We start from the raw sequence: 576716 nt of genomic DNA on the forward strand, positions 1-576716 counted from the left end.
TGGTATTATGGCTAAGTGACTAAATACTAGTTTGTGAATTTAGCAATGTGAATGCTTTTGTTTTGGCACAGTGCATAGTTTCAGTATTGGAGTATCACAGGATTCATTATTTTAAGATTGAGATTAATATTTCTGTTTATGGTCAAATGAGTGAGTGAGTGTAAGTGTGAACCACCAGATGGTATTCGTGTAGTTAGTTGACGGGGTGTATCAGGGAGATAAGATGTTTTCTAATGGTAGTTTTGAAGGTGATGAATGTGTCTGCAGTTCTAGAGTTCTCAGGTAGGGTGTTCCAGATTTTAGGGCCTTTGACATACATTGAATTTTTGTAAAGGTTTAGTCGGACACGGGGAATGTCGTAGAGATGTTTGTGTCTGGTGTTATGCCTGTGGGTTCTGTCACAACTATCAAGAAAGCATTTTAGGTCAAGGTTGATATTAGAATTTAAGGCCCTGTAGATGTAGATTGCACAGTAGTAAGTGTGGATGTACTGAACTGGGAGTAAGTTTAGGTCTATGAAGAGTGGGGGGGGGTGTGTTGCCAGGGATGGGATTTAGTGATTATTCTTACTGCAGCTTTTTGTTGGGTTATTATTGGCTTTAGGTGTGTTGCTGCAGTTGATCCCCAAGCACAAATAGCATAGGTGAGGTATGGATAAATAAGTGAGTGGTATAGTGTGAGAAGGGCATTTTGCGGCACGTAGTATCGTATCTTGGAGAGGATCCCAACCGTTTTGGATACTTTTTTGGTTATATGCTGGATATGGGTGCTGAAATTCAGGTTGTTGTCAAGGTATAAGCCTAGGAATTTGCCCCCATTATTTCTGGTAATTAGAGTGTTGTCAATCTTAATGTTAATTTGTGCATCTCCTGCTCTGCTACCAAACATAATATAGTAGGTTTTGTCAGTGTTAAGCGTAAGTTTATTGGCTGTCATCCAAGTCGATATTTTAGTCAGCCACGTTCTGTTAGGCTGCCCACTTTATCAAGGAGTACGCAGAATTTACCTCCAATGTCGTCTTCGCTCCGCTGCTCTCCCTTTACCTTTCCTTCTCGCTGATGGACCCACCTTTCATCCGGACTCATTGACTTTTTGACAACAGCCGACTTACTCCACAAACTCTGATGATACCTTCAGCCCTTTCTACCTCAATCTCTTGCTACCCTCTACCCCTGCACTATCCCCTGCCCTGCTGTTTTCTGTAACCTACTAATCATCCCTCCCCCCTTCTGCCGCCCGATACCTTCGCTTCCTTCCCTACCCTGCAGCGCTGTATAGCCCTTGTGGCTTGGCGCTTCTTTTTGATTATAATAATAATAATGCAAAGTTCCAAATACTCCAATTTTAAAATAGCGTCCAGAATAAACAATGCAGGCATTTTTGGCACTAAACTAACATTTCCTCTGTTCATTAGTTATGTTTTCAGGCTTTACTAAAGAATTCCATTTTGATTTTTTATTCACATAATGAATTTTATATTCAAACCAAAAAGTAGATTTACTGTTATGCAATATTGTAATAATTGTATAAATAATATCACCACATTTGTGAACGTATATTAGACCCACCAGCAGGCGTGTATTAGACGTGTGAGGTCATTTGTTTACTCTTGAACATCGACAAAAATTTAACATTTCCGCTACTTTGAGCTCAGTTTCAAGCCATTTCCAATCAAAATCATCTCTGTTTCTGTAAGATGACTTCCATTCTATCAAATGAGACCAAGAAATTGCAAATACAACTATAAAAAACATACGAAAAAACACTACAAAGTCGCTGTTTTAATTGAAAATTACAGTCTCAGTTTTTTCTCTCATTATGCACTATGTGCTGCAGGATTTGTTTTATGTGGTGCACACATACCACATAGATGTATTCTCTCATATCAAGGCCAAAATTTACCGCTCACAGCTTATCAGAGTGAGCTGAGCTCATGACGTAGATCTACGGTTTGGACTCTCAACGTAAGGCCGTAGATCTACGGCATGGACCCTCAAGGGGTTAAATGAAAGTGTATGAATCCTGAATGTAAGTAGAAGTTTAAAGATTTACGTGCCATTCTACATGTAATGAGACATAAGGAAAAGATCAGCAATCCTGCTAGGGTGCAAAATATTTAACACTTTCAGTGACCATCACACGTATCTACATTATTGAGGGAACAGCCCCTCATAGATCTATGTTTTGAGCACAGCTCCCTCAGGTAAGCTGTGAGTGGTAAATTTTGGCTTAGACATGAAAGAATGGGTCTGTGCAGTAACTGTTGCTGTATAGCCCTTGTGGCTTAGCGCTTCTTTTTGATTATAATAATAATAATGTGCAGTAAGTGTGCACAGATTTAAAAAAAAAAAAAAAAAATCCTGCCCCATGGCTAGGCTGCAAGAGTAGAAACTCTACACCTCTATACCTCTTGGATTGTTATATCGGTTTTTGATAGATCTGATTCAATTATTGGGATACCATAAACAATGGCTAATCATTCCTGGTTATATTTTACTGTCCAAGAAATAGGGAAAAGCTTTGATATTTTGTGAGATAAATTCATAGTAGAATGTAAGTGAAATACAGTGCCCACTCTGACAGCGAGGTGTCAGAGTGGGCACCTGTGACGAGTGGGGTTCCACAGGCATCAGACCTAGGACCGGTGCTGTTTCTGGTACAGTGAAACCCCAGGTTTCGGTTGCCCTGGGAATCGGCCACTTCAGGTTTTACCCACTTTTTGCGGTCATTGCTCCAGGTTTCGGCTGGTGTGCCAGACTTGTTCGCCTGCCCGCGCTTGCCTTCCTGTCCCCTCTTCAAGGGGGGCTCCTTGGCGTGGTGAAGAGGCTCTTGGTCTGAGGAATTAGACCTATCGGTCTTCTTCCTCAGACCGAACCTAATTACCCCCCAATCTCCCCTCCCCTATCCCATCCTCCCCTTTTTCATTTCCTCCTCCCCCTCCCCACCCCTCCCTTTTGCCCTTCCTCTTTTTGTCCTTTGGGATTTCTCCCACAGGCGCGCTAGTTCCTAGGTAGAGGAAAGGATACCGGGGTCCATCCCATTCCGTTGAGGTTCTTAGCGGTGGCGTAGTTTGCCGTGGAATCTGGATCACCTGGGGATGTCCCGATCCCTCTCCAGTATCCCGGAGTAGCTTTGGGTGTCTTTCGGGCGACGAGTGTATCTCTGGAAGCCACCTTTCGGATTCCGGGGGTGGTGGCCGAAGGAGGTATGCTTTGTGGCGGATATCCGGCCGCCCTCTCTTTTGTCCACCGAGGTAGCTCGGCAGATGTGAGGTTGGTATCCCGGATTGTTAGTTTACTAGCATGATGGGTAGGGTATGGCACGGGTTCCATGCTGCATCTGCGCTACTTGCGGTGCTGAGGTCCTCTTGGGCGCGGAGGGAGATTTCTGGCCCTTTCATTCCTCCTAGGACCTATCCCTCCCCGGTCCCCCCTTTTTTTTTCTTTTTTTTATTTTTATTTTCTTTTCTTTCTTTTTTTTTCTTAAAAACAAAAAGAAAGAAGTAACCTAACCATGGCAGCCCTAGTCCATGAACCTGGTACCCCCGGGCCCCTTCTTGATACCGCACCCCGTTCTGACCCCGCCTCGTCTTTGGACCACTCTTCAGACATTCCTCATGCCTCTGTACCTATTGCCGGTGCTGTTTCCTCACCCGCTTCAGGTACTGAGGCCTCAACTGACTCCTTCGATTTATCGGACCTTCGCTCTCCTCTGACTATGCTTCCAGCCTCTCCCTCTACGGTGCGGCAATTTTCAAATCGCCGACCCGTTCCACGTCGGACCAACTCTGGTCCCACGCCTAGACGCCAACGACAATTACCTGCTGATGATACTTCTCCACCTTCTCGTTCTTCTCAGAAACGATCGACACGTCCTTCACTACCTTTCCACGCTCAGTTTCAGACTGAACAGTGGACTAAATTCTTCACTTTACGACCAACTTCCTCTACTGCCTATCTTTCTGACCATAGTATTGGCAAGGCACTCCTATGCCATGTTGGTAAAGATATTTCTTTTCATGCTCTTAAGAGCGGTACGCGCATCATTACCGTACAGAATGCTACCCAGGCTCATGAGCTCTCTCGTCTTTCCCATATCGATACTGTTCCTGTCACTCTTGAAAAACATCATTCCCTCAATTCTTGTAGTGGTACCGTCATTCTGCCCCATACCATAGTTCAACAAAATTTCCAGACATGTGGCACTGACATTCTAGAACAGCTGGAACTCCAAGATCTCCCAATCCTCAAGGTAGACACTTACGTTCTTCCTGCCCGTGGGCGGAGACGATACCCTAGCAATGTGGCTCGTTTAACTTTTGACAGCCGAGAACTCCCATCCTCAGTTTATATAGCAGAACATCGGTTACAAGTTCGAAAGGTGATCCCTACACCACAACAGTGTAGAAATTGCTGGCGATTTGGCCATCCAGCGAAATATTGCAGATCTATCGCCGAATGCCCAGTCTGTGGTGCCGATGACCATTCTAATACGTCTTGCAATCGATCTCCCTCTTGCCTTAACTGTCATGAGGCTCACCCTTCGTACTCTCGCCGTTGTCAGGTCTATTTAAACGAGCGGGAAATCCGTTACCTCAAAGAGACAGAAGGTCTCCCTTATGCCATGGCAGTTTCTCATCTCCGCCTCCAAGGGAGACTCCCACGTGTTTCTTATTCCCGTGTTTCAAAACGTCCCTCCACTTCTGGTATCCCATCTTCTACACCCACCTCTGTGGTTACCTCTCCCATAATCACTCCTGTATCTAATCCTTTTGCTGTCCTCGGCTCAGACGTCCCTACTTCAACGCCTCAGTCTAATCTCGCTTCTTCGAGTTCTCTCTCACAAGCCTCAGTATCGACGAGACCTCGTACGACACCTCCTCCCAATCGTCCCTCTACTTCTCAAAAGTCAAAAAAAGGTCCGGTAACACCTCCTACCCATCTTCCACCTCCTCATTTTACCCTCCCTGTCTCTGTCCCTAGTTCTTCCCCTCTCACTGGCTCAGTTACAAGTGCAGAGGTTCACCCTCCTCCTCGTAATGTACCTTCCTCCCCTGTTCCCTCCCAAGTTTCTTCCTCTTCTGCCACCTCCCAGGTTCCTGCCTCTTCTGTCCCCTGCCACGCTTCTCCAGTTCCCTCCACCCTTTCGCCCCCCCCCTACCTTGGTACAGTCCAATACAGTTCCAATCTTTACTCATCCTCCCCCTACCATTCCCAATATTGTCTCCCATACGACATCTCTGAATTCCGAAACACTTGAAGCAGTCTCTGAATATATTGCAGAGACCAAACCATCAATGGACACTGATCCACCTTCCGCTCTTTCTCTCTCCTCTGCTCCATCTGCGCAACTCCTTTCTTCACAGCGCACGGTTCCTTTGCTGCTTGAACATTTTCCACTGCCTCCGCATGTGGATTTTTCTAACCCTTCTAGTCCGTAGGAACCCTTACCTGCGGATTTCAAGTATCTTTATCATTGCCAATCATGGCCTATTTACAGTGGAATATACGCGGCCTCAGGGGTAATCGGGGTGAGCTTCAGATGTTACTCTCCCAGTTTGCCCCTGTTGGTGTTTGCTTACAGGAACCAAAATTACACTCTGCTGTTATTTCTCACATCTCAGGCTATAATTTATTGTATTCTTCAGACCCTTTTCCTGATGGGACCTTTAATGAAAGTGCCCTTCTTCTCCGCACTGATATTCCGTACCATCAGCTATTTGTTCATACTTCGCTGCATTACACAGCAGCCCGTATCCACTTACATAGGTGGTATACGCTCTGTTCTTTATATCTCTCTCCTTCTCGGGCATTATCTATTCCGGATTTTGCCTTCCTTGTTTCGTCATTACCGCCACCGATTCTGTTACTTGGTGATTTTAATGCCCACCATTTCCTCTGGGGGGGGGGGTCTCATTGTGATTCCCGTGGAATTCAGTTAGAGGCTTTTCTTGCCACCCACCCCCTCCATGTTTTAAATACAGGTACTCACACCCATTTTGATCCTCGGACTCATACTCTCTCTTGAATCGATCTCTCAATCTGCTCTTCCTCCACCGCATTAGACTTCACTTGGTCTGTTCTCCCGGACTTACATGACAGTGATCATTTCCCAATCATTCTTACTTCCCCTTCATATTCGCTACCTCTTCGCACCCCACGCTGGCAATTTAATCGGGCAAATTGGAACCTTTACTCACACCTAACTGTTTTTAAAGAGGTTCCTTCTTCGTCCTCCATTGATGAGCTTTTACACCTCTTCTCGTCCTCCGTTTTCACCGCAGCTTCTCATTCTATACCCCAAACTTCGGGCAGGCATTCTCAGAAATGCGTGCCTTGGTGGTCTCCTGCTTGTGCTCGTGCAGTACGTTTGAAACGCGCTGCATGGGGCAGGTACCAGTACAATAGAACCACAGAGCGACTCCTTGATTTTAAACAGAAGCGTGCGATCGCTCGCCGTGTCATCCGTGACGCTAAACGCACTTGCTGGCGAGATTATGTCTCCACCATCACCTCTGCTTCCTCTATGAGTGCAGTCTGGAAAAAAGTACGAAAACTAAGTGGTAAATATTCTCCTGACCCGGCTCCTGTTCTGCGGGTTGCCGGTGTTGATACAGCAAACCCACTAGATGTTGCCAATGAAATTGGCAATCATCTGGTCCGTATTTCTCAGGGACTCCATCTATGCCCCTCATTTCTTTCCTCAAAGTCTGCCAGAGAGTTAGCACCCTTGGACTTTTCTTCTCTCAGAGAAGAACAGTATAATGTGCCTTTTACACTTCAAGAACTGGAGGCAACACTCTCAGCTTGTCGATCATCGGCAGCTGGGCCCGACAACATTCATATTCGTATGCTACAACATTTACATCAGTCAGCCCTTGCAGTCCTATTACGCCTTTACAATCTTATTTGGTCACAAGGAGTTCTTCCACAGCTGTGGAAATCCGCCATTGTTCTCCCTTTCCGCAAACCAGGCACTACGGGACATGAAACCTCCCACTATCGTCCCATTGCTCTTACCAGTGCAGTTTGCAAAGTAATGGAACGTCTAGTAAATAGACGTTTAATGTGGTATTTAGAGACACACAACAGTCTCTCCACTCGTCAATATGGCTTTCGTAAGGGACGTTCTACCATAGACCCCTTACTGCGCTTGGATACGTATGTTCGTAATGCCTTTGCGAATAACCACTCAGTTATTGCCATATTTTTTGACCTTGAGAAGGCATATGACACAACTTGGAGGTATAATATTTTAGCCCAAACCCACTCCTTAGGCCTTTGAGGCAATCTACCATCCTTCCTTAAGAACTTTTTAACTGACAGGCATTTCCGTGTTTGGGTTAATAATGTGCTCTCCCCGGACTTTATCCAAGCTGAAGGTGTCCCCCAGGGATGTGTTCTGAGCACAACACTTTTTCTCCTTGCTATTAATGATTTGGCCTCTAGTCTTCCATCAAATATTTGGTCATCACTCTATGTTGATGACTTCGCTATTGCCTGTGCAGGCGCTGACTGTCACCTCCTTACAGTTTCTCTCCAACATGCAGTCGACCGTGTTTCCAATTGGGCCACCACACGTGGGTTTAAATTTTCCAGCACTAAAACTCACCAAATTACTTTCACTAGACGCTCTGTCATCTCCGATCATCCTTTGTACCTCTATGGCTCCCGTATCCCTGAACGTGATACAGTCAAGTTTCTGGGCCTCCTCTTTGATCGTAGGTTATCCTGGAAACCTCACATTACCTCTCTGAAGGCAACTTGTCACAGCCGGCTGAACCTTCTTAAAACCCTTGCTCATCTTTCGTGGGGAGCTGATCGTCGAACCCTCCTTCGCCTACATTCCACCCTTATTTTATCGAAACTTGATTATGGTGACCAGATCTATTCAGCGGCATCTCCTGCTACTCTCTCTAGCCTTAACCCCATTCATCACCAAGGATTACGTTTATGCCTTGGTGCTTTTCGCTCTTCCCCTGTCGAAAGCCTCTATGGAGAAGCGAACGTTCCATCCTTATCCGATCGCCGTGATGCCCATTGCCTGCGCTATGTACGCTCTCATGATCTCCGCAATCCTTCCATTTATGGAATGGTCACGGATATTAGTAGACATTCTTTATTTGCTCGCCGCCCCTGTTTACTCCGTCCCTTCTCTCTTCGCCTTCATTCGCTCTTGTCTTCTCTTCAACTACCACCTTTCTATGTACATGTAGCATCTCACTTTTCCCTACCCCCCTGGGAAATTCCAGCTGTTCGAGTCTGTTCTTTCTCCCTCCCTTGCTCGAATGCCCAACTGTCTACGGTCGCTTCCCGCTCTCTTTTTCTTGACCACTTTCACTCTCATTCTCATGCCATTGCTGTGTACACAGATGGCTCTAAGTCTTCTGACGGCGTAGGATTCGCAGCAGTGTTTCCGGACAGCGTCGTACAAGGGCATTTACTATCTTCAGCTAGTATTTTTACTGCTGAATTATATGCCATCCTTACAGCACTTATCCGTATTGCATCTATGCCTGTGTCATCATTTGTGGTTGTCTCAGACTCCCTTAGTGCTTTACAGGCTACACAAAAATTTGATACACCTCACCCCTTAGTCCTCCGTATCCAACTTTGGCTACGCCGCATCTTTACCAAGCATAAAGATATTGTTTTTTGTTGGGTCCCTGGTCATGTTGACGTACAGGGCAATGAACAGGCAGACACTGCTGCGCGGTCAGCAGTACATGACCTACTAGTTTCTTATAGAGGTATTCCATTTACGGACTATTTTGCTGCAATATCTTCCCACCTTCACACCCATTGGCAACAACGTTGGTCTACTATGCTCGGCAACAAACTTCAATCTATTAAACCGAGTATAGGTTACTGGCCGTCTTCTTATCACCAGTGTCGAGGTTGGGAGACTACTCTCTCCCGTCTTCGCATTGGCCATACTCGTCTTACTCATGGATATCTCATGGAGAGGCGTCTTGCTCCTCTCTGTGAGAATTGCCAAGCTCCATTATCAGTCAGCCACATTCTTTTGGACTGCCCACTTTATCAACGAGCACGCAGAATTTACCTCTGTCGTCGTCTTCGCTCCGCTGCTCTCTTTACCTTCCCTTCTCGCTGATGGACCTACCTTTCATCCGGACTCTCTCATTGACTTTATGACAACAACTGACTTACTTCACAAATTCTGATACCTTCAGCCCTTTCTACTTCAATCTCTTGCTACCCTCTATCCCCGTACTATCCCCTGCCCCGCTGTTTTCTGTAACCTGCTGATCATCCCTCCTCCCTTCTGCCATCCAATACCCTCGCTTCCTTCCCTACCCTGCAGCGCTGTATAGCCCTTGTGGCTTAGCGCTTCTTTTTGATTATAATAATAATTGTCCTACTTCAGGGAAATCTTACACACACCAGAAACAGAGCACTCTTGACAGTTATTTTGTGAGACAAGGGTCTGGTGACTAGCTGGTCCTAGTGGCCTAAAAATACAAAGAAGGGAAGTAACCCCAGATAAGGACTTGTTACCTAAAGTCTTTATGGCAGGTTAAATCACCACCACCAGATGTAGACCAAATGAAATGTAAACTTTGCCAGATGGACTATTGTCACACCCTGCGTCATTATGTACTGGAGTGCGATAAAACTAATGAATTTAGAGAACTCACTCAGAAATGTTCAAGAAATTGCATTGATTATAATAATGCTGTATAGCCCTTGTGGCTTAGCGCTTCTTTTTGATTATAATAATTATAATAATAATAAAATCAAGAAATGGCAAAGTATTTTATCCACAGTGGTATATTACAGACCATTCTGGAGAAATACCCTGATTTTGCTAGCTGTAAATAAAGCATTACCACGTGTGTGTGTGTGTGTGAGAGAGAGAAAGACTCAACAATCAATATTTGCACCAATAACTCATTACAGTTGTGACCGGGTGTGGAAGTGTGAATTGCTTATTACTCTATAATTTGTTCATGATTGTAGCCATGTATAAACGTAAGTAACCATTCTTACAGGATTCATTACATTTGTACCTAGTTCAGCTATCAAAACTTTGGGGGCCCAGTCCCTGGACCCATTATGTACCTCTGTAAGATAAGATAAGATTTCGTTCGGATTTTTAACCCCGGAGGGTTAGCCACCCAGGATAACCCAAGAAAGTCAGTGCGTCATCGAGGACTGTCTAACTTATTTCCATTGGGGTCCTTAATCTTGTCCCCCAGGATGCGACCCACACCAGTCGACTAACACCCAGGTACCTATTTGCTGCTAGGTGAACAGGACAACAGGTGTAAGGAAACGTGTCGGAATGTTTCCACCCGCCGGGAATCGAACCCGGGCCTTCCATGTGTGAAGCGGGAGCTTTAGCCCCATGATTGTGACCAGACCTACCTGGAGTTCATTACCTTTGTAAATTGTGACTTCATTACCTCTGTAACTTGCTCAGCTATCAGAGCTTTGGAGTCCAGTCCATGGACCAATTATGTACTTCTGTAATCTTTTGACTACCGCCCACAGGATGGGTATGGGGTGCATAAACAATTTTTTTTTATCACACTGGCCGATTCCCACCAAGGCAGGGTGGGAATTAAACTAAACAACAAGTGACTTGACAGGCCTACAGAATTCTCCAAGGCCAATGGTACTGACGATTGGACAGACATTTTTCTTAACAAATTACTTAGACTATACAACAAACATTGTCCTATGAAAACGAAACAGATCACGAATAAACGGCTTGGTTGCCCATGGCTAACCAGCAGCATTTTGAAATCCATTGATAAGAAACACCAATTTGAAAAGCAATATAGACAGGGCTTAATACATAAAGATATTCTTAAACTCTATTCATCAGTTCTCACCAAAGTAATAAAGAAAGCCAAACAGCTGTGCTACTCCAGCAGATGCACTGACACAAGAGGAGACAAAAAAGACCTGGAAAACACTCGGAGTCACTTAGTATTTAGTCAACTTCACAATTTGTTATAATTTAGGGTTAAGAATTAATCTAAGTTTGCCCGAAATGCCTAGCCATGCTAGGTGTTCTAGTGGCCCCCTCTGTAATTAGTATTTTACTACATGTAAACCACCCAATAACCAAAATCTGTAAACCCCGCATTGTAATCCTTATAGAGAATAAACTTTGATTTGATTTGATATACAACTGAGGAGGAGGTGAAGAAGCTGTTAAGTGACCTTGATACCTCAAAGGTGATGGGACTGGACATCTCCCCGTGGGTCCTTAGAGAGGGAGCAGAGATGCTGTGTGTGCCACTAACCACAATCTTCAACACATCCCTCGAAATTGGGCAACTACCTGAGGTATGGAAGACGGCAAATGTAGTTCCCATTTTTAAGAAAGGAAACAGAAACGAGGTACTAAATTATAGACCAGTGTCACTGACGTGTATAGTATGCAAAGTCATAGAGAAGATTATCAGGAAGAGAGTGGTAGAGCACCTGGAATGGAGCAAGATTATAAATGGCAACTAGCATGGATTCATAGGAGGCAAATCCTGTGTCATAAACCTACTGGAGTTTTATGACAAGGTAACGGAAGTAAGACACGAGAGAGAGGGGTGGGTTGACTGCATTTTCTTGGACTGCAAGAAGGCCTTCGACACAGTTCCTCACAAGAGATTAATTCAGAAGCTAGAGGATCAGGCATGTATAAGAGGAAGAGCACTGCAATGGATCAGAGAATACCTGATAGAGAGGCAACAACGAGTCATTGTACGAGATGAGGTATCACAATGGGTACCTGTGACTAGCAGGGTTCCACAAGGGTCAGTCCTAGGACCAGTGCTGTTTTTGGTATATGTGAATGACATGACAGAAGGGATAGACTCAGAAGTGTCCCTGTTTGCAGATGATGTGAAGTTAATAAGTAAGTTTGTTCAGGTATACATCAATACAATTACATAGATTATCATACATAGCATATGTGTAGAGAACCTGGGATAACCCAAAAAAGTCAAACTGTGACTTATTTCCATTGGGGTCCTTTTACCTTATTATTATAAAGGTTACAATATCTTATTATTATTCTGTAATGGAGATAACATCTTATTATCATACTAAAAAGACTATTTACTACATGAGGGTCATTAAGACTATCTACAATACGAGGGTCATTACTAGGAATAAGGTAAAGTTACATGTGTGTCAGCTAAAAAAAAAAATAAAAAATCATTCCCCTCCCTTTCTGTAGCTACATTCATCAGACACCTTTTGGCACTCTTCTTGAACTGGTTCATGCTTATGACTGGCTTTGACATGTGCGGGCAGTCTGTTCCATTCCTTTATTGCTGTACAATAAAAGGTGTTTGAAGCCTGGCCAATGACTGTGGGTACTACGAAGTTGTGTTCTCTCCCCGAAGTACTATGATTGCAGGAACCTTGACAAAATTGGCAGCAATATATTCTGGACACTGTTTGTGAGCAGTTTTATAAACATGATTTAGTTTCAGTTGTTTTACTCTGTCTTCAGCATTCAACATATCCAACTGCTGTAATTCATCCTGGCCTACATGCTCTCTTGGACTCAGGTCCGGGATGAATCTTACTATTTTGTTCTGGGTGATTTGCAGTCTGTCTTTCAGTTTTGTTTTTGTCATGACACTGTATAAGGGCTAGACGTAGGGTCCTGCGAGCCTCAGTAGGTAGACACTGTGCTTGTCTATAGAGGAATTTTAGTCTGGCATTCGCTTTCTTTACTACACTATTCCCTGTCAATTCTCCTGACATGCATGGGTCAAAGGGGATTCCATGATATTTTACTGAAGAAACTAAAGTGATGGGCTCCCCATTCCACTGGACATTCAAATTATTTACCCTTCTCAGTTTATGTTTCGTGCCAAAGAGAATGGCTTTAGTTTTCCCGAGGTGTAATGATAGTTTGTTGTCTACTAACCATTTGCTGCAGGACTCCAGTTCCAGTGTTAATACATTAGCTATATCTTGTGGGTCTTTACCTGACACTGACAGAGTACTGTCATCTGCATACAATAGGAGTTTGCACTTGACACTGATAGACATGTCGTTAATATAGCATAGGAATAATAAGGGACCCAGAATACTACATTGGGGAACTCCACATGCTATCGGCAGGGGTTCTGATTCCGTTTTGTTGATTTTGACAATTTGTCTCCTGTTGCTAAGGTAGGACTTAAATCAGTCTACAGAACCTATACCGATAGCTTGAAGTTTCTTACATAATATATTGTGGTTGACAGTATCGAAGGCATTTTGCAGGTCTAAGGTTACCATACCTATGAGGTTTCCCATTGACATTGAGTAAGATCTTCCAAAGCCTGATTGATAGCTATGGAGAATGTTGTCTGGATGATGACTAACAAACTTACTCTGAACATTGACAAAACCTACTTCATTCAGTTTGGAAACAGAGCTACAGATGTCCCTCTTAACATAATGATAAACGGATCACCTATCATAACGCTCACAGAGGGAAAATTCTTAGGAATCCACCTTGATAATAGGCTCAAATTTCAAACACATGTACAACAAATTTCCAAGAAAATTTCCAAGACCGTAGGCATACTATCGAAGATATGGCTGTATAGCCATTGTGGCTTAGCGCTTCTTTTTGATTATAATAATAATAATATCGAAGATACGGTACTATGTTCCACAGTCAGCCCTCCTGGCCCTGTATCGCTCACTCATTTACTCCTATCTCACCTATGGCATTTGTGCATGGGGCTCAACAACAATGAACCATCTCAGACCATTAATTACCCAACAAAAGACTGCATTCAGAATAACATATTCCCAGTACAGGCAGCATATTCCACCAATATTCAAAACTCTAAACCTACTCGCCGTACGAAACATCCATACTTATTACTGTACCTACTACCCAGCGCTGTATAGTCCTTGTGGCTTAGCGCTTCTTTTTGATTATAATAATAATAATGTACCTACTACATACATAGAACACTTAACTCGGATATAAACCCTCCCCTCAAACGTCTCCTTACCAACCTCAACAGAACACATGACCATAACACAAGGCACATATCACTCTTTGACGTTCCTGGTGTCCATCTCACACTATGCAAAAACTCAATGCACATAAAAGGCCCCAAAATCTGGAATTCATTACCTGTGAACATAAAAGAAACACTGTCTGTTTATAAATTCAAGTCTCTTCTTAAAAACCACTTACTCACCCACAACTAAATAAATACTGCATAACTGTATCTCGTAAATTATAACCTGTGACCCTATCAAACTTGGTTTTTTTTTTTAATTACATTACCTAACAGAATACTCCATTCTCTTGAATGCAAAGTAACTCATCAAATGACCATATAATCTGTCTTTGAAATACTCATTTGTGCTTAATTGTTACTTGTTCACTGTAATTTTTACCACTGAATATATCATTGCTTAGTTAATTTTAAGCCTGCCCGTAATGCTCTGCTTACAAAGGGCTTTTGGCATGTACACTTAACCACTGTATTTCTTTGTACATCTATGCATCATATCCAAATTAATAATAAATAAATAAATAAAAAGGTACTTAACTTGACAGTACACTGCCCTCTCTAGAATTTTGGATATTATACTGTACTGGGTATACTAACAGGCCTATGGTTGCTTACATCAGACCTACTATTTATTTTTCTTGAAGATAGAAGTAACTCTGGCCTCCTTGAACCCCTCCGGTACGGTATTAGTGGTGATGGACAAATTTATTATGTGAGCAGTAGGGATTGACAATTCAGAAGTACTATCTTTTAGGAACTTAGACGGGATGTTATCCGAGCCAGTGCTCTTAGTTGGGTTTAACCTGCTTAGTTCTTTTTGAATAAAGTCATGAGATACACTTACTAGTTGACAACTGTTTGGGGTTACCCCTTTCTTGGTATAGTATGTTTGAAACTTATCTGAGTCTGTGTTAAAGATATTTGATGCAGCTGGTAGTTTACTTACTAGTGTTGATGCGACAGATTTGTAGTAGGAATTAAAACAATTTGCCACCTTAGATGTTTCGTGGTATACCTCGTTATCGATAGTACTATGTTAGACCTATCTTCGGTTTATGGCTATACCCTAACTGTTTCAGTTGTTGCCAGAACTTTCTGGGGTTATGCTTATACTCTTCAATTTTTGAGCAATAGTGCTTTGCCTTTGCTCCTTTTATAAGTCTCTGCACTCTGTTCCTCACCCTCTGGAATTCATTTAGTGCTGCAGTATCCTGTCTGTTTGTTTTAAATCTTTTTAGCAACTGATCTCTGAATTTCATATTATCTAATACCTCAGTAGTCATCCAGGGTTCGGTTCTTCGTTTAATCCTAACCTCTTTAACTGGTGCAATATTACCAAGGATGTAAATAAACATTATTTTGAATTTTTCCCAGGCATCATTTATGTCTGTGCAACTTGTTATCTCTGTCCAGTCACAATTGTGTAGCCTATTTACCAGTGTTTCTTTACTGTAGTTTCTAGTTGACCTCATTTTTATTGTCCTGTGTAGGCCTATCCTATCCCTAGTGATTTTCCTGGTGCAGTAAATGATGAAATGATCACTAAGGCCTGTGGTAATGACGCCTGACTGACGAATGTTTTCAGAGCGGTTACAGAGTATGTGGTAAGTTCCCCAGGGTTTTGATGGCTGAGCTGGGTGCGGGGGTGGTGAGCTCGCGGGTTGCAGGGGTGATGAATTCTGTGAGAATGGTTGCTTGCGTTTGTGCATGGCTGCAATCATGAACAAGTTGTGGTGTGATGAGCGGTTCACACTTCCGCGCCCGGTCACAGCTGTGGTGAGTTGTTGGTGCAGGTGTTGATTGTTGAGTCACATACACACGCCCACGCGCACGCACGCACACACACACACGCGCACGCGCGCACACGCACACGCACGCAGAGACAGCTTTTGTCACCAGGCCACTGACCACAGTCTTCAAGCAGGCACTGGGCAAACACCTAAAGTCGGTACCTGACCAGCCGGGCTGTGGCTCGTACGTTGGATTGCGTGCAGCCAGCAGTAACAGCGTGGTTGATCAGGCTCTGATCCACCAGGAGGCCTGGTCACAGACTGGGCCGCGGGAGCGTTGACCCCCGGAACTCTCTCCAGGTAAACAGCAGAACGCAGAACGGAAAAAAATGGCGCTTGCTAAAAATAAGCCGATGACCAGGTGCCCCTTCTGTAAAGTGCCCGGCGAGCAAAATAAATGAAGACAAGCGTCCCAGATTATTATTATTATTATTATTATTATAATCAAGGGGGAAGCACTAAGCCCGTAGGATTATACAGCGCCTGCGGGGGGGGGGGATGTGGAAGGCATTCAGGCTTAATTTGGGGAACTGGAGCACAGATCCAATTCCCTAAATCAAGAGCCCCTCACCAACATCAAGGAACCCCTGAGGGGAAGCGTCCCAGAGAGAACGCGGAAAATTTGTCATTGATACTGAGGCGAGAAAGAGACGTCCACACTCAACGACGGCTAGCGCAGATTTTAGATTTTGCCACCGAAGTGGCTAGTTTATTGTGCACTCCATATCCATCCTGTGGACGGTAGCGCAGGAGCATATGGATACACAAAAGGCCTAGGAACTAGGCCCAAAAAGGGTTGTACCTCTGTATGTGTGCTCAAATTTTTAAATAAATAAATAAATAAATATATGGGTGTTTATTTATCTACATATCTACAGTTCACTTTTCTGTTACATGCAAATTTAGGAAATTTGCTTAGTATATCTGGTATCTTATTTTCATTAATAAGATATCTTGACATGTCACATAGGTTATTATACTGTCTGTCTCTGTATTCCTCAATAAGTGGACAATTAAACACATAGTGTTCAAGACAGTGACCATATGCCTGATCACATAATTTACATTTAGTTTGATCATCATCATGTGAGTTCATTACATTTGTAAATTGTGAGTTCATTACCTTTGTAAATTGTGAGTTCATTACCTTTGTAAATTGTGAGTTCATTACATTTGTAAATTGTGAGTTCATTACCTTTGTAAATTGTGAGTTCATTACCTCTGTAACTTGCTCAGCTATCAAAACTTTGGAGTCCAGTCCCTGGACCAATTATGTACCTCTGTAATCTTTTGACTACCGCCCACGGGATGGGTATGGGGTGCATAATAAACATATTAACTAACTATAACTAGTTAAGGTGGCTGAGAACTGTGTGATCCTGGTTGGTGTATTAATTAGTTGAGTGTAACTTGTGGAAAATATATAGTATATTTTTCGAAAATAGTGTATTTGTATGTAAATTAATACAATATATTGTATTTAATAAAAATTATATTATAAAAAATGGGAAGCTCGGCGCCTGTGCTGGCGAGCAGGGAAGAGTCGTCATGTTTTTTTTGAATGAGCCAAGAAAACGTTAGTGAAAATAAGAATTTTCGTCGCTCTAGAGGTTATATTGGGCTTACACCTCTCAAATAGGAGCCGAAATTGTTGGAATTGCAGTCCTACATAACGAGAGAATCAGGCGACTGGACATGACTCAGTAATTAGATGAAAACAGGATATTACCCCCAGCTAAGCCATGTCTATATATTTATGTTTATAGTTCTGGCCAGTATTATTATAAATGTAGACGGGTTTTTTTTTGAGTATGATACACAGTAATCTCCACACAAATTGATGAGTGTTATGATTATAAATTCTCCTTCTGTTATATAAATGTGTATATGTAATCATTTATTAATTTTAATATACAGTCCACAAAAATTATAATAATTTTACCAGAATTCCTGGTGTGTATGTACATTTCATTTGCAATTAATATAGGTCTAGAGCAACTTGTGGATAGATGGTAGGTATCGAAGGGGGACATTTTTGCGACCTAGGTGTCCTAAAAATTCCTACTTGTCTCTGTAACTTTGATAAATAATAATTATCTTTGTTACCATTTACTTGTATGTATGTAATGAGATTCATCCAGGTAAATGTAATTTTCCACAAATTTAGTTGCCCGTTGGTCCTTGTTTGAACCGGAGGTAATTAGTGAAGTCATTAATTAGTGAATTAATTGCTTAATAATTATATGTGAAATGACAGAAGGAGGTGGATGTTAGGTCCACAAATTTACTTAATGTGTAGTGGATTATAATTATTATAATATTAATTTTGCTAAGCCAAGTCTGGCAAGGATAAGCCAAGTCTGGCAAGGTTTATATTAATGTGTATTTAAAATTTATATTAAAATTTTCTTACATGTGTAATCACTAAGCTCGAGTGTAGATAACATTATTAATGTGTATTTAAAATTTATATTATAATTTTCTTACATGTAATTGCTAAGCTCAAGTGTAGCTAGGATTTATTCAAAGGTAAGTTGTAATATTTACCTTTATGAAGTACATAATTTAGTACATAATCAGTGTTATTAATTAAGTTGAATTTAATACATTGCATCATGGCTGAAAATGAGGAAATTAATGTAGAAGACAAACATACGGAATATAGAGCAAAAAAAGCATCACTGCAAGCTAGAAAAGGCCATGTAACAAAAGCATACAATAAGTGTTTGGAATTAATGAATCAAGAAACTGTGAATACTGATGATTTAAAATTGTATTTAGATGCTTTAGGGAATAGGTATGATTCATACAAATTACATTACAACAAATATGAAGGAGATTTGTTAGTAAACTATGTAGATGAGACTGAAGTAGATCTTATGATTAATCAGTATTATGAATTAGAGGAAAAGATTCTTTCTTGTAAAAGTCAGGCCTTGAATAAATTAAAATGTGTAAACCAGGCAGTTAATCAATCTGCTCCAACAAATAAGATATCTTTGCCAAAACTCCCAGAATTATGTTTACCTGTATTTAGTCCTGGAGAAAACTGGGAGGAGTTTTGGTCAATTTTTAAAGCAGCTGTGCATGATAGGAGTGACCTAGCCTGTGTAACTAAATTATTTTACCTCAAAGAACAAATAAGAGGAGATGCTCACATACTCATACAAGCCTTTTCCAATGTAGATTATTCTTACAAAGAAGCAGTTGACTTGTTGAAGGTCACTTATGGTAATATAGAACAAAGTAGGTTGGATCTAGTGAATAGCATTGTTAATTTAAAATCTCCAGATCACACAAAGGTTTACAGCAGTTTAGAGTTAAACTGGAGAACACTCTCAAAACTTTAAGTAATAAATATAATCTGAAGGAATCAGGCTGGTTATTGAGTGCCATTGTACAGAATAAATTAAGCTGTAAAACACTTGAATGATTCTCAAATACCACAAAGGTTATTTTGGTCTGGAGGAAATAAGACTAGGTCTACAAGAATTAATTGCTCAGTTGCAGACCAGCCAACCAACTCATTTTAAAGATGCAACACGTAATAACTCTGAGGTATCTGTCAAGTTTCACAAAGGGAAAAATTATCCCAATGGTAATAATCAAAATTCATTTCCTAAAAACAGTTGCATAGGTGCATATCAAGTAGCAGGAATCAGATATAATGATTCTCCACAAGGTAAGAAGAATAAGTACCCTCCTAAGAGTAGCCCAGTTAATAAGAAACCAGTCAAAGAAAAGAGAGATTGTTTTTTCTGCAAGGGTACTCATTTTTCTAAGAATTGCAAAGCATACAATTCATGGAATGATAAAGTTGAAAGATTGGAGGAACTTGACAGATGTATCAGGTGTTTAGGTAATCACAATGTAAAGGATTGTCATGCCAAATTAAACAACTGTTATCAATGTCACAAAGGAAGACACCATATAGTCATGTGTAAAGGTCTATATGATAATGTTGATAATAATGATGTTGACAATCCTGACACAACAGTAGCTAATGTAAAAATTACTGCTAATGTTAATAATGATGGTTTTGCTGAAGTAGCCTTACCTGTGTTACAGGTAAAAATTGATGATAAAAGGCATAAATCAAAAAAAATGTAACTGCATTATTAGACCAGGGATCCCAGCGTACTTTCATAAAACGTAAATGTCTTGATGGTATGAAAGTACAAATGGGAGATCCTACAGCTCTAAAATTATCTGGTTTTCTCTCAGATAAAAGGGCTCAATTGTATGACACTGTTTATGTAACTGTCAGGTTGGGCAATGAGAAAAAACGTGTTAATGCAGTAATTGTAGATAGACTTCCAGAGAAAATATCTAAAATAGGGCTTAGTAAAGCTACAGAAAGACTTTCACATGATGTAAATTTAGCACCTTCTGGTGTAAGTGATGATTCTGTAGGCCCAATAAATATTTTGATAGGTAGTGACTATTATGCCTCCTTTGTAAAGGGTATGGTAAAGAAATGTGGTGTCACCCTTTTGAAGACTGCAGGAGGCCATGTAATGTATGGTAGGATTCCTCGTAATAATAATTCGTGACTAGAGGAAACTACAAATACCATAACTGTGTGTCTTACTCATGAAATCGTACCCCAGTATAATTCTTCCATAGAGGATGGTGTTGAGCCAGTGCATAAATTGTGGGAATTAGACAGCATTGGAATAAATGTAAATGAAGAAAGTCCAGACGATTCTTTTACTCAGGAACAATACCTGAGAGATGTAAAATTTGAATCTGCACAATACTGGGTACGACTTCCGTGGAGACTGAACCATCCAGAATTGCCCACTAATTACAGAATGGCATATGGACAGTTAAAGGCTCAGCTCCGCAAACTGAGTAAGACACCAGAATTGTTAACTGCCTTTAATGATATAATTACTGAACAATTAATTAATAAATTTATAGAAGAGGTACCTCCTGAGCAAGGCAAAATTTATGGTCACTATTTGCCACATCACGGAGTGAAGAAGGATTCTAAGACCACTCCTCTGAGGACTGTGTTTAATTGTAGTGCCAGGAGTAACAAAAATGTACCTAGTTTAAATGACTGTTTGATGACAGGTCCGTCATTGATGGAAAATTAGGAGATATCTTATTAAATTTCAGGACGAAGAATTATGCCTTTACGGCTGACATAAGTAAAGCTTTCCTAAGAGTGGGTTTACAAGAGGCTGACCGGGATTATATCCGCTTCTTATGGCCTGAGAATCCTAGTGACCCACTTAGCCCTCTGAAAACCTTTCACTTTAGGAGCGTATTATTTGGTGCTACATCCAGTCCGTTCCTACTTCAAGCAACGATAAATGCACACCTTAAACGTATAGGAAGTCCATTGAGTAAAGTAATGAGCAAACAATTTTATGTGGACAATTTCCTGGGTGTGACGTCAACTGAAGAGGAACTGTTAATGACTTATGGAGAGGCTAATAAAATAATGCAAAGTGCAAATATGCCTCTGAGGGAATGGAATAGTAATTCGTCCAAATTAAAGGACAAAATAAGTAAATATTACTCTGAAGATGTAGTAATAAGCAAACCTAGAGACTGTTGACTGGCCTACAGAATTTTCCAATGCCGATGGTATTGACGATTGGACAGACATTTTACTTAACAAAATACTTAGACTATACGACAAACACTGTCCTATAAAAACGAAACACATCACGAATAAATGGCTCGGTTGCCCATGGCTAACCAGCAGCATTCTGAAATCCATTGATAAGAAACACCAATATGAAAAGCAATATAGACAGGGCTTATTACACAAAGATATTCTCAAACAATATTCATCAGTTCTCACCAAATTAATAAAACTCTAGAACTGCAGACACATTCATCACTTTCAAAACTACAGTTAGAAAACATCTCGTCTCCCTGATACACCCTGTCAACTAACTACACGAAAACCACCTGGTGGTTCACACTTACACTCGCTCACCCATTGACTATAAACACAGAAATACGAATCTTAATCTTAAAATAATGAATCCTAACTAGTCATAAGTTTGCCTGTGATACTGCAATATAGACACTATATATTGTGCCAAAACAAAAGCATTCACAATGCTAAACTCACAAACTATAATGTAGTCACTTAGCCTTAATACCATAATCTGTAATAATTTAAAGTTAAGAATTAATCCAAGTCTGCCCGAAATGCCTAGCCATGCTAGGTGTCCTAGTGGCCCCCTCTGTAATTAGTATTTTAAAACATGTAAATCACACAATATCCAAAATCCATAAACCCTGCATTGTAATCCTTATAGAGAATACGCTTGATTGATTGATTGACTGAATGCATGTAAATGCTCTGGAAAACATACAGAGGAGGATGACAAAGTTGACCCCATGGATCAGAAATCTTCCCTATGAGCATAGACTGAGGGCTCTGAATCTGCACTCTCTAGAAAGGCATAGAACCAGGGATGATATGATTGAGGTGTATAAATGGAAGACAGGAGTAAATAAAGGGGATGTAAATAACGTGCTCAAAGTGTCTAGCCTGGATGGGACTCATAGCAATGGTTTTAAGTTGGATAAATTCAGATTCAGGAAGGATATAGGAAAGCACTGGTTTGGTAATAGAGTTGTGGATGAGTGGAACAAACTCCCAAGTACAGTTATAGAGGCTAAAAAGTTGTGTAGTTTTAAAAATATGTTAGATGAATACACGGGTGGGTGTGAGCTGGACCTGATTAGCTTGTACTACTAGGTCAGTTGCCATGTTCCTTGGGTGAATGTGACCCAACCTGACTAGGTTGGGGCATTGGCTTAAGCCGGTAGGAGACTTGGACCTCCCTCGCATGGGCCAGTAGGCCTGCTGCAGTGTTCCTTCTTTCTTATGTTCTTATGTTCTAATGTATTGGGATTAACTTGGGATACTGAGAGAGATTTGTTAATGTTAAAACCTAATAATTACAGTATGCCCAGTAAACTAACTAAGAGAGTTTTGCTTGCTGAAGTTTCCAAATGTTTTGATCCACTAGGTTTAGTGTCACCCCTTACTATAAGAGAGAAATTATTAATGCAAGAAGCATGGAAGCTTAAATGTGCTTGGGATGAAACTCTACCTGAGGAATTCATTAACAGGTGGGATGAATTAATTGGTGATTATGAAAAAATTCCAATGTTGGAGTTCCCACACCAGGTGGCCAATCCAGATGGGAAAAATATACTCCACATTTTTTGTGATGCTTCAAAATTGGCGTATGGAGCAGTTGCTTACCTTCAATGTAATAGTGTTATTTCTCTTGTTATGTCTAAGGCTAAAGTGTCTCCAATTAAATCACGTACCTTACCTCAGTTGGAATTAACAGCCATTTATGTAGGTGTCAAATTAGCTAATTATATAAGAAATAAGTTGCAGGAGATAAATATTAGCGACACTGTAATTTGGTCTGATAATGAGGTATCCTTACAATGGATTCATAATGGAAACAGTAAAATTGTGTACGTACAAAACAGAGTTGCTGAAATTAATCAGATGCAAGAGAAGTATAATAGTTTGGGTCAGCATATGTTAACATTTAATCATATACCTGGTGAGGAGAATCCAGCTGATTTCGTGTCTCGAGGTTTACCTTATGCTAAATTTGTAAATGCTGTATCATGGTTTAAAGGACCGAGCTGGTCGGTAAATAAAGCTAATTGGCCTGTACAAAAGGCGTATATTGCTCCTGTTGAAATTACTGTGACCACCACTCCAATAGTTTGTCCTTCCTTAGCCATTAATATAAATAGGTATTCTTCTTTACCCAAACTAATCAATGTAACTAAGTTGGTGTTTAAATTTCTAAACAAGATGAATATCTCATATAAGTTTTCACATCCTCTTGAATATTGGATAAAGAGGGTACAGGAAGAAATCTATTGAAATGAGATTAAATTGATAATTGAAAGTAAAATTGTGAAAGGTTCCATAATAGAGAAATTGGGGCTGTATTTAAAGAACAATGTAATTAGGTGCAGAGGTAGGCTACAAAATGCTGAATTGGGTGATTATGCTAAACACCCTATCTTACTGCCCAAAACTCATCATCTAACAAATTTAATTGTTTTAAATGCCCATAAAAATGTAATGCATGGTGGGGTACAATATACCTTAAATTGTATTAGGGAAACTTTCTGGATTCCACAAGGACGGCAAAGTGTAACAAGGGTGATTAAATCTTGTGTAATATGTCGCCGTGTGGAAGCCAGATCCTATATGTGCCCAGGTCCTCCACCATTGCCAAAGGAGCATGTACAATTGGTGAAACCATTTGATGTAACAGGTGTAGACTATAGTGGTCCAATCATTTTAACCTGTACTTCAGATGGTGTTCCACTGAAAGTGTATGTATGCTTGCTCACTGGTACTGCTACTAGGGCAGTTCATTTAGAAGTGGCTCAGGACTTGTCTGCAGAACAGTTTATACAACTGTTTCGAAAATTTGCAGCTAGGAGATCCTGCCCGAGATTGATGATTTCGGATAATGCCACAAATTTTGTAGCAGGTGCTCAACACTTGATAGAATTAAATAATAGTAATGATGTTCAATCTCTGTTAACCCAGCGAGGGTGTACCTGGAAATTTATTACTCCTAGAGCCCCTTGGCAGGGAGGGGGGGCTGTACGAAAGACTGATAGGCACAGTGAAGAGGTGTCTCTGTAAAGTACTACACCGGAAGAGAATTAATTTGGAAGAATTCCATGCAGTGTTAGTGGAGGCGGAGAATCGTATAAATAATAGGCCTCTCTTGTACATGAGTGATACACCTGATGCAGATGTATTAACACCTTCTCACCTAATATGTGGAAGGAAATTGGAAGCTGCCCCTGTCTATAGAAATAATCCTGAAGAAAGTGATGAAGATTACAATGATGCGGCAGTGTTGTGTGATAAATTTAAAATGTTAAATAAAGTAATTGATCACTGGTCTAATGTGTGGCGTAAGGAATATCTTCTTAGACTACGTGAACACTTTTATGGTGCGACAGAGGCAGTAAATTGACAGAACATTCAACCAGGTGACATTGTGTTAATTGATACTGAACAACATCGAACATTGTGGCCTCTGGGCAAAGTATTGACATTGTACCCAGATGCACAAGGTGTTGTCCGGAATGTCAAAGTGTTGTGTCGTGGCCAAGAAAGTTTACGCAGAATTAATAAATTGATTCCCTTAGAATTAAATGGCATTCAATCAAATGTAAATGAAAATCTAAGGGAAAGTGACACGAGTGATATGGAAGGTAATGCTGACAAAATGATGCAGGAAGACGAAATCGTAGTAAGACCTACTAGGAGAACAGCCACTCAAGCCAGAACTGGCTGGAATTGTCTCCAAAAAAAAGGAAGGAGTAATTTGAGTCGTTTAGCAACGAACTCCGCCTGGCCGCAGTGTGGAAAATATATAGTATATTTTCCAAAAATAGTGTATTTGTATGTAAATTAATAAAATATACTGTATTTAATAAAAATTATATTATAAAAAATGGGAAGCTCAGCGCCTGCGCTGACGAGCTGGGAAGAGTTGCCATGTTTTTTTTTAATGAGCCACGAAAACGTTAGTGAAAATAAGAAGAATTTTCGTCACTCTAGAGGTTGTATTGGGCTTACACCTCTCAAATAGGAGCCGAAATTGCTGGAATTGCAGTCCTGCATAATGAGAGAATCAGGCAACTGGACATGACTCCAAAATTAGATGAAAACAGGATATTACCCCCAGCTAAGTCATGTCTATATATTTATGTTTATAGTTCTGGCCAGTATTATTGTTTGAGAACAATAATACGAAAAGAACTTCAACTGAATTTTATGGACTTAAGGTTCAGGGAGATTGACACCAGTGAGTCCATCTATCATCATTCTATCATGCATGAGGAGCCACATGTCTATTACCTGGAGTTTACCTGGAGAGAGTTCCGGGGGTCAACGCCCCCGCGGCCCGGTCTGTGACCAGGCCTCCTGGTGGATCAGAGCCTGATCAACCAGGCTGTTGCTGCTGGCTGCACGCAAACCAACGTACGAGCCACAGCCCGGCTGATCAGGAACTGACTTTAGGTGCTTGTCCAGTGCCAGCTTGAAGACTGCCAGGGGTCTGTTGGTAATCCCCCTTATGTGTGCTGGGAGGCAGTTGAACAGTCTCGGGCCCCTGACACTTATTGTATGGTCTCTTAACGTGTTAGTGACACCCCTGCTTTTCATTGGGGGGATGTTGCATCGTCTGCCAAGTCTTTTGCTTTCGTAGTGAGTGATTTTCGTGTGCAAGTTCGGTACTAGTCCCTCTAGGATTTTCCAGGTGTATATAATCATGTATCTCTCCCTCCTGCGTTCCAGGGAATACAGGTTTAGGAACCTCAAGCGCTCCCAGTAATTGAGGTGTTTTATCTCCGTTATGCGCGCTGTGAAAGTTCTCTGTACATTTTCTAGGTCGGCAATTTCACCTGCCTTGAAAGGTGCTGTTAGTGTGCAGCAATATTCCAGCCTAGATAGAACAAGTGACCTGAAGAGTGTCATCATGGGCTTGGCCTCCCTAGTTTTGAAGGTTCTCATTATCCATCCTGTCATTTTTCTAGCAGATGCGATTGATACAATGTTATGGTCCTTGAAGGTGAGATCCTCCGACATAATCACTCCCAGGTCTTTGACGTTGGTGTTTCGCTCTATTTTGTGGCCAGAATTTGTTTTGTACTCTGATGAAGATGCTGACCAGTATTATTGTTTGAGAACAATAATACGTGCATCCAACAAAATAAGCAGACTCTTGGATGTCACTACCGCCCGGCTCCGGCTGGGTTACAAGTATCTTTGGCAGGTTAAATCACCACCACCAGCGAATGAGTTAGTCAGTGCTTGGGCTGCTACATCTAGCTATGACAGTCTTCCCAGTACCACACAGGCGAAATTAATGGACAAATATGATGCAAGGGAGAGACTTGTTTGCTTTATGCTCAGCAAGGCAGATGACTGCAACATTCCTTTCACTAATTATGAACTTGATGCAGCACTAACTAAGGGCAACTCCACGTCGCCTGGTGAGGATGGTATTACTTACAACATACTCAGATTGCTGTGTCGAGTACCAGGTAATCCTTTACTTGAATTATATAACATGAGTTATGTCACTGGGGAGCTCCCTAAATCATGGACCAATAGCCTCATTATTCCCATTCCAAAGCCCAATCAACAAAACTCATTTCGCCCAATATCCCTTACTAGCTGCTTGTGTAAAACATTTGAAAGGATGATTCTTAATCGTCTTATGCACAGAATTAAGGAATTCTTGTCACCCCGGTTGCATGGCTTCATGCATGGAAGGAGTGTGCATCATTGCATTACCACCTTTCTCACTCTGCACACTGACAGCTCATACACTACGTTCCTTGACCTTAAATCCGCTTTTGATGTAGCCAACAGACATGTAATCATTAGTGAACTTGCCAGAATGGATGTTGGAGGATGGCTTCTCCGCTGGATTAAAGGTTACCTGTCCAACAGAAAGTCGTCTGTGTTGTTCCAGGGACATAGAAGTGTAACTAAAGATTTTGAATTAGGAACCCCACAGGGAGGTGTGCTTAGTCCCACCCTTTTCAACGTTTTGATTAATGCCTTACTTAATGCCATGCCTAGCCAGCCCCATCATTATATGGTTAGTTTTGCTGATGACATAATGATTCACACTACCGGATTCTCCAACACCCAAAACATTCTTAATCATGTTTTAGCCTCGTGTCAGGACCTGGGGTTAATAATCTCAGGGGATAAAACAAAGATACTCAACAGGCGTCCTCCTCGGCAGAGAGGCACAGTTCGTCAGATCCAGTTGCATGATGGGTCTCTTCTAGAATATGTAAGCAGATACAGGTATCTAGGCTTTGAGGTTCCACTACTTGGACCTGTTGTAACGAGACTTTGTCGCCAATACAAAGAAAGGCTGAGAGCACTTAGAGTTGTGGCAGGTTTTCATCCCAGGTATGGTGCTAATGTTAAAATTGTGAAAATGATGTATCTTGCTTATATTAGATCATTGGTTGATTATGCAGCGCCACTACTTGCACTCGTGTCTGACTGGAAGCTTGGAGGGCTGGAAAAACTGCAAAACGAAGCAATGAGGATCATCCTAGGATGCCCTCGTACTGCCAAAATTTTAAATATGCGGAAAGAACTTAATATTCCAAGCATTAGAGATCGTGTTACTGAAAGAAATATCCTTATTGGGGTCAATATGCTTAGGCTAGCCCATTCAAACCCCTGCACAGAAGCCCTCCAAACTTTCCTCAGCACTGGTGAACATCCTTCCAGATGGATCGAAAAAACTGGAACCGACCTCCGCATGAACCAGCTACATGATCTATATCAAGTTGGACAACAGAGACATTTCCCTGCTCCATGGGATATCACCCCATTCCAAACTACCATTCCTCCATTTCCCCCGAAAACTCTTCTTAAATCACAACCAAAGCTTCGTCTTGAAGCCAAACATGATGCCTTAAGCTGTATTGATAACTTAGTCACACAGAACAATCTTTCACAAATTATTTACGTCGATGGTTCTGTTCACCAGTCCACTGGTGCAGCTGGTAGTGCTGCTGTTGTCACACAGAGTGATGGCTCTCATAAAGAAATTGGAGCACGCATCAATAACTGGGCCTCTACCCTTCAAACAGAACTGTTTGCCATACTCCTTGCACTCAAATGTGTCCATGTATCTAAGGTTGACACTTTAATTGTAACTGATTCTCTGTCATCCATAAATGCTCTCAACTCATTAAGTATAAATTGTGGCATGCTTTTGTCAGAAGCCAGACATAGATATGGTAAGATTGTGGACAGTGGAGTCAGAGTGCACATGCTGTGGATTCCATCTCACATTGGTCTTCAGATGCATGATAGAACTGATAAATTGGCTAAGCTGTATGCTTTCAAAGAGGGGGTAGATTACAATCTTGGGTTGTCATTTAGCAGTTTGAGAACAATAATACGAAAAGAACTTCAAATGAACTTTATTGACTTAAGACTTAGGGAGATTGACACAAGTCAGTCCATCTATCATCATTCCATCATGCAGGAGGAGCCACATGTCTATGGTGCATCCAACAAGATAAGTAGACTCTTGGATGTCACTACTGCCCGGCTCCGGCTGGGTTACAAGTATCTTTGGCAGGTTAAATCACCACCACCAGATGTAGACCAAACGAAATGTAAACTTTGCCAGATGGACTATTGTCACACATTGCGTCATTATGTACTGGAGTGTGATCAAATTAATGAATTTAGAAACAACTCACTCAGAAGTGTTCAAGAAATGGCTAAGTATTTTATCCACAGTGGTATATTGCAGACCATTCTGGAGAAATACCCTGACTTTGCTAGCTGTAAATAAAGCATTACCACATGTGTGCATGTGTGTGTGTGTGTGTGTACTCACCTAGCTGAGGTTGCGGGGGTCGAGTCCGAGCTCCTGGCGTGTGTGTGTGTGTGTGTGTGTGTGTGTGTGTGTGTGGGGGGGTGTGTGTGAGGGTGTGTGTGTGTGTGTGTGTGTGTGTGTGTGTGTGTGTGTGTGTGTGTGTGTGTGTGTGTGTGTGTGTGCGTGCGTGTGTGTGGGTGTGTGTGAGGGTGTGTGTGCGGGTGTGTGTGAGGGTGTGTGTGTGTGTGCGTGTGTGTGTGTGTGTGCGTGTGTGGGTGTGTGTGTGCGTGTGTGGGTGTGTGTGTGTGCGTGTGTGGGTGTGTGTGTGTGTGTGTGGGTGTGTGTGTGTGGGTGTGTGTGAGGGTGTGTACTCACCTATTTGTACTCACCTATTTGTGGTTGCAGGGGTCGAGTCTTAGCTCCTGGCCCCGCCTCTTCACCGGTTGCTACTGGGCCCTCTCTCTCCCCGCTCCATGAGCTTTATCAAACCTCGTCTTAAAACTGTGTATGGTTCCTGCCTCCACTACGTCATTTTCTAGGCTATTCCACTGCCTTACAACTCTATGACTGAAGAAATACTTCCTAATATCTCTCTGACTCATTTGTGTCTTCAATTTCCAATTGTGGCCTCTTGTTTCTGTGTCCCCTCCCTGGAACATCCTGTCTTTGTCCACCTTGTCTATTCCACGCAGTATTTTATATGTCGTTATCATGTCTCCCCTGACCCTCCTGTCCTCCAGTGTCGTCAGGCCGATTTCCCTTAATCTTTCTTCATAGGACATTCCCCTTAGCTCTGGAACTAACCTTGTCGCAAACCTTTGTACTTTCTCTAGTTTCTTGACGTGCTTTATCAAGTGCGGGTTCCAAACAGGTGCTGCATACTCCAGTATGGGCCTGACATACACGGTGTACAGTGTCTTGAACGATTCCTTACTAAGGTATCGGAATGCTGTTCTCAGGTTTGCCAGGCGCCCATATGCTGCAGCAGTTATCTGGTTGATGTGTGCTTCCAGAGACATGCTCGGTGTTATACTCACCCCAAGATCTTTCTCCTTGAGTGAGGTTTGCAGTCTTTGGCCACCTAGCCTATACTCGGTCTGTGGTCTTCTGTGCCCTTCCCCTATCTTCATGACTTTGCATTTGGCAGGATTAAATTCGAGAAGCCATTTGCTGGACCAGGTGTCCAGTCTGTCCAGGTCTCTTTGAAGTCCTGCCTGGTCCTCATCAGATTTAATTCTCCTCATTAACTTCACATCATCTGCAAACAGGGACACTTCTGAGTCTAACCCTTCCATCATGTCGTTCACATATACCAAAAATAGCACTGGTCCTAGGACCTACCCCTGTGGGACCCCGCTCGTCACAGGTGCCCACTGTGATACATCATTACGTACCATGACTCGTTGTTGTCTCCCTGTCAGTTATTCTCTGATCCATTTCAGTGCCCTTCCTGTTATATACGCCTGATGCTCTAGCTTCTGCACTAATCTCTTGTGAGGAACTGTGTCAAAGGCCTTCTTGCAGTCCAAGAAGATGCAATCAACCCACCCCTCTCTCTCGTGTCTTACTTCTGTTATTTTATCATAAAACTCCAGAAGGTTTGTGACACAGGATTTGCCTTCCATGAATCCGTGCTGGTTGGCATTTATACTCTTGTTCCGTTCCAGGTGCCCCACCACTCTCCTCCTGTTAATCTTCTCCATAATTTTGCATACTATACACGTCAATGACACAGGTCTAGAGTTTAGTGTCTCTTTTCTGTCTCCTTTTTTAAAAATGGGAACTACATTTGCCGTCTTCCATACCTCAGGTAGTTGCCCAGTTTCCAGGGACGTGTTGAAGATTGTGGTAAGTGGCACGCACAACATATCTGCTCCCTCTCTAAGGACCCATGGGGAGATGTTGTCCGGTCCCATTGCCTTTGAGGTATCGATGTCCCTTAGCAGTTTCTTCACCTCCTCATCTGTATGTATGTCGTCCAACACTTGTTGATGTATTCCTTGCTGGTGTCCCCATCTGGTCTGTCCCCCCAGAGTCCTTCCTGACTCTACTGTAAATACTTCCTTAAATCTCGTGTTGAGCTCCTCACATACCTCTTGATCGTTTCTTGTGAGTTCTCCACCTTCTTTCCTCAGCCTTATCACCTGGTCCTTGACTGTTGTCTTCCTCCTAATGTGGCTATACAGCAGTTTCGGGTCAGATTTGACTTTCGATGCTATGTCGTTTTCATACTGTCGCTGGGCCTCCCTCCTTATCTGTGCATACTCGTTTCTGGCTCTTCTACTAATCTCCTTGTTTTCCTGGGTCCTATGCCTCCTGTACCTTTTCCATTCTCTGTTGCACTTAGTTTTTGCCTCCCTACACCTTCGGGTAAACCAAGGACTCGTTTTGGTCTTCCTATTATTTCTGTTTCCCTTGGGAACAAAACTTTCCTCTGCCTCCTTGCACTTGGTTGCCACATATTCCATCATCTCGTTTACTGATTTTCCTACCATTTCTCTGTCCCACTGAACCTCCTGCAGGAAGTTTCTCATACCTGTGTATTCCCCCCTTTTATAGTTTGGCCTGTCCCCTTCAGTTCCTGTTACCTTCTCCACTTGTAACTCTACTATATAATCAAAACTCAGCACCACATGATCGCTAGCTCCAAGGGGCCTCTCGTAAGTGATGTCCTCAATGTCTGAACTGCTCAGGGTGAACACAAGATCCAGTCTTGCTGGCTCATCCTCCCCTCTCTCTCTGGTTGTGTCCCTGACATGTTGATGCATAAGGTTTTCAAGTACCACATCCATCATCTTGGCTCTCCATGTTTCGGGACCCCCATGTGGCTCCAGGTTTTCCCAGTCGATCTCCCTGTGGTTGAAATCGCCCATTACCAGTAACTTTGCTCTGCTCGAGTGAGCTCTTCTTGCCACCTCAGCCAGTGTGTCCACCATCACCCTGTTGTGTGTGTGTGTAGGTGTGTGTAGGTGTACTCACCTATTTGTGGTTGCAGGGGTCGAGTCCTAGCTCCTGGCCCCGCCAGGAGTAGGTGTGTGTGTGTGTGTGTGTGTGTGTGTGTGTAGGTGTGTGTGTGTAGGTGTACTCACCTATTTGTACTCACCTATTTGTGGTTGCAGGGGTCGAATCCTAGCTCCTGGCCCCGCCTCTTCACCGGTTGCTACTAGGCCCTCTCTCTCCCCGCTCCATGAGCTTTATCAAACCTCGTCTTAAAACTGTGTATGGTTCCTGCCTCCACTACGTCATTTTCTAGGCTATTCCACTGCCTTACAACTCTATGACTGAAGAAATACTTCCTACTATCTCTCTGACTCATTTGTGTCTTCAACTTCCAATTGTGGCCTCTTGTTTCTGTGTCCCCTCCCTGGAACATCCTGTCTTTGTCCACCTTGTCTATTCCACGCAGTATTTTATATGTCGTTATCATGTCTCCCCTGACCCTCCTGTCCTCCAGTGTGGTCAGGCCGATTTCCCTTAATCTTTCTTCATAGGACATTCCCCTTAGCTCTGTAACTAACCTTGTCGCAAACCTTTGTACTTTCTCTAGTTTCTTGACGTGCTTTATCAAGTGCGGGTTCCAAACAGGTGCTGCATACTCCAGTATGGGCCTGACATACACGGTGTACAGTGTCTTGAATGATTCCTTACTAAGGTATCGGAATGCTGTTCTCAGGTTTGCCAGGCGCCCATATGCTGCAGCAGTTATCTGATTGATGTGTGCTTCCGGAGACATGCTCGGTGTTATACTCACCCCAAGATCTTTCTCCTTGAGTGAGGTTTGCAGTCTTTGGCCACCTAGCCTATACTCTGTCTGTGGTCTTCTGTGCCCCTCCCCCATCTTCATGACTTTGCATTTGGCAGGATTAAATTCGAGAAGCCATTTGCTGGACCAGGTGTCCAGTCTGTCCAGGTCTCTTTGAAGTCCTGCCTGGTCCTCGTCAGATTTAATTCTCCTCATTAACTTCACATCATCTGCAAACAGGGACACTTCTGAGTCTAACCCTTCCGTCATGTCGTTCACATATACCAAAAATAGCACTGGTCCTAGGACCGACCCCTGTGGGACCCCGCTCGTCACAGGTGCCCACTGTGATACATCATTACGTACCATGACTCGTTGTTGCCTCCCTGTCAGGTATTCTCTGATCCATTGCAGTGCCCTTCCTGTTATATGTGCCTGATGCTCTAGCTTCTGCACTAATCTCTTGTGAGGAACTGTGTCAAAGGCCTTCTTGCAGTCCAAGAAGATGCAATCAACCCACCCCTCTCTCTCTTGTCTTACTTCTGTTATTTTATCATAAAACTCCAGAAGGTTTGTGACACAGGATTTGCCTTCCGTGAATCCGTGCTGGTTGGCATTTATACTCCTGTTCCGTTCCAGGTGCTCCACCACTCTCCTCCTGATAATCTTCTCCATAATTTTGCATACTATACACGTCAATGACACAGGTCTATAGTTTAGTGCCTCTTTTCTGTCTCCTTTTTTAAAAATGGGAACTACATTTGCCGTCTTCCATACCTCAGGTAGTTGCCCAGTTTCCAGGGATGTGTTGAAGATTGTGGTAAGTGGCACGCACAACATATCTGCTCCCTCTCTAAGGACCCACGGGGAGATGTTGTCTGGTCCCATTGCCTTTGAGGTATCGATGTCCCTTAGCAGTTTCTTCACCTCCTCCTCATCTGTATGTATGTCGTCCAACACTTGTTGGTGTATTCCTTGCTGGTGTCCCCATCTGGTCTGTCCCCCCAGAGTCCTTCCTGTCTCTACTGTAAATACTTCCTTAAATCTCGTGCTGAGCTCCTCACATACCTCTTGATCGTTTCTTGTGAGTTCTCCACCTTCTTTCCTCAGCCTTATCACCTGGTCCTTGACTGTTGTCTTCCTCCTAATGTGGCTATACAGCAGTTTCGGGTCAGATTTGACTTTCGATGCTATGTCGTTTTCATACTGTCGCTGGGCCTCCCTCCTTATCTGTGCATACTCGTTTCTGGCTCTTCTACTAATCTCCTTGTTTTCCTGGGTCCTATGCCTCCTGTACCTTTTCCATTCTCTGTTGCACTTAGTTTTTGCCTCCCTACACCTTCGGGTAAACCAAGGACTCGTTTTGGTGTGGGTGTGTGTGAGGGTGTGTGTGTGTGGGTGTTGGTGTGTGTGTGTGTGGGTGTGTGTGTGTGGGTGTGCGTCCTTGTGTGTATGCATATATTTGTACGCTCGTGTGCACATGTCCGTGCGTGCGCCCTCGTGTGTGTATGTGCGCGCGCGCACTAGTGTGGGTGTATGATCCACTTAATATTTGTATTTATAACTCATTACAATTGTGACCAGGTGTGGACGTATCAGTGGTTCATTACTTTGTAATTTGTTCATGACTGTAACCATGTATAGGAGTGAAGCTGATTCATTACCTCTGTAACTTGCCATGATTAGTGACCAGATCTACCTGGAGTTCATTACCTTTGTAACTAGTTCAGCTATAACTTTGGGGTCCAGTCACTGGACCCATTATGTACCTTTGTAATCTTTTGACTACCGCCCACAGGATGGGTATGGGGTGCATAAAGATATTAAAGTGTGTGTGTGTGTGTGTGTGTGTGTGTGTGTGTGTGTGTGTGTGTGTGTGTGTGTGTGTGTGTGTGTGTGTGTGTGTGTGTGTGTGTGTGGTGTGTTTGACTCAACAATCAATATTTGCACCAATAACTCATTACAGTTGTGACCGGGTGTGGAAGTGTGAATTGCTCATTACTCTATAATTTGACTACCGCCCACAGGATGGGTATGGGGTGCATAATAAACATATTAAACTAAACTCTATAATTTGTTCATGATTGTAGCCAAAGTATAAACGTAAGTAACCATTCTACAGAATTCATTACCTTTGTAACTTGTGAGCTCATTACCTTTGTACCTAGTTCAGCTATCAAAACTTTGGGGGCCCAGTCCCTGGACCCAATACGTACCTCTGTAATCTGTAAATACCTTTGTAACTTGTCATGATTGTGACCAGACTTACCTGGAGTTCATTACCTTTGTAAATTGTGAGTTCATTACCTTTGTAAATTGTGAGTTCATTACCTTTGTAAATTGTGAGTTCATTACCTTTGTAAATTGTGAGTTCATTACCTCTGTAACTTGCTCAGCTATCAAAACTTTGGAGTCCAGTCCCTGGACCAATTATGTACCTCTGTAATCTTTTGACTACCGCCCACAGGATGGGTATGGGGTGCATAATAAACATATTAAACTAACTAACATTATTTACTTCTCTCCTAATATTATTCCTAATGTAGACACAGTTATACCAAAGTTCAAATTCAAATTCAAATTCAAATTCAAAGTTTATTCTCTATAAGGATTACAATGCTGAGTTTACAGAAATTTGGTTATTGTTTGGTTTACATGTAGTAAAATTGTGATTACAGAGTGTACCACTAGAACGCTTAGCATGGCTAGGCATTTCGGGCATACTTAGTTTTATTCTTAATTGTAAAATATTACAAATTATGAGGTAAGTTGGTATTATGGCTAAGTGACTAAATACTAGTTTGTGAGTTTAGCAATGTGAATGCTTTTGTTTTGGCACAGTACATAGTTTCAGTATTGGAGTATCACAGGATTCTGAGATTAATATTTCTGTTTATGGTCAAATGAGTGAGTGTAAGTGTGAACCACCAGGTGGTATTCGTGTAGTTAGTTGATGGGGTGTATCAGGGAGATAAGATGTTTTCTAATGGTAGTTTTGAAGGTGATGAATGTGTCTGCAGTTCTAGAGTTCTCAGGTAGGGTATTCCAGATTTTAGGGCCTTTGACATACATTGAATTTTTGTAAAGGTTTAGTCGGACACGGGGAATGTCGTAGAGATGTTTGTGTCTGGTGTTATGCCTGTGGGTTCTGTCACAACTATCAAGAAAGCGTTTTAGGTCAAGGTTGATATTAGAGTTTAAGGCCCTGTAGATGTAGATTGCACAGTAGTAAGTGTGGATGTACTGAACTGGGAGTAAGTTTAGATCTATGAAGAGTGGGGGGGGGGTGTTGCCAGGGATGGGATTTAGTGATTATTCTTACTGCAGCTTTTTGTTGGGTTATTATTGGCTTTAGGTGTGTTGCTGCAGTTGATCCCCAAGCACAAATAGCATAGGTGAGGTATGGATAAATAAGTGAGTGGTATAGTGTGAGAAGGGCATTTTGCGGCACGTAGTATCGTATCTTGGAGAGGATCCCAACCGTTTTGGATACTTTTTTGGCTATATGCTGGATATGGGTGCTGAAATTCAGGTTGTTGTCAAGGTATAAGCCTAGGAATTTTCCCCCATTATTTCTGGTAATTAGAGTGTTGTCAATCTTAATGTTAATTTGTGCATCTCCTGCTCTGCTACCAAACATAATATAGTAGGTTTTGTAAGTGTTAAGCGTAAGTTTATTGGCTGTCATCCAAGTCGATATTTTAATCAGCTCCTCATTCACAATGGTGTTGAGGGTGGCAAGATTAGGGTGAGAGATGACATAAGTCGTGTCATCAGCAAAGAGAATGGGTGGAGTAGGATGTCGTGGTCTACTGTGTCAAAAGCTTTTCTTAGGTCAATAAAAATTCCTAGTGGATATTCCTTATTTTCCAATGCTGTGTAAAGCAGATCTAGCATTTTTATGATTGCATCATTAGTGCTTTTATTTTTCCTGAATCCAAACTGGCAGGGGTTGAGTATGTTTTGAGCCGTTATAAATGAATACAGTCTCCTGTGCACGAGTTTCTCAAAGATTTTGGATAGCAATGGTAAGTTAGATATTGGCCTATAGTTGTTTAAGTCTGTAGGGTCACCACCTTTATGTATTGGTGTAACCCTTGCCATCTTGAGTAGATTCGGGAAGGTGCTAGTCTCTATTGACTTGTTAAAAAGTAATGAAATAGCATGTGAAAGGACATGGGCCACTCGCTTGTACAGTAATGGTGGGACATGAGACAGATTTCCCGAGTTATTTTTAAGTGACTTTATGATCTCAATGATTTCCGTGGGCTCAGTTGGTGCAAGATAGAAGGAATTAGGGAAATTTCCATCTAGGTAGTCCCCGGCATGGGCATTGGTATGTGGGATTTTACTGGCGAGATTAGATCCTATGTTTGAGAAGAAGTCGTTTATCTTGTTAGCTGTGTCAGTGGGATGTAGTGGTGTTTCATTAGGTTTAGTTAGGACAATATTCTTGGTTTTTCTCAGTTTGTGGGTCCCTAGAATCTGAGAGAGTGTTTTCCAGGTCTTTTTTATATCTCCTCTAGTGTCTGTGAATCTACTGGAGTAGTATAGTTGTTTGGCTTTTTTTATCACTTTGGTGAGAGCTGATGAATAGTGTTTAAGAGTATCTTTGTGTATTAAGCCCTGTCTATATTGCTTTTCATATTGGTGTTTCTTGTCAATGGATTTCAGAATGGTGCTGGTTAGCCATGGGCAACCAAGCCGTTTGTTTGTGATCTGTTTTGTTTTTATAGGACAATGTTTGTTGTATAGTCTAAGTAATTTGTTAAGAAAAATGTCTGTCCAGTCATCAATACCATTGGCCTTGGAGAATTCTGTAGGCCAATCAACAGTCTCTAGGTCAGCTGTGAACTTCCTTACTGAGGCCTCGTCATGGAGTCTAAATGAGACTTTGTTGTATTCAAGTGGTGGTTTACTAATGTTTGTCAGGAGGAAGGTAGGGTAGTGGTCTGTAGTGCTATCTGTGATTATCCCTGATTTAAGGGGGGCTAGTATATTGGTCCATATGTGGTCTATTATGGTTGCACTTGTCTCAGTGAGCCTGGTTGGTTTAGTTATTGTTGGTATGAGAAGTGTGTTGTTCATATTGTTGATGAAATCAGTTACAGGCTGATCATCTAGTAAGCCAAGGTTGATGTTGAAGTCTCCAGCTAAGAGAAGGTGGTGCTTATTCATTTGTCTGTTTGTTATTAGTGACTTTAATTTCTCACTGAAATTTGGGATGTTTGTGTGAGGTATCCGGTAAATGGCACCGATTGTTATAGGCGTCTTAAGGTTTTTTACAGTAAAATTAGCAAAAATGTATTCCCCATATTCATCACTAAAGCAAGTGGTGCTAAGACAAGATAATTGGTTAGAGTAATAGATTGCAATACCACCCCCAACTTGGTTTGTTCTGCAGTTGTGAATTGCTGTGTATCCTGGTAGAGGGTAGATTTCTATTGTGTCCTGCTTAAGCCAGGTCTCAGTAAGAATAATGCAGGAGAAGGGTGTCTTTAGTGATTCAAGGAGTGCTAGGAGGTCATCATAGTGTTTGCTTAAGGACCCACATTCTCCTTCTGGGTACTCTTCTTGGCTAACATATCAACTTTATCATGAAGGAGTAATCCAATGTATGATGGGATCCATAGCAATTGTACATTAATTCCTTTGTCCCTAATTTTTGAGTATCTATACCTGGCTTCTCCAATGAGCATGTTGTTGGAGTCATTATATGAGTCAAGAGCCTTCAATGATGACATAGAATCAGTAATGATGATAGAGTCAAGCTCAGTGTCATAGGTTAGCTTTAGCGCCATTAGGATTGCAAACAATTCAGTTTGCAGTGTATATGCCCAGTTGTTAATTCTTATGCCTAACTCAACAAATTTATTATCGTTCTTAACTAGGGAGGTGACAACAAGAGCAAATGCAGCCCTGCCAGAAGACTCCTGTTTAGATTCATCAGTGTATATAACTTGTGATAACTTATTACTATCAGCTAGGTGAGAAATTTCTTCTTGAGCAGTTGCTCTAACAAGAGATTTAAGGAAGGGATTACTAGCAATAAGTTTCTTGGGAGGGACTTGTAGGTATGTGATATTAAATGAACACATCTTCCACGGAGGGGTGAAATGCTCTTGATGCCTACAGTGATACAGTTCATGCAGGTTATAAAACTTAATGCAACTGCACGTTTTCACAATCCATTTAGATCTGTGTGTATTTACCTCTAGACACTTGGTAAGATTCACTGTGACAGTGTCTGGTTCGTTTCTCAACATTCTAATACCGAGTACAGTGTTAATTTCAACAATCCTATCACTGATACTAGAAATACCAAGCTCCTTCCTCATGTTAAGAACTTTTGTAGATCTGGGACAGCCAAGAATAATCCTGAGAGCTTCATTTTGCATTAAATCCAAGGGTCGGAGAGAACTTTCTCTAGCTAATATCAACATGGGAGCAGCATAATCAATTAAGGACCTAACATAGGCTATGTATATCATTCTCACGATTCTCATATTAGCACCATAGTTGGGATTGTAGCCAGCAACAGCTTTGAGAGCATTTAGCCTAGCTTTGCATTTCTTGTTTAGTTGTGGTATAGTGGATTTGTTAAAGGGTACATCTACACCAAGATATTTGTAAGTTTTAACGTAGCTAATGATTTCACCCTGCAAATAGATGGGTGGGGGATGTCGTTTGCTTGTTAATATCTTTGTTTTAGAGGAAGATATTATGAGGCCTAGTCGATTACAAATTGCTTGAACTTCATTAAGAATGGTATTCATCTTCTTATGCCCTGTTGTATGGATCATGATATCATCAGCATAGCTTATAGCTATATGTTTAGGTGAGGCAGGTAGAGCATTTAGGAGAGCATTAATCAGAATATTAAATAGCATGGGACTAAGAACTCCTCCCTGCGGTGTACCTAAAGACATTTCTTTAGAATCACTTCTGAAGCCTTGGTAAAGGACAGAGGATACTCTATTTGACAGGTATCCTATTATCCAGCAGAGTAAGCTACCACCAATATTCATTTTGGCTAGTTCATGTAGTATAACGGTTTTGTTCGCAATATCAAATGCAGATTTTAGATCAAGAAAAGTGGTAAAACTAGTAGAGGTGTGTGCAGTGAGAAAGGTGGAAATACAGTTCTGCACACTTTTACCTTTCATGAACCCACAGAGGTAGGAGTTTACCTGGAGTTTACCTGGAGAGAGTTTCGGGGGTCAACGCCCCCGCGGCCCGGTCTGTGACCAGGCCTCCTGGTGGATCAGCGCCTGATCAACCAGGCTGTTGCTGCTGGCTGCACGCAAACCAACGTACGAGCCACAGCCCGGCTGATCAGGAACTGACTTTAGGTGCTTGTCCAGTGCCTGCTTGAAGACTGCCAGGGGTCTGTTGGTAATCCCCCTTATGTGTGCTGGGAGGCAGTTGAACAGTCTCGGGCCCCTGACACTTATTGTATGGTCTCTTAACGTGCTAGTGACACCCCTGCTTTTCATTGGGGGGATGGTGCATCGTCTGCCAAGTCTTTTGCTTTCGTAGTGAGTGATTTTCGTGTGCAAGTTCGGTACTAGTCCCTCTAGGATTTTCCAGGTGTATATAATCATGTATCTCTCCCTCCTGCGTTCCAGGGAATACAGGTTTAGAAACCTCAAGCGCTCCCAGTAATTGAGGTGTTTTATCTCCGTTATGCACGCCGTGAAAGTTCTCTGTACATTTTCTAGGTCGGCAATTTCACCTGCCTTGAAAGGTGCTGTTAGAGTGCAGCAATATTCCAGCCTAGATAGAACAAGTGACCTGAAGAGTGTCATCATGGGCTTGGCCTCCCTAGTTTTGAAGGTTCTCATTATCCATCCTGTCATTTTTCTAGCAGATGCGATTGATACAATGTTATGGTCCTTGAAGGTGAGATCCTCCGACATAATCACTCCCAGGTCTTTGACGTTGGTGTTTCGCTCTATTTCGTGGCCAGAATTTGTTTTGTACTCTGATGAAGATTTAATTTCCTCATGTTTACCATATCTGAGTAATTGAAATTTCTCATCGTTGAACTTCATATTGTTTTCTGCAGCCCACTGAAAGATTTGGTTGATGTCCGCCTGGAGCCTTGCAGTGTCTGCAATGGAAGACACTGTCATGCAGATTCGGGTGTCATCTGCAAAGGAAGACACGGTGCTGTGGCTGACATCCTTGTCTATGTCGGATATGAGGATGAGAAACAAGATGGGAGCTAGTACTGTGCCTTGTGGAACAGAGCTTTTCACCGTAGCTGCCTCGGACTTTACTCTGTTGACGACTACTCTCTGTGTTCTGTTAGTGAGGAAATTATAGATCCATCGACCGACTTTTCCTGTTATTCCTTTAGCGCGCATTTTGTGCGCTATTACGCCATGGTCACACTTGTCGAAGGCTTTTGCAAAGTCTGTATATATTACATCTGCATTCTTTTTGTCTTCTAGTGCATTTAGGACCTTGTCGTAGTGATCCAGTAGCTGAGACAGACAGGAGCGACCTGTTCTAAACCCATGTTGCCCTGGGTTGTGTAACTGATGGGTTTCTAGATGGGTGGTGATCTTGCTTCTTAGGACCCTTTCAAAGATTTTTATGATATGGGATGTTAGTGCTATTGGTCTGTAGTTCTTTGCTGTTGCTTTACTGCCCCCTTTGTGGAGTGGGGCTATGTCTGTTGTTTTTAGTAACTGAGGGACGACCCCCGTGTCCATGCTCCCTCTCCATAGGATGGAAAAGGCTCGTGATAGGGGCTTCTTGCAGTTCTTGATGAACACAGAGTTCCATGAGTCTGGCCCTGGGGCAGAGTGCATGGGCATGTCATTTATCGCCTGTTCGAAGTCATTTGGCGTCAGGATAACATCGGATAGGCTTGTGTTAATCAAATTTTGTGGCTCTCTCATAAAAAATTCATTTTGATCTTCGACTCTCAGTCTGGTTAGCGGCTTGCTAAAAACTGAGTCATATTGGGACTTGAGTAGCTCACTCATTTCCTTGCTGTCATCTGTGTAGGACCCATCTTGTTTAAGTAGAGGCCCAATACTGGGCGTTGTTCTCGATTTTGATTTGGCATAGGAGAAGAAATACTTTGGGTTTCTTTCGATTTCATTTATAGCTTTTAGTTCTTCCCGCGATTCCTGACTCCTAAAGGATTCTTTTAGCTTAAGTTCGATGCTTGCTATTTCTCTGACCAGTGTCTCCCTGCGCATTTCAGATATATTGACCTCTTTTAGCCGCTCTGTTATTCTTTTCCGTCGCCTGTAAAGGGAGCGCCTGTCTCTTTCTATTTTACATCTACTCCTCCTTTTTCTTAGAGGAATAAGCCTTGTGCATACATCGAGTGCCACCGAGTTAATCTGTTCTAGGCATAAGTTTGGGTCTGTGTTGCTTAGTATATCTTCCCAGCTTATATCGGTTAGGACTTGGTTTACTTGGTCCCACTTTATGTTTTTGTTATTGAAGTTGAATTTGGTGAATGCTCCCTCGTGACTAGTCTCATTTTGTCGGTCTGGGGCTCCTCGCATACATGTCTGAACCTCAATTATGTTGTGATCTGAGTATATTGTTTTTGATATGGTGACATTTCTTATCAGATCATCATTGTTAGTGAATATGAGGTCTAGTGTATTCTCCAGTCTAGTAGGCTCTATTATTTGCTGGTTTAAATTGAATTTTGTGCAGAGATTTAAAAGCTCGTGTGAGTGTGAGTTTTCATCAGAGCTGCCTCCTGGTGTTATTACTGCAACAATATTATTTGCTATATTCCTCCATTTTAGGTGCCTTAAGTTGAAATCCCCCAGGAGCAAGATGTTGGGTGCAGGAGCTGGAAGATTTTCCAGACAGTGGTCAATTTTTAACAGCTGTTCCTGGAATTGCTGGGATGTTGCATCCGGAGGCTTGTAGACTACCACAATGACTAGGTTTTGGTTCTCGACCTTTACTGCTAAAACTTCCACTACGTCATTTGAGGCATTAAGCAGTTCTGTGCAAACAAGTGACTCTGCAATGTACAGGCCAACCCCCCCCTTTTGCCTGTTCACTCTGTCACATCTGTATAGGTTGTAACCTGGGATCCATATTTCATTGTCCAAGTGATCCTTTATGTGAAAGCCGCGAACATTGCCTTTGCCTCTGCAAGCAGTCCACGGATGAAAGGTATTTTGTTGTTTGTTGCTGGCTTTAGACCCTGTATATTTGCAAAGAAGAATGTTATCGGACTGGTGGTATTGTTGGTACTGGGGGGGGATTTTTTTTCCGGCATTAGTATCTGTATCTGTTGGTTTGGAGTGGAGGCCATCGACTGTGGTTCCACTCCAGGAATGACTGGATTTGGTGTACGATTTCTGCCATTTCCTGCCAGTTTTTTTTCCTTCCTGGCACTAAAAAACCTCTCCCTCTTGAGTGGCTGTGGCTACCCAGGTTTTCCCATGGCCTGGATGTTTTGTATCTTTTTGTCCCCTTTAGATGGTATGCCTGGCAATTTAAGTTATAGCACAGTCTTTCCTGTACTGAAGAGGTACACATTTCAGGGTAAAAAAGCTTACAGGAAGGGAGTTTGCATCTTCCTGTTGTCATATGGGCATGGCATTTTCTAGGGTGGTCATAGTTGCACGTCCCATCTGTTTTTCCAGATTTCCCATGCCAGCAGATACCAAGTGCATAGTATGTGCACAGGCTTGGTTTCCGCTTGCCTTGGGTTTCTGTGACTGTATTCCCTGTTGGTGCATGTTTCCCTGTCTTCTATCCTCCCTAGCACCAACAATGGAGCTCCCACCAGTTGTTTTTGGTAATTTATCCTCACTATTGCTATTGGAGTCCTCTTGTTTGCTATTTCCTGCGGTATTTCTAGTTTGCAATATTGGTTTTATCTTATCTTTGACTACACTTGTTTCCCTACTATGGCTCCTATCCCCTATGTGGTCATTTATATGTATTCCTTCCTGCGTATAATTCCCGACTACCTGGACAAAATCTCCAGCTTCATCATTACTGTCTCCCAGGACAGTATCTCCAGCTTCACCATTTCTGTCTCCCAGGACAGCACCTCCAGCTTCACCATTACTGTCTCCCAGGACAGCACCTCCAGCTTCACCATTACTGTCTCCCAGGACAGCACCTCCAGCTTCACCATTACTGTCTCCCAGGACAGCACCTCCAGCTTTACTATTACTGTCTCCCAGGACATCACCTCCAGCCTTACAGTTTGTGACTACATGGCCAGTATCAAGGGCAGTACCATTCAGCCCAGACTTTTTATGTTCCCATCTGTTGTAGAAAGCTTCCAGGTTTTCTATGAAAGCAGCTTTGATGTTGTCCTCTTTTAATACCCTTGTGATTTTAGTCCACAGATTTTCCTCATTTGGGCATACCCAGAAACACTTCTCTGTTTTAATACTGCTTGTAGCTAGTTCTGGGATATCTGCACAAGGGGCGTGACACCAATTTCCACAAAAATGACAATTTATCCATGTGGAGGCCCGTTTGTTTGACTGACCACAGACTACACACAGCTTCATAATGATTTGAATGGTTGATTTACTGCAATTCTACTAGCAACCTCTTGAATATTATATTAATAACCTTAAATGAAGCTCTAGCTATTTGTATTTCTGTTTCTAACTCTTTTTGTATATTGGACAGCTTACCGTCACGTTCCTGATTTTTAATGTTTGTGTTTATAAGGGCGCCTACACCCCATCCGTTTACAGTCTGCTTTATTGTCCAACGAAACTGTTTGAAACCAGTCCCGGGTTCGGACCAGTCAAGGGTTCGGACCAGTCAAGGGTTTGGACCAGTCAAGGGTTCGGACCAGTCAAGGGTTCGGACCAGTCAAGGGTTTGGACCAGTCAAGGGTTTGGACCAGTCGGTTGGTGTCTGATTCTGTAGTACAGTCTGTTAAGCATCATTCTTTCAAAAGTTTTACAAAGACAACTAGTTAAGGAGATCGGCCTAAATGTATCAGGCTGTTGGGGCTTAGGGATAGGCACAATGAGACTATTGGTCCAGGAAGTAGGAAGAACGCCCTCAATGTAATTGAGATTATACAGTGCCAACAAAGGGTTATCAGGCACGTGCCTTAGAGTTCTGAGAATATCATAGGTTATACCATCCTCTCCAGGAGCAGTTGATCGACCTTTGGTTAATGCATTATCTAATTCATACTCGGTAAAGAGGCAATCACTCTCATCAATATTTTGACTCATAAAATTAATCAGTTTCAACATTTCTTCAGAAGTACTCTCTAATTTTTTTCTAATATGAGATGGAAGGTTTTCATGCCTGGATGTTTTGGACCAGTCATTTATGAGGTCATTTGCTTTTTCAAGAGGAAAGGGATGAGCAACATTGCCAGTCTTTTTCCTGGTTATTTTATTTATACCTTTCCAAGCCAAACTCAAAGGGGTGGACCTATTTAATCCACTAACAAACTGTTCCCACTCCTGTTGCCTAAGTTCTTCCTTTCTATTCCTTGCATTTGTTAGTGCAGCTTGGAACGTTCTGAGCAGGTCTGGGGTTCTACATTCACGGTATGCTTTACCAATCCTCCTAGCTGCATGTGTTAGATTGCGTAGCTGTGGATCATTATAGTATTTACATTGGTTTTTATTGTTATTTATAGTGGAGGGTCTTTGTTTCCTATTCCTGCCCACTTGATCTGTGAGAACACTCTCAATAGTGGTAATTAAATCATCATTAAATTTTTGTGTGCCAATGGGCTCGTAATTCTTATACCATTGATCCAAGTGGTTAATAAAGTTGTCTCTGTGTTCTGGTTTGAGAATAAGTTTCCTCCTTCTGTATTTAGCTCCTTGATTGCTGGAGATGTTATCAAGATTGACAGTTGTTAGTCTTGGGCAAGAGAGACTGTGAAAAAACACGAAAAAACACGGCGGCACGGCGGCACGGCGGCAGGGCGGCACGGCGGCACGGCGGCACAGCGGACAATATTTCAGCCAAGATAGAACAAGCGACCTGAAGAGTGTCATCATGGGCTTGGCATCCCTAGTTTTGAAGGTTCTCATTATCCATCCTGTCATTTTTCTAGCAGATGCGATTGATACAATGTTATGGTCCTTGAAGGTGAGATCCTCGGACATGATCACTCCCAGGTCTTTGACGTTAGTTTTTCGCTCTATTGTGTGGTTGGAGATAGAGCACGTAGTAGCGATCAGTGAAGAGGCGGGTCAGGAGCTAAGTATCGACCCCTGCAACCACAAATAGGTGAGTACACACACACACACACACACACACACACACACAGAAGGGGGAGAACTCACAAGAAATGATCAGGAGGTATGTGAGGAGCTAAACAGAAGATTTAAGGAAGTTTTACAGTAGAGACAGGAAGGTTTGTGGGAAGACAGCACAGAAGGGAACACCAAGAGGGAATATACCAACAAGTGTTGGATGACATACGAACAACCGAGGAGGAGGTGCAGAAGCTACTAAGTGACCTTGATATCTCAAAGGCGATGGGACCGGACAACATCTCCCCATGGGTCCTTAGAGAAGGAGCAGAGATACTGTGCGTGCCCCTAACCACAATCTTCAACACATCCCTTGAAACTGGGCAACTACCTGAGAAATGGAAGACAGCAAATGTAGTCCCCATATTTAAGAAAGGAAACAGAAATGAGGCACTAAACTACAGACCTGTGTCTCTGACATGTATTGTGTGCAAAGTCATGAAGAAGATTATCAGGAGAAGAGTGGTGGAACACCTGGAACGGAACAAGATTATAAATGAAAACCAGCATGGGTTCATGGAAGGCAAATCCTGTGTCACAAACCTCCTGGAGTTTTATGACAAGGTAACAGAAGTAAGACACGAGAGAGGGGGGGGGGTTGATTGCGTCAAGCACGTCAAGAAGTTAAAGAAAGTACAAAGGTTTGCAACAAGGCTAGTCCCAGAGCTCAGGGGAATGTCGTACGAGGAAAGGTTGAGGGAAATTGGACTGACGACACTGGAGGACAGAAGGGTCAGGGGTGACATGATAACGACATGCAAGATACTGCGGGGAATGGATAAGGTGGACAGAGATAGGATGTTCCAGAGAGGGGACACAAAAACAAGAGGTCACAACTGGAAGCTGAAGACTCAGACGAGTCACAGGGACATTAGGAAGTATTTCTTCAGTCATAGAGTCGTCAGGAAGTGGTATAGCCTAGATAGTGAAGTAGTGGAGGCAGGAACCATACATAGTTTTAAGAAGAGGTATGATAAAGCTCAGGAAGCAGAGAGGGAGAGGACCTAGTAGCGATCAGTGAAGAGGCGGGGCCAGGAGCTGAGTCTCGACCCCTGCAACCACAATTAGGTGAGTACACACACACACACACACACACACACACACACACACACACACACTAGCACCTAGCTCCTGGCCCGGGGCCAGGAGCTAGGACTCTCTGGCCCTATGCTGCACTTCCTACAAGAGTGATGGACTGAACACATCGATTCCAGGTTGAGGGACTGATTACCTCATACTTCTACTCTCCTTACCCACTACTACTTTGTATTGGACTGATGAAGCCACTGTGTGGCGAAACGTTTCTTCAATAAAGATTCCCATGTGTTGCATAAGTGTCTCAATTCTTCAACTTGTCGGTTTTCATAACCATTCATCACATCTGTCAGACACTGCAACATCATGGGGTCTTGGTACAAAGACTTCCACGCTTGCCCAACCTTTGGACGACGACCTACTTACACTAGTGGCAGGTCCCACTGTGATCCCGCCTCCTTCTGCTTCAACTCATCTCACCGCAGTATATAAGCCACCTCTCTGGCCCTATGCTGCACTTCCTACAAGAGTGATGGACTGAACACATCGATTCCAGGTTGAGGGACTGATTACCTCATACTTCTACTCTCCTTACCCACTACTACTTTGTATTGGACTGATGAAGCCACTGTGTGGCGAAACGTTTCTTCAATAAAGATTCCCATGTGTTGCATAAGTGTCTCAATTCTTCAACTTGTCGGTTTTCATAACCATTCATCACACAAAATACAGAGATAGACAATATAATAACCTATGTGGCATGTCAAGATATAAGAACATAAGAACATAAGAAAGAAGGAACACTGCAACAGGCCTACTGACCCATTCGGAGCAGGTCCATGCCCCCCCCCGGATTAGACCAATGACCCACCCCCCGGATTATCCCAATGATCTACCCAGTCTGGTCATCCCCACTCAAGGATGGAGCACTGTACCAGACCCAGCAGCACAAGCTAGTCAGGTCCAACTCACACCCACCCACACCCACTCATGTATTTATCTAACCTATTTTTAAAACTACATAACGTTTTAGCCTCAATAACTGTACTCGGGAGTTTGTTCCACTCATCCACAACTCTATTACCAAACCAGTGCTTTCCTATATCCTTCCTGAATCTGAATTTTTCCAACTTGAAACCATTGCTGCGAGTCCTGTCTTGGCTAGAAATTTTCAGCACACTATTTACATCCCCTTTATTTATTCCTGTTTTCCATTTATACACCTCTATCATATCCCCCCTAATTCTACGCCTTTCGAGAGATTGCAGATTCAGGGCCTTCAGTCTATCCTCATAGGGAAGATTTCTGATGCATGGGATCATCTTTGTCATCCTCCTCTGTACGTTTTCCAGAGCATTTATATCCATTCTGTAATACGGTGACCAGAACTGAGCAGCATAGTCTAAATGAGGCCTAACCAAGGATATATAGAGTTGAAGAACAACCTGAGGACTTCTATTATTTATACTTCTAGATATGAAGCCAAGAATTCTGTTAGCTTTATTGCGAACACTAATGCACTGTTGTCTTGGTTTTAGGTTACTGCTAACCAGAATTCCTAAATCCTTTTCGCAATCAGTAGTATTAAGATCTACATTATTCAGTTTATATGTGGCATGGTTATTTAACTGTCCAACATTTAGAACTTTGCATTTGTCAATATTAAACTGCATCTGCCACTTCTCTGACCATTGCGTCAGTCTAATCAAATCATCCTGGAGTGCTCTAATGTCCTCATTAGAATGAATTGGACGGCCTATTTTGGTGTCATCAGCAAATTTGCTTATGCCGCTATTTATTCCCTCATCTATGTCGTTTATGTAAATTTTGAACAACAACGGGCCCAACACTGACCCCTGAGGAACACCGCTTGTGACGTGCCCCCATTCTGATTTCTCCCCATTTATGCAAACTCTCTGCTGTCTATTTGTCAGCCATGCCTCTACCCAGGAAAAAATTTCTCCTATTCCGTGTGCCTTAAGTTTCCTCAATAGTCTCTGGTGTGGAACTCTATCGAAAGCCTTACTAAAGTCCATATACACAATATCATATTCATTACCATGATCTACCTCCTCAAACACCTTAGTGAAAAAAGTTAGTAAATTCGTAAGACAGGAACGCCCCTTAGTAAAACTGTGTTGAGAATCATTAATCAATCTGTGCCTGCCAAGATGGCTACGAATTGCTTCGGCAATTATTGTCTCCATAAATTTTCCCACTATGGAGGTAAGGCTTAGTGGTCTATAGTTCGAAGCAAAGGACCTGTCACCTGCCTTGTAAATAGGTATTACATTTGCACATTTGCCATTTTCCACTTGTCAAGCACTATGCCAGTTTGTAGTGATATGTAAAAAGATTAGCCAAAGGTATGCTATGTTCCTCTTTATATTCCTTTAACACCATTGCAAACAGTTCATCAGGACCTGGGGATTTGTTAGGTTTTAGTTTCTCTATTTGTCTGAGGACCATGTCACTAGTTACCGCAATTATTGCATCTATTAAAGTAAAGAAAGAGGTATACATAAACGAGTGTCTTACCAAAAAACGTCAGAACCTCCTGTATAGTCAGAAAACTTAAGCGGGAGAATAATGACACAATACACCAATGCTTCACACGGGATGGGAAAATTCTAGTTAGGAAAACAAATGTAGGTCAACTGTACACAATCACGAACGAGAATGATCTATCACGATTTCTCAGGGATACTAATCTTACAGAGAATAACTAAACAATGTCCAACTTAAAAGCCTACGTAGTGTAGTGTATGTTTTGCTCCATTATTGTTAAAATTTCATTGTACAATCTCTTAGTAATTAAATAATCAACTACCTCATTTTGTGATTTTACTAGTAAGCATAAGTCACCTTATGTAATTTTCTTATTTACTATTGTTTGCTTAAATATTAGCTGAATTGATACTTTCTCTGTCCATATTACTACCTCATATTTTTTTAAATACTATTAATTGATATTACTTGCTAAAATTAATAATTACCATTTTTACTATAATTTCAATTTACTCTCAACATTTTTGACATTTAATAACCATTACTTGCTAATTACCTTTATCTGTTTTAATACCACATTTACTATCTTAGAGTACTCTTAATTACCTTGTACTGCCATATAACCTCAAGTATAACTACCAGTGCAATATTGAATGAAATAAACATTACTTTTTCACTTTTTTTGTAATCATTATTACTTACTAAAATTTTATTAAACACCATATTTACTACCAGTCAATTTTACTTTTGTACATTAAACATTATTTTATACTTTTCATAACATTTTGTTGCCAAATTTTCAAGTTTGTATATTCAACTCCAACCTTTATATTATCCTTTGTACCTGTGTACCTGTGTACCTGTGTACCTGTGTACCTGTCTACCTGTCTACCTGTCTACCATCTTACTATCATATTATAACCAAGACATTACCATTGTTATTTTTTACTATTATTCTTTTGGTACTTTAATTGTGAATTTTATTTTGTCAATTTAAATCTAGTTATAATCTTGATCTTGTCAACAACATATACCAGACTCTAGTGCAATTGCAAGTACCATTTTAATTTGTATTTTTATATTATAAGTTTATGTTGTAAGTCCTACTCTAAGATTGTTTTCATATCTTAGTTTACCTGGAGTTTACCTGGAGAGAGTTCCGGGGGTCAACGCCGCCGCGGCCCGGTCTGTGACCAGGCCTCCTGGTGGATCAGAGCCTGATCAACCAGGCTGTTGCTGCTTGCTGCACGCAAACCAACGTACGAGCCACAGCCCGGCTGGTCAGGAACCGACTTTAGGTGCTTGTCCAGTGCCAGCTTGAAGACTGCCAGGGGTCTGTTGGTAGGCAGTTGAACAGTCTCGGGCCCCTGACACTTATTGTATGGCCTCTTAACGAGCTAGTGACACCCCTGCTTTTCATTGGGGGGATGTTGCATCGTCTGCCAAGTCTTTTGCTTTCGTAGTGAGTGATTTTCGTGTGCAAGTTCGGTACTAGTCCCTCTAGGATTTTCCAGGTGTATATAATCATGTATCTCTCCCGCCTGCGTTCCAGGGAATACAGGTTCAGGAACTTCAAGCGCTCCCAGTAATTGAGGTGTTTTATCTCCGTTATGCGCACTGTGAAGGTTCTCTGTACATTTTCTAGGTCAGCAATTTCACCTGCCTTGAAAGGTGCTGTTAGTGTGCAGCAATATTCCAGCCTAGATAGAACAAGTGACCTGAAGAGTGTCATCATGGGCTTGGCCTCCCTAGTTTTGAAGGTTCTCATTATCCATCCTGTCATTTTTCTAGCAGCTGCGACTGATACAATGTTATGGTCCTTGAAGGTGAGATCCTCCGACATGATCACTCCCAGGCCTTTGACGTTGGTGTTTCGCTCTATTTTGTGGCCAGAATTTGTTTTGTACTCTGATGAAGTTTTAATTTCCTCGTGTTTACCATATCTGAGCAATTGAAATTTCTCATCGTTGAACTTCATATTGTTTTCTGCAGCCCACTGAAAGATTTGGTTGATGTCCGCCTGGAGCCTTGCAGTGTCTGCAATGGAAGACACTGTCATGCAGATTCGAGTGTCATCTGCAAAGGAAGACACGGTGCTGTGGCTGACATCCTTGTCTATGTCAGATATGAGGATGAGGAACAAGATGGGAGCGAGTACTGTGCCTTGTGGAACAGAGCTTTTCACCGTGCCTGCCTCGGACTTTACTCTGTTGACTACTACTCTCTGTGTTCTGTTAGTGAGGAAATTATAGATCCATCGACCGACTTTTCCTGTTATTCCTTTAGCACGCATTTTGTGCGCTATTACGCCATGGTCACACTTGTCGAAGGCTTTTGCAAAGTCTGTATATATTACATCTGCATTCTTTTTGTCTTCTAGTGCATCTAGGACCTTGTCGTAGTGATCCAATAGTTGAGACAGACAGGAGCGACCTGTTCTAAACCCATGTTGCCCTGGGTTGTGTAACTGATGGATTTCTAGATGGGTGGTGATCTTGCTTCTTAGGACTCTTTCAAAGATTTTTATGATATGGGATGTTAGTGCTATCGGTCTGTAGTTCTTTGCTGTTGCTTTACTGCCCCCTTTGTGGAGTGGGGCTATGTCTGTTGCTTTTAGTAACTGTGGGACGACCCCCGTGTTCATGCTCCCTCTCCATAGGATGGTAAAGGCTCGTGGTAGGGGCTTCTTGCAGTTCTTGATGAACACGGAGTTCCATGAGTCTGGCCCTGGGGCAGAGTGCATGGGCATGTCATTTATCGCCTGTTCGAAGTCATTTGGCGTCAGGATAACATCAGATAGGCTTGTGTTAACCAAATTCTGTGGCTCTCTCATAAAAAATTAATTTTGATCTTCGACTCTCAGTCTGGTTAGTGGCTTGCTAAAAAGTGAGTCATATTGGGACTTGAGTAGCTCACTCATTTCCTTGCTGTCATCTGTGTAAGACCCATCTTGTTTAAGTAAGGGCCCAATACTGGACGTTGTTCTCGACTTTGATTTGGCATAGGAGAAGAAATACTTTGGGTTTCTTTCGATTTCATTTATGGCTTTTAGTTCTTCCCGCGATTCCTGACTCCTATAAGATTCCTTTAGCTTAAGTTCGATGTTTGCTACTTCTCTGACCAGTGTCTCTCTACGCATTTCAGATAGATTGACCTCTTTTAGCCGCTCTGTTATTCTTTTCCGTCGCCTGTAAAGAGGGCGCCTGTCTCTTTCTATTTTACATCTACTCCTCCTTTTTCTTAGAGGAATAAGTCTTGTGCATACATCGAGTGCCACCAAGTTAATCTGTTCTAGGCATAAGTTGGGGTCTGTGTTGCTTAGTAAGTCTTCCCAGCTTACATCGGTTAGGACTTGGTTTACTTGGTCCCACGTTATGTTTTTGTTATTGAAGTTGAATTTGGTGAATGCTCCCTCGTGACTAATCTCATTTTGTCGGTCTGGGGCTCTGCCCATACATGTCTGAACCTCAATTATGTTGTGATCTGAGTATATTGTTTTTGATATGGTGACATTTCTTATCAGATCATCATTGTTAGTGAAGATGAGGCCTAGTGTATTCTCCATTCTAGTAGGCTCTATTATTTGCTGGTTTAAATTGAATTTTGTGCAGAGATTTAAAAGCTCGTGTGAGTGTGAGTTTTCATCAGAGCTGCCTCCTGGTGTTATTACTGCAACAATATTATTTGCTATATTCCTCCATTTTAGGTGCCTTAAGTTGAAATCCCCCAGGAGCAAGATGTTGGGTGCAGGAGCTGGAAGATTTTCCAGACAGTGGTCATTTTTAACAGCTGTTCCTGGAATTGCTGGGATGTTGCATCCGGAGGCTTGTAGACTACCACAATGACTAGGTTTTGGTTCTCGACCTTTACTGCTAAAACTTCCACTACATCATTTGAGGCATTAAGCAGTTCTGTGCAAACAAGTGACTCTGCAATGTACAGGCCAACCCCCCCCCCCCTTTTGCCTGTTCACTCTGTCACATCTGTATAGGTTGTAACCTGGGATCCATATTTCGTTGTCTAAGTGATCCTTTATATGGGTCTCAGTGAAAGCCGCGAACATTGCCTTTGCCTTTGCAAGCAGTCCACGGATGAAAGGTATTTTGTTGTTCGTTGCTGGCTTTAGACCCTGTATATTTGCAAAGAAGAATGTCATCGGACTGGTGGTATTGTTGGTACTGGGGGGGGATTTTTTTTCCGGCATTAGTATCTGTATCTGTTGGTTTGGAGTGGAGGCCATCGACTGTGGTTCCACTCCAGGAATGACTGGATTTGGTGTACAATTTCTGCCATTTCCTGCCAGTTTTTTTTTTCCTTCCTGGCCCTACGCATTTCAGATATATTGGCCTCTTTTAGCCACATAACTACGATAAAATACCTCAATTACAAGGAACGTTTGAAGTTCCTTACCCTGTACTCCCTAGAACTCAGGCGGGAGAGATACATGATTATATACACTTGGAAAATCCTAGAGGGATTAGCAGCAAACTTGCACATGAAAATCACTCCCTATGAAAGCAAAAGGCTCGGCAGACGATGCAACATCCCCCCAATGAAAAGCAGGGTGCCAGTAGCCCGATAAGAGACACATTAAGTGTCAGGGGCCCAAGACTGTTCAACTGCCTCCCAGCACACATAAGGAGGATTACCAATAGACTCCTGGCTGTCTTCAAGAAGGCACTGGACAGGCTTCCAAAATCAGTACCTGACCAGCCGGGCTGTGGTTCGTACGTCGGGTTGCGTACAGCCAACAGTAACAACCTGGTTAATTAGGTCCTAATCCACCATGAGACCTGGTCACAGACCGGGCCGCGGGGGCGTTGACGCCCGTAACCTCCTCTAGGTATTCTCTCCAGTCATTTAACACTAGATGGGTATGGGGTGCATAATAAAGATATTAAACTAACACTAGATGATATTTTTGAGGTATTATCCTAGGACTTAATTTCCGTGCCCGACGTTTGAAAGGGTCCTAAGAAGCAAGATCACCACCCATCTAGAAACCCATCAGTTACACATCCCAGGGCAACATGGGTTTAGAACAGGTCGCTCCTGTCTGTCTCAACTACTGGATCACTACGACAAGGTCCTAAATGCACTAGAAGACAAAAAGAATGCAGATGTAATATATACAGACTTTGCAAAAGCCTTCGACAAGTGTGACCATGGCGTAATAGCGCACAAAATGCGCGCTAAAGGAATAACAGGAAAAGTCGGTCGATGGATCTATAATTTCCTCACTAACAGAACACAGAGAGTAGTCGTCAACAGAGTAAAGTCCGAGGCAGCTACGGTGAAAAGCTCTGTTCCACAAGGCACAGTACTAGCTCCCATCTTGTTCCTCATCCTCATATCCGACATAGACAAGGATGTCAGCCACAGCACCGTGTCTTCCTTTGCAGATGACACCCGAATCTGCATGACAGTGTCTTCCATTGCAGACACTGCAAGGCTCCAGGCGGACATCAACCAAATCTTTCAGTGGGCTGCAGAAAACAATATGAAGTTCAACGATGAGAAATTTCAATTACTCAGATATGGTAAACATGAGGAAATTAAATCTTCATCAGAGTACAAAACAAATTCTGGCCACAAAATAGAGCGAAACACCAACGTCAAAGACCTGGGAGTGATTATGTCGGAGGATCTCACCTTCAAGGACCATAACATTGTATCAATCGCATCTGCTAGAAAAATGACAGGATGGATAATGAGAACCTTCAAAACTAGGGAGGCCAAGCCCATGATGACACTCTTCAGGTCACTTGTTCTATCTAGGCTGGAATATTGCTGCACTCTAACAGCACCTTTCAAGGCAGGTGAAATTGCCGACCTAGAAAATGTACAGAGAACTTTCACGGCGCGCATAACGGAGATAAAACACCTCAATTACTGGGAGCGCTTGAGGTTTCTAAACCTGTATTCCCTGGAACGCAGGAGGGAGAGATACATGATTATATACACCTGGAAAATCCTAGAGGGACTAGTACCGAACTTGCACACGAAAATCACTCACTACGAAAGCAAAAGACTTGGCAGACGATGCACCATCCCCCCAATGAAAAGCAGGGGTGTCACTAGCACGTTAAGAGACCATACAATAAGTGTCAGGGGCCCGAGACTGTTCAACTGCCTCCCAGCACACATAAGGGGGATTACCAACAGACCCCTGGCAGTCTTCAAGCTGGCACTGGACAAGCACCTAAAGTCAGTTCCTGATCAGCCGGGCTGTGGCTCGTACGTTGGTTTGCGTGCAGCCAGCAGCAACAGCCTGGTTGATCAGGCGCTGATCCACCAGGAGGCCTGGTCACAGACCGGGCCGCGGGGGCGTTGACCCCCGAAACTCTCTCCAGGTAAACTCCAGGTTTCTACTCGATTGGGGCATCGAACTTTGATCCTTCAGTGTGTGACTGACGCCGCTACCAATTAAAAGCACGAGAACCTTGGGTAGTTAAAAATAGGTTGGATAGGTACACGAGTTGGTTTGGGTGGGCGAATCGAACATGCCTAGCATGGGCCAGTAGCCCCACAGCAGTGTTTCACCATCCTTACGTACATAAATATAATGTTGTGCAAGGTATTTGATACATAAATGCTCTGGAGACTGAGATTTTTTCTCAAAATTATTTTTATCAGTCAAAAAAAATATATATAAATAAATATAATAATGAAAAACAGACTTAAGATTAATAAAGGGAGTGGGTTGGAGGGTTGTTGTATGTGGAACAATTAGCTTGAGGGTCCCTGAGTTAAGCCTCGCCATTTTGTTACTCTCGTGCGCTCTCTAACGGTGACTTGAAGAGTGAGAAAGGTAATGTTTTTATCTGCATTTGTGACGCTTCTGCTGTACAATATATTAGTATTCCTGTGGCAGGTGAGGGGATGCGTCACTATGAGGGCCCCTTAGTGATTTCTGGTGGTTAATTTCCGGAGAAAAGGCGTGAAAAAGGTGTGATGAAGGCGGAGCGTGTGGTGGCCCCCGCCAGGCCGCTGGTGATGCCCCCTACTTTTCACTTGGCAAAGCTGTAAATGTGAGTTTGTCCGTCAGATTGCGTTGTTGTAGCCCCAAGTTGTTGTGGCTGTGGGGACACCACGTACTGACACCCATACATGAATGATGGTGGCTGCCAGGATCTTCCTAGGGGCTGTGTGGGTAGACAGAATGGTGTAGGGAGGAGAGAGGAGGGCGGCGGCAGCCATAGTGTGTGTGGTAGCGTCAACCCGCTGCCTCCCCTCCTCCTCCTCCTCTTTATTACAAGTTTGCTAATAACACCAACAACTACAGACTCCACACTTCGCCAAGCAAAAACTGGGACGGAAAATGTAAATGGCGAGTTTAATATTTGCTTACCTGCTTGTAGACTGTTGAGATCTCGGCTATTTCTGGGCATGATGTATGTTCTTATTAAAGAAATGAATTTTAATGGCGTAAAAGTAGGGGGTAGATATTTTCGTAATATGTCTCTAGTTGCCCATGATTTCCCATTAGTACTTAATTACTATTGAGCGAATTTTAATGAATTAGCATTCCTCGAAAGTGATGGCAGTGAGGTTCTTGATCCACGGAAGAGGACCTATCCTTACATTTCCCTATACCTTTCTTTTTACGGATTTGATGCTTCTCCCTGATTATTGGGATGGTGTTCTTTATACTTTTATAATGCTTTCATTGAAACTTCAGTTATATTAGAGTAAAAATTTGCAAAGGTGATAACTATATGGCTAATAAATAATAAAGGGTGAAGAATGGTAAGTTATAGGCACCTGTTGTAGGGCCCTTGTGGGTTTAGTACTTAATTTTGATTGTAATGATAATACAGGCATCCCAGTGGGAATAAATGACAATGTACTGTGTGTGTCCATAACATTTATACACCATCAAAACCAGTGTACAGTTTTTTTGGTATGTAATACCTAAATAAAAATAAGTTTAGGGCAATGTAAGTTTATTTATGTAATTAGCATAATTTTATTTTTTACTGTGGTCATGTAGTTAAGTTTAGCACTTAACATATATTTTTATTCACTGTTTCCTGGGACAGAAATCTTTTAGTTGTGCAATTTTTTTATTTCACTGATAATAGGCAAAAGGAGAATATCATTGATAAATGTACTTATTTTATTAAGTGGGTTGTGCAGTAGATGTAGTTATACGTATTTTAAATAAGTAGAAAAGAAGCTTTATAAGCAAATTTAAAAACATAACTCAACCCAACTATGCCTGATGTAACCTAGACCAGCTGTAAAATCTTCAGTTAGGTTTGGTTGGATGTTAACATTAGGTTAGGTTATATTAAAAAAGTTGTTTCCTCTTAGCACTGTATACATCTCCATTGCACAGCATACTTCATACTGGAAAATTTACATAAAACACCCAGCAGTAAAGTACACATTGACCCAAAGATGTACCTTACCTGGGTTTATTACCATAATATGCAAGTTATGTTTATTTTTCTTGTCATATTCAACTCAGGAAAATGATCTTTCTTAATCTACAAGACAACAATTATTATTATTTTTGTTTTTTCCAAAATTTTTGCTGCACTTGCAACACCAGGTATGTTGTGTTTCAAGTGTTAAACCTGACCTGACATGCAGTACAGTATTCTCTCACATTTTGTGAGGGTTACATTCCTGAAGAATTGATGCTAATGATGCATAAAATTAATAGGGGCAAAAATAGGATTTAGTTCTAGATAAATTTCAAAAGGTCAAATAAAGTTTTTAAATTTCTTAATTTGTCAAAAATAATTTTCATATTTCACATTGTATTTGTTTGTTAATGTGGCCCTGCTAGGCCTAGCAGGATGCAGTGATGTTTATAGTAAAAAAATACTGTGTATAGCAAAAAATTAAAAAATTATAAAAAATAATTTTTTTTTAAATTTTTGTTGCTGGCACAGTAAACCATCCATTACACCCTTTCACTGTCTAGACTTCCAGGATTAATATTGCTCTCAGTGTTCATTTTTTTAATTTTCTGAAGGTAATGACACCAAAAGTACGAAAATTGATGGAAAAATTACGGAATTACGCAGGCACAAAGTTAGTGGTCTAGGCGCAGTTTATGCATCAACAATTTTGCCTAGGTTGAGTCGTATTTTAAGCCAATTCCTGTGCTCCTTTTTGACCAGATTCTTAACTATTTTGCTAGTATCTTCCGTTCTGTCTATTAAACACAAGAAACCGCCCATCAGCTATTACAACTAGTACCTTGTAAAGTCACCAGTTTTACATAAAATTAAAAAAATACCAATTTAAAAGTAGTCCATCATCTCTGTTCATTAGTCATGTCCCCTGGCCTCCTATATTACACTTGCCTTTCACTTTGAATTCATAACACAAAATAGAAGATTTACTTTATTTCTTGGGTAATAAAATATAACCAAGAATGATTGGTTATGGTGTATGGTATACCAGTAATTGAACCAGACCTATTTAAAAACCATACAATAGACGGGTTGTTGGAGGCCTTACCTTTAAATCTCTACCTGTCCTCAGGAAAATCAGCAATAATTGAATGTTTCTGCTACTTTGAAACCAATCTCAAGTTACTTCCAGACATGAAACCAACCAGAATCATCTCTGTTTCAATTGTATGTCTTTCATTCTATCAAATGATACCAAGAAACAGCCAGTAAAACCATCCTAGGAAACTCCTCAAAGTCAAGGAGTTTTGCTTTTCCCATTATGCACTGCATGGTGCAGGATTTATTTTATACTGTGCACACACACTGCACCAACCCATTCTCTCACATATCTAGGCCACAGGTTACTGCTCACAGCTTACCTGAGTGAGCTAAGTTCATGACTCCTCCTCAAGGAAGGTTCCTTAATCCTGGTGAGGTGCTCTTGATCTAGGGAATTGGATCTGTGCTCTGGTTCCCTGAATTTAGCCTGAATACCTCCCTTCCCCCCCACATATGCTCTATAATCCTACGGGTTTAGCTCTCTCCCATGATAACGAGTTCATTACTTTGGACTATGTTAAGGACCCTGGCCTCAGTGATATACTTATACATAATTGCCACTAAAGGTTTAATAGACCTTTATTTAGTGGACTTTGGAAATGCAGAGCAAAATCTGTTGTTTAAGTAGATTTAGCAACAATGGACAAAGTCCTTTGGTTGTTATTGTTACAATCACTGCAGAGCCATCTTCTCTCTATCTAACACTCTTGTTAATATTAACCACCCACTCCCCCAGTTAGCACATTAAATAGATGGTTTACTATACATGTTGATCTTGAGAAATGTGGAGAGGGTAGTGACCCTACTGGGCTGTTGATGTGGATGGCAGAGTTGATGCTGAGTTGTCAGTAACTGATGGTTGTACTTGAGTACTCGAGTATTTTGTAGTACATCTCTGCTTTATATAGCTGACAGTAAGGTACTGCTTGGTCTAGAAGCTGTATGCATTGCTTCTATGTGTGTCGGAGTCCTTTTCAGTCACAAAGTCTGCAACTCTCCGAATGGTATACAGCATCTCGCATATCTCTTGGAGTGTCAGTTATCTGCCGTCCGTGTAACTGGGAGGTGAGCTCCTACATTTTTTCTACAGTTTCTTCTTCAAATGGTTCACCTACTTTTTGTCTGAAAATCTTAAAACTTTTGTTTTTCTTTTTGGGCCACCCTGCCTCGGTGGGAAACAGCCGGTTTGTTGAAAGAAGAAGAAATCTTATAACTCACCTGGTGCACTCTTTGCCAGATTCACAATTTCCTGCACCAGACTGTATACTGAGGGAACAGTCTGTTAAGTTATGCACCAAAAGTTATGTTTCTGAAAGTAATGACACAAAAAAAAAAAAAAACGAAAATTTTATGCAATACTTTTGGAATTATGCAGGCATGAAGGTGGAGGTCTGGGAGCATCTACCAAAGATTATACCTAACAAGAATGGGATATACTGAACAAGAAAGGGGTATATGCAGTATGAGTTCTTTTCCACTGAACTGACTCATTTCCTGGCTATTTCACTAGTGTGTCCCATGCATTCACTGAACCCTATTAAGCACCCAGAAATTGGTGACTTGGCCAATTTTACACTATGCACTTTCAACAAATTCCAGTTTTAAAAGTCAAAACACTTGCCCTCCATTTTGAATCCATTGTCTTTCGCAAAAAATATTTAGACATTTTTTTTTCCCAATATTTTGGCTAACTGACTGTAACTGAGAATGTTTGGTCATAGTTTAGGCCATCCCAATAATGGAAACAATCCTGGTAAGAACTCAAAACAGACTGGGAGGGCCCCCAGCCTTCCCAAGGAAAAGGGCCCCTTACCCTTCCCAAAGAAAAGGGCCCCCACTGTTCCTCAGAAATAAGGGGGCCCCACACCTTCCCCTGCAATAGGGGGGGCCCGACACCCTTCCCCAAGGAATAGTGGGCCTAAACTGCCCAGGAAAATCACTCGAATATAACATTTGACCCATAAACCAACTCAAATGTTTGCAATTTCACTTATGGCATAGACCCATTCTCTCATGTCTTGGCAAAAATTTGCTGCTCACAGCAAATTTGAGGGTGCAGTGAATTGCGTGTAAATGTATGTTATGGATTGTCATGACATTCTGGTACATGACGGACACCTTAGGGGTTAAGCATATCAGTCACATCTGTAATTTTCAAAACAGACATAGTTTCTTGGCACTCCAGCATTCCTTATATTCCTCTTGGGTGCCATGGTTAATATCCAGAGACAGAATGGAGTGATGAAAAGATAAAAAATTGATTGCTAAACATGAGAGAAAAGAGTAATGTAAGACCTGTCCAGAAGGCAGCTGGTAGTGTGGGTGGATGTTTTCACTAAGGATACCCAGATGTTACATATGTATCCTAATTATTTATCTTGTCAGTTTTGTATACAACTTGTCATATACGGCAGCATCATGGAATCTTGTTTCAGAGGACATTTCCACAATACAATAAAGATACCCAGATGTTGCACATGTGTGTGATTCTTCACCTTACTAGGGAATGCATTTAGGCCTTTCCCTAAAGCAGTGGAGTTGCTGTCCCACAAAACATGAACTGTGGTACAAAATTTCAGTCAGGATTTATTGAAAAAACAAGCTAGATGTGGAAAATGTGAGTCTACTGTATTTAAATTATTATGGTTACAGAAGTTAAAAGAAAATATTACTGTGCATATATACAGTGGACCCCCGGTTAACGATATTTTTTCACTCCAGAAGTATGTTCAGGTGCCAGTACTGACCGAATTTGTTCCCATAAGGAATATTGTGAAGTAGATTAGTCCATTTCAGACCCCCAAACATACACGTACAAACGCACTTACATAAATACACTTACATAATTGGTCGCATTCGGAGGTGATCGTTATGCGGGGGTCCACTGTATATATTTTTTTAACACATTGGTCGTTTCTCACTGAGGCAGGGTGACCCAAAAAGAAAGAAAAATACTTTCATCATCATTCAACATTTTCACTCCTCTTCAAGGGGGGCTCCTTAGCATGGTGAAGAGGCTCTTGGTCTGAGGAATTAGACCTGTCGGTCTCCTTCATCAGACCGAACCTAATTACCCCCCAATCCCCCCTTCCCTATCCCATCCTCCCCATCCTCCCCTTTTTCCTTTCCTCCTCCTCCTCACCCCTCCCTTTTGCCCTTCCTCCTTTTGGCCTTTGGGATTTTTCCCACAGGCGCACTAGTTCCTAGGTAGGGGAAAGGGTACCGGGGTCCATCCCATTCCGTTGAGGTTCTTGGCGGTGGCGTAGTTTGCCGTGGAATCTGGATCGCCTGGGGATGTCCTGATCCCTCTCCCGTATCCTGGAGGGTGGCTTTAGGTGTCTTTTCGGGCAACGGGTGTATCTCTGGAAGCCACCTTTCAGATTCTGGGGGTGGTGGCCGAAGGAGGTATGCTTTGTGGCAGATATCCAGCCGCCCTCTCTTTTGTCCACCGAGATAGCTCGGCAGATGTGAGGTTGCTATCTCGGATTGCTGGTTTACTGGCATGAAAGGTATGGTATGGCACGGGTTCCATGCTGCATCTGCGCTACTTGCGGTGCTGAGGTCCTCTTGAGCACGGAGGGAGATTTCTGGCCCTTTCATTCTTCCTAGGAACTATCCCTCCCTGGCCCCCCCCTTTTTTTATTCTTTTTTTTTCTTAAAAGCAAAAAGAAAGAAGTAACCTAACCATGGAGTCCTAAATCCATGACCCCGCTACCCCTGGGCCCCTTACTGTTACTGCACCCCGTTCTGACCTCGCCTCGTCTTTTGGCCACTCTTTGGACACTCCTAAGGCCCCTGTACCTCTAGCTGGTGCTGTTTCGTCACCCACTTCAGGTGCCGGGGTTTCGACTGACTCCTTCGATTTGTCTGACCTCCACTCTCCTTTGACTATGCTTCCGGCCTCTCCCTCTATTGCGCGGCAATTTTCGAATTGCCAGTCTGTCCCACGTTGGACCAACTCTGGTCCCACTTCTAAACGCCAACGACAATCTCCTGATGATGTTACTTTGTTACCTTCCCATTCTACTCGGAAAAGACCGACACGTCATGCACTCCCTCTCCACACTCAGTTTCGGACCACACATTGGACTAAATTCTTTACTTTAAGATCGACTTCTACTGCCTATCTTTTCGACCATAGTACAGTGGACCCTCAACCAGCGATGGCATCGATTAACGATAAATGTGACTAGCGATACATTTTAACGCAAAAATTTTGCCTCGACTAGTGCTTAAAAACCCGACCAGCGCTATTTGTTCCGTACGAGACGCGTCCAGTTTGGCCTGGGCGCGCCTCACTTGTCCCGTGGGTGCCAGTGTTTACAAGCCAGCCACCGCGGTCACTTCCAAACATACAACTGGAACATTTCATATTATCACAGCCTTTGTAGTGATTGCACCTGCAAAATAAGTCACCATGGGCCCCAAGAAAGCTTCTAGTGCCAACCCTACAGCAAAAAGGGTGAGAATTACTATGGAGATGAAGAAAGAGATCATTGCTAAGTATGAAAGTGGAGTGTGTCTCTGAGCTGGTCAGGTTGTATAATAAACCCCAATCAACCATCGCTACTATTGTGGGCAAGAAAACGGCAATCAAGGAAGCTGTTCTTGCCAAAGGTGCAACTATGTTTTCGAAACTGAGATCGCAAGCGGTAGAAGATGTTGAGAGACTCTTATTGGTGTGGATAGACGAGAAACAGATAGCAGGAGATAGCATCTCTCAAGCGATCATATGTGAAAAGGCTAAGAAGTTGCATGACGATTTAATTAAAAGAATGCCAGCAACTAGTGATATGAGTGAATTTAAAGCAAGCAAAGGTTGGTTTGAGAGATATAAGAAGCGTAGTGGCATTCATAGTGTGATAAGGCATGGTGAGGCTGCCAGTTCGGACCACAAAGTGGCTGAAAAATATGTGCAGGAATTCAAGGAGTACATAGACAGTGAAGGACTGAAACCTGAACAAGTGTTTAATTGTGATGAAACAGGCCTGTTTTGGAAGAAAATGCCAAGCAGGACCTACATTACTCAGGAGGAAAAGGCACTCCCAGGACATAAGCCTATGAAAGACAGGCTTACTCTGTTGATGTGTGCCAATGCTAGTGGTGATTGCAAAGTGAAGCCTTTATTGGTGTATCACTCTGAAACTCCCAGAGTGTTCAGAAAAAACATCGTCAAGGCTAATTTGTGTGTGCTATGGAGGGCAAACAGTAAGGCATGGGTCACTAGGGACTTTTTCTATGACTGGTTACACCATGCATTTGCCCCCAATGTGAAAAATTACCTAATTGAAAAGAAATTAGACCTTAAGTGCCTCCTGGTGTCAGACAATGCTCCTGGTCATCCTTCAGACTTGGCAGAGCGACTTTCTAGGGACATGAGCTTCATTAAGGTGAAGTTTTTGCCTCCTAATACCACTCCTCTCCTGCAGCCCATGGACCAGCAGGTCATTTCCAACTTCAAGAAACTGTACACAAAAGCTATGTTTGAAAGGTGCTTTGTAGTGACCTCAGAAACTCAACTGACTCTAAGAGAGTTTTGGAAAGATCACTTTACCATCCTCAATTGTGTAAACATTATAGGTAAGGCTTGGGAGGAAGTGACTAAGAGGACCTTGAACTCTGCTTGGAAAAAAATGTGGCCAGAATGTGTAGACAAAAGGGATTTTGAAGGGTTTGAGGCTAACCCTGAGAATCCTACGCCAGTTGAGGAATCTATTGTGGCATTGGGGAAGTCCTTGGGGTTGGAGGTTAGTGGGGAGGATGTGGAAGAGCTGGTGGAGGAGGACAATGAAGAACTAACCACTGATGAGCTGCCAGATCATCTTGAACAGCAAGAGGGCAGACCTGAGGAAACTGCTTCGGAGGAGGGGATAGAGAAATTGAAGAAGTTGCCTACTTCTAAGATTAAGGTAATGTGTGCAAAGTGGCTTGAAGTGCAAACCTTTTTTGATGAAAATCACCCTGACACAGCTACTGCAAGCCATGTTGGCAACCTGTACACTGACAATGTTGTGAACCACTTTAGGAAAGTCATAAAGGAACGAGAGGTACAGGTATCTATGGACAGATATGTTGTGCGACAGAAGTCCAGTGACTCTGAAGCTGGTCCTAGTGGCATTAAAAGAACAAGGCAAGTAACCCCAGAAAAATACTTGCTACCTCAAGTGCTAATGGAAGGGGATTCCCCTTCTAAACACTAAGATCAACGGTCTCCCCTCCTCCCATCCTATCAATCATCACCAGATCTTCAACAAAGGTATGTGTCATGTAACTGTGCAGGTCTTCTTCAGTTTGTGTGTATTAAAATTAATATTTCATGTGGTAAAATTTTTTTTTTCAATTCTTTGGGGTGTCTTGCACGGATTAATTTGATTTCCATTATTTCTTATGGGGAAAATTAACTCGACTAACGATTATTTCGATTAATGATGAGCTCTCAGGAACGGATTAATATCGCTGGTTGAGGGTCCACTGTATTGGCAAAGTGCTCCTACGCCATGTAGGTAGAGATATTTTCTTTCATGCTCTTAAGAGTGGTATGCGCATCATCACAGTCCAGAATTCTACCCAAGCTCATGATCTTTCTCTTCTTTCACATATCGATACTATTCCTATCACTATCGAAAAACATCATTCCCTCAATTCTTGTAGTGGTACTGTTATTCTGCCCCATACCATAGTCCAACAGATTTTCCAGACATGTGGCAATGACATTCTTGAACAGCTGGAACTCCAAGATCTCCCAATTCTCAAGGTAGACACTTATGTTTTTCCTGCCCGCGGGCGAAGACGATACCCTTGCAATGTGGCTCGTTTAACTTTTGACAGCCGTGAACTCCCATCCTCTGTTTATATAGCAGGACATCGGTTACAAGTTCGGAAAATGATCCCTACACCGCAACAGTGTAGAAATTGCTGATGATTTGGCCACCCAGCAAAATATTGCAGATCTATAGCCGAATGCCCAGTCTGTGGTGCCGATGACCATTCTAATACGTCTTGCAGTCGACCTCCCTTATGCCTTAATTGTCATGAAGCTCACCCTTCGTACTCTCGCTGTTGCCAGGTCTACTTAAATGAGCGGGAAATTCGTTGTCTCAAGGAGGCAGAAGGTCTCCCTTATGCTATGGCAGTTTCTCATCTCTGCCCTCAAGGGAGACTTCCCTGTGTTTCTTATTCTCGTATTTCAAAATGTCCTCCCACTTCTGGGGTCCCATCTTCTGCAGCCTCCTCTGCAGTTGCCAGTCCCATAGTCACTCTTGCATCTAATTCTTTTGCTGTCCTGAGCTCAGACGTCCCTACTTCAACACCTCGGTCTGTTCTCACTTCGTGTTCTCCCTCACAAACCCCGGTATCGATAAGACATCGTACGACACCTCCTTCCAGTCGTCCCTCTACTTCTCAGAAGTCCAAAATATCTCCTTTAACCCCTCCTTCCCTTCATCCACCTCCACATTTTACCTTCCTGGTCTCTGTACCTGGGTCTTTCCCTTTCACTAGCTCTGTTACAAGTGTGGAGGTTCATCCTCCTCCTCGTACTGTGCCTTCCTCCCCTGTCTCCTCCCAAGTTTCTTCCTCTTCTGCCACCTCCCAGGTTTCTGCCTCTTCTGTCCCCTCCCACAATACTCCAGTTCCCTCCACCCTTTCGTCCCCCCCTACCTTGGTACAGTCCATTACAGTTCCAATCTTTACTCAAACTCCTCCTCCTTCCATCTCCAATATTGTCTCCCTTATGACGTCTCTGAACTCTGAAACACTTGAAGCAATCTTTGAATATATTGCAGACCAAACCATCAATGGACTCTGATCCACCCTCTGTTCCTTCTCTTCTCTCTTCTCTATCTGCGCAACTCCTTTCTTCACAGCACACCGTTCTTTCACTGCTTGAACGTTTTCCTTTGCCACCGCATGTGGACTTTTCTAATCCCTCTAGTCCATAGGTACCCTTGCCTGCGGATTTCAGGTATCTTTATCATTGCCAATCATGGCCTATTTACAGTGGAATATACGCGGCCTCGGGTAATCGGGGTGAGCTTCAGATGTTGCTCTCCCAGTTTTCCCCCTGTTGATGTTTGCTTACAAGAATCAAAATTACACTCTGCTGTTATCTATCCCATCTCAGGCTATAATTTATTGTATTCTTCAGATCTTTTCCTGATGGGACCCTTAACCCTTCATCGCGCAAGGGGTCCGAAAATTTGAAATTCGAACTGAACTCCCTATGGTGGATAGAGTAACTCAATACAAGGTCACTGATCCCATATAAATTGATTTCTGATGGTTAGTTTTCGAGCAATTGCCAATCTCCGAAGACCGAAAATATTAGGCCGCCCCCGACAAAGTGATTAAAAAATTTTATGTTGCAAACTTGCAATTGTTAATAAAACACACCAAAACAATTTTTTAAATTTAATATACAAACAGACAATATAAAAAACATAAATGGAACTTGTATCAAAACATTTTTTAATTGTTACAAAAATAAAAAAAGGAAGCAAATATCAACAATGCCAAATTGCAAAGTGATGCAAGTTTCAATCCCTATATTCCTGAGATTCATTTGGAAGACCAATGATTCTATATTGCTAATTGGCAAGATGGAAGTCTGTGAAACAATTTCTATCAGTCTTTATGCACAGATTTACTTTGCATACACTACAGACGAATGACGATGTTACCGTTTTTTTCGAGGTGCTGCAATACTTGCAAGTAAACGGCCTTTGCCCTGCCATTGGGAAGTGCATTAGAGTAATGTCTTTCCTAACACTGTCATCAGGCATTTCTGCATGTGTTCCCCTCCCAGGTTTCACTATGCCAACACCATTGGAAGTACATGGTGAATTAGTTGGTGAAGGTCTTGGAGTTGTTCTTAGGCTGCTCCCTCTAAGGTTTTGTCCTTTAGACCTTGCAATTTCAGAGATAGAATTCCTGAAATACTTCAGTTGCATACACTTTTGCTTTATTGCTCGAGAATCACGGCAATAAAGCAGCCATGCATTCACAACAGCAAGATCAATAATATAGGCAAATAGCCGCATGTACCAACGTTTTGATTTCATTGGTGTTTTGTAGAGATGCACCAACATGTTGCTTTTGTCAATACCTCCCATGTTTGCATTATAGTTCTTGATGACTGCAGGGCACGATATTTTCTCTTTCCTCTTTGTACCCTTGTTATATCTCTCAACAAGACTCATGGGCTCGACCCCAATATCAGTTGTCACTAAAGTCACAACTTTGGTGTCCTTCCATCGTACAACAAGGACACCATCATTGTTGTTGAAGCAAAAATTGCCCCTGACCACACTGTTTTTTTCCATTTGTTTGATAGGCACCAGATGTGGCTTACCACATCTATTGTCACGTACTGTTCCAGTGTATCTGCAGTTATACTTATCTCTTAGTAGCTTGACCAAAGGCATACTTGAAAAGAAATTGTCAGCATAGATTGCTGATGTGTTTGTCTTGTTCATAGTTTGTGCAAGTACCAGAACAATCTTTGTACTTATTGGAAGTTTAGATTCTTCCTGTGGCAGCTGTATGGGATGTGTGTCAAAAGTTGTTGTGCCTTGATACATGAGTATATCATGTATGAGTCCATCTTGACTTGCACGACAAAAAAGTTTGAAACCCCACTTATCTGGTTTTGTTTTGATGTACTGCCTTAGGTTTCCAGCAGTTTTACCCTTGAAACCAACCATGACTTCATCAATAGATTGCTTGGGTGTAGCTGGAATTTTCAAGCAAGCATTAGTTAGTTCAGTGTAAAGAGGCCTTACTTTGTAGAATCTGTCATTATCCTTTTTTGTGTTGTCATTGAAATGAATATGACTTCTAAGGTACCTAAACCTCTTAGACGCCATGCTATCTGCAACCTGTGGGCTCCTAAAAGCAGCTTTCCAATAGTCTTCGAGGGATGGTAGTGGAGCAATACCCATGAACAACAAAATACCTATGAACCTCATGATCTCTTCAGAATCTGTTGAAAAAGTATTATTTACGTCTTGTTGCCTTGTATACAAATTTGTTTGATATGCTATGTTATCTATCATGGCTGGAGTAACGAACATACGAAAATACTCATATGGAGACCTAATTGCAAGAGGCTTTTCATGTTCATATGCCGGCAAAGGATCATTTTCAATGTCATCTACGGTCCACTGAGATGAAACTTGAAGAGCAATATTCTCATGGATCTCTTCCTCATCCGGGTATTCCTCAATCCTAAAATTTTTCTTTTTCCTCATTACTTTCTGCTTTTTGGCTGGCCTTTGTTTCCTTTCTTCCTCCTCCTCATCATCACTTGACATCTCTGCATCCTGTGCATGCGGTGGCAAGTATTCATCACCACTATCCAGCAATTCTGGTTCGTCTACCTCTGGTTCCGAGTCACTGTCTTCAGAAACGCAGACATACCTCGACCTGCTGGTCGACTGCTCCCCATAAAACAGCCTCTCATGGAACTGGAAGGACAATAGAAACCTCCTGTATAAATCCAGACCACTACAGAGTTCATATATGCAATTGAAAATTTTTTATAAATATTTATTTGACTATAATTGGACATTCCCGGAAACTCGGGCAATACCGAAATAATTCGGACTAAAATGCTTGCACTTTTTTCAACTGCTTGCTACACTCATATTATGCTTCACACGGACTTTAGGTATATATCAAAATATGCCTAAACTATTCATGTAAGCACTAAACACAACAATCAGTACTTACCGACATTGTAGAATGTATAATCCAAGAGTAGATTAGTAATGGTGGAGGGAAAAATGCGTGTGTGTTCGAAGCCAAGCCGCCAGTGTTTATATTTTGATCTCTCAACCAATGGGAAGGCGGCAGAAGCGAACTGTACTTAGCTGAGGAGACTCAGGGAAGGCTTGTGATTGGTTGGAACTAAAGAACGGGAAGCTGGCCGCGCGGGGCGCGAAGTATGACACGCGCCAAAAACACGTAATCAATACCGAATTTTTTCGGCCAAACACGACAAAGGGTTAACGAAAGTGCCCTTCTTCTATGCACTGATATTCCGTACCAACAGCTATTTGTTCATACTTTGCTGCATTACACAGCAGCCCGTATCCACTTGCATAAGTGGTATACACTCTGTTCTTTGTATCTCTCTCCTTCTCGGGCATTATCTATCCCGGATATTGCCTTTCTTGTTTTGTCATTACCACCACCACCACTTCTGTTACTTGGCGATTTTAATGCCCATCATTTCCTCTGGGGGGGTCTCACTGTGATTCCCGTGGCATTCAGAGGCTTTTCTTGCTACCCACCCCCTCCATGTTTTAACCCTTTCAGGGTCCAAGGCCCAAATCTGGAGTCACGCACCAGTGTCCAAGAATTTTCAAAAAAAAAATTTGTTATTTTTTCTTATGAAATCGTAGAGAATCTTTTTGTGAAGGTAATAAAACAAAAAGTACGAAATTTGGTGGAAAACTGACGAAATTATGCTCGCGAATTTTGATGTGTCAGCGATATTTACGAATCGGCGATTTTGCCGACTTTGACTCCCATTTTAGGCCAATTACATTATTCCAATCAACCAAATTCTTAGCTATTTCACTAGTATTACTTCTATTCTATCGATTGAGCACAAGAAATCGCCAAGTCAACTGTTTCAACTACAAAATAAAGTGATCGGAAATTGTTAATTTGGCCAATTTAACACAAAGTTCAAAATATTCCAATTTCAAAATAGGGTCCAGAATAAACAATGTAGGCATTCCTGGCACTAAACTAACATTTCCTCTGTTCATTAGTTATGTTTTGAGGCTTTACAAATAAATTCCATTTTGATTTTTTATTCACATAATGAATTTTTATTCACACCAAAAAATAGAAGATTTACTGTTATGCAATACTGTAATAATTGTATAAATATCATCACCATATTTGTGAATGTATATTAGACCCACCAGCTGACGTGTATTAGACGTGTGAGGTCGTTTGTTTACTCTTGAATATCAGCAAAAATTTAACATTTCCGCTACTTTGAGCTCAGTTTCAAGCCATTTCCAGTGCTAAAACCAATCAAAATCATCTCTATTTCTGTAATATGTCTTCCATTCTATCAAATGAGACCAAGAAATCGCAAATACAACTATAAAAAACATACGAAAAAACACTGCAAAGTTGCTGTTTTAATCGAAAAATCATGATTTCATTTTTTTTCTCTCATTATACACAGTGTGCTGCAGGATCTGTTTTATGTGGTGCACACATACCACATAGATGTATTCTCTCATATCTAGGCCCAAATGTACCACTCACAGTTTATCAGAGTGAGCTGAGCTCATGGCGTAGATCTACGGGACGGACCCTGAAATTGTTAAATACAGGTACTCACACCCATTTTGATCCTCGGACTCATACTCACTCTTGCATCGATCTCTCAGTCTGCTCTTCCTCCGCCACATTAGACTTCACCTGGTCTGTTCTCCCGGATTTACATGACAGCAATCATTTCCCAATCATTCTTACTTCCCCTTCATATTCACCATCTCTTCGTAACCCACACTGGCAATTTGATCAGGCAAATTGGAACTTTTACTCGCAACTAACTGTTCTTAGTGAGGTTCCTTCTTCGTCCTCTATTGATGAGCTTTTACACCTCTTCCCATCCTCCGTTTTAACCGCAGCTTCTTATTCTATACCACAAACTTTGGGCAGGCATTCTCAGAAATGCGTGCCTTGGTGGTCTCCTGCTTGTGCTCGTGCAGTATGTTTGAAACGCGCTGCGTGGGGCAGGTACCGGTACAATAGAACCACGGAGAGACTTCTTGATTTTAAGCAGAAGCGTATGATCGCTCGCCGTGTCATCCGTGATGCTAAACGGACTTGCTGGCGAGCTTATGTCTCCACCATCACCTGTGCTTCCTCTATGAGTGCAGTCTGGAAAAAAGTACGAAAACTGAGTGGTAAATATTCTGACCCGGCTCCTGTTTTGCGGGTTGCCGGTGTGGATATAGCAAACCCACTAGATGTTGCCAATGAAATTGGCAATCATCTGGTCCGTATTTCTCTGGGGCTCCATCTATGCCCCTCGTTTCTTTCCTCAAAGTCTGGCAGAGAGTTAGCACCTTTGGACTTTTCTTCTCTCAGAGAAGAACAGTATAATGTGCCTTTTACACTTCAGGAACTGGAGGCAACACTCTCAACTTGCCAATCATTGGCAGCTGGGCCCGATGACATTCATATTCGTATGCTACAACATTTACGTCAGTCAGCTGTGGAAATCTGCCATTGTTCTCCCTTTCCGCAAACTGGGTACTAGGGGACATGGTGCCTCCCACTATTGTCCCATTGCTCTTGCCAGTGCAGTTTGCAAAGTGATGGAATGCCTGGTAAATAGACGTTTAGTGTGGTATTTAGAGACACACAACAGTCTCTCCACTCGCCAATATGACTTTCGTAAGGGCCGTTCTACCATGGACCCCTTACTACTCTTGGATACGTATGTTCGTAATGCCTTTGTGAATAACCACTCAGTTATTGCCATATTTTTTGACCTTGAGAAGGCATATGACAACTTGGAGGTATAATATTTTGGCCCAAGCCCACTCCTTAGGCCTTCGAGGCAATCTACTATCCTTCCTTAAGAACTTTTTAACTGACAGACATTTCCGTGTTTGGGTTAATAATGTGCTCTCCCCGGACTTTATCCAAGCTGAAGGTGTCCCCCAGGGATGTGTTCTGAGCACAACACTTTTTCTCCTCGCTATAAATGATTTGGCCTCTAGTCTTCCATCCAATATTTGGTCATCACTCTATGTGGATGACTTCGCTATTGCCTGTGCAGGCGCTGACTGTCACCTCATTACAGTTTCTCTCCAGCATGCGGTCGACTGTGTTTCCAATTGGGCCACCACACATGGGTTTAAATTTTCCAGTACTAAAACTCACCAAATTGCTTTCACTAGACGCTCTGTCATCTCCGATCATCCTTTGTACCTCTATGGCTCCCGTATCCCTGAACGTGATACAGTCAGGTTTCTGGGCCTCCTCTTTGACCTTTCTGAAGGCAACTTGTCACAGCCGACTGAACCTTCTTAAATTACCCTTGCTCATCTTTCATGGGGAGCTGATCGTCGAACTCTCCTTCGCCTACATTCCACCCTCATTTTATCGAAACTTGATTATGGTGACCAGATCTATTCAGCGGCCTCTCCTGCTACTCTCTCTAGCCTTAACCCCATTCATCACCAAGGATTACGTTTATGCCTTGGTGCTTTTCGCTCTTCCCCTGTTGAGAGCCTCTATGCAGAAGCGAACGTTCCATCCTTATCCGATCGCCTTGATGCCCATTGCCTGCGCTACTATGTACGCTCTCATGATCTCCGCAATCCTTCCATTAATAGAATGGTCACCGATATTAGTAGACATTCTTTATTTGTTCGCCGCCCCTGTTTGCTCCGTCCCTTCTCTCTTCGTCTACATTCGCTCTTGTCTTCTCTTCAGTTATCACCTTTCTATGTTCATGTAGCATCTCACTTTTCCCTACCCCCATGGGAAGTTCCAACTATTCGAAAGCCCAAATGTCTACGGTAGCTTCCCGCTCTCTTTTTCTTGAACACTTCCACTCTCATTCTCATGGCATTGCAGTGTACACAGATGGCTCTAAGTCTTCTGACGGCGTAGGATTTGCAGCAGTGTTTCCGGACAGCGTCGTACGAGAGCATTTACTATCTTCGGCTAGTATTTTTACTGCTGAATTGTATGCCATTCTTGCAGCACTTATCCGTATTGCATCTATGCCTGTGTCATCATTTGTGGTTGTCTCAGATTCCCTTAGTGCTTTACAGCCTATTCAGAAATTTGATACACCTTACCCTTTAGTCCTCCGTATCCAACTTTGGCTACGCCGCATCTCTACCAAGCATAAAGATATTGTTTTTTGTTGGGTCTCTGGTCATGTTGACGTACAGGGCAATGAACAGGGAGACACTGCTGCGCGGTCAGCAGTACATGACCTACCAGTTTCATATAGAGGTGTTCCATTTATGGACTATTTTGCTGCAATAGCTACCCACCTTCACATCCGTTGGCAACAACGTTGGTCTACTCTGCTCAGTAACAAACTTCAATCTATTAAACTGAGTATAGGTTTCTGGCTGTCTTCTTGTCACCAGTGGTCATACTAGTCTTACTCATGGATATCTCGTGGAGAGGCACCCTGCTCCTCTCTGTGAGAATTGTCAGGTTCCATTATCGGTCAGCCACATTCTGTTAGACTGCCCACTTTATCAACGAGCACGCAGAATTTACCTCCAGCGTCATCTTCGCTCCGCTGCTCTCTCTTTACCTTCCCTTCTCGCTGATGGACCCACCTTTCATCCGGACTCTCTTAGTGACTTTTTGGCAACAACTGACTTATTTCCCAAACTCTAAGAATACCTTCAGCCCTTTCTACCTCAATCTCTTACTACCCTCTATCCCCGCACTATCCCCTGCCCCGCTGTTTTCTGTAACCTACTGATCATCCCTCCCCCCTTCTGACGTCCAATACCCTCGCTTCCTTCCCTACCCTGCGGCGCTGTATAGCCCTTGTGGCTTAGCGCTTCTTTTTGATTATAATAATAATAATAATAACAACATTTTCACCATCACTCATACATAATCACTGTCTTTGCAGAGGTGCTCAGATATGACAGTTTAGAAGTCCTTCCAAAGTGCCAATATCCCAAACCCCTCCTTTAAAGTGCAGGTATTGCACTTCCCATTTCCAGGACTCTAAGTCCAGCAAACCAGTTTCCCTAAATCCCTTCACAAAATATTACCCTGCTCACACTCCAACAGATCGTCAGGTCTTAAAACCATTCATCTCCATTCACTCCTATCTAACATGCTCATGCTTGCTTGCTGGAAGTCCAAGCCCCTCGCCCACAAAACCACCTTTACTCCCTCCTTCCAACCTTTTCGAGGACGACCCCTACCCCACCTTCCTTCCCCTGCAGAGTTATACGCTCTCAAAGTCATTCTACTTTGTTCTGTTCTTTCTGAATGACCAAACCACCTCAACAACCCCTCTTCAGCCCTCTGACTAATACTTTTAGTAACTCCACACCACCTAATTTCCACACTCCGAATTCTCTGCATAATATTTACACCACATATTGCTCTTAGACACAACATCTCCACTGCCTCCAGCTGCCTCCTCTCAACAGCATTGACAACCCAAGCTTCACACCCATGTAAGGGTATTGGTACTACTGTACTTTCGTACATTCCCTTCTTTGCCTCCGTGGATAACGTTTTTTTTCTCCACAGATACCTGAAAACTCACCTTTTTTCCTTCATCAATACTATGGTTAACCTCATCTTTCATAAACCCATCTGCTGACGAGTCAACTCCCAAATACAGGTACCATCCGACTTACGACCGAGTTCGGTTCCGACAAATCAGTCGTAAGTCGAAATGGACGTAAGTCGAACCTTACTACTGAATATCAACATCACATTTTTGTAATGACTCTATTGTTTTATTTTGGTATTTCATTTTTTACGTTACTTTTTATGCTGTTAGTACTGCATTTTATACTGTAAGGTTTAGAATAGACACTGTGTACAACACAAAGTTATTTATTTCCCAGAAATTTGGCATAGAAAACATGGTTTTAAGTTGAATGGTCGTATGTCGAGCAGGTTGTAAGTCGGATGGTAGGTGAACATATCTGAAAACATTCACCTCTTCCATACTCCCTCTTTCCAATGTGATATCCAATTTTTCTTTATCTAAATTGTTTGATACCCTCATCACCTTACTCTTATCTGTGTTCACTTTCAACTTTCTACCTTTACACACCCTCCGAAACTCATCCGCTAACCTTTGCAACTTTTCTTTAGAATCTCCCAAAAGCACAGTATCATCAGCAAAAAGTGACAGTGTCAACTCCCATTTTGTATTTGATTCCCTAAAATTTAATCCCACCCCTCTCCCCAACACCCTAGCATTTACTTCTTTTACAACCCCATCTATAAATATATTAAACAACTATGGTGACATTATGTATCCCTGTCTAAGACCTATTTTTACTGGGAAGTAGTCTCCCTCTCTCCTTCACACCCTAACCTGAGCTTCACTATTCCCATAAAAAACTCTTTACAGCATTTAGTAGCTTACTTCCTATTTCATACACTTGCAACATCTGCAGCATTGCTCCCCTATCTACTCTATCATATGCTTTTTCTAAATCCATAAATGTACATAAATGCATATATGTCTTCTATACAACAGCTTCTGTTGTGAATACGTAATAATTTTATGTCATAAAATAGTATTCTGTTTATTGCTTATGGCTAAGTTATACAGGTCCTCCATCACAAATCCGGCATCATTGGGACCTGTAGTGTGCCGGATTACTGAGTTTGCCGAATTACAGAGTGGTTAGGTTAGAATACACTTAATAAAATTAACCAACTTGACTTACACAGTTCATTGAACATCGGCAAAAATCGAACATTTCCGCTACTTTGAGCTCAATTTCAAGGTACTTTTCGTTGTGAAAGCAATCAAAATCATGTCTATTTCTGTAATATATCTTCCATTCTATCAAATGAGTTCAAAAAATGAGAATACAACCATAAAAACCATACGAAAATATACTGCAAAGAGGCGGCTAATGGCTGAGAAGTGAACTCCCTTATTTATCGTCCGTATTTTTTTATTTTTGTTGTACGTTAAGAAGCATCTTTCCATCATACATTGCCCAAGTTTTAATGAGATAGCCCAACAAACAACTGATAGAAAAAAAATATTTACCAAAAATCATATATGGCAAGCCCAAGCCAGGTACTGGAAATAAGTCACTTTGTCTGACTTTTCTGGGTTATCCCAGGCTCTTATACATACGCTGCTATGTATGATAATCTATATAACTGTATTTGTGCATATCTGAATAAACTTATTTACTTCTAGTCTGTCAAGTGAGTACAAGAAACTGCCCATTCACTTATTTCAACTACCCAATAAAGTGGTCAGAAATTGGCAATTTGGCCAATTTCACACAAATTTCAACAGATGCCAATTTCAAAATAGGGTCCAGAATAAACAATGCAGACATTCCTGGCACTAAAATAACATTTTCTCTGTTTATTAGTCACGGCTACAGGCCCCTCTTATATTACTCTTGCTTACCATTTGGAATTTTTATTCACAAAAAAAAAAAAAAATATAGAAGATTTACTGTTATGCAGACTACTGCATTATTGTAATAATTGTATAAATAATGTCAATCCATTCTTGACTCCGTACTGGAATTTGGACTGGCAGGTGGACAGGTATTAGACGGTGACATCATTTGTTTACTCTTGAGCTTTGCTAGAGAATAGAACATTTTCGCTACTGTGAGTGCAATTTCAAGGTACAGTGGACCCCCGCATACCGATTTTAATCTGTGCAAGAGGGGTAATTGTTATGCGAAATAATCGGTATGTGAATGAATTTTCCCCATAAGAAATAATGGAAATAAAATTAATCCGTGCAAGACACCCAAAAGTATGAAAAAAAATTTTTTTTTTACCACATGAAATGTTAATTTTAGTACACACAAACTGAAAAAGGCATGCACAATTACATGACACTTACTTTTATTGAAGATCTGGTGATGATTGATGGGATGGGAGGAGGGGAGAGAGAGTGTTAGTGTTTAGAAGGGGAATCCCCTTCCATTAAGACTTGAGGTGTCGAGTCCTTTTCTGGGGTTACTTCCCTTCTTCTTTTAATGCCACTAGGACCAGCTTCAGAGTCACTGGACTTCTTTCGCACAACATATCTGTCCATAGTGGCCTGTACCTCTCGTTCCTTTATGACTTCCCTAAAGTGTTTCACAACATTGTCAGTGTAATAATCACCAGCACGACTTGCAATAGCTGTGTGAGGGTGATTTTCATCAAAAAAGGTTTGCACTTCAAGCCACTTTGCACACATTTCCTTAATCTTTGTAGTAAGCAACTTCTTCAATTTCTCTCTCCCCTCCTCTGAACCAGTTTTCTCAGGTCTGGCCTCTTGCTCTTGAAGTTGATCTATCAGCTCATCAGTGGTTAGTTCTTCATTGTCCTCCTCCACCAACTCTTCCACATCCTCCCCACTAACCTCCAACCCCAAGGACTTTCCCAATGCCACAATGGATTCCTCAACTGGCATAATCCTCTCAGGGTTAGCCTCAAACCTTTCAAAATCCCTTTTGTCTACACATTCTGGCCACAGTTTCTTCCAAGCAGAGTTCAAGGTCTTCTTAGTCACTCCCTCCCAAGCCTTACCTATAAGGTTTACACAATTGAGGATATTAAAGTGCTCTCTCCAAAACTCTCTTAGAGTCAGTTGGGTTTCTGAGGTCACTACAAAGCACCTTTCAAACAGAGCTTTTGTGTACAGTTTTTTGAAGTTTGCAATAACCTGCTGGTCCATGGGCTGCAGGAGAGGAGTGGTATTAGGAGGCAAAAACGTGACCTTAATGAAGCTCATGTCCCCATAAAGTCGCTCTGCCACGTCTGTAGGATGACCAGGGGCATTGTCTAACACCAGGAGGCACTTAAGTTCTAATTTCTTTTCAGTTAGGTAATCTTTCACATTGGGGGCAAATGCATGGTGTAACCAGTTATAGAAAAAGTCCCTAGTGACCCATGCCTTACTGTTTGCCCTCCACAGCACACACAAATTATCCTTGAGGACATTCTTTTGCCTGAACGCTCTGGGAGTTTCAGAGTGATACACTAATAAAGGCTTAACTTTGCAATCACCACTAGCATTGGAACACATCAACAAAGTAAGCCTGTCTTTCATAGGCTTATGTCCTGGGAGTGCCTTTTCCTCCTGAGTAATGTAGGTCCTGCTTGGCATTTTCTTCCAAAACAGGCCTGTTTCATCACAATTAAACACTTGTTCAGGTTTCAGTCCTTCAGTCTCTATGTACTCCTTGAATTCATGCACATATTTTTCAGCCGCTTTGTGGTCCGAACTGGCAGCCTCACCATGCCTTATCACACTATGTATGCCACTACGCTTCTTAAATCTCTCAAACCAACCTTTGCTGGCCTTAAATTCACTCACATCAGCACTAGTTGCAGGCATTTTTTTAATTAAATCCTGATGCAACTTCCTAGCCTTTTCGCTTATGATCGCTTGAGAGATGCTATCTCCTGCTAGCTGTTTTTCGTTTATCCACACCAATAAGAGTCTCTCAACATCTTCCATCACTTGCGATCTTTGTTTCGAAAACACAGTTAAACCTTTGGCAAGAACAGCTTCCTTGATTGCCTTTCTGGTGCCCACAATAGTAGCGATGGTTGATTGGGGTTTCTTGTACAACCTGACCAGGTCGGCGATACGCACTCCACTTTCATACTTATCAATGATCTCTTTCTTCATTTCTATTGGAATTCTCACCCTTATTGGTGTAGGGTTGGCACTAGAAGCTTTCTTGGGGCCCATGGTCACTTATTTTCCAGAAACAGCACCGAAAACACTGTAATAATACGAAATATTCCGATTGTATGCTTGAATGTTACCGCGGAGGCTGGCTGGTAAACAATGGCACGGGCGGCACATGTGAGGCTGGCTGAGGGCGCACATTGGACGTGTCTCGGACGAAAATCGGTGAGCGGGTTTTTAAGCGGTATGCGAGGCAAAATTTTTGCGATTAAAGCAAGCGGTATGCGGATTAATCGCTATGTGGTGCCATCGGTATGCGGGGGTCCACTGTACTTTTCATCATGAAAGCAATCAAAATCATATCTATTTCTGTAATATATCTTTCATTCTATCAAATGAGACCGAAAAAATGAGAATATAACCATAACAATCATACAAAAATATACCGCTAAGCGGCCGCTAATGGCTGAAAAGTGAACTCCGCTATTTATGGTCTGATTTCTTTCATTTTTGTTGTACTTGAAGAAGTATCTTTCCATCATACATTGCCCAAGTTTGAATAAGATAACCCAACAAACAACTGAGAAAATAATATAATAATAATAATAATAATATCTTTATTTACTACACGTACATGTACAAGGTATACAGTCCTAGCTGACATCAGTGGCATACTACTGTATAGAAAGGCACTTGTTATGCTGAGTATTTCAAGAAAATTAGGTCAGTGTCCCAGGATAACACCCACACTAGTCGACTAACACCCAGGTACCCATTTACTGATGGGTAAACATAGACAACAGGTGTAAAGAAATACACCTAATGTTTCTACCCTGGCTGGGAATCGAATATTTACCAAAAATCATATATGGCTAACCCAAGCCAGGTACTAAAAATAAGCCATGTTGACTTTTTTGTGGTTATCCTAGGTTCTCTACTCATATGCTGCTATGTGTGATAATCTATACAGAGAAAACCCCTCAAGGAAGGTTCCTTGATGTTGGTGAGGGGCTCTTGATTTAGGAAATTGGATCTGTGCTCCAGTTCCCCAAATTAAGCCTGAATGCCTTCCACATCCCCCCCCCCCAGGCGCTGTATAATCCTCCGGGTTTAGCGCTTCCCCTTGATTATAATAATAATATAGAGAGAAAATAACTTTTTTGTTTCATGTTTATGGTGGAGTATGAGTGTATATCATAGTTAGCCCTGTGCTATACACCGTTTTCTCTAATATAAGCCCCCAAGACAAGGATAGGAGAATGGTATTTGTTTACCATATCCTCTTCATAACTCTGTCAAACTGCTCGGTGTTATGCCAAATATTATTCATTCTGGAGTATTTAACCTGTTTTATGTTATTTATATTATTTCTTATGTCATATTAGATCAATTGTGATAGACAAATAAGCTGTAGTGTTGATATTAGCATAATAATAAAGCATATTCTCCTGCTTCATGAGACTGAGCTCATCGCAACCGACAGTGGCTTCAAAGCCACCTTATCTTTAATGGATAATGTACTGTGTAGGTGCTTTACATAATGAGAAGCATTTCTTTTATTCATTGAAACCATGGCTAGGGCTAAAAGCAGGCTGGTTAAAACAATAAATGGAGAAAAAGGAATTGGAATGACTTATGCAGCAAGTAGCGCCACCAAACAGTACCAGCAGGTTGTTGTGGCGACCCTGGAAATTTGAAATTATGCTAGCCAAAATTAGTGCCGAATAACTGAAGGAACCGAATAACTGATTGCCGGATTTGTGATGGTGGACCTGTATCTATATTTTCTGCAAAGGTTTGCATCATCTTGATTTACCAGTATAAATATTTTATGAGGGGAATTAGTAAGTATTTAACAATTTGTTACTATTGTAAAGTGGTACTTGAATTACAGCCAAGTAGAAGATAATATGAATATACAGTAAAGGGATTTTCAGACTAATGATACTGTCATCATTGTACATATATACAATACAGTAATTATTATTTCTCTTGCAGGATGGAAGGGAGCCAAGGTGGGGAGACAATAAGTGACATACATAACTATCTTGACACATTTAATAAAGAGATCCAAACTGGGGATCAAGCACATCCAGGTTGGTAGATTTGTAACCTTAAAAAGTATTTTGCTGAAATACAATTTTATAAGTAAACACAATTTTTTTGTGGTACAGTATTTTAATAATCATGAGCCATTTGACATTTACATATAATTTTTAGGACTGTTTTGTTAATATTTTGCATGGGTTGCAATGCTGCAAAGAATTACCCCTCAAGGGGTAATTAGGGGCTCTTGATCTAGTGAATTGGATCTGTGCTCCAGTTCCCTGAATTAAGCCTGAATACCTTCCACATCCCCCCCCCACAGGCGCTGCATAATCCTCCGGGTTTAGTGTTCCCCCTTGATAATAATAATAATAATAATGAGGATAGTGAGGCTCAAGTTAGAGTATGTAGGAAAGAGGGAGATTATTTCCCAGTAAAAGTAGGCCTTAGACAAGGATGTGTGATGTCACCGTGGTTGTTTAATATATTTATAGATGGGGTTGTAAGAGAAGTAAGTGCGAGGGTCTTGGCAAGAGGAGTGGAGTTAAAAGATAAAGAATCACACATAAAGTGGGAGTTGTCACAGTTGCTCTTTGCTGATGACACTGTGCTCTTGGGAGATTCTGAAGAAAAGTTGCAGAGGTTGGTGGATGAATTTGGTAGGATATGTAAAAGAAGAAAATTAAAAGTGAATACAGGAAAGAGTAAGGTTATGAGGATAACAAAAATATTAGGTGATGAAAGATTGGATATCAGATTGGAGGGAGAGGGTATGGAGGAGGTGAATGTATTCAGATATTTGGGAGTGGACGTGTCAGCGGATGGGTCTATGAAAGATGAGGTGAATCATAGAATTGATGAGGGGAAAAGGGTGAGTGGTGCACTTAGGAGTCTGTGGAGACAAAGAACTTTGTCCTTGGAGGCAAAGAGGGGAATGTATGAGAGTATAGTTTTACCAACGCTCTTATATGGGTGTGAAGCATGGGTGATGAATGTTGCAGCGAGGAGAAGGCTGGAGGCAGTGGAGATGTCATGTCTGAGAGCAATGTGTGGTGTGAATATAATGCAGAGAATTCGTAGTTTGGAAGTTAGGAGGAGGTGCGGGATTACCAAAACTGTTGTCCAGAGGGCTGAGGAAGGGTTGTTGAGGTGGTTCGGACATGTAGAGAGAATGGAGCGAAACAGAGTGACTTCAAGAGTGTATCAGTCTGTAGTGGAAGGAAGGCGGGGTAGGGGTCGGCCTAGGAAAGGTTGGAGGGAGGGGGTAAAGGAGGTTTTGTGTGCGAGGGGCTTGGACTTCCAGCAGGCGTGCGTGAGCGTCTTTGATAGGAGTGAATGGAGAAGAATGGTTTTTAATACTTGACGTGCTGTTGGAGTGTGAGCGAAGTAACATTTATGAAGGGGTTCAGGGAAACCGGCAGGCCGGACTTGAGTCCTGGAGATGGGAAGTACAGTGCCTGCACTCTGAAGGAGGGGTGTTAATGTTGCAGTTTAAAAACTGTAGTGTAAAGCACCCTTCTGGCAAGACAGTGATGGAGTGAATGATGGTGAAAGTTTTTCTTTTTCGGGCCACCCTGCCTTGGTGGGAATCGGCCAGTGTGATAATAAAAAATAAAAACTAATGCAAAGAATCACCTTTAATTAATGAGCTGATTGTAGTCACTCATAAATCATGATTGAAGATTGTGATTTTTGTACATAGCTTATGTTGTACTGGGTAAATGTAAAAATTCTCATACCTTACAGGTAAACTTGTACAGCTTGAGGAATATTAGTTTAACTGTAAATTCTTCAGCATAAAAATCTACCTCAATTTCAGGTGAAGTAGCTCAAGTTTTTGTAGACGAGTCTGGTCAGTACTTTTACCAAAATGTGGATGGCAGTCAGCAGCAGATGGTTGTTGTTTCATCTGATGGAACAGATGGATCAGAGGGGGAAACAGGTGGTGCAGATGACTCGGTTATGTTGAATGCAGAGGAGGATTCTCTCAATGATGTAAGTTTTCACATGTTTTCATTATCTTGGTCAAGAGACCTAATAAAAAAGTTGAAATATGGAAGAAAATTCTTTACTTACGATTGTATAGCACTGCTATCATATACAAAGTGCCAATCATATTGTGATGTTCCAACATGAATAGAATTTTCTGGGATGAATAAAAGTCAATATCGAGAGAGAGAGAGACAGAGACACAGACAGAGAGAGAGAGACAGAGAGAGAGAGAGAGAGAGAGAGAGAGAAAGAGAGACAGACAGACAGACAGACAGACAGAGAAAGAGAGAGAGAGAGAGACAGAGACAGAGGGAGACAGAGACAGAGACACAGAGAGAGAGACACAGAGAGACGAGAGACAGACAGGTAGCTAGCTTTGGATAACATTTCCGTCTGTCTTAAAACATTATCGAGTTATTACGTGATTATGGTCCAGGACATGACAAAACATTGTCTGAAGGTTCTTCAAAGTGTGAGTTAATGGTACATTATTGTCAACAAATTTTTCAGCTGTGATGATAATTTCATTTTAAATGAATTCATAAACCTTTTCAGTAAATAAGAACAAGCTACTTCACAAAGGAGTGTATTTACTCTACAGTATGATCTATGCTGCTGCCATATTTTACCCAGGAATTTTTTGATAGCACCCTGCATTTGTTTAACTGTGAATTTATTTAATTAGATCTTGGCTAATTTTAATTTATAAGCTTATAGCGTGTTTTAACAGTTCATATAATGGTACCAATTTTGACTGACCTATTTAGGATGGAGACAGTCTGTCACAAGGGCAGGTGGCGCTGGGTGAGGATGGCACATTACAGGTCATACCCAGCATGGAACAGGGTGATGGCAATAATCAGGTGGTTCTTAATACTGGTAAGTTTGTCTTTCCTGATCTACAGTAGTTATCATTCCTCCGTATTCTTTATATACTGTAATATGAATACACTGCTCAGTAAATATATTGGCATTCACTTGCCATATGCCAGTAATTTTTTCTTCAATTTTATCATATTGTAAAGTTAAAAATTAGGCACAATGTAGGGTATAATAATAATAATAATAATAATAATAATAATAAGATATTTCTAAATAAAAAAAGGCACAATACCGTGACTGGAACGATACACAAAAAAAAACCCGCACATAAAAGAGAGAAGCTTACGACGACGTCGTAAGTGTGACTTTGTAAATGGTCCAAGTCAGACCGAAACGTCGTCGTAAGCTTCTCTCTTTTATGTGCGGGTTTTTTTTTTGTGTGGGTGCGGGAGGAAAGAGGAGCGATTGGTGGAATGATGATGTAAAGTGAGTAGTAAGGGAGAAAAAGTTAACATATGAGAAGTTTTTACAAAGTAGAAGTGATGCAAGGAGGGAAGAGTATATGGAGAAAAAGAGAGAGGTTAAGAGAGTGGTGAAGCAATGTAAAAAGAGAGCAAATGAGAGAGTGGGTGAGATGTTATCAACAAATTTTGTTGAAAATAAGAAAAAGTTTTGGAGTGAGATTAACAAGTTAAGGAAGCCTAGAGAACAAATGGATTTGTCAGTTAAAATTAGGAGAGGAGAGTTATTAAATGGAGAGTTAGAGGTATTGGGAAGATGGAGGGAATATTTCGAGGAATTGTTAAATGTTGATGAAGATAGGGAAGCTTTGATTTCGTGTATAGGGCAAGGAGGAATAACATCTTGTAGGAGTGAGGAAGAGCCAGTTGTGAGTGTGGGGGAAGTTCGTGAGGCAGTAGGTAAAATGAAAGGGGGTAAGGCAGCCGGGATTGATGGGATAAAGATAGAAATGTTAAAAGCAGGTGGGGATATAGATTTGGAATAGTTGGTGCAATTATTTAATAAATGTATGGAAGAAGGTAAGGTACCTAGGGATTGGCAGAGAGCATGCATAGTTCCTTTGTATAAAGGCAAAGGGGTCAAAAGAGAGTGCAAAAATTATAGGGGGATAAGTTTGTTGAGTATACCTGGTAAAGTGTATGGTAGAGTTGTTATTGAAAGAATTAAGAGTAAGACAGAGAATAGGATAGCAGATGAACAAGGAGGCTTTAGGAAAGGTAGGGGGTGTGTGGACCAGGTGTTTACAGTGAAACACATAAGTGAACAGTATTTAGATAAGGCTAAAGAGGTCTTTGTGGCATTTATGGATTTGGAAAAGGCGTATGACAGGGTGGATAGGGGGGCAATGTGGCAGATGTTGCAGGTGTATCGTGTAGGAGGTAGGTTACTGAAAGCAGTGAAGAGTTTTTACGAGGATAGTGAGGCTCAAGTTAGAGTATGTAGGAAAGAGGGAAATTATTTCCCAGTAAAAGTAGGCCTTAGACAAGGATGTGTGATGTCACCGTGGTTGTTTAATATATTTATAGATGGGGTTGTAAGAGAAGTAAATGCGAGGGTCTTGGCAAGAGGATGGGAGTTAAAAGATAAAGAAACACACATAAAGTGGGAGTTGTCACAGTTGCTCTTTGCTGATGATACTGTGCTCTTGGGAGATTCTGAGAGAAGTTGCAGAGATTGGTGGATGAATTTGGTAGGGTATGCAAAAGAAGAAAATTAAAAGTGAATTCAGGAAAGAGTAAGGTTATGAGGATAACAAAAAGATTAGGTGATGAAAGATTGGATATCAGATTGGAGGGAGAGAGTATGGAGGAGGTGAATGTATTCAGATATTTGGGAGTGGACGTGTCAGTGGATGGGTCTATGAAAGATGAGGTGAATCATAGAATTGATGAGGGGAAAAAGGTGAGTGGTGCACATAGGAGTCTGTGGAGACAAAGAACTTTGTTCGTGGAGGCAAAGAGGGGAATGTATGAGAGTATAGTTTTACCAACGCTCTTATATGGGTGTGAAGCATGGGTGATGAATGTGGCAGCGAGGAGAAGGCTGCAGGCAGTGGAGATGTCATGTCTGAGGGCAATGTGTGGTGTGAATATAATGCAGAGAATTCGTAGTTTGGAAGTTAGGAGGAGGTGCGGGATTACCAAAACTGTTGTCCAGAGGGCTGAGGAAGGGTTGTTGAGGTGGTTCGGACATGTAGAGAGAATGGAGCGAAACAGAATGACTACAAGAGTGTATCAGTCTGTAGTGGAAGGAAGGCGGGGTAGGGGTCGGCCTAGGAAAGGTTGGAGGGAGGGGGTAAATGAGGTTTTGTGTGTGAGGGGCTTGGACTTCCAGCAGGCATGCGTGAGCGTGTTTGATAGGAGTGAATGGAGACAAATGGTTTTTAATACTTGACGTGCTGTTGGAGTGTGAGCAAAGTAACATAAATGAAGGGGTTCAGGGAAACCGGCAGGCCGGACTTAGAGTCCTGGAGATGGGAAGTACCGTGCCTGCACTCTGAAGGAGGGGTGTTAATGTTGCAGTTTAAAAACTGTAGTGTAAAGCACCCTTCTGGCAAGACAGTGATGGAGTGAATGATGGTGAAAGTTTTTCTTTTTCGGGCCACCCTGCCCTGGTGGGAATCGGCCATTGTGATAATAAAAAAAAATATAATAAATATTTCTACAAGTACAGTGGACCCCCGCATAAAGATTTTAATTCGTGCAAGAGGGCTCATTGTTATGCGAAATGATCGGTATGCGAATGAATTTTCCCCATAAGAAATAATGGAAATCAAATTAATCCGTGCAAGACACCCAAAAGTGTGAAAAAAAAAAATTACCACATGAAATGTTAATTTTAATATACACAAACTGAAAAAGGCATGCACAATTACATGACACTTACTTTTATTGAAGATCTGATGATGATTGATGGGATGGGAGGAGGGGAGAGAGAGTGTTAGTGTTTAGAAGGGGAATCCCCTTCCATTAAGACTTGAGGTGTCGAGTCCTTTTCTGGGGTTACTTCCCTTCTTCTTCTAATGCCACTAGGACCAGCTTCAGAGTCACTGGACTTCTTTCGCACAACATATCTGTCCATAGTGGCCTGTACCTCTCATTCCTTTATGACTTCCCTAAAGTGTTTCACAACATTGTCAGTGTAATAATCACCAGCACGGCTTGCAATAGCTGTGTGAGGGTGATTCTCATCCATAAAGGTTTGCACTTTCAGCCACATTGCACAGATTTCCTTAATCTTTGTAGTAGGCAACTTCTTCAATTTCTCTCTCCCCTCCTCTGAACCAGTTTCCTCAGGTATGGCCTCTTGCTGTTGAAGTTGATCTATCAGCTCATCAGTGGTTAGTTCTTCATTGTCCTCCTCCACCAACTCTTCCACATCCTCCCCACTAACCTCCAACCCCAAGGACTTTCCCAATGCCACAATGGATTCCTCAACTGGCATAATCCTCTCAGGGTTAGCCTCAAACCCTTCAAAATCCCTTTTGTCTACACATTCTGGCCACAGTTTCTTCCAAGCAGAGTTCAAGGTCTTCTTAGTTACTCCCTCCCAAGCCTTACCTATAAGGTTTACACAATTGAGGATATTAAAGTGCTCTCTCCAAAACTCTCTTAGAGTCAGTTGAGTTTCTGAGGTCACTACAAAGCACCTTTCAAACAGAGCTTTTGTGTGCAGTTTTTTGAAGTTTGCAATAACCTGCTGGTCCATGGGCTGCAGGAGAGGAGTGGTATTAGGAGGCAAAAACTTCACCTTAATGAATTTCATGTCCCCATAAAGTCGCTCTGCCACGTCTGTAGGATGACCAGGGGCATTGTCTAACACCAGGAGGCACTTAAGTTCTAATTTCTTTTCAGTTAGGTAATCTTTCACATTAGGGGCAAATGCATGGTGTAACCAGTCATAGAAAAAGTCCCTAGTGACCCATGCCTTACTGTTTGCCCTCCACAGCACACACAAATTCTCCTTGAGGACATTCTTTTGCCTGAACGGTCTGGGAGTTTCAGAGTGATACACTAATAAAGGCTTCACTTTGCAATCACCAGTAGCATTGGAACACATCAACAAAGTAAGCCTGTCTTTCATAAGCTTATGTCCTGGGAGTGCCTTTTCCTCCTGAGTAATGTAGGTCCTGCTTGGCATTTTCTTCCAAAACAGGCCTGTTTCATCACAATTAAACACTTGTTCAGGTTTCAGTCCTTCACTGTCTATGTACTCCTTGAATTCCTGCACATATTTTTCAGCTGCTTTGTGGTCCGAACTGGCAGCCTCACCATGCCTTATCACACTATGTATGCCACTACGCTTCTTAAATCTCTCAAACCAACCTTTGCTGGCCTTAAATTCACTCACATCATCACTAGTTGCAGGCATTTTTTTAATTAAATCCTCATGCAACTTCCTAGCCTTTTCGCTTATGATCGCTTGAGAGACGCTATCTCCTGCTAGCTGTTTTTCATTTATCCACACCAATAAGAGTCTCTCAACATCTTCCATCACTTGCGGTCTCTGTTTCGAAAACACAGTTAAACCTTTGGCAAGAACAGCTTCCTTGATTGCCTTTCTGTTGCCCACAATAGTAGCGATGGTTGATTTGGGTTTCTTGTACAACCTGGCCAGGTCGGCGACACGCACTCCACTTTCATACTTATCAATGATCTCTTTCTTCATCTCTATAGTAATTCTCACCCTTATTGCTGTAGTGTTGGCACTAGAAGCTTTCTTGGGGCCCATGGTCACTTATTTTGCAGATAAAATCACCAAAAACACTGTAATAATACGAAATGTTCCAATTGTATGCTTGGATGTTACCGCGGAGGCTGGCTGGTAAACAATGCCACCGGCGGCACATGTGAGGCTGGCTAAGGGTGCACATTGGACGCATCTCGGACGAACAGTGGTGAGCAGGTTTTTGAGCGGTATGCGAGGCAAAATTTTTGCGATAAAAGCGAGCGGTGTGCGGATTAAACGTTATGTGATGCCAACGGTATGCGGGGGTCCACTGTAATTGTACAAGGTCTACAGGCTTAGCTGACATCAGTGACATACTATACTATTGTATAGAAAGTTGATTGTTATGCAGAGCATTTCGGGCAAATTAGGTCAGTTTTGTCCCAGAATGTAACCCACACCAGTCGACTAACACCCAGGTACCCATTTTACTGATGGGTGAACATGGACAACAGGGGTAAGGAAACACACCCAGTGTTTCCACCCTTGCCAGGAATAGAGCCCGGACCCTCAGCTTGTGAAGTGAGAGCTTTGCCTTCCAGGTCACAAGCCACCTTAATGAGTTGTTTTATTTATTATTATTTTTTACGACACCAGCTAAATACCACCAAGATAGTGTGACCCAAATTAAAACATTCCCCATAATTCATTCATTAGCTGTTTTGCCAGAATTGTAAAAGCATCCAAATTCAGGTGACTTTGTGAATTGCAACATTCCTACTTCTTCAGAGTACTTCTCACCTCCAGGACTTGATGTCTAGTTTACTGGCTTCTCTCATTTCTTTAACAAGTGTCACCTTGCTCACAATTCAACAACATGTCAGATCCCTAAAACAATTTGTCTCCACTCATTCAGGTCTAACATGCTTATGTGCGCATGCCTGCTGATCAAGTCCCTTTCATTTAATATACGTATATACCTTCTTCACATCTTCCCTCCAGTCCTTCCTGGGATTATTACCCTTTCTTTCACACCAGATTTATATGCCCTCTTAATCGTCTTATTCTACTTCATACTCTAAATGGCCAAACCACTTTAATTATCCTTTTTTTTTATTAACACATCAGCTGTTTCCCACTGAGGCAGGGTGACCTGAAAAAGAAGAAACACTTTCATCATCATTCACTCCACCACTGTCTTGCCAGAGGCGTGCCTGCACTACAGTTAAAAAACTGCAACATATCAACACCCCTTCTTCAGAGTACAGGCACTCTGCTTAATTATCCCTCTGGTTTCTAAATTATACCTATTGTAACCTATTGTCATCTAATTTCTGTATTCCATATTCTTTTTATAATATTTACTCCACACATTGCTTTTGATCATGAATTCCTCTACTGCCTTCACCACCCTCCTCACTCCAACGTGTGAAGCCCATATGAATGAGCTGTGTTCCTGAATTTTTTTGTAATTTAAGTGTTTGGTATTCAAAACAGTTACATAGACAGCAACCATCCAAGGAGATATAGTGTCCTGTCAAGGACTTCTAATTACACTACTTTCCTGTGTTTCATATCACAGTAGCTCTTATTCCTGTAATATTTCTTTTCCAATATCTGTGTTCTGGTTTATTAAGACCAGGTTTCAGGGGCAGTGACCTCTAGACTGCTTTGCAGATTTGACAGTATAAATGAGGATTTGACTCCACCAAAGCATTAAAAAAGCATATTTATTTACCATAATAATTTTCCTTAGTTACTGTACTATTTTAATGGCAAATAATGTAATGAGCAAGATCCATCATCCTACATTTGCATTCTCAGTCATAAAAATTACTGGTGGAGCAACAAAGGACAAACACAAGACACACTACCTCCACTCATATCAGCTAATGTAATAATTTAATCTGAGGTTATTTGCTAATTTCTATTAAATAAATAAGGTGTGTAATAAGAACATAAGAATGGAGGAACACTGCAGAAGGCCTACTGACCCATACAAGGCAGGTCCTTATCAAAATGACCTCTACTGAAAGCTACCCAAGAATTTACTCCTGTACCCAATGGCACCAGTCAAACCCAGCCCCTCCCACTCATATATTTGTCCAATCTCTTTTTAAAGCTACCCAAGGTCCTAGCCTCAATCATCCTACTCGGAAGAGTGTTCCACGCATCCACAACTCTGTTAGAAAACCAGTACATACTTAACTATGTCCTTTCTAAATCTAATTTTTTTTTTTAACAAGTCGGCTGTCTCCCACCGAGGCAGGGTGGCCCAAAAAGAAAGAAAATCCCCAAAGAGAAAATACTTTCATCATCATTCAACACTTTCACCTCACTCACACATAATCACTGTTTTTGCAGAGGTGCTCAGAACACAACAGCTTAGAAGCATATACGTATAAAGAAACACAACATATCCCTCCAAACTGCTAATATCCTGAACCCCTCCTTTAGAGTGCAGGCATTGTACTTCCCATTTCCAAGACTCAAGTCCGGCTATACAAAAATAACCGGTTTCCCTGAATCCCTTCACTAAATATTACCCTGCTCACACTCCAACAGATCGTCAGGTCCCAAATACCATTCGTGTCCATTCACTCCTATCGAACACGCTCATGCACGCCTGCTGGAAGTCCAAGCCCCTCACCCACAAAACCTCCCTTACCCCTTCCTTCCAACCTTTTCGAGGACGACCCCTACCCTGCCTTCCTTCCCCTACAGATTTATACGCTCTCCATGTCATTCTACTTTGATCCATTCTCTCTAAATGACCAAACCACCTCAACAACACCTCTTCAGCCCTCTGACTAATACTTTTATTAACTCCACACCTTCTCCTAATTTCCACACTCCGAATTTTCTGCATAATATTTACACCACACATTGCCCTTAGACAGGACATCTCCACTGCCTCCAACCGCCTCCTCGCTGCTACATTCACAACCCAAGCTTCACACCCATATAAGAGTGTTGGTACTACTATACTTTCATACATTCCCTTCTTTGCCTCCATAGATAACATTTTTTGTCTCCACATACACCTCAACGCACCACTCACCTTTTTTCTCTCGTCAGTTCTATGATTAATCTCATCCTTCATAAATCCATCTGCCGACACGCCAACTCCCAAGTGTATCTGAAAACATTCACTTCTTCCATACTCCTCCCTAATTTAATATCAAATTTTTCTTTATCTATATCATTTGATACCCTCATCACCTTACTCTTTTCTATGTTCACTTTCAACTTTCTACCTTTACACACACTCTCAAACTCATCCACTAACGTTTGCATTTTTTCTTTAGAATCTCCCATAAGCACAGTATCATCAGCAAAAAGCAACTGTGTCAGTTCCCATTTTGTATTTTTTTTTTTATTATCACACTGGCCGATTCCCACCAAGGCTGGGTGGCCCGAAAAAGAAAAACTTTCACCATCATTCACTCCATCACTGTCTTGCCAGAAGGGTGCTTTACACTACAGTTTTTAAACTGCAACATTAACACCCCTCCTTCAGAGTGCAGGCACTGTACTTCCCATCTCCAGGACTCAAGTCCGGCCTGCCGGTTTCCCTGAACCCCTTCATAAATGTTACTTTGCTCACACTCCAACAGCACGTCAAGTATTAAAAACTATTTGTCTCCATTCACTCCTATCAAACACGCTCACGCATGCCTGCTGGAAGTCCAAGCCCCTCGCACACAAAACCTCCTTTACCCCCTCTCTCCAACCTTTCCTAGGCCGACCCCTACCCCGCCTTCCTTCCACTACAGACTGATACACTCTTGAAGTCATTCTGTTTCGCTCCATTCTCTCTACATGTCTGAACCACCTCAACAACCCTTCCTCAGCCCTCTGGACAACAGTTTTGGTAATCCCGCACCTCCTCCTAACTTCCAAACTATGAATTCTCTGCATTATATTCACACCACACATTGCCCTCAGACATGACATCTCCACTGCCTCCAGCCTTCTCCTCGCTGCAACATTCATCACCCATGCTTCACACCCATATAAGAGCGTTGGTAAAACTATACTCTCATACATTCCCCTCTTTGCCTCCAAGGACAAAGTTCTTTGTCTCCACAGACTCCTAAGTGCACCACTCACTCTTTTCCCCTCATCAATTCTATGATTCACCTCATCTTTCATAGACCCATCTGCTGACACGTCCACTCCCAAATATCTGAATACATTCACCTCCTCCATACTCTCTCCCTCCAATCTGATATTCAATCTTTCATCACCTAATCTTTTTGTTATCCTCATAACCTTACTCTTTCCTGTATTCACCTTTAATTTTCTTCTTTTGCACACCCTACCAAATTCATCCACCAATCTCTGCAACTTCTCTTCAGAATCTCCCAAGAGCACAGTGTCATCAGCAAAGAGCAACTGTGACAACTCCCACTTTGTGTGTGATTCTTTATCTTTTAACTCCACGCCTCTTGCCAAGACCCTCGCATTTACTTCTCTTACAACCCCATCTATAAATATATTAAACAACCACGGTGACATCACACATCCTTGTCTAAGGCCTACTTTTACTGGGAAATAATTTCCCTCTTTCCTACATACTCTGACTTGAGCCTCACTATCCTCGTAAAAACTCTTCACTGCTTTCAGTAACCTACCTCCTACACCATACACTTGCAACATCTGCCACATTGCCCCCCTATCCACCCTGTCATACGCCTTTTCCAAATCCATAAATGCCACAAAGACCTCTTTAGCCTTATCTAAATACTGTTCACTTATATGTTTCACTGTAAACACCTGGTCCACACACCCCCTACCTTTCCTAAAGCCTCCTTGTTCATCTGCTATCCTATTCTCCGTCTTACTCTTAATTCTTTCAATAATAACTCTACCATACACTTTACCAGGTATACACAGCAGACTTATCCCCCTATAATTTTTGCACTCTCTTTTATCCCCTTTGTATTTAATTCCCCATAATTTAATCCCACCCCTCTCCTATAAACCCTAGCATTTACTTCTTTTACATCCCCATTTATAAATATATTAAACATCCATGGTGACATTACACATCCCTGTCTAAGACCTACTTTTACTGGGAAGTAGTCTCCCTCTCTTCTACACACCCTAACCTGAGCCTCACTATCCTCATAAAAACACTTTACAGCATTTAGTAACTTACCACCTATTCCATATACAGTGGACCCCCGGTTAACGATATTTTTTCAGTCCAGAAGTATGTTCAAGTGCCAGTACTGACCGAATTTGTTCCCATAAGGAATATTGTGAAGTAGATTAGTCCATTTCAGACCCCCAAACATACACGTACAAACTCACTTACATAAATACACTTACATAATTGGTCGCATTCGGAGGTGATCGTTATGCGAGGGTCCACTGTACTTGCAACATCTGCCACATTGCTTCCCTATCTTCTCTATCTAAATTTATCCAACTTAAATCCATTATTTGTGGTTCTTATCTGGTTCGACACCCTTAGTACTTTATTTGTTTATGCTCGTCACCCACTTAGGCACTTCAGTGATATCTCCCCTCATTCTGTGTCTTTCGAGAGAGTGGAGATTCAAGGCTCTAAAGTCTATCTTCATACGAGAGATTCCTTACACAGTAATTCATTTTAGTCATTCTTTTCTGTGTGTTCTCCAATGAGTCTATATCCATCCTATAGTAAGGAGACCAAAACTGGGAGGCATAATCTAAATGAGGCCTCACTAGTGATGTATAGAGCTGTAAAATAATTTTTGGCCTTCTGTTACTCATACTTCTTATTACTTCTTGAAATAAAACCTCGTAATCTGTTAGCCTTGTTGTGCACACTTAGGCACTGCTGTCTTGGCTTTAGATATCTGCTTACCATGACTCCTAAGTCTTTTCACATTCTGTATGATCAAGCTCTACTTCACCTAGTTTATAGCTTCAAGGGTTATTTTCATTACCAAAGACTAGTACCTTACACTTATCCACATTGAACTTCATTTGCCATTTTTCAGACCAACACATTAATTTGTCCAAATCCTCCTGGAGTTCATTGCTATCCTCCTCAGAATGAATCATACGGCCTATCTTTGTATCATCAGCAAATTTACTCATGTCACTTGTAATCTCTTCATCAAGGTCATTAATATAAATTATGAGCAAGAGAGGGCCTAAAACTGCTCCTTGTGGAATGCCACTGGTGACTAATCCCCATTCAGATTTGACCCCATTAATGGAAACTCTCTGCTTTCTGTTGGTAAACCATGCCTCTATCCATGCTAGAACTTTACCTCCTCTACCTTGAGCTGCCACTTTCCTTAACCCTTTGAGGGTCGACAGGCCCTCTCCGAAACTCGTTCTCAGGTTCGGCCAAATTTTAAAAAAAAAAATTAGTTTCTCTTATGAAAAGATAGAGAATCTTTTCCCGATCATAAAGACACCAAAAGTTTGAAATTTGATAGAAAACTTACGGAATTATGCTCTCGCAAAGTTAGCGGTCTCGGCGATGTTTACGCTTCGGCGATTTTGCCCACTTTGAGCCCCATTTTCGGCCAATTTCACTGTACTAGTCGACAAAAAACATGAATATTTCGCTAGAACTCCATTTTTTCTATCGAATGGGTGTAAGAAACCACTCATTTATGAAATTCAACTATCCAGTACAGTGGTCAGAATTTAGCAATTTTGCCAATTTCACACAAATTTCAAAAGATGCCAATTTCCGAATAGGGTCCAGAATAAACAAGAAAGACATTCCTGGCACTAAAATGACATTTCCTCTAGTCATTAGTCACGTCTCAAGGCCCCTCTTATATTCTTTTGCTTTCCACTTTGAATTTTTATTTTCACAAAAAATATAAGATTTACTGTTATGCAGACTACTGCATTAGTGCAAAAAATGGTATAAATATTATTGGTGCACTTGTGAAAGAATATTAGACTCACCAGTTGACGTGTATTGCACGCTTGGCACGATTTGTTTACTTTTGAAGTTTGGTAAAAATCGAACATTTCTGCTACTTTGAGCTCAATTTCAAGGCACCTTTCTTTGTAAAACCAGTCAAAATCATCTCAATTTCTGTAATATGTCTTCCATTCTATAAAATGAGACCAAGAAAACTAGAATACAACAATAAATACCATACGAAAATACACTGCAAAGTCGCTGATTTATTAAAAAAAAATGGTCAAAGATTTTTTTTTCTCATTATGCACTGTGTGCTGCAGGATTTTTTTTAGACTGTGCACACTGACCACATAGACCCATTCTTTCATATGAAGGCCTACCAGCTTTCTCCCACTAGATTTGAGGCCGCTAGAATTTATGAGTACTAGTACGTCAAAAACCCCTACGCGTAAGACGTACTAGTACAACGAAAACCCTCAAAGGGTTAAGAGTCTTTTGTGAGGTACTCTATTGAAGGCTTAACTAAAATCCAAATAAACAATATCATATTCTTTATCACTGTCTACTGCCTCAAATGTTCTATTGAAGAACGTCAGTAAATTTGTCAGGTAGGAACGACCTCTCATGAACCCATGCTGAGATTCATTAATCAAATTATGCTCTTAACACTGACTTCTAATAATGTCGGCTATAATTGATTCTAATAACTTGCCCACTGTAGATGTCAGGCTTATTGGACAGTAATTTGAAGGAGTGGACTTATCCCCTGATTTGAATATAGGAATCACATTAGCCATTTTCCACAACTCTGGCATAACATCAGTAAGGATGGACGCATTAAATACACTCATTAATGGCTGACTAAGTTCGATCTTGCATTCCTTAAGTACCCTGGAAAACAACTTGTCGGACCCCAGGGACTTATTTTGCTTCAGTTTGTCTATCTGTTTGATAACCATGTGACAGTAATATTAGTAATGGAGGGAGGGAGGGAGGGAGGCAGCGAGTGTTGTGATTACATAACCCACAGAGAATCATTTTAAACTACTCTTCAGTTGTCCATTATGCACCTAAATGCTTAGGTTACTATATGTCAGTTCCTTTTTTTCCTTTTTAGGTCACCCTGCCTCAGTGAGAGATGGCCTGTGTATTGAATTTATAAATTTATAAATCTTTCTTTCAACGCACGTGCCGCATCCCACCGAGGCAGGGTGGCCCAAAAAGAAAAACAAAAGTTTTTCTTTTTAAATTTATTAATTTATACAGGAGAAGGGGTTACTAGCCAATTGCTCCTGGCATTTTAGTCGCCTCTTACAACACGCATGGGTTACGGAGGAAAAACTCTGTTCCACTTCCCCATGGAGATAAGAGGAAATAAACAAGAATAAGAACTGGAAAGAAAATAGAAGAAAACCCAGAGGGGTGTGTATATACAGGTACCATCCACCTTACGACCGAGCTTGGTTCCGACCAACTGGTCGTAAGTCGAAATGGACGTAAGTCGAACCTAACTACTGAATGTCAACATCACATTTTTGTAATGACTTTATTTTATTGTTTTATTTTGGTATTTCATTTTTTACTTTACTTTTTATGCTGTTAGTACTATACAGGTCTCCCTCAACATACGTTTTCAGCTTTCGCGGGCTTCACACATTCGCGAATTCCCAACCGCCAAATTCCCAGCCACCAAATTCCCAGCCGCCAAATTATATTCAAGTTTCCCCCCGTCCCTACTACCCTTCCACCGACCCCCGCAACTGGCAGCCAGCTCCCACTACTCAGTGTGGTGAGTGTTTTGTTTGTTCATTATTTGCTATTAAACTACAGTATAAATATAGTGTGGTGAGTGTTTTGTTTGTATAAATAATGTAAACCCATTCATGACTGCATATTGGAATGGCTATTCGGACAGGTATTAGACGGTGACATCATGTGTTTACTCTTGAACACAGCAAAGAATCAAACATTTCTGCTACTGCTAATAATAAGAATAGTAATAATAATAATAATAATAATAAATATGATATAATTGAAGAAGGAAGTTGTACAAAAATAAGAGGGAGTGGTTGACACATCGTCAGTGTGGCTTTGTTTATGCTGGAGTGAACATTAGTCTCCCTGCTCTTCCAAACATTTCACAATAATTCATTGTGTTTGGTGCTTGTAGATTGAGTGCGACTGGAGTGGTAGAGGCAGTGGTTGAGGCAGCTGTTGAGGCAGCTGTTGAGGCAGCGATTGAGGCAGTGGTTGAGGCAGCGAATGAGGCAGTGGGCGAGGCAGCTGTTGAGGCTGCTGTTGAGGCAGCGATTGAGGCAGTGGTTGAGGCAGCTGTTGAGGCAGCGATTGAGGCAGAGGCAGTGGGTGAGGCAGCTGTTGAGGCAGCGATTGAGGCAGTGGGCGAGGCAGCTGTTGAGGCAGTGGGTGAGGCAGCTGTTGAGGCAGCGATTGAGGCAGTGGGTGAGGCAGCTGTTGAGGCAGCAATTGAGGCAGTGGGTGAGGCAGCTGTTGAGGAAGCGATTGAGGCAGTGGGTGAGGCAGCTGTTGAGGCAGCGATTGAGGCAGTGGGTGAGGCAGCTGTTGAGGAAGCGATTGAGGCAGTGGTATTTAATAACATACATGTTATTAATAATAATAATACATGTTATTAATAATATGTACTATTATTATTTATAACATATATGTTATTAAATACCACTGCCTCAACCGCTGAATTATCATGAAATGTTTGGAAGAGCAGGGAGACTAACGCTCACTCCAGCATAAACAAAGTCACACTGACGATGTGTCAACCACTCCCTCGTATTTTTGTACAATTTCCTTCAATTATATTGTATTATTATTATTATTATTATTATTATTATTATTGTTATTATTAGCAGTAGCAGAAATGTTTGATTCTTTGCTGTGTTCAAGAGTAAACGCATGATGTCACCGTCTAATACCTGTCCGAATAGCCATTGCAATATGCAGTCATGAATGGGTTTACATTATTTATACTGTAGTTTAATAGCAAATAATGAACAAACAAAACACTCACCACACTGAGTGGTGGGAGGGCTGGCTGCCAGTTGCGGGGGTCGGAGGGAGGGTAGTAGGGACTCGCAGTGGTTGGGGAAGTGGTGGAGGCAGTGGTGGAGTCTGTGGTATTTAATAACATACATGTTATTAAAGCATAACATGTATATATTTAGTACAATTTACGACGTTTTCATGTATTTTATGATTGTTCATGATTCAACAAGTTAAGGAAGCAGTATTGTATTATATTCCCCTACAATATATTGGGGGCACCAAACATTCACGGTTTTTCAACATTCGTGAGGCTCTTGATCCCCTAACCCTCGCAAATGTTGAGGGAGACCTGTATTTTATACTGTAAGGTTTAGGATAAACACTGTGTACAACACAAACACTTGCTTATTTCCCAGAAATTTGACATACAAAACACGGTCGTAAGTTGAGTGGTCGTATGTCGAGCAGGTCGTATGTCGAGCAGGTCATAAGTCAAGTGGTCGTATGTCGAGCAGGTCGTAAGTCGGATGGTAGGTGTATATGCTTGTACATGTATGTGTAGTGTGACCTAAGTGTAAGTAGAATTAGCAAGACGTTCCTGAAATCTTGTATGTTTAAATTTTTAAATATAAATAAATATAACCTAGGTAGTAGGTTGGTAGACAACTTCCGCCCAAGGAGGTACTGCTGTCTCGCCAAGTGAGTGTAAAATGGGAACTTTTAATTGTTTTACATGGTGGTAGGATTGCTGGTGTCTTTGTTTTTTGTCTCATAAACATACAAGATTTCAGTTACGTCTTGCTACTTCTGCTTACACTAAGGTCACACTACACATGCATGTACAAGCATGTATATACGCACCCCTCTGGGTTTTCTTCTATTTTCTTGCTAGTTCTTCTTGTTTATTTCCTCTTATCTCATGGGGAAGTGTAAGAGAATACTCCCTCTGTAAGCCATGCGTGTCATTAGAGGCAACTGAAATGCCAGGAGCAAGGAGCTAGTAACCCCTTCTCTTGTATACATTACTGAAGTTAAAAAGAGAAACTTTTGTTTCTCTTTTTGGGCCCTACTTCAGTGGGATATGGCCAGTTTGTTGAAAGAAGAAGAAAGATATATATATATATGTACAATAGACCTGTTATATTACATGGTAATTACATAACTGAAAACAATATGTTAGGCAAATTCTTGTTAAATAAACCGAAGTACTTGTGGGAAAAATAGGGTTACATTTCTGGGACCCCCCAAAAGTGCCTAACAAGTTTTTTTAGACCTCCAGATCTTACAAAAATAAAAATTGTTATGTAATTGTTGTTCATTGTCATGATGTATTATGCATTTTCTGTTGCTTTAAGGCTACAAATTCAACAAATAATAGTATTTCTTACCTTAAATTGTGGGTGCTAGTGTTTGTGGATGATTGTGAAGAGAGTGGAGAGTCATGCTGTGGCCCAACTGGGCTGAGGTGGATGGTAGAGATTCTGGTACTGAAGTCACTGGTTGTGCTGGAGTGTGCATATATTCTGTAATAGATCTCTGGGCTATTTTACCCTGAAGTACATTATACAACATGACGGTGAGGCATCAACAGTAGCTCTAGACCTTGTTTCAGAGCACTGTTTCTAGATTTGTCAGGGTCTTCTTCATTGAAAAGGTCTAACTTTAAGTCAGTCCAGTCAAGTCATTTCACTCAGTAAAGTCAGTCAAGTGAATTCAGTCAAGTCAGTAAATCAAGTCACAGTCAGTAAGCCAAGTCAGTTCAGTCAAGTAAGTTTAATCAAGTCAGTTTATTCAGGTAGTTGTAATGTAAGTGTCATTCTTTTTAGGAGATAACATACTGGCTTATTTATTACACAAGCCCGTGTATTTGCCCCATTCTTTTTAATTGTACGATCTGACGTTTCATTAAAGCCATAAGCTCTCACTATGTCCACTACCCGTGAACCACTCTTAAGCTTGTCTAATATCTCAATTTTCTTTGTAACTCCAAGACTTAAATGCTTAAACCTTTTCTGGCCACTTTAAGCATCTCTCGTATGCCTACAAAGTGCCATGGCTGCTTGGTAGATACAAGGTATGGCAATGAAAACATCAGAACAATTCGCAAACACAGCTAGCTCCAAGAAGAGAATCGTATGAGACACATATGCATGAACACTGGGATGGAGGTGACAGGGGAGGAAGGTAGGCCTTCCCCACAGAGACAATGGCCTGGCCCAGGGGAAATATCCCTGCAGCCCATCTGATGTATGTATGTATGTGTATTTTTTTAACATGTCTGCCGTTTCCCACTGAGGCAGGGTGACCCAAAAAGAAAGAAAAAAAACTTTCATCATCCTTCAACACTTTCACCGTCATTCACTGTCTTGGCGAAGGTGCTCATATATATCACTTTAGATGTCAGTCCAAGCAGGCAATATCCCAAACTCCTCCTTTAAAGTGCATTCATTGTACTTCCCTTCTCCAGGACTTGAGTCCTGCTAACCGGTTTCCCTGAATCCCTTAAAAAAATATCACCCTGCTCACACCCCAACAGTTCGTCAGGTCCCAAAAACCATTTGTCTCCATTCATTCCTATCTAACACGCTCACTCATGCTTGCTGGAAGTCTAAGCCCCTCGCCCACAAAACCTCTTTTACTCCCTCCCTCCAACCTTTTCTGGGATGACCCCTACTCTTCCACTAAATATTTATATGCTCTCCAAGTCATTCTACTTTGTTCCATTCTCTCTAAATGATCAAACCACCTTAACAACTCCCCTTCAAGATGAAAACTGAGACAGATGTGCAACATCTGGGTATCTTTATTGTAGACATTTTGGCATCCAGTGGCTTTATCAGTACAAATTCTAGGACATAATTTGAAGACAGTAGAACTATATGCAAAAGATGAGGTAATCAGTCCCTCAGCCTTAGAGTTGGTGTGAACAGCACCATAGTCATAAAGATTCTGGAACAGAGGCAAGGAGACTGGCACTTATATACTAATGCCAGGTGGATTGGGGCGGGTAGCAGACGAGGGCATAGTCACTGGTAGGCGGGATTACCCAGTGGAAGTAGGTCATACCCAAAGGGATGGGTAAGTTGTAGTAATAGTTGTAGCAGCTGTGAAGAAGGTCATGTAGATGTTTTTTGAACCAAGATTTCATGATGTTGCAGTGTCTGACAAGTTGTACAAGAATGGTATACAGTGCCGACAAGATGAAAACTGAGACACACATGCAACATCTGGGTATTTTTATTGTAGACGTTTCGCCATCCAGTGGCTTTATCAATACAAATTCTAGGACATAATTTGAAGACAGTAGAACTATATATAAAAGATGAGGTAATCAGTCCCTCAGCCTTGGAGTTGGTGTGAACAGCACCGTAGTCATGAAGATTCTGGAGCAGAGGCAAGGAGATTGGCACTTATGTGCCAGTCTCCCTGCCTCTGATCTGGACAAACTACAAGTATAGTCCGACAAATGGCTCCTGGAGTTTAACCCCAGTAAGTGTAAGGTCATGAAGATTGGGGAAGGACACAGAAGACCACAGACGGAGTACAGGTTAGGAAACCAACAGCTGCAAACGTCAGTTAAAGAAAAGGATCTTGGGGTAAGCATTATAATGAACATGTCCCCTGAGGCACACATCAATCAAATAACTGCTGCAGCATATGGGAGATTGGCAAACCTGAGATTGACGTTTAGACATCTGAGTATGGAGTCATTCACGACATTGTTCACAGTGTACATAAGGCCTATACGGGAATATGCAGCGCCAGTATGGAACCCTCACTTAGTCAAACACGTCACGAAATTGGAGAAAGTGCAAAAATTTGCAACACGATTAGTCCCGGAACTGAGGGGTATGTCTTATGAGGAGAGGTTAAGGGAACTCAACCTGATGACACTAGAGGATAGGAGGGATAGAGGGGACATGATAACAACATATAAAATACTAAGAGGCATTGACAATGTGGACAAGGATCGAATGTTCCAGAGATGGGATACAGAAACATGGGGACACAATTGGAAACTGAAAACCCAGATGAGTCATAGGGATGTTAGGAATTATTTCTTTAGTCTTAGAGTTGTCAGGAACTGGAATAATCTGGAGAGTGAAGTAGTGGAAGCAAGTTCCATAAATAGCTTTAAGAAGAAGTATGACAAATATAATGGAGCAGGGAGAGAGTGAATTAGTATCGACCATTGAAGAGGTGGGGCTAGGAGCTGTGACTCGACCCCTGCAACCACATATAGGTGAAAACAAACACACACACACACACACACACACACACACACACACACACACACACACACACACACACACACACACACACACACACACACACACACACACACACACACACACACATACACACACACACAGACTCACACACACGCACATATCCAGACTCTCACATACACTTCCCCCCCCCTCACCACCGACAACTCACTTCTTCCCCTGATCCCTCCCCTCCCTCGTTCACCCTCCCCTCCCCCGTTCACCCAGACCCTCCCGACCCCTCCCCACTCCTCTCCCACAAAGCCACAGTTCCTCCACTACCTCCCCCCCCCCACACTCTGACATACACACTACTAACCTAACATACAGAACTACATAGGTTTCCCACTCTGAGGCAATCAGGATAAAACAGAAATGGGTTGTCAGAGAGCAACAAGAAAAACCAAGGGACAGGAGGAGGAAGCTGCAAAGGAAGATTGGGCAGCAGAGCTCATAAAAAGAGATCATGAATGGGAATAGAAACTAGAAGAACTTAGCATGAGAATGGAAGAGAGGATAGATATGGAAAGCAGGAAGTGGGAGCTGCATATCAAAGCAGCAGAGGCTAGGATACAGATTTTAGAAGAGGAACTGAAAAATCTGAAACAGCCTAAAGAACTAAAGAACATTTTGGGATTGACAACAGAGACTGCTACCTCAGCCACAAATAAGGGGACTGTAGGGAAAGAAGGGGCACAACTGCATGGGGAGGCTCTATCAGAGGAGACTAGTAAATGAAAGAGCTAAGCTTTATGTGGAGGCCCTAACAGACAACAACAGAGCCCAAGGAAAGCCGAGAAGGGAAAATGACAGGCCACTGAGCCCAAGTACATTAGCCAGTGAAACTGAAGAAAGGAAAGTTGCAGTGCAGGAAACCAAATTAAATGAGGGGATACACAGGGATAAGCAGTGGGAGAATGAAAGGGTGAGGTCAGTCTTTGTGTATGGGCTCCAGGAAGCTGAAGGGGAAACATATGAAGCAAGAAAACAAGGGGAAAAAAAAGCAATTGAAAGCATCATGAAAGCAATAGGAGAAGACAGCATGACCCAGCTGGAAAATTTTCGGAGAATAGGGGGGTTTGTAAAAAAAAGAACCCGGCCAGTGAAAGTGACCTTCAAGGCAGAAGCGACTCGGACCAGGGTCCTGCAGGAGAAAGCACGATTAAGGGACATGCCGGCATACAGGAAGGTGTATCTCGACCACGACATTTCACAAGAAGAAAGGCAGAAACTGAGAAAGATGTTACAAAGGCGAAAGGAGGAAAGAGAGGGGATGGAGAAGACAGACAGAAGATCTCAGACCCAGGAAGATCAAATACAGCCTCCCTCACAACTTCCTATAGAAGCCTCCCAACCAGGTCAACCCCAGTACAACCAAACACTCTAAATCAAAACACCCATGTCACATCCAATGCCCCCACCCACTACATTACAAACTCCACCCCTACAGCAACAACCCATAGTTCCTTACCAGGTCTCCCACTTCCCCAACCCCAATATACCTCCCAGACCACAGTCTTAGAAAAGAAGTTGAAGGTGTGGTATACAAATGCAGATGGAATAACAAACAAGTATGAGGAGTGGCACGAAAGAATCAAAGAAACATCCCCAGACATAATAGCACTCACAGAAACAAAACTCACCAGAATAATAACAGATTCAATCTTTCCATCCGGATACCAAATCCTCAGGAAAGACAGAGGGAGGAGAGGGGGAGGAGGAGTTGCACTGCTCATTAAAAACCAGTGGGATTTTGAGAAAATGGAAGGAATGGATGGCATGAGCGAAAGGGACTACTTAGTAGGAACAATCCAGTCTGAGGGACATAAGGTGATAATTGCAGTAATGTACAACCCACCACAGAACTGCAGGAGGCCAAGAGAAGAATATGATGAGAGCAACAGAGCAATGATCGACACACTAGCCGAGGTGGCCAGGAGAGCACACATGGGAGGAGCTAAGTTACTAGTTATGGGTGATTTCAATCACAAGGAGATTGACTGGGAAAACCTGGAGCCCCATGGGGGTCCTGAAACATGGAGAGCCAAGATGATGGATGTGGTACTGGAAAACCTCATGCATCAACATGTTAGAGACACTACCAGAGAGAGAGGAGAGGATGAACCAGCAAGACTGGACCTTGTATTCACCATGAGTAGTTCGGACATCGAGGGTATCATGTATGAAAGGCCTCTGGGAGCTAGTGATCATGTGGTTCTGTGCTTCGACTACATAGTTAAGCTCCAAGTGGAGATAGTAGCAGGAATAGGCTGGGAAAAACCAAACTACAAAAGGGGGAATTACTCAGGCATGAGGAACTTCCTTCAAGACATTCAGTGGGAGAGGGAACTGACAGGAAAACCAGTACAAGAAATGATGGACTATGTAGCAACAAAATGCAAGGAGGCAGAGGAGAGGTTTGTTCCCAAGGGAAACAGAAATAATGGGAAGAACAGAACGAGTCCTTGGTTCACCCAAAGGTGTAGGGAGGCAAAAACTAGGTGTACTAGAGAATGGAAAAGGTACAGAAGACAGAGAACTCAGGAAAATAAAGAAATCAGCTGAAGAGCCAGAAACGAATATGCACAGATAAGAAGGGAGGCTCAGAGACAATATGAAAATGACATAGCATCAAAAGTAAAGACTGACCCGAAGCTGTTGTACAGAAGGAAAACAACAGTCAAGGACCAGGTAATCAGACTGAGGAAGGGTGATGGGGAATTCACAAGAAACGACCAAGAGGTATGTCAGGAGCTCAACACAAGATTTAAAGAGGTATTTACAGTGGAACCCAGTAGGACTCCAGGAAATCAGAACAGGGGGGCACACCCGCAAGTGCTGGATGAGGTACATATAACCAAGGAGAAGGTGAAGAAGCTGCTATGCGAACTTGACACCTCAAAGGCGGTGGGACCAGACAACATCTCTCCATGGGTCCTTAAAGAGGGAGCAGAGATATTGTGTGAGCCATTAACAAAGATCTTCAACACATCACTTGAAACTGGGCAACTCCCTGAGGTATGGAAAATGGCAAATGTAGTCCCAATTTTTAAAAAGGGAGACAGACATGAGGCACTAAACTACAGACCTGTATCACTAACGTGTATAGTATGCAAGGTCATGGAGAAGATCATCAGGAGGAGAGTGGTGGGGCACCTGGAAAGAAACAAGTGTATAATTGACAACCAGCACGGTTTCAGGGAAGGAAAATCCTGTGTCACAAACCTACTAGAGTTTTATGACAAGGTGACAGAAGTAAGACAAGAGAGAGAGGGGTGGATCGACTGCATATTTTTGGACTGCAAGAAGGCCTTCGACACAGTTCCTCACAAGAGGTTACTGCAAAAGCTAGAGGATCAGGCACACATAACAGGAAAGGCACTGCAATGGATCAGAGAATACCTGTCAGGGAGGCAACAACGAGTCATGGTACGCGACGAGGTGTCAGAGTGGGCGCCTGTGACAAGCGGGGTTCCACAGGGGTCAGTCCTAGGACCTGTGCTGTTCTTGGTATATGTGAATGACATAACTGAAGGGATAGACTCAGAAGTGTCCTTGTTTGCAGATGATGCAAAGTTAATGAGAAGAATCAAATCGGATGAGGATCAGGCAGGACTACAAAGAGACCTGGACAGGCTACAAGCCTGGTCCAGCAACTGGCTCCTTGAATTTAACCCTGCCAAATGCAAAGTCATGAAGATTGGGGAAGGGCTAAGAAGACCGCAGACACAATATAGTTTAGATGGCCAAAGACTGCAAACCTCACTCAAGGAAAAAGACCTGGGGGTGAGTATAACACCGAGCATATCTCCTGAGGCGCACATCAATCAGATAACTGCTGCAGCATACGGGCGCCTGGCAAACCTACGGATAGCGTTCCGATACCTCAGTAAGGATTCGTTTAAGACTCTGTATACCATTTATGTCAGGCCCATACTGGAGTATGCAGCACCAGTTTGGAATCCACACCTAGTCAAGCACGTCAAGAAATTAGAGAAAGTGCAAAGGTTTGCAACAAGACTAGTCCCAGAGCTACGGGGATTGTCCTACGAAGAAAGGTTGAGGGAAATCGGCCTGACGACTCTGGAGGACAGGAGGGTCGGGAGACATGATAACGACATATAAAATACTGCGCGGAATAGACAAGGTGGACAAAGACGGGATGTTCCAGAGAAGGGACACAGACACAAGAGGTCACAATTGGAAGTTGAAGACTCAGATGAATCAAAGGGATGTTAGGAAGTATTTCTTCAGTCATAGAGTAGTCAGGCCGTGGAATAGCCTAGAAAGTGACGTAGTGGAGGCGGGAACCATACATAGTTTTAAGGCGAGGTATGATAGAGCTCATGGGGCAGGGAGAGAGAGGACCTAGTAGCAATCAGCGAAGAGGTGGGGCCAGGAGCTGTGACTTAACCCCTGCAACCACAAATAGGTGAGTACACACACACACACACACACACACACATATATATATATATATATATATATTCATGGCACTGTATTTTTAACACTCTGGATGTCTCCCACCTAAGTGAGGTGACCTGACATAGAGAGAACACTTTCCTGCACTCATTCCATCAATACTGTATATTTGTGTGTAAATCTGTGTACATATTAGGCATTGTATAATTATATTTTCTTTTGGTAAATGACAGTCATACAAATTTATGTTTTGCTTATTTTTTTCAGGAGACAATAATCAAATAGTAACTATTGTTCCTTCATCAACAAATTCTGGTGAAGTTAGTTACGTTTTGATTGTCGAACAGTCGGGTGATGCTGACAAAGATGATACTGTATATGATTTTAATGAAGCAGATGAAGGCCTTAGCTATGTAAGTAATGAAACTGTGCTAAAATGTTTTTCTTGTATGTACTTGCAACAAAAAAAGCCTCTGTCATTTGTTTAACCATGTTTCTCACTGTCATGGGGTGGGGAGGCACCTACATTAGAGGATGGGGAAGGACTGTAAGAAAGGGGGGATAAAGATGAGAAACATTAAATATACAGTACAGTATGGCCCCACTCATATAGCATGTTAGGTTCCAGGCTACCACCGTAAAGCGGAAATCACCGTAACGTGGAACACCATTTTTTCCACTTAGAAATGTATATAAATTGTAGATAACAAGCTTACACTAACATATATTAAGTCAGCAATAGAACTAGGCAGTTAAACATTAAAAAAGTAAAATACACATACAGTGGAACCTCGGTTTTCGTCATTAATTTGTTTTAGAACGTCTGACGAGACCCAAATTCGATGAAGACTGAAGCAATATTTCCCAAAAGAAATAATGTAAATCCAATTAATCCGTTCCAGACACCCAAAAGTATTAACAAAAAATACATTTTATAGAGAATAACCATAGTTTTACATATAGAAAACAATGAGAAATAAATATAAAGAACTTATGAAATGGATAAATGAACATTTAACATCACTTTTACCTTTATTGAAGACTCTTGTTGGTGTATGGAAGACAGCGAGGAGGGGAGAGGGAGGAGAGGTTATTTCTACCACAATCACTACCGCCCCTCTACCACAATCACTGCCACCCTCTAGCTTTGTAGAGGGTAGTATTGATATTTCTCCACAAAACTTTGCAACTTTGGAACTTTCTTTGGCCCCATGGTGGCTTATGTAGTAGTTGCACTCAATAGAGAAGGACAAAAAGCAATGAATTATTATGAAATGTTTCAGATGAACACGTAGGGTAATGCTCACTCGGCGAGAAACAAAGCCAGACTGACTTAGAATGCGTGGGATGCTTTGTGGGTGCAGGCGGACATGTTCGATATGGCGTACCACTGTCAACTCAACGAAAACCGAGGTGATCAACAAAAACTGGGACAAAAGTTTGATGAAAAAAGTCATCAAAAACTGAATTCAACGAAAACCAGGCAAACGAAACGAAAACCGAGGTTCCACTTTATAGTACAGTGGAACCTCCACTTGCAAGCACATCCATGTGCGAGTTTTTCCAAATACTACAGTGGACTCTCGTGTAATGGCATTAATCCGTTCCAGAGAGCTTGCCTTTAACCGATTTGGACGTTAGCCGAATTAATTTTCCCCATAAGAGATAATGGAAATCCAGTTAGTCCGTTCCAGATACCCAAAAGTATTAAACAAAATAATTTTTTTTACATGAAATATACATTTCCCTACACAGAAAACAATGAGACATGCAAATAAACAATACTGAAATGACAATTACATTTATTCTGGACGTACTGATGAGTGATGAGACGGGAGGAGGGGATTTGATGGAGGTGTACTATTGTTTGGAAGGGGAATCCTCATCCATAAAGACTTCAGATAACAAGTCCTTTTCTGGGGTTACCTCCCTTCTTTGTTTTTTAATGCCACTAGGACCAACTTGAGAGTCACTGAACGCCCGCTGCACAAAATATCTGTCCAGAGAGCTCTGTTTCTGGCGTCTCTTTAAGATTTCCCTAAAATGGAACACAAGAGTATCATTGTACATGTTGCCAATACGGCTTGCAGCAGCTGTGTCAGGATAATTTTCATCCATAAAGGTTTGCACTTCAACTCACTTTGCACAAATGTCCTTAATCCTTGACGAAGGCAACTTCCTCAGTCTCTCTTCCTCCTCCTCTAAAGCACATTCCTGATGTGTGTTCTGTTGCTGTTGCACCTGAAGCTCTTGCACCTCTGTAGTGGTTAGCTCTTCATTGTCGTCCTCCACCAACTCTTCCACATCCTCGCCACTAACCTCCAACCTCATGGACTTCCCCAGTGCCACAATAGATTCCACAACTGGCATAGGCTCCTCAGGGTTAGCCCCAAACCCTTCAAAATCCCTCTCTTGTACACATTGTGGCAACAATTTTCTCCAAGCAGAGTTCAAAGTCCTGGAAGTCACTCCCTGCCAAGCCTTACCTATAAGGTTTATACAGCTGAGGATACTGAAGTGATCCTTCCAGAAGTCTTTTAGGGTCAATTCAGTGTCTGAGGTCACTTCCAAGCACTTTTGAAACACTGCTTTGGTGTACAGTGTTTTGAAGTTTGAAATGACCTGCTGGTCCATGGGCTGGAGGAGAGGAGTGGTATTAGGAGGCAAAAACTTCACTTTAATGAAGCTCAGCTCCCCCACAATTTGCTCTTGCAAGTTGTGAGGATGAGCAGGAGCATTGTCTATTACCAGGAGGCACTTGTGACAGTTTATTTTCCAGGAGGTATTTTTGCACAGTGGGGCCAGACACTTCATAGAACCAGTCAAGGAAAATGTCCCTAGTGACCCATGCCTTACTGTTTGCTCTCTACATCACATAGTTTAGTATTGACAACATTGTTTTTCTTGAACACTCCGGGAGTTTCAGAGTGATACACGAGTAAACGCTTCACTTTGCAATCCCCACTGGCATTGCTACAAAACATGACAGTTAGCCTGTCTTTCATAGGCTTGTGTCCTGGGAGTGTCTTTATCTCCCGAGTAATGTAAGTCCTGTTTGGCATTTTCTTCCAAAACAGGTCTGATTTAGTCACAATTGAACACTTCTTGGGATTTTAATTTTTCAGACTCTATGTACCCCTTAAAGTCCTGCACATATTTTTCAGCAGTTTTTTGTCAGAACTGGCAGCCTTTCCATGCCTTATCACACTGTGTATGCTACTATGATTCTTAAATCTCAAAGCAACCTTTGCTGGCCTTAAATTCACTAACATCAGCACTAATTTCAGGCATTTTCTTCATTAGATCATCTTGCAACTGCCTTGCTTTTTCACATATTTTTGACTGAGAAACACTCTCTCCTGATAATTGTTTCTCGTTGATCCACACCAACAACAGTCTCTCCACATCTTCGAGTATTTGCGATCTCTGTTTTGTAAGCATACTTGCACCTTTTATAGGTAGTAGGTTGGTAGACAGCAACCACCCAGGGAAGTACTACCGTCCTGCCAGATGACTGTGAAACAAAAACCTGTAACTGTTTTGCATGATGGTAGGATTGCTGGTTTCTTTTTCTGTCTCATAAACACGCTAAGATAACAGGGATATCTTGCTACTCCTACTTACACTTTGGTCACACTTCACAGACACGCACATGCATATATATATATACATACATCTAGGTTTTTCTCCTTTTTCTAAATAGCTCTTGTTCTTTTTTATTTCTTCTATTGTCCATGGGGAAGTGGAAAAGAATCTTTCCTCCGTAAGCCATGCGTGTCGTATGAGGCGACTAAAATGCCGGGAGCAATGGGCTAGTAACCCCTTCTCCTGTATACAATTACTAAAAAAGAGAAGAAGAAAAACTTTATAAAACTGGGTTGCTTAAATGTGCGTGGATGTAGTGCGGATGACAAGAAACAGATGATTGCTGATGTTATGAATGAAAAGAAGTTGGATGTCCTGGCCCTAAGCGAAACAAAGCTGAAGGGGGTAGGAGAGTTTCAGTGGGGGGAAATAAATGGGATTAAATCTGGAGTATCTGAGAGAGTTAGAGCAAAGGAAGGGGTAGCAGTAATGTTAAATGATCAGTTATGGAAGGAGAAAAGAGAATATGAATGTGTAAATTCAAGAATTATGTGGATTAAAGTAAAGGTTGGATGCGAGAAGTGGGTCATAATAAGCGTGTATGCACCTGGAGAAGAGAGGAATGCAGAGGAGAGAGAGAGATTTTGGGAGATGTTAAGTGAATGTATAGGAGCCTTTGAACCAAGTGAGAGAGTAATTGTGGTAGGGGACTTGAATGCTAAAGTAGGAGAAACTTTTAGAGAGGGTGTGGTAGGTAAGTTTGGGGTGCCAGGTGTAAATGATAATGGGAGCCCTTTGATTGAACTTTGTATAGAAAGGGGTTTAGTTATAGGTAATACATATTTTAAGAAAAAGAGGATAAATAAGTATACACGATATGATGTAGGGCGAAATGACAGTAGTTTGTTGGATTATGTATTGGTAGATAAAAGACTGTTGAGTAGACTTCAGGATGTACATGTTTATAGAGGGGCCACAGATATATCAGATCACTTTCTAGTTGTAGCTACACTGAGAGTAAAAGGTAGATGGGATACAAGGAGAATAGAAGCATCAGGGAAGAGAGAGGTGAAGGTTTATAAACTAAAAGAGGAGGCAGTTAGGGTAAGATATAAACAGCTATTGGAGGATAGATGGGCTAATGAGAGCATAGGCAATGGGGTCGAAGAGGTATGGGGTAGGTTTAAAAATGTAGTGTTAGAGTGTTCAGCAGAAGTTTGTGGTTACAGGAAAGTGGGTGCAGGAGGGAAGAGGAGCGATTGGTGGAATGATGATGTAAAGAGAGTAGTAAGGGAGAAAAAGTTAGCATATGAGAAGTTTTTACAAAGTAGAAGTGATGCAAGGAGGGAAGAGTATATGGAGAAAAAGAGAGAAGTTAAGAGAGTGGTGAAGCAATGTAAAAAGAGAGCAAATGAGAGAGTGGGTGAGATGTTATCAACAAATTTTGTTGAAAATAAGAAAAAGTTTTGGAGTGAGATTAACAAGTTAAGAAAGCCTAGAGAACAAATGGATTTGTCAGTTAAAAATAGGAGAGGAGAGTTATTAAATGGAGAGTTAGAGGTATTGGGAAGATGGAAGGAATATTTTGAGGAATTGTTAAATGTTGATGAAGATAGGGAAGCTGTGATTTCGTGTATAGGGCAAGGAGGAATAACATCTTGTAGGAGTGAGGAAGAGCCAGTTGTGAGTGTGGGGGAAGTTCGTGAGGCAGTAGGTAAAATGAAAGGGGGTAAGGCAGTCGGGATTGATGGGATAAAGATAGAAATGTTAAAAGCAGGTGGGGATATAGTTTTGGAGTGGTTGGTGCAATTATTTAATAAATGTATGGAAGAGGGTAAGGTACCTAGGGATTGGCAGAGAGCATGCATAGTTCCTTTGTATAAAGGCAAAGGGGATAAAAGAGAGTGCAAAAATTATAGGGGGATAAGTCTGTTGAGTGTACCTGGTAAAGTGTATGGTAGAGTTATAATTGAAAGAATTAAGAGTAAGACGGAGAATAGGATAGCAGATGAACAAGGAGGCTTTAGGAAAGGTAGGGGGTGTGTGGACCAGGTGTTTACAGTGAAACATATAAGTGAACAGTATTTAGATAAGGCATTTTAGATGTGGCATTTATGGATTTGGAAAAGGCGTATGACAGGGTGGATAGGGGGGCAATGTGGCAGATGTTGCAAGTGTATGGTGTAGGAGGTAGGTTACTGAAAGCAGTGAAGAGTTTTTACGAGGATAGTGAGGCTCAAGTTAGAGTATGTAGGAAAGAGGGAAATTTTTTCCCAGTAAAAGTAGGCCTTAGACAAGGATGTGTGATGTCACCGTGGTTGTTTAATATATTTATAGATGGGGTTGTAAGAGAAGTAAATGCGAGGGTCTTGGCAAGAGGCGTGGAGTTAAAAGATAAAGAATCACACACAAAGTGGGAGTTGTCACAGCTGCTCTTTGCTGATGACACTGTGCTCTTGGGAGATTCTGAAGAGAAGTTGCAGAGATTGGTGGATGAATTTGGTAGGGTGTGCAAAAGAAGAAAATTAAAGGTGAATACAGGAAAGAGTAAGGTTATGAGGATAACAAAAAGATTAGGTGATGAAAGATTGAATATCAGATTGGAGGGAGAGAGTATGGAGGAGGTGAACGTATTCAGATATTTGGGAGTGGACGTGTCAGCGGATGGGTCTATGAAAGATGAGGTGAATCATAGAATTGATGAGGGAAAAAGAGTGAGTGGTGCACTTAGGAGTCTGTGGAGACAAAGAACTTTGTCCTTGGAGGCAAAGAGGGGAATGTATGAGAGTATAGTTTTACCAACGCTCTTATATGGGTATGAAGTGTGGGTGATGAATGTTGCAGCGAGGAGAAGGCTGGAGGCAGTGGAGATGTCATGTCTGAGGGCAATGTGTGGTGTGAATATAATGCAGAGAATTCGTAGTTTGGAAGTTAGGAGGAGGTGCGGGATTACCAAAACTGTTGTCCAGAGGGCTGAGGAAGGGTTGTTGAGGTGGTTCGGACATGTAGAGAGAATGGAGAGAAACAGAATGACTTCAAGAGTGTATCAGTCTGTAGTGGAAGGAAGGCGGGGTAGGGGTCGGCCTAGGAAGGGTTGGAGGGAGGGGGTAAAGGAGGTTTTGTGTGCGAGGGGCTTGGACTTCCAGCAGGCATGCGTGAGCGTGTTTGATAGGAGTGAATGGAGACAAATGGTTTTTAATACTTGACGTGCTGTTGGAGTGTGAGCAAAGTAACATTTATGAAGGGATTCAGGGAAACCGGCAGGCCGGACTTGAGTCCTGGAGATGGGAAGTACAGTGCCTGCACTCTGAAGGAGGGGTGTTAATGTTGCAGTTCAAAAACTGTAGTGTAAAGCACCCTTCTGGCAAGACAGTGATGGAGTGAATGATGGTGAAAGTTTTTCTTTTTCGGGCCACCCAGCCTTGGTGGGAATCGGCCGGTGTGATAATAAAAAAAAAAAAAATAACTTGCACCTTTTGCAACAACAGCTTCCTTGATTGCCTTTTTGTTGGCCAGGATAGTAGTGATGGTTGAATGGTTTTTTTTTATATAACCTGGCCAACTCGGAGACACACACTCCACTTTCGTACTTTTGCGATTTTCTCTTTCTTTAATTCACTAGTATTTCTCACCCTTTTTACCACAGGGTTGGCACTAGAAGCTTTCTTTTGGCCCACAGTGGCTTATTTAGCAGTTACAAGCACTAAAAACACTGGAATAATACAAAATGTATCGCATGTACACGTGGAATCGTCTTGACTGGCTTGTAAACAATGGCACACTAGCTGAAGGCAGGGCAGCTCAGGTGCTCAGGCCGGGCAGACAGGCAGACACATTTGGGACGAATGCCCTTAACCGAATTCTTGGGCATTAGCCGAGCCAGTATTTTGATGCAAGAACACGCCGCTATCCAATTTTGGCGTTAGCCGATGCTGCCATTACCCGAGGGTCCACTGTACGTTTGAGCAGTCACTCAGTCGATTTTTTGGATTATCCTAGGTTCTCTACACGTATGCTGCTATGAATGATAATATATGTAACTGTATTTATGTATACTTGAATAAACTTAACAGAAGTAAGACAGGAGAGAGTGAGAGACAGAGAGAGGATAGAGAGATAGAGAGAGATAGATAGGAGAGAGAGATAGATAGGAGAGAGAGAGAGAGAGAGATAGGAGAGAGAGAGAGAGGGAGAGAGAGATAGGAGAGAGAGAGAGAGAGAGAGAGATAGGAGAGAGAGAGAGAGATAGGAGAGAGAGAGAGAGATAGGAGAGAGAGAGAGAGAGATAGGAGAGAGAGAGAGAGAGAGAGATAGGAGAGAGAGAGATAGGAGAGAGAGAGAGAGATAGGAGAGAGAGAGAGATAGGAGAGAGAGAGAGATAGGAGAGAGAGAGAGGAGAGAGAGAGAGAGAGAGATAGGAGAGAGAGAGAGAGATAGGAGAGAGAGAGAGAGAAGTACGAACAGCAGGGACACATCTGTCAGAACTGGTAGAGGACGGGGCAGAGGACGTGGAGGAGGAAGACATCTACAGCCGTCTCACCCTCCACTAACACAGTTCCAGCGGCAGAATCTGAGGACAAATCTGCAAAACTCAGGAGGTGCAACAAATCCTAGTCCACCCTCCCAGGCACCTAGGCTGTGCTCTCGCTGTCACCGGAAGGGGCACACTGCCAACAACTGCCTGCGAGATACCAGGTGTAATTACTGCTACAAGAAAGGACATAAGGAGGACCAGTGTCGGAAGAAAAAGGAACTTGACAGACAGGGCCACCTATTTAGAGACCTGTTCTCAGAACAAACCAGCAGGATCTCTGAATTGGTGAACACTCTCACACGTCACCCACTTAGCTACTCCTATCCCAGCCCAGCAGGTGGGATTGCGCCTTATACAAGACCACAGACCTACATCCCTGCAGCTGCCTCAGTACCCTACCTCTCTCAAGGGCAGGCACCTTACATTCCCTACACACCCACCACCTCAAGCTGACCACTTCATCATGAGGAGCCAGTCTATCAGCATCCTGTTGGCCAACATTAGAGGTTTCATTACTAATGTTGGAGAGCTCACACATAGTTTTGTGAACACTCGACGTCCCGACATGATAGCTGTTGTTGAAACATTTTTGGATGACAGGACTCCAGAAAATTTTGCAAGAATTGCTGGCTACACCTCATGGATGAGAAGAGACAGGCAAGGGCAAGGAGGAGGTGTTGCTGTGTGCTTCTCTAAAAGTGTTCATGCCCAGCACATTGATGTTGCCACCCCTACACATCTTGAAATGATGTTCTTCAAGCTCTGTATAAACACTAGTACCTCTGTACTAGCATGTGCAATGTACAGACCTCAGTGGCAACATGCAGACCCTGTCAACTTCCTAATGGAAAATATTGACTCCCTTCTGCTACAACACAACTGTCAACATATTATAATTGTTGGTGACCTCAACCAGCACCTTATACAGAGGGACTTTGATGACCTTCTTGCAGTATTTGATATGAGAAACTTTGTTGATTTCCCTACTCATATCTCTGGCTCCTCCCTTGACCCAGTAGTGAGTGATCTGACAGAAGGCATAGTCACTTGTCAACGCCTCGGCTATGTTGGATCGTCTGACCACAAGGCTGTTTTTACGACACTTAAGATCCCAACAGAATGAGGTGAGGAGTCCACATGCACAACCTGGCTATGGGAAAGAGGTAATTGGCCAGCCCTTTGCTCTGAGCTCGCCACCACCGACTGGAATGCTCTTCTCCAAGGGGATGTTGACAACCAAGTGAAAGCCTTCACTGGACACATCCTTAATCTACAACAAGAACACATTCCTCATCGGCAATATGTGACGAAGCCTACAGATCAGCCTTGGTTTGGCTTTCGTTGTAGAGAGGCTGCTACTGCTAAGTACAAAGCATGGCGAAGGTATAAGAGACATCCTACCACCTATAACAGGAACTTGCACATGCAAGCCTGTAGGCATATGGGTGATGTTCAAAAGTGGGCCATTGCTAAATGGGAGGTGGACACTAAAAGAAAGTTAGCATCAGGTAGGGTAGGCTCCAAAACCTGGTGGTCCCTGGTCAAGGACAGACAAGGTTATCTGCCTGATGAACTTATTCCACCTCTAAATCGACAGGATGGGACCACCTCTACTAGTAGTCAAGAGAAGGCGGACCTCTTTGCTGAACACTTTGCTACCAAAATGCAAGTTCCTGATCCAGCAAGGGACCCTCCTTGGCTAGCTGCAAGAACTGTGTCAAAACTGTCAGTGGTGACAATAAGGCAGGAGGAGGTGCATTTCCTACTTAAATCGCTTGACCAAGAAAAGGCTGTGGGCCCAGACAAGTTGAGCCCAAGATTGTTGAGAAGATGTGCAGACCAGCTAGCAGCACCTCTAACTCGCATCTTTCAGCACTGCCTAGTACAATGTAAATAGCCCTCTCTATGGAAAGAGGCGAAAGTAGTCCCTGTTCACAAAAAGAAGAGCAGAGCAGAAATCAGCAACTACAGACCAGTGTCACTCCTGTCAATCACTGGTAAGATCCTTGAGACAATAATCTCAAGACAAATGACAGAGTTTTTTGACTACCACTCACTACTTTGTGATCGTCAATATGGCTTCAGGAAAGGTTACTCTGCTGCTGATCTGTTGTTAAACCTCTCCACTAAGTGGCACCAGTCACTGGATGAATCCAAAGTCAGCTGTGTGGTAGCACTGGACATTGCTGGCACTTTCGACCGGGTGTGGCACCAGGGCCTCTTAGCAAAACTTCAAGCACTGGGAATTGCAGGCTCTACGCTATGTCTCCTCAGTGACTACCTTCATGGTAGATCTCTAAGTGTAGTTCTCAATGGAACGGAATCAGCAAGACATCCTATTGGGGCAAGTGTTCCACAAGGAAGCGTGCTGGGTCCATTGTTATGGAATGTCTACTTCAACGACCTTCTTCATCTCATCCCAGAATCACATGCATATGCAGACGACTGTACACTGACATTCACTTATCCAAGAGAAGAAATGCCAGCTGCTCTAAGCTACATCAATCACCAGCTGAGAGCTATATCAGCTTGGGGAAATAGATGGCAAGTAACATTTGCACCTGAGAAAACGCAAATGATGATCGTCTCTAGGCACCATGATGGTAATGCTGGTGCAGTAGTAAGGATGAATGGGAGGATGTTGGCACCTGGAGAAGAAGTTGATATCCTTGGGGTGAAATTTGACTCCAAACTAACCATGAAGAACCATGTTGTAAATCTTGCAAACAAGGCAGCCAGGAAGCTTACAGCACTTTGCCGTATCTCCCATCTGCTTGACAGTAGGGGTTGCAAGATCCTGTACGAGGCACAAGTACGCTCGCACCTTGAGTATGCTCCACTTTCTTGGTTTGCCTGCCCCCCCTCTCATCTGCGACTGCTTGACAGAGTAGAGAACAGAGCAAGACGTTTCGTCTCTCGCCTGGACCCATCCTGGATAGATCTGTCATTTCAGCAGAGCCTTCAACATAGGAGGGATGTGGGTGGCCTTACTGCTATGTACAAGGCCAATATTGTCAAAATACCACACTTGGATCCAGTTCGAGGACAGCGTGAAACAAGCTTTTATGCCACAAGACAGGCAGAAAGCAGCTACTTCACTCTGGCTGTACCCTTCTCCAGAACATCACTCCATCTGAGATCATACATACCCAGGATGACTAGAGTATGGAACACATTCGTACAGCATAATGATGTCAACGAGATAAAGTCAGTTGATCAAATGAAAATGCTGGCCCACAGATGGCTCCAACTTCATCCTGTTTCCTACTTGTATGTCTCATAACAATAAAAATGCTTTCAAATGAGCTGATGTAGGTAACAGCTCTTAGCTTGCCAATAAAGTTAGGAATCCTTAACCTGTAAATAGCTGTCAATAAAGCTAGGGATCCTTAACCTTGTCAAACCCTGTGTAAAAAAAAAAAAAAAAGAGAGAGAGAGAGAGATAGGAGAGAGAGATAGGAGAGAGAGAGAGAGATAGGAGAGAGAGAGAGAGAGATAGGAGAGAGAGAGAGAGATAGGAGAGAGAAAGAGATAGAGAGAGAGAGAGAGATAGGAGAGAGAGAGAGAGAGAGAGATAGGAGAGAGAGAGAGAGATAGGAGAGAGAGAGAGAGATAGGAGAGAGAGAGAGAGAGAGAGATAGGAGAGAGAGATAAGAGAGAGAGATAGAGAGAGAGAGATAGGAGAGAGAGAGAGAGAGATAGGAGAGAGAGAGAGAGAGAGATAGGAGAGAGAGAGAGAGAGAGATAGGAGAGAGAGAGAGAGAGAGAGAGATAGGAGAGAGAGAGAGAGAGATAGAGAGAGAGATAGGAGAGAGAGAGATAGGAGAGAGAGAGAGAGAGAGAGATAGGAGAGAGAGAGAGAGAGATAAGAGAGAGAGATAGGAGAGAGAGAGATAAGAGAGAGCGAGAGAGAGAGAGAGAGGAGAATGAGAGAGGGAGGAGAATGAGAGAGGGAGGAGAATGAGAGAGGGAGGAGAATGAGAGAGGGAGGAGAATGAGAGAGGGAGGAGAATGAGAGAGGGAGGAGAATGAGAGAGGAAGGAGAATGAGAGAGAGGAGAATGAGTGAGAGAGGAGAATGAGAGAGAGAGGAGAATGAGAGAGAGAGGAGAATGAGAGAGGAAGGAGAATGAGAGAGGAAGGAGAATGAGAATGAGAGGAGTGAGAGTGAGTACATGAGAGAGGACACATGCGAGTTTTGTAAACAAACCAGGCGAATGCATCTGGTTTTGGTTCATAAGCAAATTAGTTTATTCAGATATACACAAACAGTTATATAGATTATCATACAGAGCAGCATATGTGTAAAGAACCTTGGATAACCCAAAAAAGTCAAGAGTGATTTGTTTCCATTGGGAGTGACTTATTTCCATTGTATTATACCATAATACAAACACTACATTGTGTATAAGTTGTCTCCACGTTGATACAGTAGAATAAATAGAGAGCAACACTCCTATTCTCATGTAACACCATTGTTAGAAGAAATAATGCTCTGGGTGAAGGCATACAAAAGGAATAATTTTCTACAGTTTATCCCAGTAATACTGTAGTGTACACATTTTCTCTGATGTTGGACTAGAGGAAACAATTCTTGTCGTCACTCCTACAAGCCACCTGGCTATCACACCTCATATTTGTTAATTTATTCTAATGTGGGATATATTTGTCATGTTTATATGTTATGTAGCATGTTTATTATATAATTTTGAAAAAATATCATAGATGGATTAATGAAAATGTGCATATTAACATATACGACATTTAATGTGCCTCAGTGATTATTATTGAGTATTATTATCATAATTTTTAATATGGCATCTTGAGACATAAGACACTCTTACTGATTTTAATGTGTACCTGCATGCCAGCAGAGTACAGTATGTAAGTTTACATAGGTGCAGGTGCACATAAGTATAATTATCAGAGTAGAGTGGAACCTCTACTTATGAGTTTGATCCATTCCGTGACCTTGCTTGCATCTGGAGTTGCTCGTTTGCAGAGTCAGTTTTCCTCATTTAAATTAAATGAAATGGAATTACAGTGGACCCCCGGTTTACGATATTATTTCATTCCAGAAGTATGTTCAGGTGCCATTACTGAATGAATTTGTTCCCATAAGGAATATTGTGAATTTGATTAGTCCATTTCAGATCCCCAAACATACACGTACAAACGCACTTACATAAATACACTTGCATAATTGGTCGCATTAGGAGGTGATTGTAAAGCAGGGGTCCACTGTAATTTGTTCCAGTGGAATTCCAGGCACGACAAAATACTTCAATAATTTCCCTAATATCAACTCTGTGGCTTATTTGTCTATCACTTTTCATCTAATATGACATATGTGGCTTGTGGTGGTGACAGCGGCCATTGTTGTTGTTGGTGTTTATAGGGCCGCTACAGTGGCCATTCCTGCTTCTGACTACATGTGTAGAGAACCTAGGATAACCCAGAAAAGTCAGATGGTGTGACTTATAATTGCTACACTCTTAATGCTACACTTTGTCACTGATTCCTGGTACTCCTAGTACTGCCTGGCCAAGTCCTTAACCCTCCACCTAGTTTATCTATGATTTCCTGCTTTAATTCCATGGAAATCATCCTCTTTTTCTCCTCAGCATTGTCCTTTGCACTTGCTTTCTTAGGACCTATGGTTAGAAACAAGAGATTTCGCAGAATAACTGCACGAAAAGTGAGGAAAACACGAGAATTCCCTCCACTGCGAGTGGAGTGGATTGCCATCTTGTGGTGGTGTTTGGAAACTCACTTATAGTTTAGGGTACAACAAGGTTTGCCACTGCTGTTTCATGTCTGCCACTGCTGCTTCATGTTGTCTGCCACTGCTGCTTCATCTCTGCCACTGCTGCTTCATGTTGTCTGCTGCTGCTACCTCATGATGTCTACTCCCATTTTTGTTAGCTTGTTGAAGAGCTTTCCAATATGTGAAGGCTGAGGGGCAGGTATTGGACGGTGATGTCATTTGTTTACTCTTGAACATCGCCAAAGAATTAAACATTTCTGCTACTTTGAGCTCAATTTCAAGGTACTTTTTGTTATGAAACCAATCAAAATCATATCTGTTTTTGTAGTATATCTTTCATTCTATCAAATGAGACCAAAAAAAACGAGAATTCAACCATAAAAACCACACAAAAATATACCGCTAACGGAGAGCTAATAGCTGAGAAGTGAACTCCATTATTTATGGTCTGATTTCTTTCATTTTTGGTGTGTGTTAAGAAGCATCGTTCCATCATACATTGCCCATGTTTCAATAAGATAGTCCAACAAACAATTGAGATCCAATTCCCTAGATCAAGAGCAAGAACCTGACTTCAGCGTCAAGGAACCTCCCTTGAGGCCTGCTCACATCTGGAAATTTCGCTCGCGTCTGGAAGCAAAAAATCGACCGAGTGACTGCTTGTATCTGGAGAAACTCGCACGTGGATGCAATCGTAAGTAGAGATTCCACTGCATATATAAAGTATATAAATAAAATAAATATAAAATAAATAAAATATTTTTTTTTCAACAAACTGGCCATATCCCACCAAGGCAGGGTGGCCCAAAAAGAAAAACAAAAGTTTCTCTTTTTAAATAACAAAAAGGCACAATACCGTGACTGGAACGATACACAAATAACCCGCACATAAAAGAGAGAAGCTTACGACGACGTTTCGGTCCGACTTGGACCATTAACAAAGTCACTCTTTTTAAATTTAGTAATTTATACGGGAGAAGGGGTTACTAGCCCCTTGCTCCCGGAATTTTAGTCGCCTCTTACAGCACGCATGGCTTACGGAGGAAGAATTCTGTTCCACTTCCCCATGGAGATAAGAGGAAATAAACAAGAGCAAGAACTAGAAAGAAAATAGAAGAAAACCCAGAGGGGTGTGTATATATATGCTTGTACATGTATGTGTAGTGTGACCTAAGTATAAGTAGAAGTAGCAAAATGTACCTGAAATCTTGCATGTTTATGAGACAGAAAAAAGGTCACCAGCAATCCTACCATCACGTAAAACAATTACAGGCTTTCGTTTTACACTCACTTGGCAGGACGGTAGTATCTACTTGGGCGGTTGCTGTCTACCAACCTATTACCTAGAAAATAAAATATATATATATATATATAAAATAAGAATAAGAAGAAGAATAAGAAGAAAATTGTCAAAGTGGGAAGTCTGAATGTGCGTGGATGTTGTGCAGATGATAAGAAAGAGATGATTGTGGATGTTATGAATGAGAAGAAGCTGGATGTCCTGGCTTTAAGTGAAACAAAGCTGAAGGGGGTGGGAGAGTTTCAGTGGAGAGGAATAAATGGGATTAGGTCAGGGGTTTCAAATAGAGTTAGAGCTAAAGAAGGAGTAGCAATAATGTTGAAGGATAAGCTATGGCAGGAAAAGAGGGACTATAAATGTATTAATTCAAGGATTATGTGGAGTAAAATAAAGATTGGATGTGAAAAGTGGGTTATAATAAACGTGTATGCACCTGGAGAAGAGAGAAGTGTAGAGGAGAGAGAGAGATTTTGGGAAATGTTGAGTGAATGCGTGGGGAGTTTTGAATCAAGTGTGAGAGTAATGGTGGTTGGGGATTTCAATGCTAAAGTGGGTAAAAATGTTATGGAAGGAGTAGTAGGTAAATTTGGGGTGCCAGGGGTAAATGTAAATGGGGAGCCTTTAATTGAGCTATGTGTAGAAAGAAATTTCATAATAAGTAATACATATTTTATGAAAAAGAGGATAAATAAATATACAAGGTATGATGTAGCACGTAATGAAAGTAGTTTATTAGATTATGTATTGGTGGATAAAAGGTTGATGGGTAGGCTTCAGGATGTACATGTTTATAGAGGGGCAACTGATATATCGGATCATTATTTAGTTGTAGCTACAGTTAGAGTAAGAGGTAGATGGGAAAAGAGGAAGGTGGCAACAACAAGTAAGAGGGAGGTGAAAGTGTATAAACTAAGGGAGGAGGAAGTTCGGGTGAGATATAAGCGACTATTGGCAGAAAGGTAGGCTAGTGCAAAGATGAGTAGTGGGGGGGTTGAAGAGGGTTGGAATAGTTTTAAAAATGCAGTATTAGAATGTGGGGCAGAAGTTTGTGGTTATAGGAGGGTGGGGGCAGGAGGAAAGAGGAGTGATTGGTGGAATGATGAAGTAAAGGGTGTGATAAAAGAGAAAAGGGTAGCTTATGAGAGGTTTTTACAAAGCAGAAGTGTTATAAGAAGAGCAGAGTATATGGAGAGTAAAAGAAAGGTAAAGAGAGTGGTGAGAGAGTGCAAAAGGAGAGCAGATGATAGAGTGGGAGAGGCACTGTCAAGAAATTTTAATGAAAATAAGAAAAAATTTTGGAGTGAGTTAAACAAGTTAAGAAAGCCTAGGGAAAATATGGATTTGTCAGTTAAAAACAGAGTAGGGGAGTTAGTAGATGGGGAGATGGAGGTATTGGGTAGATGGCGAGAATATTTTGAGGAACTTTTAAATGTTAAGGAAGAAACAGAGGCAGTAATTTCATGCACTGGTCAGGGAGGTATACCATCTTTTAGGAGTGAAGAAGAGCAGAATGTAAGTGTGGGGGAGGTACGTGAGGCATTACGTAAAATGAAAGGGGGTAAAGCAGCTGGAACTGATGGGATCATGACAGAAATGTTAAAAGCAGGGGGGGATATAGTGTTGGAGTGGTTGGTACTTTTGCTTAATAAATGTATGAAAGAGGGGAAGGTACCTAGGGATTGGCAGAGAGCATGTATAGTCCCTTTATATAAAGGGAAAGGGGACAAAAGAGACTGTAAAAATTATAGAGGAATAAGCTTACTGAGTATACCAGGAAAAGTGTACGGTAGGGTTATAATTGAAAGAATTAGAGGTAAGACAGAATGTAGGATTGCGGATGAGCAAGGAGGTTTTAGAGTGGGTAGGGGATGTGTAGATCAGGTGTTTACATTGAAGCATATATGTGAACAGTATTTAGATAAAGATAGGGAGTTTTTATTGCATTTATGGATTTAGAAAAGGCATATGATAGAGTGGATAGAGGAGCAATGTGGCAGATGTTGCAAGTATATGGAATAGGTGGTAAGTTATTAAATGCTGTAAAGAGTTTTTATGAGGATAGTGAGGCTCAGGTTAGGGTGTGTAGAAGAGAGGGAGACTACTTCCCGGTAAAAGTAGGTCTTAGACAGGGATGTGTAATGTCACCATGGTTGTTTAATATATTTATAGATGGGGTTGTAAAGGAAGTAAATGCTAGGGTGTTTGGGAGAGGGGTGGGATTAAATTATGGGGAATCAAATTCAAAATGGGAATTGACACAGTTACTTTTTGCTGATGATACTGTGCTTATGGGAGATTCTAAAGAAAAATTGCAAAGGTTAGTGGATGAGTTTGGGAATGTGTGTAAAGGTAGAAAGTTGAAAGTGAACATAGAAAAGAGTAAGGTGATGAGGGTGTCAAATGATTTAGATAAAGAAAAATTGGATATCAAATTGGGGAGGAGGAGTATGGAAGAAGTGAATGTTTTCAGATACTTGGGAGTTGACGTGTCGGCGGATGGATTTATGAAGGATGAGGTTAATCATAGAATTGATGAGGGAAAAAAGGTGAGTGGTGCGTTGAGGTATATGTGGAGTCAAAAAACGTTATCTATGGAGGCAAAGAAGGGAATGTATGAAAGTATAGTAGTACCAACACTCTTATATGGGTGTGAAGCTTGGGTGGTAAATGCAGCAGCGAGGAGACGGTTGGAGGCAGTGGAGATGTCCTGTTTAAGGGCAATGTGTGGTGTAAATATTATGCAGAAAATTCGGAGTGTGGAAATTAGGAGAAGGTGTGGAGTTAATAAAAGTATTAGTCAGAGGGCAGAAGAGGGGTTGTTGAGGTGGTTTGGTCATTTAGAGAGAATGGATCAAAGTAGAATGACATGGAAAGCATATAAATCTATAGGGGAAGGAAGGCGGAGTAGGGGTCGTCCTCGAAAGGGTTGGAGAGAGGGGGTAAAGGAGGTTTTGTGGGTAAAGGGCTTGGACTTCCAGCAAGCGTGCGTGAGCGTGTTAGATAGGAGTGAATGGAGACGAATGGTACTTGGGACCTGACAGTCTGTTGGAGTGTGAGCAGGGTAATATTTAGTGAAGGGATTCAGGGAAACCGGTTATTTTCATATAGTCGGACTTAAGTCCTGGAAATGGGAAGTACAATGCCTGCACTTTAAAGGAGGGGTTTGGGATATTGGCAGTTTGGAGGGATATGTTGTGTATCTTTATGTGTGTATGCTTCTAGACTGTTGTATTCTGAGCACCTCTGCAAAAACAGTGAAAGTGTTGAATGATGATGAAAGTATTTTCTTTTTTGGGGATTTTCTTTCTTTTTTTGGGTCACCCTGCCTCGGTGGGAGACGGCCGACTTGTTGAAAAAAAAAAAATATATATATATAAAATGTATAAATTCAAGGATTATGTGGTGTAAAATATAGTAAGTGTTTATGCACCTGGAGAAGAGATAGAGATTTTGGGAAATGTTGAGTGAGTGCATAGGGAGTTTTGAACCAAGTGAGAGAGCACTTGTGGTTGGGGATCTCATTGCTAAAGTGGGTAAAAATGCTGTGGAGGGAGTAGTAGGTAAATTTGGGGTGCCAAAGGTAAATGAAAATGGGGAGCCTTTAATTGAGCTATGTGTAGAAAGAGGTTTGGTAGTAAGTAATGCATATTTTACGAAAAAGAGGATAAATAAGTATACAAGGTATGATATAGCATGTAATGAAAGTAGTTTGTTAGATTATGTATTGGTAGATAAGAGGTTGATGGGTAGGCTACAGGATGTACGTGTTTATAGAGAGGCAACAGATATATCGGATCATTAATTAGTTATAGCTACAGTTAGAGTAAGAGGTGTATCACTAAAACTCCCAGAGTGTTCAAGAAAACAATGTTGTCTAGACTAAATTGTGTGTGATGTGGAGAGCAAACAGTAAGGCATGGGCCACTAGGGACATTTTCTTTGACTGGTTCTATGTGTTTGGCCCCACTGTGCAAAAATACCTCATGGAAAATAAATTGTCACTCAAGTGCCTCCTGGTAATGGGCAATGCTCCTGCTCATCCTCAAAACTTGCAAGAGCAAATTGTGGGGGAGTTGAGCTTCATTAACCCTTCAACGGTCCAAACGTATATATACGTTTTCTTTGTCATTCATTCAACATTGCCACGATAAGCCTGAGTCACCTAGACATGAGAGAATGGGTGTGCGCACTCACTGTGTGTCATATTAAAATAATTGGGGATGCCTGGGTACCATATGCTCTTTTTTCCTTTTAAAAGAAAAGATTTTTTTTTCCTCAAAAAATTTGGGGCGCTACGCGAGTGAACGTATATATACGTTTGGACCGTTTAAGGGTTAAAGTGAAGTTTTTGCCTCCTGATACCACTCCTCTCCTCCAGCCCATGGACCAACAGGCCATTTCAAACCTCAAAAAACTGTACACCAAAACAGTGTTTCAGAAGTGCTTGGAAGTGACTTCAGACACTGAATTGACCCTAAGAGAGTTCTGGAAAGATCACTTCAGTATCCTCAGTTGTATAAACCTTATAGGTAAGGCTTGGCAGGGAGTGACTTCCAGGACTTTGAACTCTGCTTGGAGAAAATTGTGGTCACAATGTGTACTAGAGAGGGATTTTGAAGGGTTTGGGGCTAACCCTGCATGCTATTTTCTTACTGACTTAAAATAGTTGACTATCTTCTTGGCTGCACAACTCTTACCCTCAGATTTACACAAATGTAATTTTAGCACTTTACTTCTTCCTTGTATAATTTAAGAAGAAAATACCATTGTAAACCACTCCTCAGTGTTATGTATGAGGTACAGAATATGACATTCCACATTTTTCTCTAATATTATTACTCCATTATTTTGTGTGTTCTCTCACCACATATTCCATAAATTATCCTTAGCTACTGTTCAATGACTACATTAATCAAAGACTATTTATCAATATTTTTAATGTAGTCATCACAATAGAAAATCTACTTGACTACATATTTTTAAACAGCTTTTGCTTTAGCTACCTTGTGTCTCCTCACTGCAGCATTCAAAACCCATACATCACACCCTTGCAACAGTGTTGGTATGACTATACTCTCGTGCAATTTTTTTTTTTTTTAACAAACTGGCTGTATCCCACCAAAGCAGGGTGACCCAAAGAGAAAAACAGCAGTATTTTTTTTTTTTTTACATTTAGTAATTTATGCAGGAGAAGGGATTACTAACCCATTGCTCTTGGCTTTATAATCACTCCTTATGACATGCATGGCTTATGGAGGAAGAATTCTTTTTCACTTCTCCATGGAGATAAAAGGAAATGAAGAAGAAAAAGAACTGTTAAGAAATAGAAGAAAACCCAGATAGGTGTGTAAATATATTTGCCTGTACATGCATGTGTAGTGTGACCTGATTATAAGTGTAAAGTAGAAGTAGCAAGATATACCTCTTGTCCTTCATGATTTGCCTTTTTGCCTACATTTATTTATGGATACAAAAAGGAAAATATACCAAAGTTAAGTGGCACCAACACTGTTGTATGAGTGTGAAACATGGGTTTTGAGTGTTGCAGTGAGGAGGAGGCTGGAGGCAGTAGAGTTGCCATGTTTGAAGGCATTGTGTGGTGTGAATATTATGCAGAGAATTTGGAGTTTGGAGATTGGGAGGAGTGGAGTTATTAGAAGTATTATTCAGGAGATTGAGGAGGGGGTTGTTGAGGTGGTCTAGACATTTAGAGAGGATGGAGAAAAAATAGGATGACTTGGCAGGCACATAAATCTTGTGGTAGAGGGAAGGAGGAGTAGGGGTCATCCTAGGAAAAGTTGGAGGGAGGAGGGTATAGGAAGTTCTGAGTGTTACGGGTTTGGACATCGAGCAGGCTTGTGTGAGCATGTTAGATAGGAGTGAGTGGAGGCAAGTGGCTTTTATGATTTGACATGCTGTTGTAGTTTGTTCAAGGTAACATTTATGAAGGAGTTCAAGGTAACATTCATGAAGGAATTCAGGGAAAGCAGTTAGCCAGATTTGAGTCCTGGAGGGGGGAAGTACAATGCCTGCTCTCTGAAAAAGGGTTGGGGATGATGCAGTTTGGAGGGTCATCTGAACTGTGATGTCCGTGCTCTTTTGGCAAGACAGTGATTAAACGAGGGAGAGTGAAAGGGTTTTAATTGTTGGGTTACCTTACCTTGTTAGAAGATGGTCAGATTGTTCAAAAAAAAAAAAAAAAGATTTATTTGCAAATTTATATTAGATGGCTATGGCAGATAATAAGAAGTATTAGTTTTGTAAAGCTCATATTAGTGCAAGTACAAAGCTCATATTAGGGCTGGTATAAAGTTCATATTAGGGAAAGTATAAAGCTTTTATTATGAGAGGTATAAAGCTATTATTAGGTGAAGTATAATGCTCATATTAGGGAAAGTATGAAGCTTATACTAGGACAAGTATATAGCTCATATTAAGTAAAGTGTAAAACTCATATTAAGTCAGGTATAAAGCTGATAGGTAGTAGGTTGGTAGACAGCAACCACCCAGGGAAGTACTACCGTCCTGCCAGATGACTGTGAAACAGAAACCTGTAACTGTTTTGCATGATGGTAGGATTGCTGGTGTCTTTTTCTGTCTCATAAACACGCTAGATAACAGGGATATCTTGCTACTCCAACTTACACTTTGGTCACACTTCACAGACATGCACATGCATATATATATATATATATACATACATCTAGGTTTTTCTCCTTTTTCTACATAGCTCTTGTTCTTCTTTATTTCTTCTATTGTCCACGGGGAAGTGGAAAAGAATCTTTCCTCCGTAAGCCATGCGTGTCGTATGAGGCGACTAAAATGCCGGGAGCAATGGGCTAGTAACCCCTTCTCCTGTAGACATTTACTAAAATAAAGAAGAAGAAAAACTTTATAAAACTGGGATGCTTAAATGTGCGTGGATGTAGTGCAGATGACAAGAAACAGATGATTGCTGATGTTATGAATGAAAAGAAGTTGGATGTCCTGGCCCTAAGCGAAAAAAAGCTGAAGGGGGTAGGGGAGTTTCAGTGGGGGGAAATAAATGGGATTAAATCTGGAGTATCTGAGAGAGTTAGAGCAAAGGAAGGGGTAGCAGTAATGTTGAATGATCAGTTATGGAAGGAGAAAAGAGAATATGAATGTGTAAATGCAAGAATTATGTGGATTAAAGTAAAGGTTGGATGCGAGAAGTGGGTCATAATAAGCGTGTATGCACCTGGAGAGGAGAGGAATGCAGAGGAGAGAGAGAGATTTTGGGAGATGTTAAGTGAATGTATAGGAGCCTTTGAACCAAGTGAGAGAGTAATTGTGGTAGGGGACCTGAATGCTAAAGTAGGAGAAACTTTTAGAGAGGGTGTGGTAGGTAAGTTTGGGGTGCCAGGTGTAAATGATAACGGGAGCCCTTTGATTGAACTTTGTATAGAAAGGGGTTTAGTTATAGGTAATACATATTTTAAGAAAAAGAGGATAAATAAGTATACAAGATATGATGTAGGGCGAAATGACAGTAGTTTGTTGGATTATGTATTGGTAGATAAAAGACTGTTGAGTAGACTTCAGGATGTACATGTTTATAGAGGGGCCACAGATATATCAGATCACTTTCTAGTTGTAGCTACACTGAGAGTAAAAGGTAGATGGGATACAAGGAGAATAGAAGCATCAGGGAAGAGAGAGGTGAAGGTTTATAAACTAAAAGAGGAGGCAGTTAGGGAAAGATATAAACAGCTATTGGAGGATAGATGGGCTAATGAGAGCATAGGCAATGGGGTCGAAGAGGTATGGGGTAGGTTTAAAAATGTAGTGTTAGAGTGTTCAGCAGAAGTTTGTGGTTACAGGAAAGTGGGTGTGGGAGGGAAGAGGAGCGATTGGTGGAATGATGATGTAAAGAGAGTAAGTAGTAAGGGAGAAAAAGTTAGCATATGAGAAGTTTTTACAAAGAAGTGATGCAAGGAGGGAAGAGTATATGGAGAAAAAGAGAGAGGTTAAGAGAGTGGTGAAGCAATGTAAAAAGAGAGCAAATGAGAGAGTGGGTGAGATGTTATCAACAAATTTTGTTGAAAATAAGAAAAAGTTTTGGAGTGAGATTAACAAGTTAAGGAAGCCTAGTGAACAAATGGATTTGTCAGTTAAAAATAGGAGAGGAGAGTTATTAAATGGAGAGTTAGAGGTATTGGGAAGATGGAGGGAATATTTTGAGGAATTGTTAAATGTTGATGAAGATAGGGAAGCTGTGATTTCGTGTATAGGGCAAGGAGGAATAACATCTTGTAGGAGTGAGGAAGAGCTAGTTGTGAGTGTGGGGGAAGTTCGTGAGGCAGTAGGTAAAATGAAAGGGGGTAAGGCAGCCGGGATTGATGGGATAAAGATAGAAATGTTAAAAGCAGGTGGGGATATAGTTTTGGAGTGGTTGGTGCAATTATTTAATAAATGTATGGAAGAGGGTAAGGTACCTAGGGATTGGCAGAGAGCATGCATAGTTCCTTTGTATAAAGGCAAAGGGGACAAAAGAGAGTGCAAAAATTATAGGGGGATAAGTCTGTTGAGTATACCTGGTAAAGTGTATGGTAGAGTTATTATTGAAAGAATTAAAAGTAAGACTGAGAATAGGATAGCAGATGAACAAGGAGGCTTTAGGAAAGGTAGGGGGTGTGTGGACCAGGTGTTTACAGTGAAACATATAAGTGAACAGTATTTAGATAAGGCTAAAGAGGTCTTTGTGGCATTTATGGATTTGGAAAAGGCGTATGACAGGGTGGATAGGGGGGCAATGTGGCAGATGTTGCAGGTGTATGGTGTAGGAGGTAGGTTACTGAAAGCAGTGAAGAGTTTTTACGAGGATAGTGAGGCTCAAGTTAGAGTACATAGGAAAGAGGGAAATTATTTCCCAGTAAAAGTAGGCCTTAGACAAGGATGTGTGATGTCACCATGGTTGTTTAATATATTTATAGATGGGGTTGTAAGAGAAGTAAATGTGAGGGTCTTGACAAGAGGCGTGGAGTTAAAAGATAAAGAATCACACACAAAGTGGGAGTAGTCACAGTTGCTCTTTGCTGATGACACTGTGCTCTTGGGAGATTCTGAAGAGAAGTTGCAGAGATTGGTGGATGAATTTGGTAGGGTGTGCAAAAGAAGAAAATTAGAAGTGAATACAGGAAAGAGTAAGGTTATGAGGATAACAAAAAATATTAGGTGATGAAAGATTGGATATCAGATTGGAGGGAGAGAGTATGGAGGAAGTGAATGTATTCAGATATTTGGGAGTGGACGTGTCAGTGGATGGGTCTATGAAGGATGAGGTGAATCATAGAATTGATGAGGGGAAAAGGGTGAGTGGTGCACTTAGGAGTCTGTGGAGACAAAGAACTTTGTCCTTGGAGGCAAAGAGGGGAATGTATGAGAGTATAGTTCTACCAACACTCTTATATGGGTGTGAAGCATGGGTGATGAATGTTGCAGCGAGGAGAAGGCTGGAGGCAGTGGAGATGTCATGTCTGAGGGCAATGTGTGGTGTGAATATAATGCAGAGAATTCGTAGTTTGGAAGTTAGGAGGAGGTGCGGGATTACCAAAACTGTTGTCCAGAGGGCTGAGGAAGGGTTGTTGAGGTGGTTCGGACATGTAGAGAGAATGGAGCGAAACAGAATGACTTCAAGAGTGTATCAGTCTGTAGTGGAAGGAAGGCGGGGTAGGGGTCGGCCTAGGAAAGGTTGGAGGGAGGGGGTAAAGGAGGTTTTGTGTACGAGGGGCTTGGACTTCCAGCAGGCGTGCATGAGCGTGTTTGATAGGAGTGAATGGAGACGAATGGTTTTTAATACTTGACGTGCTGTTGGAGTGTGAGCAAGGTAACATTTGTGAAGGGGTTCAGGGAAACCGGCAGGCTGGACTTGAGTCCTGGAGATGGGAAGTACAGTGCCTGCACTCTGAAGGAGGGGTGTTAATGTTGCAGTTTAAAAACTGTAGTGTAAAGCACCCTTCTGGCAAGACAGTGATGGAGTGAATGATGGTGAAAGTTTTTCTTTTTCGGGCCACCCTGCCTTGGTGGGAATCGGCCAGTGTGATAATAAAAAAATAAAAAAAAATAAAGCTCATATGGAAAGTATAAAACTTATATTAAGGCAAATATAAAGCTTGTATTAGGGCAAGTATAATGATGATATGAAGTCATATGAAACTCAAATTAGGGCAAATATAAAGCTAATAAATGCAAAAAAAAAAAAAAACTTGAGCGGGAATGTATGAATGTTAAATATCGACTGATGTTGATGAAATACATTATAATACATAATATTGTGATTGTATTAGAGGAGGCATTTCTGATATTTTATTTTAATTTTTTTTAACCCTACCCTATATTAAAAGCTAATTTTTTTTCCAGGAATCGGGTGAAGAAGATGATAAAAAAATGATGCGTATTATTCATAAAAAATCGCAAACCGTTACACAAGCCCACATGTGCAATTATTGTAATTATACCAGTCCTAAAAGGTAAGCAGATTCACATTAAACTCTTAATTACATCTCTCATATTCTTATTAAGTTGTAAAGTTTTTGTTATTGAAATTCTTTTAATTGTTGAGATGAATGGTAAAGAGAACTTTTTTTTTTTTTTTTTTACTGTGTTGGCTGTTTCCCACCCAGGTAGTTTTATTAAATTATGTTTTATTTAATGGAGAGCAAGTTTAAACCTTAGTTGTCTAAAGTGGTGGCTTACACAGTCACACCTTTCTTGAACTTTTTGGACTAAAAGTCATACCTATAACTTGTTTCATGTGTTGTTCTCCATTCTTAGCCAGGCTTCCAGTTAAGTGCCAGGCTAACCAGGCACAAGTGCTGCTGGCCCATAATTATCACAACTTGGTTGTTCTGCTACTTCAAGGAAGTAGTGATTGATGTAGTTTCCTTTTGAAACTTCTGCCTTTGTTTGGCAATATTTATTGTATCCTCAGGTAGTAGGTGGAAGAGTCTTGGATAATGTATGTTAAAAATGTACCTATGGCACCTCTTCTGTTCACTGAGTTTATTGGACAGCATGGATGCCATAGGCTCAATTACAGAAAACTGTCAGTATCTATGACCCAAGACATATATTTATTTTTGTTCCTCTGAATAATTTCCACGTCTTCTCCCCTGTATCATAAAAAAATAGACCTAAGGTACCAAAACAAAGAAATAATTATATATAGTACCTGTACTAGAGTTCTGTAGTAAACGGAATACAGTAGAACAGTTTATTCACATAAGCTTCAATGAAACTAAATATGTAAAGTAAAAGGACATAAGTGCAACTAATGTGACATTTATTGTGGCAACGTTTCGCTCTCCAGGAGCTTTATCAAGCCATTATATTGCCATTATATTGTCGGTAATTCTACCAACTTTATTACGAAACTAAATATGGCATAAATATCATCAAAGAAACTGACTTGTATTAAAAACCTTGCCTTCTCCACATAAAATCCTCTTTCTTCACTTAGAAAAAGGAGATCATATACAAGTAATGAGTAATAAACAGTGACATCTGAGTGCAGACAGTGCTGCTGGAGCATAAAAAAAAAAAAATACATAGTGGAGTGAAGACATTGAAGATATTGAGACTGTCAGGGACTGTTAAAAAGACATTTCATAAAGTGTGTTCACAGGTCTCAATGTTCACTATTTGTGCCACTTAATGTTGCATGTCACTTATTCATATTCACTCCTTTTTTGTTGCACTATCATAAAAACAATTTCATTACCTTCTTATTTTTCCAAGTGGGTAAAGTCATTAGGTATTCCATGGAAGAGAGATACCTGTTGTACATGACTGATTTTTTTTGTTTCTCCAAGGCTTCTGTGCAATAACTCGGAATGTCTCTACTGATTGGTTTCAAACTTTTAGCATTGGAGTATCTTACTCATGCAGGTTTGGATTGTTACTGGGCTGTTTATTATTTTTTATTATTAACACATTGGCTGTTTCCCACCAAGGCAGGGTGACCCAAAACAGAAGAAACACTTTCATCATCATTCATTCCATCATTGTGTTTCCAGAGGCGTGCCTACACTACAGTTAAAAAACTGCAACATATAAACACCCTTCAGAGTGCAGGCACTGTACTTCCCGCCTCCAGGACTCAGTTCCGGCTAATCGGTTTCCCTGAATCCCTTCATGAATGTTACTTTGCTTACACTCCAGCACTTCAAGTCATAAAAACCATTTTCCTCCACTCGCTCCTATCTAACACACACACACACACACACACACACACACGCTTGCTGAAAGTAAGGTGCCAATTGTACAAGTGCAAATAGCACAGCAGTTCCCATGAAATAACTTAAGAATGCCTCTTTTGATTGGCTTCAAACTTTTAACCCTTGTATATCCTAGTTGAATGGATTGTTTTTGTTTTTCCAGAGGAAAAACAAGAGAAAAATGAAAGAAGTACAAAAGAAGTTCACAGTAAAGGGTTAGCTAGTGTGTTTATACCTGTGTTTACATTCTCAGTGTATCGTGGCAGCTTAAGAAATGATTAAACTCAGTGAGCAAGTTTTGTTGATAGTAATAATGATAATTATAATAATTATATAATAACATTCACTCTGGAGTGCTTTAAATGTCAGCTACCAAACCTATATGAAATACATATGACATTTAAAGTGCTCCAGAGTGATTTATTTTTTTTTTATTATTATTAACACACTGGCCGATTCCCACCAAGGCAGGGTGGCCCGAAAAAGAAAAACTTTCACCATCATTCACTCAATCACTCCATCAGAGGTGCGCTTACACTACAGTTATAAAACTGCAACATTAACACCCCTCCTTCAGAGTGCAGGCACTGTACTTCCCATCTCCAGGACTCAAGTCCGGCCTGCCGGTTTCCCGAATCCCTGAATCTGAATTATTATTATTATAAATTATTATTATTAAGTTTTTATTATTTTTATTATAAATTATTATTATTAAGTTTTTATTATAATTATTATTATTTTTTTTTTTTTCCAACAAGTCGGCCGTCTCCCACCGAGGCAGGGTGACCCAAAAAAGAAAGAAAATCCCCAAAAAGAAAATACTTTCATCATCATTCAACACTTTCACCACACTTGCACATTATCACTGTTTTTGCAGAGGTGCTCAGAATACAACAGTCTAGAAGCATACACATATAAAGATACACAACATATCCCTCCAAACTGCCAATATCCCAAACCCCTCCTTTAAAGTGCAGGCATTGTACTTCCCATTTCCAGGACTCAAGTCCGACTATATGAAAATAACCGGTTTCCCTGAATCCCTTCACTAAATATTACCCTGCTCACACTCCAACAGATCGTCAGGTCCCAAGTATCATTCGTCTCCATTCACTCCTATCTAACACGCTCACGCATGCTTGCTGGAAGTCCAAGCCACTTGCCCACAAAACCTCCTTTACCCCCTCTCTCCAACCCTTTCGAGGACGACCCCTACCCCGCCTTCCTTCCCCTATAGATTTATATGCTTTCCATGTCATTCTACTTTGATCCATTCTCTCTAAATGACCAAACCACCTCAACAACCCCTCTTCTGCCCTCTGACTAATACTTTTATTAACTCCACACCTTCTCCTAATTTCCACACTCCGAATTTTCTGCATAATATTTACACCACACATTGCCCTTAAACAGGACATCTCCACTGCCTCCAACCGTCTCCTCGCTGCTGCATTTACCACCCAAGCTTCACACCCATATAAGAGTGTTGGTACTACTATACTTTCATACATTCCCTTCTTTGCCTCCATAGATAACGTTTTTTGACTCCACATATACCTAAACGCACCACTCACCTTTTTTCCCTCATCAATTCTATGATTAAGCTCATCCTTCATAAATCCATCCGCCGACACGTCAACTCCCAAGTATCTGAAAACATTCACTTCTTCCATACTCCTCCTCCCCAATTTGATATCCAATTTTTCTTTATCTAAATCATTTGACACCCTCATCACCTTACTCTTTTCTATGTTCACTTTCAACTTTCTACCTTTACACACATTCCCAAACTCATCCACTAACCTTTGCAATTTTTCTTTAGAATCTCCCATAAGCACAGTATCATCAGCAAAAAGTAACTGTGTCAATTCCCATTTTGAATTTGATTCCCCAAAATTTAATCCCACCCCTCTCCCGGACACCCTAGCATTTACTTCCTTTACAACCCCATCTATAAATATATTAAACAACCATGGTGACATTACACATCCCTGTCTAAGACCTACTTTTACCGGGAAGTAGTCTCCCTCTCTTCTACACACCCTAACCTGAGCCTCACTATCCTCATAAAAACTCTTTACAGCATTTAATAACTTACCACCTATTCCATATACTTGCAACATCTGCCACATTGCTCCTCTATCCACTCTATCATATGCCTTTTCTAAATCCATAAATGCAATAAAAACTTCCCTACCTTTATCTAAATACTGTTCACATATATGCTTCAATGTAAACACTTGATCTACACATCCCCTACCCACTCTGAAACCTCCTTGCTCATCCGCAATCCTACATTCTGTCTTACCTCTAATTCTTTCAATTATAACCCTACCGTACACTTTTCCTGGTATACTCAGTAAGCTTATTCCTCTATAATTTTTACAGTCTCTTTTGTCCCCTTTCCCTTTATATAAAGGGACTATACATGCTCTCTGCCAATCCCTAGGTACCGTCCCCTCTTTCATACATTTATTAAACAAAAGTACCAACCACTCCAACACTATATCCCCCCCTGCTTTTAACATTTCTGTCATGATCCCATCAGTTCCAGCTGCTTTACCCCCTTTCATTTTACGTAATGCCTCACGTACCTCCCCCACACTTACATTCTGCTCTTCTTCACTCCTAAAAGATGGTATACCTCCCTGACCAGTGCATGAAATTACTGCCTCTGTTTCTTCCTTAACATTTAAAGTTCCTCAAAATATTCTCGCCATCTACCCAATACCTCCATCTCCCCATCTACTAACTTCCCTACTCTGTTTTTAACTGACAAATCCATATTTTCCCTAGGCTTTCTTAACTTGTTTAACTCACTCCAAAATTTTTTCTTATTTTCATTAAAATTTCTTGACAGTGCCTCTCCCACTCTATCATCTGCTCTCCTTTTGCACTCTCTCACCACTCTCTTTACCTTTCTTTTACTCTCCATATACTCTGCTCTTCTTATAACACTTCTGCTTTGTAAAAACCTCTCATAAGCTACCTTTTTCTCTTTTATCACACCCTTTACTTCATCATTCTACCAATCACTCCTCTTTCCTCCTGCCCCCACCGTCCTATAACCACAAACTTCTGCCCCACATTCTAATACTGCATTTTTAAAACTATTCCAACCCTCTTCAACCCCCCCACTACTCATCTTTGCACTAGCCCACCTTTCTGCCAATAGTCGCTTATATCTCACCCGAACTTCCTCCTCCCTTAGTTTATACACTTTCACCTCCCTCTTACTTGTTGTTGCCACCTTCCTCTTTTCCCATCTACCTCTTACTTTAACTGTAGCTACAACTAAATAATGATCCGATATATCAGTTGCCCCTCTGTAAACATGTACATCCTGGAGCCTACCCATCAACCTTTTATCCACCAATACATAATCTAATAAACTACTTTCATTACGTGCTACATCATACCTTGTATATTTATTTATCCTCTTTTTCGTAAAATATGTATTACTTATTACCAAATTTCTTTCTACACATAGCTCAATTAAAGGCTCCCCATTTACATTTACCCCTGGCACCCCAAATTTACCTACTACTCCCTCCATAACATTTTTACCCACTTTAGCATTGAAATCCCCAACCACCATTACTCTCACACTTGATTCAAAACTCCCCACGCATTCACTCAACATTTCCCAAAATCTCTCTCTCTCCTCTACACTTCTCTCTTCTCCAGGTGCATACACGCTTATTATAACCCACTTTTCACATCCAATCTTTATTTTACTCTACATAATCCTTGAATTAATACATTTATAGTCCCTCTTTTCCTGCCATAGCTTATCCTTCAACATTATTGCTACTCCTTCTTTAGCTCTAACTTTATTTGAAACCCCTAACCTAATCCCATTTATTCCTCTCCACTGAAACTCTCCCACCCCCTTCAGCTTTGTTTCACTTAAAGCCAGGACATCCAGCTTCTTCTCATTCATCCACAATCATCTCTTTCTTATCATCTGCACAACATCCACGCACATTCAGACTTCCCACTTTGACAATTTTCTTCTTCTTATTCTTTTTAGTAATCTTTACAGGAAAAGGGGTTACTAGCCCATTGTTCCCGGCATTTTAGTTGACTTTTACAACACGCATGGCTTACGGAGGAAAGATTCTTATTCCACTTCCCCATGGATATAAAAGGAAAATTAATAAGACCAAGAACTATTAAGATAAAATCAAAGAAAACTCAGATGAGTGTGTATAAATAAATGTGTACATGTATGTATAGTGTGACCTAAGTGTAAGTAGAAGTAGCAAGACATGCCTGTAATCTTGCATATTTATGAGACAGACAAAAGACATCAGCAATCCTACCATCATGTAAAACAATCACAGGCTTTCGTTTTACACTCACTTGGCAGGACGGTAGTACCTCCCTGGGTGGTTGCTGTCTATCAACCTACTACCTATTATTATTATTATTATTATTACAAAGTATTATTATAAATTATTATTACCATTGACATTCCTTTTCACTGAATTTAATCTTTTCTTAACCCTTTGACTGTTTCAGTCATATTTATATGTCTTACGAGCCACCATGTTTGACGTATATATGCTAAAAAATTCTAGCGGCTTCAAATCAAGCAGGAGAAAGCTGGTAGGCCCACATGTGAGAGAATGGGTCTGTGCAGTCACTGTGCACCATATGAAAAAAATCCGACCGTGTTTTTAGATTATAACGCCAACTTTGAGGTGTATTTTCGTATAGTTTTCATGGTTATACAGTGGACCCTCGACCAACGATGGCATCGTCGAACGTTAAATCCGACTAGTGATACATTTTAATGCAAAAATTTTGCCTCGACTAGCGCTAAAAAACTCGACCAACGCGATTCGTTCCATTCGAGACGTGTCCACTTGTGGCCTGAGCGCGCCAGTGTTTACAAGCCGTCCAGCCACTGCGGTCCCATCCAAACATACAATTTGAACATTTCATATTATCACAGCATTTTTAGTGATTGCACCTGCAAAATAAGTCACCATGGGCCCCAAGAAAGCTTCTAGTGCCAACCCTACAGCAAAAAAGGGTGAGAATTACTATGGGTATGAAGAAAGATCATTGCTAAGTAAGGAAGTGGAGTGCGTGTCTCCGAGCTGGCCAGGTTGTACACAAAACCCCAATCAACCATTGCTACTATTGTGGCCAAGAAAACGGCAATCAAGGAAGCTGTTCTTGCCAAAGGTGCAACTATGTTTTCGAAACTGAGATCGCAAGTGATAGAAGATGTTGAGAGACTGTTGATGGTGTGGATAAATGAAAAACAGATAGCAGGAGATAGCATCTCTCAAGCGATCATATGTGAAAAGGCTAGGAAGCTGCATGACGATTTAATTAGAAAAATGCCTGCAACTAGTGGTGATGTGAGTGAATTTAAGGCCAGCAAAGGTTGGTTTGAGAGATTTAAGAATCGTAGTGGCATACATAGTGTGATAACCTTTTTTGATGAAAATCACCCTGACACAGCTACTGCAAGAAGGGAAGTAACCCCTGAAAAGGACTTGACACCTCAAGTCCTAATGGAAGGGGATTCCCCTTCTAAACACTAACACCATCCACACTCTCCCCTCCTCCCATCCCATCAATCATCACCAGATCTTCAATAAAGGTAAGTGTCATATAATTGTACATTTCTTCTTCAGTTTGTGTGTATTAAATTAATATTTCATGTGGTAAATTTTTTTTTTCATACTTTTGGGTGTCTTGCACAGATTAATTTGATTTCCATTATTTCTTCTGGGGAAAATTAACTCGACTAACGATAATTTCGACTAACGATGAGCTCTCAGGAATGGATTAATATCCTTGGTTGAGGGTCCACTGTATTCTCATTTTCGTAGTCACATTTGATGGAATGGAAAAGATATAGAAATAGAAGTCATTTTGATTGGTTTTACTATGAAAAGGACCTTGAAATGGAGCTCAAAGTAAGGGAAATGTTTGATTTTTGCCAATATTCAAGAGTAAACAAATGATGTCATTGTCCAGTAAATGTCCAACTAGCCATTATAATATGCAATCATGAATGGGTTGATGTTATTTATACAGTTATTACAATATTGCAGTAGTCTGCATAAAAGTAAATCTATTTTTTGTTTGAATAAAAATTTCAAAATAGAAAGCAAGGGTAATATCAGAGGGGCCTGGAGATGTGACTGATGAACATAGAAAATGTTATTTTAGAGCCAGGAATGTCTGCATTGTTCTTTCTGGACCCTATTTTGAAATTGGCCAAATTGCCAATTTCTGACCACTTTATTGGGGGTAGTTGAAATCGGTAAATGGGTAGTTTCTTGCACTCAATCGATAGAACAAATGGAGTTCTAAAGAAATAGTTATGAGTTTGGTCGACTGGAACAATGGAATTAGCCAAAAATGGGGCTCAAAGTGGGCGAAATCACCGATTCGTAAATATCGCCAAGGTCGTTAACTTTGCAAGAGCGTAATTCCGTAAGTTTTCCATCAAATTTCATACTTTTGGTGTCATTACCATTGGGAAAAGATTCTCTTATCATTTCATAAGAAAAAAATAATTTTTTTTTTTTTCAAATATTTTGTGACACCAGGAGACACCTTAGGATTTAGGGTTTCAACAGTCAAAGGATTAAGATGCTATGAGACAAAAAACATAGCACATGACTTAGAAAAAAAATTGGGAAAATTGTGCTATTTTTGTGTTTTTTCTTATGATGAGTGGTCTAGGAGTTTTTACCCTGATGTCAACACTGTTTTCTTTTGTTATAGACCAGGTACAGACGAGAGAACTGTAACCTCCGCCCTTACCCCACTTACATAATATGGCATATATTATTCATTTCGGCATCTTTATTACAGTTCTAGGGTACTTATTGTGTTTTTGATATCAGTTTGGAATAAATGTGATAGATCGATAACCTTTATTACTAATATTAGTGTAATTGCAAAACATTTTTAGTGCCATGGCTAGCATCCAACACTCATGACAGTTCACCAGATACTGAATGCTCCTACTCGCCTCTCTGTTCCTTCAATAGCTCCTCCCACTTTGTAATGATGTTAGATGGTGAATTTAACCCTTTGACTGTTTCGGCTGTATACAGTGGTCTCTCGTTTTTCGTAATTAATCCGTTCCTGGAGGAGCTACTATAAACGAAATTTACGATTTGCGAATCAATTTTCCCCATAAGAAATAATGCAAATACAATTAATCTGTTCCTGACACCCAGAAGTATTAAAACAAAAATTTTTTTTACATGAAATATACATCTAGTACATAAACAATACAATGGGAAATGATGAATGAAACATTAACAGCATAACACTTACCTTTATTGGAGATTCTTCTTAGTGTATTGGAGACTGGAGGAGGAGAGAGATTGGATTGTTTACAGTTTGGAAGGGGAATCCCCTTCCAGCAACACCTCAGGTACCAATTGCTTCTCAGGGGTTGCTTCTCTTCTCTGTTTCTTAATGCCACTAGGACCACCTTGAGAGTCACTCTAATCCTGTCTCGCAAAATAACTGTGGAGAGAGCTCTGTTTTTGGCATCTCTTTAACACTTCCCTAAAATGGCCCAAGACTTTGTCACTGTACATATTTCTCACCTTCTTTACCACAGGCTTGGCACTAGGAGCTTTCTTTGGAGCCATGGTAGCTTATTTAGTAATTGCAAGCACTAAAATGAGTGAAATATTATGAAATATTTCATAGGAGCACTTGAGGGGACCTTCACTCACTGGTAAACAATGCCAGAGTGGCTGGGTAGGGAGGCCGCCCCGGCTCACACCGTGCGTACGCGTCCCGGACGAACTACTATTCGCGAGTCAACCTATGAAAAGCGAGTCCATGTTTATACGAAAATACCCCTATGATTGGCGAAATTTACGATTGCCGAGAACTACGAAAAGCGAGGGACCACTGTATATACATCGTACGAGCCAGTGTTTCGGACGTATATGTACTTAATAATTCTAGCGGTTTCAGATCAAGCAGGAGAAAGCCGGTAGGCCCACATGTGAGAGAATGGGTCTGTGTGATCAGTGTGCACTGTATAAAAAAAATTCTGCAGCATGCAGTGCATAATGAGAAAGAAAATTCTCACCGTGTTTCTGAATTAAAACACCGAATTTGAGGTGTATTTTTGTATAGCATTTATGGTTGTATTCTCATTTTCTTGGTCTCATTTGATAGAATGGAAAACATATTACAGAAATAGAGATAATTTTGATTAGTTGCACGATGAAAATGACCTTGTAATTGAGCTCAAAGTAGCGGAAATGTTCGATTTTTACCAATGTTCAAGAGTAAGCAAATCACACCATACGTCCAATACACGTCAACTGGGGAGTCTAATATTCTTTCACTAGTGCTCTGATATTATTTATACCATTATTACAATAATGCAGTAGTCTTCATAACAGTAAATCTTCTGTTTTTTGTGTGAATAAAAAATCAAAATAGATAGCAAGAGTAATATAAGAGGGGCCTGGAGACATGACTAATGAACAGAGGATATGTTATTTTAATGCCAAGAATGTCTGCATTGTTTATTCTGGACCCTATTTTGAAATTGGCATCTTTTTTAATTTGCGTGAAATTGGCCAAATTGCCACTTTCTGACCACCTTATTGGGTAGTTGAAATTGGTAAATGGGCAGTTTCTTGTACTCAGTTGATAGAGAAATGGAGTTCTAAAGAAATGTTGAGTTTGGTCAACTGGAACAATGGAATTGGCTGAAAATAGGGCTCAGAGTCGGCGAAATCGCCAATACGTATAGTATATCGCCAAGATCGCTAACTTCACGGGAGCGTAATTTTGTAAGTTTTCGATCAAATTTCGTACTTTTGGTGTCATTACCATCGGGAAAAGATTCTATATCATTTCATAAGAAAAAAATTTTTTTTTTTCTCCAAAAATTTTGCGACACCAGGAGACACTTAAGGATTTGGGGTTGCAACAGTTGAAGAGTTAATGTATTAGACAGAAAAATTAAAAAGAAATTAAAAAAAAACAAACAGAAAAAATTCTGGAAATTCACTACTTGTTCATATGTATATTACTCGCCGCATTATAAAAACAATTTTTGTAATTCTTTGTAGAAACATGTGCTGCGTACAGGGCCACTACTTAAGCCTGTTTAGCCCTTTCTTGCAACAAATAAACAGGATTGAATATCCTGTTCTATATGAAATCATTCAAGGGTTCAGTAGTAAACAATCACAATGTTTCTTTCTGGTTTTTTATTAAGTTTCTTAATAAACCATAGAAGGGTTTTATATTAACTTTAAAAAGGCCGCACCATAAAACAGAGTACTCATGAAATTTACACTTAAGTTCACTTAAAAGATAATACACAGTATTATCTTGATTATAGTGCTGAACGGCTCTAGTATCATAACACCTTCTCTTCACATAATAACACTTTACTTAACTCAATCCAAATGAGACAGAAGACGTAACACTTCAATAATAATTCACTCTTATTCAACTTTCATAATATACTAAGTGAGATTAGGAACATTTTACACTTAAAAGGAATTTTGAGGCAAGTCTGTCTCCCATGACTTTTTCACCATCCTCTTTGAACCAATACTGCTTAAATTCACTCCTAGCAGAGCTAGGGACAATCACCAGCGTCTCCAAAACAGCAACACACACTTCGTCCGAGACGTTTCTGTCGGATACCGTCCGAGGTACTGGAGGGTCACTAAGGAACCTCATGTGGGACTAGAAGTTTAAATCCAGGAATCAGGGAGCTTCCCTCACGAGAGGTGAGGAAGATAAGAACTGAACTCTGTGAGGCTTTACCAGCCCACTTTGCCTCGGTCGGAGCAGGGGTCGAGCAGCTCAAAACACCTACTGGTGCTTGGCCAGGTCACCAGCAGTTGACACTAATTAACCCTTTCAGGGTCCGTCCCGTAGATCTACGGCTTTACGGTGAGTGTCCAAACAATAGATCTACGCCAAAATTCTAGCGCCATCAAATTTAGCGCGAAAGCGCACATAGGCCTATGTGAGAGAATGGGTCTGCGCCGTGGGTGTGCGCCGTAAACAAAAAATCTAGGCGCCTGCATAGCATTGTGGGAACACCGGCTCAGTCACCCTTGTTCACCATGCCTCGTCGCAAGTCAGCTCTCACTCCCCGGAAAATTGGGACTCTCCTCTTCCTGTCTGATAGTTCTGACACTGATGGAAGTAGAAATGAAGACGAATTCTATGGCTTTGATAAGTTAGTGACCGAAAATAATGACCAGGATATCGATAATAGTGCAGAAAACCCAGACGATCCTCGACCTTCTACCTCTGGTGTGGGCACTCGTGACTCACGGTCGGGTGTTCCTAAACGTAAGAGAAAACTAATATTTTCGCATGGCCAGGCCTCTGACTTTAGTAATGATGATGATTCTGACGTGGATTGTGATTTTATTGCGCTCGACGATCATTCGAGTAGTGATAGTGAGGAATCATATTCACCAGTGAAGCTTCGGTATGTTCGCCGCCGCATGCGCTCGGGTAGTGTACCCTATGCTGTGCCCAGGGGACGGAGTACATCCCGGAGTACATCCCGGAGTACATCCCGGAGTACATCCCGTGGCCCTACACCCGTTTTAGGTAGTGATAGTGAGGATGATGTGGTTACACTTGGCATGGATGAGCCACAGGCATCAGTGGATGGTGTTAGTAGTGCTGGTGGTGGTAGTGGCACCACCATGTGTGACTCACCGTGCCACACGGGGACCCATGCTGCTGACTTGTCAGTTCAAGGACAAAGCGGAGCGTCAGCCACCAGCCCGCCACAACCACAACCACCCGTACAACCAGCCTATGATGTCCAGTATCCACCAGAAAACCGTATGTGGGATTGGCAGCAAAATCCCAATTTTGTTCCCAAGCCTCACCACTTTGATGACTCTCAAAGTGGAATTCTACCTACCTGTCCCCTTGGAACCACGGCCAATGAACTGGAATTCTTTGAATTATTCTTTGACCAGCCATTGATGGAAATTATTGTCAGGGAAAGCAATAAGTATTTTCAGTACACCATGGCAAATACGATCTTATCACCACAGTCAAGACTACACAGGTGGAAAGAGATGACTGTTGCAGAAATGTATTTTGCTTTTTGCAACAATAATGCTTATGCCTCACGTCTATGAGCATAATATAAAAGCATACTGGTCCACAGATCGGCTAATTTCTACCCCGGTCTTCAGTGAAATAATACCAGTGAACAGGTTTATCTTACTGTTACGTATGTTGCACTTCTCTGACAATACCAGGCCTGACAGAAGTGACAGGTTATACAAGATTAGAAATGTTTTCATGTATCTCAAACAAAAGTTCAGGATATACTTTTATCCATTCAAGAATCTTGTAATTGACGAGTCTTTGATTTTGTTCAAAGGTAGACTGTCATTCAAGCAGTATATACCGAGCAAGAGGAACTGCTTTGGTATAAAACTGTTTGTACTCTGTGATTGTGACAGTGGCCTGGTGTTGGATATTGTTGTATACACGGGTAGTAAAACATTGAAAGATACCAAGATGTTATTGGGTATCTCAGGTGACGTAGTGAGAAACATGATGGCACCTTATCTTGGTAAGGGGCATACATTATATACCGATAACTGGTACACAAGCCCATTACTCAGTGATTTCATGCGAGTGAACAAGACAGATGTGTGTGGCACAGTGCGTTCTGATCGTAAACATGTGCCCAGGCTCAACGCAGGTGTTCGTGGTGATGACGTGCAGGTGTTTACTGCCAATGACATCATGGCATTACGGTGGCATGACAAACGAGATGTCACATTGTTGACAACCATTCACCGTAATGAAATGCAAGACAGTGGCAAAGTTGATCGAGTGACTAATGAACGTATTCGAAAACCAGTGTCAGTGATTGATTATACACAAAACATGCGCTTGGTTGACAAGTGTGACATGCAGATTGGTTTTGTTGACTGTGTTCGTAAGAGTTACAAGTGGTACATGAAACTTTTCTTCCATCTCATGGACATTTCAATGCTGAATGCATATAATATGTACCAAATAAAGACTGGTAACAGACCACCGTATGGTGAATTTTGTTTGTCTGTTGTCAGACAACTCATAATGAAGTACCAGGTAACAACACCTGCAATACAACATGGTCCTCGAATTCATCACAATATACCCAAGCGTTTGAGGAGAGAAGGTGATCATTTCATAATACAGCTTCCTTCAACTCAAAAGAAATTTGCTCAGAAGAGGTGCATTGTCTGTGCACAAACAAAACGACGGCAACAAAGACGCAAAGACACTCGGTTTATGTGTGAGGAATGTAAGGTGCCTCTGTGCATGGTGCCTTGTTTCAAGGAGTTCCACAAGCTCCAGCAGTTCTAAAACCATGTCCAGTGATTGTAAATATGTAAATATATGATAGAACATTAGTATTATACAATATTTGTGCATGTTTATTGTAATAAACAACAGTGGTAAACAATAATATGATAATAACTTTAGTGCGGTTATTGTGTTCAATACAGTGAGTTTATATATATCAATTATATACAGTATTGATCTCTCAGGCCCCAAATGTTAGTAGGAATAGAAAAAAATTGGAAAAGAAAAAACAACTAAAACAACAAAATAATATAATACGCGTATGTGGAATTCGTCGATGTTGCCACCACCACATCATTTTCTATAAACTTCTTGGTACTGTATCTCGGTAAGTAGTGATCAGATTCTTATTTTTTTTTGTTTTATTACCTTCACAAAAATATGCTCTTTAATTCTGTAAGAAAAAATAATTTTTTTTTTTTTCAAAATTTCTTGGACACTGGTGCGTGACTTCAGATTTTGGCCTTGGACCCTGAAAGGGTTAAATGACCTACCTAAATACAAAGCTAAGTAATACGACCAGATAATATTATAAAGTCGAGTAAATCCATTTTAGCTACTAATGGAATTACTCCTGAATATAATATTAAGTGAAATAGCAAAAATAGCATGTAATAGTATACCATTGTGATAATAAGAAAATGAACAAAATGAACAAAAGGGTGTAACATCCCCTCCACACGACCAAATGTCGCACTGACAATAGGACAAAAATAATCTTGAATCTTTTAGATTCAGTAGAAAAACTGAAATACCCATACAGCAAAACTGATATACATTTCACCGCCAATTCGTCCCAGACAATCTTCATGTGTTCTGAAGGTATTCAAGGAGGATATTGTTGAGACGACAGACATCTGCCTCAACAGAATTGGGTTCTCTCTTGGCCTTGGGTGACATGAATGCTGTCTCTCAAGTAAAATGTAAGGACACAGCAACTGGTCTCCAAGCTTCATCCTCCATAACTAAACTGTAAACAGTACCACTCATTCACATAACTGTAGGCAAAAAAGGAAATATTAGGCGTAAGTTAGAACAAGGGCATATTGGTGCAACTGGTTTAAGGGCGGGACAAAGCATCCACAATTACATTATGTTTGCCCTTTATGTGTAGGATTTTAATAGAAAAAGGTTGAATTCTAAGGGTCCACCTCTGTATTCTGGCATTCTTAGCCTTCATGGTATTAATGAATGTCAAAGGGTTGTGATCTGAGTATACTGTAATCTGATGAGGTGATGTTCCCAAGTAAACTTCAAAATGCTCGAGAGAGATAACCAGGGCTAGAGCTTCTTTTTCTACGGTTGCATAATTCTTTTGGTGTGGCTTTAAGGTGGAGGAATAATAACATATCGGATGTAGAATATCAAAGGAGGGGGAGGACTGCAGTAGTACTGATCCAACAGCATAACTGCTGGCATCTATATGTAACAGGAAGGGAAAGTTAAAATCAGGGCTTTTCAATACTGGAGAGGAGTTCAATAATCACTTTAACCTATTAAAAGCCATATTACATTCCTCAGACCAAGCAAATTTAATTTTAGAACTAGTTTGCACGAAAAGGGGGGTGGCTATGTGTGAAAAGTTAGGGCAGAATCGTCTATAATACCCAGCCATTCCCAAAAATCTCTGCACCCCTTTTCTGTCTCTTGGTATAGGAAAGTCTGCAATGGCTCTCACTTTTGCACTGATAGGTGCCACCGTCCCCTGACCTATATTGAAGCCCAAATACTTAATCATTGCTTGTCCAAATTTGCATTTGGCTAAATTGATGGTAAAATTATAAGCATGTAATTTCTTATAAAGAGCCTCCAGATAGACTAAATGTGAACTCCACTCGTCACTAAAGACTACTAGGTCGTCGAGGTAGGCTTCAACCCCCTCAAGGTTATAAATAAGGTCATTCATAAGTCGCTGGAACGTAGATGCTGCGTTGCACAACCCGAATGGGGTAACCAAGTAGTTGAAAAAGCCTCCATGCACTGTAAACGCTGATATGTCCTGAGCTCGGTCCGTCAGGGGCACTTGATAGTAGCCTCGCAGTAAGTCCACCCGGCTCACATACTTGGCTCCGGCAACCATATCGATTAAATCATCTACCCTAGGAAAAGTGTAACCATCAGGAACTGTGACGGAATTCACCTTTCTATAATCCGTACACATATGATAGGTTCCATCTGACTTTGGGACTAACACACAAGGTGAGCCCCATGGGCTTTTGCTTCGTTCAGTTAGTCCATGGGTCAGCAAAAAGTTGATTTTCTCCTTTAGAGCTTGGTGTTTAATAGGGCTTAAGCGATAAGGGGACTGCTTGATGGGTGCAGCTCCTTGGACATCCACGTCGTGTGTCCCCAACGTGCAACGCTTAGGTATATCGCCAAACAATGATGGGTACTTCAAAATCACATTTTTCACTTCTTTGGCTCGGTCACAGGCCAGACCTTTTAAAAAATCGTCCAGGGATCGTAGAACTTGAGTGTTTCTAAGACGGACTTCTATTCCTTTGGAGCAGTCCTCCAAATCCTCTGCTTCTTGCTGGGACTCTAGAAGAATGGCAGAGGTCGGGGCTAACCCTCCATATTATTTCTTCAATTGGTTAACATGGTATGTATGGTCTGATTTCTTTTTCCCTGGGGTACGAACCAGGTAATTCACTTCACTCAGTTTTTTAATGACTTCCAAAAGTCCTTCATATCTTGGTTTCAGTGCATGTCCGGGCATGAATTTTTGAGCCAATACTTTATCTCCGATGTTGAAAGAGCGAGAGGCCGCATGTTCATCATGTCGTAGTTTCATTTTAGCCTGGGCTTTCTTCAAGTTCTCTGAGGCTAGGTTCCTCGTGAAAGTGAGGTGTTCTTGCATCAAAGCCGGGCATACCTGAACTGACGGAGTATGTCTTCTGGTCCATACATCTTTCAATACTGCGAGGGGTCCATGTACCGTATAACTACAGTGGACCCCCGCATAACGATCACCTCCGAATGCGACCAATTATGTAAGTGTATTTATGTAAGTGCGTTTGTACGTGTATGTTTGGGGGTCTGAAATGGACTGGACCCCCGCATAACGATCACCTCCGAATGCGACCAATTATGTAAGTGTATTTATGTAAGTGCGTTTGTACGTGTATGTTTGGGGGTCTGAAATGGACTAATCTACTTCACAATATTCCTTATGGGAACAAATTCGGTCAGTACTGGCACCTGAACATACTTCTGGATTGAAAAAATATCGTTAACCGGGGGTCCACTGTATATATCAACTCAAAAGGGCTATACCCTAGACTTTCCTGCTCGCTTTCCCTTACGGCCAGGAGAAGGAAAGGAATGCCCTCGTCCCAGTCTTTACTGAATTGTTCACAGTAGGAACGCATCATCACCTTCAATGTTTGATGAAACCGTTCTAATGCTCCTTGGGACTGGGGCCTATAGCTCGTAGCGAGGATAGATCTTACACCAAGGCGTGACATGGCCTCCTTGAAGATTTTTGAAGTGAAGTTTGATCCTTGATCAGACTGGATCTCACGAGGCAGCCCTACCTGTGAGAAAAACTTTATTAAAGTGCGGACTATTGAGCGAGCATTTATTTTCCTCATGGGGATGGCCTCGGGGTAACGGGTGGCAGAATCCATTATAGTGAATAGGTACTGATTCCCCGCCTTGGTCCTGGGGAGTGGACCTACGCAATCGATGATTAAACGGGAAAAAGGCTCGCCATCTGAGGTGATAGGACAGAGGGGAGCTGGAGGCGGGGTATGAGCAGGTTTACCGATGGTCTGACAGACCCGGCAACTGCGAAGATGTTCCACCACGGTTTCCTGCATTCTAGGCCAAAAAAAGTATTTTGACAACTTTACCATTGTTTTCCTTAATCCCAGATGTCCTCCCATTGGACTATTATGGGCGACCTTCAATGCAAGCTCACGATAAATCCTAGGCAGGATTAATACATGCTTGGCCTTGGCCAAAGGTGCCCCTAGAGAATGTCTTCTGGTGGATTTCTTCATAAGTATACCGCTACTAGAATAAACACAGTCCTCTAGTTTCTCGGCCTCTTCTTCCGTTATCAACAGCTTTCTTACTCTCTCCAACGAGGGGTCTTCCATCTGTGCTTGGATTAGATCTTCAGGTCTAAACTTTTTAGCACCTAAAGAATCTAAAGTTGAGTCTAGCCCTGCAGACACAGACGTCGCATCCTTGGGCCAGTGGGTCGCACTAAACAATAGGTTCAAACCCAGATCAGCTTTGTCCTCTTCTTCCTCTGTTGATTCAGGAGGTAACCTGGTTGTTGCCATGGACCTAGTGACAACTCCCAGCGGAAATAATGATAGGTCCTTCCTATGAGCCTCAATCACGTAATCCTCTCCCGAGGTATTTTCTATCACCAGAGGTTCTTTCTTGATTCCTTCGCAGCTTAGGTCATTTCCTATCAGTAGGTCAGCAGACTTAATAGGAAATCCTTCATCTGATATACCGACAGTCGCATATCCTTTATAGCAACCCAGGTCTAGGTATATCCTATGGAGGGGAACTCTAGAAACGGCTCCTCCATAAGCCTCCAGAAGTGCATCTATCTTCGTATAAGTGCGGTCAGACAAAGAGAGGATTCCCTTTTTTAACAATGTCAAGTAACTCCCCGTATCCCTATAGGTTTCAACCGGCACCACTTGACCCTCGTCAATACCAGCTTTACCTTTTGAAAAATATGGGCTCATTGCCTTTTCAATTTCTTGCCCTGAGATTGCCCTCGTCTCAGGTCATCTCAGTGAAGCAGTCTTCGGTCCTGCCGGCTCTAGATCCACCTGTAAACATCTCTGCGTGTGGGCTACTGAAGACACCATCTGCACAGGAGCACTTTCTCGATACTTATATTTCCTGTCCCTTTCCAGCTGATAACATTGGTTTCTCACATGACCTCCCTTTTGGCAATATGAACAGGACAAGTTCTTCCTGGCTTTATACACCTCCCGGTTCTGTCGTAGTTGAAACCGGTCACCATTGCATGGCTTATCCAGGGTTCGAGAGGTCACTGCTTCTGAAGGAAACTTTTGGCGAGGTTCTGTTCTTGACTTAACTGGTCGAACCTTCTGGCCCAATTTTACTGCTTCCTCTCTGGATGTTCTATCATGGATCAGCTGGCTGGAGATCTCGTAGCGATCGGCCAGTGCAGCGGTCTCCATCACATCAGGTGTTGGACGGTCGATCAGGAACTTCCGCAAATCCCCAGATATAGAATTATAGAAGTCCTCTTGTAGTATTAATTGGGTTAAGCTGCTTACGGTGTTGCTTTGTGAGGCTCTTTGCCACCTCTCGAAAGCTACCTTCTTCTGCCTGGCGAAGTCCACCCAAGTTTGCCCTGGTAACCTTTGCAGAGTACGGAAGGCTTGCTGGTAGCTCAAAGGGAGTAGATCATAGGTCTCCAGTATGACCTTTTTGACGGAGTCATATTGTATGTACTTTTCGTAAGGCAAAGCCACGGTACATTCTCGAGCTTTACCAGTCAGCGTCGTATGCAACAAGACAGCCCAGAATTTTTGGGGCCACTGCATAGCTCGAGCCTGATTTTCGAACGTATCAAAGTACGTGTCCAGATCAGACTCGCAAAACTTGGGCACCAGAGATGCTGCTTTATGAATGTCGAAAATATTTATGGGGGCCTCGGGCCTCACAACTCCTTCCCTTTGCCGCTGACGTTCGTAGAGTATGGTGTCCCTCTCGAACTCTTCTGCATTCAGCTTCCTTTGGGCTTCTATTTGGGCCATTTGTAAAGTAATAAGGCGCTCCATTCTTTCGAACTGGCTCTGTGATATGGGCCCAATCGGTAGTGGAGGAGTTGGAGGATACAAGTTTTCCCGTCTTTCCTTGGGTCGAGCACCTGCGCTGGGTGCTTCTTGTGAACCAGGGTCAGAAACTGGGTGATTAGACGCCCCAATTTCAGGCACCTCTCCCAGAGATGTCCACTCACCAGCAGCTCCCTTTGATTCTGGCTCAGCCACATCACTAGAGGGTAGGGAAGTTGGAAGGCCACCAATATCAAGTCCTTGTGCTCCAAGCGGTCGGTCCAAGTGTTCAAATTGAGATATTAGACTTGCCTCATCAGTATCGTCAATGTCATCCACCTCCCCTTGTTCCGGAAACAGCATGTTTCTCAAAATAGATCGAGTGGTCTCGGCGGTGTAATATTTGTTGTACTTCACTCCTAGGCGTACGGCAATTTGCCAGCACTTCTGAAGTTTTAAAGACTTCAAATCCTCCAAGGTTAACTCACATATTAACTGTTGCATTTGAGCCTCCATAGTTAATTTTATGGGTACCTGAACAGCAGCTCACTTTCATGGGATTGGCACTTACTTCCTAGGGCTGATATTTCCTCCAGCACCTTGGATCAACTCCCGGACAGGCCCCCACTTTGTTGCGTACAGGGCCACTACTTAAGCCTGTTTAGCCCTTTCTTGCAATAAATAAACAGGATTGAATATCCTGTTCTAGATGAAATCATTCAAGGGTTCAGTAGTAAACAATCACAATGTTTCTTTCCGTTTTTTTATTAAGTTTCTTAATAAACCATAGAAGGGTTTTATATTAACTTTAAAAAGGTCGCACCATAAAACAGAGTACTCATGAAATTTACACTTAAGTTCACTTAAAAGATAATACACAGTATTATCTTGATTATAGTGCTGAACGGCTCTAGTATCATAACACCTTCTCTTCACATAATAACACTTTACTTAACTCAATCCAAATGAGACAGAAGACGTAACACTTCAATAATAATTCACTCTTATTCAACTTTCATAATATACTAAGTGAGATTAGGAATATTTTACACTTAAAGGAATTTTGAGGCAAGTCTGTCTCCCATGACTTTTTCACCGTCCTCTTTGAACCAATACTGCTTAAATTCACTCCTAGCAGAGCTAGGGACAATCACCAGCGTCTCCAAAACAGCAACACACACTTCGTCCGAGACGTTTCTGTCGGATACCGTCCGAGGTACTGGAGGGTCACTAGGGAACCTCATGTGGGACCAGAAGTTTAAATCCAGGAATCAGGGAGCTTCCCTCACGAGAGGTGAGGAAGGTAATAACTGAACTCTGTGAGGCTTTACCAGCCCACTTTGCCTCGGTCGGAGCAGGGGTCGAGCAGCTCAAAACACCTAATGGTGCTTGGCCAGGTCACCAGCAGTTGACACTAATTAACCCTTTCAGGGTCCGTCCCGTAGATCTACGGCTGTTCGGTGAGTGTCCAAACCGTAGATCTACACCAAAATTCTAGCGCCGTCAAATTTAGCGCGAAAGCGCTCATAGGCCTACATGTGAGAGAATGGGTCTGCGCCGTGGGTGTGCGCCATAAACAAAAAATCTAGGCGCCTGCATAGCATTGTGGGAACGCCGGCTCAGTCACCCTTGTTCACCATGCCTCGTCGCAAGTCAGCTCTCACTCCCCAGAAAATTGGGACTCTCCTCTTCCTGTCTGATAGTTCTGACACTGATGGAAGTGGAAATGAAGACGAATTCTACGGCTTTGATAAGTTAGTGACCGAAAATAATGACCAGGATATCGATAATAGTGCAGAAAACCCAGACGATCCTCGACCTTCTACCTCTGGTGTGGGCACTCGTGACTCACGGTCGGGTGTTCCTAAACATAAGAGAAAACTAATATTTTCCCGTGGCCTGGCCTCTGACTTCAGTAATGACGATGATTCTGACGTGGATTGTGATTTTATTGCGCTCGACGATCATTCGAGTAGTGATAGTGAGGAAACATATTCACCAGTGAAGCGTCGGTATGTTCGTCGCCGCATGCGCTCGGGTAGTGTACCCTATGCTGTGCCCAGGGGACGGAGTACATCCCGGAGTACATCCCGTGGCCCTACACCCGTTTTAGGTAGTGATAGTGAGGATGATGTGGCTACACTTGGCATGGATGGGCCGCAGGCATCAGTGGATGGTGTTAGTGGGGCTGGTGGTGGTAGTGGCACCGCCATGCGTGACTCATTGTGCCACGCGGGGACCCACGCTGCTGACTCGTCAGTTCAAGGACAAAGCGGAGCGTCACCCACCAGCCCGCCACAACCACCCGTACAACCAGCCTATGATGTCCAGTATCCACCAGCAAACCGTATCTGGGATTGGCAGCAAAATCCCAATTTTGTTCCCAGCCCTCACCACTTTGATGACTCTCAAAGTGGAATTCTACCTACCTGTCCCCTTGGAACCACGGCCAATGAACTGGAATTCTTTGAATTATTCTTTGACCAGCCATTGATGGAAATTATTGTCAGGGAAAGTAATAAGTATTTTCAGTACACCATGGCAAATACGATCTTATCACCACAGTCAAGACTACACAGGTGGAAAGAGACGACTGTTGCAGAAATGTATTTGCTTTTTGCAACAATAATGCTTATGCCTCACGTCTATAAGCATAATATAAAAGCATACTGGTCCACAGATCGGCTAATTTGTACCCCATCCTTCAGTGAAATAATACCAGTGAACAGGTTTATCTTACTGTTACGTATGTTGCACTTCTCTGACAAAACCAGGCCTGACAGAAGTGACAAGTTATACAAGATTAGAAATGTTTTCATGTATGTCAAACAAAAGTTCAGGATATACTTTTATCCATTCAAGAATCTTGTAATTGACGAGTCTTTGATTTTGTTCAAAGGTAGACTGTCATTCAAGCAGTATATACTGAGCAAGAGGAACCGCTTTGGTATAAAATTGTTTGTACTCTGTGATTGTGACAGTGGCCTGGTGTTGGATATTGTTGTATACACGGGTAGTAAAACATTGAAAGATACCAAGATGTTATTGGGTATATCAGGTGATGTAGTGAGAAACATGATGGCACCTTATCTTGGTAAGGGCCATACATTATATACCGATAACTGGTACACAAGCCCATTACTCAGTGATTTCATGCGAGTGAACAAGACAGATGTGTGTGGCACAGTGCGTTCTAATCATAAACATATGCCCAGGCTCAACGCAGGTGTTCGTGGTGATGACGTGCAGGTGTTTACTGCCAATGACATCATGGCATTACGGTGGCATGACAAACGAGATGTCACATTGTTGACAACCATTCACCGTAATGAAATGCAAGACAGTGGCAAAGTTGATCGAGTGACTAATGAACGTATTCGAAAACCAGTGACAGTGATTGATTATACACAAAACATGCGCTTGGTTGACAAGTGTGACATGCAGATTGGTTTTGTTGACTGTGTTCGTAAGAGTTACAAGTGGTACATGAAACTTTTCTTCCATCTCATGGACATTTCAATGCTGAATGCATATAATATGTACCAAATAAAGACTGGTAACAGACCACCGTATGGTGAATTTTGTTTGTCTGTTGTCAGACAACTCATAATGAAGTACCAGGTAACAACACCTGCAATACAACATGGTCCTCGAATTCATCACAATATACCCAAGCGTTTGAGGAGAGAAGGTGATCATTTCATAATACAGCTTCCTTCAACTCAAAAGAAATTTGCTCAGAAGAGATGCATTGTCTGTGCACAAACAAAACGACGGCAACAAAGACGCAAAGACACTCGGTTTATGTGTGAGGAATGTAAGGTGCCTCTGTGCATGGTGCCTTGTTTCAAGGAGTTCCACAAGCTCCAGCAGTTCTAAAACCATGTCCAGTGATTGTAAATATGTAAATATATGATAGAACATTAGTATTATACAATATTTGTGCATGTTTATTGTAATAAACAACAGTGGTAAACAATAATATGATAATAACTTTAGTGCGGTTATTGTGTTCAATACAGTGAGTATATATATATCAATTATATACAGTATTGGTCTCTCAGGCCCCAAATGTTAGTAGGAATAGAAAAAAATTGGAAAAGAAAAGAAAAAACAACTAAAACAACAAAATAATATAATACGCGTATGTGGAATTCGTCGATGTTGCCGCCACCACATCATTTTCTATAAACTTCTTGGCACTGTATCTCGGTAAGTACTGATCAGATTCTAATTTTTTTTGTTTTATTACCTTCACAAAAATATGCTCTTTAATTCTGTAAGAAAAAATAATTTTTTTTTTTTTTTCAAAATTTCTTGGACACTGGTGCGTGACTTCAGATTTTGGCCTTGGACCCTGAAAGGGTTAAATGACCTACCTAAATACAAAGCTAAGTAATACGACCAGATAATATTATAAAGTCGAGTAAATCCATTTTAGTTACTAATGGAATTACTCCTGAATATAATATTAAGTGAAATAGCAAAAATAAGATGTAATAGTATACCATTGTGATAATAAGAAAATGAACAAAAGGGTGTAACAACATGGTACAAAGATGATGCTTATACCAAAATGTTGCCAGATTCTTAAACTATTTTTCTGTAAGCTTAACTCATTGTATGTGTATTTTATTTTTTATTGTTTTCTGTAATATATAAGAGTTATACAAAATTAAAATAAAGTTGTCAAGTTGGAGTTTCATTTTTCTTTTTTTCTTTTCTAATATACGTATTTAATTCACCCTTTGGCATAGTTAAAAAATGGGCGGAGCTATAGCTGAGGGAGAAGCAGCAGTGTCTCACTAACTGATGCTACGTCATGCTGTAATGAGATGTGCCTTACCCCACTATAAAATATTGTATAATTATACATTATTATTATCAATAAAGGTTATCTTCCTATCGTATTTATGCCAGAATAATATTAGGTATAACATAAATAACGTAGAAACATGATAAAGACACCCAAATTAATAAAAACTGACACAAAACTGACCCAAATTAATAAAAACTGATTGCTGAAGCTCTTGCTTCACATGGTGAGGGTCTGCATTCAATTCCCAGTGCAGGTAGAAACATTGGGCGTGTTTCTCTACACTGGTTGTCTGTGTTCACCCATCAGTACAAATGGTATCTAGGAGTTTGTCGACTGGTGTGGGTTGCATCTTGGGACAAGGACCTAATTTGCCTGAAATGCTCTGCATAACAAGGGGCTTTCTATATAGTAGTAGTATGTCATTGATGTCAGCTATGCTGTATACCATGTACATGTACTTGTAGTAAATATATTATTATTATTATTATTATTATTATTATTATTATTATTATTATTATTATTATTATTATTATTATTATTATTAGGTATTGAAGGGTGGAGGGCAGGGAGGGATAAAAAAAAAGTGACTGACCATTAGAGAAAACGTTGCTATGCACCTGAAGGGTAACTATGGAAGTTTCCTGGAATATCTCGGAAGTAAGTCATTGACCTATTTTGTGTTGTATTACTGTTAATAATAAACAGATTGAAAGGAATTTCCCAGCAAACATAAAACTGAATGCTTTAATTTTGGGTGGTGACATTTTTGTAGTGTCGTTAAGGGGTGATTCCTCAATCAGCAACAAATTCATTTGCAGATGGGGTCTTAGGTCCATAACTCCCTCATTAAGTGAGGAGAGGCTTAAAACAAAAAGTACGAAATTTGATGGAAAATTCACGCAATTATGCTCTTCCGAATTTTGCTGCATCAGCAAAATTTGTGCATCGGCAATTTTGCCCACTTTGACTGCTATTTTAGGCCAGTTGCATTATTCCAGTTGACCAGATTCTTAGTTATTTCACAATTATTACTTCTGTTTTATCAATTGAGAACAAGAAACTGCCCAATTGGGCCAATTTCACACTTAGTTTCAACAAACAAACCAGCTGTATCCCACCTAGGCAGGGTGGCCCAAAAGGAAAAACAAAAGTTTCTCCTTTTACATTTAGTAATATATGCAGGAGAAGAGGTTACTAGCCCCTTGCTCTCGGCATTTTAGTCTCCTCTTACAACAAGCATGGCTTACGGAGGAAGAATTCTGTTCCACTTCCCCATGGAGGTAAGAGGAAATAAACCAGAACTAGAAAGAAAATAGAAGAAAACCCAGATGGGTGTGTATATATATGTTTGTACATGTATGTGTAGTGCGACCTAAGTGTAAGTAGAAGTAGCAAGACGTACCTGAAATCTTGCATGTTTATGAAACTGAAAAAAGGACACCAGCAATCCTACCATCACGTAAAACAATTACAGGCTTTCGTTTTACACTCACTTGGCAGGACGGTAGTACCTTCCTGGGTGGTTGCTGTCTACCAGCCTACTACCTAGACCAATTTCACACAACATTCAAAATATTCCAATTTCAAAATAGGGTCCAGACTGAACAATGCAGGCATTCCTGGCACTAAAATAACATTGCCTCTGTTTATTAGTTACATTTCCAGGCTTGACAAATGAATTTCATTTTGATTTTTTATTCACATTATGAGTTTTTATTCACACCTTAAAATAGAAGATTTATTGTTTTGCAATATTGTAATAATTGTATAAATGATATCAGTGCATTTGTGAAAGCACATTAGACTCACCAGCTGATGTGTAATGTGACTTGTTTACCCTTGAACTTTGACAAAAATCGAACATTTCTGCTACTTTGAACACAGTTTCAAACTGTTTTCAGTACTAAAACTAATCAAAATCATGTCTATTTCTGTAACATATCTTCAGTTCTATCAAATGAGACCAAGAAGCCGTGAATGCAACTGTAAAAATCATACGAAAATACACTGCGAAGTTACTGTTTTAATCCAAAAACACTCGCAGTTTTTTTCTCGTGCACTGTGGGCTGCAGGATTTGTTTTATATGGTGCACACTTATCACATAGATGCATTCTCTCATCTAGGCCCAAATTTACCGCTCACAGCTTATCTGAGTGAGCTGAGCTTGTAGCATAGAACTACAGCTTAGGCCCAGGCTTCGAAATTGTATAACTATGGGACGGACACTCAAAGGGTTAACCCTTTGAGGGTCCAAGCTGTAGATCTATGCCTTGTCCATAGAGTCGAAGAATTTTTAAAAAAACAATTTTTTTTTTTATATTTTTATTTAATGGTAGAGAATCTTTTTCTGAAGGTAATAAAACAAAAAGTACGAAATTTGATGGAAAATTGATGAAATCACACTATTGTGAATTTTACGGCGTCAGCGATATTTATGCATTGGCGATTTTGCCCACTTTGACTGCTATTTTAGGCCAATTACAGTATTCCAGTCCACCAAATTCTTAGCTATTTCGCTAGTATTATGTACTTTTATTTTATCGACTGAGCACAAGAAACTGCCCAGTCAACTATTTCAACTACCCAATAAAGTGATCAAAAATTGGTAATTTGGCAAATTTCACACAAAGTTTAAAATATTCTAGTTTCAAAATAGGGTCCAGACTAAACAATCCAGGCATTCCTGGCACTAAAATAAAATTTCCTCTGTTTATTAGTTATGTTTCTAGGCTTTACTGATGAATTCTGTATTGATTTTTTATTTATGTAAAGAATTTTTATTCATGCCTAAAAATAGAAGATTTACTGTTGTCCAGTATTGTAATAATTGTATAAATAATATCAACGCATTCTTTCTTTCAACACACCGGCCGCATCCCACCGAGGCGGGGTGGCCCAAAAGGAAGAACAAAAGCTTCTCTCACATTCAGTAATATATACAGGAGAAGGGGTTACTAGCCCCTTGCTCCCGACATTAAAGGGGGAAGTAGTTAAGATGAAATAAGCTCCAAACAAAGAAAAGAGAATGAATATTGAATGACAGTTTATACAAAAGGTGATAATGCGTAAGTAGGAAAGGATCAAAAATGAGCTGGGAAGACTTTGATGGGAAATATAAAAGCTGAATAGACAAAAATACAAATACAATTAACCCTTTGAGGGTCAGCAGGCCCTCTCAGAGACTTGTTCTCAGGGTCGCCCAAATTTAAAAAAAAAAAAAAAGACTTTTTCTTATGAAAAGATAGTTTTTTTTTTTTTCCTAAACATTATAGGCTAAACAAAAAAATTTTACCATCAATACTTACCGAGATATGGACGCGTGAAATTGACAGAAAATGCCCCGTGTATGGTATCGCCGCAGACTGCCGTCACCCGGTATTATTTGTTTTTGCTTTTTAGGTACTACAGTGGACCCCCGCATAACGATGGCATCACATAGCGATTTTTCCGCATACCGCTTACTTTTATCGCAAAATTTTTGCCGCGCATACCGATTAAAAACCCGCTCACCGATTTTCGTCCGAGACGCGTCCAATGTGCCCTCAGCCAGCCTCACATGTGCCGCCCGTCCCATTGTTTACCAGCCAGCCTCCGCGGTAACATCCAAGCATACACTCGGAATATTTCGTATTATTACAGTGTTTTCGGTGCTGTTTCTGGAAAATAAGTGACCATGGGCCCCAAGAAAGCTTCTAGTGCCAACCCTGTGGTAAAAAGGGTGAGAATTAGTATGGAAATTAAGAAAGATTTTGAAGGGTTTGGGGCTAACCCTGAGAAGCCTATGCCAGTTGTGGAATCCATTGTGCCTACTTCAAAGATTAAGGAAATGTGTGCACAGTGGGTTGAACTGCAAACCTTTATGGATGAAAATCACCCTGACACAGCTGTTGCAAGCCGTGCTGGTGACTATTTCAATGACAATGTTGTGGCCCATTTTAGACAAATCGTAAAGGAACGGGAGGTACAGAGCTCTATGGACAGATTTGTTGTGCGACAGAGGTCCAGTGACTCTCAAGCTGGTCCTAGTGGCATTAAAAGAAGAAGGGAAGTAACCCCGGAAAAGGACTTGCTACCTCAAGTCGTAATGGAAGGGGATTCCCCTTCTAAACAGTAAGAAGATAATGCTCTCCCCTCCTCCCATCCCATCAATCATCACCAGATCTTCAATAAAAGTAAGTGTCATGTAAGTGTGCATGCCTTTTTCAGTTTGTGTGTATTAAAATTAATATTTCATGTGGTAAAAAATTTTTTTTTTCATACTTTTGGGTGTCTTGCACGGATTAATTTTATTTCCATTATTTCTTATGGGGAAAATTAATTCACATAACGATTATTTCGCATAACAATTACCCCTCTTGCACGGATTAAAATCGTTAACCGGGGGTCCACTGTATTTTCTATTATTTTTTAATTTTTTTTTCCAAGTTACTTTTATGGCCTGTGAGACCAATATTAGCACTATTTTATAAGTTTTCTCTTTATTTACTACAAAATAACTCCACAAACACTGTTGTCCTTGTATTGTTTATAATTATTGTTTTCACGCACAAACGATATAAAATGTTGTTTATTACTATTTTTCTATATTTTTTATACACATATACAGTCACAGGGAATGTTCTGCAGCTTGTGGAAGTCTTTGAAACATGGTGTCATGCACAGTGGTGTTTTACGCTCCTCACACATAAAACGAGTGTCTCTGTGTTGTGGGCATTTTTTTTATATGTGCATAGACGTAACACCTCTTCTGAGCCTTTTTCTTGAAAGCAGTAGCAGGCAGTTTTACTAGGGAGTGATCACCATGTTTCAGACGAGAAGGTAGTTGTTGATAATTTAGTGGGTGGTCTATTGCAGGTGTTGTTCCTTGGTACTTGAATACTATTTGTCTGATGACAGACAAACAGAATTCGCCACATGATGGTTTGTGTCTGGTCCTCATCTTATACATATAAGCATTGAGCATGGAAATGTCCAGAAGATGGAAAAAGAGTTTTTTGTACCACTTATAACTTGTGAACACAGTCAGCAAACCCATTCTGCATGTCACATTTTTCCACTGAGCGCATATTGAGGGTGTAATCAACCACAGCTGTAGGTTTTAGAATGGGTTCATTGCTTTCTCTATGCTGCCTGCCACTGTCTGCCATTTCATTAGGGTGAACTGATGACAACAGTGTGACATCTCATTTGTCATGCCACCGAAATGCCATGATGTCATTGGCAGCAAACGCCTGCACCTCGCCTCTACAAGTGCCAGCGTCAAACCTGGGCATGTGCTTATGATTTGCACACACTGTGCCACATACATTTGTCATGTTCACTCGCAAAAAATCACTGAGTGATGGGCTTGTGTATCGTAGGGGTTCTTAAATGGAGATATCGGGGGTTGAAGGTAGACACACTTGTTGGATGGTAACATATATTGTCAGACTGAGTTGATGGGAGATGGAGCCCAGCCTTGCCGTGTACTAGCCTGGATGGTCTACCGCTGAGTGAGACTGGGGCAGAGGTACGAGTGTACACATGCGCATCCCGTGACGTCACACAAAGTCACAGGCCTACAAGGGATCTCCTGTCTAAAGCACATGGATGATACTAATATGCTATGCTATATAACACAGGGATCAGCAACTATGCTGACATGTGTACCAGCTATCAGTATATAATATATGTCCCTTACCAATTATAGTTCTATCATTGTTCTAACCACATCACCAGAGATGCCCAATAACTTCCTGGTATTTTGCAATGTATAACTTCCAGTGTGCACAATAATATCCAATACCAGACCACTGTAACAATTACAAAGCACAAACAACTTTATACCAAAGCGTTTCCTCTTGCTTGGTATATACTGCTTGAAAGAGAGTCTTCCTTTGAACAGAATCAAAGACTCATCAATTACAAGCTTCCTGAAGGGATAAAAATACATATTAAATTTCTCTTTCAGATACACAAACATTCTTAATCTTATATAACCTGTCGTTTCTGTTGGCCTGGTTTTGCCTGAGAAGTGAAGCATACGTAACAGTAATACAAATCGATTCACTCCCATTATATCACTGAAACCTGGGGTTGCAATCAGGCGGTCTGTTGACCAGTATGATTTCACCCTGTGCTTATACACATGTGGCATAAGCATTATTGTGGCAAAGAAAAGATACATCTCAGCCACAGTTGCCTCCTTCCACTGGTGTAGACGTTATTTTGGTGAAAGTAATGTGTTTGCTATGGTGTACTCGTAGTATCTGTTCCTTTCCCTAACAATAATTTCCATCAGGGGTTCGTCAAAGAATAACTCGAAACATTCCAGTTCAATGGCATTGTTCCCCAGTGTACAACATGGCTGTATTCCACTTTGGCTTTCATCAAACTGGTGGGGATTTGGAACAAAATTGACAGCTTCCTGCCAATCCCAGGTGCGGTCTGCTGGTGGATACTGGACAATGACAGGTGGTTGTGTTTGTGGAGGCTGGTGTGGTGGGTGGGTGGGGGATGGTGGCCTTTGTTGTAGACCAGCTGAGGCAACAGCGTGGGTGGCAGTATGGCCCACTGCTTGTGCCTCACGGCCGGCACCACCACTACCACCACCATGCACATTTTCCATCCCAATTGCAACACTATCATCGTCATTTTCACTGTCTGTTCCTATTGTACAGCCACGGGATGTACTCCTTCCCCTTGGAATAGCATGTAGCACACTACCAGAGTGCATATATCGTCGTATATACTGACACTTCACTGGAGAATATTCCACTTCACTATCACTACAGGAACTGGTTTCAAGAGCTTGTAGTTCATATTCACTATCACTATCATCACCAGTGCTCACATCTGAGTCTGGGATTTGAGAAAATAGGAGTTTCCTCTTTGATTCTGGTACAACTGAATGTGAACAAGATGGCCCAGCAGCAAAGGTGGAAGGCTGAGGGTCGTCTGGGTTTTCCTCACTATTACCGATATTATGGTCATTAGTTTCGGTCACAACCTCACGAAAACCTTGAAACTCATCTTCACTGGCACTTCCATCTGTATTAGAACTGTCACTGGGGAACAAAAGTGTCCCAATTCGCCGAGGAGTGAGGAGCTTCTTACCGCGAGGCATGGTGAACAAGGTCTACTAAAATGGCATTCCCACAATGCGCCACTGGGTCCCAGACTTTTTTTCTACCGCGCACACCAACCACACACACCCATTCTCTCACACCTAGGCCCACCAGCCTTTTCCCGCGAGATTTGAAGGCGCTAGAATTTATGCATACTAGTACGTCAAAAACACTGGCACGTAAGCCGTACTAGTAAGGCCGAAACCCCGAAAGGGTTAAATAAACTTATCATTTTTAGGAAAATATTACATGTACACTGGGACAGTGTTTTGGTTAAAAGTTCAAACAACCTGAACACATGATAAAGACTGCAACTGTTTCTTAGTATTTAATCCACACATACTGTCCTAAGAAATGTGTGCAATTTTAAATGACTGACAATATATGAAAAATGAGCATTGCCAAGTAAGCAAACCATTAGTTTTTCATTCATGAACATAAATTAGACCCACGAGTTGACATGTATTGGACGCTTGATGTCATTTGTTTACTCTTGAGCTTTGGCAAAATCAAACATTTTTGCTACTTTGACTCAATTTCAAGCTGTTTTCAATACTAAAACGAATCTAAATCATCTCTATTTCTGTAATATATCTTCTATTCCATCAAATGAGACCAAAAACTATAAATAGACCCATAAAAACAATAAAATACACTGCAATGTTGGTGCTTTAATCCAAAAACACTGTCGCAGTTTTATTTTTTCTCATTATGCACTGCATGCTGCAAGATTTGTTTTATATGGTGCACACTTACCACATAGAGCCATTCTCTCATATCTAGGCCCAAATTTACTGCTCACAGCTTATCTGAGTAAGCTGAGCTCATGACATAGAACTACGGCTCAGACCCTGTGGACAAGGCGTAGATCTATGGCTTGAACCCTCAAAGGGTTAACCCTTTGAGGGCCCATGATTTGGATTGTTACTTGTTTGTGTAGGTGCCAGTTAGCTCAATTTTATTTTAATTTTTAAGTTGTGGCTTGTGGCTGGCTGTTGTGGGCCAAGAATGCTCATGCCAGTTTTTTAATGAAACTACAATGTTTCCTACTGGATTATAGAACATTTAAAATAGTGTCACTATCAAAATATAGCTGAAAAGTAATGAAAACTTACTTTTTATGGCCTGGTGATGTTTTGACAAATTTTCCTTATTTCCCTGCAAATTGAAAAAATCACCGAACGTCCCAGATTTGGCATATTCTTTTTATTTAATAAAAAATGACTGTTTTCTTTCAGGATTATAGAAAATTAATGCCAAATATCATTAGAAGAAGTAAACTGAAAAATAATGAAAGTTTTTCTTATTTTATTGCTTAATTACAGGGTGCAGTTAAAGTTGCTTTACTGAGATTTTTTTTTTTTAATGTATTTGACTACACTGATTTTGCAACTAGTTCTTAATACACTTTGTGTATTAGTGAGTTGACTACCTAGTAATTAATGGACATTCCATTGTGAGCAGTGTTTCCACCCCTTTTTTAAAGTTTCATTGCATTACTGGATGAATAGAAAATTAGAACCCTAAGTTACACCCTGTATTAGACCCTCTTGTATGCACAGATAGTCAAAGGGCTGGTGTTTTCGTCTATAGGAAATCTCTTGGATTGTGCAGCAACTGAAACACATCAAGTTTAGTTTAATGATTATCCTATTTAAATAAAATGCCCATTGATAGAAAGTTCAAATACTTTAGAGAGAGAATAATGGGGATGTTATTCCTATAGTTGAATTGTCATTAATTAGGTATAAAATTAGCTTGGACCTTTGTGGGAAAACAGTCTCTGTAGTAAAAAATTTAGTGTTGCTCAGATGTATTGTATTCTTGTATTAAATGTTGCATTCAGTCTCTTAGAATGAGAAAGCTAAGGAATATGCGGAGAAGATAAATTTATTATACATCGTAATATAATAATTAAGAATTCTGAATGAATTTAGAAATATGGTAGAGATTTTTGGAGGTCATCTGGTCATTAGGCCATACATACAGTATTGAGTTTATCAGCTTTTCTAGGCCTAATGAGGGAAATTATGCTTTTGTGTGTTATTGATTTGTTGTAAATTTGTGTTATTCTTCAGATACTTACTTTCAAGACATATGAAGTCTCACAGTGAGGAGCGGCCACATAAATGTTCTGTCTGTGAAAGAGGATTCAAAACTTTAGCATCGCTTCAAAATCATGTAAACACACACACGGGCATTAAACCTCACCGATGCAAGTTTTGTGAAAGCACTTTTACAACGTCTGGTATGTTGAGAAATTGACCTTTCTGTTTGATCCAAGAATCCCTATACAGTAGGTATCCCCACTCCCACCCCATCATTCATGACGTTAATGTGTTTCTCAAAGTTGTTGTCGAGTCGAGTATTCAGAACTCGGAAAGTATTTTTCCAGAGACAGCAGTGTTATAATTGGAAATACAGAGCTGTAACATTCAGTATCTGATTTTTAAAACTAAGAATATTTACCCAGCATTTTACATTCAATACTAAACTTTGTGTGATTGAAGTATACATGCTAATTAAATAGAGCAGTTACACTACAGTATACAGCACAGATATATAATTGTGGACAGCAGCTGCACTCTCCCTTTTTGTCTCACTCAGTTGTGTTTACTCACACCCTCTCATGTCATACCTAACTATACTAGGGGTGTGCCACAGTATTGATATCAGCTAATTTTAGTGGTATCATCATCATCCTAAAATTGAATATCAGCAGGTATCAGTATTGTTGCCAGTATCAGTGGGTATCAACGATGTTTGATGATATCGGTGTTGGCCAAAAATTGAGTATTGGTGTTGGTATCGACAAAAATTTTGGTATCATTGCATCTTTACTTGGCATGTGTTTTCCACTTCCCCACTGTTGTGGTTAAGTGTAGTGTAGGAAGCTTTGATGTGTGTAGGGGCAGATAGCATATGTATCTCTCTCTTTTTCTCTCTAATTTTCTTAATCTTTATATTTTTTTTTTTACACGGGGTTCTACAAGTTTAGGTTTATGGTTCCTAACTTTTTTAACAAGCTAAAAGCTGTTACCTACATCAGCTCATTTGAAAGCCTATTTATTGTTAAGAGAATATAAAGTAATACATATGTTGTGTAGCTTTATACATATATGCTTCTAAACTGTTGTATTCTGAGCACCTCTGCAAAAACAGTGATAATGGGTAAGTGTGGTGAAAGTGTTGAATGATGATGAAAGTATTTTCTTTTTGGGGATTTTCTTTCTTTTTTGGGTCACCCTACCTCGGTGGGAGACGGCCGACTTGTTGAAAAAAAAAAAAACATGTTTTATGAAAAAAAAAGAGGATAAATAAATATACAAGATATGATATAGCATGTAACATAAATAGTTTGTTAGATTATGTATTGGTTGATAAAAGGTTGATGGGTAGGCCTCAGGATGTGCATGTGTATAGAGGGACAACAGATATATTAGATCGTTATTTAGTTGTAGCTACAGTTAGAGTAAGGGGTAGATGGGGCAATCAGAAAATGGCAACAGCAAGTAAGAGAGAGGTGATAGTTTATAAACTGAGGAGGAAGTTATTGGCAGAAAGGTGGCTAATGTGAGTATAGGTAGTGTGGGGGTTGAAGAGGGGTGGGATAGTTTTAACCCTTTCACTGTCGAGAGACCCCTACTCACAAACTTTCTCTCAGTGTCAAAAAATGATAAAAAAAAAAAAAAAAAAATTTTTTCTTATGAAATGATAGAGAATCTTTTCCCAATGGTAATGACACCAAAAGTATGAAATTTGATGGAAAACTTATTGAATTACTCTCTCGCAAAGTTAACCCTTAAACGGTCCAAACGTATATATACGTTCATGTGCGTAGCGCCCCAAATTATACGTTTTCTTTGTCATTCATTCAACATTGCCACGATAAGCCTGAGTCACCTAGACATGAGAGAATGGGTGTGCACACTCACTGTGTGCCATATTAAAATAATTGGGGATGCCTGGGTATCATATGCTCTTTTTTTCTATTAAAAAAAGACAATTTTTTCTCTCAAAAAATTTGGGGCGCTACGCGAGTGAACTTATATATACGTTTGGACCGTTTAAGGGTTAAAGGTCTTGGCGATATTTACGCATTGGTGATTTTGCCCACTTTGACCCCTATTTTCAGCTAATTCCATTGTTCCAGTTGATCAAACTCATAGCTATTTCACTAGAACTCCATTTGTTCTATTGATTGAGTACAAGAAACTGCTCATTTACTGATTCCAACTATCCAGTAAAATGATCAGAAAATGGTAATTTGGCCAATTTCATACACATTTTAAGTACCATCAGGCCAGTTTCAAAATAAGGGCCAGAATAAACAATGCAGACATTCCTAGCACTAAAATAACATTTTCTCTGTTCATTAGTCATGTCTCCAGGCCCGTCTTTTATTATGGTTGCTTTCCAGTTTGAATTTTTATTCACAAAAAAATAGAAGATTTACTGTTATGCAGACTACTGCATTATTGTAAAAGTGGTATAAATAATATCAGTGCATTTGTGAAAGAATATTAAACTCGCCAGTTGATGTGTATTGGATGCGCGGCATCATCTGTTCACTCTTGAACATGGGCAAAAATTGAGCATTTCCCTACTTTGAGCTCAATTTCAAGGTACTTTTAGTCCGAGAACCATTCAGAATCATCTCAATTTCTGTAATATAACTTCCATTCTATCAAATGAAACCAAGAAAACGAGAATACTGTAGTGGGGGTTCGTAGGAGATATGAAGGTTGGAGATAAACACACTTGTTGTATTTTTTTTTTTTTCAACAAGTCGGCCGTCTCCCACCGAGGCAGGGTAACCCAAAGAGAAAGAAAAACTCAAAGAAAATACTTTCATCATCATTCAACACTTTCACCTCACTCACACATAATCACTGTTTTTGCAGAGGTGCCCAGGATACAACAGTTTAGAAGTATATACGTATAAAAATACACAATATATCTCTCCAAACTTGTTGGATGGTAACACTGTATTGCAGAGTGTGAGAAGGGAGAGCCCAAACTGCCTGTCCTGTCGCCTGCTTGGATAACGGAGAACTGAGGAGGATCCCAAGCGCGAAGGGCTCACAACAGCGTCATGTGACGTCACACAAACTAGTCACTAGGCCTAGCAAAGGGGTCGTGTATGTAAAACATATGGATGGTACTAACTATGATACTCAGATAAGCTATACAACACATGTAGGGAATCAGCAACTACGCTGACAGCTCGGTCATGTTACGTATGTCGTCTCGACATACAATACTATGCTATAGGCTGAACAGGCAGGTCGCTCTGGGCTGATTCTGTTCAATAGCAAAGACATATGTAACTTAGAACTGATGGATGGTATCGTAATGGGTGTTAACATAATGCATTACAAATTATAAGTACAAATTATATTATAATAAAGGATGGAATTGGTCGATCGATCTGTATTCATGCACTCTACGGATTCTGAGGAAGAATAAATATATATTTACAAAGTTGAAAGTAAATTAACAGCAAAGGCAGATCTGGCTCGCTCAGATCATTACTGCTAAATTCTCAGAATTCGGAGGGAACGTGAACACAAAATTTTTTTTGAAAAAACTGATCAGCTAATAAAAACACACAGTTGACAACTTCATTCATCTTGAACATCTAATTATACAGACTATGTACATTTAAAGCCAACTCTGCGAGGGTAAGATTTACATATGCAGAATGGTTATCATCTTTGGGTGGATCGAATTCTTCTGCATTGGCTAACACATGCCTTGACTGAGGGCGATCTGAACAAGTATCTACAAAAGATACTTGTGGATTTCTCATTACTTGTCGAGTACGCAAAGAATAACGTCATTCGGGTTGATTATCTGGCCGAGTATTAGAGGTAGAGGGTACAGAGTCAAGTGGATTGTCAGCGACTGACACATTAGTCTGGGTAGAATTATCATCCTCGACATCGCATACTAATTTCCTATAATCTAAATGCGATTCTTTATACTGACCAGTACTAATTTCTCTAACCTTATATTTATTGCCATTGATATGTTCAACTACTCGATAAGGGCCAACAAACTTTTGATCGAGCTTAGGCATTGCGGATGTTTTGTTGAAATTAGTCAGCATAACCCTCGAACTCGCTTTAACTTTGGTCGGCTTAGCACGGCTATTAGTGTTTCACGGATTCTTCTAAAAACACTTTGAGCTATGCTGGTACGAGTTGCTATGAAATCATCAGGGTTATAATTGGGTTTCGGAGTGGAATATAACAACTCATAAGGTAAACACTTGTCTACACCGTACAATGCATAATGTGGAGTGTCACCTATGGAAGCATTGTAAGCAGAATTTATGGCACATTGAACATCTGGTATAACTTCATCCCAAGTTTCACTATTGGGGTTGATAGTGGCTCTCAAAACATCTAGTACTTTCTTATTTGTACGTTCTGCCAAACCATTACTCGCAGGATATTGGGGAACAATGCTTGACTTAGAGATTTTGTACAAGGTACACAAATTTTCAAGAATCTCGTTGCAGAATTCACCTCCATTATCTGTTACTGAGGACTTAGGGGTGGTATGCCTGCAGATAATGCGTTCTTTAAACGCTTTAGCTACTGTCTCGGCAGTCTTATCTGCAATAGGAACTAACTCACAATATCTGGTGAAATGGTCTACCATAACACACAGATGTTTGTTTACTAATTGGTACACTCTTATGCTTGGAGTACCCAACTCGGCTGTTTGATACAGTAATTCTTGACTCATGACAAAGTCATGAGTGCTGGTGGCTTCACAGTCAGAGTAAGATCTTCCTGGAGCAGGAATCAAATCACACCAGACCACAAGGAATCGGTTCTTTCTTTCTGGAGGAATGAACAAACTCGGTGGAGTGGATGACTCTCCCCTGTTGAAAAAAGTAACGCTATAACACGCAATATGAGCAAGGGAGAACGGATCTACTATCTCTCACTGCAAGCACAGAGGAAAAGAAATGAACACGGTCAGTAATACTGGTATTCAATCTGAGTCGCACATAGTGACACGAGGTATCAACTATAGAGAGATTACACTTACAAACGTTAACAACACATGAAGATTACTCGAGAAACAACTTTTTACAATGCACGGATTACTGTCAACGAGGATGGCATCACCATCTGGAACCCAAGAACAACAACAACACTCAAGTGAGTACACTAGCCACAGAAACGTCTTTCTGCAACGGCTTGCGACATCAGCAAGAGATGACATAACTCATTACAAGTAATGTTCTTCACAAAGCGTCCCCTGGAAGGAACGACTACTTGAACAAGTCGTCATCACATGGATAGTCTCAGCACCCAGGGTTGTCTAAGGTTCCTCTGAAACCCAAGGTAACTGTACACTATCCTGCGTGCACGATATTGTGGCTGGATTCCAGACAGGAGTGACAGTATTACTAGTGCCTGACCGCTCGGCTACGTTAATAAGTAATGAACGAATCTATAGGAGCTTAATCTGAACTTCACATTTTGCAGCACTTTAACAAATCTCAGATACAAGCTGTGAGAACCAACACATTGCTCAAGGGCTAGGTATTGTCTTTCAGTCAGTAAGAGAATATTGGTACTGTGGACTGATTCATATTGACTGACTGGCATGATACACTAAGTAAGCAAGCAAAAGTGACTGGGACATCTTCTCAGGGAACTTACTCAAGGACATAAAGGCAAGAAAAATAGAGAGAGTGACACAATAAGCTTAAATGGGAAGAAAATGCTTAACTATTCTGCATAAGTAAAGAAAAATTGACAAGTCACACTGTAAGCAAGGAAAACTCACATGAAAATAAAAAAAAAATCACTCAATTGGATAAGCAACACTTTGAAAATCAAGAGAAATTGTACTTTACTCAAATCAAATTTACTCAGATTTACTTTAAATTGAATTAATGGCACAGTGAGTTGTCTTTACTCTCAATTCAATAAAGAAATTCAACAAAAAAGGATAAATCAAACAAAAATGATAAAATAGAATCAATAAATCTTGTGCAAAATTAAAGCAAACTGGGAAAGCAATTCTATCAAAAAATAAAATAAAATGACTCACAAGAATAAAATATGCACAGAACAAGGAATGTGAAACTGAAATCACAGAATATTGCACTGAAATAAACTGTACCAATATTGCAAATAACAATTTCTAATCAAAAGTACTGCACAACTCAACAGTACATAAAGATTTCTGAAAGAAAAATTTTAATGGCAGCACAATATTTATGCGAGAATTATTGCAAAATGAGTCAATATTGCAATAATAAAAAATTGCACACAAGAAAATGCAGTTTCAAAACTATAAAAGAAAATTATCAAGGAATGAACTGATTGAACACTTTAACTCTTAATTGCAGCTTAAGCAAACACTGGACAAGCAAACGAATGATTTACTTTAAAAGAAGGCAAAAATTGCACTAAGAGTGAATTTGTTCAGTGAAATATTAAAAATAATAAAGGCAAAAATGCAAAACAAAGAAAGGTTAACACTCAGAGTGATGCAGGAACAAAACACATCAATATATGCACAATACTATGAGAATTTTCTTGCAATGAGACTTGGGGTGTGAAAAATTGGAAAATAATTGTCTTGCTTCAACAAAATAATGGCACTATTGTCTGTGGAGATAAGACAAATTAGACACTGGCTAAATAAAAAGAATTAACACAAGAATGTTCAACACATAGAAAAAATGGCAAATGAATGAAAACAAAAACAGCAAGAATAAACAAATACTGGGAGAAGAAAAAAAATAACTGAGACAACACTGAGTTGTGATGCAGAATATAAGGTAACAAGTTACTGAATTACTTCACTACATAAATTACTAGACAAGGAACACAATACTGCGAACACACGATAATTGTGAAGTGTAAACACAAGGTTATACTGCTTATATATTGCACACAACAAGGAAAAACATTAAAGTACTTACTTCAAGTATATAAAAAAAATGAACACAACACAACAGACATAAAATAAAGCTCGAAAATTAACACTGAAGAAAGAGAAAAAAAAAAATATTTCGAACAGGATATTATGAGCATTGATCAAGAGTCGCTGAAAAGAAATCTCACTTAGGAATCACTGCAAAATTATCTCAACACTCGCAAATGTCTCTATAAAATACGATCACTGTAGCGACGGTGGTGGAGAATGAGAGCAGTATATGAGGTAGGTAAGGTTGGTTTGTAGCTGGCGCAGCACTCCATTGCTCTCAAACACGTTGAATTTGCACTTAAATCGACGATAGACTCACACAGGAGGCTTTTACGTAGGCGCACAGGGTCGAAGGAACACTTGTCTCTTGACCCCCTATGTGGTCTGTAAAATATGGTGCTAGAACCCGTGATATGGGTAAAAATTACAGTGGTAGTGATGGTGTGAGGCAGCGAGGTGAGACACCACATGGGCCTATGGAATGAACGGCGTAAGCCACTCTGGGGACATCCGCACTATGCACGAAAATATTCTAAGCTGGGCTGGCTTAAAAACCCACAAAATACCATAACACCACTGGGATTGTAAAACACTCAAAACAGCTTGAACTGGAAGCACAAAGTGATGGAGAAAACTGTACCCACGTTGCTTCCTGGAGTACTGGGTTAAGTAACCTGGGTTAGTTGCTGGCTGGCTTGGCTTAACCCTTCACACATACTGGCTTGAGAACTTGTAACGATGAGCACAGCAGGGGTGGAAAGCTGGCTTAGCAGGCAAAGCTGGAATGGTGTAGAGCTGGGCTGGACTCCCCCCCAGCAGGGGTGGAAAGCTGGCTTAGCAGGCAAAGCTGGAATGGTGTAGAGCTGGGCTGGACTCCCCCCCCCTCCACAGACTGGCTTGGTGGCTTGGCTTACTTTGCAAACCCGGGTCAACCCCTCGGAAGTAATGCAATAAGCAAATAAAACTAATACACAGAGACTGACCAGTAAGTAGGAAGCAATAGGCTGGTGAATGCTTGCTTGGGGTAGCTGGCTTGGGATGTTGAGTGTCACCCGTCTCGAGAGGCCTAAATGTCACAAAATGGCGACCTGCACAGTAGAAATTTATCTCCAGAAATTGCTGTAATCGTCAGAATTACAGGCCCTCTGCTGGCACCATTTGTAGTGGGGGTTCATAGGAGATATGAAGGTTGGAGATAAACACACTTGTTGGATGGTAACACTATATTGCAGAGTGTGAGAAGGGAGAGCCCAAACTGCCTGTCCTGTTGCCTGCTTGGATAACTGGGAACTGAGGAGGATCCCAGGCACAAAGGGCTCACAACAGCGTCACGTGACGTCACACAAACTAGTCACTAGGCCTAGCAAAGGGGTTGTGTATGTAAAACATATGGATGGTACTAACTATGATACTCAGATAAGCTATATAACACATGTAGGGGATCAGCAAACTATGCTGACAATACAACCATAAATACCATACGAATATATGTCGTAAAGTCAGTGTTTTAACCCTTAAACGGTTCAAATAGATTGACGTTCAAATCCGTAGTGCTCCAAAAGTAGATCTGTTTTTTTACACATTTTCAAATATAACCAAAAAAAAAAAAGTAGATAAAAGTTTTTTTTACACATTTTCCAATGTAAAAAAAAAAAAATGATGATGTACATTTTTTTACATACTTTCAAATGTTGAAAAAAATGTGAGGAATTTTTTTCCTCATTATGCTCTGCTTGCTGCAGGATTTTTTTATAGTGCACACACTGACCACTCAGACCCATTCTCTCATATGTAGGTCTACCAGCTTTCTCCCAGTAGATTTGAAGCCACTAGAATTTTGACGTAGTACTACGGCACCAACAGTGACAGGGTTAAAAATGCAGTGTGGGGCAGAAGTTTGTGGCTATAGTAGGGTGGTGCAGGAGGAAAGAGTAGTGATTGGTGGAATGATGAGGTAAAGGGTGCAGTAAAAGAGAAAAGAGGTCACATATGAGGTTATTACAAAGCAGAAGTGATATAAGAAAGGCAGAATACGTACAGTGGACCCCCGCATACCGCTGGCCTTACATAACGTTAAATCCGCATACCGCTACATTCTATCGCTAAGATTTTGCCTCGCATACCGCTAAAAAACCCGCTCAACGCTGTTCGTCCGAGACGCGTCTATGTGCGGCCTGAGCTACGCTCACATGTTCCGCCGGTGGCATTGTTTACCAGCCAGCCTCCTCGGTAACATCTAAGCATACAATCGGAACATTTCGTATTATTACAGTGTTTTTGGTGATTTTATCTGCAAAATAAGTGACCATGGGCCCCAAGAAAGCTTCTAGTGCCAACCCTACAGCAATAAGGGTGAGAATTACTATAGAGATGAAGAAAAAGATCATTGATAAGTATGAAAGTGGAGTGCGTGTCTCCGAGCTGGCCAGGTTGTATAATAAACCCCAATCAACCATTGCTACTATTGGTGGTACAGCTGCTGCTGCTGCTGTACCACCGTCAGCTGCTGCTGCTGCACTGTCAGCTGCTGCTGCTGCTGTACCACCGTCAGCTGCTGCTGCTGTTGTACCACCGTCAGCTGCTGCTGCTGCTGCTGTAGTACCGTCTGCTGCTGCTGTAGTACCGTCTGCTGCTGCTGTAGCATCGTCTGCTGCTGCTGTAGCATCATCTGCTGCTGCTGTAGCATCGTCTGCTGCTGCTGTAGCACTGTCAGCTGCTGCTGCTGCTGCTGTAGTACCGTCTGCTGCTGCTGTAGTACCGTCTGCTGCTGCTGTAGCATCGTCTGCTGCTGCTGTAGCATCATCTGCTGCTGCTGTAGCATCGTCTGCTGCTGCTGTAGCACTGTCAGCTGCTGCTGCTGCTGTACCACCATCAGCTGCTGCTGCTGCTGCTGCTGCACCACTGTCAGCTGCTGCTGCCGCTGCTGCTGTAGCACCGTCAGCTGCTGCTGCTGTTGTACCACCGTCAGCTGCTGCTGCTGCTGCTGTAGTACCGTCTGCTGCTGCTTTAGTACCGTCTGCTGCTGCTGTAGCATCGTCTGCTGCTGCTGTAGCATCGTCTGCTGCTGCTGTAGCATCGTCTGCTGCTGCTGTAGCATCGTCTGCTGCTGCTGTAGCACTGTCAGCTGCTGCTGCTGCTGCTGCTGCTGCTGTAGCACAGTTGTTGGTGTGGCTTATTGAGAATACCAAGAAACAATTAACCCCAGAGGATTTGCCACCCAGGATAACCCAAAAAAGTCAGTGTCATCGAAGACTGTCTAACTTATTTCCATTGGGGTCCTTAATCTTGTCTCCCAGGATGCAACCCACACCAGTCGACTAACACCCAGGTGAACAGGGAAAAATGCCTGGAACTAGTGCTCATATTGGTGAATTTAAAGCCAGCAAAGGTTGGTTTGAGAGATTTAAAAATCGTAGTGACATACACAGTGTGATAAGGCCTGTTCTGGAAGAAAATGCCAAACAGGACCTACAGTACTCAGGAGGAAAAGGTACTCCCAGGACACAGTGTCTCATCAGTCATTGCTGCATCTTCAATAAAGGTGTCATTTATTCTTCATTTAGTAGAGTAGTACATGCACAATATATATTGTGCAATATATTGTATATTGGGGTGGCATTGTACGTCCGAGATCGCTTGAACTGTTGCATAAAAACGGGTATTAAGTCTGAAGTAACACATACAGAGTCTGTTTGGATAGAATTTTCAGAGGGGCATGAAAAACTGATTTTAGGAGTGATATACCGTCCCCCTAACTTAGATAGGGACCAAGGGAAACTACTATGGGAGGAAATTGTTAAGGCCACAAGGCACGATAATGTAGTAATTCTAGGAGACTTTAACTTTAGTCATGTTGATTGGAATTTCTTGACTGGGAATTTAGAATCGTACGACTTCTTAGAAGTATTTCAGGATTGTTTTTTGAAGCAGTTTGTGACAGAACCTACAAGGGGAAATAACCTGCTTGACTTAGTTATGGCAAACAATGAATCCCTTGTTAATAATTTAGAAATTTCAGAGGAACTGGGTGCTAGCGACCACAAATCAATTACATTTAGCATTGAATGGAAGTACGATAGTAGCGATAACTCAGTAACAGTCCCAGATTTTCGCTTAGCAGATTACGATGGGCTTAAAGAACACTTATCATCTGTTGACTGGGGTAACGAAGAGAGCTATCAATATGACAGTTTTCTGAACACTATACATGCTGCTCAAAGAGCGTTTATCCCATATAAAGAAATTAGATCAAATAGAAATGACCCAAAATGGATGAATAATAGGCTCAAATATCTACTAGGGCATAAGAAAGGAATTTATAGGCGTATCAAAAGAGGTGAGGGTCATCTTATGAATCAGTATATTGACATTAAGAGGGACATTAAAAAGGGGATAAGAAAAGCTAAAAGGGACTATGAAATTAAAGTTGCTAGGGATTCTAAAACTAACCCAAAAAGTTTTTTCCAGGTCTATAGAACAAAAGTTAGAGATAAGATAGGTCCCCTTAAAAATAACTATGGGCACCTTACTGACAATGAGAATGAAATGTGCTTGATTTTAAATAATTATTTTCTCTCAGTTTTTACACAGGAAGACACTAACAATATTCCAGTAATTAATTTTTACAGTGGGCTAGAAGAAGATAAATTATGTAACATCACAGTCACTAGTGAGATGGTTGTGAGGCAGATAGACAGACTGAAGCAAAATAAGTCGCCGGGTCCTGATGAGGTTTTTTCAAGGGTTCTTAAGGAATGCAAAATGGAACTCTGTGAACCATTAACTAATATTTTTAATTTATCTCTTCAAACAGGTGTAGTGTCTGATATGTGGAAGATGGCTAATGTAACTCCTATTTTTAAAACAGGGGACAAGTCGTTACCGTCAAATTACCGCCCAATAAGCCTGACCTCAATTGTAGGCAAATTACTAGAGTCAATTATAGCTGAGATTATAAGAAGCCATCTCGATAAGCATAGCTTGATTAATGATACTCAGCATGGATTCACAAGAGGCCGGTCTTGTCTAACTAATTTATTAACTTTCTTCAGTAAAGCTTTTGAGGCTGTTGACCACAATAAAGAATTTGATATTATTTACTTAGATTTTAGTAAGGCTTTTGATAGAGTTCCGCACCATAGACTGTTAAAGAAAGTGGCAGCCCATGGCATTGGGGGAAAAGTGCTCTCGTGGATCGAGTCATGGCTCACTGACAGGAAGCAGAGAGTGTCCATAAATGGGGTTAAATCCGAGTGGGGATCTGTAACAAGTGGCGTTCCACAGGGATCAGTCTTGGGCCCGTTGTTGTTTATAATATATATCAATGATCTTGATGAGGGAATTACTAGTGATATGAGCAAATTCGCCGATGACACAAAGATAGGTAGGATAATTGATTCAAACGTAGATGTTAGGGAACTTCAGGAGGACTTAAACAAACTCTATTCTTGGTCAGAAAAGTGGCAGATGCAGTTCAATGTAGATAAGTGCAAGGTTCTGAAGCTTGGGAGTGCCCATAACCCTAGTACTTATAAATTAAATGATGTAGAACTTAGCCATACAGATTGCGAAAAGGACTTGGGGGTTATGGTGAGCAGCAACCTTAAACCAAGACAGCAATGCCTAAGCGTACGTAATAAGGCAAATAGATTACTGGGATTTATGTCAAGAAGTGTAAGCAACAGAAGTCCAGAGGTCATACTGCAGCTTTATACATCATTAGTAAGGCCTCACCTTGATTATGCAGCTCAGTTCTGGTCTCCGTATTACAAAATGGACATAAATTCGTTAGAAAACATTCAGCGTAGGATGACTAAATTAATACATAGCATCAGAAATCTTCCTTATGAAGAAAGATTGAAGACTCTTAAGTTACATTCACTTGTTAGACGAAGAATGAGGGGAGACCTGATCGAAGTGTATAAGTGGAAGATAGGTATTAATAAAGGGGATATTAATAAGGTCTTGAGGATGTCTCTCCAAGAGAGAACCCGCAGTAATGGATTTAAATTAGATAAGTTTAGATTTAGAAAGGACATAGGAAAGTATTGGTTTGGAAATAGGGTAGTTGATGAGTGGAACAGTCTACCTAGTTGGGTTATTGAGGCTAGGACTTTGGGTAGTTTCAAATCTAGGTTGGATAAGTACATGAGTGGGAAGGGTTGGATTTGAGTGGGACTTTCACATCAGAGCTTATTTCTTGGGTAGCATTGAAAATTGGGTTGGGTAAATGTTTTGTTAGTGGGATGAATTGTAAAGGACCTGCCTAGTATGGGCCAGCAGGCCTCCTGCAGTGTTCCTCCTTTCTTATGTTCTTATGTTCTTATTCTTTGTGTGTAGGAAAATGTATATTTCATGTGGTAAAAATTTTTTTTCATACTTTTGGGTGTCTTGCACGGATTAATTTGATTTCCATTATTTCTTATGGGAAAATTCATTCGCATAACGATAATTTCGCATAACAATGAGCTCTCTTGCATGGATTAATATCGCTATGTGGGGGTCCACTGTACATGGAGAGTAAAAGAAAGGTGAAAAGAGTGCAGAAGGAGAGCAAATGATAGTGGGTGAGGCACTCTCAACACATTTTGCTGAGAATAAGAAAAAATTTTGGAGTAAGATAAACAGGTTAAGAAAGCCTAGAGAACAAATGGATTTATTTTATTATTTTTTTTTATTATCACACTGGCCGATTCCCACCAAGGCAGGGTGGCCCGAAAAAGAAAAACTTTCACCATCATTCACTCCATCACTGTCTTGCCAGAAGGGTGCTTTACACTACAGTTTTTAAACTGCAACATTAACACCCTTCCTTCAGAGTGCAGGCACTGTACTTCCCATCTCCAGGACTCAAGTCCGGCCTGCCGGTTTCCCTGAACCCCTTCATAAATGTTACTTTGCTCACACTCCAACAGCACGTCAAGTATTAAAAACCATTTGTCTCCATTCACTCCTATCAAACACGCTCACGCACGCCTGCTGGAAGTCCAAGGCCCTCGCACACAAAACCTCCTTTACCCCCTCCCTCCAACCTTTCCTAGGCCGACCCCTACCCCGCCTTCCTTCCACTACAGACTGATACACTCTTGAAGTCATTCTGTTTCGCTCCATTCTCTCTACATGTCCGAACCACCTCAACAACCCTTCCTCAGCCCTCTGGACAACAGTTTTGGTAATTCCGAACCTCCTCCTAACTTCCAAACTACGAATTCTCTGCATTATATTCACACCACACATTGACCTCAGACATGACATCTCCACTGCCTCCAGCCTTTTCCTCGCTGCAGCATTCATCACCCATGCTTCACACCCATATAAGAGTGTTGGTAAAACTATACTCTCATACATTCCCCTCTTTGCCTCCAAGGACAAAGTTCTTTGTCTCCACAGACTCCTAAGTGCACCACTCACCCTTTTCCCCTCATCAATTCTATGATTCACCTCATCCTTCATAGACCCATCCGCTGACACATCCACTCCCAAATATTTGAATACATTCACCTCCTCCATACTCTCTCCCTCCAATCTGATATCCAATCTTTCATCACCTAATATTTTTGTTATCCTCATAACCTTACTCTTTCCTGTATTCACTTTTAATTTTCTTCTTTTGCACACCCTACCAAATTCATCCACCAATCTCTGCAACTTCTCTTCAGAATCTCCCAAGAGCACAGTGTCATCAGCAAAGAGCAACTGTGACAACTCCCACTTTATGTGTGATTCTTTATCTTTTAACTCCACGCCTCTTGTCAAGACCCTCGCATTTACTTCTCTTACAACCCCATCTATAAATATATTAAACAACCACGGTGACATCACACATCCTTGTCTAAGGCCTACTTTTACTGGGAAATAATTTCCCTCTTTCCTATGTACTCTAACTTGAGCCTCACTATCCTCGTAAAAACTCTTCACTGCTTTCAGTAACCTACCTCCTACACCATACACCTGCAACATCTGCCACATTGCCCCCCTATCCACCCTGTGATACACCTTTTCCAAATCCATAAATGCCACAAAGACCTCTTTAGCCTTATCTAAATACTGTTCACTTATATGTTTCACTGTAAACACCTGGTCCACACACCCTCTACCTTTCCTAAAGCCTCCTTGTTCATCTGCTATCCTATTCTCCGTCTTACTTTTAATTCTTTCAATGATAACTACCATACACTTTACCAGGTATACTCAACAAACTTATCCCCCTATAATTTTTGCACTCTCTTTTGTCCCCTTTGCCTTTATACAAAGGAACTATGCATGCTCTCTGCCAATCCCTAGGTACCTTACCTTCTTCCATACATTTATTAAATAATTGCACCAACCATTCCAAATCTATATCCCCACCTGCTTTTAACATTTCTATCTTTATCCCATCAATCCCGGCTGCCTTACCCCCTTTCATTTTACCTACTGCCTCACGAACTTCCCCCACACTCACAACTGGCTCTTCCTCACTCCTACAAGATGTTATTCCTCCTTGCCCTATACACGAAATCACAGCTTCCCTATCTTTATCAACATTTAACAATTCCTCGAAATATTCCCTCCATCTTCCCAATACCTCTAACTCTCCATTTAATAACTCTCCTCTCCTATTTTTAACTGACAAATCCATTTGTTCTCTAGGCTTTCTTAACTTGTTAATCTCACTCCAAAACTTTTTCTTATTTTCAACAAAATTTGTTGATAACATCTCACCCACTTTCGCATTTGCTCTCTTTTTGTATGTATATAAAAAGTTAAGAGAACATTCATGTATTGTTCAGGAAAGTACAATCTTTAGAATATTGGCACTGTCCATAGCTCAAAATTCAATCCAAGTATAATTTTCATTGAAAGTAATCTTGCTTTGCTATTTAACTCTTTTTTTGGTATTCTTATTCAATGCAGCAATAAGAGTAATAATGTAAGTAAATAGGGCCATTGTGCTCTTATTTATTCCGAAAAATTCTCTCTCCCCTCCCTTTCCCTCCTTACTCTGGATTTACTATTATACTGACATTCAAAGTAACACATTTTGAAACTGGGGAGGAGAAGAACTATTTATATACCATCCTATTTTTAATTCACAGCAAAAAAAATTTCTAAATCAGTATTCATAATTATGATATTTATTTGGATAATTTTAAATATCTTATATTTTTTTAATTTTTATTTGTTTTCCCAGAAAAATACCAAGTAAGAGAGTTTATGCTACCTGATTTATTCTTATTATTTTTTTTATTATCACACCGGCCGATTCCCACCAAGGCAGGGTGGCCCGAAAAAGAAAAACTTTCACCATCATTCACTCCATCACTGTCTTGCCAGAAGGGTGCTTTACACTACAGTTTTTAAACTGCAACATTAACACTTTTTTTTTTTTTTACCCTCAAAGGCCTTTTCCTGTTTAGGCAGGATGACCCAAAGATGGAAATACATTTACTATCATTCATTCACCTGCAGTCTTACCAGAAGTGTGCTGACATCACAATTCAGAACAGGCTCTCCAGAATAGCAATGTCCCAAGTTATTAATTATTATTACATTCTGACTGCAACATCCCCATCCTTCCTTCAGAGTGCATGTGCTGCCCTCCTACCTCCAGTACTCTAGTCCATCCAACCAGTTTCCTCTTGATTCCTCCATAAGCGTTATTGTGCTCACAGTCCAACAGCACGTCCATTAGAAGTCACTTGCTTCATTCATTGCTGTATAACACACACACAAGCCTGCTAGATGCTCAATACCCTAAAACTCCAAGCCTCCAGTTGTTCCAGGGACAGCTCCTACCCCTCCTGCTTTATGTAAACTCTATTCCTTGATGGAAATGTCAGTGAAGATAATGGATGGGGATTTATTTACTGTTCCTTATAAATTCTTTACTAGTACCAGGTATACTATGTTTTTCACTATCTTCAATATATTTTCTTTTATTTTTCAGGGGAACTTGTTCGGCACGTTCGTTATATTCACACTCATGAGAAGCCACACAAATGTCCTGACTGTGATTATGCCAGCGTAGAACTTAGCAAGTTAAAGCGTCACATGCGTTGTCATTCTGGAGAGAGACCATATCAGTGTCCGCACTGTACTTATGCCAGTCCTGACACATTCAAACTGAAGAGACACTTAAGAATTCACACAGGAGAAAAACCATATGAGTGTGAGATCTGTCATGCTCGTTTTACTCAGTCAAATTCTTTGAAGGCCCACAAGTTGATACATACAGGTAGGTAGATAAGACTTGAAAATGGATTGAATGATATATAATTTAGCACAGGACAATAATCCTTAAAAAACTTAATTTAAAATTTCAACTGTCGGTGCACAGTTGTTTTTAATATTTATTCCTATAATATTATTTAGGTAATAAAATATACTGTATGCTGATTTGTAAATACAGTGAACCCTCGGTTATCGGCCATAATCCGTTCCTGAAGCTCGGCCTAAAACCGAAATGGCCGAAAACCGAAACATTTCCCGTAAGAATTAATGTAATTACAATTAATCCTTTCCAGACAAAAATATTCACCAAAAATTTTTTTTTAACAATCAGATCAGTATTACATACCTTTATTGAAGACTAATGCTTGCTTCTGGAATGCCTGCTACATTTCCTGCATGCCTGCTACACTCATTGCATGCCTGTTACACTCCTTACATGCCTGCTACACTCCCTGCATGTGTGATACACTCCCTGCATGCCTGCTACACTCCCTGCATGTCTGCTACACTCCCTGCATGTCTGCTACACTCCCTGCATGTCTGCTACACTCCCTGCATGTCTGCTACACTCCCAACATGCCTGCTACACTACCTGCATGCCAGCTACACTCCCTGCATGCCTGTTACTCACTGCATGCCTGCTACACTTTCTGCATGTCTGCTACACTCCCTGCATGCTTGTTACACTCACTGCATGTCTGCTACACTTCCTGCATGCCTGCTACACTCCCTGCATGTCTGCTACACTCCCAGCATACCTGCTACATTCCCTGCATGCCTGCTACACTTTCTGCATGCCTACTACACTCTTTGCATGCCTGCTACACTTCACGCTTAAATTCCATGGTGTTTCTCACTTTCTTTACCACAGGAACTTTACTAGGAAATTTCTTTGGAGCCATGGTTACATATTTCGCGGTTGCACTGCAAAAAAACCACAAAAAACAATGGAAAACAAGCGAAATGTTTGGATGTATAAGCAGAAACTCCCTCATGCACTGAAAGACAGCCAAACTGATGCGCAAGCGGCCCCAGCTGGCGGATGGACGCATCCCAAACGGCCGATCACCGAATTAACAACTGATAACCGGGTGCTGAAAAACCGGCCGATCACCAAGTTGGCCAATAACAGAAGCTGCCGATAACGGGGGGGGGGGGGGGGTCCACTGTAGTGTGTTATTGAAGAAATGAAGCAGGAACTATCAGTTACTCATTTATTACCCATATTTAATGGGGTTGATAGAGGAGCCATGTAGCAGATGTTTCAAATACAGCCTCTCCTCACTTCACGACGGAGTTCCGTTCCTAAGACCACATTGGTAAATGAATTCGTTGCTAAGTGAGGAGCATACTATAATGGTAGTGAGTTTGTGTCGACCATCTTTGATATTGTTTTAATGCCACCTTTGCACCATTTATAACATTTTTAGTATACAGTGGTCCCTCAATTATCGTCCTTAATCCGTTCCTGGAAGTGGGACTATCATCGAAATAGATGATTTTCGAATAAATTTTCCCCATAAGAAATAATATAAATCCAATTAATTCGTTCCAGACACCCAGAAGTATCAACAACAATTTTTTTTTTTACCTAAAAGATAGATTTACATGCACAAAAGAATGAACATTCAACATGACAGTTACCTTTATTGAAGGCTGTTGTTGATGAATGGAAGACAGGGAGGAGGAGAGATGGAAGAGAGGTTATTGTTTGGAAGGGGAATCCCCCTCCATAAGGACTCTAGGCCACTTAAGGGGTCACTTCCCTAGCATAAATATAGATTTATATGCAGAAAAGAATGCCAAATAAATGTAAAGCACTAATAAAATGTATAAATGAACATTGGTAATATGGGTAGTTGATGAGTGGAACGGTCTGCCTAGTAGGGTGATTGAAGCTAAAACATTGGGTAGTTTCAAATTTAGGTTGGATAAATACATGAGTGAGAGGGGTTGGATTTGAGTCGGACTTGCACCTGAACTTATTGCTTGGGTAGCATTTATTCTGTTAGTGGGTTGGATTTGTGAAGGACCGGCCTAGTATGGGCCAACAGGCTTATTGCAGTGTTCCTCCTTTCTTATATTCTAAAAGCTATGGCTTGGGTAGTTTCAAATTTAGGTTGGATAAATACACGAGTGAAAGGGGTTGGATTTGAGTCGGACTTGCACCTGAGCTTATTGCTTGGGTAGCATTTGTTCTGTTAGTGGGTTGAATTTGTGAAGGACCGGCCTAATATGGGCCAGCAGGCCTACTGTAGTGTTCCTCCTTTCTTATGTTCTTATTGAAGACTTGTTTGTGTGAGGGAGGGATGGTAAGTTTATTGTTGGAGAATATGACACTAATATCAACTCTACAGCTTATTTATCTATCACAATTCAACTAATATGACATAATAAACAATATTAATAACATAGAAACATGGAATATACTCTGAATGAATAAAGTAAGTCATTACGTATGTCACGAGAGGTGTTGTGTTGTGTTGTTGAGTATATAAGGGCCACTGAGAGTAAGCCGTGAAGCAGCAGCTGAGGCGGCAGTGTTTTCTGTAGCCCTACATAACTCCAACAACATTGGAGGAGTTGGTAGAGTTGCTGAATCACTAAAGAAGGCACCCTCTACCACCATCACTACTACCTTCTACCACCATCACTACTACCTTCTACCACCATCACTACTACCTTCTACCACCATCACTACTACCTTCTACCACCATCACTACCACCCTCTACCACCATCAACCACTATCACAACTGCTTCCACTACCACCACCACCACTTTTGTATTTTTCTCCAAACTTTTTCATAAATTATATGTGTTTCTCACATTCTTTACCAAAGGGCTGGCACTAGAAGCTTTCTTTGGAGCCATGGTAGCTTATTTAGCACTTCCAAGCACTAAAATCAATGGAATATTATGAAATATTTCGTAGGAGCAAGTTAGGGGACCGTCACTCACTGGTAAACAATGGCATACTGGTTGGGAAGGCAGGCCCCGGCGGCTCAGAGCGTGAGTACACATCCCAGACGCAGGACGATTAGTGAGTTAATGGACCATTTGCGAGCCAGTGTTTAGACGAAATAATGGGACTATTTCCAAAATGGACGCCTTTCAGGCCGGACGATTATTAGGGACCACTGTATTTTTAAATGTTTATACAGTAATGTATAGCCTCTCCTCACTTAACGACGGGGTTCCATTCCTAAGAGTAGTTCAGTAAGCAAATTGATCATTAAGCGAGGAGCACACTATACTGGTAGTGGGTTTGTGTCGGCCATCTTCAGACATTTTTTAATGTCACGTTTGCACCATTTATAACATTTCTAGTATATTTTTAAATGTTTATACAGTAGTGTATTGTATACTGTAATAAACAGAATAGAGGAAATTAGCTCTAATATACATAGGTTTACGTACTGGTTGGAGAGCTGGTCGTAAGTCCGAGCGTCGGTAAACGAGTACGTCACTAAGTGGGGAGAGGCTTTACTGTATATTGTAATAAACAGGATAGAGAAAATCAGTTCTAATATACATTATTTGTATGCATACTGGTCAGAGAGCCTGTCGTAAGTCCGAGCTGTCGGTAAATGAGTATGTCGCTAAGTTAGGAGAGGCTATACATGGAATAGGAAGTAGACTACTAAAATTGGGCAAGAGTTTTGATGTGGATCGTGTGGCTCTTTTAAGTTAAAGTATGCAGGAGGGGTTTGGGATATTGGCAGTTTGGAGGGATATGTTGTGTATCTTTATATGTGTATGCTTCTAAACTGTTGTATTCTGAGCACCTCTGCGAAAACAGTGATAATGTGTGAGTGTGGTGAAAGTGTTGAATGATGATGAAAGTATTTTCTTTTTGGGGATTTTCTTTCTTTTTTGGGTCACCCTGCCTCGGTGGGAGACGGCCGACTTGTTGAAAAAAAAAAAAAAAAAAATCAGGGAAACCGGTTATTTTTATATAGCTGGACTTGAGTCCTGGAAATGGGAAGTACAATGCCTGCACTCTAAAGGAGGGGTTTCCAGATATTAGCAGTTTGGAGGGATATGTTGTGTATCTTTATATGTATATGCTTCTAAGCTGTTGTGTTCTGAGCACCTCTGCAAAAACAGTGATTATGTGTGAGTGAGGTGAAAGTGTTGAATGATGATGAAAGTATTTTCTTTTTGGGGATTTTCTTTCTTTTTGGGTCACCCTGCCTCAGTGGGAGACGGCCGACTTGCTGAAAAAAAAAAAAATGTAGGAAAATGGGATTATTTTCCATTGAAACTAGGACTTGGCCATGAAATGACTACTGTCGCAAGGGCAAGAGAGATGCTTACAGAATTCCAAAATAACATTAATATCAACAATGTCAAGAAGCAGTACAACTTACTCAGCTTCAAATTAAAGCATTGCCTATCCTCCAGGAAGTAAAAAGCTCCTAGAAAATGTCATTTGCACACCTCGGCCCCCTCAACAAGAACTAAAAGAATTAAACATGTAAAGGTTTGCCTTTAGGAAAATCTAGCTCTCATAACAGGAGCAACGAGAGGAGCCACAAAAATCTTGGAGCCTTCACCGAGTTATTTTTCTCAGAAGACAAACCATCAGAAAACCTTGTGTTCAAGAATGCCGTCAGTCAAAGAATAAAATTTCACGATACCGTTACTGAATACTCAAATGAACGTGAAGTACTGACCTGAGTTTAAAGCCATCAAGCTAGTGATGTCAATACTGACTAAATTCCCTAATGCCAGTGACATCCTCTAGCTCCATAAGAAGAGGACTGACACTGGAGAGACAGGATGCCTCTGGATCACCACACACACAACTTGAAATTGGAAAATATTCGGCAAGCCTCATCACCGTCACCATAGGAAGGACTACTGCCCCCATTACTGTAAAGAAAAAGAGTGCTTGAGATAGTAGTGGTGAAGATAAGACTAGAGTTGATAATAGTGGTGAAGATAAGACTAGAGATGATAATAGTGGTGAAGATAAGACTAGAGATGATAGTAGTGGGATGTATGATGTCATAAAGTCTGTTTAATGTTGTTATAGATGGGGATGTAAAAGAAGTTAATGCTAGGGTATTGGGAAAACGTGTTGGATTAAAAAGATGTCAGAACTGATACTAAGTGGAAGTTATCAAGATGCTCTTTGCCAGTGACACAGTTCTGGTATTAGTATGACTATGATTTTTTTTTTTTTTTAACACATCAACCATCTCCCACCGAGGCAGGGTGGTCCAAAGAAGAAAGAAACACTTTCACCATCATTCACACATAATCACTCTCTGCAGAGGCGTGCAGATATGACAGTTCAGACGTCACTCCAAACATCAAATATCCCAAACCCTTCCTTTAAAGTGCAGCCATTGTACTTACCATCTCCAGGGCTCAAGTCTGGCCAACCAGTTTTCCTGAATCCCTTCACAAAATATTAGCCTTCTCACACTCCAAGATCTCATCAAGTAACAAAAACCATTAGTCTCCATTCACTCCTGTCTAACATGCTCACACATGCCTGCTGTATGTCCAAGTCTCTTGGGCACTAAACCCCTTTTAGCCCCTCCCTCCATCTTTCTTAGGACAACCCCCTACTGCTTCTCCCCTCCTCAATAGATTTATACACTCTCCAACTCATCCTATTTTGCTCCATCCTCTCCAAATGACCAAACCACCTCAATAACCCCTCCTCAGTCTTCTGAATAATACTTTTAGTAACTCCACACCACGTCCTAAATTCCACACTACAAATTCTCTGCATAATATTTACACCACACATGACATCTCCACTGCCACCAGCCTCCTCCTTGCTGCAGCATTTGCAACTCATGCTTCACACCCATATAGGAGTGTTGGTACCACTATACTATCATCCCTTCTTTGCCTCCATGGATAACTTTTTTTGTCACCACAGATACCTTAAAGCACCACTCACCTTTTTTCCTTCATCAGTTCTATGGTTAACCTTGTCCTTCATAAACCCATCTGCTGACAAGTCAACTCCCATAAAACTAAGTATTGGTATTGGATGTTAGCCAATTTTGATAGCTTTGGTATTTTTACTAGCACTGGTGCATATTTAGTAATTTTGATGGTATCAGTATTGGTCCAAAACTAAGTACAGTGGTACCTCAAGTTTTGAACAGCTAATCTAATTTACAGCTATTCTAATTTACATTATTCCTTATGGGAACAAATTCGTTTGGTATCGGCACTCGAACAGCCTTCTGGAATGAATTAAGTTTGTAACTCGAGGTACAACTGTATCAGTATCTGCAAAAAAATTTGGTATCATGAAATCCCTATGCAGTTCATTTTTGGAGATTCTAAAGACAAGGTGCAAATGAATTTAGGAGTGTATTTAAAAATAAGAAAATTAAAATTGAACATTGAAAAAAGTAAGGTGATGAGTAAGGGTGTGCCATAGTATTGACCTAAAAGTGAGGATCGATGTCAGTGGGTATTGGCCAGTTTTGATTATACCGCTATCGGTACAAGTATCTGTGGGTATCGGTTAATTTTGCTGATGCAGTAGGGCCCCACTTATATGGCATGTTAGGCTCCAGGCTTCTGCCGGAAAGCAGACATCGCTGGAAAACAAATCCATTTTTTTTTTTTTAACAAGTTGATGTCTCCCACTGTGGCAGTGCGACTCAAATAGAAGGAAAATCCCCAAGAAGAAAATACTTTCATAATCACTGTTTTTGCAGAGGTGCCCAGAACACAAAAGTTTAGAAGCATATACATGTATGTATGAAGATATACAACATATCCCTCCAAACTGCCAATATCCCAAACCCTTCCTTTAAAGTGCAGGTATTGTACTTCCCATTTCCAGTACTCAAGTCCAGCTATATAAAAATAACTGGTTTCCCTGAATCCCTTCATTAAATATTACCCTGCTCACACTCCAACAGCTCGTCAGGTCCTAAATACCATTCGTCTCCATTCACACCTATCTAACACGCTCACGCATGCTTGCTGGAAGTCCAAGCCCCTCGCCCACAAAACCTCCTTTACCCCCTCCCTCCAACCTTTTCGAGGATAACCCCTACCCCGCCTTACTTCTCTTACAGATTTATACACTCTTCATGACATTCTACTTGATCCATTCTCTCTAAATGACCAAACCACTTTAACAACAACCCCTCTTCAGCCCTCTGACTAATACTTTTATTAGCTCCACACCTTCTCCTAATTTCCACACTCCGAATTTTCTGCATAATATTTACACCACACATTGCCCTTAGACATGACATCTCCACTGCCTCCAACTGTCTCCTCACTGCAGTATTTACAACCCAAGCTTCACACCCATATAAGAGTGTTAGTACCACAATACAGTAGGGCCCCACTTATACGGCGGGTTAGGTTCCAGGCTGTCGCTGGAAAGCAGACATCGCCGGAAGGCAGAACGCCATTTTTTCCATTTATAAATGCCAGACAACAAGTTTACACTAAATTATATTAAGTTAGTAATAGAACTAGGCATTAAAAACACACAAAGTAAAATACATTCACAGTAAATTCATTACTTATCTTAAAGTATTTGTAATCTTAATGTAGGGAGAGAGATGAGTAGTACTTATTTGTAGGAAGTCAGGTGCAGGTAGCCTAGGTGTAGGTAGCCCTGGCTCCCCGTCTCATACTTAATATACGATATTTAAAACATCCCAGAGAGGTAAAATACACATACAGTACACTCATTATTTAACTTAAAATATGTGGGCCAGAGCCATATTATTAACATCGACATGCCTTGTTCACTGAATTTAATCATTTCTAACAACTACCTTTAGATGCCATCATAAACAAAGGTAGAAGTAATGAATAATTCATGACAAAAATTGTAAACAAAAGCGGAGTGAGGGAGTGGCTGGGCCAAACGCAGATTCATACACGTTTTCTCTGATGGCTGAGCAGAGAAAACGTAATGTTGTCCCTCCACCCGGCTACCACACAGCTCTACAAGTATTATTATCAGAGCACATATAAAATATGCAATAAATGCCAGACAACAAGTTTACACTAACTTATATTAAGTTAGCAATAGAAATAGGCATTAAAAACACAATAAAAGGTAAGATACACACAGAGTACTACACTTATTACTTACCTTAAAATATAATAATAATGTGTGAGAGGTGAGTGGCAGGGTGTTTATTGAATAAAATCAGAATGGCACACCATCATCCTCTAACTTGGCACTTAAGCAAGAGGCTTACGACTTCTCTTTTTATCACAGCTAAGCTTAGACGCCATCGTCAATGAGAGCCAACTAATTAACGAAAGAGTAAACGAGAGAGAGAACGAGATACAGAGTTGAGACAATGTAAGAACACAAACTGAACAGGTAGTGGATGGTCACTTGGTCAGGCAAAATAAATGTGTATTAATATGTGTCTACTTTTAGTTCATTCACGTACGTTTGTAAGAGTTTGTAAAACATTTACCTCAATATTTTTTTATTATAATAATAATTACCTCACAATACAAATACTCTTACATTGTGTACAAGTTGTACAAGTTAGTTCAGAATAAACAAACAGCAACACACCATTTTTAGAGTGAATGAAGATAATAATAATATTATTATTATTATTATTTTTAATATTAATATTATTATTATTATTATTATTATTTATTATAAAAAGCACTAAACCCACAAGGGTCGTGAATTGCTATATATAGAGTAAAGGCATATGAAAAGAATATTTTTCTACAGTTATCCCCCAATTTGACTAGAGAAAACATAATTCTTCTGACACTACCTACACAGCTGCTTTGTAAACAAATCTCATATTTACGTCAATTTTTATTCTGTGAGTGTATGTATCATGTTTATATGCTATGTAATGGGTTTCATATATAATTTTGAGGAAAATATCATAGATGGATTAATGAAAATGCCTATATTGATGTAAAATAAGACATTTAGTGTGCCCAAGAGTGATTATTATTACGTAGTATTGGCGTCATAAGTAGAGAGAGACTTAGCGATTTTAATGTGTACCTGCACACCAGCACAATGTGTAAGTATATTTAGGTACAGGTACACATAAGTATAATTATCAGAGTACATATAAAATATGCAGTAACTTTAAAACACTTGAAATTTTGGAAAGTTTCCTGACATAATAGATGTGGTCACAGAAAATGTAAACAAACCGGGTGGGGGCGCCGTATTTGAAAGACCGCTTGCCGTATAGCAAATTTTGGTCATAATTTGACATTGCTGTATTAGTGGAACGCCATAAGGCGAAATGCCGTAAAGCGGGGCCTTACTGTACTTTCATACATTCCCTTCTTTGAATTCATAGATAACGTTTTTTGTCTCCACATATACCTCAACGCACCACTCTCCTTTTTTCCTTCATCAAGTCTATGATTTATGTCATCCTTCATAAATGCATCTGCTGACGCATCAACTCCCAAATATCTGGAAACATTCACTAATTCCATATTCCTCCTCTCCAAATTGATATCCAATTTTTCTTTATCTAAATCATTTGATACCCTCATCACATTATTATACACATTTTCATTAATCCATCTATGACATTTTTTCAGAATTATATTAGAAACATGGTACATATCAGAAACAAAATGCAGTGGTATCTCGAGTTATGAACGTAATTCGTTCCAGAAGGCTGTTTGAGTGTCAATACTGAACGAATTTGTTCCCATAAGGAATAATGTAAATTAGATTAGTTCGTTTCAGACCCCTTAAAATACACTTACATAATTGTTCAAGTTGGAAGCTGTACGAAACTCAGGGTACCGCTGTATATACAATCATAGTAAAACAGACATAATTGTGAGATGTGGTAGGTGTGTGGGCTACCACACCTGACTTCTTATAATAAATATGTACTACTCTCCTGTGATCCTACATTAAAGCCAAAAATATTTTAGGGTAAGTAATGAGCATACTGTATATGCATTTTACTTTTTTATTGTTTTTTTTCAGACCTAGTTATATTGCTAATGTAATTATGATGATGGTGTAAACATGTCATCAGGCATTTATATGTACGTATCTGAAAGTGAATAAAAAGAGTAATTTGCTTACAGCAGTAGCCTGAAACCTAACCCACCACACAAGTGGGGTTTCTCCTGTATAGCATGGTTGGGTTAACTGTTTATGATCAAATTGGAGAAGCCTATAATTATGCACAGCACCTTGGGCAGGCTTGAAGTAGGAGTAAAACTATTAATAGGGTTGTACATGGTTTAAGTTGTAACAGTTAGGAAAGTAATACATATATTTTTTTTTTTTTTTTATAAATGAACATATAAATAATGGGCAGAGATAGTTTGTAATTTCAGAATTATTTTTTTTTATTTGAGAACACGGTGCAACATATTTTGATCTCATTTAATTTTTAGCTATAGTGTATTAACTTTATTATAATATGAAGGTAAAAAGCTAGTCATGTATTAAGATAATTGACAATGAAAGAGGTATTCTGTGTTTGGATGTTGCATCAGGGAACAAGCCGGTATATGCCTGTGAGCTATGCCCAACGACGTGCGGCCGAAAGACTGACCTCAGAATACACGTGCAGAAGCTCCATACCTCGGACAAACCCTTGAAATGCAAAAAATGTGGCAAAGCCTTCCCAGATAGGTAAGTCTTTATTTAAGCATCTGCTATTAGTGATATTATCACTAACATTGAATAGTTCTACATTACTGCTAAAGGTTCTGTTAGGGTTAGGTGTATTTGTACTAGCTGTACTAGGTGTATTTGTACTAGCTGAGAGCTGTTACCCTACCTCAAATCCTCAGTTCATATCCTTCCTCTAGCAAAAGATTTATTACACAAATAACCCGCACATAAAAGAGAGAAGCTTACGACGACGTTTCGGTCCGACTTGGACCATTGTCAATGGTCCAAGTCGGACCGAAACGTCGTCATAAGCTTCTCTCTTTTATGTGCGGGTTATTTGTGTATCGTTCCAGACACGGTATTGTGCCTTTTTTGTTACTTAAAAGATTTATTGTACAGTATAAAGTTTGTGTGTTTAAAATGCAAGACCTCACAGATTTTACTTTCCAACATTTTACCAGATACATGAATTTTATAAACTACTATTGTTTATTATGACCTATGCATGAGGGACCAACAGTGTTATGTTACAGTGGAGAGGAGGGACTGTGTCAGTCGCATTCCTTTCCTCAACTGCCAGGGGTGTGTACATTTTCACACTGCTTCCAACAGTTTTTATGCATGTTTTCAGTTGTTACTTTTTCAAATGCATTTATGTATGGTATATGATCATTTGGTGTAGGTGTTCATGGCTCCTCTTTGGATCAAGAAATATATTATTTTAAATTCCACTTGTTGAGTAATGTTAAAATATATATTTTTTTAATTTATTTGTTTTCTTAGTAGTTTAAGGATCAGATATACTATATGTGATATATTTTGTCAAACTAGTAGCATATACCTACAGTATATGCTGTTCATTGAGAACTGTTTCTTTGTGTACTTTCTTTGCTGCTATTTCTGTACCTACACTGAGTTTATTTTTATTTGTATTTTAGGGATTATAACATTTGTAATATTTTTTTCTAATGAGAGATGGTTAGGTAGACAGTTGAGAGTTGGGTAAAAACTGTATTGAGTACAAGAATATGCCAGATGCTTTGTGTGTGTGTATTGGTGATGAAAATTAACTTTCTACAGGGGATATCCCTGTTTTATTAGTTGGTATTTAAAAATTATGCTCTGCAAATGTTTGTTCTACAGGAGTCAGCCATATAAATAAGAGAAAGTATCATGCCATTATGACCAGACAGGTTTTCACTCAGTCTAGTGCAGTTGGTTCTCTAGAACCATTGGTGGATCACATGAATGTTTAGTGTAAAGATTTTGGTTGGGGTTAAGCAAGTGTGCTTGCCGTCTGCTCAGGAGTCTGGATGAGGAGTGGGGTTTGCTTGCAATGATCAAGATTTCTCTGCCTAGAATTGCACTGACTTCAGCCATCCCTTAATGATGGATACAGGGCTGTCCTCAGGGTCAGTAATAGGAGTTCCTCTACATATGTATCAGGGCCAATAGAATCCAGAGCAGAATAGACCACAGTACAGGTGGGGTTAGAACCCATGGCAAGTGAGTCATAAAACTGAGCCAGTGTGTAAGCCACTGAGCCAGCTGACTACAATAAGGATCATCCAACTAGGTATATTTATACACCATAGGGAAGTTAGCATGGGCCTCACTGTTTTACAGATGAATCTCCCACCAGTGTAACCATGATGAGCTCTAGCTCAAGTCCCCCCTCAAAGCCGTTGTCATGCTCATAAAATTGTAATAACATGATTGCAAACAAATCACTGTACAGGTGGGCTTAGAACCCTGTGGTGACAAATATACCTAACTGAATGAATCTTATTGTAGTCATCTGGCCCTGTGGCTTATGTACTGGCCTGGAGTTTTACAGCTCACTTGCCATAGTTTCTAACCTCACTCACACCGTGTTTTTTTTTTGCATTTATGTTATTACAAAAGCAAAATGTATAGGGGTTTAGTTATAGGTAATACATATTTTAAGAAAAAGAGGATAAATAAGTATACAAGATATGATGTAGGGCGAAATGACAGTAGTTTGTTGGATTATGTATTGGTAGATAAAAGACTGTTGAGTACACTTCAGGATGTACATGTTTATAGAGGGGCCACAGATATATCAGATCACTTTCTAGTTGTAGCTACACTGAGAGTAAAAGGTAGATGGGATACAAGGAGAATAGAAGCATCAGGGAAAAGAGAGGTGAAGGTTTATAAACTAAAAGAGGAGGCAGTTAGGGTAAGATATAAACAGCTATTGGAGGATAGATGGGCTAATGAGAGCATAGGCAATGGGGTCGAAGAGGTATGGGGTAGGTTTAAAAATGTAGTGTTAGAGTGTTCAGCAGAAGTTTGTGGTTACAAGAAAGTGGGTGCGGGAGGGAAGAGGAGCGATTGGTGGAATGATGATGTAAAGAGAGTAGTAAGGGAGAAAAAGTTAGCATATGAGAAGTTTTTACAAAGTAGAAGTGATGCAAGGAGGGAAGAGTATATGGAGAAAGAGAGAGAGGTTAAGAGAGTGGTGAAGCAATGTAAAAAGAGAGCAAATGAGATAGTGGGTGAGATGTTATCAACAAATTTTGTTGAAAATAATAAAAAGTTTTGGAGTGAGATTAACAAGTTAAGAAAGCCTAGAGAACAAATGGATTTGTCAGTTAAAAATAGGAGAGGAGAGTTATTAAATGGAGAGTTAGAGGTATTGGGAAGATGGAGGGAATATTTTGAGGAATTGTTAAATGTTGATAAAGATAGGGAAGCTGTGATTTCGTGTATAGGACAAGGAGGAATAACATCTTGTAGGAGTGAGGAAGAGCCAGTTGTGAGTGTGGGGGAAGTTCGTGAGGCAGTAGGTAAAATGAAAGGGGGTAAGGCAGCCGGGATTGATGGGATAAAGATAGAAATGTTAAAAGCAGGTGGGGATATAGTTTTGGAGTGGTTGGTGCAATTATTTAATAAATGTATGGAAGAGGGTAAGGTACCTAGGGATTGGCAGAGAGCATGCATAGTTCCTTTGTATAAAGGCAAAGGGGATAAAAGAGAGTGCAAAAATTATAGGGGGATAAGTCTGCTGAGTATACCTGGTAAAGTGTATGGTAGAGTTATTATTGAAAGAATTAAGAGTAAGACGGAGAATAGGGTAGCAGATGAACAAGGAGGCTTTAGGAAAGGAAGGGGGTGTGTGGACCAGGTGTTTACAGTGAAACGTAATTGAACAGTATTTAGATAAGGCTAAAGAGGTTTTTGTGGCATTTATGGATTTGGAAAAGGCGTATGACAGGGTGGATAGGGGGGCAATGTGGCAGATGTTGCAGGTGTATGGTGTAGGAGGTAGGTTACTGAAAGCAGTGAAGAGTTTTTACGAGGATAGTGAGGCTCAAGTTAGAGTATGTAGGAAAGAGGGAAATTATATTTCAGTAAAAGTAGGCCTTAGACAAGGATGTGTGATGTCACCGTGGTTGTTTAATATATTTATAGATGGGGTTGTAAGAGAAGTAAATGCGAGGGTCTTGGCAAGAGGCGTGGAATTAAAAGATAAAGAATCACACATAAAGTATGAGTTGTCACAGTTGCTCTTTGCTGATGACACTGTGCTCTTGGGAGATTCTGAAGAGAAGTTGCAGAGGTTGGTGGATGAATTTGGTAGGGTATGCAAAAGAAGAAAAAAGTGAATACAGGAAAGAGTAAGGTTATGAGGATAACAAAAAGATTAGGTGATGAAAGATTGGATATCAGATTGGAGGGAGAGAATATGGAGGAGGTGAATGTATTCAGATATTTGGGAGTGGACGTGTCAGCGGATGGGTCTATGAAAGATGAGGTGAATCATAGAATTGATGAGGGGAAAAGGGTGAGCGGTGCACTTAGGAGTCTGTGGAGACAAAGAACTTTGTCCTTGGAGGCAAAGAGGGGAATGTATGAGAGTATAGTTTTACCAACGCTCTTATATGGGTGTGAAGCATGGGTGATAAATATTGCAGCGAGGAGAAGGCTGGAGGCAGTGGAGATGTCATGTCTGAGGGCAATGTGTGGTGTGAATATAATGCAGAGAATTCGTAGTTTGGAAGTTAGGAGGAGGTGCGGGATTACCAAAACTGTTGTCCAGAGGGATGAGGAAGGGTTGTTGAGGTGGTTCGGACATGTAGAGAGAATGGAGCGAAACAGAATGACTTCAAGAGTGTATCAGTCTGTAGTGGAAGGAAGGCGGGGTAGGGGTCGGCCTAGGAAAGGTTGGAGAGAGGGGGTAAAGGAGGTTTTGTGTGCGAGGGGCTTGGACTTCCAGCAGGCATGCGTGAGCGTGTTTGATAGGAGTGAATGGAGACAAATGGTTTTTAATACTTGATGTGCTGTTGGAGTGTGAGCAAAGTAACATTTATGAAGGGGTTCAGGGAAACCGGCAGGCCGGACTTGAGTCCTGGAGATGGGAAGTACAGTGCCTGCACTCTGAAGGAGGGGTGTTAATGTTGCAGTTTAAAAACTGTAGTGTAAAGCACCCTTCTGGCAAGACAGTGATGGAGTGAATGATGGTGAAAGTTTTTCTTTTTCGGGCCACCCTGCCTTGGTGGGAATCGGCCAGTGTGTTAATAAAAAAAATAATAATAATAATAAGTATAAAAGTAAATGTAAGTGTAAATATAAAAGGACACTAATGGAAATATGTCACTCTTGATTTTTTTGGGTTATCCTGGGTACTTTACACATATGCTGCTATGTATGATAATGTATGTATGTAACTTATTTATAAATTAAAATGTAAATATTTCTTACTGATAAATTTCAATGTAAATATTTCTTATTTATATATTACATACTGTACATTGTTTCAGTGTGATGGTTGTGGTGGCCAAAGCCTCCACCGTCACCAACACGGCTTCTCTCAGTGGCAGCCCTTAAACCCAACAACAACACTTACACCATTTACTCCTCTCATACATTATGACATATTTTATTCATTCTAGAGTATATATCATGTTTCTATGTTATTAATATTGTTTATAATGTCATATTACATGAATTGTCATGGATAAATAAGCCGTAGAGATGACATTAGCATCATATTGAAGCATAATAAACTCGCCTTCCTCTTTCTTGCCTCCTACCTACCTCCTACACCAACAAGAACCAATGAAGGTTAAATGTGATGTTAAATGATCATTTATCCATTTTATTAGTGCTTTATGTTTATTTGTCATTGTTTTCTGTTTGTAAATCTATATTTAATCTTTAAAAAATTATTTTTTGTTAATACTTTTGGCTGTCTGAAACAGATTAATTGCATTTCCATTATTTCTTATGGGGAAAATAGATTTGCCAGTCATGAATTTCGCCAGTCGGTAGACTCTCTGGAACGGATTAATCAGAAAACTCGGGGGTCCACTATATTATTATTATTATTACAGTATTATTATTAGTACGTACATATTCTTATAATAATTTATATTATTATATTGAGGGCAATGTGTGGTGTGAATATAATGCAGAGAATTCGTAGTTTGGAAGTTAGGAGGAGGTGCGGGATTACCAAAACTGTTGTCCAGAGGGATGAGGAAGGGTTGTTGAGGTGGTTCAGACATGTAGAGAGAATGGAGCGAAACAGAATGACTTCAAGAGTGTATCAGTCTGTAGTGGAAGGAAGGCGGGGTAGGGGTCGGCCTAGGAAAGGTTGGAGAGAGGGGGTAAAGGAGGTTTTGTGTGCGAGGGGCTTGGACTTCCAGCAGGCATGCGTGAGCGTGTTTGATAGGAGTGAATGGAGACAAATGGTTTTTAATACTTGATGTGCTGTTGGAGTGTGAGCAAAGTAACATTTATGAAGGGGTTCAGGGAAACCGGCAGGCCGGACTTGAGTCCTGGAGATGGGAAGTACAGTGCCTGCACTCTGAAGGAGGGGTGTTAATGTTGCAGTTTAAAAACTGTAGTGTAAAGCACCCTTCTGGCAAGACAGTGATGGAGTGAATGATGGTGAAAGTTTTTCTTTTTCGGGCCACCCTGCCCTGGTGGGAATTGGCCAGTGTGATAATAAAAAATAAAATTATTATAAAATTATTATATTATCTGCATTATTAATATTATTTATTAGTACGTATATATTCTTTTAGTAATACTCTTGCTTACCATTTGGAATTTTTATTCATACAAAAAATAGAAGATTTACGGTTTTGCAGCTTACTGCATTATTGTAATAATTGTATAAATAATGTCAACCCATTCATGACTACATGTTGGAATGGTCAGTTGGACAGGTACATTGGATGGTCATGTCATTTGTTTACTCTTGAACATCGCCAAAGAATCAAACATTTCTGCTACTTTGAGCTCAATTTCAAGGTACTTTTCGTCATGAAACCAATCAAAATCATATCTGTTTCTGTAATATATCTTCCATTCTATCAAAAAAACGAGAATACAACCATAAAAAACCCACAAAAATATACCGCTAAGGGGCGGCTAATGGCTGAGAAGTGAACCCTGTTATTTATGGCCCAATTTCTTTCAATTTTGGTGTACATTAAGAATCATCTTTCCATCATACATTATAGCCCTTGTGGCTTAGCGCTTCTTTTTGATTATAATTAATTAATCCATCATACATTGCCCAAGTTTCAATAAGATAGTCCAACAAACAACTAAATCCAGTTCCCTAGATCAAAAGCAAGAGCCCCTCACCAGCATCAAGGTACCTCCATTGAGGTCTGCTCGCATCTTGAAATTTCGCTCACATCGGGAAGCAAAAAATCGACTGAGCGACTGCTTGTATCTTGAAAAACTTACATGTCGGGACACTCGCAAGTAGAGGTTCCACTGTATATAGACCGAAAAAGATAACAGAGTCAGTAAAAAAAATCATGCAGACCAGTGATATATGTTCACAAATGCACTGATATTATTTATACAATTATTACAATCTTGCATGACAGTAAATCTTCTATTTTTGGTTTGAATAAAAATTCATTATGTGAATAAAAAATCAAAATGGAATTAATTTGTAAAGCCTGAAAATGTAACTAACAAACAGAGGAAATGTTATTTTAATGCCAGGAATGCCTGCAATGTTTATTCTGGACCCTATTTTGAAATTGGAATGTTTTGAACTTTGTGTGAAATTGGCCAAATTACCAGTTTCTGATCACTTTATTGGGTAGTTGAAATAGTTGATTGGGCAGTTTGTTGTGCTCAGTTGATAAAATAGAAGTAATACTGGCAAAATAACTAAGAATTTGGCCGACTAGAATACAGTGGAACCCTGGTTTTCATCAGGTCCGTTTATCGTACAATTCAGTTTTCAACCACTTTTTTTTTTGGTGAAATTTTCCCCATTTTCGTACATTCGCTCAGAAATCGTCCATACCAGATGCATCTGCCTGCTCATGGGACACAGCCACTCATACGTTCAAGACTCAGTGAGCATTACTCCGCACGTTCATCCAAAACATTTTGTAATAATCCATTGTATTTTTTGTGCTTGCGAATGCTAAATAAGCCACAGTGGAGCCAAAGAAAGTTTTGTGTACCAGCCCTTTGGTAAAGAAGGTGAGAAAAATGATGGAATTCAAGAAAGAACTCGTAGAAAAATACGAGAGTAAGCGGCGTACGTGTGGCTGAGCTTGCCAGAATGTATGGGAAATCCAAATCAATGATCAGTTCCATCCTGGCGAAGAAAAAAGAAATCAAGGAAGCTGATGCTGGAAAAGGGGTAAATGTGCTAACAAAACAGAGATCGCAAACAATCAGAAATGTTGAGAAGTTGTTGGTGTGGATAAACCGAAAATAGTTAGTGGTAGATAGTGTTGTTTAGACGGTAATTTGCAAAAAGGCAAGGCAGTTGCATGCGTATCTCGTAAAGAAAATTCCTGTAACGAGTGCTGCTGTTAGTGAATTTAAGACCAGCAAAGGCTGGTTCGACAGATTCAAGAAGCAAAGGGGCATACACAGTGTGGTAAGGCATGGTGAAGCTGCAAGTTCAGACAAACATGGGGCCGAAGAATTCATTGATGAATTCAAGGAGTACGTAGGATTCCTCCCCCAACAAGTCTTCACTTGTGACGAAACAGGCCTCTTTTGGAAGAAAATGCCAAAGAGGACCTACATCACACAAGAGGAAAAGGAACTGCCAGGACACAAGCCTATGAAGGATAGGCTAACTATTGTTCTGTGGTAATGCTAGTGAGGATTTCAAAGTGAAACCGTTACTGGTGTATCACTCTGAAAATCCCAGAGTGTTCAAGAAAAACAGTGTCATCAAGAGTAAATTGTGTGTGATGTGGAAGGCTAATAATAAGGCATGGGTCACAAGGCAAATTTTCATTGAGTGGGTCAATGAAGTGTTTGGCCCGAGTGTGAAGAAATACCTCCTGGAAAATAAATTGCTACTCATGTGCCTCCTGGTAATGTACTATGCTCCTGCTCATCCTCCAGACTTGGAAGACCAGATGTTGGGGGAGTTTAGTTTCATCACAGTGAAGTTCTTGTCCCCAAACACCACTCCTCTCGTCTAGCCCTTGGACCAGCAGGTCATTTCAAACTTGAAAAACTGTACACCGAAGCATTGTTTCAAAGGTGCTTTGAAGTAACCTCAAACACTGAATTGACCTAAAAGAGTTCTGGAGGAATCACTTCAATATCTTCCATTGCATAAATCTTATAGATAAGGCTTGGCAGGGAGTGATTTCCAGGATGATTTACTCTTGGAGAATATTGTGGCCAGAATGTGTCCAAGAAAGGATTGTGAAGGGTTTGAGGCTGACCCTGATGACCCTACGCCTGTTGTGGAATCTATTGTGTCTTTGGGGAAGTCCATGGGGGTTGGAGGTGAGTGGCCAGGATGTGGAAGAGTTGGTGGACAACAGGGAAGAGCTAACCACAGAAGAGCTGCAAAGCCTTCATCTGGAACAGTAACAGACCTTAGCTGAGGAAATTGCCTCAGAAGAGGAGGAAGAGAGAGTGGAGAATGTGCCTTCTTCAGCGATTAAGGGTATTTGTGTAAAGTGGAGTGAGGTGCAAAATTTTGTGGAGAAATATCACCGTAACAAAGCTGTTGGAAGCCATGTCAGCAGCATGTTCGATGACAATGTCATGTCCCATTTTAGGCAAATATTAAAGAGACGCCAGAAACAGGCCTCTCTTGACAGATTTTTTGTGCGACGGGGATCCAGTGACTCTCAAACTGGTCCTAGTGGCAGTAGAAGACTAAGATGGGAAGTAACCCCAGATAGGGCTTTGATACCTGATGTCCTTATGGAGGGGGATTCTCCTTCCAAACAGTAACCTCTCCTCCCTCTCCCCTCCTCGCCATCTTCCATATGCCAACAAGAGTCTTCAGTGCAGGTAAAAGTGATGTTAAATGTTCATATATCCATTTCATTAGTCATTTATATTTATTTCTCATTGTTTTTTGTATGTAAAACTATAGTTATTCTCAATAAAATGTATTTTTTGTTAATATTTTTGGGTGGAACAGATTAATTGGATTTACTTTATTTCTTATGGGAAATATTACTTCAGTTTTCGTACAAATCTGTTTTCAGCTGACGTACTGGAACGAATTAAAGATGAAAACCGGGGCTCCACTGTGATGTAATTGGCCTAAAATAGGAGTTAAAGTGGGCAAAGTCGCCAGTGCTTAAATATCGCTGATGCAGTAAAATTTGCTAGTGTAATTTTATCAATTTTCTATCACATTTCGTACTTTTTGTTTTATTACCTTCAGATAAAGATTCTCTACCATTTCATAAGAAAAAAAATAATTTTTTTTTTTGAAAATTCTTGGACCCTGTGGACAAGGCATAGATCTACAGCTTGAACCCTCAAAGGGTTAAAGTAATTGTGAGGCCTCTTAATATTTTTATGCACATTTTATAAGATTCTGTAAATTTCTGCTGTTCGGAGCAGCTTTGGAGATTAAAATAATTTCAGTGTTTTCATTTAAATCTTTGAAGGGTATTTACATAATTTTAACAATACAGTCATTCATATCAGGTTTCCTCTGCTTTATGTAAGTACTGTGTAGGCAACCTCAGTGACTATTCCTACCAGTGATTAGTTCTGTGTGATGTAAACTTATATGATCAGTGAATTAGTGCTGTAAGAGAATCAAGACAGGTGATAACCTGTTTGTTTTTTTTTTCCAAAAATATTTCATGAACTACTCTACAGTACACTTGGCTGTCAGGTGCATGTTTGGTGTACTTTTTTTTTCTCAAATATCAATATTTTTTTTGCAGTTTCTGTTGGGGGTTGTCATATTTTTGTTAAAATCATTTGAGATGAAAATTTTTGTTATTTTTTATTTAAATTTGTTTTCATTATTACTGTGTTCTGTGGGACTGGAAGGCATCTGTTGTATAAGATGAGAATCACGTACATATTTTATACACTTCATAGTTTTGTTTAACTTGTATAATATATTGTATGTTTGGGAAGTCTCAGAAGTGCTGAGGTACTTTACCCTTAAACTGTCCAAATGTATATATACGTTCACTGGCGCAGCGCCCCAAATATTTTGAAAAAAAAAATTAAAAAAAAAAACTTTTTTTTTATAGAAAAGAAAGCACTTTTTTTTTTAAGTGTTTTAGAATAAAAAAAAAATTAGAGTCGGTACTTACAGAGATATGAGGCAGAGAAGTTGGCACTGGATGCTCATGTGACGGCAACATGGAGTCGTGCTGCTTGCAGAAGTGTTGCTGATATACCTTTTTTTTTTCTGTTTTTCATATTATTTTATATAATTTTTATTTTTATTATTATCACACTGGCCGATTCCCACCAAGGCAGGGTGGCCCGAAAAAGAAAAACTTTCACCATCATTCACTCCATCACTGTCTTGCCAGAAGGGTGCTTTACACTACAGTTTTTAAACTGCAACATTAACACCCCTCCTTCAGAGTGCAGGCACTGTACTTCCCATCTCCAGGACTCAAGTCCGGCCTGCCGGTTTCCCTGAATCCCTTCATAAATGTTACTTTGCTCACACTCCAACAGCACGTCAAGTATTAAAAACCATTTGTCTCCATTCACTCCTATCAAACACGCTCACGCATGCCTGCTGGAAGTCCAAGCCCCTCGCACACAAAACCTCCTTTACCCCCTCCCTCCAACCCTTCCTAGGCCGACCCCTACCCCGCCTTCCTTCCACTACAGACTGATACACTCTTGAAGTTATTCTGTTTCGCTCCATTCTCTCTACATGTCCGAACCACCTCAACAACCCTTCCTCAGCCCTCTGGACAACAGTTTTGGTAATCCCGCACCTCCTCCTAACTTCCAAACTACGAATTCTCTGCATTATATTCACACCACACATTGCCCTCAGACATGACATCTCCACTGCCTCCAGCCTTCTCCTCGCTGCAACATTCATCACCCATGCTTCACACCCATATAAGAGCGTTGGTAAAACTATACTCTCATACATTCCCCTCTTTGCCTCCAAGGACAAAGTTCTCTGTCTCCACAGACTCCTAAGTGCACCACTCACTCTTTTTCCCTCATCAATTCTATGATTCACCTCATCTTTCATAGACCCATCCGCTGACACGTCCACTCCCAAATATCTGAATACGTTCACCTCCTCCATACTCTCTCCCTCCAATCTGATATTCAATCTTTCATCACCTAATCTTTTTGTTATCCTCATAACCTTACTCTTTCCTGTATTCACCTTTAATTTTCTTCTTTTGCACACCCTACCAAATTCATCCACCAATCTCTGCAGCTTCTCTTCAGAATCTCCCAAGAGCACAGTGTCATCAGCAAAGAGCAGCTGTGACAACTCCCACCCTGTGTGTGATTCTTTATCTTTTAACTCCACGCCTCTTGCCAAGACCCTCGCATTTACTTCTCTTACAACCCCATCTATAAATATATTAAACAACCACGGTGACATCACACATCCTTGTCTAAGGCCTACTTTTACTGGGAAAAAATTTCCCTCTTTTCTACATACTCTAACTTGAGCCTCACTATCCTCGTAAAAACTCTTCACTGCTTTCAGTAACCTACCTCCTACACCATACACTTGCAACATCTGCCACATTGCCCCCCCTATCCACCCTGTCATACGCCTTTTCCAAATCCATAAATGCCACAAAGACCTCTTTAGCCTTATCTAAATACTGTTCACTTATATGTTTCACTGTAAACACCTGGTCCACACACCCCCTACCTTTCCTAAAGCCTCCTTGTTCATCTGCTATCCTATTCTCCGTCTTACTCTTAATTCTTTCAATTATAACTCTACCATACACTTTACCAGGTACACTCAACAGACTTATCCCCCTATAATTTTTGCACTCTCTTTTATCCCCTTTGCCTTTATACAAAGGAACTATGCATGCTCTCTGCCAATCCCTAGGTACCTTACCCTCTTCCATACATTTATTAAATAATTGCACCAACCACTCCAAAACTATATCCCCACCTGCTTTTAACATTTCTATCTTTATCCCATCAATCCCGGCTGCCTTACCCCCTTTCATTTTACCTACTGCCTCACGAACTTCCCCCACACTCACAACTGGCTCTTCCTCACTCCTACAAGATGTTATTCCTCCTTGCCCTATACACGAAATCACAGCTTCCCTATCTTCATCAACATTTAACAATTCCTCAAAATATTCCCTCCATCTTCCCAATACCTCTAACTCTCCATTTAATAACTCTCCTCTCCTATTTTTAACTGACAAATCCATTTGTTCTCTAGGCTTCCTTAACTTGTTAATCTCACTCCAAAACTTTTTCTTATTTTCAACAAAATTTGTTGATAACAGCTCACCCACTCTCTCATTTGCTCTCTTTTTACATTGCTTCACCACTCTCTTAACCTCTCTCTTTTTCTCCATATACTCTTCCCTCCTTGCATCACTTCTACTTTGTAAAAACTTCTCATATGCTAACTTTTTCTCCCTTACTACTCTCTTTACATCATCCTTCCACCAATCGCTCCTCTTCCCTCCTGCACCCACTTTCCTGTAACCACAAACTTCTGCTGAACACTCTAACACTACATTTTTAAACCTACCCCATTCCTCTTCGACCCCATTGCGTATGCTCTCATTAGCCCATCTATCCTCCAGTAGCTGTTTATATCTTACCCTAACTGGTAAGATAGGGTAAGATATAATTTTTATGTTCTGATAATTACAATTTATAGTAGTTCTTGTCATTTCATAACCATCTTTGTTCTGACACTAGTATTAGGTACTGAAATTGTACTCAAATTGTTACAAACACATTGACAGGTGAACATTTACACCTGCCTTGGTCATGTACTATTGTCTTGGAATATATACAAAGTATTTATAGGTCCCAGCAATGTTTTGTATATGTGGAAGTATATAATAATAATGAGGAGGAGGAAGAGAAGGAGGAAGAGGAGAAGGAGGAGGAGGAGGAGGAGGAGGAGGAGAAGGAGGAAGAGGAGAAGGAGGAAGAGGAGAAGGAGGAGGAGGGGAGAAGGAGGAGGAGGCGGGGAGAAGGAGGAGGAGGAGGGGAGAAGGAGGAGGAGGAGGGGAGAAGGAGGAGGAGGGGAGGAGGAGGAGGAGGGGAAGGAGGAGGAGGAGGAGGAGGAGGAAGAGGAGGAGGAGGAAGAAGAGGAGGAGGAGGAAGAGGAAGAAGAGGAGGAGGAGGAAGAAGAGGAGGAGGAAGGAGAGGATGAGGAAGAGGAAGATGATGAGGAAGATGATGAGGATGGTGATGATGATGATAAGTTCCCTTGATGCATGAAAAACAAAGTCCACCCCTGAAGTGACATGATAAGATGAGATAACATCTGATAAGAGCTGACCTTTGAGGAGCATACACAAGGGTGGGGAAGGGTGCAGCTGATAAGAAAAGATTAGAGGTGACATTTGATGAGCATCGCCCTGCTTTGTTTTTGCTGGTACACAAACATTTCTGTTTGTCTATTTGTCTGTCTGTCAAGCTCCCTGTCTATCTGCCTATCTGTCTAGCTGTCTGTCTCAGAGAGAGCCACAAGACTGCATCATCACATTTACTCACATCTTCAAGCAGAGTATAGCACTTTGTCTGGATTTTTGAGTTATCCTAGGTAATTTATACTATGTATACTTGTATTTATGTGTACCTGTGAGACGAAGATAGACAAAGACAGATTGAAATATATAGACAGAGACAGATAGACAAAGACAGAGACAGATAGAGACAGACACAGATAGACAGACAGAGACAGATAAACAGAGACAGATAGAGATCGACAGACCCTAAAATTGGGGGGTTAACATCACTTTCCTCTTAAAAGAGGAGTGTTAATATAACATTACATCAGTGAATCCTTGGTGTTTGCCGCACTGTTTGCTCTAGCTGGTGCTCAATTTAACTGGCGCTCCCACAAGGTACTAAGTGGTCCCAGATTTTTTTAATACTGCGCACACCGAGTGTTAAGACCCATTCTATGCTGACAAGGCATCTCAGACCAATTGTGCCACTTTTGGAGGCAGGAAAATTAAAACTTAAATATATGTTTGGGGTGCTACGCATAACAAGAATTTTTATATTTTAAATTTCCAGTGTATTAGTGACTTTCACAGATTTTTTTTTCAGGTACACATTCAAACAACACAATAAGTCTCATGAAGGGGAAAAGTGTTTCAAGTGTGATTTGTGTCCTTATGCCTCAGCTTCTGCAAGACATCTAGAGTCCCATATGCTTGTTCATACAGAACAGAAACCTTACCAATGTGATCAGTGTGACCAGGTGAGCAAACTTGAGTAGTCTTCACTTTAATTAAAAGTCATAATTCTCTTGAGTGTATAAGTTAAACCATAAATAATCATCTGCCAGGGGCTCTTGTTTTTAAATAGTTCATTTTAATATATTATTATTTATGAGCTTGAGTAATATGTGTTTTTAAGCACAAGATATTTTTTCATATTTGTATTTTTATCATGTTTCTAATGGAGTTTTTCTTGATTAGGCATTCCGTCAGAAACAGTTGCTGAAAAGGCACCAAAACTTATACCATAATCCAGAATACATCCCACCCATGCCCAGAGAAAAAACACAAGAGTGCCCAGAATGTGGCAAGACATTTAGGCATAAAGGTACAAAACTTGTATGTTAACTTTTTTCTTTTCCTAGTGAGTATTATGATGATAATTTTTTTTTCTGTAATTAGGTGTGGTATATAGTGGTTTTTTTTTTTTCCTGTGGTTTTGCTATGTTTATTAGTTTCTTCCCCAACTTAGTTTGAGGTGGCTTAAAGATTTAGAAGATGGAACAAAATAGGATGACCAAGAGGGTTTAACCCTTTCACTCTCGGTGACGTATGGATGCAGCTTACAAGCCAGTGTTGGTGATGTATAAATGTGCCAAAATTCTAGCGGCTTCAGATCTAGTGGGAGAAAGTTGATAGACCTACATGTGAGAGAATGGGTCTGCGTGGTCAGTGTGCGCCGTATAAAAAAAATCCTGCAGCACACAGTGCATAATGAGAAAAAAAACTCCAACCATGTTTTTGGATTAAAACGCTGAATTTGAGGTGTATTTTCGCATTGTATTTATGGTTATATTCTTGTTTTCTTGCCCTCATTTAATAGAATGGAAGATATAATACAGAAATAGAGATTGTTTTGATTGGTTTCACAATGAAAAGTACCTGGAAATTGAGCTCAAAGTAGCGGAAATGTTAAATTTTTACTGATGTTCAAGAGTAAACAAAGGACGTTACTGTCCAGTATGTGTCCAACTGGCAAGTCTAATACGCAGTCATGAATGGATTGACATTATTTATACAGTTATTTCAATAATTCAGTAGTCTGCATAGCAGTAAATTTTCTATTTTTTTGTGTGAATAAAAATTCAAAATGGAAAGCAAGAGTAATATAAAAGGGGCTTGGAGACGTGGCTAATGAACAGAGAAAATTTTATTTTAGTGCCAGAAATGTGTGCATTGTTTATTTTGGACCCTATTTTGAACTTGGCATCTTTTGAAATTTGTGTGAAATTGGCCAAATTGCCAATTTCTGACTATATTAGGTAGTTGAAATTGATAAATGGGTGGTTTCTTGTACTCAGTCGATAAAACAAATAGAGTTCTAGCGAAATAGCTATGAGTTTGGTCGACTGGAACAATGGAATTGGCCAAAAATATGGCTCTAAGTGGTCAAAATCGCCAATGCGTATATGTCGCCAAGACTGCTAGAGAGTAATTCCGTAAGTTTTCCATCAAATTTCAGAGAGGTTGGAGAGAGGGGATAGAAGAAATTTTGAGTGATAGGGGTTTGATCATTCAGCAGGCTTGTGTGTGTGTGTGTGTGTTACATCTGCAGGGCCTGCTTAAGGCATGGCCTTTAGGGGCTGCAGTTCAGGGGCCTCCACCAGCTGGAGGGCCTCCATAGATTATGTGGAAAGTGTTTACAATGTTTCCAAGAAATACACAAAACAACTGTTTGAATTTTAATTTTAGTTAGTCTTGTAAAAATGAATTTAATATTTCTAATATTTCTTAAACATTTTGCGTTTTGAAAATATCACTGGGGGCCTCACAGTACCTGTAGCCCAGGGTCCTACATAATCTTAATCTGGCTCTTTACATCTGATTGTATGAAAAGTGATTTTTATGGGTTAGAGTATGAACAAGTTAACATTTATGAAGGGATTCAAGGAAACTAGCTAGCTGGATTTGAGTTCTTGAGGAGGGAATTACAGTGCCTGCACTCTGATGGAGGGGTGGTGACATTGCAGGTCAGTATCTTGGTGGGAGATGGCTGGTGTGTTTAACCCTTTCACTGTCAAGACCCCTGCTCACAGACTTGCTCTCAGTGTTGAAGAATTTTCATAAAAGAAAAAAATGATTTTTTCTTATGAAATGATGGAGGATCTTTTTCTGATGGTAATGACACAAAAGTACAAAATTTGATGGAAAACTTACGGAATTACGCTTTCACGAAGCTAGCGGTCTCAGCGGTATATACGCATTGGTCGAAAATAGGGCCCACTTTGAGCCCTATTTTTGGCCAATTCCATTGTTCCAGTCGGCCAAACTCGTAGCTATTTTGCTAGAACTCCATTTGTTCTATCGAGTGAGTATAAGAAACCACCCATTTACTGATTTCAACTATCCAATAAAGTGGTCAGAAATTGGCAATTTGGCCAGTTTCACACAAATTTCAAAAGATGCCAATTTCAAAATAGGGTCCAGAATAAACAATGCAGACATTCCTGGCACTAAAATAACATTTTCTCTGTTCATTAGTCACGTCTCCAGGCCTCTCTTATATTACTCTTGCTTTCCCTCTTGAATTTTTATTCACACAAAAAATAGAAGATTTACTGTTATGCAGACTACTGCATTATTGTAATAATTGTATAGATAATGTCAACCCATTCATGACTGCATATTAGACTTGCCAATTGGACATATATTGTACGGTGACGCTATTTGTTTGCTCTCGAACATCGGCAAATATCTAACATTTTCGCCACTTTGAGCTCAGTTTCAAGGCACTTTTCATCATGAAACCAATCAACATCACCTCTGTTTCTATAATATTTCTTCAATTCTGACAAATGAGATCAAGAAAACAAGAATACAACCATAAATATAACGCGAAAGTACACCTCAAATTCGCCGTTTTAAACCAAAACATGGTCGGATTTTTTTTCTTATGCACTGCATGCTGCAGGATTTTTTTTATACTGCACACACTGACCACACAGACCCATTCTCTCACATGTAGGTCTACCAGCTTTCTTCCGCTAGAATTTTGGCATATTAATACAGTGCTAAAACTGGCTTGTAAGCCATACTAATATGACACTGATAGTGAAAGGGTTAAAAACAACCTTGATAAATTTATTTAAGTGTTATGTTAAGTGTCCTTTTGAAATAGAGTATAAAACTAAGCTTTCTTTGGATATCACTTTTATTTTTGTAATTCTATTTATAAAAAATACTGTCTCAAGCTGTAAGAATCTTTTTAAAATTTTACCACACACAGCAGGGGAATTAAAATTTCAGAGCCTGCCTGAGTTAAAGGTTTAAAATTCAGTACTGTACTTGTATATGGAAACTTGTAGCAGATTGAGACATGGCTAGTCTACTACATCTTCTGTGACTGTTCACCTAGTTGTTCCAGTTAACAGTTGTGAGTTGTATCTTTGAGGATAGTCAAGTGTTTGGCTTGTGGTTCCTTAATAAGCCAAAACTTCTTGTCTTTACTATTGGTATGCCATAATACAATAGCTTTTGACTGAAAATTGGTGATGTAACCTTCTGGTTACATCACACTGTGTGGAGCAATTCACCAATAACCCACAGTTTGGACAGGAAACTTTAGAAATCATTTTGGTATATCTTGTACCAATACTAAGTCACATCTGAGTATGAGAATTAAGTTCGGATGACAGGTCAGATGAGGATAAAGCATCCCATTTGGCGTGAGCAAGTTAGCGTTTATTAAGGGATTCGGGGGAAACCGGTTAGCTGGACTTGAGTCCTGGAGGTTGAAAGTACAGTACAGTGGACCCTCGAGTTTTATAAGCCTCGCACTTCGTTAATTTCGCCTTTCAAGACTTTTTTCATCAAAATATAGCCTCACAGTTCATAATTTACATCACCATTCATCGGTTGTCTGGAACACGTACAACTGACCTTCCAGCATCCGTGCCACACTGAGGCGCCCCACACACCGTTCCCAGTTAGTGTGGCATTGTTTATTGGTGAGCGACCATCACCCCATGCATTCATACGATAGATTTCATAATATTCCGTTCTTTTTTGTGCTTGCAACTGCAAAATAAGCCACCGTGGGCCCAAAGAAAGCTTCTAGTGCCAGCCCTTTGGTAAAGAATGTGAGAAACATGATAGAATTCAAGAAAGAAATCATTGCAAAATACGAAAGTGGCGTGAATGTGGCCCATCTTGCCAGGATGTATGGGAAGCCCCCATACAATCATCACTTCCATCATGGCAAAGAAAAAGGAAATCAAGGAAGCTGTTGTTGCGAAAGGGGTAGATATGCTCACAATAAAGAGATCGCAAATACTCGAAGATGTTGAGAATTTGTTATTGGTTTGGATCAACCAGAAACAGTTAGCAGGAGAAAGTGTAATGCAGTCGATAATTTGTGAAAAGGCAAGGCATGCCGATCTCATAGAGAAAATGCCTGGAACGAGCACTGATGTTAATGGATTTAAGGCCAGCAAAGGCTGGTTTGAGAGATTTAAGAAGCGTAGTGGCATGCACAGTGTGGTAAGGCATGGTGATGCTGCAAGTTCTGACAAATGTGCGCCTGAAAAATTCGTGCAGGAATTCATGGACTATGTAGAGGCCAAAGGATTCATCTCTCAGCAAGTGTTCAGTTGTGATGAAACAGGCCTCTTTTGGAAGAAAGTACCAAAGAGGACCTATATCATGCAGGAGGAAAAGGCACTGCCAGGACACAAGCCTAGGAAAGACAGGCTAACTCTCGTATTCTGTGGTAATGCTAGTGGGGATTTCAAAGTGAAGCCTTTACTGGTGCATCAATTTGAAAATCCCAGAGTGTTCAGGAAACACAGTGTCACCAAGAGTAAATTGTGTGTGATGTGGAAGGCTAGCAGTAAGGCATGGGGTCACAAGGGAAATTTTCCTTGATTGGTTCAGTGAAGTGTTTGGCCCGAGTGTGAAGAAATACCTACTGGAAAATAAATTGCCACTCAAGTGCCTCCTGGTAATGGATAGTGCTCCTGCTCATCCTCCAGACTTGGATGACCAAATGGTGGAGGAGTTTATTTGTTTCACCACAGTGAAGTTCTTGCCCCCTAATACCACTCCTCTCATCCAGCCCATGGACCAGCAGATTATTTCAAACTTCAAAAAGCTCTACAGGAAAGCAGTGTTTCAAAGGTGCTTTGATGTAACCTCAGACATTCAGTTGACCCCTAAGAGAGTTCTGGAAGGATCACTTCAGTATCCTCCATTGCATAGGCCTTATTGATAAGTTTTGGCAGGGAGTGATTTGCAGGACTTTGAACTCTGCTTAGAGAAAATTGTTGCCAGATTGTGTCCTTGACAATGATTTTGAAGGGTTTGAGGCTGACCCTGATTACCCTCTGCCAGTTGTGGAATCTATTGTAGCATTGGGGAATTCCATATGGTTGGATGTGACTGGCCAGGATGTGGAAGAGTTGGTGGAGGACCATAGTGAAGATCTAACCACTGAAGAGTTGCAAGACCTTCATCTGCAACAGCAAAAGACCACAGCTCAGGAAATTGCCTCAGAGGAGGAGGAAGAGAGATGGAAGAAGGTGCCGTCTTCAAAGATTAAGGACATTTATGCAAAGTGGAGTGAGATGCAAACGTTTGTGGAGAAACATAACCCTGACAAAGCTGTTGCAAGCCATGTTGGCAACATGTACACTGACAATGTCTTGTCCCATTTTAGGCAAATTTTAAAGAGACGCCAGAAACAGAGCTCTCTGGAACAATTTTTTGAGCAATGAGGGTCCAGTGACTCTCAAGCTAGTCTTAGTGGCATTCAAAAACAAAGAAGGGAAGTAACCCCGGATTATCCGGGGTTACTTCCTAAAGTCTTTATGCAAGGAGATTCCCCATCCAAACAATAGTGTAACTTCTCCATCCTTTCCCCTCCTTCTGTCTTCCATACACCAACAAGAGTCTTCAGTTAAGGTAAGTGTGATGTTATTATTGTTTTATACTTGATGTTTCATTGTTTTCTGTATGTAAATCTATATTAATGTAAAAACGTATTTTTTGTTAATACTTTTTGGTGTCTGGAACGGATTAATTGGATTTACATTATTTCATGTGGGGAAAATGGTTTTGCCATTCGTAAATTTTGCCTTTTGTCAGACTCTCTGGAACAAATTAATTACAAAATTCAAGTGTCCACTGTACAGTGCTTGTACTCTGAAGGAGAGGGTGGGAGATGTTGCATTTCAGAGGGTTAATTGAATTATGATGTCTGTGCACCTCTGGAAAGAAAAGTTATTAAATGAATTATAGTGAATAATTCCTCTTTTGGGACACCTTATTTTGGTGGATGATACTTAGTGTGATTAAAAAAAAAAAAAGACCAGTTAGCCATTTCTTCTCATAATGATGGGTTTGGGGCATATCATCTGCTATTATTGAGATTTGGAAGTGGTGGTGGTACTGCTAAGGATGAGTTTCTGGAGTGTAGCATTGTTGGTGCTCCATAATTATGCTAAGTGTAGAATGCAGTATTAAGGAATGTATATCACCTTCATTATATTTGGTCTACTTTCCTCTACTATTACTTTTACCTTATCTGAGTAAATGCCTCCACACCTCATGAATGTGGAAAATGGGGTAATGATAAGGACAAGTATTATGTAGAGACATTTGGCAACAAAATGAGATACTGTCTTTGAACTAATGGTTTTGATAAGTATGTTTTTTTATTGTTAAACAAAAAGTAGGCTAAATATGCTAATTTTAGTTTGCTGTTTTTAATCTTTTACAGGTAACCTCATTAGACATATGGCTATCCATGATCCTGATGCTTCAGCACAAGAAAAGGCACAAGCACTCAAGATTGGAAGACAGAAAAGATTACAAATTATAAATGGTCAACAGGTAAAGCTATTAACCCTTTCAGGGTCGAGACCCCCAATCCTGAACTCGCTCACAGGGTCGAAAAATTAAAAAAAAAAAAAAAATTCTTATGAAATGACAGAGGATCTTTCTCCGATGGTAATGACACCAAAAGTATGAAATTTGATGGAAAACTTATGGAATTATGCTCTCATGAAGGTAGCGGTCTCAATGATTTTACACATCAGCGATTTTGCTCACTTTGAGCCCTATTTTCGGCCAGTTCCAATGTTCCAGTTGACTAAAATCATAGCTATTTCACTATAACTTCGTTTGTTCTATCGAATGAGTACAAGAAACTGCCTATTTACCAATTTTACCTACCCAATGAAGTAGTCAAAAATTGGCAATTTGGCCAATTTCACACAAATTTCAAAAGATGCCAATTTCAAAATAGGGTCCAGAATAAACAAGACAGACATTCCTGGCACTAAAATAACATTTTCTCTGTTCATTAGTCATGTCTGTAGGCCTCTCTTATATTACTCTTGCTTTCTATTTTGAATTTTTATTCTCAAAAAATAGAAGATTTATTGTTGTGCAGACTACTGTATTATTGTAAAAATGGTATAAATAATATCAGCGCACTTGTGAAGGAGCATTATACTCACCAGTTGAAGTCATTGTATTGGACACGTGGCATGATTTGTTTATGCTCGAACATCGGCAAAAATTGAACATTTCCGCTACTTTGAGCTCAATTTCAGGGTAGTACTTTTCATCATGAAACCAATCAAAATCATCTCGATTTCTGTAATATATCTTCCATTCTATCAAATGAGATCAAGAAAATGAGAATATAGTGGTACCTCAAGTTTCATACAGCTCCCAACTCATGTATGTAAGTGTATTATTGTAAGTGCTTTTGTAAGTGTATTTTTGGTAACAAATTCATTCGGTAACGGCACTTGAACAGCCTTCTGGAATGAATTATGGCCGAAATTTGGGGTACCACTGCACATCCACAAATACAGGTCTCCCTAAACATTCACGTTTTCAACTTTCACGGGCTTCACACATTTGAGAATTCCCCGCCGCCAAATTCCCAGCCACCAAATTCCCAGCCGCCAAATCATATTTAAGTTTCCCGCCACCTGCGAGTCCCTACTACCCTCCCTCCGACCCCCGCAACTGGCAGCCAGCCCTCCCACCACTCAGTGTGGTGAGTGTTTTGTTTGTTCATTATTTGCTATTAAACTACAGTATAAATAATGTAAACCCATTCATGACTCCATATTGGAATGGCTATTCGAACAGGTATTAGACGGTGACATCATGTGTTTACTCTTGAACACAGCAAAGAATCAAACATTTCTGCTACAGCTAATAATAACAATAGTAGTAGTAATAATAATACTAATAATAATAATAATAATAATAATAATAATAATAATAATAATAATAATAATAATAATAAATACGATATAATTGAAGAAGGAAATTGTACAAAAATATGAGGGAGTATGGCTTTGTTTATGCTGGAGTGAGCATTAGTCTCTGTGCTCTTCCAAACATTTCACAATAATTCATTGTGTTTGGTGCTTGTAGATTGAGTGTGACTGGAGTGGTAGTGGCAGTGGTTGAGGCAGTGGTTGAGGCAGCGATTGAGGCAGTGGTTGAGGCAGCTGTTGAGGCAGTGATTGAGGCAGCAGTTGAGGCAGCGGTTGAGGCAGCGATTGAGGCAGCTGTTGAGGTAGCAATTGAGGCAGCGGTTGAGGCAGCGGTTGAGGCAGCGGTTGAGGCAGCGGTTGAGGCAGCGGTTGAGGCAGCGGTTGAGGCAGCGGTTGAGGCAGTGGTTGAGGCAGCTGTTGAGGCAGCGATTGAGGCAGCGATTGAGGCAGTGGTTGAGGCAGCGATTGAGGCAGCGATTGAGGCAGTGGTTGAGGCAGCTGTTGAGGCAGCGGTTGAGGCAGCTGTTGAGGCAGCGGTTGAGGCAGCGATTGAGGCAGCTGTTGAGGCAGCGATTGAGGCAGCGGTTGAGGCAGCGATTGAGGCAGCGATTGAGGCAGCGGTTGAGGCAGCGGTTGAGGCAGCGGTTGAGGCAGCGGTTGAGGCAGCTGTTGAGGCAGCGATTGAGGCAGCGATTGAGGCAGCGATTGAGGCAGCGGTTGAGGCAGCGGTTGAGGCAGCTGTTGAGGCAGCTGTTGAGGCAGCGATTGAGGCAGCGATTGAGGCAGCGATTGAGGCAGCAATTGAGGCAGCTGTTGAGGCAGCAGTTGAGGCAGCGATTGAGGCAGTGGTTGAGGCAGCTGTTGACGCAGCGATTGAGGCAGCAGTTGAGGCAGCAGTTGAGGCAGCGGTTGAGGCAGCGATTGAGGCAGCGATTGAGGCAGCGATTGAGGCAGCGACTGAGGCAGCGACTGAGGCAGCGACTGAGGCAGCGATTGAGGCAGTGGTTGATGGCAGCTGTTGAGGCAGCGATTGAGGCAGCGGTTGAGGCAGAGGTTGAGGCAGAGGTTGAGGCAGCGATTGAGGCAGCGATTGAGGCAGCTGTTGAGGCAGCGATTGAGGCAGCGATTGAGGCAGCAATTGAGGCAGCGGTTGAGGCAGCGATTGAGGCAGTGGTTGAGGCAGCGATTGAGGCAGCGGTTGAGGCAGCGGTTGAGGCAGCGGTTGAGGCAGCGGTTGAGGCAGCGGTTGAGGCAGCGATTGAGGCAGCGACTGAGGCAGCGACTGAGGCAGCGACTGAGGCAGCGACTGAGGCAGCGATTGAGGCAGTGGTTGATGGCAGCTGTTGAGGCAGCGATTGAGGCAGCAATTGAGGCAGCGGTTGAGGCAGCGGTTGAGGCAATGGTATTTAATAACATACATGTTAATAATAATAATAATAATAATACATGTTGTTAATAATAACATGTACTATTATTATTTATAACATATATGTTATTAAATACCACTGCCTCAACTGCTGAATTATTGTGAAATGTTTGGAAGTGCATGGAGATTAATGCTCACTCCAGCATAAACAAAGTCACACTGACGATGTGTCAACCACTCCCTCGTATTTTTGTACAATTTCCTTCTTCAGTTATATTGTATTTATTATTATTATTATTATTATTATTATTATTATTATTATTACTATTGTTATTATTAGCAGTAGCAGAAATGTTCGATTCTTTGCTGTGCTCAAGAGTAAACAGATGATGTCACTGTCTAATACCTTTCCAAATAGCCATTCCAATATGCAGTCATGAATGGGTTTACATTATTTATACTGTAGTTTAATAGCAAATAATGAACAAACAAAACACTCACCACACTGAGTGGTGGGAGGGCTGGCTGCCAGTTGCGGGGGTCGGAGGGAGGGTAGTAGGGACTCACAGTGGTTGAGGAAGTGGTGGAGGCATTGGTGGAGGCATTGGTGGAGGCAGTGGTGGAGGCAGTGGTGGAGGCAGTGGTGGAGGCAATGGTGGAGTCTGTGGTGGAGTCTGTGGTATTTAACCCTTTCAGGGTACGTCCCGTAGATCTACGGCTTTTCGGTGAGTGTCCAAACCGTAGATCTACGCCAAAATTCTAGCGCCGTCAAATTTAGCGCGAAAGCGCTCATAGGCCTACATGTGAGAGAATGGGTCTGCGCCGTGGGTGTGCGCCGTAAACAAAAAATCTAGGCACCTGCATAGCATTGTGGGAACGCCGGCTCATTCACCCTTGTTCACCATGCCTCGTCGCAAGTCAGCTCTCACTCCCCGGAAAATTGGGACTCTCCTCTTCCTGTCTGATAGTTCTGACACTGATGGAAGTGGAAATGAAGACGAATTCTACGGCTTTGATAAGTTAGTGACCGAAAATAATGACCAGGATATCGATAATAGTGCAGAAAACCCCGACGATCCTCGACCTTCTACCTCTGGTGTGGGCACTCGTGACTCACGGTCGGGTGTTCCTAAATGTAAGAGAAAACTAATATTTTCCCGTGGCCAGGCCTCTGACTTCAGTAATGACGATGATTCTGACGTGGATTGTGATTTTATTGCGCTCGACGATCATTCGAGTAGTGATAGTGAGGAAACATATTCACCAGTGAAGCGTCGGTATGTTCGCCGCCGCATGCGCTCGGGTAGTGTACCCTATGCTGTCCCCAGGGGACGGAGTGCATCCCGGAGTACATCCCGGAGTACATCCCGGAGTACATCCCGGAGTACATCCCGTGGCCCTACACCCGTTTTAGGTAGTGATAGTGAGGATGATGTGGCTACACTTGGCATGGATGGGCCACAGGCATCAGTGGATGGTGTTAGTGGTGCTGGTGGTGGTAGTGGCACCGCCATGCGTGACTCACTGTGCCACGCGGGGACCCACGCTGCTGACTCGTCAGTTCAAGGACAAAGTGGAGCGTCACCCACCAGCCCGCCGCAACCACCCGTACAACCAGCCTATGATGTCCAGTATCCACCAGCAAACCGTATCTGGGATTGGCAGCAAAATCCCAATTTTGTTCCCAGCCCTCACCACTTTGATGACTCTCAAAGTGGAATTCTACCTACCTGTCCCCTTGGAACCACGGCCAATGAACTGGAATTCTTTGAATTATTCTTTGACCAGCCATTGATGGAAATTATTGTCAGGGAAAGTAATAAGTATTTTCAGTACACCATGGCAAATACGATCTTATCACCACAGTCAAGACTACACAGGTGGAAAGAGACGACTGTTGCAGAAATGTATTTGCTTTTTGCAACAATAATGCTTATGCCTCACGTCTATAAGCATAATATAAAAGCATACTGGTCCACAGATCGGCTAATTTGTACCCCATCCTTCAGTGAAATAATGCCAGTGAACAGGTTTATCTTACTGTTACGTATGTTGCACTTCTCTGACAAAACCAGGCCTGACAGAAGTGACAGGTTATACAAGATTAGAAATGTTTTCATGTATCTCAAACAAAAGTTCAAGATATACTTTTATCCATTCAAGAATCTTGTAATTGATGAGTCTTTGATTTTGTTCAAAGGGAGACTGTCATTCAAGCAGTATATACCGAGCAAGAGGAACCGCTTCGGTATAAAATTGTTTGTACTCTGTGATTGTGACAGTGGCCTGGTGTTGGATATTGTTGTATACACGGGTAGTAAAACATTGAAAGATACCAAGATGTTATTGGGTATCTCAGGTGACGTAGTGAGAAACATGATGGCACCTTATCTTGGTAAGGGCCATACATTATATACCGATAACTGGTACACAAGCCCATTACTCAGTGATTTCATGCGAGTGAACAAGACAGATGTGTGTGGCACAGTGCGTTCTAATCGTAAACATATGCCCAGGCTCAACGCAGGTGTTCGTGGTGATGACGTGCAGGTGTTTACTGCCAATGACATCATGGCATTACGGTGGCATGAGAAACGAGATGTCACATTGTTGACAACCATTCACCGTAATGAAATGCAAGACAGTGGCAAAGTTGATCGAGTGACTAATGAACGTATTCGAAAACCAGTGTCAGTGATTGATTATACACAAAACATGCGCTTGGTTGACAAGTGTGACATGCAGATTGGTTTTGTTGACTGTGTTCGTAAGAGTTACAAGTGGTACATGAAACTTTTCTTCCATCTCATGGACATTTCAATGCTGAATGCATATAATATGTACCAAATAAAGACTGGTAACAGACCACCGTATGATGAATTTTGTTTGTCTGTTGTCAGACAACTCATAATGAAGTACCAGGTAACAACACCTGCAATACAACATGGTCCTCGAATTCATCACAATATACCCAAGCGTTTGAGGAGAGGTGATCATTTCATAATACAGCTTTCTTCAACTCAAAAGAAATTTGCTCAGAAGAGATGCATTGTCTGTGCACAAACAAAACGACGGCAACAAAGACGCAAAGACACTCGGTTTATGTGTGAGGAATGTAAGGTGCCTCTGTGCATGGTGCCTTGTTTCAAGGAGTTCCACAAGCTCCAGCAGTTCTAAAACCATGTCCAGTGATTGTAAATATGTAAATATATGATAGAACATTAGTATTATACAATATTTGTGCACGTTTATTGTAATAAACAACAGTGGTAAACAATAATATGATAATAACTTTAGTGCGGTTATTGTGTTCAATACAGTGAGTATATATATATCAATTATATACAGTATTGGTCTCTCAGGCCCCAAATGTTAGTAGGAATAGAAAAAAATTGGAAAAGAAAAGAAAAAACAACTAAAACAACAAAATAATATAATACGCGTATGTGGAATTCGTCGATGTTGCCGCCACCACATCATTTTCTATAAACTTCTTGGCACTGTATCTCGGTAAGTAATGATCAGATTCTAATATTTTTTGTTTTATTACCTTCACAAAAATATGCTCTTTAATTCTGTAAGAAAAAATAATTTTTTTTTTTTTTTTTCAAAATTTCTTGGACACTGGTGCGTGACTTCAGATTTTGGCCTTGGACCCTGAAAGGGTTAATAACATACATGTTATTAAAGCATAACATGTATATATTTAGTACAATTTATGACGTTTTCATGTATTTTATGATTGTTCATGGTTCAACAAGTTAAAGAAGCAGTATTGTATTATATTTCCCTACAATATATTGGGGCACCAAACATTCACGGTTTTTCAACATTCGCGAGGCTCTTTATCCCCTAACCCTCGCGAATGTTGAGGGAGACCTGTGCCATACAAAAATACATTGCAAAGTCGATGTTTTAAACCAAAAACATGGTTGGAGTTTTTTCCTCATGCACTGCGTGCTGTGGGATTTTTTTTTTATACTGCGCATACTGACCATGCAGACCCTTTCTTTCATATGTAGGCCTACCAGCTTTCTTCCACTCAATTTGAAGGCACTAGAATTTACGCATACAAGTGTGGCACCAACCCTAGCTCTCGTGCTGTACAAGTACGGCACTGACCCTAAAAGGGTTAAACTACTGAAAACTGCTTGTAACTACAGTATATAATTCTTTTTTTTTTTTCTCTTTTTTTTTTTTGTAACTTTGAGTTATATCATAGCTAAGCATTTCTTGTATTTATTTCCTCTTAACGCAAAAAAAATTAATGAATACAGTAATTAAAAATTGTGATTAATTGTGGATTGAAGATAAAAGCAATAAGTATTAGTGTAAATGCTTACCAATTCATCTCTTACACTTTCTGTGGTATTTTTCTCTTAACTTTTAATAGTATGCAGTGAAAGAACATATAAAACAAAGTTCGTAATTTTATTGCATTAAAGCTAAGTAATTGTAATCTTTAGTAGGTAATTGTAATTTTTTTCCCCATTGTGTCTGAGCAGAGGAAGTATTTATTTTGATAACATCCACAAAGGACAGATAAATTTTTTTTTTAAATACCTCCCACAGTATTCCTTAAACTGCATAAGAAAAACTGAGACTGCCCTGCCTTAGTTTTTTTTTTTTTTAAATCTTATAGGATTATAGGTGTCCTGCCTTAGACAGTTTTGTTTATTTTAAAAATCTTATAGGATTATAGGACACAAAGTGAGTAGAATTACTGTACTGAAAGATTAGTAAAACTGAAAAGATTGAGTGTACTAAAAGATTAGTAAAATATAATGACATTAAAGTGAATTGAAGTTGCTGTTGTTGCAGAGTTATCAGACCTCTCATGGCATAAAAATATTTATATCATTTCATAGTTTTTTCAATTGCAGTTAGATAAGTACATACACTATTACAATTGTCTATCATATTACGAGTGTTTTAGGGTGTTATAGTCCATGAAACATGAATGGATGCACAGTGCCACATCACATATATTACACCAATATGATGTATCACTGCAAAAATAACATTCACTCTGAAAGATGTTTTTTTTTATTGTTGGTGTTGTTGTTGGAGATAGAGGCTTAGGGATGTTTTTACCAGGTCTGAGCTTGAAAATAATTTTCCTCATTACAGAGCCTCCCTCGTACCAAGCTCAAAGGGTCAGCATTTTTGTTATATTTCTGCAATTTATGGATTTATTTCCTGTACACATTAGAAACACATTCAATTCATTTAGCATTGTTACATTTAAAACTACTTACATTACAATCCAAGAGATGGAGAATAAATATATATTCCCATTGTCCTACTGTAATTGGTAAAGGTAGTAGGTAGGTAGATCAATTGTCCAGGGAGGTAACTGCTGTCCTGGCTGATGAATGTGAAATGGAAATTTGTTAATTTTTTTTCCACTCTTGCAAGATTACTGATCTTTTCTGTCTTGTGAGCACAAAAGATGATAGATAAATCTTGCAAACATTTGCATACATTCCTTATATACACTTTTTCTTTCTTGTGTGCGTCTTAATAGTTATCAGTCCTGTAATATTGCCTTTCTAACCAAAGTGATGTCTCTTACAAGGTACAGTAGAACCCCAGTATCCACTGATTTGGTATCCACGGTTTAGGTATTTAGGTATCCATAGCAGGTCCTTGGAACGTATCCCTCGCAGATATGGGGGTCTTACTGTATACAGTGGACCCCCGTGAATTCGTGGCTTCAGTAATTCGCAGATTTTTCCTTAGAACCTAACTAATAATTGTTCGCGGAAGTCCCTGCAAATTTGTGGAATTTTTTTCTTTCCGTGGCAATATGTAACTTTTTAATGCATTTTAATGCTAAATATTAAGAAAAATATAATTGATAATTTTGTAACATAAATACATGTACAGTGGTCCCTCAATTATCGTCCTTAATCCGTTCCTGGAAGTGGGACTATTATCGAAATAGACGATTTTCGAATCAATTTTTCCCATAAGAAATAATGTAAATCCAATTAATTCGTTCCAGACAACCAGAAGTATCAACAACAATTTTTTTTTTTTACCTAAAAGATAGATTTACATGCACAAAAGAATGAACATTCAACATGACAGTTACCTTTATTGAAGGCTGTTGTTGATGAATGGAAGACAGGGAGGAGGAGAAAGGGAAGAGAGGTTATTGTTTGGAAGATAAATCCCCCCTCCATAAGGACTCGAGGTCACTTCAGGGGTCACTTCCCTAGCATAAATATAGATTTACATGCAGAAAAAATGCCAAATAAATGTAAAGAACTAATAAAATGTATAAATGAACATTGGTAATATGGGTAGTTGATGAGTGGAACGGTCTGCCTAGTAGGGTGATTGAAGCTAAAACATTGGGTAGTTTCAAATTTAGGTTGGATAAATACATGAGTGAGAGGGGTTGGATTTGAGTTGGACTTGCACCTGAGCTTATTGCTTGGGTAGCATTTATTCTGTTAGTGGGTTGGATTTGTGAAGGACCGGCCTAGTATGGGCCAACAGGCTTATTGCAGTGTTCCTCCTTTCTTATGTTCTAAAAGCTATGGCTTGGGTAGTTTCAAATTTAGGTTGGATAAATACACGAGTGAGAGAGGTTGGATTTGAGTCAGACGTGCTCCTGAGCTTGTTGCTTGGGTAGCATTTGTTCTGTTAGTGGGATGGATTTGTGAAGGACCGGCCTAGTATGGGCCAGCAGGCCTACTGCAGTGTTCCTCTTTTCTTATGTTCTTATTGGAGACTTGTTTGTGTGAGGGAGGGATGGCAAGTTTATTGTTGGAAAATATGACACTAATATCAACTCTACGGCTTATTTATCTATCACAATTCAACTAATATGACACAATAAACAATATTAATAACATAGAAACATGGAATATACTCTAGAATGAATAAAATAAGTCATTACATATGTCACGAGAGGTGTTGTGTTGTGTTGTTGTTGGGTATATAAGGGCCACTGAGAGTAAGCCATCCATATTGGTGGTGAGGCAGCAGCTGAGGCAGTGGTGTTTTCTGTAGCCCTATGTAACTCCAACAACATTGGAGGAGTTGGTAGAATCACTGAATCACTAAAGAAGGAACCCTCTACCACTATCACTATGACCTTCTACCACTACAACTGTTACCACCATCATTACTACCTTCTACCACCATCAACCACTATCACAACTGCTTCCACTCTACCACCACCACCACCTTTGTATTTTTCTACGAACATTTTCATAAATTATGTGTGTTTCTCACATTCTTCTTTACCAAAGGGCTGGCACTAGAAGCTTTCTTTGGAGCCATGGTAGCTTATTTAGCACTTGCAAGCACTAAAATCATTGGAATATCATGAAATATTTTGTAGGAGCATGTGAGGGGATCGTCGCTCACTAGTAAACAATGGCACACTGGCTGGGAAGGCAGGCCCAGGTGGCTCAGAGCGTGAGTACGCGTCCTGGACGAAGGACGATTAGCGAGTTAACGGACCATTTGCGAGCCAATGTTTAGACGAAATAACGGGACTATTTCCGAAATGGACGACTTTCAGTCCGTATGATTATTGAGGGACCACTGTGCATGTATTAATGTAAATTCAGAAAAATTTCCATATAAAATACAATACAGTGGACCCTCAATCAACGGCTTTAATCCGTTTAATCCGAATTAGACGCTAGTCGAATTAATTTTCTCCATAAGAAATAATGGAAATAGGATTAATCCATTCCAGACCCCCAAAAGTATTAAACAAAATAATTTTTTTACATGAAATATACATTTCCCTACACAGAAACAAATGGTACATTCAAAATAAACAATAATTTATTTCCACTTACCTTTATTATGGAGTTGTTGATGAGTGATGTGCCAGCAGCAGGGGAAATTCAGGTGCTCTATTGTTTGGAAGGGGAATCCCCTTCCATAAAGACTAAAGGTACCAAGTCCTTTGCTGGGGTTACCTCCCTTCTTTGTTTTTTAATGCCGCTAGGACCAGCTTGAGTCACTGGACCCGTCACACAAAATATCTGTCCAGAGAGCTCTGTTTCTCATGTGCCCTTAGGATTTCCCTAAAATGGGACACAAGAGTATCATTGTACATGTTGCCAATACGGCTTGCAACAGCTGTGACAGGAAAAAATTCATCCATAAATGCTTGCACCTTTGTAAACATTTTACACATTTTCTTAATCCTTGACGAAGACAACTTCCTCCGTCTCTCTTCTTCCTGCTCTGAAGCACATTTCTGAGCTGTGATCTGTTCCTGTTGTACTTGAAGCTCTTGCAGCTCTGTAGTGGTTAGTTCTTCATCGTCATCCTCCACCAACTCTTCCACATCCTTGCCACTAACCTCCAACCCCATCGACTTACCCAAAGACACAGTAAATTCCACAACTGGCACAGGCTCCTCAGGGTCAGCCCCAAACCCTTCAGAATCCCTCTCTTGTACACATTCTGGCCACAATTTTCTCTAAAGCAGAGTTCAAAGTCCTGTAAGTCACTCCCTCCCAAGCCTTACCTGTAAGGTTTGTGCAACTGAGGATACTGAAATGATCTTTCCAGAACTCTCTTAGGGTCAATTCAGTGTCTGAGGTCACTTTAAAGCACTTTTGAAACACTGCTTTGGTGTACAGTTTTTTGAAATTTGAAATGACCTGCTGGTCCATGGGCTGGATGAGAGGAGTGGTATTAGGGGGCAAAAACTTCACTTTGATGAAGCTATACCTCCCTGCAATTTGCTCTTGCAAGCCATGAGAATGAGCAGGAGCATTGTCCATTACCAGGAGGCACTTGAGTGACAATTTCTTTTCCAGGAGATAATTTTTCACAGTGGGGCCAAACACACCTTAAAACCAGTCCAGGAAAATTTCCCTAGTGACCCATGCCTTACTGTTTGCTCTCCACATCACACACAAATTACCCTTGATATTGTTTTTCTTGAACACACTGGGAGTTTCAGAGTGATAGACCAGTAAAGGCTTCACTTTGCAATCCCCTCTAGCATTACTACACAACATTAACGTTAGCCTGTCTTTCATAGGCTTGTGTCCTGGGAGTGCCTTTTCCTCCTGGGTGTGCCTTTTCCTCCTGGGTGTGCCTTTTCCTCCTGAGTAATGTAGGTCCTGTTTGGCATTTTCTTCCAAAACAGGCCTGTTTTGTCACAAACACTTGTTGGGGTTTTAAGTGTCTATATATTCCTTAAAGTCCTGCACATATTTTTCAGCCATTTTTTTTGTCTGAACTGGCAGCCTCACCATACCTTATCACATTGTGTATGCCACTACGATTCTTAAATCTCTCAAACCAGCCTTTGCTGGCCTTAAATTAATCAGCAGCAGCACTATTTGGAGGCATTTTCTTAATGAGATCATCATGCAACTGCCTTGCCTTTTCACATATTATTGACTGAGACACACTATCTCTTGATAATTGTTTTTCGTTTATCCACTCCAACATCAGTTTCTCCACCTCTTCAATTATTTGTGATTTCCATTTTGAAAACATACTTGCACCTTTTGCAACAACAGCTTCCTTTATTGCCTTTCTGCTCACCAAGATAGTAGTGATGGTTGAATGGGGTTTGTTATATAGCCTTTCCAACTCGGACATATGCACTCCACTTTCATATTTTTCAATTATCTTTCTTCAATTCCATTGTAATTATCACCCTTTTTACCACAGGGTTGGCACTAGAAGCTTTCTTGGGGCCCATGGTGGCTTATTTAGCTGTTAAAAGCACTAAAAACAATGGAAAAATACAAAATATATTGCAGGTACACGTGGGATTGACCACAGTGGCTTGTAAACAGTGCCACACTGGCTGTACGGGGAGTCTTGGAGCGGCTGGGCCCGCTCAGGCCACATGGACACGTTTGGGACGAAAGCCTTTAGACGAGTTTTTCGCCATTGGTAGAGCCAATATTTTGACGCCAAAGAGCGCCATTAGTAGATTTTGGCATTAGTCGATACCGCTGTTGGTTGAGGGTCCACTGTACCCTATAAATTTTTTAGTGCTGTAGAGAGAACACAAAATTAAATTATTGCTGTATATTTACCGTACGTATACCAAAGAAAATGGGGTTACATTAATTACAGAACATAGGGGTAACATCGGTATTTTACATTCTAGCACTGCAGGAGACAGCAGTACAGTACTGTATGTGGGTTTATCTTTACATTTTTTTTTTTAAGGGTGATGAAGCTGAGTTTGAAATTAAATTAAAATGTTTTGGGGGCACATTTAGGGTTTCAACTATAAAAATAGGCATTTTTTTTTACCACGTCCAGAATTCGCGGTTTTTCCAAGTTCGCGGATGGTCTTGGAACATAATCCCCACGAATTTGGGGGGACTACTGTATATTGTTTGAATGAACCTCTCTGTGAATGAAATGAAACTCATCAATAACCAGATTCTTGAATAAATAGATATTTTTACTATATCTGATAAAGTACTTAAATGGTTGGAGGGAAGGGGTAAAGGAGGTTTTGTGGGCAAAGGGCTTGGACTTCCAGCAAGTGTGCGTGAGCGTGTTAGATAGGACTGAATGTAGACGAATGGTATTTGGGACCTGACGAGCTGTTGGAGTGCGAGCAGGGTAATATTTAGTGAAGGGATTCAGGGAAACCAGTTATTTTTATATAGCTGGACTTGAGTCCTGGAAATGGCAAGTACATTGCCTGCACTTTAAAGGAGGGGTTTTGGGATATTGGCAGTTTGGAGGGATATGTTGTGTATCTTTATACGTACAGTGGTCCCTTGTTTTTCGTAATTAATTCATTCCTGGAAGTGTGACTACAGTGGACCCCCGCTTAACGATCACCTCGCAATGCGACCAATTATGTAAGTGCATTTGTACGTGTGTGTTTGGGGGTCTGAAATGGACTAATCTACTTCACAATATTCCTTATAGGAACAAATTCAGTCAGTACTGGCACCTGAACATACTTCTGGAATGAAAAAATATCGTTAACCAGGGGTCCACTGTATTATCGAAATTGATGACTTTCAAATCAATTTTCCCCATAAGAAATACAGTGGAACCTCAAATTTCGAACTTAATCCGCTCCAGGAGCTAGTTCCAAATTCGAAAAGTCTGAAATTCGAAGCAATATTTCCCATAAGAAATAATGGAAATACAATTAATCCGTTCCAGAAACCCAAAAATATTCACAAAAAAAAAATACATTTTCTAGAGATTAATTACAGTTTTACATACACACAACAAATGCTATAGTCTTTAATTATGTATAGCAATATAAAATAACATTTTTACTTACCTTTATTGAAGATTGGTGATGGCATCTGGAAGATAGGGAGGAGGAGAGAGGGAGTTGGGGTTAGTGTTTGGAAGGAGAATCCCCCTCCATGAGGACTTCCGGTATCAAAGCCCTCTCTGGGGTTGCTTCCCTTCTCTGTATTTTAGTGCCACTCGGACCAGCTTGAGAGTCATTGGACCCCAGTCTCACAAAATAACTGTCTACAGTCCTCTGTTTCTGTCTCACAAAATAACTGTCCACAGTCCTCTGTTTGTCTCACAAAATAACTGTCCACAATCGACTGTTTGTCTCACAAAATAACTCCACATTCTGTTTCTGTCTCACAAAATGACTCTACAGTCGTCTGTTTCTGTCTCACGAAATAACTGTCCACAGTCGTCTGTTTCTGTCTCACAAAATAACTGTCCACAGTCCTCTGTACATCCTGGCAAGCTCAACAAGTCTCACTCCAATCTCATACTTCTGTATTATTTCCTTCTTCATATCTATGGTGTTTCTCACTTTCTTTACCACAGGGGTACTGCTAGCAAGTTTCTTTGGGCCCATGGCAGCTTATTTCACAGCCCCACAAGCACTAAACACAATTAAATAATCGTAAAATGTGTGAATGAAATCGCAGGTTAGTGTTCACTCAAGCATAAACAAAGCTAGACTGCTCACAGCGCCTGCGCGGGGACGCGGACAGAGCAGGCCAGTGGACAGGTCCCGTACCCGGTGGTCTGAAAATAGGGGCGCGTTCGATAATAGGAACACAGTTTGTCCGAAAAAATGGTCTTATTTTCAAAAAGTTCGATATGTGATAGGTTCGATTTTTGAGGTTCCACTGTAATGTAAATCCAAGTAATTCATTCCAGACACCCAGAAGTATCAACAACAATTTTTTTTTACCTTAAAGATAGATTTACATACACATAAGAATGAACATTCAACATGACAGTACCTTTATTGAAGGCTGTTGTTGATGACGGGGAGGAGGAGAGAGGGAAGAGAGGTTATTGTTTGGAAGGGGAAATCCCCTCCATAAGGACTCTAGGTCACTTCAGGAGTCACTTACCTAGCTCAACCCTTAAACAGTCCAAACGTATGTACACCTACCATCCGACTTACGACCGAGTTTGGTTCTGAGAAACCGGTCGTAAGTCGAAATGGACCTAAGTCGAACTTTACTACTGAATATCAACATCACATTTTTGTAATGACTATTTTATTGTTTTATTTTGGTATTTCATGTTTTACTTTACTTTTTATGCTGTTAGTACTGTATTTTATACTGTAAGGTTTAGATAGACACTGTGTACAACACAAATAGTTGTTTATTTCCCAGAAATTTGGCATAAAAAACACGGTCGTAAGTTTAGTGGTCGTATGCCAAGCAGGTTGTTAGTCGGATGGTAGATGTATATGTTCACCTGCGCAGCGCCCCGAATATTTTGAGAAAAAAATCTTTTTTTTTTTTTTTTTTTTTATAGAAAAAGAGCATGTGGTACCCAGGTGTCCCCAATTTTTTTCATATGGTGCACACTGAGTGTGCACACCAATTCTCTTATGTCTAGGCGACTCAGGCCTATCGTGCCAATGTTGAATGAATGACAAATAAAACGTATATATACGTTTGGGGCACTACGCGAGAGAACGTATATATACGTTTGGACCGTTTAAGGGTTAAATTTAGATTTACATGCAGAAAAGAATGCCAAATTAATGTAAAGCATTAATAAAATGTATAAATGAGCATTTAACATCACACTTACCTTTTATTGAAGACCTGTTGGTGTATGGTAGAGGGAGGGGAGGCGAGTTTATTGTTGGAGAATATGACACTAATATCAACTCTACGGCTTATTTATCTATCACAATTCAACTAATATGACATAATAAACAATATTAATAACATAGAAACATAGAATATACACCTACCATCCCACTTACGACCTGCTCGACTTACGACCACTCGACTTACGACCGTGTTTTTTATGCCAAATTTCTGGGAAATAAACAACTGTTTGTGTTGTACACAGTGTTTATCCTAAACCTTACAGTATAAAATACAGTACTAACAACATAAAAAGTAAAGTAAAACATGAAATACCAAAATAAAACAATAAAATAAAGTCATTACAAAAATGTTTTGTTGATATTCAGTAGTAAAGTTCGACTTACGACCATTTCGACTTACGACTGGTTTCTCGGAACCGAACTCGGTTTTAAGTCGGATGGTAGGTGTACTCTAGAATGAGTAAAATAAGTCATTATGTATGTCACAGGTGTTGTGTTGTTGTTGGGTTTATAAGGGCCACTGAGAGTAAGCCGTCCATAACGGTCGTGATGCAGCAGCTGAGGCGGCGATGTTTTCTGTAGCCCTATATAACTCCAACAACATTGGAGGAGTTGGTAGAATTGCTGAATCACTGAAGAAGGCACCCTCTACCACCATCACTACCACCCTCTACCACCATCACTACTACCCTCTACCACCATCACTACTACCCTCTACCACCATCACTACCACCCTCTACCACCATCACTACCACCTTCTACCACTATCACAACTGCTAGCACCCTCTACCACCATTGCTACCACCCTCTACCATATCACAACTGCTAGCACCCTCTACCACCATCACTACCACCCTCTACCACCATCACTACTATTCTCTACCACTATCACAACTGCTACCACTCCACTACCACCACCTTCGTATTTTTCTAAAAACTTTTTCTTAAATTATATGTGTTTTTCACATTCTTTACCAAAGGGCTGGCACTAGAAGCTTTCTCTGGAGCCATGGTGACTTATTTAGCAGTTGCAAGCACTAAAACGAATGGAATATTATGAAATGTATCATATAAACTTGTGGGATCATCCTCACTGATAAACAATGGCACACTGGCTGGGAATGGAGTGTGAGGCGGCTCAGGGCTGTGTGTACGTGTCCTAGACGAATGACTATTTGCGAGTCAAATGACGATTCGTGAGTCAATGTTTTGACGAAAATAACGCTACGATTTTCAAAAATTACGACTATCGAGTCTTACGATTATCGAGGGACCACTGTATATGCTTCTAAACTGTTGTATTCTGAGCACTTCTGCAAAAACAGTGATCATATGTGAGTGAGGTGAAAGTGTTGAATGATGATGAAAGTATTTTCTTTTTGGGGATTTTCTTACTTTTTGGGTCACCCTGCCTCGGTGGGAGACGGCCGACTTGTTAAAAAAAAAAAAAAAGAAAAAAAAAAATTCTGTAGTGCACTTTTATCAGAGAAATGTAACATAATATCATGTGAAACTGATGTGTTGACAATATTTTTCAAGGCTGGACTTTCTGTAAGCTTATGTGTAATTCATTATTGTGATTTAGTGTATTTTTTTTAACATGTCGGTTATTTTCTACTGAGGCAGGGTGATCCAAAAAGTAAGAAAAACCCATATAGAAAGAAAGAAAAACTTGCATCACCATTCAACACTTCCACCATCACTCATACATAATCACTGTCTTTTCAGAGGCTCTCAGGTACGGCAGCTTAGACATCCTTCCAAACTGCCAATATCCTAAACCCCTCCTTTAAAATGCAGGCATTGTACTTCCCATTTCCAGGACTCATGTTCAGCAAACCGGTGTTCCTGAATCCCTGCACAAAATGTTACCCTGCTCACACTCCAACAGCTTGTCAGGTCCCAAAAACCATTTGTCTTCATTCACTCCTATCAAACACACTCAAGCACTCTTGCTGGAAGTCCTAGCCCCTCGCCCACAAAACCTCCTTTACCGCCTCCCTCATGAATATGAAGTACATATTAGTATAATATTGGCCAAAAATAATATTAAAGTCTAGATTTCACATAATTATTTGAATGTGTGTTTATATTAATTTTTTTTAACACTCCAGCCATCTCCCACCTAGGTAGGGTGATCTGACAAAGTAGAAAATATTTTCACTCGCTCATTTGGTCACTGCCTTGCCATCTCTTCTGAATCTCAGAATTTAAAGTGTCACAATTGAATATGTGCAGGAAAAAAAAAGTTGTCTTGCATTCTGCTTGTGGGAGGACGTGTAGGAGGAAGTGATGGTGACACCACATATTGGAGTAAGCCTTCTTTGTTGAGCAGGCATGCCCAACACTCACGTAATGCAGCATCGACAGAATATCTGTTACAGTTTGTGTGGTAGTAAAGCTTTTATCTAATGTTTTATTTTTCATGTTACAATCAAATACTTGTAAATACAGTGGAACCTCAAAAATCGAACGTATCACATATCGAACGTTTCGAAAATAGGACCATTTTTACGGACAAACTGTGTCCCTATTATCGACCGCGCCCCTATTTTCGGACCGCCGGGTACGGGACCTGTCTGCTGCTCGCTCTGTCCGCTCTGTTCCCGATCATAATGACACCAAAAGTATGAGATTTGATGGAAAACTTACGGAATTATGCTCTCACAAAGTTAGCGGTCTCGACGATGTTTACGCATCGGCGATTTTGCCCACTTTGAGCCCTATTTTCGGCCAATTCCAGTGTACTAGTCGACAAAAATCATAGCTATTTCGCTAGAACTCTGTTTTTTTCTATCTAATGAGTACAAGAAACCACCCATTTACCGATTTCAACTATCCAATAAAGTGGTCAGAATTTAGCAATTTTTTGCCAACTTCACACAAATTTCAAAAGATGCAAATTTCGAGATAGGGTCCAGAATAAACAAGAAAGACATTCCTGGCACTAAAATAACATTTCCTCTGTTCATTAGTCACATCCCCATGCCCCTCTTACATTTCTTTTGTTTTCCACTTTGAATTTTTAGTCTCACAAAAAGTAGAAGATTTATTGTTATGCAGACTACTGTATTAATGTAGAAATGGTATAAATAATACCAGCGCACTTGTGAAAGAATATTAGATTCACCAGTTGACGTGTATTGGACGCGTGGCATGATTTGTTTACGTTTCAACTTTGGCAAAAATTGAACATTTCTGCTACTTGGAGCTCAATTTCAAGGTACTTTTCATTATGAAACCAATCAAAATCATCTCAATTTCTGTAATATGTCTTCCATTCTATAAAATAAGACCAGGAAAACTAAAATACAACCATAAATACCATATGAAAATACAGTGCAAAGTCGCTGTTTTAAACCAAAAACACAGTCAAAGTTTTTTTTTCTCATTATGCACTGTGTGCTGCAGGATTTTTTTTATACTGCGCACACCAACCACATAGACCCATTCTTTCATATGTAGGCCTACCAGCTTTCTCTTGCTAGATTTGAGGGTGCTAGAATTTATGCGTATGTGTACGTCAAAAACCCTGGCACGTAAGCCGTACTAGTACGGCCGAAACCCCGAAAGGGTTAAGATTTCCCTAACATGGGACACAATATTGTCATTGTAGATGTTGCCAGCACGGCCTGCAACAGCTGTGTCATGGTGATGTTCATCCATAAATGTATGCATATAAGAAAGCAGGAACACTGCAGCAGGCCTGTTGGCCCATGCTAGGCAGGTCCTTCACAAACCATCCCACAAACAGAATTGTATTTGCCCAATCCAGTTTTCAGTACTTCCCAAGAAATAAGTTTTGATAATTCTGTTCACTCGTGCACAAGTCCCACTCAAAGCAAGTCATGTGTGTGGGGAAGTACCCTGGCTGGTATGTGGAGAAGTACCCTGGCTGGTGTGTGGGGAAGTACCCTGGCTGGTGTGTGGGGAAGTACCCTGGCTGGTGTGTGGAGAAGTACCCTGGCTGGTATGTGGGGAAGTCCCCTGCCTGGTGTGTGGGGAAGTATCCTGGCTGGTATGTGGGGAAGTCCCCTGGCTGGTGTGTGGGGAAGTCCCCTGGCTGGTGTGTGGGGAAGTCCCCTGGCTGGTGTGTGGGGAAGTACCCTGGCTGGTGTGTGGGGAAGTACCCTGACTGGTGTGTGGGGAAGTACCCTGGCTGGTGTGTGGGGAAGTATGCTGGCTGGTGTGTGGGAAAGTACCCTGGCTGGTATGTGGGGAAGTACCCTGGCTGGTATGTGGGGAAGTATGCTGGCTGGTGTGTGGGGAAGTACCCTGGCTGGTATATGGGGAAATACCCTGGTTGGTGTGTGGAGAAGTACCCTGGCTGGTATGTGTGGAAATACCCTGGCTGGTGTGTGGGGAAGTACCCTGGCTGGTATATTGGGAAGTACCCTGGTTGGTGTGTGGGGAAGTACCCTAGCTGGTATGTGTGGAAATACCCTGGCTGGTGTGTGGGGAAGTACCCTGGCTGGTGTACCACCATCACTACCACCCTCTACCACCACCACTTTCGTATCTTTCTACAAACTTTTTCTTGAATTCTATCGTGTTTCTCACCTTTACCAAAGGGCTGGCACTAGAAGCTTTCTTTGGGCCCATGGTGGCTTATTTAGCAGTTACAAGCACTAAAAAAAATGTAATAATAAAAAATGTATCTCATGTACACTTGGAATCATCTTCACTGTCTGTTAAACAGTGGCACACTGGCTGTACATGGAGTGTCGGGCCGCTCATGGCGTGCGGACACGTTCAGGATCAATGAATAACTGAGTTCAGTGTCGTTAACTGAGCCATTATTTTGATGCAAAAACGTTACCTAATCCGATTATTACTTAATCTGATGACGTCTTAATCCAGGGGTCCACTGTATTTCTTATGGGGAAAATTAATTCAGATTAAGTCAGATTCGGTAAAATTAATTCGGATTTCGTCACATTCGAGTTTAGTCACTCTCTGGAATGGATTAATTATGAAAACCGAGGGTCCACTGTATATAAAATATGAAACGACTTTAACCCTTTGACTGTCGCGGCCGTATATATACGTTTTACGAGGTGCCGTGTTTGACGTATATATACTCATAAATTCTAGCGGCTTCAAATCAAGCAGGAGAAAGCTGGTAGGCCCACATGTGAGAGAATGGGTCTGTGTGGTCAGTGTGCACCATATAAAAAAAATCCTGGAGCACGCAGTGCATAATGAGAAAAAAAAAACTCCGACCGTTTTTTTTTTTAATTAAAATGCCGACTTTGTGGTCTATTTTCGTATAGTATTTATGGTTGTATTCTCGTTTTCTTGGTCTCATTTGATAGAATGGAAAACATATTACAGAAATAGAGGTGTTTTTGATTGATTTTACTATAAAAGAACCTAGAAATGGAGTTCAAAGTAGGGGAAATGTTTGATTTTTGCCAATGTTCAAAAGTAAACAAATGATGCCATTATCCAATAAATGTCCAACTAGCCATTCTAATATGCAGTCATGAATGGGTTGATGTTGTTTATACAGTTATTACAGCATTGAAGTAGTCTGCATAATAGTAAGTCTAATATTTTTTGTTTGAATAAAAATTCAAAATAGAAAGCAAGAGTAATATCAGAGGGGCGTGGAGACATGACTGATGAGCAAAGAAAATGTTATTTTAGAGCCAGGAATGTCTGCATTGTTCATTCTGGACCTTATTTTGAAATTGTCATATTTTTTAGTTTTCGTGAAATTGGCCAAATTGCAAATTTCTGACCACATTATTAGGTAGTTGAAATCAGTAAATGGGCAGTTTCTTGTACTCAATCGATAGAAAAAATGAAGTTCTAAAGAAATAGCTATGAGTTTGGGTGACTGGAACAATGGAATTAGCCGAAAATAGGGCTCAAAGTGGGTGAAATCGCCGATTTGTAAACAGCGCCGAGGTCGCTAACTTCGCGAGAGCATAATTCTGTCAGTTTTCCATCAAATTTCGTTTTTTTTGGTGTCATTACAATCGGGAAAAGATTCTCTATCATTTCATAAGAAATTTTTTTTTTTTTTTTTTTAAATTTTGCGACACCAGGAGACACCTCAGGATTGGGGGTTGCGACAGTCAAAGGGTTAAAACACTTGAAATTTTGGAAAGTTTCCAAACATAATGGAGAGATGCGGAGCTCACGGAGAATGTAAACAAAGCAGGTGGGGTGCAGTGACTGTATGAAAAAGTCAGATGGGGGGAGTTATATAGTAAATTTTGGTCATACTAATTTGAAATGTCCGTATTAGTGGAACGCCCTAAGGTGAAACGCCGTAAAGCAGGGCCCTACTGTATTGAGATTGTGAAATTGTACCATAATATATGAACCTACAGAATTGTACTATTTTCATCTACTTTTGATTAAACTATTAAATGAATCTTACACAGACAGATAATTATTACAGACACTTGCAAATACTTACGTTCAATTTAGGCTTTAACCCTTTCAGGGTGCAGACCCCCCCAATCTGTAACATGTCCACAGGGTCCAAGAATTTGAAAAGAAAATTGGTTTTTCTTATGAAATAGTAGAGAATTTTTTCTGAAGGTAATAAAACAAAAATACGAAATTTGACAAAATTATGCTCTTGCGAATTTTGCTGCATCAGCGATATTGACGCATCGGCAATTTTGCCCACTTTGACTCCCATTTTAGGCCAATTACATTATTCCAGTTGACCAAATTCTTAGCTATTTTGCTAGTATCACTTCTATTTTATTGATTGAGCACATGAAATCACCCAATCAATTATTTTAACTACCCAATAAAGTGATCAGAATTTGGTAATTTGGCCAATTTTGCACAAAGTTTGAAATATTCCAATTTCAAAATAGGGTCCAGAATAAACAGTGCAGGCATTCCTGGCACTAAAATAACATTTCTTCTGTTTATTAGTTACATTTCCAGGCTTTACAAATGAATTCCATTTTGATATTCACATGTTGGATTTTTATTCACACCAAAAAATAGAAGATTTACTGCTATGCAGTATTGTAATAATTGTATAACTAATATCAGCACATTTGTGAACGCACATTAGACCCACCAGTATTGGATGCATGACGTCATTTGTTTACTCTTGAACATCGGCAAAAATCGAACATTTCCGCTACTTTGAGCTCAGTTTCAAGCTATTTTTAGTACTAAAATCAATCAAAATCATCTCTCTTTCTGTAATATATCTTCCATTCTATCAAATGAGGCCAAGAAACCGCGAATACAACCGTAAAACACCACATAGTCGCTGTTTAATCCAAAAACACAGTCACAGTTTTTTTCTCATTATGCACTGTGCTGCAGGATTTGTTTTATATGGTGCATAGTTCCTTTGTATAAAGGCAAAGGGGATAAAAGAGAGTGCAAAAACTATAGGGGGATAAGTCTGCTGAGTATACCTGGTAAAGTGTATGGTAGAGTTATTATTGAAAGAATTAAGAGTAAGACGGAGAATAGGATAGCAGATGAACAAGGAGGCTTTAGGAAAGGTAGGGGGTGTGTGGACCAGGTGTTTACAGTGAAACATGTAAGTGAACAGTATTTAGATAAGGCTAAAGAGGTCTTTGTGGCATTTATGGATTTGGAAAAGGCGTATGACAGGGTGGATAGGGGGGCAATGTGGCAGATGTTGCAAGTGTATGGTGTAGGAGGTAGGTTACTGAAAGCAGTGAAGAGTTTTTACGAGGATAGTGAGGCTCAAGTTAGAGTATGTAGGAAAGAGGGAAATTATTTCCCAGTAAAAGTAGGCCTTAGACAAGGATGTGTGATGTCACCGTGGTTGTTTAATATATTTATAGATGGGGTTGTAAGAGAAGTAAATGCGAGGGTCTTGACAAGAGGCGTGGAGTTAAAAGATAAAGAATCACACACAAAGTGGGAGTTGTCACAGCTGCTCTTTGCTGATGACACTGTGCTCTTGGGAGATTCTGAAGAGAAGTTGCAGAGATTGGTGGATGAATTTGGTAGGGTGTGCAAAAGAAGAAAATTAAAGGTGAATACAGGAAAGAGTAAGGTTATGAGGATAACAAAAAGATTAGGTGATGAAAGATTGAATATCAGATTGGAGGGAGAGAGTATGGAGGAGGTGAATGTATTCAGATATTTGGGAGTGGACGTGTCAGCGGATGGGTCTATGAAAGATGAGGTGAATCATAGAATTGATGAGGGAAAAAGAGTGAGTGGTGCACTTAGGAGTCTGTGGAGACAAAGAACTTTGTCCTTGGAGGCAAAGAGGGGAATGTATGAGAGTATAGTTTTACCAACGCTCTTATATGGGTGTGAAGCATGGGTGATGAATGTTGCAGCGAGGAGAAGGCTGGAGGCAGTGGAGATGTCATGTCTGAGGGCAATGTGTGGTGTGAATATAATGCAGAGAATTCGTAGTTTGGAAGTTAGGAGGAGGTGCGGGATTACCAAAACTGTTGTCCAGAGGGCTGAGGAAGGGTTGTTGAGGTGGTTCGGACATGTAGAGAGAATGGAGCGAAACAGAATAACTTCAAGAGTGTATCAGTCTGTAGTGGAAGGAAGGCGGGGTAGGGGTCGGCCTAGGAAAGGTTGGAGAGAGGGGGTAAAGGAGGTTTTGTGTGCGAGGGGCTTGGACTTCCAGCAGGTATGCATGAGCGTGTTTGATAGGAGTGAATGGAGACAAATGGTTTTTAATACTTGACGTGCTGTTGGAGTGTGAGCAAAGTAACATTTATGAAGGGGTTCAGGGAAACCGGCAGGCCGGACTTGAGTCCTGGAGATGGGAAGTACGGTGCCTGCACTCTGAAGGAGGGGTGTTAATGTTGCAGTTTAAAAACTGTAGTGTAAAGCACCCTTCTGGCAAGACAGTGATGGAGTGAATGATGGTGAAAGTTTTTCTTTTTCGGGCCACCCTGCCTTGGTGGGAATCGGCCAGTGTGATAATAAAATAAAAAATAAAACTTAACACATAGATGCAGTCTTTCATATCTAGGCCCAGATTTACCTCTCGCAAGTTATCTGAGTGAGCCGAGCTCATGGCATAGAACTACAGCTTTGACCCTGGCTTCAAAGCTGTAGAACTATGGGACGGACCCTCAAAAGGTTAAAAGCGAGGAGATATTACTGTTGTTGAGATGTGCAGGCACAGGTTTTGTGAAGAAATCTTTCTAGTACATTATCTTTTGAACACTTGTTTCAGTTTATCACTGTAGCCTTTTCTTTTTGTTGGTGATATTAAAAAATCATTATCTTTTTTTTATTTAATCTTGAATGAACTTTCTGTAGTTATTATTTAAACTTTTTTCATTGGTATATTCTGCCTCTCTGCATATTTTTTTTTTTTTTTTTTTTTTAGGTTTCAGATCTATTTTGTAACTCATCTTCAGACTCATTTATTGCTAACAGTTTTATACTCTAAATTGCAATTTAAGTATTATAGGCTTCTTTACTCTCCCATTGTGCACTCCCAGACTTGATCATGTCCTTCCAAAGCATCAATGTCCCCTTTTTTTTTTTCATCAGGTTGAGATGTATACTGGTGATGTTGATGATGATGAGATTATGGCTGTAGAGGGACAGGATGGAAACCAGTATGTTGTTCTAGAGGTTATACAGCTTCAGGTAAGTGTGCACAATATTGTAAGTGATGCAAATGGCATTCTTTTCTGAAAGTTGACAAGGATGCATGAAAAGAATGTAGTAATGTAAGAAATGCACATTAGGGTCTCAAGAAGATTAGTTTTGTGCCACTGACCAGCAATGCCAGTAGGCTAGATAATCTACTAGTCTGATATAGAAGTTACCATCCCAGTTTGTTATGGATCAGGGAAACAAAAAGATGTATACTGTTTTTTCTTGCTACTTAGTCATAATTAATTCTACTGATTCTACTGTCGGTAGATTTAGAATGAGCTAAGATTTTTAGATGTGAGTTCAGTACAAAGGATACCAGGTAACCTTGAATACCCAATTTGAAGAAATTTGGAGATGGTGGGATGTTAGGATGTTATGGAATTCACTGTAAGGCATATGAACAACATGTAAGTCATGGTGTTTAAGTAAAGCTACAAGGGAAAGTATTGGCATCAAAAACTGAACTTCCTTAAAATATGACGAAATTTACATATTTTTTTTTCCTTGAAACACCAGCCATATCCCACTAAGGCAGGGTGACCTAAAAAGAAAAATGAAAGTTGTTCTTTTTACATTTAGTAATTAGATTCTTAAGATTTTAGGTATTTCTTGCTACTTCTAACACTTAGGTCACACTACACATGCATGTGCAAGCATATGTACACACTACACTCCTCTGGGTTTTCTTTTATTTTCTTACTAGTTCTTAAGAACATAAAAAAGAAGGAACACTGCAACAGGCCTACTGACCCATGCAGAGCAGGTACATCCCCCCCCCCTCAGATTAGCCCAATGACCCACCCAGTCTGGTCACCTCCACTCAAGGAAGGAGCACGGCACCAGACCCAGCAGCACAAGCTAGTCAGGTCCAACTCACACCCACTCACGTATTTATCTAACCTATTTTTAAAACTACACAACGTTTTAGCCTCAGTAACTGTACTCGGGAGTTTGTTCCACTCAGCCACAACTCTATTACCAAACCAGTGCTTTCCTATATCCTTCCTGAATCTGAATTTTTCCAACTTGAAACCATTGCTGCGAGTCCTGTCTTGGATGAAAATTTTCAGCACACTATTTACATCCCCTTTATTTATTCCTGTTTTCCATTTATACATCTTGATCATATCCCCCCTAATTCTACGCCTTTCAAGAGAGTGCAGATTCAGGGCCCTTAGTCTATCCTCATAGGGAAGATTTCTGATACATGGGATCATCTTTGTCATCCTCCTCTGTACGCTTTCCAGAGCATTTATATCCATTCTGTAATACAGTGACCAGAACTGAGCAGCATAGTCTAAATGAAGCCTAACCAAGGATATATAGAGGTGAAGAACAACCTAAGGACTTCTATTATTTATACTTCTAGATATGAAGCCAAGAATTCTGTTAGCTTTATTGCGAACACTAATGCACTGTTGTCTTGGTTTTAGAGTACTGCTAACCAGAACTCCTAAATCCTTTTTGCAATCATTAGTACGTATTAAGATCTGCATTATTTAGTTTATATGTGGCATGGTTATTTACCTGTCCAACATTTAGAACTTTGCATTTGTCAATATTAAACTGCATCTGCCACTTCTCCGACCATTGCATCAGTCTATTCAAATCATCCTGGAGTGCTCTAGTGTCCTCATTAGAATAAATTGGACGGCCTATTTTGATGTCATCGGCAAATTTGCTTATGTCGCTATTTATTCCCTCATCTATGTCGTTTATGTAAATTGTGAACAACAACGGGCCCAACATTGACCCCTGAGGAACACCGCTTGTGATGTGCCCCCATTCTGATTTCTCCCCATTTATGCAAACTCTCTGCTGCCTATTTGTCAGCCATGCCTCTACCCAGGAAAAAATTTCTCCTCCTATTACGTGTGCCCTAAGTTTCCTCAATAGCCTCTTATATGGAACTCTATCGAAAGCCTTACTGAGGTCCATATACACAATATCATATTCATTGCCATGATCTACCTCCTCAAACACCTTAGTGAAAAAAGTTAGTAAATTCATAAGACAGGAACGCCCCTTTGTAAAACCGTGTTGAGATTCATTAATCAGTCTGTGCCTATCAAGATGGCTACGAATTGCTTCGGCAGTTATTGATTCCATAAACTTTCCCACTTTGGAGGTAAGGCTTATTGGTCTAGAGTTCGAAGCCACGGACCTGTCACCTGCCTTGTAAATAGGTATTACATTTGCCATTTTCCACTTATCAGGCACTATGCCAGGTATGCTAAGTTCCTCTTTACATTCCTTTAACACCCTTGCAAACAATTCATCAGGACCTGGGGATTTGTTAGGTTTTAGTTTCTCTTATTTGTCTGAGGACCATGTCACTAGTTACTGCAGTCGTACATAGTTTATTATCATCCTGTTCTACATAATCTATTATTTCAGGAATATCGCTAGTATTTTCCTGGGTGAAAACTGAGAGGAAGTAGGTATTGAGAATTTCACACATATCCTTATCACTGTCAGTGATCTAACCAGAGTTACTCTTAAGTGGGCCAATCTTGTCCCTAATCTTACTTCTGTATACCTGAAAGAACCCTTTTGGGTTAGTCTTTGAATCTCTTGCAACCCTAGCCTCATAATCCCTTTTTTCTTTTCTTATTCCGTTCTTTATTTCTCTCTTTAATTGAATACAGTGGACCCCCGGTTAACAAACTTTTTTCATTCCTGTAGTATGTTCAGGTGCCAGTACTAACCGAATTTTTTCCCATAAGGAATATTGTGAAGTAGATTAGTCCATTTCAGACCCCCAAACATACACGTACAAACGCACTTACATAAATACACTTACATAATTGGTCGCATTTGGAGGTGATCGTTAAGCGGGGGTCCACTGTATATTGATTTCTTAACTGCCCATCCCCTCTTTTGATATGCCTATATATGCCTCTCTTTTGACCAGTGAGATGTTTTAATGTATTGTTCATCCATTTGGGATCATTTTTGTTAGATCTGATTTCCCTACTCGGAACAAAAGTTGTCTGGGCAGCTAGAACTATACTCTGAAAAATGTCATATTGGCAACCGAGATCACTTACCTGACCCATAGTCAGGACATCCCAATTTAGCCCACCCAGGTAATTTTTCAGTCCCATGAAGTCGGCCAAGTGAAAATCTGGGACAGAGATTTGATTGCAGTTATCTGGGTAATTCCATGATATATTGAAACTAGGTCATTTGTGATCACTTTTCCCAAGCTCATCATTAACCTCAAGATTATTAATTAGTGAATCTTTGTTGGCAAGAACCAAGTCAAACAGATTGTTTCCTCTAGTTGGTTCTGTCACAACCTGTTCTAAAAAGCAATCCTGAACCGTATCAAGAAAGTCACTAGACTCAAGATTTTCTGTCATATTGTTCCAATCAATTTGTCTAAAGTTAAAATCTCCCATTATCACAACATTTTCATGTCTAGATGCCTTATGAATTTCGTCCCATAACAGCTTACTGCACTCCCTATCAAGGTTTGGGGGCCTGTAAATCACACCCAAAATTTGTCACGTCCCTCGAGAAACTGTAGCCAAACAGATTCTGTGTTTGATGTTTCTAATCTTATATAATGTCTAAGACAACAATTTAAATTTTCTCTGACATACTTCACCACTCCACCACCCTTCCTGTTGACCCTATCAGTGTGGAATAGTTTATAACCCTGTATGTTGCATTCAGAAGGCATTTCTCTATCTTTCAGGTTGAACCAGGTCTCTGTTATACCAATAATATCTATATTACCTAAACTTGCAAGTAATCTTAGCTCATCTATCTTATTTCTTAGACTCTTACTACACCTACCATCTGACTTACGACCTGCTCGACTTACGACCACTCGACTTACGACCGTGTTTTTTATGCCAAATTTCTGGGAAATAAACAACTATTTTTGTTGTACACAGTGTTTATCCTAAACCTTACAGTATAAAATACAGTACTAACAGCATAAAAAGTAAAGTAAAACATGAAATACCAAAATAAAACAATAAAATAAAGTCATTACAAAAGTGTTTTGTTGATATTCAGTAGTAAAGTTCGACTTACGACCGGTTTCTCGGAACCGAACTCAGTCGTAAGTCGGATGGTAGGTGTATTTGTATAGTAAACCTTAAGGGAGCTAGTCACTCGTTGCCCTCTACTATCTCTCTTTGTTTGTTGATCAATTGATTTGCCATTACTAGCAACTTTATTTTGAATATTGTCTTTTAAACATAACCCTGAGGTATCCCAGTAATTGCTGTTTTTAACCGTAATGCTGCAGCCTGATTGTTTCCCCCAAACACCCATACCTCTATAATCTATCAGTTTAAATTCCTAGACAAGTCATCAGTTACCTTCTCAACCGAATTGGCTAATGCAACCACTCCATCCCCAGAGAGATGAACCCCATCCCTTGCATACATATCACGTTTGCCAAAGAATAGGTTATCAATGAATGGGATTGCAAGTCCCTTGCAGTATGTCTAGCCAGCAATTTATTCCAATTGCCCTAGACATCCATTCATTGCCCACTCCCTTTCTAGGCAAGATGCTACATATGACTGGGATCCCTCCCTTAGACCTAACTACTTCTATGGCTGACCTGTACTTATCCAGCAGCTCCTCTCTCCTGCCCTTCCAAATGTCATTACCCCCAGCACTAAGACAGATAATGGGCTTGTTCCCATTACCTGCCATAATATTATCCAACCTGCTGACTATGTCTCCATAGGGAAGTGAAAGAGAATTCTTCCTCTGTAAGCCATGCGTGTCGTAGAGGTGACTAAAATGCTGGGAGCAAGGGGCCAGTAACCCCGTCTCCTATGCACATTACTAAAGTTAAAAAGAGAAACTTGTTTTTCTTTTTGGGCCACCCTGCTTCGGTGGGATACGGCTTGTTTGTTGAAAGAAGAAGAAAGAAATTAGATTCTAACTGTCATCAGAAAAATTTCAACACTCATTCACCAGCATATACACAAGTCATTCTCTTACTAAATGAAGAAAATACATAAAAAAACCATAATCAAAGACACTATTTCCATTTTGCTTAAATAAACAACTGATTGGTGGTGGCCATAGCAACTGAATTTTATCTTCATATTACTCCACTAGTGAGTTATCTTCTTTATAATCCAGCAAAATAGAATGATGCACATTTTTCTAATGTTTGCAATTAACATTTCTAACAGTATAGAATTCTGTATGTTTTAGTTTTTAGAAGAAATGTGTGTGCTAGGTTTGGCTGTGTAAACTTTGAACTGTGGTTGGAGGAGGAATGTAAGGAATGTAAGGTAGGGAGGAGAGTGAGTCACACTAAAATCTCGAAGGTACAAGACCACATTTTATGCCTTAACAACTTCCTAGAATTTTATTTTTTTCTTACATTTTATATGAAAACAGTTAATGCATTTTTCATGATCATAGTGGTGGCTTCCAAGGCCACCACTAGTTTCCATTTTTTTTTGAATATAGATAGTGAAGTGTATGTTTATATTAGTTTAATAACATTAAGAGCTATAAGCCTTGTGTATGTGCTTTTGCATGGTAAATCACATAATTATTTATGAGTGTTCATCTATATGTACTCATCCAACGTAGTTGTTGAGGTTGAGTCTTAGCGTCTGGCCCTGCCTCTCAGTTTGCTGCTTGCTAACACACTGAATGATGGTGATTGTGTGTTAGTTAATGTGAAGACTGTCATACCCTCATTAAAGGATTTTTTTTCCTTTGATGACTATATATTATTGCATTTTTAAGTATGTGTAAGATGAATTAATATATAAAAAATTTCAGGATGGTGAGGGCCATGTCATGATGTCTGACGGCATCCCTGTAACTGATGGCACTCTTGATGGCACGGGAGTTGGTGGTGTTTTGGGGTCTTCACCTCTAATGGTCCCAGAAACAATAACTGGAGATACAATTACTGGTGATACTATAGGCAAGTATTTATTTGTGCTTACACTACAGAGAGAGAGAGAGGTTAAGGTTTATAAACTAAAAGAGGAGGCAGTTAGGGTAAGATATAAACAACTATTGTAGGATAGATGGGCTAGTGAGAGTATAGGCAATGGGGTTGAAGATGTAATGGGTAGGTTTAACCTTTTCAGGGTCGAGAGGCCCTCTCCTAAACTTGTTCCTCAGGGTCAAAACTTTTTCGGAAAAAAAAAAAAAAAAAATTTTTTTTCTTATGAAATGATAGAGAATCTTTTCCCTATCATAATGACACCAAAAGTATGAAATTTGATGGAAAACTTATGGAATTATGCTCTCACGAAGTTAGCGGTCTCGACGATTCGTAAACATCGGCGATTTCACCAACTTTGAGCCCTATGTTCAGCCAATTCCTGTATACTAGTCAACAAAAATCATATTTATTTCGCTAGAACTCCATTTTTTCTATCAAACGAGTACAAGAAACCACCCATTTACCAATTTCAACTATCCAGTAAAGTGGTTAGAAATTGGCAATTTTGCCAATTTCACACAAATTTCAGATGCCAATTTCCAAATAGGGTCCAGAATAAACAAGACAGACATTCCTGGCACTAAAATAACAAGTTCTCTGTTTGTTAGTCACGTCCCCAGGCCCCTCTTATATTTCTTTTGCTTTCCACTTTGAATTTTTATTCTTACAAAAAATAAAAGATTTACTGTCATGCAGACTACTGCATTAGTGTAGAAATGGTATAAATAATATCAGCGCACTTGTGAAAGCATATTAGACTCACCAGTTGACGTGTATTGGACGCTTGGCATGATTTGTTTACTTTTGAACTTTGGTAAAAATCAAACATTTCTGCTACTTTGAGCTCAGTTTCAAAGTACTTTTCATTGTGAAACCAATCAAAATCATCTCAATTTCTGTAATATGTCTTCCATTCTATAAAATGAGACCAGGAAAACTAGAATACAACCATAAATACCATACGAAAATACAGTGCAAAGTCGCTGTTTTAATCCAAAAACACGGTCAAAGTTTTTTTTCTCATTACGCACAGTGTGCTGCAGGATTTTTTTTATACTGCACACACTGACCACATAGACCCATTCTTTCATATGTAGGTCAATAACCCTGGTGTGTAAGCCGTATTAGTACGTTGGAAACCCTGAAAGGGTTAAGAATGTAGTGTTAAAGTGCTCTGCAGAAGTTTGTGGTTACAGGAAAGTGGGTGCGGGAGGGAAGAAGAGCGATTGAGGGAATGATGATGTAAAGAGAGTAGTAGGGGAGAAAACGTTAGCATATGAGAGTTTTTACAAAGTAGAGGTGATGCAAGGAGGGAAGAGTATATGGAGAGAAAAAGAGTGGTTAAGAGAGTGGTGAAGCAATGTAAAAAGAGAGCAAATGAGTGGGTGGGTGAGATGTTATCAACAAATTTTGTTGAAAATAAGAAAAAGTTTTGGAGTAAGATTAACAAGTTGAGGAAACCTAGGGAACAAATGGACTTGTTAGTTAAAAATAGGAGAGGAGAGTTATTAAATGGAAAGTTAGAGGTATTGGGAAGATGGGGGGAACATTTTGAGGAGTTGTTCAATGTTAATAAAGATAGGGAAGCTGTGATTTTGTGTATAGGGCAAGGAGGAGTAACATCTTGTAAGAGTGAGGAAGAGCCAGTTGTGAGTGTGGGAGAAATTCGTGAGGGAGTGGGTAGAATGAAAGGGGGTAGGGAGCTGGGATTGATGGGATAAAGATAAAAATGTTAAAAGCAGGTGCAGATATAGTTTTGGAGTGGTTGGTGCTATTATTTAATAAATGCATGGAAGAGGGTAACGTACCTAGGGATTGGCAGAGAGCATGCATAGTTCCTTTGTATAAAGGCAAAGGGGACAAAAGAGAGTGCAAAAATTATAGGGGAATAAGTCTGTTGAGTATACCTAGTAAAGTGAATGGTAGTTATTATTGAAAGAATTAAGAGTAAGATGGGGAGTAGGATAGCAGATGAACAAGGAGGCTTTAGGAAAGGTAGAGGGTGTGTAGACCAAGTGTTTACAGTGAAACTTATAATCTCCCTCTTTCCTACATACTCTAACCTGAGCCTCACTATCCTCGTAAAAAACTCTTCACTACTTTCAGTAACCTACCTCCTATACCATTCACCTGCAACATCTGCCACATTGCATCCCTATCCACCCTGCCATACACCTTTTCCAAATTCGTAGATGCCACAAAAACCTCTTTACCCTTATCTGTATACTGTTCACCTATATGTTTCACTGTAAACACTTGGTCTACATACTCCCTACCTTTCCTAAAGCCTCCTTGTTCATCTGCTATCCTTAGTTCATATGTTCATATTTGTTAGTGGTTTAACATCAATTGCTTTTTGTTTTTTAATAATTGTAACAACTATTAATATTAGATCACTGCGTAAACACTATGATGACCTCATTGCATTACTGAAGTCTAAATGGTACTAGAACTTTCATTATATTTACTGAACCCTGGCTCAGACAAGATTTGACAGACATATTTACTATACCTGGTTACACAGCCATACATAACTGCAGGCCTGACCAGTCAGGAGGCAGCACTGCCATCTATTACTCTGATGAACTAGAATGTATGAAATCAACTAATGTACGGGACAAAAACGGCGAATATATAATAGCTAAATTCGCATCAAGAACTCTTAAGAAACCTATAACAGTTGGCGCAGTCTACAGACTACCACACACAAATACTTACACTTTTAGCAGTATCCTTAGAAACACGATACAGTGGACCCTCAGTTATTGGCCATAATCCGTTCCAGTAGGTCGACCGATAACCGAAATGGCCGAAAACCGAATTAATATTTCCCATAAGAATTAATGGAAATACAATTAATCCGTTTGACAAAAATATTTACAAAAAAATAATTTTTTTAACAATTATGTAAGTTTTACATACCTTATTGAAGGCTAATGCTGGCTTCTGGAAGATAGGGAAGAGGAAAGAGGGAGGAGTTAGTGTTTTGAAGGGGAATCCCCCTCCATAAAGACTTTAGGTAGCAAAGCCTTCTCTGGGGTTACTTCTCTTCTTTGTCTTTTAATGCCACTAGGACCAGCTTAAGAGTCACTGGACCCCTGTCCCGCAATAAATCTGTCCATAGAGGTCTGTTTCTGGCGTCTAAGATTTCCCTGATGTGAGACAGGGTTTTGTCACTGAACATGTTGCAGATATGGCTTGTTTCAGCTTGGTCAGGGTGGTGTTTCTCTACAAAAGCTTGCACCCTAGTCCACGGTGCACACACCTCTTTAATCTATCATTTACTGCTACAGTACACTCATTACTAACCTTAAAATATTTGTAGTCTTAGTGTAGGGCAAGAGGTGAGTAGTACAGTGGTCCCTCGTTTATTGTCGTTAATCCGTTTATGGAAGTGTGACGATTATCGAAATAGACAATTTTTTAATAAATTTTCCCCATAAGAAATAATGTGAATACAATTAATCCGTTCCTGACATCCAGAAGTATTAAAACAAAAAAATTTTTTACATGAAATATAGATGTAGTACATAAACAATACAATGGGGCATGATGAATGAAACATTAACAGCATAACACTTACCTTTATTGGCGATTCTTCTTAGTGTATGGAAGACTGGAGGAGGAGAGAGATTGGATTAGTTGCTGTTTGGAAGGGGAATCCTCTTCCATCAACACCTCAGGTACCAAGTCCTTTCTGGGGTTACATACTTCTCTTCTCTGTTTTTTTAATGCCACTAGCACCAGCTTGAGAGTCACTGGAGTCCTGTTTCGCAAAAAAAGTGTCCAGAGAGCCCTGTTTCTGGCATCTCTTTAGAACTTCCCTAAAATGGGCCAAGACTCTGTCACTGTACAAGTTGCCTATATGGCTTGCAACATCCTCCCCAGAGTGATGTTTCTCCATAAATTTTCCATCCTACCCCCACATTTCAAAAATCTCCTTAATTTCTGAAGAAGGCACCTTCTTCCATCTCTCTTCCTCCTCCTCTGCAGCAGGATTCTGAGCTGCAATCTGTTGCTGTTCCTGCTGAAGCTCTTGCAGGTCCTCGGTGGTTAGCTCTTCGTTGTGGTCCTCCACCAACTCTTCCACATCTTCCAAACTCACATCCAACCCCATGGGACTCCCCAATGCCACAATAGATTTCACAACTGACATAGGCTCATCAGGGTCAGCCACAAACCCTTCAAAATCCCTCTTGTGGACACAATCTGGCCACAATTTTCTCCAAGCAACAACAGCTTCCTTGGTTTCCTTTTTCTTTGCCACGATGGAAGATACGGTTATATGGGGTTTCTTATACATCCTGGCCAGTTCGGCCACACGTACGCCACTTTCATATTGTTCAATGATGTTTTTCTTAAATTCAATCATATTTCTCACCTTCTTTATCAAAGACTTGGCACTAGGAGCTTTCTTTGGTGCCATGGTAGCTTATTTAGCACTTGCAAGCACTAAAATGAATGGAATATTATGAAATATTTTGTATGAACAAGTGAGAGGACCGTCACTCACTGGTAAACAATGGCACACTGGCTGGGAAGGCAGGCTGAGGTGGCTCAGAGCCGTGAGTATGCATCCAGGACGAACGACAATTAGCGAGAACCAACCATTTGCGAGCCAATGTTTGGACGAAAATAACGCAACGATTTCCGAAAAGGACGACTATCGAGCCCAACGATTATCGAGGGACCACTGTATTTATTTGTAGGAAGTCAGCGTAGGTAGCAGATGTGGGTACAGTACACGTATGTAGCCCCCCCCTCCCCGGGCTACACTACACAGCTATATTACAATACACAGCCATATTATTACACTACACAGCCATATTATTACCATGTTTCTAACAACTACCTTTAGATGCAATCATAAACAAAGGGAGAAGTAATTAATAATTCATGCCAAGAATTGTAAACAAATGAATATGAAGGGCGGTTACTGCACCAGTCGCCAGATTCACAGTTTTCTCTAACGCTGCATCAGAGAAAATGTAATGTTTACTCTCCATCTCACTCTCCACTCGATAACAAATAAACATTGCATGTTTATATGCTATGTTTGTATGCTCATGATATGCAACGTGTTTCTTATATAATTTTGAAGAAAATATCATAGATGGATTAATGAAAATGTCTATATTAACATAAAATAAGACATTAATATGCCAAAGAGTGATTATTAAATATACATCGCATATAATAAACATTGCATGTTTATATGCTATGTAACGTGTTTCTTACATAATTTTGAAGAAAATTTCATAGATGGATTAACCCTTTCAGGGTCCAAGGCCAAAATCTGAAGTCACGCACCAGTGTCCAAGAAATTTTGAAAAAAAAAAAAAATCATTTTTTCTTACAGAATTAAAGAGCATATTTTTGTGAAGGTAATAAAACAAAAAAAATTAGAATCTGATCAGTACTTACCGAGATACAGTGCCAAGAAGTTTGTAGAAAATGATGTGGTGGCGGCAACATCGACGAATTCCACATACGCGTATTATATTATTTTGTTGTTTTAGTTGTTTTTTCTTTTCTTTTCCAATTTTTTTCTATTCCTACTAACATTTGGGGCCTGAGAGACCAATACTGTATATAATTTATATATATAAACTCACTGTATTGAACACAATAACCGCACTAAAGTTATTATCATATTATTGTTTACCACTGTTGTTTATTACAATAAACATGCACAAATATTGTATAATACTAATGTTCTATCATATATTTACATATTTACAATCACTGGACATGGTTTTAGAACTGCTGGAGCTTGTGGAACTCCTTGAAACAAGGCACCATGCACAGAGGCACCTTACATTCCTCACACATAAACCGAGTGTCTTTGCGTCTTTGTTGCCGTCGTTTTGTTTGTGCACAGACAATGCATCTCTTCTGAGCAAATTTCTTTTGAGTTGAAGGAAGCTGTATTATGAAATGATCACCTTCTCTTCTCAAACGCTTGGGTATATTGTGATGAATTCAAGGACCATGTTGTATTGCAGGTGTTGTTACCTGGTACTTCATTATGAGTTGTCTGACAACAGACAAACAAAATTCACCATACGGTGGTCTGTTACCAGTCTTTATTTGGTACATATTATATGCATTCAGCATTGAAATGTCCATGAGATGGAAGAAAAGTTTCATGTACCACTTGTAACTCTTACGAACACAGTCAACAAAACCAATCTGCATGTCACACTTGTCAACCAAGCGCATGTTTTGTGTATAATCAATCACTGTCACTGGTTTTCGAATACGTTCATTAGTCACTCGATCAACTTTGCCACTGTCTTGCATTTCATTACGGTGAATGGTTGTCAACAATGTGACATCTCGTTTGTCATGCCACCGTAATGCCATGATGTCATTGGCAGTAAACACCTGCACGTCATCACCACGAACACCTGCGTTGAGCCTGGGCATATGTTTACGATTAGAACGCACTGTGCCACACACATCTGTCTTGTTCACTCGCATGAAATCACTGAGTAATGGGCTTGTGTACCAGTTATCGGTATATAATGTATGGCCCTTACCAAGATAAGGTGCCATCATGTTTCTCACTACGTCACCTGAGATACCCAATAACATCTTGGTATCTTTCAATGTTTTACTACCCGTGTATACAACAATATCCAACACCAGGCCACTGTCACAATCACAGAGTGCTTGAATGACAGTCTACCTTTGAACAAAATCAAAGACTCGTCAATTACAAGATTCTTGAATGGATAAAAGTATATCCTGAACTTTTGTTTGAGATACATGAAAACATTTCTAATCTTGTATAACCTGTCACTTCTGTCAGGCCTGGTTTTGTCAGAGAAGTGCAACATACGTAACAGTAAGATAAACCTGTTCACTGGTATTATTTCACTGAAGGATGGGGTACAAATTAGCCGATCTGTGGACCAGTATGCTTTTATATTATGCTTATAGACGTGAGGCATAAGCATTATTGTTGCAAAAAGCAAATACATTTCTGCAACAGTCGTCTCTTTCCACCTGTGTAGTCTTGACTGTGGTGATAAGATCGTATTTGCCATGGTGTACTGAAAATACTTATTACTTTCCCTGACAATAGTTTCCATCAATGGCTGGTCAAAGAATAATTCAAAGAATTCCAGTTCATTGGCCGTGGTTCCAAGGGGACAGGTAGGTAGAATTCCACTTTGCGAGTCATCAAAGTGGTGAGGGCTGGGAACAAAATTGGGATTTTGCTACCAATCCCAGATACGGTTTGCTGGTGGATACTGGACATCATAGGCTGGTTGTACGGGTGGTTGTGGCGGGCTGGTGGGTGACGCTCCGCTTTGTCCTTGAACTGACGAGTCAGCAGCGTGGGTTCCCGCGTGGCACAGCGAGTCACGCATGGCGGTGCCACTACCACCACCAGCCCCACTAACACCATCCACTGATGTCTGTGGCCCATCCATGCCAAGTGTAGCCACATCATCCTCACTATCACTACCTAAAACGGGTGTAGGGCCACGGGATGTACTCCGGGATGTACTACGGGATGTACTCCGTCCCCTGGGCACAGCATAGGGTACACTACCCGAGCGCATGCGGCGGCGAACATACCGACGCTTCACTGGTGAATATGTTTCCTCACTATCACTACTCGAATGATTGTCGAGCGCAATAAAATCACAATCCACGTCAGAATCATCGTCATTACTGAAGTCAGAGGCCAGGCCACGGGAAAATATTAGTTTTCTCTTACGTTTAGGAACACCCGACCGTGAGTCACGAGTGCCCACACCAGAGGTAGAAGGTCGAGGATCGTCGGGGTTTTCTGCACTATTATCGATATCCTGGTCATTATTTTCGGTCACTAACTTATCAAAGCCGTAGAATTCGTCTTCATTTCCACTTCCATCAGTGTCAGAACTATCAGACAGGAAGAGGAGAGTCCCAATTTTCCGGGGAGTGAGAGCTGACTTGCGACGAGACATGGTGAACAAGGGTGACTGAGCCGGCGTTCCCACAATGCTATGCAGGCGCCTAGATTTTTTGTTTATGGCGCACACCCACGGCGCAGACCCATTCTCTCATATGTAGGCCTATGAGCGCTTTCGCGCTAAATTTGACGGCGCTAGAATTTTGGCGTAGATCTACGGTTTGGACACTCACCGACCAGCCGTAGATCTACGGGACGGACCCTGAAAGGGTTAATGAAAATGTCTATATTAACGTAAAATAAGACATTTAATATGCCAAAGAGTGATTATTAAATATACATCGCACATAATAAACATTGCATGTTTATATGCTGTGTGACATGTTTCTTACATATTTATGATGAAGATATAATAGATGGATTAATGAAAATGTCTATATTAATGCAAAATAAGACATTTAATATTCCAGTGATTATTATTAAATATACATCGCATATAAACATTGCTTGTTTTCATATACTGTGTAACGTGTTTCTTTGGGCCCATGGTTGCTTATTTTGCAGTTGTACTCGATCAATAACCACAAAAAACAATGGATTATAGCAAAATGTTTGGATGAATGAGCAGAAGCTTCCTCACTCGCCCAGAGACAAAGCCAAACTGACTCGCAAGCAGCCCTAGCCGGCAGATGGATGCCTCCCAAATGGCCGATAACCGAATTAACGGCTGATAACCGGGCGCCGAAATAACCGAGTTGGCCGATAACCAGGGGTCCACTGTAATTGAGTCAGCGTTGAATAAACACCATCTGATACTAGCAGGAGATTTCAACATAAACCTCATCCAAGCAACTGACCCTCCAGTAGCTGATTTCACAAATACTATGAACAACAGCTTGTTGCTACCCTCTATAACGAAGCCATCAAGAATCTCTGAGAGAAGTGCCTCATTACTTGACCATATCTGGACCAACACAGTATCCCCACTACAAGCAGGTATAATCACAGACAACACCACAGACCATTACCCTACCTTTCTCATAACCAACTTATCTAAATTACCTCAAGAAACAAGAAAGATCTCATTTCACTAGGTGCCATTGATTGGCAGAGAGAGCTAGTTGACAGCAATAATATTGATAAAGATGTTAAATTTTTTTTACATAAAACCCTAAAGCTCTATAACAAGCTTTGTCCAATCAAACCAAAAGAGATCACAGAAAAGAGACTAAATGGCCCATGGCTAACAAAAGGTATCCTCAAATCTATTAATAAAAACACCAACTTGAAAAACAGTTCAGATTAGGCCTAATTACTTAAGAATTTACTAAAAGATACACATCAATACTCTCAAAACTAATACAAAAATCAAAGCAAATGTATTATGAAAATAGATTTAGTGAAATAAACGGTGATATGAAAAGTACCTGGCAAACCCTTTCCAAAATTTTGGGCTTTAGGAAACCGTCTGGGAATAGAGAAACTTAACTGAACCAGATGAACCTCACGTATAACCTATAGACACGGCCGACAAATTTAATGTCTTCTTCTCTACTGTAGGATCAAAGCTAACAAATCAAATTCTTAGCTCAAATACCCAAGCGAATGAGTACCTCACTGGCAACTACCCAGGATGACTCGAGTATGGAACACATTCGTACAGCATAATGATGTCAACGAGATGAAGTCAGTTGATCAAATGAAAATGCTGGCCCACAGATGGCTCCAATTTCATCGTGTTCCCTACTTGTATGTCTCATAACAATAAAAATGCTTTCAAATGAGCTGATGTAGGTAACAGCTCTTAGCTTGCCAATAAAGTTAGGAATCCTTAACCTGTAAATAGCTTGTCAATAAAGCTAGGGATCTTTAACCTTGTCAAACCCTGTGTAAAAAAAAAAAAAAAAAAAAAAAAAAAAAAAAAAAAAAAAAACTACCCAAATACTCTGTCTAGCTCCAACTATTTCCACTGAAGTCTCACTCATCATTAAATCATTAAAAAACTAAGCAGGTTATCTAGATAACTTGCCACCATTCATATATATAAAAAAGCTGCACATGAGCTGTTGCCCATTATTGCAGCTGTTTAACAAATCTGTAGCATCCTCAATCTTCCCATTTATACTCAAGACAGCAAGGGTCACCCCAATCCACAAAGGAGGTGATCCAACTGACTTGAACAACTGTAGATCCACATCAAACTTGCCCTTACTTTCCAAGATATTCGAAAAAATAACACACAAGTGACTTTACTCCTACCTTATGTCCAACAACATACTTAACCCATGCCAGTTTGGGTTTAGACCAAAAAAAAAAGTACACATGACGCTATTATACAAGTGCTTGAACTAATATACACAGCTCTTGATAAAAATGTATATTCTCTGTGGCTCTTTATCGACCTACAAAAAGTGTTTCATGCAGTCGACCACAATCTCTTGCACCTCAGACTGAATCATTACGGCATCAGAGGACATTCTCTTGACTACCTAAAATCCTATCTTAATGTACATGCAAATGGAGTCAACTCTGCTATCCAACCTGTAGCTGTAGAAGTCCCCCAGGGTAGTGTCCTAGGCCCATTCCTCTTTCTCATCTACATCAATGATCTCCCCATTGCATCCTGACTCCTTAAACCAGTTCTATTCGCATCTGACACTACATATGTCTACTCCCATTCACCTCTTCAAGGGGGGCTCCTTGGCGTGGTGAAGAGGCTCTTGGTCTGAGGAATTAGACCTGTCGGTCTCCTTCCTCAGACTGAACCTAATTACCCCCCAATCCCCCCCTTCCCTCTCCCATCCTCCTCATCCTCACCTTTTTCCTTTCCTCCTCCTCCCCACCCCTCCCTTTTGCCCTTCCTTTTTGGCCTTTGGGATTTTTTCCCACAGGTGCGCTAGTTCCTAGGTAGGGGAAAGGGTACCGGGGTCCATCCCATTCCATTGAGGTTCTTGGCGGTGGCGTAGTTTGCCATGGAATCTGGATTGCCTGGGGATGTCCCGATCCCTCTCCGGTATCCCAGAGGGTGGCTTTGGGTATCTTTTGGACGACGGGTGTACCTCTGGAAGCCACCTTTCGGATTCCAGGGGTGGTGGCCGAAGGAGGTATGCTTTGTGGCAGATATCCGGCCCCCCTCTCTTTTGTCCACCGAGGTAGCTCGGCAGATGTGAGGTTGCTATCCCGGATTGCTGGTTTACTGGCATGATGGGTAGGGTATGGCACGCGTTCCATGCTGCATCTGCGCTACTTGCAGTGCTGAGGTCCTCTTGGGTGCGGAGGGAGATTTCTGGCCCTTTCATTCCTCCTAGGAACTATCCCTCCCTGGTCCCCCCTTTTTTTATTCTTTTTTTTATTTTATTTTCTTCTTTCTTTTTTTTTCTTAAAAACAAAAAGAAAGAAGTAACCTAACCATGGAGTACCCGATCCATGACCCCGCTACCCCCAGGCCCCTTATTGTTACCGCACCCCATTCTGACCTCGCATCGTCTTTTGGCCACTCTTCGGACATTCCTAAGGCCCCTGTACCTCTTGCTGGTGCTGTTTCCTCACCCGCTTCAGGTACCGGGGCTTCCACTGACTCCTTCGATGTGTCTGACCTTCGTTCTCCTTTGACTATGCTTTCGGCTTCTCCCTCTATGGTGCGGCGATTTTCGAATCGCCGGCCCGTCCCACGTCGGACCGACTCTAGTCCCACTTCTAAACGTCAACGACAATCTCCTAATGATGTTACTTCGTTACCTTCCCTTTCTACTCGGAAAAGACCGACACGTCATGCGCCGCCACACTACACTCAGTTTCAGACCACACAATGGACTAAATTCTTTACATTAAGACCGACTTCTTCTACTGCCTATCTTTCCAACCATAGTATTGGCAAAGCGCTCCTACGCCACGTTGGTAGAGATATTTCCTTTCATGCTCTTAAAGAGTGGTACGTGCATCATCACAGTCCAGAATTCTACCCAAGCTCATGATCTTTCTCTTCTTTCACATATCGATACTATTCCTATCACTATCGAAAAACATCATTCCCTCAATTCTTGTAGTGGTACTGTTATTCTGCCCCATACCATAGTCCAACAGAATTTCCAGACATGTGGCACTGACATTCTCGAACAGCTGCAACTCCAAGATCTCCCAATTCTCAAGGTAGACACTTATGTTCTTCCTGCCCGCGGGCAAAGACGATACCCTTGCAGTGTGGTTTGTTTAACTTTTGACAGCCATGAACTCCCATCCTCTGTTTATGTAGCAGGACATCAGTTACAAGTTCGGAAGGTGATCCCTACACCGCAACAGTGTAGGAATTGCTGATCTTTACTCAAACTCCTCCTCCTTTTGTCTCCAATATTGTCTCCCATACGACGTCTCTGAACTCGAAACACTTGAAGCAATCTCTGAATATGTTGCTGAGACCAAACCATCAATGGACGCTGATCCACCCTCTGTTCCTTCTCTTCCCTCTTCTCCATCTGCGCAACTCCTTTCTTCACAACGCACCATTCCTTCGCTACTTGAACGTTTTCCTTTGCCACCGCATGTGGACTTTTCTAACCCCTCTAGTCCGTAGGTACCCTTACCTGCGGATTTCAGGTATCTTTATCGTTGCCAATCATGGCCTATTTACAGTGGAATATTCGTGGTTCGGGTAATCGGGGTGAGCTTCAGATGTTGCTCTCCCAGTTTTCCCCTGTTGGTGTTTGCTTACAGGAACCAAAATTACACTCTGCTGTTATTTATCCTATCTCAGGCTATAATTCATTGTATTCTTCAGATCCTTTTCCTGATGGGACCTTTAATGAAAGTGCCCTTCTTCTATGCACTGATATTCCGTACCATCAGCTATTTGTTTGTACTTTGCTGCATTACACAGCAGCCCGTATCCACTTGCATAGGTGGTATACACTCTGTTCTTTGTATCTCTCTCCTTCTCGGGCATTATCTATCCCAGATATTGCCTTTCTTGTTTCGTCATTACCGCCACCACTTCTGTTACTTGGCGATTTTAATGCCAATCATTTCCTCTGGGGGGGTCTCACTGTGATTCCCGTGGCATTCAGTTAGAAGCTTTTCTTCCTACCCACCCCATCCATGTTTTAAATACAGGTACTCACACCCATTTTGATCCTTGGACTCATAGTCTCTCTTGCATCGATCTCTCAGTCTGCTCTTCCTCCGCCGCATTAGACTTCACCTGGTCTGTGCTCCCTGATTTACATGACAGCAATCATTTCCCAATCATTCTTACTTCCCCTTCATATTCACCACCTCTTTATAACCCACACTGGCAATTTGATCAGGCAAATTGGAACCTTTACTCACAACTAACTGTTTTTAGTGAGGCTCCTTCTTCGTCCTCCATTGATGACCTTTTACACCTCTTCTCGTCCTTCGTTTTAACCGCAGCTTCTCATTCTATACCCCAAACTTCGGGCAGGCATTCTCAGAAATGCGTGCCTTGGTGGTCTCCTGCTTGTGCTTGTGCAGTACGTTTGAAACACGCTGCATGGGGCAGGTACCAGTACAATAGAACCACGGAGAGACTTCTTGATTTTAAGCAGAAGTGTGCGATCGCTCGCCGTGTCATCCGTAACGCTAAACGCACTTGCTGGCGAGATTATGTCTCCACCATCACCTCTGCTTCCTCTATGAGTGCAGTCTGGAAAAAAGTACGAAAACTGAGTGGTAAATATTCTCCTGACCCGGCTCCTGTTCTGCGGGTTGCCGGTGTTGATATAGCAAACCTACTAGATGTTGCCAATGAAATTGGCAATCATCTGGTCTGTATTTCTCAGGGGCTCCACCTATGCCCCTCATTTCTTTCCTCAAACTCTGCCAGAAAGTTAGCACCCTTGGACTTTTCTTCTCTCAGAGAAGAGCAGTTTAATGTACCTTTTACACTCCAGGAACTGGAGGCAACACTCTCAGCTTGCTGATCATCGGCAACTGGGCCCGACGACATTCATATTTGTATGCTACAACATTTACATCAGTCAGCCCTTGCAGTCCTATTACGCCTTTTCAGTCTTATTTGGTCACAGGGAGTTCTTCCACAGCTGTGGAAATCTGCCATTGTTCTCCCTTTCCCCAAACTGGGTACTACAGGACATGAAGCCTCCCACTATCGTCCCATTGCTCTTACCAGTGCAGTTTGCAAAGTGATGTAACGCCTGGTAAATAGACGTTTAGTGTAGTATTTAGAGACACACAACAGTCTCTCCACTCGTCAATATGGCTTTCGTAAGGGCCGTTCTACCATAGACCCCTTACTACGCTTGGATACGTATGTTCGTAATGCCTTTGCGAATAACCACTCAGTTATTGCCATATTTTTCGACCTTGAGAAGGCATATGACACAACTTGGAGGTATAATATTTTGGCCAAAGCCTACTCCCTAGGCCTTCGAGGCAATTTACCATCCTTAAGAACTTTTTAACCGACAGACATTTCCGTGTTCGGGTTAATAATGTGCTCTCCCCGGACTTTATCCAAGCTGAAGGTGTCCCCCAGGGATGTGTTCTGAGCACAACACTTTTTCTCCTTGCTATAAATGATTTGGCCTCTAGTCTTCCATCCAATATTTGGTCATCACTCTATGTTGATGACTTCGCTATTGCATGTGCAGCCGCTGACTGTCACCTCATTGCAGTTTCTCTCCAACGTGCGGTCGACCGTGTTTCCAATTGGGCCACCACACATGGGTTTAAATTTTCCAGTACCAAAACTCACCAAATTACTTTCACTAGATGCTCTGTCATCTCCGATCATCCTTTGTACCTCTTTGGCTCCCGTATCCCTGAACGTGATAGTCAAGTTTCTAGGCCTCCTCTTTGACTGTAGGTTATCCTGGAAACCTCACATTACCTCTCTGAAGGCAACTTGTCACACCTGGCTGAACCTTCTTAAAACCCTTGCTCATCTTTCATGGGGAGCTGATCGTCGAACTCTCCTTCGCCTACATTCCGCCCTCATTTTATTGAAACTTGATTATGGTGACCAAATCTATTCAGCAGCCTCTCCTGCTACTCTCTCTAGCCTTAACCCCATTCATCACCAAGGATTACGTTTATGCCTTGGTGCTTTTTGCTTTTTTCCTGTTGAGAGCCTCTATGCAGAAGTGAACGTTCCATCCTTATCCGATCGCCGTGATGCCCATTGCCTTCGTTACTATGTACGCTCTCATGATCTCCGCAATCCTTCCATTTATAGAATGGTCACCGATATTAGTAGACATTCTTTATTTGTTCGCTGCCCCTGTGTGCTCCGTCCCTTCTCCCTTCGCCTACATTCGCTCTTGTCTTCTCTTCAATTACCACCTCTCTATGTTCATGTAGCATCTCACTTTTCCCTACCCCCCTGGGAAGTTCCAGCTGTTTGAGTCTGTTCTTTCTCACTCCCTTGCTCGAACGAACAGCTGTCTACGGTAGCTTCCCGCTCTCTTTTTCTTGACCACTTCCACTCTCATTCTCATGCTATTGCAGTGTACACAGATGGCTCTAAGTCTTTGACGGCATAGGATTCGCAGCAGTGTTTCTGGACAGCGTCATATGAGGGCATTTATTATCTTCGGCTAGTATCTTTACTGCTGAATTGTATGCCATTCTTGCAGCACTTATCCGTATTGCATCTGTGCCTATGTCATCATTTGTGGTTGTCTCAGACTCCCTTAGTGCTTTACAGGCTATACAGAAATTTGATACACCTCACCCCTTAGTCCTCCGTATCCAACTTTGGCTACGCCGCATCTCTACCAAGCATAAAGATATTGTTTTTTGTTGGGTCCCTGGTCATGTTGACGTATAGGGCAATGAACAGGCAGAAACCACTGCGTGGTCAGCAGTACACGACCTACCGGTTTCATATAGAGGTGTTCCATTTACGGACTATTTTACTGCAGTAGCTACCCACCTTCACACTCGTTGGCAACAACGTTGGTCTACTCTGCTCGGTAACAAACTTCATTCTATTAAACTGAGTATAGGTTACTGGCCGTCTTCTTGTCACCAGTATCGAGGTTGGGAGACTACTCTCTCCCGTCTTTGCATTGGCCATACTCGTCTTACTCATGGTTATCTCATGGAGAGGCACCCTGCTCCTCTCTGTGAGAATTGTCAGGTTCCATTATCGGTTAGCCACATTCTATTAGACTGCCCACTTTATCAATGAGCACGCAGAATATACCTCCAACGTCGTCTTCGCTCCGCTGCTGTCTCTTTACCTTCCCTTCTCGCTGATGGACCCACCTTTCATCCGGACTCTCTCATTGACTTTTTGACAACAACTGACTTACTTCACAAACTCTGATGACACCTTCAGCCCTTTCTACCTCAATCTCTTGCTGCCCTCTACCCCCGCACTATCCCCTGCCCCGCTGTTTTCTGTAACCTACTGATCAACCCTTCCCCCCTTCTGCCGCCCAGTACCCTCGCTTCCTTCCCTCCCTGCAGCGCTGTATAGCCCTTGTGGCTTAGCGCTTCTTTTTGATTATAATAATAATAATACTCCCATTCAGACCTAGCTATACTTAGAAATACTGTAAACAATGAACTGCTAAAGATATATACTTGGATGATGACCAACAAACTCACTCTCAACATAGACAAAACATACTTCATGCTGTTTGGCAACAGAGCCTTAAATATCCAACTTAACATATTGTTAAATGGTTCCCCTATATCAAGACACATGGAGGGCAAATTTCTAGGTCTTCTCCTTGACTGTAATCTTAAATTTCAGTCCCATACCCATCACATAGCCAAGAAAATTTCCATATCAGTAGGAATCCTTTCCAAGATATGATACTCACCAAATTACTTTCACTAGATGCTCTGTTATCTCCGATCATCCTTTGTATCTCTATGGCTCCCGTATCCTCGAACGTGATACAGTCAGGTTTCTAGGACTTCTCTTTGACCGTCGGTTATCCTGGAAACCTCACATAACCTCTCTGAAGGCAACTTGTCACAGCCGGCTAAACCTTCTTAAAACCCTTGCTCATCTTTCCTGGGGAGCTGATCGTTGAACTCTGCTTCGCCTACATTCAGCCCTCATTTTATCGAAACTCGATTATGGTGACCAGATTTATTCCGCGGCCTCTCCTGCTACTCTCTCTAGCCTTAACTCTATCCATCACCAAGGATTACGTTTGTGCCTTGGTGCTTTTCGCTCTTCCCCTGTTGAGAGCCTCTATACAGAAGCGAATGTTCCATCCTTGTCTGATCGCCGTGATGCCCATTGCCTTCGCTACTATGTACGCTCTCACGATCTACACAATCCTTCCATTTATAGAATGGTCACCGATATTAGTAGACATTCTTTATTCGTTCGCCGCCCCTGTTTGCTCCGTCCCTTTTCTCTTCGCCTACATTCACTCTTGTCTTCCCTTCAGTTACCACCTTTATATGTTCATGTAGCATCTCACTTTTCCCTACCCCCCTGGGAAGTTCCAGCTGTTCGGGTCTGTTCTTTCTCACTCCCTTGCTCGAAAGCTCAACTGCCTACGGTGGCTTCCCACTCTCTTTTTCTTGATCACTTCCACTCCCATTCTCATGCCACCGCTGTGTACACAGATGGCTCTAAGTCTTCAGACGGTGTCGGATTCGCAGCAGTGTTTCCGGACAGCGTCGTGCGGGGACATTTACTATCTTCAGCTAGCATTTTTACTGCTGAACTGTATGCCATTCTTGCAGCACTTATTCGTATCGCATCTATGCCTGTGTCATCATTTGTAGTAGTCTCAGACTCCCTTAGTGCTCTACAGGCTATACGAAAATTTGATACATCTCATCCCCTAGTTCTCCGTATCCAACTTTGGCTACGCCGTATCTCTACCAAACATAAAGATATTGTTTTTTGTTGGGTCCCTGGTCATGTCGACGTACAGGGTAATGAACAGGCAGACACTGCTGCGCGGTCAGCAGTACATGACCTACCAATTTCCTATCGAGGTGTTCCATTTCTGGACTATTTTGCTGCAATAGCTACCCACCTTCACGCCCGTTGGCAACAACGTTGGTCAACTCTGCTCGGTAACAAACTTCATTCTATTAAACCGAGCATAGGTTACTGGCCGTCTTCTTGTCATCAGTGCCGAGGTTGGGAGACCACTCTCTCCCGCCTTCGCATTGGTCACACTCGTCTTACTCATGGGTATATCATGGAGAGGCACCCTGTTCCTCTCTGTGAGCAGTGTCAAGTTTCAGTATCGATTAGCCACATTCTGTTAGACTGCCCTCTCTATCAATGAGCACGCAGAATTTACCTCCAATGTCGTCTTCGTTCTACTACTCTCTCTTTACCTTCCCTTCTTGCTGATGGACCCTCCTTTAATCCTGACTCTCTCATTGACTTCTTGACAACGACTGATTTACTCCACAAACTCTGATGATACTTTTCGCACTCCCCTCAGCCCTTTCTAGTTCAGTCTCTTGCTGCCCTTTACCCTTTCACCATCCACTGCCCCGCTGTTATCCGTAACCTATTACTCGTCCATCTCCCTTTTGCCACCTGATGCCCTCGCTTCCTTCCTGCCCTGCAGCGCTGTATAGTCCTTGTGGCTTAGCGCTTCTTTTTGATTATAATAATAATATGTACCACAAACAACTCTCCTTACCCTGTACCACTCTCTAATATATCCTTACCTCACCTATGGTATTTGTGCCTGGGGCTCAACCACGGTCAACCACCTTAGACCCTTAATAATCCAAGAAAAAGCTGCTGTGCAGGTGATAACCAGTTCCTGTGCTAGACAGCACACCCCACCACTTTTCAAAAGACTCAACTTGCCAAATATACAAGACATACACTCTTATTATTATGCCTACTAGATATACAGTACATTAACCCGTAAACGGTCCAAGCAGATCTACGTTCACATGTGTAGTGCTACAAAAGTAGATCTACATTTTTTTTACATATTTTCAAATATATAAAAAAAAAAGTAGATCAAAGTTTTTTTACACATTTTCAAATGTAAAAAAACAAAAAGAAGATCTACTTTTTTTTACATACTTTCAAATGTTGAAAAAACGTATATATACATTTGGACCGTTTACGGGTTAAACTCCACTGTAAACCCTCCCCAAAAACTACTCCTTTGACAGTTACAGCAGAATGCACAGCCAAAATACAAAGCATAAGGCACTTTTTAACATCCCTCAAGTCAGTCTCTCACTATGCAAGAACGCTATGCACATAAAGGGCCCGAAGATCTGGAACTCGCTACCGGAACAGGTCAAGGATCCCCTGACAGCTTATAAATTAAGGACTTTGCTAAAAAATCATCTTATCTCACAATATTAACCAAATCAACCAAAACATCTGCTAACTAGTTTTATTATGTGAACTGTAGGCTCTTAATTCTGCCAATCCATAAAATCATCTTATCTCTCAATATTAACCAAATCAGCCAAAGCATCTGCTAATTAGTTTTATTATGTGACCCCCTGGCTTTTAATTCTGCCAATCCATAAAATATTACCACCTGCAGCATTACTTGTAAGGTAGATTTTGTGTGCAATTTCAAGATTATTTTACCGAACCCTACTCCACCTTACTACCTATCACTTGTATTAAGTTTAAATAAGATTATAAAACAGTTAACCACTACTACTTGTCTAGTTTTAAGTATAGTTACTATGTACTATTATCTTATCTAGTTTTAATTAGTTACTATGTATTAGAATTAGTTTGCCCAAAATGCCTTGGCATGATAGTGGCTATCTTTGTACTTAGCAAATCAAAATTGTAATTACACATTGTAACCTTTACAAAGAAACAAACTTTACTTCACTTTACTCTCCGTCTTACTCTAAATTCTTTCAATAATAACTACCATACACTTTACCAGGTATGCTCAACAGACTTATTCCCCTATAATTTTTGCACTTTCTTTTGTCCCCTTTACCTTTATACAAAGGAACTATGCATGCTCTCTGCCAGTCCCTAGGTACCTTACCCTCTTCCATACATTTATTAAACAATTGCACCAACCACTCCAAAACTATATCCCCACCTGCTTTTAACATTTCTATCTTTATCCCATCAATCCCAGCTGCCTTACCCCCTTTCATTCTACCCACTGCCTCACGAACTTCCCCCACACTAACAACTGGCTTTTCCTCACTCTCACAAGATGTTATTCCTCCTTGCCCTATACACGAAAATGCAGCTTCCCTGTCTTCATCAACATTTAACAATTCCTCAAAATATTCCCTTCATCTTCCCGATACCTCTAAATCTCCATTTAATAACTCTCCTCTCCTATTTTTAACTGTCAAATCCATGTGTTGTCTAGGCTTCCTCAACTTATTAATCTCACTCCAAAACTCTTTCTTATTTTCAACCAAATTTCTTGATAACATCTCACCCACTCTCTCATTTGCTCTTTTTAGATTGCTTCACCACTCTCTTAACCTTTCTTTTTCTCTCCATATACTCTTTCCTCCTTGCATCACTTCTACTTTGTAAAAACCTCTCATATGCTAACTTTTTCTCCCTTACCACTCTCTTTACATCATCATTCCACCAATCGCTCTTCTTCCCTCCCGCACCAACTTTCCTGTAACCACAAACTTCTGCTGAACACTACATTCCTAAATCTACTCCATATATCTTCAACCTCATTGCCTACACTCTCACTAGCCCATATGTCCTGCAATAGTTTGTTTATAGTTGTTTGAGATAGGGGCAAGAAACCATATACTAAATATAGACTTGAGGGAGGGGGGATGAAGGCTGCAGACCTCACTCAGAGAAAGACCTAGGGGTAAGCATAGTGCCTGGTATATTGCCAAAGGCTCATATTAGCCAGATAACCTCTGCAGCCCATGCTTGTCTGGCAAATCTAAGAAAAGTCTTCAGGAATCTAAGCATAGTCATTCTGGGTCATTATACTATATGTGTCAGGACTGTCTTGGAGTATACAGATCAGCATGGAACCCACACACAAAAAAGCATGTTAAGAAATTGGAGAAAGTGCATAAGTCTGCAGCAAGGTACGTTCCAGAGCTAAGGGCTTAGAGCTATGAAGAGAGGCTAATGGAACTGACTTTAACGATATTGATGGACAAAAGAACCAGGAAGGCATGGTTAGGATGGGATGGTATCAAATTTTTTGCTGAGACTGATAATCAGTTTTAAGCTTATGTCCACTGATTCTGGTGCTAATACTTGTACCATCAGTATTGGCTGATACTCAGTTTTAGGCTGATACCGATACCTGTAAAATTAGCTGATACCTACTGATGGCACACTCCTAGATAACATGCAGAATATAGGAATTGATTGAGTGGACTGGGACAGGCTGTTTGAGAAACAAGAAATAGGTAATTGAGAGAGACTGGGATCTCAGGAAGTATTTCTTTAGTCTGAGTGGTTGGGAAGTGGAATGATCTCTGAAGAAATGAAGGCAGGCTCCATATATAGTTTTAAGAGAAGGTTTGATAGGGCCTACAAGGCTAGGAGAGAGTGAATCTGACAAGCAAGTTGAGAGCCATGACCGGAAGTTGAGACTGGACCCCTGCACCAAAAATAGGTGGGGACATGTATGGAAGAGGTTATGGGATACAGGGTTGGGAAACATATAGAGTGATGATGCAAGTGAAAGTGCTGCCTCACTTCACTTACTGATCATGTACTACACATGAGCACCCATTGCCCATAAAAGTAATTATTGACTGGTGTAAGGTATTATTAATTATACTGTGCTGTAGTATTTAAGTATAGTTGATAATTCTAAAGTACTGTATATTTTGCAGGCTCAGTAGATGGCACCTGTTTAGTTTCAGAATCTTCACTCTTGGAACTGCAGCACAAGAAAACGGAAATAAAGACTGAAATCAGTGCAGAGGCCAAGAAGGAGGCCAAGAAAGAAATGGAAACATGCTTTGGCTTTGATGTAAGTGTGTACCAACTTATCATTTTGGAGGTATAGCTATTGCTTTTGTATTCTATTTGGAAATTTTCTTTTCTTGGGGGTAGGAGGGATTTTTATAATTTCACCTGATATTACCCACATTTAAATATTAAAATAACCTTGAGGGGAAGCTTTATACATTTCGTGAAGAATTTCACATGAAAACATTAAGCACACATAAGATAATGAATAAACAGTAGGAAGTTCGATAGGAGTATGGTAACAGTAAAAAGCTGGCATTAGGGTGCATTGTAGTAGTTCACTTGTTCACTACCTCTTGGTACAATGTAGCCTAAAAGATGGAGCATGGTAAAAGGCAGTAGAGCACTTACCAGCACATGGCTGGGCTTCGGAAGTGGAAAAGCTCTTGGAACTCGTCAAAGGTATACCCATGCAACATTCTCCTACACCTTTACAACACACTCCCACACCCCTGCAACTCCCACACACTCAATGGAGCAATACTTGTGTGGTACCATTGATGAGCAAGGTCCTTTGCCAAGCCTTAGTCAGCACTCCTACAACTCCCACACACCTACAGCACTCTCCCACATCCCCAAAACACTGTCCTACACCACTTCACCACTCTCCTGCACCCCTACAACACTCCCACACCTCTGCAACACTTTCACACCCTTACAACACATCCACACCCCTACAACACTCCTACACCCCTACAACACTCCTACACCCCTACAACACTCTTGCACCCCTACAACACTCCTGCACCCCTACAACACTCCTGCACTCCTACATTTCTACACCCCTACAACATTCCTACAGTTTGACACTCCTACACCCCTACAGCATTGGTGTGTTTCTCTGGACAACACTTACATGTCATCCAGATCATCAACGACTTAAGTCAGAGATTAAATGTTGACTGTTTTCAACTTCAATCATGACTTCTAAATTCTAAGTCAGACCTTTGGCATTGAAGAGTCTTGTTTCATGGCTCCAATCATCCTCTAATAAAGCCCTACTTGTGAGGAACTTTAGCAGGTATGGTTTTCTAATAAAATGAGCATTGTTAGCATTTGTTGGGCAACAGCCTGCTCAGGTATTTTGTTGATGTAATCAGCAACAAAGTTTGTTTTTTGTCTTAAATTAATAATCTGGGATATTATTTTCTAACTGCAAACCTCCAAAATAATGTGAAGAAGATTTCAACTGATATCTCAGTATCATCTATGTGAATTGCTCTAAATGTCACAGATAAATAGACAAATGTGCATTTACAAGTTGGGATATTTGAATATACGTGAATGTAGTACAAATGGTAAGAAAGAGTTTATTGCGAAAGCTATGAATGAAAATAAAAAATGTCCTGGCTCTAAGCAAAACAAAGCTGAAGGGGATTGGAGATTTTCATCTGGGAGAAATAAATGGAATTAGGTCATATGTATTTGAGAGAATTCAAGATAGGAAGGCATAGTGGTAATGTTGAATGTTCAGTTATGGAAGGGAGAGAGGGAATATAAATATATAAATTCAAGGATTATGTGGATTAAAATAAGGGTGGGATGCAAAAAGTGGGTTATATTAATTGTTTATGAACCTAGGGAAGAGGAGTGTAGAGAGATTGAGAAAGAAAGAGAGAAAGATTGAGAGAAAGAGAAATTGATTGATTGATTGATTTTGGGAGATGTTAACCCGTTAGCTGTCCAAACGTAGATCTACATTCTTACCACTAGCTCTCCAAACATAGATCTACATTTTATTTTTCCTTACCTCCAAATTTGGCACGATTGGCGTGAGATATCCGGTCAGCATAGAATAGGTCTTAACACTCGGTGTGTGCAGTATTAAAAAAACTGGGACCACTTAGTACCTTGTGGGAGCACCAGTTCAATTGAGCGCCAGCTAGAGCAAACAGTGTGGCAAACACCAAGGATTCACTGATGTCATATCGTATTAACACTCCCCTTTTAAGAGGAGAGTGATGTTGACCCTGAGTTTAGTGGCTTTGAGGTGGATATGGCCACAAGTGGTGGGAGAAATATCAAAAACCTTGATAATAACCCATGTGCAAGATTTGTGCAGCACTTTCAATTTTTTTACCACTGGTAGTGTCTTTTTCTGTCTCATAAACATGCTAGATAACAGGGATATCTTGCTACTCCTACTTACACTTTGGTCACACTTCACAGACACGCACATGCATATATATATATATATATATATATATATATATATATATATATATATATATATATATATATATATATATATATATATATTATATATATATATATATATATATATATATATTATATATTATATATATATATATATATATATATATATATATATATATACACACACACACACATACATACATACATACATTTAGGTTTTTCTCCTTTTTCTAAATAGCTCTTGTTCTTCTTTATTTCTTCTATTGTCCATGGGGAAGTGGAAAAGAATCTTTCCTCCGTAAGCCATGCGTGTCGTATGAGGCGACTAAAATGCCGGGAGCGATGGGCTAGTAACCCCTTCTCCTGTAGACATTTAATAAAAAAGAGAAGAAAAACTTCATAAAACTGGGATGCTTGAATGTGCATGGATGTAGTGCAGATGACAAGAAACAGATGATTGCTGATGTTATGAATGAAAAGAAGTTGGATGTCCTGGCCCTAAGCAAAACAAAGCTGAAGGGGGTAGGGGAGTTTCGGTGGGGGGAAATAAATGGGATTAAATCTGGAGTATCTGAGAGAGTTAGAGCTAAGGAAGCGGTAGCAGTAATATTGAACGATCAGTTATGGAAGGAGAAAAGAGAACATGAATGTGTAAATTCAAGGATTATGTGGATTAAAGTAAAGGTTGGATGCGAAAAGTGGGTCATAATAAGCGTGTATGCACCTGGAGAAGAGAGGAATGTAGAGGAGAGAGAGAGATTTTGGGAGATGTTAAGTGAATGTATAGGAACCTTTGAACCAAGTGAGAGAGTAATTGTGGTAGGGGACCTGAATGCCTAAGTAGGAAAAACTTTCAGAGAGGGTGTGGTAGGTAAGTTTGGGGTGCCAGGTGTAAATGATAATGGGAGCCCTTTGATTGAACTTTGTATAGAAAGGGGTTTAGTTATAGATAATACATACTTTAAGAAAAAGAGGATAAATAAGTATACAAGATATGATGTAGGGCGAAATGACAGTAGTTTGTTGGATTATGTATTGGTAGATAAAAGACTGTTGAGTAGACTTCAGGATGTACATGCTTATAGAGGGGCCACAGATATATCAGATTACTTTTTAGTTGTAGCTACACTGAGAGTAAAAGGTAGATGGGATACAAGGAGAATAGAAGCATCAGGGAAGAGAGAGGTGAAGGTTTATAAACTAAAAGAGGAGCCAGTTAGGGTAAGATATAAACAGCTATTGGAGGATAGATGGGCTAAGGAGAGCATAGGCAATGGGGTCGAAGAGGTATGGAGTAGGTTTAAAAATGTAGTGTTAGAGTGTTCAGCAGAAGTTTGTGGTTACAGGAAAGCGGGTGCGGGAGGGAAGAGGAGCGATTGGTGGAATGATGATGTAAAGAGAGTAGTAAGGGAGAAAAAGTTAGCATATGAGAAGTTTTTACAAAGTAGAAGTGATGCAAGGAGGGAAGAGTATATGTAGAAAAAGAGAGAGGTTAAGAGAGTGGTGAAGCAATGTAAAAAGAGAGCAAATGAGAGAGTGGGTGAGATGTTATCAACAAATTTTGTTGAAAATAATAAAAAGTTTTGGAGTGAGATTAACAAGTTAAGGAAGCCTAGAGAACAAATGGATTTGTCAGTTAAAAATAGGAGAGGAGAGTTATTAAATGGAGAGTTAGAGGTATTGGGAAGATGGAGGGAATATTTTGAGGAATTGTTAAATGTTGATGAAGATAGGGAAGCTGTGATTTCATGTATAGGGCAAGGAGGAATAACATCTTGTAGGAGTGAGGAAGAGCCAGTTGTGAGTGTGGGGGAAGTTCGTGAGGCAGTAGGTAAAATGAAAGGGGGTAAGGCAGCTGGGATTGATGGGATAAAGTTAGAAATGTTAAAAGCAGGTGTGGATATAGTTTTGGAGCGGTTGGTGCAATTGTTTAATAAATGTATGGAAGAGGGTAAGGTACCTAGGGATTGGCAGAGAGCATGCATAGTTCCTTTGTATAAAGGCAAAGGAGACAAAAGAGAGTGCAAAAAATTATAGGGGGATAAGTCTGTTGAGTATACCTGGTAAAGTGTATGGTAGAGTTATTATTGAAAGAATTAAGAGTAAGATGGAGAATAGGATAGCAGATTAACAAGGAGGCTTTAGGAAAGGTAGGGGGTGTGTGGACCAGGTGTTTACAGTGAAACATATAAGTGAACAGTATTTAGATAAGGCTAAAGAGGTTTTTGTGGCATTTATGGATTTGGAAAAGGCGTATGACAGGGTAGATAGGGGGGCAGTGTGGCAGATGTTGCAGGTGTATGGTGTACGAGGTAGGTTACTGAAAGCAGTGAAGAGTTTTTACAAGGATAGTGAGGCTCAAGTTGAGTATGTAGGAAAGAGGGAGATTATTTCTCAGTAAAAGGAGGCCTTAGACAAGGATGTGTGATGTCACCGTGGTTGTTTAATATATTTATAGATGGGGTTGTAAGAGAAGTAAATGCGAGGGTCTTGGCAAGAGGCGTGGAGTTAAAAGATGAAGAATCACACATAAAGTGGGAGTTGTCACAGTTGCTCTTTGCTGATGACACTGTGCTCTTGGGAGATTCTGAAGAGAAGTTGCAGAGGTTGGTGGATGAATTTGGTAGGGTATGCAAAAGAAGAAAATTAAAAGTGAATACAGGAAAGAGTGTGATTATGAGGATAACAAAAAGATGAGGTGATGAAAGATTGGATATCAGATTTGAGGGAGAGAGTATGGAGGAGGTGAATGTATTCAGGTATTTGGGAGTGGACGTTTCAGCGGATGGGTCTATGAAAGATGAGGTGAATCATAGAATTGATGAGGGGAAAAGGGTGAGCAGTGCACTTAGGAGTCTGTGGAGACAAAGAACTTTGTCCTTGGAGGCAAAGAGGGGAATGTATGAGAGTACAGTTTTACCAACGCTCTTATATGGGTGTAAAGCATGGGCGATGAATGTTGCAGCGAGGAGAAGGCTGGAGGCAGTGGAGATGTCATGTCTGAGGGCAAGTACCTTACACTTATCCACATTAAACTTCATCTGCCATTTTTCAGACCAAGACATTAATTTGTTCCTCAGCCCTCCCTCCAGAGGGCTGAGGAAGGGTTGTTGAGGTGGTTCGGACATGTAGAGAGAATGGAGCAAAACAAAATGATTTCAAGAGTGTATCAGTCTGTAGTGGAAGGAAGGCGGGGTAGGGGTCAGCCTAGGAAAGGTTGGAGGGAGGGGGTAAAGGAGGTTTTGTGTGCGAGGAGCTTGGACTTCCAGCGGGCATGCGTGAGCATGTTTGATAGGAGTGAATGGAGGCAAATGGTTTTTAATACTTGACGTGCTGTTGGAGTGTGAACAAAGTAACATTTATGAAGGGATTCAGGGAAACCGGCAGGCCGGACTTGAGTCCTGGAGATGGGAAGTACAGTGCCTGCACTCTGAAGGAGGGGTGTTAATGTTGCAGTTTAAAAACTGTAGTGTAAAGCACCCTTCTGGCAAGACAGTGATGGAGTGAATGATGGTAAAAGTTTTTCTTTTTCGGGCCACCCTGCCTTGGTGGGAATCGGCCAGTGTGTTAATAAGAAATAAAATGGTAGTGTCATCTTGTTAGAATGTCTAATAATCTACGCCCTAAGTAAAAAGAAACAATTCTTGAATGTGTAATCAGTTTTCGGAAGGCTGGCCGGCGGCTAGCTGGCCAACCGTCTGTCTGTCTGTATCTATCTCTGTCTATCTCTTTCTCTGTCTCTATCTCAAAGGTACACATACGTAAATAAATTTATACATAGTCTACATTTCCTAGGATAACCCAAATACAGTGGACCCTCAGTTAACACCTGCATCGGATAATGCCAAAATCAGATAACGCCACGCTTTGGCGTCAAAAAATTGGCTCGGATAACACCTAAAACTCGGTTAGGAGCTTTCGTCCCAAACATATTGGCACGGCGCCTTGAGCGGGCCCGCCATTCACTCCGTGGTGGTGGTAGAGGGTGGTAGTGATTGTGATTTTGGTATGGTATGATAAGGCATGGTGGGGCTGCCAGTTCTGACAAAAAAGCGGTTGAAAAATATGTGCAGGACTTTTAAAGGGGCACATAGAAGCTGAAAAATTAAAACTCCAACAAGTGTTCAGTTGTGACAAAACAGGCCTGTTTAGGAAGAGAATGCCAACCAGGACCTACATTACTCGGGAGGAAAAGGCACTCCTAGGACACATGCCAGAAAAAGACTTGTTACCTGAAGTCTTTATGGAATGGGATTCCCATTCCAAACAATAGAACATCTTCATCCTCTGCCCTCCTCCTGTCTCATCACTCATCAACAAGTCCACAATAAAGGTAAGTGTGATGTTATTATTGTTTTATTCTTCATGTATCATTGTTTTGTGTGTAGGGAAATGTATATTTCATGTAAAAAATTATTTTGTTTATACTTTTGGGTGTCTGGAATGGATTAATTGGATTTCCATTATTTCTTATGGGGAAAATTAATTCGGTTAAAGGCTAGCTCTCTGGAACGGATTAAAGGCGTTAACTGAGGGTCCACTGTATATAATAATATAATGCATAATAAGCATGTCTGGCAACTGGCAAGTAATACACATTTTCACTTGTTCAGGAATCAGACGTGATCGTGTGTAATACCAGTTGGTTCATGAACAACTCTGAGACTAGAGAGACAAGCAGAGAAAGACAGTAACACACGGGCAGACAGAAAGACACACACAGTCAAACAGAAAGACAGATAAACAGACATAGCTAGACAGACAGACATGTTCATGTGTAACAGTGAAAACAAACAAAACCAGGGTTCCATGCAACAGTGCACGGTCATCGTGTCACTCCACTGCTTACCCTGTGAGCATTTTAGTAAAACTTGTCTTAACACCATGCTTCTAGGAGTTTCGTGTATACTCCAGCGTGTCTAAAATGTTGCTGGGACCTATAAATACTTTGTATATATTCCTAGACAATAGTAAATGACTAAGGCAGGTGTAAATGTTGACCTGTCAGTGTGTTTGTGGCAATTTGAGTACAATTTCAGTACCTAAAGTTGGTGTCGGAACAAAGATCGGCTATGAAATCACAAGAACTACTATAAATTGTAATTATCAGAACATAAAAATTATATAAAATATAAAAACGAGAAAATATGGTATATCGGTAACCCTTCTGCAAGCAGCAGGGCTCCATGTTCCCATCAGATGATCATCAAGTGCCAACTTTGTGGGCTCATATGTCGGTAAGTACTTACCCTAATTTTTTTTATTCTATGTCACTTAGAAAAATGCGCTCTTTATTTCTATAAAAAAAAAACGATTTACAGGTCTCCCTCAACATTCGCGAGGGTTAGGGGATCAAGAGCCTCGCGAATGTTGAAAAATCGTGAATTTTTGGTGCCCTATTATATTGTAGGGAAATCTAATACAATACTGCTTCCTTTCCTACCAACCTGTCGGTATTGTATACCATTTTGATATTCACTGCTTCCTTAACCTATTGAACCATGAACAATCATAAAACACACAAAAACATCGTAATATACGTATTGTATATACATACATGCTCGAAGCTAAAATCTTGGGTAGTTTCAAATTTAGGTTGGATAAATACATCAGTGAGAGGGGTTGGATTTGAGTGGGACTTGGACGTGAGTAAATAGAATTATCAAAGCTTATTGCTTGGGTAGTGTTTATTCTGTTAGTGGGTTGGATTTGTGAAGGACCTGCCAAGTATAGGCCAACAGGCCTACTGCAGTGTTCCTCCTTTCTTATGTTCTTAGGTTGATTTGAGTCGACCACTGGGAACATCACGACGAATGTAGCCAAGGAAGGTAAAAACGTTGTTGTTGGGGATAGCCAGATTAGGTACACGGATAGGGCATTCTTCTTGAAGGATAGGAGTAGGAGGCAGAGTGTGTGTATTCCTGGGGCTAGGATGAAGGATATTGTTAGCCATCTGGATGACATGAAAAGTAATGGGAGCAATCCTATTATCTGTCTCAGTGCTGGAGGCAGTGATGTTGGCAGACGTAGGAGTGAGGACCTGATTAGCAGGTATAGGTCAGCAATAGAGATAATTAGGAGGAAGGGTGGGAACCCTGTCATATGTGGTATTTTGCCAAGGAGAGGAGTTGAAAATGAATGGTTGTCCAGGGCAATTGGTGTCAATTGCTGGCTGGACAAATACGTACTGTAAGGAAAACGCGGTAACATTTATTGACAACTAGGACCTCTTCTATGGCAGAAATGACATGTATGCCAGGGATGGGGTTCACTTATCTAGGTTTGGGGTGGGAGCACTGGCCAACGCAGTGGAGGGAGCTGTTAGGTCTTTAAACTTGGAATAGTTAGTGGTATGGGTTTTGGCAGGAAAACAGTGAAGTCCCAGTGTAGTAATATGAGTACTAGGAGAACTAGTAATAGGCAAAATGAGGTGGATATTGGTGGGGTGGGAGCACTGGCCAATGCAGTGGAGGGAGCTGTTAGGTCTTTAAACTTGGAATAGTTAGTAGTATGGGTTTTGGCGGGAAAACAGTGAAGTCCCAGTGTAGTAATATGAGTACTAGGAGAACTAGTAATAGGCAAAATGAGGTGGATATTGGAAAGCCAGTGGCACTAGGTGACAAGGACAGTAATAGGTTTAGTGGAATAACAGAAAGGAGCAGGAGGGGTAAAGAAAAAGGAGGGTCCTTAACCCTTTGAGGGTCGACAGACCCTCTCCGAGACTCGTTTTCAGGGTCGGCCAAATTTAAAAAAAAAAAAAAATTATCTGATGAGAAGATAGAGAATCTTTTCCTGATCATAATGACAGGAAAAGTTTGAAATTTGATGGAAAACTTAGGGAATTGTGCTCTCCCGAAGTTAGCGGTCTCAGCGATGTTTACGCATCGGCGATTTTGCCCACTTTGAGCCCCATTTTCAGCCAATTCCACTGTAGTAGTCGACAAAAAACATGAATATTTCGCTAGAACTCCATTTTTTCTATCGAATGAGTGCAAGAAACCACCCATTTATCAATTTCAACTATCCAGTACAGTGGTCAGAATTTAGCAATTTTGCCAACTTCACACAAATTTCAAAAGATGCCAATTTCTGAATAGGGTCCAGAATAAACAAGAAAGACATTCCTGGCACTAAAATGACATTTCCTCTGTTCATTAGTCACGTCTCAAGGCCCCTCTTATATTCTTTTGCTTTCCACTTTGAATTTTTATTCTCACAAAAAATAAAAGATTTACTGTTATGCAGACTACTGCATTAGTGTAAAAAATGGTATAAATAATATTGGCGCACTTGCGAAAGAATATTAGACTCGCCAGTTGATGTGTATTGGATGCTTGGCATGATTTGTTTACTTTTGAACTTTGGTAAAAACCGAACATTTCTGCTACTTTGAGCTCAATTTCAAGGTACTTTTCATTGTAAAACCAGTCAAAATCATCTCAATTTCTGTAATATGTCTTCCATTCTATAAAATGAGACCAAGAAAACTAGAATACAACAATAAATACCATATGAAAATACAGTGCAAAGTCGCTGTTTTATTAAAAAAACGGTCAAAGTTTTTTTTTCTCATTATGCACTGTGTGCTGCAGAATTTTTTTATACTGTGCACACTGACCACATAGACCCATTCTTTCATATGTAGGCCTACCAGCTTTCTCCCACTAGATTTGAGGGCGCTAGAATTTAGGCGTACTAGTACGTCAAAAACCCTGGGTCGTAAGCCGTACTAGTACGGCCGAAACCCTCAAAGGGTTAAATATTTATTTATTTTATTATCACACTCTGGCCGATTCCCACCAAGGCAGGGTGGCCCGAAAAAGAAAAACTTTCACCATCATTCACTCCATCACTGTCTTGCCAGAAGGGTGCTTTACACTACAGTTTTTAAACTGCAACATTAACACCCCTCCTTCAGAGTGCAGGCACTGTACTTCCCATCTCCAGGACTCAAGTCCAGCCTGCCGGTTTCCCTGAACCCCTTCATAAATGTTACTTCGCTCACACTCCAACAGCACGTCAAGTATTAAAAACCATTCGTCTCCATTCACTCCTATCAAACACGCTCACGCACGCCTGCTGGAAGTCCAAGCCCCTCGCACACAAAACCTCCTTTACCCCCTCCCTCCAACCTTTCCTAGGCCGACCCCTACCCCGCCTTCCTTCCACTACAGACTGATACACTCTTGAAGTCATTCTGTTTCGCTCCATTCTCTCTACATGTCCGAACCACCTCAACAACCCTTCCTCAGCCCTCTGGACAACAGTTTTGGTAATCCCGCACCTCCTCCTAACTTGACTCAAGAAATCGTAATGACATGATTGCAAATAAACCATACCCCCGGCCGGTATGGTTTATTTGCAATCGTGTCATTACGATTTCTTGAGTCATGTTGACGGCAGTGAAGGGACTTGAGCTAGAGTTCGTCATGGCCACGCTAGCTGGAGAGTCGTCTGTAAAAACTTGCACTTGTGGTCACAGAGGTGCCTGTGTTAACTTTCCTATGGTGTAGAAATATACCTAGTTGGATGAATTTTATTGTGGCTAGCTGGTCTAGTGGCTAACGCAACGGGCTGGAGTTTTGAGACTCTATGACCGCGGGTTCTTTCCCGGCCGGGGGTATGGCTCCTCCTAACTTCCAAACTACGAATTCTCTGCATTATATTCACACCACACATTGCCCTCAGACATGACATCTCCACTGCCTCCAGCCTTCTCCTCGCTGCAACATTCATCACCCATGCTTCACACCCATATAAGAGTGTTGGTAAAACTATACTCTCATACATTTCCCTCTTTGCCTCCAAGGACAAAGTTCTTTGTCTCCACAGACTCCTAAGTGCACCACTCACCCTTTTCCCCTCATCATTTCTATGATTCACCTCATCCTTCATAGACCCATCCGCTGACACGTCCACTCCCAAATATCTGAATACATTCACCTCCTCCATACTCTCTCCCTCCAATCTGATACCCAATCTTTCATCACCTAATATTTTTGTTATCCTCATAACCTTACTCTTTCCTGTATTCACTTTTAATTTTCTTCTTTTGCACACCCTACCAAATTCATCCACCAATCTCTGCAACTTCTCTTCAGAATCTCCCAAGAGCACAGTGTCATCAGCAAAGAGCAACTGTGACAACTCCCACTTTATGTGTGATTCCTTATCTTTTAGCTCCACGCCTCTTGTCAAGACCCTCGCATTTACTTCTCTTACAACCCCATCTATAAATATATTAAACAACCACGGTGACATCACACATCCCTGTCTAAGGCCTACTTTTACTGGGAAATAATTTCCCTCTTTCCTATGTACTCTAACTTGAGTCTCACTATCCTCGTAAAAACTCTTCACTGCTTTCAGTAACCTACCTCCTACACCATACACCTGCAACATCTGCCACATTGCCCCCCTATCCACCCTGTCATACGCCTTTTCCAAATCCATAAATGCCACAAAGACCTCTTTAGCCTTATCTAAATACTGTTCACTTATATGTTTCACTGTAAGCACCTGGTCCACACACCCCCTACCTTTCCTAAAGCCTCCTTGTTCATCTGCTATCCTATTCTCAGTCTTACTTTTAATTCTTTCAATAAGAACTCTACCATACACTTTACCAGGTATACTCAACAGACTTATCCTCCTATAATTTTTGCACTCTCTTTTGTCCCCTTTGCCTTTATACAAAGGAACTATGCATGCTCTCTGCCAATCCCTAGGTACCTTACCCTCTTCCATACATTTATTAAATAATTGCACCAACCACTCCAAAACTATATCCCCACCTGCTTTTAACATTTCTATCTTTATCCCATCAATCCCGGCTGCCTTACCCCCTTTCATTTTACCTACTGCCTCACGAACTTCCCCCACACTCACAACTGGCTCTTCCTCACTCCTACAAGATGTTATTCCTCCTTGCCCTATACACGAAATCACAGCTTCCCTCTCTTCATCAACATTTAACAATTCCTCAAAATATTCCCTCCATCTTCCCAATACCTCTAACTCTCCATTTAATAACTCTCCTCTCCTATTTTTAACTGACAAATCCATTTGGGTTAAATATATATTACACAAATAGTCGTAGTGCTAGGAACAAGATGGATGAGTTGAGACTAGTTGCTAGTGCAGGTAACATTGATGTATTTGTCTTAACTGAGACGTGGTTCAATACGAAAAATCAGGACATGCTTGCTGAATGTCACATACAGGGTTTTAAATTGTTCCAGGTAGACAGAAGTATCGGGAAGGGGGGTGGGGGAAGGGGGGTGGGGTGGCACTGTATGTCCGAGATCGCTTGAACTGTTGCATAAAAACGGGTATTAAGTCTGAAGTAACACATACAGAGTCTGGATAGAATTTTCAGAGGGACATGAAAAACTGATTTTAGGTGTGATATACCGTCCCCCAAACTTAGATAAGGACCAAGGGAGACTACTATGGGAGGAAATTGTTAAGGCCACAAGGCACAATAACGTAGTAATTCTAAGAGACTTTAACTTTAGTCATATTGATTGGAATTTCTTGACTGGGAATTTAGAATCAAACAACTTCTTAGAAGTAGTTCAGGATTGTTTTTTGAAGCAGTTTGTGACAGAGCCTACAAGGGAAAATAACCTTCTTGACTTGGTTTTGGCAAACAAGGAAACCCTTGTTAATAATTTAGAAATTACAGAGGAACTCGACACAAACGATCACAAATCAATTACCTTTAGCATTGAATGGAAGTATGACAGTAGGGATAATTCAGTACTGGTCCCAGATTTTCGTTTAGCAGATTACAATGGGCTTACAGAACACTTATCATCTGTGGATTGGGGTAACGAAGAGAGCTATCAATATGACTGCTTTCTTAACACAATACATGCTGCCCAAAGGACATTTTTCCCATATAAGGAAATTAGATCGAATAGAAATGACCCCAAATGGATGAATAATAGGCTCAGGTATCTTTTAGGACAGAAAAAAGGAATTTATAGGCACATCAAAAGAGGTGAGGGTCATCTTATGAATCTGTATATTGACATTAAGAGGGACGTTAAAAAGGGGATAAGAAAAGCTAAACGGGACTTTGAAATTAAAGTTGCTAGGGTTTCGAAAACTAACCCAAAAAGTTTTTTCCAGGTTTATAGAACAACAGTTAGAGATAAGATAGGTCCTCTTAAAAATAACTCTGGGCATCTCACTGACAAGGAGAATGAAATGTGCTCTATTCTTAATAATTATTTTCTCTCGGGTTTTCACTCAGGAAGACACTAACAATATCTCAGTAATTAATTTTTATAGTGGGCCTGATGATGATAAATTATCCAATATCACAGTCACTACCGAATTGGTTATCAAACAGATAGACCGGTTAAAGCAAAATAAATCCCCGAGCCCTGATGAACTTTTTTCAAGGGTTCTTAAAGAGTGTAAAATGGAACTTTGTTTACCATTGACTAATATTTTTAATATTTCTCTTCAAACAGGTGTAGTGTCTGATATGTGGAAGATGGCTAATGTAATTCCTATTTTTAAAGCAGGGGACAAGTCGTTACCGTCAAATTACCGCCCAATAAGCCTAACCTCAATTGTAGGCAAATTACTAGAGTCAATTATAGCTGATAATATAAGAAGCCATCTCGATAAGCACAGCTTGATTAATGATACCCAGCATGGATTCACGAGGAGCCGTTCCTGCCTAACTAATTTATTAACCTTCTGTAAAGCTTTTGAGGCTGTTGATGGAAACATAAACATATGCAGTTTAATGTGATCCTTTATTGACAACGTTTTGCCCACACAGTGGGCTTTTTCAAGTCACAAACAGATCTACCTGGGGTAGAAGGTACATGAGTATTTATAGTCAGGTTCAGAATGTTGAGGTCAGGTGGAGAATGCTGCATCTGATGATCTACCGAGTGGGGTTATAGAGCCTAAAATCTTGGGTAGCTTGGAAGGGGTATTGGATAAGTTGTGAGCAGACCTTCTGCAGTGTTCTATGTTCTTATGTGGGATAGCGATGAAGAAGTTTCTTGGCAAGTGGTTCAGCTATGTTATAGAAGCCATTGTTCTGGTTGAAATTGTTGGTTATAGAGATAAGCGATGATTCCAGGATTCTTCGGTATTGAGTGTTGTCTTCTGTGGCGATAAGTCTTGAGTTTCTGTAGTTAATTAAATGGTTGTGTAAATTGTGATGTTGTACACAGGCATTCCTTGTATCGTCAGTCCTGCTTGCATATTGGTGTTCAGAAATACGTGTTTGGAGGTCTCTTGATGTTTCGCCCACGTATAATTTGTTGCAGTCATTACAAGGGATTATGTATACCCCTGCAGAGGATGGAAGCTTGTCCTGTCTACTACTGGTGATGTCCTTGATGGTCGTGGCTGTGGAGGTAGATACTTGGAATGAGGTATTGTAAAAGATGTTGGAAACATGTTTGGCAATGGAGTTGGTGGGGAGGACTATGTATCTCTTCTTGCCAAACATGTTTCCAACATCTTTTCCAATACCTCATTCCAAGTATCTACCTCCACAACCACGACCATCAAGGACATCACCAGTAGTAGACAAGACAAGCTTCCATCCTCTGCAGGGGTATACATAATCCCTTGTAATGGCTGCAACAAATTACAGTGGACCCCAGCTTTACGATCAGCTCCCAATGCGACCAATTATGTAAGTGTATTTATGTAAGTGCATTTGTACGTGTATGTTTGGGGGTCTGAAATGGACTAATCTAATTCACAATATTCCTTATGGGAACAAATTCGTTCAGTAATGGCACCTGAACATACTTCTGGAATGAAATAATATCGTAAACTGGGGGTCCACTGTATACGTGGGCGAAACATCAAGAGACCTCCAAACACGTATATTTTTTTTTTTTTTTTTTTTTTTCAAAATATTTGGAGCGCTGGCGAGAGAACGTAGATCTGCATTTAGACAGTTAACGGGTTAAGAGGAAAGTGATGTTGACCCTGAGTTTAATGGCTTTGAGGTGGATGTGGCCACAAGTGGTCGCTAAAATATCAAAAACCTCGATAATAACCCATGTGCAACATTTGTGCAACACCCTTTCAATTTTGGTACCACTGGTAGTGTCATTTAAGTAAAAAGAAGCAATTCTGGAATGTGTAATATGTGTTCAGCAGGCTGGCAGACTGGCTGGCCAACTGGCTGGCTGATTGGCTGTCTCTATCTCCATCTGTCTGTATGTATCTCTGTCTCTGTCTATCTGTCTCTATCTCACAGGTACAAATACGTAAATACAATTATACATAGTGTAAATTACCTAGGATAACCCCAAAAAATCCAGACAAAGTGCTACACTGTGCTTGTAGATATAATGCATAATAAGCATGACTGGCACCTTGCAAGGAATACACATTTTCTATTGTTCAGGAATCAGATGTGATTGTGTGTATTACCAGTTGGTTCATGAGCAACTCTCTGAGACAAGAGAGACAATCAGACAAAGACAGACAGACACAAGCAGACAGAAAGACACACAAAGGAAGGCAGTAAGAGAGAGAGAGAGACACACACACAGGCAGACAGAAAGATACACACAGGCAGACAGAAAGGCAGACACACACAGGCAGACAGAAAGACAGACACACAAAGGAAGGCAGACACACACACAGGCAGACAGAAAGACCTAAGCAGACATAGCTAGACAGACACAGACAGACAGACAGACATGTTAATGTGTAACAGTGAAAACAAATAAAGCCAGGGTTCCATGCAGCAGTGCACGATCAATGTGTCACTTCACTGCTTACTCTGTCAGCAGTTTAGTAATACTCGTCTTAACACCATGCTTGAAGGAGTTTCATATATATTGCAGCATTTCTAAAACATTGCTGGGACCTATAAGTACTTTGTAGATATTCCTAGACAATAGTAAATGACCAAGGCAAGTGTAAATGTTGACCTGTCAGTGTGTTTGTGACAATTTGAGTACAATTTCAGTACTTAACCCTTTCAGGGTCCAAGGCCAAAATCGGAAGGGGTGCCCCAGTGTCCAAGAAATTTTGAAAAAAAAAAAAAAAGATTTTTTCTTACAGAATTAAAGATAATATTTTTGTGAAGGTAATAAAACAAAAAAAAAAATTCTGATCAGTACATACCAAGATACGTATAGCGGCGGGAAGTTGACCCAAAATGACTGGGTGGCGGCAACATTAGTGACTTCCGCAAAATCGCATTTTTTTATTTTACGTTTTTTATACCTTTTTCTTTTCTTTTCTAATTTTTTTCTTTTTCTAATAACATTTGTGGCCTGTGAGACCAATATAATGTATGTATATTGTATAAGTGTACACCCATTGTATTCAACACAATAACTGCACTAATTTGTTTATCATTATATTGCTTACAAAACTTGTTTACAAGTTTATTGTAAACAAAATGATGAAAATATTAGTGCGGTTATTGTGTTGAATACAGTGGTACCACATGGTACATTGGTGCCATAGGGTGCAATGGTACCATATAGTACAATTGTACATATGGTACAATGGTACCATATGGTACAATAGGTACAATGGCACATGATACAATGGTACCATATGGTAAAATATGGTACAATGGCACCATATGATACAATGGTACCATATGATACAATGGTACCATATGGTGCAATGGTACCTTAAGGTACTATATGGTGCAATGGTACCATATGGTACATTGTACCATACAGTACAATGATATATGATTCATTGTACCATATGGTACTACAGTAGGGCCCCACTTATACGGCAGGTTAGGTTCCAGGCTACCGCCATAAAGCGGAAATCACCGTAAAGTGGAACACCCTTTTTTTTTCCTTATAAATGCATACAAATACTAGATAACAAGTTTACACTAACATATTAAGTTAGCAATAGAACTAGGCATCAAAAACCAATAAAAAAAAGTACGATACACACATAGTGCACTCATTACTTACCTTAAAATATTTATAGTCTTAATCTAAGGTGAGACAAGTAGTATTTATTGTAAGAAATCAAGTGTGGTATGTATGGTAGTCAGCTGGGCTACCGTACCAGGCCACCCCACCTACACATAATATTCTGTTACATTTAAGCATTCCAGAGCGGTAAAATGCATGTACAGTTTACTCATTACTTACATTAAAATATTTGTAGTCTTAATGTAGGGTCAGGAGTGAGTAAATGAGATAAAATGAATAAATGAGAGAGAGAAGGAGTACATGAGGGAGAACAGGTGCAGAGTTATGTAAACAAACCAAGCGAACGTAAGTTTTGTAAACAAACAAAGTGTACACGTCTGGTTTGTGTACAAGTTACAATGTGTACAAGTTGTCTCTACATTGATACAGTGGAATAAATAAAGAACAACACTCCCATTCTCATGTAACACCATTTTTAGAAGAAATGATGCTCTGAGTGAAGGCAGTGGAAATAAGTCACTGACTTTTTGGGTTATCCTCCTAGGTTCTCTACACATATGCTGTTATGTATGATAATCTATGTAAGTTTATTTGTGTATATCTGAATAAACTTACATAGATACGAAAGGAATAATTTTCTACAGTTACCCCCAGAGAAAATGTTATTCCTTCAGTCACTTGCACAAGTTATCTGGCCACGACATCTCATATTTATGTTTATTTATTCTATTGTGGGGTGTATTTATCATCTTTATATGTTATGTATCGTATTTATTATTTAATTTTGAAAAAAGTATCATGGATGGATTAATGAAAATGTGTATATTAACGTAATATACAACATTTAATGAGACTCTGTGATTATTACTATTATTATTATTTCTAATATGGCGTCACTTGTGCAAGTCGTCTGCTACCACATCTCATATTTATCTTTATTTATTCTACTGCGGGGTGTATTTATCATATTTATATGTTATGCATCGTGTTTATTATATAATTTTGAAAAAATATCATAGATGGATTAATGAAAATGTATATATTAACATAATATACGACATTTAAATGAGACTCGATGATTATTGTTATCATTACTAATATGACCTCTCAAGACATAAGACACTGATTTTAATGTGTACCTGCACGCCAGCACAGTATGTAAGTTTATTTAGGTATAGGTATACATAAGTATAATTATCAGAGTATATATAAAATATCCTAGGTAGTAGGTTGGTAGACAGCAACCGCCCAGGGAGGTACTACCGTCCTGCCAAGTGAGTGTAAAACGAAAGCCTGTAATTGTTTTACATGATGGTAGGATTGCTGGTGTCCTTTTTTCTGTCTCATAAACATGCAAGATTTCAGGTATGTCTTGCTACTTCTACTTACACTTAGGTCACACTACACATACATGTACAAGCACATATATACACACCCCTCTGGGTTTTCTTCTATTTTCTTTCTAGTTCTTATTCTTGTTTATTTCCTCTTATCTTCATGCATGGGGAAGTGGAACAGAATTCTTCCTCCGTAAGCCATGCGTGTTGTAAGAGGCGACTAAAATGCCGGGAGCAAGGGGCTAGTAACCACTTCTCCTGTATAAATTACTAAATTTGAAAAGAGAAACTTTTGTTTTTCTTTTTTGGCCACCCTGCCTCGGTGGGATATGGCCGGTTTGTTGAAAAAAAAAATATGAAATAACTTTTAAAAACACTTGAAATTTTGGAGTTTCCAGACATAATGGAGAGACTTAGTGCCTACAGATCTCACAGAGAATGTAAACAAACCAGGTTGGGCGCGGTGACCGTATTAGAAAGTCAGGTGGGGGGAGCCGTATAGCGAGTTTTGGTTATAATTTGAAATGACCGTATTAGCGAAACACCGTAAAGCGGGGCCCTACTGTATATGGTACTGTTGTATTCAACACAGTAAACACACTAATATTTTCATCATTATTTTGTTTACAATAGTTGTTTACAACAAAAATATGCAAAAATGTTGTATATTAGTAATGTTCTATTATATATTTACAAGTGTACAGGAACTCGACATGTTCCTTGAGGTGGATGACAAAGCACTTTGTCTTGGAAACTGCGGAGTCAGTAGCTAGCTTGCGTTGCCACTCAGTCTTGGCTGGTTTTACATTATTGTATAATGCATAATTGTTGATAATCAAGAAAATTCCATTGTGGAAACTACTCAGCCCCAATTTTCCTGATTACTGAGGGGTGTATTGTATCATAGTCATCACCTCAGCTAGTAAAGTAGATTTTAAGTGGATGTAACATGTAATAGGAAAATTTAAGGCATATACAGTGGACCCCCGCATAACGATTACCTCCGAATGTTTTTATTTATTTATTTTTTATTTATTTAAAAATTTGAGCACACATACAGAGGTACAAAAAATACAGATAAGAGCAGCATGCCAAAGCCACTTATACTATGCATAGCATTACGGGCTGGCTTAAAATTAACTTAAGATGAACTAAGCAATGATGACATCAGTGATAAAACTTTAATGTATACAGATTACTATAAAGCACAAGTGAGTATTACAAAGACAGGTCATATGGTTGTATGCATTGTTGTACATTCAGTAGAATGGAGTATTCTGTTAGGTAGTGTATTTAAAAAATAATAAAGTTAGATTGGGTTTTAGGTTTAACATTTATGTGATATAATTGTGAGAAACATTTAAGATATACAATTTATAAGGTTCAGTTATTCAGTATTTATTTGGTTTTGGGTGAGTAAATGATCTTTGAGAAGAGACTTGAATTTATAAACAGGTAGTGTTTCTTTTATATTTACAGGTAATGAGTTCCAGATTTTAGGGCCTTTTATGTGCATTGAGTTTTTGCATAGTGTGAGATGGACACGAGGAACATCAAAGAGTGATCTGTGCCTTGTGTTATGGTCATGTGTTCTGTTGAGGTTGGCAAGGAGATGTTTGAGGGGAGGGTTAATATCAGAGTTAAGTGTTCTATGTATGTAATAGGTGCAGTAATAAGTATGAATGTTTTGTATGGTGAATAGGTTTAGTGTATTGAATATTGGTGGAGTGTGCTGCCTATAGTGAGAATTTGTTATCATTCTAACTGCAGCCTTTTGTTGGGTAATTAGTGGTCTGAGATGGTTACTTGTTGTTGAGCCCCATGCACAAATTCCATAGGTGAGATAGGGGTAAATAAGAGAGTGATATAGGGCCAGGAGGGCTGACTGTGGAGCATAGTACTGTATCTTCGATAGTATGCCTACAGTCTTGGAAATTTTCTTAGAAATTTGTTGTATATGTGTATGAAATTTGAGTCTATTATCAAGGTGGATTCCTAAGAATTTTCCCTCTGTTAGCTTTGTGATAGGTGATCCGTTTATCATTATGTTAAGAGGGACATCTGTAGCTCTGTTACCAAACTGAATGAAGTAGGTTTTGTCAATGTTTAGTGTAAGTTTGTTAGTCCTCATCCAGGTAGATATTTTCTGTAATTCGGTATTTACAGTATTGGCTAGCGTGACTGGGCTCGGGTGGGAGAAGACGTATGTAGTGTCATCTGCAAATAGTGTGGGTTTGAGTAATTGCGAAGCATTTGGTAGGTCATTTATGTATAGGAGAAAGAGAAGAGGGCCAAGGACACTTCCCTGTGGGACACCAACTGTAATTGGTTGTGCAGAAGAGTTTGCCCCATTTGCATACACATATTGGCTTCTGTTGCTGAGGTATGACTTGAGGTAGTTGAGGGAGTGCCCTCTTATACCATAGTGTGACAATTTTACGTGGAGCAAGTCGTGGTTAACTGTATCAAAAGCTTTACGTAAGTCAATGAAGATCCCCAGTGGGACTTCTTTTTTCTCTATTGCAGTGTATATATGTTCTAGCATGTGTATAATAGCATCATTAGTATTTTTATTTGGCCTGAATCCAAATTAGCAGGGGTTGAGTATGTTTTGGGAGATAAGGTAGGAGTAGATTCGTTTATGAATTAATTTTTCGAAGATTTTTGAGAGAGGGTGTAAGTTGGATATTGGCCTATAGTTATTCAACTCTGTTTGGTCTCCTCCTTTGTGGATCGGGGTGACCCTTGCTATTTTGAGTACTGTAGGGAAGGTGGAGGATTCAATGGATTTGTTAAAGAGTGTTGCAATGATTGGTGATAGCACTTGTGACACTTTTTTGTATATAAAGGGTGGTAAGGTATTTAAATCTCCTGCCTTGTTTTTTAGCGTGTTGATAATAAGGGAGACTTCGTATGGGTTAGTCGGAGCTAGGAACAGTGTGTTCGGGTAGTTGCCAGTGAGGTAGTCATTTGGTGGGGTATCTGAGCTTGGGATTTTATTGGCAAGGTTTTGTCCTATAGTGGAGAAGAAGTCATTGAGTCTGTTTGCTGTTTCTGTTGGTGGGAGTTGGGGTTCATCTGATTTTGCTAATTTTATTTCGCTATTTCGTGATATCTTTTTTGTTCCTAGAATTTCTGATAGGGTTTTCCAGGTCTTTTTTATATCACCTCGTAAGTTGGATAATCTGTTCTCATAATACAATTTTTTTGCCCTTCTTATCAGGCTGGTTAGGATTGACGAGTAACGTTTTGTTTGGTCTCTGGTTATGTGACCCATTCTGTACTGTTTTTCATATTGGTGTTTTGTATTTATGGATTTGAGAATGCTGGGTGTTAACCAGGGACTGTTCAGTCTCTTAGCTGTCATCTGTTTAGTTTTTTTAGGGCAGTGCTTGTTATAGAGGTATTGGGTCTTTTTTAGAAAATTATTAATACATTCGTCAATATCTGTATAGATTTCTAGCTCGGTGTGCCAGTCAATGTTTGCTACTGCTGTTGTGAAGTTATTAATGGCTGCCTCATTGTGAAGTCTGAAGGTGACTTTAGTAGTGTCTTGGGGTAATTTACCAAGAGTTGTTATGAGAAAAGTAGGGTAGTGGTCTGTGGTATTATCTGTAATTATGCCTGATTTTAAAGGGGATATGGTGTTGGTCCAGATGTGGTCAAGTAGGGAAACACTAGTCTCTGTAACTCTTGTAGGTTTTGTTACTGTTGGTAGCAACATACAGTTACTCATTGTGTTTGTGAATTCAGTAACGTGTGGGTCCTGGTCTTGCAGGAGATTTATATTGAAGTCACCTGAGAGTAGTAAGTGATCTTTGTTCATGCGTGCATCAGTTATCATACTTCCTAGGTTTTGACTAAATTGGCTAATGTTTGACTGTGGAACTCTGTAAATGTTTATCAATGTGAGAGGTTTTTGTAGGTATTTGGATTTGAATTTGGCTATTATATATTCCCTATGTTCATCCCTTGTGCAAGTATTAGTGATACATTCTAGTTGGTCTGAGTAGTATATGGCTGTGCCACCCCCTTGTTGGTCTGGCCTACAGTTGTGTATGGCTGTGTAACCAGGAATGGCATAGACATCTGTACTATCAGGCTTTAGCCAGGTTTCAGTTAGTGTAATGATGGACATATTGGCATGTAAGGAATTTAGTAATGCTATGAGGTCATCGTAATGCTTGCTTAAAGATCTGATATTGTAGTTAAAGATAGTTATGTTGTTGTTGGCACTGAGAAGTGCCTTTGATTGTTCTGCAGTGTAGTAATTACAGTAACTGTTTGATTCATTTAAGTCATTAAATAAGAGGTTGGTATCAGGATCAATGCTTGTAATCATAAGATTTGTAGTGAATCTATAGTTAGAATTAAGTATAAAACAAAGTAAATAGTCTTAAGCTAAAAAATAGCACCTGAATTATTTAACAAATGTAAAATAATGAGCTAAGGTAGTTTTTTTTTTTTTTTTTTTTTTTTTTTTTAAGCTAAAATAAAGGAGACAATATAAAAGGGACTAATACAAATAAAGTGATAATCAAATAATGGAGCTTGGGAATATGATAGTAGGTAGTACTATAAAGGTAATTCTTTAAAGTTAGAATTATAGTATAAAATAATAATATAAAAGGGACTAATGTAAGTTGAGGTGAACAATAAAGTGGTAATCAAATAAATGAGCTTTGGAATATAATGGCAAAATTGTGAACTTATTCTACTTTAGCACCTGAGAATAGCACCTTGATTATTTTAACAATTGTGAATGTATAAACTAGGGTAGTTATATAAAGCTAAAATAAAGGAGAAAATATATAAGGGACTAAAATTAAGTAATGGTAAACAAAGTTAAATGGACAGGTGGTCACTATGAAATAATATTGGTTTAGGAGTAAGATCTGATTTGTAATATTAAATAAATTGAGCAGTTTATTGCACAATAAAAGTAAAAAAAATGAGGTAGTTGGTACTAGCTAGCAAAAGATAGTTTTGGTACTTGCAAAAAAGTAATTGGAATATACACTAATTGCATACACAATGAAAAGTGACTAAAGAAACAAGTAGTGATAAACAAAATTAAATGGACAGGTAAGAATAATGAATATTATTAATTTGGAGTAAGATTTGACTTGTAATTTAAAATTATGAGCAATTAATAGCAGTAAGAAAGAAGTATGGAGTATTGGAGGTATTTCATTAGCTAGTGATGAAAAATAATAAAAATAATAATGTACAATATAATAGTAACGTACACTATATGCACCACACGTATATATGTATTAAGGGCACTTATCTAATCTGTTACAGAAATGTCAGCTTTTCTAAGGAAGGTAGACAAATCGTGTTCATTTGAGATAGTATATTGTTGTCCTGTTGATGTTTTCCTTACTAGTATTTTCCCATCTCGCGTGAAACACTGATGTATTTTGTTTTCCTGTTTAAGTTTTCTCAGCCTGAACAGAAGGTTTTGACGCTTTTTTGTTAGACACTCATTTATGTACACTCCATTTTTCATTGTAATTGCTGATTTAATTAGGTCCTTTCTTTTATCGTATGAATGAAGTCTGATCATTATGCTGTGTTTACTTCCTGGTTTTCCTAGCAAACGTGTTTCTTTGATTTCATTGTTTTGCACGATGACTTGTACGTGGTTCTGTATTATCCTGATAGCAGTTTCTTTGCACTGTGCTTGTGTTATGTCACTAGGAATGTGTGGACTGTTTATTATTACTGCATCAGACAACTTATCTTGTTCAGTTTTGTCGTCTTGGAAATCAAGGTATTCATTTAGTCGAGTGTGCATGTTCTGATTCCAGTCCTTGATTGCTTCTTCAACCTTCATATTTATTGTTGTTATTTGCTCAGTGTGACTGGCTATAGCTGCTTTTAGAGTATTTTCTGTGTCAACACTTCCCGGTGTAATCTTCTCTTCAAGGTTTTGGATCTTATTCTCGAGGTTGGTTATCTTGGATTCTCGTCGCTCGAGTGTTGCTTTGATATCTTTGATTTTATTTTCTAGAGCAACGATGTAGTCCTTGATATTGTCAGGAATAATCATACCTGAGTTATCATGGGTGAATCCTTTGAAGGGAGTGGAGTTGGAGGGGGAGTCAGCCATGTTTGTTGTTGTTGTTGTTGTTCCTTGGGTGGCGGCGGTGAGGGGGGTTGATGATACACTGGCGTCCTGCTGGGTAGACAAGTTGAGTTCTAGGGTCCTTGCTGTTATTCTTTTATTACTGGTGTTGTTTCTTCTGCGATATCCTTTCATAGTATCACTGAAGTAGATACTGTGTAGCAATGGAGGAGAAGGCTTGTTTTCTCGGAGCTTGGGTTAAGTGATTGTCTGGCAGCGGAGGCAGTGTTTGGGTTAGCAGGGCTGTCTTCCTTAGATCTTCTAATTTTGTCAAGATTTGGGTTACATTCTTAGTATTCTTGGGTCATGTTGTGGTCTACGTGGGTTCATGTAGTTGAACTTTCACTTTAGGCCATCACAAGTTTTGTTGAGCGATGTTTTTTTGAGAAAGAAGAGCTGGTAGGATACCGTTGCTGCCGCTGCCGCTACATGTGACCAATTATGTAAGTGTATTTATGTAAGTGCGTTTGAACGTGTATGTTTGGGGGTCTGAAATGGACTAATCTACTTCACAATATTTCTTATGGGAACAAATTCGGTCAGTACTGGCACCTGAACAAACTTCTGGAGTGAAAAAATATCGTTAACCGGGGGTCCACTGTACTATAATTAAATATAATAATTTTTTAAATATTTTTATACATACCATTTCTGAGGCATAAAATGTACACAAGATAGGTTAATGAATGTTACTGCACTCTCCTAACATATACAGGTCCACATCCCTTTATCCAAAAACCTTGGGGCCAGTAATGCTTCGAATTTCAGAATGAGGTGGGGTCTAGGGCAGCACCCCATAATCAAACATTAACACTGCAGCAAAAATGTATGAATACTCACATTAAGTGTGATAAATAAAGACTACAAATACTCCAATGGTTTATTTATAGAGTAATATATTGATAAATGAAATAATGGGATAATTATAGACCAGGAACATGATTCTCAAGACGATTGACAGATGGCATTTTTAAAGACTTCTTCAAGTGTCATCTGTCTTATTAACATAGGTTTCTGTCTAAGCAATCTCTCTTTTACTGAGTAAATTGCCATATTCTCTTGCTCACTGATAAATGCACATTGTTCAAGGCCAGTAATTAACTGATCACACATTTTCACCGTATCGTCTATGGGGACTTTTTCACATGTGTTCACACTGTCATCATCATCATCATCATCACTACTCTTCTCATGCTTATTTGTATTTAACACCATTTCAGCAGTTTCACCATCACTCAAGGAATGCACAACAGGTGCATCATTGTCACTGTTCAGCATTTCTTCAATGTCAGCTTCCTGTAACTTACACTTTCATCTGATAAACTTTTAGCATAAGTTCCAACACCTTATTCTTCAGTAAGACACCACACTGACAAACCACGCTCAAGCTTCTGCAGTAGCTCTACTTTCTGCGTTATTGACCTCTTCAAGGGGGGCTCCTTGGCGTGGTGAAGAGGCTCTTGGTCTGAGGAATTAGACCTGTCGGTCTTCTTCCTCAGACCGAACCTAATTACCCCCTATTCTCCCCTCCCCTATCCCATCCTCCCCTTTTTCCATTCCTCCTCCTCCTCCCCACCCCTCCCTTTTGCCCTTCCTGTTTTTGGCCTTTGGGATTTCTCCCACAGGCACGCTAGTTCCTAGGTAGGGGAAAGGACACCGGGGTCCATCCCATTCCATTGAGGTTCTTGGCGGTGGCGTAGTTTGCCGTGGAATCTGGATCGCCTGGGGATGTCCCGATCCCTCTCCGGTATCCCGGAGTAGCTTTGGGTGTCTTTCGGGCGACGGGTGTATCTCTGGAAGCCACCTTTCGGATTCCGGGGGTGGTGGCCAAAGGAGGTATGCTTTGTGGTGGATATCCGGCCGCCCTCTCTTTTGTCCACCGAGGTAGCTCGGCAGATGTGAGGTTGCTATCCCGGATTGCTGGTTTACTGGCATGAAGGGTAGGGTATGGCACGGGTTCCATGCTGCATCTGTGCTACTAGCGGTGCTGAGGTCCTCTTGGGCGCGGAGGGAGATTTCCGGCCCTTTCATTCCTCCTGGGAACTATTCCTCCCCGCTCCCCCCTTTTTTTATTCTTTTTTTTTATTTTTATTTTCTTTTCTTTTTTTTTTTTTTTCTTAAAAACAAAAAGCAAAGGAGTAACCTAACCATGGAGAACTCAATCCATGAACCCACTACCCCCGGGCCCCTTCTTGATACCGCACCCCATTCTGACCCTGCCTTGTGTTTAGACCACTCTTCGGACACTCCTGATGCCCCTGTACCTCTTGCTGGTGCTGTTTCCTCACCTGCTTCAGGTACCGGGGCTTCGACTGACTCCTTCGATTTGTCTGAACTCCGCTCTCCTTTGACTATGCTTCCGGCTTCTCCCTCTACGGTACGGCAATTTTCGAATCGCCCGCCCATTTCACGCCGGACCAACTCCGGTCCTACTCCTAAACGCCAACGTCAATCTCCTGATGATGCTCCTTCGTTACCTTCCCATTCTACTCGGAAAAGACCGACACGTCAAGCACTCCCTCTCCACGCTCAGTTTCGGACCACACAATGGACTAAATTTTTTACTTTAAGACTGACTTCTTCTTCTGCCTACCTTTCTGACCATAGTACAGTGGACCCCCGCATAACGATTACCTCCGAATGCGACCAATTATGTAAGTGTATTTATGTAAGTGCGTTTGTATGTGTATGTTTGGGGGTCTGAAATGGACTAATCTACTTCACAATATTCCTTATGGGAATAAATTCAGTCAGTACTGGCACCTGAACATACTTATGGAGTGAAAAAATATCGTTAACCGGGGGTCCACTGTATTGGCAAAGCGCTCCTGCGTCATGTTGGTAGAGATATTTCATTTCATGCTCTCAAGAGCGGTATGCGCATCGTCACTGTCCAGAATGCTACCCAAGCTCATGATCTTTCTCTCCTTTCGAATATCGATACTACTCCTATCACTATTGAAAAACATCTTTCTCTCAATTCTTGTAGTGGTACTGTCATTCTGCCCCATACCATAGTCCAACAGAATTTCCAGTCATGTGGCAATGACATTTTTGAACAGCTGGAACTCCAGGATCTCCCAATCTCAAAGTAGACACTTATGTCCTTCCTGCCCGGGGGCGGAGACGTTACCCTTGCAATGTGGCTCGTTTAACTTTTGACAGCCGAGAACTCCCGTCCTCTGTATATGTCGCGGGACATCGGTTACAAGTTCGAAAGGTGATACCTACACCGCAACAATGTAGAAATTGCTGGCGTTTTGGTCACCCAGCGAAATATTGCAGATCTATGGCCGAATGCCCAGTCTGTGGTGCCGACGACCATTCTAATACATCTTGCAGTCAACCTTCATCTTGCCTTAATTGTAATGAAGCTCACCCTTCGTACTCCCACCGTTGCCAGGTCTACTTAAATGAATGTGAAATCCGTTGCCTCAAAGAGGCAGGTCTCCCTTATGCTATGGCAGTTACTCATCTCCGCCTCCAAGGGAGACTACCCCGTTTCTTATTCTCGTGGAAATATAAACACATATGTAGTATAATGTGATCCTTTATTGACAACGTTTCACCCACACAGTGAGCTTTTTCAAGTCACACACAGTCAAGTCAAAGGATCACATTATACTGCATATGTGTTTATATTTCCACTGTGTCGGTATTTGATACCATTTATTTCCATCGTGTCAAACACTGCAGTAGAAATGGATCCTTCACACAGAGAATAAAGGATCACATTACAGTATACTGCATATGTGTTTATATTTCCACTGTGTCGGTATTTGATACCATTTATTTCCTTCTTATTCTCGTGTTTCCAAACATCCCCCTACTTCTGGGGTCCCATCTTCTGCAGCCTCCTCTGTTGTTACCCCTCCCATAGCGACTCCGGCATCTAATCCTTTTGCTGTTCTTGGCTCTGACGTCCCGACTACAACTCAGTCTGTTCTCACATCTTCGCGTCCTTCCTCACAAGCCCCAGTATTGACAAGACCTCGTACGACACCTAATACCAATCGCCCCTCTACTTCTCAGAAGTCCAAAAAATCCACATTGCTCAAATCTTCTTTGCCCCTTCCTTCCCTTCTTCCACCTCCACACTTTACCTTTCCAGTCTCTGTACCTAGTTCTTCCCCTCTCTCTGGCTCTATTACAAGTGTGGAGATTCACCCTCCTCCTCGTACTATGCCTTCCACCCCCGTCCCCTCCCAAGTTTCTCCCTCTTCTGACACCTCCCAGGTTTCTGCCTCTTCTGTCCCCCCCCCCCACACTTCATCTCCAGTCCCTTACACTCTTCCCTCCCCCTCTACTTTGGTACAGTCCATTACTGTCCCAATCTTTACTCACCCTCCTCCTTCTATCTCCAATATGGTCTCCCATACATCTTTGAATTCAGAAACACGTGAAGCCATTTCAGAATATATTGCAGAGACTAAACCTTCCATGGACACTGATTCACTTCCTGTTCCTTCTCTTCCCTCTCCTCCATCTTCACAACCCCATTCTTCGCAACGCTCCGTTCCTTCGCTGCTTGAACGTCTTCCAATGCCACCACACGTTGACTTTTCTAACCCCTCTAGTCCATAGGTGCCTTTACCTACAGATTCCTGGTATTTTCTTCATCGCCAATCATGGCCTATTTACAGTGGAATATCCGCGGCCTCAGGGGTAATCGGGGTGAGCTTCAGATGTTGCTTTCCAGGTTTTCCCCTGTTGGTGCTTGCTTACAAGAACCAAAATTACACTCGGCTGTTTTCCAACCTATCTCAGGCTATAATTTATTGTATTCTTTGGATCCTTTCTCAGATGGGACCTTTAATGAAAGTGCCCTTCGTCTACGCAATGATATTCCGTACTGTCAACTATTTGTCCATACCTCGCTGCATTACACTGCAGCCCGTATCCACTTGAATAAGTGGTTTACAATATGTTCTTTATATCTCTCTCCTTCTCGAGCATTTTCTATCCCAGACTTTGCCTTTCTTGTTTCATCCTTACCACCACTGGTGGCCTGGTGGTTAACGCTCTCGCTTCACACGGTGAGGGCCTGGGTTCGATTCCCAGCCAGAGTAGAAACATTGGACGTGTTTCTTTCCACCTGTTGTCTATGTTCCCCATCAGTAAAATGGGTACCTGGGTGTTAGTCGACTTGGGTGTTAGTCGACTGGTGTGGGTCGCATCCTGGGACACTGACCTAAGGAGGCCTGGTCACAGACCGGGCCGCGGGGGCGTTGACCCCCGGAACTCTCTCCAGATAAACTCCAGATAAACCACTTCTGTTACTTGGTGATTTTAATGCCCACCATTTCCTCTGGGGGGGGTCTCATTGTGACTCACGTGGCATCCAGTTGGAGGCTTTTCTCGCCTCTCACCCCCTCCATGTTTTAAATACGGGTACTCCCACCCATTTTGATCCTCGTACTCATACTCTCTCTTGCATCGATCTATCAGTCTGCTCTTCCTCCACTGCACTAGACTTCACCTGGTCTGTTCTACCGGACTTACATGACAGCGATCATTTTCCAATCATTCTTACTTCTCCTTCCTATTCACCACCTTTCCGTAGCCCTCGCTGGCAATTTGATCGGGCAAATTGGGATCTTTACTCACACCTCACTGCTTTTAGTGAGGTTCCTTCTTCATCCTCCATTGATGAGCTCCTACACATCTTCTCAACGTCAGTTTATACCGCAGCTTCTCATTCTATACCCCAAACCTCAGGCAGGCATTCTCAGAAGTGCGTGCCGTGGTGGTCTCCTGCTTGTGCTCGAGCAGTACGTTTGAAACGCGCTGCATGGGGCAGGTACCGGTACAATAGAACCGCTGAGAGACTTCTTGATTTTAAGCAGAAGCGTGCGATCGCTTGCCGTGTCATCCGTGAAGCTAAACGCACTTGTTGGCGAGACTATGTTTCCACCATCACCTCTGCTTCTTCTATGAGTGCAGTCTGGAAAAAAGTGAGGAAATTGAGTGGTAAATATTCTCCTGACCCGGCTCCTGTTCTACGGGTCGCTGGTGTTGATGTAGCAAACCCTCTCGACGTTGCCATTGAACTTGGCACACATCTGGTCCGTATTTCCCGAGGGCTCCATCTATGCCCCTCGTTTCTTTCCTCAAAGTCTGCTATAGAGTTAGTACCCTTGGACTTTTCTTCTCTCAGAGAAGAACAGTATAATGTTCCTTTTACACTTCAAGAACTAGAGGCAACGCTCTCAGCTTGCCGATCATCAGCAGCTGGGCCTGACGACATTCATATTCGTATGTTACAACATTTACATCGGTCAGCCCTTGTAGTCCTCTTACACCTCTTCAATCTTATTTGGGCACAAGGAGTTCTTCCCCAGCTGTGGAAATCTGCCATTGTTCTCCCTTTCCGCAAACCGGGTACTACAGGACATGATGCCTCCCACTATCGTCCCATCGCTCTTACTAGTGCAGTTTGCAAAGTGATGGAACGTCTCGTAAATCGACGTTTAATGTGGTATTTAGAGACACAAAACAGTCTCTCCGCTAGTCAATATGGCTTTCGTAAGGGTCGTTCTACCATAGACCCCTTACTACGCTTGGATACGTATGTTCGTAATGCCTTTGCGAATAATCACTCAGTTATTGCCATATTTTTTGACCTTGAGAAGGCATATGACACAACTTGGAGGTATAATATTTTGGCCCAGGCCCATTCCTTAGGCCTCCGAGGCAATCTACCATCCTTCCTTAAGAACTTTTTAACTGACAGACATTTCCGTGTTCGAGTCAATAATGTTCTTTCCCCGGACTTCGTCCAAGCTGAAGGTGTCCCTCAAGGATGTGTTCTAAGCACAACACTTTTTCTCCTTGCTATAAATGATTTGGCCTCTGTTCTTCCACCCAATATTTGGTCATCACTATATGTTGATGACTTCGCTATTGCTTGTGCAGGCGCTGACTGTCATCTTATTGCAGTTTCTCTCCAGCATGCGGTCGACCGTGTTTCCACTTGGGCCACCACGCATGGGTTTAAATTTTCAAGTACCAAATATCACCAAATTACTTTCACTAGACGCTCTGTTATCTCCGATCATCCTTTGTATCTCTATGGCTCCCGTATCCCCGAACGTGATACAGTCAGGTTTCTAGGCCTTCTCTTTGACCATAGGTTATCCTGGAAACCTCACATTACCTCTCTGAAGGCAACTTGTCACAGCCGGCTAAACCTTCTTAAAACCCTTGCTCATCTTTCCTGGGGAGCTGATCGTCGAACTCTGCTTAACCTACATTCAGCCCTCGTTTTATCGAAACTCGATTATGGTGACCAGATTTATTCCGCGGCCTCTCCTGCTACTCTCTCTAGCCTTAACTCTATCCATCACCAAGGATTACGTTTGTGCCTTGGTGCTTTTCGCTCTTCCCCTGTTGAGAGCCTCTATGCAGAAGCGAATGTTCCATCCTTGTCTGATCGCCATGATGCCCATTGCCTTTGCTACTACTATGTACGCTCTCACGATCTACACAATCCTTCCATTTATAGAATGGTCACCGATATTAGTAGACATTCTTTATTCGTTCGCCGCCCCTGTTTGCTCCGTCCCTTTTCTCTTCGCCTACATTCACTTTTGTCTTCCCTTCAGTTACCACCTTTATATGTTCATGTAGCATCTCACTTTTCCCTACCCCCCTGGGAAGTTCCAGCTGTTCGGGTCTGTTCTTTCTCACTCCCTTGCTCGAAAGCTCAACTGCCTACAGTGGCTTCCCGCTCTCTTTTTCTTGATCACTTCCACTCCCATTCTCATGCCACCGCTGTGTACACAGATGGATCTAAGTCTTCAGACGGCGTCGGATTCGCAGCAGTGTTTCCGGACAGCGTCGTGCGGGGGCATTTACTATCTTCAGCTAGCATTTTTACTGCTGAACTGTATCCCATTCTTGCAGCACTTATTCGTATCACATCTATGCCTGTGTCATCATTTATAGTAGTCTCAGACTCCCTTAGTGCTCTACAGGCTATACGAAAATTTGATACATCTCATCCCCTAGTTCTCCGTATCCAACTTTGGCTACGCCGTATCTCTACCAAACATAAAGATATTGTTTTTTGTTGGGTCCCTGGTCATGTCGACGTACAGGGCAATGAACAGGCAGACACTGCTGCGCGGTCAGCAGTACATGACCTACCAATTTCCTATAGAGGTGTTCCATTTCTGGACTATTTTGCTGCAATAACTACCCACCTTTGCACCCGTTGGCAACAACGTTGGTCAACTCTGCTCGGTAACAAACTTCATTCTATTAAACCGAGCATAGGTTACTGGCCGTCTTCTTGTCATCAGTGCCGAGGTTGGGAGACCACTCTCTCCCGCCTTCGCATTGGCCACACTCGTCTTACTCATGGGTATCTCATGGAGAGGCACCCTGTTCCTCTCTGTGAGCAGTGTCAAGTTCCAGTATCGATTAGCCACATTCTGTTAGACTGCCCTCTCTATCAACGAGCACGCAGAATTTACCTCCAACGTCGTCTTCGTTCTACTACTCTCTCTTTACCTTCCCTTCTTGCTGATGGACCCTCCTTTAATCCTGACTCTCTCATTGACTTCTTGACAATGACTGATTTACTCCACAAACTCTGATGATACTTTTTGCACTCCCCTCAGCCCTTTCTAGTTCAGTCTCTTGCTGCCCTTTACCCTTTCACCATCCACTACCCCTCTGTTATCCGTAACCTATGACTCATCCATCTCCCTTTTGCCACCTGATGCCCTCGCTTCCTTCCTGCCCTGCAGCGCTGTATAGTCCTTGTGGCTTAGCGCTTCTTTTTGATTATAATAATAATAATAATTCGTTCTACTACTCTCTCTTTACCTTCCCTTCTTGCTGATGGACCCTCCTTTAATCCTGACTCTCTCATTGACTTCTTGACAACGACTTATTTACTCCACAAACTCTGATGATACTTTTCGCACTCCCCTCAGCCCTTTCTAGTTCAGTCTCTTGCTGCCCTTTACCCTTTCACCATCCACTACCCAGCTGTTATCTGTAACCTATTACTCATCCATCTCCCTTTTGCCACCTGATGCCCTCGCTTCCTTCCTGCCCTGCAGCGCTGTATAGTCCTTGTGGCTTAGCACTTCTTTTTGATTATAATAATAATAATAATCTGCGTTATTGATAAAGTCAGATGCTTCCTTTTCTTTTTCTCACTGTTACCCATAGGGGTATCTGCAGCTCTCTTTGACATTTTCACAGCGAAATTAAACACAGTCACAAAATAAAAAGCAAAAACAAAATATCAGCGAACAACAAATGCACGTGTGAACACTACAAGTGCTGAGACACAACTGACGCCTGCCACTCTGGCTGTTAGTGCTGGGTCATGCCACAACGTGGTGGTGTTGGAGTTATGTAGAGATGACTGACACTCCACAAAAAAAACTTCGGTTTTCGGAACTTTTCGAATTTCAGAATTTCGGATAAAGGGATGTGGACCTGTACATGTTCTTGTACATAAATGAACATGCACATGTATGCTAGAGCTTTGTATGTTTTAGTGTACAGGTCAGGCACTGTATGACTCCAGTGGTCATGAATATAATACTACTTTGTATAGAGGTATAAAGTCATGCATGCAAATATACTCTCTCTACAAAATAAATAAATATTGATATTCAGCTGTTTTATGTTGTTAATATATACGAAGTTAGGATATTTTTGCAATGTAAACACTACATTCATTAACTTTAAGATTTTTTTATTTACAGGATGAGGATGAAGGGCAGATTCACTTAGAATTTGGAGAATGAAGAAGGGATCCATATGGAGTTAGGATATAAGTACTGTATATACATAAATTGTATATGCTCAGATAAGGTTTCTCTTTGAAGTCATATGCTAATTTTGTGACATTGTGCTGTGATTTAATTTTTGTAAACCTAGTTCATTTTTGCTGACATGACAAGCAGAGTTAAGTCTGCTTCACCTTTAGAAATTCCTCTATTTATATGACTAGGTAGCTTAACTCTAGCCATGACTCACCACCTGCTTACAGTTAACATGAACATGGCTGTGGCATATCTCCCACCTCTTCTAGCCTGTTTATCAGGGTGTAATGTAGTTGTACAGCCCAGTAGTCTGCATCAACCAAATGGATTTATACTTCTATGAGTTACATTTGCCTCTGTGAGGCATTGAATTACATTAACAAACAGTAGGCTGTGACTACAGCTCCATTGATGGTGAGTTTAGTTCATAGCTTACCAGTTTGTTTCATTTGTAAATAGCTTAAACTATTTAATTGATTTGTTGTTTTCTTTATCCTTGGTATAAGGGTCTTCATTTACTTTGGACATATGGCAAGCACTGCCAACAGTATAGAAAAATACCACACAAGTACTAGTATGGTACACAACCTTTTCTTTAGATCAAGATTTATAGGCAGATTAATGAAACACCAAAAAAGTTAGTCATAGAAAGAGAAAGAGTAAGCTTAAGGAAGAACCATGTCTTATTGCATCTCATTATGTAGCCTGTCTCCATCTTGTAGTATTGTTAGTTGTGACATTTATTATTACTACAATCAAAAAGTGCTAAACCCACAAGGGTCATAAAACACTGCAGTTGACATTGTGAAATTCCTTTAAAATTTTCACAGCAGCCTCCAAGCACCTTGAGTGTACCAGGGAAGAATTTAAGAACAAACACTTTCTACTCTTATTTTTCTCAAATGTTAATTAATTTTGGAATGATACAAACCACGATGCGGCTGTTTTGTGGCGGATTATATACACAAGTGTCGATAATATTTGTGATCATGAATGTGTGTTAATGTCTCATGATGTTTCTTATAAGTTTACTGCATCCTCCACAGGAAATATGGTAAATGCCTATACTGACAAAACTGTTTTTGTATGTAGTTGCTCTCTTGATTTCTATATATGATTTAGCTGTTTGGTAAGTGACCCCAATACTGCTGATATAAAGATTTGGGATATAGTGATGATATTGTACAAGACTGAAGGATGATTTTCCTATCAGGCTCACTGATGCTGGTGAAAGGGCTAGTGATACAGGGAATTAAACAGAATCTTCACTTCTTGGATCAAATCTGATTATCTCTAATGGCCTCTACTTGTTTAGAACTTTCTCATAAATAATAATTCTTTAGACTCTTTGATGAAGTTTTGGGAAAACTTTAAGGTAAATCTTTGTGACAAATACTGATATTGTAACTCAGAATTCCTAACAGCAAAATTTGTACTATGAGGAAGAAACATACAAGACTGCCACATTTTTGTTTGCTTTTGTGGTTCAAGCAATTTACAGAAAAACCCACTAACAAAAGTAACCCTATTTACTTCTACTTAAGCCATAACACTAAACATAGCATCCTTAGAAGCTTCTTTCTTAAGGCATACTTAATTTACAACTAGGAGTGGCTTCAGGAAGACTGCCAGTGTAGTATTTGTTACACTGAAAGTTCCCTGCTATTTTACCAAAGAATGCAAAGAAAGGGCAACACAAATCAGTCACTGCCAGGAAAATCCACATGATCAAGTCAAGCAGTACTGGGGTTGCTTAAGACAACCAAATTATTTAAGGATATCACTATGGCTTGACTAGCCTCATCCTCCCCGGGAAGATTCTGTTAAGCTGGTGAGGGCCCATTTCCCAGGCATTGTATGATCCCTACAGGTTTAGTTCTACTCCTTAAATATAATAATTTACTTTCTTCACCATCCACACTGGTACTCATTCCACAACCACACCCTTGTCCTGCTGTGACAGGATATATGCTATACCAAAGGTCATTTTGGTGATCCAGAGTAAATTGCCAACACATTTGTCCATATAAGGGTTTTTTCACATTAATTTACTCCTCTTACAAGGTTTAGTAGTTCCTCTTGTCTTTTAGTGTTGAATTTTTGCAGTATATTTTAAGCTGAAATTAAATTATTTTCTAGCTTGATACTTTTATTTTTGTTCAGCCACAACATTTTTAAAGAGGGTGAAATGTATACAGATATATTCTTAAATTGTTTGATTTTTGTAATGGTTAACTGCTGATAGTGGGCACTATTAAATGTCATTTTATATTACATGTTAACATATCTATAGAATATATATTTTATATTGCTATTTATATATAGCTATACAGTAACAAATGTGTGAACCAGGCACTTGAATAGGATGTTAAGTGCAAGGTAGGTCAAAGCCAGGAGATGCAATAGGTAACCTATATGTGCCAAAAAAAAAAAAAAAGTAAACTGTACAGTCAGTTTAATAAAACCTTGAATACAAAGGTTGAATGTAAATGCTAAAAGTTAATTATTGTGAGAAATTGCCCATGTCCCTTAGGTATCAATAAAAATCCCATTAAGGTCAACATCCAAAAAAGAGGTTAGACAATTTGAAACTAATGACCTTTCATGTATTGAAAATATAAATAAACTTTGGTAATATGAGCAATGAAGCCACAGCTCTAAATGGATTGGTTATTAATCAATAGATCACAAACACATTTAAACCTGTTTCTCGGCCCATATTACAAACACATGATGTATTAATAAGACAACTACTGACAGCTAGAGGAAACGGACACAAATGCATTCAGTTATGACAATTTTTGTGGACGTTTCAGTCTTGAGACCTTGATTACTTCAAATATACGAAGAGCATGAAATAATTCACGCTATAGAGATATTCAGGTGTAGGGCACTAGACATGGAGAATGTTTTATCTTATGGCTCTCACATGGTAGCCTTGGGGAAGCATGTTCTAAGATCATCTGGGGTAAGATTATGGAAATTCTACAGCCACCAGCTGTTTGAACAGTTGTATTAGGCATGGCAAAGTGATGCTTTAAGCCAGTAACATCACATCAAATCTGGTTCCCTGTAGATCAGTATAGAATTTTTCCAATGCACGAGATATTCCTTGGCGTTTCTGTGTATGACATAAGTATTGGTAGTGTCATACCTACTGCATGCATGTTTGTGTTCATAAGTACTTCTGACAAGTCTCTCTTGGTTTCCTTCCCACAAACCTTGTTGCACTGGCCATAGATGGTAATTACTCCCCTCTCTTTAGGAGGAGCATTAAATGGTGACACCACATAAAAAAAAGGGGGCCCCATCTAAATAAATAGCATAGAGTCTTCCCGTGGGCAGTGGCACAAGGTTTATGTTGGGAAAAACCAGGGAACTGGTCCACAAGAATTTATGAACACATGCTTGCGGTAGCGATGATACTAACAATGCTTATCATGTACAAACAAAGGAACAATTTGATTTAGAAAGATGCTAAGCTGGTCTACCAGGAACTAGATATGAGGCAATGCACTGCCTTGAAGTGTCATTCAGTCACCTCTTAACACCACCATTGAAAAAAATATTATAACATGCTTCCCTGAGACTTCCCTGACATGGCCATAAGATGAAACCTCCACATTTTGTGCCCAATGCTATTGCTATTCTCTCTCTCCAACCATTATGTATAGTCTGTTTTCTCTCATACTCCTTATGTATTTGAAGTGCTCAAGGTCCCAGGACCAAAACAGCCTCATTAAAGTTGTCCTACGTGTATACATTAGTGTCCTTTTTCATATAACTTATTAGTTTTAAATCACAGCTGGTATAAGTTTTCTAATGAAATATAAATAAATTCATATCCTCAAGACTTCAGCAATGTAGATTACTTCTAGTCAAATATTTTGTAAAATGAATTCTGTCTCGTATCCTATGAAATTTCCTCAGGAATAAAATAAATGTTTATTATGAAATATTGTTATTTTTGTCTTTGAGTATATATGAACAAGTTATTGCCCTGAACTTTTTGCTTTAAATGGCAAACTGTTTAAACAAGTCTTAGTAAATAAGTGAAAGCAAGACGTGTCTATTTTAATTCTTAAATACAGTGGAACCTCGGCTTATGAATTTAATCCGTTTTTTTGACCTTGTTCATATCTTGGTTTGTTCGTTTGCTGAGTCAGTTTTCCTCATTTAAATTAATTGAAATGGCATTAATCCGTTTCAGCGGAATTCCTGCTCTCAGGAGGCATGACAAAATACTACTTCAGTATGATGCTAATATCAATTCTACGGCTTATTTATATATCACAATTCATCTAATTTCACCATCACTCAAGGAATGCACAACAGTTGCATCATTGTCAATGTTCAGCATTTCTTTGATGTCAGCTTCCTGTAAACTCCATTAGCACACAGTCAAGACAAATAAATAGAATTGTGAACGTTTATTGCTTGAGTACGTTTATTCTGTTAGTGGGTTGGATCTGTGAAGGACCTGCCTAGTATGAGCCAACAGACATACTACAGTGTTCCTCCTCTCTTATGTTATTTTGTACCCATGACACCAATCATACCCAGCCTCTCCCACTCATATATTTGTCCAGTCTCTTTTTAAAGCTACCCAAGATTCTATCGAAGCTAGAACCTTGGGTAGTTTCAAATTTTGGTTGGATAAATACAGGAGTGAGAGAGGTTGAATCTAAGTGGGACTTGGATGTGAGTAAATAGAATTATTAAAGCTTATTGCTTGGGTAGCGTTTATTCTGTTAGTTGGCTAGATTTGTGAAGGACCTGCCAAGTATGGGTCAACAGGCCTGCTGCAGTGTTCCTTCTCTCTTATGTTCTTATGTTGATGAGTGGAATAATCTGCCTAGTATGGTTATTGAGGCTAAAACCTTGGGTAGTTCCAAATTTGTGTAGGATAAATACACGAGTGAGAGGGGGTTGGATGTGAGTGAGACCTGCACATGAGTAAATAGAATTTTTTCATAAATGTTACTTTGCTCACACTCCAATAGCACGTCAAGTATTAAAAACCATTTGTCTCCATTCACTCCTATCAAACACGCTCACGCATGCCTGCTGGAAGTCCAAGCCCCTCGCACACAAAACCTCCTTTACCCCCTCCCTCCAACCTTTCCTAGGCCGACCCCTACCCCGCCTTCCTTCCACTACAGACTGATACACTCTTGAAGTTATTCTGTTTCGCTCCATTCTCTCCACATGTCCGAACCACCTCAACAACCCTTCCTCAGCCCTATGGACAACAGTTTTGGTAATCCTGCACCTCCTCCTAACTTCCAAACTACGAATTCTCTGCATTATATTCACACCACACATTGCTCTCAGACATGACATCTCCACTGCCTCCAGCCTTCTCCTCGCCGCAACATTCATCACCCACGCTTCACACCCATATAAGAGCGTTGGTAAAACTATACTCTCATACATTCCCCTCTTTGCCTCCAAGGACAAAGTTCTTTGTCTCCACAGACTCCTAAGTGCACCACTCACCCTTTTCCCCTCATCAATTCTATGATTCACCTCATCTTTCATAGACCCATCCGCTGACACGTCCACTCCCAAATACCTGAATACATTCACCTCCTCCATACTCTCTCCCTCCAATCTGATATCCAATCTTTCATCACCTAATCTTTTTGTTATCCTTATAACCTTACACTTTCCTGTATTCACTTTCAATTTTCTTCTTTTGCACACCCTACCAAATTCATCCACCAATCTCTGCAATAGAATTATTAAAGCTTATTGCTTGGGTAGCATTGAAAATTGAGTTGGGCAAATATTCTATTACTGGGATGGATTGTGAGTATGGCCAACAGGGCTGCTGCAGTGTATTATTATTAGTAGTACATATGTATTATAATAAGCCTGTAATTGTTTTACATGATGATAGGATTGCTGGTGTCTTTTGTCTGTCTCATAAACATGAAAGATTTCGGGTACGTCTTGCTACTTCTACTTACACTTAGGTCACACTACACATACATGTACAAGCATATATATACACACACCTCTGGGTTTTCTTCGATTTTCTTTCTAGTTCTTGTTCTTGTTTATTTCCTCTAATCTCCATGGGGAAGTGGAACAGAATTCTTCCTCTGTAAGCCATGTGTGTCGTAAGAGGCGACCTGCCTGCCTAAGCTCTTGGGAGTTAGCATGGGCTGTTACCAAGCACCATGGCTTGTTGTAGTGTTTTAGAATCTCAGGTTCAAGTGTTGAAGAAGGAGATTCTACTTCTTCAGGAGGAAAATAGGAGGCTGAAGCTTCACATAGATGAGTTTGGGAGCGAGTGTGAGAAGGATTTAGCTGGTAAGGAAGGAATAGTCACCAGCAGTGATAGTGGCAAGTGGTTCACAGTTCAGGAAGAAGGAAGATGAAGAGAGTTAATAGAGAAGATGTGAAGGTAGAAAATCGATTCTCTGTTCTCCAAGACGAGTGTACTTCAGTGGTTAGTGAGGTTGAAGGTACCACTGATTCCCCTGCTAATCAAGGTAAGAATATTTTAATAGGCGATTCTCATGTAAGATATATGGACCGTGCATTTTGTAACAGAGACAGAAAGGTCTGACAGAGAGTGTGTCTTCCTGGAGCTGGTGTTGGTGACATAGTCAGCAGGTTGGATAATATTATGGCAGGTAATGGGAACAAGCCCATTATCTGTCTTAGTGCTGGGGGTAATGACATTGGGAAGGGCAGGAGAGAGGAGCTGCTGGATAAGTACAGGTTAGCCATAGAAGCAGTTAGGTCTAAGGGAGAGATCCCAGTCATATGTAGCATCTTGCCTAGAAAGGGAGTGGGCAATGAATGGATGTCTAGGGCAATTGGTATAAGTTGCTGGCTAGACAGGTACTGCAAGGAACTTGCAATCCCATTCACTCATAACTGGGACCTATTCTTTGGCAAACATGATATGTATGCAAGGGATGGGGTTCATCTCTGGGGATGGAGTGGTTGCATTAGCCAATTCAATTGAGAGGGTAATTGATGACTTGTCTAGGAATTTAAACTGATAGATTATAAAGGTATGGGTGTTTGTGGGAAACAATCAGGCTGCAGCATTAGGGTTAAAAACAGCAGTTATTACCGGGATACCTCAGGGATATGTTTAAAAGATAATATTCAAAATAAAGTTCCTAGTAATTGATCAACAAACAAAGATAGTAGAGGGCAACGAGTGACTAGCTCCCTTAAGGTTTACTATACAAATAGTAGGAGTCTAAGAAATAAGAAAGATGAGCAAAGATTACTTGCAAGTGTAGGTAATATAGATGATAATGGTATAACAGAGACCTGGTTCAACCTGAATGATAGAGAAATGCCTTCTGAATGCAATATACAGGGTTATAAACTATTCCACACTGATAGGGTCAACAGGAAGGGTGGTGGTGTGGCATTGTATGTCAGAGAAAATTGAAATTGTTGTCTTAGACATGATATAAGATTAGAAACATCGAACACAGAATCTGTTTGGCTACAGTTTCTCGAGAGACGTGACAAATTAATTTTGGGTGTGATTTATAGGCCCCCAAACCTTGATAGGGAGGGCAGTAAGCTATTATGGGATGAAATTCATAAGGCATCTAGATATGAAAATGTTGTGATAATGGGAGATTTTAACTTGAGAAAAATTGATTGGAACAATATGACAGGAAATCTTGAGTCTAGTGACTTTCTTGATACGGTTCAGGATTACTTTTTAGAACAGGTTGTGACAGAACCAACTAGAGGAAACAATCTGCTTGACTTGGTTCTTGCCAACAAAGATTCACTAATTAATAATCTTGAGGTTAATGATGAGCTTGGGGAAAGTGATCATAAATCACTTAGTTTCAATATATCATAGAATTACCCGATAACTGCAATCAAATCTCTGTCCCAGATTTTCGCTTGGCCAACTTCATGGGACTGAAAAATTACCTGGGTGGGCTAAATTGGGATGTCCTGACTATGGGTCAGGTAGGTGATCTTGGTTGCCAATATGACGTTTTTCAGAGCATAGTTCTAGCTGCCCAGACAACTTTTGTTCCAAGTAGGGAAATTAGATCTAACAAAAACGATCCCAAGTGGATGAACAATACATTAAAACATCTCATTGGTCAAAAGAGAGGCATATATAGGCATATCAAAAGAGGGGATGGGCAGTTAAGAAATCAATACATTCAATTAGAGAAATAAAGAACGGAATAAGAAAAGCAAAAAGGGATTATGCGGCTAGGGTCGCAAGGGATTCAAAGACTAAATAACAAAAAAGGCACAATACCGTGACTGGAACGATACACAAATAACCTGCACATAAAAGAGAGAAGCTTACGACGACGTTTCAGTCCGACTTGGACCATTGACAAAGTCACACTAACCAGAAGTGGAGCAGGACGGCTATATATAGGCAGGAAGAGGTGGTGGTAGTAGTAGTACAAGAATGGTATATAATACCGACAAGATGAAATTAAGACACATGCGCAACACCCGGGCATCCCTATCGTAGACGTTTCGCCATCCAGCCAGCCACTGGATGGCGAAACGTCCACAACAAAGACAACCAGACGCCGCACATGTGTCTTAATTTCATCAGTAGTTGTAGTAGTAGTAGTAGAAGAGGTAGTAGTAGAAGTGGGAAATAAGGAGGACGAGCCAGTCAAATACAAAGGAAGGGGAGCACTGCAGGAGAGCTAGGTGCCCACTGAGGGAGAGCAAGCGCACAGAGGTGCATGAAAGGGGAAGTGGTGAAATAAATGAAGAAGGAACAGAAACACGAGACAGAAGAGAGAAAGACAACCCAGAGGAGAAAAGGAAAGAGGAAAGGGGAAGAGGGAGAAGAAAAAGAAAAAGAAAAAATGAGGAGTCAGGTTAAGTCACGGGTGTTCTGAAGTTTGGAGCATTTTACAATGTAGTGGGAGAGGAAGGCATCTACAGAGACGAAGCCAGGGCTAAGGTTCATACAAGGAAAGTTGTGTATTAGAGAGGATTCAACTAGGCGACTGTTCGAGTTGGAAGTAGGGAAGACAGTTTTAGCAGAAGACCAGTCAATAGGATGGCTATGATCTCTGATGTGACAGAAAAGAGCAGTGTTAGTGTCGGCAAGCCTAACACTATTTTTGTGCTCCCTAAGTCTGTCAGAAAGAGATCGACCAGTTTCTCCGAAGTTTTGAAGATGACAGGAGGAGCAAGAAATAGAGTAGACACCAGGAACATCTGTAGAGGGAGGAGAGGTATGAACGAGATTAGTGCGAAGAGTGTTAGTCTGGCAGAAGGTAAGCTTGATGTCTAAGAGACGGAGAGAATTGCTGAGATTAGAAAGACCGGAAATGTAGGGAAGGCAGAGAATAGAAGAGTTCCCAGGAGTAGAAAGTTTGGGAGAGAAGAAATTGCGTTTGGCACGTGAGAGGGCAGAGTCTATGAAATGGGAAGGGTAGCCAAGACGGGAAAACGAATTATGAAGAGTGGAAATTTCTGCTGGAAGGAACTGAGGATCACAGATGCGGAGGGCACGGAGAAAGAGGGAGATAAGAACACTTTTCTAGACAGGGGAAGCATGATAGGAAAAGTAGTGAATGTACATGCCACTGTGCATGGGTTTTCGGTAAACGGAAAAGGAAAAACCTGTATCTGAGCGGTGGACATGGACATCAAGGAGAGGAAGCAAGGAATTAGATTCCCATTCAGCTTAAAACTTAATGGAAGGGGCAAGATTATTAAGAGCTTCAAGAAAAGGTTGGAAGAGACTGGAGTCATGAGGCCACAAACTTCAGAACACCCGTGACTTAACCTGACACCTCATTTTTTCTTTTTCTTTTTCTTCTCCCTCTTCCCCTTTCCTCTTTCCTTTCTCCTCTGGGTTGTCTTTCTCTCTTCTGTCTCGTGTTTCTGTTCCTTCTTCATTTATTTCACCACTTCCCCTTTCACGCACCTCTGTGCGCTTGCTCTCCCTCAGTGGGCACCTAGCTCTCCTGCAGTGCTCCCCTTCCTTTGTATTTGACTGGCTCATCCTCTTTATTTCCAACTTCTACCACTACCACTACTACTACCTCTTCTACTACTACACTACTAGTACAACTACTGATGAAATTAAGACACATGTGCGGCGTCTGGTTGTCTTTGTTGTGGACGTTTCGCCATCCAGTGGCTGGCCGGATGGGGAAACGTCTACAATAGGGATGCCCGGGTGTTGAGCATGTGTCTTAATTTCATCTTGTCGGTATTATATACCATTCTTGTACTACTACTACTACTACCACCACCTCTTCCTGCCTATATATAGCCGTCCTGCTCCACTTCTGGTTAGTGTGACTTTGTCAATGGTCCAACTCGGACCGAAACGTCGTCATAAGCTTCTCTCTTTTATGTGCGGGTTATTCAAAGACTAATCCAAAAGGGTTCTTTCAGGTATACAGAAGTAAGATTAGGGACAAGATTGGCCCACTTAAGAGTAACTCTGGTCAGATCACTGACAGTGATAAGGATATGTGTGAAATTCTCAACACCTACTTCCTCTCAGTTTTCACCCAGGAAAATACTAGCGATATTCCTGAAATAATAGATTATGTAGAACAGGATGATGATAAACTATGTACGACTGCGGTAACTAGTGACATGGTCCTCAGACAAATAGAGAAACTAAAACCCAACAGATCCCCAGGCCCTGATGAACTGTTTGCAAGGGTGTCAAAGGAATGTAAAGAGGAACTTAGCATACCTTTGGCTAATCTTTTTAACATATCATACAAACTGGCATAGTGCCTGATATGTGGAAAATGGAAATGTAATACCTATTTACAAGGCAGGCAACAGGTCCTTCTCTTCGAACCATAGACCAATAAGCCTTACCTCCATGGTGGGAAAATTTATGGAATCAATAATTGCCAAAGCAATTTGTAGCCACCTTGACAGGCACAGATTGATTAATGAATCTCAACACGGTTTTACAAAGGGGTGTTCCTGTCTTACGAATTTACTAACTTTTTTCACTAAGGTGTTTGAGGAGGTAGATCATGGTAATGAATATGATATTGTGTATATGGACTTCAGTAAGGCGTTCGATAGAGTTCCACACCAGAGGCTATTGAGGAAACTTAAGGCACACGGAATAGGAGAAATTTTTTCCTGGGTAGAGGCATGGCTGACAAAGAGACAGCAGAGAGTTTGCATAAATGGGGAGAAATCAGAATAGGGGCACATCACAAGCAATGTTCCTCAGGGGTCAGTGTTGGGCCCGTTGTTGTTCACAATTTACATAAAGGACATAGATGAGGGAATAAATAGCGACATAAGCAAATTTGCTGATGACACCAAAATAGGCCATCCAATTCATTCTAATGAGGACACTAGAGCACTCCAGGATGATTTGACTAGACTGATGCAATGGTCGGAGACGTGGCAGATGCAGTTTAATATTGACAAATGCAAAGTTCTAAATGTTGGACAGTTAAATAACCATGCCACATATAAACTAAATAATGTAGATCTCAATACTACTGATTGCTAAAAGGATTTAGGAGTTCTGGTTAGCAGTAATCTAAAACCAAGACAACAGTGCATTAGTGTTCGCAATAAAGCTAACAGAATTCTTGGCTTCATATCTAGAAGTATAAATAATAGAAGTCCTCAGGTTGTTCTTCAACTCTATATATCCTTGGTTAGGCCTCATTTAGACTATGCTGCTCAGTTCTGGTCACCGTATTACAGAATGGATATAAATGAACTGGAAAACGTACAGAGGAGGATGACAAAGATGATCCCATGTATCAGATTATTATTATAATCAAAAAGAAGCGCTAAGCCACAAGGGCTATACAGCGCTGCCCCATGTATCAGAAATCTTCCCTATGAGGATAGACTGAGGGCCCTGAATCTGCACTGTCTCGAAAGGCGTAAAGTTAGGGGGGATATGATCGAGGTGTATAAATGGAAAACAGGAATAAATAAAGTGGATGTAAATAGCGTGCTGAAAATTTCCAGCCAAGGGAGGACTCGCAGCAATGGTTTTAAGTTGGAAAAATTCAGATTCAGGAAGGATATAGGAAAGCACTGGTTTGGTAACAGAGTTGTGGATGAGTGGAACAAACTCCCGAGTACAGTTATTCAGGCTAGAACGTTATGTAGTTTTAAAAATAGGTTAGATAAATACATGAGTGGGTGTGAGTTGGACCTGACTAGCTTGTACTGCTGGGTCTGGTGCAGTGCTCTATCCTTGAGTGGAGGTGACCAGACTGAGTGGGCCATTGGGCTAATCCGGGGGGGGATTGGTCTAATCCGGTGGAGGGGGCATGGACCTGCTCTGCATGGGTCAGTAGGCCTATTGCAGCGTTCCTTCTTTCTTATGTTCTTAAAATGCCGGGAGCAAGGGGCTAGTAACCCCTTCTCCTGTATAAATTACTAAATTTAAAAAGAGAAACTTTCGTTTTTCTTTTTGGGCTACCCTGCCTTGGTGGGATACGGCCGATTTGTTGAAAGAAAGAAGAAAGAGTATAATAATAATAATAATAATAATAATAATAATATTATAATATTATTATTATTATTACTGTTAATTTAGGGAAGTTGAGCACAGATCCTATTCGCTTGATCAAAAGCTCCTTGCCAAGGAACCTCCCTTGAGGTGGAAGTTCGCATCCTGAAATTTCATTCATATCCAGAAGCAAAAAATCTATCGAGTGACTGTTTGTATCCTGAAAAATTCACATTGTGGGGTATTCGTAAGCCGAGGTTCCACTGCATAACTTTTATGCATTCAGTGAGGTGCTTATTACTGGCATGCTGGCCACTACAGTAACCTTATTAACCCCTTGACTGTATTAACCCCCAATCCTGAGGTGTCTCCTGGTGTCGCAAAATCCCCCCCCCCCCCAAAAAAAAATTATTTTTTCTAATGAATCTTTTCCCGATTGTAATGACACCAAAAGAATGAAATTTGATGGAAAACTGATGGAATTACGACCTCGCGAAGTTAGTGACCTAGGCGATATTTACAAATCGGCAATTTCACCCACTTTGAGCCCCATTTTCAGCTAATTCCATTGTTCCAGTCGACCAAACTCATAGCTATTTCTTTAGAACTCTATTTTTTCTATCGATTGAGTACAAGAAACTGCCCATTTACCGATTTTAACTACCCAATAACGTGGTCAGAAATTTGCAATTAGGCCAATTTCAGAAAAATTAAAAAATATGACAATTTCAAAATAAGCTCCAGAATGAACATGCAGACATTCCTGGCTCTAAAATAACATTGTCTTTGTTCATCAGTCACGTCTCCAGGCCCCTCTGATATTACTCTTGCTTTCTATTTTGAATTTTTATTCAAACAAAAAATAGAAGATTTACTGTTATGCAGACTACTGCAATATTGTAATAATTGTACAAATAATGTCAACCCATTCATGACTACATATTAGAATGGTTACTTGGACACTTATTGGAAAATGACATCATTTGTTTACTTTTGAACATCAGCAAAAATCAAACATTTTCCCTATTTTGAGCTGCATTTCAAGGTTCTTTTGATAGTAAAACCAATAAAAATCACCTCTATTTATATATGTTTTCCATTCTATCAAATGAGACCAAGAAAACGAGAATACAACCATAAATACTATACGAAAATAGACCACAAAGTCGGCATTTTAATTTAAAAAAAAAAAAACGGTCGGAGTTTTTTTTCTCATTATGCACTGCTCGCTGCAGGATTTTTTTTTATATGATGCGCACTGACCACATAGACCCATTCTCTTACATGTGGGCCTACCAACTTTCTCCTGCTTGATTTGCAGCCGCTAGAATTTGAGTATATATATACGTCAAACACGGTGGCTCGTAAGATGTATATATATGACAAACAGTCAAAGGGTTAAATGACTGAAGCCCCGGGGCTTGTGAAGAAAAAATCCACAATTTTATAATCTTTTACTATTACAGATATCAACAAATGCAAATAATACCTAATAAAAATATTTTATACTTTGAGTTTTCAGAAAATTATTAAATGAAAGGCCAAAAAGTGTTCAAAACAGTTTAGAATATTTAAATATATGGTGCTGTACAGTGAGGCTGCCACACAAACTTATCATAAAGAAAAGCTAGTTTTTTTTTTTTTTTTTTTTTTTTTTAAAAAAGTCGGCCGTCTCCCACCGAGGCAGGGTGACCCAAAAAAGAAAGAAAATCCCCAAAAAGAAAATACTTTCATCATCATTCAACACTTTCACCACACTCGCACATTATCACTGTTTTTGCAGAGGTGCTCAGAATACAACAGTCTAGAAGCATAAACATATAAAGATACACAACATATCCCTCCAAACTGCCAATATCCCAAACCCCTCCTTTAAAGTGCAGGCATTGTACTTCCCATTTCCAGGACTCAAGTCCGACTATATGAAAATAACCGGTTTCCCTGAATCCCTTCACTAAATATTACCCTGCTCACACTCCAACAGATCGTCAGGTCCCAAGTACCATTCGTCTCCATTCACTCCTATCTAACACGCTCACGCACGCTTGCTGGAAGTCCAAGCCCCTTACCCACAAAACCTCCTTTACCCCCTCTCTCCAACCCTTTCGAGGACGACCCCTACCCCGCCTTCCTTCCCCTATAGATTTATATGCTTTCCATGTCATTCTACTGTGATCCATTCTCTCTAAATGACCAAACCACCTCAACAACCCCTCTTCTGCCCTCTGACTAATACTTTTATTAACTCCACACCTTCTCCTAATTTCCACACTCCGAATTTTCTGCATAATATTTACACCACACATTGCCCTTAAACAGGACATCTCCGCTGCCTCCAACCGTCTCCTCGCTGCTGCATTTACCACCCAAGCTTCACACCCATATAAGAGTGTTGGTACTACTATACTTTCATACATTCCCTTCTTTGCCTCCATAGATAACGTTTTTTGACTCCACATATACCTCAACGCACCACTCACCTTTTTTCCCTCATCAATTCTATGATTAACCTCATCCTTCATAAATCCATCCGCCGACACGTCAACTCCCAAGTATCTGAAAACATTCACTTCTTCCATACTCCTCCTCCCCAATTTGATATCCAATTTTTCTTTATCTAAATCATTTGACACCCTCATCACCTTACTCTTTTCTATGTTCACTTTCAACTTTCTACCTTTACACACATTCCCAAACTCATCCACTAACCTTTGCAATTTTTCTTTAGAATCTCCCATAAGCACAGTATCATCAGCAAAAAGTAACTGTGTCAATTCCCATTTTGAATTTGATTCCCCATAATTTAATCCCACCCCTCTCCCAAACACCCTAGCATTTACTTCCTTTACAACCCCATCTATAAATATATTAAACAACCATGGTGACATTACACATCCCTGTCTAAGACCTACTTTTACCGGGAAGTAGTCTCCCTCTCTTCTACACACCCTAACCTGAGCCTCACTATCCTCATAAAAACTCTTTACAGCATTTAATAACTTACCACCTATTCCATATACTTGCAACATCTGCCACATTGCTCCTCTATCCACTCTATCATATGCCTTTTCTAAATCCATAAATGCAATAAAAACTTCCCTATCTTTATCTAAATACTGTTCACATATATGCTTCAATGTAAACACCTGATCTACACATCCCCTACCCACTCTAAAACCTCCTTGCTCATCCGCAATCCTACATTCTGTCTTACCTCTAATTCTTTCAATTATAACCCTACCGTACACTTTTCCTGGTATACTCAGTAAGCTTATTCCTCTATAATTTTTAGTCTCTTTTGTCCCCTTTCCCTTTATATAAAGGGACTATACATGCTCTCTGCCAATCCCTAGGTACCTTCCCCTCTTTCATACATTTATTAAACAAAAGTACCAACCACTCCAACACTATATCCCCCCCTGCTTTTAACATTTCTGTCATGATCCCATCAGTTCCAGCTGCTTTACCCCCTTTCATTTTACGTAATGCCTCACGTACCTCCCCCACACTTACATTCTGCTCTTCTTCACTCCTAAAAGATGGTATACCTCCCTGACCAGTGCATGAAATTACTGCCTCTGTTTCTTCCTTAACATTTAAAAGTTCCTCAAAATATTCTCGCCATCTACCCAATACCTCCATCTCCCCATCTACTAACTCCCCTACTCTGTTTTTAACTGACAAATCCATATTTTCCCTAGGCTTTCTTAACTTGTTTAACTCACTCCAAAATTTTTTCTTATTTTCATTAAAATTTCTTGACAGTGCCTCTCCCACTCTATCATCTGCTCTCCTTTTGCACTCTCTCACCACTCTCTTTACCTTTCTTTTACTCTCCATATACTCTGCTCTTCTTATAACACTTCTGCTTTGTAAAAACCTCTCATAAGCTACCTTTTTCTCTTTTATCACACCCTTTACTTCATCATTCCACCAATCACTCCTCTTTCCTCCTGCCCCCACCCTCCTATAACCACAAACTTCTGCCCCACATTCTAATACTGCATTTTTAAAACTATTCCAACCCTCTTCAACCCCCCCACTACTCATCTTTGCACTAGCCCACCTTTCTGCCAATAGTCGCTTATATCTCACCCGAACTTCCTCCTCCCTTAGTTTATACACTTTCACTTCCCTCTTACTTGTTGTTGCCACCTTCCTCTTTTCCCATCTACCTCTTACTCTAACTGTAGCTACAACTAAATAATGATCCGATATATCAGTTGCCCCTCTATAAACATGTACATCCTGGAGCCTACCCATCAACCTTTTATCCACCAATACATAATCTAATAAACTACTTTCATTACGTGCTACATCATACCTTGTATATTTATTTATCCTCTTTTTCATAAAATATGTATTACTTATTACCAAATTTCTTTCTACACATAGCTCAATTAAAGGCTCCCCATTTACATTTACCCCTGGCACCCCAAATTTACCTACTACTCCCTCCATAACATTTTTACCCACTTTAGCATTAAAATCCCCAACCACCATTACTCTCACACTTGATTCAAAACTCCCCACGCATTCACTCAACATTTCCCAAAATCTCTCTCTCTCCTCTACACTTCTCTCTTCTCCAGGTGCATACACGCTTATTATAACCCACTTTTCACATCCAATCTTTATTTTACTCCACATAATCCTTGAATTAATACATTTATAGTCCCTCTTTTCCTGCCATAGCTTATCCTTCAACATTATTGCTACTCCTTCTTTAGCTCTAACTCTATTTGAAACCCCTGACCTAATCCCATTTATTCCTCTCCACTGAAACTCTCCCACCCCCTTCAGCTTTGTTTCACTTAAAGCCAGGACATCCAGCTTCTTCTCATTCATAACATCCACAATCATCTCTTTCTTATCATCTGCACAACATCCACGCACATTCAGACTTCCCACTTTGACAATTTTCTTCTTCTTATTCTTTTTAGTAATCTTTACAGGAAAAGGGGTTACTAGCCCATTGTTCCCGGCATTTTAGTTGACTTTTACAACACGCATGGCTTACGGAGGAAAGATTCTTATTCCACTTCCCCATGGATATAAAAGGAAAATTAATAAGACCAAGAACTATTAAGATAAAATCAAAGAAAACTCAGATGAGTGTGTATAAATAAATGTGTACAATCATACCACGTGAAGCTTGCTAAATTTGGAAAGTAAATTATTACAGATGTGTGATGACAAACTTAACCCCTTGAGGGTCAAGAGGCCCTCTCACAAACTCGTTCTCAGGGTTGAAAAATTTTTTGGAAAAAAAAAAAAAAAAAAAATTATTTATTTATTCTGTGCTCTCGTGAAGTTAGCAGTTTCTACGATATTTACACATCGGCGATTTCGCCCACTTTGAGCCCTACTTTTGGCCAATTCCAATGTTGCAGCCATCTAAAATCATAGCTATTTTGCTAGAACTCCATTTGTTCTATCAATTAAGTACAAGAAACTGCCATTTACCAATTTCAACTACCCAATAAAGTGGTCAGAAATTGGAAATTTCACAAATTTCGAAAGATGCCAATTTCAAAATAGCATCCAGAATAAACAAGACAGACATTCATGGCACTAAAATAACATTTTATCTGTTCATTAGTCACATCTCTAGGCCCCTCTTACATTACTTTTGCTTTCCATTTTGAATTTTTATTCTCACAGAAAATAGGTTTTTATTATGTATACTACTGCACCATTGCAAAAAGGGTATAAATGATGTCAACGCACTTGTGAAAGAATATTAGACTCACCAGTTGATGTGTATTGGACGTGTGGCATGATTTGTTTACTCTTGAACATCGGCAAAAATCTATCATTCTCGCTATTTTGAGCTCAATTTCAAGGTATGTACATACTTGCCATAGTGAAACTAATCAAAATCATCTCTATTTCTGTAACATATCTTCGAGTCTATCAAATGAGACCAAGGAAACGAGAATACAATCGTAAATACCATACAAAAATACACTAGAAAGTCGCTGTTTTAAACCAAAAACACAGTCGGAGGTTTTTTTCTCATTATGCACTGCTCGCTTCAGGATTTTTTTTATACTGTGCACACTGACCATGCAGACCTATTCTTTCATGTATAGGCCTGCCAACTTTCTTCCATATATAGGCCTGCCAGCTTTCTTCCATATATAGGCCTGTCAGCTTTCTTCCACCAGATTTGAAGGCGCTAGAATTTAGGCATACAAGTACGTGACCGACCCTGGCTGCAACGACGTACTTGTATGTGACTGGCCCTCCAAGGGTTAAGTGCACACTCATGAGCTATTTCACTACCCCTGACTTGCAGCTTAGCCTCATTATTCTAACTTTTTACCCATAAGTGTACAATATGAACACTGAATTCTTGATAAAACTGAGTTTAACAAGGCTTTACTACCCTCACCCCTTAACCCTTAAACTATCCAAATGTAGATCTACGTTTGCTTGTGTAGCGCTCCGAACATAGATCTATTTTTTTTTTTTACTTGCTTTCTTAAGGAGAAAATCAAGCTCTGAGCGCTACGCGCGTAAACGTAGATCTACATTTGGACAGTTTAAGGGTTAAGGGAGAAACCTTGACTCTGGAGAATTCTCGATCCAAGGAATCTGACCTGTTCTTGAATCGAACCTGATTATCTCCTATTCTGCAGGTATTGTATGACCACTACAGGTTTAACACTTCCCCATAATAAAAATTAATAATAATAGTATCCTACCCTCAACCTACTGGCTCTCAATGGTTGATACACATTCCTTCACTAATCAGCACAAAATATATTTTTTATTAAAAACGATACTCAATGAACTATGTCATTTACTCATTTGAAAGAAATGTCTACAATAAATTGTTTACTGCATTACTGATATCTTTTGTTTAATAAGAAACCATATTCCTTGGTTTTCATAACAGAAAGGCAATAGTGATAATTGTATTTGATGTTATTTCTATGTAGCCTTGGTAAGAGTTTATGAAATTTATATCTTTAAACTTGGAGTGGGAGGCAATTTGGTTCGATCCAAGGAAGGGAAGGACTGGTTAATTCCTTGGATCAAAAACCCCTCACTGGCATCGAGGAACCTCCCTGGAAAAGGAATGAATAGCCTTTAGAGCCACAAAAATATTCATCTCTTGCATGCCAGTTAATTTTTACAGTAAATTTAAACTTCCCTATTCACTATCTTTCCTTAAAACTAGTAGAAGAAATTACCATTAAAGAAATGTTTCCAAATGTTTTCTGGATCCTTTTAGTAATATTAATTTTTTATTTCCTCAACTGATTTCTCAGAGGATTGAGGATGGATTTAAAGGTAAGGGATCCTACCTGTTTGTATTCATTTCTAAATTATATCTTATTGAAGGTTTTAGTATTTGGTGCAATTTCAGTAAAAAATTAAATACTGTAATGATATAATAGTCTTTCTTAATATTTGTACATCTATCATTACTTTACTATTATTACATTCACAGACAAATGCTGAACTATTGGGGAGTCATACAATGCCTACCCCCCCCCCCCCCCCAAAAAAAAAATCCAAGCCCTGACAGTGTAATTACTGTACTAGGTTCATAAATTAAAAATAGAATGCAGTATGGCCAATGACTTGTCCATGGCTGTCTTAATACAGCGGTACCTCAGTATACATCCTTAATCCATTCCAGGACCTTGAACTTATACCAAACAGGGCATATACTAAACAAATTTTCCCATAAGAAATATAGGGAAAACAATTAATCCGTTCCCATGAAAAAAAATCCTATTGTTATTGGCATATTATACATTGATGGGGTTGTATAAAATAATTTAAACACTGCTTAATACTAATACACCTACCATCCGACTTACGACCTGCTCGACATACGGCCGTGTTTTCTATGCCAAATTTCTGGGAAATAAACAACTGTTTGTGTTGTACACAGTGTTTATCCTAAACTTTTCAGTATAAAATACAGTACTAGCAGCATAAAAAGTAAAGTAAAAAATGAAATACCAAAATAAAAAAATAAAATAAGCTCATTTCAAAAATGTGATGTTGATATTCTGTAGCAAGGTTCGACTTACGTCCTTTTCGACTTAGGACCGGTTTGTCGGAACCGAACTCGGTCATAAGTTGGATGGTGCCTGTATAAGTAATTTAAACACTCCTTAATACTAAAATACATACATAAATACAAAAGAATTAGATGAAATAAGTGCAAATTTAACCTCACTTTACTTTGCTGAAAAGATTCGAGTGCCTACTAGGGAGGAGGAGGAAATGTTATTGTTTGGAAGGAGAGTCCCTTTCTCTTTTCTGACTTGCTGATCCATGGGCAGAATGAGAGGAGTCGTGTTAGGGGGTTAATTAATTTACTAAAAATTTATACGAAAAAACAAAATCACATGAAAATTCACAGAATTACAGCATGGGTTGTTCATTGAATGGTAGCAAAGGGCAAACTGACATTAGTGGGCAGTTGTGGCTTTGTCTCTAGAGAGGTAAACAAGAGTAGCGAGCAGTGTCATGACTCATTTTGACCATACAAGTTCTAGCACGTGAGTCATATTCCAAACAAAGGTCGTACACCAAGCAAAGATTTTCGTGTCCAAACAGGATGTATACCAAGTTGGACTTATTCCAAAGCAGACATAAACCGAAGTACCACCGTACGGTGGACTCTCGAGTTTCTAAAGCCTCGTGATTTGTAAATTTCGCCTTCCGAGAACTTTTTTTTTGTCAAAATATTGCCTCACGGTTTGTAATTTGCCTCGTCATTCGTCGGTTGTCTGGAACATGTATGAGCGGCCTCCCAGCATCCACACCACACAAAGGCGCCCCACACACCATTCCCAGTCAGTGTGGCATTATTTATTGGCAAGTGACCATCACCTCACGTGTTCATACAATACATTTCGTAATATTCCATTCTTTTTTGTGCTTGCAACTGCTAACAAGCCACCATGGGCCCAAAGAAAGCTTCTAGTGCCAGCCCTTTGGTAAAGAAAGTGAGAAACACAACAGAATTATGGAAAAAGTTTGTAGAAAAATACGAAAGTGGTGGTGGTAGAGGGTGGTAGTGATAGTGGTAGAGGGTGGTAGTGGTTGTGATGGTGGTAGAGGGTGGTAGTGGTAGTGATCATGGTAGAGGGTGGTAATGATTGTGGTAGAGGGTAGAACTGCAAGAGCTCTGGACAGTTTTTTTGTGCAACAAGGGTCCAGTGACTCGAGCTGGTCCTAGTGCCATTAAAAAACAAAGAAGGGATGTAACCCCAGATAAGGGCTTGGTACCTAAGTCTTTATGGAAAGGGGATTCCTCATCCAAACAATAGTGTAACTTAAATAACAAAAAGGCACAATACCGTGACTGGAACGATGCACAAATAACCCGCACATAAAAGAGAGAAGCTTACGACGACGTTTCGGTCCGACTTGGACCATTGACAAAGTCACACTAACTACTACTACTACTACTACCTCCACCTCTTCCTGCCTATATATAGCCGTCCTGCTCCACCTCTGTTAGTGTGACTTTGTCAATGGTCCAAGTCGGACCGAAATGTCGTCGTAAGCTTCTCTCTTTTATGTGCGGGTTATTTGTGAATAGTGTAACTTCTCCATCCTCTCCCCTCTTCCTGTCTTCCATACACCAACAAGAGTCTTCAATAAAGGCAAGTGTGATGTTATTATTGTTTTATACGTGATGTTTCATTGTTTTCTGTATGTAGATCTATATTAATGTAAAAAAAATATTTTTGTTAATACTGTACTTTTGGGTGTCTGGAATGGATTAATTGGATTTACATTATTTCTCATAGGGAAAATGGTTTCACCATTCATAAATTTTGCCTTTCGTCTGACTCTGGAACGGATTAATTACGAAATTCGAGGGTCCATTGTATATGCTTTTTATGCACTTAAAATAAAAGATTCAGGAAATAAACAACAGCTGATCAAACTGTTTTCATCCATCTAGTTTCTACAATATGTATCATACATAAATAAAATATAACTATGACTACTAGTTACTACTCATTACACTTCCTATAAAATTAATATGCTACACTGTACAATTTTTTTTAATGTAAAGTATTACATTTATATTGGAATAAATCTATAAACTTTGCTACCATCTTCAGAGAGAATGGTGATAGTTTTGTCTACGCCGTTGTCGCCATTGCCGAAGCTCATTTATAACGAGTCGTGTCAAAAGCTGTAAAAGAAAGATGTTGCTAAGAAAAACATTAGCATGGTATCTCTAACAATATTCACATAACTTTTGTAGTTATAATACATTAGTGATGTAGCTACACATTATTATTCTATAAGAATCATGAGGGCTGTAGAAAAATTTATTTGTTCAATAGGAGCTATATATCTTTTTTTTTTAAATAGACCATCCTTAAGATCAACTGATAAAAAGCCCATCTCAATATTTAACTCTACATTACTTCCATTGTTTAAATGATGCCATCACAAATTCAGCATCATTGAAACCTGAAGTGTGCCGGATTATAGAATCTGCCGGATTACAGAGTGGTTAGGTTAGAATACACTTTATTAAGTTAACCAACAACCTGACTTACACAAGAAAGTTCATTGAACATCAGCAAAAATTAAACATTTCCGTTACTCTGTCGTGAAAGCAATCAAAATCATATCTATTTCTGTAATATATCTTCCATTCAATCAAATGAGACCAAAAGAAAACGAGAATACAGCCATAAAAACCACACAAAAAATATACCGCTAAGAGGCAGCTAATGGCTGAGAAGTGAACTCCATTACTTATGATCCGATTTCTTCATTTTTGGTGTACATTATGAAGCATCTTTCCATCACACATTGCCAAGCTTCAATAAGATAGCCAACAAACAATCAAGAAAAAAAATATTTACCAAAAATCATATATGGCAAGCCCAAGCCAGGTACTAGAAGTAAGTCACTTTGACCTTTTTTTGGGTTATCCTAGGTTCTCTACACATATGCTGCTATGTATGATAATCTATGTAGAGAAAATAGCTTTTTTGTTTCAGTTTTATGGTGCATTATGAGTGTATATCACAGTTAGCCCTGTGCTATACTCCATTTTCTCTAACATAAGCCCCCAAAACAGGGATAGAAGGATGGTACTTGTATCCATATCCTCTTCATAACTCAGTCGAATCGCTCAGTATTATGCCAAATATTATTCATTCTGGAGTATTCAACATGTTTTTACGTTATTTATATTGTTTATTATGACATATTAGATCAACTGTGACAGGCAAGTAAACCGTAGTGTTGATAATAAAGCATATTCCCCTGCATCACGAGACTGAGCTCATGGCAACCGACAGTGGTTTCAAAGCCACCTTATCTTTTGTGGACAATGTACTGTGTGTGCTTTACACAACGAGAATCATTTCTTTTAATTGTTGGAACCATGCCTAGGGCTAAAAGTAAGCAGGTTATAACAATAAATGGAGAAAAAGAAATTGGAATGACTTATGAAGCAAGCAGCATCACCAAATAGCACCAGTAAGTTGGTGTGGCAACCCTGGAAATTTGAAATTATACTAGCTAAAATTAGTGCTGAATACCTGATGGAACAAGATGTCTGATTGCCAGATTTGTGATGGTGGACCTGCACAGTTATTGTGCAATGCAATTGGCAAATTGGATTTATACAGCCCAATAACAGCCCAAATTGTTGTCAACCAGTAAATAATTTTATCTACATTTTTTCAGAAAGCTTTTTCTGATTTGTTTGGCCCCAGTAACTCTATTCTTACATTTTAAAAACTATTAATTTCTATATTTACATTATAAGATCAGCAGTTTGTATTAAACAGGAAAAACTAAACATTATACTTACAAGAAGAGCTAGAACGTCTGCTACCATAAGCATATAGAAGACGTAGTTCCAATCAAGTTCTGATACAGGTCCAGCAATTAGTGGTCCAACTGCAGCTCCTACAAACATACACACAAAAAATTATTTGATTATCATTCAGAATGTGCATATGCATGAAGTATTTTACAAAAAATCACCCTGCCTTAGTGGGAGACAGCCATTGAATTAAAAAAAAAAAAAACTTTCACCAGGATTCGCTCCCAGATATCAGTGCAAGGATATTTATTAGACTTGGTTAGCATTTTTACAGCTGAACTGTATGCAATTCTCATTGCAATTATCCGAATTGCATCCATGGCTACCTCAAAATTTGTAATCGTCTCAGATTCCTTTAGTGCTATGCAAGGTACAGGTCCGCCATCACAAATCTGGCAATCAGTTATTCGGTTCCTTCAGTTATTCGGCACTAATTTTGGCTAGCATAATTTCAAAATTCCAGGGTCGCCACACCAACCTGCTGGTACTGTTTGGTGGCGCTACTTGCTGCACAAGTCATTCCAGTTTCTTTTTCTCCATTTATTGTTTTAACCTGCGTACTTTTAGCCCTAGCCATGGTTTTTTTTTTTTTTTTCAACAAGTCGGTCGTCTCCCACCGAGGCAGGGTGACCCAAAAAAAAGAAAGAAAATCCCCAAAAAGAAAATACTTTCATCATCATTCAACACTTTCACCACACTCACACATTATCACTGCTTTTGCAGAGGTGCCCAGAATACAACAGTTTAGAAGCATATACGTATAAAGATACACAACATATCCCTCCAAACTGCCAATATCCCAAACCACTCCTTTAAAGTGCAGACATTGTACTTCCCATTTCCAGGACTCAAGTCCGACTATATGAAAATAACCAGTTTCCCTGAATCCCTTCACTAAATATTACCCTGCTCACACTCCAACAGATCGTCAGGTCCCAAGTATCATTCGTCTCCATTCACTCCTATCTAACACGCTCATGCACGCTTGCTGGAAGTCCAAGCCCCTCACCAACAAAACCTCCTTTACCCCCTCTTTCCAACCCTTTCGAGGATGACCCCTACCCCTCTTTCCTTCCCCTATAGATTTATATGCTTTCCATGTCATTCTACTTTGATCCATTCTCTCTAAATGACCAAACCACCTCAACAACCCCTCTTCTGCCCTCTGACTAATGCTTTTATTAACTCCACACCTTCTCCTAATTTCCACACTCCGAATTTTCTGCATAATATTTACACCACACATTGCCCTTAGACAGGACATCTCCACTGCCTCCAACCGTCTCCTCGCTGCTGCATTTACCACCCAAGCTTCACATCCATATAAGAGTGTTGGTACTACTATACTTTCATACATTCCCTTCTTTGCCTCCATAGATAACGTTTTTTGACTCCACATATACCTCAACGCACCACTCACCTTTTTTCCCTCATCAATTCTATGATTAACCTCATCCTTCATAAATCCATCCGCCGACACGTCAACTCCCAAGTATCTGAAAACATTCACTTCTTCCATACTCCTCCTCCCCAATTTGATATCCAATTTTTCTTAATCTAAATCATTTGATACCCTCATCACCTTACTCTTTTCTATGTTCACTTTCAACTTTCTACCTTTACACACATTCTCAAACTCATCCACTAACCTTTGCAATTTTTCTTTAGAATCTCCCATAAGCACAGTATCATCAGCAAAAAGTAACTGTGTCAATTCCCATTTTGAATTTGATGCCCCATAATTTAATCCTACCCCTCTCCCGAACACCCTAGCATTTACTTCTTTTACAACCCCATCTATAAATATATTAAACAACCATGGTGACATTACACATCCCTGTCTAAGACCTACTTTTACCGGGAAGTATTCTCCCTCACTTCTACACACCCTAACCTGAGCCTCACTATCCTCATAAAAGCTCTTTACAGCATTTAGTAACTTACCACCTATTCCATAAACTTGCAACATCTGCCACATTGCTCCTCTATCCACTCTATCATATGCCTTTTCTAAATCCATAAATACAATAAAAACTTCCCTACCTTTATCTAAATACTGTTCTCATATATGCTTCAATGTAAACACTTTATCTACACATCCCCTACCCACTCTGAAGCCTCCTTGCTCATCCGCAATTCTACATTCTGTCTTACCTCTAATTCTTTCAATTATAACCCTACTGTATACTTTTCCTGGTATACTCAGTAAACTTATTCCTCTATAATTTTTACAATCTCTTTTGTCCCCTTTCCCTTTATATAAAGGGACTATACATGCTCTCCGCCAATCCCTAGGTACCTTCCCCTCTTTCATACATTTATTAAACAAAAGTACCAACCACTCCAACACTATATCCCCCCCTGCTTTTAACATTTCTGTCATGATCCCATCAGTTCCAGCTGCTTTACCCCCTTTCATTCTATGTAATGCCTCATGTACCTCCACCACACTTACATTCTGCTCTACTTCACTCCTAAAAGATGGTATACCTCCCTGGCCAGTGCATGAAATTACCACCTCCCTTTCTTCCTCAACATTTAAAAGTTCCTCAAAATATTCTCGCCATCTACCTAATACCTCCCTCTCCCCATCTACTAACTCCCCTACTCTGTTTGTAACGGAAAAATCCATACTTTCCCTAGGCTTTCTTAACTTGTTTAACTCACTCCAAAATTTTTTCTTATTTTCATTAAAATTTCTTGACAGTGCCTCTCCCACTCTTTCATCTGCTCTCCTTTTGCACTCTCTCACCACTCTCTTCACCTTTCTTTTACTCTCCATATACTCTGCTCTTCTTATAACACTTCTGCTTTGTAAAAACCTCTCGTAAGCTACCTTTTTCTCTTTTATCACACCCTTTACTTCATCATTCCACCAATCACTCCTCTTTCCTCCTGTCCCCACCCTCCTATAACCACAAACTTCTGCCTCACATTCTAATACTGCATTTTTAAAACTATTCCAACCCTCTTCAACCCCCCCACTACTCATCTTTGCACTAGCCCACCTTTCTGCCAATAGTCGCTTATATCTCGCCCGAACTTCCTCCTCCCTTAGTTTATACACTTTCACCTCCCTCTTACTTGTTGTTGCCGCCTTCCTCTTTTCCTATCTACCTCTTACTCTAACTGTAGCTACAACTAAATAATGATCTGATGTATCAGTTGCCCCTCTATAAACATATACATCCTGGAGCCTACCCATCAACCTTTTATCCACCAATACATAATCTAACAAACTACTTTCATTACGTGCTACATCATACCTTGTATATTTATTTATCCTCTTTTTCATAAAATATGTATTACTTATTACCAAATTTCTTTCTACACATAGCTCAATTAAAGGCTCCCCATTTACATTTACCCCTGGCACCCCAAATTTACCTACTACTCCCTCCATAACATTTTTACCCACTTTAGCATTGAAATCCCCAACCAATGAATAAAAGAAATGCTTCTCATTATGTAAAGCACCTACACAGTACATTATCCATTAAAGATAAGGTGGCTTTGAAGCCACTGTCGGTTGCCATGAGCTCAGTCTCATGAAGCAGGAGAATATGCTTTATTATTACGCTAATTTCAACACTACAGCTTATTTGCCTATCACAATTGATCTAATATGACATAAGAAACAATATAAATAACATAAAAAATGTTAAATACTCCAGAATGAATAATATTTGGCATAACACCGAGCAGTTCGACAGAGTTACGAAGAGGATATGGTAAACAAATACCATTCTCCTATCCTTGTCTTGGTGGCTTATATTAGAGAAAACTGAGTATAGCACAGGGCTAACTATGATATACACTCGTACTCCACCATAAACATGAAACAAAAAAGTTATTTTCTCTCTATAGATTATCACACACAGCAGCATATGTGTAGAGAACCTAGGAAGGGGTAAGGGAGGTTTTATGGGCGAGGGGCTTGGACTTCCAGCAGGCGTGCATGAGCATGTTCGATAGGAGTGAATGGAGACGAATGGTATTTGGGACCTGACGATCTGTTGGAGTGTGAGCAGGGTAATATTTAGTGAAGGGATTCAGGGAAACCAGTTATTTTTATATAACCGGACTTGAGTCCTGGAAATGGGAAGTACAATGCCTGCACTCTAAAGGAGGGGTTTCGGGATATTAGCAGTTTGGAGGGATATGTTGTGTGTCTTTATACGTACAGTATATGCTTCTAAACTGTTGTGTTCTGAGCACCTATGCAAAAACAGTGATTATGTGTGAGTGAGGTGATAGTGTTGAATGATGATGAAAGTATTTTCCGACCCATTGACTGCTCGTATTTGGAAAAACTCGCACGTGGATGCACTCACAAGTAGAGGTTCCACTGTACTACTGTCCTGCCAAGTGAATGTAAAACGAAAGCCTGTAATTGTTTTACATGATGGTAGGATTGCTGGTGTCTTTTGTCTGTCTCATAAACATGCAAGATTTCAGGTATGTCTTGTTACTTCTACTTGCACTTAGGTCACACTACACATACACGTACAAGTATATATATACACACCCCTCTAGGTATTCTTCTATTTTCTTTCTAGTTCTTGTTCTTGTTTATTTCCTCTTATCTCCATGGGGAAGTGGAACAGAATTCTTTCTCCGAAAGCCATGCGTGTTGTAAGAGGCGACTAAAATGCCGGGAGCAAGGGGCTAGTAATCCCTTCTCTTGTATAAATTACTAAATTTAAGAGAAACTTTCGTTTTTCTTTTTGGTGGGATACGGCCGGTGTGTTGAAAGAAAGTTTATATATACACACTCATCTGAGTTTTCTTTGATTTTATCTTAATAGTTCTTGTTCTTATTACTTTCCCTTTTATATCCATGGTGAAGTGGAATAAGAATCTTTCCTCCACAAGCCACACATTGTAAAAGTCAACTAAAATGCCGGGAACAATGGGCTAGTAACCTCTTTTCCTGTATAGCCTACTAAAAAGAAGCCCAGCAATATTGTCGGGTACATGTGAATAATCTTTTTTATTAGGTGGGAGACGGCCAACTTGTTGTAGGCATACGAGTGTTGCTGAAAGTGGAAAGAAAAGGTATAAGTGTACAAGTCTTAGAGTTACGAAGAAAATAGAGATATTAGACAAGAGAGAGCCTGTGGCCTTAATGAAGCATCAGTTTGTACAATTAAAAAGAATGATGAATAACTGACAGACTTACTTGACTGATTTACTGACAGACTTACTTTACTGACTGACTGACTTGACTAACTGACTTAAAGTTAGACTTTTTCACTGAAGAGGACCCTGACAAATCTAGAAGCAGTGCTCTGAAACTGTGTGTAGAGCAGCTGATACCTTACCATGAGATGTATAGTGTACTGCAGAGTAAAATATCCCAGAAATCCATTACAGAATTTATGCACACTCCAGTACAACCATCAACTTCAGTACCAGAACCTCTACCATCCACCTCAGACCAGTAGGGCCACAGCATAACTCTCCACTCTCTTCACAATCATCCACAAACACTAGCACCCACAAATTAAGGTAAGAAATACTATTATTTCTGTTGCATTTGTAGTCTTAAGCAGTAAAAACAAGGTAATACATCACAACAGTGAACAACAATTACATATTCACTTTTATTTCTGTAAGATCTGAAGGTCTAAAAAAAAAAAGTAGTTTTTTTTTTTTTTTGGAGCTCCCAGGAGCATAACCCTATTTTTCCCATAAATTCTTCAGTTTACCTAACACAGCATTTTCAAGAATGTAACGACCGTGTAATAAAAGGGTCTGCTGTATTAATAAATATATTAAAACATTTATACATTACCTATGGAGCCAGTGCCATCAATAATAGCAGTCACTGTGGCAAGAGCTTTAGCATTGCCTCTGAGAGAATCGTGGGTGCCCAGGTCAGCAGACACTGCCGTTGTGATCAAAGCATATGGTCCATTTACTAGAAGTCCAACGACGATCAGCAGGAATATACTCAAACCCAAACTTGCAGAGCTCAATAACTGGTATATAAACAGCTGTGGAACAAATTGTAAGCATAAGTTTGTTCTGGATATTACAGTACATTATTTTCTGCTTATTTTATAACAAATGATACCTTAGAAGTCATATGGTGACATCTACGGTAATTCAAGACCTGGCCTACGGTAAGTCAAGCTCTGACCTAGAAAAATTAAATTTACATCACTGGAAATCCTTGTATTCTGTTAATTCCAAATATGTATAGGTATATGATGATTATTTTGTTCCAAAGAAATGCTTATTGTCTTGCAACCTCCAAATGACAAAGGTTGACCTACTGGTTAGACTGAGCTAAGATTTACATACGCAAGATGAGAGCACTGTATAACCTGGAAACTACAAATCTGAAGATGTATTTTCATATTTCCCAAAACTATTGATTGTCCTGTATTGGAATTCCCAAATACAAAATTATTAGTGTTTTTTTTTTTTAACAAGTCGGCCGTCTCCCACCAAGGCAGGGTGACCCAAAAAGAAAATACTTTATCATCATTCAATACTTTCACCTCACTCACACATAATCACTGTTTTTGCAGAGGTGCTCAGAATACAACAGTTTAGAAGCATATACATATAAAGATACACAACATATCCCTCCAAACTGCCAATATCCCAAACCCTTCCTTTAAAGTGCAGGCATTGTACTTCCCATTTCCAGGAGTCAAGTCCGGCTATATAAAAATAACCGGTTTCCCTGAATCCCTTCACTAAATATTACCCTGCGCACACTCCAACAGCTCGTCAGGTCCCAAATACCATTCGTCTCCATTCACTCCTAACACACTCACGCACGCTTGCTGGAAGCCCAAGCCCCTCGCCCGCAAAACCTCCTTTACACCCTCCCTCCAACCTTTTCAAGGACGACCCCTACCCCACCTTCCTTATTATTATTTCTAGTTATTATTGATTACAGTGGACCCCCGGTTAACGATATTTTTTTCATTCCAGAAGTATGTTCAGGTGCCAGTACTGACCGAATTTGTTCCCATAAGGAATATTGTGAAGTAGATTAGTCCATTTCAGACCCCCAAACATACACGTACAAACGCACTTACATAAATACACTTACATAATTGGTCGCATTGGGAGGTGATCGTTAAGCGGGGGTCCACTATATTTGCTTGCTCATGTAATTTCTTGCATAGAGGAAGGTGGCAACAACAAGTAAGAAGGAGGTGAAAGTGTATAAACTAAGGGAGGAGGAAGTTCGGGCGAGATATAAGCGACTATTGGCAGAAAGGTGGGCTAGTGCAAAGATGAGTAGTGGGGGGGTTGAAGAGGGTTGGAATAGTTTTAAAAATGCAGTATTAGAATGTGGGGCAGAAGTTTGTGGTTATAGGAGGGTGGGGGCAGCAGGAAAGAGGAGTGATTGGTGGAATGATGAAGTAAAGGGTGTGATAAAAGAGAAAAAGGTAGCTTACGAGAGGTTTTTACAAAGCAGAAGTGTTATAAGAAGAGCAGAGTATATGGAGAGTAAAAGAAAGGTGAAGAGAGTGGTGAGAGAGTGCAAAAGGAGAGCAGATGAAAGAGCGGGAGAGGCACTGTCAAGAAATTTTAATGAAAATAAGAAAAAATTTTGGAGCGAGTTAAACAAGTTAAGAAAGCCTAGGGAAAGTATGGATTTGTCAGTTGAAAACAGAGTAGGGGAGTTAGTAGATGGGGAGAGGGAGGTATTAGGTAGATGGCGAGAATATTTTGAGGAACTTTTAAATGTTGAAGAAGAAAGGGAGGCGGTAATTTCATACACTGGCGAGGGAGGTATACCATCTTTTAGGAGTGAAGAAGAGCAGAATGTAAGTGTGGTGGAGGTACGTGAGGCATTACGTAGAATGAAAGGGGGTAATGCAGCTGGAACTGATGGGATCATGACAGAAATGTTAAAAGCAGGGGGGATATAGTGTTGGAGTGGTTGGTACTTTTGTTTAATAAATGTATGAAAGAGGGGAAGGTACCTAGGGATTGGCGGAGAGCATGTATAGTCCCTTTATATAATGGGAAAGGGGACAAAAGAGATTGTAAAAATTATAGAGGAATAAGTTTACTGAGTATACCAGGAAAAGTATACGGAAGGGTTATAATTGAAAGAATTAGAGGTAAGACAGAATGTAGGATTGCGGATGAGCAGGGAGGCTTCAGAGTGGGTAGGGGATGTGTAGATCAAGTGTTTACTTTGAAGCATATATGTGAACAGTATTTAGATAAATGTAGGGAAGTTTTTATTGCATTTATGGATTTAGAAAAGGCATATGATAGAGTGGATAGAGGAGCAATGTGGCAGATGTTGCAAGTACTATATGGAATAGGTGGTAAGTTACTAAATGCTGTAAAGAGCTTTTATGAGGATAGTGAGGCTCAGGTTAGGGTGTGTAGAAGAGAGGGAGAATACTTCCCGGTAAAAATAGGTCTTAGACAGGGATGTGTAATGTCACCATGGTTGTTTAATATATTTATAGATGGGGTTGTAAAAGAAGTAAATGCTAGGGTGTTTGGGAGAGGGGTGGGATTAAATTATGGGGAATCAAATTCAAAATGGGAATTGACACAGTTACTTTTTGCTGATGATACTGTGCTTATGGGAGATTCTAAAGAAAAATTGCAAAGGTTAGTGGATGAGTTTGAGAATGTGTGTAAAGGTAGAAAGTTGAAAGTGAACATAGAAAAGAGTAAGGTGATGAGGGTATCAAATGATTTAGATAAAGAAAAAATGGATATCAAATTGGGGAGGAGGAGTATGGAAGAAGTCAATGTTTTCAGATACTTGGGAGTTGACGTGTTGGCGGATGGATTTATGAAGGATGAGGTTAATCATAGAATTGATGAGGGAAAAAAGGTGAGTGGTGCGTTGAGGTATATGTGGAGTCAAAAAACGTTATCTATGGAGGCAAAGAAGGGAATGTATGAAAGTATAGTAGTACCAACACTCTTATATAGATGTAAAGCTTGGGTGGTAAATGCAGCAGCGAGGAGACGGTTGGAGGCAGTGGAGATGTCCTGTCTAAGGGCAATGTGTGGTGTAAATATTATGCAGAAAATTCGGAGTGTGGAAATTAGGAGAAGGTGTGGAGTTAATAAAAGCATTAGTCAGAGGGCAGAAGAGGGGTTGTTGAAGTGGTTTGGTCATTTAGAGAGAATGGATCAAAGTAGAATGACATGGAAAGCATATAAATCTATAGGGGAAGGAAGGAGGGGTAGGGGTTGTCCTTGAAAGGGTTGGAAAGAGGGGATAAAGGAGGTTTTGTGGGCTAGGGGCTTGGACTTCCAGCAAGCGTGCATGAGCGTGTTAGATAGGAGTGAATGGAGGCGAAAGATACTTGGTACCTGACGATCTGTTGGAGTGTGAGCAGGGTAATATTTAGTGAAGGGATTCAGGGAAACCGATTATGTTCATATAGTCCTGGAAATGGGAAGTACAATGCCTGCACTTTAAAGGAGGGGTTTGGGATATTGGCAGTTTGGAGGGATATGTTGTGTATCTTTATACATATATGCTTCTAAGCTGTTGTATTCTGAGCACCTCTGCAAAAGCAGTGATAATGTGTGAGTGTGGTGAAAGTGTTGAATGATGAAAGTATTTTCCTTTTGGGAATTTTCTTTCTTTTTTGGGTCACCCTGCCTCGGTGGGAGACGGCCGACTTGATAATGTATATATATATATAATATATATATATATATATATATATATATATATATATATATATATATATATATATATATATATATATATATATATATATATATATTTTTTTCAACAAGTTGGTCGTCTCCCACCGAGGCAGGGTGACCCAATAAAAGAAAGAAAATCCCCAAAAAGAAAATACCTTCATCATCATTCAACACTTTCACCACACTCACACATTATCACTGCTTTTGCAGAGGTGCCCAGAATACAACAGTTTAGAAGCATATACATATAGAGATACACAACATATCCCTCCAAACTGCCAATATCCCAAACCATTCCTTTAAAGTGCAGGCATTGTACTTCCCATTTCCAGGACTCAAGTCCGACTATATGAAAATAACCGGTTTCCCTGAATCCCTTCACTAAATATTACCCTGCTCACACTCCAACAGATCGTCAGGTCCCAAGTATCATTCGTCTCCATTCACTCCTATCTAACACGCTCATGCACGCTTGCTGGAAGTCCAAGCCCCTCGCCCACAAAACCTCCTTTACCCCCTCTTTCCAACCCTTTCGAGGACGACCCCTACCCCTCTTTCCTTCCCCTAAAGATTTATATGCTTTCCATGTCATTCTACTTTGATCCATTCTCTCTAAATGACCAAACCACCTCAACAACCCCTCTTCTGCCCTCTGACTAATGCTTTTATTAACTCCACACCTTCTCCTAATTTCCACACTCCGAATTTTCTGCATAATATTTACACCACACATTGCCCTTAGACAGGACATCTCCACTGCCTCCAACCGTCTCCTCGCTGCTGCATTTACCACCCAAGCTTCACATCCATATAAGAGTGTTGGTACTACTATACTTTCATACATTCCCTTCTTTGCCTCCATAGATAACGTTTTTTGACTCCACATATACCTCAACGCACCACTCACCTTTTTTCCCTCATCAATTCTATGATTAACCTCTTCCTTCATAAATCCATCCACCGACACGTCAACTCCCAAGTATCTGAAAACATTCACTTCTTCCATACTCCTCCTCCCCAATTTGATATCCAATTTTTCTTTATCTAAATCATTTGATACCCTCATCATCTTACTCTTTTGTATGTTCACTTTCAACTTTCTACCTTTACACACATTCTCAAACTCATCCACTAACCTTTGCAATTTTTCTTTAGAATCTCCCATAAGCACAGTATCATCAGCAAAAAGTAACTGTGTCAATTCCCATTTTGAATTTGATTCCCCATAATTTAATCCTACCCCTCTCCCGAACACCCTAGCATTTACTTCTTTTACAACCCCATCTATAAATATATTAAACAACCATGGTGACATTACACATCCCTGTCTATGACCTACTTTTACCGGGAAGTATTCTCCCTCTCTTCTACACACCCTAACCTGAGCCTCACTATCCTCATAAAAGCTCTTTACAGCATTTAGTAACTTACCACCTATTCCATAAACTTGCAACATCTGCCACATTGCTCCTCTATCCACTCTATCATATGCCTTTTCTAAATCCATAAATGCAATTAAAACTTCCCTACCTTTATCTAAATACTGTTCACATATATGCTTCAATGTAAACACTTGATCTACACATCCCCTACCCACTCTGAAGCCTCCTTGCTCACCCGCAATCCTACATTCTGTCTTACCTCTAATTCTTTCAATTATAACCCTACCGTATACTTTTCCTGGTATACTCAGTAAACTTATTCCTCTATAATTTTTACAATCTCTTTTGTCCCCTTTCCCTTTATATAAAGGGACTATACATGCTCTCCGCCAATCCCTAGGTACCTTCCCCTCTTTCATACATTTATTAAACAAAAGTACCAACCACTCCAACACTATATCCCCCCCTGCTTTTAACATTTCTGTCATGATCCCATCAGTTCCAGCTGCTTTACCCCCTTTCATTCTACGTAATGCCTCACGTACCTCCACCACACTTACATTCTGCTCTACTTCACTCCTAAAAGATGGTATACCTCCCTGGCCAGTGCATGAAATTACCGCCTCCCTTTCTTCCTCAACATTTAAAAGTTCCTCAAAATATTCTCGCCATCTACCTAATACCTCCCTCTCCCCATCTACTAACTCCCCTACTCTGTTTTTAACGGACAAATCCATACTTTCCCTAGGCTTTCTTAACTTGTTTAACTCGCTCCAAAATTTTTTCTTATTTTCATTAAAATTTCTTGACAGTGCCTCTCCCACTCTATCATCTGCTCTCCTTTTGCACTCTCTCACCACTCTCTTCACCTTTCTTTTACTCTCCATATACTCTGCTCTTCTTATAACACTTCTGCTTTGTAAAAACCTCTCGTAAGCTACCTTTTTCTCTTTTATCACACCCTTTCCTTCATCATTCCACCAATCACTCCTCTTTCCTCCTGTCCCCACCCTCCTATAACCACAAACTTCTGCCCCACATTCTAATACTGCATTTTTAAAACTATTCCAACCCTCTTCAACCCCCCCACTACTCATCTTTGCACTAGCCCACCTTTCTGCCAATAGTCGCTTATATCTCGCCCGAACTTCCTCCTCCCTTAGTTTATACACTTTCACCTCCCTCTTACTTGTTGCCACCTTCCTCTTTTCCCATCTACCTCTTACTCTAACTGTAGCTACAACTAAATAATGATCTGATATATCAGTTGCCCCTCTATAAACATGTACATCCTGGAGCCTACCCATCAACCTTTTATCCACCAATACATAATCTAACAAACTACTTTCATTACGTGCTACATCATACCTTGTATATTTATTTTATCCTCTTTTTCATAAAATATGTATTACTTATTACCAAATTTCTTTCTACACATAGCTCAATTAAAGGCTCCCCATTTACATTTACCCCTGGCACCCCAAATTTACCTACTACTCCCTCCATAACATTTTTACCCACTTTAGCATTGAAATCCCCAACCACCATTACTCTCACACTTGATTCAAAACTCCCCACACATTCACTCAACATTTCCCAGAATCTCTCTCTCTCTCCTCTACACTTCTCTCTTCTCCAGGTGCATACACGCTTACTATAACCCACTTTTCACATCCAATCTTTATTTTACTCCACATAATCCTTGAATTTATGCATTTGTAGTCCCTCTTTTCCTGCCACAGCTTATCCTTCAACATTATTGCTACTCCTTCTTTAGCTCTAACTCTATTTGAAACCCCTGACCTAATCCCATTTATATATATATATATATATATATATATATATATATTCAAGGTAGTAGGTTGGTAGACAGCAACCGCCCAGGGAGGTACTACCGTCCTGCCAAGTGAGTGTAAAACGAAAGCCTGTAATTGTTTTACATGATGGTAGGATTGCTGGTGTCCTTTTTTCTGTCTCATGAACATGCAAGATTTCAGGTACGTCTTGCTACTTCTACTTACACTTAGGTCACACTACACATACATGTACAAGCACATATATACACACCCCTCTGGGTTTTCTTCTATTTTCTTTCTAGTTCTTATTCTTGTTTATTTCCTCTTATCTCCATGGGGAAGTGGAACAGAATTCTTCCTCCGTAAGCCATGCGTGTTGTAAGAGGCAACTAAAATGCCGGGAGCAAGGGGCTAGTAACCTCTTCTCCTGTATATATTACTAAATGTAAAAGGAGAAACTTTCGTTTTTCCTTTTGGGCCACCCCGCCTCGGTGGGATACGGCCGGTGTGTTGAAAGAAAGAATATATATATATATATATATATATATATATATATATATATATATATAAATGGGATTAGGTCAGGGGTTTCAAATAGAGTTAGAGCTAAAGAAGGAGTAGCAATAATGTTGAAGGATAAGTGAGTAGTAGGTTGGTAGACAGCAACCACCCAGGGAAGTACTACCGTCCTGCCAGATGACTGTGAAACAAAAACCTGTAACTGTTTTGCATGATGGTAGGATTGCTGGTTTCTTTTTCTGTCTCATAAACACGCTAAGATAACAGGGATATCTTGCTACTCCTACTTACACTTTGGTCACACTTCATAGACACGCACATGCATATATATATATACATACACCTAGGTTTTTCTCCTTTTTCTAAATAGCTCTTGTTCTTTTTTATTTCTTCTATTGTCCATGGGGAAGTGGAAAAGAATCTTTCCTCCGTAAGCCATGCGTGTCGTATGAGGCGACTAAAATGCCGGGAGCAATGGGCTAGTAACCCCTTCTCCTGTATACAATTACTAAAAAAGAGAAGAAAAACTTTATAAAACTGGGTTGCTTAAATGTGCGTGGATGTAGTGCGGATGACAAGAAACAGATGATTGCTGATGTTATGAATGAAAAGAAGTTGGATGTCCTGGCCCTAAGCGAAACAAAGCTGAAGGGGGTAGGAGAGTTTCAGTGGGGGGAAATAAATGGGATTAAATCTGGAGTATCTGAGAGAGTTAGAGCAAAGGAAGGGGTAGCAGTAATGTTAAATGATCAGTTATGGAAGGAGAAAAGAGAATATGAATGTGTAAATTCAAGAATTATGTGGATTAAAGTAAAGGTTGGATGCGAGAAGTGGGTCATAATAAGCGTGTATGCACCTGGAGAAGAGAGGAATGCAGAGGAGAGAGAGAGATTTTGGGAGATGTTAAGTGAATGTATAGGAGCCTTTGAACCAAGTGAGAGAGTAATTGTGGTAGGGGACTTGAATGCTAAAGTAGGAGAAACTTTTAGAGAGGGTGTGGTAGGTAAGTTTGGGGTGCCAGGTGTAAATGATAATGGGAGCCCTTTGATTGAACTTTGTATAGAAAGGGGTTTAGTTATAGGTAATACATATTTTAAGAAAAAGAGGATAAATAAGTATACACGATATGATGTAGGGCGAAATGACAGTAGTTTGTTGGATTATGTATTCGTAGATAAAAGACTGTTGAGTAGACTTCAGGATGTACATGTTTATAGAGGGGCCACAGATATATCAGATCACTTTCTAGTTGTAGCTACACTGAGAGTAAAAGGTAGATGGGATACAAGGAGAATAGAAGCATCAGGGAAGAGAGAGGTAAAGGTTTATAAACTAAAAGAGGAGGCAGTTAGGGTAAGATATAAACAGCTATTGGAGGATAGATGGGCTAATGAGAGCATAGGCAATGGGGTCGAAGAGGTATGGGGTAGGTTTAAAAATGTAGTGTTAGAGTGTTCAGCAGAAGTTTGTGGTTACAGGAAAGTGGGTGCAGGAGGGAAGAGGAGCGATTGGTGGAGAAAAAGTTAGCATATGAGAAGTTTTTACAAAGTAGAAGTGATGCAAGGAGGGAAGAGTATATGGAGAAAAAGAGAGAAGTTAAGAGAGTGGTGAAGCAATGTAAAAAGAGAGCAAATGAGAGAGTGGGTGAGATGTTATCAACAAATTTTGTTGAAAATAAGAAAAAGTTTTGGAGTGAGATTAACAAGTTAAGAAAGCCTAGAGAACAAATGGATTTGTCAGTTAAAAATAGGAGAGGAGAGTTATTAAATGGAGAGTTAGAGGTATTGGGAAGATGGAAGGAATATTTTGAGGAATTGTTAAATGTTGATGAAGATAGGGAAGCTGTGATTTCGTGTATAGGGCAAGGAGGAATAACATCTTGTAGGAGTGAGGAAGAGCCAGTTGTGAGTGTGGGGGAAGTTCGTGAGGCAGTAGGTAAAATGAAAGGGGGTAAGGCAGCCGGGATTGATGGGATAAAGATAGAAATGTTAAAAGCAGGTGGGGATATAGTTTTGGAGTGGTTGGTGCAATTATTTAATAAATGTATGGAAGAGGGTAAGGTACCTAGGGATTGGCAGAGAGCATGCATAGTTCCTTTGTATAAAGGCAAAGGGGATAAAAGAGAGTGCAAAAATTATAGGGGGATAAGTCTGTTGAGTGTACCTGGTAAAGTGTATGGTAGAGTTATAATTGAAAGAATTAAGAGTAAGACGGAGAATAGGATAGCAGATGAACAAGGAGGCTTTAGGAAAGGTAGGGGGTGTGTGGACCAGGTGTTTACAGTGAAACATATAAGTGAACAGTATTTAGATAAGGCTAAAGAGGTCTTTGTGGCATTTATGGATTTGGAAAAGGCGTATGACAGGGTGGATAGGGGGGCAATGTGGCAGATGTTGCAAGTGTATGGTGTAGGAGGTAGGTTACTGAAAGCAGTGAAGAGTTTTTACGAGGATAGTGAGGCTCAAGTTAGAGTATGTAGGAAAGAGGGAAATTTTTTCCCAGTAAAAGTAGGCCTTAGACAAGGATGTGTGATGTCACCGTGGTTGTTTAATATATTTATAGATGGGGTTGTAAGAGAAGTAAATGCGAGGGTCTTGGCAAGAGGCGTGGAGTTAAAAGATAAAGAATCACACACAAAGTGGGAGTTGTCACAGCTGCTCTTTGCTGATGACACTGTGCTCTTGGGAGATTCTGAAGAGAAGTTGCAGAGATTGGTGGATGAATTTGGTAGGGTGTGCAAAAGAAGAAAATTAAAGGTGAATACAGGAAAGAGTAAGGTTATGAGGATAACAAAAAGATTAGGTGATGAAAGATTGAATATCAGATTGGAGGGAGAGAGTATGGAGGAGGTGAACGTATTCAGATATTTGGGAGTGGACGTGTCAGCGGATGGGTCTATGAAAGATGAGGTGAATCATAGAATTGATGAGGGAAAAAGAGTGAGTGGTGCACTTAGGAGTCTGTGGAGACAAAGAACTTTGTCCTTGGAGGCAAAGAGGGGAATGTATGAGAGTATAGTTTTACCAACGCTCTTATATGGGTGTGAAGCGTGGGTGATGAATGTTGCAGCGAGGAGAAGGCTGGAGGCAGTGGAGATGTCATGTCTGAGGGCAATGTGTGGTGTGAATATAATGCAGAGAATTCGTAGTTTGGAAGTTAGGAGGAGGTGCGGGATTACCAAAACTGTTGTCCAGAGGGCTGAGGAAGGGTTGTTGAGGTGGTTCGGACATGTAGAGAGAATGGAGCGAAACAGAATGACTTCAAGAGTGTATCAGTCTGTAGTGGAAGGAAGGCGGGGTAGGGGTCGGCCTAGGAAGGGTTGGAGGGAGGGGGTAAAGGAGGTTTTGTGTGCGAGGGGCTTGGACTTCCAGCAGGCATGCGTGAGCGTGTTTGATAGGAGTGAATGGAGACAAATGGTTTTTAATACTTGACGTGCTGTTGGAGTGTGAGCAAAGTAACATTTATGAAGGGATTCAGGGAAACCGGCAGGCCGGACTTGAGTCCTGGAGATGGGAAGTACAGTGCCTGCACTCTGAAGGAGGGGTGTTAATGTTGCAGTTTAAAAACTGTAGTGTAAAGCACCCTTCTGGCAAGACAGTGATGGAGTGAATGATGGTGAAAGTTTTTCTTTTTCGGGCCACCCTCCCTTGGTGGGAATCGGCCGGTGTGATAATAAAAAATAAATAAAAAATATATATATATATATATATATATTATATATATATATATATATATATTATATATATATATATATATATATATATATATATAATATATATATATATATATATATACACACACACACACACACACAAGAGAGTAGAGCTTGGTAAGAAAATGGAGGAGTGGATAGCTGAAGAGTGCAGGAAGTGGGAAGTACAGGTCTTAGCAGCAGAAGCTAGGATACAGTGCTTAGAAGAGAAACTGCAAAGCCTGAAACAGATTAGAGAGACAAATGACAATTCAGATGTGACATCAGGAAATTCAATGTCAGGCGCAGACAAGGGGACGGTAAGCAACAACAGAGACATGCCGTACACGAAGGCCCTATCAGACCCACGTGGGGCCAGGGAAAAGACGAGGAGCACACTAAGATCAAATGACAGGTCCGAAGACAATGAAGATATACTATATGCAGAGATTCTAACAGCCAACTGCAGTAGCAAGGGACAGCTGGTCATGAAAGACAGTTCACTGAGAATAGAAGTTTCAGATATGACAGGGACTGAAGGCAAGAACATGTCAATGGAAGGAAATAAAATGCCTCAGAGGAAGCAGATGGAGACTCAGTGGGAGGAGGAAAGGGCGAGGTCAGTTTTTGTGTACGGGCTCCAAGAAGCCAAGGGGGACAACTTTGAAGAAATAAAACAGGAGGAGAAAAAAATGATTGAAGGCATCATGAAGACAATAGGTGAGGGCGATATGACCCAGGTGACAAATTTTCAGAGAATTGGGTGGTTTGCGAGTGGAAGGATACGGCCTGTCAGAGTAACTTTCAAGGAAGAATCAGTTCGAACCAGGATTCTGCAAGAGAAAGAAAGACTGAGGGACAAACAGGGGTACCAGAGAGTATACCTCGACCTCGACAGAACACAAGAAGAAAGGACTACACTGAAAGAGAGGGTACAGAGACGCAAGGAGGAACAAGAGGCAATGACGAAAATGAGTAGGACCCAGACACAGGAGGAAGGGCAAACACACCCCACAGAATCTCCCACCAAAAGACTCCAACCGCAACATTCCCAACGTAACTGAGCAACCTATACTACAACCCATTCACTGTTCCCTCTGCCACCAACCCCCATATCACAAACCTCACCCCAACAGCTGTCCCTTATGGGCATTCTGACCCCACCCTCATCATCACAAACCCCACCTACACCACAGCCCCATATAGGCCCCCACCAAGGCTCTCGCTCCCCCAACCCCAATATTCTTGCATGACCACAATGATAGAAGAGAAACTGAAAGTTTGGTACACAAACGCGGATGGAATAACGAATAAACATGAGGAGTGGAACGAAAGAATCAGTGAAAAATCCCCAGACATCATAGCAGTCACAGAAACAAAACTCACTGAGACAATAACAGACACAATCTTCCCAATGGGATATCAGATCCTGAGGAAAGATAGAAGGAGTAGAGGGGGAGGAGGGGTTGCACTGCTCATAAAACACCGATGGGGATTTGAGGAAATGGAAGGCATGGACATGATTGGAGAGAGACTACATTGTAGGTACAATTCAGTCCGGAGAACATAAAGTAGTCATTGGAGTGATGTATAACCCACCACAGAACTGCAGGAGGCCAAGAGAGGAGTACGAAGAAAACAACAGGGTGATGGTGGACACACTGGCTGAGGTGGCAAGAAGAGCTCACTCGAGCAGAGCAAAGTTACTGGTAATGGGCGATTTTAACCACAGGGAGATCGACTGGGAAAACCTGGAGCCACATGGGGGTCCCGAAACATGGAGAGCCAAGATGATGGATGTGGTACTTGAAAACCTCATGCATCAACATGTCAGGGACACAACCAGAGAGAGAGGGGAGGATGAGCCAGCAAGACTGGATCTTGTGTTCACCCTGAGCAGTTCAGACATTAAGGACATCACTTACGAGAGGCCCCTTGGAGCTAGCGATCACGTGGTTCTGAGTTTTGATTATATAGTAGAGTTACAAGTGGAGAAGGTAACAGGAACTGAAGGGGACAGGCCAAACTATAAAAGGGGGGACTACACAGGTATGAGAAACTTCCTGCAGGAGGTTCAGTGGGACAGAGAAATGGTAGGAAAATCAGTAAACGAGATGATGGAATATGTGGCAACAAAGTGCAAGGAGGCAGAGGAAAGTTTTGTTCCCAAGGGAAACAGAAATAATAGGAAGACCAAAACGAGTCCTTGGTTTACCCGAAGGTGTAGGGAGGCAAAAACTAAGTGCAACAGAGAATGGAAAAGGTACAGAAGGCATAGGACCCAGGAAAACAAGGAGATTAGTAGAAGAGCCAGAAATGAGTATGCACAGATAAGGAGGGAGGCCCAGCGACAGTATGAAAACGACATAGCATCGAAAGTCAAATCTGACCCGAAACTGCTGTATAGCCACATTAGGAGGAAGACAACAGTCAAGGACCAGGTGATAAGGCTGAGGAAAGAAGGTGGAGAACTCACAAGAAACGATTAAAAGGTATGTGAGGAGCTCAACACGAGATTTAAGGAAGTATTTACAGTAGAGACAGGAAGGATTCTGGGGGGACAGACCAGATGGGGACACCAGCAAGGAATACACCAACAAGTGTTGGACGACATACATACAGATGAGGAGGAGGTGAGGAAACTGCTAAGGGACATCGATACCTCAGAGGTAATGGGACCGGACAACATCTCCCTGTGGGTCCTTAGAGAGGGAGCAGATATGTTTTGAGTGCCACTTACCACAATCTTCAACACGTCCCTGGAAACTGGGCAACTACCTGAGGTATGGAAGACGGCAAATGTAGTTCCCATTTTTAAAAAAGGAGACAGAAAAGAGGCACTAAACTATAGACCTGTGTCATTGACGTGTATAGTATGCAAAATTATGGAGAAGATTATCAGGAGGAGAGTGGTGGAGCACCTGGAACGGAACAAGAGTATAAATGCCAACCAGCACGGATTCACGGAAGGCAAATCCTGTGTCACAAACCTTCTGGAGTTTTATGATAAAATAACAGAAGTAAGACACGAGAGAGAGGGGTGGGTTGATTGCATCTTCTTGGACTGCAAGAAGGCCTTTGACACAGTTCCTCACAAGAGATTAGTGCAGAAGCTAGAGCATCAGGAGCATATAACAGGAAGGGCACTGCAATGGATCAGAGAATACCTGACAGGGAGGCAACAACGAGTCATGGTACGTAATGATGTATCACAGTGGGCACCTGTGACGAGCGGGGTCCCACAGGGGTCGGCCCTAGGACCAGTGCTATTTTTGGTATATGTGAACGACATGATGGAAGGGTTAGACTCAGAAGTGTCCCTGTTTGCAGATGATGTGAAGTTAATGAGGAGAATTAAATCTGATGAGGACCAGGCAGGACTTCAAAGAGACCTGGACAGACTGGACACTTGGTCCAGCAAATGGCTTCTCGAATTTAATCCTGCCAAATGCAAAGTCATGAAGATAGGGGAAGGGCACAGAAGACCACAGACAGAGTATAGGCTAGGTGGCCAAAGACTGCAAACCTCACTCAAGGAGAAAGATCTTGGGGTGAGTATAACACCGAGCATGTCTCCGGAAGCACACATCAATCAGATAACTGCTGCAGCATATGGGCGCCTGGCAAACCTGAGAACAGCATTCCGATACCTTAGTAAGGAATCGTTCAAGACACAGTACACCGTGTATGTCAGGCCCATACTGGAGTATGCAGCACCTGTTTGGAAACCGCACTTGATAAAGCACGTCAAGAAACTAGAGAAAGTACAAAGGTTTGCCACAAGGTTAGTTCCAGAGCTAAGGGGAATGTCCTATGAAGAAAGATTAAGGGAAATCGGCCTGACGACACTGGAGGACAGGAGGGTCAGGGGAGACACGATAACGACATATAAAATACTGTGTGGAATAGACAAGGTGGACAAAGACAGGATGTTCCAGGGAGGGGACACAGAAACAAGAGGCCACAATTGGAAGTTGAAGACACAAATGAGTCAGAGAGATATTATTATTATCACACTGGCCGATTCCCACCAAGGCAGGGTGGCCCGAAAAAGAAAAACTTTCACCATCATTCACTCCATCACTGTCTTGCCAGAAGGGTGCTTTACACTACAGTTTTTAAACTGCAACATTAACACCCCTCCTTCAGAGTGCAGGCACTGTACTTCCCATCTCCAGGACTCAAGTCCGGCCTGCCGGTTTCCCTGAACCCCTTCATAAATGTTACTTTGCTCACACTCCAACAGCACGTCAAGTATTAAAAACCATTTGTCTCCATTCACTCCTATCAAACACGCTCATGCATACCTGCTGGAAGTCCAAGCCCCTCGCACACAAAACCTCCTTTACCCCCTCTCTCCAACCTTTCCTAGGCCGACCCCTACCCCGCCTTCCTTCCACTACAGACTGATACACTCTTGAAGTCATTCTGTTTCGCTCCATTCTCTCTACATGTCCGAACCACCTCAACAACCCTTCCTCAGCCCTCTGGACAACAGTTTTGGTAATCCCGCACCTCCTCCTAACTTCCAAACTACGAATTCTCTGCATTATATTCACACCACACATTGCCCTCAGACATGACATCTCCACTGCCTCCAGCCTTCTCCTCGCTGCAACATTCATCACCCATGCTTCACACCCATATAAGAGCGTTGGTAAAACTATACTCTCATACATTCCCCTCTTCGCCTCCAAGGACAAAGTTCTTTGTCTCCACAGACTCCTAAGTGCACCACTCACTCTTTTTCCCTCATCAATTCTATGATTCACCTCATCTTTCATAGACCCATCCACTGACACGTCCACTCCCAAATATCTGAATACATTCACCTCCTCCATACTCTCTCCCTCCAATCTGATATTCAATCTTTCATCACCTAATCTTTTTGTTATCCTCATAACCTTACTCTTTCCTGTATTCACCTTTAATTTTCTTCTTTTGCACACCCTACCAAATTCATCCACCAATCTCTGCAACTTCTCTTCAGAATCTCCCAAGAGCACAGTGTCATCAGCAAAGAGCAGCTGTGACAACTCCCACTTTGTGTGTGATTCTTTATCTTTTAACTCCACACCTCTTGTCAAGACCCTTGCATTTACTTCTCTTACAACCCCATCTATAAATATATTAAACAACCACGGTGACATCACACATCCTTGTCTAAGGCCTACTTTTACTGGGAAATAATTTCCCTCTTTCCTACATACTCTAACTTGAGCCTCACTATCCTCGTAAAAACTCTTCACTGCTTTCAGTAACCTACCTCCTACACCATACACTTGCAACATCTGCCACATTGCCCCCCTATCCACCCTGTCATACGCCTTTTCCAAATCCATAAATGCCACAAAGACCTCTTTAGCCTTATCTAAATACTGTTCACTTATATGTTTCACTGTAAACACCTGGTCCACACACCCCCTACCTTTCCTAAAGCCTCCTTGTTCATCTGCTATCCTATTCTCCGTCTTACTCTTAATTCTTTCAATTATAACTCTACCATACACTTTACCAGGTATACTCAGCAGACTTATCCCCCTATAATTTTTGCACTCTCTTTTATCCCCTTTGCCTTTATACAAAGGAACTATGCATGCTCTCTGCCAATCCCTAGGTACCCTACCCTCTTCCATACATTTATTAAATAACTGCACCAACCACTCCAAAACTATATCCCCACCTGCTTTTAACATTTCTATCTTCATCCCATCAATCCCGGCTGCCTTACCCCCTTTCATTTTACCTACTGCCTCACGAACTTCCCCCACACTCACAACTGGCTCTTCCTCACTCCTACAAGATGTTATTCCTCCTTGCCCTATACACGAAATCACAGCTTCCCTATCTTCATCAACATTTAACAATTCCTCAAAATATTCCCTCCATCTTCCCAATACCTCTAACTCTCCATTTAATAACTCTCCTCTCCTATTTTTAACTGACAAATCCATTTGTTCTCTAGGCTTTCTTAACTTGTTAATCTCACTCCAAAACTTTTTCTTATTTTCAACAAAATTTGTTGATAACATCTCACCCACTCTCTCATTTGCTCTCTTTTTACATTGCTTCACCACTCTCTTAACCTCTCTCTTTTTCTCCATATACTCTTCCCTCCTTGCATCACTTCTACTTTGTAAAAACTTCTCATATGCTAACTTTTTCTCCCTTACTACTCTCTTTACATCATCATTCCACCAATCGCTCCTCTTCCCTCCCGCACCCACTTTCCTGTAACCACAAACTTCTGCTGAACACTCTAACACTACATTTTTAAACCTACCCCATACCTCTTCGACCCCATTGCCTATGCTCTCATTAGCCCATCTATCCCCCAATAGCTGTTTATATCTTACCCTAACTGCCTCCTCTTTTAGTTTATAAACCTTCACCTCTCTCTTCCCTGATGCTTCTATTCTCCTTGTATCCCATCTACCTTTTACTCTCAGTGTAGCTACAACTAGAAAGTGATCTGATATATCTGTGGCCCCTCTATAAACATGTACATCCTGAAGTCTACTCAACAGTCTTTTATCTACCAATACATAATCCAACAAACTACTGTCATTTCGCCCTACATCATATCTTGTATACTTATTTATCCTCTTTTTCTTAAAATATGTATTACCTATAACTAAACCCCTTTCTATACAAAGTTCAATCAAAGGGCTCCCATTATCATTTACACCTGGCACCCCAAACTTACCTACCACACCCTCTCTAAAAGTTTCTCCTACTTTAGCATTCAGGTCCCCTACCACAATTACTCTCTCACTTGGTTCAAAGGCTCCTATACATTCACTTAACATCTCCCAAAATCTCTCTCTCTCCTCTGCATTCCTCTCTTCTCCAGGTGCATACACGCTTATTATGACCCACTTCTCGCATCCAACCTTTACTTTAATCCACATAATTCTTGAATTTACACATTCATATTCTCTTTTCTCCTTCCATAACTGATCATTTAACATTACTGCTACCCCTTCCTTTGCTCTAACTCTCTCAGATACTCCAGATTTAATCCCATTTATTTCCCCCCACTGAAACTCTCCTACCCCCTTCAGCTTTGTTTCGCTTAGGGCCAGGACATCCAACTTCTTTTCATTCATAACATCAGCAATCATCTGTTTCTTGTAATCCGCACTACATCCACGCACATTTAAGCATCCCAGTTTTATAAAGTTTTTCTTCTTCTCTTTTTTAGTAAGTGTCTACAGGAGAAGGGGTTACTAGCCCATTGCTCCCAGCATTTTAGTCGCCTCATACGACACGTATGGCTTACGGAGGAAAGATTCTTTTCCACTTACCCATGAACAATAGAAGAAATAAAGAAGAACAAGAACTATTTAGAAAAAGGAGAAAAACCTAGATGTATGTATATATATATGCATGTGCGTGTCTGTGAAGTGTGACCAAAGTGTTAGTAGGAGTAGCAAGATATCCCTGTTATCTAGCGTGTTTATGAGACAGAAAAAGAAACCAGCAATCCTACCATCATGCAAAACAGTTACAGGTTTCTGTTTCACAGTCATCTGGCAGGACGGTAGTACTTCCCTGGGTGGTTGCTGTCTACCAACCTACTACCTATGGGGGGAGAGAGATATTAGGAAGTATTTCTTCAGTCATAGAGTTGTAAGGCAGTGGAATAGCCTAGAAAATGACGTAGTGGAGGCAGGAACCATACACAGTTTTAAGACGAGGTTTGATAAAGCTCATGGAGCGGGGAGAGAGAGGGCCCAGTAGCAACCGGTGAAGAGGCGGGGCCAGGAGCTAAGACTCGACCCCTGCAACCACAAATAGGTGAGTACAAATAGGTGAGTACACGGTGCTACTGTCCTGCCAAGTGAGTGTAAAACGAAAGCCTGTGATTGTTTTACATGATGGTAGGATTGCTGATATCTTTTGTCTGTCATATAAATATGCAAGATTACAGGTATGTCTTGCTGCTTCTACTTACACTTAGGTCACACTACACATACATGTACACATTTATTTATACACACTCATCCGAGTTTTCTTTGATTTTATCTTAATAGTTCTTGGTCTTATTACTTTTCCTTTTATATCCACGGGGAAGTGGAATAAGAATCTTTCCTCCGTAAGCCATGCGTGTTGTAAAAGTCAACTAAAATGCCGGGAACAATGGGCTAATAACCCCTTTTCCTGTAAAGATTACTAAAAAGAATAAGAAGAAGAAAATTGTCAAAGTGGGAAGTCTGAATGTGCGTGGATGTTGTGTAAATGATAAGAAAGAGATGATTGTGGATGTTATGAATGAGAAGAAGCTGGATGTCCTGGCTTTAAGTGAAACAAAGCTGAAGGGGATGGGAGAGTTTCAATGGAGAAGAATAAATGGGATTAGGTCAGGGGTTTCAAATAGAGTTAGAGCTAAAGAAGGAGTAGCAATAATGTTGAAGGATAAGCTATGGCAGGAAAAGAGGGACTATAAATGTATTAATTCAAGGATTATGTGGAGGAAAATAAAGATTGGATGTGAAAAGTGGGTTATAATAAGCGTGTATGCACCTGGAGAAGAGAGAAGTGTAGAGGAGAGAGAGAGATTTTCGGAAATGTTGAGTGAATGCGTGGGGAGTTTTGAATCAAGTGTGAGAGTAATGGTGGTTGGGGATTTCAATGCTAAAGTGGGTAAAAATGTTTTGGAGGGAGTAGTAGGTAAATTTGGGGTGCCAGGGGTAAATGTAAATGGGGAGCCTTTAATTGAGCTATGTGTAGAAAGAGATTTGGTAATAAGTAATACATATTTTATGAAAAAGAGGATAAATAAATATACAAGGTATTATGTAGCACGTAATGAAAGTAGTTTATTAGATTATGTATTGGTGGATAAAAGGTTGATGGGTAGGCTCCAGGGTGTACATGTTTATAGAGGGGCAACTGATATATCGGATCATTATTTAGTTGTAGCTACAGTTAGAGTAAGAGGTAGATGGGAAAAGAGGAAGGTGGCAACAACAAGTAAGAGGGAGGTGAAAGTGTATAAACTAAGGAAGGAGGAAGTTCGGGCGAGATATAAGCAACTATTGGCAGAAAGGTGGGCTAGTGCAAAGATGAGTAGTGGGGGGGTTGAAGAGGGTTGGAATAGTTTTAAAAATGCAGTATTAGAATGTGGGGCAGAAGTTTGTGGTTATAGGAGGGTGGGGGCAGGAGGAAAGAGGAGTGATTGGTGGAATGATGAAGTAAAGGGTGTGATAAAAGAGAAAAAGGTAGCTTATGAGAGGTTTTTACAAAGCAGAAGTGTTATAAGAAGAGCAGAGTATATGGAGAGTAAAAGAAAAGTAAAGAGAGTGGTGAGAGAGTGCAAAAGGAGAGCAGATGATAGAGTGGGAGAGGCACTGTCAAGAAATTTTAATGAAAATAAGAAAAAAATTTGTAGTGAGTTAAACAAGTTAAGAAAGCCTAGGGAAAGTGGGGATTTGTCAGTTAAAAACAGAGTAGGGGAGTTAGTAGATGGGGAGATGGAGGTATTAGATAGATGGCGAGAATATTTTGAGGAACTTTTAAATGTTAAGGAAGAAAGAGAGGCAGTAATTTCATGCACTGGTCAGGGAGGTATACCATCTTTTAGGAGTGAAGAAGAGCAGAATGTAAGTGTGGGGGAGGTACGTGAGGCATTACGTAGAATGAAAGGGAGTAAAGCAGCTGGAACTGATGGGATCATGACAGAAATGTTAAAAGCAGGGGGGGATGTAGTGTTGGAGTGGTTGGTACTTTTGTTTCATAAATGTATGAAAGAGGGGAAGGTACCTAGGGATTGGCAGAGAGCATGTATAGTCCCTTTATATAAAGGGAAAGGGGACAAAAGAGACTGTAAAAATTATAGAGGAATAAGTTTACTGAGTATACCAGGAAAAGTGTACGGTAGAGTTATAATTGAAAGAATTAGAGGTAAGACAGAATGTAGGATTGCGGATGAGCAAGGAGGTTTCAGAGTGGGTAGGGGATGTGTAGATCAAGTGTTTACATTGAAGCATATATGTGAACAGTATTTAGATAAAGGTAGGGAAGTTTTTATTGCATTTATGGATTTAGAAAAGGCATATGATAGAGTGGATAGAGGAGCAATGTGGCAGATGTTGCAAGTATATGGAATAGGTGGTAAGTTATTAAATGCTGTAAAGAGTTTTTATGAGGATAGTGAGGCTCAGGTTAGGGTGTGTACAAGAGAGGGAGACTACTTCCCGGTAAAAGTAGGTCTTAGACAGGGATGTGTAATGTCACCATGGTTGTTTAATATATTTATAGATGGGGTTGTAAAAGAAGTAAATGCTAGGGTGTTCGGGAGAGGGGTGGGATTAAATTATGGGGAATCAAATTCAAAATGGGAATTGACACAGTTACTTTTTGCTGATGATACTGTGCTTATGGGAGATTCTAAAGAAAAATTGCAAAGGTTAGTGGATGAGTTTGAGAATGTGTGTAAAGGTAGAAAGTTGAAAGTGAACATAGAAAAGAGTAAGGTGATGAGGGTATCAAATGATTTAGATAAAGAAAAATTGGATATCAAATTGGGGAGGAGGAGTATGGAAGAAGTGAATGTTTTCAGATACTTGGGAGTTGACGTGTCGGCGGATGGATTTATGAAGGATGAGGTTAATCATAGAATTGATGAGGGAAAAAAGGTGAGTGCTGCGTTGAGGTATATGTGGAGTCAAAAAACGTTATCTATGGAGGCAAAGAAGGGAATGTATGAAAGTATAGTAGTACCAACACTCTTATATGGATGTGAAGCTTGGGTGGTAAATGCAGCAGCGAGGAGACGGTTGGAGGCAGTGGAGATGTCCTGTCTAAGGGCAATGTGTGGTGTAAATATTATGCAGAAAATTCGGAGTGTGGAAATTAGGAGAAGGTGTGGAGTTAATAAAAGCATTAGTCAGAGGGCAGAAGAGGGGTTGTTGAGGTGGTATGGTCATTTAGAGAGAATGGATCAAAGTAGAATGACATGGAAAGCATATAAATCTATAGGGGAAGGAAGGAGGGGTAGGGGTCGTCCTTGAAAGGGTTGGAAAGAGGGGGTAAAGGAGGTTTTGTGGGCTAGGGGCTTGGACTTCCAGCAAGCGTGCATGAGCGTATTAGATAGGAGTGAATGGAGGCGAATAATACTTGGGACCTGACGATCTGTTGGAGTGTGAGCAGGGTAATATTTAGTGAAGGGATTCAGGGAAACCGGTTATTTTCATATAGTCGGACTTGAGTCCTGGAAATGGGAAGTACAATGCCTGCACTTTAAAGGAGGGGTTTGGGATATTGGCAGTTTGGAGGGATATGTTGTGTATCTTTATACGTATATGCTTCTGAACTGTTGTATCCTGAGCACCTTTGCAAAAGCAGTGATAATGTGTGAGTGTGGTGAAAGTGTTGAATGATGATGAAAGTATTTTCTTTTTGGGGATTTTCTTTCTTTTTTGGGTCACCCTGCCTCGGTGGGAGACGGCCGACTTGTTGGAAAAAAAAAAAAAAAAAGAGAGAGAATGGCATAGCTATAGCTTTAGACCCAATCTTTAACACGTTACTGGGTTTGTATGTTGCATGTTTGCAATCGATATAGGAAATACATAATTAGTATATTTATAATTTATTCACTATAATGATATGCATATAATTAAAGGAGTTGGAGGTGACACAAATAAAGGAGTCGGAGTCGAAGGTTTTATGTGCCGATTCCACAGCCCTGGTAACAACACTCTTAAACGAGTGTGAAAAATGGGTTGTAAATTTTGCAGCAAAAAGGAGGCTGGAGGCAGTGGAGATGTCATGTCTTAAGGGCAATGTGTGGTGTAAATATTATGCAAGAGAAGTCAGTGTGGAAATTAGCAGAAGGTGTGGAATTACTAAAAGTATTATTCAGAGGACTGAAGAAGGGCTGTTGAGGTGGTTTGGTCATTTAGAGAGGATGGTGCACAATAGGATGACTTGGAGGATGTATAAATCTGAGGTTTAGGGAAGGTGGGGTAGGGGTCTTCCTAGAAAAGGTTGGAGGGAGGGGGTAAAGAAGATTTTTGTGTGCAAGGTGCTTGGACATACAACAGGCATGTGAGAGAGCATTAGATAGGAGTGAGTGGAGACCAATGGTTTTTGGGACTTTGAGATGTTGGAGTATGAGCAGGGTAATATTTTGTGAATGGATTCAGGGAAACTGGTTAGCTGGACTAGAGTCCTGGAGGTGGAAAGTACAATGTCCACACTTTAAAGGAAGGGTTTTAGATATTGGCTGTTTGGAGTGACATCTGAACTGTCATAACTGCAAGTCTCTGAAAAGACAGTGATAGTGTGAATGATGGTGAAAGTTTTTTTTTTTTTTTTTTTTTTTGGGGGGGGTCACTCTGTCTCGATGGGACATGGCAAACATGTTAAAAAAAAACAAATTTTTAGTTTTTAATTTTTTTTAACACTCCAGCCTTCTTCCACTGAGGTAGGGTGACCCGATGAAGAAAACACTTTCACTGTCACTCATTCAATCACTGTCTTGTCAGAAGCATGCTGACATTACAGTTCAGATGAATCTCCAAACTACAACATCCCCACCCCCTACTTCCAAGTGTAGACATTACACTTCCTACCTCCAAATAATCTTTAAAGGTATTTTTTGAATTGGCAATCTCCATACAAGGATGTGATTCACCAAACCCTCTTACACAATGACATATGCCTTACCATATTTTCTGTATGTTTTGTATCACTATCCTGTCATACATATTACCCTAACACTAAAATATTAATACCTCTGGCCCTTGCAACATTCACACTTATTTTTGTCTTATACAGTGGTCCCCCGCTTTTCGTAGTTCCCGGCAATCATAAAATTCGTCAATCATAGGGGTATTTTCATATAAACATGGACTCGCTTTTCATAGGTTGACTCGCGAGTTGTAGTTTGTCCGGGACGCGTACGCACGGCGTGAGCCAGGGCGGCAGCCAGTCTGGCATTGTTTACCAGTGAGCGAAGGTCCCCTTGCGTGCTCCAGCGAAATATTTCATAATATTCCATTTATTTTAGTGTTTGCAAGTACTAAATAAGCTACCATGGCTCCAAAGAAAGCTCCTAGTGCCAAGCCTGTGGTAAAAAAGGTGAGAAATACGATTGAATTTAAGAAAACCATCATTGAACAATATGAAAGTGGTACAAGTGTGGCTGAACTGTCCAGGATGTATAAGAAACCCTACACAACCTTATGTTCCATAGTGGCCAAGAAAAATGAAATAAAGGATGCTGTTGTTGCAAAGGGAGTAACTATGCTGACAAAAATGAGATCACCAGTACTGGAAGAGGTTGAGAAGTTATTAATGGTGTGGATAAATGAGAAACAATTAGCAGGATATACTCTTATGACTTTGTTTATTTGTGAAAAGGCTAGGCAGTTGCATGAAGATTTGGTAAAGAAATTGCCTGCAAATAGTGGTGAAGAGAGTGAATTTAAGGCCAGCAAAGGCTGGTTTGAGAGATTTAAGAACCGTACTGGCATACACAGTGTGGTAAGGCATGGTGAGGCTGCCAGTTCGGACCACAAGGCGGCTGAAAAATATGTGCATGAATTCCAGGAGTACATAAACAGTGAAGGACTGAAACCTGAACAAGTGTTCAATTGTGACGAAACAGGCCTCTTTTGGAAGAAAATGCCAAAGAGGACCTTCATTACACAAGAGGAAAAGGCAATGCCAGGACATAAGCCTATGAAAGACAGGCTGACGCAAATGTTCTGCGCTAATGCTAGTGGGGATTTCAAAGTGAAGCCATTACTAGTGTACCATTCTGAAAATCCCAGTGTGTTCAGGAAAAACAATGTTATGAAGAGTAAACTGTGTGTGTTTTGGAAATCTAGTAGTAAGGCATGGGTCACGAGGGAAATTTTCGTCGAGTGGTTCAATGAAGTGTTTGGCCCTAGTGTGAAGGAGTATCTCCTGGAAAAGAAATTGGATCTCAAGTGCGTGCTAGTAATGGACAATGCACCTGCTCATCCTCCAAACTTGGATGACCTAATTTTCGAGGAGTTTGGGTTCATCACTGTAAAGTTCTTGCCCCCGAATACCACTCCTCTCCTCCAACCCATGGACCAGCAGGTTATTGCAAACTTTAAAAAACTCTACACAAAAGCAATGTTTCACAGGTGCTTGACTGTGACCACAGACACTCACTTGACCCTAAGGGAATTTTGGAGAGAACACTTCAGCATCCTCCACTGCATAACCCTTATAGGTATGGCTTGGGAGGGAGTGACTACCAGGACTTTGAACTCCGCCTGGAGAAAATTGTGGCCAGATTGTGTCGACAAGAGGGATTTTGAAGGATTTGGGACTGACCCTAATGAGCCTATGTCTGTTGTAAAATCAATTGTGGCACTGGGGAGTTCCATGGGGTTGGATGTGAGTTTGGAGGATGTGGAAGAATTGGTGGAAGACCACAATGAAGAGCTCACCACTGAAGAGCTGCAAGAGCTTCAGCAGGAAGAGCAACACATCGCAGCTCAGAATCTTGCTGCAGAGGAGGAGGAAGAGAGATGGAAGAAGGTGCCTTCTTCAGAAATTAAAGAGATTTTTACTATGTGGGGTAAGATGGAAAGCTTTATGGAGAAACATCACCCTAACAAGGTTGTTGCAAGCCAGGTTGGCAACATGTGCAGTGACAAAGTCTTGGGCCATTTTAGGGAAGTGTTAAAGAGACGCCAGAAACAGAGCTCTCTCCACAGTTATTTTGTGAGACAGGACTCCAGTGACTCTCAAGGTGGTCCTAGTGGCATTAAGAAACAGAGAAGAGAAGCAACCCCAGAAAAGCAAATGGTACCTGAGGTGTTGATGGAAGGGGATTCCCCATCCAAACTATAAACAATCCACTCTCTCTCCTCCTCCAGTCTCCCATACACTAAGAAGAATCTCCAATAAAGGTAAGTGTCATGCTGTTAATGTTTCATTCATCATTTCCCACTGTACTGTTTATGTACTACATGTATATTTCATGTTAAAAATTTTTTTTGTTTTAATACTTCTGGGTGTCAGGAACGAATTAATTGTATTTACATTATTTCTTATGGGGAAAATTGATTCGTAAATCGTAAATTTCATTTATAGTAATGGCTCCAGGAATGGATTAATTACGAACAACGAGGGACCACTGTATTAGAAATCCAGTACAATAAATATTATAAAAATTCTTATTTTTTTTTGAAGTTAATGATGGCTGTTTCTACATGGTATTTTAAATATTAAAAATGGCCATCAGTTACAAGATATTTCTATATGATGTAATGAAAATCTTTGACAAAGAAAAAGGTTCTATTGAATTATTTTCACCAAGATAAGCTACTGATCTCAAAAATGACATGAAAATAATTCACAGGGAAGCATCTAGCATATATGGGATATATAGTACCTGGGATATAGGAGATAATGAGATTTAAGCCAGGGAGAGGGGTAGCCCCAATTCCTTGCAGTAAAAGGTAAAACCCCTTCCCAGGTTTAATTAAGGCACTTCTCTTAAAGGAACCAGCAGTAAATCCTCAAGTGGATTATACATGTTACTGCATGACTTTTTTTTTTATTTTATTTTTACCTGAATGGTTGTCTCTTGCCAAGGCAGGGTGACCAAAAGAAACACACACCATCATTCATTCAACTGCTGATTTGCCAGAAGTGTGCTGACAGCATAATCCAGATTACCCTCCAACTGCAACATCCCTACCCCTCCTTCAGTGAAAGAACTGTCCTTCCCATTGCCAGGACTCAAGTCCCACTAACCAGTTTCCTAGAATCTCTTTATAGATGCTCCCTTGCTCATACTCCAACAGCATGTTCATTAGAACACCTTTGTCTCCACTCACTCTTACCTAACATGCTCAAACAAGCCTGCTGGATGCTCAAATCCCTAAAACTCAAGCTTCCTTAACCCATTCCTGAGATGACCCCTAACATCCCTCTTACATTTCACCTCAAATTTACACATCCTCTTTGTTATCTTATCCCTTCTCATCCTCTCTAAATGTCTACATCAGCAACCCTTTCTCAGTCCTCTGGATTATACCCTTGGTGATCCCACACTGTCTTTTAATGACTACACCCAGAACCCTCTACACAATATTCACACCACACACTGATCTCAAACATGACATCTCCACTGCATCTAGCCTTCTTCTTACAGTAACATTCATACCCATGACTCACACCCATACAAAAGTATTGGTACCACTACACTCTGGGCACACTGCAAGTTAAAAATATGTGAAGAACTTCAAACATTCCATTAGTGACTGAAATGAGTCATGAGTCAATGAATGTAATGGTTGCAAAAGGTAGATCCTCAACTAGAAAACAAAATATTAATAAAGTCACAAATATTTAAAAACTGTACACTGCTAAAGGAATGAATTTATAAATTAACATTCACATAGAGCCTTATAGTTACCATAGGAATTGCAAAGATGAGCATGACTGCACAAGTGGATGCTGACATGCCTGAGAAATCACTGATCACACCAGCCATGATGCCACCAATTATTCCTCCTACGTCAAAGAAAGTGGACAAGTCGGCACTCTCCTCCGCTGAGTATGATGGAGCTGCAGGGTAATCATATTTTAGTAAAAAAAAAAAGTTCCTCACAAATAACTAATGTGAACACCTTAACCCTTTCAGGGTCCAGACCCCCCAATCTGAAAATTCCCCACAGGGTCAAAAAACAGATTATTGTATTTTCTTATGAAATGGCTGAGAATCTTTTCCTGAAAATAATAAAACAAAAAGTACAAAATTTGATCAAAAATTGACAAAATTACGCTCTCGCGAATTTTGCTATAAGCGATATTTACACATCGGCTATTTTGCCCACTTTGAGTCCTATTTTCGGCCCATTACATTGTCCCATTAGACCAAATGCTTAGCTATTTCACTAGTATGTGTTCCATTTTATATATTTTTTTTTTATTAGCTATTTCACTAGTATGTGTTCCATTTTATATATTTTTTTTTATTATCACACTGGCCGATTCCCACCAAGGCAGGGTGGCCCGAAAAAGAAAAATTTTCACCATCATTCACTCCATCACTGTCTTGCCAGAAGGGTGCTTTACACTACAGTTTTTAAACTGCAACATTAACACCCCTCCTTCAGAGTGCAGGCACTGTACTTCCCATCTCCAGGACTCAAATCCGGCCTGCCGGTTTCCCTGAACCCCTTCATAAATGTTACTTTGCTCACACTCCAACAGCACGTCAAGTACTAAAAACCATTTGTCTCCATTCACTCCTATCAAACACGCTCACGCATGCCTGCTGGAAGTCCAAGCCCCTCGCACACAAAACCTCCTTTACCCCCTCCCTTCAACCTTTCCTAGGCCGACCCCAACCCCGCCTTCCTTCCACTACAGACTGATACACTCTTGAAGTCATTCTGTTTCGCTCCATTCTCTCTACATGTCCGAACCACCTCAACAACCCTTCCTCAGCCCTCTGGACAACAGTTTTGGTAATCCCGCACCTCCTCCTAACTTTCAAACTACGAATTCTCTGCATTATATTCACACCACACATTGCCCTCAGACATCACATCTCCACTACCTCCAGCCTTCTCCTCGCTGCAACATTCATCACCCATGCTTCACATCCACATAAGAGCGTTGGTAAAACTATACTCTCATACATTCCCCTCTTTGCCTCCAAGGACAAAGTTCTTTGTCTCCACAGACTCCTAAGTGCACCACTCACCCTTTTCCCCTCATCAATTCTATGATTCACCTCATCTTTCATAGACCCATCCGCTGACACGTCCACTCCCAAATATCTGAATACATTCACCTTCTCCATACTCTCTCCCTCCAATCTGATATCCAATCTTTCATCATCTAATCTTTTTGTTATCCTCATAACCTTACTCTTTCCTGTATTCACTTTTAATTTTCTTCTTTTGCATACCCTACCAAATTCATCCACCAATCTCTGCAACTTCTCTTCAGAATCTCCCAAGAGCACAGTGTCATCAGCAAAGAGCAACTGTGACAACTCCCACTTTATGTGTGATTCTTTATCTTTTAACTCCACGCCTCTTGCCAAGACCCTTGCATTTACTTCTCTTACAACCCCATCTATAAATATATTAAACAACCACAGAGACATCACACATCCTTGTCTAAGGCCTACTTTTACTGAGAAATAATTTCCCTCTTTCCTACATACTCTAACTTGAGCCTCACTATCCTCGTAAAAACTCTTCACTGCTTTCAGTAACCTACCTCCTACACCATACACCTGCAACATCTGCCACATTGCCCCCCTATCCACCCTGTCACACGCCTTTTCCAAATCCATAAATGCCACAAAGACCTCTTTAGCCTTATCTAAATACTGTTCACTTATGTTTCACTGTAAACACCTGGTCCACACACCCCCTACCTTTCCTAAAGCCTCCTTGTTCATCTGCTATCCTATTTTCCATCTTACTCTTAATTCTTTCAATAATAACTCTACCATACACTTTACCAGGTATACTCAACAGACTTATCCCCCTATAATTTTTGCACTCAATTTTGTCCCCTTTGCCTTTATACAAAGGAACTATACATGCTCTCTGCCAATCTCTAGGTACCTTACCCTCTTCCATACATTTATTAAATAATTGCACCAACCACTCCAAAACTATATCCCCACCTGCTTTTAACATTTCTATCTTTATCCCATCAATCCCGGCTGCCTTACCCCCTTTCATTTTACCTACTGCCTCACGAACTTCCCCCACACTCACAACTGGCTCTTCCTCACTCCTACAAGATGTTATTCCTCCTTGCCCTATACACGAAATCACAGCTTCCCTAACTTCATCAACATTTAACAATTCCTCAATATATTCCCTCCATCTTCCCAATACCTCTAACTCTCCATTTAATAACTCTCCTCTCCTATTTTTAACTGACAAATCCATTTGTTCTCTAGGCTTCCTTAACTTGTTAATCTCACTCCAAAACTTTTTCTTATTTTCAACAAAATTTGTTGATAACATCTCACCCACTCTATCATTTGCTCTCTTTTTACATTGCTTCACCACTCTCTTAACCTCTCTCTTTTTCTCCATATACTCTTCCCTCCTTGCATCACTTCTACTTTGTAAAAACTTCTCATATGCTAACTTTTTCTCCCTTACTACTCTCTTTACATCATCATTCCACCAATCGCTACTCTTCCCTCCCGCACCCACTTTCCTGTAACCACAAACTTCTGCTGAACACTCTAACACTACATTTTTAAACCTACCCCATACCTCTTCGACCCCATTGCCTATGCTCTCATTAGCCCATCTATCCTCCAATAGCTGTTTATATCTTACCCTAACTGCCTCCTCTTTTAGTTTATAAACCTTCACCTCTCTCTTCCCTGATGCTTCTATTCTCCTTGTATCCCATCTACCTTTTACTCTCAGTGTAGCTACAACTAGAAAGTGATCTGATATATCTGTGGCCCCTCTATAAACATGTACATCCTGAAGTCTACTCAACAGTCTTTTATCTACCAATACATAATCCAACAAACTACTGTCATTTCGCCCTACATCATACCTTGTATACTTATTTATCCTCTTTTTCTTAAAATATGTATTACCTATAACTAAACCCCTTTCTATACAAAGTTCAATCAAAGGGCTCCCATTATCATTTACACCTGGCACCCCAAACTTACCTACCACACCCTCTCTAAAAGTTTCTCCTACTTCAACATTCAGGTCCCCTACCACAATTACTCTCTCACTTGGTTCAAAGGCTCCTATACATTCACTTAACATCTCCCAAAATCTCTCTCTCTCCTCTACATTCCTCTCTTCTCCAGGTGCATACACGCTTATTATGACCCACTTCTCGCATCCAACCTTTACTTTAATCCACATAATTCTTGAATTTACACATTCATATTATCTTTTCTCCTTCCATAACTGATCCTTCAACATTACTGCTACCCCTTCCTTTGCTCTAACTCTCTCAGATACTCCAGATTTAATCCCATTTATTTCCCCCCACCAAAACTCCCCTACCCCCTTCAGCTTCATTTCACTTAGGGCCAGGACATCCAACTTCTTTTCATTCATAACATCAGCAATCATCTGTTTCTTGTCATCCGCACTACATCCACGCACATTCAAGCATCCCAGTTTTATCTAGTGAGCATAACAAATCCCCAACTCAACTATTTCAACTACTCAATAAAGTGATCGGAAATTGGTAATCTGACCAATTTCACACACAGTTCAAAATATTCCAATTTCATAATAGGGTCAATAATAAACAATGCAGGCATTCCTGACACTAAAATAACATTTCCTCTGTTAATGTGTTATATTTCCAGGCTTTACAGATGAATTCCATTTTGATTTTTTATTCACAAAGAATTTTTATTCACAGCAATAAAGTAGATTTACTGTTATGCAATATTGCAATAATTGTAAAAATAACATCAGCGCATTCGTAAACACACAGTAGACCCACCAGCTGACGTGTATTGAACATGTGATGTGATTTGTTTAGTCTTGAACATTGGAAAAATTGAACAGTGCAGCTAATTTGAGCTCAATTTCAAGCTATTTTGAGTTCTAAAACCAATTAAAATCACCTCTATTTCTGTAATATATCTTCCATTCTATCAAATGAGACCAAGAAACCGCAAATACAACTGATAAAACCATATGAAAATACAGTGGACCCCCGGATAACGATCAGCTCCCAACTCGACCAATTATGTAAGTTTATTTTTGTAAGTGCTTTTGTAGGTGTATTTTTAGGGGTCTGAAATGGACTAATCTAATTCACAATATTTCTTATGGGAACAAATTCGGTCTATAACGGCACCCAAACAGACTTCTGGATTGAAATAATATCGTTATGTGGGGGTCCACTGTATATCCCAAAGTTGCTGTTTTAATCCAAAAACACAGTTGCAGTTTTTCCTCATTATGCACTGCCTGCTGCAGGATTTGTTTTATATGGTGCACACTTACCACATAGATGCATTCTCTCATATCTAGGCTTATCTGAGTGAGCTGAGCTCATGACATAATACTACGATTTTGACCCTAGTTTCAGAGCCGTAAAACTATGGGACGGACCCTCAAAGGGTTAATTTTCAAATCACATAATTAATAGCTTATCTGTTACTTAAAAAAATGGGATACAAAATCATGGGTGTCACATAAATACTCAAGTTATTTCTGAATTTAATGTCAGTTTACCTTCTGCATTAACTAAAGGTATTTCCTTATATTAACCCCTTGACTGTCGCAACCCCAAATCCTGAGGTGTCTCCTGGTGCCGCAAAATTTCCAAAAAAAAAAAAAAAAATTCTTATGAAATGATAGAGAATCTTTTCCCGATTGTAATGACACCAAAAGAACAAAATTTGATGGAAAACTGATGGAATTATGCTCTCACAAAGTTAGCGACCTCGGCGATATTTACGAATCGGCGATTTCGCCCACTTTGAGCCCTATTTTCAGCTAATTCCAATGTTCCAGTCGACCAAACTCATAGCTATTTCTTTAGAACTCTATTTTTTCTATCGATTAAGTACAAGAAACTGCCCATTTACCAATTTCAACTACCCAATAATGTGGTCAGAAATTTGCAATTTGGCCAATTTCACAAAAATTTAAAAATATGACAATTTCAAAATAGAGTCCAGAATGAACAATGCAGACATTCCTGGCTCTAAAATAACATTTTCTTTGTTCATCAGTCACGTCTCCAGGCCCCTCTGATATTACTCTTGCTTTCTATTTTGAATTTTTATTCAAACAAAAAAATAGAAGATTTACTGTTATGCAGATTACTGCAATATTGTAATAATTGTAAAAATAATGTCAACCCATTCATGACTGCATATTAGAATGGCTTACTTGACATTTATTGGAAAATGACATCATTTGTTTACTTTTGAACATTGGCAAAAATCAAACATTTCCCCTGTTTGAGCTCCATTTCAAGGCTCTTTTCGTAGTAAAACCAATCAAAATCACCTCTATTTCTATAATATGTTTTCCATTCTATCAAATGAGACCAAGAAAACGAGAATACAACCATAAATACTATATGAAAATAGACCACAAAGTCGGCATTTTAATAAAAAAATGGTCGGAGTTTTTTTTCTCATTATGCACTGCGTGCTTCAGGATTTTTTTTATATGGTGCATACTGACCACACAGACCCATTCTTTCACATGTGGGCCTACCAGCTTTCTCCTGCTTGATCTTAAGCCGCTAGAATTTATGAGTATATATACGTCAAAAACGGTGTCTCGTAAGACGTATATATACGACTGAAACAGTCAAAGGGTTAACCTTGGTGAAAACCAATCAACGATACATAGTAATACTGCAGAGCTCTCTGAATACATATTAAGCAATTATTTTCAATCTAATTGCTTACAATAACTTTTAGTTTCAATTATTTACATAACCAATACTATAGTGTTGTTATTATTAACCCTTTGAGTGTCGAGACCCCTGCTCGCAAACTTGCTCATAGTGTGGGAGAATTTAAAGAAAAAAAATTCTTATGAAATAATAGAGAATCTTTTTCCAAAGGTAATGAAACCAAAAGTTCAAAATTTGATGGAAAACTTACGGAATTACACTTGCGAAGTTAGCGGTCTCGGCGATATTTACACATCAGCAATTTTGTCCACTTGGAGCCCTATTTTGAGCCAATTCCTTTGTTCTACTCAACAAAACTCATAGCTATTTCACTAGAACTCCTTTTATTCTATCGACCGAGTAGAAGAAACTGCCCATTTACCTACATCAACTACACAAAAAAAAAAAAGTGAGCAGAAATTACTAATTTGGCCAGTTTCACACAAAATTTAAGAAAGGCTAATTTCAAAATAGGGGCCAAAATAAACAATACAGACATTCCTGGCACTAAAATAACATTTCCTTTTCATTAGTCACATCTCCAGGCCCCTCTTATATTACACTTGCTTTTCATTTTCAATTTTTTATTCACACAAAAAATAGATGATTTACTGTTATTCAGACTACTGCGTAAATGTAATAATTGTATAAATAATATAAGCACATTCGTGAATGCATATTAGACCTACCAGTTGATGTGTATTGCATACGTGACGTGATTTGTTTTCTCTTGAACATGGTCAAAAATCCAACATTTCTGCTACTTTGAGCTCAATTTTAAGCTAATTTTAGTCAGTAACCCATTCAAATCACCTCTATTTCTGTACTATATTTTCCATTCTATCAAATGAGACCAAGAAAACAAGAACACAACCATAAATACAATACGAAAATACACTGCAAAGTTGCTATTTTAGACCAAAAACACAGTCGCAGTTTTTTTCACACTATACACTGCTTGCTGCTGGATTTTTTTTATACTGCACACACAGACCATGCAGACCCATTCTCTCATACGTAGGCCTACCAGCCTTCTCCCGCAAGATTTTAAGCCGCTAGAATTTTGGCATTGTATTACGGGACCGACACTTGCTTCAAAGCCATAATTTTATGAGATCGACACCGAAGGGGTTAAGTTCACAAAGCACAGTACTGTCTCAACAGTAATTCTTATTTTTCTATTTTTCCCACATTGTTGGGTCCCTCAGTACTCATCTTAATGTTAAGCCAACGAATTGCAATTTAATTAGTATATATTGGTATAAAATGCATCAGAACTCAATTGCAGTTACTGCATACAAGAAAAAATTAGCATCATATAAGTAACAAAACAGATTTAACACATAACTAACATAGTATTAAACTGAGAATTAAAACAGCCATTTTACTTCTGTTTATTCTGTAGAACAAAGAAATACCCACTGTTGTTTGCAATGTAGTTTGGTAGCCAGTACAAAAATGTGTAGGATACAAGCTTGGCAAAGAAGAGACACATGGAGAACTCAATTACACCCTGAAATAAAGACAGAAATGATTAGCAGATTATGTAAGCAAAATATGCATACACAGGCATATATATATCCTCAATGAATTTCCATGGTTCAGGGTCTTAGGTTAGTGAACATTAATTTGCAACTATGAGATTTTTAATACCAAACATTCATTAAATTAAGAAGTAGATATGAGGGAGCACACACACACACACACACACACACACACACACACACACACACACACACACACACACATTTCGCATACACACACACGCACACATGAGCATACGCGTGCGCACACACGTGCACACACACACACGATTGGGTGAACTTGGAGCCACATGGGGCCAAGAAAAGTGGAGGGCTAAGATGATGGAGGTGGTACTGGAAAACTTCATGTACTAACATGTAAGGGACACTACCAGAGAGAGAGGAGAGGATGAACCAGTGAAACTGGACCTAGTATTCACCTTGAGTAGTGCAGATATTGAGGACATTACATATAAAAGACCCCTTGGGGCCAGCGATCATGTGGTTTTAAGATTCTAATACACAGTAGAGTTACAAGTGGAGGGGGAAGCAGGAAGAGCCAGATGAATGAAGCCAAACTACAAGAAAGGGGACTATGCAGGAATAAAGAACTTCCTGAATGGGGTTCAGTGGGACAGAGAACTGGCAGGGAAGTCAGTAAATGAGATGATGGAATATGTGACAACAATATGCAAGGAAGCTGAGGAGAGGTTTGTACCCAAAGGTAACAGGAATAATGAAAAAGCCAGGACGAGCCTGTGGTTCACCCAAAGGTGCAGGGAGGCCAAAACCAAGCGTGTTAGGGAATGGAAGTAGTATAGAAGACAAAGTACCCAGGAGAATAAGGAGAGCAGTCATAGAGCCAGAAATGAATATGCACAGGTAAGAAGGGAGGCCCAATGACAATATGAAAATGACATAGCAGCAAAAGCCAAATCTGACCTGAAGCTGTTGTACAGCCACATCAGGAGGAAAACAACAATCAAGGACCAGGTAATCAGGCAAAAGAAGAAAGGAGGAGAGATCACAAGAAACGACTACAAAGTATGTGAGGAACTCAACATGAGATTCAAAGAAGTGTTCACGAAGAAACAGAAGGGACTTCAGAAAGATGGAGAGGTGGGGCACACCACCAAGTGTCAGACACAATACATACAGCCGAGGAAGAAACGAAGAGGCTGCTGAGCAAGCTAGATACCTCAAAGGCGATGGGGCTGGATAACATCTCTCCATGGATTCCGAGGGAGGGAGCAGAGGCGCTATATGTACCCCTAACAACAATATTCAATGCATCTATCGAAACAGGAAGATTACCTGAGGTATGGAAGACAGTATATGTAGTCCCAATTTTTAAAAAAGGAGAGACATGAAGCACTAAACTATAGACCAGTGTCACTGACATTAATATGCAGTCATGGAGAAGATTATCAGGAGAAGAGTGGTGGAACACCTAGAAAGGAATGAGCTTATCAACAACGGGTTTGTGAGACGGGAAATCCTGTGTCACAAACCTACTGGAGTTCTATGACAGGGTGACAGCAGTAAGACATGAGAGAGGGGTGGGTAGACTGCATTTTCTTGGACTGTAAGAAAATGTTTGACACAGTTCCACACAAGAGATTAGTGCAAAAACTGGAGGACCAGGCAGGGATAGCAGGGAAGGCACTACAATCGATCAGGGAATATCTGTCAGGAAGACGGCAACGAGTCATGGTGTGTGGTGAGGTGTCAAAGTGGGCGCTTGTGACGAGTGGGGTTCCACAGGGGTCTGTCCTAGGACCTGTACTGTTTCTGGTATTTGTGAACGACATGACGGAAGGAATAGATTCCGAAGTGTCCCTGTTTGCAGATGATGTGAAGTTGATGAGAAGAATTCAATCGAACGAGGACCAGGCAGAACTACAAAGGGATCTGAATAGGCTGCAGGCCTGGTTCAGCAATTGGCTCCTGGAGTTCAACCCCACCAAGTGCAAAGTCATGAAGATTGGGGAAGGGCAAAGAAGACTGCAGACGGAGTACAGTCTAGGGGGCCAGAGACTACAAACCTCACTCAAGGAAAAAGATCTTGGGCGTGAGTATAACACCAGGCACATCTCCTGAGGCACACATCAACCAAATAATTGCTGCAGTATATGGGTGCCTAGCAAACCTAAGAATAGCATTCAGCCATCTTAATAAGGAATCGTTCAGGACCCTGTACACTGTGTACGTTAGGCCCATACTGGAGTATGTGGCACCAGTTTGGAACCCACACCTGGCCAAGCATATAAAGAAACTAGAGAAAATTCAAAGGTTTGCAACAAGACCAGTCCCAGAGCTAAGGGGTATGTCCTACGAGGAGAGGTTATGGGAAATCGACCTGACGACACTGGAGGGCAGGAGAGATACAGAGGACATGATAAAGACATATAATAAAATGCTGAGAGGAATTGACAAGGTGGACAGAGACAGAATGTTCCAGAGATGGGACACAGCAACAAGGGGACATAGATGGAAGCTGAAGACTCAGATGAGTCACAGGGATGTTAGGAAGTATTTCTTCAGTCACAGAGTAGTAAGGAAGTGGAATAGTTTGGGAGGCAACGTAGTGGAGGCAGGATCCATTCATAGCTTTAACCCTTAAACGGTCCAAACAGATCGACGTTCAAATTCGTATTGCTACAAAAGTAGATCTACTTTTTTTTACATATTTTCAAATATAACAAAAAAAATGTAGATAATAGTTTTTTTACACGTTTTCAAATGTAAAACAAAAAAGATCTACATTTTTTTACATACTTTCAGATGTTGAAAAAACGTATATATACGTTTGGACCATTTAAGGGTTAAACAGAGGTATGATAAAGCTCATGGTGCAGGGAGAGTGATCCAGTAGTGGGGCCAGTGAAGAGGCGGGGCCAGGAGCTATGACTCGACCCCTGCAACCACAACTAGGCGAGTACAACTAGATGAATACACACACACAAAAAAAAAGAAAAAAAAAAGAAGAAGAAGAAGAAGCCAGATTTGTGGAGTGTACCAGTATAACAAAATCCTCCTTTTTCTATGTAATAAACTTCAAGTTAGAAGCAAACAATGCACAGCAGAGATATTATTAACCATGTAAAAAAGAAGAAAAGAATACAGTAGGACCCCATATCTGCTGGTTTGGTATCCACAGTTTACCTCAGCCCGAAAATATTGTACATCTTCCAATTTTATTCATTTTTTATTTTTTGAATAAGAGTACATAAAACATGGTCATATAAAGTTTCACTAAGATGTGTCAGAAAACAGGCACATACTGGCACTGCCAAAAGTTGTCATCTTCTCAGCAGCAGCAACGGCAACGGTGGAAGGTGGTGGCAGTGGGTGGTGGTAGCGGTGGGAAGCAGCAGTGGATGGTGGTGGCGGTGGCGAGTAGCAGTGGGTGGTGGTGGCAGTGGGTGGTGGTAGCGGTGGGAAGTAGCAGTGGATGGTGGTGGCGGTGGCGAGTGGCAGTGGGTGGTGGTGGCAGTGGGTGGTGGTGGCAGTGGGAGGTGGTGGCAGTGGGAGGTGGTGGCAGTGGTGTGGTGGTGGTGATTGGCAGTGGGTGGTAGTGGCAGCAATGGGAGGGGGTGGCAGTGGGTGGTGGTGGCAGTTGGTGGTGGTAGCGGTGGGAAGTAGCAGTGGATGGCGGTGGCGATGGCGAGTGGCAGTGGGTGGTGGTGGCAGTGGGTGGTGGTGGCAGTGGGAGGTGGTGGCAGTGGGAGGTGGTGGCAGTGGTGTGGTGGTGGTGATTGGCAGTGGGTGGTAGTGGCAGCAATGGGAGGGGGTGGCAGTGGGTGGTAGTGGGAGGTGGTGGTGGTAGTGGTGAGTGGTGGCGGCGGTGGGTGGTGGCGGTGGTGGGTGGTGGTGGTGGTGGGTGGTGGTGGAGGGTGGTGGTGGCAGTGGGAGGTGGAGGTGGTGGTGGAGGGTGGTGGTGGCAGTGGGAGGTGGAGGTGGTGGTAGTGGCAGTGGGAGGTGGTGGTGGCAGTGGCAGTGGTGGTTGCCATGGTGGTGGTGGTGGCCATGGCGGTGGTGGTAGTGGCCATGGTCGTGGTGGTGGCTGTGGTCATGGTGGTGGTGGTGGCCATGGCCATGGTGGTGGTGGTGGCCGTGGCCATGGTGGTGGTGGCCGTGGCCATGGTGGTGGTGGCCGTGGCCATGGTGGTGGTGGCCATGGCAGTGGTGGCCGTGGCAGTCGTGGCCGTGGCAGTGGTGGCCATGGTGGCAGTGGGAGGTGGAGGTGGTGGTGGAGGGTGGTGGTGGCAGTGGGAGGTGGAGGTGGTGGTAGTGGCAGTGGGAGGTGGTGGTGGCAGTGGCAGTGGTGGTTGCCATGGTGGTGGTGGTGGTGGTGGCCATGGCCATGGTGGTGGTGGTAGCGGCCGTGGTCGTGGTGGTGGCTGTGGTCATGGTGGTGGTGGTGGCCATGGCCATGGTGGTCATGGCCATGGTGGTGGTGGTGGCCGTGGCCATGGTGGTGGTGGCCGTGGCCATGGTGGTGGTGGCCATGGCAGTGGTGGCCGTGGCAGTGGTGGCCGTGGCAGTGGTGGCCATGGTGGTGGTGGTGGTTGTGGGTCATAGTGGTGTTTCATGGTCGTGGTGGTAGTGGTGAGTGGTGATCGTGGTGGGTGTTAGTGATTTTAATACAATAAAATCACCATTTGGTATGCTACAAAGTGGGAAGGGAGGAGCTTATAGCTCACAAGGGAGAGCCGAGGCACTAGTGCTGAGACAGGTCATACACAACTGATACAGATACAATACGCATCCAGTCCCACCTCAGCCACCCACTCTCCCATGACCATAACCTTGCTGTACACCCAGCAACCCCCCCCCCTGCCCAACCCCCACCCATACCACCTAGCCCACACGGCCCTGCCCCTCACTCATGCTTTCACTCACCATTCCCCCACAGCTTCTAGCCCTCAAAGCCCCACACCCATACCTAACCCATGTTTTCATGGCCCACAGACCCTAACATGCCATCTACACTCCTAATCACGTAGACACCAGCCACCCTAATTATTGCCCACACAAGCTGCACACTCACTTGCTCAGTCACCCATTATCCACACTACCATCCACAATGGGCCACCAACACTGCCACCCACATCGTCACCATCATACTACCTGGTTGCTTCCAGCCTCCATCCCTACACCCCTCCAAGACTCAACACATAGGTATGTGTGTAAACGAAAAAGGACTTGTATATAAGGTTTGCTACTATCCACGATTTTCGGTATCCATGGTAGGGGTTGGAACTTATCCCCCCCCCTTCCATAGCTGATGTGGGAGTCCTACCGTAATCAAACATAAAAAGTTACATAAACTGGATTTTAAAATGGTTTATAATTATGGTATTATTTATGCAAGTAGGCAATAAACCTACACAGAGTGCCAGAAGCTTGATCCCCAGTTCACTAAGCTCTGTCTTCATTTAAAAGAATAAATTATACTGCTAGAGTGAAGTTTGAAAGTGAGCTTACCGGGATTCTGAGAGCTCCAATGAAAGTGATGGCCTTTTCTTCCTTTGTGTCTGTGGATATGAGCTCAGACTCCATTTTCTTATCCTTCTCAATATAAGATACATTAGGTGAATCCTAAAAGAAAAGATAATATTGTTTAAGTGCCATATATGCTGCTACTCAGTAATATAAATAACTCATCACACTACTACTTCACAACACCAAGAAAATGAATCATGGAAAGCAAGCCATAATTTAGGACTCATTTATGATGGCTTCAAACCCCAACCATTCTGTGGTCTGTTTGCAATTGTGTTATTACAATTTTGTGAGTCATTGAGAAAATGAATTTTTACTAATGAAATTGGAAATGAATGTTAACTATGAACATGAATCAACCTAATAAATAACAAAAAAAAAGGCGCAATACCGTGACTGGAACGATACACAGATAACCCGCATATAAAAGAGAGAAACTTACAACGACGTTTCGGTCCGACTGGGACCATGGTCCAAGTCGGACCGAAACGTCGTCGTAAGTTTCTCTCTTTTATGTGCGGGTTATTTGTGTAATCAACCTAATACAATGGAATACTAAAATCTATTGAGAACTCATGGTAAATAAATCATATTAATATACTATACATTAATAACCAATTCAATTAATACAGTACATATATCATTTGCACATCCTGAAAGTAATTTAAAGACTTTTCATGTACAGTGGTACCTTGATTTACAAGTGCCCCAACTTATGAGTTTTCTGAGTTACGAGCCATCGCATGGCTCATTTTTTCCTTTGAGTTGCGAGCTAAAATCAGAGTTACGAGTGAGTTTCAATACGCCACCACTTGCAGGAGATTTTTTTTTTTAAGTTGGCCATCTCCCACCGAGGCAGGGTGACCAAAAAGAAAGAAAATCCCCAAAAAGAAAATACTTTCATCATTCAACACTTTCACCTCACTCACACATAATCACTGTTTTTGCAGAGGTGCTCAGAATACAACAGTTGAGAAGCATATACATATAATGATACACAATATATCCCTCCAAACTGCCAATATCCCAAACCCCTCCTTTAAAGTGCAGGCACTGTACACTGGACCCCCGACTTACGATATTAATTCGTTCCAGAAGGCTGTTCGGGTGCCGTTACCGAACGAATTTGCTCCCGTAAGGAATATTGTAAATTAGATTAGTCTGTTTCAGACCCCCAAAAATACACTTACAAAAGCACTTTACAAAAATACACTTACATAATTGTTTGAGTTGGGAGCTGATCGTAAGTCGGGGGTCCACTGTACTTCCCATTTCCAGAACTCAAGTCCGGCTATATAAAAATAACCAGTTTACCTGAATCCCTTCACTAAATATTACCCTGCTCACACTCCAACAGCTCGTCAGGTCCCAAAAACTATTCGTCTCCATTCACTCCTATCTAACATGCTCACGCACGCTTGCTGGAAGTCCAAGCCCCTCACCCACAAAACCAACTTTACCCCCTCCCTCCAACCTTTTCAAGGACGACCCCTACCCCGCCTTCCTTCCCCTACAGATTTATATGCTCTCCATGTCATTCTACTTTGATCCATTCTCTCTAAATGACCAAACCACCTCAACAACCCCACTTCAGCCCTCTGACTAATACTTCAATTCAATTCAAAGTTTATTCTCTATAAGGATTACAATGCTGAGTTTACAGAATTTGGTTATTGAGTGGTTTACATGTAGTAAAATAATAATTACAGAGTGTACCACTAGAACACCTAGCATGGCTAGGCATTTCGGGCAGACTTAAATTAAATCTTAAGTTTAAAATATTACAAAATTATGAGGTAAGTTGGTATTATGGCTAAGTGACTAAATACTAGTTTGTGAGTTTAGCAATGTGAATGCTTTTGTTTTGGCACTATACATAGTTTCAGTATTGGAGTATCACAGGCCAACTTATGACTAGTTAAGATTCATTATTTTGAGATTGAGATTGATATTTCTGTTTATGGTCAAATGGGTGAGTGAGTGTAAGTGTTAACCACCAGGTGGTATTCGTGTAATTAGTTGACAGGGTGTATCAAGGAGATAAGATGTTTTCTGATGGTAGTTTTGAAGGTAATGAATGTGTCTGCAGTTTTAGAATTTTCAGGTAGGGTGTTCCAGATTTTAGGGCCTTTGACATACATTGAATTTTTGTAAAGGTTTAGTCGGACACGGGGAATGTCATAGAGATGTTTGTGTCTGGTGTTGCGCCTGTGGGTTCTGTCGCAACTATCAAGAAAGCGTTTTAGGTCAAGGTTAATATTGGAATTTAAGGTCCTGTAGATGTAGATTGCACAGTAGTAAGTGTGGATGTACTGAACAGGGAGTAAGTTTAGATCTATGAAGAGTGGGGGGGTGTGTTGCCAGGGATGGGATTTAGTGATTATTCTTACTGCAGCTTTTTGTTGGGTTATTATTGGCTTTAGGTGTGTTGCTGCAGTTGAACCCCAAGCACAGATAGCATAGGTGAGGTATGGATATATAAGTGAATGGTATAGTGTGAGAAGGGCAGTTTGCGGCACGTAGTATCGAATCTTGGAGAGGATCCCAACCGTTTTGGATACTTTTTTGGTTATGTGTTGGATATGGGTGCTGAAGTTCAGGTTGTTGTCGAGGTATAGGCCTAGGAATTTGCCCTCATTATGCCTGACAATTAGAGTGTTGTCGATCTTAATGTTAATTTGCACATCTCCTGCTCTGCTACCAAACATAATGTAGTAGGTTTTGTCAGTGTTAAGCATAAGTTTATTGGCTGTCATCCAAGTCGATATTTTGATCAGCTCCTCATTAACAATGGTGTTGAGGGTGGCAAGATTAGGGTGAGAGATGACATAAGTCGTGTCGTCAGCAAAGAGAATGGGGTTCAGGTGTTGAGATACGTTTGGAAGATCATTGATGTATATGAGGAAGAGCAGGGGACCAAGGACACTTCCCTGCGGAACTCCAGTATCAAGTGGCTGTGTTGTTGATGCTGTGTCTTTAATGGTGACATACTGATACCTATTAGTAAGGTAAGATTTGAAATATGCAAGCGCATGGCCTCTTATACCATAATGGTCAAGTTTGTGGAGTAGGATGCCATGGTCTACTGTGTCAAAAGCTTTTCTTAGGTCAATAAAAATTCCTAGTGGATATTCCTTATTTTCCAATGCTGTGTAAAGCAGATCTAGCATTTTTATGATTGCATCGTTAGTGCTTTTATTTTTCCTGAATCCAAATTGGCAGGGGTTGAGTATGTTTTGTGCCGTTATAAATGAACATAGTCTCCTGTGCACGAGTTTCTCAAAGATTTTGGATAGCAATGGTAAGTTTGATATTGGCCTATAGTTGTTTAAATCTGTAGGGTCACCACCTTTATGTATTGGTGTAACCCTTGCCGTCTTGAGTAGTTTCGGGAAGGTGCTAGTTTCTAGTGACTTGTTAAAAAGTAATGAGATAGCATGCGAGAGGACATGGGCCGCTCTCTTGTACAATAATGGTGGGACATGAGACAGATTCCCCGAGTTATTTTTAAGTGACTTTATAATCTCGGTGACTTCCATGGGCTCAGTTGGAGCAAGATAGAAGGAATTTGGGAAATTCCCATCTAGGTAGTCCCCGGCATGGGCATTGGTGAGTGGGATTTTATTGGCGAGATTAGAACCTATGGTTGAGAAGAAGTCGTTTATCTTGTTAGCTGTGTCAGTGGGATGCAGTGGTGTTTCATTAGGTTTAGTTAGGGCAATATTCTTGGTTTTTTTCAGTTTGTGGGTCCCTAGAATCTGAGAGAGTGTTTTCCAGGTCTTTTTTATATCTCCTCTTGTGTCAGTGAATCTACTGGAGTAGTATAGTTGTTTGGCCTTATTTATTACTTTGGTGAGGACTGATGAATAGTGTTTAAGAATATCTTTGTGTATTAAGCCCTGTCTATATTGCTTTTCATATTGGTGTTTCTTATCAATGGATTTCAGAATGGTGCTGGTTAGCCATGGGCAACCAAGCCGTTTGTTTGTGATCTGTTTCGTTTTTTATAGGACAATGTTTGTTGTATAGTCTAAGTAATTTGTTAAGAAAAATGTCTGTCCAGTCATCAATACCATTGGCCTTGGAGAATTCTGTAGGCCAGTCAACAGACTCTAGGTGAGCTGTGAACTTCCTTATTGAGGCCTCATCATGGAGTCTAAATGAAACTTTGTTGTATTCAAGTGGTGGTTTACTAATGTTTGTCAAGAGGAAGGTAGGGTAGTGGTCTGTAGTGCTATCTGTGATTATCCCTGATTTAAGGGGGGCTAGTATATTGGTCCATATGTGGTCTATTATGGTTGCACTTGTTTCAGTGAGCCTGGTTGGTTTAGTTATTGTTGGTATGAGAAGTGTGTTGCTCATATTGTTGATGAAATCAGTTACAGGCTGATCATCTAGTAGGCCAAGGTTGATGTTGAAGTCTCCAGCTAAGAGAAGGTGGTGCTTATTCATTTGTCTGTTTGTTATTAGTGCCTTTAGTTTCTCACTGAAATTTGGGATGTTTGTGTGGGGTATCCGGTAAATGGCACCGATTGCTATAGGCGTCTTAAGGTTTTTTACAGTAAAATTAGCAAAAATGTATTCTCCATATTCATCACTAAAGCAAGTGGTGCTAATACAAGATAATTGGTTAGAGCAATAGATTGCAATACCACCCCCAACTTGGTATGGTCTGCAGTTGTGGATTGCTGTGTATCCTGGTAGAGGGTAGATATCTATTATGTCCTGCTTAAGCCAGGTCTCAGTAAGAATAATGCAGGAGAAGGGTGTCTTTAGTGATTCAAGGAGTGCCAGGAGGTCATCATAGCATTTGCTTAAGGACCTGATGTTGTAGTTAAGTACTGATAGACTTTTAGCATTGTTTAGGATAGTGCTGGCTTGTGATGCTGTGTAGTAAAGGCAGTTACTTTCCAATAGGTTTTGATTGTGTGTCAGATTATGGAGGTTTAGATCAGGGTCAACGTGATCAATCATCTTCTAGGTTTAAATTATGGTTATTTATATCCTGAGTTGTGGGTTGAGTTTTAGTACTGATATCTGTAGTGGTGGGAAGTTTGGACAAGTGTATAGCTATAGCATTTTGGTCATGTAGAGTATAGTCACTAATACACATAATGGAGTTGGTGTTGTCTGTGTTGTGCTGGAATGAGCTAAAGTACAACTAGGTTTAATCTAATAATATAAAAATACAAATTAAAAATAGCACCAGACTCTCACTAGTAATTACACTATGGTCTAATATAATGAATTTGGTATTGACTATGTATTGAGCTAGAATGAGCTATAGTACAACTGAGTTTAATCTAATGATATAAAAAAGGCACAAGACTCTCAATTGTAATTGCACTAAGGTGTTATATAAGTTGTTTACAAGAATTAGAGTATAACTAGATTTAAATTGACAAGATAAAATATGCAAGTTAAGGTAGCAAAATAATAAAAAAAGTAGAGAAAAAAAAAATATATGAGGTAGTTGGTACTAGTTAGCAAAAGATAGTTAAGGGCCTTGAACACCTTCTCTTAATTTCCACACTCCTAATTTTCTGCATAATATTTATACCACACATTGCCCTTAGACAGGACATCTCCACTGCCTCCAACCGTCTCCTCGCTGCAGCATTTACAACCCAAGCTTCACACCCATATAAGAGTGTTGGTGTCAGGCACTAGTAACTCTGTCACTCCCATCTGTGTTCCATCTACACCTTCAGACATGCAAGATAGTGTTCAGTTGCCTCAGGTGTCAGAGGACGCTCAGACTGCCTTGAGTGCTCAGCCTATCCCTGCAATGTCTGCTAGTCCAAGTAGTAGTTTCTCCACAGGGGACGCCTTGTCGGAAAACGATTACTTGAGACTAGTAATGCCATCTCTTGTTGATGTCACATGCCATCTGCAGAAACACGTCTCTGTTGCGGCTAGTGCTCTCACTAGAGTGTCTGTTGTTGTCCCTAGTGTTCCAGATGGTGATAACGTCCTAGTTGACAGTGATTCCTGCAAGGTCAAGGGTTTATTTGTTGAACCTTCCTTACATGTTGTAAGAGACAGTAAGATCCATTTATTCCTTGCTAACACTTCTGGTCACAGTGTTTCTCTCAGAGCAAATACAGTGGACCCCTGACATTCGATGGCATCGACATTCGATAAATCTGACATTCGATGCATTTTAATGCAAAAATTTCGCCTCGACATTCGATGGAAAACCCGGTATTCGATACGATTCATACGAGACGTGTCCACGTGTGGCCTGAACTGCCCCGAGTGTGCCAGTGTTTACAAGCCAGCCAGTGTGCGCGCATCTAAGGATACATTCAGTACATTCCATATTATCACTGTTTTTGGTGCTTGTTTCTGCAAAATAAGTAACCATGGGCCCCAAGAAAGCTTCTAGTGCCAACCCTTCGAGAAAAAAGGTGCTAATGACTATTGAAATGAAGAAAGAGATAATTGCAAAGTACGAAAGTGGAGTGCGTGTGTCGGAGCAGGCCAGGTTGTATAGTAAACCCCAATCAACCATCTCTACTATAGTGAGCAAGAAAAAGGCAATCAAGGAAGCTGTTGTTGCAAAAGGTGCAACTTTGTTTTCGAAACAGAGATCGCTAGTGTTAGAAGATGTTGAGAGACTGTTATTGGTGTGGATAAATGAAAAACAGATAGCAGGAGAAAGCATCTCTCAAGCGATCATTTGTGAAAAAGCTAGGCAGTTGCATGATGATTTGGTAAAGAGATCGCCTGCAACTAGTGGTGATGTGAGTGAATTTAAGGCCAGCAAAGGGTGGTTTGAAAGATTTAAGAATTGTAGTGGCATATATACACAGTGTGGTAAGGCATGGTGAGGCTGCCAGTTCGGATCACAAAGCGGCTGAAAAATATGTACATGAATTCAAGGAGTACATAGAGGCTGAAGGATTGAAACCTAAACAAGTGTTTAATTGTGACAAAACAGGCCTGTTTTGGAAGAAATTGCCAAGCAGGACCTACATTATTCAGGAGGAAAAGACACTCCCAGGACATAAGCCTATAAATAACAAAAAAAGGCACAATATGAAAGACAGGCTTACTCTTCTGATGTGTGCCAATGCTAGTGGTGATTGCAAAGAGAAGCCTTTATTGGTGTATTACTCAGAAACTCCCAGAGTGTTCAGGCAAAAGAATATACTCAAGGCTAATTTGTGTGTGCTGAGGAGGGCAAACAGTAAGGCATGGATCACTAGGGACTTTCTCTATGACTGGTTACACCATGCATTTGCCCCCACTGTGAAAAATTACCTAATTGAAAAAAATTAGACCTTAAGTGCCTCCTGGTATTAGACAATGTCCCTGGTCATCCTACAGATTTGGCAGAGCGACTTTCTGGGGACATGAGCTTCACTAAGATCAAGTTTTTGCCTCCTAATACCATTCCTTTCCTGCAGCCCATGGACCAGCAGGTCATTTCCAACTTCAAGAAACTGTACACAAAATCTATGTTTCAAAAGTGCTTTGTAGTGACCACAGAAACTCAAATGACTCTAAAATTTTTTTTGGAAGGATCACTTTAATATCCTCAATTGTATAAACCTTATAGGTAAGGCTTGGGAGGAAGTGACTAAGAGGACCTTGAACTATGCTTGGAAAAAACTGTGGCCAGAATGTGTAGACAAAAGGGATTTTGAAGGGTTTGAGGCTAACCCTGAGAATCCTATGCCAGTTGACTAATCCACTGTCGCATTGGGGAAGTCCTTGGGGTTGGAGGTTAGTGAGGAGGATGTGGAAGAGTTGGTGGAGGAGGACAATGACGAACTAACCACTGATGAGCTGCTAGATCATCTTCAACAGCAAGAGGCCAGGCCTGAGGAAACTGCTTCGGAGGAGGGGATAGAGAAATTGAAGAAGTTGCCTACTTCAAAGATTAAGGAAATGTGTGCAAAGTGGCTTGAAGTGCAAACCTTTTTTGATGAAAATCACCCTGACACAGCTACTGCAAGCCGTGTTGGCAACCTGTACACTGACAATGTTGTGAACCACTTTAGGAAAGTCATAAAGGAACGAGAGGTACAAGCCTCTATGGATAGATATGTTGTGTGACAGAAGTCCAGTGACTCTCAAGCTGGTGCTAATGGCAATAAAAGAAGAAGGGAAGTAACCCCAGAAAAGGACTTGCTACCTCAAGTCCTAATGGAAGGGGATTCCCCTTCTAAACACTAACACCATCCACACTCTCCCCTCCTCCTATCCCATCAATCATCACCAGATCTTCATTAAAGGTAAGTGTCAATTATTCTATTGTTATTAATCTACTGTTATTGTTGTTATTGTAATTATTCTATTGCATTAAACTTAATATTTCATGTGGTAAAATTTTTTTTTTTCATACTTTTGGGTGTCTTGCACCGATTAATTTGATTTCCACTATTTCTTATGGGGAAAATTAATTCGACTTTCGATATTTTCGACATTCGATGAGCTCTCAGGAACGGATTAATATCAAATGTCGAGGGTCCACTGTACTAATCTTGTTGACCTGGTTCACTATCCTTACCCTGTTCAAGTACAGGATGACTTGCCACCTGACCAGTGGGTTGGTGTTATTTCAACAGGGGAGACCTCATCCACTCCACTGGATCAATCCATCCCACCAGTTGAGGAGAAAGACTTAGCTCCCACTAACTTCCCAGACGAGGTCAAAGCATTTGTTGACTCTGTTGAACAAACGTCTTAAAGCCATTGCCTTACCAGGTGAGAAGATGGGTATAACGAACTTATTGTCCCATCGTATTCCACTTGAACCTGGTACTAGACCTATCTATATACCTGCGTACAGAATGCCTCATTCCCAAGTTGCTGTCGCAGAACTGATGAATCAGATGCTCGATGATGGAGTTATTGCACCCAGCAATTCACCCTGGAATGCGTCCTTGATCCTAGTACCTAAGAAGGACGGTACTTGGCACCCAGTGATTGATTTTAGGAAGTTAAATGCGAAAACTATATTCCAGATCACTTCCCACTTCCTGTACTTGGTGATCTTTTATGTAACATCGGAGATAACAAAGTCTTCTCGACCCTGGACTTGTTACAAGGGTTTTGGCAAGTCCCTCTTCACGAGGACAGCCAAGAGTTAACCGCATTCTCCACTCCCACAGGTCATTATCACTTCCTCCATATGGCCTTTGGATTACGATCCTCCCCTATCACATTCTCTAGGCTCATGACCAATATCTTTAGAGGTCCCATAGGTAAAGCACTTATGGTGCACTTAGATGACGTAATCATCTTGTCTGAAGATGTGGATACACATTTGAAAAGACTTGATGTAGCACTTGGTAAGTTTGAAGAAGCCAATTTAAAAATCAAACTGTCCAAATGCCAATTTTTCAGATCAGGAATTAAGTTTCTGGGTCACGTAGTCACTCCTAGAGGGGTTACGACTGATCAAAGTAAAGTAACGGCAGTACTAAATTTTCCATCCCCCAAAACTGCTGATGCCGTAAGATCCTTTGTGGGTCTAGCAGGTTTTTATAGATCTTTCACTGTTAATTTTTCTTCAATAGCAGCTCCTCTAACTGAGTTGCTTAAGAAAGATGCTCCTTTTGTTTGGACCTTCCGTCAAGAAAGAGCATTCCAAACACTAAAAGAAAAGCTAGCGTCTGCTCCAATTTTGAAGTTTCCAAATTTTTCTAAGCCCTTCTATCTGACAACTGATGCTAGTTCAATTGGTATAGGTGCCGTACTAGCTCAGAAGACTGATGGCAAGTACAACGCAGTTGCATTTGCTAGTCGAGTCTTTACGAAGGCTGAACGTAATTATACAGTAACGGAGCAAGAAGCTTTAGCAATAGTATGGTCTTTAAAGCACTTCTGAGACATTATTTACCAGTACCCTGTTCATGTCTTGACAGACCATGCACCACTGATACCTTTATTCCAGAACAAACAACTTACTGGAAGGTTAGCCAGATGGACCCTGCCTATCCAAGAGTTCAACTCTACCTTTGAACACTTACCTGGCAAGTCAAATGTAAGGTAAAAGGACACAAGTGCAACTAATGTGACTTATCAAGCTTATCAAGCTTGATAAAGCTCCTGGAGAGTGAAACGTTGCCACAATAAAATGTCACATTAGTTGCACTTGTGTCCTTTTACCTTACATATTGTCGGTAATTCTACCAACTTTATTACAAGTCAAATGTAGTCGCAGATGCTTTATCGCGACATGTTAGTACAGTAACTGCAGACCCTCCATTTACTGCCGAGGATGTAAAGAATGCCCAAAGAACAGATCCCATGTGGTCTGGTGTGATTTGATTCCTGCTCCAGGAAGACCTTATTCTGACTGTGAAGCCACCAGCACCCATTAGTGACTGTCATGAGTCAAGAATTACTGCATTGAACAGCCGAGTTGGGTACTCCAAGCAGAAGAGTATACCAATTAGTGAATATCAAAATGGTATTCAGACACTGCAACACAATGGCATCTTGGTACAGAAGAGAAAACACATTGGACAACTTTTTCATATAAGAATTGTTTGATCTGAGAGGAAAGTGACTTCTCAATGGCTACATTCTCCCTACTACTACTCTGCACCTTTCCTTCCGACAGTATTTAAGTCTCAACACTGTCGCTTGATCTTCAGTTAGTTCCAGACTTTGTAACAGAACTTCTCCTGGCTGAGGGATTGACAACCTCAAATCTACAACTTCAAGGGTGATGGACTGATTACATCGTCTTCACATCTCTACTGCTCCTGCCTACTTTCTGTACTTGACTGAAGAAGCCTACTGTGTAGGCGAAATGTTTCGGAATAAAGTTGCCTAAATGTTGCCTAAGCGTCTTACCTACCATACCAGTTAGTAATTCCACAGTCATTAGTGAATGTAGCTCTACAGCTAGTTCACGATGCACCAGGTGTTGCACACCCTGGTATGGAACGTTCTGTGAAACAAGCCAGAATGAAATACTTTTGGCCACGTATGGCAACTGACAATGGTCCTAACCCAATCCAGGTGTATCCAACTACTAGCGAACCGTGAGAAAGAGTTGCGCTAGATTTGTTAACCAATTTTAAATGTTCCCTCCAAGGCAACAAACATCTGTGTGTTATGGTAGACCATTTCACTAGATATTGTGAGTTAGTTCCTATTGCAGATAAGACTGCCGAGACAGTAGCTAAAGCGTTTAAAGAACACATTATCTGCAGGCATACCACCCCTAAGTCCTTAGTAACAGATAATGGAGGTGAATTCTGTCATGAGATTCTTGAAAATTTGTGTACCTTGTACAAGATCTCTAAGTCAACCACTGTTCCCCATCATCCTGCGAGTAATGGTTTGGCAGAACATACAAATAAGAAAATACTAGATGTTTTGAGAGCCACTATCAACCCCAATAGTGAAATCTGGGATGAAGTTATACCAGATGTTCAATATGCCATAAATTCTGCTTACAATGCTTCTATAGGTGACTCGACTCACGAAATCGTAATGACACGATTGCAAACAAACCATACCCCGGCCGGGATTGAACCCGCGGTCAGAGTCTCAAAACTCCAGCCCGTCGTGTTAGCCACTAGACCAGCTAGCCACAATAAGATTCGTCCAACTAGGTATATTTCTACACCATAGGAAGATTAGCACAGGCACCACTGTGACCACAAATGCAAGTTTTTACAGACGAATCTCCAGCTAGCGTGGCCGTGACGAACTCTAGCTCAAGTCCCTTCACTGCCGTCAACATGACTCACAAAATTGTAATGACACGATTGCAAACAAACCATACCCCGGGCAGGATTGAACCCGCGGTCAGAGAGTCTCAAAACTCCAGCCTGTCACGTTAGCCACTAGACCAGCTAGCCACAATAAGATTTGTCCATTCGTGTCATTACGATTTCGTGAGTCATGTTGATGGCAGTGAAGGGACTTGAGCTAGAGTTCGTCACGGCCACTCTAGCTGGAGATTCGTCTGTAAAAACTTGCATTTGTGGTCACAGTGGTGCCTGTGCTAACCTTCCTATGGTGTAGAAATATACCTAGTTGGACAAATCTTATTGTGGCTAGCTGGTCTAGTGGCTAACGCGACAGGCTGGAGTTTTGAGACTCTCTGACCGCAGGTTCAATCCCGGCCGGGGTATGGTTTCTTCTATAGGTGACACTCCACATTATGCATTGTATGGTGTAGACAAGCGTTTAACTTATGAGTTGTTGTATTCCACTCCGAAACCCAATTATAACCCTGGTGATTTCATAGAAACTCGTACCAGCATAGCTCAGAGTGTTTTTAGAAGAATCCGTGAAACACTTCATAAATCAACAGCAGAATTTACTACAGTAACTAATAGCCGTGCTAAGCCGACAAAAGTTAAAGTGGGTTCGAGAGTAATGCTGACTAATTTCAATAAAACATCCGCAATGCCTAAGCTCGATCAAAAGTTTGTTGGCCCTTATCGAGTAGTTGAACATATCAATGGCAATCGAGTAGTTGAACATATCAATGGCAATAAGTATAAGCTTAGAGAAATTAGTACTGGTCAGTATAAAGAATCGCATTTAGATAATATGAAATTAGTATGCAACATCGAGGATGATAATCCTACCCAGATTAATGTGTCAGTTGCTGACAATCCTCCTGACTCTATACCCTCTACCTCTAATACTCAGCCAGATAATCATCCTGAATGTCGTTATTCTTTGCGTACTCGACAAGTAATGAGAAACCCACAGGTATCTTTTGTAGATACTTGTTCAGATCTCCCTCAGTCAAGGCATGTGTTAGCCATTGCAAAGGAATTCGATCCTCCAAAAGACGATAACCATTCTGCATATGTAAATCTTACCCTCGCAGAGTTGGGTTTAAATGTACATAGTCTGTATAATTAGATGTCCAAGATGAATGAAGTTGTCAGCTGTGTGTTTTGTTATCAGCTGATCAGTTTTCAGAATTTTTTTTTTTTTTTGTGTTCACGTTCCCTCCAAATTCTGAGAATTTAGCAGTAATGATCTGAGCACGCCAGATTTGCCTTTGCTGTTAATTTACTTTCACCTTTGTAAATATATGTTTATTCTTCCTCAGAATCCGTAGAGTGCATGAATACAGATCGATCGATCAATTCCATCCTTTATTATAATATGATTTGTACTTACAATTTGTAATGCATTACGTTAACCCTTTGAGGGTCGACAGGCCCTCTCCGAAACTCGTTCTCAGGGTCGGCCAAATTTAAAAAAAAAAAAAAATTATTTTCTCTTATGAAAAGATAGAGAATCTTTTCCCGATCATAACGACACCAAAAGTTTGAAATTTGATAGAAAACTTACGGAATTATGCTCTCGCAAAGTTAGCGGTCTCGGCGATGTTTACGGATCGGCGATTTTGCCCACTTTGAGCCCCATTTTCGGCCAATTTCACTGTACTAGTCGACAAAAAACATGAATATTTCGCTAGAACTCCATTTTTTCTATCGAATGGGTGCAAGAAACCACCCATTTATAAATTCAACTATCCAGTACAGTGGTGAGAATTTAGCAATTTTGCCAATTTCACACAAATTTCAAAAGATGCCAATTTCGGAATAGGGTCCAGAATAAACAAGAAAGACATTCCTGGCACTAAAATGACATTTCCTCTAGTCATTAGTCACGTCTCAAGGCCCCTCTTATATTCTTTTGCTTTCCACTTTGAATTTTTATTCTCACAAAAAATATAAGATTTACTGTTATGCAGACTACTGCATTAGTGTAAAAAATGGTATAAATATTATTGGTGCACTTGTGAAAGAATATTAGACTCACCAGTTGACGTGTATTGCATGCTTGGCACGATTTGTTTACTTTTGAAGTTTGGTAAAAATCGAACATTTCTGATACTTTGAGCTCAATTTCAAGGCACCTTTCATTGTAAAACCAGTCAAAATCATCTCAATTTCAGTAATATGTCTTCCATTCTATAAAATGAGACCAAGAAAACTAGAATACAACAATAAATACTATACGAAAATACACTGCAAAGTCGCTGATTTATTAAAAAAAAATGGAAAAAGTTTTTTTTTTCTCATTATGCACCGTGTGCTGCAGGATTTTTTTTAGACTGTGCACACTGACCACATAGACCCATTCTTTCATATGAAGGCCTACCAGCTTTCTCCCACTAGATTTGAGGTCGCTAGAATTTATGAGTACTAGTACGTCAAAAACCCCTACGCGTAAGACGTACTAGTACGACGAAAACCCTCAAAGGGTTAACACTCATTACGATACCATCTATTAGTTCTAAGTTACATATGTCTTTGCTATTGTATAGAATCAGCCCAGAGCTACCTGCCTGTTCAGCCTACAGCGTAGTATTATATGTCGAGACGACATATGTAACATGACCGAGCTGTCAGCATAGTTGCTGATCCCCTACATGTGTTGTATAGCTTATCTGAGTATCATAGTTGGTACCATCCATATGTTTTACATACACGACCCCTTTGCTAGGCCTAGTGACTAGTTGTATGACGTCACGTGATGCAGCATGAGTGCGTGGGACGCGCTACCTTGGCCTCAGTTCCCGTATAGTTCTACGCCAGGCAAGACAGACAGTTTGGGCTCTTCCCCTTCATACTCTGCTAATATATGTGTTACCATCCAACAAGTGTGTTTAACTCCAACAATCATATCTCCTGCGAACCTCCCAAGACATTGGTACTACTATACTTTCATACATTCCCTTCTTTGCCTCCATAGATAACGTTTTTTGTCTCCACATTTACCTCAATGCACCACTCACCTTTTTTCCTTCATCAATTCTATGATTAACCTCATCCGTCACAAATCCATCCGCTGACACGTCAACTCCCAAATATCTGAAAACATTCACTTCTTCCATACTACTCCTCTCCAATATAATATCCAATTTTTCTTTATCTAAATCATTTGATACCCTCGTCACCTTACTCTTTTCTATGTTCACTTTCAACTTTCTACCTTTACACACACTCCCAAACTCGTCCACTAACCTACGCAATTTTTCCTTAGAATCTTCCATAAGCACAGTATCATCAGCAAAAAGTAGCTATGTCAATTCCCATTTTGTATTTGATTCCCCATAATTTAATCCCACCCCTCTCCCAAACACCCTAGCATTTACTTCTTTTACAACCCCATCTAAAAATATATTAAACAACCATGGTGACATTACATATTCCTGTCTAAGACCTACTTTTACTGGGAAGTAGTCTCCCTCTCTTCTACACACCCTAACCTAAGCCTTAGTATCCTCATAAAAGCTCTTTACAGCATTTAGTAACTTACCACCTATTCCATATACGTACTTGCAACATCTGCCATATTGCTCCTTTATCCACTTTATCATATGCCTTTTCTAAATCCATAAATGCAATAAAAACTTCCCTACCTTTATCTAAATGCTGTTCACATAAATGCTTCAATGTAAACACTTGATCTACATATCCCCTACCCACTCTAAAAACCTCCTTGCTCATCCACAATTCTACATTCTGTCTTACTTCTAATTCTTTCAATAATAACCCTACCGTACACTTTTCCTGGTATACTCAGTAAACTAATTCCTCTATAATTTTTACAATCTCTTTTGTCCCCCTTCCCTTTATATAAAGGAACTATACAAGCTCTCTGCCAATCCCTAGGTACCTTCCCCTGTTTTATACATTTATTAAACAAAAATACCAACCACTAACACTATATCCACCCCCCCCTCCCTGCTTTTAACATTTCTGTCGTGATCCTGTCAGTTCCAGCTGCTTTACCACCTCTCATTCCACGTAATGCCTCACACACCTCCCCCACACTCGCATCCTGCTCTTCTTCACTCCTAAAAGATAGCATACCTCCCTAGCCAATGCATGAAATTACTGCCTCCCTTTCTTCGTCGACACTTAAAAGTTCCTCAAAATATTCCTGCCATCTCCCCAACAATTCCATTTCCCCATCTACTAACTCCCCTACTCTGTTTTTAACTGACAAATCCATTCTTTCCCTAGGCTTTCTTAACTTGTTTAATTCACTCCAAATTTTTTTCTTATTTTCATTGAAATTTCTTGACAGTGCCTCTCCCACTCTATCATCTGCTCTCCTTTTGCACTCTCTCACCACTCTCTTCACCTTTCTTTTACTCTCCATATACTTTGCTCTTCTTATAACACTTCTGCTTTGTAAAAACCTCTCATAAGCTACCTTTTTCTCTTTTATCACACTCTTTACTTCATCATTCCACCAACCACTCCTCTTTCCTCCTGCACCCACCTTCCTATAACCACAAACTTCTGCTCTACATTCTAATACTGCATTTTTAAAACTATTCCAACCCTCTTCAACCCCCCCACTACTCATACTTTCATTAGCCCACCTTTCTGCCAATAGTTGCTTATATCTCGCCGGAACTTCCTCCTCCCTTAGTTAATACACTTTCACCTCTCTCTTACTTGTTGTTGCCATTTTCCTCTTGTCCCATCTACCTCTTACTCTAACTGTAGGTACAACTAAATAGTGATCTGCTATATCAGTTGCCCCTCTATAAACATGTACATAACGAGGAAATATAAAAAACCTCGATAATAACCAATGTGTAACATCCTTTCAATTTTGATACCACTGGTAGTGTCACAGACATACATGCACAAGGCTCCTGACCAGCAAAATATGAGCAGCCATGAAGGTCTCTTCATGAAACTCAATTTCAATAACAAAAACATACAATGGGATCAAGTAAACCATGTCCTAAATGAAACAAGCTGGGAAGATATCCTAAACAACACGGATCCGAACATTTGCCTTGAAAGAATGAATTCTGTGGTTGTTGAGATCTGCTCAAGACACATTCCATTAAGAAAAAGAAAGAGAAGATGTAAACTACAGAGAGAGATGTTCCCTATACAGATGAGGTGAAGAGTCACAGAGCTGCTGAGTGGGGCCAGTATATCTGAAATACGAAGGGAGGCACTAGTTAATGAAATTGCCAATATCAAACTTAAGCTGAAGGAATCTTACAGGAGACAAGAATCACAGGAAGAACTAAAAGCCATAAAGGAAACTGAAAAAAAAAATAAAAGTACTTCTCTTATGCTAAATCTAAGGGAAAAACAATATCCAGCATTGGGCCCCTGCTTAGGCGGGATGGGACATACACAGATGACAGCCAAGAAATGAGCGAGATACTAAAGTCCCAATTTGACTCAGTGTTCAGTGAGCCAATGCCCAGACTAAGGGTGGATAATCCAAATGAATTCTTATGAACGAAACACAAAATTTGGTCATCTCAAAAATCTCCGATATTATTCTTCCACAAGACTTTGAAGAGTCAATAAATGACATGCCCATGCATTCTGCCCCAGGCCCAGACTCGTGGAACTCCGTGCTCATCAAGAATTGCAAGAAGCCCCTATTGCGTGCCTTCAGCATTTTATGGAGAGGGAGCATGGACACAGGGGTCATCCCACACACACTAAAAACAACAGACATAGCCCCACTCCACAATGGTGGCAGTAAAGCAATTGCAAAGAACTACAGATAGATAGCACTAACATCCCATATCATAAAAATCTTTGAGAGGGTTCTAAGAAGCAAGATCGCCAACCACCTAGATACCCATCAATTACACAACACAGGGCAACACAGGTTTAGAGCAGGTCGCTCCTGCCTATCCCAGCTACTGGACCACTATGACAAGGTCCTGGATGCTGTAGAGGATAAACAAAATACAGATGCAGTATACACAGACTTTGGAAAAGCTTTCGACAAATGTGACCATGGTGTAATAGTGCACAAAATGCATGATAAAGGAATAACAGGAAAAGTTGGTAGATGGATCTACAACTTCCTGACAAAAAGAACACAAAGAGTAATAGTAAACAGAGTAAAGTCCCAGGCAGCCATGGTAAAAAGCTCTGTTCCACAAGGCACAGTACTCACTCCCATTCTATTCCTCATCCTCATTTCTGACATAGACAGAGATGTAAACCACAGCTCCATGTCTTCCTTTTTGCATGACACCCGGATTACCATGGCAGTGACCTCCATTTAAGACACCATGAGACTAAGTAGACATCAACCAAATCTTCAAATGGGCCACTCAAAACAGTATTAAGCTCAACAAGGAGAAATTTCAACTACACAGATATGGGAAACTTGAAGAAATTAAAAATGTATCAGGGTACACGACAAATTCTAACCATACAAGGACCTGGAAGTGATAATGTCAGAGGGTCTCGCCTTCAAAGACCACAACAATGTATCTACCTCATCCGCTAGGAAAATGATAGGATGGATAATGAGAATCTTCAAAACTAGGGATGCCAAGCCCATGATGATTCTCTTCAAATCGCTTGTGCTCTCTAGGCTGGAATACTGCTGTAAACTAACAGCCCCCTTCGGCTGGCGACATTGCAAACCTGGAGAGTGTCAATGCCCCCATGGCCTGGTCTGTGACCAGGCCTCATGGTGGATCCATGGCACACATAAGTACAATAAGGCACCTAAACTACTGGGAATGGTTGAAGGTCCTTGATCTGTATTCCCTCGAATGCAGGCGAAAGAGATACATGATAATATACACTTGGAAGGTCCTGGGGGAATTGGTACCAAACTTGCACACAAAAATCACTCCCTATGAAAGCAAAAGACTTGGCAGGAGATGCAACATTCCCCAGATGAAAAGCAGGGGTGCCACGAGTACATTGAAAGACAACACAAAAAGTGTCCAAGGCCCCAGACTGTTCAATTGCCTCCCAGCATACATAAGGGGGATTACCAATAGACCCCTGGCTGTCTTCAAGAAGGAACTGGAAAGGCACCTAAAGTCAGTACCTGACCAACCGGGATGTGGTTCGTACATCAGATTGTGTGCGGCCAGCAGTAACAGCCTGGTTGATCAGACCCTGATCCACCATAAGGCCTGGTCTCAGACTGGGCCGTGGGGGTGTTGACCCCCGAAACCCTCTCCAGGTAAGCTCCAGGTAAACCCTGCCAGAATGTTCTATAACGTATGCCCTAAGTAAAGAGAAACAATTCTGGAACATGTGTAATACATGTTCAGCAGGCTGGCTGGGTGGCCAGCTGGCTGGCTGGCTGATTTGCTTTGGCTGTCTCTGTCTCCTTGTGTCTGTGTGTATTTCTGTCTATCTCTGTCTCACAGGTACACATAAATATAGTTATACATAGTGTAAATTACCTAGGATAACCCAAAAAAGTGCTATAGAGTATTATGCTTTTAGATATAAGGCATAATAAGCAAGTAATACACACTTTCACTTGTTCAGGAATCAAACATGACGACTCTGCATTGTGTGTAATACCTGTTGGTTCATGAGCAGCTCTCCCTCTGAGACAGAGACAAGTAGAGAGACAGGAAGACAGAAAGGGATAAGCAGAGACAGAGATAAACATAGACAGAGCTAGACAGACAAACAGACAGACAAATAGAAACAAACAGAAAGACAAACATGTTTATGTGTAACAGTGAAAAATAAAGCCAGGGCAGTGCACAGTCATCAATTGTTACTCCACTGATGCACTGTCAGCAGTGGAGTGACACTCATCTTACACCATGCTTCAAGGAGTTTCATATACACTCCAGCATTTCTACAACATTACTGGGATCTGGCAAAAATCATTTCTTATTTATAAATACATTTTCCTTGTTTAAAAACCTGTAATGAAAAAATTGGGGTGGTTTTTAGGGGGCTGGAATGGATTAATGGCATTTCAGTTAATTTCAGTGAGGAAAACTGATTTGATATACGAGCAAATTGAGTTACGAGCTCAGTCACGTAACGAATTAAACTCATAAGTCAAGACACCACTGTACATACATACTATACTAATCATGATTAACAACAATTTTTTATGACATTTTTGTTCACAGTAATCAAAGTTCACCATAAATAAAATTAGAAAAGCTCATGCAAAACATTTAATTCATTGCATTGTTAGCACTGTATGCAGGTTACTGACATGTCCAACTAGAGCAGTTTGCATTCTTCAAGCATAAAATACCTGAAGTTAAAGGTAATTGCAGTATAACATTCATATTATAGTTTTAGAATAATGCATTATTTATTTATTAGTAGTATTTATTACTGTCATTTTGTCTTTGTATAATGATTGATGAAACCAGCAAAGTTAATAATTTCCTTTATATCAAGCCCTGAAGATACCATTGCAATGTGCAAAACAGAGTTCCTTAAACAGCTGAGAATGAGCTCCATGGTATTCTGAGTAGGTTTCCATGGGTCAGCGAGCTGCCTGCACCAAGACTATTAAAAATACTGTATCCATATAATGACAAAGCTCAACAAAAATACTCAGCATTGTTTTCTTACCCAGGTATGGATGACAGGAGTCATGGTGAGCAAATTCTCAGACTGATAGGTTATCTGGCAAATTAAGCTGAGAAATGATGGACTAAAGCATAAAAGAATCAGGAAAGTCTGTCATGTTAAGCAAGTAGTACCTTGTGACTGTCCATAGCATATGTCAAGTGCTAGGGTTGCTGAGCATTTCCACTACTGACAACAATAAGTAATATGCTTGAAATAATGACAGAACTTTTGCATAATGATATAGCTGTTAACATCCAAAGCAGTTCAACTATGATTACAATAAAAACACAGGATGTATCATCACGTATACAAAGAAAATTAAAATTATCTAAAATTGAAAATGAAGCCAGAAGGCAAGACAACAGGAGAAGTCAACATTAGCTATGTTGGCATAAAGTACGCATCATCAATTTCACCCACTTTTAGTACTATTGTAAGCCAATTCCATTGTTCCATTTGACCAAATTCTTAGCTTTTACACTATCAAGTGAGCACAAGAAACTTCCCATTCAACTGTTTAAACTACCCTACAAGTGCACAAAGGTTAGTAATCTGGCCAATTTTACACAAAATTAAAAAAAATACTAATTTAAAAATAGTCCAAAATAAACAATGGAAACATTCCTGGCACTAACATATTTCCTCTGTTCATTAGTCATGTCCCCAGGCCTCTCCTATATTACATTTGCCTTCCATTTTGAATTCTTAAATCACACAAAAACAAAAGATTTATTCTATTTCTGAGATACTAAACTATAACCAGGAACGATTGGTCATGGTTTATAGCATCTCACTAATTGAATCATACTTATTAAAAACCCATAAAACAGACTGGAGTGTAGGGGAGTCTTACCCATCTTCAGGAAAAATCTGCAAAACCAAATATTTCCACTACTTTGAGCTCAATTTCAAGACCCAATTTCAAACTACATCTTATCATGAAACCCACCAAAATCATCTCTAGAAGTATGTCTTTCATTCTATCAAGTGATACCAAAGAAACAGCTAATAAAACCATAAAAACCATCATTGTTTTTAACTGTCAAAGGCATTTTGCTCTCCAGGCTTCCTCACTTTATTGACCTCTCTCCAAAGCAGATTCTTATTCTAAGAAAAATTTGCTGGTAAAGACTAGCCCATTCTTTCATTGGTTCTACTTTTGCACTCCCTTACCACTCTTTCAACCTCCTCCTAAATAAACTCTGCCTTTCGTCTATTATTTTTACATTGCAAAAACCTCTCATAAGCTATTTTTTCTCTCCTTTACCAGCCTTTGTCTCTCATCACTTCAGCAATAATTCCTCTTACCACAATACCTACACTCTTATACTAACAAACCTTTGCTCTTCATTTCCTGCACTTTCTCTAGCCCACCTTTTCTCCAATAGTTGCAAATATCTTTCCAAGACTGCTTCCTTCTTTAATTCATTTACTTTCACTTTTCTCTTACCTACTATTGCCAGTCTCCTTGTACTCCATCTACCTCCTACCCTTACTGTAGATACCACTAAGTGATAACCTAACATATCTATTGCTCCTCTAAAACACATGTACATCCAGAGGTCTACCCATAAACTTTTCATCTACTAATACATAGTCCAACAAACTGCTCTCATTATGCCCTATATCCTATCTCATATACTTATTTACCCTCTTCGTCCCCAAATAAGTATGTATATATTACCTATTGCCAAACTTCTTTCCACACACCACTCATTTAAGGCCCCTTTTTACCTCGCCACTTTCAGTTACCCCTGGCACTCCAAACTCACTACACCATCTACAAGTGTTGCACCTACTTTAGCATTTACATTCAAACAACATTACATGTATTATAAGAAGCATGTGAGATATGTGCTAAAGCAGCCTAACACTAGAGACAAAGCATAAGCAATAAATACTGTACTCACATCGTCGAGCAGGGCAGCAGTCTCTTCACTTGCCCATGTATGATCTGCTCTCATACGTCTTCTTGGTGGGGGAGAAACTCCCTCGGGCTATGAATACCAGTAACAATGAAGCACTAGGTTAGCCTATTAACCCACTGGCTACATTTAACACTTTTTTTTTCCATTTACAGCAACAAGAAAATCAAAGAGAAAATGTACATCTACTGAAACCTACAAAATTAATTAATACCGAAGTAAAAATATCTCATTAAAATTATGCAAAAGAAATCAAAACCCAAAAATACCCAATTATTGTAATCCGGTATATCCAGATTTTTCATATTAAAGCGGGTAAGGGGGGGAGGGCTGCAGACTTATTCTAGTAGTGAATAATATTATATCATTGAGTGCTGTTTAACTTCTCTTTGATTTTCCTTATCAACAAACACAAGACCACAGAGGAACACAAGTACAGTACACAACTTCACTAATTCCAACAAAACTTTTCACAAACAACTTTTTACTGGAATGAGTCAACATACATTTTGAATAAAAGTAATAAAATGAAGTTTTTCTAAGATACTTTGAAGAAGGAAGAGGAAAACAACAACAACAAATTGGAGGGAAAAAGGAAGAATAATTATACAGGAAAAAAGAGGAGGGAGGAAGATTAGAAAGGGAAGGAAAGAGGGAGGGAGGGAGGGAAGAGGAGGAAGAGGAAGAGGAAGAGGAAGAAGAGGAAGAGGAAGAGGAAGAGGAAGAGGAAGAGGAAGAGGAAGAGGAAGAGGAAGAGGAAGAGGAAGAGGAAGAGGAAGAGGAAGAGGAGGAAGAGGAGGAAGAGGAGGAGGAGGAGGAAGAGGAAGAGGAAGAGGAGGAAGAGGAGGAGGAGGAGGAGGAGGAGGAGGAGGAGGAAGAGGAGGAGGAGGAGGAGGAGTGGAAGGAGGGGAGGAGGAGGAGGAGGAGGAGGAGGAGGAGGAGGAGGAGGAGGAGGAGGAGGAGAGGAAGGAGGGGAGGAGGAGGAGTAGGAGGAGGAGGAGGAGGAGGAGGAAGAGAGGAGGAGGAGGAAGAGAGGAGGAGGAGGAGGAAGAGAGGAGGAGGAGGAGGAAGAGAGGAGGAGGAGGAAGAGAGGAGGAGGAGGAGGAAGAGAGGGGGAGGAGGAGGAGGAGGAGGAGGAGGAGGAGGAAGAGAGGAGGAGGAAGAGAGGAGGAGGAAGAGAGGAGGAGGAAGAGGAAGAGAGGAGGAGGAAGAGGAAGAGAGGAGGAGGAAGAGGAAGAGAGGAGGAAGAGGAAGAGAGGAGGAGGAAGAGGAAGAGAGGAAGAGGGTAAGAGGGAAGAGGAGAGTAGGAGGGAAGGGAGGAAGAGAAGGCAGAGGATGAAAGAGGAAAAGGAGAAGTAGGGTTGAGAAGAAAAGAAGAAGTTTAGAAAAAGCAAAAGCTAGTAATGTGAGAGGAGTTTTGAGAGGCGAGAAAAATGTTGACAAGTTTCTTAGCAAATTTTTTATAGCATAAATATGCAGAAGGTACTGTGAACTAGATATAAAAAGATCATATGCTAAACTTATATACAGAGCAGTAGTCTAAGCACCAACATTAAACATGCAGATTTAGTAAATACAAAATATTACATAATTTAGTTACAAAATACAACATACACTATGTACATTGTATTCCCCATGTTGTATTTGTAGGTAATGAGGTAATGGTGCATTACAAGACCCTTCCTAACTCTTCTGTGCATTTTCCACTGACAAACATTAAATGCTGATCAGATTCATCCCAAAATAAAATGAAAAACTGTAACATTAAAATACCTCTTCAGTTAGGCTGTTAAATTCATATTTTGTGATATATAAACAAGCCACAGGTTATGGCTACATATGTTATGATCTTGTCTAAGTATGGGTAGGTAGCACCAGTATTTATATATCCCTGGCTCCATTTACATAAGAGGAACATAGGTAAAAATGTGAATACAGTAACTACTGTATTGCATCAGTTTGGTTCTTAAACAAGTATCTAGTGATAAAGAAATGAACCAAACCCCACTGGTGTTGTCATCTGGGTACCTTCCCACCACTCCTCCCTTGTTGTTAGGTAAGACACATATGCAACAGTTAGGTATCTTTATTTCGAAATGTTTCGCCTACACAGTAGGCTTCTTCAGTCGAGTACAGCAAAGTTGATAGAAGCAGAAGATACTTGAAGACAATGTAATCAGTCCATCACCCTTGAAGTTTTGAGGTGGTCAGCCCCTTAGTCTGGAGAAGAGTATTGTTCCATAGTCTGAAACAATATGGAGTTGAAGTGACAGGATGGAGCCTTATATAACACCAGGAGGTGAGATGTAGGCCACTAGTAGAGGTAAGAATGTTGTCGTTGGAAGGTCAGGTCCCTCTCAAATCCAGCCATTCTCACTAGCAGAAGTTGACAAAGTTTATTTCAGGTCTGTACCAAGATACCCTTGTGTTGCAGTGTCTGACAGAGTGAACATTAAAATGGTATAAAATACTGACAGGTTGTTAGGTAAGACACATATGCAACAGTTAGGTATCTTTATTTCGAAACGTTTCGCCTACACAGTAGGCATGTGTGTCTTACCTAATGACCACTCCTCCCTTACTCCCTCCCTTCCACTGCTCCTTCCTTACTCATTTCCACCATTCCTCCCTCACTCCCTCCCACCCACTGCTCCTCCCTCACTCATTCCCTCCCTCCCACTGCTCCTCCCTCCCAACACTACTCCAGTAATCCCTCCCTCACACCATCCCTCTCATTGTTTCTCTCTCCTCTTGTGACTTATTTAGGTTTGTGTACATACCATACAAATATTTTTATGGTGGTCTTGATGGCACAAAGGTGTTTGTGGCCACAAAAAAAAAAAAAATCAAAACCTTGGGTAGCTTTAAAAATAGGTTGAACAATTATATGAGTAAGAAAGGTTGGATTGGAGATGAGCCTGCTTAGCAGTGGCCATTAACCCTTTAACTGTCCAAACGTAGATCTACATTGTTACCACTAGCACTCCAAACATAGATCAACGTTTTATTTTTCCTGCCTCCAAATTTGGCACAATTGGCCTGAGATGCCTGGTCAGCAGAGAATGGGTCTTAACATTCAGTGTGCACAGTATTAAAAAGTCTGGGACCACTTAGTACCTTGTGGGAGCACCAGTTCAACTGAGCGCCAGCTAGAGTAAACAGCGCGGCAAACACCAGGAATTCACTTATGACATGTCATATTAATGCTCCCCTTTTAAGAGGAAAGTGATGCTGATCCTGAGTTTAGTGGCTTTGAGGTGGATGTGGCCACAAGTGGTCGAGGAAATATAAAAAAAAACTCAATAATAACCCATGTGCAACATCCTTACGATGTTGGTACCACTGGTAGTCTCCTCCTGCCAGAATTTCATAGAACCTATGCCCTAAGTAAAGAGAAACAATTCTGGAACGTGTAATACGTGTTCAGCAGGCTGGCTGCCCTGCTGGAAGGCCAGCTAGCTGATTGGCTGGCTGGTGGCTGGCTGGTGGCTGACCGGCGGCTGGCTGATTGGCTGTCTCTATCTCCTTCTGTCTGCCTGTATTTATCTGTGTGTGTGTGTGTTACTCACCTAGTTGTACTCACCTAGTTGAGGTTGCAGGGGTCGAGTCCAAGCTCCTGGCCCCACCTCTTCACTGATCGCTACTAGGTCACTCTCCCTGAACCATGAGCTTTATCGTACCTCTGCTTAAAGCTATGTATGGATCCTGCCTCCACTACATCGCTTCCCAAACTATAACACTTCCTGACTACTCTGTGGCAGAAGAAATACTTCCTAACATCCCTGTGATTCATCTGTGTCTTCAGCTTCCAACTGTGTCCAGTCTCTGGAACATCCTGTCTTTCTCCACCTTGTCAATTTCTCTCAGTATTTTGTAAGTTGTTATCATGTCCCCCCTATCTCTCCTGTCCTCCAGTGTCGTCAGGTTGATTTCCCTTAACTTCTCCTCATAGGACATACCTCTTAGCTCTGGGACTAGTCTTGTTGCAAACCTTTGCACTTTCTCTAGTTTCTTTACATGCTTGGCTAGGTGTGGGTTCCAAACTGGTGCCGCATACTCCAATATGGGCCTAACGTACACGGTGTACAAGGTCCTGAACGATTCCTTATTAAGATGTCGGAATGCTGCTCTGAGGTTTGCCAGGCGCCCATATGCTGCAGCAGTTATTTGGTTGATGTGCGCTTCAGGAGATGTGCCTGGTGTTATACTCACCCCAAGATCTTTTCCTTGAGTGAGGTTTGTAGTCTCTGGCCCCCTAGACTGTACTCCGTCTGCGGTCTTCTTTGCCATTCCCCAATCTTCATGACTTTGCACTTGGTGGGATTGAACTTCAGGAGCCAACTGCTGGACCAGGTCTGCAGCCTGTCCAGATCCCTTTGTAGTTCTGCCTGGTCTTCGATCAAATGAATTCTTCTCATCAACTTCACGTCATCTGCAAACAGGGACACCTCGGAGTTTATTCCTTCCATCATGTCGTTCACAAATACCAGAAACAGCACTGGTCCTAGGACTGACCCCTGTGGGACCCTGCTGGTCACAGGTGCCCACTCTGACACCTCGCCACGTACCATTACTCGCTGCTGTCTTCCTGACAAGTATTCCCTGATCCTTTGTAGTGCCTTCCCTGTTATCCCTGCTTGGTCCTCCAGTTTTTGCACTAATCTCTTGTGTGGTACTGTGTCAAATGCCTTCTTGCAGTCCAAGAAAATGCAATCCACCCACCCCTCTCTCTCTTGTCTTACTGCTGTCACCTTATCATAGAACTCCAGTAGGTTTGTGACACAGGATTTCCCATCCCTGAAACCATGTTGGCTGCTGTTGATGAGATCATTCCTTTCTAGGTGTTCCACCACTCTTCTGACAATCTTCTCCATGACTCTGCATACTATACATGTCAGTGACACTGGTCTGTAGTTTAGTGCTTCATGTCTGTCTCCTTTTTTAAAGATTGGGACTACATTTGCTGTCTTCCATGCCTCAGGCAATCTCCCTGTTTCGATAGATGTATTGAATATTGTTAGGGGTACACATAGCGCCTCTGCTCCCTCTCTCTCAGGACCCATGGAGAGATGTTATTTGGCCCCATTGCCTTTGAGGTATCTAGCTCACTCAGAAGCCTCTTCACTTCTTCCTCGGTTGTGTGTACTGTGTCCAGCACCTGGTGGTGTGCCCCACCTCTCCGTCTTTCTGGAGCCCCTTCTGTCTCCTCTGTGAACACTTCTTTGAATCTCTTGTTGAGTTCCTCACATACTTCACGGTCATTTCTTGTTGTCTCTCCTTCTTCCTTCCTTAGCCTGATTACCTGGTCCTTGACTGTTGTTTTCCTCCTGATGTGGCTGTATAACAGCTTCGGGTCAGATTTGGCTTTCGCTGCTATGTAGTTTTCATATTGTCGTTGGGCCTCCCTTCTTATCTGTGCATATTCGTTTCTGGCTCTATGACTGATCTCCTTATTCTCCTGGGTCCTTTGCCTTCTATATGTCTTCCAATCCCTAGCACACTTGGTTTTTGCCTCCTTGCCCCTTTGGGTGAACCATGGGCTCATCCTGGCTTTTTCATTATTCCTGTTTCCCTTGGGTACAAACCTCTCCTCAGCCTCCTTGCACATTGTTGCTACATATTCCATCATCTCATTAACTGGCTTCCCTGCCAGTTCTCTGTCCCACTGAACCTCGTTCAGGAAGTTCCTCATTCCCGTGTAGTCCCCTTTCTTGTAGTTTGGTTTCATTTGCCCTGGCCTTCCAGCTTCCCCCTCCACTTGTAGCTCTACTGTGTATTCGAAGCTCAAAACCACATGATCGCTGGCCCCAAGGGGTCTTTCATATGTGATGTCCTCAATATCTGCACTACTCAAGGTGAATACTAAGTCCAGTCTTGCTGGTTCATCCTCTCCTCTCTCTCTTGTAGTGTCCTTTACGTGTTGGTACACGAAGTTCTCCAGTACCACCTCCATCATCTTAGCCCTCCATGTGTCTTGGCCCCCATGTGGCTCCAAGTTCTCCCAGTCAATCTCCTTGTGGTTAAAGTCACCCATGATCAGGAGCTTTGCCCTGCATGCATGAGCTCTTCTGGCCACTGCAGCCAGTGTGTCAACCATCGCTCTATTGCTCTCGTCATACTCTTGCCCTGGCCTCCTGCTGTTCTGTGGTGGGTTATACATCACTGCAATTACCACCTTGGGACCTCCAGAGTGAAGCGTTCCCGCTATGTAATCACTTTCTTCTCCGCTGTCTCCTCTCTCCAGCTCATCAAAATTCCATCGGTGTTTGATCAGCAGTGCCACTCCTCCACCTCCCCTGTTCCCTCTGTCTTTCCTCAGGATCTGGTATCCCGTTGGAAAGATGGCATCTGTTATCATACCTGTAAACTTGGTTTCTGTGAGCGCTATGATGTCCGGTGATGCCTCTTTGACTCTTTCGTGCCACTCCTCCCACTTGTTTGTTATTCCATCAGCGTTTGTGTACCATACCTTCAGTTTCCTTTCCAACACTGTGGTTTGGGGGGCCTGTGGGGGTGGGAGACCTGGTAGCATACTGTGGGATTCTATGGTTGGGGGTTGGGTGGAAGCTGTGGGTATGGATTGTAGTGTGTGTTGGGATGGTGTGATAGGTTGTGGGGTTCTGAGGATAGTTGTGTGTGTGCTTGCCCTTGCTGCTCTGTTCTGCTCTGACTGACCTCTGCTGGTTCCATCCTTGTCTCCTTTCCTAGCTCCTTTCGCTTTTTTGTCCTCTCCCTCAGCTGCTGTTGCTCTGTTTGTGTTCTGTCTCTGTCTAGAGACACCTTCTTGTACTCTTCCGAGTTTTTCAACTGTGGTTTCTCTTGGAGGATCCTGTTCCGCACTGTTTCTGTCCTGAGAATCAGCTTGATCGGTCGGTTTCTCCCCTTCAAGTACCCCCCTATTCTCTGAAAATTTACAATCTCGTCCATGTCTTCTCCCCCGATTTCCGTGATGATTTTCTCAATCTCCTTTCTTTCTTCCTGCTGTCTTTCAGTGTGTGTCCTTTCCTCTCTCTCCCGAAGCCCATTGATAAACACTGATTTTGCCCTTTCCTCCTCCCATTGCCTCTCCCTCTGTGACTCTGGTTCCTGTCTGTATGTGGTAATTTTCTCCCTTGATTTTTCCAGTGGCTCTTGGTAGCATGGTTGTACCTCAGCATTCGACCTATCTCCCTCTCCATCTGCACCCAGCTGCTCTTCCTTTTCACTCCCTGGCCCTTCTTTGCAGGCTGATATGACCTTAGCATAATTCATATCTCCTTCCTTCCTGTTCAGCCTCTCAGCTTCATATGCTGTGTCTTCTCTGGTCACTGCCCCTGAGACTTGCTTCAGCCTGTTTACCTCAAATTCTAGGACCCTTACCCTGGCTACTGCAGTTTCGACTTGTGCCTCCCAATTCTTCGTCTCCTTCTCCAGCCTCTTTTTCCATTTCACAGAGAGCTCTTTCTCCATTTTTTCAGAAAGCTCTCCTAATTTTCTCTCCCACTCTTGTTCCATCCTTTTCCACTGCTCTTCCATCCATTCCTCCCTACCAGTACCATTGTCATCTGATCCCTGATTCCTGCGAGTCCCAACCATTTTTTTTTTAGTGAAAGAGAGAGAGAGAGAGAGAGAGAGAGAGAGAGAGAGAGAGGGGGGGGGGAGTGAGAAGGGAAAGGGGGAGAGAGTGAGAGAGAGGGAGAAAGAGAAGAGGAGGGTAGAAGGAGAGGGGGAGAGAAGGGAAAAGGGGGAGGGAGGGGGGGGGGGAGAGAGAGAGAGAGAGAGAGAGAGAGAGAGAGAGAGAGAGAGAGAGAGAGAGAGAGAGAGAGAGAGAGAGAGAGAGAGAGAGAGAGAGAGAGAGAGAGAGAGAGAGAGAGAGGAAGAGAGAGAGGAAGAGAGAGAGGAAGAGAGAGAGGAAGAGAGAGAGGAAGAGAGAGAGAGGAAGAGAGAGAGAGGAAGAGAGAGAGAGGAAGAGAGAGAGAGAGAGAGGAAGGGAGGAAGAGAGAGAGAGAGAGAGAGAGAGAGAGAGAGAGAGAGAGAGAGAGAGAGAGGAAGGGAGGAAGAGAGAGAGAGAGAGAGGAAGGGAGGAAGAGAGAGAGAGGAAGAGGAAGAGAGAGAGGAAGAGGAAGAGAGAGAGGAAGAGGAAGAGAGAGAGGAAGGGAGAGAGGGAGAGAGGAAGAGAGAGGAAGAGAGAGAGAGGAAGAGAGAGAGAGGAAGAGAGAGAGAGGAAGAGAGAGAGAGGAAGAGAGAGAGAGGAAGAGAGAGAGAGGAAGAGAGAGGAAGAGAGAGAGAGGAAGAGAGAGAGAGGAAGAGAGAGAGAGAGGAAGAGAGAGAGAGAGGAAGAGAGAGAGAGGAAGAGAGAGAGAGGAAGAGAGAGAGAGGAAGAGATGATCGTCTCTAGGCACCATGATGGTAATGCTGGTGCAGTAGTAAGGATGAATGGGAGGGTGTTGGCACCTGGAGAAGAAGTTGATATCCTTGGGGTGAAATTTGACTCCAAACTAACCATGAAGAACCATGTTGTAAATCTTGCAAACAAGGCAGCCAGGAAGCTTACAGCACTTCGCCGTATCTCGCATCTGCTTGACAGTAGGGGATGCAAGATTCTGTACAAGGCACAAGTACGTTAACACATTGAGTATGCTCCACTTTCTTGGTTTGCCTGCCCCCCTCTCATCTGCGACTGCTTGACAGAGTAGAGAACAGAGCAAGACATCTCATCTCTCGCCTGGACACATCCTGGATAGATCTGTCATTTCAGCAGAGCCTTCAACATAGGAGGGATGTGGGTGGCCTTACTGTTATGTACAAGGCCAATATTGTCAAAGTACCACACTTGGATCCACTTCGAGGACAGCGTGAAACAAGCTTTTATGCCACAAGACGGGCAGAAAGCAGCAACATCACTCTGGCTGTACCCTTCTCCAGAACATCACTCCATCTGAGATCCTATATACCCAGGATGACTCGAGTATAGAACACATTCGTACAGCATAATGATGTCAACGAGATAAAGTCAGTTGATCAAATGAAAACGCTGGCCCACAGATGGCTCCAACTTCATCCTGTTCCCTACGTGTATGTCTCATAACAATAAAAATGCTTTCAAATGAGCTGATGAAGGTAACAGCTCTTAGCTTGCCAATAAAGTTAGGAATCCTTAACCTGTAAATAGCTTGTCAATAAAGCTAGGGATCCTTAACCTTGTCAAACCGTGTAAAAAAAAAGAGGGAGAAAGGAAGAGAGAGAGGAAGAGAGAGAGGAAGAGAGAGAGGAGGAGAGGGAGAGAGGAAGAGAGATAGGAAGAGAGAGAGGAAGAGAGAGAGAGGAAGAGGAAGAGAGAGAGAGGAAGAGGAAGAGAGAGAGAGGAAGAGGAAGAGAGAGAGAGGAAGAGGAAGAGAGAGGAAGAAAGAGGAAGAGAGAGAGAGAGAGAGAAAGAGAGAGAGAGAGAGAGGAAGAGAGGGAGAGAGACGGGGGAAAGAAGGGAGGGTTAGAGGGTCAATTCACAGGAAGGTGTGTGTGCGTGTGTGTGTGTGTGTGTGTGTGTGTGTGTGTGTGTGTGTGTGTGTGTGTGTGTGTGTGTGTGTGTGTGTGTGTGTGTGTGTGTGTACTCACCTATTTGTGGTTGCAGGGGTCGAATCACAGCTCTTGGCCCCGCCTCTTCGCTGATTGCTACTAGGTCCTCTCTCTCCCTGCCCCATGAGCTCTATCATACCTCGCCTTAAAACTATGTATGGTTCCCGCCTCCACTACATCACTTTCTAGGCTATTCCACGGCCTGACTACTCTATGACTGAAGAAATACTTCCTAACATCCCTCTGATTCATCTGAGTCTTCAATTTCCAATTGTGACCTCTTGTGTCTGTGTCCCTTCTCTGGAACATCCTGTCTTTGTCCACCTTGTCTATTCCGCACAGTATTTTATATGTTGTTATCATGTCTCCCCTGACCCTCCTGTCCTCCAGTGTTGTCAGGCCAATTTCCCTCAACCTTTCTTCGTAGGACAATCCCTGTAGCTCTGGGACTAGTCTTGTTGCAAACCTTTGCACTTTCTCTAATTTCTTGACGTGCTTGACTAGGTGTGGGTTCCAAACTGGTGCTGCATACTCCAGTATGGGCCTGACATAAATGGTATACAGAGTCTTAAACGAATCCTTACTGAGGTATCGGAACGCTATCCGTAGGTTTGCCAGGCGCCCGTATGCTGCAACAGTTATCTGATTGATGTGCGCCTCAGGAGATATGCTCGGTGTTATACTCACCCCCAGATCTTTTTCCTTGAGTGAGGTTTGCAGTCTTTGGCCATCTAAACTATATTGTGTCTGTGGTCTTCTTTGCCCTTCCCCAATCTTCATGACTTTGCATTTGGCAGGGTTAAATTCAAGGAGCCAGTTGCTGGACCAGGTTTGTAGCCTGTCCAGGTCTCTTTGTAGTCCTGCCTGATCCTCATCCGATTTGATTCTTCTCATTAACTTCGCATCATCTGCAAACAAGGACACTTCTGAGTCTATCCCTTCCGTTATGTCGTTCACATATACCAAGAACAGCACAGGTCCTAGGACTGACCCCTGTGGAACCCCGCTTGTCACAGGTGCCCACTCTGACACCTCGTCGCGTACCATGACTCGTTGCCTCCCTGTCAGGTATTCTCTGATCCATTGCAGTGCCTTTCCTGTTATGTGTGCCTGATCCTCTAGCTTTTGCAGTAACCTCTTGTGAGGAACTCTTGTGAGGAACTGTGTGTGTGTGTGTGTGTGTGTGTGTGTGTGTGTGTGTGTGTGTGTGTGTGTGTGTGTGTGTGTGTGTGTGTGTGTGTGTGTGTGTGTGTGTGTGCGTGCGTGCGTGTGTGCGTGCATGAGTGCTACAGCTATTCAAGTGCCTAACAGCAGCTCCTGTACTCACCTAGTGTGTGTGTGTTTATGTAAGCAGTCCTTATTTCCCACATATGTACTACATATCTATTGCATATGTACCCAATCTCTTGGTTCCCACTGTGCTGTCTTGTGTGCTTAAAATTACATTTAATTCTGTATACTAGGCCTCACCTGTGTGTGTGCCACTACCTCTCATTAACTGCTTAACTCTCCTACAGCTCAATAAATTCTATTAAATGCCAGTAAATGCTGCTTATTCTAATTCTGATAGCTCGAGGAGAGTGACCCCCAATTTCCAGTTAGAGACTGGTACTGTTGACCCCATGCAACTCAAACTAGGTGAATATTACGTGCAGCTGGCAGTGGAGTAACGTTGCCGGTCCGTCCAGTTCCTGGGTCCCACGTAGTTGAAGATGCTTGATGCTTCTTGGTAATTTTTCTACTAGCTTCCTGTAGGCACTGTAGTCACTAGCTCATCCAATTTTTTCACTCACTCACTGTATTTACTGACACATCTGTACATATCTCTTATCTCCCTGGTCTTGAGTCACACTTATTCTTCAAATATCCCACTGAGTTACGTGTGGCAACACTACTTAGGCCTGACACAACCGTTCACCATCCTTGCTCTCAGCCCCCACTTAGCACTTGGCACTATTTACTATGTTTTCTTTTCTGTGATCACTTATATTTCCTTTTTTGGGGGCTTAAGTGATTATATGAACTCTTATGCGTGCACACGCCAATATCCCACACTCTATTCCGTATGGTACAGTCAGAAATTACCGCCAAAATACGAGCTCAAACCGCGTGAATCCTCCACGTGTGTGTGTGTGTGCGTGTGTGTGTGTGTGTGTGTGTGTGTGTGTGTGTGTGTGTGTGTGTGTGTGTGTGTGTGTGTGTGTGTGTGTGTGTGTGTGTGTGTCTGTGTGTCTGGGTCTGTGTGTGTGTGTGTGTCTGTGTGTGTGTGTGTGTGTCTGTGTGTGTGTGTGTCTGTGCCTGTGTGTGTGTGTCTGTGCCTGTGTGTGTGTGTGTGTCTGTGCCTGTGTGTGTGTGTGTGTGTGTGTGTGTGTGTGTGTGTGTGTGTGTGTGTGTGTGTGTGTGTGTGTGTGTGTGTGTGTGTGTATGTGTGTATGTGTGTGTGTGTCTGTGTGTGTGTGTCTGTGTGTGTGTGTCTGTGTGTGTGTGTCTGTGTGTGTGTCTGTGTGTGTGTGTCTGTGTGTGTGTCTGTGTGTGTGTGTCTGTGTGTGTGTGTCTGTGTGTGTGTCTGTGTGTGTGTGTCTGTGTGTGTCTGTGTGTGTGTGTCTGTGTGTGTGTGTCTGTGTGTGTGTGTGTGTCTGTGTGTGTGTGTGTGTGTGTGTCTGTGTGTGTGTGTGTGTGTGTGTGTGTGTGTGTCTGTGTGTGTGTCTGTGTGTGTGTCTGTGTGTCTGTGTGTGTGTCTGTGTGTGTCTGTGTGTGTCTGTGTGTGTGTGTCTGTCTGTCTGTGTGTCTGTCTGTGTGTGTCTGTGTGTGTGTCTGTGAGTGTCTGTGTGTGTCTGTGTGTGTGTGTGTGTGTCTGTGTGCGTGTGTCTGTCTGTCTGTCTCACAGGTACACATAAATACAATTATACATAGTGTAAATTACCTGGGATAACCCAAAAAAATCCAGACGAAGTGCTATACTATGCTTGTATATATATACGTAATGTATAATAAGCATGACTGGCAAGTAATACACATTTTCACTTGTTCAGGAATCAGATGTGACTACTCTGCATCTCTGCATCATGTGTAATACCTGTTGGTTCACAAGCGGCTCTCTCTGAGACAGAAAGATATAAAAAGGCAAGGAGACAGAGACAGATAACCAGAGACAGATAAACAGAGAGCTGGACAAACAGACAGACAGACAAATGGACAGAGAGACAGATAGACATGTTTATGTGTAACATTGAAAACAAATAAAGCCAAGGCAGTACACTATCATCAGATGTCACTCTACTGCTGGAATGTCAGCAGTGGACTGACACTCGTCCTACTCCTGCATGTCCAAAAAATTGCTGGGAACCATAAATACAGTGGACCCCCGGTTAACAATATTTTTTCATTCCAGAAGTATGTTCAGGTGCCAGTACTGACCGAATTTGTTCCCATAAGAAATATTGTGAATTAGATTAATCCATTTCAGACCCCCAAACATACACGTACAAATGCACTTACATAAATACACTTACATAATTGGTCGCATTGGGAGCTGATCGTAAACCGGGGGTCCACTGTATATTAAACAACCTTGGTGACATTACACATCCCTGTCTAAGACCCAAAGGCATCGCTAGAGTTGGTGTCACCCAGGGCAGCATCTCTGGTGTCACCCCCATGAAATTCAAGGGCGGGGGATGGGGGGAGTAAACTCCAGTTATGTCACTACTGCATACCCAGTGACAAATGTTTAGCAATGAGAATGTTTAAGGGCCATAAACTGAACAGGAGAATACTTCTTAACTTTATTATTGATAAAATAAATAATCGTAGTAATATTGAGGAAACAAACTCAAATACCACTTTGAGTACAGGCAACAGATCCTACATTTATTCATCTTCAACAATGCCAAAACAAAAAAAAAAAATGAAAAATAAAGAAAAACATTGTAATATCAGAGAAATACTAGTTCCAATTTGACCTTGAGTATAAGTAACATCTGAGTGAACCTGATCTTACATTTCCTTGCCTTCAATTATGCAAAATCATCTATCACATTATCAAAAATCAATGATTTTCCCTACATAGGCTTATATGTACTTTGTTAATATATAATACGCTACATAGAAACGAAGGATTCTTCTCTTATGTTGGTGCAGCACTCTTTTGGTCATCAGTATCACCTTCTTTAGAGGCTCTATGGTGTCACCCCCCTAAATGGTGTCCCCCCCTGCCCTCCCTTACGATGCCCATGCTAAGACCTACTTTTACCGGGAAGTAATCTCCTTCTCTCCTACACAACCTAACCTGAGCCTATCCTCATAAAAACTCTTTACAGCATTTAGTAACTTACTACCTATTCCATACACTTGCAACATCTGCCACATTGCTTCCTTATCCACTATCATATGCCTTTCCTAAATCCATAAATGCAATGAAAACTTCCCTACCTTTATCTAAATACTGTTCACATACATGCTTCAATGTAAACACTTGGTCTACACATCCCCTACCCACTCTAAAACTTCCTTGCTCATCTGCAATCCTACTCTCTGTCTTACCTCCAATTCTTTCAATAATAACCCTACCATACACTTTTCCTGGTATACCCAGTAAACTTATTCCCCTATAATTTTTACAATCTCTTTTGTCCCCCTTTCCTTTATATGAAGGAACTATACATGCTCTCTGCCAATCGCAAGGTACCTTCTCCTCTTTCATACATTTATTAAACAAAAATACCAACTACTCCAACACCATATCCCCCGTGCTTTTAACATTTCTGTCATGATCCCGTCAGTTCCAGCTGCTTTACCCCATTTCATTCTACATAATGCCTCACACACCTCCCCCACACTTACATCCTGCTCTTCTTCACTCCTAAAAGATATTATACCTCCCTGACCAGTGCATGAAATTACCACCTCCCTTTTTTCAGCGACATTTAAAAGTTCCTCAAAATATTCCCGCCATCTACCCAATACCTCCAGCTCCCTATGAACTAACTCCCCTACTCTGTTTTTAACTAACAAATCCATTCTTTCCCTAGGCTTTCTTAACTTGTTTATCTCACTCCAAAAATTTTTCTTATTTTCTCCCACTCTATCATCTGCTCTCCTTTTGCACTCTCACCACTCTCTTCACCTTTCTTTTACTCTATATACTCTGCTCTTCTTATAACACTTCTGCTTTGTAAAAACCTCTCATAAGCTACCTTTAAAAATATGGTCCAGAATAAACAATGTAGACATTCCTGGCACTAAAAAAAATTCCATCTGTTCATTAGTTACGTCCTCAGGTCTCTTATAATACGCTTGCTTCCATTTTGAATTTTTCTTCACCAAAAAATAAAAGATTTACTGTTATGCAGACTATTGTATTATTGTAATAATTGTATAAATAATGTCAGTGCATCTTTAAATGCATATCTGACTGGCCAGTTGGTTGCATATTGGATGAGTGATGTCATTTGTGTACTTTGGAATATCAGCAAAAATCAAATATTTCTGCTACTTTGACCTCAATTTCAAGCTACTTTCAGTCCTGAAATCAATCAGAATCATCTCTCTGTAATATATCTTTCATTCTATCAAAAGAGATCAAGAAACCAAGAATACAACCCAAAAAAACCACAAGAAATTACACTGCAAAGTCTCTGTTTTAAAGTAAAAAGACTTTCGCAGTATTTTTTTCCCTCAGCATGCACTGCATGCTGCAGGATTTTTTATATGGTGCACTTACCGCATAGACCCACTCTCTCATCTCTAGGCCCAAATTTATCGTTCACGTTTTATCCGAGCGATAAACTGTGAGCAATAAATATGGCTGGATTCAAAGCCGTATTACTATGGGACTTACACTGAAAGGGTTAAAAAAAAGCAAAAATGCCTGTATACCCTCCAAAAATTAAATTTGATGATTGTACGACTATAATACCCCAGATAAGCAATTTCAAAACTTGGGTATACTCACCCCTGGAAGGTGTTTCACATCAGACTTCTCTTCTTTCACAAGAGACAGTGCCACTGTTTAACCCTTTCTCTGTCCAGATCCCCGTAATTAATACTGCTCTCGGTGATGACTTTTTAAAAAAATATACATAAATTTTTTTTTGGTTCTAAAATGATATAGAATCTTTTTATGAAAGTAATGATTCCAAAAGAAGAAAATTTTATGGAAAATTTACGAAATTCCACAAACACAAAGGTAAGGGATCCCAAAACAATTCACAACAGATGATTTCACCTACTTCAAGTGTGATTTTAAGCCAATTCCATTTTACCAATTCCATTTTTACCCTATAAAGTTCATAGTTTGGTAGTTTGGCCAATTTTACACAAAACTAAAAAAAAAAAAAAATACAGTGGAACCTCAGTATGCTCATTAATTCATTCCAGAAGGCTGAGTGCTGCTCTGTTTGAGTATCGAACAAGTTCTTCCCAACCAATTTTCTGTTTGGTTGGCTGTTATCACTATCTGTCATAGGCCCTATGGTGACTTATTTATTTTTTTTTTTCTTTTCAACAAGTTGGTCGTCTCCCACCGAGGCAGGGTGACCTAAAAAAGAAAGAAAATCCCCAAAAAGAAAATACTTTCATCATCATTCAACACTTTCACCACACTCACACATTATCACTGCTTTTGCAGAGGTGCTCAGAATACAACAGTTTAGAAGCATATACGTATAAAGATACACAACATATCCCTCCAAACTGCCAATATCCCAAACCCCTCCTTTAAAGTGCAGGCATTGTACTTCCCATTTCCAGGACTCAAGTCCGACTATAAGAAAATAACCGGTTTCCCTGAATCCCTTCACTAAATATTACCCTGCTCACACTCCAACAGATCGTCAGGTCCCAAGTATCATTCGTCTCCATTCACTCCTATCTAACACGCTCATGCACGCTTGCTGGAAGTCCAAGCCCCTCGCCCACAAAACCTCCTTTACCCCCTCTTTCCAACCCTTTCGAGGACGACCCCTACCCCTCTTTCCTTCCCCTATAGATTTATATGCTTTCCATGTCATTCTACTTTGATCCATTCTCTCTAAATGACCAAACCACCTCAACAACCCCTCTTCTGCCCTCTGACTAATGCTTTTATTAACTCCACACCTTCTCCTAATTTCCACACTGTGAATTTTCTGCATAATATTTACACCACACATTGCCCTTAAACAGGACATCTCCACTGCCTCCATCCGTCTCCTCGCTGCTGCATTTACCACCCAAGCTTCACATCCATATAAGAGTGTTGGTACTACTATACTTTCATACATTCCCTTCTTTGCCTCCATAGATAACGTTTTTTGACTCCACATATACCTCAATGCACCACTCACCTTTTTTCCCTCATCAATTCTATGATTAACCTCATCCTTCATAAATCCATCAGCCGACACGTCAACTCCCAAGTATCTGAAAACATTCACTTCTTCCATACTCCTCCTCCCCAATTTGATATCCAATTTTTCTTTATCTAAATCATTTGATACCCTCATCACCTTACTCTTTTCTATGTTCACTTTCAACTTTCTACCTTTACACACATTCTCAAACTCATCCACTAACCTTTGCAATTTTTCTTTAGAATCTCCCATAAGCACAGTATCATCAGCAAAAAGTAACTGTGTCAATTCCCATTTTGAATTTGATTCCCCATAATTTAATCCCACCCCTCTCCCGAACACCCTAGCATTTACTTCTTTTACAACCCCATCTATAAATATATTAAACAACCATGGTGACATTACACATCCCTGTCTAAGACCTACTTTTACCGGGAAGTATTCTCCCTCTCTTCTACACACCCTAACCTGAGCCTCACTATCCTCATAAAAGCTCTTTACAGCATTTAGTAACTTACCAGCTATTCCATAAACTTGCAACATCTGCCACATTGCTCCTCTATCCACTCTATCATATGCCTTTTCTAAATCCATAAATGCAATAAAAACTTCCCTACCTTTATTTATATACTGTTCACATATATGCTTCAATGTAAACACTTGATCTACACATCCCCTACCCACTCTGAAGCCTCCTTGCTCATCCGCAATTCTACATTCTGTCTTACCTCTAATTCTTTCAATTATAACTCTACCATATACTTTTCCTGGTATACTCAGTAAACTTATTCCTCTATAATTTTTACAATCTCTTTTGTCCCCTTTCCCTTTATATAAAGGGACTATACATGCTCTCCGCCAATCCCTAGGTACCTTCCCCTCTTTCATACATTTATTAAACAAAAGTACCAACCACTCCAACACTATATCCCCCCCTGCTTTTAACATTTCTGTCATGATCCCATCAGTTCCAACTGCTTTACCCCCTTTCATTCTACGTAATGCCTCACTTACCTCCACCACACTTACATTCTGCTCTTCTTCACTCCTAAAAGATGGTATACCTCCCTGGCCAGTGCATGAAATTACCGCCTCCCTTTCTTCCTCAACATTTAAAAGTTCCTCAAAATATTCTCGCCATCTACCTAATACCTCCCTCTCCCCATCTACTAACTCCCCTACTCTGTTTTTAACGGACAAATCCATACTTTCCCTAGGCTTTCTTAACTTGTTTAACTCCAAAATTTTTTCTTATTTTCATTAAAATTTCTTGACAGTGCCTCTCCCACTCTTTCATCTGCTCTCCTTTTGCACTCTCTCACCACTCTCTTCACCTTTCTTTTACTCTCCATATACTCTGCTCTTCTTATAACACTTCTGCTTTGTAAAAACCTCTCGTAAGCTACCTTTTTCTCTTTTATCACACCCTTTACTTCATCATTCCACCAATCACTCCTCTTTCCTCCTGCCCCCACCCTCCTATAACCACAAACTTCTGCCCCACATTCTAATACTGCATTTTTAAAACTATTCCAACCCTCTTCAACCCCCCCACTACTCATCTTTGCACTAGCCCACCTTTCTGCCAATAGTCGCTTATATCTTGCCCGAACTTCCTCCTCCCTTAGTTTATACACTTTCACCTCCCTCTTACTTGTTGTTGCCACCTTCCTCTTTTCCCATCTACCTCTTATTCTAACTGTAGCTACAACTAAATAATGATCTGATATATCAGTTGCCCCTCTATAAACATGTACATCCTGGAGCCTACCCATCAACCTTTTATCCACCAATACATAATCTAACAAACTACTTTCATTACGTGCTACATCATACCTTGTATATTTATTTATCCTCTTTTTCATAAAATATGTATTACTTATTACCAAATTTCTTTCTACACATAGCTCAATTAAAGGCTCCCCATTTACATTTACCCCTGGCACCCCAAATTTACCTACTACTCCCTCCATAACATTTTTACCCACTTTAGCATTGAAATCCCCAACCACCATTACTCTCACACTTGATTCAAAACTCCCCACGCATTCACTCAACCTTTCCCAGAATCTCTCTCTCTCCTCTACACTTCTCTCTTCTCCAGGTGCATATACGCTTACTATAACCCACTTTTCATATCCAATCTTTATTTTACTCCACATAATCCTTGAATTTATGCATTTGTAGTCCCTCTTTTCCTGCCATAGCTTATCCTTCAACATTATTGCTACTCCTTCTTTAGCTCTAACTCTATTTGAAACCCCTGACCTAATCCCATTTATTCCTCTCCATTGAAACTCTCCCACCCCCTTCAGCTTTGTTTCACTTAAAGCCAGGACATCCAGTTTCTTCTCATTCATAACATCCACAATCATCTCTTTCTTATCATTTGCACAACATCCACGCACATTCAGACTTCCCACTTTGACAATTTTCTTCTTCTTATTCTTTTTAGTAATCTTTACAGGAAAAGGGGTTACTAGCCCATTGTTCCCGGCATTTTAGTTGACTTTTACAACACGCATGGCTTACGGAGGAAAGATTCTTATTCCACTTATTCCACACATAATACAAAAAAAAAAAATGCGAAGAAACACGAAATAGTTTACAGTGAAGTACTGGCAGGTCATATTTGTGTGGTCGTGTGCTGAGCTTTGTTCAATTAGGGAGCTGGTCGTATACCAAGGTTCCACTGCACAGTGGATCCTCGGTTATCGGCCATAATCCGTTCCAGAGTGTAGGCTTAAATTCAAAAAGGACGAAAACTGAAAAAATATTTCCCATAAGAATTAATGCAAATCCAATTAATCCATTTCAGTCACCCAAAAATATTAATAAAAATACATTTTTTAACCCTTAAATTGTCCAAACGCAGATCTACGTTCATGTGCGTAGTGCTGCGACCTTGATTTTCCCCATTTGAAAGCATGAAAAATAAAACGTTGATCTACGTTCGGAGCCCCCCGCGTGGACGTAGTTTAAGGGTTAAAGATTAACTATAGTTTTACATACAGAAAACAATGAGAAATAAAACATAAAGCACAAATTTTAATGATAAATGAACATTACATACCTTTATTGAAGACTTTCATTGCCCTATTGAAAAAACGTGAGGAGGGAAGAGGGAGTTGGGAATCCCCCTCCATTAGGTATCAAAACCCTCTCTAGGGTTACTTCCCTTCTTTGTCATTTGCTGCCACAGTACATTCATTACTTACCTTAAAATATTTGTATTTATTTTCATATAGTCGGACTTGAGTCCTGGAAATGGGAAGTACAATGCCTGCACTTTAAAGGAGGGGTTTGGGATATTGGCAGTTTGGAGGGATATGTTGTGTATCTTTATATGTGTATGCTTCTAAACTGTGTATTCTGAGCACCTCTGCAAAAACAGTGATAATGTGCGAGTGTGGTGAAAGTGTTGAATGATGATGAAGGTATTTTCTTTTTGGGGATTTTCTTTCTTTTTTGGGTCACCCTGCCTCGGTGGGAGACGGCCGACTTATTGAAAAAAAAAAAAATTGTATTCTTAATGTAGGGCGAGAGGTGAGCAGTATATATTTGTAGAAAGTCAGTGTAGGCAGCAGTAGATGTAGGTACATACACGTACGTAGCCCCCCTGGGCTACACTACACAGCCATATTATTACACTACACAGCCATATTATTACACTACACAGCCATATTATTACACTACACAGCCATATTATTACACTACACAGCCATATTATTACCATGTTCACAGAGTTTAATCGTTTCTAACAACTACATTTAGATGACATCATAAACAAAGGGAGAAGTAATGAATAATTCATGCCGAAAATTGTCAACAAACACATATGAAGGGCAGCGACTGGGCCAGATGCCAGATTTACAATTTTCTCTAACGTCAAATCAGAGAAAACGTAATGTTTAGTCTCCACCCAACTCGCCACTCAATAGCACACAAACATTGCATGTTTATATGCTATATGCTACGTAACTTGTTTCTTATATAATTTTGAAGAAAATATTATACAGTGGACCCCCGGTTAACGATATTTTTTCACTCCAGAAGTATGTTCAGGTGCCAGTACTGACCGAATTTGTTCCCATAAGAAATATTGTGAAGTAGATTAGTCCATTTCAGACCCCCAAACATACACGTACAAATGCACTTACATAAATGCACATACATAATTGGTCGCATTCGGAGGTAATCGTTATGCGGGGGTCCACTGTAGATGGATTAATGAAAATGTCTATACGAGCCAAAAATAAGACATTTAACCTTTTGACTGTTTTGGCCACACGTATTAATACAGTGGACCCTCGACCAACGATGGCATCGATTAACGATAAATCCGACTAGCGATACACTTTAACGCAAAAATTTTGCCTCGACTAGTGCTAAAAAACCCGACCAACACTATTCGTTCCGTTCGAGACGCGTCCACTTTGGCCTGAGCGCGCCTCACTTGTCCCATGGGTGCCATTGTTTACAAGCCAGTCAGCCACCGCGGTCACTTCCAAACATACAATTGGAACATTTCATATTATCACAGCCTTTGTAGTGATTGCACCTGCAAAATAAGTCACCATGGGCCCCAAGAAAGCTTCTAGTGCCAACCCTACAGCAAAAAGGGTGAGAATTACTATGGAGATGAAGAAAGAGATCATTGCTAAGTATGAAAGTGGAGTGAGTGTCTCCGAGCTGGTCAGGTTGTATAGTAAACCCCAATCAACCATCGCTACTATTGTGTCCAACAAAACGGCAATCAAGGAAGCTGTTCTTGCCAAAGGTGCAACTATGTTTTCGAAACTGAGATCGCAAGTGATAGAAGATGTTGAGAGACTCTTATTGGTGTGGATCAACGAAAAACAGATAGCAGGAGATAGCATCTCTCAAGCGATCATACGTGAAAAGGCTAGGAAGTTGCATTACGATTTAATTAAAAAAATGCCAGCAACTAGTGGTGATGTGAGTGAATTTAAGGCCAGCAAAGGTTGGTTTGAGAGATTTAAGAAGCGTAGTGGCATTCAAAGTGTGATAAGGCATGGTGAGGCTGCCAGTTCAGACCACAAAGCGGCTGAAAAATATGTGCAGGAATTCAAGGAGTACATAGAAAGTGAAGGACTGAAACCTGAACAAGTGTTTAATTGTGACAAAACAGGCCTGTTTTGAAAGAAAATGCCAAGCAGGACCTACATTACTCAGGAGGAAAAGGCACTCCCAGGACATAAGCCTATGAAGGACAGGCTTACTCTGTTGATGTGTGCCAATGCTAATGGTGATTGCAAAGTGAAGCCTTTATTGGTGTATCACTCAGAAACTCCCAGAGTGTTCAGGAAAAACAATGTCCTCAAGGCTAATTTGTGTGTGCTGTGGAGGGCAAACAGTAAGGCATGGGTCACTAGGGACTTTTTCTATGACTGGTTACACCATGCATTTGCCCCCACTGTGAAAAATTACCTAATTGAAAAGAAATTAGGTCTTAAGTGCCTCCTGGTATTAGACAATGCTCCTGGTCATCCTTCAGACTTGGCAGAGCGACTTTCTAGGGACATGAGCTTCATTAAGGTGAAGTTTTTGCCTCCTAATACCACTCCTCTCCTGCAGCCCATGGACCAGCAGGTCATTTCCAACTTCAAGAAACTGTACAAAAAAGCTATGTTTGAAAGGTGCTTTGCAGTGACCTCAGAAACTCAACTGACTAAGAGAGTTTTGGAAAGATCACTTTACCATGCTCAATTGTGTAAACATTATAGGTAAGGCTAGGGAGGAAGTGACTAAGAGGACCTTGAACACTGCTTGGAAAAAACTGTGGCCAGAATGTGTAGACAAAAGGGATTTTGAAGGGTTTGAGGCTAACCCTGAGAATCCTATGCCAGTTGAGGAATCCATTGTGGCATTGGGGAAGTCCTTGGGGTTGGAGGTTAGTGGTTAGGATGTGGAAGAGTTGGTGGAGGAGGACAATGAAGAACTAACCACTGATGAGCTGCTAGACCATCTTCATCAGCATGAGGCCACACCTGAGGAAACTGCTTCGGAGGAGGGGATAGAGAAATTGAAGAAGTTGCCTACTTCTAAGATTAAGGAAATCTGTGCAATGTGGCTTAAAGTGCAAACCTTTATGGATGAAAATCACCCTGACACAGCTACTGCAAGCCGTGTTGGCAACCTGTATACTGACAATGTTGTGAAGCACTTTAGAAATGTCATAAAGGAACTGGAGGTACAGGCCTCTATGGACAAATATGTTGTGCGACAGAAGTCCAGTGACTCTGAAGCTGGTCCTAGTGGCATTAAAAGAAGAAGGGAAGTAACCCCGGAAAAAGACTTGCTACCTCAAGTCCTAATAGAAGGGGATTCCCCTTATAAACACTAAGAAGATCAACACTCTCCCCTCCTCCCATCCCATCAATCATCACCAGATCTTCAATAAAGGTAAGTGTCATGTAACTGTGCATGTCTTCTTCAGTTTGTGTGTATTAAAATTAATATTTCATGTGGTAAAAATTTTTTTTTTTTCAATACTTTGGGGTGTCAGGAACGGATTAATTTGATTTCCATTATTTCTTATGGGGAAAATTAACTCGACTAACAATAATTTTGATTAACGATGAGCTCTCAGGAACGGATTAATATCACTGGTCGAGGGTCCACTGTACATGTAAATTCTAGCGGCTTCAAATCAAGCATGAGAAAGCTGGTATTCCCACATGTGAGAGAATGGGTCTCCATGGTCAGTGTGTGCAGTATAAAAAGAAATCGGGGAGCCAGTGGAGAATTGTCGGAACACCATTTCAGCAGTCCTTGTTCAGCATGCCTAGCGGTAAGACATGTCTGACTCCCCGGCGAATCTGGGCCTCTTCCCTTCCAAAGTGATAGATCTAACACAGATGGAAGTGTCAGTGAAGATGAATTTCATGGTTTTGAGAAGTTTGTGACCAAAAGGAATGCCTAGGATACCAGAAGAAAGATAGAAAGAAAGAGAAAGAGAAAAAGAGAAAGAAAAAGAAAGAGAAAGAAAAAGAGAAGAGAAAGAAAAAGGAGAAGAAAGAAGACAGGAGAAAGAAGAAAGGAGGAGAAAGAAAGAAAGGTAGGTAGAATGGACGGTGGCGAAGAATGGCATGGGACCCCATGGGTGTTGACAGGCAGTAAGGGTAGTGAGTGATGGTATAATATGTCATTTTGACAGCTGCTGCACCCTGACTCAGCACATTTAGAAGGCCCCCCCCCCCCACAAACACACAAGCTTCCAGAAGATAACAGCAGTTCTATGCAAGTGTCCAGTGACTACATATGTGTATATATAATATAGAAATCAGAAGGAAGGAAGGAAGGAAAGAAAGAATAAAGAAGGAAAGAAGGAATAAGAAAGAAAGAATGGAGAAAGAAAGAATGAAGAAAAAGAAATAATGAAAAAAGAATGAAAGAATAAAGAATGATGGAAGAAACAAAGAAAGAAAGGAAGGTAGGTAGGAAGGAATAATGACACACGACCATTTACCTAGGATAACTATGAGGTGAATCATAGAATTGATGAGGGGAAAAGGGTGAGTGGTGCACTTAGGAGTCTGTGGAGACAAAGAACTTTGTCCTTGGAGGCAAAGAGGGGAATGTATGAGAGTATAGTTTTACCAACGCTCTTATATGGGTGTGAAGCATGGGTGATGAATGTTGCAGCGAGGAGAAGGCTGGAGGCAGTGGAGATGTCATGTCTGAGAGCAATGTGTGGTGTGAATATAATGCAGAGAATTCGTAGTTTGGAAGTTAGGAGGAGGTGCGGGATTACCAAAACTGTTGTCCAGAGGGCTGAGGAAGGGTTGTTGAGGTGGTTCGGACATGTGGAGAGAATGGAGCAAAACAGAATAACTTCAAGAGTGTATCAGTCTGTAGTGGAAGGAAGGTGGGGTAGGGGTCGGCCTAGGAAAGGTTGGAGGGAGGGGGTAAAGGAGGTTTTGTGTGCGAGGGGCTTGGACTTCCAGCAGGCATGCGTAAGCGTGTTTGATAGGAGTGAATGGAAACAAATGGTTTTTAATACTTGACGTGCTGTTGGAGTGTGAGCAAAGTAACATTTATGAAGGGGTTCAGGGAAACCGGCAGGCCGGACTTGAGTCCTGGAGATGGGAAGTACAGTGCCTGCACTCTGAAGGAGGGGTGTTAATGTTGCAGTTTAAAAACTGTAGTGTAAAGCACCCTTCTGGCAAGACAGTGATGGAGTGAATGATGGTGAAAGTTTTTCTTTTTCGGGCCACCCTGCCTTGGTGGGAATCGGCCAGTGTGATAATAAAAAAAAAAATAACTAACACAACTGCTTGCTACTACTTTGAAGAAAACTGCTCAGACGAGGTGTTTTGCCTGTGCACATACAAAAAAAAAAAGCCCACAAAAATGCAGAGACACTCGTTTTATGTGTGAGGAGTGTAAAACACCATTGTGTATGAAACCATGTTTCAAAGAGTTCCACAAGCTGCAGAACTTCTAGGAACATGTCCAGTGACTGTACATTTGTATATATATTATAGAACAATAGTAATAAACAATTTTTTGCATTGTTTGTTTGTGTAAACAAGTTTTGTAAACAATATATTGATAATTATGTTTGTGTTCTTATTGTGTTGTATACGAGTGTGTATATGCACATTGCACCTTACTTTGGTCTCACAGGCCACATAAGTTACCTGAAAAAATATAGTGGAAAAAACAAGAAACCTTCGAATGAGAGTATAAACAAGTTTACCGGGTGAGCGGCATTCATTTTCTGCCAACTTTATGCCTCTATATCTGGTAAGTACTGACCACAATTTTTTTTTTTTAGGCTTAAAACCCTAGCAAAATAATCCTAACATTTTGGTAAGAAATTTTTTTTTTTTAAGTATTTTTCAACACAGAATGACAGTTTCAGAAATGGGCTGGCAACAGTCAAAGAGTTAATGCACCCAAGAGTGATTATTATTAAACATACATCGCATATAAACACAGCATGTTTTATATATTATGTAATGTGTTTCTCTGGACCCATGGTGACTTATTTTGCAGTTGCACTCAATAAACAACCACAAAAAACAATGGATTATAACAAAATGTGTGGCGGGCGGACAAGTCCAACACGGCCGATTTCCGAGTTGCCAGCCGAAATCCATGATAGAATTTCTGCCAAAAAAGCAGCCGAAATGCGATTTGGCTGATATCCGAGGGTCCACTGCAGTCCATAATTAACAATGTAGACATTTTTGGCACTAAACCATGTCCTCTGTTCATTAGTCATGTCCCCAGGCATCTCCTATGTTGCATTTGCTTTTCATTTTGAATTCTTATGTTACTATGCAACCTGTACAATTACTAAAAAACCAGTAGAACTTCTGCTACACAACCAGTACAACTACTGCTATACACCTAGTACAACTACTTCAACTCAACCAATACAACTTAAACCAGTACAACTAAAAATGGAAGATTTACTCTATTTCTTGGATAATAAAATATAGGTGGACCCCGCTTATACAGCAGGTTAGATTCCGGGCTACTGCTGTAAAGTGAAACATAGCTTTCGCTTTCAAATGCATATATTCAATTTCAAAGTTTATTCTCTATAAGGATTACAATGCTGAGTTTACAGAATTTGGTTATTGTGTGGTTTACATGTAGTAAAGTAATAATTACATTGTGTACCACTAGAACACCTAGCATGGCTAAGCATTTCGGGCAGACTTAGTTTAATTCTTAATTTTAAAATATTACCAATTATGAGGTAAGTTGGTATTATGGCTGAGTGGCTAAATACTAGTTTGTGAGTTTAGCAATGTGAATGCTTTTGTTTTGGCATAGTGCATAGATTCAGTATTGGAGTATCACAGGCCAACTTATGACTAGTTTGGATTCATTATTTTAAGATTGAGATTAATATTTCTGTTTATGGTTAAATGGGTGAGTGAGTGTAAGTGTGAACCACCAGGTGGTATTCATGTTGTTAGTTGACGGGGTGTATCAGGGAGATAAGATGTTTTCTAATGGTAGTTTTGAAGGTGATGAATGTGTAAAGGTTTAGTCGGACACAGGGAATGTCATAGAGAAGTTTGTGTCTGGTGTTATGCCTGTGGGTTCTGTCACAACTATCAAGGAAGCATTTTAGGTCAAGGTTAATATTGGAATTTAAGGTCCTGTAGATGTAGATTGCACAGTAGTAAGTGTGGATGTACTGAACAGGGAATAAGTTTAGATCTATGAAGAGTGGGGGGGTGTTTTGCCAGGGATGGGATTTGGTGATTATTCTTACTGCGGCTTTTTGTTGGGTTATTACTGGCTTTAGGTGTGTTGCTGCAGTTGATCCCCAAGCACAAATAGCATAGGTGAGGTATGGATAAATAAGCGAGTGGTATAGTGTGAGAAGGGCATTTTGCGGCACGTAGTATCGAATCTTGGAGAGGATCCCAACCGTTTTGGATACTTTTTTGGTTATGTGTTGGATATGGGTGCTGAAATTCAGGTTGTTGTCAAGGTATAGGCCTAGGAATTTGCCCTCATTATGTCTGGTAATTAGAGTGTTGTCGATCTTAATGTTAATTTGCGCAACTCCTGCTCTGCTACCAAACATAATATAGTAGGTTTTGTCAGTGTTAAGCGTAAGTTTATTGGCTGTCATCTAAGTCGATATTTTCATCAGCTCCTCGTTAACAATGGAGTTGAGGGTGGCAAGATTAGGGTGAGAGATGACATAAGTCGTGTCGTCAGCAAAGAGAATGGGTTTCAGGTGTTGGGGTACGTTTGGAAGATCATTGATGTATATGAGGAAGAGCAGGGGACCAAGGACACTTCCCTGCAGAACTCCAGTATCAAGTGGCCGTGTTGTTGATGCTGTGTCTTTAATGGTGACATACTGATACCTATTAGTAAGGTAAGATTTGAAATATGCAAGCGCATGGCCTCTTATACCGTAATGGTCAAGTTTGTGGAGTAGGATGCCGGGGTCTACTGTGTCAAAAGCTTTTCTTAGGTCAATAAAAATTCCTAGTGGATATTCCTTATTTTCCAATGCTGTGTAAAGCAGATCTAGCATTTTTATGATTGCATCATTAGTGCTTTTATTTTACAATGTCATATATTAAATGAGCAATATAGCTAGGCTTAAAAATATAATTATACAGTACACAAGTTAACTTACCTTAAAATTTTTCATCTTTAGCTATAATGAGTGGTGAATACATTTATTGTCGGAAGTCTGAATAAATGAAGATTAGGTACAACTGAAAGCCGCTGTATTGGCGAAACACTGTAAAGCGAAGCGCTGTAAAGCGGAGGCTGCCTGTATAACCAGGAAACATTGGCCATGATTCACAGCTTCTCAATAATTTAATCAGACCTATTAAAAACTCATTTTCAGAATATTTGCAAACAGAATATTTCCACAACTTTGAGCTCAATTTCAAGCTACTCCCAGTCTTGAAATCAATAAAAAAAATCACTTTTATTTCAGTAGTATGTCTTCCATTCCATCATAAGATACCAAGAAAAAGTCAGTTAATTAAATTATAAAAACTATCCAAGAAAACAGCCTAAAGTTGCTATTTAAACCATTCCCATTATGCACCACATAGGGCAGGATTTTTATACTGTGCACACTCACCGCAGACCCAATCTCTCTTATCTAAGCCAAAATTTACTGCTCACAGATTATCTGAGTGAGCTGAGCTCATGACATACAACTACATCAGAGACCCTGGTCTCAATGATATAGTTCAACATGATTATTTTTTTTTAACACATCGGCCGCTTCCCACCAAGGCAGGGTGACTCAAAAAGAAAGAAAAACCCAAAAAAGAAAGAAAAAACTTTCATTCAACATTTTCACCATCACTCATACATAATCACTGACTTTGCAGAGGTGCACAGATACGACAATTTAGACGTCCCTCCAAACTCCCAGTATCCTAAACCCATCCTTTAAAGTGCAGGCATTGTACTTCCCATTTTCAGGACTCAAGTCCGGCTAACCGGTTTCCCTGAATCCCTTCACAAAATATTACCCTGTTCACACTCCAACAGCTCATCAGGTTCCAAAACCCATTTGTCTCCATTCACTCCTATCTAACATGCTCACACATGCTTGCTGGCAGTCCAAGCCCCTCACCCACAAAATCTCCTTTACCCACTCCCTCTAGCCCTCCAACCTTCTTGGGGATGACCCCTACCCCCACCTTCCTTCCCCAGTAGATTTATACGCTCTCCAAGTCATTCTACTTTGTTCCATTTTCTCTAAATGACCAAACCACCTCAACAGTTCCCCTTCAGCACCCTCTGACTAATACTTTTATTAACTCCACACCTCCTAACTTCCACACAATGAAATTTTGCATAATATTTATACCACACATTGCCCTTAGACACAACATCTCCACTGCCTCCAGTCACCTCCTCGCTGCCGCATTTACAATTCGTGCTTCACACCCATATAAGAGTGTTGGTACCACTATACTCTCGCACATTCCCTTTTTTGCCTCTATGGATAATGTTCTTTGTCTCCACAGATACCTCAACACACCACTCACCTTTTTTCCTTCGTCAATTCTATGGTTTACCTCATCCTTCATAAACCCATCCACTGACAAGTCAATTCCCAAATAGTATCTGAAAGCATTCGTTTCTTCCATACTCCCTCCCTCCAATGTAATATCCAATTTTTCTTTACCTAAACTGTTTAATACCCTCATCACCTTACTCTTATCTATATTCACTTTCAAATTTCTACCTTTCAATTTTCATGTTTTTTGTTATGCACTCATCAAAAGAAGGCATAACACTATACGTACCTCTACTAAGCAATGGATCCATCTCTGGTGAGGGGAAAAGTGGTGGGAAGTACAGTAAGTAATATAGCATGCTCCTCTCTGAAAGACAAGTTCAAACTCTGTCCCTCCTAGGGTAGCAACCAATTTATATACGTACATACATAACACTGTATATACAAACATTATCCCCATTTTCCTCACACTTAACTGATGGTGCAAAGGATATGAAAACAGTGCATGTTTTAAATGCTAATGCAGGAAACAGTAAATTTAGTCCTATATGTGGAAAGAAGTAAAGCTGGCAACAAGCAGAGCTTTGCTTATTGTATTAAGCAAAAGCTGGCCTTGATTAAAACAATGTAATTAGGCTGCAGTGCACAGCAACAGTGATGTAATTATGAGAGGTGACAAAGTATAAAACTGAGTTATCACATACCAATGGACAACAGTGAATATCCTAAACATATCTTGAAATTATTAAGAATACAGTGAGGGGATAGTACAATACTGAACCCACAGGAATATCTCGGTTGATGGGAAAAAGAGAGAAGTCGAGACATTTACAAAGCTTGATCTAACAGGTGGTTAGAAATAAGCATAAAGACAGTACAGTAGAAGAAAAGTCAGACGACAGCATTATAGAAAATATCCTTGGCAATGGCAAACGAGTCACCATAATCATAAAGGGAGGCTAAATGAGATATAAGTGCAGTATAAAAAAAAAAGCCTTACAAAAAAATTAAATGTTCAGAGTGCTTAAGGAACCTTTCATTAACCCCTTTCACTGACAGGACCCCCGATTCTAAACTCTCGTTTTGTGTCGAAAAATATTCTAAAAAAAAAAAAATTAATTTTTCTTATGAAATGATAGAGAATCTTTTCCTGATGGTAATGACACCAAAAAAAAAAATGAAATTTGATGTAAAACTTACGGAATTACACTCTTGTGAAATTAGCGCTCTCAGTGATATTTACGCATCACCAATTTTGCCCACTTTGAGCCCTATTTTTGGCCAATCCCATTATTCCAGCCGACCAAACTTATAGCTATTTCGCTAGAACTTTATTTGTTCTATCGATTGAGTACAATAAACAGCCCATTTACTGATTTCAACTACCCAATAAAGTGATCAGAAATTGCTAATATGGCTAATTTCATTCACAATTCAAGGCCAATTTCAAAATAGGGGTCAGAATAAACAATGCAGACATTCCTAACACTAAAATAACATTTTTCTCTGTTCATTAGTCACATCTCCAGGCCACTCTTGCTTTCCATTTTGAATTTTTATTCACACAAAAAATAGAAGATTTATTGTTATGCAGACTACTGCATTATTGTAGAAATGGTATAAATAATATAACCGCATTTGTTAAAGCATATTAGACCCATCAGTTGACGTGTACTGGACATGTGCCATGATTTGTTTACTCTTGAACATAGGCAAAAATCGAACATTTACGCTACTTTAAACTCAACTTCAAGGTACTTTTAGTCCGAAAGCCATTCAAAATCATCTCTATTTCTGTAATATATCTCCCATTCTATCAAATGAGACCAAGAAAATGAGAATACAGTGGACCCCCGCATAACGATGGCATCACATAGCGATTAATCCGCATACCGCTTGCTTTAATCGCAAAATTTTTTGCCGCGCATACCGATTAAAAACCCGCTCACCGATTTTCGTCCGAGACGCGTCCAATGTGCGCCCTCAGCCAGCCTCACATGTGCCGCCCGTGCCATTGTTTACCAGCCAGCCTCCGTGGTAACATCCAAGCATACACTCGGAATATTTCGTATTATTACAGTGTTTTCGGTGCTGTTTCTGGAAAATAAGTGACCATGGGCCCCAAGAAAGCTTCTAGTGCCAACCCTACACCAATAAGGGTGAGAATTACAATAGAAATGAAGAAAGAGATCATTGATAAGTATGAAAGTGGAGTGCGTATAGCCGACCTAGTCAAGCTGTACAAGAAACCCCAATCAACCATCGCTACTATTGTGGGCACCAGAAAGACAATCAAGGAAGCTGTTCTTGCCAAAGGTTTAACTGTGTTTTCGAAACAAAGATCGCAAGTGATGGAAGATGTTGAGAGACTCTTATTGGTGTGGATAAATGAAAAACAGATACCAGGAGATAGCGTCTCTCAAGCGATCATATGTGAAAAGGCTAGGAAGTTGCATGAGGATTTAATTAAAAAAATGCCTGCAACTAGTGATGATGTGAGTGAATTTAAGGCCAGCAAAGGTTGGTTTGAGAGATTTAAGAAGCGTAGTGGCATCCATAGTGTGATAAGGCATGGTGCGGCTGCCAGTTCGGACCACAAAGCGGCTGAAAAATATGTGCAGGAATTCAAGGAGTACATAGACAGTGAAGGACTGAAACCTGAACAAGTGTTTAATTGTGATGAAACAGGCCTGTTCTGGAAGAAAATGCCAAGCAGGACCTACATTACTCAGGAGGAAAAGGCACTCCCAGGACATAAGCCTATGAAAGACAGGCTTACTCTTCTCATGTGTGCCAATGCTACTGGTGATTGCAAAGTGAAGCCTTTATTAGTGTATCACTCTGAAACTCCCAGAGCGTTCAGGCAAAAGAATGTCCTCAAGGATAATTTGTGTGTGCTGTGGAGGGCAAACAGTAAGGCATGGGTCACTAGGGACTTTTTCTATAACTGGTTACACCATGCATTTGCCCCCAATGTGAAAGATTACCTAACTGAAAAGAAATTAGAACTTAAGTGCCTCCTGGTGTTAGACAATGCCCCTGGTCATCCTACAGACGTGGCAGAGCGACTTTATGGGGACATGAGCTTCATTAAGGTGAAGTTTTTGCCTCCTAATACCACTCCTCTCCTGCAGCCCATGGACCAGCAGGTTATTGCAAACTTCAAAAAACTGTACACAAAAGCTCTGTTTGAAAGGTGCTTTGTAGTGACCTCAGAAACTCAACTGACTCTAAGAGAGTTTTGGAGAGATCACTTTAATATCCTCAATTGTGTAAACCTTATAGGTAAGGCTTGGGAGGGAGTGACTAAGAAGACCTTGAACTCTGCTTGGAAGAAACTGTGGCCAGAATGTGTAGACAAAAGGGATTTTGAAGGGTTTGAGGCTAACCCTGAGATGATTATGCCACTTGAGGAATCCATTGTGGCATTGGGAAAGTCCTTGGGGTTGGAGGTTAGTGGGGAGGATGTGGAAGAGTTGGTGGAGGAGGACAATGAAGAACTAACCACTGATGAGCTGATAGATCAACTTCAAGAGCAAGAGGCCAGACCTGGGGAAACTGGTTCAGAGGAGGGGAGAGAGAAATTGAAGAAGTTGCCTACTACAAAGATTAAGGAAATCTGTGCAAAGTGGCTTGAATTGCAAACCTTCATGGATGAAAATCACCCTCACACAGCTATTGCAAGCCGTGCTGGTGATTATTACACTGACAATGTTGTGAAACACTTTAGGCAAGTCATAAAGGAACGAGAGGTACAGGCCACTATGGACAGATATCTTGTGCGAAAGAAGTCCAGTGACTCTGAAGCTGGCCCTAGTGGCATTAAAAGAAGAAGGGAAGTAACCCCAGAAAAGGACTTGCCACCTCAAGTCTTAATGGAAGGGGATTCCCCTTCTAAACACTAACACTCTCTCTCCCCTCCTCCCATCCCATCAATCATCACCAGATCTTCAATAAAAGTAAGTGTCATGTAAGTGTGCATGCCTTTTTCAGTTTGTGTGTATTAAAATTAACATTTCATGTGGTAAAAAAATTTTTTTTTCATACTTTTGGGTGTCTTGCACGGATTAATTTTATTTCCATTATTTCTTATGGGGAAAATTCATTCACATAACGATTATTTCGCATAACAATTACCCCTCTTGCACGGATTAAAATCGTTAACCGGGGGTCCACTGTACATCCATAAATACCATACGAAAATACACTGTAAAGTCAGTGTTTTAAACCAACAACACGGTCGGAGGTTTTTTTCCTCATTATGCACTGTGTGCTGCAGGATTTTTTTTATACTGTGCACACTGAGCTCAAGGACCCTTTCTCTCACATGTAGACTAACCAGCTTTCTCTTACCAGATTGGAAGGCGCTAGAATTTTGGCATAGTATTACGGGGCTGACACTGGCTCTCAAGCCATAATATTACGGGACCGACAATGAAAGGGTTAAGGACATATAAAAACATTTAAAAAAATAGAAGAGCAATCAAACAAGACTGATGAGAAGTCACCTTCTAATGGACTAGACTGAACTGGTGTGTTTCCAAACAGAGACAATGGTAAAAAAATGCAAGGCAATATAAAAGCACACCAGATGCAACATGTACAGTATAATCTTAATTAAAATTTTGTGAATCAACTTTAAAGTATAGGACTGATCAGAGGAGAAATTGGAATGTGTGAAAGGGTGAAATTGTCTACTGTAAAGTTAAAAGATGAAAGCCTATCAGGGAATTTTTTTAGAGGCGGTTATAGATGTACAAGTGAAATGAGGGCCAATACATGTTTTCTGATGTATCTGTAGCATAAGTCCACAGGGAATTTTCAAATCTGGAAGACAACGGGTCACACTTTTTAAGGAAGGTGCTTAAAATTCCTAGAAAGATGCCAAAAATATACATACAGTACTGAAATATAGAGAATATTTAACAATCCATAACCATTCCCAGGAGAGAGATTCTGACCAGCATAACACGAGGCAGACACCATACCTGTTAACCATCACATTACAAGTAGTTGACAATGTATTTCCACTTATTTAACAACTGCATTTAGGCCTTCAAACTGTTGATGCAAATAAACTGATCTGAATGCACCCAAGTAGTGGATAGAAAGTGTCCACTACTGTAGTGTGACAATACAGTGGTACAGTATCCACATGGTAGTCATGTTAAACAGAGGTTCACCTGAGAGGATTTATGGGTTCATAAAGGCAGCTCAAGACCCAATCAAGCTTACCTAATTGTACTGCACACCCAGTTGCCTAAAGAAAATGTGTGATGCAAAGAAACAACTATGAATCTGGCCTGAATGCATACAACCACTGGGTTAAATCAGTTAGAATATACTATCCACTACTTTTATAGTGTGGTGGCTCAAAAGTACTGTACAGCATTCATTTGGTATTTATAAGTAGGTTTGCAAAGTAGAAGTGATGCAAGGAGGGAAGAGTATATGGAGAAAAAGAGAGAGGTTAAGAGAGTGGTGAAGCAATGTAAAAAGAGAGCAAATGAGAGAGTGGGTGAGATGTTAACAGCAAATTTTGTTGAAAATAAGAAAAAGTTTTGGAGTGAGATTAACAAGTTAAGAAAGCCTAGAGAACAAATGGATTTGTCAGTTAAAAATAGGAGAGGCGAGTTATTAAATGGAGAGTTAGAGGTATTGGGAAGATGGAGGGAATATTTTGAGGAATTGTTAAATGTTGATGAAGATAGGGAAGCTGTGATTTCGTGTATAGGACAAGGAGGAATAACATCTTGTAGGAGTGAGGAAGAGCCAGTTGTGAGTGTGGGGGAAGTTCGTGAGGCAGTAGGTAAAATGAAAGGGGGTAAGGCAGCCGGGATTGATGGGATAAAGATAGAAATGTTAAAAGCAGGTGGGGATATAGTTTTGGAGTGGTTGGTGCAATTATTTAATAAATGTATGGAAGAGGGTAAGGTACCTAGGGATTGGCAGAGAGCATGCATAGTTCCTTTGTATAAAGGCAAAGGGGATAAAAGAGAGTGCAAAAATTATAGGGGGATAAGTCTGCTGAGTATACCTGGTAAAGTGTATGGTAGAGTTATTATTGAAAGAATTAAGAGTAAGACGGAGAATAGGATAGCAGATGAACAAGGAGGCTTTAGGAAAGGTAGGGGGTGTGTGGACCAGGTGTTTACAGTGAAACATATAAGTGAACAGTATTTAGATAAGGCTAAAGAGGTCTTTGTGGCATTTATGGATTTGGAAAAGGCGTATGACAGGGTGGATAGGGGGGCAATGTGGCAGATGTTGCAAGTGTATGGTGTAGGAGGTAGGTTACTGAAAGCAGTGAAGAGTTTTTACGAGGATAGTGAGGCTCAAGTTAGAGTATGTAGGAAAGAGGGAAATTATTTCCCAGTAAAAGTAGGCCTTAGACAAGGATGTGTGATGTCACCATGGTTGTTTAATATATTTATAGATGGGGTTGTAAGAGAAGTAAATGCGAGGGTCTTGGCAAGAGGCGTGGAGTTAACAGATAAAGAATCACACACAAAGTGGGAGTTGTCACAGCTGCTCTTTGCTGATGACACTGTGCTCTTGGGAGATTCTGAAGAGAAGTTGCAGAGATTGGTGGATGAATTTGGTAGGGTGTGCAAAAGAAGAAAATTGAAGGTGAATACAGGAAAGAGTAAGGTTATGAGGATAACAAAAAGATTAGGTGATGAAAGATTGAATATCAGATTGGAGGGAGAGAGTATGGAGGAGGTGAATGTATTCAGATATTTGGGAGTGGACGTGTCAGCGGATGGGTCTATGAAAGATGAGGTGAATCATAGAATTGATGAGGGGAAAAGAGTGAGTGGTGCACTTAGGAGTCTGTGGAGACAAAGAACTTTGTCCTTGGAGGCAAAGAGGGGAATGTATGAGAGTATAGTTTTACCAACACTCTTATATGGGTGTGAAGCATGGGTGATGAATGTTGCAGCGAGAAGAAGGCTGGAGGCAGTGGAGATGTCATGTCTGAGGGCAATGTGTGGTGTGAATATAATGCAGAGAATTCGTAGTTTGGAAGTTAGGAGGAGGTGCGGGATTACCAAAACTGTTGTCCAGAGGGCTGAGGAAGGGTTGTTGAGGTGGTTCGGACATGTAGAGAGAATGGAGCGAAACAGAATGACTTCAAGAGTGTATCAGTCTGTAGTGGAAGGAAGGCGGGGTAGGGGTCGGCCTAGGAAAGGTTGGAGGGAGGGGGTAAAGGAGGTTTTGTGTGCGAGGGGCTTGGACTTCCAGCAGGCATGCGTGAGCGTGTTTGATAGGAGTGAATGGAGACAAATGGTTTTTAATACTTGACATGCTGTTGGAGTGTGAGCAAAGTAACATTTATGAAGGGGTTCAGGGAAACTGGCAGGCCAGACTTGAGTCCTGGAGATGGGAAGTACAGTGCCTGCACTCAGAAGGAGGGGTGTTAATGTTGCAGTTTAAAAACTGTAGTGTAAAGCACCCTTCTGGCAAGACAGTGATGGAGTGAATGATGGTGAAAGTTTTTCTTTTTCGGGCCACCCTGCCTTGGTGGGAATCAGCCAGTGTGTTAATAATAATAATAATAAGTAGGTATGCCTCCCCGGACAAGCTATGGGCTGTTAATTAAGCACATATTTGCAGCTTGGGTACCAGATGAGTTTACCTATGTATATAAACAATGATTAACTGCAGGATACTGCTGCCAGGATCTGAAGACCTCACTCCAATGCTGAATTTCTTAACAGGTACAGTATTGCTGTATGTAAAGAAATTAAAAATTCATTTGAACTCATTACCCACTGTCATTAATAAACTTCAGAAATCCCTTTAACATCCAATAAATACCCATAAATTCAGGCATGCAAATGTAACTCAAGACTTGCAACTTACATCTTTCTTCATATTAGGGTTGGGAAGGCCAACAAATGATGGCTCAGGAACCATGAAGAAAAGCACCAAAACTCCTACTGAAGCAATAATTATTCCTGGGATGATGAATGATAGTGTCCAGTTCTTAGTTACAAATGCTGCAGCAATCAGGGTACCAAGAATATTGCCTACAGATGTATGAGAGTTCCAAATGCCAAAGATCAAACCTGAAAAGAAAATCGTAACCTGATGACGGCTATTTTTGCAAGTAATAAAAGCAGCAGATTCACATATATTCACAAGGCATTGTTTTCTAAGAGACTGCTTTTAAATTTTAAACAATTAGTAAGCAGTAATATTATAATCAATGAAGATGAAGTTCCAACACAATATCCAAAAAGAAAGATATGATAAGTGGTATATGAACATTTTTATTGGGAAGGGGGCTAATCAATTTTTCAAGTGGATAAGTTTTATAAAAAAAATTCCTGGCATTTGCATTAGGATAATTTCAAACTTATTTGCAAGGTATGTGAAGTAATGAAATTTTTTTTAGTTTAAACAGATTTACACAAATGAACATTTTCTATATCTTTCGTTTTCACTTTTGTTACACAGGCTCTGGTATTCCGTGAGACGTTTAGCACTGGCTGTGCTCTGCCCACTACCACTGCTTTTTTTTTTTTTTTTTTTTTTTGGGGGGGGGGGGCCCCCGCAAAAAAAATAAAAGCTGTAAAATAATGGCAGAAGTGCTTTTGAGTGGGATAATTGCAAAGAAAAAAAAATCCTAAAAATATGTGCTTGTAAACTAGAATATGTTAATAGATAAAGTAAGAAAAAAATTTAGGGTTGTAAAAACAGGAAAAACATTTAAATTTTAACAAAATGTATATTGCTGATCAAGGAAAATGAGAAACTCTGAATACTCAGCAACATGAGGAAATTTTTTTTTAACACATCAGCCATTTCCCATTAAGGCAGGTTGACCCAAAAAGAAAGAAAAAACCTTCATAATCATTCAACACTTTCACCATCACTTGCAGAGGTGCTCAGATATGACAGCCTAGACGTCCCCCCAAAACTGCCAATATCCTAAACCCCTCCTTTAAAGTGCAAGCATTGTACTTCCCATTTCCAGGATTCAAGTCTGGCTAACCAGTTTCCCTGAATCCCTTCACAAAATATTACCCTGCTCACACTCCAACAGCTCATCAGGTCCCAAAAACCATTCGTCTCCATTCACTCCTATCTAACACGCTCATGCACATCTGCTGGAAGTCCAAGCCCCTCGTCCACAAAACCTCCTTTACCCCTCTCCCTCCAACCTTTTCAGGGACAGCCACTTCCCCACCTTCCTTTTCCTACAGATTTATACGTCTCCAAATCATTCTACTTTGTTCCATTCTCTCTAAATGACCGAACCACTTCAACAGTTCCTCTTCAGCCCTCTGACTAATACTTTTAGTAACTCCACACGTCCTCCTAATTTCCACATTACGAATTATCTGCACAATATTTACACCACACACATTGCCCTAAGACATGATAATCTCCACTGCCTCCTCGCTGCAGCATTTACAACCCATGCTTTACACCTATATAAGAGTGTTGGTATCACTATACTCATACATTCCCTTCTCTGCCTCCATGAATAACGTTCGTTGTCTCCACAGATACCTCAATGCACCACTCACCTTTTTTTCTTCATCATTGATTTTATTCGATTTGGCCTCATTAATAAATTGTACAACTACATATAGTAAATTGATCATTTTGTTATATTATACATTGTAATGCTACAAATTTATGCAATTATAATGCTTCAAAATTGAAATGCTGAAATTTAATTGTTTAAAATACGTACTCAATTGTACTTCATACTGTAAATTCTTTACTGTAATTTTTACCAATGAATCTATTATAGCTTACTTAATCTTAAGTTAATTTTAAGCCTGCCCATGATACTCTGCATACAAAGGACTTTTGGCATGTACACCCAACTACTATAATTCCTTGTACAACTATGTATCATGTCTTAATAAACTATTATTATTATTTATTTATTTATTTTTTTTTTAACAAGTCGGCCGTCTCCCACCGAGGCAGGGTGACCCAAAAAGAAAGAAAATCCCCAAAAAGAAAATACTTTCATCATCATTCAACTCTTTTACCTCACTCACACATAATCACTGTTTTTGCAGAGGTGCTCAGAACACAACAGCTTAGAAGCATATACCTATAAAGATACACAACATATCCCTCCGAACCGCCAATATCTTGAACCCCTCCTTTAGAGTGCAGGCATTGTACTTCCCATTTCCAGGGCTCAAGTCCGGCTATATAAAAATAACAGGTTTCCCTGAATCCCTTCACTAAATATTACCCTGCTCACACTCCAACAGATCGTCAGGTCCCAAATACCATTCGTCTCCATTCACTCCTATCAAACACGCTCACGCACGCCTGCTGGAAGTCCAAGCCCCTCGCCCACAAAACCTCCCTTACCCCTTCCTTCCAACCTTTTCGAGGATGACCCCTACCCCGCCTTCCTTCCCCTACAGATTTGAATGCTCTCCATGTCATTCTACTTTGATCCATTCTCTCTAAATGACCAAACCACCTCAACAAGCCCTCTTCAGCCCTCTGACTAATGCTTTTATTAACTCCACACCTTCTCCTAATTTCCACACTCCGAATTTTCTGCATAATATTTACACCACACATTGCCCTTAGACAGGACATCTCCACTGCCTCCAACCGCCTCCTCGCTGCTGCATTCACAACCCAAACTTCACACCCATATAAGAGTGTTGGTACAGTGGACCCTCGCCTAACGATGGCATCGCATAACGTTAAATCCGCCTTGTGATACATTTTAATGCAAAAATTTTGCCTCGCCTAGCACTAAAAAACTCGCTCAATGCGATTCGTCCAAGATGCGTCCACGTGCGGCCTGAGCCAGCCTCACTTGTTCCGTGGGTGGCAGTGTTTACAAGCCAGCCTCCACGGTCACATCCAAGCATACAATCGGAACATTTCACATTATCACAGCGTTTTTAGTGATTTCACCTGCAAAATAAGTGACCATGGGCCCCAAGAAAGCTTCTAGTGCCAACCCTGTGGTAAAAAGGGTGAGAAATATTATCGTACCACAGTCAGCTGCTGCTGCACCACCGACAGCTGTTGCTGGACCAGTCAGCTGTTGCTGCACCACAGTCAGCTGCTGCTGCACCACAGTCAGCTGCTGCTGCACCACAGTCAGCTGTTGCTGCACTACAGTCAGCTGCTGCTGCACCACAGCTGCTGCTGCACCATGGTCAGCTGTTGTTGCATCACAGTCAGCTGTTGCTGCACCACCATCAGCTGTATTACTCGAAGATGTGGAGTGTGTGTTGTTGGTATGGCTTAACATGAAACAATTACCGAGAAACGATTAACCCCAGAGGGTTAGCCACCCAGGATAACCCAAGAAAGTCAGTGCATCATCGAGGACTGTAACTTATTTCCATTGGGGTCCTCAATCTTGTCCCCCAGGATGCAACCCACAACAATTGACTAACACCCAGGTGAACAGGAAAAAATGCCTGGAACTAGTGCTCATACTGGTGAGGTTAGTGGGGAGGATGTGGAAGAGCTGGTGGAGGAGGACAATGACGAACTAACCACTGATGAGCTGCTAGATCATCTTCAACAGCAAGAGGCCAGACCTGAGGAAACTGCTTCGGAGGAGGGGAGAGAGAAATTGAAGAAGTTACCTACTTCAAAGATTAAGGAAATGTGTGCTATGTGGCTTGAAGTGCAAACCTTTTTTGATGAAAATCACCCTGACACAGCTATTGCAAGCCGTGCTGGTGACTATTACTCTAACAATGTTGTGAACCACTTTAGGAAAGTCATAAAGGAACGAGAGGTACAGGCCTCTATGGACAGATATATTGTGCGACAGAGGTCCAGTGACTCTGAAGCTGGTCCTAGTGGCATTAAAAGAAGAAGGGAAGTAACCCCGGAAAAGGACTTGACACCTCAAGTCCTAATGGAAGGGGATTCCCCTTCTAAACACTAAGACCATCCACACTCTCCCCTCCTCCCATCCCATCAGTCATCACCAGATCTTCAATAAAGGTAAGTGTCATGTATTGTACATCTCTTCTTCAGTTTGTGTGTATTAAAATTAATATTTCATGTGGTAAAAAATTTTTTTTTTTATACTTTGGGGTGTCTTGCACGGATTAATTTGATTTCCATTATTTCTTATGGGGAAAATTAATTCGCCTAATGATAATTTTGCCTAACGTTGAGCTCTCAGGAATGGATTAATATCGTTAGGCGAGGGTCCACTGTACTACTATACTACTTTCATATATTCCCTTCTTTGCCTCCACAGATAACGTTTTTTGTCTCCATATACACCTTAATGCACCACTCACCTTTTTTCCCTCATCAATTCTATGATTAACCTCATCCTTCATAAATCCATCCGCCGACACGTCAACCATCATGTAAAACAATTACAGTGGACGCCCGCATACCGTTGGCATCACATAACGTTAAATCCGCATACCGATACATTTTATCGCTAAGATTTTGCCTCGCATACCGCTAAAAAACCCGCTGAACGCTATTTGTCCGAGACGTGTCTAATGTGCAGCCTGAGCCAGCCTCACATGTTCCGCCGGTGGCATTGTTTACCAGCCAGCCTCCGCGGTAACATCCAAGCATACAATCGGAGCATTTCGTATTATTACAGTGTTTTTGGTGATTTTATCTGCAAAATAAGTGACCATGGGCCCCAAGAAAGCTTCTAGTGCCAACCCTACAGGAATAAGGGTGAGAATTACTATGGAGATGAAGAAAGAGATCATTGCTAAGTATGAAAGTGGAGTGCGTGTCTCCGAGCTGGCCAGGTTGTATAGTAAACCCCAATCAACCATCGCTACTATTGTGTCCAACAAAACGGCAATCAAGGAAGCTGTTCTTGCCAAAGGTTCAACTGTTTTCGAAACAGAGATCGCAAGTGATGGAAGATGTTGAGAGACTCTTATTGGTGTGGATAAATGAAAAACAGATACCAGGAGATAGCATCTCTCAAGTGATCATAAGTGAAAAGGCTAGGAAGTTGCATGAGAATTTAATTAAAAAAATGCCTGCAACTAGTGATGATGTGAGTGAATTTAAGGCCAGCAAAGGTTGGTTTGAGAGATTTAAGAAGCGTAGTGGCATACATAGTGCGATAAGGCATGGTGAGGCTGCCAGTTCGGACCACAAAGCAGCTGAAAAATATGTGCAGGAATTCAAGGAGTACATAGACAGTGAAGGACTGAAACCTGAACAAGTGTTTAGTTGTGATGAAACAGGCCTGTTTTGGAAGAAAATGCCAAGCAGGACCTACATTACTCAGGAGGAAAAGGCACTCCCAGGACATAAGCCTATGATAGACAGGCTTACTCTGTTGATGTGTTCCAATGCTAGTGGTGATTGCAAAGTGAAGCCTTTATTAGTGTATCACTCAGAAACTCCCAGAGTGTTCAGGCAAAAGAATATCCTCAAGGTTAATTTGTGTGTGCTGTGGAGGGCAAACAGTAAGGCATGGGTCACTAGGGACTTTTTCTATGACTGGTTACACCAAGCATTTGCCCCCAATGTGAAAGATTACCTAACTGAAAAGAAATTAGACCTTAAGTGCCTCCTGGTGTTAGACAATGCCCCTGGTCATCCTACAGACGTGGCAGAGCAACTTTATGGGGACATGAGCTTCATTAAGGTGAAGTTTTTGCCTCCTAATACCACTCCTCTCCTGCAGCCCATGGACCAGCAGGTTATTGCAAATTTCAAAAAACTGTACACAAAAGCTCTGTTTGAAAGGTGCTTTGTAGTGACCTCAGAAACTCAATTGACTCTAAGAGAGTTTTGGAGAGATCACTTTAATATCCTCAATTGTGTAAACCTTATAGGTAAGGCTTGGGAGGGAGTGACTAAGGACCTTGAACTCTGCTTGGAATAAACTGTGGCCAGAATGTGTAGACCAAAGGGATTTTGAAGAGTTTGAGACTAATCCTATGCCAGTTGAGGAATCCATTGTGGCATTGGGAAAGTCCTTGGGGTTGGAGGTTAGTGGAGATGATGTGGAAGAGTTGGTGGAGGAGGACAATGAAGAACTAACCACTGATGAGCTGCTAGATCAACTTCAACAGCAAGAGGCCAGACCTGAGGAAACTGCTTCGGAGGAGGGGAGAGAGAAATTGAAGAATTTGCCTACTTCAAAGATTAAGGAAATGTGTGGAATGTGGCTTAAAGTGCAAACCTTTTTTGATGACAATCACCCTAACACAGCTATTGCAAGCCGTGCTGGTGACTATTACACTGACACTGTTGTGAAACACTTTAGGAAAGTCATAAAGGAACGAGAGGTACAGGCCACTATGGACAGATATGTTGTGCGACAGAAGTCAAGTGACTCTGAAGCTGGTCCTAGTGGCATTAAAAGAAGAAGGGAAGTAACCCCAGAAAAGGACTTGACACCTCAAGTCTTAATGGAAGGGGATTCCCCTTCTAAACACTAACACTCTCTCTCTCCTCCTCCCATCCCATCAATCATCACCAGATCTTCAATAAAGGTAAGTGTCATGTAACTGTGCATGTCTTTTTCAGTTTGTGTGTATTAAAATTAATATTTCATGTGGTAAAAAATTTTTTTTTCATACTTTGGGGTGTTTTGCACGGATTAATTTGATTTCCATTATTTCTTATGGGGAAAATTCATTCGCATAACGATAATTTCACATAACAATGAGCTCTCAGGAACGGATTAATATCGTTATGCGGGGGTTCACTGTACAAGCTTTCGTTTCACACTCACTTGGCAGGACGGTAGTACCTCCCTGGGTGGTTGCTGTCTACCAACCTACTACTATTATTATTACTATTATTTTTATTTTTTATTCAATGGTTAACCTCATCCTTCATAAACCCATCCACTGACAAGTCAACTCCCAAATATCTGAAAACATTCACTTCTTCCATACTCCCTCTCTCCAATGTGATATCCAATTTTTCTTTATCTAAATCATTTGACCCTCATCACCTTCCTCCTATCTATGTTCACTTTCAACTTTCTACCTTCACACACCCTCCCAAACTCGTCCACTAACCTTTGCAACTTCCCTTTAGAATCTCCCATAAGCATAGTATCATCAGCAAAAACTAATTGTGTCAACTCCTATTTTGTATCTGATTCCCCATAATTTAATCCCACCCCTCTCCCCAACACCTAACATTTACTTCTTTTACAACCCCATCTATAAATATATTAAACAACCATGGTGACATTACACATCCCTGTCTAAGACCTACTTTTACCGGGAAGTAATCTCCCTCTCTAGTTTATTCAATATTACTATTTATTTATAAAGACCATATCATCATAATATTATTCAGCCTATAGTATCTCTGTATTTATTGAATCTATACCATAATAGAATTTAATGAGTCTATACACCATCTTAATATTTAACAAGTAGATGTCTATACACCATCTTAACTAGATATCACTTTTAGGTAGTAGGTTGGTAAACAGAAACCGCCCAGGGAGGTACTACCGTCCTGCCAAGTGAGTGTAAAACGAAAGCCTATAATTGTTTTACATGATGGTAGGATTGCTGGTGTCCTTTTTTCTGTCTCATAAACATGCAAGACTTCAGGTACTTCTACTTACACTTAGGTCACACTACACATGCATGAACAAGCATATATATACACACCCCTCTGGGTTTTCTTCTATTTTCTTTCTAGTTCTTGTTCTTGTTTATTTCCTCTTATCTCCATGGGGAAGTGGAACAGAATTCTTCCTCCGTAAACCATGCGTGTTGTAAGAGATGACTAAAATGCCGGGAGCAAGGGGCTAGTAACCCCTTCTCCAGTATAAATTACTAAATTTAAAAAGAGAAACTTTCGTTTTTCTGTTTGGGCCACCCTGCCTTGGTGGGATACAGCCGGTTTGTTGAAAAAAAATAAAAATTCTCTAAGACATGTGCTCATGGTCCTGTGCATTATTCCTCTTTTTGCTTGACCTTGGACTGGTCTTCCTAAATTTGAAAAAAATGTTACAAATTATAATTAGTGTTTGATGCTAACAAGAGAGTGAAGGTAAGAGTAAACTGAATGTAAGCAGTGTACAGTGGACCCCCGGCTCACGATATTAATCCGTTCCTGAGAGCTCATCGTAAACCAAAATTATCGGAAAGAAAATCAATTTTCCCCATAAAAAATAATGGAAATCAAATTAATCCGTGCAAGACACCCAAAAGTACGAAAAAAAAAACTTTTACCACATGAAATATTAAGTTTAATGCAATAATTACAATAACAATAGAATAATATGTAACAAAAGAATAATTGACACTTACCTTTAATGAAGATCTGGTGATGATTGATGGGATGGGAGGAGGGGAGAGTGTGGCTGGTGTTAGCATTTAGAAGGGGAATCCCCCTCCATTAGGACTTGAGGTAGCAAGTCCTTTTCCGGGGTTACTTCCCTTCTTCTTTTAATGCCACTAGGACCAGGTTGTGAGTCACTGGACTTGTGTCGCACAAAATATCTGTCAATAGAGGCCTGTACCTCTTGTTCCTTTATGACTTTCCTAAAGTGGTTCACAGCAGTGTCATTGTACAAGTTGCCAACACGGCTTGCAGTAGCTGTGTCAGGGTGATTTTCATCAAAAAAGGTTTGCACTTCAAGCCACTTTGCACACATTTCCTTAATTTCAATAGTCATTAGCACCCTTGGTCTCGATGGGTTGGCACTAGAAGCTTTCTTGGGGCCCATGGTGACTTATTTTGCAGAAACAAGCACCAAAAACAGTGATAATATGGATAATATAGAATGTACCGAATGTATCCTTAGATGCGCGCACACTGGCTGGCTTGTAAACACTGGACACGTCTCGTACGAATCGTATCGCATACCAGGTTTTTTAATGGGAGCCGAGGCAAATTTTTTGCAATATAATGCATCGGTTACCGGATTTATCGGATACCGATAGCATCACAAACCGGGGGTCCACTGTATAAGAGTTATCTGCCATCTTAAATGTTTACAAGACAAACATAAAAAGCCACCACTCTTGCCAGAATGCAGTAAGTTTAACAGGCTTCTATGTCACTCATATGACAGGTCTGAAGTATCTTCTTGGGTGGGTGTTGTCTACCTGTTAACCAAGTTTATTTAGCTACAGGTACACGTAAGTACAGTGGAACCTCAGTAGTCAAACTTAATTCGTTCCAGAAAGCTGTTCGAGTGCCGATCTGTTCGAGTACCGAACAAATTTTTCCCAACCAATTTTCGTTCTGGTTGGCTGTTATCACTAATCTTTGTAGACCCCATGGTGACTTATTTATACAATAAAAAAATAAAAAAAAATGAGAAGAAACACAAAATAGTTTACAGCGAACTTCTGGCAGGTCGTGTTTGTTTAGTCGAGTGCCTAGCATTCAAATGCCAAAGCGTTCAAATGCCAAATTGTTCGAGTAGGAGCTGTTCGAGTACTGAGGTTCCACTGTACATTTATCATACATAGTGCAAATTACCTAGGATAACCCAAAAAAAAAAGTCAGACAGGATGTACATCACAAATTTATTTTAGGCCTGTGTTCCAATATGGTATTGTATTGCACTGCACTGATATTCTTACCTCTCTTCCCTTTGCCAAACCAATTTCCTAAAGCTGTTACAACGCCTGGCCATCCTGTAGTTTGCATTAATCCACACAGAATCTGAAAAAAATATTATTTTTATCTTCAGTAAATGATTCACTGAACTACATGTATATGCAAGAGAAAATAAAAATTAAAGGAAAACTTAATTATCCAGAATTTAATTCAGCATATTAAACATGGTACGTATAGATTCTGTCATCACTCAAATTATACTCATTCTCTATTTTTTATTTTTTTCAACACGCCGGTCGTCTCCCACCGAGGCAGGGTGACCTAAAAAGAAAGAAAATCCCCAAAAAGAAAATACTTTCATCATCATTCAACACTTTCACCTCACTTATATATAATCACTGTCTTTGCAGAGGCTCTCAGATACAACAGTTTAAAAGTCAACCTCCAAACTGCCAATATCCCAAACCCCTCCTATAACCCTTTGAGGGTCCGTCCCGTAGATCTACGGCTTTATGTTCAGGGTCCAAACCGTAGATCTACGTCATGAGCTCACCTCACTCTGATAAACTGTGAGTGGTACATTTGGGCCTAGATATGAGAGAATACATCTATGTGGTATGTGTGCACCACATAAAACAGATCCTGCAGCACACTGTGTATAATGAGAGAAAAAACTGAAATCATGATTTTTCGATCAAAACAGCAACTTTGCAGTGTTTTTTCGTATGTTTTTATAGTTCTATTTGCGATTTCTTGGTCTCATTTGATAGAATGGAAGACATATTACAGAAATAGAGATGATTTTGATTGGTTTTAGCACTGGAAATGGCTTGAAACTGAGCTCAAAGTAGCAGAAATGTTAAATTTTTGCCGATATTCAAGAGTAAACAAACGACCTCACACGTCTAATACACGCCAGCTGGTGGGTCTAATATGCATTCACAAATATGGTGATGATATTTATACAATTATTACAGTATTGCATAACAGTAAATCTTCTATTTTTTGGTGTGAATAAAAATTCATTATGTGAATAAAAAATCAAAATGGAATTTATTTGTAAAGCCTCAAAACGTAACTAATGAACAGAGGAAATGTTAGTTTAGTTCCAGGAATACCTACATTGTTTATTCTGGACCCTATTTTGAAATTGGAATATTTTGAACTTTGTGTTAAATTGGCCAAATTAACAATTTCCGATCACTTTAATTTGTAGTTGAAACAGTTGACTTGGCGATTTCTTGTGCTCAATAGATAGAATAGAAGTAATACTAGTGAAATAACTAAGAATTTGGTTGACTGGAATAATGTAATTGGCCTAAAATGGGAGTCAAAGTCGGCAAAATCGCCGATTCGTAAATATCGCTGACACATCAAAATTCGCGAGAGCATAATTTCGTCAATTTTCCATCAAATTTCGTACTTTTTGTTTTATTACTTTCACAAAAAGATTCTCTACCATTTCATAAGAAAAAATAAAAAAATTTTTTTTTGAAAATTCTTGGACACTGGGGCACCACTTCAGATTTGGGCCTTGGACCCTGAAGGGGTTAAAGTGCAGGAATTGTACCTCCCATTTTCAGGACTCTATTCTGGCTAACTGGTTCCCCTAAATCCCTTCACTACTTATGTTGGTTATTTGGATGGAGTAGGCATGAATTTTTAAACTAAATAATTCACTGGTAATGTGAACTGTATACAAATATGTATGCATGTATGTACTGTATGTATATTTTATTTCTCAACACGCTGGCCATCTCCCACCAAGATAGGGTAACCCCCCCCCCCCCAAAAAAATATTTCACCATCATTCACACATAATCGCTGTCTTTGCAGAGGCACACAGATATGACAGTTCAGATGTCACTCCAAAGAAATATCCCAAACCCCTTATTTAAAGTGTAGGCATTGTACTTCCCACCTCCAGGATTCAAGTCCAGCTACCCAGTTTCCTTGAATCCCTTCACAAAATATTACCTTGCTCATGCTCCAAGAGCTTGTCAAGTCCCAAAAACCATTTTCTCCACTCACTCCTATCTAACATGCTTACACATGCCTGTTTTATGTCCAAGCACCTTGTGCACAAAACCTCCTTTACCCCCTCCCTCCAACCTTTCCTAGGAAGACCTCTACCCTGCCTTCCCTAAACCTCAGATTTATAAATTCTTCGTCATCCTATTTTGTTTCATCCTCTCTAAATGTCCACACCACTCCTCTACCCTCTGGATAATACTTTTAGTAATCCTGCACTTCCTCCTAATCTCAAAACTACAAATTCTCTGTATGTGCATACTATGTGGGTGCATGCCTGTGCATATGCACACACTGTATATATAAAGAAGTACCCTGACTTATTACGTTCTGAATTATGATGTTTTGCATTTATTTCAATGGCACTTTTAGAATCAATTAATTACTGAAAACAAGTGACTCACACTTACAACAGTGGGGACTAATTACAATAGCTTAAGAGTTCAAAAACACATTTATTTTATATTGTTTCTTATGGAAAATAGGCTGAGTATCTAACATTCAACCTATGAAGGATTTTCAGGAACACATTAGCATTGTAAGTTTGAGATGTACCATATATACAGTATAGACTTGGGTATATCCTACAGAGTACTCCACAGTGCCAGGTTGAGAGGATGGTGGTGTAAAACCTTGCTGCCTCAATAATTGACCACATACTACATACAAATGACACACAACAAGATCCAAGCAAACATATGAATGTATTTGGTAAAAACTAAGAAATACTATTTTGTAAATTTTGTTTATGTTTGGTGGGGTACCCTATAGTTTTACCAGATGTTAAAGTTGAAAATTCAGTTATGGTGTACCACCCTCACCCCCAAGGAGTTTGGGTTATGGAATTCAACTGTACATACATACACATTTATGTAAAGAAAGCATGGTGCCTCATTTTTATTGTAAATGTTAAAATTTGTTATGCTACTTTACAGTGTTTCTTTACTATAAATTTTGATGTACAGATATAAATTAACACAAATTTAATCATTTCTTACTTGTGCCAATATGTAGAACCAAAGTTGATGGATGCCAAATGCATGACCAAGTCCAAACATGCCACAGAAGATACCAGAAAATATCATGCCAAATGAGAGGAAGAGGCGCAGGTCAACCCTCTCAGCAATGATCCCACTGTTGATTACAAAGAAAGGTAATTATAACTACAGTTCTGAAAAATAAATAAAAAAATTAAATGGAAACACTTTAAAACATTATTATGAATGAATATTTATAAAGATGAAGGTAGTAGGTTGGTAGACAGCAACCACCCAGGGAGGTACTACAGTCCTGCCAAGTGAGTGTGAAGTAGAAACCTGTAATTGTTTTACATAATGGCAGAACTGCTGGTGTCTTTCTTCTGTCTCATTAACACGCGGATAACAAGTATCCCTTGCTACTTCTACTTACACTTCGGTCACACTACACATGCATATATATACACACACACACCTGGGTTTTCTTCAATTTTCTTAATGGTTCTTGTTACTCTTTAATTCCTCTTATCTCCATGGGGAAGTGGAAAAGAATTCTTCCTATGTAAGCCATGCATGTCATAAGAGGTGACTAAATTGCCAGGAGCAAGAGGCTAGTAACCCCTTTTCCTGTATACATTACTAAATTTAAAGAGAAACTTTCATTTTTAGGTCACCCTGCTTTGTTGGGATATGGCCAGCTTGTTAAAAAAAAAAATTATGAAGATGCACAAGGTAAATACTAAACGGATGGAATATAAAACACAGAATGGAAAAGATCTATATTCTTCAGCATCACTCAAAGATCCTCTGAAGCAGATGGCTTCTAAAGTCAGGTGAAGAGGATCTCTGACTGAAGCAGAAATATACAGATCCTCTCCACAGTTTTATTTTCTATCCATGTAGAATTTACCTGTTCACTTATTGGCATTTATGACACAGAATAACAAAACACAGATCCACAAATGCAAAATGGTTAAGTGAAGACATTTTAAACATTTCAGATTTTTTAATAAACTATGTCAATAAACAAAGAAGCTATATTCTACATATCTCACTCTCGCTCATCTACAATCTCACCGACTGAAACAGCAAACAGACTCAATGTTTTCTTCTCAATCATAAGAAAAAACCTAGCGAGCATAATCCCAACCTCAAACACCCCTCCAACAGACTACCTGACTGGCTCCTACCTGAATACACTATTCCCAGCTTCGACCAACCCAACAAAAGTCTCACTCAACATATTTTTTTTTTATTATCACACTGGCCGATTCCCACCAAGGCAGGGTGGCCCGAAAAAGAAAAACTTTCACCATCATTCACTCCATCACTGTCTTGCCAGAAGGGTGCTTTACACTACAGTTTTTAAACTGCAACATTAACACCCCTCCTTCAGAGTGCAGGCACTGTACTTCCCATCTCCAGGACTCAAGTCCGGCCTGCCGGTTTCCCTGAATCCCTTCATAAATGTTACTTTGCTCACACTCCAACAGCACGTCAAGTATTAAAAACCATTTGTCTCCATTCACTCCTATCAAACACGCTCATGCATGCCTGCTGGAAGTCCAAGCCCCTCGCACACAAAACCTCCTTTACCCCCTCCCTCCAACCTTTCCTAGGCCGACCCCTACCCCGCCTTCCTTCCACTACAGACTGATACACTCTTGAAGTCATTCTGTTTCGCTCCATTCTCTCTACATGTCCGAACCACCTCAACAACCCTTCCTCAGCCCTCTGGACAACAGTTTTGGTAATCCCGCACCTCCTCCTAACTTCCAAACTACGAATTCTCTGCATTATATTCACACCACACATTGCCCTCAGACATGACATCTCCACTGCCTCCAGCCTTCTCCTCGCTGCAACATTCATCACCCACGCTTCACACCCATATAAGAGCGTTGGTAAAACTATACTCTCATACATTCCCCTCTTTGCCTCCAAGGACAAAGTTCTTTGTCTCCACAGACTCCTAAGTGCACCACTCACTCTTTTTCCCTCATCAATTCTATGATTCACCTCATCTTTCATAGACCAATCCGCTGACACGTCCACTCCCAAATATCTGAATACGTTCACCTCCTCCATATTCTCTCCCTCCAATCTGATATTCAATCTTTCATCACCTAATCTTTTTGTTATCCTCATAACCTTACTCTTTCCTGTATTCACCTTTAATTTTCTTCTTTTGCACACCCTACCAAATTCATCCACCAATCTCTGCAACTTCTCTTCAGAATCTCCCAAGAGCACAGTGTCATCAGCAAAGAGCAGCTGTGACAACTCCCACTTTGTGTGTGATTCTTTATCTTTTAACTCCACGCCTCTTGCCAAGACCCTCGCATTTACTTCTCTTACAACCCCATCTATAAATATATTAAACAACCACGGTGACATCACACATCCTTGTCTAAGGCCTACTTTTACTGGGAAAAAATTTCCCTCTTTCCTACATACTCTAACTTGAGCCTCACTATCCTCGTAAAAACTCTTCACTGCTTTCAGTAACCTACCTCCTACACCATACACTTGCAACATCTGCCACATTGCCCCCCTATCCACCCTGTCATACACCTTTTCCAAATCCATAAATGCCACAAAGACCTCTTTAGCCTTATCTAAATACTGTTAAGATAAGATAAGATAAGATTTCGTTTGGATTTTTAACCCCGGAGGGTTAGCCACCCAGGATAACCCAAGAAAGTCAGTTCGTCATCGAGGACTGTCTAACTTATTTCCATTGGGGTCCTTAATCTTGTCCCCCAGGATGCGACCCACACCAGTCGACTAACACCCAGGTACCTATTTGCTGCTAGGTGAACAGGACAATAGGTGTAAGGAAACGTGTCGGAATTTCCACCCGCCGGGAATCGAACCCGGGCCCTCCGTGTGTGAAGCGGGAGCTTTAGCCACCAGACCACCGGGCCACACTTATATGTTTCACTGTAAACACCTGGTCCACACACCCCCTACCTTTCCTAAAGCCTCCTTGTTCATCTGCTATCCTATTCTCCGTCTTACTCTTAATTCTTTCAATTATAACTCTACCATACACTTTACCAGGTACACTCAACAGACTTATCCCCCTATAATTTTTGCACTCTCTTTTATCCCCTTTGCCTTTATACAAAGGAACTATGCATGCTCTCTGCCAATCCCTAGGTACCTTACCCTCTTCCATACATTTATTAAATAATTGCACCAACCACTCCAAAACTATATCCCCACCTGCTTTTAACATTTCTATCTTTATCCCATCAATCCCGGCTGCCTTACCCCCTTTCATTTTACCTACTGCCTCACGAACTTCCCCCACACTCACAACTGGCTCTTCCTCACTCCTACAAGATGTTATTCCTCCTTGCCCTATACACGAAATCACAGCTTCCCTATCTTCATCAACATTTAACAATTCCTCAAAATATTCCCTCCATCTTCCCAATACCTCTAACTCTCCATTTAATAACTCTCCTCTCCTATTTTTAACTGACAAATCCATTTGTTCTCTAGGCTTTCTTAACTTGTTAATCTCACTCCAAAACTTTTTCTTATTTTCAACAAAATTTGTTGATAACATCTCACCCACTCTCTCATTTGCTCTCTTTTTACATTGCTTCACCACTCTCTTAACCTCTCTCTTTTTCTCCATATACTCTTCCCTCCTTGCATCACTTCTACTTTGTAAAAACTTCTCATATGCTAACTTTTTCTCCCTTACTACTCTCTTTACATCATCATTCCACCAATCGCTCCTCTTCCCTCCTGCACCCACTTTCCTGTAACCACAAACTTTTGCTGAACACTCTAACACTACATTTTTAATCCTACCCCATACCTCTTCGACCCCATTGCCTATGCTCTCATTAGCCCATCTATCCTCCAATAGCTGTTTATATCTTACCCTAACTGCCTCCTCTTTTAGTTTATAAACCTTCACCTCTCTCTTCCCTGATGCTTCTATTCTCCTTGTATCCCATCTACCTTTTACTCTCAGTGTAGCTACAACTAGAAAGTGATCTGATATATCTGTGGCCCCTCTATAAACATGTACATCCTGAAGTCTACTCAACAGTCTTTTATCTACCAATACATAATCCAACAAACTACTGTCATTTCGCCCTACATCATATCTTGTATACTTATTTATCCTCTTTTTCTTAAAATATGTATTACCTATAACTAAACCCCTTTCTATACAAAGTTCAATCAAAGGGCTCCCATTATCATTTACACCTGGCACCCCAAACTTACCTACCACACCCCCTCTAAAAGTTTCTCCTACTTTAGCATTCAGGTCCCCTACCACAATTACTCTCTCACTTGGTTCAAAGGCTCCTATACATTCACTTAACATCTCCCAAAATCTCTCTCTCTCCTCTGCATTCCTCTCTTCTCCAGGTGCATACACGCTTATTATGACCCACTTCTCACATCCAACCTTTATTTTAATCCACATAATTCTTGAATTTACACATTCATATTCTCTTTTCTCCTTCCATAACTGATCATTTAACATTACTGCTACCCCTTCCTTTGCTCTAACTCTCTCAGATACTCCAGATTTAATCCCATTTATTCCCCCCACTGAAACTCTCCTACCCCCTTCAGCTTTGTTTCGCTTAGAGCCAGGACATCCAACTTCTTTTCATTCATAACATCAGCAATCATCTGTTTCTTGTCATCTGCACTACATCCACGCACATTTAAGCATCCCAGTTTTATAAAGTTTTTCTTCTTCTCTTTTTTAGTAAATGTATACAGGAGAAGGGGTTACTAGCCCATTGCTCCCGGCATTTTAGTCGCCTCATACGACACGCATGGCTTACGGAGGAAAGATTCTTTTCCACTTCCCCATGGACAATAGAAGAAATAAAAAGAACAAGAGCTATTTAGAAAAAGGAGAAAAACCTAGATGTATGTATATATATATATGCATGTGCGTGTCTGTGAAGTGTGACCAAAGTGTAAGTAGGAGTAGCAAGATATCCCTGTTATCTAGCGTGTTTATGAGACAGAAAAAGAAACCAGCAATCCTACCATCATGCAAAACAGTTACAGGTTTTTGTTTCACAGTCATCTGGCAGGACGGTAGTACTTCCCAGGGTGGTTGCTGTCTACCAACCTACTACCTAAAAAACAAAGCAGGAGATTTAAATACTTTTCAACCTTTTATGTACAAAAAAGCTTAAGTGTTGTCACCAATTCTCGCAATTCTCAAAATAGCGAGGGTCACCCCGATCCACAGAGGAGGAGATCAAGCAGACCTGAATAACTACAGGCCCATATTTAACTTATCCCCTCTCTCTAAAATCTTTGAAAAATTAATTCATAGGCAGATCCATTCCTACCTCATCTCCCACAACATACTCAACCCCTGTCAGTTTGGATTCAGGCCCAATAAAAACACGAATGATGCTATTATACACATGCTAGAACTAATATACGCCGCTCTCGAGTAAAAAGAAGTACCACTGGGAATCTTCATTGATTTACGTAAAGCTTTTGGTACAGTTGACCATGATTTGTTGCACATAAAATTAACACACTATGGTATAAGAGGGCACTCCCTCAATTACCTAAAGTCATATAATTGCAACAGAAGCCAATATGTGTAAACACAACCAATTACAGTCGGTGTCCCGCAGGGATGTGTCCTTGGCCCACTTCTCTTTCTCAATAACATCAATGACCAACCGAATGCATCTCAACTACTCGAACCTACATTATTTGCAAACGACACTACCTATGTTTTCTCTCACCCAAGCCCAGTCATACTAGCCAACACTGTAAATGCTGAATTACAGAAAATATCTATCTGGATGATGACTAACAAGCTTACTCTCAATACTGACAAAACCTATTTCATTCAATTTGGAAAAAGAGCTACAAATGTTCCACTTAACAATGATAAACGGATCACCTGTCACAAGACTCACAGAGGGAAAATTCCTAGGAATCCACCTTGACAGTATCTCATCTATGGAATTTGTGCATGGGGTTCAACAACAATAAACCATCTCAGACCACTAATAGCACAACAAAAGGCTGCAGTCAGAATGATAAATTCCCACTCCACACAGCATACTCCACCAATATTCAACTATGGTAGGTGAAGATGTAGTACCAGCTGTCCCAGCTCTAAGTCAATTAAAGCGGTCTATGGGAGCCTATAAGGGGCGCCTGAGCAAAGCATGTGAGGAGTGTCGTACGGTCAGGCAAGACCAGGACGTAGACTGGGAGGAACTAGAGAATTGCCTGAAACCTTTGGAGCAAAGACTGGAGGCCTTTGAGAGATCATTTATCCTTTATGAGACAGAGGCCTATACTACAGGTGAGTCTGAATATACAGTCGAAGTAGCAAGGAAAGACTATGACGAACGAAGGGCAGAGTGTAAAGCAGAGATGAGACTCTGCAGGCAGTTAATAAAGACTTTGAAGGCTGGTACAGCAGGGGGAGCGAATGTTTCAAGGAACACGAACAACAGCATGCCTGTTAATGTGTTGCCCAGATTGCCCCAGTTGAATTTACCAACGTTCGACAGAACCTTAACAGAGTACATTGCTTTCTGGGATCAGTTTAAAGCCCAGATAGATGACAGAGACGATTTGTCAGATGCCGTCAAATTACAATATTTACATTCACAGCTCAAGGGTAAAGCCTTGGACTTGGTCCGGTATTACCAAACCACCGACACCAATTACCAACATGCCAAAGACCAATTAAAGGACATGTTTGGCAACACTGAGGAGATAAAGGTAGCTATACTTTATCGGTTGTTGGATCTAGAGGCTTGTCGCCATGACCGTCAGAGCCTAGAGAAGTTCCGAATCGAAGTTATGAGTTTGACGAATAGTCTTAAAGATTTACATGATTGGGGTAAGTCGGAATGGTTCATCAGTCAGGTGATTCAGAGGAAACTGGCTGGCACTACAGTGCACGAGTTGCACTTAAAATATCGGACGAACCGGTTCACGATACAACAGATCGTTGAGGGGTTGGGAGATCTCGTTTCTCATTTGAGTATAGGTGTGAGAGAAGAGTCACCACCATCGCCACATAAAAACCCAGACAGTCACTCAAAGATCTCGAGAGATCAGTCTAAAGCTCGTATGACTAACGTTGGAGTGTACTATGGTAAAGAAGTGTCTAAGGTAAGAACCTCTAAGCAGAACCTCAGAGGTACTCATGCCAGAATATGCGTGTTCTGCGAAGGCGAACACGCTAGCACGAGTTGCCCGGAGTATACAACACTGAGCAGTAGGCAACAGAGACTAAGGGAGTTGAGACTCTGCTTCAAGTGTTGTGGGGAACACTTTGCGAGAGACTGTGGCACCCAGCTCAGCGAGTGTCGAGTCTGTTGCAAAGGTAAGCACCATACTGCACTATGTCCCAATAATTTAAGGGAACCCCAAGCAAGTAGGGATATCTCTCAGGTAGAGATAGAAAGTGAGTCTGAGCCTGAAATGGTAGCCAGCGTGATTAGTGGGAGTGAAGTCTCTAATCTGAGTGAGAATCACGGAGGTGCTGCCCTACCTACAGTCATGGCAAAGGTTGTGAATGGGCACAGGTCCGAAACAACCCGATTATTCTTTGACCCAGGAGCACAAGTATCCTTGATAACAAAGAAGTTGGTGGCTAAATTAAAGTTGAAGGCCACAAGGAAAGTTAGTATGATGCTGGGAGGGGCTTTAAGTCAGGTCCCACCCAAATCTTATGATGTGGTGGATGTCACAGTCAAATTAGGTGGACATCGCAGAGACATTACAGCCTTGGTGGTAGAGACGCTACCCACGACAATTACAGCGAGAGGTCTTGCTGCAGCAGCTAAGCGATTGAAAGACCTTGATGTGAAGCTGGCAGACCAGGGAATTACCACTGACACAGTCAGAAATGTAGGTATCCTGGTGGGAGCCAATCATATAGATGACTTCCTGTCTACACGACGGACGTTTAAGGAAGGAATTGGTTTATACAGATCCCCAGTAGGATACATCATAGGCGGCAGGATTCCACCTGAATTCCCTGCCACGCCAAATAGAGGAGAAGCTGTCCCCATGATAGTTGGGGGAGTAGTGATAATGAATACCAGTATACACGATGATGAACCGCCAGGGAAGCTGAACCAGGTAGGGAGTGACGAACACTCGGCCACCTTGGGAAAACACTTTTACAGGGTACGTAAAGAGGGAGATAGATTGCCTTTAAATCCAGGGAACCTCGTAACAGTGGGAGGAAAGGCTACCAAGGTGTGTGGGCCACTGGGTGGGAAAGTACGGAGCCGCTCAGTCAAGGCTAGACATACGAAAGACGTTAAAGTTAAAGCAAAGGGTGCTAAGACCACCGGAACCAACAAGTTTACACCCCCAGAGGTCCACACAGGGGAAACTGGATGGTTGAAGTTAGACCGGAGTCTGCTCGACGAGAGTGGCCGGACGGCACTCATGTCCAGGGTCCGCTGTGGGGGCTCGCGGAAGGTGAACTTGATTTAGACTTAGCGCCTACCTTCGCCGGCGGGAGGATGTGGAAATTTATTTGGTCCCTAAAGTTCCACAGGACCGATCCGACATGGCTGTAATGGAACGGCTGAGCTGGGTGGCCCTTAAACCCTCCCAAACAAACACATTTCTCTAGTTGGCGTGGATTGTTGGTAGGCATTTATTTAATTTATAGATTTACCCTTCAGGGAAGGAGTAGGTAGTTTTACTGTTAGTACACTAATATTAGGTTTACTAAGGCAACTGTAGATAATAATAATGTAGACCTAAGACCTTAACATAGGTAGTAATAGGCCGATAATGTAGGCAAACACTAGGATAAGTTAGCTAGGGAGAACTGGCAGCCCTAGATTAAACGAAGAGATGAGGGTCTGGAAAAGAGACCAGCTCGTTCTTCTTAAGACAGACACCAACTGGACAAGACGTGCCGTGATCAGCAGACGGCGCCCCCCACGTGTCTTCACATTTGAGACCTGGGGAAATCTGGTAGAGGCACCTCGATGTACCGTAGATGACCTCCGTCAGGCCCATACAGTAAGACAAGACCTCCACTTTATCTCGTAGATTTCTGGCCAGTGTCTGGGGAGAATCGTGAGTGAGTTTGATCTGTGGGCCCGGTGTGCAACAGGCAGTGCATGCCCAGTAAGTACCAGTGTCTCAGGGCAGTCTGGAAGCTAGTGTCCGTGTCTGCATAGTTATACTAGGGGATACATACCCTCTTGGATATAGGAATTTCTGGGGTGCAGGCAGGACACTAATAACAATTGAATATTGCAGGAATTAAGGCTCCCGGTTGCACGTGGTTTCTGAGGGAAAGTCCAAAGGGGCTAAGGCTAAGCTTAGGGAAGTTGAAGATCAGGATATATGCTGCAACACCAAGTAAGTTAGTCCTTTATACGTGCATGCAGGCGAGTTTCTTGCAACAGCAATCATTTGTGAAAATCTGTCCTATAAGCCACTTGTGAGGCTGAGGTACCCACCTCAGAGCTCGGTGTCAACAGAGTTTGCCAGGGTAGGAGACTCACTTGGAGGCAGTCCACACAAATTTTCACACCCACTCTAATCTTGCCACCCTCAACATCATTGTTAACGAGGAGCTGCTCAAAATATCGACTTGGATGACAGCCAATAAACTTACACTTAACACTGGCAAAACCTACTATATTATGTTTGGTAGCAGAGCAGGCGTTGCGCAACTTAACATTAAGATCGACAACACTCTAATTGCCAGACATAATGAGGGCAAATTCCTTGGCCTATACCTCGACAACAACCTAAATTTCAGCACCCATATCCAACGCACAAAAAAGTATCCAAAACGGTGGGGATCCTCTCCAAGATACGATACTACGTACCACAAACTGCCCTTCTCACGCTATACCATTCACTTATATATCCATACCTCACCTATGCTATCTGTGCTTGGGGTTCAACTGCAGCAACACACCTAAAGCCAATAACAACCCAACAAAAAGCCGCAGTAAGAATAATCACTAAATCCCATCCCTGGCAACACACCCCCCACTCTTCATAGATCTAAACTTACTCCCTGTACAGAACATCCACACTTACTACTGTGCAATCTGTATCTACAGGACCTTAAATTCCAATATTAACCTTGACCTAAAATGCTTTCTTGATAGTTGTGACAGGACCCACAGGCATAACACCAGACACAAACATCTCTATGACATTCCCCGTGTTCGACTAAACCTTTACAAAAATTCAATGTATTTCAAAGGACATAAAATCTGGAACACCCTACCTGAAAGCTCTAGAACTGCAGACACATTCATCACTTTCAAAACTACAGGTAGAAAACATCTTATCTCCCTGATACACCCCGACAACTAACTACATGATAACCACCTGGTGGTTCACAATTACACTCACTCACCCACTGACTATAAACACAGAAATACTAATCTTAATCTTAAAATAATAAATCCTAACTAGTCATAAGTTTGCCTATGATACTCCAATATAGACACTTTGTATTGTGCCAAAACAAAAGCATTCACATTGCTAAACTCACAAATTATGATGTAGTCACTTAGCCTTAATACCATAATCTGTAAGGATTTAATGTTAAGAATTAATCTAAGTCTGCCCAAAATGCCTAGCCATGCTAGGTGTCCTAGTGGCCCCCTCTGTAATTAGTATTTTATAACATGTAAACCACACAATACCCAAAACCTGTAAACCCCACATTGTAACCCTTATAGAGAATAAACTTGAATTGAACTTGAATTGAATTTAGATTATGCTGCACAGTTCTGGTCACCGTATTACAGAATGGATGTAAAAGGACCAGAAAACGTACAGAGGAGAATGACAAAGTTGATCCCATGTATCAGAAATCTTCCTTATGAGGATAGACTGAGGGCCCTGAATCTGCACTCTCTCGAAAGGCGTAGAATTAGGGGGGATATGATTGTGGTGTATAAATGGAAAACAGGAATAAATAAAAGGGATGTAAATAGCGTGCTGAAAATTTCCCGCCAAGACAGGACTTGCAGCAATGGTTTCAAGTTAGAAAAATTCAGATTCAGGAAGGATATAGGAAAGCACTGGTTTGGTAATAGAGTTGTGGATGAGTGGAACAAACTCCCGAGTACAGTTATAGAGGCTAAAACGTGTAATTTTAAAAATAGGTTAGATAAATACATGAGTGGGTGTGGGTGGGTGTGAGTTGGACCTGACTAGCTTGTGTTACTAGGTCTGATGCCAAGCTCCTTCCTTAAGTGGAAGTGACCTGACTAGGTGGGTCATTGAGCTAATCCAAGTGGGGGGACATGGACCTGCTTTGCATGAGTCAGTAGGCCTGCTGCAGTGTTCCCTCTTTCTTATGTTCTTAGCCTCAGTATACCAAAAGTAAATGCTCAGAGTACAATAAATTCTCATACTTTAATGTAAATATTTTAATGCAAATGTTAAGAACTTATATTTGACATAAGTGTAACCTATTGTATAATTAGTGCAACTTGATCAAACTATGTTTTGTATGTCTAGAGTTAAGTAATCAGTAATCTGTTAAGTTTAGACTGCCCATAATGCCAAGGCATGATAGTGGCTCTCTTTGCACCACAAATCATTGTAACCCTCACTGTAAACTACCTATGTATATAAACTTCCTACAACTGTAAACTTGCAAGGAATGAAAAAAATTCTAATTCTAATGAACATTCAAAGATAATTTCTATTAATCAATGTGAACCCTTTATTAACATTTCTTAATGCCTCTCAATGCTGTTCATTAGTAATAGTCATCATAGAAGCCCTTCTAGCAGCACTTTCTAAACATATCTTTCTAGTGTGCTCACCTTGCCAGTAAGTAACCTCTTTCTAAAATAATGCCTTTTTTTTCATGACCAATAACAAAATTAATCTTCAACAAAACATCAAGCAAGTCGAGAGTCTAGTCTTATAATAAACTGCGGTATCAACAATATGATAACCATATTTCTTAAGGGATGGACCAGTAACCCAGCAGAAGGCCTCAGTCAGACGACCAAAAGCTCCAGCTGTAGGTTATCATATGACTAAGACCCATGTCAGGAAACACTTGTCCCATTTCCTCACAAACCTTAGCTAACCTAACAATACAATAAAAACAACCATTGTTTCTGACAATATTTTGGAAAATTCCAATATTATTAAGTAAAGTCTATGGAAAGGAACTTTAAAATTACAAAGAGTAAAATACATAATGCAATTTTTGTAATAAAAACTTCAAGAAGCAAGCTTCTTTTAGTTCTTGAAGAATCACTCAGGGCAAGTTCCTTCCTGACTGGTTACTGAAGAATGATTCAGAGAGATTCCTTCCTATATGGTCACTGAGCAATGACATGAAGCAAGTTCTTTCCCTATTAGCTACTGAGGAATTATTTGAGGCAGGCTCCTTCCTACCTTATTGCTTAATGAGGAACGATTTAAGGCAAACTCCTTTACTGGTTACTGAGGAATGATTCAGAAGCGAGATCCTTCCCTGTAAGTTCTAGAGGAACAACTTGATTCTGGAAAGCATCTTCCCTACTGGTTATCAAGGTATGATCAAGAAGAAAGTTTCTTCTCTATTGGTTCCTAAGGGATGACTTGAGGCAAGCTCCTTTCTCTTTTGGTTAATGAGGAATCATTCAGAAGCAAGCTCCTTCCACCCCACCTTTATTTTTACACTGAGGGGTAATTCTGGATATATTCCTTTCTCTTAAGTTTTTGAGAGATGACTCATTACAGGCCCACAGATAGATAATGTGAAAGAAAACAATCCAGTTTCAATTACTTGATCACTATATTTAATGCCAGAGGTATTTAATTCATCCTGAAGAGACTGGTCCCAAACCTGCACACTGAAATACAAGAGACTTAGCAGACAGTGCAAAGTGCCTCCAATAAAAAAACAATGCAACAAGTACACTAAGAGAAAACTCGACGAGTGTCAGAGGTCCCAGTCTTTTCACCATCTTCCCTCCGTGAATGAGGGGAATTACCAACAAACCTCTGGCTATCTTCAAGAGGGAAATTGACAAGTTCCTCAAATCAGTTCCTGACAAACTGGGACGTGGCTCATACACTGAACTGTGAGAGGCCCAGCAGTAACAGCCTGGTTGATCAGGTCTTGATCCACCAGGAGGTCTGGTTTGGAACTGGGTCTGGTTTGGACACTGGCTCCTGGAAAAAGCCTTCAGGTAGTTGCACAGTGGAGAAAATATCACCTCATAAAACACCATTAGCATTACTAAAACAAAATTGTTGTCAAAACTGTGAACCACCACAGCATGAGCTGTAAGCCAGCAAATTGCTCAGTCCTTTATAACCTTTTGATACTATACTATATTTCTTAATTTTTTCCCCAGAGCTATGACATCTATTATTACGAAAACTTTCTACTGCAAAATGGTCTTGGTTCCACTGTTTTCAAATTAGTTGTTTGTATCATAACTAAAAGAACTAAAGTACATTTACCACATCTGTTTATGGAAAACCTTCATTTACAAAGATTTTTTCTTCAGTAGCACCTATTCAATTTAGATGTACAGCAATTATATCCCTTGTTATTAGAGCTTACAAGATAAGTTCAAATTACAGTGGACCCCCGCTTAACAATCACCTCCCAATGCGACCAATTATGTAAGTGTATTTATGTAAGTGCGTTTGTACGTGTATGTTTGGGGGTCTGAAATGGACTAATCTACTTCACAATATTCCTTATGGGAACAAATTCGGTCAGTACTGGCACCTGAATATACTTCTGGAATGAAAAAATATCGTTAACCGGGGGTCCATTGTATATTATGCTTTCACTGTGAAATAAAAATTCTTAAATCAGTGCAAGTACACTGTATTTAAAATATTGTTCCCAGACAGATTTATTGATACTGCACTCACAGAGGATAACTACTTACTGTAAAAAATTTTTATTAAATTTTAGAGTCTATTGTTGCTGTAGAGAAAAAAAAAACATGTTTGTATAAGTCTACCATTTATTGGTACAACAACAGTTATACTGCATATGAGTACATATATCAGAAATCAATTAAATAAATTACTCAGAAGAGTTCTACTACCAGTACTTTCCAAAAGTGATACTAAGCAATAATTTCATGTTAAAACTGGTTTTATAAGTTCAAGGATTTGATCCCTAACTGTCTGCAGTTATCTTTGGTTTATCAACTCACTGCAAGTGCATGAGATATAAGTATCAGTACTGTACATCAGTAATGTGACAAGACAGCTTAGGGGGGCTGTAGGGCAAATTTCGTAACTCGTTTATTTACCGTCCGATTTTCTCCAGTTTTGGTGCACAAGACAAAGTGTTCTCACTCTTTCTTGAAAATATTTATAAAAAATATACCTCAAACAACAACTGAGAAAAGACTGATTTACTGAAAATGCCCTCTGGGGTGATGTCATTCTTATATGGGGCTACGTAAGGTTGTTTGGACACTTGGTGCCGAGAGAACAATGCTAATACTAATTCAGACCGTTATATTTCCCTCTAAATACCTTATCGTTATTTCACAAAAAAATAAAGTTTGTTAGTTTCTGGAATATGGCAAAAAAATCTGCCCTTTACTCCCACATAACTCCCGAAGTATTTGGAATATTTACAAAAACTCAACGGTCAAAATAAGAGAAATCATTATTCTACAATATCTGTGAATATTATTCCATTTAATTAAGTAATAAAGGAACCACTTCGAATTATAGGTGAATAAGTTACTTCCGAGATATCGGCCGGGAACGCCGGCCGGCCCCCGTCTCCAAAAAAAAAAAAAAAAAAAAAATTCGCGAAAATCGCGTTTGTTTGGGTGTATTTCTTAGTAAACTGATGTTCTAGTGCAGTTAGCCTCTAAACACCGTTTTCTCTTACTCAGAGACGATAGGGTGACCAGTTACACTTTTATATCGAAATATTCCCGATAATCTCTGGGCCATATTATGGCCTATTTTATTCAGTCTAGAGTATATAACATGTTTGTATGTTATTTAGAGTGTTTATTATATCATATTAGATCAATTCTGATAGACAAATAAGCCGTAGAGTTGATATATAAGCTGATATAAGCGTAATAATGGGCGATTCCTGGCTGGCACTTCGAGCGCTGGAACACTGCTGATCATTCCCGTCTGGTTCCCGGTTGTCTCTAAGTCCGCGGATAAGTCCCACCTACTGTTTTATGATGCCAAATAGTCAGTTATTATTTTAGAAAGAATAATGCAAGAAAAGGCGATAAAAAACAAGAAAATAACTCCAAAAAATATATAGGCTGTGAGCAGACTCGCTACCAACATCGCCGTCACCATACCTGATATAAATGACTATAATTTCTTGTAGAAACGTCGTAGAACATTCATTCTGGTACCATTGTGTTGCCAAAGAGTTGAGCTATTTTTCAGTATATATAACTCAATATCCATATTTTTTCGATTTTTTGGTGAGCGCGCGCGGAAAATTGCCCTACAGCCCCCTTAAGGCTTGAATTGTTCAACAATGGCTGCCTTTATCTTGTCAATAATCAAGCTATTTATTACAAAAAATTTTAATAGCTACTGCAAACAATATTGTGTATCTAAAACTCATAGCAGTGTTGAATAAACAGAATCATCCATAAACATTCCAAACTACAAATGCAATTTTTGTTTTACCTGATAAACATGCCAGCAGCATAGGCAAATAAGAAAGATGAATCAACAGTGCCCAATAGTGTTGCTGAATCGTCACCATCTGAGGAAAAGAATAATGGAATGTTTCATAGAAACTGAATAATATGGTCAGTAACTGTAATGAGTGACATATGGCACTGAACACAGCAAAAGGTTTGTAACATGGTCTGAAATGTGTACAGATGCAGTGAATTTTTTTTAAATGTGGGCTCCAAACAAGGCACAATGAATTACCAAATGATTCCTGACACCTAAACATAAAAACAGTTTTAACAACAGGCTCACATAAGGAAGAAAAAACAGATGTAAGAGAGTTGGATAGAGTAAGGGGAATATGGACAAGGAGGTGGCAAAAGAGAAAGATGAGGTAAGGGAGGATAAGTGAGAAGGATAATGATGAGGAGGAGGAGGTTAGGAAGGACACGAGGGAGGAGAAAGTGATGGGAAAAGGTGAGGGAAGAAAAAGAAAGGAAAGAAAAGAAAGGGAAAGGAAAAGGAGGAGGGGAGAAAAAGACGTGAAGGAAAAAAGTGTATAATAGTTGAAGTCATTGTGGTAGTAATAACAATAGTAGTACATGTATAGGTACACTAGCTCAAAATAAAGCTATACAAAATAAGTTGCATAATTTATATACAAAATGCTTGAAAAAATGTGTAAATTAACTATATTAGCAGTAACTATTACAGCTTACCAAAGGGCTTCCAGTCACACCAGTGGGAATCATTTGTCTGAAATGGAGAAGTCATGTTCGAGCAGTTCTGGTTGAGGACATTCTTCACAACAGATATAGGCTTTCGGGAAAGATGGTAGGAGCAGTATGTCAAGTAGGTCAAAATCCACATCCATGTTGAATATCTAGAGAACATGAAAAAATAAGCATCTCAGTGGATTTAAATACATAACAGGAACTGGAGACATAGCCAAAGTTAAGTAAAACATTCATAAAATGTTACTTCTGTATATTTCTAACTTGAGTAGATGCAATTTGTATTACTCAAATTATTGTTACTGTATTATAATCATAGGGAAGCACTGAACCTATTGAAGTCATATAGAACCTGAGAAACAGGAGGTAATATAAATTGCTTATTATACAGTGGAACCTCAGCTTACGAGTTTAATCCGTTCCACGACCTTGCTCATATCCCGATCTGCTCGTACGCTGAGTCAATTTTCCTCATTTAAATTAACTGAATTGTCATTAATCCGTTCCAGTGGAATTCCTACTTTGGGGGAGCAAGACAAATATACTTCAATATGATGCTAATATCCACTCTACAGCTCATTTATCTATCACAATTCATCTATTATGACATAATAAACAATATAAATAACACAGAAACCTGATATATACTCTAGAATTAATAAAATGTGTCATTATGTAACAAGTGGTGGTGGCCATTCCCTACCTCAAGCAGCCGCCTTGTTGTGAGTCAGCGGGGGTGACCTCCCACCATCCCCTGCCATTCTCCGACACTCCCACCACCACCATCCCAGACACCACCATCCCAGACACCACCATCCCAGCTTCGTGAATACATTTTCAGTTCCACCTCTTTCCTACAAGCTAGCTGTGTTTGTGAATTGTGTTTTGATGTTTTAATTACCATACCTTGTATCTGCCAAGCAATCATGACACCCAGTAGGCATACCAGTGTTGCTGACTTACTGAATGACTTACTGAGTGACTTACTGACTTGACTGATTGAATGACTTGACTGACTTACTAAATGACTTAAAGTTAGACTTTTTCACTGAAGAGGAGCCTGAAATGGTGTCTAGAGCAGCTGATGCCTTACCATCAGTTGTATAATGTACTGCAGGGTAAAATAGAACAGAAATCCATTACAGAATTTATGCACACTCCAGTACAACCATCAACTTCAGTACCAGAACCTCTACCATCCACCTCAGCCCAGTAGGACCACAACATAACTCTCCACTCTCTTCACAATCATCCACAAACACCAGACCCACAATTTAAGGTAAGAAATACTACTATTTCTGTTGCAATTATAGTCTTAAGCAGTAAAAACAACATAATACATCAAGACAATGAACTACAATTTTATATTCACTTTTATTTTTGCAAGATCTGGAGGTCTAAAAAAAAGTTGTTTGAGGGGGAAGCTCATATCCTGATTTTTTGTTCATATCCAGAAACAAAAAATTGACTGATCGACTGCTTGTATCCTGAAAAATTTGTATGGTGGGGCACTCGTAAGCCAAGGTTCCACTATATGGTGGACCCTTGGCTTACGAGTGCCCCAACTGCTCCCAACACCACCAATTATGTTAGTGTATTTTTGTAAGTGCTTTTGTAAGTGTATTTTTGGGGATCTGAAACAGATTAATCTAATTTACATTATTCCTGAAGAGAAGAAATTCGTTCAGTAACAGCACTTAAACAGCCGTCTGGAACAAAATAAGTTTTAAACTCAAGGGTCCACTTATACCTCTGTATATAACTTACCTGCTAAAATAAACAAAGAAAAAACTCTCCAAAATCAGAACTTCAGATGCCTCACTCTGTTTTATGCCTTTTTCCATGGTTTTTACCTTGGTAACAAGTCTCATACAGGAAAGGGTGGTAGAGATGCTATAGCTATGTGCCTTCTAGTCCACATGATCACTCACCACCCCTCACCATACCCATACAACACAATGGTCAGGTGACCTCACTTCCACAAAGCTAAACCTGACCCTGACATACAGTACTGCATATTTAACCCCTTGACTGTCGCAACCCCCAATCCTGAGGTGTCTCCTGGTGTCACAAAATTAAAAAAAAAAAAAAAAAAAAAATTCTTATGAAATGATAGAGAATCTTATCCCGATTGTAATGACACCAAAAAAAAAAATAAATGTGATGGAAAACTGATGGAATTACGGTCTCGCGAAGTTAGTGACCTCGGCGATATTTACAAATCGGCGATTTCGCCCACTTTGAGCCCTATTTTCGGCTAATTCCATTGTTCCAGTCGACCAAACTCATAGCTATTTCTTTAGAACTCCATTTTTTCTATCTATTGAGTACAAGAAACTGCCCATTTACCAATTTCAACTACCCAATAACGTGGTCAGAGATTTGCAATTTGGCCAATTTCACAAAAATTAAAAAATATGACAATTTCAAAATAAGGTCCAGAATGAACAATGCAGACATTCCTCGCTCTAAAATAACATTTTCTTTGTTCATCTGTCATGTCTCTAGGCCCCTCTGATATTACTCTTGCTTTCTATTTTGAATTTTTATTCACACAAAAAAATAGAAGATTTACTATTATGCAGACTACTGCAATACTGTAATAATTGTATAAATAACATCAACCCATTCATGACTGCATATCAGAATGGCTAGTTGGACATTTATTGGACAATGACATCATTTGTTTACTTTTGAACATTGGCAAAAATCAAACATTTCCCCTACTTTGAGCTCCATTTCCAGTTTCTTTTTATAGTAAAATCAATCAAAATCACCTTTATTTTTATAATATGTTTACCCCTCTATCAAATGAGACCAAGAAAACGAGAATACAACCATAAATACTATACGAAAATAGACCACAAAGTCGGCATTTTAATTAAAAAAAAACGGTCGGAGTTTTTTTTTTTTCTAATTATGCACTGCGTGCTCCAGGATTTTTTTTATATGGTGCACACTGACCACACAGACCCATTCTCTCACATGTGGGCCTACCAGCTTTCTCCTGCTTGATTTGAAGCCGCTAGAATTTATGAGTATATATACATCAAACACGGTACCTCGTAAGACGTATATATACGGCCGCGACAGTCAAAGGGTTAAGCCTGACTATCTTCAGTGAACTACTTATCAGTCTGCAGATCAACCTAAATGAGATTTTCACAAGCAAGACTCGGTACACAGTTAACATCTCCAAAATTTCTGATACTGCCCTATCTTTAGTAGACTTTGAAGAAGCCATTGACAGCATGCTCATGCATTCAGCTTGCAAACATCCCCACCCTTTATTAATCTATGCAGAATTGATGTACAGTACATTATTATTATTATTGAAAGAAAGTGCTAAAACTACTATGTACAGTACAGTGAATTATAGAGGTGTTTTTAACACTATTTTTGAAGTAAATGGCCGAGAGGGACCTTTTAGCCTCTTCTGGGAAGAGGTTCCAAATTTTAGGACTTTTTATTTACAGAAGAGTTCCTTGACAGACTGAGTCAAATACATGGTATATCAAAGAGATATATACACTGTACTTGTTTAAAGTACGTAGTGTGTCTGTGTGCTATTGCAACTGTCCAGGAAGTCAGTGATGGGTTGATATAACCATTAAGTGCCCCATATATGTAGTATACAGAGTAGTAGGTGTGAATGTTTCAAATAATGAATAAATTTAAACTTTTGAATAGTGGGATGGAGGTTGTCTGGAATCATATCGAGCAATCATCCTAATCTGTGATTTTTGTTACCTGATATTATTCAACATATGCTTTCAGGAATCAATGCTGCCTCAGATCTGTCCTAGACCAGGACTCCAGATGGATCAAGGCCAAATCAACTGTAGAATTTTAGTAATTTAGTAATTTGAGCATACATACAGAGGTACAAAAAAATACAGGTAAGAGCAGCATGCCAAAGCCACTTATATGCATAGCATTACGGGCTGGCTTAAAATTAACTTAAGATTAACTAAGCAATGATGAAATCAGTGATAAGACAATACTGTAAACAGATAACTATAAAGCACAAATGAGTATTACAAAGACAGGTCATATGGTTGCATGCATTGCTGTACATTCAGTAGAATGGAGTATTCAGTTAGGTAGTGTATTTAAAAAATAACAAAGTTAGACTGGGTCCTAGGTTTAACATTTATGTGATATTATTGTGAGAAACATTTAGGATATACAATTTATAAGGTTCAGTTATTCAGTATTTATTTGGTTTTGGGTGAGTAAGTGATCTTTGAGAAGAGACTTGAATTTATAAAAAGGTAGTGTTTCTTTTATATTTACAGGTAATGAATTCCAGATTTTAGGGCCTTTTATGTGCATTGAGTTTTTGCATAGCGTGAGATGGACACGAGGAACATCAAAGAGTGAACTGTGCCTTGTGTTATGGTCATGTGTTCTGCTGAGGTTGGCAAGGAGATGTTTGAGGGGAGGGTTAATATCAGAGTTAAGTGTTCTATGTATGTAATAGGTGCAATAATAAGTATGGATGTTTTGTATGGTGAGTAGGTTGAGTGTTTTGAATATTGGTGGAGTGTGCTGCCTGTAGTGAGAATTTATCATCATTCTAACTGCAGCCTTTTGTTGGGTAATAGTGGTCTGAGATGGTTAATTGTTGTTGAGCCCCATGCACAAATTCCATAGGTGAGATAGGGGTAAATAAGAGAGTGATAAAGGGCCAGGAGGGCTGACTGTGGAGCATAGTACCGTATCTTCAATAGTATGCCTACAGTCTTGGAAATTTTCTTAGAAATTTGTTGTATATGTGTATGAAATCTGAGTCTATTATCAAGGTGGATTCCTTTGAATTTTCCCTCTGTTAGCTTTGTGATAGGTGATCCGTTTATCGTTATGTTAAGAGGGACATCTGTAGCTCTGTTACCAAACTGAATGAAGTAGGTTTTGTCAATGTTTAGTGTAAGTTTGTTAGTCCTCATCCAGGTAGATATTTTCTGTAATTCGGTATTTACAGTATTGGCTAGCGTGACTGGGCTCGGGTGAGAGAAGACGTATGTAGTGTCATCTACAAATAGTGTGGGTTTGAGTAATTGCGAAGCATTTGGTAGGTCATTTATGTATAGGAGAAAGAGAAGAGGGCCAAGGACACTTCCCTGTGGGACACCAACTGTAATTGGTTGTGCGGAAGAGCTTGCCCCATTTGCGCACACATATTGGCTTCTGTTGCTGAGATATGACTTGAGGTAGTTGAGGGAGTGCCCTCTTATACCATAGTGTGACAATTTTACGTGGAGCAAGTCATGGTCAACTGTATCAAAAGCTTTACGTAAGTCAATGAAGATCCCCAGTGGGACTTCTTTTTTTCTCTATTGCAGTGTATATATGTTCTAGCATGTGTATAATAGCATCATTAGTATTTTTATTAGGCCTGAATCTAAATTGGCAGGGGTTGAGTATGTTTTGGGAGATGTGGTAGGAGTAGATTCGTTTATGAATTAATTTTTCGAAGATTTTTGAGAGAGGGTGTAAATTGGATATTGGCCTATAGTTATTCAACTCTGTTTGGTCTCCTCCTTTATGGATCGGGGTGACCCTTGCTATTTTGAGAACTGTAGGGAAGGTGGAGGATTCAATGGATTTGTTAAAGAGTGTTGCAATGATTGGTGATAGTACTTGTGACACTTTTTTGTATATAAAGGGTGGTAAGGTATTTAAATCTCCTGCCTTGTTTTTTAGTGCGTTGATAATACATGTATTGTAGACCATAGGCACATAAATGACCTTAAGAGTAGGAGTCCTGCATTTCGTTGTTTGCAGAAAGAGGGAAACATGATTAATCAGAGAGGGAAGGAGGCATTCAACTACTTTTTACTTAAATATTTATGCTGTTTGCACACCATGCAACATGTCTGTATAGATTCAATCAAGCTATTGGGAATGCACTCCTTGAAATGTGGTAGTGACTGGTCCCAAACCTGCACACTGACATCACTCTGTATGAAAGCAAGAGATTTCGTAGATGGTGCAAAGTATGGTACCTCCAATAAAAAGCAGTAGCACAATAAGTACACCAAGAGCAATCTCAATAATTTGCTAAATAAATATAGGTCCCTAGCAATTCAGATAATTTCTGATATTCCCACTGAAAAATGCATAAGGACACCTAAACACGAGGTTCTACCTGTTGTTGCTCTATAACAGGAGCAACTGAAAAATGCCTGGTTTTCATTACAATGTTGTGCAAGCCAAAAATCACCATATTTTAAAGCCTGTTTTCTCCCTTTAAGGGAAAAAAAAGTCTATCCAGAAAACAGATATTTTGTAGTTTAGAATCTGCTCTTTCTAATGAAGTTTTTTTTTTTTTTTTTTTTTAAGAAAACTGATTGTGTTGCTTTTTGCTATTGGTCTTCAAAAATGGCCCAAAATTCACTGTGAGGTCTGTGAAGGTATTTTTAGATACCATTAGCACAGTAACTAAAAATGTTTGGAGTCTGATATTTTAGGATTGTGACAATGTCCACTTGGCTTGCTGGCTTCAATAATGTCATACTAAAATAATGTTTTCCTTTAGGAGATATAGGCAGCTGAATTCAAGATTTTTTTGCCTACTTTGGCTTCACACTATGAAAAAGGAAGAATCATGTAAGTTTTAGGACTGCAATTTTTAAAATCAGCTCCAGAAGTTGTACAGGCATGTCTACTTAAACAACTTTTACTCTTCAAGATCTGCCACAGCAATAACCCAACAATTGCCAAACAACTGTACTACTCCAGCAGATTCAATGAAACAAGAGGAGATATAAAAAAAGACCTGGAAAACACTCACAGATTTTGGGCACCCACAAACTGAAAAAAAATAGGGATATTGTCCTAGCTAAACCAAACTTAACACCACTACAGCCTATTGACACAGTAAACAATATAAATGACTTCTTCTCAACCACAGGATCAAATCTCGCCAGTAAAATCCCAGGTACCAACGCCCAAGCAAGTGATTACTTAGATGGGAATTTCCCAACCTCCTACTATCTTGTACCTACTGAGCCCACTAAAGTTACCATGATAATCAAGTCACTTAAAAATAAATCAGGGAATCTTTCTCAAGTCCCACCAGTACAGTGGTCCCTCGTTTTTCGTAGTTCTCGGCAATCATAAATTTCGCCAATCATAGGGGTATTTTCTTATAAACATGGACTCACTTTTCATAGGTTGACTCGCGAATAGTAGTTCGTCCGGGACGCGTACGCACGGTGTGAGCCGGGGCGGCCTCCCTACCCAGCCAGTCTGGCATTGTTTACCAGTGAGTGAAGGTCCCCTCAAGTGCTCCTACGAAATATTTCATAATATTCCACTCATTTTAGTGCTTGCAAGTACTAAATAAGCTACCATGGCTCCAAAGAAAGCTCCTAGTGCCAAGCCTGTGGTAAAGAAAGTGAGAAATATGTACAGTGACAAAGTCTTGGGCCATTTTAGGGAAGTGTTAAAGAGATGCCAGAAACAGAGTTCTCTCCACAGTTACTTTGTGAGACAGGACTAGAGTGACTCTCAAGGTGGTCCTAGTGGCATTAAGAAACAGAGAAGTGAAGCAACCCCAGAGAAGCAATTGGTACCTGAGGTGTTGCTGGAAGGGGATTCCCCTTCCAAACTGTAAACAATCCAATCTCTCTCTTCCTCCAGTCTCCCATACACTAAGAAGAATCTCCAATAAAGGTAAGTGTTATGCTGTTAATGTTTCATTCATCATTTCCCATTGTATTGCTTATGTACTACATGTATATTTCATGTAAAAAAAAATTTCTGTTTTAATACTTCTGGGTGTCAGGAATGGATTAATTGTATTTACATTATTTCTTATGGGGAAAATTGATTCGCAAATCGTAAATTTTGTTTATAGTAGCTCCTCCAGGAACGGATTAATTACGAAAAACGAGGGACCACTGTATTATACAAGTGAGCAGCCCATGTCTTTTCGCTTGCTATTTCATTACTTTTTAACAAATCACTAGAAACTAGCACTTTCCCAACACTACTCAAAACAGCAAGGGTTACACCAATACACAAAGGCAGTGACCCCACAAACGTAACAACTATAGACCAATATCAAACTTACCGCTGTTATACAAAATCTTCAGGAAACTTGTACACAAGAGATTACACTCATTTATAACAACACAAAGCATACTCAACCCCTGCCAGTTTGGCTTCAGAGAAAACAAAAGCACTAATGATGGAATTATAAAAATGATAGACCTGCTTTACACAGCACTGGAAAATAAGGAATATCCATTAGGACTTTTTATTGACCTAAGGAAAGCTTTCAACACAGTAAATCTGAGCATCTTACTCTACAAACTTGACCATTATGGTATAAGAGGCCATACACTTGCATATTTCAAATCCTACCTTACTAATAGGTATCAGTATGTCACCATTAAAGACAACCTCCTCAATACGACTTGATACTGGAGTGCCACAGGGAAGTGTTCATGGTCCCCTGCTCTTCCCCTTATACATCAATGATCTTCCCAATGTATCACAGCACCTGAAACCAATTCTCTTTGCTGATGACACGACTTATGCCATCTCCCACCCAAATCTTGCCACGCTCAACACCATTGTTAACAAGAAACTACTAAAAATATCTACCATGGATGACAGCCAATAAACTTACACTCAACACTGATAAAACTTTCTATATTATGTTTGCTAACAGAGCAGGTGATGCACAATTAAGCATTAACCCTTTCAGGGTCCAGAGGCCAAATTTCAAAGTGTGCACCAGGGTCCAAGAATTTTAAAAAAATAATTTTGTTATTTTTTCTTATGAAATGGTAGAGAATCTTTTTCTGAAGGTAATAAAAAAAAAAAAGTACGAAATTTGATGGAAAACTGAAGAAATTATGCTCTGACGAATTTTGATGTGTCAGTGATATTTACACAACGGCGATTTTGCCGACTTTGACTCCAATTTTAGGCCAATTACATTATTCCAATCGACCAAATTCTTAGCTATTTCACTAGTATTACTTCTATTCTATCGACTGAGCACAAGAAATCGTCAAGTCAACTGTTTCAACTACAAAATAAAGTGATCAGAAATTGGTAATTTGGCCAATTTAATGCAAAGTTCAAAATATTCCAATTTCAAAATAGGGTCCAGAATAAACAATGCAGGCATTCCTGGCACTAAACTAACATTTCCTCTGTTCATCAGTTACATTTTCAGGCTTTACAAATGAATTCCATTTTGATTTTTTATTCACATAACGTATTTTTATTCAAACCAAAAAAAGTAGAAGATTTACTGTTATGCAATATTGTAATAACTGTATAAATAATATCACCACATTTGTGAACGTATATTAGACCCACCAGCTGGTGTGTATTAGACGTGTGAGGTCATTTGTTTACTCTTGAACGTGGGCAAAAATTTTACATTTCCGCTACTTTGAGCTTAGTTTCAAGCCATTTTCAGTACTAAAACCAATCAAAATCATCTCTATTTCTGTAATATATCTTCCATTCTATCAAATGAGACCAAGAAATCGCAAATACAACTATAAAAAACATACAAAAAAACACTGCAAAGTCGCTGTTTTAATCGAAAATTACAGTCTCAGTTTTATCTCTCTCATTATGCACTGTGTGCTGCAGGACTTGTTTTACGTGGTGCACACATACCATGTAGATGTACAGTGGAAGGCGAAGCAATATTTACCATAAGAAATAATGGAAATACAATTAATCCATTCCAGAAACCCAAAAATATTCACAAAAAAATACATTTTATAGATAGTATTACATTACAGTTTTACATACACACAACAAATATAGTGTACAATTATTAATAAATTTAAATAAACATATAAAATAACATTTTTACTTACCTTTACTGAAGATTGGTGATGGCATCTGGAAGATAGGGAGGAGGAGAGAGGGAGTTGGGGGGTTAGTGTTTTGAAGGGGAATCCCCCTCCATAAGGACTTTAGGTATCAAAGCCCTCTCTGGGGTTACTTCCCTTCTCTGTCTTTTAATCAACTAGGACCAGCTTGAGAGTCACTGGACCCCTGTCTCACAAAATAACTGTCAACATACATCCTGGCAAGCTCAACAAGTCTCACACCACTCTCTTACTTCTGTATTATTTCCCTCTTCAAATCTATGGTGTTTCTCACTTTCTTTACCACAGGGGTACCTCTAGCAAGTTTCTTTGGACCCATGGTAGCTTATTTCACAGTCCCACAAGCACTAAACACAATGAATTAATTGTAAAATGTTTGAATGAGACCACAGGTTAGGGTTCACTCAAGCATCAACATAGCCAGACTAGACTGGCTCAAGGCGCCTGTGCAGGGACGCGGACAGAGCGGGCTGGCGGACAGGTCTGGTACCCAGCGGTTCAAAAATATGGGCGAGTTTGATAACAGACAAAGTTGGTTCAAAAAAAGCAGTTGATTTTCAAAGAGTTCGATAAGCGATACGTTCGAAATTTGAGGTTCCCCTGTATTCTCTCATATCTAGGCCCAAATTTAATGCTCACAGTTTATCAGAGTGAGCTGAGCTCATGGCGTACATCTATGGTTTGGACCCTCAACGTAAAGCCGTAGATCTACGGCACGGACCCTGAAAGGGTTAAGATTGACAACACTCTTATTGCTAAACATAACAAGGGCAAATTCCCGGGCCAACACCTCGACAGCAACCTGAAATTCAGCACCCATATTCATCACGTAACAAAGAAAAAGTACCCAAAACTGTTGGGATCCTCTCTAAGATACGTTACTACGTACCACACTCAGCCCTACTCACACTATACTATTCACTCATCTATACCTACCTCATATATGTCATTTGTGCCTGGGGATCAGCAGCAATTACCCACCTAAAGCCAATAATAACCCAACAAAAAGCCACAGTAAGAATTATCATGCAATCCAATGTTAGGCAACACCCCCCCCCCCACTCTTCAAAGACCTAAACTTACTTACTGTTCAGAACATCCACACTTACTACTCTGCAATCTACATCTACAGAACCATAAATTCCAATATTAACCCTGAACTAAAACACTTTTTTGATAGTTGTGACAGGACCCACAGACATAATGCAAGACACAAACATCTCTGGCATTCCCCATGTCTGGCTAAATCTATACAAAAATTCAATGTACATAAAAGGGCCTAAAATCTGGAACTCCCTGCCTGAAAACTTTAGAACTGCAGACACAACCACCATTTTCAAAAGCACCATTAAAAAAGATATTATCTCCCTTACACACCCAACCGGTAGCTAACCACATGAAAACCACTTTATCTTGCACATATCCAAAGCAAAATACACTTACTGATATCTGTGACTTCACCTAATCTATACATGACTGTAAACATAAAATTCTGAATACAACTATTGCTTCATAATTCTTAAGCTAGTCATAAGTTTGCCTAAGACACTCCAACATAAAAACTGTATCATGCCAAATCGAGACCATTTCCATTAATAGATAAACTAATTGCTAAGTTCTTAAATATTCTGAACTACCTCAATTTTGTAAATCTATTTAATCACTACAATTACTTAACCTTAATACCAGTATGATCCATATCCTGTGTCAATATAAAGTAAGAACTAAGCATACCTAGGCATACTAGTGGTCTACTTTGTAATAAGTATTGTATAATATGTAATAATATCTTATAATATGTAAACCCTACATTGTAATATTAACAGAGAAATAAAGAATTTTAATTTAATTGTTGATAAGTGTCCTGTGGGTTGGTGAAATTTTCACCTGCCTCCACTCTGAGGGCCATAGCATTACTACTACTGCATATCATGAACTAGAACTTTCTCAAAGTTAGTATGACACACATGCCAACCTTCATGTAAAATTTTATCTAAACTCGAGATGAAGCTCTTGCAGCTCTTCAGTGGTTAGCTCTTCCCTGTGGTCCTCCACCAACTCTTCCACATCCTCGCCACTCACCTCCAACCCCAAGGACTTCCCCAGTGCCACAATAGAGTCTACAGGGTCAGCCTCAAACCCTTCAAAATCCCTCTCCTGGACACAATCTGGCCACAGTTTTCTCCAAGCAGAGTTCAAAGTCCTGGAAGTCACTCCCTCCCAAGCCTTACCTATAAAGCTTATGCAGTGGACGACAGTGAAGTGATTCTTCCAGAATTCCCATAGGGTCAACTGTACATACTGGCAAGTTCCATCACCTTCATACCACTCTCAAACTTTTCTATCACTTCACGCTTAAATTCCATGGTGTTTCTCACTTTCTTTACCACAGGAAGTTTACTAGGAACTTTCTTTGGAGCCATCTTTACTTATTCCACAGTTGCACTGCAAGAAAAACCACTAAAAACAATGGTAAACAAGCAAAATGTTTGGATGTATGAGCAGAAGCTTCCTCAGCCACTGAGAGACAAAGTCAAACTGAAGCGCAAGCTGCCCCAGCCGGCAGATGGACGCTTCCAAAACGGCCAATAACCGAGCGAATGGCCGATAACCAGGCGCCGAAAAACCATTTTCCTCAGAGGAGGCTGCTGAAGAAGGGACCCCAGAAGTGGAGGGACTTTTTGAAACACGAGAATAAGAAATACGGGGTAGTCTCCCTTGGAGGTGGAGATGAGAAACTGCCATAGCATAAGGGAGACCTGCCTCTTTGAGGCAACGGATTTCACGCTCATTTAAGTAGACCTGGCAACGGCGAGAGTACGAAGGGTGAGCCTCATGACAATCAAGACAAGAGGGAGGTCAAGTGCAAGACGTATTAGAATGGTCGTCGGCACCACAGACTGGGCATTCGGCTATAGATCTGCAATATTTTGCTGAGTGACCAAATTGCCAGCAATTTCTACACTGTTGTGGTGTAGGGATCACCTTTCGAACTTGTAACCGATGTCCTGCTACATAAACAGAGGACGGGAGTTCACAGCTGTCGAAAGTTAATTGAGCCACATTGCAAGGGTATCGTCTCCGCCCACGGGCAGGAAGGACATAAGTATCTACCTTGAGGATTGGGAGATCTTGGAGTTCCAGCTGATCAAGAATGTCATTGCCACATGCCTGAAAATTCTGTTGGACTATGGTATGGGGCAGAATGACAGTACCACTACAAGAATTGAGGGAATGATGTTTTTCGATAGTGACAGGAATAGTATCGATATGTGAAAGAAGAGAAAGATCATGAGCTTGGGTAGCATTCTGAACAGTGATGATGCGCATGCCGCTCTTCAGAGCATGGAAGGAAACATCTCTACCAACACGACAGAGGAGCGCCTTGCCAATACTACGGTCGGAAAGATAGGCAATAGAGGAAGTCAGTCATAAAGTAAAGAATTTAGCCCATTGTGCATTCCAAAACTGAGCATGGAAAGGGAGTGCTTGATGTGTTGATCTTTTGTGAGAAGAATGTGGTGGTGGTGAAGCATCATCATCAGGCAATTGTCGTTAGCATTTAGGAGTGGGACCGGAGTTGGTCCGACGTGAAATGAGCTGGCAATTCGAAAATTGCCGCACCATAGAGGGAGAGGCCGGAAGGAATGTCAAAAGAGAGCGGAGGTCAGACAAATCGAAGGAGTCAGTCGAAACCTGGTACCTGAAGCGGGTGAGGAAACAGCACCAGCAAGAGGTACAGGGGCAGCAGGAGTGTCCGAAGAGTGGTCAAAAAACGAGGCAGGGTCAGAATGGGGTGCGGTATCAAGAAGGGGCCAGGGGGTAGTAAGTTCATGGACTGGGTTCTCCATGGTTAGGTTACTTCTTTTCTTTTTGTTTTTAAGAAAAAAAAAAAGAAAAAAAAAAAGAAAAAAAGGGGGGAGCGGGGAGGAATAGTTCCAGGAGGAATGAAAGGGCCGGAAATCTCCCTCCGCACCCAAGAGGACCTCAGCACCGTAAGTAGCGCAGATGCAGCATGGAACCCGTGCCGTACCTACCCTTCATGCCAGTAAACCAGCAATCCGGGATATCAACCTCGCATCTGCCGAGCTACCTCGGTGGACAAAAGAGAGGGCAGCCGGATATCCGCTACAAAGCATACCTCCTTCGGCCACCACCCCCAGAATCCGAAAGGTGGCTTCCAGAGATACACCCATCGCCCAAAAGATACCCAAAGGCACCCTCCGGGATACCGGAGAGGGATCGGGACATCCCCAGGCAATCCAGATTCCACGGCAAACTACGCCACTGCCAAGAACCTCAACGGAATGGGATGGACTCTGGTACCCTTTCCCCTACCTAGGAACTAGCATGCCTGTAAGAAAAATCCCAAATGCCAAAAAGAGGAAGGGCAAAAGGGAGGGGTGGGGAGGGGGAGGAGGAGGAGGAAAGGAAAAAGGGGAGGATGGGATAGGGAAGGGGGGATTGGGGGGTAATTAGGTTCGGTCTGAGGAAGGAGACCAACAGGTCTAATTCCTCAGACCAAGAGCCTCTTCACCACGCCAAGGAGCCCCCACTTGAAGAGGATTAAAACAGTATCAAAGATGGTTGACACAAACAACTATTTTAGTGTGCTCCTCACTTAGTGATGAATTCGTTTAACGATGTGGTCTTAGGAACGGAACTCCATTGTTAAGTGAAGAGAGACTGTATACAGTGAGGATGTTGTTATTACCATTATTAAATTCATAATAAAGTGTTAAATTCATAGGGGTTATAGAGTACCACATTAAGGCTGTTAACCCTTTCAGGGTCCGTCCCGTAGATCTACGGCTTTATGTTCAGGGTCCAAACCGTAGATCTACGTCATGAGCTCAGCTCACTCTGATAAACTGTGAGTGGTAAATTTGGGCCTAGATATGAGAGAATACATCTATGTGGTATGTGTGCACCACATAAAACAAATCCTGCAGCACACTGTGTATAATGAGAGAAAAAAAAAACTGAGACCATGATTTTCGATTAAAACAGCGACTTTGCAGTGTTTTTTCGTATGTTTTTTATAGTTGTATTTGTGATTTCTTGGTCTCATTTGATAGAATGGAAGACATATTGCAGAAATAGAGATGATTTTGATTGGTTTTAGCACTGGAAATGGCTTGAAACTGAGCTCAAAGTGGTAGAAATGTTGAATTTTTGCCGATGTTCAAGAGTAAACAAACGACCTCACACGTCTAATACACACCAGCTGGTGGGTCTAATATACATTCACAAATGTGGTGATGATATTTATACAATTATTACAATTCTGCATAACAGTAAATCTTCTGTTTTTTGGTGTGAATAAAAATTCATTGTGAATAAAAAATCAAAATGGAATTTATCTGTAAAGCCTCAAAACATAACTAATGAACAGAGGAAATGTTAGTTTAGTGCCAGGAATACTTACATTGTTTATTCTGGACCCTATTTTGAAATTGGAATATTTTGAACTTTGTGTTAAATTGGCCAAATTACCAATTTCCGGTCACTTTATTTTGTAGTTGAAACGGTTGACTTGGCGATTTCTTGTGCTCAATCGATAGAATAGAAGTAATACTAGTGAAATAGCTGAGAATTTGGTCGACTGGAATAATGTAATTGGCCTAAAATGGGAGTGAAAGTCGGCAAAATCGCCGATTCGTAAATATCGCTGACACATCAAAATTCACGAGAGCATAATTTCGTCAATTTTCCATCAAATCTCGTACTTTTTGTTTTATTACATTCACAAAAAGATTCTCTACCATTTCATAAGAAAAAAGAAAAAATTTTTTTTTTTTAAATTCTTGGACACTGGGGCACCACTTCAGATTTTGGCCTTGGACCCTGAAAGGGTTAAGATGCAGTTTCACAACAGACAAAATGCTAATCTTCAGTGTGCTATGCAGAAAAAACTGAGATGAAATTGTAAAGATTTCCAGACACAAATATGGAAGAAATATGCAGTGGTACCTCGAATTTCGAACAGCTCCCATCTCGAACAATTATGTAAGCGTATTTTTGTAAGTGCTTTTGTAAGTATATTTTTGGGGTCTGAAACAGACTAATCTAATTTACATTATTCCTTATGGGAACAAATTCATTCAGTAACAGCACTCGAACAGCCTTCTGGAACAAATTATGGCCAGAATTCGAGGTACCACTGTACTTCAATAGCACAGTGGCTTGAGCTTGCATTCTCAAGATGGTCCTGTTGCTCAATTGCCTATGCAATGCATGAGAAGAGCAAACAGATTCTCTCTCACAATACTGGCTGTTTTTATTCAGATTATTAACCAAAGAGTTAGTAACCTAGGATAACCAAGGCAAGTCAAGCAATGTGGCTTAAGCAATTTCCAATGGGGCTCTTTGGTCTTCTCTAGGATGGAAACTACAACACTTGTCTAACACCTAGGTACTGTACCTATTAAAATGTAATACAGTGGACCCCCGGTTAACGATATTTTTTCATTCCAGAAGTATGTTCAGGTGCAAGTACTGACCGAATTTGTTCCCATAAGGAATATTGTGAAGTAGATTAGTCCATTTCAGACCCCCAAACATACACGTACAAACGCACTTACATAAATACACTTACATAATTAGTCGCATTCGGAGGTGATCATTAAGCGGGGGTCCACTGTATTTGGGGATTTTAATTTCAGTCAAGTTGACTGTAGTACTGTTACAGGAAATGTACAGATTTACAATTTCATACTGGTAGTACAAGACTGCATTTAAAAAAAATATGTGACTGAACCACCTAAAAAGAGCAATCAGGCTGACCCATTTCTGGGAAACAAGGAAGTCCAGATAAACCTGAGGTCAGGACAATAACTAATCAGGATCCCCTAACTAGTGCTGAACAAGTTACCTTTTCTCGGGATTACATATCATGGAGACATAATACACAGTAATTCTGTGGATTGTCATTATGATATTTTTCAAAGCATGGTAAAATTTACCCCAACAGCATACATTATATTCCTCAAAGGAAAATCAGACAGATTCTAGCCAAACATATCACTTGGCTCCAGTGGATGTTTTCATGTGTTTTTAAGAAATGCAAAGAACAACTTAGTAAGCCATTAAATAACCACTTCATTGTATATATACAGGTATCATCCCAGTGATGAAGGTGACCTATGTGATAATATAATTCTGCCCAAAATGCTTTACTTAACCCTTTGAGGGTTGACAGGCCCTCTCCGAGATTCGTTCTCAGGGTCGGCCAAATTTAAAAAAAAAAAAAAATTCTTATGAAAAGAGAGAGAATTTTTTCCTGATCATAAGTATGAAATTTGATGGAAAAACTTACGGAATTATGCTCTCACGAAGTTAGCAGTCTCGGCGATGTTTACGCATCGGCGATTTTGCCCACTTTGAGCCCCATTTTCGGCCAATTCCACTGTACTAGTCGACAAAAAAACATGAATATTTCGCTAGAACTCCATTTTTTCTATCGAATGAGTGCAAGAAACCACCCATTTACCAATTTCAACTATCCAGTACAGTGGTCAGAATTTAGCAATTTTGCCAATTTCACACAAATTTCAAAAGATGCCAATTTCCGAACAGGGTCCAGAATAAACAAGAAAGACATTCCTGGCACTAAAATGACATTTCCTCTGTTCATTAGTCACGTCTCAAGGCCCCTCTTACATTCTTTTGCTTTCCACTTTGAATTTTTATTCTCACAAAAAATAGAAGATTTACTGTTATGCGGACTACTGCATTAGTGTAAAAAATGGTATAAATAATATTGGCGCACTTGTGAAAGAATATTAGACTCACCAGTTGACGTGCATTGGACGCTTGGCATGATTTGTTTACTTTTGAACTTTGGTAAAAATCGAACATTTCTGCTACTTTGAGCTCAATTTCAAGGTACTTTTCATTGTAAAACCAGTCAAAATCATCTCAATTTCTGTAATATGTCTTCCATTCTATAAAATGAGACCAAGAAAACTAGAATACAACAATAAATGCCATACGAAAATACAGTGCAAAGTCGCTGTTTTATTCCAAAAAAACGGTCAGTTTTTTTTTCTCATTATGCACTGTACTGCAGGATTTTTTTTATACTGTGCACACTGACCACATAAACCCATTCTTTCATATGTAGGCCTACCAGCTTTCTCCCACTAGATTTGAGGGCGCTAGAATTTAGGCGTACTAGTACGTCAAAAACCCTGGGTCGTAAGCCGTACTAGTACGGCCGAAACCCTCAAAGGGTTAACAAGGGACTTTCTATAAAGTAGTTTACACATGCCAATGACCATAACTGTATACTATATAGTAAGAACTTTATAAAGTTGTTTGCTTTTTAGTACAGTACTGTCCTACATCAAAACAGTGGACATTTTTTAGATTTTGTTAAAGATATGCTATAATACACACTACACAAAAAAACTGACATTAGTACAATACAATAATCTACCTCGCTGACAATTTACTTGCTTGGGGATCAACAACAAACTACTTAAAATCAATCATCAAAACACATAAGACTGTCATAAGCAACATCTCAGACTAGATCTAAATTCTCCATACATATACACAACAAAAAATAAATACTGAACTGTAATTTAAAAACTAAAATCTACTGAACATATAGACTATTCATATATGCTACACTAAATCTACAAGATTTACTAAAAACTCTTCCTTAAGAATTTTAAGATTTATTACCATATATTAATGGGGAATAATAATAATAGAACATATCTTTATTTCTACATGTACAAGTACAAGGTACATAGGCCTAGCTGACATCAATGTCATACAACTATATAGAAAGCCCCCTTGTTATGCAGAGCATTCTAGGCAAATTAGGTCAATTTTATCCCAGAATGCAACCCACACCAATTAACTAACACCCAAGTACCCATTTACTGATGGGTGAAAGGGACAACAGGTGTAAGGAAACACGCCCAATGTTTCCACCCCTGCCAAAAATCGAACCACTGACTCAGCGTGTGAAGAGAGAGCTTTGCCTACCAGGCCAATCCTGTAAGGGGGTTACATAGCACTTGGAAAATAAGAGGTAATTAGGTTTGATCCAAGTAAGGGAAGGGGGTCAGCTCTAAATTTTAAATTTAATTTTGGAGTTGTAAAAGAACATTGGCATAATACAAAACAAAATTGTTAGGCAGTGCCTCTATGATATCCCACATGAATGAATGAGCCAAAAGTAAACACCCCATATAAATAAATGGTTAAAAATACGGAGCGGTCTATCAGCAGGATCTAAAAACTTTAAAAAATAATCAAATGAAAATACTGTCAATTGACACTGCCTGATCATGACAGTCGTGGGAAAGAAGTGAATAGTTACACAGTCAAGGTTAATGTTTTAGTAGCTGACCTATATTCAGCTGACCAGTGTACAGTGAGAGAATCATAGCAGAAAATGCCAAATATATCTATAAACTCAAGGAAAGTCAGGTTGTAGGTGGCATTTACTTCCCTCAGTGTTTTTAAAAATGGCTGAGTCAGCAGACCAGGTCAGGCAGTCAACAACACGACACAATCCCCGATAGATGGAATTGAGGGGGATTTGGAAGGATAAAACCATTGATTAAACCTTTCTGGTCTGCCATAATGGAAAGGAGTTAGAAGTTAATAGGTGAAACCGGTCTGTGAAGTGAGGTGGGAAGGGGAGTGTGTAATAAGGGGTTAACTGAAAGGGGTGTGTGAAGTTAAGGGAAAAGTGAGCAGTGAAGAGGGTTTTGAAGAAGAAAATTTACTAGTAATTCAGTGGTGATTGCTAAAGCAGATACTAGGGTGTACTAGGTGACTGGAAAAGAAAAATAAATATTATTGTATATGAGTAAAAGAGCGAAGAGTGAAAATGACAGGCATTAGGGGGGTACAGGCTGCCATAATTATATTTATCTTTCTCCTGCAATTCCATGAAGATAGAAATCAGTCATGGGGGCTGGAAAAGGCGAATGGAGTAATAGCGCCCTGGACAGTAAAAGCCCAACAGTTGCCATCCTACCAGAAAAGTAAATGTCACTATTGCCGCAAGAATGGCAACACCGCATACCCAAACAAAAACAGTGGCACACAGCTCTTATTGTAGCGCTCTTAAGTGGCGATATCCAAATTAATCCAGGACCTCAAACTCTTGTGCAGAGGCAAAACAGACAGATAAATGACAGTGTTAATGACGGTCTAGTAGCTAGGAATGATAACCTTAACTCCATATGTAATGTATACATAGGTCAATGTGAGACAATACAGCCATTATTATCTCAAACACTACCAAACAGGTGCATACACTGTACTAAAGTATGCCTGAAAAACAGAAAAGGCACCTTATGTAAAATGTGTAAGGGGTGGGTGCATGATGGATGTATGTACAATTACAGTAACGGTGCCAGAATTCACTTTGTGTGTAACAAATGCACTTCGGCACAGTTACCCTTTAGCAATGATGACATTGATTTACCTAATTTTAATACATATGACCCATTGCCATATATTGATGATTATAATTGTTTTATGAAAACAGGCCTTCACTTTATTCATGTCAACCCAAGATCACTTCTTCCTAAATTGGCAGAGATTAGGATTCTAGCTAACAAAATTAGGGCAGCAGTTATATCCATCTCTGAATCCTGGTTGGATAATACGGTGACTGACGACGAGGTCAAAATAGGTTACAATATAAAACGCTTAGATAGGAACAGAAAAGGTGGTGGAGTATGTGCCTACATTAGAAATGACTTAGCTTACAACCCTAGACCTGATTTAAATAACAATAAACTGGAGATTCTATGGTTTGAAGTGCTGCTTCCCAAGACCAAACCCATCTTAGTAGGAACTAGTTACTGCCCTCCTACCCAGGACCAGTTCTTAGAAGACTTTTCCAGAGTCTTGTCCGGACTTGAAAACAATTGTGAGACAATAATACTGGGAGACTTTAATATCTGTTTTCAGCAGCAAAATAACGGGCTATGCAAAAGGTATAAGCAAATTCTAGGTTTAAATAGTTACACTTAACTAATTAATACACCAACCCAGATCACACAGTTCTCAGCCACCCTAATTGACCACATACTTTGTAACCGTTCTGAGAACATTAGTCAGTCAGGCGTCATTACCACAGGCATTAGTGATCATTTCATCATTTACTGCACTAGGAAAATCATTAGGGATAGGATAGGCCTACACAGGACAATAAAAATGAGGTCAACTAGAAACTACAGTAAAGAAACACTGGTAAATAGGCTACACAATTGTAACTGGACAGAGATAACAAGTTGCATGGACGTAAATGATGCCTGGGAAAAATTCAAAACAACGTTCACTACCATCCTTGATAATATTGCACCAGTTAAAAAGGTTAGGATTAAACGAAGAACCGAACCTAGGATGACTACTGAGATATTAGATAATATGAAATTCAGAGACCAGCTGCTAAAAAGATTTAAAGCAAACAGACAGGATATTGCAGCACTAAATGAATTCCAAAGGGTGAGGAACAGAGTGCAGAGACTTATAAAAGGAGCAAAGGCAAAGCACTATTGCTCAAAAATTGAAGAGTATAAGCATAACCCCAGAAAGCTCTGGCAACAACTAAAACAGTTGGGGTATAGCCATAAGCCAGTAGATAGGTCTAACATAGTACATACTCACTATCGATAACGAGGTATGCCACGAAACAAATAAGGTGGCAAATTGCTTTAATTCCTACAACACATCTGTTGCATCAACACTAGTAAGTAAACTACCAGCTGCATCAAATACCTTTAACACAGACTCTGATAAGTTTCAAACATAATATACCAATAAAGGGGTAACCCCAAACAGTTGTCAACTAGTAGGTGTATCTCATGACTTTATTCAAAAAGAACTAAGCAGGTTAAACCCAACTAAGAGCACTGGCCCGGATAACATCCCGTCTAAGTTCCTAAAAGATGGTGCTTCTGAACTGTCAATCCCTATTGCTCACATAATACATAAATCTATCAATCATCACTAATACCGTACCGGATGGGTTCAAGGAGGCCAGAGTTACTCCTATCTTCAAGAAAAATAGTAGGTCTGATGTAAGCAACTATAGGCCTGTTAGTATACTCAGTATAATATCCAAAGTTCTAGAGAGGGCAGTGTACTCTCAAGTAGTTAAGTACCTTAATGACAACAACATTCTTCATAACTATCAATCGGGCTGTAGAAGATCTTACTCAACCGACACCTCCCTAATTAATCTGATGGATTACCTGAGAACTGAAATGTCAAAGGGGAACCTCATAGGTATGGTAACCTTAGACCTGCAAAAGGCCTTCAATCCTGTCAACCACAATATATTATGTAAGAAACTTCAAGCTATCAGTATAGGTTCTGTAGACTGGTTTAAGTCCTACCTTAGCAACAGGAGACAAATTGTCAAAATCAAACAAAACGGAATCAGAACCCCTGCCGATAGCATGTGGAGTTCCCCAAGGTAGTATTCTGGGTCCTTTATTATTCTTATGTTATGTCAATGACATGCCTATCAGTGTCACGTGCGAACTCCTACTGTATGCATATGACAGTGCTCTGTTGGTGTCAGGTAAAGACCCACAAAATATAGCTAATGTTTTGTTTTAACACTGGAAGTGGAGTCCTGCAGCATATGGTTAGTAGACAACAAACTATCATTACACCTCAGGAAAACTGAAGCCATTCTCTTTGGCACGAAACATAAACTGAGAATGGTAAATAATTTTAATGTCCAATGTAATGGGGAGCCCATCAGTTTGGTTTCATCAGTAAAATATCTGGGAATCCCCTTTGACCCATGCATGTCAGGAGAATTGATAGGGAACAGTGTAGTAAAGAAAGCGAATGCCAGACTGAAGTTCCTGTATAGACAACACAGTGTCTACCTACTGAGGCTCGCAGGACTCTATGTCTAGCTCTTATACAATGCCATATAGATTACGCTTGCTCTTCATGGTACTCTGCCTTGACAAAAAAACTGAAAGATAGACTGCAAATCACCCAGAACAAAATTGTAAGATTCATCCTGGGGCTGGGACCAAGAGAGCATGTAGGCCAGAATGAATTACAGCAGTTGGAGATGCTGAATGTTGAAGACAGAGTAAAACAACTGAAGCTAAATCATGTTTATAAAATTGCTCACAAACAATGTCTCAGAATATCTTACTGTCAATTCTGTCAAGGTTGGGAGCCAAAGCAATCATAGTACTAGGGGGAGAGAGCACAACTTTGTAGTACCCACAGTCATTGGCCAGGCTTCGAACACCTTTTATTGTACAGCAATAAAGGAATGGAACAGACTGTCCGCACATGTCAAAGCCAGTCATAGCATGAACCAGTTCAAGAAGAGTGCCAAAAGGTGTCTGATGAATGTAGCTACAGAAAGGGAGGGGAATGATTTTCTATTTTTTAGCTAACATACGTGTAAATTTTACCTTATTCCTAGCAATGACCCTCGTATTGTAGATAGTCCTAATGACCCTTGTGTAGTAGATAGTCTTTTTAGTATAATTACAAGATGTTATCTTCATTATAGAATAATAAGAAAATATTATAGCCTTTATATTATAATAATAAGGTAAAAGGACCCCAATGGAAATAAGTCACTCTGTCTGACTTTTTTGGGTTATCCTAGGTTCTCTACACATATGCTGCTATGTATGATAATTCTATGTAACTGTATTTGTGTATACCTGAATAAACTTACTTACTTACTTACTTGCAAAGCTCGCTGTCATCAGTGATGACAGCGAGCTTTTCAGACGGTAGGATCAATGATATTAAAATATAACCACTAGTTATCCACAACATAATTTTGGCTCAGGTTAGGGTAGGTTAGTGCTTGCCACAGTCTTCCAAAATTCACTTATCCATAGAATCCTTTGCTCTTGGAGTGTGAGCAGGGTAACATTTATGAAGGAATTCAGAGGAAACTAGTTAGCTAGTGGGTGAAGGTGGGAAGCACAGTGCCTGCACTTTAAAGGAGGGGTCCAGTTTCGAGGAGCATCTGAACTGTGATGTCAGTATGATTCTGACAAGACTGACTGAATGAATGAGTGAAAAATTTTTTTCTCTTTGTCAGGTCAACTATCTCAGTGGAAGACTGCGGTGTGTTAAAAAATATTGGAGACTTCAACTGATCAATATGTTACTTGGTAACTTCAACGAGATCACTGGTATTCAATATCAATTCAGTCATGCAAGATCACAATAATGAATTATACAAAATACAACCCAGACATTAAGTCTCTTGATACATAACATAATACTACTGGTGTCCCATGACTTGGTTGGTAATGCTCTAGCCTCACAGTGTCCATGGTTCGATTCCCAACAACTCGGTACATCATCAGATGCAGCATTCTTCACCTGACCTCAGCCGGACTATAAATACTCGCGTTCCTTCCACCCCAGGTAGTCCTGTTTGTGACTTGAAAAAGCCCACTGTGTGGGCGAAACGTAGTCAATAAAGGATCACATTATACTGCATTTGTGTTTATATTGCCCTTATATTGCCATGACTGGAAGTGTTGGGCATGTTTCCTTACACCTGCTGTCCCAGTTCACCAAGCAGGAAGTAGGTACCTGGGTGTTAATCAACTATTGTGGGTGGCATCCTGGGGGTACAAAATTGAAGGACCCCAATGGAAATAAGACAGTCCTCAATGACACCAACTTTCTTGGGTTATCCTGGGTAGCTAACCCCCCTCCCCCTCCTGAGTTAAAAATCCAAACAAATCTTATCTTACTGTACTTATTGCTATTGCTATATCTGTATGTTAAATTATATTGAAGCAGTAATACTCCTCATGTCCTAAGGCATACAGTTATTTTTCCTCGATTAAACTGCAAATTTTTTTTGGTTAATATTAACCCTGTATTATTTCTAATTTATGTATATTTAGAAAAAAATTTTTTTTTTCTTTTGCCCCTGATCTAATTCTCAAATTGCCATTGGAAACTTGCAAATTACATGCCAAGCACTTATTTTAATTTAAGTGTAAAGCCCTTTTAATTCTTTATCCATATTCTACATTATTATTATTATAATCAAAAAGAAGCGCTAAGCCACAAGGACTATACAGCTCCATATTCTACAAATATGCAACATCTTACTACTGTTATAATTTCCTAACAGCTACAACTCCAGCCTTCAGTCAATTTTCATTGTAGTTTAAACCATGCATAATTATGGCCTTTTTCAAACCTACTTATCAAATAGAAAATTTATATACAAATATAATAGCTGTAGTTTACAACTACTTAATGGAACTTGCGAACTCGAGGATTATTTACATTTTGACAATGACAATGACAATGACAAGTTCATTTTAGCATGATACATTTGTTGAAAGGAGTGTAACAATTTGGTGAACATGCCAAAAGCCCTTTTATATGCCAAGCATTGCGGGCAAACTTAATAAGGGAACACATGCAGCCTTTGTATGCCACAATATAAGTATCTCTCATGGAAAACATTTTGCAATACATTTTGAATGTGCAGTAGATTTGAGACAATCAGTATCAAGTCTACCCAGTGTAAACAAAAACACAAATCGACCGATGGCGTTGTAAGGTTAAGTTACGTCAGGATAAGTGGGTCTCGTAGGTTACGTTATTTACCATATGCACAAAATAATATCTCTAACTGTAAACTAAACTTAATATTGTACAATTCGAACTACACCTAATGACTGAAATCAGCCGAGCAGTCGTCTAATTTTACAAAAAAATATAAAAAAAAACATCAACATTTCTCATGACGTGGCTCCTAACGGGAAGGAAAAATGTCAGTATAGTTGCTAATAAAAACTGGTTTAGTTGCAATTAAGTGTTCTTAAAACTACTGACAATATTCATAATCCTGGGAAAGAACAAAATAAAAGACATAAACATGCTAAAATAAAGGGGAGGCCAGGATGTTATACGAGGAAGCTGACTCAATACTTCACAACCCAATAATTTGTAAATTCCAAATGTTAGCATTTAGCACCAAATGTAGGACCGGAGGTATGTAGTTATCATGTGGACATTTAGTGTCCAGAACAAACAAGTTACATCAGGAACCACCAAACAGCACTTACGCAATTTTCTTCTTAGGCGTGGGAACATTGACACAGCAAGTGGACTCTATTGCTTGAATACTCAGTGGCAGTCGCGACATGTTGTAGACCTATGTTTGAACTATTTTATGGTATCAATATAGTGTTTTCTATAGAAAAAAAAAAGAGAAAGTGAAGCACCGCACAACCACTTCAATGGTCACTGGGTAACTAGCGAGCCTGGCTAGTTTGCCTCGCACATATACCTCCTCCGCCGCTCAACATACAAAACTCACCACATCTTCATTTATTTTCATTTTTTTTCACTCCACCAAACTCCCTAAAATGTTTTATACATGGCGCAGATCTCACATGTATTAACAATAATCAGGTGTTTATGAGCATTAGCTTGCATCCGATATAACAGGAATAATAAAACGCAGAAATAGAAATGGGTATGACAGCACGATAGGGATGATGTTAAATGATAAATTCGTAATTCCTGATTGAAGACAATATTGAGAGGTGCCACACTTTTTTTGGAGTGTTTATTTGTCAACACATCCAAGGGCACACTTATCCTTGGCACAATTCACCGATATCAGTTATTAAGGATACGATAAACGACCTAATTTTATCACCTCATTCTGAATATAGGTTACTGTGGGTACATTATTGAGTTATCCTAGGTTAAATTCTAGGTAATTTGTTATATAAAGCCATTCTAGACTTTTAAAAAATGTGTACGAGGCTTAATTAAAAACGAATATATTACTTCTTGCACTAAGCCTGGCTTACTTGCTTACTGGCATCCACTGATCTTCCCCAGGATGCGACCCACAACTCTGGACTAACATCCAAGTACTTATTGCTAGGGGGAACAGGATAATAAGTGTAAGGAAACATGCCCGCTATTTCCACTTATACTGGGATCGAGCCCAGCTATGTAGGATGTGAGCTGAAGGCTCTACCAATTAAGCCACGATAAGGGCTCATACAAATTAATTAAAACATATTGTGAATTTTTTATTCAGCATCATATAACTCTATCACTAGTAGTCAATTATAGTGTTTTCTACTGATGCTCGTAGCTCGGATGGTAGCGTCCCAGTTCACACACTGAGGGGTCTGGGACTCATCCCGGCACGGGGGGAAACGTTTGAAATGCTTTCTTACACCTGCTGTCCCTGATCAAGCAGTAAGTAGGTACCAGGGTGTTAGTCACCTTACACCTGCTGCTCCTGTTCACCTAGCAGTAAGTAGGTACCAGGGTATTACTCACCTTACACCTGTTGTTCCTGTTCACCTAGCAGTAAGTAGGTATCAGGGTGTTAGTCACCTTACACCTGTTGTTCCTGTTCACCTAGCAGTAAGTAGGTACCAGGGTGTTAGTCATCTTACACCTGTTGTTCCTGTTTACCTAGCAGTAAGTAGGCACCAGGGTGTTAGTCATCTTACACCTGTTGTTCCTGTTCACCTAGCAGTAAGTAGGTACCAGGGTGTTAGTCATCTTACACCTGTTGTTCCTGTTCACCTAGCAGTAAGTAGGTACTGGGTACCTGGATGTTAATCGACTGTTGTGGGTCGCATCCTGGGGGAGATTAAAGCATTCAAATCAGGATAAATTTTAATCATCCCAAACTGTTCATTATTATCGTATTTGGGTGGTAAAATTTTTCTGCAATAAGTGCCCCTTATGTTGTCATATTGACTTGGAATTATAGACAGTAATATGAGACTTTCATTATTATTATTATAATCAGAAAGAAGCGCTAAACCTACAAGGGTCATACAGCGCAATATGAGACCTTGAACTTAGTAACTTCACGGACTTGAGACAGAGACATGAGTCATGTCAATCTCAGTAGAGACCTTTTCAATCTTTTGTCATTATCAAGAAAGACTTCGATCTGTTATCATTCTTAATATAGACTTTTCGAACTATAATTCTCAATGCAGACTTTTTTATCTATCATCATTTTCAATATAGACTTTACTAACAGATCTTATAATTCTCCCCCCCCCCCATCATTTCGTCTCTCAACCTTTGAGTAGTGAGGACGTGCGCTGCTGCTGCCCCTGGCGTTGATTAGTGGCAGTTATATTTTCACAGCATGGCGCAGGCCAGCCGGAGACGCATAAACAGTCTGTGTCGCCAGCCGGAGACGCATAAACACAGTCTGTGTCGAGCTTATCCGTGGGGCTGTGACAGGAACTTCTATGGACCTGCTACTACCTGCAATCATACGAGATACATATGGTATTGCTAACGAGGAGATATGTGGAGTAGCGCTGAATGACACGACGAGGATCTTTGTCAAGTTTAACTTGGCAAGTGTGCAGGGCCGGATTACCGCATAGGCAAACTAGGCATTTGCCTAGGGCCCCGCGCATTTGGGGGCCCCGCGGTCCAAGGGGTTCAGGGGCTCATCCAAGACTGTGCACATGGTGCAAGTGCAAAGGGGTCCCTACCTAAAAAGTTCAAGTGTTTGGAGAGTAAAATTGATTTTTAAAAATTAATCAAAACAAAAATAAATAATGAAATAAAATAAAATAAAAATAAATAAACCTAACCATAGATGGCAACACTCAACATGCCTTTGTTTACATCAGAACAGCTGTGTTTTCCCACTAATGGGTGAGTATGGGAGATTCCTCTCCAATTTTCTGTAGTTTATATGATTTGATAGTCTTATGCATGATGCAATGATAACAATAATGGTCAGTGATTTATAAAGGGAATAATAGTGCTGTAGTGGTTATGCTGAATATAATAGGTACATGATGTCACTACTTTAATAGCCTAATCTAGTAATACTATGCTGTCTTTAGTTTATTCTCTTTAAAATGCATGATTTAACAAGATAGTTATAATGGCTGTTGGTAAATGGTTTTGGTTGCCTTGATGTACTTTCCCTATTAAATTTAATCTAAATAGCCAGAATGTATTTAATTAGACCTTAAACAGGCTCACACCGACCCCCTCCACCCCCAAGCTGGAAGGGGTCACTTCGCTTACCCGTAACTCAAAGGGGCCCCGCCAATCTGAATAGCCTAGGGCCCGGAGACTTCTTAATCCGGCCCTGCAAGTGTGTATGAGGCGGTGGTAGACAAGTACCAGAAGGTTACTTTGACAGTTAACTCCGCTGTGACTGTGACCCTGCGACTTCACAACGTTTCTCGCCATTACACATGGGTTAAGATTAGAAATGTGCCATTCGAGGCTGAGGATTCTGACATCCGTCTTGCGATGGGCAAATATGGCACAGTACATATGGCCACTGTTGGGAAGTGGGCTACTGGGCCATATGCAGGGATACCCGGAGGAACGTATTCTGTGAAGATGACATTACGTTACCCTATTCCGTCGTACGTAGTGCTGCCAGAATTTCGGACCCAGGTGTTTGTGACATACGCTGGGCAACGCCGGACCTGTCAGCTGTGTGGGTCATATGATCACCTAGTGGCTCTGTGTGGAAGGAGGCATGGCTACATGGAACAACGGCAATGACATACAGCAGTAGAGAAGGGTGAGGAGCAAGATTTGCCTTATGTGACTCTGCCTACACAAGGTGGGTCCTAGAGTGAGGAGGTCGAGAGAGCGGAGGAGATGGAGTCAGTGTAGTGATACTGCTCCTGTGGGGAGCAGCAGCAGGATAATACTGCACCACCTCTCGGGGCCCTTAACAACAACAACAGTTTGGTGTGTGTCATGGGCGCCAACACATGGTGTGTGATTCTCTTCTCTTCTACTATCCCTATATTAGTGATGCAGATTACATGGTGAGTTTAAATATGTGGCCTGTAGTTATAACTTTTCTCTTGACATATGCAAGACATCACCATCCCTGTAGAAGCCGTTATTAGATGTACTAGTCATTATATTTTGTTGTTGCAGAAGTACTATGAAGATTCTATGTTCAATAAAGCCTAGAGATAAGGCCTGTGTTTCTATCACAACAATTTATTGAACATAGAATCCTGGGCTACCTGGTGGTGATCCTGCGCTAGACTACATCACAACATGGAGCGTTTACTGAAACCTGAGAGGCTAGACTGTGACCCCAGCTTATCAACGGCTGCTCAGGAATGGAAGCTCTGGTTTAAGACTTTCGAAAACTTCTTGGGAGCCCTTCCTAAAGAAGATCTAGATAAACTAAGTCTGCTCATCAATTTTGTGTCACCTAAGATATATGAGGCTATTTCTGAGTGTAATACCTACGAAGATGCTATCAAAACCCTCAAGTCTCAGTATATTAAACCTACAAATGAAATCTTTGCACGCTATCGCCTTGCAACTCGCCACCAGCAGATTGATGAATCCTTAGAGGAATACCTTCAAGCACTGAAAATTTTAGGTAAGGACTGTCACTTCCAAGCAGTGACAGCTGCTCAATATTGTGAAGAGTCCATCAGGGATGCTTTTATCAGTGGCCTGCAATCACCAATAATAAGGCAGCGTTTATTGGAGAATAAAACTCTCGACTTAGCCGCTGCCTTTGACCAGGCAAGAGCTCTAGATTCAGCCCAGAAGAATTCTGAAGTATACAGTACCACTCAGCCTTCTCGAGTGGTAAGTGCTGCAATTCCTGACCAAGACTCTTGCAATGAAGTTACTGTGGAACCTGCCTCAGTGACAGCAGCAGCAGGTACGGTGTGTTTCTTTTGTGGTTTTTCAAGACATCCACGTCCAAAGTGTCCTGCTCGTGAAGCAATGTGCCGTAAATGCCACAAGAAAGGTCACTTTGCTAAAGTATGTCGTGCTAATGCATCAACAAGAGCTAGTGCCTCCACACATTCCAGTGATCATGCGACACTAGCAACAGTGACTTCTGCGGCTACTCCAAATTCACTGTCAAAGGCAGTTGTGAAAGTATTCATCAAAGGAACAGAAGTAGATGGCCTTATTGATAGTGGCAGCTCAGAGAGTTTCATCAATCTTGACTTAGTTAAACGCCACTCCTTGACTGTACATCACTCATCAGGTACCGTTTCCATAGCATCAACATCTCTCTCTATTCAGACCTTAGGGTTTTGTAAGGTAAATCTCAGAGTTAATGGAAAGGATTATCAAGATGTACATTTAGCTATTCTGCCACAACTGTGCTCTGATGTTATCCTTGGTCAGGACTTTCAGAAGCTGCATGGTAGTGTCACCTTAACATATGGAGGTGAACTGCCTCCTCTTGTTGTCTGTGGACTTAGCACTTTAAGGGTAGACCCACCAAAGCTGTTTGCAAATCTTACCGCGGATTGCCATCCTATATCAGCTAAGTCACGCCGCTATTCTTATGAGGATCGGATGTTCATTGAGAAAGAAACTCAGAGGCTGCTGAAGGAGGGTATTATAGAACCGAGTAATTCCCCTTGGCGTGCACAGGTTGTTGTTGTTAAAGATGATTATAGGAAACGGAGACTGGCTATCGATTACTCTGAGACAATCAACAAATTTACACTTCTTGATGGGTACCCTCTACCTCGAATTGATGATACAGTGAACAAAATTGCTCAGTACTATGTGTTTAGCACAATTGATCTACAGAGTGCCTATCATCAAGTCCCTATAAGGAATGAAGATAAACCATACACAGCATTTCAGGCTAGTGATGGCCTGTATCAGTTTACCAGAGTCCCTTTTGGAGTCACCAATGGGGTAGCCTGCTTCCAACGAATTATGGATTCACTCATTCAGGAAGAGCAACTCATGGGAACTTACGCATATTTAGATAATGTTACCATTTGTGGCAAGACCCAGGAGGAACATGATGCAAACCTTGATAAGTTTTTGGAAGCCGCCAAGAAGAAAAATATCAGTTACAATGAGGAAAAGTGCACTTTTTCAACTAAAAGGCTTAGCATCCTTGGTTATGTAGTGGAAGGAGGTTCAATATTCCCAGACCCTGAACGACTACGACCTCTACGGGAACTTCCAATGCCTCAAGACAAAAAGTCACTCCGAAGAACTCTTGGTCTCTTTGCTTATTACTCACAATGGATCTACAACTATTCAAGTAAAGTCCACCCATTGAGTGTTACCACATTTCCTGCGACAAAGGAAGCAGAAGCCGCTTTCCATACTCTCAAACAGGACATTGAAAACTCAGTAGTTCAAGCCATTGATGAGTCCCTACCATTCGAAGTGGAAACGGATGCATCTGACATTGCCATTGCTGCAGTCTTATCTCAGGCAGGACGACCAGTAGCCTTCTTTTCGAGAACTTTTCAAGGATCAGAGAAATGTTATGCTGCTGTAGAAAAGGAAGCCCAGGCCATCATAGAAGCAGTTCGCCACTGGAGGCATTATTTAACTGGTAGACATTTCACCATAAGGACTGACCAACGGTCCGTGATGTATATGTTCGACAAGAAGCACAAAAGTAGGATAAAGAATGACAAGATATAACGCTGGAGGATGGAACTATCGTGTTATGACTTTGATATTCTGTACTGACCGGGTCAAGAGAACATCTCACCTGATGCATTTTCTAGGTCCCACTGTGGAGCAGCATGTCATGATTTGCAATCACTCTCAGCGCTCCACAAGGCTTTGTGTCACCCAGGAGTTACACGCCTGTACCATTTTGTCAAATCAAAGAACATGCCCTACTCAGTGGAAGATGTGCGACAAGTGATCAGAGCATGCAGAGTATGTGCAGAGTGCAAGCCAAACTTTCATCAGCCAGAGAAGACTCATCTCATAAAATCCACCCAGCCTTTCGAGAGACTGAATATAGATTTCAAAGGACCTCTACCAAGCACAAATCAGAATAGGTATTTCCTTAACATAGTAGATGAATATTCAAGGTTTCCCTTTGTATTCCCCTGTGCAAATATGACTGCTTCAACTGTTATTAGTTGTCTTTCACAGTTGTTCTCTATTTTTGGTATGCCAGCTTATATCCATTCAGACAGGGGATCCTCGTTCATGAGTAACGAACTTCAGGAGTTTTTGTCTAGCAAAGGTATTGCCTGCAGCAGAACAACAAGCTACAACCCTCAAGGCAATGGTCAAGTGGAGCGGCTCAATGGTACTATATGGAAGGCAGTTACAATGACATTGAAGTCGCGCAATCTACCTGTTCAACACTGGCAAACTGTCCTACCTGATGCTCTTCACTCTATTAGATCATTGCTGTGATCAGCTACTAATGCAACCCCTCATGAAAGACTCCTCAACTATTCACGTCGTTCCTCTATGGGAGCCTCCGTGCCCACTTGGTTATGTCATCCTGGACCCGTTCTCCTGAAGAGTCACCGTAGGATGAACAAGATGGATCCTTTAGTGGAAGAGGTAGAGCTCCTGCAAGCTAATCCACATTACGCCCACATTCGCTACCAAAATGGTGAAGAGACTACAGTATCTACAAGACATTTAGCCCCAGTTGAAATCCCCATTAGTGTGGAATCTCAAGATACACCAATAGATGTGAAAGATGCTTCGTTTTCTCCTGGAAAGCCCCTTGAGACTACCCCTACGAAAATAGAGGATTCTGCTCCAGCAGTTAGTCAAACCCCGCTGGAAAATATTGAACCTGGTGAAGAGGCTCAAGGGCTACGAAGGTCGGGACGTGTACGTCGCCCACCTAACAGTTTGGGAGAGTACTGTCTCTGATATTTTAGAAGGGGAGATTGTAGTGATACTGCTCCTGTGGGGAGCAGCAGCAGGATAATACTGCACCACCTCTCGGGGCCCTTAACAACAACAACAGTTTGGTGTGTGTCATGGGCGCCAACACATGGTGTGTGATTCTCTTCTCTTCTACTATCCCTATATTAGTGATGCAGATTACATGGTGAGTTTAAATATGTGGCCTGTAGTTATAACTTTTCTCTTGACATATGCAAGACATCACCATCCCTGTAGAAGCCGTTATTAGATGTACTAGTCATTATATTTTGTTGTTGCAGAAGTACTATGAAGATTCTAAGTTCAATAAAGCCTAGAGATAAGGCCTGTGTTTCTATCACAACAGTCAGCAGGTGTGACGAGGGGGGGGACACCCCTTCATTGAACGCAGCTCAGGCATGGCTTTAAATGTGTTATTGGCTGACAAGAGTATTCGGAAGGTTAGGAGTCCAGACCTAGTTCTTGGGTCTGCTGTGGATCAGGGAATGGAACAGGATCTGTGATCTGCGCAGTGTGATAAGAATGTTTTGATGCAAGCGGTGGAGGTGGAGGTCTACCGGGACAATGTAACAGACGACATGATGCAAGCAGAGGGAGCATCATGGAAGCGCGCTGCTGCGCTATCTGACTCCGAGGATGTGATCACGCCTGCTCAGCGCACTGGCAAAAAGTCCTGGGTGGAAGTTATGCAGAGAGGACACAGTGGCCCTAAGGGGCAGGAGTTGGTTAAGAGCGTTTCTAAAGGGGGGGAGAGGGACCGAGGTGTCACGAAATGATCTGGTGGCAAGACAGTACCAGGGTCAAGAAGGAAAACCACTCTGTAAGCTTCAAGTGCATGACATTGAACATTAATGGATTGAGATCAGAGAGAGAGTGTGTATGGTTTAGTGAATATTTGGTGCATAATAGTGTTGATGTGGTGTTCATGCAGGAACACAACTACAGACCAGGCTATGAGTTGAAGGTGAATGGGTATAATGTGTATGTGGAGCATGCGATAAGGTTGAAAGGAGGAGTTGCCATCCTGGTAAGGGAAACTAGCCCGTTTGTAGTGAGGCATTGTGAGGGTGGGGAGGGGAGGGTGATTCATGTAGATGGGTGGTGGGGTAGGGTACAGATGAGTTTGGTGTGTGTATGGTCCGGCAGAGGGAGATGTGCGTATTAAGAATAAATTTGTGAAGGATATCCTAGTATATTATTTGCGTGCTTTGCCGGGTGTAGCTGTAATTGGTGGTGATTGGAATTGTGTGATAAGGCATAAGGATGTGGAACCTAGAGGGGCAGGGTATTGTTCGGGGATTTGGGGGGAATTATTAAATGGAGTGGGGTTAATGGACGTTGGGGGGGTGGGGTTGTAGAACATACTTTTGTTAGACGTGGATATGCGGCTAGACTGGATCGCTTGTACATGTCCCGAACAGTAATAGTGAGCAGAGTGCATGTGGTGGACGTTTTTTTCGGATCACAGAGGAGTAATGGTGGACCTAGAATGGGAGGGATTGCCTAGAAGGGGTCAAGGTTATTGGAAGTTAAATGTGAAGCTTTTGACGGGTGAGGAATGTCGTCAGTCTTTTGCGCAATTGTGGGAACTGTTGGTGGATGAGGCGCCGGGGGATGATGAACTGGTAAATTGGTGGGATTCGGTGGCTAAAAATCGTATCAGAGAATATTGTATTTGTCGTGGGAGGGAATATAATCGGTTAAAGTATGGGTTTCAAAGATATCTTGAAGGGCAGCTGCATGACTGTTATGCGCAAGGAGGAGCAAGCTATCCAGTACAGGACATTGAGGGTTTAAAGGAGAGTATTAGGGTATTGCAAAATGAGCGTTTTGATGGTGCGCGAATTATGGGAGGATTGGAAGAAGTGCTATGGGGTGATCGGTCGTCGGCTTGCATGTTAAGAGGCCAGAGAAAGAGGAGAGTGACGACGGAGATGATGGGGTTAAACGTACATGTAGGGATGGAAGTGTATAGAGCGGGTCAAGCATTGGTAACAACAGAGGGTATGAGTGGATATGTAGATGCTTGGTTTAAGTCATATACGCAAAGCGTGGGCATCCGTGAAGTGGCATTGGGGGAAATGGGAGAGTATGTGCAGTGTGAGCTTGATGGTCAAGATCGGGTGGCATTAGGTGGGCCAATTACGGAGTGTGAGATTTGGCAGGCGTTGTCAGGAGTGAGCTTGGGAAAGGCGCCGGGTATAGACGGACTGCCAAATGATTTCTACGTAAAGAATTGGGGGGTTCTGAGGGGTTTTTTAGAAGGCTGTTTAACATACTTAAGGCGGCTGAGGTAATGGGAGAGCAGCAACGGACGGCTGTTGTGGTGTTGGTATCGAAAGGGGAGCAGTCAACGGTAATGGATTATTGGGCACTTTCGCTTATGTGTGGAGATTATAAGTTGTTTGCGAGAATATTAGGGAACAGAATCAAGAGGGTAATAGGCAAGGTAATTGATAGGGGGTAATATGGGGTGCCAGGAAGGTTGATGTATGAAGGGCATGGCATGATTCAAGAATTTATAGAGAAACGGGGGGAGTTGGGTGATGGAGGTGTATTGGAGTTAGATTGGAAGGCTGCATATGATAGTGTGGAAAGGGAAGTGTTATGGAGGTTCATGCGTTGGCAAGGTTTTGGGGAAGAAATAATATCTTGGGCAAAATTATTGTATCAGGGGGCATCGATGAGGGTGCAGGTTAACGGGAGGCTAGGAGTTAAAATACAGATGCGACGGGGACTGTGCCAAGGCTGCCCACTATCACAAATATTGTTTGTGTGTATACAGGATCCATTTTATAGAGCCATTCGGAGGTGTGTTGCGGGAGGTGGGGAGGGTACTGACCGGGGGGAGGGGGGGCTGGTATCGTAGGTTATGTGGATGACACGACTGTTTTGGTGAGAGGTAATAGGGACTTGCTTAGGGTGGGTAAGGTGGTGGATGTGTTTGGGGAGGCTTCAGGGATGAAAATTAATGTTGAAAAGACTAAGTTTCTAGACCTAAGGGATAGTACAAATGGGGATGAGATGGTAGGGGTTGGGTGGAAGGTGGTGGATCAGCTAATGATATGTGGGATAATTTATGTGAGAAATACACGGGTGGCTCAAGAGGTGAATAGTGGATGGAGTATTGAAAAGACTTGGTGGTTTGAGGGCGGTGCAACTAATGCTGCATCAAAGAGTAATAGTGACGAACGTGCTATTGTATAGCAAGTTATGGCATGTCGTTGTCATGTACCCGCTGATGAGACGTGAGGTGAAACGTTTACAACATGGGGTTTTTAGGTTTATATGGGGATCGGGCTGCGAATGGTTAAGTAGAGCGGTGTTAACACTTCCGGTCAGTCGGGGAGGGCTGGGACTTTTACCTCTGGAAAAAAGGATGATGAGCGTGTACCTAAAACGAAGTTATATAAGGGAGGGGGGCGGGAGGGGAGGTGGACTTGTGAGAGTACGTAAGGATTTGCAACGGTGGTGGGGGGGTAGGGATTTAATAGTTGGTGAGGCCATGTTGAGGTTATTAATGACAGTGAGGGACCCGTCGTGTGTTAAATTGCGGGTCCTCGAAGGAGTGGAAGGTAGGTCAGTGGTGGCTGCTGCTGAAGGAGCATACCCTATGTATGCATGGAACGAAATATGGACGCGTCTAAAACAATTACGTGTAAAACTGGGTGTTCGGGACTCCGGGAGGTAATGTTTAGATTTTTACATGGGATTTTGCCGTCTGGGGTTTAATGTAGATATATGTTTCATTCAGGAGCACAATTATAAGTTTGGTTGTGAGTTGTCTTTGAAAGGATATAAGTTGTATGTGAGTGGCTCGCTGAGGTTGAAAGGTGGGGTTGCTGTGGCTGTAAAGGAAACCAGTCCATTGCATATTTTGGGGTGGGAGGAGGGGAGGAGGGTCATGAGGGTGGAGGGAGAGTGGGGAGCAACGAGGGTTTGTTTTATAGGAGTATATATGCCGGCGGATGGCAATGCACGAGTCACGGAGAACTTTGTGAGGGACTTTTTGATGTACTATTTAAGGGGATTACCTTTAGTCACTGTCATAGGGGGAGATTGTAATTGTTAGTCGGGGTGGGGATGTGGAACCAAGGGGGGCGGGGTGTATGTTGGGTATTACAACCCAGGATTCCAAATGGCCTGTTATCCTGGGTGTAAAAGGAGCAAAATAAATGCAGCAGAAAAGTTTTGACTTATATTATCCTTCACCAATTTACGTACTCTTTGCATGCCACATTGGGCATGTTACGCAATGTGTTGGGAGATGTGGGGGTTTTGGATGTTGTGGGGAGGGGTGGTTGGTGGGTTGAGTATATGTTTGTCAGATGGGGTTATGCTGCAAGATTAGATAGGATCTATGCAACGGAAGCTGTACGTGTGTTGGAAGTTAGGACTTTTGATGTGGGGTTTCTGATCATAGGGCGGTTATGGCAGATCTTGATTGGGAGGGTATGGTTAGGATGCAATCGGGTTTTTGGAAATTAAATGCAAGACTCGTGAGGAGTGAGGAGGTGAGTATGGCATTTGGGGAATGGTGGCAAATTTTTTGGGATTCTAGAGAGGTGGAGTCTTGTGTCTTAGAATGGTGGGAAAGGCATGCTAAGCCGGGTATTGCAGGTTTTTATAAAAGGAAGGGAAGGGAAGAGGCAGGGTGGAGGTATGGGTTGCAAAATTATTTGGAATGTCAGCTAAATGGGTGTTATGAGGAAGGGGGGGAGTATGGAAACGTGGTGCAACTCAGGGACAGGTTGGCGGAGTTACATAATGATAGATTTGATGCGGTACATGTAAGGGCAGGAATGGAGGCTGTGCTGTGGGGGGGGTAAACCTTCGGGAAGTGTTTTGCGAGGTTTTAGGGTAAGGCAGAAGGATTCGACTATTTTAAACTTGGAGGTAAGTGAGGATATGGGTGGATATCATAAGGGGCAAGTACTAAATACTACAGAAGGCATGAGTAATTATGCTGATTTCTGGTTCCAAAGGAAGTGGGGAAGGGGGAGGAAGGTGATGCTATTGAGGAGGTGTGGGGGGGAGAGGGTTAGGGTCGTGTAGAGAGGAGGGCATGGGGATGGGAAGTGAGATTAACATGGGGGAAGTTGAGGAGGCTGTGTTCAACATGAGTACTGGCAAGGCGCCGGGTATAGATGGGATTTCAAATGATTTTTATAGAATTCAATGGGAGCACATTAAGTACTGTCTGGTGAGGGTCATGAATTGTATGCGACGGGAGGGACAGTTAGGACAGACACAGTGAACGGGTGTAGTGGTATTAGTACGCAAAAAGCAAGAGGGAAGAGTATTGAGTGCGTACAGAGCTATTTCGCTAACATGTGCCGACTACAAGATTTTCGCAAAGATACTGGGCAATAGGATGAAGAAGGTGTGGGGTGGGGTTATTCATAAGGGGCAGATGGGTATTCCAGGCAGAAGTATGAGAGATGGGCATGGCTGCATTAGGGATTTTTTGGAGGGTTGCAACAGGGGAGGGTTTTTGGGTATTGATTGGGAAAATGCATACGACTGTGTGGATAGAAACTTTCTGAGGGCTAGTTTGTTGCATCTCGGTTTTGGCATGGGAGTGGTGAGGTGGGTTGATACAATGTATTCATCTGCAATGGTGCAGGTACAAATTAATGGCAGGTTGGGTAGGCCTGTCAAGATGGAGAGGGGATTGAGACAGGGGTGTCCCCTGTCTCAAATATTGTTTGCGTGTATGCAGCATCCATTTTATGGGCTCGTTGAGGGGGGGATTTTAAATGGGGAGAAGGATGGGTGTATAGATGTGGTGGGGTATGTGGACGATACCACTGTTCTGATAGCTGGAGTGGAGGGATTGCGTATGGTGGAAAGAGTGTTGGAGCTTTTTGAGAGGGTGTCTGGAATGCAGGTGAACAGAGCAAAATCAAGTTTGCTGAAGGTGGGTTCCTGGGTGGGGGGGGCTTGGGGTTGGAGTTTGGGTGGAAAGTGGTGGTTCGGCAAAAAATTTGTGGAGTTATATACATGAAAGATGCACGGGAGGCTAGGCAGGTGAATTCAGAGGTGATGGTGGAGAAGGCAGTAAAAAGGTTACAGAGTTTATGGGCAGGGGACGTCATCTTACAACAGCAGGCACTAATTGTAAATTCATTAGTTTATAGTAAAGTGTGGAGTATAGCTGTGGTGTATCCATTGCGAACTCAGGACATACAGGAGATTCAGAGGAGGGAATTACGTTATGTTTGGGGTTTTGGGAGGGCATGGCTAAGCAAGGAGGTGGTGATGTCGAATATACGCAGTGGAGGAGTAGGCCTTTTAGCGTTGGGGCCGAGGGTGAAGGCCCTATATGTGAAACAGAGGATCATTAGGGCGGGGGGGGGAAAAAGAGGGGTTAGAGTGGGGAAAGTGATGGAGGATTTGCGGAGATGGTGGGGCAGAAAAGAATTAATTGAATGCGAGGATATGCTGAGGTTATTGTTATTGATTAGAGAGGTGGCAAAACTTAGGGTGGGGCGTTTGGTGGCGATGAGCAGGAGGCCGGAAATCATACAGGGGGTATCGGTCTACTCCTTGTATGATTGGGGAATGATATAGAATGACTTTCGAAAGCTTAAGTTAATGCCGAGAGTAGGGGCGTTTGTATATAGATTTATGATGGGGATATTAGCATCGAAAGCTGTTTTGTGTTCAATGGGATTGGTGAGGGAACAAACCTGCGATCACTGTGGAGAACAGGAAACAGCTTTTCATGCGGTTTATTTCTGTGAAGAGTTGAGGGAGGTAAGGGTGTGGTTAGTGAGGGTTTTTAGGTTGATGGGTGGGGGTAATGTAGAGACCCTGCGAGCCTTAACATTAGAAGTACGCGGGGTCTCAAGAGAAGTGAAAAGGGCGATTATGTACGTAGTGGCGGATTTTCTGTATATTTCCTGGGGGATGAGGGACACGGGGGGGGGGAATTAGAATTAGGGCAATTGCGGCGGGCATATATAGAACGGTTTGCAGGAACAAACTTGTTTATGGGGGACAGTGGAGGGCACGTTTTCCAGAGACCTACTGCAAAATTACGGTCAATGGCCTTATTCATTTGGCGAGCTAATTATACGTAAGGGACTGGTTTCCTTTATAAGCCGGTTGACATTAGTTTTCGGAGGGGGAGTGTATGAGGTCAAGTTTTTGCGAAAGAATGTGAGGGTCGGGAAGGTATGTAATGCGTGGTGCTGTGTTGACATGTAAGTTTTGTGTGAAAGGTTTTGATAAGCACAGGATTTGTATAAATTAGGGCCTTGTGATTAAAAGGGAGTTATAGCAGTCACTGTCCATGTTGGTCTACAGTTTTTGCAAAGATAATTTTTCTGGTACGTATCTCCATAGTATTTATTGTAATTTTGTAGGGAATTTAATTCCTCTTAGATGGTTTTTATATATGTATTTACATAGTTTGTTTTCCATCACTTTTGTAATGGTATTAAGTTTCGTTACTGATGCAACGTATGCTGGAAAAATTTTTGCAGTTGTTGATTTATATGATTATGTAATTTGTGTAATGCTTATTTTTGTTATAGAGTAATGTTTTTGAATAATTACCAGAGTTTGTTCTTAAGTAAAATCTCATAACCAGTTGCATGTATATATAAACTTTACATAAATTAATGTTTGATCACTGCTGTGATCATTAAGTGTGCAAATGATGTGGATGTATTTATAGATGGGTTTTCATGGGGGGGGGGGGGTCCTCCAACAGTTTTGTGTGTATGTGTCAGATATTTTATCATTTGGTATAATGTGTGTCAGTGAATGGTATGTATGTATTTTGCGTGTTTGTTACACATTCCTATTTTGTATTGGGTTTTCAAAACTTTTCTCCTGCACTTGTGATATGATTCTTAGTAATTTTGTTCAGATCCTGTATTGTGGTGTTATTTAATATTTTATACCACCTTGTAATTATTAATGTTTTAAATAAAATATAAAGAAAAATAATAACAATAATTATTTAATTAATAAGACTTTTATTATTTAAATATAAAAATTACACCCTAAATAAATTAGTTAACAATAAATAAATAAAATTAATCAATAAAAATTATATATATTGCAAGAGTATCTTTATTTACTTGAGGCATAACCACCCTCACTGTATCATGGCCCTGGGCGTACTAAGGATTCATTAGGTACTAGGTTTGTCGGGAAAAAGGACACGTGTTTTCTTGACGCGGATCTTAGTCACATGATGACCCGCAGCTAGAGCTTTTGGTCATCTGACCGAGGCCTTCCACTTCTTGCTTCACACGGCGAGTGTCCAAGTTCGATTCCCGGCGAGGGTAGAAACATTAGGCGTGTTTCTTTACACCGGTTGTCTCTGTTCACCATCAGTGAAATGGGTACCTGGGTGTTAGTCGACTGGTGTGGGTCGCATCCTGGGACTAAACTGACCTCATTTGACCGAAATGCTGTGCGTAACAAGCGGCTTTCTATTTAGTAGTATGTCATTGATGTCAACTAGGACTGTATACCTTGTATATGTACTTGTAGAAATAAAGTAATTATTATTATTATTATTATAAATCAAGTGCACCGTCGATACGTTGAGGCGGCTAGTTTTGACTCAATTACAATCGCTAGCCGTAATTCAGTACCGAATACGTATATGGTTATTGTTACTAACTACACAATCGCATGATTGTGTTCATTTCGTTCCTAACATCTAGAAATTTATATATGTAGAAACTGAAGAACAATTTTTATCAGTGCACACTTCATCGTGGGACTCCGCGAAGCGCGCGCCCACAGTACGTGCTACCCGCGCCCATAGTACGTGCTACCCGCGCCCACAGTACGTGCTACCCGCGCCCATAGTACGTGCTACCCGCGCCCACAGTACGTGCTACCCGCGCCCATAGTACGTGCTACCCGCGCCCACAGTACGTGCTACCCGCGCCCACAGTACGTGCTACCTGCGCCCATAGTACGTGCTACCCGCGCCCATAGTACGTGCTACCCGCGCCCATAGTACGTGCTACCTGCGCCCATAGTACGTGCTACCCGCGCCCATAGCACGTGCTACCCGCACCCACAGCACGTGCTACCCGCACTCACAGCACGTGCTATATATGCTACTAGGATAAACCTTCACTGACCAGAAGTGAGAGGTGATTGCTAGAGGTGGTGATAAGGTTTTGGTGTAAAATAGCTTCAAATATTTTGTAATGGTTGAAACTGTGTAGTATAGCACATACATAAAAGTGAATTCATAATTTTATGTGAGGGTCGCATCCCTTTCCCAGAAGGGCCACATGTGGCCCGCGGGCCCCAGGTTGGGGACCACTGTTCTAGAGAGCACCTTCCCTAGTGCCTCAAAGCAGTTTCATGTTCATGTAACTAAATTTATTATATACTCAACACGTTATCTATGTGAGTGAACAGCTACACTGTAACGTTTTCGTGATTGAATTCATGTCTGCATATATAATTCATCATGCCTTTAGCCAAATGCAAATATGTAAATACAGTTCTCCTGATAAGCTCTAACCGTATGACTGCCACCTACGGTATGGGTATGACATACATCATTAACTCACTTAAAGTATCTAACGTTATATAGCTTTAATTTTTTAACTATTTCCAACACAGGCTGCATTTGGTGAGTTAATAAAACATCAAAATAATATCATATAGTAGACAGTATGAAAAGTGTACAGCCATGCTAGGGACCACCATAGTGGCTTGACGAACAGTTATACCAAGGACTATCATAGTGAGTTGGTGAACAGTTATTATCAGGAACCAATACAGTGACTTGGTGTACAAGTACAGCCATGTCAGGGATTACCAGAGTGGCTTGGAGTACACTCATGCCAGGAACCATCACAGTGGCTTGGAGTACACTCATGCCAGGAACCATCACAGTGGCTTGGAGTACACTCATGCCAGGAACCATCACAGTGGCTTGGAGTACACTCATGCCAGGGACTAAGACAATGACAAACACACCCTCAACAGTTTCAGATAGCTACAGCCTCACTTGCCTTCATAAAGGTGTCTTGATGCTAATGAAGGCCTCTTGATCGAGGAATTACAACTACAGTACCAACCCTCTCTCTGGATAAAATCTGATTACTACTTAATCCCAGGCGCTGGATAACCCCTACAAATTTAGCGTTACCCCACTGATACAATATTACTTAAAACAAACAGTAAAGGGAGTGCACTTAATATCTCAAAGATAACACTAGTGCTTCCCCAACCATATTAAATATTTTTATCATAGAGAGCAGTATGTCAGCTTATAACCTTCACCGATCCAACGTGACTCACACACCCACTCACACACAAGGGTTAAGATTTGAGTGTCACACCACATGACTGCCCTCATTAAGAGTGCTGTGTGGGGTCATACCACATGCATGACCTCATTAAGAGTGCTGTGTGGGGTCATACCACATGCATGACCTCATTAAGAGTGCTGTGTGGGGTCATACCACATGCATGACCTCATTAAGAGTGCTGTGTGGGGTCATACCACATGCATGACTTCACAGTGCTGTGTGGGTCACACTACATGCATAACCTCATTGAGAGTGCTATGTGGGGTCACACTACATGCCTAACCTCATTGAGAGTGCTGTATGAGGTCACACCACTTCCCTGACTTCATTGATAGTGCTGTTTGGGGGTCACAATACACGCATGATGTCAGTGATAGTACTGTCTGGGGTCACAAAATGTATAACGTTAATGATAGTAGTCTAGGGTCACACCACATGCATGAACTTATTGAGAATGCTGTGTATGTCACACCACATTCATGACCTCATTGATAGTGCCGTGTGGGGTCACACCACATGTATGGCCTCATAGTATTGTGGGGTCATACCACATGTATGGCCTCACAGTGGTCAGGGGTCACGCCACATGTATGGCCTCATAATGCTGTGTGGGGGCTATAATTAAGGGGGTCGATCCCCACCCGTACTGTGGCTTGTACTGTTATAGATTACAATGATGGTGTTCATGTGGAAGTGACTCCAGACTTGCTGAAGAGATTCATATGTAGCTGTCATATCTAGTGCTATGCCTGTGTCATGACGGTAGTACCCATGCACAATAACTTGTAGATCTGATGGAAGGATTCAAATTAAACCAACAGCGAAACAGTTTTACTTGTTGGATGTCTGGGATGCCCCTGACGGTCGTCCCTACATTTGAGTTGTTTATCTTTCACATAAGGACATAAGAAGGAACACTGCAACATGCCTACTGACCCATGCGGAGCAGGTCCCTGTCCCCCCCGGATTAGCCCAATGACCCCCTCCATGATTAGCCCAATGGCCCACCCAGTCTGATCACCTCCACTCAAGGAAGGAGCACGGCACCAGACCCAGCAGCACAAGCTAGTCAGGTCTAACTCACACCCACCCACACCCACTCATGTATTTAGCTAACCTACTTTTAAAACTAAACAACGTTTTAGCCTGAATAACTGTACTCGGGAGTTTGTTCCACTCATCCACAACTCTATTACCAAACCAGTGCTTTCCTATATCCTTCCTGAATCTGAATTTTTCCAACTTGAAACCATTGCTGCGAGTCCTGTCTTGACTGGAAATTTTCAGCACGCTATTTACATCCCCTTTATTTATTCCTGTTTTCCATTTATACACCTCGATCATATCCCCCCTAATACTACGCCTTTCGAGAGAGTGCAGATTCAGGGCCCTCAGTCTATCCTCATAGGGAAGATTTCTGATACATGGGATCATCTTTGTCATTCTCCTCTGTACGTTTTCCAGAGCTTTTATATCCATTCTGTAATACGGTGACCAGAACTGAGCAGCATAGTCTAAATGAGGCCTAACCAAGGATATACAGAGTTGAAGAACAACCTGAGGACCTCTACTACTTATACTTCTAGATATGAAGCCAAGAATTCTGTTAGCTTTACTGCAAACACTAATGCTTCTAAATCCTTTTCGCAATCAGTAGTATTAAGATCTACATTATTTAGTTTATATGTGGCATGGTTATTTAACTGTCCAACATTTAGAACTTTGCATTTGTCAATATTAAACTGCAGCTGCCACTTCTCTGACCATTGCATCAGTCTATTCAAATCATTCTGGAGTGCTCTAGTGTCCTCATTAGTATGAACTGGACGGCCTATTTTGGTGTCATCAGCAAATTTGCTTATGTCACTATTTATTCCCTCATCTATGTCGTTTATGTAAATTGTGAACAACAACGGGCCCAACACTGACCCCTGAGGAACACCGCTTGTGACGTGCCCCCATTCTGATTTCTCCCCATTTATGTAAACTCTCTGCTGCCTATTTGTCAGCCATACCTCTACCCAGGAAAAAATTTCTCCTCCTATTCCGTGTGCCCTAAGTTTCCTCAATAGCCTCTTATATGGAACTCTATCGAAAGCCTTACTGAACTCGATATACACAATATCATATTCATTACCATGATCTACCTCCTCAAACACCTTAGTGAAAAAAGTTTGTAAATTCGTAAGACAGGAACGCCCCTTTGTAAAACCGTGTTGAGATTCATTAATCAATCTGTGCCTATCAAGATGGCTACGAATTACTTCGGCAATTATTGATTCCATAAATTTTTCCACTATGGATGTAAGGCTTATTGGTCTATAGTTCGAAGCCAAGGACCTGTCACCTGCCTTGTAAATAGGTATTACGTTTGCCATTTTCCACTTATCAGGCATTATGCCTGTGGAAAATTAAATTTACCTGGATGTAACTCATAAGATACATACCAGTAAATGGTAACAAAGATAATTATTCTTTATCAAGGTTACAGAAACAAGTAGGAATTTTAGGAAACCTAGGTCGCAAAAAATGTCCTCCTTCGATACCTACGATAATCTATATCTCCACAAGTCACTCTGGACCTTTATTAATTTCAAATGAAATATACATTACCATGAATTCTGGTAAAAACATTAATATAAATATGTGGACTGTGTATTAAATTTAAAATGTGAATACATATACATTGAAGGAGAATTTATAATAATAAGACTCACCAATTAGTCTGGAGATTATGCTGTGTCATACAAACCCCTGCCTAAATTTATGAAGAAAATACTGGCCAGAATTTCAACACAAAATAGACATGACTTAGCAAATCCAACAATTTCGGCTCCTATTTGAGAGGTTTTAAGTCCAATATAACCCCTAGAGCGACGAAAATTTATGCACATTTCACTAACGTGCCTTTACCACATTCAAAACAATGGCATCTCTTGCTCGTCATTGCAGGCGCATAGCTTCCCTGTCGGTTCTCTTCTTTAAAATACACTTTAGAGCAATAGTAATGTATTAATCAGGTATATTTACATTATAAAAAATATACAGCATAATTTTGGGAAATTATTTTCCACAATGCCAGTTTGTAGTGATATGTTAAAAAGATTAGCCAAAGGTATGCTAAGTTCCTCTTTACATTCCTTTAACACCCTTGCAAACGTTCATCGGGACCTGGGGATTTGTTAGGTTTTAGTTTCTCTATTTGTCTGAGGACCATGTCACTAGTTACCGCAACCGTGCATAGTTTATTATCATCCTGTTCTACATGATCTATTATTTCAGGAATATCGCTAGTATTTTCCTGGGTGAAAACTGAGAGGAAGTAGGTACTGAGAATTTCACACATATCCTTATCACTGTCAGTGATCTGACCAGAGTTATTCTTAAGTGGGCCAATCTTGTCCCTAATCTTACTTCTGTATACCTGAAAGAACCCTTTTGGGTTAGTCTTTGAATCCCTTGCCACCTTAGCCTCATAATCTCTTTTTGCTTTTCTTATTCCTTTCTTTATTTCTCTCTTTAATTGAATATATTGATTTCTTAACTGTCCATCCTCTTTTTTGATACGCCTATATATGCCTCTCTTTTGACCAATGAGATGTTTTAATGTATTTTTCATCCATTTGGGATCATTTTTGTTAGATCTAATATCCCTACTCGGAACAAAAGTTGTCTGGGCAGCTAGAACTATGCTCTGAAAAACGTCATATTGGCAACCAAGATCACCTACCTAACCCATAGTCAGGACATCCTAATTTAGCCCACCCAAGTAATTTTTCAGTCCCATGAAGTCGGCCAAGCGAAAATCTAGTTGAGTTTTCTTTAGTCCTTATTTTAGGAATTATTAAAGTATTTTTGACTGGTAGTATCCAAGTTACCCCAAAACCCGTGCTAATGACTTTTAGTAGCTAAAACTTAAAACAGAAAGTGTACATATTCTTGGATTGTTGGTTTTCTCTGGTTGTTTGTGCTAACACCTGGTAGCCTCAACTTAGTCTTATATACTAGGCTTCTATTTTCCAAGTCGTTAACAGTGCCGGAACCCAGATTCAAGAAGATTAATACCAACTTCATTGGTAACGATAATGTTGAAGGGGAACAACTACATTGTAATATTCCCAAGAATATTTTGCCAGCCATCGTTCATGATACTGACCCTTCATGCTCCGTAAAGGCACAGTACGTATCGTTAAGTTTAAGAAAAGAATTTATGTAAAATTTAGGCTCCGAGAGATGTATAACAAGTCAGTGGTGGAACAAAGATAAGGCGATGGTTGTATCAGCTTGAAGATCAGGGACGTCGATATCTTTTGGTATTATACGTGTGTGAGGCTATGGTATATCCCACTTAAAGTTGACATCTGTAACTATTTCGAGAAATTTGGATAGGTTCACAACATTCAAACTGAATCGTAGAAGCTTGATATATTCTATGAAGAATAGGTAAGTTCATTCAGGTACAGGTACACATAAATGAAGTTACATAAATTGTCATACATAAGAAGCATATGTGTTGTAGGCTACCTAGGATAACCCAAAAAATCAAAGTGACTTATTTCCATTGGGTTCTTGTAATATCTTATTATTTAAATCTTAAAAGTTAAAAAATGCTAATATCTCAGCAATTATACAGGGTTCAGGTCTTCATTTAAACCTAACCTCTTAAACTGGTGCAATATTATGTAGGACGGCCGTAAATATGATTTTGAATGTTTCCCAAGCATCATTTAGGTCGGTGTAACTTGTTATCATAGTCCAATAACAACTGTGTAGCCTATTTACCAGTGCTTTCTTACTGCAGTTTCTAGTTGACTTCATTTTTATTGTCCTGAGTACGCCTTTCCATTCCCTAAAGATTTTCCTGGTGCAATAAGTAACGAAATGATCACTAAGACCTGTGGTAATGACCCGACTGACTGGTGTTATCAGAGCGGTTACAAAGTATGTGGTCGAGTATGGTGGATGAGAACTGTGTGATCCGGGTTGGTGCATTAATTAGTTGAGTGTAACTGCTTAATCCTGGAAGTTCTTAATACCTATTACATAGCCCGTTATTTTGCTGATGATAATATATACGTGTATTGCAGTATTGAGGAGGTAGATCATGGTATTGAATATGATATTGTGTATATGGCGGTTTTCTAAACCATTCATCACACACTTGAGGTATGCTCAAGGCATATTCCATTAAGGAAAAGGAGAAGACGTAAACTAGAAAGAGAAAAGTGCTCCCTATACAGGCGAAGACAACGAATAACAGAGCGGCTACAAGAGGCCAGTATATCTGCAATACGTAGGGAGACACTGGTCAGAGAAATAGTAAACTTCGAACTAAAGCTAAAGGAATCTTACAGGAGTCAAGAAATACGAGAAGAACTAAAAGCCATAAATGAAATTAAAAGAAACCTAAAGTATTTCTTTTCTTATGCCAAATCAAAGTCTATAACAACATCCAGTATTGGGCCCCTGCTTAAACGGGATGGGTCCTACACAGGAGACAGCAATGAAATGAGTGAGCTACTCAAGTCCCACTATGACTCGGTTTTTAGAGAACCACTAATCGGACTGAGAGTTGAAGACCTAAATGAATTTTTTTATGAGAGAGAGAATTTGGTAGACACACACCTATCTGATATTATCCTGACTCCAAATGACTTCGAAAAGGCAATAAATGACATGCCCATGCACTCTGCCCCAGGCCCAGACTTACAGAACACGGTGTTCATCAAGAACTACAAGAAGCCCCTATCACGTGCTTTTAACATTCTGTGGAGAGGGAGCATGGACACTAAGGTCGTCCCACAGTTACTTAAAACAACAGACATAGCCCCACTCCACAAAAGGTGGTAGTAAAGCAGTAGCAAAGAACTACAGACCGATAGCGCTAGCGTCCCATATCATAAAAATCTTTGAAAAGGTTCTAAGAAGCAAGATCACCACCCATCTAGATACCCATCAGTTACACAACCCAGGGCAGAATGGGTTTAGAGCAGGTCTTCTAGAGTATCCAGGACCTTGTCCTGGATGCTCTAGAAGACAAACAGACTTTGCAAAAACTTTTGAAAAGTGTGACCATGGTGTAATAGAGCACAAAATGCGTGATAAAGGAATAACAGGAAAAGTCGGTAGATGGATCTATAATTTCCTAACAAATAATTTGAGGCGGCTACGGTGAAAAGCTCTGTTTCACAAGGCACATTACTCGCCCCCAACTTGTTCCTCATCCTCATATGGACACAGACAGGGGTATAAGCCACAGTGCAGTGTCTTCCTTTGCAGAGAGTATCCGTGTTTGCATGACAGTGTCCTCCATTGAAGACACTGAAAGATTCCAGGCAGACATCAACCGAATCTTTAAATGGGCTGCAGAAAACAATATGAAGTACAGTGATGAGAAATTTCAATTACTCCGATATGGAAAACGTGAGGAAATTAAAATTTCATCGGAGTATAAAACAAATTCCAACCACACAATAGAATGAAAAACTAATGTCAAAGACCTGGGTGTGATCATGTCAGAGGATCTCACCTTCAAGGACCATAACATTGTATCAATTACATCTGCTAGAAAAAGGACAGGATGGATAATGAGAACCTTCAAAACCAGAGATGTCAAGCCCATGATGACACTCTTCAGGTCGCTTGTTCTACCTAGGTTGGAATATTGCTGCACACGAACAGCACCTTTCAAGGCTGGTGAAATTGCTGACCTAGAAAATGTAAAGAGAACCTTCTCTGCATGCATAACTGTGATAAACCACATCAATTACTGGGAACGCTTGAAGTTTCCAGTAATTGATACATGATTATATACACCTGGAAAATCCTAGAGGGACTAGTACCAAACTCACACGAAAATCACTGCCTACGAAAGCAAAAGACTCGGCAGACGATGCAACATCCCCCCAATGAAAAGCAGGGGTGTCACTAGCACGATAAAAGACAACCCAGTAAGTGTCAGGGGCCCAAGACTGTTCAATTACCTCCCAGCATACGTCAGGGGGATTACCAATAGACCCCTGGCTGTCTTCAAGCAGGCTCTGGTCAGGCATCTAAAGTCAGTACCTGACCAGCCGGTCTGTGGTTTGCACGTCGGTTTACGTGCGGCCAACAGTAACAGCCTGGTTGATCAGGCCTTGATCCACCATGAGGTCTGGTCACAGACCGGGCCGCGGGGGCGTTGACCCCCCGGAGTCCACTCCAAGTGATGAGTAAGTAATGTCACACACATCATCCCACTTGAAAATAAGACCAGATTGTGATCAGCAAAGATGAAAAATGTTTTAAAATCAGAGGGAAATAATAAGAATTTCACCACTATAATGAAAGGTTCATCACATTAAGTTAAAAGTAATTTAAAAAAAAAATCGTATTTTGTTTCATTTGTTCGTAAACCTTCGACGCATTCCATTTTTCCTTTCAAAGAAGCGGGAAAGGTTCCTTGGTGCTGGTGAAGGGCTCTTAATCCAAGGAATTGGAGCTCTCTTCGCCATCCTCAGATCAAAAATTATCTCCTATTCCATGGGCGCTATATGAACTAGGCTTATATTTCCCATGTGAGGGACTGGTTCTTCTATTATTTTTATGCACGAATATAACATTAAAAATGTGCCCGTTATGTATATTGGTGATCTGTTTATGCTGTGAATTTAATTAAAAAGATTATATTGGTATCTTAAGAGGTAATACGCTGACTCAAGGGTGATTACTTACAGATTATCTTGTATGATACAAGATTGTCAGGGGTAAGTGCACATACACCCTCCCTCGGTGCCTGTGCTGTTAAAGACTTTTCGTTAAGGATAATAAGGTTTCCAATTTCAGGTCATTGACCCAAGCGCCCTTGGGTCAATGAAAGTTGTGAGCAGCACTCTTAATGTCATCTGTGGTATTTTAGGTTGCACTCCACCGCACTGTGGACCTGATTGATGTAACCAACCACAATGCGGTTTCGCTCGGTTTCACTTAAGTACGGTAAAATTACGGCTCCCGAAATGATGGGTCATACATCAAACCTTAAGAATGAGTATACGTTGTGGAACTTGTGTCCCTTTTGCCTCCACTCATTATGACCCACGTCAAGAGCCACTTTCCATTTTCCTGACGAATAAACCATCATAATGCCATTGTGTTAGCTGGTACACATACATAATTTAGCAACACTCTTTTGCAAACAATGGAAAGTCATACTTATTTGTTGCAAAATAAAAAATAGTCAGGCCTTCCACGAGTATTAGAAGTGGATCTATAACCTAAAAGTTTTTGTGAAAATTTTATGTTAGTAATGGGACGGTACTGGAAAAATTAGTGTGGATTTTTGTTATAATTTTCCTGTAATCTGTGTGTGAAAATTGATAAGGATAATAATGTTTATGCGAAATCGTGTTGGTTTGTATCTTTAATTTAACTTTTAAAAGTTGTTGTGTCACATGAGAACCAATATTTTCTATAATTTCCTTACATAATGTAAGGAGTTGATTAAGCAAGGAAATTTTTTCAGTAATGTTGGAAGAAATTAGTATTTCACCAATGAAAATGTATTACGCACCTGGAAGTGTTATTTAATTAATTGACAAGATGCATGGGCACACTAGAGCGGATTGGAGGAAGCCGGAATATGGCGTAATGTGTATTTTGTGCAAATGAGTGATGTTAATTAATCGTGGGTCATCGGGGCCGATAGAGACATTATCGCCAAAAATCTACCATGGCAGAAGAACTAATGTGTAGTGTATCTGGAAAGATCCAGATCTATGAAATAATTGTCAAATTAATGCTGATAATAACAGAAAATGAGATGCGGTTTTGACGGGATTAAGAATTGACCAACGTGCAGATTGTAATAGTGTGTGTTCGCTCCCTGTGTGTTTTAATTCTCACAGTATTAGGGTGCCTGCCTATAAGGAGACGTTAGGATATATCATCAAGACCATAATTTAGTAATATATATTTCTTTTTGCATAATGTATAAAAAATTTATAGAACAAACAAATCTCTTAGTCGTCAAGTTCACAATATTTTTTCCTTTATCATATACAGTCCTCTTTTTATATAGCCACTGTTACTGGCTTGAAATATTTTCTTTAATAAAAATTCAAGAGCTATATGTTCATATAAATATAAGGCCAAGACGTGAGTTGGGAAGCTGAGACGGTGGGCATCGAAGGAGGAGTAAGGTGGTGGGCCAGTATTAAGTCCCACGTGTCTCCCAGGTACATCAGTATCAGTAAGTGCAATCTGTTTTAGATGTGCCGAGTTATCCCCAGTTATGTGTGTGAAATGTTAATTCAGGATGTATCTGTGAAATTTATACGCATAATTAACCACAATTGGCACTAAAATTATGTATGGCTAGAACAGTACTAGGAAAAGTGTTAAATTGATTTTTTAAGGTTAGACAAAATTCCTATGAGAAATGGCTTGTTTAATTACTTGTAATATATTTGAAATATCTGACTTTAAAATTATGGTCGTTAAACATAAACCGATGTTTTTGAGGAGCTCTATAAATGCAAAATATTATGAGATCTTATGAGAGATTAATTTATTATTGCGTGAAGCTGAAACCAGCGTGGGCCACTGAGTACAGGTGTGGTGGAGACGATCCTGCCTGTTGTATTCCGAGAGTCTAACTAGCTGCACTTAATTGCTGGTAAATGGTGAATTGAATACATTGGTCAACACCCAAAATGCTTCCATGCTTCCAAGACTAGAGTAGTAATTTCCAACTAATAATGAATGTCATGGCTAAAATTGTTTGTTAGCTCTACTTTTTAACCCTTAAACTGTCCAACCGTAGATCTACGTTAGCGCACGTAGCGCTCCGACCTTGACTTTCTCTATAAGAAAGCATGTAAAAAAACGTAGAACTACGTTCGGAGCACTACGCAAGCGAACGTAGATCTACGTGTCACAACAGGTTTCAACAGGCTTGCGGCAGTGTATTTCTTAGTACACTCACAGTCTCACTGACCTTCATTATTGTTCCAGCAGCCATAGAAGGTGGTTGTGCTGTGCAAGTTTATATTTTGAGGTAAAAGGTAGGTGATTTTGTTAGCCAGACACTTTTTAAACCAAGTACTGTTACTTTTTATGTGAATGGGACAGCCGTGCAAGAGGTTCCCACTACATCAGGAGAGACTGGCCTCCTCATCAGTCATTGGAGCCTGGGATGAAAAATGTGCAACATCCACTTCTCATTGAACCAAACAAAATTTTGCTACCACCACTACACATAAAACTAGGGCTCATGAATAACTTTGTAAAAGCTATGGCCAAGTCCGGTCAGGGATTCAAGTACTTAACGTCAAAATTGCCCTCACTGAGAGACGCTAAGATAAGAGAGGGAGTCTTCAATGATCCTCAGATACGAGAGTTTCTTAAAGATGGTGACTGAATCAGACCTTCACGGGAAGGAGAAAGCTGCTTGGGAAGCATACAAATTAGTGGCGAAGGGATTTCTCGGAAACAGAAGGGACGGCAACTATGAAAAATTGGTGGAAAACCTCACCAAGGCTTAAAAGAACATGGGGTGTAACATGTCACTTAAAATCCACTTTTTGGACTCACATTTAGACTTTTTTCCAGTCAACTGTGAGGCAGTTAGTGACGAACATGGTGAAAGGTTTCACCAAGATATTTCAACCATGGAAAAATGGTACCAGGGCAAATGGTGCACAAAAATGCTTGCAGACTATTGCTGGACATTGGCAAGAGATGATTCTTCAGCCCACTATAAGCATCAAGCAAAAAGACAGAGTAGGTACGGATTAGAATTTAAAACATACTGACACATAATGTACGTTATAATAAAATAATCAAATATTACATGTCTCGTATCCTTAAACCTATAGCCAATAAGCCTTTTTTCAAGATGATATTTGGATTCAGGACATGAAAATACGTAAGAATTAACTAATCTCATTTAAGAAGCATACAACTTTTCAAAAATTGTTGACCAGTGATTTGCTGCACTCTCACCAATGACTAAGAATCGAGTCCTTGGATAGACTATCCCTCCAGAATTACGCCTAGCATGCTGGCCTATGGAGGTTTCCCAATGTTTTAAGTATTTGACCGAACTGATACCCCTTTCCCTCAGTGGAATTGTTAGCGTACAGCATTGTTCCAGCTTAGAGAGCACACATGCCCTAAAGATCATTGTATTCATAAAATACAGCGATATTCGCGTGTCTTTCATTGGTTACATTAAAATATATATATATAGCTGGGTTGGTATGTTTTTTGTTTTGTAGTCTTGTAGTCTCGTAGAGAAAGTGCCAGGGCTTGATCCAGCCACTAGGCGATCGTGGGACAGACTGGAGAACCAGGAAGAGTAGACTCAGTTACAATGGTCTTGTGGAGGTTGGAGGTCTTCAGTCTTGACAAGCAGGACAGGGCAGGCAGGTAAGAATATCAGAGGGTAGCATACTGGAGGGGGTTATTGATGTGGTTAAGGTGGCAGGTTTGTAGAAGTGTCATTCTCATATTTCTTGAAGCTGTTCCTAGAGAGGTGGTAAAGTTTTGTCTTGCTTACAAAGGTGAATCGTAGAGGCTTGAGGAATTCCAGAACTTGGGTGAGTGTGAAGTGATGAACTTGTTCGCAGGAAAACTTTACAGTTCCTGCACGGAGGCCCTTGTAGAGTTCAGTGCATGTCATGGGATGGAGCAGTGTAGAATGTAAGGCTTTTCCATGTTGATGCGCTAGAGTCGTCAATATCTTCTTTATCTGACGTGGATTCAGCAGAAGAGTCTACCAAAGTACTAGCAGGTGACTGAGGGTCGAGAGGTGTACTGGTGGTGTAACATCAGGTTGGGAGGCGGTGGTCGAGGAACCATGAGCGGTGGTGTCGGAGGTTATGGAAGGTACAGAACAGTTGCTTGGGCAGTAGGAGACAGGCCAGCAGGATGTCAGCTGATGGTGTGGAGTAAGGGAAAACGAAGGCAGGAATGTTGTTAAGTCGGGATAGTTCATTGATGGTGGTGTTAGGTGTGCCTAGGTTGGCTGCATTCGCAAGGTGTCCATACACCATGCAACACAGCACCTTGAAGGGAGCCGAGTCCGGAAGTGGAGGGAGGAAGATGCTGGATAGAGATGGTTGTTGTGTAGCTTGAAGAATTTTCTTGGTGTCAGACTGTAGTTTTGTTATTGCGGTATATGTCGGCGATTTGGGGCTGCTCTTCTTAGCTTCTTTGATTTTCTTAGTCAGCACTTCTTCCTTAGTGGACATTTGGCTGCAAGGGTATGATGAGTACCTTCGCAGTTGAGGCAGGTTGGAGTGACATTGGTGGTGGAACAAGCTTTGAAACCGTGACCTTCGTTTCCGCAGTTGGAACAGAATTTCATGTCTTTAATGGGACAGTCGGTCGTTGAGTGATAGTAAGAATAAGAGTTCCAGCAGGGTGAAGTATAAGCAAAACGTTCTGGTTCTATTATTCGTGGATGAATATGGTAGTAGGAGATGGCTAGGCCATCAGAAAGCGCTTTGGTAGCCATGTCGATGTTGTAAAAGGTGAGTTTGACCGTTGAAGAAGCGTTTGGAATTTTGGTGATGTTGTCAGTCGAGGCCCAAGTGTTTTGTAACTCTATAAAGGTCTCAAGGTCAGTAGTTGATAAGGGTGTGATGATCTTGTTCAACCCGCTTGACAAAAACAGAACGTTTAGCCAGCAGGAAAGGTGAAGGAGATACGTTGAATTGTTGGTTACTGAGAGTCTTCATTTCGGTGTCATCCATGAGTTTTGGATGCTTCATTGTTATCAGTACAGACGACAATAAAGGAGTCCTTCAGAGAGTGGATTGCTGTGAATTTGACCTGCAAGCAGGTCCTTACAGTGGCAGCAAGGGCTAGTTTGGTGGAGTCATTGATGACTCCACTGGCTGGTTTAATCTTAATACGATACGAAAGCATCGTGAAAGAGTAAAGGCGATGGTGTGTAGGTTACAAATTCGACCCCCGACGGGGATCGAAGGAATACTTCATGAGGTAAAGCGATTGTGACTTGTCAGTAGCAAGGTCTTCGGACAACGTTACCTCTATTTTTATACTCACAAAGATAGCTTTAAACATGGTTACCCTATCTCTTACATTTCTCTTTTTATCGAGTTCTTTTATTCTATCTTCTATTGTTCTACTGTTTACTTTTCTAAATTTTATATTTTGGGGTGTCTAAAATTTGCCCTTAACGGCAGGTGTTGGCTAGTAAATGCGGGCCTATTCCGGTGAACTTCCGCCCCCCTCCTCTTCAGCTCACATTACTGCCAAGTTCCTATAGAACTAATGACAGTAGTGTGAGTATCCCTAATTCACGCTACTGCCTAAGCACCTATTGTAGAACTAGTGACAGTAATGAATCTCCTCACACTGCAGAAAAGCACCTGTCAGGCAACCAGTGAAAGAAGTGAGTCCCCTCACTTACACCGCTCTCAAACACCTGTTATAGAACCAATGAGAGTAGTGAGTCCTCTCACTCGTACTACTATCAAGCACCTGTCACGAAGCAACAACAGTACTGCACGGGTCATCGTGAGACAAAGACCTGTATCAGGTCATTATCTAGGACGAATGTAAAAGCAATTTCCCAGAGAAAGTATAATTTGCATGTAAACAATGAGTGAGTAAGTATATTGAGAATATTGATGTACAATAGTGTGCAAATTAATTGGGACAGGAGTAAATTTTGTGATTATCTCATGTCTTAGTCTCCGGCTTAATACAGTTTGGATTCTTTTCTTTTCAGAAGAGTTTACTACCGACTTCTAGCAACCGTCCAGCTGTGGTGTTACCCTGCGACTTGCATCAATGCTACAACAGCTGTTGTTCTGTAATGCTATTCCTGCAAGTGTGCTCTGAAATTCCTCAGCACTGGTGAACACCCCTCCAAATGAATCGAAAAAAACTGGAACTGACCTCCGCACGAACTAGATACATGAGCTATGTCAAGTAAGGCAACAGCGGTACTTCCCCGCTCCATGGGATATTACCCCATTCCAAACTTCCATCCCGCTATCCCCCCTCCTCCCCCCCCCCCAAAAAAAAAAACTCACATCACAACCAAAGCTTCGCCTTGAAGCCAAACAGGATGCCTTAAGCTGTATTGATAACTTAGCCACACCGCACATTCTTTCACAAATTATTTATGTTGATTCTGTTCATCAGTCTACTGGTGCAGCTGGTAGTGCTGCTGTTGTTATACACTGGTGCAGCTGGTAGTGCTGTTGTTGTCATACAGAGTGATGGCTCTCATAAAGAAATTGGAGCACGCATCAATAACTGTGCCTCTACCCTTCAAAAAGACTGCAATACTCCTTGCACTCAAATGCGTCCATGTATCGAAGGTTGACACTAATTGTAACTGATTCTCTACCTATAAATGTTCTCAACTCATTAAGTATAAATTGTGGCATGCTTGTGTCAGACGCCAAACATAGAGAGTAGATTACAATCTTGGGTTGTCAGTTAGCAGTTCGAGAACAGTAATACGAAAAGAACTTCAACTAAACTTTATTGACTTCAGTCTGAGAGAGACTGACACCAGTCAGTCCATCTATCATTTCATCTTGCAGGAGGAGCCACATGTCTATGGTGCATCCAACAAGATAAGCAGACTCTTGGATGTCACTACCGCCCGGCTCCGGCTGTTTTACAAGTATCTGTGGCAGGTTAAATCACCACCACCAGATGTAGACCAAACGAAATGTAAACTTTGCCAGATGGACTATTGTCATACCTTGCGTCATTATGTACTGGAGTGCGATAAATTTAATGAATTCAGAGACAACTCACTCAGAAATGTTCAAGAAATGTCAAAGTATTTTATCCACAGTGGTATATTACAGACCATTCTGGAGAAATACCCTGACTTTGCTCACTGTAAATAAAGTTAATATTTGCATTAATAAATCATTGCATTTGTGATCGGGTGTGGACGTGTTAATGGTTCATTACCTTTGTAACTTGTTCAACTATCATAACTTTGGGGTCCAGTCCCTCTACCCATTATGTACTTCTGTAATCTTTTGACTACCGCCGACAGGATGGGTATGGGGTGCATAATAAAGATATTAAAGTAACTGCTGAAATTGATGATTGATGTTGCACCTAGGAAGCGTGCAAGCATTGTAGCACTTAGAAAATAGGCTGACTACCTGTGTTCTAAGTGATCTGTCTTATTTGAGTATCAGACAGATCACCGAAAATTTGAGCCTAGCAAAATGAACTGTTGGTCAGATTCTGAAGAGAGCAGACGACACTGGTGATTGTGGAACGCTGCGTCGGGGAAGATGTGAAAGAAAACCCAAGACAACACCTCACGACGACAAGGTTATCATAAGAAATACGTAGTATGAAGGATCCCAAGAAAACCAGCAAAGGTCTACAGAGAGATCTGTCTCCTTGAAGCTGGCAAAATTACCAGAAAGCCGGTAAAAAAACAATTATTGACTGCTGCTGTGAAGAAAAAACGGCTGAAGTGGGCACTCGATCATAAGGGATGGACCACAGATGAATGGAGAAAAGTTATATTTTCAGATGTGACACATTTTGAAGTACATGGTAGTGAGACGAAGCAAAGGCGAACCTCTTCGGAATAAGACACCTTCAACAAGCGTCAAAACACCCACCTAAGATGTTTTGGGGTAAATTTACTGCTCAAGGCCTGGACAACTTGTTATTGTTGAGGGAACGATGAACAGTGATAAATGCAAACCAATCCTGGTAACTCATTTACTTCCCATTGCGGATAGACCTTCCTGATGGAGAAGAAATATTCCAGTAGGATCATGCTCAGTGCCACACTTCTAGAAAAATACTGACATTTTTTCGAAGCGAGTGGGCTAAGCGTTTTAAATTCGCCTGGAAACTCTCCTGACCTCAACCCAATTGAGAATCTCTGAGCAATAACCAAACGAACGATAGCGAAACAATACTGTTAAACTATGGTGAAGCTAATTGCTGCTGTTATTAAGACCTGGTACCACGACGAAAAACTTGCCAAAATGTGTTCAACATAGGTCGATTCTATGCCGCAGTGTGTAGCAATGCTTATAAAAGCAAAGGGTAGTCATATCTTATTAAATTAATTATCATTCATATCATTGTCGTGTATATTTCAAATAAACATTAATTTTCCAAATATGTCTTATCTCATCACTGTCCCAATTAATATGCACACTACTGTTAAGTTGATTACAGGGAAATAATAACATTTTAAGGAAAACTAATTTCAAAGCATTACTTAATTATAGATTTCAGTGAAGACTGTGCAACATGAAATGACAAAAAAAAAAAAAAAAAAAAAAAAAACTGATTTCGGGACTGTTAGTGAGGATGACAGAGACACTCATGACCTCTTTCCCCGTGCTCGTGTGCGGTGAGTGGGGCAGAAGTATTCCTGACTCTGGGTGAGGCAGGAGCACCCATGACTCCGTTTTTCTGTTCGTGTAAGGTGGGTAAGGCAGGGGCACCCCTGATGTCCCCTTCTCATGTGGGTGAATGAGGCAGAGTCTGTGGATCGTACGTCGGTTTGCTTGCGGTCAGCAGTAACAACCTGGTTGATCAGGCCCTGATCCACTGTGAGGCCTAGTCATGGACAGGGCCGCCCGAACACCCTCCAAGTGTACTCCCCTCCCCAGCTCGTGTTGTGGGTGGAGACAGGCACTCGTGACTTCCCCAACTCCTGCGAGGTGGGTGGAGATAGCTACTAGTGACTCTCCCAGCTCGTGTGAGGTGGATGGACGAGGCGTGGTGGGTGTGTGGTCGTGGTCAGGCATTCCAGGTAAGCCTAGCTTACCAACCCAAGTTATCAAGGAAGGAGCATGGGGAGCGTGTGATTGAGCGATGACTGTCATGTCTGCGAGATAACGACGATAACGACGACTAATCTATGACAATTTAGATAGGAGAAGCTCTTGTGTGTCAACAACTATGAAGAATTGATGAAGGATGGACGATAGCTTAACAAAGCCAAATTTTTTTCCCCACATTTATTCTCCATAGAGTGCAACCCCCAACAGTTGACCACCACCCAGGTACTTTTATACATAATCAGTAGGTATAAGAAGATTTGCCAGTTCGTCCCACGAAGTTTCCGGGTTGTATTAGCTTGTGGAGATGAAATATTCAACCAGTTTTTTGAAATCTTGTTGTGTAAAAGTTTAGGACACCAAAGCTGAATATTTCGGCCTTTGTGGGCTATTACCACTTAGATTCGAACCCCACTTGTCGTCTATGATTTGCAGTCGAAATCGAATTATGACCAGAGCTTTGGTAAGATAGGGAAGGAAGAAGGATGGGTAAGAATGGAAATATGGGAAAAGGATGGGTGGGGGAAGGGTAGGCAGGGTAATAAAGGTAAGTGGCCTATCCACTTCGGTACATTTTAATACAAGTGTGTGTGCGTGTGTATGTGTGTGTGTGTGTGTGTGTGTGTGTGTGTGTGTGTGTGTGTGTGTGTGTGTGTGTGTGTGTGTGTGTGTGTGTGTGTGTGTGTGTGCAGTGTTATTCATGAATTCATTAAATTCATAGAATAGGATATACCACTCAACCCATCAGTTTCACACAGTTATAACAACAGATGTATAACTTGTTGTTAGGTAAGACACATATGCAACAGTTAGACAACTTTATTCCGAAACGTTTCGCCTACACAGTAGGCTTCTTCAGTCGAATACAGAAAGTAGGCAGGAACAGTAGAGATGTGAAGACGATGTAATCAGTCCATCACCCTTGAAGTCGTAGAATTTGAGGTTGTCAGTCCCTCAGCCTGGAGCAGTTCAGTTCCATAGTCAGGAACTATCTGAAGATCAAGCGACAGTGGCTACATTTTCACTACTACTACCTCTCTGCACCTCTCCTTCCGACAGTATTTAAGTCTCTGCACTGTCGCTTGATCTTCAGATAGTTCCTGACTATGGAACTGAACTGCTCCAGGCTGAGGGACTGACAACCTCAAATTCTACGACTTCAAGGGTGATGGACTGATTACATCGTCTTCACATCTCTACTGTTCCTGCCTACTTTCTGTATTCGACTGAAGAAGCCTACTGTGTAGGCGAAACGTTTCGGAATAAAGTTGTCTAACTGTTGCATATGTGTCTTACCTAACAACCTGTCGGTATTGTATACCATTTTGATGTTCAGATGTATAACTTCATGATGCTGAGTTGACAAGGTATACTTATTTGCAATTGCCTTTTTGTTTTTCTTAACGATTGCCTGGCGTAGGCTGGAAATGATGGTAGCAGGGCGCTTGATGTAGGTCGGCTGCTTCCTGGAGATAATGGTTGGCTCATCTGCTTCTGAGGTGGTGTCCTGTCGTAGTAGGCTTGCAGATGTTACATGGTTAGATGTAAGTGTTAATTTGTTCAAAATGAAGTCTTCATAAATTAGGTTGGTTTTATCCTTATTGGATATAGAAGGCTTCTGGTGGTACCTATTCTTCTATATCTTCTGGGAGGTCACTCAGGATCATTGATTTCTGGAAATTATCTTTGTGGATGAACCATTGCGCTTTTTGCTGGAGGGTCATTCTTTGGGTTCTGTGGGGAGGTGTGTTGATGATGTAGACGGTGGTGTTTGTTGGTTGGGGAGGGGTTTCTCTGTCTGGTATATAGAGTTCTTGCATGTCGTATAGTTCTCTTTAGTTTAGCCTGACATGTATTGTCCCTATCTTCTGTTGGATGTGTAGATTTTCCATCCTCATTCTGTCTCTCCTCCTGTTGCCTGTGATAAAGCGGAATGCTGTATTCTGTACCCTTTGTAGCTGTAGCATGTTAGATTTCGTTGTTAATGACATGGGTACATGGGTCTTATCACCATCTTGTACAGGTGTTTCTTGATGTGGGAAGGGGCTTGATTAAACCTGTATAGTTGGCTGAAGTGAGCTTTAGCTAAGTACACCCTTTTAGAGATGTGAGGTGAGATGTGGAATGGAGTAATTTATCTCATATCCTAGGATCTTGTTCGGGTTTCTGATGGCAATGGGTGTACCTCTGATGGATATACCCCCCTTGTCTTCTATAGTTGCAAAACATTCCATGGTGCTAATGAGGACTTTGTCTGGGTTGGTCGTGATTCTCCATTTCTTCTCCCAGTTTACTGTTCTTCGTAGTCCCGCATTCATTTTCTCTATTCCTCTCACATGCTTTTGTTTTCCTGATACGGGAGTGGATGACACTACATGAATGACATCATCAGCAAATTGAATGATGACAGTGTCGTTGAATTCTGGTTGAGGGAGATTGTTTACATATATGTTGAAGAGTACAGCGCTAAGCCACGAGCCTTGTGGCACTCCAGCTGTCAGTGTGAAAGGCTCTACTGACTTGCCATTAAAAGTAGGGATGATATTTCTTTCTGATAAGAAGTTGTATATGAACCTGAGAAAAGTTCAGTTGTGGTCCACAAGGTCGGGAAGTTTAAATATGAGGCCGTCGTGCCACAGGCGGTCAAAAGCTTTGTGTATATCCCTTGATGCAATTAGGGCAAGGTAACCCTGTTTCCTCATGCTGTCCACAGCATCGAAGATGATATTGATAGTGTGCTGGGTTCCTCTGGGGTCCTGAATCATAAGAACATAAGAACATAAGAATGTAGGAACACTGCAGAAGGCCTACTGGCCCATACGAGGCAGGTCCTTATCAAAACGACATCTACCTAAAGCTATTCAAGAAACAACTCCCGCACCCCCCAACACCAATCAAACCCAGCCCCTCCCACTCATATATTTGTCCAGTCTCTTCTTAAAGCTACCCAAGGTCCTAGCCTCTATCACCCCACTGGGAAGACTGTTATAAGAACATAAGAACATAAGAAAGGAGGAACACTGCAGAAGGCCTGTTGGCCCATACTAGGCAGGTCCTTTACAATTCATCCCACTAACAAAACATTTGCCCAACCCAATTTTCAATGCCACCCAAGAAACAAGCTCAGATGTGCAAGTCCCACTCAAATCCAACCACTCCCACTCATGTACTTATCCAACCTAAATTTGAAACTACCCAAAGTCCTAGCCTCAATAACCCAACTAGGTAGACTGTTCCACTCATCAACTACCCTATTTCCAAACCAATACTTTCCTATGTCCTTTCTAAATCTAAACTTATCTAATTTAAATCCATTACTGCGGGTTCTCTCTTGGAGAGATATCCTCAAGACCTTGTTAATATCCCCTTTATTAATACCTATCTTCCACTTATACACTTCGATCAGGTCTCCCCTCATTCTTCGTCTAACAAGTGAATGTAACTTAAGAGTCTTCAATCTTTCTTCATAAGGAAGATTTCTAATGCTATGTATTAATTTAGTCATCCTACGCTGAATGTTTTCTAACGAATTTATGTCCATTCTGTAATATGGAGACCAGAATTGAGCTGCATAATCTAGATGAGGCCTTACTAATGATGTATAAAGCTGCAGTATGACCTCTGGACTTCTGTTGCTTACACTTCTTGATATAAATCCCAGTAATCTATTTGCCTTATTACGTACGCTTAGGCATTGCTGTCTTGGTTTAAGGTTGCTGCTTACCATAACCCCCAAGTCCTTTTCGCAATCTGTATGGCTAAGTTCTACATTATTTAACTTATAAGTGCTAGGGTTATGGGCACTCCCGAGCTTCAGAACCTTGCATTTATCTACATTGAACTGCATCTGCCACTTTTCTGACCAAGAGTAGAGTTTGTCTAAATCCTCCTGAAGTTCCCTAACATCTACGTTTGAATCAATTATCCTACCTATCTTCGTGTCATCGGCGAATTTGCTCATATCACTAGCAATTCCTTCATCAAGATCATTGATATATATTATAAACAACAACGGGCCCAAGACTGATCCCTGTGGAACGCCACTTGTTACTGATCCCCACTCGGATTTAACCCCATTTATGGACACTCTCTGCTTCCTGTCTGTGAGCCATGACTCGATCCACGAGAGCACCCTTCCCCCAATGCCATGAGCTGCTACTTTCTTCAACAGTCTTTGGTGCGGAACTCTATCAAATGCCTTACTAAAATCTAAGTAAACAATATCAAATTCTTTATCGTGGTCAACAGCCTCAAAAGCTTTACTGAAGAAAGTTAATAAATTAGTTAGACAAGACCGGCCTCTTGTGAATCCATGCTGAGTATCATTAATCAAGCTATGCTTATCGAGATGGCTTCTTATAATCTCAGCTATAATTGACTCTAGCAACTTGCCTACAATTGAGGTCAGGCTTATTGGGCGGTAATTTGACGGTAACGACTTGTCCCCTGTTTTAAAAATAGGAATTACATTAGCCATCTTCCACATATCAGACACTACACCTGTTTGAAGAGATAAATTAAAAATATTAGTTAATGTTTCACAGACTTCCATTTTACATTCCTTAAGAACCCTTGAAAAAACCTCATCAGGACCCGGCGACTTATTTTGCTTCAGTCGGTCTATCTGCTTCACAACCATTTCACTAGTGACTATGATGTTACATAATTTATCTTCTTCTGATCCACTATAAAAATTAATTACCGGAATATTATTAGTGTCTTCCTGTGTAAAAACCGAGAGAAAATAATTATTTAAAATCGAGCACATTTCATTCTCTTTGTCAGTAAGATGCCCATAGTTATTTTTAAGGGGACCTATCTTATCTCTGACTTTTGTTCTATATACCTGGAAAAAACTTTTTGGATTAGTTTTAGAATCCCTAGCAACTTTAATTTCATAGTCCCTTTTAGCTTTTCTTATCCCCTTTTTAATGTCCCTCTTAATGTCAATATACTGATTCATAAGATGACCCTCGCCTCTTTTGATACGCCTATAAATTCCTTTCTTATGCCCTAGTAGATATTTCAGCCTATTATTCATCCATTTTGGGTCATTTCTATTTGATCTAATTTCCTTATAAGGGATAAACGTTCTTTGAGCAGCATGTATTGTGTTCAGAAAACTGTCATATTGATAGCTCTCTTCGTTACCCCAGTCAACAGATGATAAGTGTTCTCTAAGCCCATCGTAATCTGCTAAGCGAAAATCTGGGACTGTTACTGAGTTATCCCTACTATCATACTTCCATTCAATTCTAAATGTAATTGATTTGTGGTCGCTAGCACCCAGTTCCTCTGAAACTTCTAAATTATTAACAAGGGATTCATTGTTTGCCAGAACTAAGTCAAGCAGGTTATTTCCCCTTGTAGGTTCTGTCACAAACTGCTTCAAAAAACAATCCTGAACTACTTCTAAGAAATCGTATGATTCTAAATTCCCAGTCAAGAAATTCCAATCAATATGACTAAAGTTAAAGTCTCCTAGAATTACTACATTATCGTGCCTTGTGGCCCTAACAATTTCCTCCCATAGTAGTCTCCCTTGGTCCCTATCTAAGTTTGGGGGACGGTATATCACACCTAAAATTAATTTTTCATGCCCCTCTGAAAATTCTATCCAAACAGACTCTGTATGTGTTACTTCAGACTTAATACCCGTTTTTATGCAACAGTTCAAGCGATCTCGGACATACAATGCCACCCCACCCCCCTTCCCGATACTTCTATCTACTTGGAACAATTTAAAACCCTGAATGTGACATTCTGCAGGCATGTCCCGACTTTTTGAATTAAACCACGTCTCAGTAATGGCAAATACATCTATGTTACCTGCACTAGCAACTAGTCTCAACTCGTCCATCTTATTCCTAGCACTGCGACTATTTGTGTAATAAACTTTTAATGACCCTCCTCTCTCTTTACCCTTCCTGCTTTTTTCTATTATTCCACTAAACCTATTACTGTCCTTGTCAATTTGTGCCACTGGCTTTCCAATATCCACCTCATTTTGCCTATTACTAGTTCTCCTAGTACTCATATTACTACCCTGCGACTTCACAGTTTTCCTGCAAAAACCCATACCTCTAACTAATCCTAGTTTAAAGTCCTAACAACCCCCTCAACTGAGTTAGCAAGAAAACCCACACCTGCCCTGGATAAGTGAACCCCATCCCTGGCATACATGTCATTTCGGCCATAGAAGTTGTCCCAGTTGTCAATGAATGGTACTGCATTATCCTTACAGTGTTTATCCAGCCAACAATTAATACCAATTGCTCTGGACAACCATTCATTACCAACACCTCTTCTTGGCAAAATGCCACATATAACAGGGCGCCCCCCCTTCTTCCTAATCATGTCTATAGCTGTCCTGAACTTTCTAACTAAATCCTCACTTCTACGCTTGCCAACATCATTGCCTCCAGCACTGAGGCAAATAATAGGATTGATCCCATTACCGTTCATGATGTTGTCAAGCCGGCTAACAATGTCCTCCATCCCAGCCCCAGGAAAGCATACCCTTTGTCTCCTACTCCTGTCCTTCAAGCAGAATGCCCTATCCATGTATCTAACCTGGCTATCCCCAACAACAACAATATTCTTACCTTCCTTGTTGTCGTTCGTCGTGACGATCCCAGTAGTAGACTCACATTCGTCGGGTAGCACCGAGAATGCGTTGGAGGTTTCCACGGGAGTTTCCACAGCAGTCTCTTTCTTCTTCATCGTTTCTGGCTTTCCATTCGTCTTCTTGATCGTCAACTTCGTCGTCCCCTGCTGTCCAGCCACTGACCACGATCCCTTCTTGACCTGAGGACTCGAAACAGGAGGACTACTACGAATCCTCTTGTTTTCTTCGGTCAGTCGCCGTATCTCCATCTTCGCTGCCTTCAATTCTTCCTTAAGTTGCTGGTAAAGTTGCTCGATGGAGGGCATCTTGGTTCAGTCCACGGGAGCAAACAAGACACTTCTTCACAGAGTTAAGTACAGGTCAGCACTCAAAGTACAGGTCACCACTCAAGAGCACACAAACAGGTCTTCACAGAGCTAAGTACACGTCACCACTGAGCTAAGTACACGTCACCACTGAGCTAAGTACACGTCACCACAAACTGACAAAAAATAGTCATTAAATAAGGAACACATTTCCAGTTCATTATCCGTCAGCTGTCCATTCCCAGATTTCAGAGGTCCTACTTTTTCCTTCACCTTCGTCCTATACACTTGAAAGAATCCCTTTGGATTAGTCTTTGATTCATTAGCGACTCTAATTTCATAGTCACGTTTAGCCTTTCTAATCGCCTTTTTTACTTCTCTTTTAAGCTGAACATATTGGTCAGTAAGGTTAACCTCTCCTCTTCTAATGCGCCTATAAATTCCCCTTTTCTCCCCTAATAGATGCTTTAACCTCCTGTTAACCCATTTGGGATCGTTATTATTAGACCTAATTTCTCTCTGGGGAATGTATATACTCTGGGCACTGTGTACATTATTAAGAAAACAATCATAAAAGCAGATCCCTTCATATTCATAAGTATGATTATCGTCAATAAAATCATTAGCTAGATAACCCCAATCAAGATTAGACAGATGTTCCCTAAGTCCATTATAATCGACAGAACGAAAATCGGGGATTTTTACTGTATTATCATTATTCTTGCATTCCCAATTAATGCTAAAGGTGATGGATTTGTGATCACTTGCGCCAAGCTCTTCAGTGATCTCCAGATTATTCACTAGTGTTTCCTTATTTGACAAGACTAGGTCTAGCAAATTATTACCCCTGGTAGGTTCAGTTACACTCTGTTTCAGAAAACAGTCCTGAACTGTTTCCATGAAGTCACTGGACTCTAGATTACCTGTCAAAGAATTCCAGTCAATTTGGCTAAAGTTAAAATCCCCTACTATGACTACGTTACTGTGTCCAGAAGCCCTAACAATTTCGTCCCAAAGAAGTCTCCCTCTATCGTGATCCAAGCCTGGAGGTCGGTATATTACACCTAGAATTAGTTTTTCTTGACCCTCCACGAACTCTACCCAAACAGACTCTGTTACTGCTCCATCTATTTTTATACCTTTTTTTATGCAACAATTAATATTTTCTCGAACATACAATGCAACTCCTCCCCCCTTCCCATTACATCTATCCACATTGAATAACTTAAATCCCTGAATATTACACTCAGCAGTCATATCCCGACTCTTTAAATCATACCACGTTTCAGTTAATGCAATGATATCAAAGTTCCCAGCACATGCTACCAAACGTAGTTCATTAATTTTATTTCTTGCACTTCGACTGTTAGCATAAAATACCATCATATGTTTTTTCTTCTGCACATTTTTCCTATTCATCTTTGTTTTTACACAATTTCTGAAATTATCAATACCCAGAGTTACTCCATGACAGTTACTATTAAGATTGTAATAAAGTTGGTAGAATTACCGACAATATGTAAAGCTTTATCAAGCTTGATAAAGCTCCTGGAGAGCGAAACGTTGCCACAATAAATGTCACATTAGTTGCACTTGTGTCCTTTTACTTTACTATTAAGATTCTTAATATCAGAGCATAAGTCAATATATCCATACTCATTATTAATCATTTCTAAACCCATACCTCTAACTAATCCTAGTTTAAAGTCCTAACAACCCCTTTTGATGTTCACAAGTATTTTCTATTCTGTCGCTTCAGATGAGAGTGTAGATCCTAGTATCTAAACCTATCTCCACAGGATATTCATAAAATAAGTGAATCATCCATGTATTTCCACCTTTAAATTTATTCCTGACTATGGAACTGAACTTCTCCAATCTCAAATCTATGACATCAAGGGTGATGGACTGATTACATCGTCTTCATATCTCTACTGTTCCTGCCTACTTTCTGTATTCGACTGAAGAAGCCTACTGTGAAGGCGATACGTTTCGGAATAAAGTTGCCTAACTGTTGCCTGTGAGTCTTACCTACCAACCTCTCAGTATTGTATACCAGACACTGCAACACAATGGCATCTTAGTACAGAAAACACCTCTTGTATTTGAGTGGCTCTTGCAAATGAGTGGATAGAGTTATCAGACCTTATTTTTTAGGGAGCATTGAAAATTGGATTTGGCAAATGCTTTGTTAGTGGGATGGATTGTAAAGGACCTGCCGAGTATGACCCAACAGGCCTGCTGCAGTGATCCTCCTTTCTTATGTTCATTAAAGGAACGAATGCTAGTCTTTATTTTCTTCTGTTAAGTCAGGTGCCTTTTGAAGTAACTGTCAGGTGATGATAAGTATTAGGTGAATGTGCTTATAAACGAAGAACTGTTACTGAAGGCTCATAGGAATTTCTTGCCTTTGTTTCAATCGGTCGTTCCCAAGTTCTTCAAGATGGATAGTCAATTTCAGAGGTTCGTTGTCTTGGACGAGAAGAAGAGCATCATTCGAATGTCGAAGAAAAAGCTAAATGCTATGGAAGATTATGAAATTTGCCTTGCAAGATATGTACTAATTAGAAATACTCTCAAGAAAGTTATATTTGCAGAAAACAATTGCACTTCTGTTAACGTTTTCCAAAAATCTTCTACTTTGGCAGAAAGTCTTCGAGATGTGGCACAAACACAATTCACAATATTTATGGATTCTTGATTGATACTTCATCATTCTCGATATGAAATACAGAAACAATGATCAAATGTATCAAAGCATGATGTCAGTTTGTATTCATTAATATTGATAACCGACACAAAGCTTTTAGTGACAAGATTTTCTCAATAAAGAGTCTCATTAATGACGTCTTTGAATTTTCCAAGTATTTTGCCAATAAATCTAATATTATTAGTAGAGCATTGTAGCAGGCCTAGTGGCCCACGAGAGGAAGACCTAGTCACTTTCTGTCTAATGCCATTGACTCTACTTAGTCAGTTACAGCTCATATCCACTAAAACAAGGAGCACAGAATCTGACCTACAATCTTGTATTTATCTAACAAATTTTCAAAACTACACAGTGTTTTAGCTTCATTGATGATACAGCACTTAGATCATTTAAAAGAGATCTGTAAAAAAAAAGAAAAAATATACTATAGCAAAACCACAAAAGAGAAACATGAGAACTTGAGGTGGAACACTGCAGTAGGCCTGTTGGCCCATACTAAGAACATAAGAAAGGAAGAACAGTGCAGGAGGCCTGTTGGCCTATACTAGGCAGGTCCTTTACAATTCATCCCAATAACAAAACATTTGCCCAACCCAATTTTCAATGCTACATAAGAAATAAGCTCTGATGTGCATATGCACAGCATCACAAGCCAGCACTATCCTGAACACTGCTCAAAGTCTATCAGTTCTTAACTACAACATCAGGTCCTTAAGCAAACACTATGATGACCTCCTGGCACTCCTTGAGTCACTAAAGACACCCTTCTCCTGCATTATTCTTACTGAGACCTGGCTTCAGCAGAACACAATTGATATCTACCCACTACCAGGACACACAGCAATCCACAACTGCAGACCATACCAAGTTGGGGGTGGTACTGCAATCTATTACTCTAACCAACTATCTTGTATTAGCACTATTTGCTTTAGTGATGAATATGGGGAATACATTTTTGCTAATTTTACTGTAAAAAACCTTAAGACGCCTATAACAGTCGGTGCCATATACCGGATATCCCATACAAACATCCCAAACTTCAGTGAGAATCTAAAGTCACTAATAACAAACAGACAAATGAACAAGCACCACCTTCTCTTAGCTGGAGACTTCAATATCAACCTTGGCCTACCAGATGATCAGACTGTAGCTGATTTCATCAACAATATGAACAACGCACTTCTCATACCAACAATAACTAAACCAACCAGGCTGACTGAGACAAGTGCAACCATAATAGACCACATATGGACCAATATACTAGCCCCCCTTAAATCAGGGATAATCAGAGACAGCACTACCGACCACTATCCACCACTCGAATACAACAAAGTTTCATTTAGACTCCATGACGAGGCCTCAATAAGGAATTTCACAGCAGACCTAGAGACTGTTGACTGGCCTACAGAATTCTCCAATGCCAATGGTATTGACAATTGGACAGACATTTTTCTTAACAAAATACTTAGACTATACAACAAACATTGTCCTATAAAAACGAAACAGATCACGAATAAACGGCTTGGTTGCCTATGGCTAACCAGCAGCATTCTGAAATCCATTGATAAGAAACACCAATATGAAAAGCAATATAGACAGGGCTTAATACACAAAGATATTCTTAAACAATATTCAACAGTTCTCACCAAATTAATAAAGAAAGCCAAACAACTGTACTATTCCAGCAGATTCACTGACACAAGAGGAGATATAAAAAAGACCTGGAAAACACTTTCCCAGATTCTGGGGACCCACAAACTGAAAAAAAAACAAGAATATTGTTCTAACTAAACCTCATGAAACACCACTTCATCCCACTGACACAGCTAACAAGATAAACGACTTTTTCTCAAACATAGGATCTAATCTCGCCAGTAAAATCCCACGTACCAATGCCCGTGCCGGGGACTACCTAGATGGGAATTTCCCAAATTCCTTCTATCTTGTACCAACTGAGCCCACGGAAGTCACCGTGATCATAATGTCACTTAAAAATAACTTGGGGAATCTGTCTCACGTCCCACCATTATTGTACAAGCGAGCGGCCCATGTCCTTTCGCATGCTATTTCATTACTTTTTAACAAGTCACTAGAAACTAGCACTTTCCTGACACTACTCAAGACAGCTAGGGTTACACCAGTACATAAAGGTGGTGACCCTACAGACATAAACAACTATAGGCCAATATCAAACTTACCATTGCTATCCAAAATCTTCGAGAAACTCGTGCACAGGAGACTATATTCATTTATAACGTCACAAAACATACTCAACCCCTACCAATTTGGATTCAGGAAAAATAAAAACACTAATGATGCAATTATAAAAATGCTAGACTTGCTTTACGAAGCATTGGAAAATAAGGAATATCCGCTAGAAATTTTTATTGACCTAAGAAAAGCGATTGACACAGTAGACCACGGCATCCTACTCCACAAACTTGACCACTATGGTATAAGAGACCATGTGCTTGCATATTTTAAATCCTACCTTTCTAATAGGTATCAGTATGTCACCATTAAAGACACAGTCTCATCAATACGGCCACTTGATACTGGAGTTCCGCAGGGAAGTGTCCTTGGACCCCTGCTCTTCCTCATTTACATCAATGATCTTGCAAACATATCCCAACACCTGAAACCCATTCTCTGTGCTGACGACACGACTTATGTCATCTCCCACCCTAATCTTGCCACCCTCAACACCATTGTTAATGAGGAGCTGCTCAAAATATCGACTTGGATGACAGCCAATAAACTTACACTTAACACTGGCAAAACCTACTATATTATGTTTGGTAGCAGAGCAGGTGTTGCGCAGCTTAACATTAAGATCGACAACACTCTAATTGCCAGACATAATGAGGGAAAATTCCTTGGCCTATACCTCGACAACAACCTAAATTTCAGCACCCATATCCAACACATAACAAAAAAAGTATCCAAAACGGTGGGGATCCTCTCCAAGATACGATACTACGTACCGCAAACTGCCCTTCTCACACTTATATATCCATACCTCACCTATGCTATCTGTGCTTGGGGTTCAACTGCAGCAACACACCTAAAGCCAATAATAACCCAACAAAAAGCCGCAGTAAGAATAATCACTAAATCCCATCCCTGGCAACACCCCCCCCCACTCTTCATAGATCTAAACTTACTCCCTGTTCAGAACATCCACACTTACTACTGTGCAATCCATATCTACAGGACCTTAAATTCCAATATTAACCTTGACCTAAAACGCTTTCTTGATAGTTGTGACAGGATCCACAGGCATAACACCAGACACAAACATCTCTATGACATTCCCCGTGTTCGACTAAACCTTTACAAAAATTCAATGTATTTAAAAGGACCTAAAATCAAGAACACCCTACCTGAAAACTCTAGAACTGCAGACACATTCATCACTTTCAAAACTACAGTTAGAAAACATCTTATCTCCCTGATCCACCACGACAACTAACTACATGATAACCACCTGGTGGTTCAAAATTACACTCACTCACCCACTGACCATAAACACAGAAATACTAATCTTAATCTTAAAATAATAAATCCTAACTAGTCATGAGTTTGCATATGTTACTCAAATATAGGCACCTTGTATTGTGCCAAAACAAAAGCATTCACATTGCTAAACTCAAAATTATGATGTAGTCACTTAGCCTTAATACCATAATCTGTAAGGACTTAATGTTAAGAATTAATCTAAGTCTGCCTAGCCATGCTAGGTGTTCTAGTGGCCCCCTCTATAATTAGTATTTTATAACATGTAAACCACAAAACACCCAAAACCTGTAAACCCCACATTGTAACCATTATAGAGAATAAACTTGAATTGAATTCAAGGTAAGAACTTTGTTTCACTGTTATACCTGAGGGGGCGGGGGCTTTATTTCTCATTCTGCCTGTGACTTGACTTATCTCTCCGAGTGTGATTGGTCTTGTAAGGGGGTGTTCATCTTCAAGGGTAGATGTATCAGTTAATGGTATTGGTTGGAAGTCAGCCCGGTTGTCGTTTCTCCATTCGTTGACCCACTGGTAATGGTTATTGTTAAATCTTCTACTATCATTGTGCGAGAGAATTTTCTCCCACACATCGCCCATCAGACTGGCTTGGTCTTGTGGGTCATCAAGTTTGATATCCACTTCCCCATCGTCGTCGGTGAAGCAGTGTATTAGGTAATGGGTAGGCTTGTGTTTGGCCCCCAGAAGCTGGCGAATCTTGCTCCAGAACTTTTCAGGATGACGTTTGTATTGATTTGCTTGCAGAACAAAATATTTCCATATTTCACTTTTGTGTTGTGTAATTACGGTAATTAATTCCATTTTCAAACTCTTCAGTATAGCCCTTGTGGGCTGTCTCGTTCGGTGGTGCCTTCTACACTGCTTAATAATTTTTCATGCTGTACCTAATTTCCCTGGTTGGTTTATATTGCTGATAAATCTTTGATGTATTTAATTCACAACATGCTTGAGTGGCCTCTAAGATTCTTTCGTGGAAGGAACTGATTGCCTTGTCAATTGCAGCTGATGGCTGGTTCTCAAGCGAAACAGTAAGATCATTGCATAGGTAGTCCCTGAAGAGGTCAAATCCTAGAAGTTTTAGGTTGGGTTTCGGAGGAGTGGGTACTCTAAATGGCGATGTCTGTAGTGTTATTATAACGGATGTGGTCTTATCTGACGTTTCCATCAGATGAGAGACTGCAATGGTATAGGTCACAATCTCTGTTGGTTAAGACTGTATCAGGTGTCCCCGGGTGAGGGCCTACATATGACTTGAAGAATGGATATTGGAATGATTGATTTCTTGCAGCCATTACATTAAATACCTGTTTTCCCTTTCGGTCACCTAGCGAATGGCCGGCGCGGCAGTTGAAGAGTTCGGAGTGATGGGCATTAAAATCACCTGCCAGGATTGTTGGAACATTTCTACTCAGTATCTGGTGTAGGGGATGATATGCAGTATACATACGTATAAGCCGAATTATCATAAAAATTGAACTTAAAAAAAAATGGAATAAGAGACCTAACCTACCTTAAACATAATTATGTTTTCCTAATTCTACTAACCATATCATAGATCAGTTTAAATTTATTTAATATTACTTAGAATGTATGAAATATACGTGAGAAATTATGTGTATGACTTTCACAGGTGCAATCCTGAATCAACATTTCACACACATAACTGGGGAGAACCCTGGCACATCTAAAACAGATTACACTTGCTGATATTGATGCACCTCGGAGGCATGTGGGACTTCATATAAATCTAAGGTTCAGACTGAGTTCACAACTCAGTCTGAACCTTAGGTTTATACGAACATATAGTTCTTGATTTCATTTTTATTAAATAAAAGATTTCAAGCCAGTAACACTGGCTGTATTAAAAGTGGACTGTATATTAAAGATTACTGATTGGCTTGACATGAGTAATTTGTTTAAGTGATTATTTACAGATTCTCAATTAATTCAACAACACTTTCAGGTGTGCAACACATTTTCTTTATCGGAATATTAGTTTCTTCCAACATTATAAAAAAATTGAATTACTTAATCAACTCCTTACAGTATACAGTACAAGGAAATTATAGAAAATATTGGTTCTCATGTGACACAACAACTTTTAAAAATCATATTAAAGATACACATCAACACGATTTAGTATAAACATAATTATCCCTATCAATTCTTGCACACAAATTACAGGAAAATTGCAACTGCATAACCCTTGTCGGTTTAGCGCTTTATTTTATTATAATAGTACAGGAAAATTATCAAAATTTTCCAAAACATATGTTCAAACTGATTTTCGCAGATTTATTGGGCACAATGAAACGGGGTAAAGCTCATATAAAGCTTAATTATTTACTTCCTTCCTTAACCCTTTACCGGGCGGTAAAGGCCAATCTTACCTAGAGAAAAGTTTGGATTTATTTTGGATTTTATTTATTTTTTTCTTGGAAGATATTGTTAAAAATTAAATTTGCTTTTCATGCGATAATTTTAGTGTCGTATTTAGTTCGAGTCATTCTTTCAACACTTGTAACTTAATAAACGCAACTTCAAGCTTAATGTGCGGGTGCATTTTATCACATTAATCATTGTAGTAAGAGAATGCCTCTTAAGTTTAGTTCAGAGTTGGATGGAGTTTTTAAGTAGAAAGATTGAACTGAGATTTGGGCTGTCCTTTGCCATTTTTTTTTTGAAGAAAACGGGATGTTAATTTCCATATGATGACTTGTGAATGTCTCTTCCGATTTGCTTCAAATTTTTACCACTAACACTAATATTTAACTGCATTATGAACTAATGCCGCACTGCGGTATTCCAATCACGTGCATTGAGGTACAGTGGCCTGGGGTACGTAATTTAGGGATAATTTTCCCGAATCATACAGCGAACACTGATAACGTTGACACCACTACAGCGCTCTGTGATCCGGACCAGCCTAACTTTTGTCCTTTATAATAATATTAACATCATCTAGTGTGAGTTGAACGGCTTTAAGATAAAGGTTTGGTATATGTCTGCAACTCGAGGCCAAGATGTTGGCGAAAGATCTTAATTCAAGTAATTAGAATCACCTACTTTCCTCGAAACAAAGCTGATTACTTTGTATTCCCCAGGTGCTAAATGGCCCTTTCAGGTTTAGCGCTTTTCCATGAGTATAATACTAAGAATGACTTTCCTAGTGTACCGACACAAAATATAATACAAAGATATTAAACTGTAAGAATTGTTCGTTTAGTTTAAATCCCCAAGGTTTATTTATTAAGTTAAAATGAACATAAAGGTACATATATGTACATTTATTTTTTTCAGGGCAGTTGTAGGTCAGGTAAGATGTCCAACCAGCCGAAGACAATTGAGTTACATTGATGGTTTACCAAGATAACACATTTCTGCCTGCTTAGTTTTTTTTTTTCAAATAAAGCTTGTGTAAAATACTGAAGTTTTCATGACATTCCGATGTGGAAGCGATGACTGGTACATCGTGCTTATACACAATGTATGCTGAGGAAAGAAGATAAATACAATGTACAGAGGCCTAGTTTATTCTCTGAGTAACACGGGAGTACACAAGAGTTTGTGCTTCCATGGAATTTGTACAGTCAATAAAGCACACATTGTTTTCTCCTCTCAACAAGAGCACTACAAGTGTACTAAAATTAATTTGCTGGGTTCACTGTAATAAAATTGGCAAAAACTGGCAGTATAAAAACCCTTTTGCACAAGAAGCGGTCGTACGTGTATTGAAATTTCTTTTCTACAAGAAAGTGTTGTGTAAAAAAGATGAATGATTTGATGCACTTCAACTACTGTCAGATTTCTGTTTCATTACTGTTTTGGAAGAAATATGAATGATAAGAGGACATACTTAGTGTGTGTTTGGAGAGGACAGTACTAGTGAGAGGGACCTGACCAAGCTGGGTGACGGGGCTCACTTCTAATAGTGTTATCTTATTAAAATTTAATATTCTGTTTAAGCTAATTACAGCAAAAAAAAAAAAATCATAAAAAAGTACTTCCTCTTAACATCATTATTATATCAAAAAAGTGCTGACCACTTTTTTTTAATGCTGTAATGTGAACAATACATAGTTTCTGCTCTGAAAGGAACAAAACTATGACATAACTTACTTCACATTTCAAAAAACTATTAAACATTTATTCTAATACATTAGTTTATATTTAAAAGGTTTTTTAAGAATGAGAAAGTGAGGTACATCACCACAGCTGGACACTTCCCTTCACCATACATGGCGATATATAACAATCAACAGTATATATATATATATATATATATATATATATATATATATATATATATATATATATATATATATATATATATATATATATATATATACATATATATATATATATATATATATATATATATATATATATATATATATATATATATATATCTATATATATATATATATATATATATATATATATATATATATATATATATATATATATATATATATATATATATATATATATATATGACATGACAGAAATCCGCCAGGGAGGTGAGTGGACAATATACAAAAATATAAAAGATGCAAAACACTTAAAATCATTATTCACTCGCAGAATACCTTAAAGTATCATCCGGTTGCAAATACCTTAAAACGTCATCCATTTACAGAAAATATCATCCACTTGCTAATCATCTGGTTGCAAAATTCCTGAAAGCATCGTCAAATCTCGAGATACGTAATGCATCATCCAGCTTAAGCCAGGCGCAGCAGAACACGCTTAAAACACAAGATTAAACAAAGAAATATCTTGCTAGTCAAAGATGTTCAGTAGATAATTGCACATATTTTTGGATATGTTTCTAAATAATGTATTTTGCATGTACTTAATGTTACAATTTAAATAATATATATTATTAAAACCATGAGGGAAGCGATAACAGTTATATATTATACAACGCCTGGAGAATGTAAGATAATTACAAATTTAAAACAATAAATAATAATAATAATGATAATAAAAATAATAATAATAATAATAATAATAATAATAATAATAATAATAATAATAATAATAACAACAACAACAACAACAACAGTATCATCAAAGGCAAGCCAGCAACACGGAATTTGGTCTGTTATTTTTTAAACTAGATTGAGATCACTAAGTCTGAAAGAAAATCTGCCTCAACAGATTAGATTTTTGCCTCAAGTGCAGCAGATAAGGCAAGAACTTGTAGATAATACGTGGAGTACAAGGTCAATATGAGATTTGTAATATATTAATACATTTTCAGCAAATTAGACTGAAGCCAACACTGATGAATATTAAATCGTTGGGGAATGAAGCTTAGAGTAGATCAATTAAGTTAAGGCGAAGTAAATCAGCATTGAAGCCTAGACGAAAATTAATTCTCTTTAACGTAACTTATATTGATGTATTATTCACAAAATGAAACTTATAGTAAGATCAGGGTAGGAAGAATAAGTCGCAATTCCATGATTGGAGCAATTCCCAACCACCTCACACAGTGAAGAAGACACTAAACCATGTTTCGGTCAATAATTTCATCTACAATTTAAGAGGACAATGTGAATCTGGGTAAGCGTTTGGATAGATGAAATTTGAATTTAGTAGTCTGTCACACTAAACATGCAGCAAATGAGGCTAGAGATTTAGTTAAATAGATTATGCTGAAGCAGGAAGTAGATCAAGGTAGGAGTCGTAATGATCAGGGTGAGACAGCAGCAGATCTAGGCAAAGACATGTAGATGAGGCTAGAACTTGTAGGATGAGATTAGATTAGACAGAGTTGTAGTATCAGGTTACGACTTGAAGGCCAAATAGATCAGACTGAGACATGTAATAGATCTGAGGCATGTAAATGATCTGGCTGAGACTTGTAACAGATTATTCTGAGGCTTAGATTAGATTTCAAGATTGAGACTTCTAATATAACAAGCTGAGGTTTGCAGTATATTTCGGATTAAGATTAGCAGTGGATCAAGCTGAAGGTTGCAACAAATCAGACAGAGGCTTGTAATAGATCCGACTGAGGCTTGTAATAGATCCGGCAAAGGCTTGTAATAATCCGGTTAAGGCTTGCAATAGATCAGGCTGAGGCTTGTAATGATCAGCCAAAGGACTGTAATAGTTCAGGCTGAGGTATGCAATAAATTTCATACTAAGACTTGTAATAGACCAGGCTGAGGTTTGCAGCAGATCACTTTCAGATTTGTAAAAGATCAGGGCAAGGCCTACAATATATCAGACTGAGAATTGTAATAGATTAAGCTGAAATTTGTAATAAATCCTGAAAACTGCAATAGATTAGACAGACTTGTAATATATCAGGCTGAGACTTGGAGCAGATCAAGCTGATACCTGTAATATATCAGGCTGAGACTTGGAATAGATCAAGCTGATACCTGTAATAAATCGGGATGATTCTTATAGTAGATCAGGCTTAAATTTGAATTGGGATGATACTGCATTACATGAGGCTTAGATTTGTGATAGATCAAATACAGAACATTTATTAGATTTGACAAGAACTTCCAGTAGATAAGGTAGACATTTTCATTTGATCAGATAAAGCCTTGTAATAAATCAAGTCGAAACTTGAAGCAGTGAGTTTATATCAGGCTTAATCTTCGTAGTACAGTTGCTAGGCTGAGACGAGAAGATAATAAATTTTGAACACTGAAGATGAAGTCTACAGTAAACGAAAGTCAGATTTATAGTATATGAAACTATAGTTCATGGTAAGTCATGTGAATGTATCAGTGATGTAAAAAGTGGAAATATTTATGTAAACTTTATATTGATATCGAAGAACTTGTTTACATCATACACAGTAACAAGAGTAGTGAAGAGAAATCTTTAGTTAATGCCATAAAAACAATAATGCCGGCAATTTTTAATGAAATAATAAGGGGGAAAAATGTTGGCCGTTCCAACAAAGCAACAGCGGTGTCAAAAAGTATTGATAAAAGGTGAGGCAGCGATATAACACAAATTTAGTCGATAAGACAACAGGCGGATCAAAAATTGGATTTCGGCAAGTCAATCCATTTCCAATACAGGAGGAAAATCGTAGTAATGTTGTGATACAACACAGACCTGGGCTGTAAGACCATAGTCTTTAAAGCCCACCCAGAATAAACAGATCTTCCTCTCATCGTTTTAAGATCCACATTATGTCTTCATTACAGGATGGGTAAACAAATGTTCGTTGAAAATGTTAGGCAAATAAGATATGGTGAGAATATTCTCGCTCGTGATGTAGAAAGTTGTCAATTATAAAGGGTACTGTAGCCTACTGGTTTTTGGTGATATTTTGGACACTTAGGTCACATGCATCATGCGCAACCTATATAATAAGTTTGGATATGCACGAAGGATTTATAACATCTCAAGAAGAGCATTAGGGATTTATAACATCTGAAGATAACAAGAGATTTATAACATCTCAAGCAAGAGCACGTGCGATTTATAACATTTCAAGTTATAATTTCCCGATTTAAAGATGGACTTAGTATTTTTCCTCTCCATTAGTTTCAATGATATTTACACAAAATACAATTAGATTTTTTGAACTTTGTTGAATTTCCTACATTTTCGTAGAGTACTAAAAAGATATTTAAAATAATCACAGTTGCTCAGCTGAAACTTTACCGTTGTATTATTGTCAAAAATTCACATTTTAGGGTCACATAGGCTCTGTACTAAAAGGTATTTAAGGTTTCAACCGCTGAAGGGTTGATGTACATATCTTACAAGTTTCACTGAAAAATTAACAATAATGAAACTACAAATATAACTCCCAAAACTAATGCTATTTGTATTGGAAAAACTAAGAGTCAACCGTATCTTTGAACACAATTAAGAAAGCCTCCATTCTGAAGCTACAGATCACACTACAGACAGGTAATCATTCACTGTGTCGTCCAGTCGATCCAATTCTACTGAAATAATAAACGGCCAGTACAATTACTTTGTTTCCAGTTTTTATCTTTTCTTTACTTATATTAATTTTATGTTTAGCGTATGTTCAGAACTGTTTCTTATAATTGAATTTATCTGATTGTGTACAGTGCCTGATGATGGAGTATAGTGATGGAGTTACTCCATCATCAGGCACTGAACAAAATCAGAGAAATTCAATTATAAGAAACAGATCTGAACACATGCTAAAATTCAAATTAATATAAGTAACAGAAAAGATAAAAACTAGAAACATATATATATATATATATATATATATATATATATATATATATATATATATATATATATATATATATATATATATATATATATTCTTCTTTCAACACACCGGCCGTATCCCACCGAGGCAGGGTGGCCGTGGCCCAAAAGGAAAAACGAAAGTTTCTCCTTTTACATTTAGTAATATATACATGAGAAGGGGTTACTAGCCCCGTGCTCCCGGTATTTTAGTTGCTTCTTACAATACGCATGGCTTACGGAGGAAGAATTCTGTTCCACTTCCCCATGGAGGCGGTTGTGATTGTTTAAACAACATGTTTATAAATTGGGTTCTAAAAGACGTAATTACTAAGGTGTTCGGGAGAGGGGTGGGATTAAATTACGGGGAATCAAATACAAAATGGGAGTTAACACAGTTACTTTTTGCTGATGATAAGGTGCTTCTGGGGAATTCTAAAGAAAAGTTGCAAAGGTTAGTGGGCGAGTTTGGGAGGGTATGTAAAGGTGAACATAGCTCATTTGCGATGGTCTTGCGTGCGCGCACACACACGTGTTTACTCACCTAATTGTGGTTGCAGGGGTCGACCACAATTAGATGAGTACACACACGTTGTTAGGTAAGACACATATGCAACAGTTAGGTATCTTTATTATGAAACGTTTCGCCTACACAGTAGGCTTCTTCAGTCAAGTACAGAAAAGTTGATAGAAGCAGAAGATACTTGAAGACGATGTAAGCTCCATTCTGTCACTTCATCTCCATATTGTTTCATACTATGGAACAATGCTCTTCTCCAGACTGAGGGACTGACTACCTCAAAACTTTAAGGGTGATGGACTGATTACATCGTCTTCAAGTATCTTCTGCTTCTATCAACTTTTCTGTACTTGACTGAAGAAGCCTACTGTGTAGGCGAAACGTTTCATAATAAAGATACCTAACTGTTGCATATGTGTCTTACCTAACAACCTGTCGGTATTTTATACCATTTTAATGTTCAATCAGTACACACACGTGTTTGTGTGTGCGCGCACGCAAGACAATCGCAAACGAGCTATCAAATCAATGTAAATGCAAACAAGCCATTGGGAAAGCAAAATAAATAGCTCTTGGCCTTTTGCACTGTTGTCAGTGCCTAGTCAGTGTGTGTGTGTGTGTGTGTGTGTGTGTGTGTGTGTGTGTGTGTGTGTGTGTGTGTGTGTGTGTGTGTACAGAGTAAGGTGAGAGAAATATGGAGGCACCTATCCCACGCGAGGTCATAAAATCTATACATATCCTACCGTTCTGATCTTGATGACTATGTCACATGTCAGCTAGATAAAGTATATCTTATTTTGTCACGAGGCTTGAATTTGTTAAGTTTGTTAGTTGAGGACATGCAATAAAGTACAGTCTTCGATGTGTTCACTCGATGAATGTGTGGCTCAACTGTGTTTTGGGTGTTACACTCGAACCTGATAATTATCTACATTATTATCTTACGGAGGATATTTATTTTCAATTAATACAAAACAGCTTGTATAGCCCGGAATTTGGAAATGTGAATATAACTTCTAGTTCAAGCTGAGCAGCTTAATGTTAAGTTAGACTAACTAGATTGGGATTAGATACACTAGATAAAATTTCCATTAGAATCTGCTAGGTGGCAATAACGTCATTGGTGTTTGTTGTGCAAATACACACTGGTGTCTGTGACAGTACTAGTGAAATACAGTAAGCTCGTCCACGGATTCCTCGGAAATCCTGAAACCTCGTTTTGGTCCTGGGAAAGTGATCAACTCTTAGGGGAAAAAAGTGCCCTAAATCATTTATAAATATATGATACAAGTCATTTAACACTACCTAAACTAGGCAGTCAATAAATGTAAATCAGTAGAAGAATATTCGGTTAATATGCTGAAAGTTATAACATGAAGGGATATATTATGAAGCAGCGAGTGAGATAAACAACAGTCAGGTAGATCAACTTGAGTTTATCATATCTCCTTAACAACATTCGCTCACTAGCATTTGTGCCCTAACAAGCATCAGCATTTAAATTATGTGTTAGGTACGGTAAGGTTCAGATGTGATATATAGGCGTTAAATTAAAAATTGAAATTCGTTAAAAGTACTGATTTTTAATCAATACTTTAACTTTAACTCTCATTAATAATTATGTGCTTTATGACATTTATAACCCTGAGCCATATGCAAAATTACTAGAAAGAATAATAAAATGAGTGTTAATGTGGGTTTATCTGATGACGCCCTGAATTTACGTTATATTTAACAGACCTCTCAGCTTTACTCAAACACATGATTTAGAACATTAAAAGATGGTAAGGACAACTGAAATTGGCGAGTATCATATTTAATTGATTTGTATTTTAATTTTTTTGGCCTTAGAATACTCAAAAATTCAAAACTTCAGACAGCTCCCTCAGTCAGCCCGAATTTACGATGTTCGGCTGCAGCCTCGACATGATAGTCAAGTTAAATCTTCTCGACTCTTTGTTGGGTTATTTTTTACTACATATCTGTATACTAACATTCAAGAGTGCTTTAAATTCTAAAATAGGTATTAGAGTATATTCTTAAGTGTATATACATATGTACATACCTCTCGCTGTATATATACCTTGTTACCGATTCTATTGCACTAAATAAACGTGTAATCGGTTATTAAAAAATGCTTGAATTGTGTTCGCTCTAAAATAGTAATTTTAATTTTTTATTTACACTCGAGTACATAAAACGAAAGCAGGACATTGAAGCAGAAAAATCTCATTTGACGAAAAAAAAATGATGTGCCCATACGCAATTAGATATTTGTTCAGGATTAATTTAGCATTATGTAAATCAGAGAAATTATTAAACATTTCCTTGACTACTAATTAAAAACAACGCGTAAGAAAATACTTATAAATGACGGGTCTTCCACTGTGGACAACATACATCATACACCCACGTATAGTGATGTAAAAGATGATACAAACTTATTCTACATGATACTGTGAGATTAGATTCTGTGTTTACGTGCCAGCTGTACATGGCTGCCACTTCATTTTTTTGGCTAATAATAAAATACCAATCCTAATAAATACTTTCAAGTTATGATACTTACAGTGTCTGCTACAAGATATCACGTGATGTTCTCGTTTCACTTTAATATGTTGAAAATGAAACGTTTGAACAGTATGAACAAATTTGACATGCCAAATACTGTAGCCATCATAATATTATAACTATGTATAAACACACTGTTGTTCTACAGTGGCAGGGTCGCAAAGTGACCCTTATAAGTCGCAGTGAGAAAAGAAGAAAATTTCTATGCATTGGGGTAGATGACCTGTGCATTGACATTATATTACTCCGCTGTGTTTTGTTAAGAATTTACCGCTGGACATAACTCACAAATGTTCAGGAAATGTAAAAATATTCACAAAGGATGACAGCAAAAATTCTAGAGACATAACTTTGCTTATTGTAAATAACTCACAGGAACTAGTTTTTTTTTTTTCGCCGATATTCTCCGGGCCCGGGTCTTTTCCAAGTAGTGGTGACCCGGCCTTGGCTTAATTTACAAACTACCTTTCCCAGTCCTGTAGGCTAGCGTTACTATATACTGTATATGCTTTATCTCACGATTAAACATTTTAATTGTCTAACAAACTAATTACCCCTGTACAATAATAAATCCCTTATTCTTGTAAATAATACCTTACTAATGTAATCTAGCCAAGAAAATGCTGAAGCCCAAACCCACGTTTTAATACGGGCCTCCAATTTTTCGACTTCCGCACACAGAATGAGTATTTGGTAACTACCGCTCACAGGGTGGATGTAAAAATAATAAACTTATTAGAGTAATTGCCAGTGGTTGCACTGATGAGCTAACAAATAATCAATAATTACTTATTTTAGAGTTCTGGCAACTATCTCGAGTACATCTCTACATTTCAATAAAAGAACATGTTATTACTATTCAACCAAGATTACAAAGAAACTTAAGACAATTGATCGCTCTTTATAAGGTCAAGGTTCATAGTCCTTCACTAGGTTGTCATTTTTTTCATGCGCTGCAAATATTGATTAAAGTAATTAGTTAAAACAATGTTTTGACCATTTTTTTTATCATATGTGTACACATTAAGTTTAATTAAAATAAAACTATTTGTTGTCAGCTCTTTATATTATTATGAACATCATTCCAAACTTGAAACTTTTGCTCAGTTTTATGATTTTGTCGTTTTTATTGTTTAGGAAAAAGATAAACACGGATGGGTTGTTGATCGCGACATGGAGGAGGTGAACTGACATCATAGGTGAGAATTATGCTGAAGAGGAAAGTCAAAGTTAGTGTAACAAATTACTCTCAGCTACGGAACCACAGTTAATGTGCACTAAAAGTTGGGCTTTCTAAGAGGACGACAAAATGGGGGCGTTCATAATTGAAATACACGATTACAGTTTTTTTTTCCCCAGCTATATTTCATAAATAATTTTCTTATATATTTTGCAATCCCTTATTTGTCTCCCATGTGATGTTTAACTGTGGCTTGTATGTAATTACCTTCATGAGTTTTTCGTTTGTTTTAAAGTCCTAAATTTCATTATTTGTATTTTGCATTTTAATTTCTCTAACTTTTAGCATTTTTCCTATCAATAGTACCAATACTCTTTTTCTACCAACTTTTACTTTGTCTACATCAAGCAGTTTCCCTTAAATGCAAGAAATCTCTTAAAATATGTTTCAGCTAAGACTAGTTATCTCAGGTTATTTCTTTTATATAAAGTTCCTTAACTAGACTTTTCAAGATACCATTGCTATGTTATATACAATGGTTAGACATTAGTTTGTCTGTTGTTTTATTACCTGTAGAACCTTGCTTTTTGGTCTGTTTTCTCTTGTTTGTTTGACAAGCCGTTTGCTGCGTAGCTTTGGCCCTTGTAATGTACGATGTTTTACTTTCTTCCTTATTTCTTTCTCTTTACAGTGTATATAATCTATTATTATTTTTTCCATTCCTGGTATATGGTTTTTCTAACTGATGTGTCCCTGTGGCCTACCTTTCTACTAATATCTGACGTAATAGCAAACTCTCTTCTTCATGGTAGTGCAGCTTGGTTAAAGGTTCCTCGTACCGATGACTGCACGAGCTGGGATGTGGAGTGACTAAGTAGTGTTGGTTCAGTGATGTCTGTTCTCAGTTGCTTGTGGGATCAACGTTCTAGTGTTCCTCGTGCCTCTGCTCACTGAACTCTTCCTTATTCTTGGCTAAGCGAGAATCATAGCGGCTTGCTTTTGTCTTTCTCTTATTATTAAATCTGCCTCTATCCATTTACATGCTCTTCACTGCTGTAATCAGGGACATTACTGTATAACTGTTGGTAGAAAACTCTGTAATGCCCTTCCTCTCTTCGCTAAGTCAGTGTTTCTCAACTTCTTCTCGAGAGGCCCTTCAGAACGCCTTTGCTTCAAACTGAAACCTTGCAGAAGTGATCTCAAAGCCTTGTCTTAATTCCTCTCTTTGTCTCTTTCGTTTCCTAATTCATTTTCTTTCTCAGTACGACCGAAAACAATTAAAAAATCTGTGTAACGTTTTTCTCATACGTGTTCATGATTACATCATTAAAAATTGCCGTTTTGATCTTTCATTTCTACATCCGCTTCTGTTTTTTTTAATTCTTTGCTTTGCTTAACCGAATTCGCATTTGACAAAGAGATTACGTATTTGTGAATACTGTAGCTATATATAACTACAGAGGCAGGACTCTGCTCGTGGTGTTTTGTCTTTAGTTTTAAATTCATTAATTTTTTTACTGTGTATGTGTGTGCATGAGAGAGAGAGAGAGAGAGAATGAGAGAGAAAGAGAGAGAGAGAGAGAGAGAGAGAGAGAGAGAGAGAGAGAGAGAGAGAGAGAGAGAGAGAGAGAGAGAGAGAGAGAGAGAGAGAGAGAGAGAGAGAGAGATTGAGAGAGACAGAGAGAGAGAGAGAGAGAGAGAGAGAGAGAGAGAGAGAGAGAGAGAGAGAGAGAGAGAGAGAGAGAGAGAGAGAGAGAGAGAGAGAGAGAGAGAGACAGCTGTCAATAGCTGTCAATAGCTGTCAATAGCTGTCAATAAAGCTAGGGATCCTTAACCTTGTCAAACCCTGTGTAAAAAACAAAAAAACAAAAAAAAAAAAAAAAAAAAAAAAAAAAAAAAAAAGAGACAGAGAGAGAGAGAATGAGAGAAAGAGAATGAGAGAGAGAGAGAGAGAGAGAGAGAGAGAGAGAGAGAGAGAGAGAGAGAGAGAGAGAGAGAGAGAGAGAGAGAGAGAGAGAGAGAGAGAGAGAGAGAGAGAGAGAGAGAGAGAGAGAGAGAGAGGAGGATATATAAAGAATATACATATATCAAGTTTCCACTTCTGGCAATATCTTAAAAATATGAAATATTTGTAAGTAGAGAATTACACCTTACAAGAGGGAACTTATAACTGCTCAGACATACTCAAAATAAAGTTTACCAGAAAAATAACGAAATTGGCAACTAACACATGTTTTAACATACCGTACCTTATATATATATATATATATATATATATATATATATATATATATATATATATATATATATATATATATATATATATATATATATATATATATATATATATATATATATGTCGTGCCGAATATGTAAAACTGGCCAATTAGCAAGAACTCATCTAAAATTAAGTCCTTTCTGAAAATTTCTCTTGTACGTTTAAAGATATATTTTTTTCATTAATGTTAATGTGAAAATTTTTAATTTTGCACCAAAAGAATCTTAGAAAACTTACCTAACCTCATTATAACAAGAACAATTTATTTTAGCCTAAACCAACTAAATATATTATAAATACGTTTATAGTAATTTAATACTAAACAAACACAATCAAATATATTTTTTTCGTTAGGTTCAGAATGATTTTGGCGAAATTATTGCATACACAAATTTTCACTTGTCCTATATGGCAAGATGAACGTTGCTATTTAAGCCAAGATGGCAAATTCTGCCTATTCGGCACGACATATATATATATATTGTATATCCAAATGAGATCAGAGGAAAAAACTCACTAGCTCATCAGTATTACTCAAGTTTCTTATAAGCTGTGGAACACAAGTATCCAATATAAGTTACCCATGTATTACAATGTTATCCTGACGACACTGTGGCAAGCGTGACACAAGTCAACTGACGCCATGAAAATAAAACAAAACAAAATACAAACATGTCTTGAGTAAGCGCGTCTGTAAGATTGCCTACACTCAAGAACCTATTACAAAAAGGTTCACTTTCATAGCAACTGCAATAAGGAAAATTTTACATATTGTGAAATAAATATTCTAACTAATATTAAGTACTATGGAAACTAAAAAAAAAAAATCTAAAATAACCTACAAAAATATTCAAATGGCTTCAAGGAGAAATCCAAATGTTTTTCCTTGAATTTTTTTTTTAAGTATTCCGAGGCTATGAGTCCACACAATTTGCACTAGAGATGGACCTCATAGTATATATATATATATATATATATATATATATATATATATATATATATATATATATATATATATATATATATATATATGTATATATATATATATATATATATATATATATATATATATATATATATATATATATATATATATATATATATATATATATATATATATATATATATATATATATATATATATATATATATATATATATATATAAGGGACCTAGCTGTACATTTTCACATTTCTTGCGATATTAACGTCTCCTGAAAGCGGTTAATTTATCTTTGGCTAAATGTTACAGTGTATAACCTTCTAGTCTCTTAGTGTTCTAAACATCATTATCAAAATGTATACTGAAATAAATAGAATTTGCGCCATACACAAATATTGTAATAGTATATCTTTCTCTTATATAATATTTTGAAATATCTTTTCTATTATAATTTAGAAAGCAAAGAAAAACTAATTACAAATAAGTGAGAAAACAGAATTTACTTGAAATAATATCTAAGTTTGTATACTGCTATTAAGACTAAATAATTATGTTTAACATCTATTACCTACGCTTAGAACATTAAAGTAATTCACTGAAAGGCTACCAGGTTACGTGTTCACCAATTATATTTCTATTACATTAATATAAAGAAAGTGATCCAGGGAATAAATATACTTGCCGTAAAAGAATTAAAATAAGACTGGCTTAGTGTGATAATAAGCGTATTGTGAAGACACAGAATACACGGCTGACCCGTGTTTCCTTTGTTAAGGCGAGGACACATAGAACTTCACCTTGGATGTCTACACCCTTCACTCAACCTTCACTCAACCTTCACTTAACCTTCACTCATACACCTTATTCCACTTCAGCTCTGTCCTAAGCTCTTACAATTATTTTACATTTTATTCACACTCTGCACATTAAGTTTGCAATTAAAGGATTTAGAAATCGATTGAATCATTAAGAATACTTATTGATAATATTTAGTTAGACTTAACGCGCAATAACAAGATCCATATCGATAAAGTCTTAAACAAACAAGGCGGCTTAAGACATGATAAAATGCTGTGTTAAGAGTTATAAGCGTACGATTAAGTGTGAGCAAACAAGCAGCTTACTGTACAACAATACCACTAGATCAAAACATCTGACTTGTTCAAAGAAATTTGATGCAAAAATGTGAGTAGCCAATCATATGAACCATGCAAGACAACCTGACATCTGGAGAGTTAGAATGTTTTCCTTGCCCAGAGCTGTCATCACGTCATGAGCTCTGGCAGAGGTCAACGAGGAGTTCTTGGGTGTAAGGAACCCCAGCACAACTCTGGCAGAGGCCAACGAAGAGAGTTGCTCACGAAACTTCAGTACCACTCACAGACAAACCTCCAACTTATAAGTGATTTTTAAATTCACAGTAAGTTAGTAATTCGCAAATAGTTGAAGTTACAAGTGCTAATAAAGCCTATGAACTGTTGGGATTAAGACAGTTTTCCTTGTCTTTGACCTTGTAGTATGCTTTAATATTTTGCAGGATATTAAAGTTAGCTCTCAGTGTATATACACTGTATATACCTTCTTAACAGACTATGAAGGTAAAGAGTATACGGCATCATTTGTTTAAATAAATCAGGTATAAACATGTACCTTTATTATTAATATTAATACTTTCTCTTCTAGTTGGTATTGCTGCAAACTCTGTCAGACTAGGTTACGTGTTAGGGTTTAAGGCCTATTGACTGTCAGGATCATTAAGGCAGCAATCTACCTATTTTCCAACCATGAAGTAAACTGCAATCCTTAACAAAGTTAGGGATTGACGTAAACTCTCAGTGTAAATACAGTAAGAAGTATACTTCTCAGCGTACATGCCCCGAGTTCTGCTGGGTTAGGTGTTACGGTTTAATTAAGGCTCTTCAGCTGCCAAACATCAGTAAGACAGTAATCTATTCTGTAACTAACCTTTAAGAAAACTTTAATCCATACCATAGTTAGGGACTAATGTAAACTCGGTGTATATACACTGATGCATTACTTGTAAATCCTTGTAATCAGATTAAAAGAATTTTAATTAAATATGCCTACATATCTAAAATGAGATTTTATTTGCATCTTAATTGTTCACTTGGCATTTTTATTAGTATTAAATTAGTTAACACTCACACACACACTAGAGAGGAGGACGAAATGCCAGGAAACCGAGGAAGATTGGTCTGGAAAAGAAGGATGAATGGAGAGCTCAAGAGAAGGATGGAACAAGAGTGGGAAGGGAAGCTAGAAGAGCTCATCACTAAAATGAAGGAGGGGATGGATGCATAGAGCAAGAGGTGGGAGCTGCAAGCCGAAGCTGCAGAGGCCAGGACACAGAGCCTAGATGAAATGAGAAAGCTGAAGCAGGATAGAGCCAAAGAACAGAAGGGTCTTGCCACCAAGAGTAGGTAAATCCATATCCAGTGAGGAGACCAAAGTAAACAAATGGGATAAGACCTATATCTAGGCCCTGTCAGACCACAAAGAGGTTCAGAAAATATTGAACTAAACTGGCAGGCCGTTGGGTACAAGGGCAATGGTAAGTGAGGGGATTGTATGTAAGGACAGTGATTGGGCCCCTGCAAAGGTGCTGTCAGTCCACTGAGAGATCCAGGAAATGATAAGGGAAATGGCACTGGTGATGCTAAAATTGGACCCAAAGATGAGGAGGGAAAAACAATGGGAAGGGGAGAAGAAGAGGTCAGTTTTTATCCATGGACTGCAGGAGGCAAAAGGGAGGGCATAAGAAGACAACAGGGAGAGAAAAAAAGATTGAAAATATCATAAAAAAGCAAATCAGGAGAGGAGGACATGACTGAGCTGATAAATTTTCAGAGAATTAGAGGATACTCGAGGGGAAAAATCAACCAGTCAAGTTGATTTTCACGACAGAAATGGTGCAAAACAGAATCCTGCAGCAGGAACCACTGCTAAAGGAAACAAAATACAAGTTGGTGTACCTTGACCACAACAAAACACACAAAGAATGACAGAAACTGAGAGAGGATACAAAGACACAAGGGGAAAGAGAGACAAGGCTAGAGATAGGCAGGGGCACCCAGAATTGGGAGGACCAGTAAACACAACCACCCACAGAACACTGCAGCCAAACAATACAATTGAAAACAAACCACATTCCACACTCATAGACCCCACCCCCAGCACAAACCCCCACCTACACAGCAGCCTCCCATAGTATTCTGCCAGGTCTCCCACTCCTCCAGCTCCCACAAACCCCCCAGAATACAATTTTGGAAAAAAAAGTTGAAGGCATGGTACACCAATGCAGCCGGAATAACTAATAAGTGTGAGGAATGGCACGGAAGTATCGTGGAGGCATATCCAGACGTCACAACACTCACAGAAACCAAACTCATGGGAATGATAACAGACACGATCTTTCCTATCAGATATCAAATCATGAGGAAAGATGGAGGTAACAGAGGAGGAGGAGGAGGAGTTACACTGCTCATCAAAAACCAGTGGAGTTTTGAGGAGTCTGAAGGCGTGAACAGAATGGAAGCAAGGGACTACACAGGAACACTTCAGACTGGGGGTCCCAAGGTGGTGACTGAATAGCAGGAGGCCAAGACAAGAGCAGGACGAGAACAAGAGAGCAATGGTTGCCAGAAGGGCCCACGTGGGCAGGGCAGTGTTACTAGTTGTAGGTGATTTCAATCACAAGGAGAGAGAGACAGGAGAGGATGAACCAGCAAGACTGGACCTCCTATTCATTTTGAGTAGTTCAGACATTAGGGAAATCACATATGAAAGGCCCATCGGAGCTAGTGATCATGTGGCCTGAGCTTTGAATACACTGCAGAGCTAAAAATGAAGAGGGAAGCAGCACAAGTAGAATGGGAGAAGCAAAACTATAAAAGAGGGGACTACACAGGCAAGAGGAATTTCCTGCATGAGGTACAGTGGAAAAGAGAACTGGTGGGAAAAACGGTAAATGAAATGATGAAATACCTGACCAGAAAATGCAAGGAGGCAGAGGAGAGGTTCGTACTCAAGAGCAAAAAAAAAAAAAAATGAGAAAGCCAGAATGAGCGCTTGATTCACCCAAAGGTGTAGAGAGACCAAAACTAAGTGTGCTAGAGAATGGAAAAAGTATAGTAGATAAAGGACCCAGGAAAATGAGAAGATTAGCCAGAAATGAATTTGCATGGATAAGGAGGGAGGCCCAGCGAAAATGCGAGAATGACAGCATCAAAAGCCAAATCTGACCCAAAGCTGTTGTACAGCCACATCAGGAGGAAAACCAACTGTCGAGGACCAGGTAATCAGGCTGAGGAAGGAAGGAGGGGAGATCACAAGAAACGACCAAGAAGTATGTGAAGAGCTCAACACGAGATTTAGGGAAGTATTTTCAGTAAAGACAGAAAGGACTCCAGGAAACTGAAATGGTAGGGTACACTAACAAGTGCTGGACACACTACACACAATTGAGGGGAAAGTGAAGAGGCTGCTAAGAAAACTAGATACCTCACCAGCAGCTGGACCAGACATCTCCCCGTGGATCCTGAGAGAAGAAGCGGAGTCACTGTATGTGCCACTAACAACAATTTTCAACATCAAAACAGGGCAACAACCTGAGGTGTGGAACACAGCAAATGTAATCACAATTTTTAAGGAGACAAGCAGCATTAAACTACAGACCAGTGTCACTGACATGTATAGTATGCAAAGTCATGGAGAAGCTTATCAGGAGAAGAGCACCTAGAAAGGAATGAACAAATACACGATAACCAGCACAGTTTCAGGGATGGAAAATCTTGTCAAAAACCTACTGGAGTTGAACAAGGTGACAGAAGTAAGACAGGAGAGAGGGAAAGAGAGGGGGGTGGGCAGATTGTATATTCTTGGACTGAAAGAAGGCTTTCGACAGTTCACATAAGGGATTAGTGCAAAAGCTAGAGGAGCAGGCAGAAATAACAGGAAAGGTAGTGCAATGGATCATGAATACCTGACAGGAACGAAACAATGCGTGATGGTACGTGACGAGGTATCAGAGTTGGCTCCTGTGGCCAGCAGGGTTCCAAGGGTCAGTCATAGGGTCGGTACTGTTTCTGGTATATATAAATGACATGACGGAAGGGACAGATTCAGAGGTGTCCCGTTTGCAGACGATGTGAAGCTAATGCGGATAATTCAAAAGGATGAGGATTAGGATTACAAAGGGATCTAGACAGGCTGCAAGCCTGGTCCAACAACTGACTCCTGGAGTTTAACCCCACCAAGTGCACAGTTATGAAGACTGGGAAAGGTCAAAGAAGACCGCAGACGGAGTACAGGCTAGTGGGTCAAAGGCTGCAATCCTCACTCGAGGAAAAAAGATCTGAGGGTGAGTATCATACCAAGCACATCTGAGGCGCACATCAACCAAATAACTGCTGTAGCATATGAGCGCCTAGCAAACCTAAGAATAGCGTTTCGACACCTGAGTACACCGTGTACGTCAGGCCCATATTGGAGTATACAGCATCAATATGTAACCCACATCTGGCCAAGCACGTCAAGAAATTAGAAAAAGTGTAAAGTTTTGCAACATGACAAGGAGAAGTCAAGAAAAATCAACCTGACGACACTGGAGGATAGGAGGGATGGGGATGATATGATAACGGCATATAAAATACTGAGAGGAATTGACAAGGTGGATAAAGACAGAATGTTTCCGAGATGTGATACAAAAACAAGGGGTCGCAACTGGAAGTTAAAAATTCAGTTGAAGTCATAGGGATGTTAGGAAGTATTTCTTCAGTTACATAGTTGTCAGGAGGTGAAACAACCTGGAAAGTGATGTAATGGAAGCAGGTTCCATACATAGCTTTAAGAAGAGGAAAGAGCAGGGAGAGTGGACCTATTAGCGACCAGAGAAGAGGCCGGGGCCAGGAGCTGTGAATCAACCCCTGCAAACACAAATAGGTGCTTACACACACCAGGTACTGGACGCAAAACTTACAACAGGGATAGAGGTGAAACTTCAGAGTGAGTTGGATAAATCATAGGAAATGGGACCTGGATAAAGAGTCACCATAGATTCTACGACAGGATATAAAAGCATTGTCTACACAACTCAAGATAAAATCTACAGTAAGTCAGTGGATACGAGGCAATTGTCAGAGATCTGGAAGACAGCAATTGTAGTCCCAATATTTAAGAAATGTGACTGAGAAAACGCATTAAACTACAGTATCATTGACATGAATACCATAAAAGGTAATGGAAGGATAATTATATGGAGAGTAGTGGAGCACCTGGAGAGAAGTGGCTTTACAACAATCACGGGTTTATAAATGGCAAATACTGTCTCACAAACCTGTATGAGTTCTCTGACAACGAAGTAGAATTGAGGTAAAAGAGAAAGAGATGAGTGGATTAAATATTCTTATACTGGGTAAAAGGCATTTGGCACAGTACCTCACCGAGACAAAAACCTGAGAAGCAGACAGCAATAGCAAGAAGATCAAAGAGCCTTATGGAAAGGAAACAAAGAGTTATTATCCGAGAAAAGGTGTTAGAATGGGCAAATGTAATAGATGGGGCTCCACCTATTACATTTGCCGTACCGTTTCTATTATAGTTGTTAGTACGTCACTCCCTGTGGATTATTTAAGGCATTGCTTCTTATGTCAGCTATGTACCTCAAACTGTCCGGTGTTGGGTGAAACGTTGTACAAATAAAGGTCTCTACTGCAGCCGTGTCTCTGTTACCAACAATCGGCAGCTTGCCATTATCTCAATTACTGTAATTTAACACAAGTAAAATCATGGTTATGAAAACTGGGGAAAGATGAAAATCAGAAACGGAGTTTAGACTCGGGCGACAGAAAATGCAAACCTCACTCGAGGAGAAAGAACTAGGGGTGAACATAGTTACAACTATATCGTCTGAGGATCACATCCACTAAATAACCTCAGCAGTGATGCTCGTTTGTCGAATTTAATATTAGTTTTCAGGAATCTCAACAGAGCCATTCACAAACTTTTAGACGACATACTCGTATGTAGGGCCCATCTTGGAGTGTGCAGCACCAGCAGAGAACCCAAAATAGAAAAAACACAGACGTTTGCAACCAGACTAGTATCAAAGCTAAGGGGGACTGAATTCTTTAAAGACATTAAAGAAACTGAACCTAAAGACATTAAAGGATAGAAGAAGCAGATGAGACAAGGTAACAACACCAAAAATACTTGAGAGCTTATATGATGGAAAGGGATATATTGTTCGATAGCGAACGAACGTATACACGATGGAACATCTTAGAAATTAAAGACTCGGATGAATCACACGAATGTCAGGTAGTTTTTCTTTTTTTACCAACCTAAGAGTGGTCAGGAAATGGAATGACCTTCAGGACGTAGTGGCGGCAGGCTCCATACATAGTTTTAAGAATAGGTATGATAGGGTCCACGAGGTTAGGGAATAAATCTGGCATGTGGCTAGGAGTTGAGATTCGATCCTTACATCCACAAATAGGCGAGAACGCACGCACGCAAGCGCGCACGCCAGCACACACACACACACACACACACACACACACACACACACACACACACACACACACGTGTGTGTGTGTGTCTGTAGTGGTGCTGAAGTAACTCTGAGCTTCAGTTGCCTCACCAGGTTTGCATGACGAATAAGTTTAGATATTTTAACCTCTTTAAATAAAGCCGACGTTGTTTACATTATTGAAGAACGACCAAGGCAAAACTTTCTCGACGAAAATATTCCCGAGTGATAATTCACTGGCTTTAAAGTCCTTGGAAGAAATATCTGGGCAGAGTGTCTTTAAAGGCTGAAATACCTTCAACAACAACAGCCGTGGGCGAAACTTGCTACTCTACTCTTATTTTCTATCATCTTCTAACAGTAGTATCAGTCTGTGCTGCTATCGCTTCCTTTATGTACGAAAACATTTTTTTTTCATAAAACAGGAGTCCACACTACCGTATACATGTCCTGGATAAGACAAGTGTTGTGTTGCCTTACTCTTAAGTATAATGTTGCCTTACTCTGAAGTATAATGTTGTCTTACTCTGAAGTATAATGTTGCCTTACTCTGAAGTATAATGTTGCCTTACTCTGAAGTATAATGTTGCCTTACTCTGAAGTATAATGTTGCCTTACTCTGAAGTATAATGTTGTCTTACTCTGAAGTATAATGTTGCCTTACTCTGAAGTATAATGTTGTCTTACTCTGAAGTATAATGTTGTCTTACTCTGAAGTATAATGTTGTCTTACTCTGAAGTATAATGTTGTCTTACTCTGAAGTATAATGTTGTCTTACTCTGAAGTATAATGTTGTCTTACTCTGAAGTATAATGTTGTCTTACTCTGAAGTATAATGTTGCCTTACTCTGAAGTATAATGTTGTCTTACTCTGAAGTATAATGTTGCCTTACTCTGAAGTATAATGTTGTCTTACTCTGAAGTATAATGTTGCCTTACTCTGAAGTATAATGTTGTCTTACTCTGAAGTATAATGTTGTCTTACTCTGAAGTATAATGTTGTCTTACTCTGAAGTATAATGTTGTCTTACTCTGAAGTATAATGTTGTCTTACTCTGAAGTATAATGTTGTCTTACTCTGAAGTATAATGTTGTCTTACTCTGAAGTATAATGTTGTCTTACTCTGAAGTATAATGTTGTCTTACTCTGAAGTATAATGTTGTCTTACTCTGAAGTATAATGTTGCCTTACTCTGAAGTATAATGTTGTCTTACTCTGAAGTATAATGTTGCCTTACTCTGAAGTATAATGTTGTCTTACTCTGAAGTATAATGTTGTCTTACTCTGAAGTATAATGTTGTCTTACTCTGAAGTATAATGTTGTCTTACTCTGAAGTATAATGTTGCCTTACTCTGAAGTATAATGTTGTCTTACTCTGAAGTATAATGTTGTCTTACTCTGAAGTATAATGTTGTCTTACTCTGAAGTATAATGTTGTCTTACTCTGAAGTATAATGTTGTCTTACTCTGAAGTATAATGTTGTCTTACTCTGAAGTATAATGTTGTCTTACTCTGAAGTATAATGTTGCCTTACTCTGAAGTATAATGTTGTCTTACTCTGAAGTATAATGTTGTCTTACTCTGAAGTATAATGTTGTCTTACTCTGAAGTATAATGTTGCCTTACTCTGAAGTATAATGTTGTCTTACTCTGAAGTATAATGTTGCCTTACTCTGAAGTATAATGTTGTCTTACTCTGAAGTATAATGTTGTCTTACTCTGAAGTATAATGTTGCCTTACTCTGAAGTATAATGTTGTCTTACTCTGAAGTATAATGTTGTCTTACTCTGAAGTATAATGTTGTCTTACTCTGAAGTATAATGTTGTCTTACTCTGAAGTATAATGTTGTCTTACTCTGAAGTATAATGTTGTCTTACTCTGAAGTATAATGTTGTCTTACTCTGAAGTATAATGTTGCCTTACTCTGAAGTATAATGTTGTCTTACTCTGAAGTATAATGTTGTCTTACTCTGAAGTATAATGTTGTCTTACTCTGAAGTATAATGTTGTCTTACTCTGAAGTATAATGTTGTCTTACTCTGAAGTATAATGTTGTCTTACTCTGAAGTATAATGTTGTCTTACTCTGAAGTATAATGTTGTCTTACTCTGAAGTATAATGTTGTCTTACTCTGAAGTATAATGTTGTCTTACTCTGAAGTATAATGTTGTCTTACTCTGAAGTATAATGTTGTCTTACTCTGAAGTATAATGTTGTCTTACTCTGAAGTATAATGTTGTCTTACTCTGAAGTATAATGTTGTCTTACTCTGAAGTATAATGTTGTCTTACTCTGAAGTATAATGTTGTCTTACTCTGAAGTATAATGTTGTCTTACTCTGAAGTATAATGTTGTCTTACTCTGAAGTATAATGTTGTCTTATAATGTTGTCTTACTCTGAAGTATAATGTTGTCTTACTCTGAAGTATAATGTTGTCTTACTCTGAAGTATAATGTTGTCTTACTCTGAAGTATAATGTTGTCTTACTCTGAAGTATAATGTTGTCTTACTCTGAAGTATAATGTTGTCTTACTCTGAAGTATAATGTTGTCTTACTCTGAAGTATAATGTTGTCTTACTCTGAAGTATAATGTTGTCTTACTCTGAAGTATAATGTTGTCTTACTCTGAAGTATAATGTTGTCTTACTCTGAAGTATAATGTTGTTACTTACTCTGAAGTATAATGTTGTCTTACTCTGAAGTATAATGTTGTTACTTACTCTGAAGTATAATGTTGTCTTACTCTGAAGTATAATGTTGTCTTACTCTGAAGTATAATGTTGTCTTACTCTGAAGTATAATGTTGTTACTCTGAAGTATCTTACTCTGAAGTATAATGTTGTCTTACTCTGAAGTATAATGTTGTCTTACTCTGAAGTATAATGTTGTCTTACTCTGAAGTATAATGTTGTCTTACTCTGAAGTATAATGTTGTCTTACTCTGAAGTATAATGTTGTCTTACTCTGAAGTATAATGTTGTCTTACTCTGAAGTATAATGTTGCCTTACTCTGAAGTATAATGTTGTCTTACTCTGAAGTATAATGTTGTCTTACTCTGAAGTATAATGTTGTCTTACTCTGAAGTATAATGTTGTCTTACTCTGAAGTATAATGTTGTCTTACTCTGAAGTATAATGTTGTCTTACTCTGAAGTATAATGTTGTCTTACTCTGAAGTATAATGTTGTCTTACTCTGAAGTATAATGTTGTCTTACTCTGAAGTATAATGTTGTCTTACTCTGAAGTATAATGTTGTCTTACTCTGAAGTATAATGTTGTCTTACTCTGAAGTATAATGTTGTCTTACTCTGAAGTATAATGTTGTCTTACTCTGAAGTATAATGTTGTCTTACTCTGAAGTATAATGTTGTCTTACTCTGAAGTATAATGTTGTCTTACTCTGAAGTATAATGTTGTCTTACTCTGAAGTATAATGTTGTCTTACTCTGAAGTATAATGTTGTCTTACTCTGAAGTATAATGTTGTCTTACTCTGAAGTATAATGTTGTCTTACTCTGAAGTATAATGTTGTCTTACTCTGAAGTATAATGTTGTCTTACTCTGAAGTATAATGTTGTCTTACTCTGAAGTATAATGTTGTCTTACTCTGAAGTATAATGTTGTCTTACTCTGAAGTATAATGTTGTCTTACTCTGAAGTATAATGTTGTCTTACTCTGAAGTATAATGTTGCCTTACTCTGAAGTATAATGTTGTCTTACTCTGAAGTATAATGTTGCCTTACTCTGAAGTATAATGTTGTCTTACTCTGAAGTATAATGTTGTCTTACTCTGAAGTATAATGTTGTCTTACTCTGAAGTATAATGTTGTCTTACTCTGAAGTATAATGTTGTCTTACTCTGAAGTATAATGTTGTCTTACTCTGAAGTATAATGTTGCCTTACTCTGAAGTATAATGTTGTCTTACTCTGAAGTATAATGTTGTCTTACTCTGAAGTATAATGTTGTCTTACTCTGAAGTATAATGTTGTCTTACTCTGAAGTATAATGTTGTCTTACTCTGAAGTATAATGTTGTCTTACTCTGAAGTATAATGTTGCCTTACTCTGAAGTATAATGTTGTCTTACTCTGAAGTATAATGTGTCTTACTCTGAAGTATAATGTTGTCTTACTCTGAAGTATAATGTTGCCTTACTCTGAAGTATAATGTTGCCTTACTCTGAAGTATAATGTTGTCTTACTCTGAAGTATAATGTTGTCTTACTCTGAAGTATAATGTTGTCTTACTCTGAAGTATAATGTTGTCTTACTCTGAAGTATAATGTTGTCTTACTCTGAAGTATAATGTTGTCTTACTCTGAAGTATAATGTTGTCTTACTCTGAAGTATAATGTTGTCTTACTCTGAAGTATAATGTTGTATTACTCTGAAGTATAATGTTGTCTTACTCTGAAGTATAATGTTGTCTTACTCTGAAGTATAATGTTGTCTTACTCTGAAGTATAATGTTGTCTTACTCTGAAGTATAATGTTGTCTTACTCTGAAGTATAATGTTGTCTTACTCTGAAGTATAATGTTGTCTTACTCTGAAGTATAATGTTGTCTTACTCTGAAGTATAATGTTGTCTTACTCTGAAGTATAATGTTGTCTTACTCTGAAGTATAATGTTGTCTTACTCTGAAGTATAATGTTGTCTTACTCTGAAGTATAATGTTGTCTTACTCTGAAGTATAATGTTGTCTTACTCTGAAGTATAATGTTGTCTTACTCTGAAGTATAATGTTGTCTTACTCTGAAGTATAATGTTGTCTTACTCTGAAGTATAATGTTGTCTTACTCTGAAGTATAATGTTGTCTTACTCTGAAGTATAATGTTGTCTTACTCTGAAGTATAATGTTGCCTTACTCTGAAGTATAATGTTGTCTTACTCTGAAGTATAATGTTGTCTTACTCTGAAGTATAATGTTGTCTTACTCTGAAGTATAATGTTGCCTTACTCTGAAGTATAATGTTGTCTTACTCTGAAGTATAATGTTGTCTTACTCTGAAGTATAATGTTGTCTTACTCTGAAGTATAATGTTGTCTTACTCTGAAGTATAATGTTGTCTTACTCTGAAGTATAATGTTGTCTTACTCTGAAGTATAATGTTGTCTTACTCTGAAGTATAATGTTGTCTTACTCTGAAGTATAATGTTGTCTTACTCTGAAGTATAATGTTGTCTTACTCTGAAGTATAATGTTGCCTTACTCTGAAGTATAATGTTGTCTTACTCTGAAGTATAATGTTGTCTTACTCTGAAGTATAATGTTGTCTTACTCTGAAGTATAATGTTGTCTTACTCTGAAGTATAATGTTGTCTTACTCTGAAGTATAATGTTGTCTTACTCTGAAGTATAATGTTGTCTTACTCTGAAGTATAATGTTGTCTTACTCTGAAGTATAATGTTGTCTTACTCTGAAGTAGTGTTGTCTTCCAGTGAAGTAGTGTTGCGTTGTGTTGTTTTACATTGAAGTAGGGTTTTGTCTTACACTAAACTAGGGTTGTGTTGTCTTACACTGAAGTAGACAGGGTTGTGTTCTATTACAACAGTGTTGTGTTGTTTTACACTGAAGTAGCCTTATTGTTACACTGATGTAGACGGTGCTGTTGTGTTACACTGAAGTAGTGGTGTGTTGTGTTACACTGAAGTAGTGGTGTGTTGTGTTACACTGAAGTAGTGGTGTGTTGTGTTACACTGAAGTAGACGCTTGTGTTGCCCTACAACGAAGCAGAATGTTGTGTTCTTCTACACTGAGGTAGTGCTATGTTTCTCAGCCTGAAGAGGTGTTTTGTTGTCCTACACTCATGTAGACAGTAGTGTTGTCTTACATAGAAGCATGTTTTGTTGTCTTGCACTAATGTAGACAGTGTTGCGTCTTGCACTAATGTAAAGTGTGTTGTCATACACTGAAGTGGATTTGTGTTGTCTTACACTGATGTAGACGGTATTGTGTTGTCTTACACTAATGTAAACATTCTTCTGAATCCTACAATGAAGTAGTGCGTTGTCGTACACTACAACACACAATGGTGTGTTGTCCTACACCGAAATAGTGCTGCGTTGTTTTACAATGAAGCAGACAGTATTGTGTTGTTTTACGGTGAATCAGTGTTGTGTTGTCTTATAATGAAACAGTGCTCTGTTATCCTTTATTAAAGTAGCCATTTAAACTAACACTGCCAGACCTGCCCTTCCAAAATTACTTCTGCCGTCACTTATCTGTGCAGTACACACAGTTCTTGTAGGATTATCTTATCATTATATTAGAGATTATGTTTGTTCATTTGTGTCTATGCAAAGTGCATATAAAAATACTGTTTAAAAATCAGATAAACATCTTAAAAAAGAATCTGCACGGCAGATTCTCGAACGGTAAAAATTGTATGCAAATACGCAATAACATCAGCAATGTTGATCCTGGTTAATATTGTTGATGTGGTCGCGTGTGGTGTAACCCAGGGAGTCAGAGGACCCGCCTCACACACTCAACATCCCTTCTACAACCATTATCTCTTACATTTACTTACAGAAACGTCCTCTTAGGTAACACAGCTACCTACTACATCTCATAAGCAAAACTTCCATGCATTTTCTTAGAAATAACAGTACAATCTATTGGTTAAAGACATATCAGTGCCACCATACTGCCTGACTGACTCACTTCCCACATGAAACGCACCACCTATGCTAACGGAAGTTATTCTCATAAACCATCAGAATATTAGTGAAATGGGAGCCTATCTTCTAGTTAATAGGCGTTAACATGAGGAAGCAGGTCACCCAATATGACGTGGTTCTATCTGGTCGTTGTACGTCGGACTCACTCATTTCTTGAAGAAATCGACAAGGTAAACTATTCCTTGCCGAAGCTATATTAGTAAACCACATGACTCCCATCACCAAAACTTCTGTAACCAAATTTTGAGCTATCTTGTATTCAAAGTACAGCTTCTAAATGTGTTGGTGAGAGGGGCGACTCCTATCTAGACAACTCGCCCGGGAGCACGTTAACAACACTTTCGTCAAGTCAAAAGGGAGAAACGCGGAGGTAGAAGCATGCTCATGCACTTGACAATGTTTACATTTCAGCAGACATATGAGTTGAGTACAAGCACCGTCTGTCGGAGACACGGTTTCCACGTGTCCAATATTATTTTCAGCATATTAATATTATGCTGTAAAACTTGCACACGTACACGGGCATAAGAATTCCCAATAAATATATGCACTGTATATCTGAATATAATTTTAGTCATTGTACATCAACATTACCTCAAAAGCGAGTTCATTACATGAAGGATGTCAAAGCGAGCGTCTCGAAATAAACCATGAAAACGTCTTTCATAACTTGAACATACTCTAGCAAACCATTATAACAGAACACCATAGTTGTATCCACCTAGACTGCCGCCCGGGGGCATACCGTTAATAATACAAGCTTGAGGGATTGTAATATAATTACAAAATGAGATATATATTACAGTTAAAAAGGTTTAAACTAAACTTAGGAGGATTAGGTACTTCGTGATTTTGCTTTTCCCAGTACCATAATAACGTCTTTCCTCTCGGTGCTGTTCTCTCTTCTCTCGCATGCTGCTACTGACATCTTATCATGTAATGTACTAGTGATCTCAACATATCCCGGAACATTTGTTCCTCACCATAATATACTATACTACAACACTTTTCTGCCAATTACAAAACGATTAAAATACGTACCAAAAACACCCATAGCCTAGAGTATAAACTTGCTCCTTCGTATGCCACATTAGATTTGTGTTAATTTGGTTTACATAAGAAATCACATACAAAAGCGTAAGTTGCCTAGCATACATAAAGTTTCACCCTGGTAATAACTCTCCCGATACTCAGTTACATCCTTCACAGTCTACGAATACAACTGGTTCCACTGTGTATTTGAAACAGCCTCAAATGTTAGCGGTAAATAGTCTTAGTTTATAGATTAGGCCACAATAAAGGCAAAGATGCCTACTCATTAATGCTTAGCCGAAGACAAAAATGAAAACAACAATTATCCAGAAGATAACTTCACGGGCGTCTCTTCAAGGACTGTAGATCAAAAGTGTCGGGGAAGACAAAGTGGTTGTTTCTTCCACAGGATGACTGTGAAATGGAGAAATGCGATAGTACAGCATTCTGTTCTAGAATTAGCAACAGACACCTTTAAGAAGATATTGCGGTGTGAGTATTACGTTACCTTGTGAAGAAGAGTATAAAACTCACAACAGACAAACATCTTCAAGAAGAGACTAGGACGCAAGTATTACGTTACCATGTGAAGCTGCGTACACAACTCGCTAGTTCCTGAGAGCAAGAGACATGGAAGCAACGGTAGAGGAAAGAGATGTAACTTTGCGACGGGAGACTAATATGTCAAGATTAGATGGTGCACAGGTGACATGAATAGCTTCTTATGCTTTGAATAAATACTTTTCGTAGAGGGTAAGCTTCCCCAGGTGACAAATTCCTTTTTTCACTTTCGTCGTGTGGAACAAGACTGAATGAGGGCGTCGCTCTCTGAAGGACTCTTGACAAAACCCTCTAAGCTGATGTCCTTCTCGTTGACGGCTCGCAGTTCCACGTTGGGCTGTGAACAATCTTCCGCACCTGGTTCTTGCTGCGCACCGCCTGTCATCGCAGCACCCTCTACTGTCTGTACCTGCTGGGGGATAACACACTCAACATCTAGGTAAAATATGTTTGTGTAATGGGTAACAAGCGGCATACTAGAGAAAATGCAAGAAGCGCAGAATGGGTTTCAGGGAAGGGCTACTGTTGTTTAATGGATTTGAAATTGGAAAGTTGGTATATAAAGGAAAAAAAAATGAAATTACTAATGAAAGAATGAAGATTAGTTGCAGCACACTGAAGGAGAACTTTGTTAAAGTGGAAGTTGAAGCATTCACTGCATTGATTTACATACAAAAGACGAAAGTAGAAAAAGTAAGGCCCTCAGTTGAAGCCTATCCCTCGTCAAAGTACAACTGGTGGTTGAGGAACAGGTACAGCACAATCCAAAAGTTCTGAAAAGAGATGGATGAAGGAGGAGTTGTCGAGGTTTTAATAAGCTGATTCCTGGAAGTACAGTGCAGAAAAAAAAACTTAAACCGTACGAAGAAATTTTTAATTAAGGAGCATTTAGTATTAATGTAAAAATATACCGCATACAGATGGGTCCAGTACAACAGTAGGCTATCGCACAAAATGAATTATTTGTATTCAAACATATGTAGGCGTTACTAATTGCTTACTTTAGACCCACGAACGATAAACTACCTGCAAAAATAAAATCCATATATATTTAATATCTGTCAGTCTGTATTCTGAGCTTTAAATCAATCCCTGGTTGGTATAAATAAATTATATATCTGAATGCATAAGAGCGAATACAAAGCTATAGATCCAAATAAAACAACTGGTGGAAGATTGCTGTTGCTCAAGTCTAGAAAGATGAGTGGGATTTTTTTAATGATCAAAATTACCTTATGAAAATTGTGTGAGGCAGGGCAAGGGTACGAGTGTGAGGGGAAAAGTGAGGTCTAGGGAACGCTCATAAAGAGAACTAATGAGCAAAGCCTTGCATGTGAATGTTCCAATAAGCTTTCTCTGTTTCGTGGAAAATGTAAACATAAAATGCATAATTAATCGGATTATAACAATAGACCGAGATATAACGCTAGCGCACTCAGCTCACACACTGAGGTCCGGAGTTCGAATCCCCAGTACGGCTGGATAACATTAGGACGTGTTTCCATAAGACACCTGCTGTCCATGTTCACCCATCAGTATAAAATGGGTGTTTAGTCGACTGGTGTGGGTCGCATCCTGGGACAAAACTGACCTAATTTGCCCGAAATGCCCTGCATAACAAGCGGCTTTCCATATAGTAGTATGTCATTGATGTCAGCTAGGTGTGTATACCTTGTACATGTACTTGTAGAAATAAAGATATATTATTTTTTGTTACTAGACAAAAAATATGTATATGTAAATCTTGACAGGGAACTGTCAATATAGCATTAAGATAATTTAGAACGGACATTTTGAAGGGCACTGTGCACAGACGGGGAAATTATTTCCGAATAAGTAGACACTGAAAGAATGCTAATCTTCTTAAAGACTGATAGAGCAGTGGATCTGAACATCTAGCCATGCATGAACATCAATGTCATGTGCACTAATGGGTGTAAACACTGACCCGTCTACACAGATATACATGAGCAGTGATTAACTGTTACGAGAGAGAGAGAGAGAGAGAGAGAGAGAGAGAGAGGGAGAGAGCACACAGGGCCAACAATTAACATTACAGCTGTAGTCTATAAACCCACCATCATGTGTTCGAGTGCTTTCAACGATGGTAGATAAGGTGTTATGGTTGATAGGAGCAACGGAGTGGGAAGACTAGGGAGAGGTGGTGGTGTGTATCGGGGAGTTCTATTACCACATGATAAATTAGTCAATATTTCATAGTTAGGAAATGGACGGTTGCAGGAAAATTTAACAAAATCGATGTAGCAAAGAGTGGTCTATAACATACTGACAATTTTAAAGTTGGTGCATAGGCTACATCGGTAGTCTAAATTTTGGAGCGTTTTAAAGAATTAGTTGTAGAGTGATTAGTTACCGAAATTAGGTGCTTCAGTTAATTAGACGTGATATATAAAAGACAAATAACTGCAGGTGATTCTATCTATTGAAGTATTTCATATACTTACTTGCAGGCACTAATAGAAACTGTATGGGCAATGTCGTCAAGTAGGTGTTGGGTGCTATAGAGAATTTACTACGGATGTAGAAGTGCTTAGGTTAATGTCTGAAGGCATATGGTGCACTAAAATATTAGCAGTCAACTCGGAGGCTCTTTAAAGTTTTAAGGGATGCTCTTACATCTATAGAATTTATTATAGGCATAGTGCTGCAGCTGATAGTGTGGTAGGCTGTAAATAATGCTCTTAAGTAACAGTTATTTCAGTACTTAAGAAAATTAGTTGAAAACTTGAAAAAGCTCTTGGAAATTACATGTGGGAGTGGTAAAGAGAATTAGTTATGGGATGTTAAGAAATAGCATAGGGCATAAGTATGCTCAGAGAATGAGTTGTGGATTCTGGGATGCTCTACAAATTTAGTCATGGGGTGCCGTTAATGATTTATAGATGTGCATTGGGGCAGACGAGCAGTGACAACCAAGACAGAAGACCCTTCTCACACTTCCACACACAAGCCGGACAACACATGTTTTTTGATGCAAGCTCAAAACCAGAGGTACATAAAACTAGCCAAGTGGCGAGAGATGCGGTACCGTCTTCTGATTCTTGTTTGTTAAACACAAAGTAAATATTCCACGGTACCGTGTCTCGAGACGCTTCATTGGCTGTGGCTAGAGATACTGTACCGTACTTCGGATTTTGTTGGCCAAGACATTTAAAATGCCCTAATGATCGATTTACGGATTTCAAATGCTTCAGCTTAGTTCCTTCAAAGCATATAAGATAAATATTTATGGCATATGGCGAATGTCTGGCAAATAATCGTGGTAGGGTACCGTGTCATCAGTCAATGAGGTGCCTAGTGATCCGGCATCGTGTCACCAACTGTCGCATTTTTTAACGAACAACCTCAGGTATGGTACAATATATCTCGGTCACAACTTAAAACTAACTCTGCTAACTCTTCATGATTTTTCTTCAGAGAGATGTCAATATTGTAAATAATAGGTGCAAGTGTAGCGTGTGGAGTGGCAGATGCTGCGAGAAGTGGTAGTGGTATTGGTAGTAGTGGAAGGTCTGGCAAGACTCACTGGCTAGTGCTGGCAGCCACCGCGCCCTCTATGGTGTGCACCTGCAGGACATCAACCAGTCAAAATACAAACAAATACGTCTACCTACTTGGTTTTGGTTCAGTAAAGATAGGATAAAGCAAATATAAAAAATGTGTGTATAATACAGCAGAGTGCAGTGCCTTATAAAGTACATATATTTATATACACACAGAATTCTGAAAGGTAAGATAATGTTTAACATTTATTTACAAAATATAAAATATTTATAGTAGAATACATAAAGAAACCAAAAAAAAGAAGGGCATACAAACTCATCTGGCATAATATATTTTTTCAGGTTACCCATACATACACATACACACACACACACACACACACACACACACACACACACACACACACACACACACACACACACACACACACACACACACACACACACACACACACACACACAATATATATATATATATATATATATATATATATATATATATATATATATATATATATATATATATATATATATATATATACACACAAAACAACCACTGTGAAAGAGTAGTGAAATTCCAAGCGCTTTCGTGACTACTCACATTGTCAAGGAACTATGAAAGTAATACATCAAAGGAAGGCAATTAAAGGGCTTAGACTACACCTCACAGTCAACTCCCACAACAAAGAAACACCTGACGCGCGACAATACCGGACTCATATGAAAAGAGGAACACTGCAGTATGTCCGCTGGTCCAACTAGACAGGTCCTCACGACATCCCACTAACAAAATATTCTACCCAAGAAATAAGGTTTATTATTTGTCCAATGTATTATTAAACTCTAACCAAATTTTATTAATTATAAATGAGTCTAATTTATATAAACCTAAGGAAATATTCATATTATTTTCAAAACTGCTTTTTATGAAACAAGATTCAAATATATTTCTGTCAACCATGGATTTGCTTGATACAACTTTCTCAACTTTTTGAAAATCAATTGGATGGTTAAAATCTCTTACATGAATAAATAGAGCATTGGAATCTTGTCCAGTTCTAATACTATATATATGTTGTTTTAATCTAAGTTCGAGATTTTTACCAGTTTGACCGTAATAAACTTTATCGCAAATTTTACAAGGAATCTTATAGACACATCCGTCAGCATTTTGGGGGGAATTCTTTATCAAAAGTTTTTTTTACTGTATCAAGATTTTTAAATACAACTTTAATATTAAAAGTCTTAAGAAGAGAAGGCATATCAACCAAGTTTTCATGGTAAGGGACAACCAACATATTTTTAGTTGAATAAGGTTGGTTGTCCCTTTTTGGGTTGTAAAAAGTATTTCTAGCAATTTTAAATGATTTATCAATTACATTTCTCAGGTATTTCAGATCAATGGCTATTTCATAAATTTTGGATATTTCTTCATCTATGAACTCTGGACTACAAATTCGTAAAGCTCTCAAAAACATTGATGAGAAAACAGACAGTTTGACTCTATCTTGATGGGAAGAACAATAGTTTTCTCATCAATGTTTTTGAGAGCTTTACGTATTTGTAGTCCAGAGTTCATAGATGAAGAAATATCCAAAATTTATGAAATAGCCATTGATCTGAAATACCTGAGAAATGTAAATGATAAATCATTTAAAATTGCTAGAAATACTTTTTACAACCCAAAAAGGGACAACCAACCTTATTCAACTAAAAATATGTTGGTTCTCCCTTACCATGAAAACTTGGTTGATATGCCTTCTCTTCTTAAGACTTTTAATATTAAAGTTGTATTTAAAAATCTTGATACAGTAAAAAAACTTTTGATAAAGAATTCCCCCCAAAATGCTGATGGATGTGTCTATAAGATTCCTTGTAAAATTTGCGATAAAGTTTATTACGGTCAAACTGGTAAAAATCTCGAACTTAGATTAAAACAACATAAATATAGTATTAGAACTGGACAAGATTTCAATGCTCTATTTATTCATGTGAGAGATTTTAACCATCCAATTGATTTTCAAAAAGTTGAGAAAGTTGTATCAAGCAAATCCATGGTTGACAGAAATATAATTGAATCTTGTTTCATAAAAAGCAGTTTTGAAAATAATATGAATATTTCCTTAGGTTTATATAAATTAGACTCATTTATAATTAATAAAATTTGGTTAAAGTTTAATAATACATTGGACAAATAATAAACCTTATTTCTTGGGTAGAATATTTTGTTAGTGGGTTGTCGTGAGGACCTGTCTAGTTGGACCAGCGGACATACTGCAGTGTTCCTCTTTTCATATGAGTCCGGTATTTTCGCGCGTCAGGTGTTTCTTTGTTGTGGGAGTTGACTGTGAGGTGTAGTCTAAGCCCTTTAATTGCCTTCCTTTGATGTATTACTTTCATAGTTCCTTGAGAATGTGAGTAGTCACGAAACCGCTTGGAATTTCACTACTCTTTCACAGTGGTTGTTTTGCTATTTTAAAATCACTTGTTTACTGTGATCTTATTGTATATATATATATATATATATATATATATATATATATATATATATATATATATATATATATATATATATATATATATATATATATAATGATGTGCTGAATAGGTAAAACTGGTCAATTAGCAAGAACTCAGTTGAAATTAAGTCCTTTCTAAAATTTTCTCTTAAACGTTTAAAGATATATTTTTTCATTCATGTTAATGTAAAAGTTAATAATTTTGTAGCAAAAGAATCTTAGAAAACTTACCTAACTTATTATAACAATCGCAATTTAATTTAGCCTAATCCAACTAAATATATTTTAGGTAAGTTTACAATAATTTAATAATAAACAAACACAATGAAATATATTTTTTTCATTAGGTTCAGGATGATTTTTGCAAAATAATTGCCAAGCCCATGATGACACTCTTCAGGTCACTTGTTCTATCTAGGCTGGAATATTGCTGCACACTAACAGCACCTTTCAAGGCAGGTGAAACTGCTGACCTAGAAAATGTACAGAGAACCTTCACGGCGCGCATAACGGAGATAAAACACCTCAATTACTGGGAGCGCTTGAGGTTCCTGAACCTGTACTCCCTGGAACGCAGGCGGGAGAGATACATGATTATATACACCTGGAAAATCCTAGAGGGACTAGTACCGAACTTGCACACGAAAATCACTCTCAACGAAAGCACAAGACTTGGCAGACGATGCAACATACCCCCAATGAAAAGCAGGGGTGTCACTAGCACGTTAAGAGACATTACAATAAGTGTCAGGGGCCCGAGACTGTTCAACTGCCTCCCAGTATACATAAGGGGGATTACCAATAGACCCCTGGCTGTCTTCAAACAGGCACTGGACAAGCACCTCAAGTCGGTACCTGACCAGCTGGGCTGTGGCTCGTACGTTGGATTGCGTGCAGCCAGCAGTAACAGCCTGGTTGATCAGGCTCTGATCCACCAGGAGGCCTGGTCACAGACCGGGCCGCGGGGGCGTTGATCCCCGGAACTCTCTCCAGGTAAACACATTATTCGGAAGAAGAGCGTTGCTATTTAAGCCAAAATAGCAAGCTTTTACCCATTCGGCACGATATATATATATATATATATATATATATATATATATATATATATATATATATATATATACATATATATATATATATATATATATATATATATATATATATATATATATATATATATATATATATATATATATATATATATATATATATATAAATAGAGAGAGAGAGAGAGAGAGAGAGAGAGAGAGAGACAGACAGACAGACAGACAGACAGACAGACAGACAGAGAGGTAAATGAATCAGTGGGTATATATGTATTATTGTTAAAATAATCTAAAGCAAGCTAAAAAAAAAAAAATTAGTTTAACAATCTAAAAATGAAATCCAGTCAATCGTTCTTGTTACTGAAACAAATATTTACAGCCTCAACAGTACAAAGTCAATGCAATTTATTTTGCAACTAAAAAATCTTGTATAATAAAATACAAACATCTTCCAGTTTACGAGAAGGTAAAGCATTAACAGGTGAAGCTGTTGGACTGTGTGCGCCCTCAAGTTGTAGTAATACATAATATTATATATGTAATATCAAGAGTTCATCTGTGGCTTCAGTTTTGGTATAAACAACCATTCCGATATTAAAATATCACTCTTTAAATGGACAGAAGTCGGAAGCCTGACATCAATGGCAGAGAATAGGGCTTGACGAAGGAGGCGACTTAGACAGTTGATACCCAGTCTGAAATGACTTGCCCAAGTGATCGCAGGTTCTGTAAATGGTCGCATCTAGAACAGGAAAATAGATGCCTTTCGGTAGCTTCGCGATCCGAGAAAGGTACCACTCGCATCCCATAACTTCAACCCTCTCTACTTCAGTGCATGCAAGAGGAACAGTGACTGTCTCTCGAAACTCAAGAGGTAGCGAGACTACAGCTCAACTCCCTCAAAACACATAGGAACTCGAGTCCAATTCTCCCAAGAGTTCTAGAAGCTGATC

The 576716-nt window shown here is 40.4% G+C and overlaps 3 protein-coding genes across 13 annotated transcripts in view; 1 reads left to right on the forward strand and 2 right to left on the reverse strand.

Moving 5' to 3' along the window:
- Window positions 1–56497: 56497 nt before the first annotated feature.
- LOC128688003 (transcriptional repressor CTCF) lies at window positions 56498–306513 on the forward strand. Of its 6 annotated transcripts, none has more exons than XM_070083728.1 (16): window positions 56498–56556; window positions 81600–81697; window positions 83467–83642; window positions 84407–84518; window positions 108009–108154; window positions 133307–133416; window positions 167319–167488; window positions 184133–184419; window positions 194881–195032; window positions 209529–209682; window positions 209903–210029; window positions 216417–216529; window positions 241839–241937; window positions 247725–247872; window positions 269567–269706; window positions 303970–306513. In XM_070083728.1, the coding sequence occupies exons 2-16, from the start codon at window positions 81601–81603 to the stop codon at window positions 304009–304011; spliced, it is 2073 nt and encodes a 690-aa protein (XP_069939829.1). In that variant the 5' UTR covers window positions 56498–56556; window position 81600; the 3' UTR covers window positions 304012–306513. The 6 variants fall into 6 exon arrangements, with proteins under 6 accessions (XP_069939829.1, XP_069939828.1, XP_069939830.1 ...); XM_070083727.1 differs by lacking the exon at window positions 56498–56556 and adding an exon at window positions 56608–56776; XM_070083729.1 differs by lacking the exon at window positions 56498–56556 and adding an exon at window positions 56783–57075.
- A 14148-nt stretch (window positions 306514–320661) lies between these two features.
- On the reverse strand, window positions 320662–489461 carry MFS16 (major facilitator superfamily transporter 16). 5 transcript variants are annotated; one of them, XM_070083733.1, is made up of 13 exons: window positions 489259–489461; window positions 463293–463456; window positions 462583–462661; window positions 446959–447094; window positions 443953–444034; window positions 434288–434493; window positions 397022–397108; window positions 374782–374895; window positions 369191–369281; window positions 361791–361942; window positions 334123–334324; window positions 328311–328408; window positions 320662–326666 (listed from the first exon to the last, which is right to left on the reverse strand). In XM_070083733.1, exons 1-13 carry the CDS (start codon window positions 489336–489338, stop codon window positions 326589–326591), a joined length of 1569 nt encoding a protein of 522 aa, XP_069939834.1. In that variant the 5' UTR covers window positions 489339–489461; the 3' UTR covers window positions 320662–326588. The 5 variants fall into 5 exon arrangements, with proteins under 5 accessions (XP_069939834.1, XP_069939833.1, XP_069939835.1 ...); XM_070083732.1 differs by lacking the exon at window positions 489259–489461 and adding an exon at window positions 470477–470695; XM_070083734.1 differs by lacking the exon at window positions 489259–489461 and adding an exon at window positions 467058–467089.
- Window positions 489462–572090: 82629 nt separating this feature from the next.
- The window catches only part of LOC128687796 (uncharacterized), a 300033-nt gene continuing 295407 nt past the window's right edge, over window positions 572091–576716 (reverse strand). For both annotated transcript variants that reach the window (XM_070083739.1, XM_070083738.1), the window contains one exon: window positions 572091–572262. In XM_070083739.1, coding sequence (XP_069939840.1) covers window positions 572218–572262 — 45 coding nt within the window. In that variant the 3' untranslated portion in view covers window positions 572091–572217. The remainder of the gene's footprint in view (window positions 572263–576716) is intronic.

This window comes from Cherax quadricarinatus, chromosome 10 (assembly GCF_038502225.1).
Source record: "Cherax quadricarinatus isolate ZL_2023a chromosome 10, ASM3850222v1, whole genome shotgun sequence".
In the NCBI taxonomy this organism is placed as follows: Eukaryota; Metazoa; Arthropoda; class Malacostraca; order Decapoda; family Parastacidae; genus Cherax; species Cherax quadricarinatus.

Bases quoted from the DNA above. Each gene is read 5' to 3' on its own strand.
- LOC128688003 (XM_070083727.1), top strand. The intron at 133,417-167,318 runs GTAAGCAGATTC...GTTATTCTTCAG, and splicing joins AATTATACCAGTCCTAAAAG to ATACTTACTTTCAAGACATA. The intron at 210,030-216,416 runs GTACAAAACTTG...AATCTTTTACAG, and splicing joins CAAGACATTTAGGCATAAAG to GTAACCTCATTAGACATATG.
- MFS16 (XM_070083732.1), bottom strand. From the start codon at position 470,568: ATGCCAGACTGGCTGGGTAGGGAGGCCGCCCCGGCTCACACCGTGCGT. The intron at 444,035-446,958 runs GTAAGAAATGAT...TATTTTTTTCAG, and splicing joins GGTTCTACATATTGGCACAA to ATTCTGTGTGGATTAATGCA. The intron at 361,943-369,190 runs GTGGGTATTTCT...ATTACCCTGCAG, and splicing joins AAACTACATTGCAAACAACA to CTCCATCATACTCAGCGGAG.